This window comes from Platalea leucorodia, assembly GCF_965183815.1.
Source record: "Platalea leucorodia genome assembly, chromosome: 15".
Taxonomy (NCBI): domain Eukaryota; kingdom Metazoa; phylum Chordata; class Aves; order Pelecaniformes; family Threskiornithidae; genus Platalea; species Platalea leucorodia.
The window spans coordinates 9,954,572-10,442,158 of record NC_138837.1 but is presented as its reverse complement, the minus strand read 5'-3'; the positions used below and the strand labels follow the sequence as shown (position 1 = coordinate 10,442,158).

The following is a 487,587-nucleotide window of genomic DNA, read 5'->3' as shown; positions in this document are numbered from 1 at the left end:
TTTTCCTGGGGATCTCAGTCAGCAAGGACGTGTGTATACAGCTGGGGACAGCGTGAGCCCTGCTCCTGCATGGGTGGTGTGTGGATGCTCATCAGCACAGTCGGCATGGGTTTAAGTTAACCTGAAACTCGTTATGCCAGCTGGGCGGATTTGCTGTTGCTCCGTCCAGTTGCGACCACTACCAGAAACGAAGCTGTGCTTGCGGGTGCCGTTCTCTGACCTGATGGGGCAGCTCCAGTGTTTGAACATAAGGTCCCCTGGATCTGAAAATACAAAGGACCTTTCACTGCTTTACTGCTGCTACTTTCCTGCAGGTTTTTGATACTTTGATTATGACTTGGTAAAGAGGAGTCGCAGAGATCCTGAGCCAACGTGCGCTTTTTCACGGTGTAACAGATGGCCGCTGGCACACGATCAGACTCTTCCTGGTTGCCTTTCACCGGTGACTAACATCTGGGACTATCGCCTTAGATCTGGCTTGCCTTGCACATCACATATCAGGTTTAAGCTTCAGTTTTTTCAGCCTTGGATGACGTTATACGTACAGTTTATAATCGCTGTTAGACTGAACCAAATGAACCAATTCATCGCTGGTGGAAGGAGCAGGAGCAGGGGGTTTTGGAGGAAGCGTTTCGTTTTGGGGTGCACCAAGCCCTTATTTGCTGAAATGAGAGGAATTCCCAGGATGGGCTCCCTGGACATATTTATTTTTATTTTCTCAGGCTGTAATGTCTCCCAGATGTGTATGTCTGCAGCAGAAGATAATACTAACCCGACCGTTTCCCTTGTCACTCAAGACACTTTCAAAATTGTTGAAATAATAGCTCGAGCTGAACCTCTGCCAGACTTTAAAATAACTCATCTCAGACAATGGGAGGTTAAGCTGGAGAAACATTTGTGAAGATCAACTTGTAATGGAGAAGAAGGGGACCAAAGTATTTCAAAAGTAGATATTTGCCATCAAACTGCTGCTTCATTCCAAAACTCTGAAATTGCATTTCCTTTTGTAAGAAATCTTTCTACCTTACTCACCTCTACCTCTTCTTTTCAGTTTTGTAGCTTCTGGTGTGTATTTTGCTGATCCCCCTGCCATTTGGTGAAGAAAGGGGAGTTAGGAGCTAAACAAAACCCTTCCACCTCCTTCCCTTCCTGCCGCTGCTCGGAGAGCGTAGCCTGCAAAGGGGCTGCTTGTGTGCTGCCATGCTACAGCTACCTTTCCTACCCCCACAACGTGTTGCTGAGATTTTAAAAATGCATCCTATTCTTCCTTAGGAGAAGTTTAAGACTTCACAAAACATCATGAAAGCTCAAAAGGGAGAGAAAGAAAGTGGTGTGTGCTCAGGGACCTCTTGGGCAGCCCAGCCAGCTGAGCAGAAGTATCTCAGAATAGGAGAGACGAGCTCAAGTCTCTGCCAACGGCTGCTAACACGGACACTGCCTTTGGCTCAGCAAATCCTTACGCTGCAGGGAGCTGGGAGGAAGCAGCAGGGAAGGCTCGCTCTGTTCCTGCCCTTTTCCTCTCCTCTCCTGCAAGCATCTGCTGTTGGAGCCAGGGACGGGGGCTGGAGGGACCTCCTTGTAGTCCTGACCTTGAAGTCTGTCAAATGCAGACAAGCCTTGGCCATGAGAGCTTGGGGGGGTGGGAGGCACACACCAATGTGTGTGTGCTCTCCATCAGCAGGAAAGGATGCTGAAAATCAGGGGTACAAACTCTGGCTGTGCTGTAGGCTGCCGTGCTTGATGCTGGCCGTCCGTCCCAGAGGAGGTTTTCACAATCATCCTTTCATTGCTTTTCTCTGGTGGCTTTGTGCGTATTTACATGTGTGTCTTCCAACCCTATAAAACAAAACAACAGAGAGGGAGGCTGTTGGAAAGCTGGTGCTGGAAACAAACCCCTGGAGTGTGATAGTTTGCAGAATTTGCTATTAATTTACTTTGACAATGGAGCAACAAAAAGAAGCTTATTTACTAGCGACAGTGAGGGCCAGTGTTGTTGCGACTTGTCCCCACTCAGTGTCACACAAGTTTTACTAGTATGTTTTTTAGTTGTTTTTAAATTAATCCCACAGAATCCTCTCTATAGGCATTGTAGACCAATTCAAATCTGGTTTATGCTGATTCACTGTAATTCAGTAATTAAGTTTAATTGCTGTGAGGCAGTCTTGAACAGATTGAAGAGTGGCTGTGTGGGGATTTGCACAGGTTTAAATGAAATCCATTTAAAAATACCCCTCTAGCTAAACCTATTAAGCTCTGAATATAGATAAAAAGTCAGTTTCACAGTGTTTGGCTTGAGTAAAACGAGGGTTTGAGCTCAACCCAATAGCATCTGCTGTCAGTGCTCCAGGAGGGGACAGGACATGCACGCACAGAGCAGAGGAAGGAGGAACTGGGGAGGATACATGGAGAAGAGGGGATAGGAGACACACCAGCGTGTGCGTGTGGCCTGGGGGGGTGTGCAAGGCTGGGGTGAAGTGTAGCACCCCAGAGCGTTTTCCTAGAGACCAGAAGCTTTGGGCTGAAGTTAACTCTCTTGGTTGCTCAGGAAGGAGAAGGTTGAGGAGCTCTGCGAGATCTCTCAGTACATGGCTTGGGAAGGTTAGAAGTGGCTTCTTTTTTGTGTGTCTTATGAAAATGTCCTGCTAGAAGTCTGCTTAGGATCACAGGCTATGCACTTCAGCTGTTTTCAAATTCTGAATTAGAGAAGCTTGTACATCACAGCTAGAATTTAATAGTAAAGGGTCTCTGCATTAAGTGATGGAAAAAGAAGCTTTTATACCAGGACAAGGGTTTCCTGGCACCTCATGCTGCTATGCTAATGGGCATTAATAACCAAAACCAACCCAACCCAAGTGAAGCTATCAAATCCTGCAGAGCAGCTAGCCGTTGTGAGCTTTCCTCCCAGCCTTTCCCAGCGCCTGCTTCAAAAGGGTCTTTGGACTCTCTCAGCTGTCAGGATATTGATTTGCTTCATGTTTGCAAAGCCTCTCCCTGTCCCCACGAGGGCAGGAAACATACTCTTTCAGTTAATGGGATGAGATTTTCATGCCGTCTCATGCCTTGGGCAGTCTGGATTTGCAGAGAGAAGACCCGATGAGGATGGTGAAGCTGAAGGCTGAAATGCCCGCCAAGCCTACTTCCCCACTCCTGCGGCCACTCTGATTTCACCGTCCCTGTTGTGGGTTTAGCAACTCTTAAACTCTTTGCTTTCCTGCTCCCATTGCTCTTCTCCCGAAAGCTCTTTTGCAGGCTCTCTTCTTTTTCTGCCACTTGGCCTACTTTTTCTTGTAGCCAGCGTATCCTTATTTGGGGTCATCATCGACTTCCAGCAGCCCTTCTTCCTCCCCAGGCTTTGCCCCCAAAAGTCTCATCCCCGTCCCAGCAGAGCCCCCCGTGCTGGGCCCGCACAAAGGAGCGGCAGCATGCCTGCAGATCTGCGTAATGAGCTTGAAAAGAAGTCTGTGCTCCGATTTTTCCTGTCTAAACAATGTGTATGGCTAGCTCTTTCTTCTGAAAAGGTTTTGCTTCCCTGAAATTTTCTGTCCTCTCTGTGGGTGGGTGGTTGCATTCAATCTTCCACTAATAGGTACAACGTTCTCCGTGAGAAATGTGCTTTTTCTTTTTCTTCCTGCTTTGGCTCTGTCCCCTTCAACTTCCAGCCACTGGGTGAAAACCAAATTATCTCCGCTCTCCAGAGCAGGGAGACAAAGATTGAAATCCTGTTGCAAAACCCTCTGAATACGCATCCGTCACTGCGAGCTGTGTGTGCTTTGGCTTAAACCTCATCTCGTGTGGCTTGTGGTGTTGCCCTTAAAAAGAAATTATTAGGTGGCAAGGGAAATGGGAACAGTAGGAGGTGAAGGTGTCACAGGAGGTGACACAGATGACTACTGTGGACATTATTTATGTTACAAGTAATCCTAGGATAGAAAGAGATGCAGGAGGAGCTGCTGGAGGGTTGATGACCTGCAAAGACACCACTACCGAGGTGTCCTTGACCTTGTCCAGCCAATGTGCAGAGTCATCAGGCAAGTTCAAACAAGTATGAAGCTGCCATCTTGGGTCCCCTTAGTCCAGAGAAGGTCCCGCACAACCTCTGAGCCTGAGAACGTCTTTCAAGAGGCAAAGGGTGGAGGAGAGTGAGCTGTTGAGAAGGGGGTAGAGGAGCATCGGTGTTTTGGGAGGGCTGTCTTGTTTTGAATGCTTGGTTACAGACCATGCCTGTGCTAATGTGGTGGTGTCAGCAGCATGAGGTGCCAGGAAACCCTTGTCCTGGTATAAAAGCTTCTTTTTCCATCACTTAATGCAGAGACCCTCTACTATTAAATTCTAGCTGTGATGTACAAGCTTCTCTAATTCAGAGTTTGAAAACAGCTGAAGTGCATAGCCTATGATCCTAAGCAGACTTCTAGCAGGACATTTTCATAAGACACCCAGAAATCAGAGAGAGAAAGACCCATTAGGTCGTATGCTCTGTTCCCCAGCCAGCAAGCGCCAGGGCTCTCCTGAGGTTGTCCCCAGAGCTTGTCCAGCCCAGTTATTTCAAGTCCCAACCAGTGGTGCCACGTCCAGGGGAAGCAACTCAGTCTGACAGACCCTGTTACGAGCTCTCCCAGGGCTCCAGTTATGTTTTATGTTGTTTAATATAATCTCCTTTTACCTCATTTCCCTCCCTTAGGGAGAACATAGACCTAAGTATAAGCTTCACACAGTCACACAAGCCAGAGGAAAGCATGGATGGTTGTTTTTCTGTTTCTGCAACCTGGGCTGCCACCCTGAGGGACACCTTCCTCTGGGATGTAGTCCCAGGGGTGAGGTGGAGAAGGACCACTACTAAATCTTGTTGGGGTCCTGAGAGCAGTAATGGGCATTAATGTCCCTGATCAGCCTCACCTGGGACCACCAGCCTCACCTGGGACCTCCACCCATACCCTCAGCCCAGGAGCCCCATTTAAACTCAGCCCTGTGCCCTCAGCACCTCCCCTGAGCTATGGTGTAGGGTGCTTGTATCCAGCCCTGCTTCTGACTTTGCCTCCTGGATGGACATGGACAGACTGGATGTAGTTTGTCTCCTGGTAGGACCCCTTGTGTGTTTGTCTCCTGTCCTATATTTGGCTCTCTCTCTTGGATAGCCTTATTTCAGACCAGCTTCTGCCTATGTATCCCTTTGGATTTGATTATGCTCCATGGTGGACCCTGGACCTGGTTCATGTCCAACCTTGCCTGGGGTTGCCTATGGGGGGACCTTACTACCAGTGGCTGGCTCTGCCTGCTGTGTTCACCCACCTTGGGACTGCCTGTTGGTAAGGCACTGCCTGCACTGGGGTCCCCCAGCTCGCCAGCCCCTTGGGGGGCAGCTGGCCCTTGGTTCTCCCTGCCACCTTCCCTCTCCACTGCCCAGGCCAGGCTGGTGGGCGCCCGTACACCAGGCGTGTTCCCAATTGGCCTCGCAGGGTAACCACAATCCCTCTCTGCCAAGTTCCCTGTCAAAGGCTGTATTTACCTTTAGGGGTTGTCTTCTGGGTCACCAATCTGACCAAGACATGTTTTCTGTTTCTTCTTTTGTTCCTTGGGAATTTTAACTCTCTGTGGGGCCAAAAGACTGATGAGGGCAGGAAAACCCTGTATTGAAAGTATGGATCTTATGGTCTGATGAAGGTACGTTAAGTCCCTGACACCAAACAGTGCAGGGCTGTATGCAGACACCGCTGCCTCCGTTTCTCCTGAGCTCTTCATCCTAGAAAAGCTGGTACTTTTTGTGTGCTTAATACTTGAGCTGGGATTTGTTTATAACTTCTCAGAGTGGTGGGGTAAAGTCTTTTATCCCTCTTTCTGTGTGTTTTTCTACACAACTTCATTTTGAAAAAGGGATGCACAAATTTTTTTTTGGACTTACTGTTTAACATTTTTTGCAAAGGAAATGAAGAAGAAGTCATAGTTTTTGAAATAACCATCTCTTAAAGTGTACCAATGTGCTCAGACCAAGGGTGGAGGTAATGATGGTCCAGGGCACACTGCTGATCAGCAGAGAATGCATCCTCTGTTGCTGGGCTTTGTGAGGCTCTGCAGGTTTTCTCCTCTAGCCCAAGACTGGGATTGCTGGAACATCTGCACTAAAACACAAGGTCAGTCTGGCTGTTTCTCTTGGTTCAGTTTCTGGGCTCTCAGAGGCAGAGACCTCCTGACACAACACCAAGCACCGCATGGGGTGTGATTCAATAACTCTATCTCTAAGAGATTTTTATAGGTGTTCCCCTTTGCACTGACTGCTGTGCTCCCCATCCTTGGAAGCATTTTTCCCAAAACATGCTTGGCACCCTGATGACCACTAGTTAACTTCAGCTTGGGGTTAACTTCAGCTTGGGATGCCATGTTCTTGGCTTGGCTCCACTGGCCAGTGCTTGTCCATGCTGAGGTTGGCCCGTGCACAAGTCTTGTTGGCACTGGGCTGCCTGGGAAGATTCCTGCGCTGCTTTAGGAGCCCAGAGGCAAGCTGAATTTGGCAGCAGCTGTTGAACTCCAGGAATCTCCTTTCCAGCATGGAAATAGCTCTTCTGCAAGCTTTTGGTTTGAGGTTGAATAGCAAAGATGTTGGTTTGGCATGCTGAATGTTCTGAATGTGCACTGTGGGCAGCCTTGCCTGGCTTTTCTGCAGGTGGGCAAGGAAGAACCCGAGTCTAGAGCTCAATGCAAACACAGCTGGACTGTGAGCACAGCTTGGTGCGAGCCCTGCCTCTGCGGTCCTGGGCAGCACTGCCTCCAGGGTAGAGTTAGGATCATGCCAGTGGTGAAGGTTGCTCAGCAGTGGTAGAAAAAGCATTTGTGAGCAGAGCTGCTCACTGGTGGCCACTGGAAGGAGATGGGGAAGCCTGGCTGTGAAGCAAGGCAGTGGGGTGAATGCCTGCGGGAATAAGGCACCTGAGTCCTAGAAAAGCTGAAAGCTCACGAGAAAACATTATTTTTTTTGTAAAGGAAACCTAGAATTACCATATCAGATGTACAGTCTGTCCCATCCCTGACTCTGGCTGCTGCAGTGACTGCACTCTGCATCCTCAGCATCCGCCTGCCTGGGATTAATCTTCTTCCAGAAAGGCTGTGACCTTGATCTCTGATAGCTGGTGACTCAGACCCTGCAGCTGAGAATTGCTTCTGCAGATAATCCGTGTCCTTGAGAAGCAGCGCATCTGCTCCCAGAGGTTAAGGCAAAGAGAGAAAATAAACCTGGTTTGAAATTTAAAGTAAATCTGTGACGTTCTTATGACAACCAGAAACCCAGCAGTGTCAGGATGGGGAATTGACCCTTGGTTAATCCTGGGGAGAAGGTGCAAGCAAAAGCTTTGGTGTTGAGGTTGGTTGAGCACTAAATCCAGTGTCATAAACGACCTTGTTGTGCGTCGGCTCCTGCCCCAGCATGAGAGAGCGGTGCCATGAGCCACAGCTAATGCAGCAAGACACTCTTTAAAGTGTCTGTAGTAGATCCATCCCATCTGATGCTTTGCTGGCTCGTGCAGCATGGGTTTCTGCTGCAGGCATTTCTGAGGCCCCACTGGCTTATTCCAACAGCGCAGAAACTAGCCAGATGAGGCTAAAATAAATACATGGAAAGCTGCTTCTGGAGAACAGGGAGGAGGAAGAAAAGGCAGTGCATGTGGAAGAGCTGCAGTCTGGAGCTGGTAAAGCAGGAGAAGGGCATCTGCCTTCCAGATTCCCCGTCTCTGTCTGAGGGCTGGTGTCTGAGAGGCACGTCATTTATTTCAACGTTTCTCTTTTGGCTTATGGGGGAGGTCAGGGAGAAGAGAGTGATGTGTGCAATGGCTGATCTGCCCAAGGTGTAACTGTGCAGCCCATTGCCAGGATTTGAATGCTGACCCTCTCTAGGGATTGAAATGACCTGTTGCCGTTTGGTTGCCTTGCCAATAGAGGTTTGGCATCGTCCTCTGAACTGCCCGCACTGTGGGAGGGGCTGTGGGGCGCCGGCGCTTGGCTCTTGCTCTGCCGCTCCCTGTGTACGTGCCAATGTGTAGAGAGGTGTTTGTAGGGATGGGAATGCGACTAAATCCTTCCTGTGACGTTCAGGCTCTGACAGCTGCCATGGGAGAGTTTGCAGTGACACATAGCTCCTCTGTTAGAGCTGGGGTTGCTCCTGGCCCTGGGCATACAGTGGGACCAGCCCGTCTCCCCCTTGGCTGGTGAGTGCAACATGTGCTGGTGCTCCACGCTGCAGGCAGCTGCCCCCTCAGCTACACACTACCTGTTCCCTTGCCTTGGTCATAAGAGATCTCATTAATTTCACTCCTAATTCTGTTTTTCTTTTATGCCAAATTCTTCTTTTGGGGTTGGTGAGGGGTCCAGAGATAAACACCAGCCCTGGCTGTTTAAACCTGCCGGTGCAGCTGGGCCCCTGTGATTGCTCTCCGGCTACCTCCAGTTCCCAGGGAGAGGAGTCTCTGCTACTCAGGAAAGCACCAAGCACATGCTTAACTTTAAGCCTACATACACACGTTGTCATGGACCATGGTTTTAACATTCAGCACATGCTCAGGTTGCGTGTTAAGGCCATACCCTGCCCAGGAAAACTTCCATGTCAGCATGTTATTTCTAGTACTAAGTCCCCACATGCAGCTTGTGTAGGAAGCCCCTTCACCTGATAGGATCCATTGAGTTCACACTTGTCTGCCTGTAAGCACCAGCAAAGCTGATTGATGATGAGGGCTGCAGCCCCTGGAGATGGAGCACGCAGGTCTTGGCAAGTCCATTGGTGGCAGCAGCTGGGAAATTGCCTCCCAAAACTGCTTGGGAATGAGAAGGGACAAACATCCCTGATATTTTTTCCCCTCTGACAGCTGTGTTTGGTCCCAGATTAATTCCCCATGCTGTGCATGTGCATCACTTGTAACGTTGATAAACTCTGCCAAGTTGGCACTGTTTCAGGGTTTACAACCACTGAAGTCGCCAAGGGGCTCAGCCCTGCACCCTCTCTGCCTTGGTACCATTTTTGCAATGTTCCTGCTGCCGAAGGCTGTTGCACTCTCGTGTTGCTGAGCTGAGAGTTGCCTGGGAACACGTCTATGCTGTGGCCATGTGGGAAGCTGGAGAAATACCCGACGAAATCCCAAGTCGCCACAAATGGCTGTGTCTCCTGCAGGACCACGTTTCCTCCCCTCCTTCCCAGCACTGGGCTCTTTCCCTTACAAAATCTTCTGAGGAGATGGTGGCAGGACTGCTATGTTAGTGTCTGAAGTGGATCAAAGCAGCTTTCTGCTCAGTTGACTTGTTATTTTCCAGAGCAGCAGATCTATATGGTGTCTGTAGCTCCTGTCAGGCTGCAGCATGCCCGAGGCTGTTCATCTGCCCTCAAATAAATCTCGCACCTCATCAGCAATGGGAATTAGAGTGAATACAGAGGCTGGATGCCTCCCAAGTGATGGCAGATGCTAGTGCAGATGGTACTGGCAGGATTCCTGTTGATAAGTCATCAAGTGGGACTGTCCAGGCCCTCCCAGTAAAGGGGCTGTGGGTCTGGAGTGATCCAAACCCCTCCTGTAAGGCTGGGCCCATGGGGTGCTGCCCTGGGTCCATCCCTCATCCCCACCCCTTGCAGGTGGCAGGGTTATTGCCACAGTGCCCAGCAGCATAAAGGGATGACAAGAAAGGAGGGACCTGGTTGTAGATATCTCAGAGGTAGAAAGAGTGTGTCTGGGTAGAGCCAGATGTCTGCAATTTTTTTTGCTAATGGAGGGGAACAATAAACCTTGTGGTTTTAAACAAATTTTTGTTCAGGTATTTCTCTAGTTGAATGATTCTTTAGTTAAAGAATGAACTTGGAAAGGGAATGTCTCTGTTCACCGTGGGAGTTAAGCTCCTCATGAGACTGAAGTGATGGTGCTGCCAAATAGCCCAGACCAGGGGCTCTCACCCAATTCAAACCATCTTGCATGTTCACAGCATAGTTCTGAAAGTGGGACTGTCACTTGCTGGGAAGGGTTATTGCAAGTTGCACAGCTCCCGATGGAGCTCCTGACCTTGTCATTTGTACATAGCCATGTACTCTGCTTTGGGCAGAGGGGAGTGCCCCTGTGGTCTTATCAGAACACCCACCTCAGTGAGGGACACAGTAACTTCATCCCACTCCTTGGTTCAATTCTTTATTGAAATTGGGCAAACTTCAACAAGGAAGCTTGGGAAAGGACTGAGCAGGATTTTCTGTACCCAGCTGATCCAGGACTTGTGTTTTAGGACATTTGTGTCCCAGGCTCTGCTTTACAGTCCTGAGCATCCCGACCGTATGGTCATATAGGTACCACCACTGCTTGGGTAGAAATGGCCCTTCATGTCTTTGGGACACTGGCCTTGAAACATGTATTCTGTTTCAAAAATATCACCTGGCTGCTTCTGAATATTTGTTTTGGTCTGAGTTTGCTGAATCTGTGAATTATTTTAATTTCCCCAAATTGCAATCTCTTCTTCCTGGGGATTTTTGTCTGTCGTCTAATAGGAAGAACGAAGAGAACAGAGCCCTCTAAGTGAAGGTATCTCAGCTACTGAGCATCTCTTTCTTCTCCCCCAATGCAGATGAAGTGAACTTGCTGGACAAAATTACTTCCCATGCACAGGACCTGAGCAATGTTTCCTTCAGCTATGACGAAGCCAACTGCAGCATCCTGGAGATCGGGCAGTACGCTACCCTCAACATCCCTACAAGGGAGGCTTTTGGGGACAGGTGGGCTGCCTTCAGGGGCATGGGGTGGTGGTGCTCAAAATCATCTCATGCACGCTTGTTGGTTTGAGGGGTTATTTTAAGATTCTATTCCATAATGACATGAAGATAATGCATCCACTCTGTGCTCTTATGAGCTCGGTGCTTCTTCCCTTTCTTCCGTCTCTTGGTTGTGTGCAGGGAAGACACTTGGCACAGTGCTTGACTGACCGTTTCCAGGAACGTGTTTTCTTGGTGTTCCCACCAGGAAGACCTCTCTGCTCCAGCACAGAACTGGAGTGAGCAAGAGAGACAGCACAGCCATACCCATCACCATAGCTTGATGCCAAGGCACTGGTCTCTGGAGGCATAGACCAGGTCGGACCTTTGCCGTGCTTGATATGGGGCTGTAGCTTGCTGTGGACAAGGACACTGGACATGGTGAGAGAAGGCAGCATTGAAGAGCTGCTTGGAACAGGGTTACCATCCAATCTCAGCAGTGGGCAGGGCAGGAGTCCCATGGAAAATCATGCACAGCCGCATAAGCATGTGCTGAGATTGCACCTAGGAGGGATGCATTAAGGTTATATGGGCAATGTTAATTTTGGCCTGTCTGCTGCTTTCTGAGTACCTGACCTTACAACCTGAATGACTGTTTGCTCTTGGCTTTTTATTTTTTGTCCTCACTGAGTTCATTTGTACTGTGACTTTTTTTTGTCCTAAGAGGGCAGTATGTGGTGATTCAGCAGCTGCTGCAGGATGCCATGCGTTGCTTCTTTCTGCTAGGTTTGCAGATGAGCTGAGTGTGCTGATGAAGCTCAGGTACTCGTTGAAGGAGGACACCAGCCTAGTGACCATCCTTAGCCATCGGAGCCACGTGCTCTTCCAGATCAGGATTAACCCGTATGCCTTGGTCTTCGTCACTACGAGGAGGAGACACTATGAGTAAGTTCCACCTCAGGTGCTTTTCTGTGTCTTTTCATGCCTCCTTTTTCTAATCCCAAAGCCAGTGTTAAGGTTTCCCACTATGGGCTTTGAGCAGTGCTGCTCTGACCCCACCTCAGCTGAATCAACGCTGTGTCCCCGTGCCTGTCCCCACCTGGGTGATGGTCCCTCAGACCTGGTGGTGTGACTGCACAGGTAGTTGCTGCCTAACTATTGTGTCAAAATTATACAGATCTGGAAAACAAAGCAAAGAACAAAAAGGTTCAAATACCCAGGCTGGTTTGGGAGGCTGTGCTGGTGGGGGCTCCTTGAGAAATCCTGCTGGTAGAGGGAGTGGGGATGAGTGTTTTGGGAGCCTTGGCTCTGCCCGCCTCCAGCCCAAGCAGCGCATCTAACCAGCCAGCACTAAGTCCAGTATACGAAGGGGCACTTGCAGGAAAGCAGGGCCCTGCATGAAGCCTTGTATTACATACCTGGACTGTGTTCTGGATCTTACGGGTGATGACTTGTAGCCCAGCGCTGGCCCTCAGGCTCCCCGCCTGTGAAGCTAGGTAACAACCATGATCTTCTTTGCAAAGTGCTCGGAGACTTGTCAAATGATAAAAGCTGTTTTAAGAGCTGGGTGTGGTGATTTCTGGTATTGAGGAGCATGGCACCTCCCTTCCACTAAAGAAACCCTCAGGGCTTGCTTTGGAGAGGGGTGTTTCTGAAGCCCCCAGCCTGCCTGGCCTGGCTGTAATCTGCAGCAGGTCTTGCCACCGTCAGAGTATCTGCAGCAGCAGCTGGAGTCGTGTTCCCACCATCAAGTCCCTGTGAACATGCCTGGTGGTCAGTCATGATTTGCCCCATGTCTGTGGGTGATGAGGTGGTAGCAGTGTCACGTCTGCTGATAGCCTTGGATGTGTTGCAGTGAACTCAAGGGTGGGTGGAGGGAAAAATCAACTCATGCTTACACAAACTCTGAAACAAGGACAGCCTTTCCCTCAGCTAGACCTGAGTGTCCCCATGCTGATGGGCACATCTGCCTGCTTGGTTGGTGTCAGGTGGGCAGATGTTCCTGCTCCTGCATCATCCCTGCTTTGCTAGTGCCAAAGAAGGGTGGCATTTCTGGCTGACCAATAGCACTGACATCCACCATAGGGGATGCCTTGGGCCAGCTTTGCCTTTATCATTGCTTTGATAGCCTACAGCTCGCCCTACAGAAAGACTGGGGATAAATCAAGCGGGGAGAGACACAAACACCAATAATTTCCCAGACACATCAACTGGTTGTAGATATGCCCAAATCCATTGGATAGAAATAGTATTCCCACAGTGGAAGAGTAGTGATGGTGCTTACCTGTGGCAATAAGGTAGACTTGATTTCTCTTGCACTGTCCTTGGCATCTGCACTAAGGATGGATACATGAGGGACCCTGGGAGCTGGTAAGGGTGAAGCCTAGTCCTGCATAAGGTGTGGGACCTAAGTTTCATGTTGTGCCTCTTCCCTTCCCTTTCTGGGGCATGCAGGTTCCCAGTTTCCCTTCTTGGTGATGGGCGCTGGCACCAAGTTGCTCTCAGCATCTCCTTGGAGAGGCTGGAGTTGCACGTGGACTGTCGGCTGGTGGACAGAGTGAGCTGGTCCAATTACTTCGGGATGGGAGTGAACACTGAGGGACTGATCATCATCGGAGGCCTGATAGAGTCCTTTGAGATCCCCTTTAAGGTGAGAGCTGGGCAGATATGTCAGGGCTGTGTTTGAGGACATGGTCTGCTCTAGCTGCATGAATTGAGGTTGCAACTCCCTCTGAAGGAATCCATTGCTTTCTTTTCCTAAAACACACCATTTATTTTCATGGTTGGGGAAGGTGAGCTTTGCAAAGGCTTTGAATTGTGCAAAGTGCTTGCTTTCGGGTCAGGGCAACACCAGTGCTAGCAGTAGAGACCTCTAGGTTAGAGAATTACGCTCATCCTCTCTTGTCAGCCATGACTTGTACCATGTACAGAAGTCATCTGCACAGTCAGCATGCAAAGGATTTGGCTGGGGAGCTTGTCCCATGCATGTGTTGAAGATGAAGTCCCTGCTTTGAGGACGTTGCAAGCAAAGGATTCCCAGTAGGTCAAAGTAGATGGCCTTGTTAAAATGCCTGATAAATTCAAAGGTTGTCAAGCTTTGTGTTGAAACACATCTGATGGTCAATCTCAAACACAGAGACTGAGGGCATCAAACAGATGTCACTCTTACAGAAAAAGTCCAAGTGGCATTTCTGACACCAACCTTTGATGAGTTTGTGTCATCAATCTGAAGCTCTTCTCCATTCTGTGGGGTAGCTCTCTCCTTGTCCCTGGTTTATAGTGGTCTGCCCAGCTGCACCTCCAGCCTGGGGAGGAAGATTTCAGCTCATTTAGTGAAGATGTCAGAGGGCAGCTCGGACATGCTCCTCTCTGTATTTGCTGCGGCTGGGAGGTAGCAGAGGACCTGGCGGTGGATGGAGCTCGCTCCACCAAGGTGGATGGAGCTGGCTTAGACATTCCCTCTGGATAGTTGTGTCATGCAGAAAAGCTGCTCAAGCATCAGTGGTGCTGTGTTGCTAACTAATTATTTCAGTTGCTCTGAGCTTAATGAAAGAAATGTGTAGGCAGCCTGGTAAGGCAGGGAAGCCCTTTTTGAATCGGTTTTGATTCTGACAACAGCAGAACCTTGCAGGCTGACATTTTGCCTTATGCAGACAAACAGGCATCTCAGTATATCTACCTCCCTCCCTCCTCTGTCTGGTGGTCTGTGCTGGAAGCACAATATTGTGCTTCATTCTTTCCTTCTTTATAAATCCTCTCCCTTTCAGAATATTTTCCCTTTGGTCTCTCTCCTCCTGCACCCTTGTTTTCAACAGGGCATTTGCAGTATGAGAGCAGCTCCCTGCTGCCTTGCTGAGAGCTGTAGGGCCTGGGTGTCCAGGGAGGTGATGGTGGAGTTGCAAGCCTTCACTGCCTGCAGTGGGCCTATCGGGGGGCCCCTTTCGGTACCGTCCCTGCACTGGGGTACTGCTCGGGCTGGGCCAGGGGAGGCTGCTCCCTTCAAGGTGAATAGTAAGGGCCTGATCCTGCAGTGCGCTTAGCACCTCTTGAATCCTCACTGTTATTTAACTCAAGAATAGCTTGTGCATTGCTGGCTCAGCCTTTGTTCCCATGATATTTGCATCAGTTCTTGAAGATGGGGAGTGAGTGTTGATTGCCTAAACCACCCTGTAAAGAAGTCCCTGGCTGTGAGAGACTGGAGACCCCTTCAGACCTTTCCCTCTCCTTTGGAGGAAGCATGTTGGTAAACTATGGTTTCTGTGTCTCTTCCTCCCCAGGGTGCTCTGCAGCAACTGACCTTTGTGATGGGAGACCCAGCAGCCGCCAGCGAGCACTGCTGCAGCTACAACTCAACCTGCACACGCTCCTTCAACCTCAACCGCTTTGGTTCCCCGTGGGAGCTTTCACCAGTCTGGCCAGAGGTGTGGCCGAGGGCTGAGGTTGCTGGCCCAAGCTCCTCTTTGGTGTAACACAATTCACATGAAAGGACCAACCCAGGGAGTTAACGCAGCCTGGAATTACTTGGGTCTCCAGTTTGAGTTGAGATGCAAGGAGATGATGGTGGCCAGCACATGGGGCGGTGGTGCTTTCACCATCTAAACCCTCCCTTCAAGTTGTAAACGGGTTTGGTGCAAGGGAGAATGAGTGAGAGTTTCTGAGCCAAAGAAAGCCTGGGTGTGTGTATGACTGTATGTGCTCATGTGTTAGCACAGGAAAGTTTTGAGTAGCTGTTGAGTAATGCTGCAGCTGGAGCTTTGCTTTTGGGAGGAGGTGAAAGCTGTACTCAGGAACTGTACATCAATTTGAAATTCTTGCTTGCTCCCAGCAAGATTGCTGCATTGCACCCTTTGATGCATCATCCTTTCAAAGGTTCTCCCCTCTGTTTTGCCAGCATTGCTGGAAAATTGAAGTTTTGTGGATTTTACTTTTATTACGGTGTTCAGCAGTTTTTAAAGAAATACATCTGTGCCAAAAAGCCCAGATCACATAGTAAATCCCTAAAGACACGAAGCACCCAGGCTTTCCTCAGGAGCTGGCCCAGGGAGACACCTCATCTCTCTAGGCCAAGTATCTAGAAGGGCTTCATAGCTGCCTGGAAAAGCCTTGCTGAAGACGCAAGTGCCTAATGTCAATGTCTGGCAGGAACCTCCTGTGTGTAACACACTTTTCTGATGGTCTAATGAGGAGCTGGGAGAGCTGCTGGGAAAGGTCAGTGTCAGGGGAGGGAACTGGGTGTGGGATGGGGCATCTGCCCTGTCTGGGTCCTGTCCAACATTTCCTTCCTCCGGGGTCCTGGTGCTGGCACGCCCAGGCAGCAAAGAGGGAGCGGTGACACCCAGCTGGTGCTGCTGCCCCTGCCTCTCCCTGCTCCTGGAGCAGCCCTGCTGTAATTGCTTCATTCCCCAGGATGGGCTGCATCAATTTCTGTATTTATTATTTTAAGAGGAGGATTTTAGGAAAAGCCCTGATCACAAGGGATTAACTAGGAGCTGGCTTTGCCAGGGAGTGAATGCGGAGAAGGCCAAGTATGTAATGCAGAGCAAGTCACGCTGGTTGCCTGCCTGCTCTAAGGGAGATCGGTGTGTCTGAGTTCCCAGCAAATGTAACCCATGGTCATCCCCCAAACAATACCTGGTATTTCTCATGCTGACAGCCCTTAGGTACTGGCTGTAGCTCCATGAGATAAGTCGGACTCACTCCCTAGAGCTAAGAAATAAGGGCGAATCTCGCATTTAAAAGCTACAAGTTGTGTCCTCTAAGACCGCAAGGTGATGGGCTCCTCTTAACCTGCTCTTACTATCTGTATTATCCTGTGCTCTGTAGGCCTGGAGCACTCGCCTGAATGGCTCGAGTAGCTTACACAGCAGGGAGAAGTTTTTATTTTAAGCATCAGTAAGTTGACTGCAAGTGGGAACCCATGGGATAATTCTGCCCCACATCACACCAGTTCCTGTCCCTTGCTAGCCCTCCTTGGGGCTGATTAGCTTCAAAAACAAAACAAAAGAAACCGCAAAACCCACCCAAAGACTCAAGAGGTTTAATCGAAAGCTGTTCCCTCGTGTTGCTATAAATGACTGGTTCCCAGTGTGCATTCCCTGGATGCTTCCCGTGCAGTTGGAGGCAGCACACTCTTCAATCCTGGAGCCAACAATAACTGCATGCTTAGTCAGTGCAGGTCTTTGGGCAGTGATATTTTTGCTCTTTCTCTCTCCAACTGTCTAGGTGCCAAAAGAAACCAATGAAATCCAGGACTCATCTGCTCAGGTATGACTCTTCTGCATTGCTGCAGGAGATACGTGCAGGGAATGCCCCTCCCTGTGTCCCTCTGGTATGTCTCGCCCCCTTAATGTCTCCTGGGGAAACCAGTCACTCTAATGAGCAATCAGGTAAAAAGCCAAAATACCCAGGCAAGGATACAACTTATGATTTTATCTTTCTTGTGATGTCTCTTTTCAACGGTTTGACTGTAACTTGACATGTCTCGGAGCTGGTGGAGGCCAAGGTGAGTTTAGGTGTCCTTCCTGAGCGTTTGCATTCAGCCCAAGAGGGGTGGCTTGATGAAGGTGGTGATGAGATGGATCAGGTCACTGCATGCACAGAGGTGTTTGTGGATCTGCCTGCAAGCCTGGCTGCAGCTGGATTTGCCTGGGGGGAAGGAAACGCTGAGGTTAGCAAGGCAGCAGGTCTCTGCATGGTGCAGGAAAAAGAAAGAGGCTGGATGACTGCTGCTTCTGCCCACGCGTGGGCCATGAACATCTGCCTGGGGAAGACTTGCTGCTGCTGCTTGCCATTGTTGAGAAGGTGGGAAGGGCTGAAGCTCTGCAGTGGGAGGAGGCAGTTGTGATTCTGGGGGTTGCAAGGCATCGTGCTTCCTTGGCATGGGTCCCCGGGGCGTCCAGTGGTGGGAGAGGAGCGGCTGCTCCCAAGTCCAGCTGGTGCTCATGGTGCTGGGGCTGGGGACTGCATCCTCCCTGTTGGGGCTGCTCTGGCATCTGGAGAGGATGTCTCCAGATCCTCCACGTACATTGGTAGATGAGTGATTGCTCTGAGTGAGGCAGGCTGCAAGTCCTTTATGTTTCTGCTTTATTTGGGATTTCTAGCCAAGGTTTGTTGTTCAAGTTCATGCAAACAGACATCCTGAGGGGGGAACCTGCCAGCAAATGTAAATTGAGATTTTTTTTTATTTATTTTTTTTTTTCTGTGTGTGACTGAGCCACACGGAGTCCTTTCTGTATTCTCCTCGCCCTCCCCGGCGTTGCTGTTAACTGTTTGGGATGGTCTCTGTTCTCACACCTGGCTTAAACTGTCTGGCTACACCTTGCTAGCTCCTTCATGTAAACTATGCTTCACGTATGGGCAGGTGGGCTTTTGCAGCTGGGTTCATACTGTGTGTGTTAGGGTTTAATCATGACCCAAGTGGCTGGAGCAGCAGGCAGGCTTACAGGTGAGCATACTGCTGGTGTGCTGATGGGGGTGCTTATGGGTTGGGTTTGTAATGACGACAATGAACTGAGATGGCAAAAACACTCTTCCTAACATGTCTGAAAAGTGGTCTCTGCTGCCCTGCAATTAGCCCTCAAGTCCGGATGAATCCTGTTTAGGACGTGCTCCCCCATCTGCTCCTTTTTTGCCAGTTGACTTCGCTGGCAGTGGTTCTCCTGGTGACTGGTGAGATGTTGCCGTAATAAGAAAAGTGGTGAAATTCATAGGTCTACAGGGGAAGACTAATGATATTCTGGACGTGGGACAAGTTTATTTTTCAAGCATTTAATCAGGACCAGAGATGCCTCGGGATCTTTGACGTTTGGATTTATTTAAAAGAAAAAATGCACTCCTAACACGTTACAGTTTGAAAATAATGAAGAGCAGACCAGCTCTGCTGCAGGGACTATCCAAAGCTACACTTTGTAGTTACGCTTTCCGTGCCTTTGTTCATTTAGAAGTAAATTAGTATATTGGTGAATTTCTTAATTGTTAATTAGAGCTAAATAATTACAGAGGGCTAGGGTGATGGTGGAGGAAGATGTAAGTGGATGAAGGCAATAGATTAGATGTTTGATGCTGGCAGCCTAAATTATACCTGAATTGCAATCTACTCCTTTTGTGATTTTTTTTTTTTTTTTTTTTTTTTGAGGGGGTAGATCGTAATTTATAAGCAGTCGTTGAGCAACGATAATCGTTGCTCATAAACGATGGATGATATTGACCCACTTCTCCTACCTTTTGTCTTCTCTTTGTCTGCCTGTACTAAATGTGAGCAAGAGGGACGAGTTGATTACTAAACTGAATGGCTTTTTCCAAAGCAATTGAATGTGGGATCCTAAAGCTGTTCAACCAGAAGTCAAATAAAGCTTAAATCCCACTGATTTCCAAAGAGACAAAATTTCACAGGTTTAATTATCTGGACAGTTGAAACTACTTCTGAGATTTCTTCTTGATTTAAAAATGCTGTGAAAGGTCTATGAAAATGTTTGGTTTGTTCATGGCATGTGTGTTCTTTCACGCTCAGATTTGTTACTGAAGAAAATTGGTGTTGCAATCACTCGTTCAGTCTCATTCAATGCTAAAACTGCTGGTAGCTCCCTAAATAGTAACAGCTCAGTATTAGTCCGACACAGTCACTGTGTGTACAAATATGGCATTTCAGCAGCGGGGGCTGCGCTGCTTGTTCCTCCTCCTTGCCATTCTTTTTGGTCTTCATAACTAAAAATCCCAAGGTAGGCCTCTTATTATGATTCATAATGCTCTTATGATTCATGAGCTTGTATTTCTGCTGGGTCAGGCAGTGCTTGGTGGCAGCAGAGAACATGGAGCAAAATGAGCTTGGATATTACAATGACCTGGGTGGCAAAAAAAAAAAATATTTTTTTTGTGAGGTTTTGTTGTTTGTTACCAAGTCTGAGTTTTAACTAAAAATTCTTTTTTTTTGTTGAGGTTTTTAAATAAAAATCCCAAGGTAGGTCTCTTATTAGCATCTGAGCACTTCGGCAAGGATTTAAAATTTTCATCCTGGACTCTGCTGTTAGAGCTTGGCAAGAGTCTTATTTTGCAGTGTGGCATCTTTCCAGTTAGCGGGTGGCCTGAAGCCATGGTGATGGGCTGGGAGGACTGCCTGAGCAGGCTTCAGGCTGTCCTTCAGCCTCAAAGGGAAATTGTGGGGTGAGGCTGGTAATACCGTTCTAGCTTTATGGCGTGTGTAAACCAGCAGCCAGGGAGCTCCCTACAAGTCATTTTTCAGAAACACTTCCAGGGAGCGGGAGGCCAAATGAACCAGAAGAGCATGCTGGGCAAGTGCTTGTCCCTGCTCCTGATTTTACTCATGCTTAAGCAGGATGAGATGCTTGTGTGGCATGATTCATGAGCATGTATTTCTGCTGGGTCAGGCAATGCTTGGTGGCAGCAGAGAACATGGAGCAAAATGAGTTTGGACATTACGATGACCTGGGTGGCAAAAAAAAAAAATTTTTTTTTTGGTGAGCTTTTGTTATTTGTTACCAAGTCTGAGTCTTAACTAAAAATTCTTTCTTTTGTTGAGGTTTTTAAATATCCAATATACAGAGTAAAAGATCTTACTTTACAAGATTTTCTTGCTGGTTTTTGATCATACCAAGAAACATTGCAGTTGAATAAAGCAAATGACAATGTGGTGCTCTTGATGATTAAGAGAATTCACATGCAAAGAAGAAAAAAAAGCTTGGTTTCTTTTATGGCAAGGGAAATGCAGGCTCTACTTAAACTTTAGGAGGAAGGTCCATCTTAAAGATAATTTTCAAAAGCAGTAAATGGAGATTTAGTTGCTAATTTCTTGTTAGTACCTTTGATTGCTTAATGTTGAAGGATTACCAGAGCATCCTTCCTTTAAAATCAGAGCCGTCGGAAGCCTGCATAAATCAGGAGACGTACATTCTCTGGATATTGGTCCTTAAAATACCTGTCCCAAAAGCATTGCACTTGGTCCATCCCGCCTAATCAAGACAAGCCCTCATGGAGGAACTGCCACTCCTCCACCCTACCGGTTCCCTTGACCTTTTGGGCTGCCAGCTCCTTGGATAACCTGGGCTAACACCGAATACCCCTGTGGGTTTGTAGCGTGGGGGATATGTGACTGACAGCTTGAGCCCAGCAATATCTCCACTGCTCCAGGCATTATCTTGAGATGGTTGTTCTTGTTTCTGATAGCTCTAATATCTCAGTCATCTGAAGACCTCTGAAACCAGTTTCTCAGGTGCGATAAGGGGTATATGGATAATTTATTGCACCTCAAATCCACTGTGTGATATATGTAATGAAAGGAGTTTGTTGATCTGAACTGCAGTGGTTTTTAACCACCACACCATGTCAAAGAAATAAAGTGCTGTTCCATCTAAGCGAGCCATAAGGCATCCTCTAGTGAGAATTACATCTACTCTTCAACCTTTTATGATCTGACCTTCTGCCTAGGTTCAGTTTTTGTGCCCTTGCTGACTTTTATGGCTTGCCATATGCCAGAAGTTTTGCAGCAAGGGCTTGGCTTGATCGGCAGCTTCTCTGCTCCTGCTCGAGCAACTTCACGGGGCATTGCACTTCCCAGCAGTGTCTCCCGTCCTGCTGCAAGTTCATGGCTGTGTGCCTGGGGCAGCTATGTCTCCTGCGTGCAATGCCAGCAGGGCTGCTCTCTGGCTGAAGGTCACTTAGAAATGGTTTTTGCTCTGCTTTTGCTTTGGAAAAGGCTGTTGGAGGAGAGGCACTTGTGCTGTTTGAACGTGGCAGGGAGCACAGGGAGTCCTTCAGAGTCTTTCCAGTCTGAATGTGGTCCCTAGATGTGGAGCCTGCAGGGGTGTTCAGGCTTTTGGATTGCTTCAGTGTGAGTGGCTGGGGAGGGTACCAGGGAGCCCCGAACATCCCCCTCTGAAAACAGGGCACTGCTGAGGCATCTCCCATGGACCTCCAAAAAGAAATAATTTATCTTGTTTATTATTTAGGCTTACAAGTTACTCACTTCCCAAATCCAGTACCCAGGTGCCATATGCCCTTGGTTACACAAAGCAGTGGTGGTGGGGGTGTCACTGAGCTGAGCTATTCCACTTTTGATTTGAGCAAATGTCTCCTGCACACAAGATCCTGCACTTCTGGCCCAAAGCACCTGGAGAAGGACAGAGTGATGCCTCAGCTGAGGGCTGCAGCCCTGTGCTCCTCTCCGAGGAAGCAAGGGCCGCTGCAGAGTGGAGGGAGGCTGTGTTGAGCACCAGAAGGGGGGTTTCTTCCCCAGACTCCTGCTGTGGATGCTGCGGATCCAAAGGTATAATTATGTCTGACCTGATCTACTGCTGAACACAGCCCATAGGATTTCCTGGCAATTATTTCTCCTATAAATCAGTCCAGCTTGCTTAGCAAGGAGTCCAGCCTTGATTTTCAACTTTCGCATGACTGAGCCTCTTCCAGGAGCTTGATGCTAGAATGTGTTGGGAAAAAATAGTTTAAAATTGTCTTTCTCTGATCTTGAGCTTGTAAATCATATTGTACCTTTGTCTGTTGGACAGAAGAGGTTTCTATCAACAAAAACATGTTTCCTGAGAGAAGACACTAAGCTTTGAAATACATTTTACCTAGCCTGACCTAACTGAAAACTAGGGCAGTGTGTTATGCTAGTTGTCTGGGCTCCTGTAGACGGATATGCTCCGAGCTGGGTTTTAACCTGTTTGCCATTTAGGAAGTCAGTTGAGTTTTTGGATCGTGGTATCAAGCCGTACTAACTGAAAAGCCCTGCAGAAGTCTAGGATCATTACATCAACACCGTTATCTTTGTCAACAAAACACTCTTAATCTCCTCAGGCAAGATATCAAGTCAGTTACACGGCAACTCTTTTCAAAACCATGGCATTAATTACATTATCTGTGGTTTCTTTATTAATGAGCCTCATATCAGTTGCTCTGTTATTTTGCTTGGGCTCGGCTTGAGGGAAGAGGTCTGTAATTACTCAAGGCCTCCTGTTTGCCTTTCTTGTTTTTGCATATTGGCACAACATAAAGCCTTTTCCCAGTCCCCTGGAGCTTCCCCAGCTTTCTGAGCCAAATTGAAAAATCAGTGCTCATGTTTGGGAGAGCCTGCTATTTTAACGCTTCTTAGTTTGAATTATCGGGATGGGATTGAGAAACCGCTCCTCCTTGTCACTTCTGGAATGGAAAGTATTTCGTTGTCATCTGGTTATGTCATCTGGCTTTTCCCAAACGTGGACAGAAATGCGACTTCTTCAGCTCCGTGTTCCCATGCTGCTGCTGGCAGTTCAGACACTTCCACGTGGCGGGGGGCCACAATGAGGACCCCATGCTGCAACGAGGGGTGGCTGGGTCAGAGATTTCTCCTGTCTTTATTTCCCTTGTCCAAGTCAATTTTCTACAAATCATAGATTCTGCTTTGCTTATCACATGCCAGTTCCTCTTTTCTTCTGTTTTATCATCCTTAATGGCTGCTTTCAGTTTGTGCTCATTCCCCACTTCCCATATCTAATTTCTGGGGGTTTTAAACACGCATGCCTTCTGCCTCAACTCTCATGCTTTTGGACAACTCCTGAGCTGTTTAAAGCAGTTCCAAATTTGTCTTTCTCAGCTGGTTCTTCTCTAAATTTGGCCTATTTAAAGGAGCAAAAATGTATGCTATTGATTTTGGCTTTTTGATATGTTTACACAGAACCAATATAATTCAGTCATGATTACTTGTGCCTAAGAGACCAGTAACTTTTAGCTTAGAGACCCATTTCCCCTGGGCTCACCAGATGAGAGTTTCCAGTATAGACCTTTCCCATGCCGGACATTGAAGTTGAATTAAAAAATGCTCGTCTGCAATGTGTAGGAATTCAGTGTTGTGTTAGTGTAGGCTGCCAGGGCTGGACTCTGGCTTCCCACTGGAAGTTGGCATCCCCTGGCTGGTGTGTGTCCTATGGATTTGTTCCACACTGGCTTCACATACTGAATACCTGAATGCTTCAGCTCCTGCCCCTGCAGTGCCTCACAGCTTGTGGCTAATAAGATCTGGACATCTGGTAAAAATAACATTTAAACCTGGTGTTTTAGGAAAGTGAGGACAAAGCTCAGGCTGTAAGCCCTGGCTTCCCACCATACTCTTCTTCACCTGATGCCATCTGCCAGCTGTGCCTACATGTCTTATCCACGGGTGACCTGCCTTTGAAGAACTGGCTTTTAAATCTTTGGCTTTGCAGAGTTGTTTTCACAAGGCAGGGTCTCCAGCATTTTTTTAAGCCGGGCCTTCCTCTGTCCTCTGCCTGTTGAATGATTTCTGGCTAATGATGCCCATGCGCTTTGCAGGCTTAATCATCCAGCTCCCGCAATGCCCTGTGGAGCAGAGAGGTGCTGATATCTTTCATTAATTTCCCTCTTTAAGGTGTACAGAATGAGATCACTAAGTTCTCTTACAAGTTGTTATAACTGAAACTTTTCAATACTGTGGTTTCATTTGTTATAAAATATTTTTTAAGGAAATTAGCACTTGGGTCAAAACTGGCAAAATTGTTGGTTGGAGGGAGAAATACAGGTCATGTTGGAAAGCTGAAGTACTTTGTTTTGTTTTTTTTTCACCATTAAAGCAATATTTCAAGACTTTTTAATCAGAGAACCCCCAAAAGCAACAAAAATGTAACACCAAAAACACACTACTTTGCAATTTAATTTTTGGGAAAAAAATATAAATAATTTTTTATTTCAACTCATAAAGAAATGGCTGTAGTTTTTAGGCCCTCCAGGGACTGCTGCACAGAGAACAAATATTCACCTTGCTCTCCTTGATGGAGCTGCTGTCCCGTGGTGACAGTCACCCAGGTGGTTATGTATCTCTGCTGACATTCGTCCCCGTCTTAGGGGCTTCTCTGGGGTGTATAAATGAGGAACAGGGCTGTTGAGGCTCTCTCCAAAGGGGTTTCTTTGCAGACTTTGCAGGAGACCTTAGCCTCAGGGCTTCCTTTGTGGGGCGGAGCACTGGTCACACCACCACGGCTGGGCAGGGAGGACCATGGTGATGCTCATGAGCACCTCCATACACGCAGGCTCCAAACCTCAAGCAAATCCTCCTTCCAGCTAAATGACGCTGGGGTGGGGCGGAGGCCTGGCTTGTAGGATGGCAGGTGATGTCAGGGCAGGCTTGATTGCATCAGGAACACAATTCTATTGTGCCTTCAGGCAAGCTTTTACAAGCATCTGCCGGCATCTCTGGCGGGGACAGTGTGAGGATATCTGCTACTGGTGGTGTGTGGTGGGGTGAAGGGAGGGTGTTTAGAAACCTCCCCTCTAGTTTCCTGAGTGGAGTGATTTATTTTAATGGATTTGATGGGATCCTTGCAGCCTCTTTGCCTGGGACTTCAAGGTACATCTAGGTATCAGGTGGCTTCTCTTTTTTGAGCAGTTTAACAGCAAAATGTAAAAAAAGACTCCCGTGTAACAGCCCATTGAGTTTAAAAGCTTTCTTGCTACAGGCATTCACGTGGCAGCCCATGGAAACCCAAGCCCAGTCTCCATGGCAGCAGGCAGTGCTGCAGATGAGAAAATGTCCTGAAAAACCTGCCAGCACCTCCTGGCTGGTGGGCCCTGGGAATCAGGGCAGGCCACTGCTCACCCCGGAGATGCTCCTTGTACAATAAATGCCTGGATTTTGTGCCTTGGTGCTCATTTTAGAGATGGATGCATGCGGCTGGCTCTGCGTATGAACTCTTCTGCATGTAAGCAGGGAATGTGAAATCATCCAGCAAGGTTTTTCTCTTGCTATAGCAGCTTGTGCCTTGAACTCATCCGGCCTTGTCCTTTGTGAAACTGGTGAATCCCTGCAGTGGGAAAGCCTTGAGCTGCTCCTGCCCTCTGCACCTTCCCCAGCTCTCTTGGCCAGTGCACACTTTTGATCTAGTGCCCAAATCCTCCCTTTTATGGCTCTTTCGGGTGCTTTTATTTCCTTGACTTACTGTTAATTATTAGCAAAGTCCTTGGCTAGAAGGAAGCTCCAGGTGAGAGCAGGGCTGTCATGAAGGCAATGGGTCTCCTGCAACCCCAGGTCTTGGTGGGTGCCTGCTTGGCTCAGCTGGAGCTGCAGGCCCCACTTGGGGGTTTGGGTTGGGAGATGGTGATGATGTCCATGGTCTCCAGGATGGAGCTTGGAAGTGGAAGGCCCCTATTTTCCCCCAAAAGATGTCAGTGCCTAATTAAATGAAAGGAGAAAATTCCTGTTGTGGAGTTTTCTGCATCTTTGGGTGGCTCAGGTGCTGTGGGAGATGGGAGCCTGCAGCAGATCCTGGTACCCAGCTCACAGCAGCCTGGGGCAGGGTTCAGTGCCACGTTTTGTTCCATCTCAAATGAAATACTTTCACTTCCAGATTGAAAAGCCCTTTCTTAATGTCCTGCATTGCTACAGGCCTATTCATGGATGAAAAGTTTGGTTACAAAATAAAAAGCCAGGGAATTTTCTTTGGGGGTGGCTGAAGAGGTCCTCTACATCCCCACTACAAAATAGGACTAGAAATGGCAAAACCAAAGCTAACCAGGAAGGAGTCAATTTTTAAAACTATTTTAATTGGAACTTACAAATAGGCCAAGACCCTGCCCCCGCCAGCTCTTGTTTCTTGTTGGATCTACTATGTGCCAAATCCAAAACTGAATCATGCAGCTGGGATTGCAGAGGGTTTAATTACCGTGCGTGGCTGCGCGGCTGCAGGAAGAAGCTTGCGGAGGAGCATCTAACGCCTGGTCCTCACTTCTAAGCCTCCTTTGTGCCAGGAGGAGGATGGGAAGGTAAATGAGCTCCCTTCACCTCCCCCTGAGATGAGTTTTAGCCCCTTTCATATTTCAGATGCACTTCTCCAGAATCCCAGCTGTTGAAGTTGGAGGCTTACAAATAATGCTAAATGTATTTGCTGAGCAGGTGTTGGAGCGGGTGGTATGGAGCTGCTGTCAGGTTGGGTTGAGTGTTTGCTGTTGAAGGTTTTGTGGGTAGACCTGAGGGCACCTCGTCTGTGGGTCTGCAGAGTCTCCGGGCCTGCCCCGTGCCTTGCAGTTGCCTTCCTGAGGTGGCCATAGGGCTCCTTGCTGGGGGGCAGCTGGGGGTGGGCAGGGGATCAGCCCCACGGTTCTGTGCTGGGCTGAGGAGGGAAAACCAGCTGCCTGCAGGTCCCTCTGGTTCCCTTTTGGCTCCTCTCGCACCCTCTGTGGGAAGGTTACCTTGCAGGGAATGCGGTTGCTCATAATTAACAGCTGAACCATTTTTGAGATGTACAAATGATGGAGTCGAGTTTTAGCCAGAACGCTTTTTCTACAGCTCTCTATTTGATTTCTTGCCTGAAAGGACTTTGTAAAACAAACTAGGGGTTTTTTTAATGGTATTAGTTTAAAAAAAGAAAAAAATAGTGCTGTTTTAGAGTCTGTGTGTTACAGCTCTTTACTGACCCCCGCTAGCTTGCAGTCATCCTGCTTAAACAGAAACAGGACCACAAACCAAGTTAGTTAAAGTTAATGATAGGGGAGCTCTTAACTGGATTTGAAATCTGGCTTATATATTACACTGAAGGAGCTTCCAAAGGGTTTTTACCCTCGTGTAATTGAATCCATTGATTCTGATACATTTGAGAAGACTAATTTAATTCAGGGAGCTGATGAATATCGGCAGGCTGACATGGGATGGTCTCTGCATGAGCTGGGCAACGTGTGGCTATGTAGGGGCTAGCCTGGATGAATAGTGTCTGCTTTTAATACAAACTGTCGTTAATCCCTTGGGGCTCCCTCTCCCTGTGTGGCAAGGAAAAAGGAAAGAAATTACTATGCTGTGTGAAAAGGGACTACAAAATGGAGATTCAGGGAGAAAGCCCGTTGTAGCGAGGGCAGGTTTCTGCCTTTCTTCAACTCTAGTTTCACAGCCCTGTTTTGCCTTGGACCCAAGTGTAAGGAGAGGCAAGATATATACCTGATAACACGCATGATGGGAAAGGACTGAAGGATCCTACCTCCTCCTCCTGAGAGCTCGTACTGCTACAGGGGACTGCAAATCCGACCTCACAGTGGGTAAAGCCAATGCCTGGCAGCTCTGTCCTCACCCTCCCCATGTGTTGCATGGCTTCAACCCCTCTTCCAGCAGCTTTGGGGTTCAAAAAAATGCCTGAGTGGTTGATGAGCAGATCTCTGTGGTTTTCTTGAGATTTGGATCTTACCTCTATGAGAAAGGCTGCAGGGTTAGAGGAGAACATGGCCAGCAGGTTTGCTCTCTGGGCTGTGTAGATGCTATTGCAGGGGAGGAATGCTCTTTTCTTGGTTACTTTCTAACATTTGTGGACAGCTTAAGCTAAACCACAAGATCTGCTGCTGGAAAGGTGCTGTGTTCTAGGTGGAGTTTCTGATTAGCTGATGCTGATCTAAGGGCAGCAGGGAAAGGGCTTGTCCTGCCCTGAAGTCCCATTCCCAGCAGTCCCCCGCTCAGCACTGTGCTCTGTGAACTGCAGGGCAGGTCAGTGCTGCTCCCTGATCTGGCTGAAAACTACTCCAGCGCCAAAAAATAAATTCAGTGCAATTCTTCTAACTCAGTGCAGAGTGTGTCCGCGTGGTGAGTTTTGCCCAGCTGGCAAGTGCTTCCTCGGACCAGTCACCAGTAGCAGCTTCTTGGGCTCCTGTGTGGCTGAGCAGAGGACACGGGCTGGCCAGGACACCTGGGCGAGGGCAGAGACGTGCCAGCTGGCCACACTCGAGAGCTTGCTGTAATGCTCCAGGTCCAGCCTGCCCGTGCTGTGGATAAGCAGCGCTGGCTGTTTCCCTGCTCTCACGATTTGAAGCCTGATTTCCGTCCACCTCATAGGCAGCAAAATGACTGTGAATTAATTGGCAGCATGTTTTCATTTTTTCCAAACTCTGCAGGCTCATTGGTTGTACATTAGCTTTTCTCTCGATGAAAACAGCTTCGTTGCAACCTGTCCCCTTCAGGTGCTTTTCTCTGATGACTTTGTGCAGAGCCCTTGCTGCTTACTTTCCTCAATCTCCTTGAATTTTACCCAGACACTGGGTCCTGTTTAGGAAACGCAGACTTTGTCTTCCTTTGCTCTTCAGGGCTGTGATCATAACGAGCTCGCCTGGTGATTGAACTGCGGGCTGGGTAGTGCCCAAGGGAAAATCTGAGAGCATCTAATTGCTAAAGCTGGCTAAAGGGAGCTGGCTGGAGATGAAGCCAGAGAGTTTCTCTTCAGGGAGGTGGCAGAGGCGGAGGGCCAGAAGTTTGGGATCTGTGTCCTCCCATGCTGCTTTCTTCCTCCGGAGGTGTTTGCTTTGCCCTTGGAGAGCACAGCCGCGGGTCAGCAAGCTCACGTCCGCGGGGCACAGGGGCTGCTCCTCTCCCCTGGCAGTTTTGTTTGGCAATGAAGCGAGGGGATGAGGCCTTGCAGGATCTGGCCTCAAGAGCTTCCTAACCCTGAGAAAATTCCCTTTCAGAATTAAGGTAATCTTTTCCTCTTCCAACTCCTCCCTTCTCTCCTGTTTTATATATTTTACCCTTCAGTTGCATCCAGTGGTTTCCAGTCTGCAAGGCAGGACCACAGGTCGTCATTACAGGTCTCTGGGGAAAGAGGGGCTGGCTGGTCACCTCCAGTCTTTGCTTTCCCACTTGTCATCTCTGTTTCGTCTGCTTTTTGTCTTTTCTGCCTTATCCTAACCTCTCTCAACTTTTACTCCTTGGTGCTAGGTTGTCACTTGCCTACTTAACACCTACCCTAGACATCATTCTTTAAAAATATGGCTGTCAATGCCATTTAGGGCATAAAAATCCTGGTGATAGAGGAACGCTGGTCCTTTGGCTTGGCCTTGACCCACCCATGCTGTTGAATCACCAGTTCTGGCAGTGAAATTGTTTTTTTTACTTGCTGTTCACGCAAATCCAACTTGGTGCTCCCAAGCAAGCATGCATCTTAGGTCTGTGGTGCAGAGCAGAATCAGAACCAAGCAACAGGTTGAACCAAAAGAAGATAGGATGGGAAGGACGATGGGAAGGATGCTCCATATCTCTTTGTACCTCTCTGCTCCCCTTCTGCAGCCTTGCAAGGAAAGCATGGGCCTGCATCTCCCTCTAGTGACTTCTCGAAGACTATCTCTTCCTCAGCTGCATGGCACCAGCACCAAGGAGCCACCAGCCAGGGCTGAGGTCCCACTAGCTCTTCTTTGTGCCATGCAGTGGGTTGTCTGTACCCCGTGGAGCTCAGTGGGAGCGCAGAGCAAGCTCTGAGCAGGGGGTGGTGGGCGTGAGGGGCTGGTGGAAAGGCTGCCAGCTGTTCCAGGAGAGGCGAAGGTCCTTCACACCCACCCAACCCCGGGTCCTTCACACCCAACCAACCCAACCCTGGGTCTGTATGTGTGTGGCTCAGTGTCCAAGCCCCAGTCTGAGACACTTAGACTGGTGCTGGATGTAAAAGCAATGTACATTTTAGATACAGGTAAACTCTCTAAAGTTTAACTCTTTTTTTTTTTTTTTTTTTTTTTTTATATATATTCAGAGCTTTTGTCTTGAGTGTAGATATTTCTATTAACATTGCTGTTTTCCTCCATCCATGGTTGGTGCCCAGGCTCTGCTGGTGGTTGTAGGGCTGACAGAGCCATTGCAACCTGTGCTGTCCTGCAGGGACCATTTAGTGTGGCAGCTGAAGACAGAGCGAGTCCCTCGCAAGCCACTGCCTCAAATTAATTTGCTGCAAGCATCCGGGAGGCTCCACCTGGGCTTGCGTCTGCCTTCCCTTCCTGACCCTCAGAGGTTTGCCAGGAGCACTGTTGCAGCTGCTTGGCTGGGGAGATGTGTGGTGGGGGGCTGCAAGCTCCTGTACCATTCCCCCGAGACCACCAGGAGCCTTGAAATATGCAGAAGCAGCAAAATCAAATGCTGAAGGGGCAGACTGATCCCTGGTGTAACTCTATACATTTGCTTTAATTGTTTTAGTAATTGCTCTCAAGCTTGGATTTCTGTCATTAAGCTATGGGCTCTTCTCTTGATGCCCCTTCAGCATAGAAAATTGCAGGGGGGGATCATTGCAGTGGGACCGTGAGAAGGAGGTTCATGTCAGCGTGTTCTGTGCTGAGAACTGGCTTGTGTCCCTTGTGGAGGGCGAGTTTTGTTTTGTAGGTGGCTGAACTGACCTGCCCATCACCAACAGGTTCCCCTGGAGCGTGGGGGCTCCTGCCTGGGGCTCACAAGCCCTGGGCTGCCTTGTGTCCCTTGGCAGCACTCATGCCTGTGGGAAATTAAGAAGCGCAAAGTGTGTTGAGCGGGGGGGGGGGGGGGGGGGGAAGTGAGAACCTCAAATTGCATTTTTTTTCCTTCTTCCTTTTCAGGACTCCAGATCCACTGATTCAGATTTGACCCAGGAGCCACCTTGGATGTGGGAGGATGCCCAGGAGACCCTCAATCTCCAGCCTGATGGGAGCATCCTGACTTCAGTCTCTGCTACTGAGATGCCGTCGGCTGAGGAGGAGGAGGAGGGCAGCCTTTCTATTGAGGATGAAGGCTTTGAGCTGTTGAACTCCACCTATAATAAAATCACCGGCCCTGGCAGGCCAGGGCTTGGCAGGAACAGCCCGTGGGCCGCTAGTAGCTCTGGTGAGTCCATAGTCATGGTTTCCTGTTTCTCCTGCGCACCATCACGATGCCTGAGTACCTGATGGTGCTTTTATCTGCCCAGGACCCTCCACCAAAACACACAGAGCAGCCAAGAAAGAGCATGCCTCTGACCCCCAGGAGGAGAATGTCACCACGGAGAAGCTGATGGGCGATGTGGGCACCCGGCAGAGGCTCTTGCCCAGCAAACCCGGCGATGCCATCACTGATCTGGATGTGCCTGCCGCCTTCGCCAAGGTCTCCCCATCGGCACGTCAGGCAGCTGCCCCCAAGGGGAACATGCCCAAAGATCCCCTGGGGACAGGGTCAGCAGCGGGTGTCCCAGAGCATCCTCCAGTAGCAACCAGCCCCGCTGTCCCAGGGCTCGGGGACAGCACTGCCCACCCAGGACACCCTGTCTCGCCGGTGGTGCACGGGCAGCAGGGTCATGTGAAGCCAGGACCACCGGGGCTGCCGGGACCGCCGGGGCTGCCGGTGAGTGGTGGAGGTGATGGCTGCTGGAGGGGAGGGATGGGTGACCAGGAAGTGGGTGCAGGCTGCTGAGCTGTGGTGCCAGCACCTTGCTGTGGGAAACTGGGCAGGGAAACCTTCTCCATGCAGGCAGCATGGGGCTGTGCACCAGCCTGGCCCTGCAAGAAGGTTTTTTGACGTCCCTGAAGGAACTTCACTAGCAACTGGAGAGGAGAGGATGATTCCCTTATCCCACCTTCCCTAGAGATGCTCTCAAGTTATTTAACCGCATTTTCAATTTTCATTTCACCCTGGTCCTGCCCAGAGGCAGGCTGAGGGGCTCAGAGCAGGGCCAAGCCGTCTCTTCCAGCCTCTGTCCCCCCAGGCGTCAGCCCACAGCCTCCGCTGGCATCGCTGTCCTTTGCTTGTCTGCCACTGCGACACCCCAAAATTTGTGGTAGTTCAAAGCAGAGCACTGAATTTGTCTTGAAATAAGTTTTGATTATTTTTCAGATTATTCATCCATTGTAGTAGATGAAAAAGGGAAATGTAAAAAAATTGGTAAACTTAGAATAGATAAATGTTTAGAGAAGTCATCAGTCTTCATTGAGAAGTAGCTGAAAAAATGTTTTTACATATTTTCACATGTTTGTTTGTTCTGCCAAAATTATTTCCCTAATTTGGTTAGATTTTCTTTACAATTCCTCTAGAAAATTGCATTTCATTTACCCAGTGCCACTGCCAGAAGTGACCACGGGCACCTTCTCCTCACACCCTGAGCAGACACCCACGTGAAAGGCATTTGGGATGCCCTGAGCTCGAGGCTGCCCTGGGGGTTCATCTGGACACTGCAGGGCAGGTCTCCCCACACGGCTGTTTTTATGGCTGTGTTTGAGGGACCTGGCACTAAATTTGTCATCGATGAGCCAGGCTTCATAGGATAATGGTTAAATTTAGGACTGCTAGCTTCCTCCTCAAGCCATCTCCTTGCTGCTGCAGCTATTGCCTGCAAAAACAGAAGAAAATATCAAAAGGAACAGATGCTGAAGGATGGAAAAAATCTTGGGAGTGGAGGAAACGTCACGGTGTTTGACAGCCCTGCTGTGAGCCGGCAGGAGGGGAGGCAGCGCAAGGAGGGGACCCAGCCAGGAGGGAATTGCTTTTTACCCCTGTAGAAAGCATTGAGATGGGTTTTCTCTTGCTCATGAGCATCTTGGGTGGAAACACAGGTACAGGCGGCTCCATCCTGGCATTAGGAGTTTGGGTTTGAGATGCTGGCACAAGCAGGTGTAGGCTTCAAGCTCTGCAGTGGCACATGCCGTCCACAGTTAGAGCTATTACTTTAGCTAAAATTATGTGCTGAGCCTTTCCCAATGTTTTGTTACTGCTCCTCAGGGCTGAGGGCAGGTGGGCTCTGCCCTTGCTGCTGGTCCCCAAAGGTCCTGCTGCCTCCTTAGGTCTCCATCCCACCAAGCCCCTTCAGCCATCCTGAGCCATGGTGGATCTGGGCACGTAGAGCCTGTTTTGGGGCTGCTGCCCAGCCCGGGCACCCTGAATTCATACCCACATGCCTCACTGCTGCCATGCCCCATGCTCGTGGGGATATCAGCAAAGGTATGATGGATGTTTTGGGTGTTTAAATGTATCCTGTGGAAGGGAAACCAAAGAATCAGTGCCCTTGCCTTGGAAAACTTCATTAAAAGGAATTTGAGGGGTTTGCTTTGGGAACGGGACTTTACCTTACCTCTGGTTTTGGCAATGGTGATGTGTGCTGGGCTTGTGGCTCACCCTCTTACTGCGTCACCTCAGGCAGCCTTGCAACCGGGACCTGGGCACAAGGCAGGGTGGGTGTCTGAAGGTGACATCTCTTGTTATTCTTAAAGGAAAGGTTTGGAAATAATAGGGTTTTAGCATCAACCTTTTCACTTGTGGGGTTTTTCTCCTCCTCTTTCACTGGCAGTGTTCATCAGGAAAAGCAGTGGGGCACAGACCTCCAGCCCTACCCCACCACGCGATGGGTCCTCTCCCTCAGTGCAGGTTCATGTACATCTGGTGTGCCACCCTCAGAGATTTTTATGCCTTTGCCAAAACACTTTGAGTAGCTGTTCCAGTTGGGAGATGTGCATGGAGGTTTTTTTATCATCCTGCCAAGTCCTGATCGTGTTCAGGGCATTTATGGACTGTAGACCCTGCAGACAGCATGCCCTCAGTTCCTGTCCTAGTCATCATCCACTGTAAAGGCATTGGAGATCATGGGGGGAAAAAACCAACATGTTGTGAGAAGTGGAAAGTGTTTCTTACTTTAAAAGCTGCTGATTTTTATGATCTTGCTAATCTTCCTTGCAGGGATTTCATTGTGTTGCCAGTATTAAACAGCTCCTTGGCTTTCATAGACAGTGTGTCATGGGGGTTCCCAGCTGTCGGTATGTCCCCACAGGCTTTTCTTTCTCTGTTTTGGTTTCTGTTACTCAAACTTAGCACTGGCTGTTTAGGAGCAGAGAAGTGGTTTCTATTCGTAGGCTTAAATGGAATCCTGCTGGAGGCATGCGGTGTCAGGGATGGCGTGAACGCAGGGGACAGGCAAATGCAAAGCCCTCTCCGTGCTTTCCTCCCGGGAGCCACCCGCTGTTCTGCAGCACCCAGGGCTGCAGCCATCAGGTCATGCCGCAGGAGGAGGGGTGGTGCTGCAGAGCGGTGCTGCATGAAGTTTGCAGGGCAAAACACTGGCTGCCTTCTGGATGAGATCTCTTGGATTGATTTTCATTTTTCTCTCCTGCAATGTTACAACTCTTGGTTTCGTTGTTCATGGTGCTCTGAATTGTTCTTTTTGGTTTGTGCAAAATGTCATCGGCTTCGGAGCTGCTTCAGGGAGAGAAATAGATGCTGTCAAATTCCAGGAGGTGTTGTTGTGCCCGTGGCTCGGTCCTGTCCCTCCACCATGCACTAGGACTTGCGCAGGTTGGCTTTGCGACATTGGTGTTCATGCTGGGGGTGGCCGTGGCCAGTGCCTGGGAAGGAGCAGGAGGAGGAATGGCTCTTTGGCCATCTCAGAGAGGGTCCTGGTGTGTTTAAGTGTCCTTGGTGGAGCACCGTGACCCACCGATGACTGCGCTGGAGGAAAGGTTTGTTGGCGACTCCGTTGGCTGCTGGTGTATCTCAGCTGTGGACCTAGGGCAGCAGGTGTCCATGCAGGAGATGAGCTAAAGGCTGCACCCAGAAGTGACTGGACCCCATAGCTCTTTTGAGGGGAATCAGGGAGAGGCAGGACTTATAGAAGGATCTAATTTATTTCTGCACCCAGGGTGGAGAGGATGAGCCTGTCCTTGCAACCTTGCACTGGGCATGTCGTGCTCACAGTAAAATCCCAGTGACTCCAAACTGGGTACCTTCCTGTAGAAGTGATCTCCCAGCAGCATGCATCCAGCTTCTTAAAGAGGGGTGCTGGGTGGATAAATAGAGGGGCTACGTGGCACTGGGAGGGGTCCCTGCCCATTCTGGTGCATGTTTTAATATTGGGTACAGTGGGCACGAATTGCTTTATTTTACCTCCTTCAGTAATGGTGGACTTGGCAGTGTTAGGTTTACTCTTAAGAGAGTAAAGGATCTTAAGGTCTTTTCCAACCTAAATGATTCTATGAGTCTAACACCCAAGGTTTGAAAATCAGAGCAGAGTTGCCAGCATCGCTGCCGCTGTGTGTGCCATTTGGCACGAACACGTGCCATACATGAACTGAGCTCAAGGGGCACGGCCCCCAGCCCTCAGGGAGGGGCAGCTGAGCCACGGAGCCTTGGGGGCTTCCGATCTGGGCACTTTAGGTGATCAAAGTCCCTTTGGTGAAGCATCCCTTAGTGCCAAAGCTGTTTCTGGACATGTGGCTTAGCTTTTTTACCCATCCCATTGGCACGAGGCAGTGATGTCAGGGCTGGCTGCTGCCCAAGCAGGGCTGCCTCAGTGGTCGCAGGGATGCAGCCATGTCTGTGCTGGGGTGGTGTTATTCAGTGTGGATTCCCAAGCTTGCTGCTGGGCTCAGACGAGGCTGTTTGCAAGCTCAGAACAAAAACGGCGGCTGTAATTGAGGCCATCAGAGCAGCAGCTCTGCAGCAGACATGCAGGTAGACGCTGTGCTGCAGCATGGCATATTGTCAGTCTCTGCCGACATCTTCCAGGTAGATTTCTTTCATCAAGAAAAGCTGGTATCTCCCATCTGACTTTGTTTCTGGCCAGACAGATGCTTCGGTAAGCCCTGAAGCGGGGTCGCCGCTTGGCAAAAATGTGCACTTTTGACTAGAGGTGGCCTAGATCAGATCTCACACAAGTTAGAAGCCGCAGATGTTTGCATCCTCATCCAAACTACTGTTTGAGTGTGTGGCTGTGATCCAGCTCTATGGGATTTTCTTTCTCTAACATACTGCCTTTCCTCACCAGGTGTCAGGAAATGTGCTCCTGCTCCCCGGCCATATGGTCTGGGGCTTTTCTGTGATGGATGCCGCAGGGTTACGCCGGTCAGCTGGCCGAGCAGAGCTGCTTTCTGATGCCAGGGCAGGAGAGTGGGAAGGGAGCAGCATAAAATAGGGTGCACTTTCCACCCCACTGGTCTTTGGGGTGTTTCTCTGAGACTCGGTGCTGCTGGTTTGCTCTGAATCGGCCATTTCAGTTCCTGCTTCCCTGGGGCCGGGATGGCCCTGGCCATGGCACTGGTCACCCAGCCACCATGGGATCTCCCCTGCTTGTGGGGGATCCCCCTTTGGGGTGACACAGCTTTCCTCCTTTGCCTTTCAGGGATGCCCCGGGAGACGCGGACTGGTGGGACCCAAAGGAGACAAAGTGAGTATCCAGGAAAAGATGGGAAGGTACGGGATGGGGTGCAGGGTCCAGAGCAAATACCACGGGTGGTTTGGGTTGATTTGGGTGTTTTTCATCAAGAGGGCAGCGTGAGCTTCTGAAGGTGCAGTCTGGTGGCCCTTTATGTGTGTTCGGAAGCAGAAAGAACTATTTTTACTGGGTATTTTAAGCCCACATTCAGGATTGAGCTGACTGTCTGGACAAGGTTCTGTCTTTCCTCTGAGCCACCTAATGGCTCTGCAGAGGTGGCAGAGCAGGGAGATGAAGCAGCTTTAGCTCAGGTTGCCTGGAGGAGGGATGCTGGCATGTCCCAAAGTCCAGCCCCATGCTATATCCACCAGCTCATCTTGGAGGGACATCTGTCCTCCAGCACCGCGTTTGTCAGACCCACAGCTGCCCGTCCTGCCCCAGCAATCTGGCGCACAGCAGCCTGCACGGCACAGCTCGGTCTCCTGCTTCACACAGCGTTGCCTAGTGCACTGACAGATGCTTGGAGATGCTCTGGATTAAGGGTGGTGCCTCAGTTTCCCCATCAATAAAACAGCAAGAGTGCTCCTAACCACCTTTGTACAGCAGTTTCCATCTTTCCCAAGCTGTAGAGGGGCAAACTTGTTGCCCCACGAGTCATGCCACTTCTGTGTGCGTTAGCTTCAATACCTGTGGCATTTAGATGGGTCTGGGCACAGGCATGTGCGTATGAAGCTCATTCCTTTTGCTTTCCCTCTTGTCAGGGTTATTTAGATCTTAAGAGTTGGTTTGAACCCAGGAATGTGCCTAGACCCAGACTCTGCTCAGAGGCTGACTTGAGTCAGAGCCTGTGTCCGGCTGTGTTGTTAAACCCCCAGCTGGTTTTAAGGAGCTGCCGTTGTCTTCCTAGGGGTACCCTGGAGCCATGGGGCGGACAGGGCCCCCAGGCGACCCGGGCCCTGTGGGCATCCCCGGTGTCCCCACCATCGTCCTCTGGAGGAACTCCAGGGAGGACTGGCAGACGTTCACAGTGAGTTACAGCCGTGGCGGGCGAGCACTTGGGGAGCTCTGCTTACACCTCCCCATCAGCTCCCGTGCAGGCACCTCTCTGCTCTGCTGGGATGAGAGCTGGGAGGAAGGGTTTGTGATGGTTTGAGATTCCAAATCTGTTGGGTGGGAGGACAGAGGCAGGGTAGGCAGGTGGGGGCAGAGGGAGGATGCCAAGGAGAGAGGTGCGGCTCGCTGGGGATGGCTCTGTGGGCAGCTGTCCTTGGGTGAAATGGGATCAGTGTGCACCCTATTTACAGCTGTGCTCACCCAGCTATCCTTCTTTCCCCTGTGACTGACTGGGAGATCTTGGGTCCCCATGGTCCACACACATCCATGACATTCCAAGGGTGGTTGATGTCCTACCTGTGTAGGACTGGGGCCAAAGAAGATCCAAGCTGTGCAGAAAGCAGCCCCTCTCCTGCTCTGCATTGCCGGTCACAAAGCTTTGTTCCTGTTTTCCACCATATCACAGTTTTCTGCCGTGCCTCAGCTGTGTGCTGTGGCTTTGGCTTGCAGGCTTTGTGCCCGTCAAGCTTCTTGCCAAGACAAGATATTTTCTCACCTGAACCCTGCTGCTGTGGGGAGCACAGAAGCGGGGACGGGACATGCAGGGGAGGCAGGAGTGCGTCAGCTGCTCCGTAGCTGGACGCAAATCTCCGTGCACCATGGGAACGATCACTGCAATGACCCAGCCAGCCTCGTCCAGGTTCCCAGACTCCTGACAGCACAGCGACTGCTGTAATTAAGCTTAATTTTGAACTCCCTCTCAAGCCTTGTCTGAGCCAGGGAGGGCAATAGCTGAAGGCACTGGGTTTCTAACCGCCTTAGGCACTTTTCCAACCTGGGGCTGGAGGTCCCTGGAGCAGGCATGCTCTCTGTGTTGTGCATCTGTGACGTCCCTCTGATGGGGCTGCAGCCTGTCCGGATATCAGCTGCTGGAAGCAGATGCCAGGCAGGCTGGCTTGCAAGGCAAGCTGGTGCAATGGGCAGAGGAATGGGCCAGTGAGAGGCCAGGCTCAATGCTCCAGCTCTCTAAAAGCTTTAACGAGCTTGGGCAGGACATTTGGCTTATCTTCAACTCCTTCATTTGTGAAGAGGGCTAATGGCACCCTCTGCTCCAGGGCAAATGCCTTTAATGTTGGCAAGACTATACAGTGAGCAGGACCTCTGCTCTGCCAGCACAGCGCACTGGGAGGAAGGGACTATGCTTGCTGGAGGGACAAGGTGGAGACTGGACCTGTGCTGGTCTGGCTCTGAGCTTGGACTGACCAACCAGAAGTCCTTGGGCCAGACCTACCCCTTGCAGTTTTGTGTTGGATTGGATCAAAGCAGCTGTAGAAGATGAACACCTGCCTTAGAGGAGATCAGATTCCTCCTGGGAAGTGCAGGAGAGCTGATCATTGGGAGATATCTTGGTTGACCTGGAGGACCTCCATTTTCTCCTGTCCTCCTGCTGCTCTAGAGCAGGTGCTGTGCTGTTATCCATGCTCACAAGACCCATCGCAGGTACGCAGTGCAGGACCAGAGTAAGCGGGGATAGGAGAGAGTCAGCTGGAAGTGTCGGCTGGGAGAAGCCTGCAGTGCCAGAGAGCATCTCCATGCCTGCACCAGGGCAATCGCCTTCCTCCCAGGGTGTTTGGGGTAGACATCTGCATAATCAATTCCTGTTGTCAAGGCATGGTTACAGCACTTCACAGGGCCACTGATGCTCTTTGCTCTGCACATTCAGTCAGAATTGCATTTTTGTTTTCTTGCCTGCATTTGGAAAGGGACCTCAGGCCTTGTTCTTCTGCAGGCAGAAACGTTCATGCCTATGGATGTTGCTGTACACTGTGATTTCTCTGGTGTACCACCACCTTCGGCGCTTAGGCATTGGGAATGCTGGAGGAAGCAGACAGTCTCATCTGTGTTTGGGAAGCCGAAGCTGGAGGGCTGCCGGGGCCCTGGCCGCAGGCTCCCGGGAGGTTTGCATGCTGGCACTTGGCCCGGTGCTTTTGGCAAAGTGCCGATCTCGAGGGGAAGGCAACGTCTGGCAAGGATGACGTGGGGCACCCGAAAGTCTTGCTGGGCTATTGTGCCTGTGGCCGTATGACCCCGTCGGCGGCATTTTGCTCGGCAGCAGGAAACGGGAGTGCAAAGCTATGGGCTGGGTTTTGCTAATCTTTGTTGAGATAGCACAGGGGTGAAAAGCTGAGTGCTGGCTGCTGTGAGGATGAGGGGGGCTGTCTGCTTCTGCAGTCCTCTACAACTTACTGGGGAGCTGGAGAAATGCTGTTGCTTGGGACAGTGCTGCTCTTGTGAAGCAAGTGCTTGTGATTTGAGGGCTACAGCGGGGGCATCCTGGGCTGCTGGGGTTTGTTGTTGACTCAGCCTTTGGAAATGCGAGTCAGAGGAGCCATCTCTCAGGCTGGGAGATGTAATGCAGTATGATGGACCGGGAAAGCAAGGGATATCAGTGACTGTCCCAGAGCAGTTATGGTTGTTGGGATGCTCAATAGCTTCTCCTGTTCCTTTCCAGTGAAACAAGCCTTTGCTGCTCATGGGAATTCACCAAAACCAGCTTAAGGCCACTGCGATTCTGCCCCAAGCCCCTGTCCTGTGTTTTTGTTCATGACATGTCAACAGACATTGGGTTTGCCAAGAAGTTGTCTTGGTGTAACTTGAGGGGCAGGAACTATTGTTGTCTTGTTCTGGCAATGTTGACTTCAGTAATGGTGGAGTCCCAGAAGCTGCGGAAGGAGGAAGAACTTGAGCTCCCACAGTTATTAGGGAGCTTATTCTGCAGCGCTAGAATCCTTTCCCAATACCTTTAAAAGCAAGAGGTCAGGCTGGGAAATGAGTGCTGGTAACTTTAGAGCAAAAGAAAATATTGCTCCATACAAAAAGGAGGCAACCTTTAGGGATTTCCTGCTCCTGAAAGGCCGGCAGCTAATGCAGCCCTGTGGCTGCGTGGCTTTATGGCCGTGGGGTGGGCTGGGGAGGGTGGCCACAGGGCGGCCAAGACCATGCTGCAGGGCATGACCTGCTCCCTGCAGACCTGTTGGAAGGGTTTTCTCTGCCCTGCTCTCAGGCTGGCGTTTTACAGGAGACAGATCCATACGGTGATCACTCCCCATCCTCCATCCCCTCCATTTGCTTACGATCCCTGTATCCATCACGCCGCTCCCTGCTGACCAGGGCTGCAGCAAGCAAAGTGCCGACTATTTCCTGCTGAAATTGCAGAAGGCAATTAATTTCTCTTCCCGCTCCTTGGCATCTGGTGCTCCGAAATATGAGTTCACATCTCCTATGGGATTTTTTTTTTCCCCTTTTTAAATGGTTTGATTTTTTTTTTTGAAGCCTAATGAAATAATATCCTGTCCCAAGTGAATCTGTGTTCACTGATTCCCGAGACAAGGCAAAAGCATTGGCCATGCTCCAACTCCCCAAAAAAGTTTTTGTGAGCAGCTTTTGAGGGAAATGAGAACTGGCTGGACAAGAGAATCATGGCCTGGCCCCGGCAGGCTGGCAAGGACTGCACCCGTTCGCTCACAGTAATCAATTCGGGATCAACTTGAAAGGAATTGAGATGCCTGGTGCGGCGTTAGAGCTAGTTAAATGCATCCATCCATCATCTGCCCCTGAGAGCCCTGCTCATTCTTAGAAATATTTCCATATGTTGAAAGGTCTGTGTTTATTTTCGTTAATGAGTTCCTTGGCTTTTTCCCTTCTCTCTCCTCTGGTATCGGAGGACAGATCTTTGGAGGAGGGGACAGGAGGGGGGTTCCCGGCGCCCCCGAGGCTGAGCTGGGAAGCACGTGGGAATCCTGCCCCTCTGGCTGCTTGGGAATTGGGGTGATGAACAAGGTGGGGCTTTTCTTAGCCTTTGATGCAAGCCAGGATTTGGAGGAGCTGCCTGGACCATATGTCTGGGCTCATCGCAGGGAGGAGGAGGAGGAAAGGTGGGGTTTGCCTCCTGAGTGTGCTGCTGGGAGGGCAGGAGGATGGCTGGTAGTTGGAGATAGACATTGTTTTGTTTCCTGGCCATCTCCCAAAACTTGGCGAAACCTGGCTTGGAAGTCTGCAGAGAGGAGGCTGCACCTTCAATTTTTACCTTTACACTGGCTTTGAAATACGATGGGATTAGCCCACCCTGTGGCTTTTGGGTGTTTTTTATTTCTTTGTGGTTACCTGGTCTTCTGAAAAATTGGAGGTGTATGAAAGATTTGGCTGCTAGGAGCAGTGAGGAAAAAGCCTGCTGGCCATGACTGTCGGAGCATCTCCTCCTCCGGGGCTTCAGATGGGGGCTGGTCAGGATGAGGTTTCCCACCTGGGGCAAACTGCAGTGTCAAAACAGCTGGTTTTAGTCCAACCTGGGCTAAATATGATGGTACCTGCAGTCACCAACAACACGTTTCTGACCTCTCCACATGCAAAGCATTTCTGGTGTCCCAAGGCTGCTAGGGCATCCATGGGGGAGCTGAATTTCAGCAAACTTCAGAAGTGGTATCTCTGTCTTCATTTGCTAATGAGGCCAGCAGTTCCTCATGTCCTACACGTTGTCCTCAGGTTAAGCCTTGTCCTGTGATTTGCGTACACATAGTATAAAAAAAAAATAATTAGAAGACCGTTTCGTTGCTGTGTCTTCCCAAGCAACAGGAAAAAGACTTTGAACCCAGCAAAAAGGGATTTAGGGGTTTTTTTAATATTTTTCTTCCTCCCACCCCCATTCTTCTTTCAGCAATCATCGTTTTACCAGCTTCTACATGCAGGCTGGCCGGTGAGTATCACTGTTAAGCAACTTTCTGTCGTTTGGTTTTTCCTCCACTTGGTCAGCTGAGTTTTCCTGTCTCCAAGCACTTTCTCAGTGAGATTTGTTTTACCAATGTTTCTCTTTTTAATCCAGAGAAAACCTGGAGCCCCCGGGCCCCCAGGACATCCAGGGAAAACAGGAGCACCTGTAAGTAAGAAAAGCCCCTGTGTCCCCTCCGTGGCTGGGTGCTGCTTGGCCCCGCCACCACCCCGGCTGGCCTGAGTGGGGTCTCTGAGCTTGCAGAGTCAATGTTCCCAGTCACTTGCACAGTCCTGGCCTGCCCCGAAAAATATCTGCTGCCCAGTGGCTTCTGGCATGCTGTAATTAAGGGCCTTGGGATTGGTTTCAAAGAAGCCTAATGGTTTGCTTGTCTGCTTCCCACCGAAACCCGGGTGATGTTTGATATCTAACTCCCCGGGTTTTGCTGGCAGACACAGCCCCTGCCGCTCTGTCTCTGCCAGCTGAACAGTGCTGTCTTATCTTCCCCAGGGCATCGGGTTCCTACCCCCGTGTTTGGATAGGCACCATGTGGATCCCTCCCGGAGGCACAAAAACAAGCCAGAGAATGGCTGATGCAGTACTTGTGTGGGGCCAGCCCCATGCTGGTGGGTCTGCAGCCCCCGGGATTGCTGGGTGATGCTTCCCCCGCAGCTGGCCTCTGCGAACAGGGCAGCGCCATGAGGCAAAAGAAATGAAGGCAAAACTCCCCGTCCTGACCACCCGTAGGGCACCAAAGCAACAGGGAAACAGATCTGTGGCTGCCTCCAAACCTGCCCTGGCCACAGACCCCAGGAAGGCGGGCAGGGTGTGCTGAGGGATGCGAATCCTCCCACTCTGCCCTTCCCAAGGCTGCCTCTGTGCATTGCTCACTGTGCTCCCCATGACAGCCTCCGCAGGGCTCGGGCTGCTCTCGGCACAGAGCAGGGTGGGGGGGACACGTTTATTGACTCCATCCCTGTTTGTGTGCAGGGACCCTGTGGAGATCCGGGGGAGCCGGGCGAGAAAGGCCAGCGGGGGTACACGGTGAGCGCGGGTGCTGGAGGGGATGCCTGGCTGCGGTGGGGTGGGGGGCTTGGCTGTGGGTAGAGCCTGGTTTGGAGAGGTTGAGTGTGCCCTCAGGGCTGTCCTGGGGACCCTTGAGACCCTGTCCCTCTTGGATCAAACTCTGGAACGCTGGGTGAGGGAGAATGGTAACAGTCAGGTTTGCTGCCGGTTTGGGAATTGTGCAAGGAAATGTGTGGCTGGTTTGAAGGGTCATGGGAGGTGATGCCCTGGTCCTCCCTCTGGGGACCTTGCTGTGGCTGGCAGGGGTGGCTCTCCACAGCAGGCTCATTCCCCTGCCTGCGTCCACGCTGCAGCTCCTCCTGCCCTGTGCTTGCAGCACCCCGCTCCAGCAGGTGCATGTGCTCAGTGGCTGCTCAGCACAGTCCCTTTGGGTGCTGGGCTCTGCCATGTGTCACCCGATGCCCTCCCAGGCAGGTGGGCACAAGTTGGCATGGTTGTCCTAAAAACCTTCTGTCCTTTTGTCACCTTCTCAAAACCATCCACCTCCTTCCCCGTGGCTCTGGCCGAAGGGGTGTGCAAGCTCGGCCTGTGCTCCATGGTAGGAGCTGCTGTGCAGCGTGCCCTCGTGGGACCCGGCCACCTCCCCTGGGACCGAGCGAGCACAGCTGCCTGTGGGGTTTGGATGCCCCTGGGTTAAAGGAAAGGAGAGCAGATGTTCCAATCTCACAGCATCACTGGAGTTTTCCACCCACTCTCCCACCTGTGCTCGCCGGTATCCAGCTCTTGTGGGAAGAGGTGGTGCATCCCGAATCTTGTCCTTCTCAACAGAGCCCATGTGCAGGTGTCCCCAGCACCACCCTGCCTCTTGCTCATTTGTCCTGGTTGCTGCTGGGCTGCTCCGAAGGGACAGCAGCGCCCATCCCTGCTGCTCCTCATCTCTCTGCTCACCCATCTACTGGATCAATCGTCTTCCTTAAGCCCTCCAGTGTTTCTCATCCTGCGTAGCACCTCCCCAGCGACCTTAACCACAGCACCATGGTCCCCTTGGCTCCCTCTCAGCAATGACCTTGCTTTCCTCCTGCCATCTTCTTTGTCATTGTGTCTTCCTCTCCAAAACTGGGGTGGCTTTTCCTCCGGCTTGACAAGAGGAGCCAAGGACAGGCTGGGCTTACGTGGATTGATGCTGATTTGGATGGGCTGGCGAGCAGTTTGCAGGCTGGTTCCTGGCAGCTGTGTTGAACCTTTGAGTCCCAAAAGCTCATGGCAAAAGTTAGAGTTGATATCTCGGGCAAGAAACGCAGCTACACCATCAGGCGCTGTGTGTCTGGCTCTCTATCACCCGTCCTGCTGGTATGTGTCCTCTCACCCCCAGCCCCACTCCCTTGCAGCAGGGCTGCACCCCAGGGATAGTGTTTTACCAGCTGCCAACATCTGGAAGGCGTCACTGACTATGTTAAGCTGGTTGAGTGTAAACACTGGAGTCTGTCGGTGTAGCTTAGCCAAAACGTGCCAAAGTTATTCTCATTCTTCACATAAACAGGATCTGCGAGGGGAGTTAACAGTTTGGGGGGGATTAGCACAGAAATGGAAAGGAACAAATTTTTTCCACCCATCACAGTCCATCTGCAAGCCTGATGTCTTTGGTTCGGGAGGCTGTGTCACGGCTGCAGCCCTGTCCCCGGCCCCCTGCTCTCCTGCTCCTGCTTTGGCATCGGCCAAAGGCTTTGCGTGGCAGGTTTCCAACAGGGAAACTCAACTCGGCTTTGGACTCTGCTCTTGACCAGTCTGGGGTGGTTTTTTGTTAAGGTTCACATTTCTACTAGACCTTGGCCCAAGAGGTCTTTAATGCCCATTCCAGCGTGTCTCCGCTCCCTGCTCTCACTGCCCAGGGGAGGCTGATTGGATGACAGCAGGGGCAAGGAAGAGGAGGAAGGATTTCATCCACCTGTATCAGCCCCTTAGCACGCGGTTGGGTTGGGTTTGCCCACGGTCTGTTTGGCATTTGGCCCATCTGCTTGGGCTCGCCTGCCACAGAGCACAGCCAGAGGTGCGTCACAGGCCAGGTCTCTTTCTTGCAAATTGCAAATAACGATAAATATTCCCCAAGGCTGGGACTGGAAGTGCAATGGGGCAAAAATACTGGCTTTTAGGCTGGGTGTCCCAAGCATACATGGCCACTAATGAGCATGGGGGATGTGCGTGGCTGGCTGTGCGATCCTGAAGCCCTTGGGGGAGGGAGATGGAAAAGCAAACGTCCCCAAAACAAGCTTTTGTATTTTCACAACCAGATTCTTCACTTGAGAAGTAAGTGAGGCAGCTGCATCTTTCTGCCCTTCCTTCAAACTCTGACTTTACAAACTAAAACAAAGTACAGGTTTTGGACTTGACCAAATGTTCCAAAATTTTTGAGAAATCCAAACAATCAAAGTGATTTGAAGGGAAATATCTTCTCTTTGTTCCAGACTGCTCTTTATCCTGCCTTAATTCAGAATTGCCAGTGAGCTAAGGGGTAAAATAAGCTGACCATAAACTTTAGCTGGTGGTGCCCAGTCCAGAGGATCTGCTCAGGCTCTTGTATGTGGGAAAGCATCAGAAATGGCTTTGAGTGTAAGCCCCAGAGCCAAGAAGCAGATGCAGAGGGCTTTCACTTGACCTTCTCTTAACGCATTTGCTTCTTTCCTGCCTTCTGCTTTGTTTCTTGCTGTATGGCTGCTGGTTGCAACTCTCCCACGGTTTCGGTCAGAGACCCTGGGCAGATCCACATGCCCAACGCTGTGGATCTGCAGTGCCTGGAGGCACAAAGCTTCTCCCCCTGCCAGCCCTCGCCATCTCCTTGCGAGGTACTTGGTGTTTAGCAGGCGTCGCTGCAAAAGCATGAGGCAGGCGGAGCTCAGAATTTAATTTATTGGTTTTATAATGATGTGGATTTTTTAATTTTCCATGCTTGGCTTTTTTCTCCCTAGGGTGAACCTGGGCTCCAGGGCTTGCCAGGACGTGCGGGTTACCCTGGCTCGGATGGCTTCCCTGGCCTGGATGGCAAACCTGGGCCGTGGGGGCTGCCGGGAGAGCAGGTAAGCCGCAGGCAAGCAGGCGGGGCCATGGCGTGGCTAGTGTTGGGATGGAGAAGTTGCAGCCCCAAGCCCCGGGCAGGAGACAAAGGGCTCCTAATGCTGCTGCTCTTTATGTTCACTTGCCTCCGTTAACTAAAATATTCCTCCTAAGCCTACAAACCCACGCAATCCTGGATTAGTGCCTCGAGGTTCATGTTTCCCAAAAAAAGGGTTGTAGAACATCACACCTGTGCATTAAGGTGCAGCTGGGATAACCCAAGTGCTGCAGATCCTTTTGTGGTGGGCCTAAGCATGAGGGCTGGGCTGCTCTTCTGCTTCTGAACCTCCTAGTTGCTTTTACAGGAGAAAATAACTGGGTGGGTGGAAGAAAGAAATGAGAACAATTATAGACTGCCTGGATAACTGGTCACTTGGTGGTCTGATGGTCCCTGCCCTTTTCCTGACCACCAAGAGCAATCCCCAGGGCATACAGGCAATGTGCCTGGGCTGGGAGCTTTCTCGAGGGGCTTTTGGAGGATGGTGAAAGGGACCAGACCATGCTAAGAAGTCTGGGGCTCCCAGCAGCTCGCTGGCAGTCTGCACAAGGGTGGCCATGGGCAGGAGGCAGCAGCTGCCAGCGCAGTGGGGAGGGGGGAGCGGGGCTGGAGCTGGACATGGGTGGGAGGCACTGGGCAGCCCCTCAGCGCCCACTCTGCTCCTTCCTCCCTCTCCCCAGGGACTGCAGGGCTTCCAGGGTGACCGGGGGCTGGCTGGCGAGAAGGGAGAAGAGGTAAGCTGGCTGTCACTTGCTCAGCCACTCGGTGCTGTGGGCATGATTCGGTGCCAGCCCCAGTCCAGCACGTACACTTCATGCCAAGCAGTAAGAGATTTTCATTACTGGTTTCACCAGTACTGCACCACCAGTGCATGGTACCCACGTGCCCCGCAGACTGCGGGATGTGATGTTGTGTTACGGTGTGGGATGCCCTATTGCCACCCTCCAGCCACGTGAGATCCGGCTGGTGGCCGCCCTCGCTGCTGTGCCCACTCAGCCTCTGGCCATGCGGGTGCCCCGTGCTCCGAGCTGCCCCAGCCCAGGTGCTGCTAGTGCATGTCGCTGCGGTTCCTCTCCAGGCTGTTTCAGGGGTTTGTCAGCCAGGATATAAAATGTCCATAAAAAAGTGAATGCTAGTGGTTTGTCACCCTTTTTTTTCCTCTCCCCCCACCCAGTCTTTTTTTAGCTAAAATTTTTAGAGCTGCCCAGGAGATTTTGCACTCCTCCAAGGTCTGATGATACTGGGGTGTTTGAAATCCAATTTCTTCTTTTTGAAACAGCAATCCCACATGGTTTATCATATATCTTTTCTGGCCTGTACTTTGTACCCTCTTGCCTGTGAGCATCATCCCAGCATTCAAATGGAGAATCTCTTGCCCTTGGGCTCAGCCTCTCTGCACTTGAGCACTCAGCAGCTGTGGACACATGAAGCTTTGCACCGCTTGCATGGGCCCATGAAGCTTTTCTTTTTCTTCCCTACTGCTGCCATGTGCAGCTCAGGGCACCATGGCATCCTCCCAGGCACAGGCGTTGGGCATGGCCCTGCCACCCAGTGCACCACTGCCGTGGAGAGCCCAGTCCCAGCCCTGTGGGCGCTGGGGCACCTCCATGTCACGATTGCGTGTGGCATGGTGCAACACTAGCTTGGGACGTGGGAGAGGAGTAGCCACAATGGGGTGGCACCGTGCTGGGGACAAGCAGCCAGACTTTTCTTCTGGGGCTGCCTCATCTAGCACAAGTTTGAGGGTTCCCATCCCCCTACACCACGTTGACGGTCCTTTGGGGCACAGCAGCCGCATTTTAGCTCCCGATGGTCCAGCTGGGGCTCACACATCCTTGTTGTTCCCGTTTCAGGGTTTCTTGGGTGACCCTGGACCAGCTGGGGAGAAAGGAGAGAAGGGGGCGAAGGTGAGGTTGTCTGTCCTTGCTCTTCGCAGCCCTGTCTGGGTCGGGCAGGGGGTTGCTCCTTCCCTGCCACGGCCCCCAGCCCCAGGTCATGCTCTCCTCCATTGCTCAGGCTGCTCTTGGCTTTTCCAGGGGGTGAAGGGAGAAAATGGCCCGCCAGGTCCTGCTGGGCTTCACGTGAGTTAATGGGGAAGCCGGGGGTGTCTCGCGCCCTGCCATGCCGGGATTGCTCCTTCCCTCCATCCCCTGTTCTGGGCCGACCCCTTTGCTTATCTGCGATGGCCCCTGGCTCCGGCCCACGTTCTCCTGGCTTTGGGCAAAGCCCTCATGGTCTCTGTGTTTTCCCTAACCCTCCTGCAAGGGATGGGACAAAGGCAGCTGCCACCTCGGGGTGGGCACCTCGCTGACACCCTGCTCCTGGCTTTTCTCCCAGGGGATGTCGGGTCTGAAGGGTGTGACGGGCTTCCAAGGCCCTGTGGGGCCAGAGGTGAGTGATTTTGCTTTCTCTGTGTCACCAGCCCTCCCCGACAAGGTGCAGGAGCCTGCTGCTCCCCACTGGAAAGATGGGTCTGAGGAGGGAGGCCTTGGGCTTTGCAGGTCACTGGCACCACTTTATGGTTCGCTCTTAGAAAATCCTTGGGTGTTGGGTTTTTGTTTTGTTTTTTTTTTTTTCTCCAAGAGCTGGACCTAAACTACATCTGTATCTTTGTCCTGGAGGTGGCTCTTATTAATGGGGATATTGCCTCAGAGCAACCAGGCACATTGTCCCTCTGCACGTTGGGGACAGGAGCCTCCCCTCACTTCCAACATCTCGTACATGGACGTTTGCATCCCAGCTCATTCTCCTGGCTAGTGATAAAATGAGCCTTTGCAGAGCCCATTGCATCATGGTTTATTTTAGGTGACCACCTCCAGTTGAGATGAATCCCAGGCTGACAGCACCTGGGTTTTTCCATGCTGCTCTCAGCACACTGATAGCTTAACTGCTGCCACGTCTTTGGGAGGGATCCCAGACAGGGAAGGGTTTACAGGGATTTAAAAGGAAAATTGAAGTGGTTTGGTGGTGGTGACTGGAAGCACCTTCCAACATGAAGTGGGGGAGCCAGGGCTGGCCAGGCAGCTGTTCAAACAGTCATCTAAGTATCTGATGCGTGATGCGAAGAAAAGGGGGAATTTGGGATGTGAAGACTAAAAGGAGAGGATCAAAGCAAAACAGGCTAGAAAAATGGCATCCTTTCTCTCTTGCTCCAGGGAGAAGGCGGCTCAGTGGGTCCCCCGGGCCCTGCTGGCCCCATGGTAAGTCATAGCTTTTCGGTTCAAACCGTGCTGAAATGCAGGCGGTGGCTGGGCTGGGGGAGCTGCTGCCATCTGGCTTCACAGCAAGAGCAGGGCAGGACCACCATGGGCAGGCTGGGACATGCCACGATGTCCTGCCCATTTTCAACCTGAAAAGGATGCATCTGCTTAAAATGCAGCCTCCTGGTAGTGGGAGGGGGGAAACTGCAAAGGACAAATGGTGTAAAAACTCACGCACGCCAGTAAAGCCTCCCTCAGCATCCCCACTAGCCCGGGGCTGCCTCTGCTGCCATGAGAGATGCTCAGAGGAGCCCCATCCCATCTCCTCCTGCATGGTGCACGTGGCCGCAGGGCTGACCACGCTCTCGCATTGCAGGGAGAGCCGGGCCAGCCAGGATCCGTTGGATGCCAAGGCGTCAATGGCTCTCAGGTGAGTCTGCCCTGGTTTCCCCTCTTTCCTATTTGGGATTTTCTGGCCACTGCGCTCACCCCATCCCTTCCCTGCTCTCTCCCCAGGGAGAAATGGGCCCTCCTGGCTTGCCTGGCCCCCGGGGCCCCAAGGTACGTCGGTACGCACCTGCACCAAGGGATGAGCAAACCTTGGTGTGATGGGGTGTCCTGGGATAGCTGGTGGGTGTGCCAGGATGGGAGGGTGTCCTGAGGGGCACCCGGCCCAGAGGGGTCTCCTCCAGCTGGGCTGTGATCTCAAACCACCCCAAAATCTGCAAAGAGGCTGAGATGGGTGTGGGAATCCTTTCCATACCCCTTGCAGTGGTGGGGGGGTCCCCTCGCACCGGCAGTCTGGGAGCCCTGCAGCTCCTCAGCAGTCTGGTGTGTCCCGGGAGAGGTTTTGCACCGCCAGCTTTGCACGATGCGTGCAGGGATTTGATTCTAACAGCAGCTCCTCGTCCCCCACTGCTTTGCAGGGACCGCAGGGCTTGCAGGGGAGACGCGGCCCCCCTGGCCCCAGGGGCACACAGGTAAGTGGGTGCTGTCCTGGCTCAGAGCCCACCGTGTCTCCAAGGTGCGGGTCCCCCCTGCATGCACTTGCTGAGCAAGGAAGGAGCTGCTGGGACTTGTCCCCCGTGTGCTTTGCAAATGAGTGCAAAGTCCTTGACCCTTCCGAGTCTTTATGGCCACCCAGGACTGGGTGGGTGGGAAGGGCTGTGGCCTGTGGGTGGGCTACTGGCTGCAGCTGCTGCTCTGGGCAGGATGTGCAGGCCAGGGGGTGAAGGGAAGGGTGAGCTGATGGGGACTTGGTCCCTGGGGTGTGACATGCAGCCCCCCAGGAGGGCTGGGCAGGGTTCCTATGGGCTGGGGTCTCATCCACAGAGCAGGACAGCGAGCAGCATGCCTCTTCTCCCAAACCTCCCACTGCCTTTGCTTTTCCCCAGGGTCCAGCTGGGATGGAGGGATCCTCTGGTCCCAAAGGAGACACTGTAAGAGCTTCTTGCTGGCTCGCTTTGACCTTGGTGGGGATGAAGCCCGGGCTTGAGGGCTTTCCCTGGAGGGACATGAGAGGTGGGGTGAGGTGTCCCTGCCCCTGCTTTCGGAGGGGAGAGGGCAGTGCTTGCAGCAGACTTCGCAAATGAAGCCTAGGGGAGGGGACATGGTGGGGCTGGGTGATCACTGCCCAGCGTGACACAAGCTGATGCCAGCACTCCTCTTGCAGGGTACAGACGGTGTCCCTGGGCTGAGGGGACAGCCGGGACAGGAGGGCCCTGGGGTAAGTCCATGGGAGTGGGTGGCTGGGTGTGGGGTGCTCTCATCCTCCCCCTCGCAGCCCCCCAAAGCACTGCGAGGGAATGCCCTGCTCCCCTCTGCCATCCCCAGCTTCCCGCGGTGTTTGTGGCACAAGGGATGGTGGGGATGATGGCCATGTCCCTATGGCCATGCTCCTCGTCTCCAAACTCCAAAGCTCCTTTGACCCTGCTGCTTGCAGGGACCTTGATTTTTTTTTTTTCCCTATGGATTTATCAGCAGAGATGCCCCAGCCCCAGCCCTGCCTATCCCTTCCCTGGTGCACAATTAGGTGCACCCCTTTTCCCAAGGGGCTTGGCTGCTGAGCTGCCCTTCCTCCTGCCTGACCCACGGTGTCCCAGCTGAGCATGGCCCTTGGTGCATTTGCTGAGTGTGCTGAAACCCCGACATGCAGAGCTGAAAACTGGTGCTTGCTAAAGGGAAGAGGGATGGAGGGTGGGATGTGGGTGGTGCATTTTGGAGGCTAACAAGGCCCTTGTCCTCGTGCTGGGGGCTGCTGTGTGGGCAGCGGAAGCCTTGGGAGGGCTTTTGCATCCCCTGGTCCCTGTTGGGGAGCAAATCCCACCGTGGCATCAGCAGCGGCAACTCTGTAGAGCTAAACTGGTATCTCTTCAGTTATCAGCATCTTCCCGTCCCTGTAGCATGGGAAGGTTGTCAGCCTCTATGAGTGCATACGATATTTTCTTTTGTGTTTTTTTAACTCGCATTTTGTGTCTCTCTCTGAAGGGATTTATTGGCCTGCCAGGTTCAAAAGGCACCCAAGGAGAGCGGGTGAGTGATGGCACCCATGCCGTCGCTGCTTGGGATGCAGAAGAGCTGCATTAGAGCAGCCCAAAACACCAGCTTCATCTTCTTTGCCTGTGTTTGGATTTGATGTTTGAATAGGTGGTAACTGCAGTTGTTTGTGAAGGCAGAGCTGCACTTGAGCTCATCTTGCTGTAATAAGAGGAGCTTTCAGACACGACAGTGTGTCCTAAGATATCACCTGCTCTGGGGAGGCACAAGGGAAGTGGGAGTGCTTTAGCTGGTGTTAAGGAACACAGTAACGAGGACAAGGTGCTCAACATCATTGTGCTGATATCAGGACGGTGCAGCTGGGATGCCACCACCGGCTGCTGCAGGCATCCTACCTGCCAGGGAGCAGGGAGTGGGATTGGCATGGGGGCTGGGCGCACTAACGGTTTGGTGGTGAATGAACCCAGAAACTCTGGAGCCTCCCCGCTATGAGGAGCTGATCCACATGTACCTGCTCCCAGCTCTGAAAGGCCCATCGGGAGAAAAGTGCTGATCTAAATTGGGCAAAACTAACTTTCTTTGATGCCAAAATCAGATCGCAGCATGCTTTGGTTGCAAGGATGGGCACAACATGGTTTCCTGAGTGTACCCTCCACCTCTGCTGCTCTTGCAGGGCTGTCAAGGTCCGGGTGGAGCCAAAGGAGACCTGGGAGCCAAAGGAGACAAGGTACCACGTACCCAGGCTTGCGGGGGGATTCCTCAAGCTTCTTTCTCTTTTTTTGTTCAAATGTGCCATTTCCCAGCTGGTGGATGAGTTTCTGTGGATGTCCAGGGACCCAGGGGCATTTGCTTTCAGGGGCTGTGAGAGCCGGGTAGCTCAGGCTGAGCTTGATCCCACCATGCTGCTGCCCCTGATCCATCCTTCCCTGCTCCATCTTGCTGTTGCTCTTTAAAAATGTTATATTGCCCCATTGTTGGTGCTGCAGGGATGCTCTCAGAGGAGGGTTGTGGGGTGTTCACCCAGAGCAGCCTCATGCCAAAGGCCGGGTGTGCAGAGAGCCAGGGCAGCAAGCGATGGGCTCTCCACGTGCAGAGTTCCTGCCCATGGGTGGGGGAGCCCCAGGCGCTGTCCCTTCTGTTTGCAAGCCCTGCTGTGACGCGCTGTGTCTTATTTCTCCAAGGGTCCACGCGGAGCACTAGGAGCAAAAGGACCGCCAGGGATTCGGGGCCAGGTTGGCTTGCAGGGCTTTCCCGGCCCTCGAGGAGCATCAGGGCCCCAGGGACAAGATGTAAGCACACATGGGGACATGCATGTGTCCAGTGTCATGTTGTGAAGCGGGTGGCGTGGGGAAGGGACAGCGCTGAGGGATGTGGGTAGTGTGGGCAGTGCTGCCTGGCCCCATCCCTGCCCAGGGCAAGCACTCCTGCCTGCTCCTGAGCCCGGGCAACGGGCGGCGTGCCTTGGTGCCTGCCCAAGAGCCACACATTGCAGTGTTGCATCCTGCCTCCACTCCAGTGTCCTGGGCATCTCCACCACCCTCTTCCTCCTCCTGCAGGCTGAAGGCACTGGGCTAACCCCAGCGGAAAGCCCACCTGGCAGCAGCACTGGTATTTCCTCACTCGTTGGGGCAGTGGGAGTTGGTGTGGGCTCAGGGAGCCTTCTAATGGCATCTCCCTCCGCGCTGCTTGGGCACTGCTGGCCCCTGCTCAGCCATGGGGAGCTTTGCTCAAAGTCCCCATCCTCCGGGTTGCAGGTGCCCCCAGTACCGCAGCACTTGGCACCAGCAGAGCTTTGACCCGACTGCTCCAGATCCCTCCAGCTGTGACCCCACCAAGGACCCAAAATAAGCTGGTGGGTTCAGCGATGCGAGGAGAGGGCAGCTTTAGGCAGGGGATTGATTTCCAGCAGGTCCGAGGGCAGCCGTCCCCAGCTGCCTCTGCCTGAGCATTTTTGCAGGGCTCCTGCTGAGTCCCTGCTCCAGGTCAGCACCCTTCACAGGTATTTTGAGAGCACAAGGCTCACAGATCACTCTCTTGAACTGATGTTCATCTTCGACTCTTGCTGGGCTCTCTGCCTCCTGGAGCCTATGCTGGCAGCTCCGGAGGGCTGCCCTGCTTCTCACCAGCAGGTGCCTGGCTCTGACCCTCGACAGCTCCCAGGAGCCGAGCACAGCAGTGCTCAAGGAGCCACAGAAACAAGGCACGATTTTTAGAGTGGTTTTTCCTGCAGTGTGTGCTCCGAGTGAGCTGTCAGGATGGACAAACCCAGCTGCCGATCAATATTTCTACCTGGGAACTGAAGCCAGGCTGGCTGCTTATCTCTAGTGGTTTCCAGCTTCTCAGGAGAAGGAGAAGGGGGGATTATATTTTCCCACCCACCTTTCTGGTCTGCAGTATCTCCCTGCATGTGATGCCCTCCCTCTCGGAGGGCTTTTGGGTTGCCTTCCAGGATCTGCTCTCACATTCTCTCCTCAAGATGAGAAACAAATTCTCCCACCTCTCCAAGAGATGGAGACGCAGCACGACTCAGCTCACTGCCAGGCGGTGCCTTTTCCACCCAGCCAAGCAGCGCTGCCATCACACAGCATCGGTCTGGAGCCGGGGTCTGGGCTGTGCCTGCCCCACTGGGGCTGTAACCGAGCAGGCAGGAGCCTTGGCACACCAGTACTTCGTATTGCCTCTAATTTGATCAGCAAGAAACAAAAATATTCAACTGTGCTGTTTTGGGCCAACACCAAACCCATTGAGCTTTTTTTTCTGTCCAGTTTTATAATCCTGGGGGAAGTCCTCATGCCCACCCTGAACCTCAACCAGTGCCCCAGGTCACGTTGCCATTTAATTAATGTCACCTCCAGCTATGCTCTCTATGTTTCTCCCCTACAGAAGGCAAGGGGACGGTGGCTGCTGTGGCTGGGGGAGCAGGCGGAGGATCAGAGGCTGCCTTTGCCCTGGCCAACTCCTCTCCTCTCTCCTGACAGGGGGAAGAAGGCCAGATTGGCCCAGCGGGGCTGAATAGCAGCGAGGGACCCAAGGTCAGCACCAGCGTTTACCACTGTGTCCCCTGGTTTCCCATGGACTGCCCTCATCCTCACATGGAGGGCAGGGATGCAGCCACCCTGCCCATGACCTCCAGCGTGGGTCCCAGCACCCAGGGGACAGCATTGCGATGACCCCCGGGGAAGGTTCCCAGCCTTTTGGCCCCCCACCCCACGCATGGCATCCCTGCACCCTCTACGGCCATGTACCGACCTGCCGACACGGTGGTGGCTGGAGGAGTCCCCTTGGTGCTCACGGGGGTGGAGGGGCTGGGGGAGACCTGCAGGTTGGCCTAAAATGGCTGTATTTCCCTCTGTGTGACTTTTAGGGAGGCCGAGGACCTGATGGCCCAAAGGGAACCCCAGGACCGCGGGGAGCCCGGGTAACTAACGGGGTGCTGGTACTTGTAGCTGAATCTTGGAGCATCTTTGGCTGTGGGAGATTGAAACAACCCTGGAGATCCCTTGCTGGGTGGCTTGGGATGTGCTGGGGATGAGCCACAGCATCTTCAGGCTGGGGTTGAGCCATGGCATCATTGGGCACCCCCTTTGCCTCTAAATATGCAGCTTTATTGCTGGCAGAAGGATGATTTTCTTTATGCTTCTCATTTTCCAGGGCCGCGTGGGTCAGCGTGGGCTGGTTGGGGTCCCTGGGTTGCCCGTAAGTAGCAGATGACCCACGTCCCTGTGCTGGTGCATGGTGCCGTCAGCGCTGGGACGGGGAAGCCAGATCTCGGGGAGCAGCATCCCAGGATGCGGCCGGATCAGAGGGTCGGGCTCTGCTGGGGAACTTGCACAGGATAAGTTGGGAACTAGCAGCTCAGGCTTTTGCACATTGCATGAAGTGTTTTGACAAACCACCTGCCCAAAACCACAACTTCCCTCTTAACCCTGAACATAGAAAATTCAGGAAATAACAACTTTTTAAGAAAATTCAGGAAATAACACCTTGTTAAGAAAATTCTGTTATTCAGAGTCGTGTTTGGTGAAGGAGCCAGGAATAAATAGCTGGGGCAAGAGGGGAAAAAAACGTGGTGGAGCTGTTCACGGTGGGAACAGGTTTCCTCCCACACTCATGTTATTTCCCAGCGATGGCATTGAAAGGTGGGATGGAGCAGGGAGGAGCTGCGGGAGCTGTGAGGGGATGAGCCGTGCACTAACGAACCCATGGCTCAATACAGACCAGAAAAGCACCCTGGAGACCATGCCACTGCTGATTTGCCACCTTTTAATACTGGAGGGAGGCTCTGGGGCTGGATGAGCCCTTGATGGGGGCACCCTGCCACCAGGCTCTGCTTTCCTGAGACAAGACTCTCCTTCCAGGGCTTGCGGGGCATCCCGGGAGCGGAAGGCGCAGAAGGAAAGCCTGGTACACAGGTTCCCATCCTACACTCTGTACTTGACTGCGGGCGAGGGCTGGGGCGATGGGTTGCATCGAGAGGGGGAGCTGAGCCCGACGGGGGGGGACACTTCCCAACCCCACCATCCCCATGGCCATGTGGGTCAAGACCTTGACACCATGTTGGATCTTGCAATGATGTGCATCAGCTGGCTCTGGGCTGGCATGGTGGGACTGGGAGAGGCTGCCTCTGCCTCCCCATCCTCATTATCACCTGCCTTGTCCTGCAGGGTCCCCCAGGGACCATGGGCAGCCCGGGCAGGAGGGGACCACTGGTGAGTAGAGCTGCACGGTTGTCTGATTTCTGTCCTTCCTCCCCTCTGCTTGGCTCTCTCCCCTTGGGAATGTGCCTCAAAAGCATGTCCATGGGCTGGGGTGCAAGTGGTGGGTGGCCCTAATAGAGTGAGACCAGCCAGAGGGTGCTCCTCTGGGTGCAGCTGCAGGCAGGGACCTGCTGAGAATCGCGCTGAAGGGTGAAGGACAGGGAATGGGGCAGTGCGTTTAAGAACTGGCTATTGCAAAATGATTTCTCATCCCTGATGCTGCTATCCAAAACAGGCCCAGCAGCAAGACCTGGGCTGGCAGCAAGTTTTCCCTTCTGCAGGATTTCTAATATTTGTTTATCTTTGCTCTGAAATGCAAAAGAAAAAAATTTGGCACTTGCCTCAAAACAAAATATGAAAAATGTTCTGCACATCTGAGTTTGCTGTTAGCATTGCACAGTGCTGTCTAGATGCATGTGTGGGCATTGTGTGTGTGTACACACACAACCGTGGTGCTTCAACAACGAGAAACCAAAGAGCTGGTTTGAAGTGGAAAGCACCAGCGCTGCCTTTGACGGGCTGAGCCGTTCACCTACGCCTGGCCCTGGGCGCTGCACTGTGGTTTGGGTTGGTCTCGGACCATGTGCTGGCAGGGGAGAGCCTCTCCATCCCTCCTACTTCTGCCTTCCCTCCATTGCTCATCTTCTTCCCTTTCCTCCAGGGTTTTGCCGGCTTGCAGGGGGGCCGCGGGCACGCAGGACCTCCTGGATCGATGGTAAGGAAATAAAAAAATGTTCCTTCTGCATGAACTCCGCATTTTCTTAGCTGGGAAGTCAGCAGGGCTGGTGCTACTGATGGGGGATATGGGACTTTTCTACCTTGGACCCAGCAGGAGATCAGGGCATCTGTAGGACCTGATCTTAACTTCTTGTTAAAAGACATAAAAAATCCTCAGTGGCAGAAATAGCTGGGGCTAGGGAAGAGCAGAATAATTTCCCCAAGGAATCAGCCTGCCCGAGGGACTTTGCAGCTTCCCCAAGCCTAGCAGGGTCTCTGCAGGGGACGGCAGCCTGTGGAAACCCTTCACACTTGGGTGGCTGAATAGCAGCATGGTCCTGAGTCCTGGGAGGGAATCAAAGCTTTTGCTCCATCCCAGTTTGAAACGCATGGTACAGGTTCAGGGAGACCAGTCCCATGTTCTTGCCTACTGGGATGGAGACCCAGAGCAGCTCCTGCAGCTGGAAGAGTTCCTCCCTGAGAGCCTGCTCTCAGCTGGGCTTGGTGATGACCCCAAGAGTGAGCATTGCCACCTTCCCCGGTGACAACCTTGCCGGAAAGCCAGCCATGGGGTGCTGGTGTGCAGGAACCACCAGGATGGGCCACAGTGGCAGAGTTTGTCCCCAGCAACCTGGTTTGGACTAGGTGACACCTGGCCGTGAGCACAGAGGCAGCAGCAGTGGCTTGGTGGGGTTTGTCTCATCTCAGCCTTTTGACTGACACCTCCTCCCCAAATATTTCCAAAGGGCTCTCTGGGAAAACCTGGACCTGATGGAGACCCGGGCTCCCTGGGCCCAAAGGTGAGAGCTGGGGCTTGGGCTGGTTGGAGCAGTGACGGTGGTGAACAGCCCTGAGGGGCTCTTGGCTGCCATGGGGAGACCCGGGGGGATCCCATGGGTTCAGATGTGGACACCAAGGACAGGAAGATGCCTGCCCGCATCTGGGGAGTGGAGGTTTGTTAATGTCCTCGTCTTGTCTGGCAGGGGCTGCCTGGGAAGCCTGGCTCGGAGGGGCCGCAAGGACCTGTCGGCACCTATGTAAGTGATAGACCTGCCTGTGGAAGGGCATACAGTGCTGCCTGCCTGCCTACCTGCCTGCAGGCAGCAGACGGGTTCAGGGGGAGGCTCGCTGGAGCAGTGCTGCCTCCAGCCAGGCACTTGCTGTCCTGCCAGGGCTCCTGCCGTGCCCGGGGTCCTGCCTTTCCCTGGGAGAGAACTCAGCCTTAGCAGCCACCTTCTCCCAAAACCCCTGAGATGCCGGGCAGCCCTGGCTGCCTCCTAATGCCGTGCTCTCCCCAGGGCTACCCGGGACCTGCCGGTGACCGTGGGAGGCCGGGGCGCAGGGGAGACAAGGTAGGGCTGGGAAATTCAGTACAGCAGCGAGGGGATGCACTGGGGTGGGAGTCCAGGCTTCAGAAACATTTTTGGGTTGGGCTGACGAACCCAATGGATGGGTTTGGGTGGTGTCTGCGAACGGTCTCCATCAGCTGTGCCAGGGAGGCTGCAGAGGTGGCAGGAGGAGAATGGCTGGAGCTGGCTCCCACATTGGGTGAACTGGTGGTTCTCCAGCACTTCATCTGCCCAAACTCCTGTGGCTTGTTATAAGATGCCAGGCAGCTGGTTTGTTGTTTGTTGGGTTTTTTTGTTTGTTTGTTTTTTTCCTTTAAGAGGTTACTGTATTAAAACGTATGGAGGAAAGGAAATCTTTCTTGCCTCCTAACAGGGAGAAATGGGAGCCCAAGGCCCACCGGGATTTCCAGGAAAAGCTGGTCCCAAGGTGAGTGCTGTTTGCTGCCACCCTGGGCAGCTCCAGCCACCCTGGACAAGCACTGAGCAAGTTGCTTTTGCTGGGCTGGATATGGGAAAATGGGAAATCTTTGCCACTGACATCAAGGAGCTAAACTGGGGAGAGGGGAGCAGTCAGGGCTGCGGCGTGGGGCTCTGATGGTGCTTTTCCCCACCCAGGCCCTGCCAGGTCCCCCTGGTCCACGAGGCGCTCCTGGTTCCCAGGTAGGGCTCGCTGTGCTCCCTGTGTGCCTGGCTTCTCCGGTCCCTCTGACATGGTCCCATGTGGATGTGCAATACTCTGCAATATATATCGTGTGCTACCTATAGCGTTAGCAGCACGGATCCCGGACCCTTTTGTGGGAGCAGGCAGGACCCTGGTCCTGCTTGTTGCTGGCTGGGTTTTGTCCTGATGCTGCACAGACACCGCTGAGGTGGCCTGGGCACCCGGGGATTGTCTGAGCAAAGCCTCACCCTGCTCGGGGTCCCCTGTGCCTCCTTGCATGACCATGCTGCTGAACATCCTTCTTGTTTCAGGGCAGAGTGGGAGACCCGGGTCCTCGAGGGCTTCCAGGGCTGCCTGTAAGTGGGAGAGCTGTAGCTTGCAGAGATGCTCTGTAGGCTGAAGTTGTGTGATGTCCCAAGATAGGTGTCTGCTCTGGAGGCAGCTTTGTGTCCAGGCTGGTCGTGGGGCAGAGAATGACCCAAACCCTGCCTGGGTGGCTGGGTGGTGACAAGTAGGGTACAGGGACAGCAGTGTCCTCCTGCACCTGCAGTGATGAGGCACTGGAACCCACCAGGCACAGGTGGTACCTTGCAGACCCCATGGTGGCCTAACTGCTTCAGGCACGGGGCTCCTGCTGGCATTGCGCTCCCTGGAGCTGCACTCCACGCTGCATTTTGGAGTGTTTAAGTGGCCTTTTGGCCTTGCAGGGTATTCCCGGCATGCGGGGGCTGGATGGCATCCCTGGGAAGCCTGGCTTGGCAGGAGAAACTGGGGCTCCTGGAGCGGCTGGTGCTGCTGGTCCACCTGGGTACCCGGTGAGTGCAGATGTGGCTTCTTCAGTTGATGCACAACACAGCCTCCTGTCTCAGCTGTTTGCTCTCTGACGGTAGGACCCAGCTTAGCTATTTTTCTGGTGCAACACTTTTAAGGGAGCTCCCAAAAGCACCTGCAAGAAGAGAAGGAAAAGGGAAGCTGGTGCAAGGGGCCTGAGAAGCTGCGAGTGGTTTCTCTGCCCATGGGGACATGGTGTGCTGGGGCCTCCCAGCCCCTGCCACCCACGCTCGGGAGCTGCAAAGGCCTCCTGAGTTAGCAATGCCTTGCTGCTGATACGGACTGTTTGTTTTCAGGGACGGGAAGGTCCAAACGGACCTGAAGGGCTTTCAGGGATGAGAGGAGAGAAGGTAAGGACAGAGAAGGTGAGTACTGAGCTGCCCAGGCAGGCAGAGCCTTGGGGTCGCTCTGCTTGCCCAAAGCGGGGTTTTCCTCCTGTGGCTGTAGGTGCAAGCACGCCTCCCAGTTTGGCCACTGGCTTTGTCCAGTGGGATGGGGATTTATGTGTCTGGTGTGAGGTGGGAGAAGAGCCTTGCAAGCTCTCCTGTGGGGGCCAGGGCAGTGGGGTGCACAGAGGACCTGCGTGAAGGACCACCATGGCTGCCTGTCCTAATGTCTGCGTGTCCTCTGGCAGGGTGATGCAGGAGATCCTGGGGAAGCTGGTGTCAGCGGGCTGGATGGCGAGCAGGTACGTCAGCTGGGGAACCCTGTCCTTCGCTCGGCTGTCTCTGGGGGTAGGAAGGGAGGTGGTTGTGGAATCTTAACTAATCCAGGAGGTTAAAGCTGTGTCTGCATTAGCTGAGCCAAAGGCTTTGAGCAATGTGGTGTGAATGAGCTGTGCTAGGGCTGGGCTGTGTGTTTCCTCCCCAGGGACCACCGGGACCGCTGGGAGCAGAGGGTCAGCCGGGGTCCAAAGGCGAGCAGGTCAGTTCCCGCTGGGTGCTGGGGGTGAAACCACTGGTGGCACTGGGCTCGCCTGGCCCCGCTGCTGCAGGGGCAGGCAGGCACCTAAATCCACGTGGGGCTTTTTGAAATCCACCCCCAGCATCCTCATGCCTGGGGATTTCTGTTGCTGGGTGCGGTAGGGGGGTCCAAATCCCCACAAAGCTGTGGTACCTGGCACAAGGAGAACTGGGGCTACCGTATGGTGAGAAATGATGGAGGGCAGAGCCAGGGTCAGTTGGAAAAGTCAGCCAAGAATAATCCTCATCATCTTTGTCTTATGAAGGGAGAGGCAGGAACCTGCGGAGCTCCGGGCATCAGAGGGGACCCCGGGGAGCCGGGGGACGATGGGCCAGAAGGGCCGCTGGGGAGACCTGGGGAGCAAGGAAAGGAGGTATGTGTTCTGGCTGACACCGCGGCGGTCACTGCCGGTGGTCAGCGTCCTCTGCCAAGGGATGGGGATGGGGACGGGAAAGGTGTGCCACCCAGTGCCCTGGCTCTGAACAACTGCCCGTGCTACGGCTTGGCCACAGACAGGCTGAGGTGCCCCTGTGGAAGGAGGGGGCTGATGCTTTGGGGTCCCCTCACTGCGGGAGCTGCTGCTTGGCTGTGCTCCATAGTTTATCCTCACTCGCTTTTGGGCTAGCTTGGATCAGGGCTGGGGGTGACCCCTGGTGCAGGCAAAGCTGCAGGGCCATCTCTTACCCAGCACCAAAATCCTGGCCAGAGGAGGGTGGAGAAGCCCATGGAAGTCAGAGCTCAGCTTTTAACCCCCACTGGGATGGGGCTGGAGAGCAGCTGCTGCATCTGATGCTGATGTTTCCCCTCCGGGCAGGGTGACACTGGTGATACTGGAGACCCGGGTGAGCCAGGACCGCAGGGACAGAAGGTGAGGAGTGCCTCGAACTCTGTTGCTCCTTGCAGCACCTCAGGGACACCCGCAGCCTGCTCAGCCTGCACTGCTCAGTTTGGTGTGGTGGGGGCAGAAGCAGGACAGGGGTGTCCCCATGGCTGAGGACGATTGGAGATGCAGGGCTCAGACCTGCCATCAGCACCTCTCCTGAGCACCCTAGGGTGAACTTCTCCTGTCTGTGGCACCCAGTGAGAGGGTGAAACACATCATTTCCATGCAGAAGTTCATTTAATTGTTATTCCTTTTTCCTTTCTCTGGTGACATCTCTGTCTCCATCCCTGAGCAGGGTGATGCTGGCCCCAGGGGCCCTTCTGGAGTGCCTGGCCCGGGAGCTGCTACCGGGGAAATTGGAGAAAAAGGCCATAAAGGAGAGAAGGGCCAAGAAGGTTTGCTGGCAAGTACAGAGAGGGGGCTGCCTCAGCCCTCTGGGCTCCCAGCATCCCTGCAGGCTGGTGGTTGGGTGCTGGGTGCTGAGGGGGGTGGGGGGGTCACCCACATCGGGACACCTTGGGCTCCAGGAGCTGCAGAAAACACTAGGAATCGGCAAATCTCCATAATTAGGGAGTTTTGTGTCTCATGGGCATGGCTCCAAAACTGGGTCTTGTTGGCACAAAAGGACAGTTTGGATTTGCCGGGCAGTCCGGGTTAATGCTGCCTCTGGCCAAACTCCAGCCTCCTGCCCCCTGGCCGGGCTGGGACCCTGCTGAGCACATGTCCCTCTGTGTCCCAGGGCCAGGTCGGTGTCACCGGAGCTGCGGGACCTGCTGGAGCCAGAGGACGGTTTGTAAGTCAGATCGTGTCCCTCCTCCCATTTTGGCTGATCACAGACACAGCAGGGGGGAACGTGTGTGTGACTGGGAGCATTGGGCAGGGTTGAATCAATGGGGCTGCTTTGCTTGTGCCCTGAACAGGGTGGGACAGGTCTCCGAGGTCCTCCTGGGCTCGACGGTCCCGAGGGAACAAAGGTACGGTGGGGTGATGGCTCCAACCCTTCACTTCTGGACGAAATGCCCTCTTCTGGTCTTTTGACAAGCTCTGCTTTCTGCTTCTGGCTGACAGGGGATGTGGTGGGGCTGGTTGTGGTGGAGGAGCTGGGTGGGGGACCTGCCATGGGACACTCCCTGCCTTGTTGCCTGAGATCCAAAGTCAAGAAGGCAAGGAAGGGGTTTTCAGGGGACAGAGCTGTTTCCCCTTCTTCCCCAGGGAGATCCAGGGCCACGAGGCATGGATGGACCCACTGGTGCTGCAGGATTAGAGGTACAGATGCCTGGGATCTTATAGAGCTGGGAGCTGCCAAAGGCTTCCCCAGTGCTTCACCATTTCCAATGCAAACCAAAGCCAAAGGATTTATTGCCCCTTAAGTGCCCAGGCCAGGGGGCTCAGGAGTGAGAAGGGTTTTTTAAATGCCTCACATCTGGGCACTGACTCCCAGGAGGTGCCCCCACCCCAAAAATCAGACCATTTCATTCTGGCACCTGGGGATGCCTTGTGAAAGACCCATTCCTGCTATTGAATCATGTTGACTCCTACGCGGTGCCCGGGTGCTGCCTGGGCATGTGCCTTGGCCAGCTGAATGTGGTACGAGGGAGAGGATGCTTAAAATGCCTGGACAGGGCCTGAGCACGAAGCACATGGTGGTGACAGGCTTATTCTAAATCCCCAACATCACTGCAGGGACTCGCTGGAGATGACGGCCTCAAGGGAGATGGCGGCAAGCCCGGTCCAGTGGTGAGTACCAGCCCTGCCCCTGCAAAACTTCCCTGGGAAAGAGGTTTGGTGGCATCTTGTGATGGAACAGCAGAGCCTGGGGCTGGGGCTGTGTGACACCCAGGGGTGACCGCAAAGCGAGCTCTGCCAGCCCGAGTGCCGGGCTGTGTCTCCCAGGTCCTGCCCTGCAATGGCTTTGTAAGTGAGTCATCGTTTCCTTGGTTTCCCTAGAGCCAAAGCTCTGTAAAGGCATTTTAATACAGCTATTAAAAACAGTGCAAAAGCACCGCGGCTGTTGTGCAATTAACTCTTGGCTGTCGGAGCCTGCCTGAGGCAAGTCCAGGGCATTTGTTTTTCCCCTCCTCTGCTTTTGCAGAGCAAATCTGCAGGTGTCTGTAAGGTCAGAGGGCTCCAGGAACCACCCTGTGCTCAGGACCACTTGCGCTGCCCTGAAATGCATTTTACAGTCGTGATCCTGACATGCGCAGAGCCACAGATGTGTTATTGGTGCCCTGCACTCAGCTGCAGGATAAATCCCATTTGCATCCCAGTTTTCCCATGTTGCCGTGCCGGTCTGCCCAGGCACGACATGTCCTTAACTCGGGCGATTGCCTTTGCTGGGAGAGGTCAGAATGCAGAATAAACTCCAGGCAGATTTGCAACGCAGACAGCGGGAGCCGTCGCTCGGTGTAGTTGAAGACCCTCGAGGGGCGGCTGCTGGGACGCTGCTCCAGATGGGGTTGGGCTGGGGTGTAACCAGTGCCCCTGTCTATGTGCATCGCAGGGCGCAGTGGGTGCCCGCGGGCCAGCAGGTGCCCCTGGGCTCCGGGGCTATACTGGGCATGAAGGAGACAGAGGAGCGACGGGTGCCAAGGGAGAGCCGGGCCGGCAGGTAACTCCTCTCTCTGCTAAGGGGATGGGCAGGGGACATCCCCGCAGGGTGGCCCTCCCCAGCATAGCTCCAGCACAGACCCCAGGGCAAGGCAGCTGGCTTTGTACCCTTCTGCCTTCCCCCAAATAATCCAGAGCTGATGCCAGCCTCGTGTTTTGTCCCCAAATGAACTCAGGGTCCTCTCGGGCCACCAGGTGAAGCTGGAGCCACGGGGCTGAGCGGCACCGAGGTGAGTAGGCTCCTCTGCTGCCCCACTTCTCCACCTCTGGCTTTTCTCGCAGCCCAGGTCAGAGTTGGGTTGATTTTTGTCTTCCTTCCTAGGGCCTGGCGGGTGCAAAAGGGGAGCCAGGCAAGCCAGGAAAACCGGGGCAAACGGTGAGGAGTGGGATGGAGCCATACTGGTTCTCCCTGCCACAGGCAGTGGGATGCTAGGATCTCCCGGCTGCAGTGAGGTCCCGCATGGGCAGCACCTCTGCTCCTGCTGAAACACCCCCGTGGCCCTGCTCTGCCCAGCCTGCTCCAGAGAGGGGCAAAAGTCTCAAATGGAGACTTCAGCTTAGAGCATCCTCCTGTGCACGCCATGGCGAGAGCAGGGAGGGAGGCTGGGACATCCCTGGCACAGCATCCTTACGGAGGGGTTTCCTTCTCTTTGGGATTTTAGGGGCCTCCAGGACAAGCCGGTCCTAAAGGGCGGAAAGGTCGCAAAGGAGAAAAGGTACCTCTGAAATCCTCCTCTGCAGATGGCACCCGAGGGGGACCGGCCACTGGGTATGGTGTGGCTGAGCCTGAGCTGGTCAACCCTGCTGTGGTCCATGGAGAAAAACCAGGGGGAATCACCCCAGCGGGGCCCGGTTCTCCCCATTGTAAAGACAACCGCGCATCAGTGCCTGGCAAACACAGAGCCCTTAGATGTCCTTGGGCTGCCTTGGCTGGTTTTTGGGTGAGGGGCTGGCAGGTCTCCCCAGCTCCACCCCACAGGGCTGCCTCCGTCCTGGGTCAGGTGCCCTTGAGGGGGGACAGGAGACCTCCCTTTCACAGGCCAGCTTTACACCATGGCCTTGGTGTCCATCTCCAGGGTCCCACAGCACCTGCTGAGCTCTGTCCCCACCTCCATGCAGGCAGCAGCCCCTATTCCCCAGTCCCGGTCTGGGATGTGGCCCGGCTGCTGGTGACTCATGTCCCTCATCTCTTCTTTCCCCAGGGTGATGTGGGGAGTGAAGGGGAAGAAGGCGTCCCTGGAGAAACTGGCAGACAGGTGAATGGCACCGTTGTCCCCATGGAGGGTGGCAGGAGGCATGGGGATGATGCTTGGAGCCCTCAGAGGTCTTACAGAGGGGCCCCAGTTTGCTGGGGGCTCGGCATCCCTGGGCAGGCAGCGAGGGGGACGTGGGACGGCTGACTTGGTGCCTTTAACAGGCTTGAATTGCTTGTGAGTCTTTAATCTGTTGTTCCCAGGGCAAGCGAGGCAAGGTGGGCCACCGGCCCCCGAGAGGCCCCCGGGGACCCAAGGTAGGTCGGCTTTGCCCCGCCAGGGTGAGGGCTGCTTTGGCTTGGGAGCCCCCCTGAGCTGCTGGGGTTCCCGAGCCCCCAGCTTAGCCAATATAGGGGCATTGCGTAGCTGGAGGGCTCTGTGTCCCCAGCCCCTTCCAGCCCAAGGAGGGGGTCTCCCGCACCCCCAGCCCCTGTGGGCTGCTCTCCCTGCAAGAGGCACTGGGGCATCGCTCCTGCCTTGCTCTCGTGCCGCACCGCTGTGCCCACCAGCCAGGCTCTCTCGCTCTTGCATTTCAGGGCTACCCAGGCGACAAGGGGCCAGAAGGACCCCCAGGCCCCCAAGGACCCTATGTGAGTATTAGCTCGGAGGTTTTGGGGTGCTGGTGCTCCCTGTTTGGCCCCTGTGGGTACCACTGTGCAACCCAGCTCTGCAAACAACCAAAGTAGAGACTCATTTAAAACAAGTGAAGTTTCTAGGTGTTTCATCCATCTGTCGTTCATCCATCTCATCTTGCCTTCTCTTCCCAAATTAGCATCCCAGCAGTGCGTGTGTAGTCAGGCAAATCACATAATTTCAAATATGTTGTTCTAGAGGCCAAACATTTCCCTTCCAGTTAAGTGTCTGATGCCTGGCAGTGCTGAATGCTTGCAGAGGTCTGTCCCCACGTTCCCAGAGAACTGCCGTGGCTGGATGGACTGGCTGCACTGCAGCAGCCAGCATTGGCCAAAAAAACCTACTCAAATATTTTTTTTAATTACTGTAAATTGTTTTTTCTCTGCTTAAAATAAAAATCCCGGCTTTGGAAACTTCACACAATAAAGCCAGGATGTTCCGGAACCAGCCAAGGGACCCGAATTGCATTTTTAATGGGGTTTGCTGAGGGATCCTCCCAAAAGTAAAAAATCAAAGATTTGACGAGAAATGACTCAAAGTTTCTAAAACTGCCTGAAATTCTGAGAATCCTTGCAGCAAGCCAGGTTGTGGCGAGGTCCCTCCTTGCCAGGGAGCCGATGGGAGCAGCTCGGCCTCAGGGTGATGGGGTGCCACGTTGTTTCTCTCTTAGGGCATCCCAGGGCTGAAGGGCGTGAAAGGAGACCCCGGACCAAAAGGACACAAGGTAGGTGATGTGCACCAGGCACTTGAGCCCCGGGCACAGCAGGGAGTCCAGGCACAGGCTAGCATTTAATTTTCTGGATGCAATCCCTTATTCGCCTCTTCTTGAACCCTGATTGCTGCAGCATCCTTCATTGGGGGTTGACCACTGTGTCCCCAGGTGCTGGGTGATGGGACCTTTAGACTTTCTCCAAAACCAGGCCCTTTTCTAGCCTCTCCATCCTCCTGGAGTTGCAAGCAGCAGTATGTACAGTCTTTTAATCCCCTGCTCTCAGAATTGATGCTGACACAGCACAGGCACCTACCTCCTCTGTGCCGTTACTGATGAGCTGATGGATCCAACCTTGGCCTGAGAAGCCAAGCACATCCTCACGGTCCCATCCATCAGCCGCAAGGCTGTAAATAAGAGTGACAAGCAGTCCCTGGTGGCAGGCAGTTGCTCACATCCTTCAGAAAATGAAACCCTAGTAACAAATAAAGCTTTAAATTTATTGCAAGCTAACTGAGCAATGGCAGGAGTTAAAGTCCAGGGCGTTCAGCAAGGCCAGAGCCTGGGAGAGCAGGCGGAGGGGAGGCTGCGGGCAGCTGCTGTGCTGGGGTTTCTTACCCTGCTCCACAAGACTTCAGCACTCAAGAAATTGTCTTTATTTTCTTTATTTTCTCAAAGTGTTTCCTGGGAACTTCCAAGGTTTTCTTGAATGTTATTTTAGTCTGGGATAAAATACTTTCGGTTTTGCCTTTGCAGCTGAGCAGGGTAGGCAGATGTTCCATCACGCCTCCTCCTTCCCCAGCAATATGAGTACAGTAATTCTACCAAATCAAAAGGGGTTTTTTTTTCAGAAATTTTGGAGCCAGACGTAACTGGGAATTTCCCATTTCCAGCTGCTTGCTGGAGGCGAGGAGATGTTTGGCCTGGGGAAATGTTCCCAGGCAGGTATCTCCTGCCAGGGTCAGGCAGCAAGCAAAACCTCCGTTGCCTATCTGATGAAATACCAGTGACGGAGTAACGAGAGCAGGGTTCCCGATGCCCACCCTCTGGGACGGGTGTCCCGGGGGAGTTTCTACCCTCCTCTTTGCCACCAAAGCTCTCCCCGACTCTCTCCTAGGGCGAGAAGGGCAGCATGGGTGACCCGGGCCAGCAAGGGGACGATGGCTTCAAGGTGTGTGAAGGGTTTTGCTCTTGTCCTCCCTCCCCTTGGTCCCTTGTCACCCTGTGTGACACCTGCCACATCTCCTAGGGCAAGCCAGGACCCCATGGCATCCCCGGGAGGCCGGGACCCAAGGGACAGCAGGTAAGGGCAGGGTGGAGGAGTATGGGAGGAACCAAGATGAGGATTTGGGGGACGGGAGGAATGAGGATGAGTATTTGGGGTGAATTCCTCATCTTTCCGTGCAAAATCCACCTGGGGAAGGGGCTGGGTTGTAGAAGGACATAGGGCTGGGGGATGCCCCGTGCAGCTCCCTGACCTCCTCTGGTGTCTTTGCAGGGTGACGCTGGCCCCCCTGGCCCGCGGGGACACCCTGGCTTCCCCGGGATGCCGGTGAGTCCTTCACCCTCCCGGCAGGTTTGGGGTTCACTCCTGGTCCCACGGGAGTTGTGCTGGGATGAGGCTTTGATCCCGCCCTCCTCCCTCTTAGCCAGGTCTTGTCCTTCTCTTCCAGGGCTTGTCCGGACCCAAAGTAAGTAGGGGGGAGTGCCTGGAGCCAGGGTCAGCCCTGCTGCGGGGCACCCTCCCCTCCTGCCCTCTCCCTGGGGCGCAGGGTGGCCCCATGGGGCACCCCGGGGTGCCGCTCGGCACAGCAGCATCTCGCCACCTTGCTCTTCTTCCCTCCTTCGGCAGGGGCTGAAAGGCTTCCCAGGGCTGCCAGGACCCAGGGGCACGCCGGGTCTGCCGGTAAGCGGAGCCACTAAAGCCCCTCCTGCCAAAATTTGGGTCCTTTGCTCCCCCAGATTTGGCAGCGAGGTCCCACAATGCCATGCCATTGGGGATGGCTGGCTGCCGGCGTTGTTGGAGGAGCTGTGAGTGTGGCAGGGGGCTCGTGGGCAGCATCCAGCATCACCAGCATTGTCATTGTCACCCAGGGTCTTGTCGGTCCCCCTGGTCCCAGCGGGCCCATGCTGATGCTGTCCAGGGAGGAGCTGCGGGTGAGTGCATTGGAGGCAATGCTGTATGGGGACAAGAGATTTCCATCCCCGCTTTGGTGGGTGCCATCCTGGGAGGAAGGGGCTGACAGTGATGATGTCCCATGTCCCACTGCTTCTGAGGTCGTCTGTGCACAAGGACCAAGGTCCTTGCACAAACAGATGTGGTTAATCTTTCTTGCACCGTGCTTGTCCTTGTCCCCTGTATGTCCCATCCCCTCCCTGAGCACCTGGCAATGCTCCTGGCTAAAATAAGAGGGGGGACTACTGCCAGCTTGGTTATATCCCCCACTTTTTCTTTCAGCACCTAATTTATCCCTCCAACCACCTGAATTACACTGCGGTCTGGGCTCTGCTGGACACCCTGAGCCAGGAGCTGCAAGCCCTCATCGAGCATCCCAACGGCACCAAAACCAACCCAGCGGCCACCTGCAAGGAGCTGCTGCTGGCTCACCCCAGCCTGCCCGACGGTACTGGGGTGCACATGGGGTCCCCTCCTGTTGGCCCTGGATCTGGCCAGCCCTCCCCACTCCGCCCCGGTGTGGGGAGGACTGGCCAGACCCAGGGCCAACATGGGGGGATGAGCAGCTCTTTGCAATTGAGAAGGGATGAGGATTTTGGGGGATGAGCTCAGCTGGGTTTCATGGGCATCCCCGGAGCAACGGGATGGCAACCAGGCTGCATCCCAGGAGGATGGAGGTTGCAGCCCAGGGATGTGCCACGAGCTGAGCTGGGATGGGGACTGCATGGCATCCTCCCCATGCCAAAAACTGGGTGCCAGGAGCTCCCCTCTGCCTCCCTCCAGGGCAATACTACATTGACCCCAACCAGGGCAGCCCCCAGGATGCACTGGTGGCCTTCTGCAACTTCACGGCAGGGGGAGAGACCTGCATAGCCCCTGTCCACAACCAGGTATGGGGTGGCTTTTGTGGGGCACCTCCAGCCCCGCGTTACTGCTCAGGGTGGGCGAGGATAGGGGGCTGGTGTGGCTGGAGAGGGACGGTGTGGCCCGTCCCCTGCTGTGGCGACCGCTGCAATCACAGGGAGCTGTTGGAGCAGTTTGAGGTGAGGATCCTGGCCACAGTGTGTGGCCGGGCTGCAGGGACAGGTCACACACACGGGCTGGTATAGCTGGATCCTCATCCTGGTGGTGCCACTGTCCCCTGCTGGGACAGCATGACATGCCCCCCCCACCCCCCCTCCCTGCAGGTCCCCATCAAGGCTTGGCTGAGCACCTACGCCTCTGAGGACACCTTCGAGTGGTTCAGTGCCCTGCCCGGGGGCTTCCTGGTGAGTGCCCGGCCGAGGCAGCCGAGGGGACACGAAGCCCATCTCATGGGGGCAGGGGTCTCCTAGTGCCTGTCCCGCTGCCGTGGGGCGATGCCCGGGCACAGGGTCCCACTGGCTGTGCATGGTGGGACAAAACACCTCCCTCTGCAAGAAAATCCAAACCAGTGCTTTAGCAGAGAGCTGAACCCTGCTCAGTTTTTGACTTGGGGGGAAGCATAGACCCCTCCAAGCAGCCCCTGTTACCCAGTTTCCTCTCTCGTTGCCCCTGCAGCTGGAGTACGCAGGGGCCAGCCCGGTGCAGCTCCGCTTCCTCCGCCTGCACAGCCGCCTGGCCACCCAGAAGGTCTCCTACTCCTGCAGACCAGCTCCTGAGCAGGGCCAGCCCCAGCCGGAGAAGGAAATCCGCTTCCTGGCCGACTCCCGGGAGCAGAGCTATGCAGCCAGCCTGCAAGGCTGCATGGTAAGCTTGGCCATGACCGGACCCTTTTCTCTGCTTGGAAGAGCCCCCTGATATTTGCAGAGCCCCCTAGCGCATATTTACACCTCCAGGGTTTGGGATAGACTTGGGGCATGAGGCTTCACACAGTGCGATGGGGATGGAGAGCATCATCTCCCCAGGCCCAAGGAGCTGCCCCGGTCTTGGGGAGCAGGCTGGGATGTGGCAGGGGACGGGGTGGCCTCCAGGGGACACGGGAGAGAAGCCACGCAGGGCTGGAGACCTTTCTTCCACGGGACTGTTGGGTGAATCAAGGAGCAACTGGAGCAGCAAAGGGGACAGTGGGTGCTTCGAGAGGGTCCTTCAGGCCGAGAGGCCAAGGGTTTCGGTGCCGCTCAGCTGCTCCCGGTGCTCGTTTCAGCCGGACAACGAGTCCTCCATCACTGACACCATCTTCCAGTTCACCACAGAGGAGCTCTCCCTGCTGCCCCTGCGGGACCTGGCCGTCTTTCACAACGGCGACGCCTCGCACCAGTTTGGTTTCACAGTCGGACCAGTTTGCTTCAGCTGAAACCGGTGACACCCAAAGCGAGCTGGCCGGTTCCCTCTGCACCCAAGAGCTGTCCTGCTGGGGATGCATGCGGAGGCAGGGGGTGGCACGGGGCTCCCACCCGCTCCCCGGAGCTGCTGGTCCTCTTTTTGAGATACGTGTTTGTAGCTGCATTATGCCACGGACTACACTTCCTTCTGGAGTAGAAGAATATTGTTTACAAAAGTAATTTCTCTATAAATTATATATATATTATATATATATGTATAAGAAGGTGCTAATTTAATGACTGATTGGGGGAGGCTTGTATAATTATAACCACTGGGAACTGGCTACTAAAGAAAAAAAAAAAACAAGCAAAAGGCAAAAATACTGCCAGCTTGGGAGAAGGGGAAGGGAAGGGGCTTTTCTTTGCCTCGGTCAAGTGCACAAATGCTTGGAGCCTCGGCCTCCGGGACCGGGCTGAGAAGCAGCGCTGGAGGGCCCTGGCAGCCCCGGTGGCAGGTCGGTGCCGCGCTGCCCGCTCTCCGCAGGGCCAAGCGACCGCAGGCTGCTGCCCTTGGCTGCTGCGAGCCCCAGCAGCTCCAGCCCAGCCAGGCATCACGGGCTGAAAAGCGATGATGAAAGCAAAATCCCCCAAGTCCTGGCCCTGTTTTGGGTCCGCAACTCATGCGGGGGTCAGAGGGAGTTTAGTGGTGCAGAGCTGGGTGCTATGGCAAGACCGCGCTACAAGGCAGCATTGCCCTGGTTGGGCAGGGGCAGGAATTTAAGCTGTTTGGCTTCTGTGCTGCAGCACTGTTACTTATCACTTTATTTTTGTTGTGCCCAGCAGTGTTTCCCTTGCCTCTAACCGTCCTGCCAACAGTGGGCTGCTTGGCCCCAGGCGGGTACGGGTGAGTCCCAAGGGCAGAGGGCTTTACGTGTGGCACCTGAGCCATAGCCGTATTACCAGCACCCCCATTTCTCTGGTGCATAACCCAAAAACCCCTGAATCTCAGCCTGCTTTGTGCTGCACCACTGGCTTTCTCAGCACCCTTCACCGCTCGGGCTGTCCTGCGGAGCTTGCCCGCCTTGCCCTGCAGCACGTGTGCCCGCGTCGTGTCCAGGTGCCAGCGCTGAGGTTGGGCATCGATGCCGATGCCAGCAGAGCCGTGCCAGACCCTGCACCGGGGCCAAGGAGAGCAGCAGGCGCAGCCTTTCTGGGGGGCACAGTCCCCAGGGAGCGGTTTAAGCAATGCCATGTCACGGTGGGTGCAAGCCGCGGTGCTCGGTCCCCGGTGGAGCATCTTTTTGCGGGATGCAGTAGCTGTCCCTGCTGTGCTCTGTGTGTCACCAGCCGTGCTGGCCAAGAGCGACATGGGGCAGCACCCAGCCAACACCCGCTTCCAGGCCGGGGCTGAGAGCCTTGCAAAGGGTTTTTCTGCTCTGGCATTTACTTTCCGTTTGCTGTGAGACTCTGGTTGTGGTGTGGGCACCCCTCTGTAAAATCACCCCCGGCTCTGCCCTGCCAGGGCGTGATGCCAGCCCTGGGCCTTTCCTCCCCCCGGAGCTGCCCCCGCCCCTGGGAGAACCCCTCGGCGCTGTCCCCTCGCCCGCAGCCAGCCGTGGGGACACGCGGGCGCATCCTCACGGGTGCAGCCGAAACCCCAGGCCCTGCCAGGCCGAGCCTTCCCTTCCCGGACAGGAGCTGAAAGGGGAAGAGGAGCCGTTTGCGGCCGGGGAGCAGGCGGTTCCTGCTCCCTGCACGGCTGCCTGCAGCGCAGGCAGAGGGGTCAGGCAGCACCCAGGGTCTGGCACATCCTATGGGTGCTGGGTGCTGGTGAGAGAGACCCTATGCAGCAGATTGCAAAGGGAAAATTAAATTCCGACTCAAGGCACGTTACATCCTTGAGAGAGAAGCAGACCAGACTGTTACGTGACAGCAAATAACATTTTTTTCAGGGCAGAATTTTTTATTTTCATTTTTTTTTGCACAAATTGCTGATTTTAGCAGCATTTTCCGCTGTGTTTTTGCAGAGAAGGAAAGCGGCACGCACAGTCCACACCTCACCTCACCCGCTGGCCACAACCCAGAGGAGCTTCAGCTGCCAAAAAAATTGTGTGTCTATTTTTGATAGAAACTTTTGAGGAAAGATTTTAAAGAGAAGTAGCATGGTGATGGGTTTATCCAATATTATTTCTTAATTCAAGCAGCAGACACACCCTGAATAACTGCAATTCCACTTCTCTGACCATAAGGAAAAATGCACTCACTACCAAAAGCGGTTTTTTGCCTGCACCCCTGTATTTTCTTCCCAAGCGGGGAGTTACACATGAATCCCCTGGCTGGCACTGGGTGCCTTTGGGGGCATCAGCACCCGTTTGCACTTGGGGAAACTGAGGCAGGGGCAGCTTTGTCGCTCCCTCCTCCTGCTCCCTGGGCTGGTGGGGATGTCCGGAGTGCGCCAGCGAGGAGCGGGCGCCTGCGTGATGCAGCCGCAGCTGGGAAGCGAGGTTCCCCTTCGGTCTGTCCTGCCCCGCTCCGGGAAAGGGTGGGGGGAAAAAGTATCTTCCGTATTTTGCAGCTGGGGTTGCAAACACTCGGCGATGCCTCGCTCTCCTGCTGCCGTGGGGCAAACCAGCGGAAACACCCGTGGGCACTTTGAGGGGCCTCGTGTGATGGGAGCGAGAACTGGGGGGTGAGGTGGGGATGGAGCGAAGGGGAAGCGGAGCCCCAGGGGGTTCAGGCCCCTTCTTTCCCCGGGGATGCTGAGGCCCCTCCCCGCTGCGGGGCCGGGGCTGCGCCGGGGGGACAGACGGACGGACGGACGGACGGACAGCGGGCCCGCCCCGCCCCACGCGCGCTCCCGCCCGCCGCACTACAACTCCCGGGGAGCCCCGCGCCGCGCGTCAGCGCCCGCGACGGCACGGGCCGGGCTGGGCCGGGCTCAGCTGAGCGCGGCTCAGCTGCACCGCACCGGGACGGGCTGAGCTGCACCGGGACGCCCCCGCGCCGCCGCCATGCAGGTGAGCCGGGCCGGGCCGGGGGGTCCCGGGCGGCGGGGCCGGGTGTGCGCCCCTGGCACGGCCCCGCAGCCTCTCCTCGTACGGCTCTTCCCGTAAATCACCCCTGAAACCCCGCAGCTCCCTGCGGACGAGCCCTGTTTAAAGGCCGCGGCATCGCCGTTCACCCGCCGGTACCGCGTCCTCCTGCCAGAGCTTCGCCCCGGTTCCCCCCTTTCGCCCCGGTTCCCCCCTTTCGCCCCGGTTCCCCCAGCACCCACGGAGGGGCTGTCATGGGTGCGGGCTCACACCAGGCACGCGCAGCGGGAGCTCAAGTCATGGGACAGACCTTAAACCATCACCCATCGGGTTTGCTTCATGCTCTGAGCTCCGACGGGATGTTTAAGACTACTGGGTCCCCCCAGTTTGCTGGTATCCCTGTGAGGTCCAGAGAGTGGCTCACACCGGCTCCGAGGAGCATCCCGGTGTGGGGACACCTCCCCGGGCCAGTGTGTCCCCAGCGTGGGGCTGCAGCCTGGGCTGGCTGGGACGGTGTCCTGCTTGTCAGGCTATTTTGCAAACCAGCGGTCGGTGTGCTGCAGGAAGGCAGGCTCGTCCCAGCGTGCGGGGCCGAGTGTCCCAGTTGGACCAGAGCAGCAGGTCGGGATGCGCCGGGCAGCCTGACACTGCTCCGCACAGGCGCTGCTGTTTTTTCACTTAACGGCAACGAGTAACTCCAAAACTGTGGCACATTAAGCCACTAAACACATATTGTGCACACGAGCAGAGGCAGCACAGGATATTTTTCAAGAGCTTTATTTGCGTGTGCAAATACCTGCAAGGTGCAGAGGAGGAGCTGGGTGCAGCCTTGCCTGGGCCCTTGCTGAATGACTGCTGCGTGGGCGGGTGGGTGAGGACAGGACCGTGTCGCTCCAACCGGTGTCCCTGGGCCTGTCGCATCGCCCCGGCAGCATCATTCCCCTCTTGCAAAGAGCGCAGAGATTTTTAGGACTTGCCCTCTTGGCCTTTGCACACCGCTTCTCACCCGGCAAGATGCTGTCTCCGGAAAAATCACGCTATAGCATCTCTATAGGAGAGGAGTGAGGGGCCGTCGGCCCAAGGAGCAGCGTTTTGGCCTCACGGCCTTGGTGGGTACCCAGAGACACGTGGCTTCACCCCAGGCTGGGAGACCTGGTGCAGCGAGGGGATCTCCTGCCCGTCACTTCTGTTCCCCTGTCCCTAAAATAGTTACCTCCTGCTTACATGCCACTGCAGACTTGTGGCTGAAGCCTGCAAAGGAGAAATAGCTTCATTTAAAGGCTAATTATCATTAATCTGTTGCCAAAGGAAGCTTAAAAGTGTGAGCCAATTACACGTTAATGTGCTTTGGGTAACGAGCAGCCGAAGGGTGTAATTAGAGCCTGTCTGCGGCAGGACACCCAGTTTTGGATGGTATGTCTGGCCCGGGCCGGTCCCGTCGGCCGCATCTGCTGGTGTCAGTAACGGCGGGTACGCGCGGCCAAAGCCAGGTCGGTGCGGCAGAGGAGAGGGCGTGAGCCCCACGGACGCTACCTAGAGAGATTCACCAAAGGGAGGGGGGAAAAAAAAGCCAACCCCCAAATTCCATTTTTTATGGTAAAATGAGCAAGACTTGGCAGCTGTGGTATCAGCTCTGCAGGTGGGTTCATTACACACTTGCTCCTCCTATTTCAGTGTGATAAAGAAGGGGGGTTAATGCCTTTGTAGGACATGGTCAGACAGACGGACAGTGCTTGGACTGATGCTCCTCTGCCAGGGAGGCATCCCTGGACCAGCCGCCCTGACGCCCATCGTCAGGCGGTCGCGCTCGTGGCTCTGGGTGCTTTGGCCCGTCCCGGCGGTGCAGGAGAAACCCCCGGCAGGCAGAGGAGCGCGGCGGTGGCAGGGCTCTGGCCACCAGCCGGCTTCGCTTCAGGCTGCGGACGGTGGCCACCAAGCCTCCGTCTGTCTCTGACGGACCTTCCCTTTGCAAATCCGGGCTAATGAAGTCCTGGGCTCATCTCTCTTCATCGCAGGGGTAAACTCTGGCTTTTTCTTGCCAGCCCCGACACACACAGGAGCTGCTGCTAGAGGTGAAAATTGTCCTGCTAGAAGTCAAGGGAAGAGTTAAGCCCAGTCAGCATGATGGTGATTTTCAGTGCAAGTTCCTCTTCCAGTTTCAGGAATCGGGGAAAAAAATTGCATCGTTTGGTAAAACCCCGGCTGAGCGTCGGCATCGGGGCTCAGCCCTTCGGGGCGGTGGGTGCATGGACCCGCCGAAGGTGCGGGCGCCCCCGCCCCTGTCTGCCCCATCACCCCAAGCCGGTTCCTAGCGCTGCCCTTTCCTTGGCCTCTCTTGCAGATGTCCTTCTACTTCTCGGACACGGCAGTGCTGCTCTTTGACTTCTGGAGCGTTCACACCCCCACAGGTAGGCTGCCAGCCCCAGCCTCGAGACACCTATCTGTCCGTCCGTCCATCCACCACCAGCCATGCTCTCTGCGCAGGGAAAAGGATGCAGGGCAGAGAAATGAACAGTGGCTTCGGCTTTCTGGCAGGAGCAGTGCTCGCGGTGGGCTGGGAGGGGGAGGAGAGGGCCCCCACCCAGCGTTAACACCGGGGCACCTACTGCGTGGGGGGTCAGGGCAGAGCCGTGATGGGCTCCACACACTGCTCGGCCCGGAGCTGGGAGGGCGCTGCCTGTTTTTGGCTGCCTCTCTCCTACCCTGACGAGCGATGCGGTGCCCTGGTAATGCCCTGGGCAGGGGTCGATCCTCCCGAGCCGAGAGCAGTGGGCAGGGAGGTGCTGGAAGTGTCCCCCCCCAGGCCTGCCAAACCCCCCAGGTCACTCAGTGATGGCTCAGCTTCACCATTTTCTTTTACTTTTTTTTTTTTTTTTCTAAATTGTTGTCCCAGTATCATATTTTAACCCCCACATTTTTGTGGAGTCCATGTGAAGATGCTTATTTTTTTCAGAGCAACCACCCCCAAAAAATACTCCCTAGGAATTTAGAGGGGGGACTGGGCTAAATACACCATTTCCCAATACTTCACAAACTGCTGCCTGTCGCTCCAGCCCAACCCCGATCCCAGAAGCCCTCCATTCCCTCCACCTTATCCCATGGATACGCGCAAGCGCTCCATGCCGGGACCCACCGGTGCGGGGCGATGGGCAGCGGCGGGTTGTTTCTCCTGCAGGGATGGTGCTCTCGGTGCTGGTGATCCTGCTGCTGTCGATGCTTTACGAAGCCGTCAAGATGGGCAAGGCCGTGCTGCTGCGGCGGGCGCTGCTGGCTCTGCCCCGCAGCCTCAGCCGGGAGTCGCTGGCGGAGCCGGAGGAGCAGGGCACCGGCCCTGGGCAGGGCAGGTACCGCAGGGACCCCTTTGCAGCGGGCCGGCGGGGCCGCGGGGGTCTTGGGGATGGGTGTATGGCCCCCGGGCCAGCGCAGGAGGGGAGAAAGGCTGTGAAGAGACAGCCATAGAGTAATAGGCTCTCAGGAAAGGGGTATATGTACAGTCTTGGGAAGCGGCCCTGGGGGCATCCCAGCTCCTCCAGGAACTTTGGGAGATGTCCAGGGTGTTTTTCAGCTGTCTTAAATGCTCACATTCCCCCAGGAGCCACCGTGGGTGCAGGAGGGTCCTCGTGGTTCGGGAGTGGGCACAAGCAGTGGCTCAGCCACCCCAGCAAGGCTGGCCTGGGTGTTTCCTTCCCAGCACAAGCTATTGGAGCCAAGCCCTGGGTTTTTCCTCTTGTATTTAATCCCAGACCATGCCTGAGGCTGCTCTTACTGCCAACCTCTTAATAATATCCTCCTTGTTCCTTTGGGGCAGGATTTCCCCTTGCTGTTTGCAGCCGCCGTTCCTCTCCCTGCTCCCCAAACCCATCTCTGGCCACTTCAGGATGCTGGTGGGGGTAAATGCTGCCCCAGCCCCTCGCTGATGGGGTTTCCCATCTTCTTCCACAGGTGGTTTCGATACCACGTCAGCCAGACGCTGTTCCACGTGGTGCAGGTGGTGCTGGGCTACATGGTGATGCTGGCCGTCATGTCCTACAACGCCTGGATCTTCCTTGGGGCCATCGTAGGCTCCACACTGGGATATTTTGTGGTGTACCCCCTGCTCGGTCGGGGGTAGGTGCCCGCCCCGGGATGGTGGGTGATGTGCTCCATGCCTCCTGCTACTTTGTCTGGAATAGCTGCTGTCACTTCTGCTGGGTCTGTCCTTGTCCCCGTGCTGTGCAGGACGCAGCACCCCAGGGACTTGCTGCGGGGACCCTGAGCGCTGGCTCGACTCAGGTGGGAGGCGCTGGGGAAGGGGAGCCCCGTGTCTCTGCCACGGTGCCACTGCCACCGTCCTCAGCTGGTGGCTGTCCCCCGCCTCTCAGGGAGCTTTGGCCGGGTGATGGTGGCAGGGGGATGCTGGGCATTTCCTCCCCTCCACCCATTTTTTTGGGGGGGTTCATCCTGGCTGGAATGGGAATGATCCAGCGACCTGCTGGGGAAGGGGATGCGCTGGGGACAGGCACCCCTGCCCAGAGCTGCCCTGCGCCAAGCCCCTCTTCACACAGTGCCTTCTGGGGATAACGGGGGTCCTGCCCCCCACCCCCGCTCCTGCACAGTGCTTCAGGGATGGGGTCGGAGCAGCCCCCGAGCCGTCGGTGCGGCCGTGCCGAGGGGAAGCTGCTGCTGCGGGTGCCTCTTGCTGCTTCCTTGGGACACCCCTTTTAATAAAATCATCTCAGTCGTTGGGCTCCTGGCTTGCGTTGCTGCTGGGTGGTCTCAGGATGGGACATCCCCCAGTCACAGTGGGAGTGGGGATCCACAGCCCTACCCCTCCAGCACAGCCCCGGCGGGCGGTTCAGGAATAAGGACAGTCTCCTCTGGCTTTAAATAAAGCTTTTCTGATTTATTAATTATTATAAGCATATTTTTAAACATTTGTATAACTTTCAATAAAATATCCTGGAAGAGACAGGTTTTAAGTTCCCAAAGCAAGGCACTCTGGGGGGCCTCCCCGAGTGGGTTAGGCTGGGCACCCCCTTTCAGAGGCAGAAACAGCGGCACCTAAAATACAGGCGAGTGTCGGGGTGCTGGTCCCTGCTCCGTGCACACACACGCGTCTCACGCTCACGAGTCCTGCCAACCCCTACCAGCTCAGGGGCTTTTAGCATCTCGGCAGGCAGGGCTGCTGGGGGTGCCAGCAAACCGCTGCTAAGGCTCGACCATCACCGCAGGTACCAAAACCTGCAAAGCCCGAGAGCCAGAGAAATCATCCGTGCATGGTGCTGGGGAGCTCCGGAGGGCAAGAGCTGGGATCCCCGCACTGCACGGAGAGCCTGAGCCCCGAGGCAGCCCGGTCCTGCCAGGCAAAGCTGCAGACACCGTGTGTGCCACCTTCCTCTGTAAGTTTTTACTTTGAACTTAAATAGCTGCTGGAAGACCCCAGGGGGAGGGTGGCCAGGGGTGGGTGCTGGGTGCCGTGAGCCCAGCCTGGGTGCCATGAGCCCACGCCTGTCCCAGCTCTCGCCCCACCAGCAGCGGTTCAAGCCACCTGGTACTGCTGTATCCCCACCATGCCCGCGGCTGCCGTTGTGGTTTTCCATCATCCCCCGTGTCCCCTGCTCCCACTGGCACTCCCGGAGCCGGCTGGGTGGGTGGCGATGGGCAGGCTCCCAGGAAACCCCCCGGGCTGGGGCAGGGGATGACCCCTGCATCCCGCACACCCATCCACAGCAGGGCTCGTGCCAGCCCCCCAGCACCCCAGGCAGTTGTGCTGGAGGGGGGGCGGATAAAGCATCTCTTCAGTAGAAAAGAAGACAAGGCAGAAGAAGGACAGAGCAGAGTGCAGGGGGTGCCCCAGGCCGGGCCGGGGCCTCCCCCAGTCCGATCCAGTTAGGACCAGTTGGCTGTGGCCAGCCCCGTGCAGCGGTGGGGACCCCCCCCCGGCTAGGCAATAAGGTCTCGGTGTTTCCCATCCCCTCCCTCTCCCGCGGCGCTGCTCTCCATCCCTGGCAGCGCAGCAGGTCCTATTCCCCCTACCCCAACCCCCGGTGTCACCGGGGCCAGTCCATGGCGGGGGGTGGCCCGGGGCTAGAACTCAGTCTGCACCCCCTCGCTGCTCTCCGTTGTGCCTGCGGGCTGCGGGGGGCTGCACTCGCTGCCCGGGGGGGCCACCTCCTCACCCGTCTCCTTGTCACTGGGCTGGTGGCAAACCGTCCCGGCAGACGGTGATGGGGTCTCGGCTCCAGGTGCGGGTGATGCTGGTGTGGCCTGGGGCACCCTGGCTTCTGATGGAACATCAGCTCTGGGTTTGGGTGATGCCGGTGTGGCGTGTTGCACGCTGGCTGCTGATGAGACATTGGCTCCGGGCACGGGTGATGCTGGCATGGGTGATGCTGGTGCGGCATGTTGCACCCCAGCGCCTGAGGGGACCTCGGCTCCAGGCACAGGCGATGCTGGTGCGGCATGTTGCACCCCAGCCCCTGATGGGACTTCAGCTCCAGGCACAGGCGATGCTGGTGTGGCGCGGTGCTCCCCGTCCCCCTCACTGGCTGGACCTTGCAGGGGGACATCAGCTGGCACAGACCCTGCCACCTCCTTGGTGGCACTGCTCTCCTGTGTGGTATCGGTACCATTCGTCAGCCGCTCCTCCGCCTTGACGCCATCCCCGAGGCTCTCCTTCGCCAGCGCCTCCCGGATCTCCTCCACCCCATCCGGGGAGCTCGGTGGCACCCCAGGGTCCGGCTCCTCTGGCTCCCGTGGCTCCGGGGAGCTGGGCTGCAGCAGCGCCTCGGTGCCCACCTCGTAGGGCAGGACCCCCTCGTCGTCTTGGATCACCGACACCACTTGCTTGGCTCTGCGGCGCTTGTCGGCGGCCAGCTCGGCCTCGGGCTGCCCGCTGTACTCCTCGCCCCAGTCGATGGGGATGCCCTCGCCCAGGAGGTGCAGGTTGGGATCGCTGTTGTGCATGACCATGCTGTCACGGTACAGGTTGTGCTTCCGCTGCACGGCTGCCTCCTTCACAGCTGGGGGCACCGAGAGAGATGTGAGATGGGCTGCGGGCACAGGGCAGCGCCCGCCAGGCTTGGGCACCTCTCCCAGCCGCCCCCTCGGGTGCAGGGTGCAGGGAGAGATGGCTGGAGCCGGGCAGAGGGCTCAGCATCCCACCCACCGCTCAGCCCTGCCAGCGGGAGGGCCAGGTGGGAAAGCTGCTCCTGGTACAGCCCCAGCACCCTGCATGGGGTCATCCCCTCCTTGTACAGCCCCCAGCACCCTCCGTGGCGTCACCCTCTCCTTGCACAGCCCCCAGCACCTGGCATGGCATCACCCTCTCCTTGTACAGCCCCTAGCACCCTGCACGGGGTGACCCCCTCCTCCTATGGTCGCCAGCACCCAGCATGGGCCCTCCAGGTGCTGCTAAGGCCAGGCTCAGCTTACACCCCCTCCAGCCACCCCAAGGTGCTGGAGCCCCGCTGGCGCCGCAGGACCCTACCTTGCATGATGTCTTTCATCACCGACTGTAGCACGACCTCTTCATAAGTGTTCTCCACCAGGATGAAGCTGGCAAAGTCCTCAAAGATCAGCTCCTGAAACTTGGCTAACTCCTGCCGTGGGGGAGAGGTCGCTCAGCCCGGGGGGATGGGAGGGAGGGATGCTCCAGCCCCTCCACAGGGGTGGGTGGTCCTTCCCCCACCCCAAATTTTAGCCTCTTACCCCCTTGCAGGTCGGTGCCAGCTTTTTCAGCAGGAAGGGGATGGTGATCTGCAGCAGGGCCTCTCTGAAGAACTTCTTCCGCACGGTGCTGCTGTCGTAGTCGTATTTCTGCAGGGCGAGCGAGAGGGCAGCCCTGGGTCACTGCGGGCTGGCAGCTCCCCTGCCCGTGGGCACAAGCCCCTGTGGTCTGACACCCCCCCAACCCATTTCCACCAGCGTGAGCAGGTCCCTCTGCTCCGCACATCCTTCCCGGGGTGCCTGAGCCCAGGTAGGAGCCGGGTCCTCCATCGCTGTCTGCAGAAGGGTTTTTGGGTCAGTCTGAAACCCGGGTGGCTTTTACAGTGATGCCTGTGGTCAGAGAGGACTTGGATCCTCCAGGTGAGTTCCCACTTGCCTGCCCCACGCCCCAGCAAAATGCATGAAAATCTCAGTATAAAGAAGTATTTCCCCAGAAGACTTTTGTTAAAATTGGTAGGGTCACTCCTGGCCTATTTCCCAGGCTGCTGGCCCTTGGAACAAGGCCAGGGAAGGCCACCGAAGGCCCTGACCCACCACCCCTCACCTTGAGCACCCTCTCGAGGATGCGCTGGATGGACTTGCACAAGTCGTCTTTGCCCTGCAGCTTCCCCAGCTCCTGATGGAGCAGCGTCTCGAACGTGTACACGGCGTCGTCCATTTGCTGCGAGCAGAGGCAGACGGTCAGCACTGGCGCGGGGGGGCACCCAAAGGGACCAACCACGTGGGCAGGGGGCTCTTTTGGGGCACCGCCACACTGAGATGAGCCTTCACACTGGCAAGGTCCCTGGCATCCCAGTGTGGCATCCAGACTCCACCCTGAGGACCAAGGGTGCTGGGGGAGGAGGGTGCCCAAAACGGGTTTGCACCCTCCCTTTCTACGCCCTGCTCCAGGTTTGGCTGGATCAGACCCCAGAACTGGGCTACTGGCCTTGCTGGTGCCAGTGGGTTCAGTGGCAAAGGGGCAGCTGTGCTGCGACGCCCAAGCCTGGGTGATGAGTCCAATGGTGGAAGGGTGCCCCACGCTGCTTCCCACCCGTGGGCTCCCTCCCTGCTTGGGCTCCTGCCCATCCATCACACACCCTTAGCTGGGTGCCAACGATATGAAGGTCCCTCAGACAGGACAGATATCCCGGCCAAATCCCTGCCTGGCTTGGACCAGCCTGGGTTCCCTGCTCTGCCTTTGCTCCCCAGCCCTCTGCGCTGAGCCCGGGGGGGACACGGGAGGACCCCGGTCCCCGTCCCACCTGTCTCATGTGGATCTGGGCCCTCTGCTTGAAGACGGATGTGCTGGAGACATCGAATCGCTGCTGAAGGCCCTCCAATTTCAGCTGGTCCATCTTCTCATAGCACGACTGCATCTTGACGGGGTGGAAGGCCAGGTGGGAAAGCTTCTCCATATACTGGGGAATAAAGCCAAGCTCAGCAGGGCAGGACAGCCTCTCCGTGCACTCGGGCTGGGACATGCCACCCCACACCAGGCATGGCAGCCTGCACCACCACACGGGCTTCATCCCCACGTGTTTTATCAGCCCAGGGTCCCCCAGTGCCATCTGCACCAGGACTGGCCCTACCACCCCCAAGCCCACTGGCCAGCAAGGAGCATCACCAGGTCTCACCTCCGCCAGCTTCTCCAGGCCACCCTCGTTGACGATGTTCATATTCATGTCCGTCACCTCCTTGAAGAACACCTCTCGCACCTCGGCGAAGCCCTGGCTCGTGGGGGTCATCAGGGCCTCCAGGATGGAGGAGATGTAGGGCTGGACGTGATTACGGACGCAGACCTCCGCTTTGGGGAGGACGAATGCTGGGCAGAGAGGGGTTAAACATGGTGAGGCTCCTCTGTCCTTCCAGCTCTGCAAATCAGGCTGTAAACCCACCCTAGGGAGGGGGACCTGCCCCTCTCCCCAGACCCCTCCAGGAGAGGTCTCCCAGACTTGCAGGACAATACAAGGGGTTCTTGCAAGGGGTCCTCAGTCTGTGTTGAACCTGTTCCTCCCCCACTGCCTTGATGGGGGGGGTCACTGCCCAACTTGTCCCCCACCTCCTGGGACAATGCCAATGAGGACGTGCACCCTGGCCACTGCAGCTGCTGGCATCTCCCCAAGGCTCCCCAGGCCGTTCTGGCAGGAGCGGCACCCCAGGAAAAGCCAAACCATCACAGTGGTGATGCCACACCAGGAGCCGGTGATGGACACAGCTACACACATCCATGTCTCTGCGCCTCCCTGCAGGGCTGTACCTCGGATCTTGCTGGCCAAGTGCTCCTTCGAAGTGATGATCTGGTCCATGTCCGTGCGGATGGTGCTCTCCATCTGGGGCCGCTCCTGTTCGCACTTGGCCATCACTGCATCGTACTGGGCCTTGGTCTGCTCATAGACCATCCTATAAACGGCATCCGAGATCTGGCAAGAGAGAGATGGGGTGGTCAGCTGCCCCCCACACCTCCTGCTGCCCCCGCTAACCATCGCCTGCAGCACCAGACGCCTGAAGGACCTGTCGAGCCTTCGCCAATGCCCTGACCGGACCCCTCCTCGCAGCCTGGCAGTAGGTTTCCCACATCAGGGACCCCCCCTAGCTGGGCGAGATGAAGCCCCCACGGTGCAGAAGCTGCTTCGAAGCGGTCCCCAAGGGGCACAAGGCTGAGCGCTGCCTCCGTCAGCCAACGTGCCCTAGGCAGGTCCAGGGATGCTGCAGATCCGGGGATGCTGGATGTCCAGGGATGCTGGTGGTCCAGGGATGCTGGTGGTCCAGGGATGCTGGCAGTCCGGCAGCAGAGCCCCTGACCCTGTGTGAAACCTGCGCCCTGCCCCGCTCAACCTCCCTGGAATCTCAGGAGCCAACCCCACAAGCGGGATGGAGCCGCTCACTGAGGCTTCAAACTCACTTTGCAGCCAAACACTGCAATTTTTTGAACTGGCAAGAGGCACACCTGTCCCCCCCGCCCGCCGGGGGGGGTTCCCAGCTTTGCAGCTGAGACCGCAGCTACTGAAAAAGCAGCATTTGTGCATTTTTAGGCTGCTCCAGTAGCACATTATGAGCCTGGTGGTAATTATCTATCAGCTTTTAAGGTTTTAACAGGCAGTTTTGAAGAGTCCTTCGTCTTTCGCAAGGGTTTGGGCTGGATTTAGCCTGTGCTGCTCTAAAAATGGATCGCTAAATATAGCCAGGACGGGCTTTGCTCCGGGGCTGGGCTTCCTCCTGTTTGCGTCCCTCGCCCCAGGGACGCCGCGGCAGCGCAGGCAGGGCTGGGCAGGGCTGCTTGCAGGGGCACAACAAGGAGCTTTAAAACGCCACCATGGAGAATAAGGACGGCTTCTTTGGCAGGGGCCGGGAGAGGGGGCTCAGCGCCAGCTCTGACAGGCAGGAAAGCTGGCTGGCACTGAGCCCAGCGGGGAGGGAGACAGCAGCATGGCCCCCGCAGCAGAGGCAGTACAGGCAGGGAGAGGGCAGGATGATGACCCCCCGCAGCAGCCCCAGCCCCTCACCTGGATCCAGGTCCGCTGGCGCTCCTGAGCCTTGCCCTTCAGCCGGGGGCCGATGGTGGTCCTCAGCTCGGGGAGCAGCTCCTCCATCACCAGGTTGCTCAGGACCTGCGAAGGCAGGAGGCTTTGGGGACCCTGCTCAGGCTGTACACCCCCGCCAGCCTTGGGGCGGACAGGTCCTCACCTGGGTTTCGTTGCCGCACAGCATGTCCCAGGTGCCATACTGCTCCTTCGACTGGCGGTACATGCGGACGGCGTCCGTGAAGGCTGGAGCCTCCACTTTGGAGTCCTCGGAGATCCCTGGGGAGGGGATGGGGGGGAACGAGTGAGCAGCCCGGCACGGGGAGCGAGGGGCAGCCCAGCTGCTTGCAGCACCCCAGCCCACCTTTGCAGGGGTTCCCTCACATCCCCCACACCCTCGGACCCACACAAGGAGCCCAGGGCCGTCACTGGCACTTCGGGATCCCAGCCCAAGCCCCTGTCTCTAACTGGGCGGGGAGCAGCAGTCTCCCAGCCACACTAGTGGCTGCGGGGGGGCTCCTGCTCTGTCCACAGACTGATCCCTCTGCAGCCGGATCGAGGGTAGGGAGGCACCCAGGAGCAGGGGCTCGGCAGGATGGGGGGGCTCAGTGATCCCCAATGGTGCATGGGGACCCCGGGACTCAGCGAGCCCCAATGGCACACCGGGAGCAGGGGGACAGCAAGCCCCAAAGGTCCATGGGGGCTTGGGAGCTCAGTGAGCCCTGACGGCATGGCAGGAGCAGGGGCTCAGCAGGATGGGGCGCTCGGTGAACCCCAACGGTGCTCAGGAAGCCCTGAAGGCATGTCAGGAGCAGGGGTGCAGCAGGACGGGGGGCTCAGCAAGCCCCCATTTTGCATGGGGAGTGAGCCCCAAAGGCACAGCAGGGGCTCACCAGCATGGGGGGCTCAGTGACCCCTGATGCTGCATGGGGCCCAGCGAGCCCACCAGCACCCCAGGATGGGGCAGCTGGGGAGGGGCTGGAGGAAGGGGGGGCCCTGCAGGGAGCGACACAGCTCGGGAGGAAGCAGAAAGCGGCCGAGAGGCATTGGGGCTGAGCCAGGGCCCTGTCCCCGAGCCAGCCCTGTGGGAGGCACGCCGGGCTCTGGCCAGTTCCGCTGCCCCCGAGATGTCACTGCCGTGAGTCACCGCAGCACGGCTCGCAGGGCCACTGGCACCGGGGGGGCTCGGACATCACCCCCACCCTCCTGCAGCACCCATCGGGAAGAGAGGCAGGGTGCTGGGAGCCCACGGCCACGTGCCAGGAGGAGGAGATGGGGGCAGCGGACAGGCAGGACAGCCTGGGAGCCTGCTGGCACATGTCCCACACATGTCCCTGCCTCCTCCCAGCCTCTCCAGGTCTGGCTGCGGAGGCGCCTGCCAGCCGGAGAGAAACACTCCTGGGAGCGAACCCCCCTGGCACCCCGACTCCCCTCCCCACGCCAGGACCTCTGGCAGGAGGAAGGTGGGATGGGACCGAGCCCAGGGTGGCTGGTGGCGGCGGTGCCCTGTGGCAAAGGGCCCCCTGGCAGAGCCACCCTGCTCCCAGAGAGCATCCCCGCAGCGGTGACAGCGGAGGGTCACGGCACATCCCTGGACCGCCCAGCAAGCTGGCGTCCTGGGGAGATGCAGCCAGGGGTGGTTTCTCCCCTCCCAGGAGGGACAGCCCGGGGTAGTGAGCAGATCTTTTCCAACGCAGAGATTTTTCTAAGATGATTACATTTAACTCCAAGCCTAAGCAGCTTTTCCTAAGGGGCAGCTTAATATACAGGAGAAAAAAACACTGAGAAAGTGAAGTCTGACCCTTTCTCAGTGCTCGGTGGGAGCGGGAGCCAGAGCAGGGCTGAGCTTTCAGGGGCCAGTGCATCTCCATCCACGGCTCCTTGCAGCTCAGCACCACCTCCCGGGTGGGACAGCTGGCTCCCATCCCCTGCCAGAGCTGCTACGGCCAAACCTCATCCTCCAAATCATGCAGAGAGTGGGGCAGGATTTGCCCCCTGAGAAGCCACCTGGATCTGCCCCACCAGGGTCACTCGTCCCTGGCTGAGCCCAGGGGGGCAGTGGGCTCCGGCTGCGGGGACCTGTCCCCAGCCCTGCGCCCTGCGAGGGACAAGCAGACAGGGCTGGTTGCAAGAAGGCACCGTGTCACTTCACAGGTCAAATTTAATGAGTTTGCTTCATTAATATGTGGCTAATTAAGCACTGATCTGAGCTTGCCTTGTTGAGGATGGGAACCAACCACCCTATCCTGGAAAGGCTCCTGGGGTGACGGTGCACCACGGGATGGGAGCACCCGACACCGGAGAGCGATGCTACACCTTGACTTTTTCAAAATCCACCTTGCTCACAGCACAGGATAATCTCCTCTTGCCAGGTGAACATGCCGAAGAAGAAACGTGAGTTTGAAGCCGCTTTTTGCCCAAAACACAGCTGAATGGGGCAGTTTGCCTGCAATAAGGGGCAAAAGCCAGCGGGGTGGGTGCTGCTCCAGCCCCTTGTGTCACCATGCAGGGCAAGGGGCCACCTCGGAGCAGCCAAGGGCGCCCAGGCTCCAGGGAAACCAGGCTGGACACCTCCTGCATGAGGAATGATGTTGCATGTCCCTGGTCCTTACAGAAGGGTAAAAATACAGTCAAAAAGGGAGGTGAAAATTCCCACACTAATCACAACCGGAGGCAGAAACAGAGCCTCTAATTTAGGAAAAAAAAAAAAAAAAATTGCTTGACGACAACAAAAGAGCTTTCATGGGATTTGAAACACTATCTTGGACCTCGCGGGAGCAGTGAGGGACAGAAATGGAGCTCGGGAGGGAAGAACCATCTCACAGAGAAACCCAGGCTGCAGAAATGAAGCAAGCCACCAGCGCTGAGGCCACCCCTCTCAGTTTTCTTCATCACATGCTGAGGAGGAGGAGGAGACGGAGGAGGGGATTTAATGGCACAACCCTGGCTGGCACTGGGGATGGTGGAGGGGTTCACATCTCTCCTCTCTCCCATGGCAGCGTCCAGCAGCCAGGGGAGGGAGGGATTAAATATAAATAAATTAATAAATTGGCTCTTTGTTAGTACGAGAGGTTGATTTCTCTGTTATTAGGAGCTGGTTTTGCTCGCAGTGCTCCAGCTTTGTGGGTCCAGCCAGCAAGCACAGGGGGTCCTGGGGTGCTGAACTGCCTGCAGCAATGATGCTCCAGCAGCATCCCGGGGGGATGAGCGGCTGGGAGGGGGTCACTGCACCCAGCCCCCCCGAAAGGAGCCCAGGCCCTGGGTGGGCTGCGGGGACATGCTCATCCCGATGAGCTCGGATGGCCCCAGCTCACCAACAGCCCATGGATGCGTTTTGCAGCAAGAGGCACCAAAACGAAGGGAAAGAGCAAAGCTTTCAGATTTAATCTAACATGGGAGGATGGAAACCCCTACTGAAACCCATTACTCTGCTCCCTAAACAGCAGCTCTGGCAAAATCAGGGCTACACACAGCTCCCAGGAGTGAAAAAAGCACTAAAAAAATAGGCAGCGTCGCCCTTTGCCCACTAAAAGACCCAATTTTGAGCAGGTTTCAGCGCTGGCACCGCCTTCCCCAGGAAACTTCTCACCATCCAAGGCACCACCGAGACCTGGGTCTCAGCCCAGGAGCACACAGGCCACAGCCAAGCAGGAAAATCGTGTTTTCCTGCCAGAGCCTCGCTGACGTGGGAGGCAGGTCCTGCCTTCGCCCCGGCCCCTCGCAGCTCCGCACCCCCTCTGCCCGCAGCCCCGGCTGCCCTCACTGCCCTCGCTCGCCGGAGCCCGGGTGGTGCCGGCGGGGCGGGGAGCAGGATGGTGGGGCTGGGAGTTTTGATGACTTTAATTACCAAATATTTTCTGCCTTGGGGTGGAAAATAGACATCAGGGCGTCTCTTGAGCCAGGCTCCGTGCTGGGTCCTGCAAATGCTGCCTGCCCTTATGGGCAGTGGGATGAAGCCAGGCACAGGGATGCACCGGGCGGCTGGATCCCTCCCGCTCCCCACCCTTGCTCAGGGAAAGGATGAGATGTTCAATGATGCTCCACAACTCCCAGCCAATTCCTCCTCTTGACCCTCAAATCATCCCCTTTGGCCCAAAACCCAACCCAACCACCCCAGGGTCCCCAGCACCCTCTCTGAAGCAGAAGGACGATGCTCTCCCCACCCCGAAGCCCCCGTGTCATCCCCCCCCAGCATCGCTCACCGTTGTTGCAGTGCCGCACGCAGTCCTGGAAAACCGCCCGCCACTTCTCCTGCTCCTTGCCCGTCATCACGCAGAAGTAATAGTGCCGGGCGTAGGGGTGCCAGAGGATGAGGGGGAAATCCGTGGGGCACTTCAGGATGGGGGAGTGCCCCGATTTGGGTGTCACGCCTGCGGGGGGGAAGGAGGCTTTGAGGAGGGGATGGGGCAGGACAGGGATGGGGATGCTGCAGGGCTGGGGGTGTCCATCTCCCCCAGCAATTGGGGTTAGGGGTGCAGCAGGGGCACACAAGATCCCTCGCTCCCTGGGGGCTGCCCTGGCCTTTAGGGACCCAGGGCAGGAGGATGGTAAGTGGGGTGGTGGCCAGTCCTCCTGGGAGTCTGGATGGGAGAGCAGGAGCTGCTGCCTTTACCCGGCACTCCCTGGGAAAGGGAGGCAGGAGCAGCTCGGGGCAGCTCTCATGGAGCCGCAGACACGTTTTCCTTCCTTCCCCGGCGGCTGTGGCAGGATCCAAGCAGCAGACACCTCACGCTGCACCCTACACCCCATGGGGGGAAGGCAGCTGTTCGCCTTCCCTACAGCCCCACACCCCAAAACCACCCCTTCCAGAAGGTCCTCAGGGATGCTACACCCCAAAACCACCCCTTCCAGAAGGTCCTCAGGGATGCTACACCCCAATACCCCCGCTTCCAGAAGGTCCACAGGGATGCCCACATCCCGAAATCACCCCTTCCCAAAGGTCCCCAAGGGATGCCCAGTAGCATGGGAGTGCAGGGGACCCCGAGCATCCCTCCTCGCCCCACAGCCACCAGGACCACTCACCAGGCAGGCTGCTGTTCACCAGCTCCAGGTACTGGTCCACGGAGGTCAGGATCTTGTAGCCAGCGCTGTTGACCAGTACACGGTGTGGCAGGTCCCGCTCATAGGCCTGAGCAGAAAAAGATGGTCATGAATGACGGGGAGCACGGCCATGCCACCGCAGAGATGGAGGGTCCCCCCTTTGAAGCTGTGCCCACCAGAGATGGGCGAAAGGGTGATGCCTCTCACCAGTTTGTTCTCGTAGAGGACCAAGCCATAGTTGTGTGGGACCACGCAGAAGCGGTTTCTCCACTTCTTGTTCTCCTCGATGTACTGGAAGAGGTTGCCCGAGTAGATGACGTGGTCCTCCAGTGGGACCTGCGGGGAGGAGACACGTGGTGGGTGACACGGGGAGGGGGCAGCTGGGTCCATCCTGCGGCCACAGCCTGGCTCGAGGAGCTCCGCAAGGTCCGTTCGTTGTGGTTTGGGTGGGTTTTTCTGCACTAGGGCTATGCTGAGGGTCTCCAATTTCACCACTGTATTATCTCCTATAGCATTGCAAATTTTAGTGCCTGAAGCAGTGCATCTGGGTGACAACCTGGGGGTTTCCACATGCAGAGCCCTAGAAAACCTCAGAGGGGCTGCTCACACAGCAGTCGCACATGGTGGTGTTCACCATGGTGGTGGTCACAGCTCTGTCCCTGCCATCTCCTTCCTGGGAGATACATCAAGCTCAGCTGAGTGACCTGAGCTCTATTGGTGAACAGCAGGTTGGAAGAGAGCCCTCCAGCAGCTCTTCCCAACCCCGGCTGCTGCAATTTCCCTGGCTTGGGGCAGGCGGGAGCATGGGTGGTACTGCTCGGTAGTGGCCATCAACCAGAAGGTCCTGCCAGGGTGCAGGTCAGAGGCAAGCCGCAGATGGCAGGAACCAAGCCCTGCCCTAGCATGGTCTCCAGATGGGACATGGAAGAGAAAAAGCAAGGAGCCACACTGCAGAGCCCAGCACCAGCGGATGCTTAAATGCTCTGGACTTCATGGAGGACCAGGGACAGGAACAGGCTGAGGTCACCCTGCGCCCCTGAGACCCCCCCGGCTGAGCAGCGCCTCACCGGCTCCCCAGTGCCTTTTGGCCTGCACGCCGGCAACGTTTACGCCATCCCAAACACAGGCTGGCTGAGTGAGCCAAGAATTTGTCCCAAGAATTTTTATGATCCCAGGAACATAAACAAGAGCCGAGAGCTCTCGTGAGGGCAGGAGCGTGCGGCAGCCGCCTCTCCTGCCGTGGCCACCCACCATCCACCACGATGGCCGTCAGGAGGGACCAGCCAGGGCTTGGGTCCCACCATGCACCCAGCACCAGGACCTTTCCCTCTCCTCTCCCTGCTCTGTCCATCTCCTGGTTCACAGGCACCCCATTGCCTTCCCCAAGCCCTCACCGCTCCCCGACCCCGCACCCGCTTGGGTGGTAGGGAGTCTGAGAGCAGCTTGGCTCAGCAAACAGGCTGACAGCATCTCACTGCTCCCTATTGCTTTCCAAAGCCCTTAGAAGGGGGAGAAGAAAGCACAAAGCAAGCCCTGCAGGGCTGGGGGACAGCGGGAGCGATGAGAGCCCAAACCCCAAGCCCACCAGTGGGGATGGGGACAGAAAGATAGTGCCAGCTCCGGGAGTCCCCATCAGCATCTCCCCATCAAAACCGCTGCCCAAGGCAGATGAAGCCCCAGGGACCGGCTGCTAATGAAATAAAACCCGAACTGAGCCCTGATGTGGTTCCAGGGGACCCTCGGATGGGGAACGGCTGCTCACAGCCACCAGCACCCCAGGAGCCCTGGCCCCACGGCACAGCCATCCCCTCCTTGCACACCTTCCTCACCTGGGGAAGGCACCGAGGTGGCACCACCCAACCCCAGCAAATATTTGGGACAGGCAGGTATGCACCAAATTGCTAGGCTGGGCAGGGAGGGGACCGGGGAGAGCACGGGCGGAGGGCCCCACGCTGCCTGCATCCCTGCACGGCGATGGGGAGCAATGGGGAGCAAGACCTGGGTCTGGATACGTCAGCTTTGGGGCTTGGCCGGGAGAGGCAGGAGGGGGTATTATGAGAAGAGAGGATGCTTGGGGTTTTCATGAGGATCATAGGATCATAGAATCATAGAACAGTTTGGTTTGGAAGGGACCTTAAAGATCACCTGGTTCCAACCCCCTGCCATGGGCAGGGACACCTTCCACCAGACCAGGTTGCTCAAAGCCCCATCCAGCCTGGCCTTGAACACTCCCAGGGATGGGGCATCCATAACTTCTCTGGGCAACCTGTTCCAGTGCCTCACCACCCTCATGGTGAAGGATGTTGGACCAAGGCCACAACGTGTGCTGTCCCCACCGCTGGCTGGGGATGCCTCGGTTGCTGGCAAGACCAAAGGCAGAAACATTTATTCCTTGTTCTCAATGCTGCTGCTTCTTGCTGGCATTTCAGGTGACTGAGCCACAATTCGGACCCCAGCCCAGCTGTCCCCCTGTGCTCAGGAGGGCCTCCAGCCTTCGGTATCGCTGCGGGAGCTGCCTCTGAGCACTGCATCCCCACAGAGGTGGCAAAAAATAAGGTAAAAAATAAATAAAATAAAAAAACCCAAATGCCAGATTCCAGCTGGACCTGCCCGAGGACAGGCAGGATGCTGTCCTGCATCTTCCTGACATCCACAACTTTTTTTGGCATATCTGGGGAGCACAAAGCCCAGCTGGAGGAGATGCTCTCCCCAGCTCCTTGCAGAGCCACCCCACAGACGTGCAGGTCCCCGCGGTGTTTGGAGCCCTGGTACATCCCGGCTGGAGGCTCTGCCTGCGCCCTGGCAGAGGACGGGCAGCAGACGGGACATCGCGCAAGAGGAATGTGCTATTTATACACTGGTGTTTTAAAAGACTTGCATGGCGTCCCTGACCTCCCCGCCTCGCCGCTGTTCCTCAGACATTCCTGGGCTGCTTGCTGGAGCTTTTTAATGAAGCAACCAACCTTGGGAGGGAGGTACCCCCCAGGGGGGCTGATGGCATCTGCCAAATTGTGAGGAACCCAAGGGATGCCTTGCCGAGGACGCCAGGCGCCCAGGTCCTGCCCAGGAACCTCCACACCTTTATTTTGCTCAACACACCCAGCACCCAGGCAGTTTTCAGAGGAGATGGGGCACGTCCAGGTGTCTGGGCAAGGTGTCACCTTCGTGGGTGGGCCAGAAGGACAGCCGCTGTGAGCACCCAGGGCTCGAGTCTGATCTCATGGATGCAATCTCTAGATTTCTTAAAAAAAACACCCCTTTAAGCCCCAGGCAAAAGCAAAAGCCTGTCCCCATCTGCACTCACATCTCCTCCGGCTTTCAAGGAGCACCCACAGGACAGCAGCTCCACCGAGGAAACCCAAACCCTGTCTGCCAGTGAGAAGCCCCCGCTGAGGTGCATCTGCCTTTGGAGGCAGGAGGGGAGGGGAGGGCAGGATCCGTCCTTGGTTCCCGAAGCCACAATGCTTGGAGACCTTTTGCCAGGCAGGAGACATGTGGCTGCTGGAGATCCCATGGGGTCAGGGATGCCTGCCAGGGGTTTCCTACCCCTCCCCGGGCATTTGCCCAGGCTGGAGCATCACTCGCACCCAGGAGCAGGAGGACAACAGCCTGGCATGCCCTGCTCAGGGGTCCCGGGAGCACCTGCCAGCCCTTGCATCAAGCACAGATATCCACAGGGGTGCAGGCAAAACCCAGCCTTGCCCCTGCTTGCTGTGTGTGCTCATTGAATGTGTTGGGAAAGAAAACCGTCCCAGGGAGCCCCACGGACGGTGCACAATGCCACGGGGATGGGCTGGACCAGTGGCATGGGGGCTACGTTCTGTAGGAACGTACCAGGGGAGAGGGGACATGCCCGGGCTTTGGGGAGGACATCAGTCTGTGCTCGCTGGGCACAGCGATGGAGCTCCCCACCGGCTCCAGGCTCCTTGCACGGAGCTGGGCTCTTACCTTGCGGTGGAGCAGCTGGGCCTGTGGCCCTCCGTTGCCTTCAATCTCATAGCGGACGCTGTTGAAGAGCGCTACGCCGTACTGCTCCTTGTAGCACCGGCAAAACTCCCCCAGCACCTTCCCCGTCTTCTCTGCAATGGGAAAGCAGAGCCATGTTAGGCAGGGGCTGGATTCGGGGGTCTCCTTGCTGCAGACCTGCCCGGCACCCCGCTCGGACACCTTCCCCCCGCCCTCCCCACCCACCCAACACCTCCCGTCGCCCTCCTGCCTGCCGGAGCAGGCTTCGGTGTGGGGGCCACGGCCGAGCCCGCCACCCTCTGCCCTCCCCATCCAGCCCAGGGACTAATTTGGGGTCAGGATGATCTCTTTTTTTGGCCTTTCATGTTAATGCCATGGATTCCTCTCCCTGGCAGGAAATTCCTGAAATAAACCTGATTCCGGCGATGCTGACAGCTTCCTGCGCCTTATGCGGCTCCCCGGCCCCGCTCTGACTGCCTTGGCTGGCTGAGATTGGGGGCAACCCCCCATTGCCCAGCCCCAAGCATCACTCACACCCACCCGACCCCGCTGTGCCCCATAAGGGCCGCCCTACAGAGGGGCTGGGCGGCTCCAGGCTCTGCAGCCGGCGATGCTTGGGGTCACGCGTGCAGCAGGGAGATTTGAAGGGGAAAGGACAGCGCCCACCACGCTCCCCATGTTCCCCCACCCTGTGTGAAGCAGGGACCCCCACCAGGACCCCCACCTCCAGACCAGGGCGATCCCAAGGAGCCGGGAGAGCTTGAGCTGCCAGGTGCCCCCCTGCACCCCACACCGGAGGAGATCCCCTCCGTCCCGCAGGCAGTCCCCAGGCAGCACCCTTCCCCGGCAGCCCCCCAACCCTCGATGCACGGTGGTGGGGGGACATTGCAAACCCACCCCCCAGCAGCAGGGACGGTGCTTTCCCAGCCCCAGGGCAGCAGCCATGGGAACCCCTTGTTCCTCCCAGGGCATCAGCCACAGCGGGGGAGCGCGGCTGTCCCCCCAAACCTTTGCCAGCACCCCTGCCCCATGTGCACCCTGCCCCATGCGCACCCTGCCCCATGCAGTAAACCCTGACCCACGCAGCACCCTAACCCACGCAGCACCCTGGCCCATGCAGCACCCTCCCCACACACACCCTGCTCCATGCAGCACCCTGCCCTCTCCCCTCCCCACCCCAGCTCCGGACCCCACACAGGGCTCCTACACCAAAAACCCCATCACAAAGCATCACCGGTCCGGGGAGACAACTTCCCCAGAGCTGCCTTTGGCCTCTACTTTGAATTTCACTCTCAACTTTGCCCCAGAGCCTGTGAAAAGGAAGGAATTTGAGTCGTCTCCAACTATTTCTGACGGCTCAGCCTCTGCCAGAGCGCTGGCGACGGGCGCGGAGAGGAATGATGCTGGCTATGCATCCCCAGTGCAGGAGCCAGCGCGATGCTGGGGGCATGAACCCAGACAAAACAGACCCTCGCGCCAGCCCCGGTACGGCTCGGTGAGAGCCAAAATCTCCAGCAGCAGCCGCCCCAGAGCCATGCTCGCAGCCAAGCCGGCGTGAAGGAGCAGCTTGCTCCAGGGTGCTGCAAATCCCTGTGGGATGAGCAGCTTCAGAGGAAAATGCCACCCGAGGACAGCGGCTGGGGGCAGATAAACTCATCCCCAAGGAGATGCTGACACTGCCAGCACGGTGACGGGAGCAAACACGGTGGGCCAGCATCTTGCCGTGCCAGGGCTGAAAATCCCTTTAAATTTAAGCAGCCTTTTTTCGCAGCAAAGAACGAGACGCCTGCTCGTCCCAGCAGAGAAATTCCTCATCCCCGATTCTGGCATTTTCTCCTGGAAAATAAAGAGCTCGCAGTCATGCCGCGCTTGTGTCCACGCCACACCTCTGTTGCAACTCCCGTCTACAAAACTGTATGATTTTGGCCAGGGCTCTGGGCAGCGATGCTGACAGCTGAGATTTAAAAGGACATTTTGAGGTTTCATTTCCTTTCAGTTCATGGGAAAAAAAGAGCCCCTGGTCCCCGGGCAAGCGAGACGGCTTAGTCACTCATTCTTCCCTGATTAACGACGGGGCCAATTAGGAGGTTTTAAGTAAATGGAAAAGCAAAAGTCGATTACTTGCAGACAGAAACAAAAGATTTGCAGTCAAATATATCCAAGGTGACTAAATCTCCCCCAGCTCAGCAAGCCCCTCTGGGGTGCAGAGGGGATGCTGGGGGCCACTGATGCCCTGCCAGCCACCATCCTCAGCCCCAGGATCGGGAGGAGGTGGCCAGTGGCATGACAAGGAGGTGACAGAAGGTGACATCGGATTTGGCAAGATGCGGACTGCCAGCGGTGGTACAGCTGGGCTTTGCTGGAGAGCAGAGGATAGGAAGCCCATGCTGGTCATGTCAGTGGATGCCCCAAGCCCCCCACACCTGTAGCACCCTGCGTGGGGCTCACGTCCCCCCTGGGAACCGGCTAAGCCACCCACTGGCTCCTTCACCAGGCTGAACAAAACCCCCCAGCAGTGCTGGGGGGCTAAAGAGAGCATCCCCCGCCCCAGCAAGGCCACCCATGAGCGGCCGTCCCTCTGTGAGCCGCTTCAGCTGCACATCCAGCCAAGAGCTGGAAGGGTTTGGGACGGGTGGCAGTCCAGGGAGCCACGTTCCCTGCCTCCTCCTGGCCCCTTGCACAAGCTCCCCCCCGGCCATGGCAGGGTGAGGGAGGGATGGGGCTCGGCTGGCTCCCACCCAGCCACCGCCCCGTCCTGGGTGTGGGCTCAGACACCCACGGCAAAGCGCTCGGGGTGCACACGCAGGGACCTCCCAGGGTGGTGCCGGGTGTCCCCAGCCGCCTACAGACAGTGCTTTCCCAAGCCTGGTGTTTGCTCTGGGACCGCTGAGCTCCGGGCACGACCCCCCCCCCCCCACTGCTCCGGGTGCCACCACCCTGGTCCCTGTCACACCGAGCCGTGCAGAGGCACTGGTCACCAAGCAGCCGGGGTTGCCGGGCCAGTGCAGGCTCCGGCACATCTGTCTGGTTCCTGGCAAGGCAGGGCAGGGGGAAGCCACCAGCTTTGTGGTTGCAGAGGCGTGCCAACGGCACCCACCAATGCCTGGCTCAGCAGGAGCCCCAGCGCCGGCACCTCTGATCACAGCCTTCATCTGTTCCTCGGCCTCCCCTCCTTTCCTCCCCATGACTAAGCCGCACGTGGCGGCTGCAGGAGAAGATAAAGTGGCTCTGCAGCAGCCGGCTTTGCACGGAGAGGGCAGAGAAAGGGCTCTGGGCATCCCAGCTGCCAGGCAAACCCCCGAGGCCAGGCTGGACACGGGGCTGGGTGAGATGCTGGGAGCAAGGAGTAGGGTCCAGCTACACCACATCAGCTCCACATCCCCAGCCACACTCCAGCCCTCCCTGCCAGGTCCCCAGGGACCCAGGGACCCACACACCCACCCAGCCAGCACCGCCACCGCGGGCATGGCAGGCAAGCAGCTCCCGCAGGGACACCCTGGCAGGGGGACAAAACAGGCAGCACAAGTTTGCCCTTGTCCTGGATGACGCCCGAGGACCGGGGAGCCCGAGGCTCGTCTGGGCGAAACCGGCCGGGAGAGGCGGCTCCTGCTCCTGCCTACCCCCCAGACCGGTCGTGCCACCGCAGCCGTCGCCGAGCCCCAAGCAGTGCCAGCACAACGGCATGGGCCGGACGGGAAGGCAACAGCCCCGGAGCAGCCAGTGCCGCCAGCGATGTGGGTTGCACACCCAAAGGCATGCACAGCCCTCGCATATTGAGAGGTCACAGCCCGGCCAGAGCAGCCCTGGTCCAGTTTTAGTCCCTTTGAACGAGGGCAGGAGGTGGATCTCACCCTCAGAAGGACTCCAAAAGCCATGGCAAGCTGCCCAAGCTGGTCCAGCAGCTTGGACTGGCTGTGTCCTGCCCTGGAAGCATCTCCAGCACTAGCAGCAGCCCCACACATGCACAAAACAAGGCAGAAGCCAGCTCTTATCCTGACCTCCCATATGACCTGGCAGCCCCAGCTCCAGCACCAATTAGACCAAAGCCAAGGGGGAAAAAACGAGCCATAAGCTCCAGGTCTAGCTCAGAGACCTTATCGCCTGGAGAACAGCATGGACAGCTTGACTGTATCCTTCCCTCCAGCTGCCTGTATTTGCTGCCCGCAGTTTGTTTCACCGCAGCGGGACAACCAGGGCTCCAGAAACACCATCCTGGCTTGCAGAGAGCCCTGCCAGCATGAGTGTGTGGCCAGAGCTCGTTTTCCTCATTACCCTCAAAATCATGTGAAAATGAGAGTGATGCTTTAAATAGCCCAGGCCATGGCCGGCAGAGTCAGCAGATCTGTCAGCAGGGAGGGCAGATCCTGCACAGGTTTTGCTGCAAAGTTTGCTTGGCCTCCACCCAACAGCAGTGCCCTTCTTGCTCGCCGTCCTCTCCACGCATCCATGACCTGTGGAGGTATCTGCAGGATCAGGGCTGCCGCAGCATCACAGCACATCCCAGGTGGGACAGAGCCTGGCAGGGACAGGGATGTGGCTCAGCCCAGGTGGCTCCCTGGGGCTGGGGACCAGCTCGGCCTCCCCCAGCACTGGGCTGGGCTGCATGCCACCCAGCAGGCTCCGTCAGGGATGCTCAGCAAAGCTGCTCTTCAGATGAGCATCCCCCTGTACCCCTTCAAAGATACCTGACAAGCTGAGGTTGGGGATGTCCATTCCCCTTTCCTGACTTGCCAGGATCTTGGGTGGGCAGAGGGTGCACTGCTCCTCTGCACCCAAAAAAGCCTTCACCCCTCCACACCTGGCAGCAGCCAGGCGAAGGTCCTGGCAGCCGTGCCTTTGGGGACGCAGAGCTGCCTCCGGCTCCCCCGGGCCGGCCTGGCCGGCCCCGTGGTGCACGGCTGCCATGCTTGTGCCCACCGCGCTCATGGCCCCCCAAGGGACAGGGAGTGGGTCCCCGGGGCGGCATCGCTGCAAGCATGCATGGCCATGAGGGGAGCACCCCGGCTGCACCCAGGGCTCTCCCAAACGCACCCCACGGGGCGCTGTGGGGACAGCAGGCACTGGGTGCTCTGCGGCTGAGCTGCTCATGCCCAAAGCAGCACATGCATCCATGCGCACACCCATGCACGAACACGCACACATGCATGCACACACACGGACACACACCCCCACGCACACACATGCCCATGCACACACACGGACACACACCCCCACGCACACACATGCCCATGCACACACACGGACACACACCCCCACGCACACACATGCCCATGCACACACACGGACACACACCCCCACGTACACACATGCCCATGCACACACACGGACACACACCCCCACGCACACACATGCCCATGCACACACACGGACACACACCCCCACGCACACACATGCCCATGCACACACACGGACACACACCCCCACGCACACACATGCCCATGCACACACACGGACACACAGCCCCACGCACACACATGCCCACACACATCCGTGCACACTCATACACACACACACACACACACACACACGCGCACCTCCCAGGGTGGCTGGGCGCCAGAGTCTGACAAATCCGAGCAGGAACAGTCATCCGCAACCTCCCTTCTGCCCACATCCCGTTTTGCAAGCCCCAAGCCCCACATCCCTCGCACCAGGCACACCCTCCAGAGCCCATGTCATCCCGCTGCTGCTACTTAAATCTGTTCGGGGGGGGTGAGGGTGCCTTTGAAATCCCACCCTTCCCCAGGAGCCCCGCTGGGACCCCCCTGGGTTTAGGCAGCTGAGATGAGTGGGTGCAGGAGCAGCAGCTGGGAGCCGGGTGCCCAAGCCCTTGCGGGATGCCGCAGGGATGCCTCACCAGAGGCAGGGAATTTTCCCCTTGGTCCAGAAAAAGGAAAAAAAAAAAAAAAAAAAAAAAAAAAAAAAAGGACAAAAAGCGCATTGAAGCAGAGCCCCTGGGCTGGCTGAGCCATGGCCCCCACACTCGTGACGAAACCTCGCCTGGCTCATTTCCCCCGGCCCCCGCGGGACAGCTTGACTCAGCGGGGCCGCAGGAAAACCCCAGCTCCCCCTGCCTCCACGCAGGCGTCCCTGTGTCCCCTTGCTGCCGCCGGGCTGCTGGCACGGGGATGTGTTTGCAGAGCGACGGAGGAATGGACACCCAGGGGCTGCACCATCACGTCCCTTTGCTGGGTGTCCCTATCCCCGTGAAGGTCCCTCCGTGCCATGGTGGTGATGGCCCGTGCCATGGTGGCAATGGCCCGTAGGACATCCCGCTGGCAGCGGACCCGTGAGCAGCATGGGCTGGCCTGGCCAGACTTGCCGAGGCTGCCGGGAGGGAGTTAATCACTAATTTAGCCAGTAAATGATTAGCGAGCGGGGGCGGGTTGCTGGGGGGAGCACAGGCTCCCAGCAGCGCCAGAGAGGGTGGCACTGACAGGGACATCCCCGGGCTGGCATGCAGTGCCACCAGCCCAGCCAGCTGGCACCTCGCGGAGGCAAGAATGGATCGGAGCCGATTTCCACCCAGATACAGGAAGCAAAACTCAACGGACCCCAGCTCGCCTGGCCGCCGGCTCCCGGGCACACAGGGGTGCTGGCGCAAGGCGGCAGGGCACTGCTCACCGGGACAGCCCCGCAGCATTCCCGGCTGTCCCCAGCGTGCAGGGGAGTGGCCGCAGGGCCGACGGTTCCCATGCCCGGCGTGCGAGGAGGGTAGTGGAGCCACCGGCATCCTGCCTGCGCCCAGCCGGCGGGAGGGGAACTGGGGAGGACGGGCAGCACCACAGCACATGCGCTGCCAGGAAAGTCACCCAAGTGCCAGCTTTCCCATGCTGACCCCCTGCCTCCACCCTGCCCCTCACGTCCTGTCTCGGGCTGCTCCAATTCTTCCCGGTGGCCCAGGAGGACGACGAGGCTTTTCCAGCAAGGGAATTGGGGACAAGGCCACCACGGCAAGGAGGCTGATGCCACTGGCTGGGTGAAGGGCGCCCAGGTCACCCCTTGCAGCAGGGCTGCTCCAGCAATCACCAGCACTGCCTGGTTTAAATGCACTCAGGGAGGTTGCTCGCTGCCCGTTGGCCACCCTCGCATGCCCCAAAGCCTGGCGTTATGCAGGCAGCGGGTCTGGGCACCCCGGGGACGGGGTGCACAGGACGGCAGGAACGGGGTGCACAGGACGGTGAGGACAGGGTGCACAGCACACCGGGGATGGGGAGCACAGCATGCCATGGAAGGGACGCACAGCATGTCTCTTCTGCCAAATAGCAAGCGATAGGACAAGAGGAAACGGCCTCAGGCTGCACCAGGGCAGGTTTAGGTTGGATATTAGGAAAAATTTCTTCACCGCAAGGGCAGTCAAGCACTGGAACGGGCTGCCCAGGGCAGGGGCTGAGTCCCCATCCCTGGGGTATTTAAAAGCCGGGGAGATGTGGTGCTGAGGGACATGGTTTAGTGGTGGCCTTGGCAGTGCTGGGTTAACGGTTGGACCCGATGATCTTAAAGGTCTTTTCCAACTGAAACGACTCTATGATGGGGTACACAACACAACAGGGACAAGGTGTGCAGCATGGCAGGGACGGGGTGCACAGCATGCCATGGACAGAGTGCTGAGCCAAACCTCGAACCAGCAGCACCCTACGAGCCCCGAGCACCACTTGCAGCTGCTGAGCTGGGGCGGGGTGGGCTGGCAGTGACCCACGGCCACAGGCTGTCCCCGCCGGGCACAGAGCCCCGCTGCTCTGCCACCTGCCCTGCCCGCCGGCTCGCCCCACCGCACTGCTGGGCCCGGCTCAGCGCAGGATCATCCCTACAAGATTTTAGGAAAGGCAGCATGACAGGACACAGCTCTGGGCAGGCTGAGCATCAGCAACAGAGCGACAACCAGCAGAAGGGATGGTGCAAGAGGTGCCAATGTTGACAGGCCACCGAGAAGAGCCAAAGAGCATCTCCCTGCAGGGAGCTGGATGAGCACCGATGGGTGCACCCGAAGGGTTAAGCCCCAGCTGGCAGTTTAGGGTTTCAGGAATTTGAATCTGAGTTCATTTCCACCCAGAAAACAGAAACTCCTTCACATGGGCCTGACTCAGCCTGGGTGAGCATCCCCTGAGCATCTCCCAGGGCGATGACGGGACTGGGGGGTCGGGGACTGGCTCCCCACCCGGGGGGACACGGTGGCAGAAAAGGGTTTGTCCTCATAAAAGCAGAATCTGGGGGCTGACCCGGTAGCGCTTCATATCTTCCCCTCTCATATGGACTGAAACAAATTGGGGGAAAGCAGAGACCAGGGACAGTTTCCCCTCTTCCCTCCCTGCACCCAAACGCACCCTTCACACAAACCCACCCAAAACCAGCCCAGGCCGTTTCTGCTCCAGGCTGCTAGTGGGATTTAGACTGAGCTTATCTGGAACAAACTGGGAGCAGAGGCTGCTCCTGGTGCCTGCCCCAGCTCTTCATGCACTCCTCTGATGCCTGTACCAGGGCACAGTTCTGCACCGGCGGACCCAGCAGGATAGGGCCCACCGCCTGGCTCCAGCACTGCTCCAAAATCCATTGGGAATATTTTCAGCTACAAATCAGCTCAGCAGCACAGTCCAGGTGGAAGGGGGACACATCCTGCCACCCCCTCAGCAGCAGCTCCGTGCGGCTCCGTGGCCGGCAGTGCCGGGGATGAGCGGAGCGCCCGGCTGCCCTCTGACTCACGCCGTTGCGGGGAAGGGTGGGCAGGACGGGGGCTGAGCGGCAGGAAGGACCTCGGCTGAGCGGCAGGAAGGACCTCGGAGGAGAAACCAGATGGGCCCAGGCCTGAACCGGTTCATCCTCTCTTGCCCAGCCTTTGCCGCACACGGCTCTGCCCCTGGATGAGTCAGAAGCACCCGTAGTGCCAGCTCGGGGCTGGGGCACCTGTCGGGGACATGGCGCTCTGCTTCACCACCTGCAAGGTGCACCCGTCACCAGCACCCAGCACCCTGCGGCATCGCCCATCCTGACTGCTGGCAGCACCCCGTGTCCCCGGGGATGTCCCTGGAGATGCTCCCGGGGGGTCTGTCCCCACCGCGGCAGCACCCACGCTGTCTCCCAGCACCGCGCCCAGCCGCGGCGGTTGCACAACGCCGTTCCCTTCCCAGCCCAGAGCAAACAAACCTGCCGAAGCAGAGCCGTGCCCAGCGCGGCCACAGGAGGATCTAAAGCAGACCACGAACTCCACGGGGCCAAAAACGAAGCAAGACATTCAGCAGCAGCTCCTCAACCTAGGAAGAGCTGAAAAACCCTGACAGCACTCTCGACCGGACACCCTTCACCCGCTGCTCCTGCTCCCCAATCCCAACCACAAAGCTGGACTCAGCCCCCTGCATCGGCCCCGCTCCCGCAGCTCGGGGCCGCATCCAGCCCAGCGGGAGAAGGATTAGTGTCCGGCTACGTGCCGGCGGGTGTTTTCCCGCGGCATGGATGCCGGTCTCCCGCTGCTCCCCGGGAACAAGGCTGCTGCAGGGCTGCGTGCGAGGAATGTGCATGTGAATAACAAACAGCATTCGGGGCCTTTGAACATCTCCCAAGAAGCCGGTCGGGGCTGGACTGAGCCCAGGCACGGGCAGCGTGAGATGTCTGCCCTGAACCTCCCTGCCCAAACAGCCTCCGAGGGATGGGGGCAGGAGGAGATCCCCCCTGCCCGCCCAGCCCTGTCTGATCCTGGCAAGACCCTCCTGCCCCGTCCCTTCCCCTTTGAGCAGCCTTGCCTTTAGGGGTGATGCTCCAAAGCCATGGGGTGCAGGTGCCCACACAGGCTAAACCCACCCCGGCCCAGAGTGCCACCTGCCCAGCGGGCACTGGGACCAGGTTGAAGCCCACCAGAAGAGGTGATTGCAGGATAGTCAGGACACGTCCCACGGGCAGGGAGGTGGCTGTGGGGAGATGAACCATCCCCGTGGAGCCGCTCAGCTCAAGCTGGGTACCATCCCCAAAACCCCGCGTTGGACCAGGACCCACTGCCCTCATCACCCCACATGGCCCTTGTCCCCCAGGGTCCCACCAGTGCCTGGCCAGGCTGGAAAAGAGCTACCAACCCTTTGGTGCTCACCTCACCCACAGCAGGGTGGGACCCAGCATCACCCCTCCCCAGATAAGGCCCGGCTCATCCACCAGCACCGGCCTGGCAGCATTGCATCCACTCCGGCATGGCGCAACCCCCACCGTGGCTGAGTCAATGTCGGGTTGCAGGCAGTGCCGCTGCGGGGTGGTGCACTGGCAGCAGCGTTGGGCACCCACGCAGGGTACCCATAGCACCTGGGAGCTGTGGGACCACGGGGGTCCCCAAGGCAAAGGGGCCAGATCAAACTTGGGCATCTCCGGGCCTCTCATTCTCCAGGTGCCAGGGACAGCAGGGGGTGGGGGGTCCTTGCTCCGGGATGTCCCAGTAAATGCCTCTGTGCTCGGCAGGGGACGAGCAGCTGGGCCCCTCATGCCCCCCTGTGCCCAGCCCTAGGGAGAGGAGCTGAACCTGGCACGCTCTCCCGCTGCCGAGCTGGCTGGTGCCAGCAGGAAACCCAATCCAGCACCACGGGAGGAGACCAAACAAAGACTTTTATGTACATCCAAAAAAAAAAAAAAAAAATCCAAAAACCAAGAGGTATTTGAACAAAACAGCCCTGAGCCTGTTCTGGGCTCTGCCGCAGGCCCTGCTGCTGGGGGGTCCCTGTGCCCAGCTCCTCCGCGAGGCCGGGGCAGGACAGAGGGTCTCCACCTGACCCACGGTGCCTGTCCCACACCATGCCCCCACGCCTGCTCCCTCCTCCCCATGGAGGGCAATGCCCCGGCCGAGGGTGGCCACAGGCTCAGGGTCTCCCACAGCCAAGGATGCTTCAGAAGCACCAGGGCCCCTGGTGAGCCATGGCCATGCCGGACTGGTGGGCCCCTGCCCAGTGGGGCTGGCAGCCAGTGTCTGGTGGCATAGAGCATCACCGGTGCCTTCCTCGCTGCGGGAGGGTGGGCAGCAGCAGGCAGAGCAAAGCAGCTCCTAGGCAGAGGCAAGGCAGGGATGTTCCCAAAGCAGGGATGTTCCCAACGTGGGGACGTTCCCAAGGCAAGGCTCTGTCCTGGTCTCAGGTGATGCCCTGCATGTGTTGGGATCAGAGGAAGGAGCTCCGGATGCTTCCCATGGCTCACCCACCACTGCTTTGGGTGCCTGGGAGCGGGCAGCCCTGCCCTCCTGCCCCACGCAGTGGCACTGAGGCCACCCCAGCTTTGGGGCACGTCCCTTCATGCAGGGAAACCCCCCAAGGGGCATCAGGCCTAGTGCTGAGCAGAGCTGGCAGAGGGAAGGAGCCAGGACAAGCGTCCCGTGTGCCGGGAGCCACTAACATAGCAGGAGGGGAGGGAGGTCCTGTCCCAGGCCCCCTGCCAGCTCCAGGGCAGAGCGTCTCATCCATCCCTGCTCCATGGGGCCGTCCCATCCTGGGGACTCCCATAGCGGAGGGGTCCGAGCCCCCCAGAGCGGGGCTGGGAGCATGGCCACAGGCAGGGACAGATCGCTGCCGGGGAAGGGCAGGAGGGCAGGGAGGAAGGCACCGTACTCTACCAGCCGGAGCCGGGACCTGCGCTGAACACTGCTGCCCTTTCCCTTTGAAAAGGGGGAAAAGGTGGAGTTTTACTCCTTCCTCCCCCTCCGGTCCAGGAGGAAATCTGCTTGCAACGAGCGGCTGGGCTCTGCTCCTTCCTCCCCTCCCGGGCCCCTGGCACCGGGCTCTCCACCGAGCTGGTGCGGGCACATCCAGGCACAGGGCAGGGCTCAGGGCCCGGCCAGGGGCTGGGGAGGGGGCACAGCTGCTGCCCGGGGATCTCACGGCCCAGCACCGGCTGAGCTCCGGCTGCTGCAGCCCAAGGGTGCGGTAATGCCTTCTGCAAACTGGGTATGGGACCAGACCTGGGACCTGCAGGGGCAAAGCGGGTGCTCAGCCTCATGCTGGAGAGGTGGTGCTCACCTGCCTTCAAACCTCACCCCAGCAAGCTCCTGTGTATAAGCATCCCTGGGTCCCTCCTGCCCGCTGAAAAGCTGAGAGATACGGAGCCCACAGTCCTGGCAGTGCGGGAGGCAAGAGCCCCATCCTGCGAGCAGACAGCTTTCCAGCTTCCCCCCGTCTCCCAGTCGCTGGGAGCAAGGGCAGGGCAGGTGCCGGCTGGGTTGTGAAATAAAGCCTGGTCACGGGATGCTGTAAGAGGGGTGGAAATGGGACGGGTGGGTATGGGACGGGTGCGTCCGACGCTGCTCCTTCCCCACGGGCTGGGACCAGGCTCCCACCTGCGAGGCTGGCTGCAGGGTCTGTCCGTGGCACCCACCACCCATCCCCATGGAGCAGGGCTGGGCTCTTTCAGTGGCTGTTTTGGTGACTGTCCCCACGCCCACACGGCACCTTTGCTCTTCCCAGCGTGCAGCCAGACCGGCAGCGCCGTGGCTGCGGCAGAGCCACGGGTGGGAGCCAGCGGCTTGTTGCAACCTGCTGTAGGGCTCAGGCAGAGGGACGGGAGCCCGTCGGTCCCTGGGAGGGTGGGATAGAGCTGATGGGGTGTGCCAAGAGGCACCGAGCCTCCCTGGGATCAGAGCCAGCCTCTGTAGCGAACTGGGGGCAGGAGGGAGGCAAAGGCTTGGGAAATCCCAGCTCTTGGCTGTGCTTCCCTTGCTGGGTCCCTGCAATGGGTTCAGGGGTGTCAGATACTGCATTGGGGGGGGGGGGGGTCCTGGTCTGCGGGGTGCTTTTCTCTCCCTGGGATGACCCCAGGGCCCCAGGAGAGCCCTCAGCTGCGATGCCAGCTCTGGTCCTCCTGTCCCCAACCCTCCTGCTCCCAGGCAGAGCAGGGATGCCCTCCATGTGTGCCCCAGCTTGCTCAAGGTAAGGCCTTTGGCTAAGCCCTTGCTGGGGGAGGCAGGGAAAGCCCCCCCCGGGAGGGAAGGCAGGCTCTGCCCCGGGGCTGAGCACAGGCAGGGCCGGGAGGGCTCCCACCTCCTGCCCACGTGGGGAGGCCACCAGCACAAGAGGCCCCCGCAGCCGGCGATGTCCCCTGTCCCAACACGCTGGCTCTGAGCGAGCCCCGTGCCCCGACACGACGGCTGTAGGTAAGCCCTGGCTTGCCAGAACCAGCCCTTCCCCGCTGGCAGGGAGCCCTGACATGCCAGGGGAGTTATTTATTTCATGATGAAAGAAGACACACACTTCGTTACGAGAAACCACTCCACATCTCCAGCACATTGCAGCGCCGATCCCTCCGAGCCTCCCTGCATCAGTCCCACCCCAGGGCAGGGTGAGGGCTGCAGCCTCAAGACCAACCCCAGAGCCCATCACCAGCAGCCACCGCCTCCCGCGCTGGCTGGAGCTGGTCTGCAGCCAACGCTAGGAAATCATTGTCACGCCTAAGGAAGCCAGGGCAAATCTCTTCCCACTGCCGGCAATCCCCCCTGCCTGCGGCACAGGGATTTTGGCATTTGCCGGGCACCTCCAGACCTGACCCCGCAGCCCACCCTGTCGGCACCCAGGCTCCCGGCAGAAGGATGCTCCTCGGCGGCATCGGGGATACGCAGCCACCGATGCCCAACAGGGCTCGTTGGAGCGGAAAGGCTGTGGGTCTGGCTTGGTGGCTCGGTGTCACCTCTGCCACAGCTGCGTGGGCTGGTGCCTGTGGAAGTCCCACCCCAAATTAACAGCTGGTTTACTCAGCAATTAACGGGCTGGCGACTCCCTGGAGATGCCAGAACAAGGTGTGAGCTCCCAGGGACCCTCCCCGCGCTGCCACCCACCTCCCTGTCCCTCTGGCCATGGAGGCACCCAGCAGCTCCTGCTGCATCCCTGGGGTCTCCCACCCACCAGGTGCCCGGGACCACCGGCCCCGTGGGGCAGAGCCACCCAGCTCCTGCCAGCCACGCTCCACCTCACCCCCTGGAGAAGAGGTCCATGGGGCTGGGATGCACTAGGGAAGGAGTTATTCCAGCAGGAGGGAAGAGCTTCATCCAGCCCCTTGCTGAGGCCACCTATTGCCCTGGACAGGAGGGGACACTGTGCAAAAACCCAAGGCTCTCAGTGACATCTCGGCTTTCCTGGGAGCCCTGGCAGGACACCCTGTGCCTGTCACCCTCACGTCCCCAGGCGATGGTGCCCGTGCTGGCCATCCTTGCGCAGGGAGGGGAAGCCAGTCCCTGCTCCAGCCCATGGAGCAGGTCGGGGGCAACTCCCAACCCACATTTGGGAGGAAGAGCAGGAGGAGGGCAGCCGAAGGGTGTTGACAAACAAGCTGAGTGACTCAGGCCAGGATCATGTCCGAGGCAGGGCAGCAGAAGGAAGCACGTACCAGTTGTAGAGACTGGAGAAAGGGATGCAGGAGCTGCAGGCAGCACTGCCCGAAAACCACCCCGGTGTAGATCAGCCGCCCGGGGCTGCCCTGTCAGCCCCAGCGCTGTGGAGCATCCCCAGTGCTGGCAGGGATGCTGCCTGCACACCTGCTCAGGCACCAGGAGAGTGGTCCAGCTCCACCAGTGAGAGGAAAGACCCTGGTCCTGAGCCACCAACACACAAGTCACACACGTGTGGCTCGTGACCTCCGAGAGACGTTGGCATCAGCCTCACCACAGCATGAGACCTTCAAAGCATGGTTTTCGGGGCAGAGGTCCCAACGCAGAGGGGACCGCACTGTGCGTGGCATGGGAAGGCTTTTTGCCACCTCCCTCCTGCCTTTAACCCACCTGCAGTGCTCAGAGCTCCGCTCCCAGCAGGGGGGAAGGATCTGGCCCAGGCTCTCACCATCTCCCCACAGCCCCAGGGCTTGCTGCGTGCCCAGCCGGCACAGCTCTGCTGGTGTAAGCGGGCTGCAGCCACCGGGAGCGTTGCCAAGCCCAGAGAGCTCCCGTCCCTGCTGCAACGAGGGGTCCCTTCAGCACGGGTAGCTCCTCCAAACTCCTCAAAGTTGGGAAGACAACTGGGAAAAGTTGCTCAGAGAGGGGATGGATCCCTCCCTGGGTGCAGGAGCAGCAGCAGCGAAGAGCAGGCCGAGCTAGGCAGGAAAACCCGGAGTTTTCCCCGCCGCGTTGCTTTGCATGCCTGACAGCAAGTCGTGCCTTGCCTGTTGGGTTACAGCCCCTCCCAGCTCTGGGGGCTTTTCACCCAGCGAGGAGCCCGGGCGGAAAGCGGAGAGGTGCTTAGCGAAGCCAGTGGGCTCCAGTCTCTCCCAGGGAGGTGTCCCAGTACAGGTGCGGGTCCCCTCCTACTCACCCCGAACCTTCAGAGCTGCAGCATGGCACAGGACAGGTACCAGCCCAATCTCCGTAATCCTATTTCACAGGAATCCTATTTTCCCCGTGAAAACTCGTCTGCAGCCCCCGGCCCCCCTGAGCTGAACCCCCCCAGTGTAACAGCTCGGTCCCTGCCAGCGTGCAACCATCCAGCCTGGCCTTGCAAACACCTCATTTCTGGCCCAGCAGAGACAGATTCCTGCACGGGAAACCCAGCCGGGCTTTTCCTTGTTATTCTTCGGATTAAGATCACAGGGCTTGGACAGGGAGGGATCTCTGTATGGAGAACCAGCAAGTTAAAGGGAGATTCGGGATGTGCTTTGGACCCGAACGTGGGCAGCCGTGCGCAGACCCAAGCCGGTGCAGCCGCGCAGATCGGCCGTGCCGAGCTTTAACTATGCAACAAGAAAACCTTAGAGCGCGTTACAAGCTCTCCTTCAAAGCTCGCAAACCTGCTGGCGTCCTGCTGAGCCGCATACCACGTAAGCATTCCTGCCAGCCGGCCCGGGATGGCGGGGCCTGGCAAGGATGGGCTCCACCATACACCGCGAGACATCGAGTCCGTGGGCCGGTACGGCGGCAGCTGTACCGCGCCGCTCCATTAGTGCCAGACCCGCAGCAGCTTTTTCCCCAAAGCCCTTGGGGAAAAAGGATTTCAGAGCCGCTCCCATGGTTTTATGGCGGAGACGGAGCAAAGATACAGCAGAACCACCTCCAAAACCCCGGCGCTTCCCGAGCCCTGGAGCTCTCCGCAAGGCGCACAAGGTCCAGCACGAAGCCGCGCTCCTCCGTGCCACCCGACAAGGTGCAGCCTCACGGGGCGGGCGCTTAACCCGGCGAGGAGGAGAGTTTTTCCGCCTGGGGAGCTGAAACCGAAGCCGGAGCACGAAAGGGCTCAGAGGTCAGGTCCTGCCCGCTCGGGAGCCCTGGGGAGCCAAGGGCTCGCATCACAAGTGACGCAAGGTGGCTCGGGGGGGGCACAGCACCCCGACGGAGGGGTGACCCCACTTATCGGGGTCAAGCGAGTCACCGCAGGCAGCAATTAGCAGCCCTGCCACCCCGCCACCGCCCTCCCGGCCATCGCTGCGCACAAACCCGTGCCTGTACAGAAGCCGTAATCCCACGTTCAGCGATTCCAGCGATTCCCAGGCGGCACGGCCAGCCATCCTGCGCCGGGCAGTCGCCCCGGGATGGCCAGGCTCTCAATAGCCACATTGTCACCCTTCCCCATCCCACGGCGGCGGCGGGGCGGCTGCTGTGCCCTGCCCGTGCCGGGACAGGCCCGCGGCATCCCGGGGTACCCCAGGGGTGCCCCCAGTCCTTCCCCCCACCCCAGAGCCCTCGGGGGGGCTTCCCTAGGGATCCCCCAGCACCGCTAAGGGGGAGAACGTTCATCTGCCGGCCCAGCCCCAGCGCAGCCCATGCTGACAGTGGCTTCCCTGCGCAGGAGCCAGCTTGCCAGCATCTCCCCGGAGCCCAGCTCCCCCCTGCCCGCCCCGCAGCCCGGGGAAGCTCGGCGCAGGGAGCGGCTCCCCGCAGCCAACACAAACACCCCCGGCACAACCCAGCCTTTCATTTGGGAGGCAGGCAGGCACCTCGGGTGCCCCCCCACCTCCCCAGGCTGCCCACAGCCAAGGCGACAGGCAAAAACACAGGGAAACTGCAACGTGGTGGAAAGAAAAAAAAGGAGGAAGAAAAAAAGAAAGTTTAAAGTGCGGGAGAGAGGAGAAGAGCGGGCTCCAGGGAACACGGGGGGTCTGGGAGGGGGAGTCCCCACCCGGATTGAAGAGAGGGATGGGGAGAGCCCGGCTGGGCCGGGGCAGAGGGGGAAGCGCTCCGGGAGCTCACCCGCGATGTGCTGGCGGCGACCCTCGTCCAGGTGCGTGGAGACCACATCTCCCATGGCGAGCGGAGCCGGGCCGGGGCGGGCGGCGGCAGGAGGAGGAGGAGGAGGAGGAGGAGGAGGAGGAGGAGGAGGAGGAGGAGGAGGAGGAGGAGGGGGAGGAGGAAGGCAGCGCCCGGGGCGGTCAGGCAGCGCGGCGGCCCCTGGCAGCCCCGGCTCCGCCGGCCACTCCCCCCGCGCCGCCCCGCGCCCGCCGCGCCAGCGCCCGGCTGCGGGTGGGTGTGCGGGGGTGTGAGTGTGTGCGGGGGTGTGAGTGTGTGTGCGGGTGCGTGTGTGTGTGAGGGTGTGTGAGTGTGTGTGCGGGTGTGTGTGTGGGTGTGCGGGTGTGTGTGTGAGTGTGTGTGCGGGTGTGTGTGAGTGTGTGTGCGGGGGTGTGAGTGTGTGTGCGGGTGTGTGTGAGTGTGAGTGTGTGTGCGGGTGTGTGTGCAGGTGTGTGAGTGTGTGTGCGGGTGCGTGTGTGTGTGTGTGTGAGAGTGTGTGAGTGTGTGTGCGGGTGTGTGTGTGGGTGTGCGGGTGTGTGTGTGAGTGTGTGTGCGGGTGTGTGAGTGTGTGTGCGGGTGTGTGTGCAGGTGTGTGAGTGTGTGTGAGTGTGTGTGAGTGTGTGTGCGGGTGTGTGAGTGTGTGTGTGTGTGTGCGTGTGGGTGTGAGTGTGTGTGAGTCTGCGTGAGTGTGGGTGTGCGGGTGTGTGAGTGTGTGTGTGCACGTGTGTGAGTGTGTATGAGTGTGAGTGTGGGTGTGCGGGTGTGGGTGTGAGGGTGTGTGTGTGAGTGTGTAAGTGTGTGTCTGTGAGAGTGTGTGAGTGTGCGTGTGTGTGTCTGTGTGTGTGTGTGTGTCCCTCCTCCGTGTAATTAACCCCCCTAAGCTGCTCGCTGGGGGACGGGGGAGGCTCAGGCGGAGCGGTTGTGCCCCCCCGGCTGCGCTGGGTGCTGGGGAACGCCTCAGCCCGGCGCTGGTCCCAGCCGTGCCCCCCACCGCAGGGACCCACGCCAGCTCCCACGGCTGCTGGCGCCGGGCAAACCAGCTCCGGCTCGGCACCGGCCTGCTCCGCTCCCGACATTGCTTCACGGGACGATTGCAACACCCGCTCCTCCCTTTCTACCTGCGCCCTCACGCCCAGGTCATCGGGCTCCTCTCGATGCCAAGGTGTGCCGCGCCGGCCGGGGCGGCCGTGGGAGCCGGCCGGGCAGCGGGGCAGGGCGGGAGGCAGGCGAGGGGCCCCTCTCCCTCCCCAGCCTCCGGGCAGCTCTCACCACGTGGGAAAATGGGATGGAAAAACTCAAGTTGCCTTAAAACACTCTCCAGCCACGGATTTTGGAGCAGGGGCTGTTTGGCCCCGCTTTCCCAGGGTGGGGGAAGCCAGGAGGGGGCTGGCATCTCCCAGATCAACCAGCATCACTGGGGAGCTGGCGGGCACACTCGAAGTGGGATACTAGAACCAGTAACGCTCCACCAATCCAGCAAAATCCCCTTGCGCGCACTCCGCCGGGGCTAAAAATTGCCTGGCCACATCCATGGGGCGGCGGGTGAGCCCCCAGGCCCGCGGCTGCTCAAGCAGGGAGGGAAGCAGCCGGGGCCGGGGAGCTGGAGGAAGCGGTGGAAAAGCTCCTCCTTCCTCTGCTGCGGCTGCAGCTCCTCTCCCAAGAGCAACAGGCGGAAACAGCCCTCGCCGGATCCTCCGCTCGCTGCCTGGGCAGGATCCGGCTGGAGGAAAGGCCTCGCCTGCGTCGCTCCCAGACCCCCTGGGCACAGCGAGCAGCTGGGGTGGGACCAAGGGAGGAAGAGGAGGAGGAAGAGGGAGGACGTGGCGGCATGGCCAGAAAGTTCAGCCTGTTCCCAGCTGCAGGGCGGCTCCAAGGACTCGCTGCTGAGGTGGATCCATGCCTTGGGATCATTTCTGTTCCGGGATGCTTCCAGACCACTGAGAGCCTGGGCTGGGCTGGGCAAAGCTCGGCTCAAACCGCGGCCAGGTTGCTAGGTCCAGGCCAGCCGGCGTGGAAACGGCTCTGAGGTTGTGCCGTGAGTCTTTTCCTGGGCTGGACTGTTTACCCGGCGGCAGGAGGGAGGAGTGGAGGTGGCCGGCCCTGGAGCGAGGCATCCTGTTTATCCTGCCTGAAATAGCTCTTCTCGGCCGGCCGCAGGCTGCCGGGCTGGGGAGGGGGCCGGGAGGCTGCTCACGCCTCTCCCTGCCAGCGGCCACCAGCCCTGCCCCGAAACGGTGCCCACCGCCCGCCTGGCACCGACACCCGTGGTGGAGGACCAGGGGCCAAGCATCCTCCTGGGCAGGGAGGGCTGCGGGTGCTCCCACGCCAGGCTGGGCTCTGCTAAAGCCAAACACTCAACACGAGGCCAAAGAACATCAACTCTGGCATCCAGATGCCACCCTGCATCTGCCCCAGCACCCACGGGAGCCAGGGCGGCTGCGTCTGGCTGCGGCCGGGCTGGGTGTCCCCTGGGCTGGGCTCACCCCCGAGGATGCCCAGCACGCATCAGCCCTTTCCAGCTTGACGTGTTTCTTACCCCTGCAAGTCATTCCAAAGGGAAAATCGTCACAAAGCGGAAATATTTACCTTTTCTCTTTGCAATGCCCTGTAAGAAGGCTTTAGCCTTCGCAGCGGGCTTGTTTGCAGTTTGTTTGCCTGGCCAAAACGCTGTTGAAATCAAGGGATTCTCGTGGGAAATTTAGCTACAGCGAAATCTCATTTCCAATAGAAAATTCTTCCACTGGAGGCTTTTAAACACTTTCCCCACCACTGATCCCCAAGGAGTCTGGCTCTGAATTCATTTGAAAGTCTGCCTTAGTGAGGTGATGGTATTTAAAAGGTGGGGAAAACGCATCCACCTCCCTCAAATCGAAAAAAAAATGTGAATATCTCCCCATGGCAATAACTTCATTATTAGAAACCAAGCTTCATTCCTTTAAAAGAAGCAATGTATGGAATATGATTTAGGCAGTGCACACAGAGTCCTGCTAAATAGACCAAGTAAGCGGTATAAAGCCCTTATTTTTGAAAAATCAATCCACGTAAGTACCGGAGCACTACACACTGAGCCATTACCTGTCTCTTTTGCCCACTGATGTGTTTCTTAAATAGAAAAAAACCAACCCTAATGAAAAGGTAAAAAATAGAGAGCATTGATATTGTTGATTTGCAAACAGGAAGGTTATATTTGTGGCATGCAGAAATAGCGTGTCAACAGAGCCCAGAGGCTGTAACGCAGACACAGAGGCCGTTTCTGGGGCTTGAAAAACCACCTGGAGATGAGCACGACACGCCGGCACCGTTAGTCAGCGCCGCGCGGTGACGCAGCCCCGAGCTTTCGCTGCGCGCTGGCTGGTGGCAGAGACGGGCTCAGCTGCTAAAGCTCGGGAGGGGGAAAGGAAAGGAGTAGTCTGAAGGGTTTTGTCGTGATAGGAGGCGTTTGGAAGCTCAAAGCTCAGCAGCGGCATCACGCTGAGCACTTCTCCATGTATTCCCACGTGGCCATGTGCAGAGATTGTCCCTAACGTGGTCACGGTTGGGGTTTCCTCCATCCCCACCGCCCCTCTGGGTGCCCCAGGAGGACAGGGACAGGGATGGGGACGGTTTGTCCTTCCTCTCCTGCTCCCAGTTTCTGGAGCAGCACGGGGCAATGCCCAGCCCGGCCCTGCTCAAGCGCTGAGCCCGTCCTGCCGCGGCCGGGCAAGGGGTGCAGACACAGCCCCCCACCGCTCTCCTGCCTCCCCTCCTGGCCCTATCCTCCCCGAGAATATCTTTAAATTCAGCCCCCTTCGCGCTGCCTGTGTTGCTCACTCCTTTGGCACGGAGACAGGCAGCAGCGCAGGCAGCAGCACCTGCCCGCTGGCTCGGGCATCACCCCACTCTCCTTCCCCGCATCCCTCTGCAAAGGCAGCTGCTCCGGGTGACGCCGCTGCCGAGGCTGGAGCTGAGCCCTCGGCAGCCCTGAGCGGAGGGCAACCAAAGGCAGCAGCTCCTGCACCGCAGACGATGCTCAAATGGGTTTGTGAAGGCTGGCCCTGTGTCTGCCCCACGTGCCGGGGCTGCGAGCGGACCCAGCACGGACGTCCCTCCCGCTAGAGACTGCGCAGATACGGAGTTTTCAAAAACTACACCGTGATAAAGTCGAATCATCCCAGCTAATTACATCTCACTAAACAGATGGAAATAGTGCTTATCTGCCTGGAGCTGGCTGAATTATCCTAGCTTCGAAATGAAGGATTTCCCTGTGAATACCGCCTAGGAGAATAAATACAGCCTGGGACCACGGCCATGGCAGCAGCGATCTGAGATAGTCCCCGAATCGGCAAAGCCCTCAAAGCATGTGTGAAGCCTGAGGCTGGTGCAGAAGTCCACCACGATGAGCAAAGCACTCCAGACCTCGCCTTCACGCCCCCAGGGACCCAGCACGTCTCCTGCACAATCCTGATGCCCTGATCCATGACCGTGAGGGAGCGTTTAAAAAAAAAAAGATTGATTATTTGGGATATTTTTATGCTCACAGCAGTCAAACCAAGCCTGCCAGGGGCTGTGTGCTCAGCTCCCTGCCCCTTCAGCTGGTCCCTCTGGATTCGGTACCCGCGGGGACGATCACCCCTGCCTTGCTTCCCTTGGATTTTCCATGCAGTCATTACCACGGTGCAAAATCTGACCTTTCGGCAACAAAGGTGGCTGATGCACCTGCAGAGCGCCCAGAACAGCCTGCTCCCCTTCACTTACCACCTCCAGGACCTGCTGAACTCTTGCAACCACTAAATGCAGGAGCCCGTTGCAGGATAAAGCTTTCAGCCCAGCAAATATCTATTTCCCTTTCTCTGACATAAGGAGCAATCAGCGGAGTGTTCCTTTCACTCGCATTGACCTTGGGATGAGGATCTTTTTCCACCTCAGCCGGATCACCGGGAAACCCGATCGCTTTGGGGGAAGAGCCTGGGGGTGCTTGCAGGCAGGAGGTGCCGCCCGGGGCTTTCAGGGTGCCCCTTGCAAATAGAGCTGCACGCATTTCTCCGGTGGCCCTGGCAGCCAGCACAGCCAGGCCCAGGTCCCCATCCATGGGGGCACGGCCACACGCAAACCCACCCGCGGTCACCTTTAAGGCCTCGGAGGTGAGTAAGACACGGCCTTGCTAAGGGACTCTGCTGCGGCGCAGGGTCTGAGCAAGCCAAGGTTGGGCAGGAGGGAAAAGCACCCAGGGAGCAGGGGTGTGAACGTGTCCTCCTGCTCGTGCGCTGGGGGCCGCTCGCCTTCCCAGGAACTGGTCTTGGTGCAATTAGCAGCTGTATAATTGCAGCAGTAAAAGTTCCTTCTGCTGATAAAGCCGCGGAGCAGCAGTGCCGTGCCCGTGGCTCCGGGGATGGGCCCCGTGGGCTGTGGCACCCTCAGCCCCACTGGCTCCAGCGGGATTTGCTCTGCCAGAGCAGCGCTCCCAGATAACAAGGCGATTAAGCAGTGCTGAATCAGGCCTGCCACCACCCCGGCTTTTGCTGAATCAGGGGGCAGGATCAATAACCTCCAGCCCCAGCTCCAGCCCAGGCACGGAGCCTCCGCGCAGAGGGATGGAGAGGACCAGCTCCAAGCCTGGCCTTGGCTGGGGAGCAACTGGCGACCCTGCAAAAAACCCACAAGCCAGTCCCACGGGGCTGTGGCCGGCAGCCCAGGGGTCGGGGTGTGCTCGGGAGGGTCACCCCCACCCCCACACCCCCGTGGGGGCGCACCCACCCCGCCTGCGAGCGCCCCGCTGCGGGGAGGGGACCCGCAGGGCGGGCAGAGGGCACGGGTGGAGGAGGGTGGCTCATGTGGATCACCATTCCCCTCTGCTGGTCGGGACTGGGATAACTGGTCGCCGCCAGCCGGGCCTTGGCAAGGAGCAGCGTGCAGCCCGGTGCAGCCTGCGGAGGGCGCGACAGCCTGGCTGCCCCGGCCCCGGCACGGCACGGCACGGCACGGCACGGCACGGCATGGCACGGCATGGGCACCGGCATGGGACATGGGAACGGCACCGGCATGGGACACCTGGGAACAGGCACCAGCACGGCACGGCACGGCATGGGCATCGGCATGGGCACCGGCATGGTGACCAGCATGGCATGGGACGTGGGAACAGGCACCGGCATGGTGACCAGCATGGCATGGGACATGGGAACAGGCACCGGCATGGGACATGGGAACAGGCACCAGCACGGCACGGCACGGCATGGGCATCGGCATGGGCACCGGCATGGGCACCAGCATGGCATGGGCATGGCAGACAGCCTACCTGCCTCAGGCAGAGGCACCAACATGGGCAGGGGGTGTGGGAACGGGCACTGGCACCGGCATGGGTATAGGCATGGGTATAGGCATGGGCATGAGCACCAGCACCGGCATGGGCATGGGGTACTGGCACCAGCATGGGCACTGGGATGAGCACAAGGTATGGGCATGGGCACCAGCATGGCGTGGGACATGGGGACGGGCACCGGCATGGGCATGGGCCATGTTTGTGGGTACAAGGCACGGGCACGGGCCACAGGCATGGGCACGGGGCATGGGGATGGGAACGGGGCACGGGCACCGGCACAGGGCAGGGCACAGGCACGGGCGATGCCTCCCCAGCCCCTCCAGCTGCTTGCAGGCTGCTGCAGCGACCCAGGAGGGGCTGGGGGCTCTGCCAGCTGCCCGGCTTTCCCGAGGAGCCCACACTGACAGGCACCGGACACTGATAAACATGGGAATGATGGTCTCAGCCCCTTTGGCTCCGGCGGCTATTCCCGTCGTGGATCAGGCCAGGATGCAGCCCTGGCTCTGCCCCTTGCTGTGGGATACTGTGAAGAGGGGTTTTCTGACCTCTGGGTTCTGCCCCGCTTCCTAACCCTGGGCGGGGACGGGACACCGCGTCATGCAAAGCCTGGTGCCCGTGCTGGTGCCAGGCAAAACCCGCTATGTTTCAGCAATGATGACCAGCTGGAAATAGTGGGAAAACCCAAAGCACAAAGCCTGGGCCCTGCTTGCAACCAGAGCACGTATCTCTGCTCAGCCATCACCCCTCACTGCCTCCAGCCAGAACACCGGGCGCTTGGAGATTATGAACCCCGAGCAGCTTCGTCCTGGGCAGCTCATGGGGACGAAAGCAGCGGGTGACGCTGTGCCCTCCCTGTCCTGCAGCCACCTCCCCTTGGGACGTCCCCAGCCCTGGGGCGAGCCATTTGGCTTCATCGTCACCACTTTGCCTCTGCCTGCACTGAGGGTGGGGTGGGAGCGGCCTCCCTGTTTCACACCCCCCGACGATGGATGCATCCCCCCAGCGGGACGAAGCCTGGGGGGGTTTCCCCCTCCCTGGGGCTCTGGAGGAGAGAGCAACCCCAGGGCTCACCCAGTTTTGCAGAGACTCACCCTGCCTGCACCCAGGGATGCGCTCAAGCTCTCCCACGGCTGCCCTGTGGGTGCCCCTGAGCTCCCAAATGCACCCGAAGGGTGCCCGGTCCCCAGGGAAGGTGGGCAGGGGGTCAGCAGGAGCTGCTGGTGTTTCCCCCCAGCCCCAGGACTCAGGGAGTTGTGGGACATCTCCCTTTCTCCCAGTTAAACACGTTTCCAGCATCAAGACAGTTTTCCACTGAACTTTTGGGGTTGCAAAAGCCCGAGCGAGGCCTCCCAGCCCAGACGCCTTAGGAGAGGACAAGCAAGGAGGGATCAGGATGTGGCCCCAGGGCTGCTCGGGGAAGCGTCTCCCATATCAACTCCCCCTCGGTGCCACAGACATCCTCAAACTTGTCTTTCAGGAAAACCAGCTTCAGCCAGCTCCCTCCGATTTCTTGACCCTGAGACCGGTCCCTCGCCTTTCCTCCCAGCCCCCTCCGTTGTTCAGGCAGGGTTAAATCCCACGCCAACAGTCACTGCTCGCCGCGGCCCCAGCCACCAGACCCGGCCACCCCGATTCACATCACTTGGACCAAAACAGCAGGGGATGGAGCGAGGGGAGCAGCCACCACCTCTCCCCATCCACCCTCGTGTTCCTTCTCAGCCCTGCGGTGGAAAGGGGGGGTGAGGACATGGCTGCTCCCCTTCCCTTACCTGTGCGTGGTGCCTGGTGCGCATCGGGACTGCGCTCGCTGCGGCTCGGCTGTGCTGGGGGGTCCGGGCTGCGTGGCCCCGGCTCCTCACCCGGAGCCCCTTGCAGAGGAGGGAAAGGCTCCTGGTGGTCCCCAAGGGTCTAAGGCTTGTGGCCAACAGCCCCCGGGCCCTGCTTGGAGGACCCACCACCCCCAGGCATTTTGCACCCCAGCAAATGCCTTCGAGCGGGAACCAGCCTCCAGCCCCCATCCAGCCCCGGAGCCAGCGGGCTCCTGGACGTCAGGACATGGGTGCCTCATATTTGACGGGGCCGAGTCCCTGCTGTCAGGAAGGCAACGCCAAAGCACCCTTCCCACAAGCAGCCCTCTCTCCACCCCACCACCGGCAGGACCTTGCTGTCCCTGCCTCCGAGGCCTCCGTCCCCAGCCTGGCACCCCGCCTCTGCCTGCGGATCGCGATGGTCAAGGTTTGGTTGCTGTTTTTTTAAATGAAGCAAGCGTTGCCCTTTCTTTCTTTATTTTTTTCTGCCAGGTGTGATGGATGCAAGAGAACCACCCGGCTGCTGGGGAGCCGAGTGTCCCTGAGGGCAGGGGGACACCGTGGGGACCCCCAGCAGACGGCTCCCGGCTCACCTGCGGCTCCGTGCAGCTCCTGCATTTTTGCCTACAGACAAGCGATGCTTGGCCTCACCGGGAAGATTGACAGCGAGATGGGAAAGCAATATAAATACCTCGTTCTTAAATACCCTGCTGGTATTTATAGCCTGTGGTTGGCAGAGAGTCCGGTGGCTCTGACAAACTCAACTCCAGCTTATTTTTAAGGAAGCATTGAAGAGAACAGGTTTTAAAGCAAAGGATCAAGACGCACGTCTGCCTGGCCTGGGGGTGCTGGGCACGCACGCGGCCGGGCCGGAGCACGGGCCCTCGTCACCCCGCCGTCCCTCCAGTCTCTCCTTTGCTGCCCTGTGTCCCCAGGCACCCCCCGTCCTGCCTCGCCTCGAAGCGACCGGGTGAACATCTATATGGCCATACATCTATCTATATATATCTATACCTGCGGGCACAGCCTGTCTCTGGAGCACTCTGCCGTTAGCTCAGGCTCCGTGCTCGCATCGTGCCGTTTCCCACCTCCTTTCCCATTTTTCCCTCTTCGCCCCATCGCACCCTGCCCAGGCTCGGAAGCGGGGAGCACAGAAACACTCAAATCCCCTCGGCGCGGCCCCGGGAGCCAGCTCGGGGCCCACCGCAGCGGCTGGCAGCCCCGGCACGCGCCCCGCACCCCGGCTCGGAGGAAAAGCCCCCTCCCGCAGCGGCCCTGGGGTGCCGGAGCTGCTGGGCCGGGAGAGCTCGCAGCCTTTGCCCCGACGTTTACAGCCCTGTGCCATCGTGGGTGGGTGGCCACGGGGTGTCTGCATCCCCCGGGGTGCGGGGAGATATTTTGCTGGAAAATAAACCTGAGGCACCATAGAGACCCCCCCGCTGCCCTCTCCGCCGGGCAGGGCCTCTCCCCAAAAGCAGATGCAGCCCTGGGGGGGGCAGGTCTGGCACGGCCCATGGCGGCGGGGGAGGCAGTGCTTTGCTTCGGCGCTGGCAGAATAAACCTGGAGGTGCAGAGCTGAGCCCTGGGGGGTGCTGGGTGTGTGGGGGGGGTGCTGGGTGCTGAGGGGTGCTGGGTACGGGGGGATGATGCTGTGTGACAGGGAGGGTGCTGGGTGCTGGGGGGATGCTGGGTGCCCAGTGGGAGTGCTGGGTTCCAAGGGATGTTGGGTGCTGGGGGCGTGCTGGGTGGTGGTGGGGTGCTGGGTGCCCGGGGGGGCTGTACTGGGTTCCAGGGGGGGTGCTGAGTGCGGGGGGTGCTGGGTGCTGGGTGCGGGGGGTTCTGGGTGCTGGGTGCGGTGGGTGCAGGGTGCGGGGGGTGCTGGGTGCTGGGTGCGGGGGGTGCTGGGTGCGGGGGGTTCTAGGTGCGGGGGGCGCTGGGTGCCCTGGGGGGTGCTGGGTGCAGGATGCGGGGGGTGCTGGGTGCTGGGCGCTGGGTGCAGGGTGCGGGGGGCACTGGGTGCTGGGTGCGGGGGGCGCTGGGTGCCCGGGGGGCGCTGGGTGCTGGGTGCAGGGTGCGTGGGGTGCAGGGTACGGGGGGCGCTGGGTGCGGGGGGCGCTGGGTGCCCGCGGGCGGGCGCTGCGCTGCGGCGCGGGGCGGGGCGGGGCGGGGCGTAGTGACGCGCTCCCGCCCCCCGCCGCCCCGCCCCCCCGCAGTCAGCTGAGCCGCGGCGGCCGCCGGAGCCCGCGGCCCCCCGCCCCCCCCCGCATCCCTGCGCCGCCCGGCGCTGCGCCCGCAGCCTCGCCCGGCGGGTGAGCCTCCGCGCCCGGTGAGCCTCCGCGGCCGTGTGCCTCCGCGCCCGGTGAGCCTCCGCGGCCGTGTGCCTCCGCGCCCGGTGAGCCTCCGCGCCCCCCGACCCTGCCCCAGCCGCGGCGCACCCCCCGGCACGGAGACATGGCCCCCATCGGACTCAAGGCTGTGGTGGGAGAAAGTAAGATCCGCGCTACTTGCGCACCCCGCGGTGTTTGGGGGGGGGGGGTGGTGTCAAACACCGACCAGGTCCCGGCTCCCCTTTCCCGGGGGGGGGACGATGCGGATGCGCAGTACGGACCCTGGGGGGGTCAGCCGGGACACGGGGACACCCCGGGGGGCAGCCGGCAGGACGCGGGGACGAGCCGGCCCGGTGGGCTGCGGTCGGGGCTCGCTGTCTCCCTGCGGCGTTTATTTATTTATATTTTTTTGGGGGGGGGGGGGGGGAGGCTGTTGGGATTTTTCTGCAGTGCCGAGGGGAGGGGGGGCGGTGGGAAAAGGGGGGGGTTACCCTCGAGTCTCCCCCCCCCCGCCTCTGGCTCCTAAATGGCCGGGGGCGATCGCCCATCGCAGCACAATCAGCAGCGCCCAGTCGCCCCCGCCGTGGGGGTCTGAGCCCCCCGGGGGGCCAGGGATGCCCGGCTGTGCAGAGCCCCCAGCCCCACCGCGGCGCCAGGCCGGGCGCCTCGGCTTTGTCTGCAGCAAATCCCGCTTTAATGGTGATTTTTCATTTATTTATTTATTTGTTTTTATGTTCCCGGACGTGACTTCGCTTCCCGGATCCCGGGGCGATCGCGCCCCCGCTCCCACCCCCGGCCATTTCTGCGCCCGTTGGGGTCCCGATCCAGCCGTGCTATTTCTGGCCGGGGCGGGGAGGGCGGCGGGGCGCGGAGCGGCCCCGCGTTCGCTTCCTCCTTCCCCGGCTGTTGCAAGATGATATTTTCAACGTCTTAATGGCGGGGGGGGGGAGTGTTCTCCAAAACACCCGAGGCTGGAGGGGAGGGGGGTGGCGGCTCCCTTCCCCGTAGCAAAATTAAACCGAAAAACTCCGCATTAAAAAAAAAAAAAAAAAAAAAATTAATGACTAAATCAAAAGCGGAAACGGTAGGAACCGGTGGAAACTTCCCCCGGGCTCCCCGCAGCCATGAAAAGCTTTTCTCCTCCCTCCCCGTTCCTCTTGCATGATTTATTTCCGTGGCACCGTGGCCAGCCGGGGCCGGGGCTCTTATTTATTTTTTGGGGGGGGCACACACGCAGACACGCGGTTGGTGTGTAATCGGGGGGGTACGCGGGTGGAATCCCCGCGGGTGGGGTGGCTCCGGCAGCAGCCGCCTTGTGCAGCGAAACCCTCCCGCGGCGGCTGCAGATGGTGCGGCCGGGGCTGGTGGTGTGATGGGGTGGGTGGTGATGGAGGGGGGGGGGTCCCCCCCTGGATTGATGTCCCTGCCTTGTCCCCGGTCGTCATCTGCCCCGGGGGTGGGGGGCTGCGCCATCCCTGCGGTCCCCCCCGCCCCGGGGTGCTGCAGTGGGGGTTCGAGCCCAGCCAGCTGCAAAATGACAGGGAAAAAGCAGGGAAATGCCCCGTTGTTTCTCTGCTGCAGGATCGGCTTTGGGGAGGGGGGAGGTTGGGTTTTGCTGGGTTTTCTTTTGGGGGGGCTGATCTCTTCGCCGCCGGGGTGGGGAGAGGGGCTGCCCCCAGCCCGGAGCGGGGGGGAGGCGGACCAGCCACCCACGCACCCCCCGCCAGGGCCTCATCCAGCTCATCCAGTGCCCTCGCTAAAGAGGGGGCAGAGACCAGCACCACTGCGCGTCCCTTATTTTCATTCATTGTCTCTGCGCTGAAATAGGCTGGGGGAGAGCGCGCACACACACACACACACACACACACAGGTTCAAGGCAGCAGCAGCATGGAAATCTGGCTCAATCCTCCCCTTCAGGGTTTAGTAACAAACCGCTCTGTTCTTCCCTGAAAAAATATTATTCCAGACTGAAAATGATAACTGGTAGCCGGGCATCAGTGCTCTAGCGGGGCTATTGGGGAAGCGTGGGTGGCTGGAAGGAGAGAGCAGGGTTTGTGCAGGCAAAATGCTGCAGAGGAGCGAGGGACGGGGCCAGGAGCACCCTGCGGGGTCCAGCCCTCCCCTCCCTCCGAGGCGCGAGGGGCTCCTGGTCTTGGTGGGCCAGTTCCTGCCTCGAGGTGCTGTTTTCAGCTGGAGCTGCTCCCCTGGAGTTAGGACCAGTCTGCAGGGTACCCAGATCTCCTCCTTCCCTAGGCACCAATGCGGCTAGCATGAGATTTCCCCGGCTCTCCCTCACTGCGCCAGCCTGCTCTCCGGCAGGGATTCCCCCCAGGTTTACCTGCGGGAGAAGATGCTTGCTCATGAGGAGCAAGAGGTCCGAGCCTGGGGCTGACCCCAGGGCAGGGTATCTCGGCTGGCTCCCTCCCGAGTAGGGAAGGAAGGAAGGATGCTGCCGAAGGAAGGATGCTGCCGCGTTGCCATGGCTCGCTCCGCCAGGCCCCCCCTCCGGAGCTGCATTCTGCCCTGGCTTCCCTCCAGACCCGGATTATTCTTCTGACCAGCTGGTGCCATAACAAGCTGGGTTTTGGAGGCCCCTGGACAGGTGGGAGGAGGTGGGCAGGGGGATGAGGTGGGCGAGCGTTGCAGGAGATGGGCAGAACCAGGTTGTCACCCCCAGATCCGCGGGGTACGGCCTGGGGGGGCTGTCCCTGCGCCTCCCCGCAGTATTCAGCAGCGATGGCTGCATCCCTCCAGGATTCGCTTTCATCTGGCCAGGGTCAGAGCTGAGTGTGCTCGTCCCCGGAGGTGATGCCGGAGGACCAGGTCCTCCTGGTGTGTCTTCTGCTCCCTCTGCGGCCGCCTCCCAGGGAACCGTGCTGGAGAACCAGGCGCTTTGCTGTGGTGCCGGTTAGAAAAATCTCACCTGAGTGTGGGAGCTGGTCTCACCTCTGAGGACACCCATCCCCAAATCTTCATCTAACCCCCCCCCCACATGGACATTGCTCCCATCCTCTCTTGCCCCAGGGCCTCCTTGGATCTTCTCAGGGCAACCTGCCCCGAGCTTCCCCTGCCCAGCCTGGTCCTTGCTTTCCTGCAGCACCCTGCAGTGGAGAGGAGGAGGAGGCTGGGTTTACTTCATTGAACCATCACCAGCGAGGCAAGACGGGCCGTGCTGCAGGGGTGACACCTGTGCAGTGCCTGCCACCACAGCGGGTTGGTGCAAGACACGTAGCCGGAGCACACAGAGGTGGTACCGGTGCTGGATCTGAAAGCCCCTGGACCCCTTCACCTGCAAGAGGAGAGAAACCTCCCTGAGGGCTTTATTTTGCTCACCTTGCTGTCACAGACAGATGGGAGAAGCAGAGCAGCCCCAGGATAAAGGAGCGCCCTGCTCCCTTCCCGAGACAGCAAGAAAACACCTTTCTCCCAGGACACCACCCGATCCTCCCATGGAGCATCCTTGCCTATACAGCCTCCCGCAGAGCTGACCTGTGCCTGGGTACCTGCCTGCCAGAGCCATGCCGAGGAGCCCCATGGTTAAATCCTGCCTGGATGAGGTCTGATGGGCTTTCAGCACCCATGTACAGCACTTGCTGCCGTACCGTGTCACTCAGTGTCCCCATCGGTGTCTCTCGAGGGTCCACCCCTGCTCGGCTGCACTGGGATGTGATGACTCAGGGACGCAGGCTCCTGCCGAGCTGCACATGCTGTGCTGCACCTCAAGGGACAGGGAGGAGGCGCGGGCAGGGCTGCCGGCCTGCTGCCAGCCCTAGGGCACGGCCAGGGGCCCCGGGGACCTGCTGCCGGGTTGCTGGTGTGTGACTCACCCAGGCTGCTTGGGGCACCGCACCGCTCCCACCACCCCTTGGCTGAGGGCGCAGGGAGACTTCAGGGGCCAGATGCTACCCGTCGAGGATGCTCTTAACTCATCGCAGGGCCCAGGGTACGAGGCTTGTGTGCTGCCCCGGAGCCAGATCTGGCAAGTGGAGGAGGAATAGGAGGCAGCAAAGGGCCAGTGGGAACGTTGCAGGGATGCACGTTGCATCCTCCTCCCTGCACAGGGGCAGAGCCCCCAGCCCCGCCGTGATCTCAGTGTGCTGGCGCAGTGGCTGGGTGAGGAGGCGAGGGGCTCTGCGCCCTCTCCCCCATGGGTGGGAGCATACCTGAAGCCAGTCGCTTGCTGGGCAGCCCACCCTCCTGATCCCCTCCTCCGGGGAGTCCCAAGGGCGATGCGCTGCTGCCTGCCTGATGTCTGCGTACAGGAATGGGCACTTGGCAAATCCTCTGCTGCGGCCTTTAGCATTTGCCCTCTTGGGATCCTGTCACCAGGATCTGTCTCACCTCCAACATCGGCTCTAAGTTGGAAAAGCTTGAAAAAAATACATGCAAAATTCAGGGCTCACCTTCACACACGTTGCAGAGCAATTTCAGTCTCCAAAACGTGGTCTACACTGGGGCTGAGAAATACTTGCCCGTATGTGACCATGGAAGGTTACCAAGAATGACAAACCTCACTTTGGCAGGTCTGTGTCCACCCACCGGTGTCTGCATGTGCAAGGTTGAAAAAGCCATCGACATAGAGGACTTGGACTCTTTCCCTCTTAAAAAAAAAAAAAAAGAAAAGGAAGGTCTGGGTCTAGTTCCCCTGCACCTCTCAGGAAAAACGTCCCAGGAGAGATTCCCTCCCTCTTCCCACAAAATCAACACATTTAAAAAGAGAATCATCGTCACATGGCTCTTAGTTGCACGCTGAGAAGCAGATGCTGCGCCCACCAACTCGTGGTGCGGGAAGGAACTTGGCTCTTGTGTTTTGGAGAGTGCAAAAATAGATCAAGCTGAAGGTGCATTAATTTATGGGCTTCCGCATTGCCCGTGTACACACACAAACACATGAATGTGTGTACACACGTATGTTGACACGTGTGCTGTGGGGTCATTTATGGAGCCCATCAGATGGTTTGATATTGTGCCACTGAGGGAGCGGCAAAGACCACTTAGAGCTGGACCAGCCATACGTCAGCTGCCCTCCAGCCTGTCCCTGGTGTCCGTGTGGGCACAGGAGACCAGCCCAGCCTGGATTCCCACCGAGCCAAGCCTGAAGAGCCCCAGTTTGTTGGTGTTTTGCTCCCTCTTGGTTGAAGGCAGAGAAGAACCAGCTCGGAAAGTCAAGGCCGCGCACGTAGGAGAGCGTGACTTACTGCCGCGAGAGGGTCACCTCCCCTCCAGGACGCTGTGACACCCCGTGCGTGCTGTCCTGCTGCTGGAAAGCTCCTGGCTCCTCTTGGCACTGAAGCACCACCAACATTGGCTACGCCAACAGCACCTACAGCCGCCAACAGCCAGGTACAGCGTCCCTGCTGGATGGATGGAAAGACCTGGTGGAAGAGGACAAGCGTTACTGAGGGGTGATGCCTTCAAAAGGGACCTGACGTGGTCTGTGGCCCATTGACTCTACCCAAATGGAGAAGCTCTGCTCAACTCCCAGATCCTTGTGCAGACCCGAGGAAACTGTGCCAGGAGTGATCCCGCAGTGAAAATCCCTGTGAATTTTACCCCATTGCTCCAGTGCAATGAGAGCAATTTGTGGGCGTGATCGTGCCTTTCATTCCCCTTTTTTCCTTTTGGGTGTGTTATTCCATTTCTAAAGAGTTCCAGACCTCCAGGTCTCTGTCCTCCTTCCCTCTAGGCTATGCAGGTTTCCCATGGCTTTGGCTGGCAGGTATAAATACGTACATCCTTCATGAGAGCAGTGCAAACAGGAAAAGGAGGAATTAATCACAGGTTACTACAATTACCGTGACTGATCCTTGAAGCTAGCGCCCCAGCAGCAAAGCAGCGCTGCGCGGCTCCCCAGCGTAGCACATACTGCTTGGCGTGGCTTCGACACTGGCATGTTTCACCAGCGGCCCTGAGGGAGACGTGCGGTGCTGCTCTGGATGTGAGAATATCAAAGTTCACCTCATCCAAGGATGAGGAGGAAAGGATGAAGCTGAGCCTGGGTAATTCTGCCCATGCAGGACTTATTGCAGCTGGGCGGCAGCTGAGCTGCACCACCAGTAGGTTCCCACGGGAGGAATGTGTCCTCTAGAAAGGCTGAGGTCTTCCAGGTGGGCACCAGAAATAATCCAGTGAGGAAAAATAGGTGTTCAGGACACGGACTGCTGGAGGGGAGATGTTTGAGAGTTGCTTGGTTTATGGACACAGTGGTCTCCAGACTCAAATCATCCCTGAGATGGCTCTTAGCCACCCTGAAGGACATCAGCTAGGCTTTGCCTCCTGTAAATGAAGTTATTCTCTTTGTCCTGAACGGGGTTGATGGCCTTCCTGCCATCCCCTGGTCCATGAAGGCTATTTTATTGGGGACTGCTTGGGGATGGTACACTGGCACCTAGAGGTCCCTGCCTGAGGATGTTCAGAGGTAGATATGTGCTCCACTACGTTCAAACGTGGTTGTATCTATGTAACATTCACACTGTCTTAAACAATTAGTTAATGAACCAGCAAAAAAGCAGTTGCCAAGCCAACCTAAAGCCAAACATGTTCGTCTTGGAGATGCAGCGTGACAGCTTTTTAAGAGAAGCGGGTCTTGAGCAAACCTCACTGTGGATTTCTCTGATCCGGCTCTTCAGAGCTGCTCTGGGATTTTGGATCCCAAAACGGAGGACGCGTGAGGAGAGTCGAAGGACTGAGCCCTGCCCGTGACAGGGAAAAGCCCACGGTTAGGACCACTCATCTTCTGTAGGACCTCAGGCAATTCCTACAGTCCGTTGCCCATCCATAAAGCAACTCCATCTTCCCCTAGGAAGACGTCAGGCCAAGGTGTGCAGCCTGTGAGGTCCTGGGAGGCGGCAGCAAAGGAGCATTTCTGAGCAGCAGGAGTTTGGCCTCCTGCGTTGCTCCAGGAGGGAAGGGCTTGGCCATCGCTGCTGGCACAGGCCAGGCTTGGGTCAGTCCTAGAGCAGAAATATCCCCCGGCTGCAGCATCCCTCACCTGTCCTGGTGCTCCACGGTGGGATGGTGGCCAGGACAAGGTTTTACTGCTTCCACTGACCGGAGGAGGTCAGGGCTGCTCATTCGGTTTCAGGCTCTTTCTGAAGCAGGATAACAGGCTTGGGGCATCCCAAAACGAGTTTGTCTCAGTGCAGGCTGCATTTGGTCACAGCTCTATTGGTGTGGGCACAAGCGATGGCAGGGTTGGTCCTTCTTCCCCCAGAACCAGTTGGAGACACAGGGCTGGTCGCTTTTGCCATGAGCAAGAGAGGCAAGGCAGGCTTGGAGGAAGGCTGCCCAGCCAGCTCGGTATAAATAACATGGGCTAAGCCTCTTGGAGTGACGTACGGGCTCGAGTCCTACTAGGCCACCGTGTCACCAGCTTCTGGCCCTGCTTGAAAACGATGCAGTGGGTCATTTTCCTGCCACGCGTCACCCCGAGAACAAGCCTAACTGCAGGTGGTGGGCTGGGGGAGGTGGTTGCTCTCAAGCACGGCATCTCCATGATGGCACTTTTAGGACCATATTACTCAAGAGCACTGGAGGTCCTCCATTTGTGGGTGAGATGTGCTTCCTTCTCCGTAGGCACTGGTGTTGTCTCTACGTTGGAGGATAAGTCCAGAGCTGTCTGTATTGTCTGTTCTCAGCAGAAATTGTAATTAAAATTCTTCCAGCCTGAAGGAAACAGATGCAACGTGGTAGGTCCAGACAAGCCAAGTGTTGAAGGCACTGGATGAGATACGCATACGCATTTTTTTCCCCTGAAACCTGGTTTATCTCCAAGATAAAAAGCTTGACTGTGAGCGTCACTGACTGACGTTAGAGCCCAAAAGCTCTGGCTGGCCAGACCATTCAGGGACAGGGGTGGCAGCATCTGACCTGCTAATGCAGGGATGTGAGAACACCACTTCCCGGGAGGCGTCCAGGCTTGACTTGAGGACCTCGGGGAACAGAGGAGCTGCCGTTTTCCCCAGGAGTCTCTTACTGATCCTATAACTGAGTGCGGAATTGGCTCAAGGATGCCTTCCCAGGCATTGCTCTTCCTGGATAGCTTGTATGTGCTGGCATCCCTTCTCCTGGGTAGACTTGCCCTGGCCAGAGAGGCTGCTTAGAAATTGCCCTGCTCTGAGGATGGGCCCGGGTGTCTTCTCAGCTCTGGCCTTGGCCAAGCCTTTGGTCTTGTGGCCCCAGCTCCCCTGCTAGCAGCCACGTTAGCCAGAACAGCCCCAGGGAGCAGCTCTACCCTGTTGGACTGTACCTTTTGACCTCAAAATTCCTACATCTTCCCCCTTTCCATGCCAGCCCTGGCCACCCGCGGCGTTTAGTTTTGCCCTTTTGGTCCACCCAAGCACTAACAGACCGCTCTTCCCTAACCTAGGGGTTTAATGGGAGGTGCAGGTCATGGCCACGTCTCCTCCAAACAGGACGCTGTAATCTCAAGCTTTTGCTTGGGTTTGTGTCTCATGCCCTCCCGCGCTTTGCCAGGGCCCTGGAGCCTCTTTGGAGGATGCTCTGTGGATCTGCATCTTTCCCGACCCTGCCTGGGGTCTGAGCTGGCTCTGGCAGCCGGTGGAAGAGCTGACCTGGAGGCTGCTTAGCTTTCCAGCCAGATCTGACCCATGGTCAAGGTGGGAGAGGACATCGGTTTAGGGCAGGGCTGTGCCTGGCTGCAGTGCAGGCACAGGGCAGCTCTGCAGCAGGCTGGGAGCAGGGCTGGCCTCTGGTGCGATCTCTGACCAGGTGATGGACACCCTAAAACCACAAAGCTCAGAGCAGTCACCCTCAGAGGTGCCCAGTTTCCACTCTGGGAGGCCCATCTTGGTGCCAGGATCAGGCTGGGGGACGTCACAGCACTTTTTTTGCACCAGGAGGTGCACAGCTGGGCAGACGCTCCCCGCATCGCACACATCCAGCTCGACCCGTGCGCATGCAAAAGAGAGAGACGGAGTTCCCACAAAGCCAGGCGCTGAAGACGAAATGTCCCCTGCAGCGGCTGCCAGAGCGAGGACAAGCTCAGGGGTGGCTGAGGCAGCTCTTCGGGGAGCCCTTTTCGGGCACCCCTGCCCTGGGCCCTTGTCCCCCCGCTTGCTGCAGCAAACGGAGGGTGCCGGGAGCACTGCGCCAGCCGACCGCAGGAACCTTTGCACCGACAGCACCTTCCCCTGGGCCCCAGGACGCTCGTTCCCAGCCTCCTTCCTTCCTTCCCCTCCCGGCCCTGGCGCAAAGCGGTGTTTTCATCGCAGGGGCAGGATTTCTTCCTGGCTGCTCACAGCCAGACCCCTTCCCGGCCAGTATCGTCGCCCGGCACTCGCTGCACCGCCACGGCCCCCCGTGCTGTACTCCCTGTCGTTTGCGATGGAGGTGGTTGGTGTGGGCTGGAGGGCGCGTGCGTGCTGCCTTGTAAACAGCACTGTTATTCCTGGATCCTTGCTCCGGGGAAGGAGCCAAATGTGAGTAATGAAAGGAAGAGGAGGGATGTGCTGGCATCCCTCCTTCCCGGCCCCGCTCCTGCGCCAGCGAAGGACCAGAGAGCCGGACTGGGGACACACGGGCAGCCCTCGCTGCCGGCTCCTGCCCACGGCGGAGGACAATTCCCAGTTCACTTTTTTGCTGTGTGGGTGACCTGGATTCGGGTCGGCAGCACACATGGGTGCAGGCAGCAGCTTGTCCGCCCCAGCAGTGTCCAGCTCGGGGGCTCAGGGGTGCAGACCATCGGTACCCAGTTACCTCCATCTCCCTGTCCCCGGCCCGGAGGTGCCCTGCACCCCCTTTAGCGATGGAGAGGCTATGGGATGCGACCAAGGGCAGGCAGGACTCTGAGTTCATGGCCAGCATCCTTCTGGGGCCCCCCCGAGGCAGATGTTGCTGGGAAGGAGATGGATGTCCAGTGGTAGGAATGGCTGCCTCTAAGTTTTACAGCAGGACAGACAGACCAGCGATGCTTACAGGCTCCCAGTGTATCCCGGCTGGCACCAGTCCCCGCCCCAGTGCCGCGGCTCTGAGCCCCGCGGGCAGCCCGGGAGGTGTTACAGCCACGCTCAGCCCATGAAATCACCGCAGGGTGTTTGGATGGTAGCACGGTGAATGAGCCCAGCAGCGTGGGGAAACCACAGGCAGCATCACCCTGGGGGGCCGGGGCCGAGCCGAGCCTGGCAGGGCCCCTCTGCTCTCCCGGTGAGGATGCTCCATGCGACACGGGGCGGCTGCGAGGTCCTGGCCGGCCCTGAGCCGCTCGTACCCGTGCAAATCCCCAGCAGGTGGGAGAGCTGGGAAGATGGGATGTTTTGGCCAAATTCAGCATCACCCAAAAGCAGGAGTTTCTAGGGCTGGGCGCTCCCAGGCCAGTTCCCTTGCATACCTCCCACGAGCCTTATTCTAAAAAAGAGACAAATTCAGGCCCCAAACTGCCCCATATAAACCCAAATTGAGCTTTACCCGGGTGACCGGCACCCTCGGGGTCACTCCCACAGGGGAAGGGTCCCAAGGCTGAGGCTGGCAGGGTGACACCCTCATCATTGGGCTCCCCACACCTTGCGTGTTTTCTAATTTAGAAACATTTCTTAATTGGGTTTTCACTGAGCATTTCCATCCCTGTCCCTGGGACCAGAGGGTCAGAGCAAAACCCTCCAGGGGAGAAAGCCAAGGAGAAGCACCGCGCGGCGGACGTGGCGCAGCCGCTCACGGACGCAGACTCTTTCCCTTGGGCTCAGCCGGGCAGTTCCCCGGCGTGTCCCTGCTCTGCGAGGGGTGGCGGTTCATACACCAGGGTAAAAAGGGGACCTTCAGCGTTTTAGGGCACCTCATGTCCCCCAACACAGATGTTTAGGCAGCACATGTGTCTGGCAGGAGGGCAAGTACCTATTTTGGCACAGCTTGAAACCCCCTTCCTGCAACCCAGCCCCAAAAGGTGACATCCCCGTCCCGCTACTGGGGCCACCTCCTTGCATGGCCTTAACCTGCACCCCACGGGGAGCAGCCCCAGGGCAGAAGCGGGGTGTCTGTGCAGGGTGGCCCCAGCCCCGAGGGGTCCCTGGGGCGCAGGGGGACCCGCAGGCGCTGCCATCCCAGCCGGTTGCATAAGCCCGGCGGCCGCAGGAGGTGAAATGAGATTGTGGAGGATTACAAGGAACAGGCTCAGGCCGCTTGATTCTTGTTTCTAAAAGGAGCTCTTAAGCTGCTGTTGTTTTCCTGGAGCTTCAGATTAGGGCCGAGACGTGTGGGGCAGCCCCCAGGCTCCCCAGAGGGACCCCCGGCCCCTCCGCCAGCCCACGGCTCCTCAGCAGTGTGGGCTCCATCCGTTAGTGCCAGGCATGGGAGAAAAACGGGTCTGGGGGGTGACTGCCCCTCCCTGGGTACCCCAAAACCACCCCCATCTCCTCGCCACGTCCCCAGGAAAGGCACTGGGGGAGCGGGGCCGGCCGTGGCCCCGCACACGGGTGGGGGGGTTCGGTGGCCCTGGCGCAGACCCCGCTGCTGCTGGGCCCCAGGGTGCCACAAGGGGGGACTTGGGGTGCTCACCCCCTGCCACGCTCCCTCTCTTGCAGAGATTATGCATGATGTGATCCGGAAAGTGAAGAAGAAGGGCGAATGGAAGGTGAGCACCAAAGCCTGGGGGGACCAGGAGAGGAGGAGGAGGAGGAGGGTGGGGAGGAGGAAGCAGGGAAGGGGGTAGGTGCGGGCAGGGAGCCCCCAAGGGTGGGGAAGGGGAAGGGCAGTCCCCTGGCTGCCCGCCATGCCCCCCGCTCACAGCCCCTCTCCCCAGGTGCTGGTGGTGGACCAGCTCAGCATGCGCATGCTCTCCTCCTGCTGCAAGATGACCGACATCATGACGGAGGGCATAACAAGTGAGTGCCGGGTCCCAGCCGTCTCTCGCAAACCTCACTGTAGGAAGGGCAAAACCTCCTTCTGTACCAGGGGACCCGCAAAGGCATCTCCAGGCTGGCACAAGCCAGTCGAGGCGGCGGCACGGCCCCCACCCAGCCCCATCCCGCTTGGGATGGAGACACGCTGCCTCCCGTGGCGCGTGCATGAGCGTCTTGGTGCCAGGCTGATGTTTCACAGCCTCCCTCCCTGCCTGCTGGAGGAGCCCAAACACCTCATCTCCTGGCAGTACCTCCGTCCGAGGAGGAGACCAGGTGTTATTTTATAAATAGCTCCCTGCAGCACTCCGAAAGGAGAAGGAAACCCCAGGCTGTGCATCGGGAGGAGTTTGGGGCAGCGGGGCTGTGCCCCAGGCTGGGTACCACCAGAGCATCACCCCCAGGCGGTCCCCTCCAGCGGAGGGATGCGAGAATAAACCAAGGCAACAGCAGCATGGGAGCACGCAGCCAAATCCACCGGCCCCCCGGGGCCTTGCCAGGCACCCACACACACAGCCCCAGCGGGGCACCGTGGGGCTGGGATGGGGTGGGGACAGCCCCTGCCCCAGCTCCCGGGTGGGCAGGGGTGAGTGGCTGGGGATGTTTTGGACACGGAGGGGTTGGCAGGGCTGGTCCTGTGCTGCTGTGGGATATCCAACAATCCCGCGTAGCCGAGTGCCCCTGCCCACACCCGTCCCTGCCACGGCCCCTGTTTCCCCCCCCCCCAGTTGTGGAAGACATCAACAAGCGCCGGGAGCCGCTGCCCAGCCTGGAGGCCGTCTATCTCATCACGCCCTCCGAGAAGGTGAATACGCGGTGCGGGAGCACGGCCTTTGGCTGGGGGGAGGCAGAGGGATGCCCACGCTGGGATGGCACCTTGGCTCCAGCAAGGCCGCCGGTGCCGCTGGGGTGGTGGACCAGAGGTGCAGAGCCCAGGAGGGAGGACCCTGGGTGACCCTGCCAAGATGCCCGCGGTGCCACCTGCCCGTCCCAGCTGGTCCCTCTCTCTTGCAGTCCATCCACTCCCTCATCAACGACTTCAAGGATCCCCCCACCTCCAAGTACAGAGCTGCCCACGTCTTCTTCACTGACTGTGAGTACCTGGGGGTCACGGCTCCCACCCCATTGCCTGGGCACCCCAAACCCCCAGCTCCCCGCTGACACCTCCCGGGCAGGAGAGAAGGAGAAAGAGCAAACCGTGGGGTGACAGCCCCATCCTGCCCATGGCACTGGGTGGCAGCAAGTGCAAATGGGTGGTTTCCATCACCTGCTCTCGAAGGGACAAGCGGATCCCTGCACGCTGCAGGCAGCCGGCCCTCCTCCAAGAAAGAAAAGGAGGGGAGGGAAAATCCCTGTCACTAAAACACGTGGAAGCAAGCAGGGATGGAGGGATGCTGAGCGCTACCCTCCTCTTCCTCCTCCCCTTGCAGCCTGCCCCGACGCCCTCTTCAACGAGCTGGTGAAATCCCGTGCTGCCAAGGTCATCAAAACCCTGACAGAGATCAACATTGCCTTCCTCCCCTCCGAGTCCCAGGTGAGGCCAGGCTGGGGACCGTCCCCGCTGGGGTGGTCCAGGGGATGGGGCAGCCAGGGGATGCTCGGGGTCCTTCTCCAGCCCATCGGGGTTTGTGTACCAGCCTCACGCCCCTCTCGCCCCCTGCTTGGCTCGTCCTCCCTGTCTCCTTCGATTACTTCTCGAGGCTGATCCGCCGCGGGGGATTTAGCGGGCGCTGCGCTTTGGCCCCGTGCCGGCAGCCGCATTGGCCAGCTCTGTGCTCCCCCAGCACGGCCCCCAGCCAAGGGCACCCGGGAGCCAGCCCCATGCCATCTGCCCGTGATGGGGACAAGGGGGACAGGGAGGGACAGATGGTGCCAGACCCACTTGGTGCCATTAACCCTGCAGGCCTCAGCATTTCTGGGGAGACAGACAGGCAGAAGATGACCTCTTGGCATCTCCACGCATGGCCAAATTGGCTTCTGGTCTTTACTGGGGGCACGGCAGGGGGTCTCCTGCCTCCTCTGCTCACCCTGGGGGGGCTACACATGAGTAGGGACCATGGAGCCGGACCTGGGGAAGGCATCAGGGTCCCGAGCTGACAGCCGAAAGCCCAAGGGATGCCCCGAGCATCACTTTGCTCCGGCTGCCCAGTCCCAGGCTCGGCTGGGGACCTTCGCTGGGGCTGAATCTGGTTTCCAAACCCACCGGGGTGTCCTGCGGGGCCGCTCTCCTCCAGACATGCTCCGCAGAGCATCCCCTCTAACCTCCCTCCCGCTGCACCTCCCAGGTTTACTCCCTGGATTCGGCCGACTCCTTCCAAAGCTTTTACAGCCCCCACAAGGCCCAGATGAAGAACCCGATCCTGGAGCGCCTGGCGGAGCAGATCGCCACGCTGTGCGCCACGCTGAAGGAGTACCCGGCCGTGCGGTACAGGGGGTAAGGGCAGCGAGGTCTGCGGCCCCCAGGGGCCTGCCCTCTGCCCCAGCAGCGCGGCGGAGCCGGGGCCGTTCCAAGCACGGGGCATGGATGGGGCCGTGCTGTGTCTGGTGCTGGTGAGGGCGTGGGGATGGAGGAGATGGTGGGATGGACAGACACCCGTGCTCAGTGTAAAACCAGGCTCAGACTTGAAGATGCTCTGGAGAGTGGGGGGGGTGGGACCCTAAAATCCAAGTGGCACCAAGGCAAAGCAGAGCACCCCAAGGAGAGGTGGAAATGGGCAACGAAACCTGCTCAGGTCCCTCCTCTCCCATAAGTCAAGGATGTTGCACAGGGAAACCAGCAGCTCTTCCCCATCCCATGCTGGCGAGAGCCAACCGCCCAGGGGAGCTGACCTCTCCTCCTGCCTCCTCCAGGGATTACAAGGACAACGCCATGCTGGCGCAGCTCATCCAGGACAAGCTGGATGCCTACAAGGCTGACGACCCCACCATGGGCGAGGTGAGCAGGGACGGTGCCAGCAGCCCCAGGGAGGATGCTCGGGTGATGCTTCACTCCTAAAATCCCGCTCGAGCTCTGCCACGTGGCAGTCGCAGATCCCAAGCGGGGACCCCGAAATGGCCCCAGCTTCCCCTGACCACCTGTGGGGCTGGAGGAGCCCCCGGCCCCGCTGCTGACGGCTGCCCCCGGCTCTGCAGGGTCCAGACAAGGCTCGCTCCCAGCTCCTTATCCTGGACCGCGGCTTTGACCCTGCCTCCCCGGTGCTGCACGAGCTGACTTTCCAGGCGATGAGCTACGACCTGCTGCCCATCGAGAACGATGTCTACAAGTGAGTGTGGCGCTGCCGTCCCTGCGACCCCCACGGCCCCCAGGAGTCCAGCCCTCGAGCAGGAGTTGGAAGCTCAGCCATGAAGTCTGAGCCTCAGCATCCCTCCATCCATCACAAGTCATTGGTTGGGAGAAGCCATTCCTGCCTGCAGCCTGGCAGGCGTGATGGGCAGGACTGATGCAAAAGGGGCTTTTCAGCCTTTGCTCCTTCCCAACATTTAGCAGTTGAAGGGGTACAAGAAGGCAAGGCGTGAAACCGAGTTGAAATAACTTCACCCTGCTGCTGGCAGAGCCAAGAAGAGCCCCCATATCCCCCCACCTCCCTAGAGGCAGCGCGGGGACTGCATGCCCCCCAGCCCCATCCCCACTGTGACGCTCCCTGTCTTCTTCCCAGGTACGAGACGAGTGGCATTGGGGAAGCCCGGATTAAGGAGGTTCTCCTGGACGAGGATGACGACCTGTGGGTCACCCTGCGCCACAAACACATCGCCGAGGTGTCCCAGTGAGTGTCCCTGCGGGTGGTTTGCCAGCTGGGTGGGAGGATAGCTTGGCATTGCCACCCACCCCGCTGTTAGGGTCCCCTCCCCGCTGACGGCTGTGCCCTCCTCCTCTCCCCAGGGAGGTGACCCGGTCCCTGAAGGAATTTTCTTCAAGCAAGAGGATGAACACAGGCGATAAGGTGACCTGACTGCGCCTGCTGAGCTGGGGACGGGCACCCGGGGGGCTCAGCCACGGGCTGGCACATGACGAAGTCTCCTGGGGGACACCTGATGGGGACCTCTGCAAAGGGCCGAGGGTGCTCAGGTCCCTGACGGGGAGGGGAGATGACTGTGGGGTGCCAGTCCTCTGCCTGGGGCCGGGAAAACAGGGTGCCTTGGGCGAGCACCACGCCACGGGGCTTGGTTTGCCCCTGGCACGGGTCCGTGCCCATCCTGCAGCGGCTGCCTCTGTCCCCGGCCGCTTCCCTTGTGGAGACCCCGAGTCGGTGGCAGTGAGGAGACCCCAGTGGGAATAGGATGTAAAAGTGGCCAGAAGCGGAAAGCAGCATCTCAGCCTCAGCCAAGCACACAGGGGTCCCGGAGGAAGGTCCTAGGGGATTTCTCCCCCCAGCACTCCAGTTGGCAGAGCTGCAGACCCCCTCCCTGCCCCTCAGCCGCAGCGGAGGAGACCCAGCAGTGCCATGGCAGCCGTCACCAAACCCCCGCGAGGGGCCCACATGGGGACAGAAGTCCTTGGCAGGGTCATCCCCTCTCTGCTCATGGGCCCGAGGTCCCTGAGGGTGCGTGACCATGTCCCCTTCCCTCGCAGACCACCATGAGAGACCTGTCCCAGATGCTGAAGAAGATGCCGCAGTACCAGAAGGAGCTCAGCAAGGTACGAGGAGGGGGGCAGAGGTCTGTGCAGAGCAGCTGGCGCTGAGCCCACCCGGGGAGCGGGCGATGGCAGCTCTCCCCGGAGGGTCCCTGGTCATGGGCTGAGGCCGCGGTGGTGGCACGGGGACCTTCGGCTGCTGCCAGCACCACAGTGGTGACTGCACCACTTGTGTCTCCCCAGTACTCGACCCACCTGCACCTGGCTGAGGACTGCATGAAGCACTACCAGGGCACGGTGGACAAGCTCTGCAGAGTCGAACAGGTACCAGCTCCCCCAGCCCCACATTTCCACAGGGACAACTGGGGCTGGCAGCTCCTGCCCCACAGCTCAGCGCTGAGCCATGGAGTGATGAGTATGTGTGTTCTCTGCAGGACTTGGCTATGGGCACCGATGCTGAAGGCGAGAAGATCAAGGACCCCATGAGGGCCATCGTCCCCATCCTGCTGGATGGGAACGTCAGCACCTATGACAAGATTCGCATCATCTTGCTCTACATCTTCCTGAAGAACGGTGAGGAGGACGCCTGGGCAGGGGTGGGCAAGACGCGCAGGCAGCTCCAGGTGGCAAAAAGCTCAGGGTTCGGCCAAGATAAGCCGGATGGAAAAAGCTCAGCCCTGTCTCCCCGACCACCACCAGGCCAGGTGTCCTAAGGTGACAATGGAGGGGCTGTGTCCCCACCAGGAGGCATTTCTCAGGAGGACACCATCTCCCTGTTGCATTTCCAGGTATCACCGAGGAGAACCTGAACAAGCTGATCCAGCACGCTCAGATCCCGGCAGAGGACAGCGAGATCATCACCAACATGGCCCACCTCGGGGTGCCCATCATCACAGACGTGAGTGTCCACCTCCTTGCCCCTCGGGAGGACCGTGGCACCCGCTCTGCTATGGGAACCGCGTACCCCCCGGGATGTCCCCAGCACCCCTCCGGGGCGGCCCCGATCCCACCGCCGGAGCCCCCGTGTCTCAGGGTGTCTCTGTGCTCTTTCTGCCCAGTCCACCCTGCGCCGCCGGAGCAAGCCGGAGCGGAAGGAGCGGATCAGCGAGCAGACCTACCAGCTCTCCCGATGGACTCCCGTAATTAAGGACATCATGGAGGTGAGCCAGCAAGGACAGGGACGGAGCAGGGACCTCAGCACTGCCCGGGAAGGGACCTGCAGAGAGCTGGCTGCTTCCAGCCCAAGCCCTGACACCTCTCCCTGACATGTGCCCTCCAGGCTGCTCGCTGCCTGCAATTGCAATGAGGTTGGGATGTTTCGGGAGGCTTTCCTGGCTCCCATGTGCACACTGGCCCCAGGTGGGATGCACGGCATCCCTGCAGTACAAGATGCAATAACAAACTGGTTGCTCCTTGTGCCACACCATGTGCCACGACAGGCACGACTGGGTGGCCTCGTCGCAGCATTACCCATGTCCCAGCCGAGCCGGGGGACGGGCGCGGCACCGTTCACCCCTGCCCGCAGGCACAGCCGTGCCTGTACCCCCGGGAGCGACCCCCCGAGCTCTGCGCTCGGGTAGCGCTGGGCAGAGCCAAAAAGTGATTTTCTCCGGGCACTGCCTTCCTCCCAACCTGCTCCCTCCCGGCCACCCCTCGCATTGGAGCAACCTCCCGGGGTTTGCCCAGAGCGGGGGAATCCCAGGCACCAAAACTGCTCCCTGACACAGACATTTCCCACCTGCTCAGACAGACAGACAGACAGACCTTGGAGCCACGTTCTGCGGAGGGGGATAGCACTGCAGTTCAGTGCCCCCTCTGCTCCCAGGCACTGCTGACAGGCAGAGCCGCAGCTCCCTCTATTTCCAACAGCACCCAGCTCTCGCCTTCCTCTACCACAGCCCGTGCAAACCCTCCTGGGGCCCTTCGTGCCCCGGGCACCCCTAAACCTCATCCCCAGGGCCAGAGGGGACCGCACAGGGCAACAGCATCTCACAGGTAGCATTAACTCTCCACCACCGATAAAAGCAAGAGCAGGGTCCTTACCCCAGGTGGGTGAATCACAGGGATGAAGCCTCCAGCTTCGCTCCTGCCCCTGAGCTTCCCAAACAGGAATCTTTCTTTTCCCCTCCCTTACCCTACCTCCACAGGCACCCCCAAGCTCAGGGCGAGCCTCCCCCGTACCCCCGTGCTGCAGCCCCCTGTGCTGCCCCTGCCCCACAGCAGCCATGCACCACCCTCCTCCCCCCACCTGCACCTTATTCCAGGAACCCGGCCAAATTGTTCCAAAAAGTAAGGTTATGCAAATATATGCAAATGAATTCTGACCCAATTGGGCCAATCCTCCTGGGCACAGCCCTGCAGAGGGGCTCTCGTGGCCGGCTCCTCGCTGACCCCCGGCCTCTCTGCCCGTAGGACGCCATCGACGACAAGCTGGACACCAAGCACTACCCGTACATCTCCACCCGCTCCTCCGCCTCCTTCAGCACCACTGCCGTCAGGTGGGTCCCCCGCACCCCCCGCCCTCCCCCATACGTTGGCACGTATATCTCCATTAGCGTCCGTCCCTCACCTGCCCGGAGAGGCCATGTCCATCAGCAGGTCTCTGAGCTGTTGGCTGTCGTTCAGGCAACTCCGTGCCTCAGTTTCCCTAACAGTGAGCAGCGCTCATGCCTGGAAAGCCGGACTTCACTGCTCCAGCAGCAATTTGGAAGCTAATTAATCTGTGATTTAGTTAAGATGCGACCTCAATGCACAGTTTGTTGCCTCCTGCCCATCCTTCATCCCTCTCCTCTCCCTCTAGTGCCCGCTATGGCCACTGGCACAAGAACAAGGCCCCCGGCGAGTACCGAAGCGGCCCCCGCCTCATCATCTTCATCCTGGGCGGCGTCAGCATGAACGAGATGCGCTGCGCCTACGAGGTGACGCAAGCCAGCGGCAAGTGGGAAGTGCTAATAGGTGAGTGGGAGCCGGGGCCGGACCCTGCGCCCCGTCGCGCTGGCTGCTCATCCCACGCTCCCTCCTCCATCCCGCAAATTCCCGGCTCCAGAATGACTGCGGGAGCTGGAACTCTGCGGAAGGGTCTTCTCCTGCCGCCCGGTGTCACCCCTGTGTCCCCCCTCCCCAGGGACAGACTACGTCCCACCACCCATTCCCGTTTCTGCTCCTATTTTTGCTCCTATTTTTCCTCTCCCTGGCTGGCTTTGTTCAAGCAGAGCAAAAAAGGAAGGGGGTTTTGCAGCTTGAATTGCTCCTGTCGCACCCATGTTGCACTCTCGTCCTCGGGGTCGTTACAGGGAGAAAAAAACAAAATAAAGAGGCGTGCAATGTGGCACGCCAACCACGATGTGCACCGTGCATGCAACAGGAGATGCATTTTCCTGTTGCACACACGCTGTGTGTCCTGTTGCACACGTTGCAAGAGGAGATGCATTTTCCTTTTGCACGCATGCTGCGCGTCCTGTTGCACACGCATTGTGTGTGCAACAGGACGCGCAGCGTGCGTGCAACAGGACATGCATTGCATGCTCAGTCTCAGCACCCCGGCTGTGCTCCCAAAGGAGCCGTGGGTCAGGCGTGGAGGACAGGGTAGAAGCCCTGCCAGATGTTAGCAAGGAGCTTTTAGGTCCCCTAAAATTCCCCCCCGGGGAAGCACAGCTGGATACACACCGTGTAGGGCAGGAGCAGGAGCCCCTCACCGTCTCATCTGGCCCCTGGATTCTCGCCTGGTAGAGCCTCTTGCCAGCATCTCATCTGCTCCTTGTATTCCCCTGGGAGCAGCAGCCCCCTCTCCATCACCTCCTGCAGCCCCGGGCCGTGTCCCTCCGGGCCACCGGCCCCACCGCCCAGCTCCATCCCGCCTCTCGCCCATCTCATCCCGCGTCTCTCCGGGGACCATCCCCTGCATGCGCCTGCGATGCTCCGGGGGGCAACCGCGTCCTTCCTCACCCCGAAAATGGTGCGTGGGGGGGTCTTGGCGCAGCCGTCAGCCCCGCTCTGTTCTCCTGCAGGTTCTACTCACATTCTCACTCCCACCAAATTTCTCATGGACCTGAGGCACCCCGACTTCAGGGACTCTACTAGGGTATCATTTGAGGATCAGGCTCCAGCAATGGAGTGAGCCAAAGAAACCAAGTAAAGGCAGCTTACTAATGAAAAAGAAACTCTTCCTCCCCGAAGGGTTTTCTTTGATTCTTCCGTTCCTCCTTTCTTTAATTATTATTTTGGGTTTCGTTTCCGTTTGGTTCTCCGATAAGAAAATGCTTGCAGTTCCTCCTACCAGGTGGAAAAGCATCCAGCGCCGCTCCATCATCCCTCTGCCATGTCTCTCGGCCGGACCCGGCCGGCTCTTTCATGCCATGAGTTCCCCCTCGCCGGGGCCAGAGGGGCCGGGGGCGGCGGGTCGGGGTCCTGCCTGCCCGGCAGAGGCGTCCCGGGGCCGGGCAGGGGGCCGGAGCACCCCGGGATGCTGCCCGGAGTGGGGCCAGGGCTTCGGTGCCCGGGGGAGAGCGGGCAGCAGCGGGCACGCGGGGCAGACCCCAGCGTTTGTCCCAGCCCCTCTCGCCCCCCACGGCGAAGGCTGGGTGCTGCCGTCACCCCCCAGCTCCAGGGTGCGATGGGACTGAAATCCCGAGCTGATGGGAAAGCTCAGGTTTGCTCTTGCGCCGCTTGATGCCCTTGGCTGGGCGGGAGCCCCCCTGATGCTGCAGACCCCCAAACTCCGCGCTGGGGTTTAGCTGCCGGCGAGACCGATCGTGGCATCCCCCTGAGCCGCTGCCGTGTGTTGGTCCCTGCAGAGCCAGGGAGGCTGCAAGGGCGGCACGGCGGCACCGGGGAACCACCGAGGCCGAGCCCGGCTCTCGGGGCAAGGGGCACCTGAAGGCGAGAGCCCTTTTCTTCCTCCCCTCCCCCCCGTTCCCACCCAACCACCCCTGTGACCCACGGATGCTCCGTGCAGGCAGGGGAAGAGCCTGGGGACCTGCGGAAGGTCCCTCCGTGCCCGGCTGCTGCCTGCTGCCTGCCCGCGCCTCCCGCCCCGTGCACCCCGGTGCCTTTTTGGCCAGAGCCTGCTGCATCCCCAGCGGGTCCAGGAGTGATCCCACCGCTGCACGGGCACCTCCCGGCCCCCGCCTCATCCCGCCCAGCTCCATACATCTCCTCCATTTCTCCTTTTCCGTTCCTTTCCCGTTATCCTCACCCCACGATATCCCCCCATAGACGTACATTTTCTTGCAAGCATTTCCACCGGCGCGCGGGGCCGTCACCGCCAGGTAAGGCCTCGCCGGGGGGGACCGGGGACAGCGGGGCCGGCGGCCGGGGCGCAACCGGGGGTCCCGAAGCCATCACTGATGCCCCCCACCCCTTCCTCTGCCCCTGCAGGGTCCACGCACATCCTCACCCCACAGAAACTGCTGGACACGCTGAAGAAGCTCAATAAAACAGAGGAAGAAAGCAGCAGTTAAAAGGAAACTCCGCCACCGACTCGATGCCGAATCCACCTTCCCCGCCGGGCGCCCGGCCCGGGGTGCGATCCTGCACCCAGCCCCGGCCCCGGCCCGGCCCAGCTTTCTCTCTTGTTCTTGTGTTGACCCCCCCCTCCCCTCCTGCTGCCTTCCCCATCTCATTTTATCCACAGGGAGGGGACAACAGCCGAAAAAAAATATATTAAGAAAACCAATGCATTGTGTTTAAAAGAGGAAAAGAAAAAAAAATCTATATATTTGTAGCTGCAGCTATCCGAAGCACCCAGGAGCTCATTGCTGAGTAACCCATCTGCCCATTGCTAGCGAATGACGACGACAAAATACAACAGAAAAAAACTTTTTCCAGAAGTTTTGCTCCTTGGGGTCCTGTGTGGACGGACGGACGGACGGATGGCCGCACCACCATCGCTCCAGCCTCTGCTCAGGCAGGCGCCGCGGGCTGGGCTCAGCTCTCGCCTCGCTGCTCGCTCCTGGCCGGGGGGGTCCCCGCCGCCGTCTGCTGTCCCTTGTCTTTTCGGGGTGGTGGGTGCTTCTGCCAGATGTGCACGCCAACATCTGGCACAGGGTTGGGGGAGGGTGGGGGGTTGCACCCGGGATGCTTCACGCTGCGGCAATTCCCATGTGACGAGGGACCAAACCGGTCAAAACCCGGAGCCTGGGCCCTTGGCTCGCGCGGCCGCTCCCCTGCCCTGCCGCAGCCCGGCCTCCCCCTTCGCCGGGTATTCCTTAAAATGCATATATATATATATATATATAAAAAATAAAAATTTAATTTATATATATATATATACGTATCTCTCTCCCCCCACGGAAGCTCGGCGCGCCCGGCTCCGCTCGTGTCGTCCCGTGGTGAAGCGTTTCTGAGCGTGCCGTCGCCCCGAGGCCCCCCCCGCTCCGGGCCCCCCCTCCGGACTCTGTGTATATTAATGACTGTGTCTCGTGACGTTCTTACAAGCTTGGTGTATAGTGATTTAACCAAACCTCTGGTTTTCGTTGAGTTTTTTTTATTTTTACACCCAAGGATTGCCCCCGCCCTCCCCTGCCATTAGATGCACTGCAATATTTTGGGGTCCATCGTTTTGTTCTCTCCCTCTAAAGGCTGTGACCCCCTTTTCCTTCCCCAAAATCTCTCTTTCTTGCCTCGTTGGTGGTTAGCCCCCCCTTCCCTCCCCGTCTGTTCCTTGCCCATAAAGTTAAATATATATTTTTAGGGCAAAGGCTGTATCATTGCACTGATATTTGTTGGTTCCTCCTTGGTCCTCCCACCCCGTTTGAGTTCCTTCTCGGTTTAGCAATGCAAATGCTTCAGGATCTTGTATGTTGGACATTATTATTTTTTTTTCTGTTACAGTTATTTATATAAAAAATAATTTATCAAAAAGGAAAACTTAAAAAAAAAATAATCTAGTCTGTCTTGGAACTTGTTTACCTTGAAATTACTGGAATCTAAATGTTTGAAAGTGTTGAAGCACAAACATGTATCATCTCTGTATATCTGTTCTTCTGTACTAAAGCACTCGAGTGACTAAATAAAAGCGATCTCCATCCCTAGTGCAACCGGGGCTGTGCCGTGCCGCTTGCTCGGGGGCCGGGCAGGCGAGGGAAGGCGTGGGGAAATGTGCTCACCAAACCCCAGATGCCTCCCAGGGAGAGACCCTGCTGCGGCGATGCCAAAACTCACCCGAGAATCGGCTTCGAAAAGGAAGAAAAACCCCACAAGCCAACCAACGGCATTTATTTCCTTCAAAAATAGGCGATTATCTCAGTACAAAATAGCATCCGAATGGTGCTGCTGGTCATTACAAAATAGGAGATATGGAAAAAAAAATCTTTGCTCCTGGCCGTTGTGTTTGGGATAGTTAAATACCGCCGCGCTCCCCACGCACCCCGGCCGGGCTGGGGGGGTCGCGGCTTCCAGCGCGGCCACGACCGGGCCCGTCGGCTCGCTCGGGCCGGGGCTACGAGCAGATGCAACCAGAGAGCCTAAAATCCTCTAAAATCCTCTAAAAGCCCCCAACCCACCCCCCTCCCCCCAAAGGGCTGGTTGCAGGGTCCGGGCTCAGTGGCTTTGCGAGCGCCTGGGGAGGCTCTAGACCTGAGTGACTTGCCGGGGGCGTTCGCCGTTCCCCCCCAAACGCGGGTCTTTGTACAACAACAACAACAAAATTCAAAAATAAATAAATTTGACACAGGGCACTTTAGGTAGGTCCTACACATAAACACAGCCAGGGGCACTGCAGGCAGAGATGCTCAGGGATGGAGAGGGGGGATTTGGCCGGATCCATCCTGCGGCAGGGGGGGCAGGTCCCATGTGGGACCCCGGTGCCGGCGGGTGCAGCCGGAGGGTCCCCCCGGGGTTTGTGGGGTGCAGAGCACCCACCTCCAAGGCGCCGTGACCTCTCCAAGGGCTGCTCCGACCACATCCATTTTGCTAAAAAAATAGGCATTAACTCATTACAAACGCAGCCTGGAGGTACAGGGGCTCTGCAGACACCCTCGGGGCCGGACCCTGCCCACACCTCGGTCTCACGGGGCGATTTTTCCTTTACCAGCCCAGATCCCCTAGGAATCCCAAGGAAAACTCCAAATCCTTCTTATTTTTCTGCCTGGACAACACTGTGGGTGGCCACATCCAGGGATGGACAAACCCCCTCAAATGCCCTAAGGATTATGCTGGAAATTAAAACCAGAACATATATATGTATCTAGATAGAGATACATATATATACATACAAACACATATATTATGTACCATCCATCAACCCTATAAAAGAGTAACTTAGCTGCTTGCTAGCTACCTTGGAGGAAAAAAAAAATCACATAAAACCACAAAAAGAAGAGGTTTCCCAGGGAGGACCTGGCTCGGTTCAAGTGCAAGGGCAGAGCCGAGGGCGGAGGGGGGCACGCGGGTGGATCCCAGGGCATCGAGCCCCCGGAGGAGGCCTAAAGCTGGGAAGGGGGGTGAACAGGGAATCGCGGGTATTTCTGCCCATGCAGGCACGGAGGTAAACACAGCTGCCAACGGGGGCTCGGCCCGTGTTGCAGTAGGACCTACACAAAGTCGGAGCATCCCCAGAAGCGCTCAGCTCAGGGTGGTGTCTGCCTTGGGGGAGACGGGGCCACCCCGATGGTCCCAGGGGACGGTGCCCTCCTGCCGGGGCTGTGCTCGCACCCCGGGGCGCCGCAGGATGGTGCAGGTCTTGGGAGACCTCTGCCCACATCTCGCCCTCCCTCCTGCAGCTTGGGTGGTCCCGAAAATGGACAGACAGATGGACAAACGCTGCAGGAGGGATAAGGTAAGCAAGATGGGAGCCAGCGCAGGACCCCATGGAGATGCCTCCAGATCTGGCAGGGATGCTGATGGGGGGCACCATCCTCCTCCTCCTGCCCCCTGCGAGGGCAGGGAGGGCTCGGCAGGTGCCGGCGGGACCCTCAGAAGAGGCAGGAGCCCCGCAGGTCCCGCGCTCGGCTCAGCTCGGCAGCCAGCACCCGGCTCATGCGGGTGGTGGTGAGCCTCACGCTCTGGGCAGCCTCCATGGCCCGGCTCAGTGACCGGTTCAGCTCCTCCAACTCAGCCAGGTCCAGGGTCAGGCAGCGGCGGTGGCCAGCGGCGTGCGGCCGGGGGGGATGCTCTGCCCGCCAGTGCCCCGCGGCGTGTTGGAGGGGGACCCCGGCCATGGCTGGGGCTGAGGTAGGTGCCGCTGGGGAGCAGTAGCTGGGAAGAAGAAGGGGACACAGGCTCGGCTTTGCTCCATGGGCTGTGACCCCCGCGGGGCTCTGTGCCTCCACCCTGCCTTGTTTTTCAACCCTCTCCCCATCTCATCCATCTCCAACCCCCAGCACCCATCTCCTGACGCTCACCCCCATGCAGACCCCCCTCCAAAGGGAGCCGGGGCTGTGTGGCCCCGCTCCCAGCTGGCTGCCACCCGGGTGCCTGGGCCCTGTGGGCAAACCAGCGGGTCCCTGGGGTGGGCACAGCCCTGGGAGATGCCGACCACCCACCCGGCCCCCATCCCGCCGCAGAGCATCCTTACAGCACGGAGGGCGCGTAAGGCACGAGGGGGACGGGCGCAAGGCAGCCGATGGCGGCGGTGGCACCAGGGCTGGCTGCCAAGTACCAAAGTCCGGGCTGCTCCGGCTTCTCGGCTCGGGGACCAGCGTGGGAGGCTGGGGGGGACATGCCACTGGGGCCACGCTCTGCTGGGGGGAAGAAGCTGGTTAGACGTCCCCGGGGTGTTGGATGTCCCCGGGGTGTTAGATGTCCCCAGGAGGGTGCAGGGGGCAGCAGCCCCAGGTGAGCCCCCCACTCCATGCCACGCTGGGCTGCCACTGCTGGGTGGGAACACCCGCCCCCTGGGCAGCGGGTGGTGCCACCGCTGCCTGTCACTTCTGTCCCCAGGCAGTGTCCCAGCGCTGTGCCAGGGCTCTGAGGGTTGTTCCCTGTTCCCCCCACCCCAGCACCCACGCAGGGATGAGCCGTGCCAAGCACGTGCCACCCCCGTCACCCACCGTGTGTGGCTCCGGCCCTGGTGCTGGGTGCGGGGGGACCCACGGGTGCCCGGCAAGTGGGGCAGCGCGTCCTCCTCGGGGTGCTGTGCTGGGGCTGCCTCGCGGCGTCGCCCACCCAGGAGCCGGCTACGGAGAGAGGAGCGAGTGTGCCCAGGAGCGTCCCCACGCAGACCAAGCAAGGGGGGGTCGGACAGAGCAGAGCGGTTTGGGGGCGCTGGGACAGGAGGGGGAGGCCTTTCCCTGCAAGGGCAGCTGCAAAGGGGGAGCTGCAAAGGGGGGGTCTGAAAAGCAGGGTCTGCAAAAGGGGGGTCTGCAAAACGGGGAGTCTGAAAAGGGGGTGTCTGCAAAAACGGGGGGTATTTGCAAAAGGGAAGGTGTCTGCAAAAAGGGACGGGTCTGCAAAAAGGGGAACTCTGCAAAGGGGGACTCTTCAAAACAGGGGCGTCTGCAAAACGGGGGTGTCTGCAAAGCACTCTGCATGCATTCAGCTCCGTCCCTGGCAGCCACGGGACACAGCAGAGCCCGGCTCCGCGCTGTGACCCGGGAACGGGCTGGGTTAACCTTTAGCTAAAGGACAGGGCTAAGTCATTAGCAGCTCCATTAGCAGGGGTTAGGGAAGGCCAGAAGGGGCTGGGTGCTGCTCCCAGGGCCACTCACCTGACGGTGTCCTGGTCCCACGGCACCGGGGGCATCCTGGGGTGCCCGGCTCTTCTCGGGGTGCCGGGGCGGCACATGGCGACCCTGCCTGGTACCGTGTCCCTGCCAAAACCCAGCATGAGCATGGCCAGGGAGACCAATGCGGGGCGGCCGCCCTCAGTCCCCGGCACTGACCACCGCTGGCACCCACCTGTGTACTGTCCCCGAAACGTCACCGCACCCGGGGGGCTCCCAGGGCTCTTCCGCGGGGTGAGGGTGGCCCGGGGCCCGGAGGGTGAGGGGTCCGGCTCGGAGGCTGTGGCGGAGGAGAGGGAAGCAGGGTGGGATCCAGTGGGTCCGAGCCCCAGATCTGCAGGATCTGGCCCTGGGCTGAGCGGTGCTGGGTCCCATGGGGCCACTGGGACCTGCCCTGTCCCCGTGGCCCCGCAGCCCCACCAGCACCCCGCTCCGTTTGGGGAAGGGGAAGCAGCGTGCAGAGAGGAGCATGTCCCCGCTGTCCCCTCCGTCCCCACCCCGGCAGGGTCCCACTTACTGAGGTCCAGCTCCGGCCTGTCCCGGGGCAGCGATGCCGACCTCCCCCTCCTCGTGGGTGCCACCCCGGGGGCTGCCCTGCCCCGCACCGGGGGGCTCGGCTCCCTGCGGAGGGGACGGAGCTGCTGTCACCACCCAGACCCCTCAGTGTCCCCTGAGGCATCCCCCCGGCCCACCACCCCAGCCCGGTCGCAGCAGAAATGGGACGGGCTGCGGCTGGGGGTGTCCCCACGCCCATGGGGCACAGTGCTGTCCCCAAACAGGGTGGCTGCTGCCACCCCCCCTCCCGAGGTCCCTCCTGTCACCTACCCCGGGGGTGCTGCGTCCTTGGGAGACGATGGTCCGCTGGCTACTGGTTGCCTCCTGGCCGGGGTGGCACGCGGGGCGGCTTTTCCCTCGGGATAGCTGCGGGAGCGGCGCAGGCTCTCCTCCAGCCTCTGCTGCAGCCGCCACACCTCGTCCCGCAGCGCCTGGATGGCCTGGCTGCCGCAGGACAGATGCCACGGTGAGGGACACCTGCAGCCAGCAAGGCTCCCAACAGGGCTGGCTGCCGCTGGGGGTCCCGGGGGGAGCAGCCCCATCCTCCCCGGACCCCGTGCCTGCCCCCATCCCCACCAGCCAGGACCCAGTGGCTCATGCTGTGATGCTCCCCAAAACCAAGCCTGGGGCTTGTCTGGGCTGGGGTCCAGTCTCAGCCAGCCCACACATGTCATGAGTTTGGAGGACTCAGCCCCAGCTAGATCCTGGCTCTCTGAGAAAGGAAAACCTGCTGCTGCCCAGCGGAGGATGCTGGTGCCTTTGGGGACTGCATGGCGGGGTCCCTGTGTCACCGGGGGGTTGGCCCCGTTTTGGGGGGGTACATGGACACTCACTCGCGCTCCAGACGGGAGCCCAGCAGGTCACAGCAAGCCGGGGCGAGGGATGGCGGGTCGGGGGACAGCGGGGTGGGGGACGGTGTTTCGGGGGATGGCGGGGGGCTGGCCGGGCCCCTGGCTGTGGCTGGGGGGTGGCTGCCGGCGCTGACGCAACTCCTGCCTTCGGCCTCCGAGTCCGTGTGAGCTGGGGAGGAGGGGGGACACAGTGAGCCGAGGTTGGCGGCGCGGGACATGGGGGTGTCACCCCCCCCAGCAGAGACCTGGGAGAGCAGAGTCAGCAGGCGGGAGGCACCCCCAGGCCAGCACCCCAAGGGGCTTGGGGGAACACCATAAACCAGAGCCTCTTCCATCCGCAGAGCCCGGGCCCCCCCAAATCTCTCTCCCTGGGGACACGTCTCTCCCCGAAACGCTGCCTACTCACTGCCATCACCGTCGGGTCCTGCCTCGCTGCCTGCGCTCCCGGCCCAGCCGGGGGGGGAGCTGCTCTGTGAGGGGGTGCTGGGGGGCAGGCGGGGCCCCCCCCGTGCCACCCTGCCCACTCGCGGGGTAGATGCCCATCAGCGCCGTCCTGGAGGGAAGCGGGGTGGCCTCTCTCTTCCGCGGAGGATGGAGGGTTGCGGGGATGGGGATGGAGATGGAGGGTCCCAGTGAGCCGGGGGTCCTGGGGACGGGACGGGTCATGCACCACCCTGCACATCTCCACCACCCCACGCCCCCCCAGCACCTCCTCCCTGCTCCCCACGTCCTCGCCGCCTCTCCCCCCATCCTTGCTCCCCTTCAATGCCCCAAATCCCCCCCAGACAGAGCCGCCAGCCCGTGTGCCCGAATCCTCTCCCCAGAGTGAGGGCAGGGACCCTGAGCCGTACCCGGTGCCGGGGGGCCGGTGCTCGGGGGTGTGCACGGGGGGTGACACCCTGCTGGCCTCCGAGCCCACGAAGCCGCTGTCCGTCTCCGGCGACACGATGCGCTGCTCCTGTAGATGCGTCAGGAGGGCAGGATTGGTGCTGAGCACCCCCAGGACCCCCCGGCAGGGTCTGAGGGAGCCAGCTGATGGGGACCCGCAGTCCCAGGGGACTCACCTTGCGGGCCCGGTGCTGGGCGGCAGCGCTGCCCGTCTCACTGCTGCGGCGGGACAGGGGTGCCCGCGGTGGTTCGGGGAGCCCCAGGGGGGGCTTGGCTGTGGCCGGCAGGCCCTCAGCGGTGGGTAGAAATAGGTGGCCCCGTGGCCCCTCTGGCCATGGAGACTCCCCGGGGGGCAGCGGTGCCGCTCTCCTCTCCGGGGGGTGTCTGCGGGGAGAGGACAGAGCATGAGCAATGGGGCAGAGCGACCCCAAACATGGGGAAATGCCCTAGTGCAGCCAGCTCTCCCATGGAAACTGTTAACTCTGAAGTCTATCAACGACAGTGATGTAAAACCTGTGACTTGCCATAAAACCTCTAGCTCGCCCTGCCTGGGGGACCTGTGCTCCCACAACACTTACAAGGGGGAGGTCTCGAGGTCAGCCCCCTCCTCTAGTGACCGTGTCCTGCAGGGGACCTTGCTGGGGCCACCGTCCCCTGCCGCAGGACCATCCACCTCCTCCAGGGACCTGCTCCCTGCCAGGCTCAGCTGCTCCATGCTCAGTGACTCCGGCAAGGACTTGAAGTGCTTGTACCTGTGGGGGACCCGCAGGCAGGTGTTGGTGGTTTCGGGGAGCCGCTCTCTGCCCATGCCCCCCTGCACCCCACCGTGCGGGCACTCACTGCGCCAGCAGGTCACCGAAATCCTCCTCCACTCGGAGCTCCTTGTGCCAGAAGGGCCGGGGCAGCCCCCCTGCCACCGCCTCGCTGTCCCCCGCTGTCCCCTGGGGACCCTCCATCGGCACGGGGCTCTGCAGGGCAGACTGAAGGGGGGTCAGAGAAGCATGGCCCCCACCCCGGCCGCAGCAGGGTGCCCCCACCCCAGCATCTTTGCAGCCCCCAGCCCCATCCGCCCCCCTGCACCCTTGCCCAGCTCACCTCGGGGTGCGGGGAGCGGGCAGCCGGTGGCGGGGAAGGGGCTGGAGGGGAGCGGGACTGGGCTGGGTGCTGTGGGGGGAGCTGCCGCCTGGCCCCGGGCTCCAACCGCTCCTTCAGCTCCTCCAGGCGCAGCCCCAGGCGGAAAATCTCCCCTTCCACCGCGCTGCAGGACAGTGACCATCAGTGCCGGGGAGACACCAGGTTCGGGGTCGGCTGGCGGGGAGGGGGCGGTGGGGGTTAAGCACCTACCGGTCAGGATCAAACTCCCCCGAGGGCCCTGGGTGCTGCTGCCGGGCTCGCAGGTACGCCCGCTCCAGCGCATCCTGAGCATCCTTCAGCTTCCGAAACCTCTGCGGCACAACGGCGGCGACATCCGAGCCTGCCAGCTCGGCCTCTGGTCCCTGCCGCCCCCCCGGCCCCCCTGCGCATCCCCGGGGTGGGGTGTCGGGAAGGGGCTGACGCACCTGGAGCTGCTCCTGGGGCGCCGGGCTCCCTGCCGGGATCTGGCCTTCGAAGGATTCCACCTGGGTGGGAGAGAAGAGGCTGAGCCCAGCCCTGCTGCAGCCCCCCCCCGCTGCAGGACCCCCCCGCTGCAGGACCCCCCCGCAGCCCCGCTGCGTCCTGCCTGCGCCTGCAGCTTGTGGGTCTGTCCCGCCAGCGTCCGCGTCAGCTGGGTCCCCGGGCAGCGGCAGGACCCCGGGCAGGCGGGACAGCCCCCCGCGGCTGGAGGGGGGGAAGGCCGGGGTGATCCCCCCCGGTCTGATGGTCCCGGTGCTGCAGCTGCAAGAAAACACGAGGACAAGGTGATGCTGTGGACCCCCACCACAGCACTGGTCCCCCCCAACCGCGGGGAAGCCGTGGGTGTGGGGTCTCGGCTGAACATCCCCCCAAAAAACTGGAGCAGGAGGGCGATGAGCTGGACAGGGAAACGCGGTTCAACTCACCTCCACCCGGCGAGGATGGCGAGGCCGGGGCCATGCTGAAAGCCGCCGTCCTGGCCTGCGGGATGCTGAGGGCCATCACCCGGCAGCCGGTGCCCACGGTGCCCATGGTGAGGCTGCGGCTGGGCCGTGGCGGGTCGGCGTACAGGCTGACCTGGGGGCAGGGAGAGGGGATTCGGGGCACCCACCCTGCACCCCAACCCCAGCGCTGCCCACCCCGAAGCACCCATCCCCCTGGGGACAGCAGGCAGGGGGGGCGAAGGCGGGGGGCACAGCCCGGGCAGGGGGCACAGCCGAACAGCAGCCCTGCCTCAGTTTCCCCACCCACACACTGGTGCAGGGCAGGAGGCGGCGAGGGTGACATGGGGACGCGCTTCCGCCTGCTGGCCTGCCATTTTGGTGACGTGCCCTGCAGCCGCCCCCGCCATTTCGGCACGGCCACCTCCCCGGCGCGGAGGGGAGCCCGCGGGGCGGGGGGGGGCACGGTGGCCCCCAGCTTTGCTGCAGCAGCCGCAGCAGCCTCAACCCCCACTCCCTGGGCTGGGCTTGCTCAACCGCAGCTCCCCGGGAGGAGGAAGAGTGGGGCCAGGGGAGGAAGACATCCCGAAGAACCCTGGGGAGGGGGGAAGAGAGCGGGGAGCCCCGCCGCAGCCGTCCCCACCCCAGCACCCACCCTGGCACCCAGGCGTAGCTGGTCGATGGTGTTCTCGGCCTCGGCGTACTTCGTCAGCAGCTTGTGGTAGTCGTCCTGCGGGAAGGGGACACGCAGCGGGTGACGGCACCCGGCATGGGAACGGGGGCTCGGAAGATGCCCGAGGGGTGGGTGGCAAAGGGGATGTGGCACGGAGGGAGGCATCCCTGTGTGGGGGTGATGGGGCTGGGGGGAGCTCCCATGGGTGGGGGACACGCCGGGGTGCAGAAACCCACCCCCCAAAGCACGCGGCCCATCTGCTGCAGGTGTGGCCCCCGTTTCTCTGCGTGGGGGAGGGCCTCCCGCTCCTCCCAGCAGACAGGAGGGCATCCCAGGGGACAAGCATCCTGGGGGCCATGAGCATCGGGGGGTGTACAAGCATCCTGGGGGGGACACGAGCACCCCTGCCTCCAGCCCCGAGTGCTGCCCACGCCCCTGCCTGGTCCCTCCCTCCTCGCCAGCCCCCATGCAGGACCGGGAAGAGGTGACCAGCACCAAACCTCCCATCAGTGACACATGGCCGGCTCACAGGGCTGGTGACATCTCCATTTCACCCGCACCCCCTGGTCCCCCCACCCTGGAGACCCTCCCAGTAAGGCCTCTCTGGCTGAACTGGGGGAGCTGGGCATTACCTGGAGCTGCTGCACCAGCTCGGTGGCTTGCTGGGGGGACCTGAACTCCTGCGGCAGCCCAGCGGTGGCGGGGGGCTGCGGGGGAACCCCCTCCCCGCTGCTCAGCAGCACCTCCCGGACGATTTCGGCCGGGGACTTGAAGCCGATGGGGCCGGCCGGGGCCCTGGGGCGGGTGGGCAGCGCTCGGCCCCGCGGCGGCCGGTAGCTCTGGTCGAACTTCACCCGCGCCTCCACCTTGGAGAGGTCGGGCAGGGGGTGGTTGAGCCGCCCTCGGCCATACTGGGTGCCATCAGCCGTGCCGGTGCCCGTTCCCGAGGGATCCCTCGTCTCCTTGCTGCCCGTGTGCCGCCGCCGGGGGCTCAGGGACCGCGATGGCCGGCCGGGCTTGGGGGGCAGCAGGGTGGGTGCCACTTTCTTGGGTACCTGGGACCTGTTGTGCCGCTGTGGTGCAGGGGGGGTCCCAGCACCCCAGGGCTCCCCAGCGGGTGCCAAGCCAGCGGTGCCAGGGGCCGGCAGCCCCGTCCCACCCAGCTGGGGCTTGGGGACAGGCTCGATGCTGGTGGCATCGCAGAGGTCGTCGTCGGAGCGGTGCAGCAGGAGGCTCCGTCTCCGGGTCCAGCCCTGCCCGTGCCCCCCGCCGGCATCCCCAGCTGTGTCCCAGTGCCGGTGCTGGTGGGATGGGGTGGCGGGGCCAGGGCTGGCGTCCGACAGCCCTGAGGTGTCACCACCATCCGTGCTGCAGCCGCGGGGCTGGCAGACACCTCGGCCATCCCGCAGCACCTCGGGGCTGCTGCTGGACCCCGAGCCCCACCGGCCCTCGTAGGAGAGCTCAGGGTAGGGCTCCCCATCGCTCTCTTCCCCCCAGGGCCCCTCGTCCCCCCCGGAGCTGCCCTGCTCCTCGTCCTCTAGGTCCCGCGGTGGGTGCCAGCGACCAGCCTCTGCCGGGGACCCCTCCTCCAGGTCCTCACCGTCGCCTGCAAAACACCAGCACCGCGGGGCTGCCACCAGCCGGATGGTGCCCCCCAGCCCCCTCGCAGCCCCCCAGCTCCAGGGACACCCGGGACCCCCCACGAGGGTCTTTGGGCAGCGCGGAGGGGAGGACTCACCCCACGGTGGGCTCCCGGCATCCTCCCCCGGGCTGATAACCCCATCCTCGTCCATCCGCCTTTCAAAGTCGTCTTCCTCCTCCTCCTCCTCCTCTCCCTCCCAGCGCGTCAGCTCTGTTTGTGTCCAGTGCAGCCATGGTGCCGGGCTGGCCATGGCCCGCAGGCACGGCGTCCCCGTCACTTGTGCCGCTTCATGGCCCGGCGGCGGCGGGCCGGGGACCTCCTTGCCACAAATGTAGGTCACATCATCGCCGCCGCGTCCTGGTGGGCCAGGGAGAGGGGGGATGCTCAGCGGGACACAGCAGGCTCTGTTTGAGGTGTGTCACCCCCCACTGCCGGGGCTTCCCCTGTCCCCCAGACCCTGGGGACAAGGGCAACCCCCCATGACGGGGGGTGACATCCTCGGGCCACCCCCTACCCTGCAGCCCACCATCAACACCACAAAGCCGGCGCTGCCGCATCCTCCAGGGCCACGATGGCCCCCGGGGGTCCCCATGGAAAGGAGCCCCCCAGGGCCACCCTAAAATGCTTTTCCCCCTTGGGGCGGGCACCAGGGGACACCCAGCCCATGCTGGCACCCCCCATACATCACCCCAGCCAGGCAGCCACAGCCTGGGGACCGTCAGCGGTGCCATCACGGTGCAGGATAGTGCCAGGGGAGGCAGGAGCACCCCGAGGCCCCTCTGGCTCTGGAGGGCTGACAGCAAGAGGGATCCCAGCAGAGGCCCGGCACACTCACTCCACCGATGACCTAAAAGCCCTCGCCCCGCTCCTCGGTGTGCCGGGGTTCCCAGAGCCGCAGCGGCGGCTGAAGAGACACCGGATGCAGAAAACCCAACCGCAGGGTGGGTAGCAAGAAAGGCCACGGGGTTTTCCTGGCAATGTCCCCTCGGCTGGATTTGAGCCCCTCGCTACCCAATTTTGGCCACGCGGTGCCGGAGGCGGCAGCTGCCCACATGCTGGAGGCTGGTACCGAGCACCGCGCCGGCATCACCGGCCACCACCCGCAGCATCCCCAGGCCGGAGCACGGAGGAGCAACTGGCCCCATGCGGGGTACACTCACCCCGTACCAGCATCCCCGGGATATCCCCATCACCGCGACCCCATTGGAGGTTCCCAAAGCAGCACCCCTCCGAGCACCCCAAAACCCTCCTGCACCTGCGGGGCAGCCAGGCTTTTGCAGAAGTAGGAAACGATGCTCGGGTGCTTCCTGCCAAGTTTGCAAGCGGATGCAAATTTTTTAACCCCATCAGGCCTGCGTGGCGGCGGCCGAACCCTCCTCCTGCGCCACTTTTCGTTAAAACTTTTATTTTTTAATCGAATTTGGAGCAAAATGCCAAAGCAAAACGGGGGGGAATCCCTGAGACCATTGGGAGCTGGGTCTTCCAGGAGGACAAGCAGCCCCAAAATTCAGCCATACAGCCCCAAAATTCAGCCAGGCAGACTCCTCCTTGGAAATCCGGGATATGGCAAAGTCCATATCCCAGATTTCCAAGGAGGGGTCTGCCTGGCCCCCACCCCGAGATGCTGCTCGCAGCCCCAGGGACGCCACAGCTGTAACCAGGCACCATGGTTCATCCTGGCACATTTGCAGGCAGGCAATTAATCCAGCTCGTTACTGTGTAATTAGCGGCACACGGAGGAGAGCTCCCACCAGCTCCCAGCTGCTAACGAAACCACAGCACGGTCCCTGGGCTGGCTGCACTTAGCCGGAGGGTGCTGCAGTGATTTCGGGGTGCTGCTGGCTTGGGGATGGCGGTGATGAGCCGCAAACCTATGGCACCCACGTGCTCCGGGAAAAGTCCTCTAACCCACTCTGAAGTCTCAGATCTGCAAATTCCCTGCCTTAAATTCTGCTGTTAGTGGGCTTTTTGGGGTTATTTTCTGGTGCCATCTGGCATCAAGGTCCTCGGGCATCACGCTTGCACCGGCAGCAGCGCGCTCCCAGCCCTGCCTGCATCCTTGGGGCTTTCTGGGCGGGGAGCAAATCCCAAGGAAACCCTTAAGGTCCTGCAAACTTGCTGGGGTGTTTGCACAAGGCTTTTCCCCATAGGTCGGCTCGGCAACTCTGTTCTCCACACCTGGAGATGCTCCATGGCTTCTCCTGCCACCGGGGAGGACGGGGCTGCCCATGGGATGCTTCAGGCTCTGCGACTGCTCAATGCAGCTCAAGAGCGATTTTGGCTTTAGCCCCTCTCTGAGCTGGGACGTTTCCAGCCCCGAGCCCCCGCCTGCATCCCGGCGCGGAGAAGCAGCACACCGAAGTGCCCCCGACCCGCCTTGAGCCCCGCAGCATCCCCGAGACGAGGAGCCCCAAACGCCAGCCCCGGGGGGCCCAGCGGGGGGGCGGTGGGTGAAAGGAGCCCCAGGGTCCTCTTGTCTCGGGGCAAAGAGGGTTAAAACATTTGCTACCCGGTTTTGGCAGGCCGGTGCCTGGATCATACCTAACCCGCACCCGTCGGCTGTCACCCCATCTCTGAGCAGCCTCTCCCCAGGCTGCGCTGCCCACAGCAGCCACAAACTACAGGATCTGCTTGCAAATCCAGCCACGTTTATCGCTTTCCCAGAAAGTCCCTCCACCGATGGTCATGGTGGTAAGAGAAAAATCTTGGACTTTTTTTTCCCCTTTAAGTGAGTTGCTTGCTGTTATGGGAGCACAGAAAACCTTGAAAAATGATGTGGCTACGTACCCAGGAACCACAAAGCAAATGCAAACAATCCCAAGTGTGTATGTGTGTGTATATATATATATATATAATTTTTTTTTTTTAGTCTTGCTCTTTGAAAACTAGGATTTTGCAAGAGGGCAATCAGACAAAGAGCTAAAAGGGAATTTAAAAGCCTCAGCTAGAAAATGTCTTTTACCCTTGAACTTTGCTCGGCCTGAGACCCTCAGCCCCTCTCCTCCCGCTGCCTCTCGGCCCGGGCTGTCCCAAATTGTGCCTCGGGGCTGGAGGTGCTCGGACCAAGGCGGGGTTGCTCCGGGCAGTGATGAGTGCTGCCAGGTCTCTGCCTGGCCAGCAGGCAGGAGGGGTTGCCTCTGCCTGTCCCTGCCCTCGGCTCCTAATCTCTGATCCCTTTTGCAGGCAGCTTCACCCTCTGCCACAGCGATCCTGTCCCTGTCCTGCAAACCCCACCGGGACAGGGAGGTGCGGAGCTGAGACCGCCCAACTCATTGCATGCATGAAGCAGAGGAACAGCAGCGCAGTCGAGGCCGAGGCCTCGTCACCGCTCCTGGGTTTATCGGTGGTGACAGCGGAGGAGACGCCGCATCCCCTGCCCCAGGGCTCGCTCGGTGACATGGAGGGGGGGGACAAGGCCGCTGTCACTCTGCCTTCGCTGCCTCATCGACCCTGGGCAGAGCAGGCGGGGGGGGGGAGCTCAACCCCCCCCACCTCCATCCCCACGGCACGAAGGTGACGTCCCTCGAGCGATGGGGAATAACCGTGACTGTGCCTCCAAATAAAATATCCATCCCTTGGCCGGGAGGGGGGTTAAAGCCTATGGGACGCAGGGGGGGGGCTTTAACCCCCCTCCCGGACAAGGGATGGATATTTTATTTTCCTAAGCCCCCAGCTCCAAACCCAAACTCAGCTCCAGAGAGCACCCGATCTCCCAGAGGTGCCAGGCACCCGCATCCCCGCGGGGATCCGCACCCCAGCACCCCGAGAGGGCAACCTCCGACCGCAGGGTTTTTTAAGCTAAAAGCTCTGAGCCTGCACGCCCAGGGCTCTGCCTGTGCCTGCGCTGCCTAAAAATACCCATTTTTCTGCTTGAATGTCTAAAAGGAGAGGTTAAAAGCAAGCAGGGGCTGATGTTTGGTCCCGGCGATCTGCAGGGGAGGGATGGGGAGGGCTGGTTTTTGGGAGCGTGGGTCTCGCTCGCCTTTTTGTCCGAGCCCCTGGCAGGAGCGGCGTTGCCAGCCCAAGCGTCTCTTTTGGGGGGGTTTGAAGGAGGCCAGAATGGCCTTGGGCTGAAACTTGGCAAGGGGCTTCTGCACTCCAGGAGGGAGGAATTCCTGGGTTAGAAACCCTTTTTTTAAGCCCGCAGAATCCCATTTTATGAGCATGAAAGAGGGCAGAGAAGCAGAAACGCTGCTTTCTTAGTTTGTGCTATTTCCCTGTAAAACGAGGGAGAAATCATCACAGCGAGGAAGAGCCTGACAAACCCTCCTCGTCCTCCGAAAGCACGCACGCCTGTTACTACACCATCGCTCTAAAGCCCACGCGTCCCCCCCAGTTCCTCTGCCTGGAGGGGCCACGTCCCCCCCAGCTCCCCCGCGCCGGCACGGCCCCACGGAGAGGCACCGAAATCCCGCGGAGGCAGCATCTCTGCATCGCTTGCACGGAAGCGAAGCCCCATGGCGGGACCGGGAGCTGCTGCCGCGGCCGCTTTCCCGCCTCCTCCCCGGCACACGAGCCCTCCTGTCCCCAGCGCAGGGCCCCGTCCCCCCGGGACGGCGTCGTCCTGCAAAGCTGCGGGTTTACACCCTGGGGCCGAACCCCGACGTACCGGCGGGAGCTGGGGCGAGCCGGGGGCCGCAATGCCTGCCAAGGGCGGCCTTAATCTCTGTCTGGAGAGAGCTGCCACCGCGGCAGAGCCGGCGGCACGGAGATCCCTTATTAGCAGAGGACAAGGGGAGGCGGCGGGGGATGCGGGAGGGCAGCGGAGGAGCTGGGAGTGAGTGGTGGGGTTAACCAGCAACGGGCTGGGTTTGGGTGAACGTCACATCGACTGCTACGCTCCGCGGGGAGCCCTTCAAACCCCCCTGCCTGGATCCTTTCACCAGGGTGCTGCAGAGCAAGGGAAAGGCAGGACACCCGACGGCACCCGCAACCCGACTGTGAGGCACCGAGTGCGCTCAAAGCTGCCCTTTAAATAAAAGGAGGAACTGGAGCCGCAGGCAGCCCTCGCAACTTCCTCGGAGGAGCCGCAGGCAGCGGCACGGCCTCGCGTCCCGCAACCGCCGCGCGAGCCCCGGCCTTGGCGGCTTGCCGCCCTCGGCGGCCCCGGCCACGCCAGCCTGATGAAACCCTCCCGAAATCCCGAAATCCTCCGGCCGCACCTCCTGCGGGAGCGGGGTGGCAGATCGGGCCCCGGAATGGGAAGAAGCGGTGCGATAAGAAAAGTTAGGACAAGTTTCCTCGGGGTCACGAAGGCGCGGGAGGCGCGGGCAGGACATGTGCTGGGGAGAGGCGTCGCGTCCCGTCCCGCATCCTCCCGGCGCGTCCCTTCGGCTGCGGGACCCCGGTGGGGCTGGGGGTGCCCCCTCCACCCAGGGACCCCAAAAAGCCCCCAGTTGGGAGCCAGCCCTGCCAGAGCTGGGCTCGGCAGAGCCCGGGGGGTGCTGGATGCGGCTCCCGGGATGAGGCCACCCCCGTGGGTCCCCAGCTGTGCATCCAGCTGTGCTCACGGGGTCTTCTTCCCTCCAGCTGCCTGCAGGACGGACCCAGCTGCCTGCAGGACGGACCCCGTGGGCACCGCTGGAGGGCACCGCTGGAGGGCCCCCCCCCCGCCACTCGCACGCAACGGCTGCCCACCTGCAGGGAGGCCCCGGCCGGCCCCTCCTCGCCCGGCGCTGGGCGGCCCCGGCCCCGGCCCCGGCCCCGGCCCCGCCGCCGCCGCCGCCGCCGCCGCCGCCTCCTCGGGCCCGGCCCCGCCGGACAATAGCGCGGCCCCGCGGCGGCGGGGGGCGGAGCCAGCGCCCTCATTAGCATCCCCGCCGCTTTCCGCCAATCCGGGAGCGCCGCTCGGAGAGGAACGGGAAGTCGTTAGCATAAAGCCGGCCCTCTTTCGTATTTGCATAGCCCGCGGCGGGGGGCCAATCGCAGCCGCCGCGGGTGGGTCTCATTGTCATAATTTATGCAGCGCGGGCACCCCCTGGTGGGGCGGAGCGGGGATGGGGATGGGGATGGGGGTAGGGATGGGATGGGGATGGGATGGGGGTAGGGATGGGGATGGGAATGGGGGTAGGGATGGGATGGGACGGGGATGGGACGGGGGTAGGGGTAGGGATGGGGATGGGGATGGGATGGGGATGGGATGGGGGTAGGGATGGGGATGGGATGGGGATGGGATGGGGATGGGATGGGAATGGGGATGGGATGGGGGTAGGGATGGGATGGGACGGGGATGGGACGGGGGTAGGGGTAGGGATGGGGATGGGATGGGGGTAGGGATGGGGATGGGGATGGGGATGGGAGGGGATGGGATGGGGGTAGGGATGAAGCCGGAGATAGGGATGAAGATGGGGATGGGGACAGGGATGGGGATGAGGCCAAAGATGAGGATGGACATGGGGACTCCCAGTTTTGCCCAGCCATGCTGCCCATCGCCACCGCACCCCCGCCTGCCCCATAGGCATCCCTGTCCCTTACCTTCCTATCCCGCCCGTCCCAGCTCCGAAGAAACCCCCGCACACCCGGCCTTTTCCTAACCTGACAGATTTATTGAAAAATTAAAAGCACAAGCTCTCTCTATATACATACGACCATGTTGCCAGCAATCTACAAGGCCTCCGGTTGCTCTCGCTGCATCCTTACCTGTGGCCCCTGCTGCCCGCCTGGGCACGGGGGCGAGCACCTGAAAACCCCTCCAGCCCGAGCCACGGGCCCACCGTGCTCTGCGTGTGGCACTCGAATGACACTGGGGACACCAAGACCTCTGCTGTCCTCCCGCCCCGCTCCCCAGCCTGGCCGAGGAGGAGAGGGTGTCCCCAAAGGGCAGCCCCCCACCCCAGAGAGAAGAGGGATGAAGACTTGAAGGGATGCGCACTGATTTCTGCCCGTTCTCAGCCTGCCCTACCCAGGCAGTGAGAGTCTGCGGTGGGCAGGGGGGGACATTTGGGGACAAGCTGGGGGTGTCCTAAAGGGCGACGTTGAATTCTGTGACCAAGAAATCAATGTAGTCCTTTTCCTTCAGCTTAAAGGCTTCAGCGATGATACGGGCGGCTTCCCGATGCTCTTTGCCCCGTAGCCCCGTGCCGTTCACTTCCAAAATGACGTGGCCCACCTTCAGCTTCCCGCAGTTGTGTGCCGAACCTCCGCGCTGCAGGAGAGAGGCGGTCAGCTCATGGTCCCACCACCCCCCGGCTCAACCCAGGGATGAAGTACAGGTGGGTTTGGGAAAATGTGAAATGAAACATTTCCCATTTTGGAAAGGGGATGAATTTGGCTTCCCTCCTGCCTGCTCCCAGTGCCAGCTGGGATGGCCAAGAATAACCAAGGCACAGTCAGCTCTGCTTTTCTTTTGCTGTAAATAACTTGAATTTTGCCCCAAGTAAACAGCAGAGGAAATGGTGTGGGGAGACAGTTCCCAAGGGCTCGGTTGCCCAGCTATCATCCACCATTCCCCCTCCCCAGTCCTCTATTCAAGCAGAAAAAGGGAGTTTCCAGACATCTGGAGACACCAGCCAAGCTTTCGGGGTGGCCCAGACCCCATCTGAAATGTCTGCAGCAAATCCTTGGCTCCCAGGCCGTGTTTTATGGTATGGGATCATCCATAGGACACGAATGCAATCCTCAGCAACCCCCCCCCAGCAGAACGATGCCTCCGACGTCTGGGGAGATGCAGGGCTATGGGAGGGGGAAAGCACACCTCCAAAACCCCTTTCCTGATGTCCAGGGAGGAGAGGGATGGGATGTGCATCAAGTTCTTCCCATTCTCAGCCTGCCCTACCTGGATGGTGACGATGCGGGGCAGCGGCTGCCGCGTGTTTGCTCCACCCTCGATGGCGATCCCCAAGGTCGGCGCGCTCTTGGACACTCGGATCAGACACGATGTGGGCTCCAGGAGCCCCGGCTGCGGGGAGAGACGGCAGCGATGCCGAGGCCGGAGCCCCACGGCAGGCAGGTTCACCCATGGCAGGCTTCCACGGGAAGGGGACTGACACGCTGCCTGCAGTTGCTCTCTGCCTCCTGACATCCAAGATCCCAACCCTGTGCAGGTCTGGAGGGGCTTGGGGAGGAGCAGAGCAGCTCTCCGGCTGCCTGCCTACACCCCTCAACCTTGCTGCCATCAGAAACCCTGCCATCTACCTCCGGCACCTGATGCCACCTTCCCTGCTGGGCGCAGGTGACTTCACTCATGGGACACCGTGCCCTGCGGAGGTCCCCTCAGAGCCAGCAACTCCGCCACGTCCCAAGCAGCTGCTTGCCGGAGCTGGGAGGGACGGGATTTACCCAGGATGGAGTGAATCGGCCCCACAGAGCCCCTCAGCCGCTCCTGGCTCCCATCCCCACAGCTCAGCCCACCAGCCAGCTGCCTCAGCTACCGAACAAGAGGATACATAACCCATCAAAGCGCAAAAGCCGGCAGAGGGAGCAGAGCCGAGGCAGCGGGGAGCAGCACTGCCCCATGGCAGCCCCGGGCGCCCACCTCCCACCAAGGGCAGCACCCCGAGGCCCCGGGGCACCCAGCCTCACCGGCTTGGAGGCCCCTTCTGCCGTCCCCTCGCTCCTCGCAGCCTCCTTGAGGCTTCGGCTTTTCCCAGGGACCGGCTGCCGGCTCTTGTCCTTGCCGCTCATCTCGACCTCCCCGATGTCCACCCCGCTGTCCTCGCTGAGGGTCTGCCCGCTGTCCGACAGCTGGGAGAGCGTGGAGGCTGGGGAGAGACGAGGGCTATTAGAGGTCGGGCAGCGCGGGCTCTGCGGCCAGCCGAGCACCCACAGGGCCACCTACCAGAGGGAGGACATCCCACCCGCTCCCAGGGCTGGGCAGCTTCCCTGGGATTTAGCCCTGGACTTCAGAGCGGGGTTCCCAAGCTGACCCCTCCTGAAGAGCAAAGCTGTGCACAGGGAGCATGAAGGAACAAGTGGCCTCAAACCCAGGTCCAGGATCCAACCCGGATCCCAATCTCTGATGGAGGGAGAGGGTGATGAGCTCAGGGATCCTGCTGGAGGCCAGCCTGAGCCAGCCCATGCTCAGCGCCAGGGTCTGGGAGGAGACCGGGACAGACCCGAGCAAAGTGGAGCTGCCAGGTAGGAGCTTCCCCCTCTTCGAGGATGAAGGGCAGCGAGGCTGGGGCAGGGGCTGGAGCACAAGGCTGGGGAGGAGCGGCTGGGGGAGCTGGGGGGGCTCAGCCTGGAGAAGAGGAGGCTGAGGGGAGCCCTCATCGCTCTCTGCAACGGCCTGAAAGGAGGCTGGAGCCGGGGGGGTCGGTCTCTGCTCCCCAGGAACAAGCGCTGGGACGAGAGGGAACGGCCTCAAGCTGCGCCAGGGCAGGGTTGGGTTGGGTATGGGGAAAAACTTCTTCCCCCCAAGGGCTGTCAGGGCCTGGCCCAGGCTGCCCAGGGCAGGGGCTGAGTCCCCATCCCTGGGGGGATTTAGAAGCCGGGGAGATGCGGTGCTGAGGGACATGGTTTAGTGGTGGGCTCGGCGGTGCTGGGTTAATGGTTGGACTCGATGATCTTAAGGGTCTTTTCCAACCCAAACCATTCTGTGATTCTGTCCTATGGTTCTATGAAGACTCTGGGTGCAGATGGAGACTCTGCCTCTGGAAACGAGCGTCAGAGGCAACGCTATGACGGCACCTGCGGAGCGGGCCGAAGGTCCGGGAGACGGGCCCTCTCACCCGGCAGAGCTGGGGTCACACTGCTGGCACCCCTCGGGCAGGACCCCGCCTCCCGTCAGCGCCAGAGCCGCGCCGGCCCCGCAGCCGTTACCCCCGGATTAATGACCTCCTTGCAGTGGCAGGACGGTGCCACAGGAGGGCGACAATGCCCCTCGCATCGGGTGCCACGGAGCCCACGGGCAAACAGGGCATCCGCGGGGCTCCCGGGGGCTCGGGGGTGCCGTGGGTACCCCCACCCCAACGGGTCCCAGCCTCCTGGGCACCCTCAGGGCCCCAGGACCACCCTTCCCACTCCCGCCGGACCAGAGCTGTCTCCCGAGGGGCCTGTGGAGCCCAGCGCGCTCCTCCCTCGCTTCCACTTCTTTTTCCCAGGATACGCTCAGGATAAATCTGACTCCCAAGCTCAGTGTGGGCACAGTTGGACTTTCTTTTCCAAAATCTGGACTTCATGGGAAAATCCCAGAATTGCTTCTTTTTTTTTCTTTTAAAACTGGAAGCAGATTTTACAAACTAACGCAGCAAAGCCCACGCAAGAGAAGTTGCAATCAACAGCCTAAGAGAGCTTGGTCTTTAAGAAAAGGTCAGCCTGAATTGCACTGGAAGCCCAGGGAGGCTTTGAAGAGCGTGCTGAATGCCGATGGGGAGCTGAATGCCGATGGGGAGCTGAATGAATGCCGATGGGGAGCTGAATGAATGCTGATGGGGAGCTGAATGCCGATGGGGAGCTGAATGAATGCCGATGGGGAGCTGAATGCCGATGGGGAGCTGGCTGCCCTGGCCCCGGCAGGTTTTCCAGGGTTGCCAAAACCCCGGGCTGAGGGCTTTGTCTCAGAGATTGCCACCCCAAACTGCTGCCAACACTGTGGAGGGCTTCATGTGTTTCCTGGATTTTCACTTTTTTGGCTATGATGCTGTCAAGCTGTTTTCTGACTTATAAAACTTATCTATGAAAAAAAGCAAACCAACCCACAGCTACCAAACAGCAGCACATTGCTGCACCGATCCGGGCTCTGTGGCTTTTACTCCGCTCTACTGACCTGGAGTTTGAACCAAAACGGCAACGTTTTCCCCTGTGACTCCTCGCAGGCACGTGCTGCCAGCCCGCATCCCCGCTGGGAAGGGGGAAACCCTGCAACCAAGCCTCATGCTCTTACTCTTCCAACCATTCTCCATTCTTCCAACCACTCTTCCCCCAGTTCCTGCCCTTGAGATCCGTCTCCTCTCCTGTTTCTCTCTTGAGGAACACCCCAGAGAGGGTTTTTTTCACCCCGCAGCTGATGACACCTACCTCTGGCCTGGGGCAAGGGCCTCACTTCATTGACGTCGGGCTCGCTGTTGGGTTGGTGCACCTCCACCATGATGAAATGCTGGTTGGCCACCGCCTGCGGGCTGCCCTTGTCCGGTGGAGGGGGTGCCGGGTGGGGTGGAGGAGGTGGAGGGGACGGGGAAGGGGGGCTCTGAAGCCCACCGGCTGCGGGACCCTCCGGGGGTGGGGTCTTCAACCTCGTTGGGGACTGGACCCTGGGGAAGGGACCGATGGGGTGCTGGCTGACCAAGGAGAGCTGGGCATCCATTTGCCTCCTGGAGCTGTGCAGGGCTGGGGAAATGGTGGCATAGATAGCGCTTGGGGCAGACTCCTCGGTGGATGTGGTAGCAGTAGAGGTCATGCTGACTGTGTCCTTCTCGGGGTGGCTAGGAGGGGGCGTGGGGTTTCGGGGGGCCACGAAGAAGAGGCCTGACTGAGAGGACTCGGAGGAAGGGCGCTTGGGCTTGTCTTTGCCTGGGTTCCTGTGCTGGGTGGCAGAGGGGTCCAGCATCTGAGGGACTGAAGGAGGAGGCGGAGGCTTGAAGTTGGGTGGTTCATCTGGGAAGGAGGAGAGATCATCCTGCCAAACCAAGAACAGAAACCTTTAGGACACCATGCTCACCTGCGAGAACTTCCCCAGGCCCACAGCCACCTGCATCTGCCTTCTCACAGTGACCGTGGCAAAATGAGCCCGTTTTCATAGAAACGCCTTTCTGACCGTATGGGCAACAAGAACACAACTCACAAATGAGGGCAATTAGAGGACAAACCACCCAACTTTTGCTCTGGTTCGCACAGATGCTACTCTTATTCAGACAGCCAGAACCCTTCTTCCTAACTGGTCTGATTAATTTGCTTCAGTGACTGCAGTGACACCCATGGGCAGGCGAGGTAGCAAAGAGCTACAGAAGCTGAGGCAAAACTTGCTATCACGAACTTGCCTCCAGCTCCCACCCGAGGTGCAGCAGCACAGTGCGGTGTCTTACCAGGGAGATGTCCGGCAGGGTGTTGATGCTGCTTTGGTGGCCATCTCCACCTCCCTCCAATTCTGATGTGTTCTGATAGGGCAAAGAAGGAAGAGAAAACCAGGTCAGAGCAGCAAGGAGCAACCGCCACAGTGCCAGCATGATGGGGGACATGCAGAGATGCAGGGCATTGCCCAAACCGCCCCCCCCAAGGCCAGTCCTTCACCCAAAGGTTTTGGTTTTTTGGGAGGTTCCCTAGAGACTCACACATACGAGCAAAGCAACGTGGTTGGGAAACCGATTCTCCCAAGCTAAGAAGCGTGCTCAAAGCGTGCTGTGAACCTGACCCGCCAGGGCAATTTCCTCGGCAGCGGCGGAGTGTGCTCCTCTTAACCCAAATCTCAGCTCTGTTTAATTTGGAAGGAGGGGAGGAACCAGCTCTGAGGGCTGCAGGTTCAATACCTGGATCTCTCCCAGGAGAAGGGCAATGAAAATGTTTAAAACTTCCCTCCCTGGCAAACCAGAGCAGTCGGTCTCAGATGCAAACAGAAGCCGCTGCCACGGCCTTCCCTTTATGAGTGAAAATGTCATTAGAAAATGTCACAACACGTCTCTGAACACATCACAGCGCCAGGAATCAAGAAGGACTTCGGGAATCTGTCCGTCTGTCTGCGCAGGGGCAGCTGTCAATCGGGAGGGACCCAAGGAGAGGATGTTGGGTACAGTCAAGCAGAGCAAACAGGCAGCCTGGCTAAGTAACAGCAGGGACGGCAGAACCGGGGGTTCGCAGTGGTGGCCGGGTGTGGAGCTCTGCCCTGGCGAGCCATGCCTGGCCTGGCCCCGAACGGAGCTGAACCCAGCTGGTCCCGAGCCGAGCCCAGAGCTGGCTTTGCCCCAGGCGCAGTCCCGGGGGATGCGCTGCCGGCGGCGCACGGCCCCAGCTCCGCCTGGCTCCCCTGCAAGGCCCTGTAAGGGCAAACCCAGACTCAGCACCCCCCTCCCACAGTAACTCCTGCGCTGGAGAGGTGCCCGCTGCTGCTCAGAAAGGGCGTACTTCGTTTCCGTCACCTTCCCCGGTCTGTTTGTGTGTTTGTGCTGGAACGGGCAGGGTACAGTTTGTGTTTAACTGTGTGTTATTTATTGCAGGGTAAACAACTGATTAGTTGAAATGCTGGTGCATCTGCATTTCCCCCATCTGCTGGAGGCTGCTGCTGTGCCTGTAAGATGTTAGCGTCCCAAAATAGACGCGGGAGACAATTAAGAGCACTAAAGAAGCAGCAAAAACACTGATGGAAAGTGCTTTTATCTCTGTGGCTTCAGAAAGAGCCCTGGAGAATGAGAACTAAAAGAAATGGCTTGCTCAGAGCGACAGGGAACGTATTAGCTTGGGAAACCGCTCCCTCCTCCGACGAGGGCTGATTTCATCATCGATTAATCCAACGTAAAGGCAGGTGGCTTTTGAAAGAGAAACATCCCCTACCCCTTCTTGGGTTACTGACTGTGGCAAGCCAGGGCAGAAGGCAGATTTGGCTGAAGCACACGGCAGCAGCTGCAGAAAGAACAGGCTTCAGCCAGACCTGACGTGCCACAGGGCTGTGCGAATCCAAGCACGGGCATGAAGGGTGGGGTGATACCATATGTCTGAGGCTGGAGGACGAGGCAAGTAGGGCTATTTCAAAAGCGACCTGCCTTCATGTTGATTAAAATGATCATGGACTGCTCTGGGCTGTGTACGCATTAGCAATAGGACTTCAGATTTGATTGAAGTGCCAATGAATTTAAAAGCTCAAGTGCCATCACGTCACTGCGTGACGCCAAGGAGCAGAGATGCTCGGCCGGACAAAACGCAGCGCTGGGGAAACCGCACCGAACGGCAGCGGCGTGCTCGCCGCAGCGCTCCCTCCTTTTGCCGTTGTTTCCTCTAAGGAGAAAGCTGCTCTGCAGAAAGCTGCCCGAGCATCCCCCTCCGCCTGCACCGGCCCACCTCCAGATGCTGCCCAGAGCCTTCCATCCAGCCAAATGGCTGCGTGCACAAGGACAGGAGCCAAGGTGGAGGCGGTGGCATTTCATAGAATCATTACGGTTGGAAAGGACCTTTGAGATCAGCACCAGCCTGGCCGTGTTTGGGAGGATCTCAGCTGGGTCCCTAACTCTTCCCTCTCCAGCCCTGCCTCTGCCAGGCTCAGCCTGCCTCCAAGAGTTCACTGAGCTCTTAGCAAACACAAGGACCAGACCCCTGCCATACGACCGGGAGCAGCCTGCCGTCAAATAATCATAGTTACGTCGCTACTAAAAAGAGACGAGTCTGCCTGATGCCCCCCTAAAATCTGCCAGTGCCATCTCCCCCAGTCCTGCCACCAAACCCTGTGCCCATCACCACGACACCGAGCCCAGCCCAGAGCCGTGTCCCAGCCCAGGCCTCGTAGCTAGGACCAGTCTGCACCAAGCCCTGAATACTCCTGGCAAACGGGGGGTGGGCGCGGGCAGCTGCACCCAGCGCCCTCCCCGCAGCCCGGCCGGCCGGCCCCGATCCCGCTGCCCGGCTCTGCTCTCCCTGAACGGCCAGGGACGCTGATACCGCTCATCATCTTCAGGGCACTTTTTTCTGCTGAAGTGTGCAAGCAGGAGATTTGCCTTTCCCCAAGCTTAGTACTTCGGGGGCAAAAGCAATTAAATAGAAATTGCTCTGGGCTATAAAACGTAATGGCTTTTAAGCTGAGCACATTTGCTTTCAGGAATTGGCTATTTTAAGACTGTGCTTTCCTGGATTTCCCTTGAAAGACCCACGAAGCCATGTGCCACTGCTCTGAAAAGTATTTATTGAGGAGGCTGCTCCCTCCTACCGACTCTCTGCTCCTTTGCCCCATCTGTTTTCTAGTTCCTTATAGGAACTGGAGGCCAGGCGAGGCCCCTCCAGCCCCTCCGCAGGGTGCAGCTGGAAAGCTTTTGTCCTTCCTGTCTTGCACAGAGTCCACGGCAGGAGCGATGGAGCCGGAGAGGAGCTATCAGACAGGCAGCCAGTTTCCATTTGCAGATTAAGTGATGGAGAAACTGCCACCTCCCTGCGGAACAGAACCCAACCTTTAATTACCCTCACAGCTCCAAATGAGTCCCTTATTTTCCAGTTACTGCTAACGAGGGCTTTGCAGAGCTACTCAGCCTGACTCCCACAGGGTTTAAATTTTGAACGACTGCGCCAGTCTGAGAATGAGCCCAGCTTTCCTCCTCTCTCCCACCCCAGAACACATCTGCAGGGCTGGAGGAGCCCCAGAGCCCCCGGCCCTGCCCCAGCCTGAGCACAGACCTCTCCGACTTCGGGGGCTCTGAGGGTGACGCAATGACACCCACGCGGTGGCTTCGCTCTGTCCCTATCCTCACTGCCGGAGAGGATCGTGCCGGGCACGTGGGAACCCTCCTCATGGGACGTCTGTGCCCGTCCTGGAGGGGGTCAGAGAGCAGCTGGGAGCTGGAGCAGCTCTGGAACGGCGGACAGAGGCGAGGAAGGTGTCCCCTGTTTCTCTGCTCTCGTTCTGCTCTCCCTCTGGGGACAGAGAGATCATCTGCCAGCTGCCAAAGAGGCTGTGGGCTCTTATGCTTGAGATTCACCTTCCAGAGAGAGGAACAGCTCAGTGCCATCCTCTCCTTACTTATACTTCTTGTGAAGCGGAGACCAAAGACAGACAGGGGCTAGCAACAAAACCGGGCTCCCGCGCTGGGCCCAATCCTGCAGCTTCAGGGAGCTGGGAGCAAGTCGGTGCCTGTGGAATCAGGCCCTGGGAGGAGAAGGCACCTTTGGATGGCAGCGCCTTTGCTATGAAGCAGTGGAGAAGAAAAATTAAATCAACAGGGATTTCAATTCCTTAATCCTAACAATGAGGGCTGGGGCAGGAGGCAGGGATAACGGAAACGCTAGACTGCCTTGCTTGTAAGCAATCGGAAATTCATCCTGCTCTGATCAGACACGCTGATCTGATTATTGCAGACTACAATTAACCTCTGCTTTGCAGGACTCATCTTGAGATCCAAGACTTACAAGAGGTGATGGTGACACTTAGACAGGCAGACACACATCATCCGTGGGTGGCACCATCAAACACGGCTTTGTCTCATTTCTGAGTACCCTTCACGCATCCCATAACGGAATCACTTTTCCCATGGCAGGTCCTGATCAGCCTCATACTGGTTATTTTTGGTGTAAGTTCACCCACTGACCCACGGAGAGCTGATGGGACAGAGGGCCTGGTCTAGTGTCACTGCCTTTGGCCACGAAGCCAAAGAAATCTGTGTCCCACGGTTCAGGGTGACTGCGATAAACTCAGCCTGGGAACACTACAGCTGTCCTCTTCTAGATAAGTGCCATTCCCAGAGGGATGTGGCTCTTGGGCTAGGGTCACAGCTACCAGAGGTCCTCTCTCCCACAGCAGTACTAGCAGCCCTCAGCTCCACCGCTTGCCGTGTGTCCTCAACCCGCTGACCCCTGCGATTCCTCCCGGACAAGGAGACTCCGCACCAGGGCACAAGCCTGCGGGTCTTCTCAGCCTCCTCCCAACCAAGAGCTCTGTTATGACAGAGGGATTTCAGAGGCTCCCCCCACATCCATGTCTAGCCTCTCTAAACTCTGCGTGAGGATTTCTCCAAGGCTGAACATGCACAACGTGAGCACACCGACCCCTCCTGCACTGGAGCACAGATTTTTGCAGACCCAAGGCCCATAAGGAAAATTCTCCCCCATCCCTGAGGATGCGTGATGGGATGGGACCAGCCTACTGGTATTTAGCCAGGGTGCCCACACAGCAAGGCAGCGCAGCAGCAGACAGAGCAGGCAACGAGGCAGGAAGGGCAGGCTGGGGTCCATCAGGCATCAACGCTGCCGGTCCTTCTAAAACCCCAGCCGTCAGTGGCACTCAGGGCTTTAGTGCAAGCAGGACAGTGGTACCCGCTGGGGCTGGTTCAAGGCTGAGTCTTGTCTGCGCTGCAGCACCGAGGCCCGCAGCCGTGCTGGGGAAAGGGACTCTGGAATGGCTCAGCGGAGCCACAGGAAGAAAAGGCAGAGATGGGTGAAACGAGGCGGCTGTTCACGTGGCTGAGTCGCATGCCGGCCCCTGGACAGCCCGTACCCCGCCTCCCACCCGACGCACATTCGCACGCACTCTCAACCCGTCTACTATGGCAACCGCAGTACTCGAGCTCCCCGTCTCGCTGACAGCCCCTACCTCCATCAGGTCTATTAGCCACAAGAGCCGCTCCTGGGGACGTGCGAGGGGAAAAGCAGATTAAAACAAGCGTAAAAGCGAAAACATAACATCAGGGAGGATGCAGAACAAATGAGCGAGACAAGCAAATCCCAGTGCAATGCATCCCTCCTCCCCCAAAACCCACCCGGCAGAATCCACATCCAGCTGCATCCAGCGCTGAATGCGGAGGCTGAAATGAGCCCCTCCGGCGAGAGGTGCTGGGGAGGGCAACAGCAGCAGGGGCTTAGGGCAGAACAGGGCAGAGGAAACAGCCTGGGAGCTCTGTCCCTCTTCTCTCTCTCCTGCTCGCTGAGATAAGGACCCATCCACCATCAGCCCGTGCTCTTGGCTTGGCAAGTTGTTTTAGAAAGCAATAATGGTAAACACCTCAAGTGTCGGCGTTCCCACCGCCCGAGGCAGAGCTCAGAGGCGTGTATGTTCTCATGCCCATGGAAAGAGGTGCCACGCTGCCGGGGAGGACCTCCGGTGTGACCGAGGGACACATGTTCTTGAAGGAAGCTCTTAAAGCAGGGCCCAGCAGATGGTGCCCACTCTCTTCTCTACGCCAGCACAGCAGCCCAGTCTCCCTCGCCGACCTCCGGGTCCGTGTGCCAGGTGGGGCTGGGCCACGGCTCACGCAGTGGGGCAAGCAGCCACGCTTGGCACGTGGTGTCACAGGGCAGGAGGGAGGGCACGGCGCACCCAAAGCAAGCGGTACGGCCCCAGGCACGGGGACAGCGTGGGAACAGGGTGGCACGCTCGGAGTCCTGGCAGACCTGCGTTAGCCCTCTGATGCTTTAGAAAGATTTTCCCAGCAGGCCTTTGGAGAGCAGCGCAAAGCTCGCTTTGTTTATCCTGATCCAGAAAGGATCTCACTGTAATCCATCCTGAAGAGAGCAGATGGCTTTCCTATGGGTATTTGTGAAGTCAATGGGACAAAAGCACAGCTCTGATGCTCTGAAACTCTCCCAGGCCTCTCGGAAGGCAGGGCCAAACTGCGTAGGCAGGACCAAGCTGCGCAGGCAGGCACAGCCCCAGGAAAGCCCCCCGCCTCTCTCCCCTGCCGGCTGTGTTGCCTGGGCCCTCCGCAGCACAATCCCGCTCGCCCCGGCCGTGGGCTGGTTTGCTTGCTGTCGAACTAGCAGAAAGCCCATTGTCATCCGTTCTTTTCATGAAGGTTTTAATTTCCAAGGTTGCTAATGCATTTATGATGAAAGGCATTTTATGGCTAGGAAATTAATTTCAGGGCTGTGTGCCTGCACACTCCGAGGTGATTATGATAACTTAATTAGATGGTGTGTGCAACAAAGGCCTGGCAGAGAGACGTGGGAGCGCTGCCGCTTAATGCTGGAGAGTGGGCAGGGGCTGGGACAGGACGCAGCTGGCCTGGCCGCTGCGGTCCCCGCTGGGATGGGGAGCAGGCAGCCAGCGCCTTTAAGGAGGTGATTTAAAAGCCACAGCCAGAGCTGGTGAGTAGTGGCAGGCATGGTGTGGCAGCGACAAATCGCTGAGACTTCTGCGTGGATGCAGCTCGCATTGCACAGTGGAGGTCCTGGAAGGGAAGCAAAACTTCCTCCCTCGCTGAGGACAAAGTGACACTTAGCACCAGGCCTGGCCCCCACGCAGAGGGTAGTGGCATCTCAGTCTCAAAAGCACAGAGATACCAAGCACGTGCCACAGCATCACCTTTTTGTACCTACAAATCATGCTATTGCACCCAATCCGCAAGGAAGGAAAAAAGCTTTGGGGGAATCCACTGGGGAAGCAGACTGAACAGGGTTTCCTGCGGGGTGAAATGCCTTTAGAGCACTCCAGGGAAGTGAGTTTGCTGTAGGGCTGCCGAGAGCAGGTGTTGAAAGAAAAAAGGAACAGCCAGGAGAGACTTACCCGGGCTGAGCTGACGGTTGTGGCGGTGAAGTGGCTGCTGGAGGAAGAGACGGTGTCGCTGTAGGACATCATAGAGTAGGAGTCGGTGCCGACGCTGGGCCCTAAGGGCTGTCGAGCCTTCATGGACTCGATCTCTCTCTTCAGCACCAGGTTGTCGAAGCGGTCGAGGTCTTGCGGGGAGATCACACCCCGCACCTCTGAAAGCAGTGAGAACTGGGCCAGGCAGACAGACAACCAAAGAGAGGTTGGGGCACGGCCACATTCCTGGGTAGGTGAAGACCCATCCTCCCACACTGTTCAACAGCGGTAATGAGATGTACCGGCAGGTAACGCACGAGGAGGTTCGGTCCTGAACTTTACCAGAAGCTCCTCTGCCACTGAACACCAGCCCCCATAACATCCTACATCTAGATTTTGCTTTCATAGCCTCACCCTTGATCCTGAGCGGATAACCTTGGAGGCACTGAGCCACACCATGACAATGGCTCTGCTCAGCTCACCAGGTGGAAGAGACCATCCCTGACCTTGGTGCGGGCCTCACCTTAGCGTGTGTGTTGAGTAGCTCAAAGAGCGCCATGACCAGAGCATCCACGGAGATGTTGCCTTCCTTATACTCGTCAAGGTAGTACGCCATGGTCGCCCGCTCCTGTTCGTTCAGCAGGTGCCGGGCCTGTTCCTCCAGCATGACTCGGGTCTGGTTCACCATGCTGCTCAGCGTTACCTGGGAGCCGGCCAGGCCCCGGTAAAACACAGGCTGCAGAAGAAGATGGGAGATGGGCTTTGGTCTGGGATGCCAAGGAATCAGCTGCTGACAGGAGGGCAGCTCTCCTTCTGCTGAGACATCTGGGCAGCACCGGCAGGACCGAGAACTGTCCCCTCGCTCGGGGCTCTGCCTACCCGCCCGAGCTGCCTGCGTCTCAGACCACTGCTCTCACCCAACTACCTGTGGCGAAGCTGGAAAGCGGGACTGGAAGGGGGATGCCGAGAATGCCTAGAGGCAGTTACCCCCAAGGATTCACCAGCATGGCCGCTCACTTAGTGTCACTACTTGTCTGGGTAACTCCAGAGCCACGAATTTATGCAGCACCACTTGAACAAACAAAACAGCTTCCCAGCTCTGTTCAGCGAGCGCGGACGCTGTCCCGTGACCAGCTCCTGATTTAACAGCAGGCTGTATTCCTTCCTGGCAGAGCTGGGGGAACTGGGGCCATGAGAGAGAGGCAGGCTTGCCATCTTGTGTAAAAGGCACATTGGCCCCCGCTGCAAGCTCGAAGCAGACCCTGGTGAAGAAAGAGCCGCTGGCAACCAAAGGAGTCCTGGGGAGAGACATGTCTGGCTGCAGATGAAAGGTTTTTTTTGCTGAGAGGGGTTTCTAAGAGGAGGTCCTTGCTCTTCCCCTCCCTGGCAGTGCTGGCACAGTCAGCGTAGGGATATGGAGCCAGACAAGACCCTGACTATCCTGGGGATGCGGAAAGGAGTTGAGGCTGGGGAGCATGTTTTGCCAGCAAACAGCACAAAGTGGTTATCAGCCAGAGCCACCTGTGAAACCTTGCTGCTTCATTTCCTTTTAAAAGAAATGCTCTTTGCAAAGAGGTGTTCGGCGAAGATGCAGTCACAGTGCTGGGTAAGTCCCTGCCGCTGCTGCAGCCCTGCCACCGGCTGGTGTGCTGGGGAGGGCTGGGTGGGAAAGATCCCAGGAGCTGTCAGGGCCCGGAGACAGCCACCGTGCAGAAGGCATCACGGTCACCTCGGCAGGGTGGAGGGGGTCCCCACGGTCCTTGCCCGGGTGTGATCATTGCCCCTTGCCCATTAACGTGATCATTCCCAGGCTAGGAGGCACCAGACGTGCTGCAGAACTGACCCACCAGTGGCACTATTTGTAGAAACACAGCTGGCAAAATGAGATGGGCAGGAAAAAGGCTAGAGCCAGTTAAAACCCACCAGTCCTCATAAAACTAACGCCCCTTTCATAATCAGGAGCACAAAGCCCTCCCTCCCATGGAAAACAGGAGACGACGACGGTGATTTTTTCACAAGGCATCAGGAAGGCCTGATATCTCTTACCCTGGCTGTCGCCTCCGCAGCATGATCGCCCATTGCCCTGCGAGGAGGAGGAAGATCAATTAGCACCGTCACCATCACCTATTGGGTACCCAACAGTACCTGTTGGGTACTCTCCTCTCTGTGCCTGTAAGCTGAAAGCTTCTGGCCTGAGAGAACAGGGAAGGGGCAGCAGCATGTTGTCCAGACCTGATCCACCTCACAGGCCAGAGACGCTGCCTTCCAAGCACCAGATACGGGGGCCACACACCCAAGCAGCGGGGGTGCTCCCGTAGCCAGGTTGCCGGTGCACGTGGCGGTGCATCAGGCTGCCACCATTTCACATGCTGCCCCTCCACACCCACCCTAGGTGACCGTATGCACCCTACGGGAGCGCTGCGTTGGCAGCCCTACAGCAAGCTTGCATGGGGCGCACCAAGCACGTACCCTGCTGAGTTGACGAGGGTCTCTCCGATCTGGGAGCTTGCTATCCACCTGGTCTCGTCCACGGTGGTGCGGGCATGGGGCAGCCTCCCGATGTCTTTCACTGTCATGATGAGGTGGCGGGAAGACTTGAGCAGCTTCACCGCCTCGTCGTGGGGGATGCTGAGGAAGCTCCTGCCGTTCACCTCCAGGATCTGGTCTCCTACCTGCGGAGTCAGGATGGGGTGAGCCTGGCAGGCCCTGGGGGCTTTCCTGTTAGGAAAATGCCACCTTCTCCCACCAGGGAGGAGCCATTCAGTCCACCCTGCCACCAAACTAGGACCACAGCAATTGGAGGCACCAAGAAAGATGAGGGAGAGGGGCCAAGTCCTGGTGGCTGGAGACCAAGCACTCAAGCCAACAGCCAGCAATGGACCAGGATGCGAAGCGTGGAAGAGCCTGTTTAGGATCCCAAGTCAGACCAATCTGCTCAGTCCACTCCATTAACTAGATTTGCAGACCTGCTTGGTTAGAAACAAACTGCAAACAATATCAAGACCTCCAGCCCCGATCCCTCCTGCTAATCCGGGAGGCCAGGAACCATCTGTGGAAGCCCCAGACCTCAGATCTCTGTGTGCAGCAGGGAGGGCTCAACTCGAGTGTCTCACCACAGTCCCCATCGCTCTGCAAACTGTAGGATCTGAGACAGCTGGGTTTCATCTCTCCTCTCCTCCTCTTTCCTCCCCAGCTGCTCCTGAGCGCTTTCATTTTGTGGCCGGGGCCTTCGCTGTGATCGGGGGCTTCCCTGACAGCCTGGCCATGTTCAAGACACAGCACTCATCTGGCATTCCCCCTTCATCCCACGTCCTCTCTCTCTTTGCTTCTAGGGCATTCAGTGCCGCTCCTCCTCACTCCCATATCACAACTGGCCCTGTTTCTGATAAGCCGCCTCTTTGAAACTGCTCTTTCCTATCTTTGCTTAACCATAGGCTTCTGTTCAGCTGTCAAAACACAGTCTTATTTGCTCTACGCTGCAGTGCAAGTAGAATGAGACATTCCTTTAAATAACTTGCCTCCATCTTGGAGGAGAAGAGTGAAGAAGGAGAGGGAAGAATTTCTAAGGTTAAAAAAATAACATGGAGAATTAATATGACCCTTTCAGCTCAGTCCATCTCATTGTGCCACTGGGTCAAAGAAGCCTCAGAGGACTGGGATTAATTCTCCAGATTCTTAAAATCGTTTACTCCAGTGAAAAGACATAACTGACCACTGCCAAGTCTATGCTGTGGGCTGTGACTCTGCCATCACCCAAGTTTCCACCAGTGCTACCCTGAACTTTGCTGGGGTGAAACAGTGGACATTGGGACTAGCACCAGCAAAGCTCAGCGTAAAGCACGGGAGATCCAGCGACGGCTCCGGCAGGGAGGGGAAGCCAGCTGCTGGTCCGAGGAGGCAAGAGCTGATCCAGAAACCGCAGTACAGCCCCTGCACTTCGCCTCTGTTTTACGCTACAGCCATGCTGAAGCTCACAAGAACATAGGGCCAGGGCTTGCATCAGCTGCTCTCCCGACACAGCATTGCCAGCTGGGATGGAAGGAGGCCGGGGCTGCAGCAGGACTGACACACGTATGGGCAACCTGCACGCTTGCACACACGCCTGCTCGATTTCTGCTAGCCTGTGCTGCTACGCCTTTGGCATCCAGATGGTCGACGCAACAACCATGGAGGCTTCAAGGCTAACAGGACCCCTGTCAAGGCATCCACCGCTCGCGCTTGTCTTCCTGGGACAACACTTCCCTTCCACAGTGAAGGGCTGGTGGGAACCGAGGGCAGAGTGGCCATGACACAGCGTCAGACACAGTGCTGATAAAACCCGACCGTGGCTTCTCCAGGCATCCCCACGAGGATGTCCTCGGCAGAGAGGGCACAAGAACGGGGAAGAAAAGACAGAGAGAAATCCTGCTGCTTGGGCCAGAAGAGACCCCTGATCACAGCCCTGGCTGTCCTGAGGCCTGTGGTGAGACGGACACTGTTCAGACCACCCCAGAGGTGATCTCTATGAGAAGTCAAGTAGAGAGAAGGAGAAGAGCGAGCTGGTGGAGAGCCCCGGGGTGGAGGAGCGAACATGACTTAGCGGGGCTCTGTCACAGGTGACAGGGGCGGCAGGACCCTGGCTCTGTGCTTATCTCGTGAGCCACTGACCCGCCTCGGGCTGTCGGACACTGATGCAAATCCCAGTCCCCGAGTCCCACTGGGGTGAGGGTACTGGTGAGCGGGATCTGACCCTGCCAGCGCTCAGGGACAGTTACCCAGCGGCTGCAGGCTGTCCCAGCCAAGGGCGCAGGGCACAAGCAGGAGCATAAGCCAGGGTCTCAACAGGAACATGACTGACCATTTCTGATAGAGGGTTTTAGTCTGGGAGCTGCCATCAGAGCAGAGGCCATGGTCCAGCCCCACACGCCGCTCTCGTAATCTGAGGTGCCGTGGTCTCAGCCTTCCGTTTCTGCCAGGTTTTTTGTATTCCTGTGGCATCAGGGCACCCCTCAGACAGGCTGCTGTAGAGCAAAGCTGGCTCAATAGCAAAGAAAAACACCATTACCTTGAATTACGCTCCTCCCAGCAGCTCTCAAGGGGAGACTGCAGCAGTTTAATTGTTATTACATTGTTATGTTGTGAAATGAGTCTTAAAGAAAATTCCAGGTGCCTTTTACAGGGGCCCTGGGCCTGCTCTCCCAGGTGGTGCCAGGCAGCAGCCACGCCAGCCCCACTGCAAAACCAAGCCAGGACGCAGGAGCCTGGAGAAACTCTTGGAGCCCTGACCCGCACAGCGGGCACAGAGGCTGCAGAGCACTGGGGACTCCCCTTCAGGCAGGTGAGGACTGTCAAAGCGTTAGCTGATCAACACAAGGCTGCTTCCAAGGAGAGTCTGGCTCTCCCCATCCAGCTCAGCGCTCACAAGCACCCCTCCCTTCGCTTGCCCACAGTACCGATCCGGCTCAGTTAATGGATCTGACTGCAACTCATGGCTGCTTCTTGCAGGGCTGGCTTTCCGCTGGTTCAGCTCTCTCATCCGACTCCGTGCACGGCTACAGGATCAGGCAGCTGCTGTGGGGCAGCAGGAAGCCCCAGGACCGTCCTGGACTGGTGGGTGGCCACCATGACAGCAGAGAGGTGGCATGGCCTCAGAGCAGCACAAAGCTCCAGGAGCACTTCACTCACTCCAGCCGGCTTTCCAGGGAAGGGCAGGAATCCCCCAAATCCACTGTATGGCACTTGTGCAAATAGGGATTGCTCAGGCTACTTAAGGGATTACAGAGGCAGAGTTTCTGCGTGCCAAGGAGGCACGGCAGCTTCCCTCCCTGCCCACTGCAGGGCCACGGAGGGTCACATATGGAGCCCTTTGTGCTCCTCTGGCCTTGCAAAAACAGATGCAGAAGGAGAGCTGGCACAGAATCTCCCTGAGAAGCAATAAAGAGATGCAAAGGAATGGGAGAATCTGAGGGTTATTGAACATTCAGAAGGTGGGGAGTAAAATCCTAAGATGCCTGCAGCAGCAGTGTGAGAGTGAGCCCAGGAGAGAGTCAAGATTTAGACTGGATATTAGGAAAAGGTTTAGATCGGATAGTAGGAAAAATTTCTTCACTGAAAGGGTTATCAAGCATTGGAACAGGCTGCCCAGGGAAGTGGTTGAGTCCCCATCCCTAGAGGTATTTAAAAAATGTGTAGATGGACTCCATGATCCTTAAGGTCTTTTCCAACCTAAATGATTCTATGATTCTCTAAGATCTACCAGCAACACTCAACTACTTGGGTTGGTTCAGACCAGAGGTGTCAGAAGGGGCTGGTAAAGGTGCTCTGAAGAATCGGGCAGGACTTTTCAACTGTCCAAGATGTGACTGATGCCTCCTGAATGAACAGAGCAGACACAGGTGGAAGACTGTAACCAACAGCTCATGGAGCACTTTGCTCAGTGTGCAGCTGTGATTTGAGAATGATCAAATAAGACTGAAATAAAAACACATGATGGGAAACCATGGTAAGAAACATATCAAGAGTGGCTCAAACTTGGCAACAGCCAAGTGAACGCGTGACCCTGCTGCGAGTGCATTCCCTGGGTACATCTCTGCCTGCCCAGCAAGGAGAGGAAAGTTCTAGAGAAGGGAAACAGAAATGATTAGTGGCAGATGAAGGTGCCTGTGAAAGGACAGATCAAAAAGATTAGGCCTGATAAATTTAGAGAAGAGATAATGTGTGGGGAGCTTGATGGAGCTATACAAAATAATGCCGGCAATAACGAGAAGCCAGAGAAGGGCTCCTGTTTACCCTTCCCTCTGACGAAAGGACAGAGGATGCTCAGGGAGGCTGGAAGGACGCTCTGGGTGGTGTCAACAGGAGAAAAGGAGCTGGAGCAAAACACCAGATGCAGCTTGGATGCAGCAGAGCTTGGTTGTGCGTTCAGCTCCGTCCAGTGACCTCGAGCAGATTTGCCGCGTTCTGGGGACAGTTCCTTCCTCGGTGCCACACAGAGGGGCTGGGGGATAGCAAGGGCTGTGGCAGCACAGGAGAGCCCAGTCCCCACCACCACCACTGTCAGGGCTCCCGAGTTTTGTCCTCACGTGGGTCAGCCGATGGCCTCTGCTTGCTGTCTTCAGAACTGCTGTTAACGGGGCAGCTGCACAGCTAATAAGGCAAAAGAGATAAACCCGCAGTCCTCTGACCAGCCAAGAAGGGAGCCAACGCCTTCAGGCTGGGCTGATGCAAGCCTGCAGCTCAACGGGCAGAGGCAGCACATGGCAGATGCATTTCAGTAGCCACTGCAAGGCTCTGGCGTTGGCAAGGGCCAGGTCCTGCTGCACCATCTTTTCCTTTGGCTCCAGTAAGATGCTCAAGGCAGCAGGTCCTGCAAAGCGAGCCGCCTGCTCTTGGCCGGCCTTTCCCTCCTCTGATGTTCCCTGTGGAAGGACGAGACAGCGCTGGGCACAGGTCAGGCTTGGCAGGTCATGACCAGGGGGATGGTGGCCCTTTGTACCGGCTGGCTGGAGGGGAGAGCGCACAGAGCAGAGCTGTGTCAGGGTGGGACACTCACACCTACCCCGGCAGGCTGCGGAGCACAGATCGCTTGCCAAAATCATACGCTAGGGATGCGAAACTTCCCTGGCTTGAAAGAAAGACAGCCTGGAGCCAACCTCACCTCCGCGACCCAGCTGCAGAAACGGAGCCAGAGGCAGCCAGCTCCACCTGAGCTGATCCACAGAGACCAAGGAACAGGGAGGGAGGGAGGGAGGGAGCCCCAGGGAAGGCAAACGACACAAATGACCACCTGCCCAACCATCAGACTCCACAAATATCTCAGGTTCCCTTCGAGCTCTGTCAGCTTTAAACCAACAATCAGAAAATTGCTGACCACCAACACAACAGGGAGGGAAAATTACGTACGCCTAAACTGCCAAGAGAAACACACATTCAGGTGTAATGAGTATCATCTCTCAGGTCTCTCTGATCCACTGGGCAATCCACTGGAGTGGATTTTGCTGCTACAATAAGGAGCACCGGGCTCACTGCAGCACCGAAACAATGAAAATCCAAATATAATTAGATAGTTTTATTGCAATTATGAATCTTTAATAGTTTTCCATATCAGGGATTAAACTTTCATGATTTTTTGCTCAAGACAGCTATACAGATTTAATAACCTTTCTTTAGTTTCAAGAGTGAACCAAGAGGAACCTGGCAAACCCTCGCCACATCAGGGAGACCAGAGGGGCCCTGGAGAAGCCACTTCATCGGTCTGTGTCTGCCCTTCATCGCTGCCTCGACATTTATTCAAAGTCCTTCATGGCTCTCTGGTCTCTTGTGCGCCGTTAGCACAGCGCCCAGCACAAGACCACCTCTAGCTGGTGCTGCCGGAATATTAACAGCGGGTGAGACCAACCAGCCACAAAATACTTGGATAAGTTTGAGCACCTCGTGCAGGGGGAAAAAAAGACCTTGCAAAAATAATTGCTGGCGAAGGGCAGATAAGGGAATTGCTGGACAGCCCAAATGCCTGCAAATCAGCCTATCTTGATGAGAGACTCCTATTAGAGCTGGAAGGGATTTTTTGCTAATTAGCATAGATAATAATTATTTTTTTTCCCCAAAGTCAAGGACAACTGGGAAGGTAACAAAAGACTGCAGAGATGCAAAAGAACCATCTATTAAAACAAAGGTTGGCCCTGGCAAATTATTTGCTGTATGCACAGCTCCAAACCAGCACAGAATAAAAGAAGTAATAATAAGACACGAAAAAAACTTACAATAAGCCACAAAAAAATTATTGCCCTGCATATTTCAGGAAGAAGTTTTCAGTTGTGCTCAGCTAATGGTGGGCGGACACAACAGGACCTGCTGAGTGCCCGACCGCTTCTGAAAATGGGATTATTCTCATTTCCCAGGGAAAAATCTACGCTGAAAAGCAGGGACTGGACATGACATGTGAAAGGCGACAGACTGCAGACAAGCAGCAGAGTTCAGAAATAACACACCTCGATGACGGGCTTGGCTCCTTCTCTTTCTGGAGACAGAGAGAATAACATGGGAAAGGGAGGTGCAGTCAAGAGAAACTTAATGGGCTTAAGGGTTCTGAGCACTTAAAGTCTCTTATAAATAATCAAAATTGGCTCTGGGAGAAATTCAGTCACATGGACAGAAAAATAGGTGAGAGATTTTAAACATGAGTTAAAGTTAAATGACACCAAATTGAGCTGGGAATAACAGGGCTAATAGGATGCCAAGTGGTTTGGCACTAGCACTAGTCTTATTTAATGCCACTAATGTGCTGGAAGAGAGGTTAAATTACACTCGTGGATACCACTAAAGCAGGAGAGTCTCTCTCTAGCATGAATAATTAGCAAAAGCAGACCTTAAGAAATTAAAAATATGGGCAGGAAAAAGTACAAATCGATTTGGAAATGGCCAAATTAAGACTCGCAGAAAAATAAGGAGGTACTCGGCTTCCCCAGGAGGGAAACAGGTCGGGGCAGATGATCCACGTCCAATGAGGCCAACGCAGCCCGTTGGAAGGACAAGAGACAGATTTGGGATCAAGGCAAGGGAACAGCGGGTGCCAAGTGCTGTTGGAAAACATGTTCTTTTCCCCAAACACCCTGCAATACAAATACGAGGAACAAAGCAGATACAGACTGGAAATGAAAGCCTACAAGGAGAGAAGCTTGTCTCTTGGGGCAGGCAGTGGTTTTGGCACTGCTGAGGGTTCTGGTAGCCTCCCAGAAGAGGAGCGATTTAAGCAACATCTGTCCCCGTAAAGGTGGCATCGTTTGAAGGACCACTCCGCACTGCCTCCAGTGGAAAGGCTGGATCTTGCGTACCACAACCACTCACCTCCTCACTGAATTTCTCACTGTACAGCTTCTTCCCCAAGGCTCCAAGGCAGCCAGGAGGCTCTTTTTTATCTTCTCTTTTTCAGTATCTTTTTTGTCTACGTGCAGACCTCAAAATACAAGCCAGTTTTCAAGAGGCAGCTTCATGACTGCTACTGATGATGTAAAATCATTCACCTCTTCCTATTTACAGTCTCTCTTTTTCTCTCCTTTGCTTGTATATGGATATAGATGGATTGTGGTAGCCTCTTTTTACCCCAGCCTTTGTGCTGGGAACTCAATATTGAGTTGTTTGTTCAAAGAAAGCTACCTGAGATCTGCTATTTCAGATGTAAAGGTCAAGGAGAGGAAAAAAAAAAGTGGCTTAAAAAAGATCCTTACAAAATACACCACCAGAAAAAATGAACGAGGAAGAAATCGGGACGAGCAGAGCCACGAACGCCAGCAGAACAAGCTCAGCTCCTGTGTGGCATCGCCGCGAACGTCACGAAGGAGGCGGGAAGGACAGCAGCCGAAAGCAAAGGAGACTGGCTCACGTTCCTCCTTTGCAGTCTTCTGTTAACCTGCGCTTTTCAGTCTGGGAACTTACACCGAGGCAGCATATTTTAAAACATGCCCGAAGAACACATTGTCAGAAGTTTCATAAATGAATAAACATAAAGAAGGCCAAGGCCAAGAGTATGAATATTTAATTATTGACTGACTGCAGCGATCCAGCCTGTTTTCTGCCAGCACCTGCAGAGCGCCCTGCCTCGTGGCCATGAAGCCGGGGGGAGCAGAGCAGCAGCACCCAAACCGGCATCAGCAGGGCTAGATCTCCTCCGGGACCCACTTCTCAGGACCACGGGCCCTGCTTCTGTAGCAGACAAAAGCCAGCTTAGCTTTCAGGCCTGAGAGAAACTTCCTTGGTTTTGACTGTCTTTCAATACTACGTTGTTTGCCCTTTAATCAAAATTTAAGGGAAATGTAAAACATGTTATTAAAACATTCACAAATTCTGATTTGGTGCCGTAGATGCAAGAAGGTTTTCCCTAAAATGAAGTCTGGCAGAATCAACCTAAACAATTCTGGTAACAAATTCAGTGAAAGCAGCAAAACCCACAGCAGCATTCACCGCCTGGGAAGTCAGCCGGAACCTTCCCATCGACCCAGCAAGGCTGGGTTGAGCCCACATTGAACAAACCCACATTTCTTCTATGTTAGAGAGCAACGAATTATCTGGAAACCACATTTACCCATCAGTTCTTCCCCCCTCATGGTACCACATCCCTTCCACCACCACCTGGAGCGGCGCAGGGAGCGCGTGGATGCAGCCTACACCCGAGCGTGTCTAACAGCAGAACATAAAAGGCCTTTCTTTATCTCCAAACCTCCAAGCAGTTCTAAATTTACAGCCTGCAGCATACACAAATCAGGGCGGGAAGCGTCTGTGCGTATTTGAAATCACACAAAGCCTGACATTCAGAAAAGCATCGGCCTGCTGGCATGCACAGATCAGTTACTAGAAAACAGAACAGCAAGGAGAGAGATATAAAGAATCAATAATCAGAGGCTCTGGTGTGCAAACAACTGCCACGGTGCGGGGACCTTGCTTGGCAGGGATGGAGGGGAGCAGCACACACCGCTCCCTGTGCTTCGACTACAGCACGTGATTATTTTCTTGCCTTCCTAGCAGGCATGAAATGAGAGGTGGAGGGATAAAGCCGTGTGTTATGCTGCTGTGACTTTTCCCACGTGTGCGAGTTTGCAGCACGACGTTAGCTGTGCTGAGCTCACCGGCAGGCAGACCGAACCAAGAAAAGCAGCACTTTCCCCCGTGCAGTAAAGAGAGGGGTTTGGAGCAGTATGGAAGCACTAAACATGAAAAAAAAAACCAGAACCACCTTAGGAAAACAATGCAACTTCTTTTTCTTTTCCTGCCTGTCATCTTTCCGGCTTCTAGTGTGTATGAGATGGAGCCTGACACCCCGGCACAAGGTCAGCAGGCGCTGGGGACAAACAGGCTTGCTTCAGATGGCGGCTCCAAAGTCCCCCACGTGACGCCCGGGGCACCTCGAGCCAGTCCCTCTCTTTCCAGCTCTATTAGGCAGAAACAAATTGTCCTGTGCCTCTTATCACCTCTGTCTTGAAACCCTGGCGTCCCAGAGCACCGTCCCTGCTGCCTCTCACCGTGCCCTTGCGCTAACGAACAAGCACGCGTTGACGTCCCTGGGTCGGGCGTGCGGGCAGAGGGGCTGCGAGGAGGAGTAACGTACCCAGAGGAGTAACGTGGGGTCTGGGCGAGAAGGATGGCCTGCAGGCAGTTCCCAGCAGCAGCTCTCACTTCTGGCTGCCCTGAGCACCACTCAGCCATCTCCCTAGGATGCTCCCCAGTTCCTCGTCCCTGGTGCCCAAGTGACCCTCTCGTATGGCAGGGTCCAAAACCCCGTTTCCCTGCTAAGGACCTGAGGGAGAGATTAAGGCTTGGATTGATCCAAACCTCCAAGTCCAGCATTTTCATTCTGTGTCAAAAAGAGTCAGCAGAGAGAAACAGGAGCCTGCAGCGGACAATTAAGTTCAGAAGTGGTTGCATTACCCCCACAAATGTCTCCTTGTCCGTAAAGGGAACCCTGGTGACCTCCGTGCCCAGTTAGATGCAACATTTTGTGCCAGAGCAACTTGAGGGACAGGATCGTATCTGTACCAGCCCAAATCACAGCCCTCTCCACCAGATTGTCCATCCACTTCACGCTACCAGCCTTTACAGATTTAAGTGACTTTTCGGGGCCACTGGAGCAAAGCTGAAGGCTTAGTCCTAAAATCTCTGGGGTTGATCAAGGGAGAAACATATCACTTCACAATACAGACTGGGGATCAGAGCAGATTACCCCTCCATCCTCAGCAGTTCAGCACCATTTCAGGGGACTGAGAGAACGTTAGAGAGTTTAACATCCATCGATTCTTGACTGACACAAGGAGCAGGGAAAGAACTGTCTCCCAGAGCCCATGGGATTGCACTGGAGGAAGGAAAAAAGGCACAATGTGATTGCAGGGAGGTGGGTCATTTAGAGAGAAAAAAAAAAAAAACACCAAAAAAGAAACCCTGGGTGATGAAGTAAAATGCTACAGCCTGTGAAGTTTGAGTCTCAAACATGCCCCATCCATTAGCAGCACAGAGATGCTGCACCCAAAGTCCAATAGCTCCCTTTTAAACTTATTTTACCGGTGAGTGTCCTAGAACATATACAATTTTAACCCTAAATGCCCCTTCCAGGAAAAGCTGAGGTCCCAGGATGTCCCATCCTGTTCTGAGACCTGGTACAGTGGGAAGGACGGAGGAGCTCGGAGGTGATGTCTGTGCATGTGTCCATGGTGGGATCAGAGAGATGTAGGATCTCTCTTTACAAGGGGTCCGCAGCAAACCTGTAGGACTCTGGATCAGTCCAGCCTCAGAATGGCCCAGCCAACCCACAGAGCATCCTTTAGGGACCCGCTGGACTATGGAGGGAGCCTGACGTAGCTGGAGGTCACACCAAGTTAGGCTGCTGGCAGATCAGCTCTGCTCTAGCCCCGAGGGCAATTCTTCTTGTTAAGACATGATCCTTGCGAATGCCAGTGCTGCAGGAGGAAACCAGCAGGCGCCTGCTCCCCCTGCAGCGAGCCTGGCCGCCTCTCAGCGGCAGCTAAACACATTCCCTGCAGGCAGGCTAGGAGCACCTTCTGCAAAACACCAGCTCCAAACATAACGGGTTCGGATGCGAGATGCAGGGAGAGGGCACAAGACCAGGAGCTTTAATGGAAAACTCTTCCCTGCCAGCTCAGGGAGGCGAGAGTGACTCTCTTCACCTGCCAGGTCTGGGCTGCACTCTCAGATACCTACACCAAAACCATCCCCAGGCTATGTCCAGGGGGAGAAATCAGGTGTGAGGGTGCGCTAAGGCAGAGGCAAGTACAGCCTACTCCAGAAGTCGTAAGGCTGCATTTTTTTCTGCACAACAATGTTGCTCCCTCTAGGCTCAGTACCCAAAATGTCCCAAGAACCTGCCCTGAAAAGCTGCCCCCCGAAATGCAATGCTCACCCCTCCATTGAGAGCCCTGCTCGGCCGGGGGCAGAGGGGCAGGAACGGCAGCAGTTACGTGCCGACACGGCCCTGCAGCCACCGCGCGTGAAGCTCTGCCCCAGCCCGCTCTGGGGTCACTCTTACCTTTAAGCCAGTGCTCTCTGCTTCGGAGCCTTTATCCACACCGGTGATGTAGATGCCCAGGGAATACTCTGCCCCTCCTCGGATCATGAGGCCCAGGGACTTCCCCTCATTCAGGACCAGATTCACCTGCGGAGGAGGGGGAACATTGATGTGGTGTCTGAGCGCTGCACAAAAGCAGTCGCAGCTCCATGCTTCTGGCAACAGCCACGTCCCCCCTGCTGCCACCAGCTCTCCCACCAGTTCCCTAGTGAGCAGTGCACACCCCGGGACAGAGCCACTTCTGTAGATGCCCCCAGCCAACCGCAGCCCCAGACGGAGCTCCAGACCAGGGCTATCGCCTCCCTGCTGCAGCTGGCTCCTGCAGCAATGCAGAGGAGCGGGCAGAGCGGGTCGAGCTGCTCCTGTGGCTCCCTAGGCTTGTCCGTCTCCCCGTGCCTGGACAAACGGTCAGGGCTGGCTGAGGCTCAGAGGATGCTTTAGAGGTGCATGGCCTGCAAGGTGGGCAATGCCCCGTGCATCCCCGGAGAGCAGCACGGCCGACCACAGACACGGCGAGGACAGACAGGGTGATTCTACCAAGGGGGGCATCTGCCAGGGAAGTGTGGAGAACATGCAACATCCGTGATTTGGGTTTGGTTTGTCTTTTCCTGTTTTTCAATAATTTAGAGGGTCAAGTGGAGTGAGAGGGCAGATCGTGTTGAGAAGGTGCGGAAGTCTGGCTCTTCCGAAGGAAAAGTTGGAAGACGGAAAGATGATGGAATGACATCCAAGACCCAGGTGACAAATCCAGAAGTAAAGCACTGGCCTGGAAGGAGGTTAATGCCTCAAGTGGAGCAAGTAATGGTGTTTCAGGAGGGGTCTGGGCCTCAGGAAAGGAGACACAGCTTAGGCAAGGGCTGAGAGACCATTCTGCAGGCTGGAGTCCAGCTGAGGCGTCAGCGGGAGAAGGGACTGCCCTTCTCCTGCCTGCTCCACAGAAACCCAGCCTCCAGTATTAGCAGCTAAAAACATCAACTAATAAAGCAAACTACAGGTTTCACTCCAGTTTACGGCAAAGACCCTCAGGATCCAGACGGAGCTGCCGTTCAGCTCTTTGGCTGAAGGCCAGGCTGCTCAGGCCCACTGCACCTCCCGTGACACCAGGGCAGGTGTCGCAGGACACAGGGTGACAACGCAGCACCAAAGGGGCCCTTCTGATCCCGTTCTGCAATCCTCAGAAACACGAGGATGCAAACGCGCAGGCGAAGGGAGAGGTAGGACACACGGCCAGCTGGAGCACAGGACAGCCGTACCCCGCCGTGTCCCTTGGCCGGACAGGACAGCTCCTGTGGGACAGGGCAGGCAGTGGGGAATACGAGAGGGAAATGCCAGCTCTGGAGGACTAAGAGGGGTCAGCACGCACAGCCTGGGGGAATTACAACCCCAAACCAGAGGAAAAGTTGATCTGTGGCAGTTTTCAGTGCTCTCCTTTTACAGGTGCATCTCTGGGCTAGATACCTAGCCGAGAGAAATCCCAAAGCACGCCAGACGGAGCGGTGCCAGTCAGCCCTGGCTGCGCATTGCCCCGCTGCCTGCCCGTGCCCCGTGCAAATGTGTGATTACACAGCAATTACCCACATCCATCCGGACTGGGAAATGGCCCAGCTCCATTTCTCTACCCTTCTTTTACGTAGCGGTGGCTGCGAGGGGCCGCTCCGGGCACTCCTTTCCCCGGAGACAAGCGCGGCAGAGGCACAGCCCCGGCTGGTCCTCGCCCACCTCCACCAGCCCGGCCATCGCCCCCGCAGCGGTCACCGGTCTTCGCGGGACTCCCCACCCAGGCACCCTGCCCGTCCAAGGCACAGAAGGCACTCCGGACTCCTCCGCACAGCCATGTGCCTTATTATCTCTAATTAATAATGCTAGGACAGATTTTTCCATCTATCTTGCCCAGAACAGCCAGCACATACTGCAACAGACGTTTAATATTTCCCCCAAACCTCCCACAGGCTGAAGTACCACGCAGCACCTGGCCAGCTGTTTTCCCCACCAAATGCTGGCCGCAGGGCTGATTTTGCAAGGGACGCCAAAGCTATCAGCCAGCTTCCCATCTGCCTTCCTCCAGCCTCTCCTGCTCAGAGGGCCTGATGATATATGAAAGTTCAGGTGAGAATTCAGAGTGAACGAGCAAGCCTGCGTTTAGCTCCCTTGAGGACTCTCAATTTAAAACGGCCTTTGTTCACTCGCTGCATGACATTTTCTAAATGAATAATTCCAGGGTTTTTTTTTGCTTTTGTCCCAAGTTTTAAGTCAGTTCTGGAGAAAAGCAGACAGCAGGAATAAAAACAAATGAGAAAAGCCAAAATGTGTTTCACACTGATAGAAACAACCAGAAACAGACTGTTTGTGAATGCCTTTTATATTTAAAACTCTTCATCACAGTCAAACCCAAAGCTTGCACATTTACCTGAATGGGAAAGTCATTTCCAGCTTCAAGTCGCTCATTAACCTGCCTCGCTAGAGAACACAGCATCACGCAGGGAATTTAGCCCAGCCTTAGAGAGGCTGGTATTGAAAACCCATTTTCTGTCTTGGTGGCAGTGCAGCAGCAAGACAGAAATCAGCAGCAGGACATAAATCTACCCAAGGACTATACACTGCAAGATTTTGTACTTTAAGAAATGGAAACAGCTCCTACTTTTCTATACCGGTATCACAGCTGGCTGGCAACTGCACTGATGCCTCATCGGCTGCATGTGTTTTATGGATCTGCGAGCTAAAGTCGGGGCGATCCCACGAGGGCACTGCCAACACAGGCAGGGTCTCGGCACGGCACCGCTGCCCTCCGCGCTCCGGGAACGGCCGTGCTGTGGGAAGCCGGAGAGCGAGAACTGTAAGACATTAACTACCTGTACCAGCATCCTTGTCTAGGGCTGCACAAAACCGACCTTCCCTGGGTTAGTCCCTCCCCTGCTTTAAAGTGCACAAAGCGCTGGAAACAGTTTTAGGATTGAAGCATCACAGAGGAACCATAAAGAGACCTTCACGCTTCAGGCTGGAGAGGGCACTGTACCCACCCAACAGCGCGTTGGCCTGTCAAAATCAAGGGCAGCTTAACTTTCTCTTTACATGAAAACATCGCTCTGCACACAGAATGATTACTTTATTGAACACTGCACTGGGTTTTACTAAAACCAGAAATATATTAAACTCTTCCAAAATCCTTCTCTTTTCTCCCCATTTGCCTAATGACGTTCAGGGTTTCCCTTTTGCCATAACCTCTTCACCACACCGTGGCCCTATCTTTCAAGAATTCCCCAACTTTGGAAAAAATACAAGTAGCAGAAATGCAGCAAAGTGCATGCAATCACAGATCAGGGTCAAAATAGACTGGGTAGTGGCAACGCTCCCTCTCTACGAGTCCCTGAACAACAAATATATGTGCCGGCACTTCCCGGGAGTGAGCAACACGAGGGGTAGCTCCGTATCAAGACATTTAAATTTCCCTTTAGCGCTAGTCGGACGGGCTGGTAAGCTGAGAAGCTGCTCTCCCCACCCCGGTATCATCAGATCGAGTAAGAGATACTCGCTCTCCCTAGAAACCTGACGTGCCGCTGCAGGAGCTGGTTTGTTTGCACGCGTACCAGGCAAAGCTAGTCTTCAAGAAGCAGAAAGCAATGAATGCAGCCCCGAGCAATAAAGGTCTGAAAGACCTTCCCGCAAACCCAAGCTGCGTGGAAAAAAACCCTAAGCACTACTTAAAAATATGTCGCCGCTGGCAATCCCAGAAAGTTGGGTTGTTGAGGGCTTAATTGCATTTCTTAATCAACTAATACCTACGCCTCTCCGAATAAACCCTGCGGAAATCGCAATAGAAACTCAGGCTGCCGGGAAAAGCACGGCAGCAGCAGGGGCCGGAGAAATAACCACTCTCGGAGCATTCGGCTTATTGACAAACTGCAGATTTAGGGAACAGCCGAGAAATAAAGCGAGTGCTCGCAGGCAGGGGGCTCAGTTTAATCAGAGTGGGGAGCGATGAGAGAGGCAGGAAGGAGGAGCGGAGAGAGCACGCTCAGGAGCCAAACCGCGAGATAAGCCGATTGCCAGGATGAAGCAAAGGCTGAGTCACTCCCTGTTAAGGGCTTAGGGATAAGAGGGGGGACTGTTTTGCAGACTATTTCCCCAGGTCTGGCTGTTTCCAGTGACAGGGCACACGGCAGAGATGGCGTTTGGTGGGGTTGGCGCCGTCACGCTGGCTGCCCCGGGCACGGCACTGCCCACGCCCGCTGCCATCCCTACCGAGGGGACCTCTCCAGGCCGCGTGCCCTCGCTCCGGCCACGGCTGTGGGGTGGGAGGGAGGCTGCGGGACGAGGGCGAAGCCCAAGCCAAGCTGCTGTGCGGGGAGGGAGCTACATACATCCATTGTGACCAGGCTGTTGTTGCCAGTGGTTCCCACCACCGTGACTTGATCCCGCCATGACGAAAAGCGCTGATCCTGGGTCCCACTGGGAACAGACCCCCAGCACACCATTACCTGGACCAAGCCCTTCTGCTCTGGCTTTTCCACTCAAGTAAGCAGGTTTGTACACGTATGATTAACACTTCTGTGCAAGTCTTGTCCCAGAAAAGCGCATTTTGGTTACATTTCCACTTTATGTTTCCTCCCTCCTCAGCTCTCCCCCCGTTCCGCTGCCAGGCTGAAGCTCAGAGCAAGAAGCTGTAATGTACCTCAGGGGCCAAGACCAGGGAGAGCCGGGATCGCTCCAAGCTGCTAAATGCACGGCTGTCCTAACGCCGTCCTAAAACAGAGGCAGCAAGCATGCCTGTGCAGGAGCACAGCTATTCTGGCGGGGGAAACTGCGGACACCCAGGCAAGGGAACCCCCGCACCTTGCTGAGAAGGGCCAGGTAGCCCCAGGCTCACGGTAGCCCAGACGCCGCGCAGTCCTCACCTCCTCCCCTACGCTGTACCAAGGCTGCGTCCAGCCCCAAGCTGCTCCCGCGTGTACAACGCAGAAGCGTTTGGAAGATCAGGGTCACAATTTTAATTTCAATTTCAACACTGAAACATCTGCCGCCTCCTGTAGAAGGAAATGAGGGAAAAAAATGCCATCATCAGTAAGGCATTTGCTCTGAGTTGATTCCTGCATGGGATTTCTTTTCTCTGGGTTTATGAAATTATCTGTTGACAGATTCAATTTCACCATTAGAAAAAGCACTTTCAGACAAGAGTTACTCCGCATCAGTAGGATTCAGCACACAGCTGCATGAGTGGCTGAGGTTTCACCCATGCCGACAGCTATTTCCATGCCATTACTGCTACCAAACAACAAAAACAACAGTTAAGGAGGCTTGCAGGGCTCATCCTCCTCCTGCTTTCCAAGGAAACCCCACTGGCTTATGTCTAGACATCCTGCAAACATGCGAGCAGAGCTCACAGGAACACAGAGCCAGCTCACGACCCATTAACTGAGGCACCAGGAGCAGCAGTCACAGCTGCTAGGGGAGCCAGAGCCATCAGAGCTGCCCCAGCACCAACCCCCCTTCCAGGCCAGGCTTTGTAAGGCCATGCTGGGGACTTTGCTGTCACAGCTACACGGGCAGCCACCTCCAAGAGCGTTTAATATTAGCGCAGCTACAGCGCTGCCTTTGCCTCTACAACAGGCACGCGTCGGGCACCGACCTGCAAACAGGTTCCCGTGGCAGGTGTCTGCCGGGGCAGCGAGCATCTCCCACGGCTGAGAGGGGACACTCGGAGCAGAGGGACAGGCAGGCCACAACAGAAGCAGGGCAGGACAGTCTCTAAACCTGATCCCAAGCCTCAGCCCAGCAGTGCTGCTCAGCCCTTGGCCACGCTGCTGAGCCCAGCGGCTGCCTCCGCACCGGGCAGCGCTCGACTCATGCAACGCTCTGTAGCTCGGGGGCACAACGATCACTTTTGGGTGCTTTTTATTTGCTTAAAGTGCCTGAAATAACGAAGAGATGGCACTGCTCCCTGCCAGCATGCGGTGAGGCGAGTGAGGCCTGACCCAAGGGATGTTTTCAGGTAATCCTGCTGGGCCAGTGCTACAGACGGCCCAAGGCAGAAGGATACCTTTTATCCCCAGGGAACTGGGGGACCAGTGGCTCACGTCACATACTCCAGTCACCACAGGAATCCTGCAGACAAGTGGGGAGCTGACCACATACCCCCGAGTAGCCCGGAGAGGCTTCTAGCTGCAAACCAAAGCAAACGCCAGCAAGGTCAGAGCGAGCGAGCAGCGAGAGACGCGGGGAGCTGTATCACCTCGCACTGAAAATGTCATTACAATCTAACAGAAAGAAATCCTTCCTTATCTCTTCTGCATCTCTTATCCTTCATGCTCTAGTAGTCACCATTAGCGTCTCAAACATTCAAGCCACTCAATATTATCACAGATATATTTTTCTTTTTTTTTTCTCTTTTTTTTTTGTTTGCTTTTTAATGATAATTATAGCTACTTTTGAATACCGAACTGCCTGAAGGCAAGCTCGCACTCTCTTCTTTACGTATATTTTCTTTCTCCTGCTGCTTAAAGGAATAAGCAGCTGCCCTGGCAATAAGCACATTAGAGCAACGTTTCAGCTGATGAAACGGCGTTTCTCAGAGAATTAGCAGTCCGACACTTGCAGAGCATTTGGCACAGTTCATCTTCCTCCCAGCTCAGCAGCACCTACGAGTTTTTGCTGGCTGATGGTTTCCAAAGGGCTTTTAATGAAATAAGCTGTTGATCCCAGAAGTACCTTAATGACAATTCACAGCACAAATGGTCCTTGCTGTTGTGAAAAATGTAGTGGACTTAAGCTTGAACAGATCATAAAAATCAAACTGCTCTGAAGCACAAGGTGACCACTGGAAGCAGGTCCCACCCTCCCGACAAGCAACGTCCTCTGTCGGGATGGCGCTGGGGGACTGTGACCCGCTCCTGTGTCTGTCCTGGAGACAGCCAGCCCCAAGAACGTTTCACCAGAGCTTTGCACTAGTGCAAGCCCTTTTTTTCACGCTCATTACTGACCACCATCGCTGGCTACTTCACCTGCACAGGGCTCTGATGAAAGACTGGATCCACTGATTACGACTACAGGGAAGGCTGCCCTTACTGCAGGAAACTAATAATAGCAAAACTTGGGAAATATGGCCATCTCTTCAACCTGCCACAGACAACACAGCCATGGAAACTGTAAAGATTTGCAATAAGCCACGACACTTGCACAGCCACAAGCGCATATCTGCCAGCATCTCCTTCATCCCTCCATTCCCTTTAATTCTCGCATCCTTTCTTGTGCCTTCTCATGAGATATCATTCGTGTTAGGTCAGGTCTACACTGAATAATTGGCCCAGATCTTTGGATTCACCTCCTGCTCATCCACACGGAATAGCCTCTGACCCAAGCTTGGTGCAAGCTGGATTTTGGCCCAGAACCACTGACTGGAACAGGATGGTGAAAGCAAAGCCAGTGGACAGCTGACAGCCCACCAGTAACTTCCCAAAGCCCCATAATGGCTTCTTCTGCAGCTGACAGCGAAGAAATCCCAGTGTCCACACAAAAATATGATAGAAAGCCAAGGGCAAGGAATGTGCCAGCCCTAGGCCAGCAATGCTGGCTGCCTTCTGAGCTAAACCCGTGCAGAAGCTATCCAAGGAGGTCAGACTGACCCGTCAGCTGGAAGCCCAACCACCCTGGCTGCACACCAGTCCAGCCCATCTGCTCCGCACCTCCAGCCCACCGTCCGGGTGCCCGCTCCGGGACGGTTCGCAGCCACACACCAGATCCCTCCTCCGCCAGATGGATCGGTTACACTATCACACACACGCCAACAGCAGCGGTTTCCATTTCAAGCCTTTTGATAATGAATGCTTCTGCCTACAGATAAGCAAACTTGTTAAACTACGCTACAAAACCCATCCTTTCAGGCATACAGAACAGATGTGCTGAAGGGAAAGGCAGCCAGACAGGGACATCTCTATCGCCTGATGAATGTAGGATGCCTCCACCAACCTTGAACTTAACCTTGCAAAAGCTGGCAATACCACCTTAACGACAGCAGCGTTGTAAGCTTACTGAACTGCAGCAAAGCCTTAACAAACTTGCTGGCTTGCATCGCTTCAGCCTCCTGCTGTAGGGCTGAAGTCTGATCTCTGCTGTACTTTCCCAAACGATGCCTGTTTGAAAGCTTTTGCATATGTACTCCGGGACATTCAGATCGATTAGAAATGGAGGGGGAATAACCAACTAATCCCCAGCCCTTCCCGCAGAATGTAAAACCATCCAGAAATCAAATAGCCCTCGGGAGTACCTGTCACTTCTGGTTGACTGGGCTGAATTAACCAGGGACACGTTGCATTTATTTGCATGATATTTGTGAACAGAATAACCCTATTTTCAACAGTTAAATGTATATATATCTCTCTACACATACAAATAAAAAAAGACAAAACTAGAGGCAGGCTGCTCCCTTGTTCTGGGACACATTTTAATCTCTTGCTGGTGCACAGTAAGTCAGGACAAAGCGACTCTGCTAATTCATGCCCTGAAGCGTGGGTTCAGCCCCATGACCCAGGCAGTCACACCGAGTAACCCCTCTCACGTCCACCGCCCAGGTCCGGCTCCCCTCCCTGCCAGCCAGCCTCTGATCACGGTGGGGCTTTCTTTCGCTGTCAGCTGGCAAAGCAAGGCACCTCTGGATACAGAAGTGTCTGGGTGGCCTTGGTCATTTAAAAGTTGTAGCATTCACTAATTTTCTTTTGCCGGTCTTGCAAATGGGAATTCAGGAGCGGAGGTTATCACAACATGCATACCAAGCCTTGCACGTTGACAGCAGTGAGCAGGGCTGTGAGGAGGAGCTGGGTTTGGAGGCAGGCTCAGGGCAGTGCAAGGAGCGGAGGGGCCAGGGTGCTGCTCTGAGCAGCCTTGGGTCCCACCAGTGCTAACGGCTACCGCTGAAAGCACTGCTGAACCACCGAGCCACAGGCTGGGGAGAAGGGTGCATCGTGCTTGTGGTCAGCAAGGACGGAGGCCCATTACGAGGGCAAGGAGAAGGCCTCCAGGCAGCACCGAGAGCTGCGCTACAGCAGAGCGGGAGGCAGGCTGGGGGCCGACACAAGACATCAAGGGCCACCAGCAAAGCTGCCTGGGGGTCCCAGGACCGAAACAACACAGGGTTGATAGCTTCTGTTAGAAATGCCAGCCACAGCCAGCGTGGCACGGAGGAGCGGGAGGGGAACCGCAGTGATCGATGTCACTGCTGACACGCCACGGAGGAGCAGTGCCTGAATAAAACTACCTCAATGTAAAGGACTTTTATTAGTTGTGAGCCTCCTATATTAATCACAACCAATTCATTTAATCTTCAGCAACATGGAAAAGCATAGAAAGGCTATCCCGGTTTGACGCCTGTGATGAGTATGAACTAAACTCTGAATTCCCAAATATTCAGAGCCTGGGCTGTGCTCTGAGCTCACCTTTATAGCTATAAAAAGGGCGACTCTGACAGGTTCTCTGCCTGAAGGTTGAATACTGCCCATTCTCATGATGCCAGCATTACCCTCTGCATCAGATCTTTGCACACCCATTTCTGTGAGCTTCAGACATGTCCTACAACTGTCACTGACTCTTCCCAGGTTAACAGAGGGGCCTTCACCCCCCTGCCCTGGGGTCAAAGCACGATCCTCCACTACAAGAAGCCAAAGGGCTGTCTGACTGCGTGAAGCAGCACCAAGGAATGGAAGAACAAGCTCAGATTTTGGAAGACCCAGTTGGAGTGCGAGGCTCTTCACCACTCCTCACACCGGGGCGAAAGGTCCTGAAGCCAGCAAGCCACGAGCTGGTAGCACCACGAAGGCTGGGCATCCCACCCAAGGCTGAGAAATCTTCCAAGTGCTCTGCAAGCGCAGCGCTGCCACGAAGAGGCATCACAGCAGCAGCACCAGAGAAGCACAGCTCAGGACAAGGGCAGCCACTTCTGTGAGCCAAGGTCCTGCAGCCCAGCTCAGCCAGAACGGTGCCACAGCGGGAGACTTGGAGCTGGGGTCCCCTTCACACCTTGGGAGTGAGCGTATCCAACAGCAGCCAAGCCCAGCGTGGATACTCTTCGAAGTTTAACGTGGCCTTCACTCAACTTGGCTTCCTTCACTTCCAAAGTGGATTAAGCTATGGTAATTAAAGCTCTTTTAACTTGCAAAGGTCAGTTGGATTCATTTTCCTGTGCACCCCCTGGCAGAGCTGAGGAGCAGGAGCCGTACAGAGGCGGGCGCTTTGCTCTGCTGACCGGCCCATGCAGTGGCCGAGCTGCCCAGAGACAGGCAGGGCTCCTGGAACCGCACCTCCCTAGGGACTGACGGGAAGGGGCTGCCCGGGGCCGTGCGAGGCTCAGGCACTGGGCAGGGATGCGCACAGCTTCAGGCTCCTACGCGTTTCGTGTCAATAGACAGCAAGGACTAAAGGAACGACGTGCAGAGAAACATCTCTTACCTACGGCTTCAAAGAGTCGCTGTCTGCTATATCAAGGTGACACTGAGTGGTAGGGGGTGGGGGACACCAGCACATCAGCAGCGGCTGCTTTCTCTTCTCCTTAAAGTAAAAATAATGGGCCCTTCTCCCTTGTGGCCCACATGAATATTTCATCAGCAAACTGCCTCATCGTGTATTAGATTTTTTTTTCCCTCTCTGGCTCCAGCTTACAGATCCCTCCACAGCCTTTCCAGGAGGATCTGAGGATATTTTGAGCATACAGTCAAAGCACTAGGGACAGCCACAGTGATCTCAGGATAACAGGACGGAGGCTCCAAGCAACTCTGTGCCTTTGGGAAGCAAGCGCCCTGCTCGCTCGTATGACAGTACTCGGATGTCCCATGAACGCTGGTGAGGCAACGCCATGTCCTGCTGGTACAGGACGAACAGGTTCCCTATCCATCACCACCGAGACAGCGAGCAGAGCCTGCCCCTCCAGCCTATGCCTCACTGCGAGGGCATCTGAGCACCGCTCCTCTGCGTCTACAAGTCTCTAGGTCTGTTTGGGCACGGGAAGCATGAGGGAGAAGGAACACGAGATCCCCAAGATCAGATATTGCAGCTTGAACATATCCTCCACTGCCTTCATTTATAATAAGGCCTATTTAAAGGAGGGCAGGCTCACAGAGAAGAGGACTGGGAATTAGATGTACTGATACGCTTTCCTTTCTGTCAAAGGCCTGAGATCCAGGCCCTGCTGGAGTGGCCAGCACTGGCCAGACACCACCAGCTCCCCCGGGTGCCATTACGAAAGCCGTTCCCTTCCCGGCTCCTTTTTCACTTGACAGGGCTTTTTGCACAGGCACTGCTCAGGCCCTTCCTGGCTCAGCCTGCCTCTCCCCAAACAGAAACGGAAAATAATCCGTTTTATTTTATAGCATTTTTGGAAGAGAAATTTTTCTTTTTTTTTTTTTTTTACTTAGACAAAACTGTGAAGAGACCCAAGAAAGCCTCACAGAAACACCGGAGGAAAGATCTGAAATGCAGGAAGAAGGGCAGTAACGCACCCTGAGATCTAGCCCTCCAAATCCACGAGCCCTCCTGAACCTAACATCTATGTCAGCCTCTCCATCACCATGTCGGCAGCGGGCCTCTAGCCAGAACAACCACCTGACTGGGAAAAAGCCTTGAAAGCAATTTCTGGTTCGACCGCTGCTCCTAGCGGGACCCTCACCGCCAGACAAGTCTGCATCTGGACGATGCCTTGTCTGCAGCTCAGGTTCTACTTGCGTTAAAAGGGAACAAAGCCAATCCATCCTGTCCTAGAGTGCTCCTCGGGGGAAGACAGAGGGAAAGCTACACACCAAGGGAAAAAAACTAGGATCCAGTGCATCCTAAAGGAGAGACGGCTATCCCAGTGGAGGCCAGGATCACACGAATGAAAAGCATAAAGGGAACAAAGAGGGTTGGCACCTACATGGTAACAGGTAACCACAGACAGGCCCCCAGGGCTGTGGCTGATCCCCCTCGCTCACCTTCTTCTCATCTCCCTCTTGCAGAAGCTGGAGGTGGCTCCTCTTCTCGCCGTCCTTGCGGAGGGAGCTGTTCTGGTGGTGCGGCAGGCCCACCGGCGGGGACACGCTCCGGCCCTGCGGGTCCACCCAGGTGTAGATGTGGTTGGTGACATAGCCCCCCGGGATGCGTCCCACCGAATGCACAGACAGGTTCAGCTTCTTGCAGCCTTTCAGTACCTGGAAGACAAGCCGAGCAGAGGGAGTTAGTGCCTACAGAGGGGGGAGGACAATCTGCCCTGGGACTCTGGGGTGACATGGCTTTGCTCTTCCTTGAGGTTGAAAGATCTCAAGCTACTCTGCAACCACCAGCTGAATGACTGAGCTACATAAAAAGCTAGTGAAGGAGCTGGGATTTTTCTATTCTCTCCTGAACAGCAGCAGTGTCACGGCAAAGCTGCTGCTGCTGACAGAGCAAATACGCTCTCCCCATCGGCCAGGGAAAGAGCAGAGTGAAGGGGAGTACGGGAGGCAAGGCGGGTAGTGACATGAGAGGAGCCCCAGTATGGGCTGAACCTGAGACTGGGCAGCTCCTGCAGCTTTGGCGAGGAGTCGGAGCAGGACAGGGGTCAGTGCTGGAGGAGAGCGGCACTGCTGGTCCCCACAGCTCAGCCCCAAACTCTGCCATCGGAAAAGCTCCTGATGCCTTCAGGGGACATTGCCAACGCTCCCAGAAATTCAGCCTCTGTTGCCACTTCACTGCCAGCTGCCTTCCCCAGCACAAGCAGTCAATTAATGAGTACAATAATTATTAAATATATACATATATTTAAAACAGCATACACAGAGATGACCTTGGGACCCAGATAAAGTAATTTGCCTTGCTTCTCTGTTCCTTCATCTTCCACTGTAAGAAGCTGATGTAGGCTTTATAGTAAACTTAAATTAACATATAGAAGTTCTCCCTGGGGACAGCTGTAAGTGCTGCTCCCTTCTGAGGCCTCAGGAACACCAGATGCTCTGGATCTGCTCTCAGAAAGGAGGGGCTTTGGGGTTTTTTTCCATATATACGTCCTTTTGATGAGCTACTCCTGCAAGGTCTCCTCTCCCCACTGAGCGGAGAAGCTGCCGAGCAAAGCTTGTGACCGGGAAGAACTAATAAGGGCAGCTCTTCGGTAAAGAGTAATATTGTCAGTAATACTGGGCTGGCTGGATCCCAGCTCTGACCTGGCAACACTCCTGTCCCTCCCTGCCAGAGCCAGAGAGAATTCAGCTCGCCAATTCCCAGTTCAGCATCTCCATCACGTACAGCAATTTGGCTGCAAATTTGCCACATGCTCCCAAGGTCGTCACGTGCCTGGAGAGCTTAAACAAGGACTGCGAAACCAACAGCCCCACCAGAACAACCGCAGAGCGCGCGCTCGCTCGCTCCAGCCCCTGTCCCCTTAGCCCCCCCGCTCTCCTGCCGCCATCTCTTCTCTCCCTGCGAGCGCGTGGAGCCCAGCCCGGCCGGCAGACAGGCAGAGGTGCTCACCAGGCTCCAGTTTTGCTGGCATCAGCCCAAGTCTCACTGGGGCAATGGAGCTATTTCTGAGCCCACTGCCCACCCCGGGGTACCACGGCGTAGGGGCCCACCCATGCCTCAGGGCACAGTTCAGCTTCCCGCCCCAAAGCCCCTTCGTAAGCTGCCACGCAGGCAGGCTCAGGACGATCCAAACTCCACGGCAATGAGTTGGGGGTGGCAGAGAGGCTTCTACCTACCCTAGAGCTACCAGTGCAGTGACCCCTGTGTTTCTGTCAGGGCTGTACCCCATCTCACTCTCATTCTCCGTTCAAACTGGAGCCATTTCTACCGAGTCCTCTGTTAAGCCTGCACAACGTCATTTACGTACCTAGGTACCGAGACAGCGAACAGCACCGACAGTCCCATGAGCAAAGTCTCATCTCTCAGGCTGCAACTCCTCATCAAGCACAGGCAAATGATGAGGATAATCAGTGATTTGTTCAACTGTGCAGGGTTACAGTCCTCCCTCTGCCACAGAAATGCCATGCGATGCTAACTGACGCTTGCGCTCCCACCCTATTTCCCCCTCTCAATGAAAGAGCAGGCTCTCCGTTGCACTGATCCGGGGCATCCCTCACCTGTGTATGTTCCTACAATGCCTCAAAGCCAGCTGCTGAATGTCACTGTCATTTAAGGAGGAGAAAATGAAAAAAACCTCAGAGTTGAGGCTGGTTCAAGAGCACACACAGGGCCCTCCCTGAGCTGCTCTCTCCCCTGTCTCATTGCATTCACTGCCACCCCCTTCCCATGCGGATCTCTGGGACTGACGCAGGGATCCCGTTTCCTCCCTTCCTCAGAGCATCCATCCTGGCAGGGGAGGGAGCACCGAAGATAACCCTCCGGGCTTTCTACCACACAGGAGAGACACCAGGCGCAGGAGAAGCGACGGCACGCAGGCAGGACCCCCAGCTCCGCACCGGGGAGCGCTCACGGCCTGCCCCGAGGACGGGGCAGCGGCTGTTGCTGAAGGCGGGCAGCAGGCAGAGCGCTGGCTGCTCCCGTCCCGCCTCAGCTAAACGTCAGCCCCTGAAAGAGCAGGAACAGCAGCAGGGCTGCTCTCTGGAGGCACAGTAAAGTTTCCAAGGATGAGAGGCCAGAGATTTACAAGGGACTTTTTATGTCCCCCTGCAGCTCCCTTGACAAGGCCACCAGGAGATGGGACCTCAGTCAACAGGGAGATGTTTTATGCATGAAGGTGACAGCAGAGAGCTGGGAAGCAAGGAGAGCAGCTGGCTGGCTGGAGGCACCAGGCTGGGCCAGGGCTCCCCAGCAGCCCCAGTACAAGAGGAGACACGGAGGAGGGAGCGAACAGAAGCTGGCGGTGCCCATTGGGACGTTGCTGGTGACAGTCTCTCCCAGCAGAAGGCAGAGCTGCAGCAGGCAGGCTGGTGACACCCTGTGTAGTCCTTCATACACTTACTGAGGCTTCTCAAGGACTCGGTGAGTGAAGAAGTTTCCTGCCCAGCACAGTGTTTCACATCCCCACTGCTAATGCCTGTTGAAGAGCTCGTGCAGGACTGTAATGGTACCCCAGCAGGGGCCTTACCCACGCTTTGGAGCCCTTCAGGACACAGCTCTGCCAGCCTCCGAGCCACCTGCACGGGTGGGTGACCTGCACCACAAGACACAGACTGCACCTTTTGGAGACCTTTTGGATGATCAGAGGTGGAGGAGGACAGTGGCACCCACAAAGGACTTCCCTTACTGCTGTGAGGCAGAGCGGGACCATCCATGCAGCGCAACGGTGGTGAGCCAGCAACACCGACCTCAGTAGCTGGGGACTGCAGTTACCTGCCCTCGTGCTAGGTGCTAAACACCTCAAAGGGATGGTGCTCGCCCCAAGAAATGCAAGTGAGAAAGAGCAAGCAGAAAGGGGAGAAGTGAGGCACCTTGTCCAAGGTGACCCCACAAACCCCTGAGAGAGTTGGCGAGAGCCCCTCTCTCGGCACGGCGTCACATCTACTTGGTGACACTGCCCCTGCGTGCGGCTGAGCCTCCGTGCTTCCCGCTGCAACCCTGACCTGCTTTCCAGTGCCGCCTTGTGCAAGCCAGGCTGTGCCTCGGCCCCCGTCTGCTCCCACCCTGCCCCACAGCCTGCAGCAGATGCCCCGCCATCGCATGCAGCTCCCGTACAGCTGCCATCCTCTCCCCTTAAACTCGCTCTTCATCAGCTTTATAACCCACGACACCACTAAGGGCCATGACCCGACCAAACCCTTCGCCCACCTACAAGCTGGTAGAAGAGCTATGGGCCTTTGGGCACCCCCAAACCACACAGAACACGTGCGTACATACCGGCACGCAGGTGTATATAGGGTACGCACATGTGTAACACACCATCGCAGGCACCACCGAGACACACACACGTAGGTAAAAAGCAGTAGCTGTTGAACAGGACACAGCAACGCTATGGGACCATGTAAGAGAGTTAAACAGCTGATTTGTTTCTCCAGCAGACAGTCTCCCACAGCCCTGATTCAACGTGGCCCTCAGGCACGTGCTTCAACGAGCAAGCGTTTAAGCCTCTGCCTACAACATGCTCAAGCACAGGTCTGAACTTCAGCTGGTGAAGCCCATTTATAAGCTGAATCTATTTGTAATCTGAGTCTGTTTATAAGAATAGATTTTTGGCTCGTGAGCTTGCATCAATTTGAATAGATTCTTTATTTTTATTAATTTTAGGATAAGCCTAGGTTTGTATCAGCTCAGGGGGTAAATCCTTCTTCAACCATGAGCACAAATAGCCTGAGCAATCTCTGCTTTTAACCTCCACTAGAAGCACGTCCGCTCCAGTAAGCCAAAGTACAGCCCCTAGCATGAGAGCCAGAGGCTGAGGAGCACAAGGCTTGCTCAACTCCACCCCTGTCCTCCCTCCGGTCACCAAAGTCTTGTCAAAAAATCACAGGGTGGTCAGCACAAACCACTTCCCCAACCCAGCGACCACTAAAGTCAGTTTTGTTCAAATATTCGAGCTTCCTTTGTTCATTAGGCAGCCACCAGCCATTTAAACTAAAGCTGACACAGCTATGAGAGGAGACGAGAAGCGAAGCGGTGTTTTCCCTCGGATAACGGCACCGCACACGCTCCATAACGAAGCACAGCAGCACGGGGACGAGATCTGGCGCAGACCTTTGTACATCCAGACACTGAACTAGACTTTAACAAAGCACTTGGCATGCAGAGCTGCAAAGTGATGAGGCATCAGGTGAGCCAAATGGGAGAAGCATCCATAGTGCATCCAAACAGAGACAGAAATCGCTATCAGCTGCTTCGGTGAGCTCCAAGTGAGCAGAGCTACTACCCATTTCCCTGCACGGGAACAAACGCTGGGCTTCCCCCTCTGTGGGTTTTTTCTGGCTTTCCCAAGGCTGGTGCATCCATTCATCTGCTAGGTTGGAAGAGTGTCCCTCCTGGCATCTGGGGAGATGAATTCTGTTACCCGTGGGGGAAAGAGAGGAAAAATGATGGTCCCAGTGGTATTAGAAGAGATCTCTGGAACAGGACCTGCTGGGAGAAGGCTGTTCCCTGGAGGTGGTGCAGTGGCCTTGTAGGGACACGCTGGGTCAGCAGCCCATGGAAAGGGACCATCTCCACATTGCGCAGCCCGTGACTCACCGGTTCCATCGAGGCCTGTTCCCATCCTACATCCAAAACCAAGCCTGCGCTGACCTGTGGGGCTTAACCCCTGTCCCCATCCAGCTCCCTACAAGCCGGCCGCTGGGATCCCCAGCACAGCTGCCATGCCAGCAGAGCCGACGACCTCCCCTGGCTTTTTCTATTTACCATCCCTGTGCTTTGACAGGGTGTAGCCTTTAGAGCGGGAGCCAAAAAACCTCCAGCCGTTACAGATCCTGCCACTGACTCCTGCCATAGTATGTAGCTTCCCATTTTTCAGTGCCTCAGTTGCCCTGTATTGAGGGTAAATCATCCACTTTTGGAAAGAATGCTGAGGCAACCCCAGCAGCGAGTCTCCTCCAGGCTGGTTCATCTGGATTTTCCACCCAGGCACAGCAGACAGACCCAGGCAGGCTTCCTCACCGAGCCTGGGGTACATGAGAGACGGGTGCCCTCAGCTGCTCCTCCCCTGCTCCACCCTATTTCATCCCTTCAGTTCTGCTAATATACATTTCCATCAGGCTCTCAGAGTCTGGAGAAAATGAGGCTGATTTGACATCCCAAAGAAGTTTGCAGGTAATTTTCTCATCCACTGAGCACAATTATCCAGCACCTTTGGAAAGTCAGCAGCACACATAATGACTCTCTCCTGCCAGCTGTTCTTCAGGTCGTTATGAAGTGCTTTGGGAGAAGCCTCCCTCTCAAGGATGCTCTAGCCCCAACGCTGGCTCCTATGAGGAATCCAAGCGACCACCGTAGTGAGGCATTCACCATAAATTTCTTGACACCATCTTGGTCCTGACAATTTTTATTGCTACAGCACTGGGATACAGAGTAGATTTAATGGGGCCATTTATGCCTGCTACCAAGGTAATGAGGTGCAGCCTACTGCTGCACTACCTCCGCACCAGGATCTTAGCACCCGCTTTACAATCAAAGCAAGGCCAGGCCTGGGTAGGCCAGGCCTGGGTAAGCCAGAGGGCTGCAGAGTGCAGCACCGTTCCTCTGCAGTTCAGCACGCAGCTGCAGCTGGGTGCTAGAGTACCCAAGGAAACAACTGCAGAATGAGAATTGAGGTAGAAGTCTTGCCGCTAATAAAAGGAAGTGCTTTGAGTGTAGAGGTGCCGCAAAAATGGAAATCATTAACAGGCATCCAAGGAGGCAAGAGCAAAGGCTAATGGGCTGAGGTGGAGGCAATGGGAGCCTCTGCAAGCCCTTGGGGACACACCAGTGCTAGGGGACGATGACAACTGCATTACAAACAGGCGACTCAGCAGCTCGGGCAGGATGGAAGGTTTTCGAGCCAAGGATGCAGCAAGAAAGCCGTTCATCACAGGGAGAGGTGGTCAATGTCAGGGCATCGGAGAACACAACAGCCACTGCTGCTCACCAGGGCCAGCTCCGCTCGCCTCAGCCCCCTCCTCAGCAAGAGCAGAGAGCCTTGTTCTCCAGGGACACAGTGTGGAGAGGAGTCCTGGCATCCCCTGGGAGCGGCCCGCAGCCTGGGCAGACTTTGTGCTGATGGAGAGAGCCCAGATACAGCTCTGCGCTGCCGGGACCACTGGGCTTCACTTCCCTCTCCCATCAGGGGTAGCTGGTGCTGGCTCTGCTAAGCCAGCTGGGAGCCCCAGGACACGCGTGGAGCCGGTCCTGGATGGGCAGATCCAGCCCAGTATCCACGGGCAGATCCAGCCCTAAGACTCCTCATCTTTGTCCAGCTGTCCCAGCCAGCAGGACTATTTTCTCCTCTGTTTCATTTTAATTTAGTTTCTCAGGGCTGGTGAGAAGGGGCTAGCTGACAATCTGGGGATCAGAGGTGCTAATTACTGACAGACCAGGGACCCACAGAGGCAGCTTCTTCAACACATCCTTCCCTGCCATCGCACAGGCATTTTGGCCAGCAGGGACCATACCTACGGCAGAAGGCAGGACCCATTTTCCAGTTGGTCTCCCTGAACATCAGGCAATCAGCAGGAATTACGTTCCAGCCCTATCACATGGGCTTCTCCCACACCGTGCATCCACCCTGGCCTCCTGGAATGCGTTGGCAGAGGGTCCCAACACCCATCTGAGCACGGGATTTTGGCCAGCGGCATCGGCCCCTTGGTGGAGGGGGGTGGTTTACGGCAGGTTTCCATGCTAGCTGCTGCTCGAACATTTAGCACTTTGCCTTTCCCCACTCCCAGCGAGGTGCCACAGGGCCAGCAAGCTGGCAACGAGTCCACTGACCTCGATTTTGCCGTCAGGCCTATTTATAAAGCAGGAACGGCAAGTGAGGGGGCCAGCACCTGCCCACACCAACAATACGCTTCCCGTGAAGCAGGTCACCCCAGCTCCCTGGGACAAAAGGAAAAGTTTTTCAGGCCAGAATTTTCATCTGATGTAAAAAGCGAGGGGCCCATGGAGAGAAAGGATAGGTTCTGGATGGGAATACTGCAAGGGAGAACTTCTCCCTCTCTGACACACAAGCTGTCTTGTGTCCAGTGACTGCAGATACCAGCACAAAAGCAACAGCATAATCCATCCTGCAAGCAAGCTCTTTGGGAAAGCGTGTTACTTGACAGGCATACTGAACCTAACCCATTTGCAGTGGACCATTAAATAAAATAATTCCACCTCCTTAATCCCCTCTGCAGAATCAGGCAGTGCACACTGCATCTCCATTCCTTTCTCAAGCCATTTCAGGGACTGGCCACATGTTGTTCAGTGCTGCTGTGTTTCGCTCCAGACTCAGATAAAATTTGGCTTTGCCCCATCCATAGTGCGTTTGAAGCCCATGGTATGAACGGTTTAATGCTGGCATCACAGTGTGCAAGCACACCAGCTAGAAGACAAGCTTAAGGAAATAATTTAGTTGAATCTGGGGATCACTGCCAAAACATTTAGCAGGAAAACAGTCACCAATTGCCTAGAAATATTATTAGAAGAAGCAAGCGCCAGAGAGAAGGGCAGATTGATTCCATAAGGCCACCGATCCCCTGACAACACACTATTTAATTATCTATCAAGTCCTTTGAGAGCAAAGTAGATTGCTTAAAATAATCAAAAGAAGGAAACGCACATCTCATGTACCCAGTTATTACCTTTAAAAAAACGAAACCCAAACCAACACACAATACAGCCTATTCTTTGCTAAGATCAAGACTGGCAGCTGCCACCCTTCCTGAGCCCCACCTGGGCCAGGCCGTTCTGGCCCAGCACGGCTCCCGTTACCCGAGGCTTTCCTCTCCTGCCTTCAGAATTTTCCCCTTGTTCTTTCCACTTCTCGAGGGCACCGAAAGGTTGAAGGCTGCGTAAAAGCATCTTCCAGGCCTTCAAAAATTCCCCCAGTAGGAACACAGATGTCAGAAATCAACGGCAATTAATCACCAGTATTCTTCTGGCAGCCTGAATAAAATACACATCTCGTACGGATACAGCCCACTCACTTACCTTCGCCGCTAATGAAATGAGCAATCTATTCCAATTCATTCCGTTAGTGGGTAGATCACAGTTTGATACAAGAAGCATTAACTCTGAGCCATCCTCCCCCTTGCTACAGACGCAAGCTGCTTTCTTCCGGCAGTAAGAGACTCGCCAGAGCTGTTTGGCTTCTTGGGCCGCTCGGATAACGAGCATCCGAGCACTCGCTCCGTTTGCAAGCTGCAAAGGTCAGCACGGAGGTTATCAATCATTGAAGTACCACGCAATTTTGCACCAAGTCCCCCCAAAAAGTAAGGCACAGACTTAAAAACAAAAACTGTGAAGGGGAAAGAAATGCAGAGATACCACAGGAGGGAGGCAGAGGGAGCTTTTACAGCATGCTCCAGCACCATGGAGGGAGTAATTTGCAGATGTTTGCCTAACCACTATATCCTGCCCTGTCCAGGGGTGCTCCTGCTGGACCCAGCTGGACTGGGGTAGTTTTAAGCTTGAGGGCTCAGCTAGACTGAGCAAAGCCATCTCAGTGCCAGTGGGAAGGATGAGGGTCCCCGTGTCTGCTACGGAGGGGAGGGGGCTGCAGGGCCAGGACTGCCAGACCTTTTACTGGGAGACCGATTGAGCCGTACCAGCTAAATGGTTCCTCTGCCAATGGAAAGGACAGAGCAGAAGAGAGCAGGCAGAGGCCCTACCTGCCTGCATGCCCCCAAAGGCTTCCTCCAGGGATCCTCTGCAGGCAGGACAGATATAAGACTATCACAGCTCCCACCGCACACCTTGGTTAAGGCCAAGTTTGCCCAGGTGCTGTACGAATGCATAGGGAGAGACTGTCCCCTGCCCCAGCCTGCAGTCTGTAGCTGTAAATAAGATGCTTTGGATCAAGTGTATCCCCTCCCCGTCTCGCCTGACGGAGACCAGGGAACCGCTGCTGTGCAGAGGAACGGGGAGACCCGTCCGCGCTGACGTACGCAAACAGCTCGTCCCCGCGCGGGGCGGACGTGCGGCTGGGCAGGCAGGAACAGAGAAAGCTGGCAGGAGAAAAAGGTGACACAGGGGCAGGTGGGGAGAGAGGAGGAGGGGAGAAGGGAGGCAGAGGCACTCCGGGTGGGGTGCTGGCTGAGAGGAACCCGAGGGGAAAGCAGCGGGTAACACAGCAGAGGGGCCGGAGGTGCGAAATGGCCTCCCTGTCAGGAAGACAAATGGGAATTACAAGAGGCACAGTCCAACCTCTCCCCCTCTCCCAAGGCAAAGGTGACAGCAGTTTGGTTTTCAAGTAGTGGCACTTATGCAAATAAATGCAAATTGATGCGTAATTATGGTGATTGCACACATTTAGCCCCAAGGCATCAGGAAACCCATGTCCCTTTCACCTGGAGGTCAAATGAAATCTTAGCTCCAGGGCCTTCTCCCTAACCCCTCCAAGGGCTGGCAGCCCCCATCCCCGCCACCTCCCACCCCCTCAAAGCTGGCCACTGCCCAGCGTGTCCCTCAGGCAAGTCCAGGACAATTTTAAAACCAGCAGAAAACTCCACAAAGCTTTATTTCAGTGCAAGCCTGGAAAGCTGTTCAGGTGCTTTCTGGGGTGGGGGTGCCTGAGGGGAATCCAGATCAAAGCACTCACCCCGCTGCCTCTTGTTTTCTCTTTCCACTCCACACCAAACACAATGTTGAAAAATATCACGAGAACCACCAACAAACCCGTATTGTCTACATATGGATAGTTACTTGGTGGAAAAACTAACTTTGAAAGAATCAATGGGGGGAGATGAGCCAGGCTAAGCACCAAGGGTCCCCAGTCAGCGCCTGCACAGAGCAGCGGCCCTTCCAGCCTTCCCTGCCAGCACATCCCACCCCCAGCGCCTCGGAGGCCGTTTCCAAGCCCGGCAACAAGAAGCCGGCAGGAGCAGAGTCCCTCCAGGCTGCCCGGGCCCCCGCTTCACCTGTATTTACTACGCACTTGGTGGGCCATGACAGGGAGAACTCACAGAGCACCCAGTCAATAGAAACTAAGCCAAATCATTTTAGCAGATGCATTGTCGGTTTAGGCAAGGGGATTTAGAGCCGAATAATTCTCCGAGCAGACATGGCATTGAGGAAGGTGTCAAGAAAATCCATCATCTTCCCTGAGGACAGAGGAACCGAGTAAAAGATATTTTAACTCACCAGCTATGCTGCACGCTAATGTGTTTGTTTTCTTCTAATGGACACTGGAAGGAAAGACAGGCTTTTATCCTTCGGGTTATCTTATCAATTCCTCTACTGAGGCAAAACTGTTTATTTACAAGGAACCCACTAAACAACATTTATGCTCCAAGAACTCAAGGATGCCCTAAAAATACTAACGCTGATGAACAAGCCAATACCTGTGCCGAGTACCATCATCCTTGCATTATAAGGAGAGGAGAGATTAAGGACTTCATTCTCATCTTTCGCATCAGTATAATGTCACTTGATTTCATTAGGGCTGATTGTGATTTGCTGGTGTAATGAAGGGAAACAGATGACTAAGGAACTTGCCCACTGAGGGAAATCAGTGGCAGAGCAGCTGTCCTGGTTTCAGCTGGGATAGAGTTAATTTTTTTTCTTTCTTTAGTAGCTGGTGTAGTGCTGTGGTTTGGATTTAGCACGAGAATAATGTTGATAACACACGGATGTTTTAGTTGTGGCTAAGTAGTGCTTACACTAGGCAAGGTCTTTCCAGCTTCTCAGGCCCTGCCAGTGAGAAGCTGGGAGGGGGCACAGCCAGGGGGGCTGACCCAGACTGGCCAAAGGGCTACTCCATACCATATGGCATCATGCCCAGTATAGAAACTGGGGGGGGCTGGCCGGGGGGCAGTGATCGCTGCTCAGGGCTGGGCTGGGCATCGGTCAGCAGGTGGTGAGCAATTGCATTGTGCATCACTTATTTTGCATGTTCTTTTATCATTATTATTTTCTCCCTTCCTTTTCTGTCCTATTAAACTGTCTTTATCTCAACCCACAAATTTTATTTTTTTTCCCCCAGTTCGTCTCCCCCATCCCACTGGGGACAGGGGGAACGAGCAAACGGCTGTGATGTTTGTCTGCCTGCTGGGTTAAACCACCACAGCAGCGAACATAACCTACTGTAACTCCAGCGCAACAGCGAAACCCACGTTCCCGCAGATGCTCTCTGTACGTGCAAGTTCACCCCTCTCGCACGCGGTATTAATTTGACCAGCTCAGCTCGCAGCGACCAGGGAGCATCGCCCCCGGCCCCGCAGCCGGCCCCTGGGCACCAGGTGAGGTCCGGCGCTCGAGCCTGCTCCACCGCGCACCATCAGATCCGGCTGTGAAACCACGAACATCACTTGCCAGATCTATGCTCTGTCACTGCCATGAGCCCTTTAAGGAGCATTAAAGCTCACTGAAAATGTAGATGCCTCCAAGTTCAAGAGTGACCTTTTTCCCTCCCCCTTTTTCCTGGAGGGAGATCCTGGTGACTTTACACTTCCCACCCTCTCCCTCTGAGCTCAGCTGGCTACAGAAGTTAAAATGGAAACTGTTTGCAGGACAGAAAAACAGAGCAAAGCTTGTGGCATTGCACAGCACCTGCGTTTTAAGCTGTAGGTGCTTTTTTGTGTGCAGTTCTTGGGTTTTTTTGTTTCTAAGCAGACCCAGAGACCAAGGAAGAGGTTACCGCTCTAACTACCAGGGTAGATGCTAGTCACATCCTTCTTTTCCATGCTCCAGCTACCTGAGATCCATTGGGAAGGTGAGAGGCTTCTAGCCTCTGGATCAGTCAGTGACTTCAAAAAATACAGAGACACAGAGATCAGCAAGCAGGCACTGAAAGGAACAAGCCTGATATCTTTACAGAATCAGAGGATCGATGTACTGCTTTCACGTTCATCCCAACCACGACTGCGTGTGATGGTCCACAACTCCAAGTACGAGGAAGGGTTAAAAACCAGCCTGCATTCATTCCTACTAGCTGTTACAATGCCTGCACAGTACAGTGGTGATTACTGACTACAGCAAACAAGCAGCCTCAGATAGTGATAATCAATTAATTGGGCATCACAAGAAACAATGAAATGAGATTTGCTTTCTTGTAAGCTGCTGGAAGGTAAAATTGCTCTGAACATGCTGCCAAGGCTCAGGGCTGCACGTCTCTCCTGCCATTTCTCAGCGGTCTTTTAGCAATATCACAAGCACCCAGAGCACAAGCAGCTGGAGCCCTTTCTACCTCGCATGAAATATTACGGTCTCTCAAGAGATCACCTTGTTTGCCATCATGAAAGTCGAAATGAGTAGAATAGAACATAAAAAGAATTTTAATCTCCTTTTAATTATTTTTAAATGCCCACTTGATGCTGTCAGAGCAGGAGATGGAAAGGCTGGTTGGGAAGGAGTGAAAGATCCGTAACAGATCTGCCTCATCACAAGCTTTCCCCCAGCCCCACCGGGCCTGCAGCAAAACCCGCAGCTTCTCTCCGAAGCCACCCTGAAGCCACCAAGACAGGGGACTTGAACCACCCAGTTCCTTCAGAATAAACCCACTGCGAGTCTGCTGACTTTGGCACAGCTACCACACATCTACACCGAAATGAAAGAATCGCCCTCCCTAAGCGCAATGCATAAATTAGCCCAGTTTCGGTGATTTTGATCAAGCTCATCCAGATTTGCCCAGCTGTCAGCATGAACAGAAAGACACAGCAGGGCAAACGGGGGAATCGGTGCAGCTCTTTTGAGGCTGGTGCAGCTCATTAAGCCAAATCCTCAATCAGGAATGATCCATCAGAATCATGATACTTTACACTTTCTCTTCTCCCCTTTCTCCCTAAATTATTTAAAGGGCATAAAACCCTACTGCAAAGCAACAAAAGTAAGGGGTGGGGGAGAAAGGGAGCGCAAGTTTAATGCAAACCCCAGAGTAGAGGAGAAATACCTCCCTGTGTAATATTTTGATGGTCTAAAACCACAAGCACCTCAAATTTAACTGCTCTGGACAAAATATTACAGTTTATCAATACAAACTTTCAGCACGACTGCTACAATATCAACCGCGTACTATATAGAAAGGCTGATGAAAGCCAAGCAAGCTCTAAAAATATGACAGGCAATACAAACTTCTTCACTTATACCATAATTCAAATTACAGTGATCTTTTGCTAAAGTGCACTCTTGAATGCTCGAATGATAGAGCTGTAATTGTAATGGAGTCATTTAATTTTGATTTGGATGAAACAGAGAGCACGAAGCAGACAAGGCATAAAACTCCACTGCTCACATAAAGGTTATGAAGCTGGTCATTAAGTGAATTGATTTGGAGTGCTTAGGTAATCTTGCCATTTAAGTCAGAATTCCACTTTTTATCTAATTTACACTAAAATATCTACAAACCCCATTGCACTGGTCACAGGCCACCAGTCAGTTTTCAGCTAGGACAGCATGCAGCTCATTACTTTCGTCTTCTTTGCCCAGAGTTGTGGCAGTTTTCATTTGGTGCCATGATTCCACTTTTAGTACATTATGGCTCCGAGCAACGCCTGAAAATGCAAGGCAGAAGACAGAAATCGCTCCCACCCCAGAGGCAGTGCCTCTCTGCACCGAGAGAGGAGCGCTGGAAACGGCTGGGGCACTCCTGCACGGCCAGACATGCACGAAGAGAAGGCAACTGAGCTCTCACGACCTGTGAAATGAATGCAGTAAGTACCGTGTGAATGCTCTTACAGGACCGCACAAACAAGTTCAGACCACGTATTTATTCACTGCTCCATCCGAACGGCTGCCCGACTGCCCGTGTTCACAGCTGGGCACCTCCGAGCACCCTGACAGACAGAAAGTTGATTTCTGGTTCAGTAAGTTTGTCATGCTCGCCCCGGCGAGCGCGATGTGCCTGCGAGCACGCCAGGCCAGCAGTGGAAGAGCCTTCCCGATCTCTGCAATCGTCTCATGCCCCGAAGAACAAGCTTTGACAACTTCTCTCACAACAACACATTCTGCATCTTATGAATAACAACGCTGTCCTAGACAGACAGTTCCTTGCTGCAGGACAGGCAAGATGGAAGCGCGGCACGGGAACGTGCTCCGTCTCAGACGGATGGAGAGCCAGACCATCGCTGCGCACGCGGGAGCGGGAGCTGAGCTTCAATCAGACGGCTTCTGACGGAGAGAGCTCACCAGATCTCCTCGTCTAAAGCAGGCAGACAGTTTTTGGGGGATCGAGCTACGCAGCTGTGGTTTTGTATTAAGAAAGCCTCGCTCCGCTCACCTTTTACCCCTCTCTGTATTTGATCCCAAGTATAGCGTATGCATAAATTCCAGGGCCAAACCTAGCTCTGGTACAAGTCTGTTTATCCAGCGTTTCGCTCTCCACTGATCCACTACAGAGCAGACCAGCAGACACCAGCGAGGACGTCAGGACACGGCGAGGTTTGCTCTGCTCGAGGAGACCAGAGCACAGCCAGAGGCCTTTGCGGAGCTGTTAACACGTCAGGACCGAGCCCGAGATCCTGGGTTTCAAGGGGAAGCAGAGAACATGGGGTCAAGCCACCCTGTACGTCACCACCTCGTGTCACTGCAGCTCTGACACCCTGCACGATGGCCAAAAACACGGGCCAAGGTGTTTATATCGTAACCCCCGAGAAATCCTCCAAAGACTGCCCTTTAGCATCGCCAAATGCGATCTGCTCTTCATTCCCCCCTCCCAAACGCAGCACGCAAGGACAAATTAGCACTTGCTTCATTTTAAAATCTCCAAAGGAACTATTACAGCTACACCGTAAATCACTCTGCGACTCTTCCCAAGGTGAGTGTTTCTACCACCACTACGGGGGTTGTAAACCCTTCCCAGAAGGAACAAGAGCTCCAGGGCTCTAGAAGCCGCCAGCACAGCCCGGTGCCTGATGAAACTGTTGTTTAAAGAACTTCAGCTCACAGGCAGACAATTTCTAAGCTTCTCTGTCCTATCAGGATCACATTAACAAAACACAGCTCTTGTCACAGGACATCTCCTTGGCAAACTGCATCCTACAGGAATTACTTCTATGCAGAAAGCACTTAGTTTCACTCAATAAGAATAGTGTCTAAAAGACATCGCGTACATTATATTAGAGAACAAACAGTAAGAGATGTGAATTAGCCAGCAGAGTGGGCTGAATTAAAGATGAAGTCATTTAACAGACCAGAGAATTCCTGACACCTGGGTTCTGCCCATCCCAACGCTGCAGCCAAAATACAGGGGTTTTGCAATCTTCAGGGCACAAGATTGCCGGCTATCTTTGGAAAGCTTACGCCATCGTTGTCCTATCATTAGGAACAAAAAAAGAAAAAAAAAAAAAAAAGAATTCCTACAAACCTTTTCTCTGGTCTCAAGATTACTGGGGACTCATTTCCAGCCTGGAAGATGTGCCCTTGCCTGGGGCACAGACGTAAAGATGGGGCAGGGAGCACACAGGTTGGCTGTGAAGACGCCGTTCAAAGCCGTGCAAGATTAATGCGCTGTCGGAGGAACGCGCCGCACGAAGCAGGCTGCCAACAGAAGCGCTTTAGCTTATTACGGGAGAATTAAAGCACAAACAGCTGCAAAACAGTCCTGTCACCCCAGAGCCCCGCTCTCCACGCGCCGCCTACGAACTGTGGCCCTAAAAGTCGATTCTCCAGCTCCATAGCTTCGTGCCTGGCACTGCTGCGCCACGGGAACGCCTGAGCCGAGCCCACCCACCACAAGATCATCTCTGTGAATGACTTGGGTCACTCAAGCAGGGACTTTGCCTCAAAACACTGAAATTCAGGTGAAAATCCCACAGTTTCTGGAGCTCCCCCACCTAGCCTTACACGAAAGCTTTTATCGCTAGCACTCCTGCTGTCGCGTACACCAACAGGTCTCCGGGGCATATGGAAAGAGCCGGGGACGCTTCGCTTGTGTAACTGTTCCCCTTCTCCCCCTGACACAGCCGGACGGGGATCTGGGATCTGCTCCTGCCTTGGGCACCAGGCGCTCCTGGGGTGGGGGGGGGCTGTTCTGCTTCTCCGTGCCTCAGTTTCCCCACCTTTGGGAGGAGAAAACACGGTATAGCGGCTGGGGTACCTGCCTCAAAGCCCGGCTCAAGCAGATTTCCAACTTCCACAAACCTCCCAGGCTGCGAGGAAGACGCAAGCAGAGATGTTGCGATAAAAGAGCATCGCTGGGCCCTGCGGGGACGAACCCGCCGCGCCCGGCCGCTGCTACCGGCGGGCACCGGGATTTTCACCGCCCGCTCTCCGGCCCGGCTTCAGGCAGCGCCGGCGCGGGCACGGCGGCGGGACGAGCCCCATCGCTCCGGCACGACGCAAACCCGGCGCCGCTGCGCTCCGGGGGCCCGGGGGCCCCCGCCCCACCGGCCGGAGCGGGACGGAGCAGCGACCGGAGCCGGCGGGGGTGAAGCGGGCCGGGGCGCGCAGGGAAGGAGGGAGCGGGGCGGACGGGCGCAGCCACCGGCTCCGGAGGGGCGCAGCGGGGCCCGGGACGGGGCGGGGAGCGCAGCCCGGCGGGGAGCCGCGTTACCTTGACGGCCTCGGCGTGGGTCACCCGGTCCAAGGACTTGCCGTTGACCCCCAGGATCTGGTCACCGACTCGCAGCCCCTCCCGCTCGGCCAGGGAGCCCGGTTCCACCAGGGACACGTAGATACCCACGCCGTGCTCGGCCCCGCCGCGGATGCTGAAGCCCAGACCCTCGTGGGCTTTGCTCCGCCGCAGGGTGACCTGCCGCAGCTCGCCGGGCAGCACCGGCGGCGGGGCGGGGGGCGGCGGCAGGTAGGGCCCCTCGGCGGTGTACTGGTCGAAGAGGAGCTGGTCGGAGCGCGGCAGGACGAGGCGGAGGAGCGGCAGGAGCTGCCGGCGGCGGGGCCCGTCGAGGAGGGCGCGGAGGGAACGCACCAGGTCGCAGACGTTGCGGCGGCCGTGGTAGGCGTTGAGGCAGAGGATGAAGCGCTCCCGCTCCGCCTCGCTCAGCAGCGCCGTCAGCGCCTGGTGCAGCCGCCGCACGTTGGCCGACAGCGGCCGCGGAGCCGGTCCCGCCGCCGAGCCCAGCGAGCCCGAGGAGGAGGAGGAGGAGTACAGCGACACGCCGTCCAGCTCCGCGCTCATCGCGGCCGGCAGGAGCGGGCAGGACCGGCCCCGACCGGACCGGACCGGAGTGAACGGAACCGGCCCCGGCCGGCAGCGCCACACGCGCTCACCGGCGCCTCACGGCGGCTCCCCAGGAAGTGACGTCCCCGCCGTTGCCGGGAGACCGGTTATACAGACCGGCCCCGGCGGCGGGACCGCGCCCCGCCCCGCCCCGCGCCCCGCCCCCGCGGGACCGGCAATTAGCGCCGCCCCTCATTAGCGCGACGGGGCGGGATGGGGGCGGGGCCGCCCGCCGCCCGGGCTGAGGCCTGCGTGCAGCTCATCGCAGGGGTGAGCGGCGCGGTGGAGCAGCCGGGCCCGCGGGGAGGCAGCGCAGGCGGGAGGAACGGCAGGTCAGGGCGGCACGGAGCCCTTCCACCCTTCCCGGGGCAGCGCGGGGGAAGATGGCTTGTCGCGGGCCCATCCATCCCACACCGGGAGAGCCGGGCTGGCGAGCGGGAGGCATCGGCTGACAGCCCAGAACGCCTACCCGGGGCACACGGCGGCCGTTACTTGACCCGTAGGGCTGTTTTTCCATTGCCCGGTGTGCCGCACAGCAGGCTGTCGATAAGTTATAGCGCTGGTGACTACAGCTGGTAAGTTATAATAGCGGTAATTCGTCCATTCAGCTGGGATTCAGCAGAGAACTTCAGCACTGGCTTCATTTTAATCACAAGTCAATGGGATTTAGGCATGTGCATTATTAGAATCATCAACTCACAGAATGGTTTAGGTTGGAAAAGACCTTTAAGATCATTGAGTCCAACCGTTAACCCAGCACTGCCAAGGCCACCACTAAACCATGTCCCTAAGCACCACATCTCCCCGGCTTTTAAATACCCCAGGGATGGGGACTCAGCCCCTGCCCTGGGCAGCCTGGGCCAGGGCCTGACTGCCCTTGCGGTGAAGAAATTTTTCCTAATATCCAACCTAAGCCTGCCCTGGCGCAGCCTGAGGCCGTTTCCTCTTGGTTTGACTGGTGTTGAAGCAATTTATGATGTTGGGCTTGGTCAAACCCAAACTCGCTGCAATTAACCCCCCTTCATTTAGCAAATACTGGCCGAGTCAGCCGCCTCAGAGAAGCCCTTCCCGTGGGGGATCCTGGTGACCTAGATCCAGCGGTCAGGAAGGCGGCAGGGCTGCGGGCAGCCGGAATTGCAAACCACAGCGTGGATCAGAGGGATTCCCGAGAGCCCGTTCTTGCCTGGGACGCTGCCACGCGCCTGGCCACCCTCGTTTCTGCTTCCACACCCTGAACTTGTGACTTCAGATGCAAAAGCGAAGCGTCAAGATTAGAAGTCAGTGCAGAAATCCAGGGACTGCTTTTCCACGGATGAATTATTTCTTACTACATGAGGTTTTAGTTTCTTTTACATCTCTGGAGCACTGAGCAAAGACCATTTTCCATCTCAGTCATTTGAAATCTTTCTGTCGTCACTGAAGTGCCTTCTATCCGCTGCAGTAGAGTAGGATTAAACCTAATTTATCAGATGTATCTTGATAGCAACAGAATTCATTTTGTTCATGGATATGATGGTAGAGCTTTAACAACTGCATTACAAGTAGTTTTATGTATTAAAGCTTTGTTGGAGCTTTCAACGCCTTGTTTAAAACACAACTAAACAAAGCAGATTGCTAATTGAAATTCGGGTTCTAACTGTGGGTGATAAATAAGCAGATGGAACAGTCAACATTACTGGAAAAAAGGGACAACATAGGACAGAAAAGTGAGTAAAAACAAAAATACGCCTACATCAGCCAAACAAAATAAGAGAAGGGCAAACAAGGTATTGCACATCTTTGAATTGCACTCAAACACAATTTTAGTGCTTAGTACCCTGCTCAAAGACTCCTCTATTTAAAGCACTACTATTCCCACATCGCAGTATCTGAGCATCTCCAGCCTTTTCTTATCCTACAAGAAGGCGGCAAGCACACTAACGCAAGCAGTGGCGGATCGAGCTGCTGCTGCGCTAGCTCCAGGCAGGAGCAGCACATCCAGTTCTCCCCGCTTCGGCAGAGCACGGTAATGCCCAAACCATTAATGACCAAAGCTGCCCAGTGGTGGCATTTGGTCCCTGATATTTTGACCACTACTTCAGAAACTATCGCAAAGCCGGTTTCCCAAGCCTAAGACAAGTTCAATCCAATGCTACCCAGCAGAAACACGCACAACATCCACACGAGTAGCTGCATTTGGAAATAATTCTGTTTTCTTGCTGCTATGACAGCCCTGCCAGCGGAGGCTGTCCGTCCTTGGGATGCCCCATCCAGCTGCTGCCTGCCGTAGGACAGCTCCGAGGCACCCCTTTGGAGCAGGGCTGGGTGTGATGCCTCTTCTAGTTTCTGCTCACAGATCGCATACAAAGTTTTAATCCCCAGATGTTTTACAGATTTAGATTGTTCACACATTGTGCAAGCTGGATCTTCATCATACACGGTCCAGCCAGGGACCCCCGCTGCTTTTCCTTTGGAGAAGAAAGGGATTGAGATCTTCTCATAGAACCTGAGCTTTGAAGTGAAGCTGATTAATTTCTAGGGGCTTTATCCTTTCCACTGCTTTAAGCACTTAAGCCGTGCAGTTGAGAGGGAGCAGCACAGAGCCCTGGGCCAGAGGGGAAAGAGGGGCTTCATCCAGCTCTTGGGCACCGGGGTGTTCCCACACCCGAGTAAAACCTCTCAAAGCTCTCGCAGCACAAACACCACTGCTGAACCAATGCCTCCCAGCAGCTTGCCATGCCTGCGTAGGGCTGCGTGGCTCAATGGGCTGGATTCTCACCGCTGTAAATCAAAATAGTCCTTTCGGAAAGGGAGCTCTGCCAGCTGGGGAGCTGGCAGCGAGGGCTCAGGATGGAAAGTCAATGCCAGGTGCAAACTCTTCAAACATCCAGGGAAGCGGTCCTTTGGAGCTGAGATTAGTGAATGCTGAGAGTCCACATTCGTTCCTGGGACAACTCCTGGCTGAACTGGACCTTGGTTAACCGGAGGGGCTACACAGGCACCGGCAGCGAAGCCCCAGCACCCTCACACTCAGCCGAGAGCTGTTGGAGCGGTTGGACACTGCGTAGGCTCAACTCTCAAACAGCATTTCAGATCCAACACCTAGCTGGTGCAGCAGAGTGCCTTAAGGCTAGCAAGAGCCAAAAAGGTGTTATTCATTTTCTTTTTTTTAAATCATCCTTGCAGCACAAAATAATCCAATGCATTTGCTAAGTGCCAGATGAATAAATTGCCTAACCTTCCTGCTTTAATCCATTGTAATCACTTTCCGGAGCACTCTTTGAAAAGTGAACTCCACGTTTCCAGAGCAGCTGTGCTCCTAATTAAAAGGCACTGTAGCAAGAAGACAACAAAACGTAATTCTGGTTGGAAATGCCTTGCTGCAGAGTTGGAGGACTGAGCTGAACTGCGAGGAGGGCCAGGGTGGAAGCAGCAGCTGCCCGTGCTGCTAGGCTCCTTAAGAGAGCTTTAGGAGATGGCTGGCACTCAGGGCTGCCTCTTGGCTAAATCCCTGTTTAGCAGCTTGGCTCCCAATCCTCTGTCCCTGGCCACTGGACTGGTTTGTGCGGCTTGAACATGCGCTTTCCTCAGCCTGGGCAAGAATCAGCTGAGTGCTGCGGTCTACAGAAATAGCCAATGCGGAGGAAAAAGCGTCGCGAGGGTTTTCTACCAGAAGTCCTGGGTACCGTGGGTTCCAGCACCACCTCGCCGTTTGTCTTGCGGTAAAGCTGAATCCAGCACGATTCGCACACAAGTTCCCCACTGCGCTGGGAGCTGCACGAACAGCGGAGACGCATGCTCCATCTCTTCAGCTCCAGGTATAACAGGCAGAAGCCGGATTTAAAGAAAAGCCCTAGGAGCAGTGAGAAATCATCATTTCAAGGGGGATTTTCTCAGCTCTGAGTTACAAGCATGAAGGTAATCCATTCGCAACAGGAACATTTCCAGTGTATGGGTGCTGCCATGGTTCATCAGACCAACTGCAATCCAACACGTCCCAGCCAACAGCCAGGGGTAGATGCTTAAGAGCACGGGTCAAGCAGGCAGGGAGGTAGGGAACTCAGATGCTTCTTAAATCCTTCTGTATCTGCATATCTACAAATCTTTATGCTCATATTGCTCAGCGCCACGCTGAGGCTGTCAGCTGGCAAAGCCAGCCTGAAACAGGCTCAATTGGGTGGGAATTTGTCATTTTCCCTTGTGCAACAGAAGATGAAAGATGAGAATTTTAGCTCCAAACCACTGAGACATGCTGTTTCCACAGGAGTACAGTTTGTCAGTCATTTAGATACTGCCTGGATTAAAAAGTTAATCAAATCAAACAGAGAGCAATAGTTTTACCAGAAATATTTTGGTTTAATGCCATTGGAATGCTTTGACACTTATTAAAACCCAAAGTCAAAGCAATTCAAATTAAAACCAAACCACATTTTGGGCAAGCACTTGCTTTAGATAAAGCTACATTTTCTGGTGAAAAAAACCCCTTCCAACTACAAGAAGTTTCACCCAGATTTGCCTGCAGTGCTCTCTGCACTGTGCCAACACCACCGAGCGTAACCCTGCATCGCAGTGCCAGGCGATTTAAAAGCTGCAATCCTCCTCCCCTCTCTAGCAATTTCTTGCACTTACGCTCTCTCTCTCTTTAGTCCTTTTTGAAACGCCTGAAAGAAAAAGCCACTTGTGTCACTGGCTTTTTTTTTTTTTTAATGCTCAGCACAAATCACCTGTAAGTCACGGTGTGGGCCTGGATGTTGTGGACAGGCAAAGCAGAGACTGGCTGAGGGTCGGTCTTTGTCATTGCCTGGTCTCCGATTTGAGCACCGTGGCTGTTAAACTTCGCGGTGTATAAAGGACACGGAGCCTATTCACGAGGGTTGACTGTCCTTCGGTGTGAGGGATAAAGCCTCCAGAGCGGTGGCGTAGGCAACGCATGCAGAAGGAGCCAGCCTCAGGGGTGCAAGCAATTCGCTCCACAGGACGGGGCTTATTCATATTAACTGTGAAAATTGTCAAGCAAGTCCAATATTCCCACATAGATGAGCTGGGCAGTGGAGGAGGACAGTGCTAGATTTGCACGTGAAGTTGCAGGATGCTTGGACAGAGGGGAGAGCACGGGTTCTTTATCCTCGGTGTTGCCTTCATGCATGATATGGGGTCTAACCTTGCACACCGGGGATGCCATGGTACAAATTTATGCCTCCAACCCTGAATTCTCCTCCTGCTGGGTACGTCGCTTCCCCAGCCTGGTGCTCTAGTTAGTGCCCACCCTTCAGGCAAGGGCTGCCTCATACTGGGTGTCCGCACACCAGAGCCTTGACTTCTCTAGGAGGAGCTGAGGCACCCAAGCCCGTGCAGCACATCGCACATCAGCTGTGATGCCTGCTGACAGCATCGCTGTGGCTGGAGAGCACCTGTGCTGGGTTTGGCTGGGGCAGAGTTCATTTTCTTCAGAGTAGCCCGTATGGGGCTGTGCTTTGGGTTTGTGCTAGAAACAGTGTTGATAACACTGGTTGGATGGTTTCATTATTGCTGAGCAGTGCTTACACAGAGTCAAGGCCTTTTCTGCTCCTCACCCCACCAGTGATGAGGCTGGGGGTGCACAAGGAGTTGGGAGGGGACACGGCTGGGACAGCTGACCCCAACCCACCAAAGGGATGTCCCACACCGTATGGCGTCATGCTCAGCATGTAAAGCTGGGGGAAGAAGAAGGAAGGAGGGGACGTTCAGAGTGATGGCGTTTGTCTTCCCAAGTCACCGTTACGCGTGTTGGAGCCCTGCTTTCCTGGCGATGGCTGAGCACCTGCCTGCCGGTGGGAAGGAGAGAATGAATTCCTTGTGTTGCTTCGCTTGCACATGCGGCTTTTGCTTTACCTATTAAACTGCCCTCATCTCAACCCATGAGTTTTCTCACTTCTACCCTTCCGATTCTCTCCCCCATCCCAGCAGGGGGAGTGAGCGAGCGGCTGCGTGGGGCTTAGCTGCCAGCTGGGGTTAAACCGTGACAGTGCTGAATGAATCTGAGGGAAGTACAGGCCCTTTCTGAAGGGCTCTCTTAATACAGCCGACAAATTCAGAACAGGCCTGAGCATTGCAGAGCTCATTTGCAAAAGTTCAGCCTCCCAGCAGGTGGGAAATTCAGGGGCCTCACTCACACTGAGAATTGGCAAACTCACACGGAGCTAATCTAATTTGAAGATATTTATCTAATTTGAAGACATTTATCTAATTCAAATAAATTTATTTAAGTCTACTACTTGCGGAAGCCTGTCAGTCTAAGGATTTATGGGCCGACCTCCCCACCACCTTTTCTGCAGCGGTGGAAATCCAGCTGATTGACTGCAGTGGTACACGCTATCCCCCAGGTCTGCGCCAGGAGCACAACTCGGCCCAGCGAGCAGGATCACTCAGCTTCAAGGTCGGATTGCACAGATGCGGGGGAACACACACATCTGGGGAAAAAGGGAGGTTACTCCTTACAGCTGCTCACTGAGGCTCTCAGCTCTTATGTGCATCTATCACACCAGAGACTGTCCCATGACCTAGGGGGACAACAAAAAAAGTCACTAGGGGACAAAAATGTCACCGGGGAGCAGCTCACTCCTGCTGTGACAACCCTGAAATACCGCCAGAGCACCCCACAGTTCTCTCTTCCTCCGGCATATTGACTGCACCAGAGGTTTTGCACTGCTGAGGGTTTTGCTCCCTATTCAACCGTTGCCACAGAGTTACCAGGTTGAGATGCCTATGCCATGGGACCTTCCCCTGAGCATCTCTCTCCTGGTGGGGATGATTTACACCGTGTTTCCTCCACTTACTCAGAGAAGTAATAGGGCTGCAGGGTCACACTCCTCATCAAAAGCATCAGCGCTCATCTTCTCCAGCCCACAAACCCACCTCTGCCAGGCTGGAGAGGGATGCTCTGTTATTAAAACACTGCAAGAAGACAATCAAAAGAACAGAAAAGGTTAATGAGGTACTAATCACTATTGATTTGTAGTATATAATGCAATAAATACCTGCTGCCATTGATTAAATGTAGCAGGGCAAAGGCATCTAATCAATCACATCAGCCATGTGATTTTCTTTTTCAAAATGAACTTCATGCCACCAGGGCAATGCCGGGAGGTGCCAGAGGACCCATCTCTAGCAGGAGGAGCAGGGCTGGCTGGGCAGCTACAGCCTCCGTTCCCCCCCAGCACCCACCACCCCGCTGCCGGGCCAGCCCTTGCTGATGGGGCTTGGTGAGGCTTCACTGAAAAGGCCACGCTGGGGAATGAGGAGCACGGAGGGACAGGAGGAAAAGCCAGGACAAGCCTGAACCCTGGATCCTTTCTCTGCAGGCTTTTACTTGTTTGCTTCCAGCCCCAAACTCATTTTCTTGTGGAAATTAGGCATTTGGTGGAACAAATACCATTTTAGCAAAAAAGCTGTTCTGAATGCTGACAGTTCTCCTAAAGTGAGAAATGTTCAACGAAAGACAAAAAAAGTCTCAGAGTTGTCATAACATTTCTGAAACTCCCCAGAAGAGAGGGAAAAGTGCTCAGATGTCTCTTAGGGAGACGAAGATGAAAGAAACCCCCCACGACCCGGAGCAGGTCCGGCCTCAGGACAGGACGGAGGGCAGCACGGTGCCGAAGCCTGCGTAACTCCAGAGCATCGGAGGGCGTTTCTGCCCGCACTGGACAGGCGAGTGGCTCGGCTGCCAGCAGAGGATGAGGCTAATTAAGGCTGCGATCCCCTGACTCACACACACTAATGCCTGTGCATAGATCTCTAATGCTCTCAATTCATGCTCATTAGCACAGGCAGCAGAGACAAGACAAGCGTGTTATGTCATCGTTTAAATCCTGTCACATTTCCCCAGTGACTCTGATTACCTTTTAAAATATTTATTCTCTTCCCCTGAGGCAGGATTGGCTTGCCCTGGAAGCTCTGAACCCAGCAGGTTTGCTCCAAGCAAAGCTCCCACACACGGCAGTGGCGAACGGATCCCCAGCCCTCCCCTTCCCCGTAGGAAAGTGGAATTCCCCTGATGGAAGCTTTGAAGGCATCAGCTCACCCTTTCCTAATTTTCAACGTGACTTTACATCTCAGACTAGAGTTAAACTGAATCCTAGTCACCTTTGCATGAGGAGAGAGAACCGCACCGGTAGATGTGCGAGTATGTGGCTGTGCATCTCAGAGCATCAACAGTCACTCCAGTTAAATAAGCATAAAACACCTCTGCAGGCAGAAACAGCCAATTTTTCTTGTAAGTCAACTAGCAGGAGTGACAAGAATAAATATTTATGGACACATCCTTCCCTAATCAATACAAGCTGTATTTATACCATCCCTCCTTATCCCCAGAGAGCAGTTTCAGCCTTCTGCCCTCATTGCCTAGTGACCCGATGGTGCCGGGGTGGTTGGAGGGGCTGTAACTCCCCAGGGACTCTGGCCAGCCGTAGCCGGTGGCCACTCAGCAGCAGTGTCCTCAGAGAGGAGCAGGGGTAGGGAGGGACACAAAATAAGTCTGCATGTTTTGAAACCCTGGGGCAGAGCGCTACATTACAGCACTAGCCACAAGCCCACCTGCTCCTATCGGAGGGGAAGGAATGCCTCCCACCTCCTATCCGAGGGGAAGGAATGCCTCCCACCTCCTATCCGAGGGGAAGGAATGCCTCCCACCTCCTATCCGAGGGGAAGGAATGCCTCCCACCTCCTATCCGAGGGGAAGGAATGCCTCCCACCTCCTATCCGAGGGGAAGGAATGCCTCCCACCTCCTATCCGAGGGGAAGGAATGCCTCCCACCGAGTTCAGCGCAGGCTGGATCAGGCCCATTCACTCTTCCTAGGAGCCAGCTATTTCCATGGTCATTTTGCAGAAGCTACAGAGGGAAGAGACCTGGCCAGGAGCACGAGGGAGAGCCCAGAGCACCCTCGCTACCCCCCAGCCACCGGTGCGACCCCGCAGCACATCCATCCCATCCCGCTCCCGCTTTGTTTCCCCAGCTGGGCTGTAGAGTAGATGGCGGTGTAGGTCTGAGACCTCTGTGCTTCTGCTGTCCTCCCTTTAGCACTGCAGACAGCAGGCACTTGGGGAGCCTTTTACTGCAGGATCTCCCAGGGGAAGGGCTGAATTGCTTTTCTTACAGCAGTCGTGGATTTTAGATCTTGCATACCAAAGCAGGGAAAGGAAGAAATAACAAACCTGGATGGAGTCACATCTGCATTAAGAGAATGGGTTTACACTAGATGGCACCTGATCTCATCATTTTAGATGCAAAGAGTAAAGCCACCAGGATTATTATACTGAATGTTATTCTTTTACTAGGAGCTGGCTTTGTGGCCCTCCCCGAGCTCCCAGCAGCAGTAATGCACAAAGTGCAGCGAGCCCAGCAGCCAGCGCGCTGCTGTGAATGTTAAACACCCTTCGCATAACCCCAGTCTGAATCTCTGTGGAGATGCTGGAGTACCCGGGCTTGCTCGGCCCAAGCCACTTTCCAACAGCTGCTTTCAAAGGCTAAAGTGTGCCCAGTCTTTTTTCAGCACCTTGCCAGCCAGGCTTCGTCTAACCTGAAGAACCACCTCGCTCTGTGGAAGCAAAGGGAGTTAGAAGGGCTCTGTCCCTCACCGATTTAACTTGGTGTTACCAGGCAGCAAAGCTGCTACAGTGCCATAACATGGTTAATCCAGCAGATATAAACCACCCACCCTGAACACAGCACTACCGCAGCAGCCACTCAGGCACGTGAGGACACTCCAGCTCCGCCGCAGAGCCTAAGAGGTGGCACAGATTTGCCAAGCCCAGCTGCAAGCTGAAGCCGCTTATCCCAGCCGCTTCCTGCGAGGGCACGGACAGCGCTGCGCTGACAGCTGAAGACGCAAAAAAGTGGCCACGGTCCTTGCAGCACCGATGCACGAGCAGCCCGAGGACCTGCCCGCAGAGGCAGGTGTGGGTGGAGGGCTTGCGGGAATCGCTGCTCTACATGGGATGATTCTTGCTCTGAGACAAGAGGGAAATGCTGCCATCTGGGAAGGGGAGAAAAGGAGGCTCAGCCTCAGGCTTGCTCCTAGTACAGCATCCTCTCTCCCTCTGCCATCAAGAGCCAAACACACTGAAGGTGGAAGCAGCCTCAGTCCGTGGGCACAGTTAGTGACCATCTCCCAAATGATCAGCCTGAACCTGAGCTAGAGCTGCCCACCCCATCCAGTTTCTGCCCCTAAATCCTATTAATGAGATTCCCATCTAAATAAAAGCTGGTAAGAGCTAAATAAAAGCTAAGTGGGTGAGTGGGGAAATGATCCCTTCACAGATGAGTGGCAGAGCCAGCAACAGGTCTCAGCCCAACATCTTGGTCCCTCGCCTGGACTCTTCTGCCTCTTGGAGTCTACCCCGGGCTGAGGAAGAGATTTCTGCTCCTGGTAGCTACACAGCACCTTTGCAACGAGCCTCAGCAAGGTCACTATCGTGCTGCTTTGAAGACATTTGTAGGGAAATTATTCTGTCTCTCCCAAGCACAGATAGTCATTGCTTCGGCAGGAGGCAGCAACTAGATTACATGAGATAATTTAGTAGCTGACATTAAAAACATCTCATTTAGCCTGGAATAAAAGTATCTTCATTCAGCCTAAGCTACATTAAGATAACTGAATTCATAGTAAGCTCTGAATATCTGCTCACCTGGGCAGTTGAACGAAGATTGCCTCCTCCAAGCCAACGTCTCCCTGTCATCATGTCCTTGCTGGAAATCAGGGATGACAGCAGGGACTACTAGAATAAATGGATTTTCATGTGGCCTAAATCTTCCTCTTTGGTACAACAGATTTAATTTCTTATATGAATTGCTTTTTACCTTCTTCCCAGTGTGGGCCCACGGCCTCCAGCTAATAGAAAGCAGAGATGAATTTTGCTGCATCTCAAGCAGCTGCTGCTCTGTTTTGACTTAATGCTGTGCTGTAAGCAGAGCTCCGACTGAAGCGATTGAGTTAATAGTATCCTGAATGAGACAAGCAACAGGGGGAAGAGATGTAATGGGATGCAGTGAGGAGGCATAATTTAAGCACTGGTTTATCTGACAAATTCTGCAGTTATACAGCCTGTGCTCTGCTTTCCACCGCAGCCCATCAGCAGACAGATGAAAACAATTTTTACATGGCATAAGCAGAAGAGAAGCAATCAAATCCTTGCTCCAGCGCAAGACTCAACTGCAGAGGTGTCATTGCTGTAACCTTTGGAGACCTTCATAATAAAGGAATTACCAAAAAATGAAGACATAATCCTTGTCCAATCCCCTTTTGGGGGCAGCAGCTGCTCTGAGGTGTTGGGGATTCATTCAGGCACCAGCCCAGGAGAATCTGCTCCCAGGCAAAGCCGCTGAGGGGCCCTGACTTTCAGCAGCAGAACCCAGAGCTCTCTGTGCACAATGGTGTTATGACCCCCCCAAAAAAAAGCACCATTGCAAGGCCCAGAGCCTTATGTGGCTTCAATTTGTGATTCCCCATCTCAGTGCTTTTCTTTCCTAATATCTGGAGCTGAAGAATCAGAATTTGCAAGTTCTGCCCCCATGGAGGCTGTTAGCAGTTCAAGATGCTCTGGCTCTCTGTAACTGCCCAGCTAGAGAGGACTCCCCCAGAGGTGCACACGTGCTGCCCCCGCTCTCTGCTCCCACCACACTATCGTCAGAGCACTTCTTTCAGAGAAGAAATCAAAGCACCTGATCTTAAAAACAACCTGCTCTGGATCCCAGCTCTGTGCTGAAGTCCACACAGAGGCAGGAGTTGGCACACAAAGAGTGGTCTCCATTTAATGCTTTCTTTAGCAGCAATAAGCCAAAGCCTTTGGCACCCCGACCCTTTAGATCCCTTCTAGAGGTGCCTTGGTCTCTTTAGACCACCTGGGGACCCAGCTCATGGTCAGTGTTACTCCAACTGTTAGCCATGGCTGAACATAACTCCTAGTTCTCCTCCACAAGGATTTGCTCTGAGCTGAAGCTTTATGGGCCAGATGCTCCTGGAGGCGATGGACAGAGGGACTTTGAGCCATGAGGAAGTGTAGGAGGACAATCTCACCTGGTATAAATCGCAACAGCACCTTTGGCTGCAACAGAGCTGCCTGATTTACACCAGCTGATGATCTGGCCTGAGGACCAGACCCCAAAGGATTGCAACAGTGCAACTTCAAAGGCCTCATGAAACCAAGCTCTGCATGTCCCTGGACAGCAAGAAATGCTGACCTACCAGAGGGGACATAACTGTCCTTCTGGATTTGCTCTCTGGAGCTCTGCAAGAGAAGTCAGAGGACGTTTGGCATGTGTAACTGGATATTAAACTTACAATGAGGATGTCTGGCTTGTTTCCCAACTTTGAGACTGGCAGTTTGAAAACTCGGTTCGCCTTCCTTTCCAGGCCTGATTTCTCCCTGCTCTGCACCTTACAGAGTCATTTTGTATCTGTACAAAGTGTTAACCCAACCAGAACATTTTGCTCACTTACACAGTTGTCACATTTTAACATCAACAGAGGAGTACTTTCAGCATCACTTAATGAGGCTTTTCTACTTTGCATAAAAACTTGGCAATAAAACTTGCAAGGATGAGAAAGGAGGAGAGCTGCCAACTGATGGGCAGGGAGAGACAGGCAGTGCTTGACACCTTCCTTTCCCTTGGGCACAAGCAGGAGGGTTGTAAAGGCAACCACTCCACTGCACCAGGGCCCCAGCAGCCCTCGTGAACTGAATTCACCTCCCCGTAAAGAGGGATCCCCAAAGAGGGTCTGTGCTAACCCTTGGTTCCTGCTCTCGCCAGCCTCCCTTTGGTGTGCCTGCCCCACGTCCCAGCTCAGCCTCTCAGGCTCTGTAGTCCCTCAGGAGCTTGCTTTTCCCCAAATCCAACACCTTGTGCACAAGCCAGTACAGACGAGAGAATAGCAAAGTTCAGAACATAACAGTGCATTTTCACCAGCCACATTTTGTCACCACTTTGAAACGATATTACTCTTAAACCAGAGCTCCCTGCAAAACCCTAATTCTTCCAACCACCAAAACCCAAGGCAGCTGCAGCCACCACCCTCCTACCTGCGCTCTGCCAGGAGCAGCTGGCTGCTGCCCTCCCCTCTTATAACCTCCAGCCTGCCTTTCCCAGGTGCTCTCCTTCTACCAATAACCATTCATCAGGGTTTGAAGTCTTCCACCACCTGAGCTCCTTCTTGCTCTCCCTCATAGGATTTCCATGGGAGAAGGTGCTGTCTTGAGGGCTGTGGAGTCTTTAAACAAAATATTCCATGTAAATGAGCCGTCGGTGCGGCTGGATGGCCGCCGCGCCATTGCTGCGTGGCCTGCGCTAGATGTGGAAATGGTTCCTGTTCCCTTTGCTCATTTAGCTCAGAAGCAGCTCTCGGAGCTGCAGAGGCATCTCAGATAGGATGGTCCCCATCTGCAGGTCTCTTTCTGTGCTAGTAGGGACACAGAAGTGTAGGGTGCCCAGTGCCACCCTGGCTTCCCACCTGTCCTGCTTGCTTCTTGCAGCATCATTAGCCTTGCTGGCTCGGGACGTGCCCTTCCGTCCCTGGGGAAGGGAGACTATGCTCCCCTGCACTAGTTTCAAACAAGCTTCTCAGGGACAGAAAGTTTGCTGTGTTTTGGCACAAGTAGTTGCTATTTAAATTAATTTGTCTTGGAGAGTGGTCAGTGCTGTAGCTGAGGCTGCAGCCTTGGTTGCACCACACAGGCTGGGTAACGCAGCATCCTGCAACTCCAGGAGCCGCGCTCCCTGCAGAATGGGCCCTGTTCCGCGGCGTTTTAGCACTGCGTGTTAGGAGATATTTCCTAGGGAGGATTTTTTTTTTTGCCCTGGTACAAACCAGAGCATTTAAATGGCAAATTAGATCCATTTGGGATACGTATAAAAATGCAGAGAGATAGGCCAGGAGGCTGTTAGCACTGTTAACCTCGGAAGTTCTGAACTACCATTTATTTTGCTGCAGACAGGGGACTTTGCAAGGATTATGACAAGAAATGCTAGAAACAGAAAGGCAAAAAGAAATCTTTCACACTATCAGAGCTGTCTGTGTCTTGTTCTATCATGGGTGACTATGCCCTTCCAAGCCAGCAGCAAGTCTTAGAGGGCTGTTTTTGTCAAAACCATCACTGCAAACACCTTTGAACTTCTTTTGGCCTTCCGAGAACCAAATCATTTCCCTGATTTGGGTCATATGGATCAGGGACACATCCTCCAAAATGAGGATTGTCTGTGGTGTTGCACACTTAACTACCAGCCTCCTGCACTGTAGATCTTCTGTTTTCCCCAAGCACCAGGCTCTCATCACCTCTTTCTCCTGAAGGCACAGATAGGAAGACCAACATTGCAACAGGCTGAGTGCTTGCTGTTGCTATAAGCAGCAATCCACAGCAGATAGCAGCTCACCTCCGAGTTGTCACCCCAGGACAGTGCAGGAGGAAATCCCTAGCTCTATGGTATTGGGGCACAAGCACAGCAAAGAGGACCTTTCATTTCATACATAGCATACAATGCTTTAGAACAAATTTGAGAGAGAAAACACTTAGAGCCCAGATTTAAGTGGAAAATAGCATAAAAGTCAACATGGCTAATGATCTGACAAGGAACATGCAAGGCTAATCTAGTACTTCTTTAAGTAGGATGCTTGATTTAATAGGCACAAGAAAGGCATTAAATCATGTAAGTGCTCTTTGGTAAAAGCATCTGTAATAAGGCTGTGGTGGGAAATTTTTAGTGAAGTTGAAGAAAACAGAGACATGGAGAAAAACAGAGAGAGGATCTGGTGAAAGAAGAGATGGCAACGGTCACTGGTAAGGGGGGACTGACACTCCCGACTGCAAGGAGCACAGGGACGGAGTTCCTTTAAGGACTGATTTTGCTTAATGACTCCTTAATTACTCTGGCAAAAGGGTAGGATGGAGTGTTCTCCCTGGCTTTGGTACTCTTTCTCCCTGTGCTCCACCTGGCTCCGATCCATCTGGGGTCTCCACCCACTGGCTTCCACCTGTTGGCTCAGGAGATGTATTTAAGCTCAGCCCCTTACTCAGTTTGTGGTGTGTGCAGTTTTGTGTCTTGGTTTCTTGACCATTTGCCTATGGACATGTCTGGTGATTGATGGACTGCTAGCCAGCCTAGAGCTCATCTCTTCTTGCTCAGGTACTGTGGCACTGCATCCTCCTTGGTGAGGACCCTGCCCTTTCTTCCCTGCTCCCTTTTTGCTGTTGCTTGGCAGTTGCTACCAAAGCCACAGTGATAACCTTGCACTGTGAGGAGCTGGGAGGCAGTGGCCAGTTTCTATGGTCATGTATGCAATATAGTATGGCAAAAAAAGGTAATGAGTAATTACTAATAAACTGTGTTATCATGTAGAAGACTCTGGAGGCTGGGTAGAGTAACAGCAGTAGTTACTAGACAAGAAGAGGCAAGGTAAAAGAGTGTATTAAAAAAAAGTGTTGCTCTAGGAGCTTCCTTCTTACCCTAATGCTGAATGTGTAGCTCCCCTAGGTGAAGTCTATATTCTCAGTGTTTGCCTGCAGCCAGATTCAGTTTTGAAGAAGAAACTCTGGGCCTTTGCTGTTGGGATGAGATGCTACCCGGCAGCCTGTTAGCGGAGATTGCTGCTTTGTTGGGTGCCTACGCAGGCACCAGAAGGCAGATGCTGTCTACTCTCTTGTTTCTAGAGGCGAGGTTTTGTGTGGGGTTTCACTTTTGCTGACCTCTTGTCTTCCCAGAAGAGGCCAGAAGGTAGCTCTGTCTGGTGGTTAATGCCTGGAGCAGCGTGTGGACTCTCCACCGCTCCAGGCTGTAGTCATGGGATGGTGACAAAGTCCTTCCATGGCAGCAGTTGCACTCATTTTATTTCATTTAGGTGGTATTGGATGTTCCTTATGAATAACCTTGTGTTTTCACATGTGATTACAGTCTTCGTAGTCTCAGTCAATAAATACAATGAGCTTAAACAATCCAGTGCTGCAAGTTCTTTAAAATCACATCCTCTATTAGAGACAACAATCAATAGTACTTATTCCAGTTTAACAGTGATTATATGCAAGCTCCTGCAGAAAGTCACTGGCAATCTAGAAGGGGGGACTGTTATTTTCTTTTGGTGTATAGCACATCTGCCTTGCTCTATAAATATTAGTTTTCAATTAAAGTGGATAAAATACTTTAGAAAATGCAATGTGCTTGTTTAAATACCAGTCATCATTCATGGGAAAGGGATTTAAACAGGAAAGTCTGAGCATTTTGTAATGAAATATGTAGCTGACTGCACAAGGTATCTCGCTTAGCTAGATGCAATTCTTCCAGAGTGTCAGCCCCAAATTACAAATGTTCTCTAAATTAGAGGGAGAGGAGGAAAGGGATGTATGTGTATATCTATATTCTCTCTATATAGGAAATGTTTGGGTTTGATAACAAACATCTTTATTAAAAATGGTGGAAATTGCACAGAAAACAAACACAACTGGGAGCTAACCTCCCTTCTATGCCAGCGCATTGCCTTCACCCGAATGAGGACCACCAGGGAGCTTAAGCTGTCTGTTATTAAACAAAATTCCAGGTGTGGATGTAGCAGATAGGTTCATACCTGTCACTTTAATCTTATCTGCTGGAGCACTGTAGACGGACAAATTGCATTCTTCTGGAGTAAAATCTTGGGACTTAGGTCTCCTATACCAATAAACTTGGGCGAGAACCGAAGGGGTGGTTTTACCCATCACAAATGTATTTTTCAGTAGCAAGACCAGGTTTCCTAGAGCTGTGGACAGGGTGTCTGTGGTAGGAACAAGCAAAACTTTGATCTCATCCCCGCTGGCTGAAATGGAGCTGGAGTTTGGACTCTGGCAGAGTCCCACCTGGGAGCGCAGTGAGATTGCAAAGAGAAACTCCTCATTTTTTTTTTTCCTTTTTATTGCAAATTCACTTTATTGTATTTTATGTTGGGCTGAACAACCAACCTAGCAAGTGGCAGAGCGGGAGCTGTGCTGCTGGTGCCAGGTAGGCTTGACACATACTGCTCCAAAGGGGCTACTTTCGGCTACATCAAGAGGTGGGTCATGAAATGGATGTGATTTGGATATAAAGAGACGGAGGCTGTATAGCGTGGATATTGATGGGCTCTGCCTATCACTAGGAGGGAATTCGAGGCTCCTACAGCACTCAAGGCTCACTTAGACCTCTGTCTGGGGTATGGCTCTGCATGAAGAACCAACAGCGTGGAGCTAATTTACTGCCCAGGCTGAACGGCTGAATTAGAAAGTGCGTGCCCTGAGAAAGCAGGGGTTTGACCCCTGTTATCTAATGTCTGCTGCTCCCCAGAACCGTGGGGACTGAAGGATGGCAGCTGTGCAGATCAGCTGAATGTTTAGTGCGTTGCAGGAATCGGGAGGGAAGCGGCATGTGCAGTTTGCCCAGAGTTAGACCTAGAAGGATGTCAGTTCTAGCTGTGCTAGATGCTAATGAGCATTTTCTTTCTGCACAAAAATGGATCCATGAAAGTCTTATGAGAATTAATATGTAAAACTTGCAGCCAAGTACCAGAAGTAAAAAAGTTTGCCTGTTAAAACTGCAGCAGCACCCAAAGGTCCTGGTGGGGGATCGGTCCCTATTTAATGCTTCATGTACGCAATGAAGATGTGAGCAATCTGGGAAGAACGTTTATTTTTATGTATGCTTGACCTCCACTTGACTTTGCTATTTTGCTACATATATCAACCAGAAGCTCCTGCTAAAACAGATGTGGATAACTGAACCATCCATCCTTGCCTGATAATACAGGTGTCGGTGCAGTCTTACCATGCTGAGACTGCTGTCCTGTCACGCTGGTGACTCACCAATATTGTCTGGGGCATAAAGGTTACTAAGCACAGAAGTAAAAGGCTGCAAAGGCTGATTTTTGGCAAGGTACAAAGTGTAGGTGTTGCAGACTTTGCTTGTACACAGATGTCGCTCAGACCATGGATTAACATGTGGCAAACTAAGCTGTCACCACTTCAAAATGCTGCGGATATGTGGGCAGGTGTAGTGCAAGTCTAAAAATGATGGATCTGTACACCAGGAGTGGCAAATTTATCCCTGGATGAATCAACTGCACTTCCTTATTTTTTTCCCTAATGCCAGTCTCTGGATGCCCAGGCACAACCTCCTCATTTGTAGGCAGCTGCTGAGATGAACATCGCTCCTGTTCTGTACCTCGAGGTTCACTTTGTGTGTCCATTACCTGATTGTTTAGTGATGCTGATATAAGGTACCACTCTTGGGTGAATGCAGTTTTACTTGTATAAAGATGCTTCCACCATTAGAGATTCCCTTCTCTGTGGCAGTAGCTAGAGCTGAATGAGCAATCTCAGCTGTATTTGTATTAGTAAGAGTGGGCGTTGATTTAGGCATGGTTAAGTCTACGCAGCTCTGATGTATGGACAGGGCCTAAGGGGTTTAGGCTCTCCCCTCTTTGTATGTGATTAGGAGTTAGGAACTTTATTCCAAGAGTCCCAAAGTGGGATTCTCACTAAGTGGCACTTAGAGTCATCTGTAGATGCACAAATGGTTTTAAAAGCCTGGTCTTGCATTGTTTGACTATTTCAGCATCTATTTGTGAAGATAATGTGGGATTATCGAAGGCATCTAATATATTAAATCCCCCTGGCTAAGGGGGAGCCCCTCTTGAAGCCATTTAAACTCGCACTCATGCAAACCTTGGGGTCTGTTCCTTCACAAACTGCCATCAGAGCTAGCTGCTGAACTCCGTAACTATCTTCTTTCTAAGTCTAGACGTATTGATTGCAAAAGGAGTGAAAAGATCAATCCAACAGAAGAGCCTTACATGGGGAAAGAGCAAGCTCATGCATACTGGCAAAACCCAAGTGATGCTTTTAAAGCCCTAAGTCAGCAAAGAAGTCTTTATAGGAGCATTGTTCTGCCTCGGGCATTGGGATTGCCATGAAACCCCCCTGAAATCAATAGGTTTTGTTGATCCATGCTGTCGGGGCTTGGATCAGGTTGAGGGTGAATACAGAGCTACATCGCAGCTACAAGGATTCTGCTTGTCGTGCCCATGGCCCACTGTTGCTCTAACAGATTGCATCCTTCTCTAAGTAATTGCCTGTGTTCATATATCATGTTATTATCTGCAAGATGAATTTGTAATGTGTCTCTTGGGATCCTGTGTCTCATCACTGGCAGACTAAAATAACAGATCGTTCTTCCCTCCACCTCCATCCTCAGCTGCTGGCAGCCAGGTGAGGCTGCAGGGAGCCCTGTCTGTCTGTCAGGAAGGGCTCCCAGGGCAGGGCTGGGGAAACTGGATCCCAGGCTATGGCCTTCACATCACAGATGTCCAAGAAGCAGCAAGATGTTTTGTCTATTTAACCTGCAAATTCCTCGATGGGAGAAGAGTGCTGCAGTGACTCGGTAGCTCTAGGGATGGCAGCAGAGCTGAATTAGGAAGGAATTGGAAGGTGCTATGGGAAGGAGTGAGGTGGGCCTCACCTCTCTGGGAGCATTGCTGCCTAGGCTGGAAGAAGGCAAGTCCTCCCACCCGCCATCTCAGTCTTTCCATGTCCTGACTCTACCACCACTGCAATGTGCAAGACTTTGAGATACCCAGTCTTTTTCTGGACTCCTCCTGGCCCAGAAATGTCTCTATAAAAGTCTCCTTCTAGCAAGAAGGAGGTAGTGAATGGGGGGCAGGGGAGCCTTGCTGCAGTTCCCAATGGGTCTCAAAGCCCAAACAGGTCACAGGCTCTTTCCTCTGATGCTAATATTAATACAGGTCAACAGAGAGCGTGGTACCAACTTATCCTGGCTCATCCCTGGATGTCTTAGTGATCTCCTTGACTTGGATCTAATTTTTGTCACCAGCTGTAAATTATTCTCAAATTAAAGCAGTGAGCTGTGGCCCAGCAATTTGAATTGGATGGCTGGACTTGCTTTGACTTATTAAGAGCAGCAGTTGGCACTTCTTGTCCCATCTGTCTATATGAAGACTCCTGTTCAACTCTTAGCCTCGGTACAAGGAGCAGAGAGCAGCTGCATAACTCCTCAGGCACTGGAGAGCCTGCCAGGGCAGAAGGGCTATGAAGAGGTCTATTATCTGCTGTTTGCCAGTGTGGATCAGAGTTGATGGAAGGGACATGGACGGGGGGGTTCTGAGCTACAGCAACACCTGAGCACCCTCCTACAGAAGTGCTACATTGAAGTAGACTTGAGAGCACCCAGGAGATGCCTGGAAGCAAAATAAGCCCTGGTCTGCTCTGGGACTGGTGTAATGTAAGCCCTGCTGGTGCCTCCCTGCATGTGGGTGGTGACTGGGTGTCGCAGAGGACTCTGGGTGCTAACCCCAAGCTAAATGGCTATTTCTCTGCTGCTGTTTCTGTGCCTGTGGATAGCATTTGCAAATTATCACCTGAAATGTTCCTTGATGTTATAAATAGCCTGCATCAGAGGCTGAGAGGCACACACTTGTTCCCTCTTAGCCACGCTCATCTCCAGCTCCTTGTGGATATATGCACTGCAATGCAACAGCAGACGGTTAATGAACCTCTCTGGACAAAAGGTGCAATCACCAAGGCAAGACAATTACTCATCCCCCTGCGTGTGAGCAGGGCCCTTCTCAGGCCTCGCTCAATGTTTCCTTTCTGAGTTGGGAGATGTGAGCAGTCACTTGTATTCTGTGTATGGGAGTTATTCACTTGTGCCTCAAAGGAAATGAGAGTTCAGTTTCCAGCTGTGGCTTACATTGAGTGAGATTTGGGTCTCTGATGCTTTAAGGTTCTTCAAATGTTGCAGCACAGTCAGCCTTGTTGGAGCCCTGTTAGTGCTGGTGGAAAAGCAGCTGGATTCAGCTGGGTTGGACCTTTAGCAATAGCCCCGAGTCTGCATTCAAAGGGTTGTGTATGGCAAACTGCATGAGCAAATCCAGAGAGCTTTGGGATGCAGGGGGGGCCCAGCCCATCACTCAGCCACTCGGTGCATCTTGCAGGCTCTGGAGTAGCCACACTCGTGCCCAGAGCAGCCACATCTTGTCCTGGCTCCAGGCCCTGTAAAGTCACTCCCAAAGTCCTTTGAGAAGGACCGGCCAGGAGATAGGGGTGAGGAGGGGCAGGAAGTTAGGATGAAAGCTGTCACATTACTTGTGTCCAAATATTAAAGATGTAAAAGCCAACAGCTTTCTCCTTTGTCTTCTACATTCCCAAAATAGTTTAATCAGGTTCTTTTCAGCCTTTTCCTGGGTATTGGTCTGTGCTGGAGGTTGTTATGGTCCTGTAGACACTCATGGCTTTCCAATGCGGAAAAACCCCGAGGCTACCTGTCAAAGAAGATGATTTATTGTTCTTGATAATCAATTTGTTACTGTGGTTGTTTCAGGTTAATCATGCTATTTATGTACTGAAACCTACTGAACTGCAGTTTCATTACACAGAGCCCAAGCTCTGCTCCCCTGCCCATAACACGATCAGGCAGATGATTGCAGCCTCTGCACTGGCAGCTCTGGGACACAGCAAACCAAATGGCCTTGGGCTTGTTCGGTGGTGGCCAGCTGCTGGAGAACTCATCTTGGCCACAGAAGGCTCGATGCTGGGAGAAGCGTGAAGCTGATGGATGAGATGGTGGAAAAATAGATTGATTTTTTTTTCTTTTTTTCCCCCTGCAGCTAAGAGCTAGCTGGCAAATTGCAATGGAAACAAGTGAGATGGAGTAGTGTTTTGATCTGCAGAGGGAAGAGCAGTAAGAGAACAAGGGGGTAATTCAGGTGAACTGGGTAGACTTGATTCTGCAATGAACTATGCCTTTGATAATTGAGTCAAAAATGGGTATATGGCATTGCCAAAGCAGACCAGCAGCCTTCGGGTCATCTTTGGCAGAACCAGCAGGACCATGGGAGGGTCGTGCTGGCTGTCAGTTTATTTCTGGCCTTTTCCCATAGCCCCACATGAGTGGATGGAGCCAGTAAGCATGGGGATATAGAGCTCAGATTTTCAAAGGCATTTAGACTAAATATGGAAATTGGTTATTAAGATTTTTCCATGAATGTTGTAAACAAATTAGTTCCACTAGGTAGCTATCTGCATGCGTAAGTGCTTATACACCTCTGAAAAACCTTGCTTGAGGAGCTATTTGTTGTCTGACTTCAGGCTCCCAACTCTGCTGAGCTGGGAGTGAGGAAAGTTCCCCTTCCTGGGGCAATTTGGAGTATGTGGCTGAACTGCAGTGAAGGGTCTGTCACCCCATGGATGGTTTATGGAGAAAATCTGCTTCATTTAGCAGGCAGGAGTCCTGTAGCTGCCTGTGAGCAGTCTTGTGAGGAACCTGCACATCAGCAACTCTTGTTATACATCTCATCAAGCCCCAGAGGCAAGCAGGAGACTTGCTAGAGCCCCAGATGCTGTCACTTGGATGCTTTCCAGCATCACTTTTGTTTGAATGAACAAGTGTTTGAGATGCAATCCCCCAGCACCCACACCTTCTTCCCTTGTGGCCTAGAAATACACACCTCTCCACCAGTGCTTGGAGCTGGTTGGCATCACTGCTGCAGTGATTTGTTGTTGTCGCACTTTTCCATTTCTCTAGAGCCTATAATAAGCATCTAAATTGAACGGAGGCCTCAGACATTTTTGGTATTTCCAAGCAATATTGATAATGAGTCTTATACTGCAGTGTGTCATTTATTCAAACACCTCTCAAAGCACCAAACAATCTACATATGCAGGGATTATTTCATCCATCACTGAAATTCAGCCACCTGAAAGCAGTGGCTGTATCGTGGTACAGAATAACATTACTCAGTGGTTTGGGGCAGAAAAAGCTGAACTGAAAAGCCAAGAGAGACCTTTTATGGTAGGAAACACAATATTGAATTCTGTTTCCTTCCAGTGGGGCAAGAGGAATGATCTTCTTCTTGCAGAAGCTGATGAAGAACTGGTAGATGCCTTCAGCAGCCAAAGTTTTGGTGCTACCCGTTATAGCAGAAGCCACTTATTAGTGTATAACAGCCTTGTTTTGCTGCCATATCTAAAAATCCTGGTCCAGAGCAGCCTGTATGCAGTCTGGATGTGGCTGAGTCCATGACAGCCAACACAGTTGTGCTCCCTAATGCTGGGACCCCCAGTGGCTTCACAGACACTGGATAAACCAGCAGCTGGTAACTCGGAGGCAACAGCCCCATGGGGAGCATTCACTCACTCATCACACAACGGATTAAACTTTCCAGGCACATCCCTTGCAAAGGACACTTGACCTCTGATTAAGAATGGACACCAGCAGATGTCAAGGAAATATGAATGGAGATTTCCTTTGGTACATGGGGGATTAATAAGATCTACTGACATTTCATCACAACAGAAGAATACATAAATGGAGTTGCCAGCTTCCCTGGCTCTTAGGAAAAGATCCTGATTTAATGAAACTGAGACCTCAGTTTGTTGCTGTAGGTGGTGAGGCAAGGGTGGGTTCGTGGTGGGTACCAGGGATGGGGCCCTACAGGAGAAGGTGCCTTGCAGCAGGGCTGTGCTATGGCCCAGTGGCACCACTGTGACCTGGTCCTTGGTTCTGTGCTCCAGATGCAGCTGGTGAGTGCTGGGGGAACACGTTCATCGCTGGGTTGGTACACGGGAGCCCAGCAGAAGGGGCTGCAGCGGAGTTCGGTACAATGAAGATGTGACTGTGGGAGAGAGCAACCCAGAGGAGCACCCTGCTCAGTGGGTGAAGCTTGGGGAGCCCCAGGCTGCCTGGCAAGCCATTGAAACAAGCCCAGCAGCACCCCAAAGCAGCATGCTTTTCCCGAAGAAAGATAAGAGCTGGCACCAGAAGTATGGCTTCTTGAACTGCTTTTTAAAAAAATCAATTCTTACAATATAAGCATAAGTCCATCCTTCTGCTGTAATTCCATCACTGCAATCGGGTTACTCCAGGCTTTAAATTATCCTTGACACAAAGAAACTCCAAATGAAAAATGAAAGATTCTTTCTTATTTCGGGATATTTGGGCCAAATTCTCGGTGTGGGTCAGGTACAGTCAAGCGGTACTGGCTTGTGCACTTGAAGGTTTGGTTGGTTTTCCTATGTAAATTTTACTGCTGTGTTGTGCTTGGATTTCTAACACTCAGTTTATCAATTTAAAACATCCCTCCAAACTATGAATTCTAATTAATAATTATTCATTGCTAGTCTTTTAATGGTCAGCCAATGATCATTTATCATCAGCCAACAGCTGCATCATCTCAATGCCTCGAAGTGAATTGTGTTGATCAATGAAACCTCAGAAGAGAGAAACGAGTTCGGTTCCCAGGCGTTCAACACAAACCCGTTTTAAAAGAGCAGACAATTGCACAGCATAACAGTTTAAGTCAGGGAATGGAGGACAGCAATGTATCCAATTGAACGTGCAGGGGAATTTGGAGAGGAAAAATGTAATTACCTGATCTGGAAAGAAGCCAGACACAATGTTTAAAATCTCATTCTTGCAAAATGTGTCTTGGAATCCTTAATGACTGCAGGATCATAAGACACAGCACATGTTTTCTGTGCTTAGAAACCAAAAGAAAAACAAAAGAAATCTCTATTTTTTTTTTCCTTCCTGATTCTAGAAACATCTTCCGATCTTTCAGAAACCAGTGTAACACATGCGTGGAGTTATGACCAGTGTAGAACAAAAGCAGAAAGACGGAAGATGCTACTCCAAAATGAAAATCAGTCTTCAATGCTTGCAAGGAAAAAAAAAAAAGCTTTTTTTGGGGAAAAAAAGAAATTAAATAAGAAATGTGTTTAATTTCAGTTCCATTAAAGTGATCTGTGGAAACAGCCAAAGAAAAAGCAAATGCTTTTGTTTCTTTCAAGCTCTACAGGACAGTCCTCCCATTCCGGCAAGAGCCGGCACGTGAGCCCTGAGCTGCCCCTCTGGCCCCAGCGCTCCTCCTTTCCCCTCGGCCATCGGGACGTTTCAGATCCCGACAGACTCCAGATACAGAGATGATATTTCTAAAATACTAAACTTTTCATGTTGCTTAAATATCTTTATGTGCAGGCAGAGAGACTGGAGTCTCGGCAGGGCGAGGGGGGAGGCAGAGGGGGCAGGATTCATGTGCTTCGAGTTGTCCGCCAGCCCGGGCAGAGCAGCGCAAGGGGAAGCGGTGTTGTGCCAGAAAGATTTTAGCACCTTATTTTCCCCTGGTAGAGAGCAGGACTAGCCTCAGTCTTCTAAAGATGTTCTTCCTCCAGTCTTCATTAAATGCGAGATATGTGAAATTTAGGGGTAGTTAAGTTTATGCTATTAAGAAGTAGGCGCTGGGCAAATAACGGGATGCTGGTATCAGTTTCAGCAATAGCTGCTCTCTCTGTAATAGCGAGTGACAAGCTCATGTACAGTGAATCTGGGGGGAATAAAAGCCAAGTTCAGAAGTATTTGTGATGCTAATTAATTATAAATCCATTGCCAATGGAATTAAGGCTGTACAAGCAACTCTGATTCATGCAAATGCAGGTTTGAGAATTAGAAACACTTTTTTTTTTTGCATCAAGTGAAAATGATTTTTTTCAAAATTTTAAGTGAATTGAAAAGTTGATCAAACAGCTTTTAGATTCACATGTGTTTCATGTGACATATACTATGAGGTTTCAATTAGCTTTTGAGCAATCTTAAACTAAAAAGCAATGCAACCAAACAAAAGGTTGGTTTAAATACAAACTGTTATTGCCTCATTTGTTAACCATCAAACTGAAATCACCAAAAACTCATCAATTGGTTTTGGTCAACCCACAGCTGTACTTTGGAGGCATTTTTGTCTGAAAACTTAGCGTGCTCATAGCCAGGATATTTCTGGGGGCAGAAAAGGGCACTGCTATCATCGTTATCTTGCAGACAGAAGCAGTGAGTCTGAAAATCGCGGTCACCCAGGAGGGAAGTAACCCCCCGGTGCCCGCTGTGACTTCAGGGGAGAGCTGAGCAGCCCGTTTCGGCCGCTTTGCTGCAAACCCTGCTCGATGCGTTGCGTCCCGCTGTGGGGGTAACTTGTGGGTTCGGCTCAAGTGCTTTAATTAGCAGCACATGACCATCCCTGAAAAAAATGGCAGCAGCTAATGAGGATGCTGAGTTTCTAGATGGGAATGGGGTGGAGGCATCATCTGAGGGCTGCAGGAGTCGGTGGGAGAGTTTAATTAAATTTGGTGGCTTTTGCAGAGGTCTGAGGCGAGAGGAGGGCAGGAGGCTCCTCAGATTTGGAGCCGCATGAGACGACTTCCATTTTTTTGGGCCGTTTCTCTTGTAAAACAGCTTGGATCTGGCCCAGCTGAACCTCACCACCTCTCAAGGTGCCGTGGCATATTTTGAATTGGACCTGCGTTTTCTGTCCTTTCCTTTCTGCGCTCACCGATAACCAGCGCAGCGCCTGAGCCGCATCCCCTCGGCCGAACCTGCCCCGTTTGTGGCAGATGACTTAGGACCAGATTTGCTGCGTTTCCCTTCCGCCAGCACGGTCCCGTGCCCGACGGGAGCAGCCGCTGCTGTGGCGGATGCCTGCTCGCCCCTTTGCGCCCAGCGGCTGCCCCTGCTCCCTGATCACGCGAACCGCTGGGTCCCAGGCTTGCTTCAAAACACAGATTTAATCACAGAACGGTTTGGGTTGGAAGGGACCTTAAAGATCATCTGGTTCCAACCCCCTGCCATGGGCAGGGACACCTTCCACCAGACCAGGTTGCTCAAAGCCCCATCCAGCCTGGCCCTGAACACTCCCAGGGAGGGGGCATCCACAGCTTCTCTGGGCAACCTGTTCCAGTGTCTCACCACCCTCATAGTGAAGAATTTCTTCCTTATATCTAAATTCTAATTTGTGATCAGAGCTCTTCTCCCCATCTTTCCTTTTATCTTTCTTTTACCGAAGCAAATACAGCACTCGATGGACAGTCCTGCTAAGCCCATTTAGTTAATCGCTGGGCCCAGATGAAGGTCACCCTGCCAAACACTCCTAATTCCTATCCAGCACTATAAATATGCATTTGATTCATTCTCTCCTGTCCCTTCCCTCACGGGGGATGGAGGCGGTGTCCCAGCAGCCCCTCGTTCCTCCCTGCAGTGATGTGAGTCACTGTCACGGCTCTCGCGCTTTGTTTGTGGCCATCATTGTAATTTATGCTCCGAAAGTGTTGGGGGAAGCTGCGTTCGGGGTTGTAAATCATGGCTGGGATGTGATGGCCAAGGGTTGGGCTGGGGTGGAGTAGGTGTGTGTGTTTGCAGTCTGGGAGCCCCTGGTGAAGATGGTCCTGGATAAATATAAAATATTACGAGTTCCCCTGTGCATCGGTGGCTCCGTGCTCGGGGGCGAGACCCCCTGTCCCGCGCAGTGGGGAGGAGGTGCTGCTGCCCAGAGGGAACCAGAGCTTCCTGTGGTGCTAAGGCCGATGCGCACTCTGGGTTTGCTGCGAGGCCAATGATTAAAAACCATGAACTAAATAAAAATAAACTCCGTCCGCTGCCCTCCCGCAGGGGAGGCCCCGGGCCCGCAGCCCGGCGGAGGGGGCGTGGCCCGGGCGACGGGGCGGGGTTAGGGCGGGGAAGGGGCGTGGCCTGGCCGTTGGGGCGGGGCCTGGCCGACGCAGTGACGTTGGCGGCGCGGCGCGGCGCGGGCAGGGGCGGCCATGGCGAGTCAGTCGCAGGGCATCCAGCAGCTGCTGCAGGCCGAGAAGCGCGCCGCCGAGAAGGTGGCCGAGGCCCGCAAGCGTGAGTACGGCCCGGCCCGGCCCGGCCCGGCCCTGCCCCGCCGCGGTGGCCTGGGGTGGCGGGGGTGCGCGGCCTGGCCTAGCCCGGCCCGGCCCGGCCGCCTCAGAGGAGGGGGGGAGCGGGAGGTGCCGCCGGGGCCCAGTCGGCGGGGGAAGGCCGGGGGCCCGCCCGGCAGCGCAGGAGGAGCGGGGTCTGCGGGCCGCTGTGCCCGCCGGTGGGAGCGGGGCCCGAGGGCTGCCCGGGCCGGCGGTGAGGGCGGTGGGGCTCCTTGGGAGCGCGGCGTTGGTCTGCTCCTCCGGTAACCTGGGTGAAGGTATCGAAACCGAAGTGGGCTGTGCCCTGGCAGCAGCGGGCAGCCTTTCTTCCAGCAGGCGGAGGCCTGCAGGGGTCTGGGAGGAGCTCGGTGACCCCTGGGCCGGTGGGAGCCCTCCCGGGGAGGGGACCGCCATCAGAAACCCGTCCTTCGTGGCAGCAGGGTCTTCGGTTGGGGGATGCTCGTGCTTATCTGCAGCTTTCCTACTTCTATTTTTTTTTTTTTTCTTCTTGATGAAAACAGTATATTTCCATGTTGGTGATTAGGTGTTTTGTAGAGCTGAGAGAGCTACTCCTTGGGGAGCCAAGGAGCTCCTGTTAAGCTCTTCCTTAGCTTTTCCTGTTAAGCGAGAGAAATTCTGGTTGCAAAGATCCCCACCTTTACAAATTTTTCCTGCTTCAAGCATTTTTTTTTTTTTTTAAATGGAGCTGCACTGTGTTGCAGTTCTACCCCCTGACAGTTTTGTTGTAGCTCACTCTAAGGATGATAACCTCGGAGGGGAGGGTGGGGTGGAAAGTCCAAGAGGGGAAGTTGATGCAGTAGCTCGTTTTTCTATCAGTTGCACAATTTGCCTGAGACAAAACGAAGACTTAATATTCTTTCTGCTGTGCTCTTTGGGATCACTGGGGGATGTTGCACGCTCACATGAGCAAGGCCGGACCTGCAGCTTGTCTCATGCATCCACTGGCTCAGAACCTCTCCGTTTCTCACTGGTGGAAGCTCATTGCGTGGTGGGCTTGGTGATGGTTTGGTGGCACGCAGAGCGACCTCCTGCTCCTGAGGTCGGCAAAGCTGGGGGCTGTGAGGGTGTGCGGTGCCCTGCTGATGCCTCCTACAGAAGGGGCTGCTGCAGTAGCAAATGCTACAGCAATTGTTGTGCACCAGGTAGCTGGAGAGTTGTGGGGAAATAGGCTCTCAATACTTTCTCCTCTTTATTTCATTTGGTATGTTCTTTGGAAACAGGAAAGAATCGGAGGCTGAAGCAGGCAAAAGAAGAAGCCCAGGCAGAGATTGAGCAGTACCGCCTGCAGAGGGAGAAGGAGTTCAAAGCCAAGGAAGCAGCGGTTTGTTTTCTACGTCGTTCACTGTTACCTACCCAGCCCCTTAGCCTTGCGTTTGGGGTGACTTGCCCCGAGAGCAGCCCTCGTGGTGGAACGTGATGCTGGGGAGTACTTCCCTAACTGCCTGCCTCTGATGCACAGCCACGTGTCATGGAAAAACCAGTGGAAGTGAATCAGAACATGGTGTATTGCACCTCAACAGCCAGAACGATTGACTGGCAGTGAATTAGCTTAGTAAGCTCATGTACAGGCTGGTGCCCTGGTGAGTGGCAGCCTCCCCAGACCTGCTGTTGGTAGCAGTGTCAAAAAAAGACGAAGCTCATTCCTCCTGTGACAAGCTGGTTTCTACGTTGCTGAAGTGGTAAAACCGCTTGCCTCGTAGATGCTGCTCTCTTGCAGAAGCAGTTGTAGGGCTTGCATTCTGCTTGGCAGTATTGCCTGCTGTGTCCCAAGGGGTGTGTTTCCCTTTCCTTCTGAGCGAGAGGAGGTGTTCCCGACAGGCACAGAACTGGGGCCCTTCACCAGCCGAGGGCTGTAGCACAGTCAGGATGTTTCCAGTCCCTGTGTGCCCCTGCCAGTTCTGAAAACTTCAGAAAATGACCTGGCAACGCTCTCCTCTGTCCATCTCTGGTTAGCAGACTGCCACCTCCTCTGGTCTCCTGCATAATAACGTCAGTAGGTCAAGATTAATGTTTTACAGTCACTTGTTAGCTTGGTTCACAAGGCAGATGGTGCCAGCCAATTCCAGGCTAGTAAAGTGGACTTCACTGCCTGTCAGCTGCTTCTGTTTTATTTATCCTTCTCCAGAGAGAGAAGCTCTTTGAGTCCCAGAGGGCTAGTCTCCTTCAGCATACTTTTTCTGAGCCTTTTCCCCACGCTTATAATGGGCGTTTGCTCTCCCTGCCCGTGCTTATGGGGCAAGAAGGACGTTGTGAGCTGTGAGAGACTCCTTGCTGTGCGTATCACGTGGCCCACAGTCCTGTTGGGCAGGCAGAGATTTGCATAAAGATTATCCAAGGGTAGAAGCAACGGGATGATGTGAAGACTGTTTAAACTAAATCACTTAACGTTAACTTTTCTAACGCTATCTGGTACAGTCGCGCCCAGGGGTTCTCGGTTCCAGTCGCCAGTACAGCAGGACCTTTACTTCAGGCCTTCTTTAGAAGGCTATGCTCTAAACTGATAAATAACAAATAAGAGAGGATAAAACGCACAGGCTGTGGATGAAATACAAACTTGGGCAAGTTTAGTGGGAAGTTTGAGCAGAGAATCCAATGGTGCTTCTTTTTTTTTTTAGTGTAGTTCTTCCGCAGCAAAGATTAATGGGCGAGATGCAGTGCGGCAGTCCAGAATAACAAAATCCAGAGCTAGGCATAGCGTTTTCTTTGTCAAACTACTTGCACGTGAGCTTTCTCTTTCCTTTGCTCTTTGTAGGCACTTGGATCTCATGGCAGCTGCACCACTGAAGTTGAGAAAGAGACCCAGGAGAAGATGAGCGTGATCCAGCAGAACTTCCAGAAGAACCGCGAGGTGGTCCTCTCCCAGCTGTTGTCACTGGTGTGTGACATCAAACCTGAAATCCATGTGAATTACCGCATCAACGGGTAGTAGCGGAAGAAGGAATGAGTGTACTGGAAATGCTGGTCATAATGTCTGAGCTTCAAGTGGAATGTACAGCTCTTAGCCATACCTTAACTGTTCTTCTTGTAAATGTGTTAAATTATTTCAGTGAGTTGCAGGTCATCGATATCTTGTTGGAGTTCTGTTAGTTTCTCTCTTGACACGGATTCAGAGCTTATTCGAACATTAAATGGCCATGTCTCAAATCTGTGCTAAGTTATTAAATACATATTGAAGTTGGCACGTTAATGCTCCCTTTTCATCTGGATGGTACTCGGTGAGAGGCTTGCCTCTGAGAAGCAGAGAGGGATGCTGACCAGGTTTAAATGGAGAACCTGCGTCCGCAATTGTTAGGCCTGGGTAACTGTATTCTTGTTGACCAAAATGCATTTTTCAGCGTGTCGCTAACATTTGTACAGGGGTTAAACCTTGTAAGAAGAATTCCCTGGCTGTACAGTGCTGGCTGATAATTTTCAGGTGCTTGAGTTTCTCTGTATTGAATATCCTCTGTATATCCTGCTGTTAGCTTGAGTTACAAGTCTGGCACTATGACACTTGAAAGTAAAAACACTTATTTAACTCCAAAGTCTCTAGTCAGTCGTCTTGTTCCTGCTGACCTGTTCTGAGAGTACTGACAGGTCCCGCTGTGTTGCGTGGGAGTCTGGACTCTGAAGAACGAATATCAAGTATTGATAAAGTGTGAGAGAGACAGCAAATGTCTGACGGGCGCAGCAGGTAAGTTAAAACCCCATTACAGAGCTCCTCCTCTTGGCTCCAGTCTGATGCTTTACCTGCCAGATCACTCTGAAAACCTTCAGGAACAAATGTTCTTGTGACTATTAGGGGAAATAAAATGTTGCCAGTTCACTGGAATAGTTTGATATCCGGGCGCTGCGCAGTAATTATCCTTCCTTCAGTCAAGTACTGGTTGCTGCCTGTTTATAGCAAGGTCATGCTGTAGCCTGCAGCATCCTGCTGTACCCGGGAACAGCGTGAAAGAAGTGTTGGGATTGTCTGTGCGTCGCTTTCTAGCTCTTTATTCAAAAGCAAGCAGGGATACATCACAAGCTTTCATGTCTCAGTGTTTTCTTCCTCTCTCACCAGCAGAATATTAAAGTAGCTTTGCTTTTTTGTTGAGTTCAGTTGAAGGCTTTTTGCGGAAGAGAGACCTCCATGAGCGTGTGCCTGAGCAGGCTGACAGTCACGCAGCTGGGGGGCTGAGCGAGAAACCTCGTTGATGCTGTTCCTCAGAGAGAACATCCTACAATCCCACACGCCCTCAGCGTAGCATTGAAAAGCCTCTCCGACCTGCGGAGTTTGATTGCGATCGGGAGGGAGGGAGGCAGGATGGGTGAAGGTCCTAACGCGGGAAGGAGTGCCTGCCTGCGGTCACACGGGGCAGCGAACGGGCAGGCTGCTGTGGTGTCTCCTCTTGTAACTGTTGTGGTAGCGTACTGGCGTTCTGAAAGGATCTCTTTAGGAACTCAAGCTATTAAACGGGTTGTAAAATTGAAACAAAAGCCTCCTGCGAAGTCAAATGTGCCGGGCTGGGGAAAAAGCCAGGTCGGTACAAGGAGAACAGGATCAAAGCAGTTTTAATCGGTCTGGTGTAGAGACTGGAGAGGTTGCTATGGCCTCGTAAAAGGTTGCAGCCGTTCTAATTCCAGTCCGTCCTTTGGAGACGAACCATTTCTTCCTGTGGAGAACAGGTGCTCGGACTCCAGCAGGATGATCCTGATAGTCCTCCTAGCTCCAGGCTGTAATTAGCAATTGCATCCCGTTTGTTTATCAGTGAAAGACCGCTACTCTGTCCAGAAAAACCACAGTGTGCGCCCCACTTTCTCGTGTTGGTTCCTAAGTTTCCCTGTGTTAATGAGGACTTTCTATCCTTGCTCTCTGCAATAGTAAGAGGCAGGAGAAAAGGAAAAACCCTTCCCTGATTATTTCCTCTTGGCAAAAGGGGGTGTAAAGACGCTCCCTTCAGAACACTGTGTTGCAAGAATATAAATTTTCTGTAATATTTCCCTGCAACTTAACTGCTTAGAATTACCAGACTGTAACCGCACAGAAGTGAGTATTTCCAATTACTGCTCTCCAGGAAGGCTGGCTTTGTTTGCAGTGTGGATATTTTGTTTTAAATTGAGATTCTCTCCTCTTTAACACTGGGATGCTTTGGGAAAGGGAGACCTACTGCTGTCTTCATGCCTGTGCCAGGCTGTGCCAGAAAAATACTCCGCAGGGAACAGTTTTCTGCTGACAGAGGTATGGAGTTGGACACACGGCTTCTTGCCTCTGAAATCTGATTTTCTAGACTTTCTGCAGCAAGTTTGATTAGTAAGAGTAAAACCTGCCCCAGCTGCTAGTACAAGTCTGTCTCCGAATTCTCCTTGCTGTTGAGCTGTCTGCGTCGTCCCTCGCAGGTGTGGCCCCATGCAGGTGAGCTGTGGCTCGCTCTTGTGCCGCAGAAGGGGCCAGGAGCTGCTTTGGGGACAGGTACCGCTGTCCCGTTCCCTTAATTGGAGCTCTCGCCCCTGGAAATACCGGCCGATTGCCAGCCCGGTCACAGCCCTGGTGCTGCGTGGAGGTAAGAAGTGGTCAGCACGCGCGTCTTTGGCTTGTGCCACGTCAAGTGAGTGGCTACTGCTGTCGATTTCTCCCAGTTAAAACTGCTTGCAGTAAGCACTTCCCTGGGATCAGCGCAGGCATATTAGGATTTATGGAGTGCCGTTTGGCTCCGGTCACGGCCATGTTCATCAACAACGGTTTGGAGTTGATTTTTATGGAATTTCTTTTCAGACATTATCTACGTATTTATAGAGTTAATACTTCTCGCTTTTAAAATACCATTGAGAAGGCGTGTCATCCGTACAAGCACCAGATGGACAAATGGCTTATTAACACCAGAATGCGAGTGTCATCTGGACGGCCTAGCGCGCGGTACGAGGTACAATTAGGACGCGCATTTGAGCTGCTTGAAGCCAGAGTTCAATTTTTAAGGCACGTCTCTGTTGACAGAGCTTGCTCCCTGCTCAGCTTGAGCTGTTCGGTCTGAAGGTCGCTGTCTCCTCGCTGCTGCCTGCCTAAGCAAGGAGTTAAAGAGCTCAGCACCCCTCTGGGAGGGGAGGCGGAGGGGAAATCAAAGCCCCCGGTCCCACTCAGATCCACCACCTCTGCTCTGTTTAACGATGCTTGATATCTTTTTGGTCAGAGCCGGTATGGGTTTGATCCCCTGTGCGTTTGTTGCAGTTAAATCCAAAAACATGAGAGCAAGGTCTAGTGATGGCCAGGAGGGATGGAACGGGGTGGGCGCAGTGATGGCAGGGAGGTCCCTGCCCAGCCCTTCGCAGCCTGGGTGATCCGGCGAGGGGCTGCGGAAAGCAGGCAAAGGGCAAGGCGGGTTCCTGCAGGCGGTGTGGAAAGGCAGGAGGGCGTGCTTCTTTCTGTGTTTGGTTCACGGTCCTTCCTGCGACAGAACAATCATCGTTTTAATTTTTATAGGACCATTCTGTGTGATATTTAACTTGTAAATTTTTTTGTTTGTTGCAGAGAAAGTAATTTTGCCCTCTAAAGATCCCCCCCCCCGCCGTTTTCCCTTCCTCCCTTTCCAGGGTCCAAACAGGGAAATAAAGGAGGGCAATCACCCCCAGCCCCCTATCTGGAGCCCAGGAGTTTGAGGAAGCTTTCGTTAAGAGGGGAGCACTTTTGACTGCCCGTGCCTTATCACAAACCCCGCCGGCAGCTTGATTTGGGCAGTTTCAGAAGCACAAGAGACGACCCTGAGTATTCCCGTGCCGTGGCTACTGCTGAGGATCGCTGAGCCATCCCCTGTTCTGCCTTGCGCTGACAGGCTGCTGCTAGATGGTCCCGTCAACGTGCCTTGTACGAGTCGCTCGAGGTATTCCGGTGCGCAAGCCCAAATTTGGCAACCTTAAATTCCTCATTCTTCTGCTTTTGTGAGGTCCCTACACAATTCCTGCTCATCTTTAGCAAAGCTGGGGCTTTTTTTTTTTTTTTATATGCTAGATATAAGCCCATCAAGCTGCTGGCCGTCCCGCTCCCCTCCCTTCCGTCCCCAGCTCTGTCCTGCTGTTTTCCCCGTCGGACCCCGCAGCAAGCGGGGCTGCCTGCCCATACGTAACCCTGCAGACAAGCCAGCAGTTCCTGGCCTGCGAGGCGGCTCGTGGGAGATGTGGACTGCAAGATGGCGTGTCCCAGCAATAGCTGCCCGTGGAGTAGCTGGGCTCAGTCTTACAGAAGCACACCCTAATTTTGACTGACCTGAATGCTCTCGTGCTCTCTTGCCGTTCTGGTGTACCATCCTGCAGTCCCTGCTGCAGGTTACAGATAACTACATAAAAAGGATGCTATTCCTCTTCTCTCTGCCTGTATGAAACCTGCTCATTTTCCCTTTTTGTCTCTATTTTCCTCACCTGAAATCTCCTTCCCTTTTACCTGACATCAGTAGTTCTTGCATTAATGTGTAATAAGGAAGACAAGCCTAGAACCCGCTCATCCCAGCTGAGGTTTTGGCTTCAAAGTATCAAAGGAAAAGACTATCAAGAACCCTCAAGATCAATGTTCTGTGGAAAAAGTTTCCCAAACTAATCCAAGAAAGGAGCATAGTGTAATGTTTCTTTGAGGTTGAAAGGAGAAAGTACTAATTTCATGCAGAAAAGATTGTACCTCGGACTGGCGTAGGAATAGAAAATAAATAGGTATTAAATTACATTTGGCTGTCTCAAAATAATCTAATAAAGCATCTGCTGGATCAATAGTTGAATCATTATCCAAGGCACATAGCAAGCTTTCCCTCTTTTAATTTGAGATGCAAGAAAGAGGTTGTTACATTACCATAATAAAAAGAACAATACTTTAAGCCTTCATAGGAAAAAGGCAGAAGTAGGGGAAAAAAACCAAGAATCACACTTTATGCCTTAAGCAAGTGTCATTTTTCATTTGAAACATAATTTAGGGATATTGTGAAATAAAGTTTTTGTATTTAATGACTGCCAAGCTGTCAGCTTTGCTGAGCTGTTTGACAAAAAAAAGCCCAACCCAGAGTCTGTGAAGACGGCTTCGTGTGCGGGAAGAGGGGAAGGGCAAGACAAGGCTTTTAACAACTTTGTTCTCCTAATTAAGGCTCACTGGGGGGAAAAAAAAAGATGGAACAGTTATCCACTGAAAATGCGGTTTCATCAAAAGAAAATGAGATCTGCTTGTGTTGGCTGCTGCAGCGCGCACGGCCGCAAGCAAGACTTACGTAGGGAGAAACCGCAGTCGGACGCAGATTGCTGCAAATAAAGCAGGGATAACGATGATGTGTTATCAACCTTTCAAATATTGCAAAAAAGTGTACCAAGTCATGTAATAAACATCCAGACAAAATATGGTCTTTGGAGCCAGGCTAGGAAAAAGCAGACTAATGAGTATGTGTCTCGGTATTTAAAGCAGTGGGACTTGAAGTAGTGAAGAGTGATCTAAGAAAGGGTATTGAGAACATGCGAGAGGAGGAGGTTATCCCGGAGGACGGGAGGTATCGGTGGCTGCTGTCAGTCTGGGAAAGCACTTCAAATGCAGGTTTTTTTCCTGGAATCAGGTCCCTTGTAATATATTCATTAATGCAGCATGATAGAATAGGGAGTACAGTTATAATTTATGTCCAGGGCACCAAGGTGGGAAGAGGTACAAACAGTACAGAGGACTGAATTACAATCCAAAATGATCTTGATAAATGGGAGAAATGATCTGAAACTGATAGCATGAAAGTCCCTGAAGAGAAATGCAATGCTGAACTAAGAAGGGTGAAATCAAATCCACAAAACCCAAGCAATCGATAACCGGCTGTACAGCGCTGCAGAAATTGTGAAAATGTGGGTGAACTCCCCCAGACTCGGCAAACGTTACGTTTTTGAAATGAAGTCATGACCGTACCGTGTATTGATACAAGTGCCCTATGTAAGATGGAGGTGAGAAAGAGAGAGTTGTTACGCTCATGAACGTGGTGAGGTCTCCGTGTCCTGTTTGGACGCTGACCTTTGAAAGAGATGAAAATAAATTGCTCTTTGAATAGAACATTGATGGGCCCGGGGAGGTTTGGCAAACGCGGCGCAGATCAATGATGGTGGGGAGGTAAGGGATTATTTAGTCTAGAGACTCCATGATAGTGGAGAAGTCCTGAAATAAATGAGCGGTTGTTTCAAAGCAGGCAGATGTTTAATTTTTCACCAGATTCACTGAGGCTAGAAGAAGTAATCAGCTTCATCTGAAATGGGAAAGATGTCGTTTTTAACTGCTTTTTACTGGGAAGGTTGAGGGGCTGCGGGTCAGATGGCCGCCGAGGCTCCAGCATCGCCACCGCTGGAGTCCTGCTGTCCCCGTGGCCTGGGGCTGCGCGGTTGCGTTTTGCCCCCTAATAACTGGTATTGCCCCCTGTATTTGCCCCCTAACAGCCCCTGGCAGCTGGTTTCACCGTGTTGGAAGGAAGGGTGAGGTCTCATCTGACAGCAGGGTGAGAGTGTCCCTTCATGAGAAGGCTGCAGTGGGAGCTCATCACTTAGTTACCAGAGAGTTAAGATCGTGAAGCAGAAAATAGGCAAAGAGCCAGGGAAGAACGATAGGGAGACTTCGCAAATAGCTTTGCCGCGGGTTTATGTTAAGTCAGGACTTGCTTCTTCATAGAGACCAGTGAATGAAGCTCAAGACAAACCGCAAGCTGCCTTAACTCTGATTTGTGTAAAACAAATCCCCAAATCCCCTGCCAGCCAGCGCAAGCTGAACGTACAGCGAACGCGATGTTTCCTGGAGCAGAGAAGTCTGCATTTTCATTCACTTTCATTTCATTCATTCTCATTTCAGTTTTTGGAAGACCTTCGTTTTTAACTAGGGCCCGTTTCAGCGGGTGTCAGCTGGGCTCCATGAAACAGAAGCCCCTCCAGTCCGCGCGGGGATCCTGCCACTGACCCCCTTCTGTTTTACAGTCAAATAGTTCCATATTTCTTCTGAGCCTTTGTCTCTCTCCAAATTTCTTTCTAGTTTACTGATTAACTTTGTATTCGTTGTTAATTACCGTTCTCTGGGCTGGCTTTATGAGGGTTAAATTTCTAATGCTCAGGTTTTGGTAGGGCCACTGATAGGTGGGATAGGAATGTTACAGACACATCTTTGCATTTCAGAAGCCCAGATATAAAGGCATATGTGCAAATACGATAGCAGCTTATTTTCCAGCTAGAATCTAAACCATGTTGTTCGTTGGAATATGTTAATCGTTGAATATTTTATAGACTATTCTATGGGACCTGTGGCTACAGGATACCTGCTTGGATTGAGAAGATACCTGGTAGGATCTCGCCTGCCTTACAAAAGCATCAAAGTTATGCATCAAATAAGATGACCAGAAAACTAACGCCTGCCAAAGGTTTCTGAGCATGTGGCTTGATGACCGCTGACGTCGGGAAGGGTCGGGCTAGGAGACCTTGACTCCACACAACCTGACCTGCAGATCCGTCGTCTCCTTCGGGCCAGATCTGCGAGTTCAGGGAGGCGGCTGGGTGGAAAACAGTCTCAGAAAAATAACTGGAAAACCTTGCCTTCCGTTTAGGTTGGTTTAAGCTTCTGTGGAGCTTCCTCCTCAGTTCCTTAGATAGGCACGAAACAGATGCTTTGAAAACCTTCAGAGGGAAAGCTTGTCAGTCTAAAAGTTTCTAAAAATTTAATAGTGTGAGGCCTTTTTTGCTGCTTCAGAGCAGCAAGACTGGGATTATTTGAAACTTGGAATTACCTTTTCTTCTTTTTCTCCCTCCCACCCCTCCCAGATGAGCAGGATTTTTCTGCTTGTGCTGATGGGATGAGGCGTTGATGCCAAGATCAGCCCACACACGCAGGTCTTGCTAAACAAGGGGTGTACGCGCTGCAGGTAATTATGAGTGTTGCTTTCAAGTTTATTGCCCCCACAGAGTTTTGCCTCAGGCATTTTTTTGCAGTGAGCTGACAGCGCTCTTTCGAAGCACTTTGGTTGTCATATTCTCCCTCTTGTGTGGGTGAGAAGAGGTGGAAACAAAGCCAAAGCTTTTGATGAGGAGCATTTGCAAAAGAACCTAAAACTTTGCGTGGCCCCATCTTGGGTGGGGATTTCAGCCGGGCCTTGAGCTAATGACAACAGCAAGAAGATTTATCTGATTTTTCTCAATACCTGGATGATGTTACTACGTGAGTTGCCAGTTTCCAGTGTCACAAGATCCCATGTGGGTAAGTGGTTTTGAAGTCGGTTCAGTTCCCCGTGCAGCCATGTGATGTAATGAAGACATTGCTCAGCAATGTCTGGAGCAAGAAGCGTTGCAGAAATTCATCCCTCCAAGAGAAGAACAGCATTTTCTCTGAGAAGTGTACACAGGCGCTGCAATGAAGCTTCTTTTCTTTTTTCAAACAATTCACTAAGACTAACCATCACTAAGATACTTGATTCACCCTGTTCCTAGCCTCCGTGGATCCTCTAGCTTTTGGCGAGCTGTGAAACCATGATTCCCAGGCTAATGAGTCTTCTCTCCTGTGGTGTCTCTCAGCTTTACCTCTTTGCATGAAAGCGAATGACTTCTCCAGCACGTGAAGCTCTTCTGGGGGTCTGTCTGACCACCACCTACTTCTTTTCTTCGGAGTGCAGTGGCTGGAGAGGAGACTCGCACCCGCCCTCCATATCAGCGCAGCCTCCTGGTTTGAGGAGGGCTACGGTTCCCACCCTGCGCGTTGTCCCTGTTTCTCTGCGCTTTACCATGAACTTTTGCTGAATATACAGTGACTCGTTCTCAGCCTTGAGATCTTCGTTCACCTCTTCTGATTTCTCCAGCCCTATCATCAGTGCTTGGCTTTCACTAATGTATTCATGGCAACTAATCTGACGCAGCCTTGGGATTTGTACGTCGTGAGTCCTGCCCAGCTGATCGAGGAGGAGGAGGTGGAGAAGGGCAGCCTTCTGTCTGTGCCACTCTTCAGCCCTGCGTGGCCTTTAGGGTCCAGCTCCAGCTGTGGACCCCCACCCTGCAAAAGGTGAGGATAACTCCTGCAGTGGGATCTACGCCCACGGCTGTGCCTGCGGTGGGGAAGCGCTTTGAGGAACTCTAGAGGGTTAAAACCACGTTTCTGAAACCAGCGTAGGGGAAAAGTCACATGCACAAGGGAGATTTTGCAAGTTGGTGCTTGCAGCTCGGGGTAATGAGAGGGAGCGCGGGAGTGCAGGCTTCTTGCCTTGGGTGAGCTGTGCCTGGTTAGTCTGTGATCCTGGGAGACGCGGGGAAGAGAGCAACCTTCCCCGGTGCAGGTTGGGGCTGTGGGACCGGAGACCTCCCCGCTTGGTGGTGGGACAGCGTGGAGCCTGGGCAGTGCAGAGTGGGACAATAGCAGATAAAGGACAGTGAGGAGGAGGAGGAGGAGGGAGCTGAGCCGGCTCCCCAGGAGCAGGAGGGGAGCTGGACCAGGTAAGCCTCTGCCGGCCGCTCTGGAAATGAAGCAGAAGGACTTGCTGAATGTTTCTCTGCTCTTTAGCTGGGGCTTGGAGGTGTCCTGAAAAGAAGGTCCATAGCCTGAAGAAGGCAAAGCCACCAGAGGGACGTTGGCATTGCATAAAGAATAAGAAGAGATGTAGAGAGACGCAGAGCCTGGGGAGTGCAGGAGATGAGAGGATGCCCCTCGTGTTAGCACAGGAGGTGGCAGAGGAAGATTTGGGGGGACTGATCTCTAAAAACGGGCAGTCGTTCTGCAGTAACAGGCAATGGAGCCAAACGAGGTCTATGCTGCACGAAGAGGTAAAAGCAAAGCTGCTCTTGCCAACGAGCTTGTCCGGGCTGGGGAAGGCTGGTTCCCTCCTGCAGCTCCCCGATGGCCTGGGGAAGGCTGAGCTGCCCTGAGCCTGCTGCACCGTTTGCTGTCATCTCCTGGGGACTGTCCTCCAGGGACTCAAAATTCTCGACAGCTAAGCCAGAGAGCCTTGATTCATCTCTAACTTAACGTGACAGCAGCAACGCCAGGGTGGTAGGTTTTAACTAGGTTTTCCTTTTGTTTCCTCTGTTTTTTCACTCTCTGCTTTGCTGTTGTTTTGTGTGGGCTTTTCTGTCTTGTTTTTCACTTTCCCTTCTGCTTGACGCTAACCTGAAGGGATTGAAGGCAAAAGGGGAAAGGAGCGAGAAAATTCACTGTTTGAATCCACCTTTCAGTGCTGGGAGACGTGCTCTGTGACACGTGCCTGCCCACGCTTGGCAAGGAAATCGCACGGGAGAGCCACAGCCACCGAACAGCAGAAGCGCTCCTCACCTGCGCTGGTGAAGAGCGGCTGCTGTGCCCATCCCGTGGACACACACGCACACTGCACACCTCTTGTGCAACATGTACCGTGGCTTGATTCCTTTAAGTGTGAGTTTCCAGCCCTCTGCAGGTTTTTTCTGCAATCAGAAGAACCTTTCATGTTGTTTCTCTTGCCTCAGTTTCCTTTCTGATGGTCGTTCAACCGGTGACTATCCTGGCTTTGTGCAAGGGGGTAATTGCAGCAATAACCATCAGGCAAAAATAAAGCAATCCTTTTTGGAAGGAGAGCAGATGAGCTCTGTGAGGAACCCCTACACCAAAAGAGAGCAACAGGCTCCCTGCGCAAAAGTCAGACCAAGTGCAGGTTACAAAGTAAATGATAGGTTTGGAGAGCCGGCGCGGATGCAGCTGAGCCATGTGAGTGGAAGATAATTGAAAAGTAAACTTCAGAGCCGTCCAAGCAGTTGCTTTAATAACCACCACATGCCCTGGGCAGAGGCCTACATCAACAGCATTTGCCTGGAAAACCCCTGGGCACAGTGCCTGCTGCGGGGACGTGTCCCATCGACTTCTGGCACTGCCCGCGGCAGAGAGGAGAGAGGAAAGGAAAGCAGAGACCCTCAAAGGCTTTGCTGCTGCTGGGTGAGAGCTCTGCTTGCCTCTGCCTTCGGCAGATCCATTTTTCTTCTTTATCTGCACTGCTTCATTTGTATGGTGGGGAATTATCCGCTGCGTCAGTGAGCGGGGTGCCTTGCTTCCAGGGAAGGGCATCTACACCAGCTCCATTTTCTTCTGAAAGTGCCTGCTGACAGCAATGGCGAAAAGCCTGTTGGCTTCGTGAGAGGAAATCCTGCCTGTTCCTTGACTAATTGTTTAGAAAATATGAATATTTAAGGCTGTCAGGATAATTTAAGGAATATTTAAGGATAACTTTTCCACCTATTAAAAAAAAAAGTAATTGCAGCAAAGGGCGAGCCTGTGCGTACTGCACTCAAGGCTGGCTAACACCTACCTGGTGATAACATCCACAGGGAGCGGGGTCCAAAGAGCAGAGTACACCCAAGTGGTCTGTGCTCTTACCCTCTATTTGCCGCCTCTGCCAGACCTGGGATTTTCTTTTCTTCTTTTCAGGGCTAGAAGATGCCTCCTTGCTCATGGAAAGCGAGATCTCGAGGAAGTCATCAGTGGGAGTGTGAATGAAGGTTTCACAATCTGGTCCACGTCGAGGAGAGCAAGGCGGCTGCCTGCTGCCTTGGGGCTGAATCGGTGTTTCTTAACAGTGAAAGATAAGGCGGATATACGAAGTGCTGACATAAAAAATGTTGAATTTCTGACAATACGACATAGAGTCCCTTAAGGAGAGGCACCTTCAGCATGGCCCATAAAAGCCAAGCTGGTGGAATTGAGAAAAATGGGTCACTGTCCTCCATCCTCTATTGTAAGAGTGATTTAAAGGAAGGATCCCTGCAGTGGGTAAAAGGTAAGCGAGCAACTCGTTGATGATAAGGAGAAAGGCAGCGCTGAGTACAGCACCCTTAAAATAACAGAAGACAGATTTTTCAAAGATGCTCATTAACAGCATCTCATTTGCAAAAGTAACTAAAGATTATGGATGTTTCAGCATTTTGGGGAGGGGATGGACACACTTTCACTTTTTTGGAAAGCCTGATATATAGAAATGAGTGGGCATCAACCTATTGAAAATCAGGACCCTGGAAGTCCTCTTAGTCTTCAAAAGTCAAGGCATATTTTGGAACCTTGAGCTGTGCTTTCCAAGTGACTCCCTTCACCGGTAACAACTTGGTCCGTCTCTGCAACACTACTTCAGAAACTGCCTGAGGTGCTGTGCAGAGACCGAAGGCAGTGCCGTGGGTGGCTGTTTGCACCGAGACCTCCAGGCACTGTTCAGCAGGGCACCCTTTTTGCTTGCTCAGTTCATGGCATCTCCTTAGCACTCAGTTTTTGCAGGGGTGAAGTGGCTCTTGCCACTCCAGGAGGCTCCAGCAGAGCTCAAGGAGCTGAGTCCCTCTGCAAATCTCAGATACCTCAGCTTGGCACTCAACTTGCTAGACTTTGTGCTGAGCAGCTTGACCAAAGCCATGGAGAACAGGAGAGCTGAGGCCATTTGTTTTTATTCTTGCTTTATACTCACCGCCTCCACTGCTCTGTGTCAGGAGGAGATAAACCTCAGCAAACAAACAGGACGTTGTTAACCTGGAGGTTTCAGATGCATCTACTCTTCCCTTTTTGACTTGATGCAGTCACGCCCTATTGTAACGCAATTTCCTCGTTTCACTTGGCATCCCCTGTTCCTGAGCAGTGAAGAGATGATGAGGATGGAGGACGTAAGTGGGAGAGGAGGGAAAGGTGAGTGCACGCTGCTTTTCAGCCAGCACAGCAGTCTGGGAGAGCGCTAAGGGGCAGTGTCAGCAGGAGCAGCCCCAGGGGACACCTGGCTGACCCCAAATCTGCAAAGGGGAAGGAAAGCTGGGTGAAACGTTTCAATGAAACAGGATCTCATCTGAGCAAGCCACTTCCTTAGACCTGATCTCTTCCTCTTGACATAGCACAGCTTGTGTAAACTCTAGATAAATGCCAGATGGAATGGCAGGAGTTCACAGCTCTCCTGTGCTGCTCCAAGGCTGCTCTGCCTCAGCTCTGAGCAGCCTGCTCCTCAAATCTAGGACAGGCTGTCCTCACGCTTTCTGGGCTCCTGACTGCAACTTGGGTCTCTAGATTACATTTCTGATCATAGCCCTAGCTGAAACTGGGAAGCTGAGAGCCTTGAGCAGAGCCATGCACTCCAGGAGCACTGCTGGGGTGGGGACCTGGACGCTGGAGGACCTATGGGGCTCACGCTCCAGGGCAGCCCTGCCACATCCCAGACAATGTGATTGTTAGAAAGCACTTTTGATTGCACAAGCTTTTTCTTGTGGTGAGTGGGGTGGGTAGGCGATGGGGGATCTCTCTAAGAGGTAGATAGCCTTAGCAATGCCAAGCAGCTTGAGTCCGTTGTCCTTTCACTTAAGGAGCAGTGAGGCAAGACATTATCCTGCTGAAAATCAGAGCATCATGTTATCTCTGACTGCTCACTCCTGGAATGTGATTGGGATTTCCTCCCTTTTTGTAGGTTGTTTCCTTACAGGGGACATCAGGCTGCTTCCAAAGCTCCTTGTGATGTTCTTAGAAATGTCCAAGGGGGCATTCTGGATCCATTTAAAACACATGAGGGTGGCCTGCATTCCTCAGCCTTCCTTTTGCCACGTGCTCCTTAGCTGCTCGGAGAAAAACCCATGCCAGAGCTGTGCTCATGACTCCTTTGGGCTCTTGCAGAACCCCTCGATGGCCAGGTGCTCATGGTGCTCAGCATGGACAACAACTGCTCAGCCACCTCCTTTGACATGGAGCTTTGTGCAGAGAAACTGAAGTCCCTTGGGGTTCAGGTAAGCTCCTCATGCTTATCTCCCCTGGGGACCCTGTAGGAGTGAATGCTAGCTGGATTAGCATCCTTTGCATTTGCACCCACATCACAGACAGCTTTTCTTTCTTTTGGTTTGAGAGTTGCTTGTTTCAGTTCAACTTCAGTCTATTCCCCACGGACTGCAAGTCAACCGTAATGATCTTGGCTTAAACCTCCATTAAGAAACCCATTCAACATAGGTTCTAGAGAATTGCTTGAAAGTCACTCTGATGGGACGGAGCATCCCTGGGACAATCTGTCCTGTCTTGTCCTTTGTCATAAAAAGGTGTTTTTCTCTTGTGACTTTCCCTGCACTTTCCAGGGAGATATTGCTCACTGCAAATGAGGCAAGAACACAAGTTTTTGGTCTGTGACAGCTGTATGGATGAGATTGGAAGTGTGCTCTGTGGGAGGGTGCTCTGGGACACAGCTTTCAGTTGCAGCGCCGGCCTGGTCCCACGATGACTGCCCAAACTACTTCTGATGGGACTAGGAGCTTGAAACTGCAGGGTGACTCGAGTTTTCTGTTTGCTCCTTGAGCAGGTGGCAGCGGATCAGTGGAGAAGGTTAATCCAGGATGCTGTCCTGAAGCCTGAAGTGAGACGGTACATGTTCTACAACTCCAGGGCGTTCCAGATAGCCATCGCTGTGGTAAGGACAGTGGGGTCTCTCACAGGCTTGCCATAGACATGCGCTTGCTGAGATGCTTCAGGACGTACACCTGGGGTTCTTGTGCCCAGGGAGGGAGAGAGGTTTGGGTGGGGAGGAGATACTGGTTTTCACACATCCTAGTGGGCTCCTCTGGAAATCCCAGTTCACAGAATTTCTGTAGATGGAGGGCAAGGCACCTTCTCCAACCCCTTGCTGGTAGTCCCACCGAAGCAGGCTGTCCGTGGCTGGATAACCAGCATATGCTGAGGTAGTAGTACCTACATCAGACTTTTTTTAACTTGATTTTAAAAATCTGTAGATATTCTGGTCCTGATGCTAATTTAGACCAATGGACCAGTCAACTTTGGTTACTGAGGTGATGATTGTCTAGTCTTGCTTGTCTTCCTCGGGTGAGAGAAGCTCCTACAGAGACCCCGACAATTAGCATCTACTGTAAGGCTCATACTTTGCAGCGTGCTGAGGGTGTGATAAAATCTGACTCCTTTGTTTTAGTTGCATTTCTTTTTTTGGATAGCTGTTATACATGTCTTCTCCTCCTTTCACTAATACTGTAGGAATTGGTGCTCAGTGTTTTGAGGGGTTTGGTGCCTGTTTAGTGCAAATGAGTTATATTATTGCCAGATGATGCTGTGGCACGCTGTGCGGTACATGCCATATTTGCTTCTAGGCAATCTTCTGCCCAAATGCATGCTATCTGAAGTAAAGGCCAAATGAATCCAGTTTTGCCTGTCTTTATGCAAAGGCCAAGTTTGCCAGTCCTTAACATAGTCCTTGAGCCCAGTGCCAGTGTCTACCATTTGAACGTTATTGTAATTGAGTAGTCTCTGCACCACCTTGAGTGCTTTGACACAGGAGCTTTCTAAATACAGGGACTATGAGAAGTATTATCAATATGCCTCAGTGAGTGCATTTCTTATCTAAATGGAAGAACTCGGTTGAAATCCTTCCTAGGTATGAATCATCATTAATAATTCACTCTCTGTCTTTGATGACCAGTGATTTTTTATAATAAACTAGGGCTCACTCAGTCCTTCTAGTTCTTTCTTTCCCCTATTTATTATTGGAAAGAACTTTTGTCCTTCCTCACCCTCTGAAAATCCCGTGTGACTTAATTTATGGTAAGGTATTACCTTGGCACAAGGGACCGCTGGTTTTCTCCTTCCCTTGACTTTTCTCACTTTCATAGTTTTGTGAGTATCATCAGTCTTTCTGGGTTTTTATAGATTTTCTACATGTCTCTCTGGACAAACATTTACTCCACAGTCCAGCTGTGTTCCTTCGGACGCTACTGGGAGGCCAGCGTACTGGTGACCCTGGCTGCCGTAGCAGCCACTGTAGTGGTGATACTGGTTATCGACTGCCGCCAGAGGAAGGTGAGAGGAGGCTGCTTGTGCGTGGGCACGCAGTGTGTGGGGAGCAGGACTCCCTCCCGCCAAAGTGCTGGGACCCAGGTCATCTCCTAGATGCATATGAAGGACATAATTATCCGGGGAGGAAGGAATATTTTTACAGCGGGCTCAGAGATCAGGTTCAGGCAAGGGATGTTTTACAGCCAAGTTAGGTGTCGTAATGTCTAAAGAGTAGGTGTTGAAGCCTGGCAGGCTGGCTTAAAGAACCTCCTGTCGCTGGAGATAAAGCAACCGTTGCAGAGCGCGGTTTGCACTCCCACGGCTGGTGGGAAGCCACAGGGGCTTGCCAGCAGAGCCGGCTCCTGCCCTGCTTCTGACGACGGTCCTTGCAGTCTCGGCTGTGTGCAGACATATAGCATCATTCAGTTGTGTCACTGCGGTGCCCTGGACCTTGCAACAGGTCCAGAACAAAAAGGCAGCTCCTAACCAATAGAAGGTGCAATAAAATTATAAAACGAAACAGGGAGATGACGTTAGCATGAGAGGCAACCAGCCTGCAGCATCCACTGCTTGGTCGTTGACAACTTTTGTTTGTAGGAATCACAGGAGTATGGAAATTTCTAAGGAGTGATCTGAAGAATAACATTGGAAAGGCTTGATTCAAAATCCAGAGGGGTGTTTGCACTGATTTTAATGGATTTTGGAGCAAGCCTCTGATGACAGCTGTGCAGTGATTCTTCCAAAGGAAAACCTGGCAAACGTGCAGGTGCACAGAGGTTCAGGAAAGGAGTCCTTCAGGGGACTTCTGGGGAAGGAAGAGAGACATCTTGTCTATAAAAGAAATAATCCTCAGTGAGATTTGTGGCTGCACAGACATCCGCGAGCGGTGGCTAGGCCGGTACTGATGGCTGGTGACAATTCTGCCTGACTGCAGACTGCTCTTGTCACTGCTTTCCTTTCAGAGACGCGGTATTTGGAATTACCCAGCTGCAGTTTGTAGCTGTAGGCTGGCCCAAGATTTGCTGTAGAGCGTGTTAATTTTTCCTGCATTCTTTAATAGATAAATATGAATACAGATGTGAGGCTGGCAGCTGTCAACGAAATCTTTATCAAACACAGTTTAATACTGGGCATTACAGATGCCCTGGACGGGCCACACAACATCCTACAAGTATCCTTTCTGTAGGGAATCATTTGTATCCCTTGTGGGTAGCTAATGATGTGGAGGTATTTATTGCTGTTATGATCCATGAGGCTTTCCAGTGGGTGGGATTTCTAGGGTTTGTTTTTTCTCCTATTGGATAACATGAGGGATTGGGTATTTTTTTTTCTCCTATAAGTGGGAATTGAGATAGGCCCAAAGGCAATGGGAAATAATGAGTCTGAAAGATTGAAGTGGGAGTAGTCCTTTGGGCAGGCAATTATTCCTGAAAGTGTATTATACTTACATGGCAGTGATGATTCTTATTATGAGCGCAGTGACAGCAATGTGCCTATGGAAAAAAAAACAAACAAAAAAACAACACAGAGAAAACCAGAGTCCCTGTCCCTGGGACCTCATGTTCTGCCTTGCAGAGACAAACTAAGCCAACAGCATCCAAGTGCCTCTGCTCTCTGGGTGATTTGTAGCCCTGGGCTCCCTCCTTCAGGCACATTAGAGAACTTGATTTCACGGGGTGCATGCCTGGCAGCCAGGTCTGTAGCTGTCAAGAACTTCTGACCTTCGTGGCTTTTTAAAAATGCAGCTTGAAGAAACCAGGTAGGGGGAGGCTCATTTGCTGCTTTTTAGAGATACCTTTTCTGGACTAGACAAAGATTTAGGGGAAAGAAGAGAGTTTTAAGATAGCATGAAAGTGTTAAAGGAAGGTGAGAGAGATGGTCTCCCAGATTTGCTGGTGGACCTCACACCCCCCATGTATACAGAGAGGTATGAAATAGAAATGGAGAGGGAACCAAGCCTGAAACACAGGGACAGAGAAGGGGGCAGGGAATACTGCGGCAGGGCTGGCAGGGGCGAAGTCATGCAGAATGAGGAGGAAACACTTAAGAACCTGAATTACACGTTTGTTCAGACCAGCATGGTTTTGCACCTCAGTAAGTGAGGTCTAACCCAAGGAGCCTCCACCTCTACCTATGTGTCCCAGAACTGCCTGAGAGCAGAAAATAACCCAAGGATTTACAGTTTCTCAGTCTGGTCCAATGTCAGATCCATTTTAACCCTCTAGTTTTTATGCTCTTCCTGAATCCCCTTGTATATCTACCCAAACTGCCATCATCAAGGGGACTCAGGAACCTTTGGCTGCCTTCGGGGGGGCTGCTGCTCTCAAGGCTGGCAGGACTCACGTCCCCAACACGTTGCTCTTAGTAGACTCTTCGCAAACAGTGCCTCTGTCCTGAAGACAAGCAGAAAGTACAGTAAATTTTGTAAAAAATAAATGGAATGAATCCCCAGAAACAAAGGAAAGAAAGCAGGAAGGAGTTAAGGGGAGCTAAGTCAAGGTGACCCACCAGTTTATTTAGATGTAAGGCCACTGAGATGAGCGATGGGCAATGGCCCTGGGTTACCCCAGTTTTCACCCCGCCAGGGTGCAGGAGGTGGGCAAGGAGGACTGGCCGCCCGCTGGGGCAATGTCCCCCTTCCCTGCCACCCCTCTTCTCTTCGCCTTTACCTTGAGGTTTTGCCTTAGCCCAGACTCTCTTGGCTTAAAATTAGCCCTGTGATGTGTTATTCGGTTCCTGTGTCCTGAGCACCCCGTGGGCACCACCTGCCCTTGCTCCGCTTCCTGCAAGGTCCGTACCACGATCCGCACGGAGGCCGAAGGCTGCGGAGGGTGAAGCGTGGAAAGACCCCTTCCTTAACCCTGCCTGTCCCAGCTGTGGTTTGTGCACTTCAACCCGGAGCGCTGCCTCCAGTCCTTGTCAGCCCACATCATGGACCTGCAGAGGACGCAAGAGGTAAGTGATGGCTGACGCAGCCCAAGCCCCCGCGGTGACACGTGCAGATCCATCCCTACACCCCGGCTTTGGTGGGATGGAGGTGGGCAAGGAGAACCGAGTGTTTGAGTGTCCTCCTGGGCTTCCCCTGCTGCGAACTGGGAGCTGGACACATTGGGACGTGGATAAATTGCATCTGTTTGTGCCCAGTTCAGCAGGAATTTGTTTAGGCCCTGTGGTACGTGCATGTCTGGATAATTAACCATACAACATTAATAAAGGAAAGTCATCAAGAATCAAGGGCAAATTTTGAAAGCATGTGTCACAACTTGAAATAGCTGACACCTTGAGCTGTCCTCCTGAAATAAATGGGATAGCCTGAGGAATAAGTAAACACTGTAGTAGCTTAATGGTATAAACGTTTTGTCCTCTTGGCCTTCAGAAAATGATTTTCTCTGTGCGGGTGTATAATATACAAACACCGCGCTCTCCTGCACTGAATTGCCCTTGCTGACCATGGCCGCGGGATGAGAGGTGAGGGGGTACAACCCTCCGAAAATCTCAAGGCTGCTCATCTCCCTGGATGAACTGACCGATGCAGATTGGGGGATGGACAGTAACACACCAATTCACATATTGGCTGATATATAGTTTTTAAAGGCAAGATTCTCCATGCCAGGCTGTGACCATCGCGCTGGGAGCAGTCGCCAGCACAAGAGGCAGCTGATGGCAGCGGGGCCGTGGGATGAAGACACAACTCCAAGTGCTGGGCACGGCTTTTGGACAATGCTGTTTTTTACTCTTGGGACGATAACTCCCAGCAGTAAAAAATGTGCAGGAGGAAATCGTGCCCTATAAAGGCTGCCCTCAGGACAGCACTTCTGCCTGCCTTTGGACACCCCCAAAATCTCTTTCTCTTCCAGTCGGGCTTGCGGCACAGCTTGGACCAGCTCTGTGTTGTTATGGAGGCGACGGTTCAGCCCAACCCAGGGACGGAGGAGAAGACTTTGCGTGAAGAGTCCCCTCTTTTATCCAGCAGGGTGAACCTAAATAAAGAGCCTGTGACATGCAACGAGCTGCTCCACCTCGTGCCCGAGGGCCCACCAGAGGTAATGAGAAATATCCCTCCTTGACGGACAGAGGCATCGGATCACCTCCCCAGGCACTTCGACTCCAAAACTCGTCCCAGCAGCTACCAAGCATGGGACACCTCCTTTTTCACCAGTAGGAGCACCTGGAAGCCTGGAGGTCCACACACACCTTCTCCAGCCCTGGCACTGCTGAGCAGTTAATGCTTATTGAGCAGTTAATGCTTACTGAGCAGATAATGCTTAATCCTTGAGGAATTCATGGATTAGGCTTTTCCTTGCTGGCGGCTGGAGGTCCCTGTTTGGACGCCAGCCTCTCCCCAGGGTCCATGCAGGGACCCAGCGCCCGCGTCTGGGCTGGGGATGAGGCATGGCCACGCTCAGCCTTTGTCTCCTCTGCGGAGCATGTCTTCAAAGACTTGTGCTATGCCGAGCGACAAATGTGTCCTCATTCCCGCTCAGCAAGAAGCTTCAAAAGGGATGATTTTGATTTATTTTACAGTTTGCTGTTTGCTGTTACTAAGCGAATTCGATGCAGGTGACATCCCTGCAGATTAAAGCTCTCTGGCTGTCTACAGGCAAAAAAAAGCACCAGGAGGCAGTGACAGAGCAGGCAGGTCCCCAAAAGCAGCCTGGCTCCCCGGCCACCCACTGGCGAGTGGTCATTTCATGTCACTCCCCCGTGGGGACGGTGTGCCAGCACTGCTGAGCAGACGGGGATCTGGGACAGTTATATATGCCGTTGGCTCCTGTCCCGTTTCTTTCAGATGAGGACAGTCCTTGAATGAGGGAGCAAATGGTATTTAGTGTATCATCCACTCTTTCTGCAGGTAGATGCTCTGCTCTGACACCTTTCTTGCTCGTTCCAGGTGATGGCCCAGCAGCTCCTGGTGATCTTCAGTGGATGCTATGTCCGGCTCCTGGTCACTGGCCGGCTCCCTCGGGCCGTGGCAGAGGGGCACCTGGAGAACAGCAGCGTGCCCTGTCTCTGCCAGTTTATTGAGACCACTGTGCTCAACACACACCACAGCTGGTTCACGGGCAGGTGACTGGAGGGGGCTGGAAAATGCTGAAATAAAAGCTCTCCATACAAAACTCTGTGAAGAAGCTGTGGGGCAGAGGAGAAGGCTGTAATTGCTCATCCTGGACTCTTCCAGATGAACGAGTGGAAATATGACTCTAATAAAACATGCAAGACACTCACCAGAAAGCTGCTTATCTTTGCATATCTTTGCTTATCTTATCTTTTGCTTATCTTCTGCCCAATCACCGGCTTGGTGTGAAGGAGCTGCTCTGGGCGTCAGAAAAAATCCAGGGACGGCCTGGAGCTCCCTTGGGAAATTTCCCACTGCTCTGACCTGGGGGCCTCGGAGAGCCGCAGCGAATACCTGCAGGTGCCAGCTCCACGCCTTCAAAATGAAGTACGTGGGGTTTTTTTTAGTACAAGGAAGACAGGGAAAATCTGTGCATAGCACTGTTCTTAACGGATTACATTTGTGTCACATAGCTGTCAGTGACAGCGAGCCTTGTCCTGTGACAGACAGGGACAATGTCTCAGCCAATGACTTAGCAAACTTTCCATTTAAGAACCAGCTCGGGACCGTGCTCGGTACCTGCCGCTTCTGCTGTCTCCCCTGGGAGGGGGGTGATGGACATCTTGATGATCCATGGGATGAGGCCTCAAAGAAGGCACTGTGCACTGTGTAGGGCATCCTGGAGCACAGCTCTCCTTAGACTCCCCTTTCTGGTCCATTTTGGGACAGGTTGATTTCTTTTGTTTTTCCTTTCCCCCCCATTGGGTTTGCACACAGCATGTAAGAGGAGCCAGTGGTGAGCAGGAGACCTCTGCATTTCCATGGAGTCCATGAGAGAATGGGAAATGAAGTGCTGTATGCCTACAAGAGATTGTGTGCTCAGGTGGTGCCCATGAATGGAGACCTGCTGGTGTCCTCTGTCCCCAGAGCCAACCATTTCCATTAAATTCAGGTGACTGCATGCACTGATGTTTACCTGACCACCTAACCACATGGTTTGGTGGTGATAGCTGCCCTAGGAAGTGGCAATGGTCAGAATAAAGAGTCCTAAGGTCTGTGTCTTCCAGCCTTGCTGTGGCTGAGCATGCATGGGAGATTCGTGTCTGCTCTGCCCTTCCCAGCCTGCCCTCCGTCCCTCCTTCCCCATCTCCCGCAGGGCCCCTCATTCCCCCGGGCCGGGCTTGGGCTTCTCCCACTTGAACAAAGCCCTGCACAGGACAGTGGCCCTGCACAAAGCCAGCAGGGTTTTAAAACTAAGGTCACTAGTTTGTGCACATCCCATCCTTCCACCGAGCATCTCCCTCTCATGCAATATTGTACCAGAAAAGTCTTTGGTACCAAAGGCCAAACCATTGCTCAGGGTGGCAGCAAGAAGCTGAGCCCTGGAGACCTGGGAGCTAAGCGCCAGCTCTGCCTGGGGTGTGGGATGACTCTGCCCCCTCCCCTGTTTTTTCTCTCTCAAGCAATGGTGAGACAAGGTCCATCTCTTCCTACACAAGCAGCAAAGCAAGCCTCAGCAGCGAGCCCTGGTGCTGCCAACGTATGATCTAAAGCATCAGTGTTCAAACACCATAATGACAGCAAAACCCTTCCAGGAGAAAAACCGCCACGCTCCCAACCAGCCTCTTTTCATCCATCTTTATTTCTGGTTCAGCTTGGGCTGTCACAGGAAGGGGTCGGGCAGTTTCCTCCCCGCACGTGCGGAGTTTGCGATTCTGCTGTCATTGCTCTCTGTGACGGTGGGGGGTTTGCTGGAGGGGGGATCCCACCGTGGTCCCTGCAGCCTCTCTGCTCTGTGGGTGCTGCGCATCATGCTGGGGTGCTGGCTGCCCAGTAAGGACAGCTTCACCAGCTTACTGGGCAGGGGGAAAGGGGTTGTACAAAACATCACGGGATTTCCACAGACCTAAGCTCTAAGACTCCTTACTGTAGCTCAGGAGCTGATTTTACCTTCATGGAAATTGTCTGAATGTATACCAATATCATTTGGAACACAATTTGGTTTCACAGTACAAAAATCCGATTTGCTGCTAGGATGCAATGGCTCATGCTCTTTCCCTGGCATTCCGCGGCCCAAAGGCGCCAGGAGCATCTGACACACATTAGCAATCTTTTTTTTCTGCCAGCTAGAAAATTCTGGTAATGAGAGACCGATCAGGACATTTTTCTGTCGTTATGCTTCTGTGTTGAGAGCAGATACAGGAGGGATTTGCTGATATTTTCCAATCCCTGAGCTGCAGGATTCCCAGCAAATGGATTCCCTGGGGAAACTGGTGGGAAGCAAGCTCGTGGGAGCTCCCTTCAGGGGAGGACCACGAGGGCTTTTACCCTCAGGACCTGCAGGGCTGGTCTTGGATGGGGCCGCTGTTCCTGGGAAGCGAGGTTCTTGCTTGGGGAGCTGCTGATACATCTGCCTTTACATCTGCAAATGCACAAGCATCAGAGAAAAGAGAGGGATTCAGGTTTAGCCAAGGGGAAAGATTACTGCTGAGGGGCAAGGCTGGGGTGTGAACTGGCAAGGTGCTTGGAAAACCTCCTGATGGGAACCGTAAGCAACATGAGGTAAGCGTGAGGGTGTCAGGCCAGGTTTATGACACTGAGAGATCTCCAGCAGAGCCCACCTTGCTGCAAGGAGGAGATAAAGCTCTGTAGTTTCCAAACTGTGACCTGGACACCACTAGTGCTTCCAGATCATCCACTTTTCCCAGCCAGATCTGTCCTCTGCTGAGCTGTACGCTCCTCGCGCCCTGTCCTGGGCCAGCTTTCCCTGGGGTACCGCAAAGCTCAGAGCTGTGGGCTGCTCCATGCTAGAGAGAGGTGGAGACCACGACTGCCCTTCGCACTGCTGCAGCCCCCTGCATCCCCAGTAGCCGAGGGGCCGGTGCGCCCGACCTGCCAGAAAGGCACCGGGCCAGACCCTCTGCTAGTGCCAACTAGGGCAGCTCCCCTGATTGCGATTAAACACCCAGCAATTAACTGCAGATAAGGAGCTTAACTTCGCTCAAAGGAAGAGTTTGCTTCCTCTTGCTAATATACCCAAGTGCCTGCCCTGCTCTTCCCGTTTGGGGCCTCTGCAAAGTCCTGGCTGCCATTGCAGGCCAGATGACTAACACTCTGTTTTTCCTTCATATGCACTTAATTAAGGCATTAATGAAGAGACACATCCCCTTTCCCTCACCTCGTTCCCCCATTAAGGATCCAGCTGTTATTTTAGGGAAAGGTGATATTCTGGAGATTTTATAGGACACCCTAGGCACACAGTTCCCTTTCCTCGCCGCACACGCAGCATGTGGGAGCAGCGGGGAGGGGATGGCTCAGCCCTGCGTCTTCCCTGTGAGTCTCCTGGGACAGCCCTAAGCTCCTGGCAGAGGTAGGAGACCACGGGGCACGACCTGACCGCCGTGGCAGCTGCCCAGGAATGTGCTCGTGCCTGGGTGCAGCTCTGGGCATGTTTGCACAAGAGCAACCAGGAGTGACTCAGCTGAACCAGTGAAACTGGTATTGGTGAGGCAGATCTTTCCATGCTGAGATTCCTTCATTTGCTGTTCAAAATTATTTCACTTTGACGGCGAGCTTTAACGCTTGAGCAGCATGGCCGAGCAATGCAGGAGCAGCTCCCCAGTGAGCCCTCCTTGCTGGGAGCAGCCCCCATGGCTGTGGCAGGGGCAAGGAGCCAGGAAGGTCCTTGCCGTACCTGCACCCACTGGGCTGAATACAGGGCGGCTGGGAGGAGCAGCTGCTCTCAGGGACATCGTGTGAGTGCTCTGCAAAGTCATAGTGATTTGTGTGTTTTAAATGGGCCAGGAAGGGGCTGGGGAAGATTGGCAGCAAGGACAGCAATCTCTCACTGCCAGCTGGGGTGCGTGGTGATGCATTTTGGTATTTAGCAGGGTGCCTGAAATAACAAAGATTGCCCCAGGGAGATGTAGCTCTGGGGAAGCGGTGCTTCAGCAGGTTACATCCACTCACCCCTCTGATTACCCCCCGAGTAAGTCTGTCCTCCCTTCCAAAGGCTGCTATTTGCTCATCCTCTCTGTCAGGGGCTGGGATGCAGCCAGGACATTTAAAGGCAAAACCCAGCGAGGGAAGATAAAGCAGGAAAGAAAGTAAACTTCTGCAACTTCTGCCTGTTACAATTCTTCCTTGGATAAAGCGCCTGGCTCTGAGGAAGACTATGGTCGCTGGAGCACAGGCAGGGCGGGATGGGGACCCAGTGCATTACTCTATGGGCAGAGCAGCAGGTTGCCCCAGACAGTGGGCAGCAACAAGAGGTGCCCCCCCCGCCCCGCAGCCTGTGAGCCCAGGCAAGCCCTGGCCCCTCCATCCCCAGTGTGGTCGGGGCTGAGGTGTGTGGATGTCCCCGTCCCCATCGAGCTGCAGACTTACTTTGGTGGTGGCTGCGGGGTGCTGCCTGCGCCGGGCAGGGTGGTGGCTCCTGGTGCTCCCGGCTGCACAGGCTCCCCATCTTCCTGGCCACATAGCGGCAGGCTGGTGGGAAAGGGGAGACCTGTCTGCTCGCTGCAGCAATGCGAAACACCAGCTACCCCGAAAAACCCTCCCCAGAGAGCCCAGAGCTGGACGCCTTTGCGAGCTGGGGATCCTGGCAGAGGAGGATCCGCTGGGGTTGCGTGGGGCCCGTGGTAGGTTATGGCCAAAAGTAACAGAGGAAATGGAGGGGACTGGATTTAACAGGGTAAAAGGCAGTTACCATGTCTGGTGTCCTGGCTGTGTTTCAAACAATTCCAGCAGCAGCCTTTCTCCCCCGGCAAGCCAAGGCCGTAAAATATGCAGAGTATTTACCATGCAGAAATCCCTCTAAGCTTTCTTGCCTCAAACAAGAGGTTTCCTTACCGTTGATAATTACTCAAACCATTTTCTCCTGGGCTCAGCAAAGCTGTCCTTTCCAGCCAGCCTGTCTCTTCCTCTCTCTCCTCTCGCAGTCAGCTCTGCAGTGGTTTTATTTCTTTACAGCCTGGCTTCCTCCTTCCCTCCCTCCCGCGGGGATGTTGCTCCAGTAACGCCTGGTCACGCAGAGGGAGGCAGGCTCAGCTCAGCGCTGTCTCTGGGCAGGGCTGTGCAGTGCCGGGCATGGGAACCCTGTAGCTCCCGGAATGGAGAAAATGCTCCGAGCGTCGGCTTCGGGCAGCAGCACTGACGTTTGAGCAGACCATGCTGGAAAGGTGGCTCGGCCTTGGCTGGAGGAGCTGCTGTTGGTGCTTCGTGGCTGATGGAGGACCAGGGTTAGAGATGTGGGGAGGTGAAGCTTGTGCTGCCATCTCTAAGCTGAGCTGGAGAGGAGCACTGCAGTGTGCACTTTGCTTGCATGGAGCAGGGGCGAAGAAAGGGACGTTTCCTCTCCTTTTCTGCTGCTGTCTGAACGCTGCAGGGATGTGAATGTCCTTCTCTCCCCCAGCCAGACCTTCAAACCCTCTTACACCATGTCCTGTTGTATGCAGGGAAAGGTAAGGGTGACATCCCTAGCAGACAAGATGTAGGCAGTAGCATTGGCCTTGTTTTCTCCAGGGTCCTTCCCACGTACCACCTCCAGAGCACTGCTTGATTTTTGTCCTTGGGGTCACTGCGGCCGGTTACTAAAGAAATGCAGGGTTTGAGCATTCTTTGCAAAACTTTGCTGTTGTTCATGCTTGGTACTTTTTCCTTAATCTCGAAGTCAGGTGAATTCTGAAAGCTTCTGCTTTGCCCTTTGACCAAGGCAACATGCTTCCTATCTCCAGACCAAGGACTCACTGATTCAGGCAGGTCAGACTTTGGTTTCGATAGCCTTGCCTTGGGATTACATAAGGGTGGCCAGAGACGTGGTTGATGGAGTGCAGGTATTGCATCTCACGGCACTGCAAGTCAGCAGACGGGACTGCTGCAGAAGAAAGTGCAAGATCAGTGTGTGAGATAGAGAGGAGCTAATGTCACTCCACCGCGCCCTTGGTCTTGTTCTGGTGTTTCATGTCAGGAGATTTGAGTAAGCTCTGATGCACTGGACTGAAAACTGTAAAATGCAGCATAGAAACCTTTAGTTCAGCTGGTGTCGGGTCATGCTGCTGTGCGGTGTTAGTGAAAGGCAAAGGCTTGAACAGACGTGAAGAACGACCTCTGCTCTAAACCACAGAGGACTTCCCATCACATCATCAGATGTCATTGAAGCCTGCAGAAGTATGTGATGCAAGATCTCTAAGTGTTTAAAACAAAAAAAAAAATTCAAGAAAAAAAACCCCAAACCCTGAGTATCCCCCTCCAGGTCTCCCCCAGCCAAACCCCCCCAACCCTCTCTGGAGGATCTATCTTTCCATTTCACAGAGGAGCTCACCGGGACAAGGGGAATGATTACAGCACAGCCGTGTGCTTTAACAAATTGTGAGGGTGGCTGGAGGAGTAAACTGCTCTTTTGGGGCTTTGCTTTCAATTGTTTGGTTTCCCCCAACTCCAAACCCAATGTGTTTAAGATGGATGTTATCCTGTGCCAAATGTGCACTGCAGAGCTGACGCCTCGGGTTTGCAGATGCATCCCTCTAGATGGTGCTAAGCTAAAGAGAAAAGGCGGGTGGCAAGAGGTCTTGGAGGAGAGGTTGTCCTGCGGTGCATTGTCTCTGCACATCTGGTGCTGCCTGAGGTCTCCTGGGCTAGGAGAACATCTCAGCTCTCTGCTTGCTCCCAGCGAGGAGCCCGTGCATTTGTACAGGTGCTCTGCTGTGGTGCTCTTCGTGTCTATTTGCAGCGAATACTTCTCAGGCCCTTCTGCCACTTCATATTTCCCTTGCTGATGTGTGAGACTCCACAAATGCATCATGATTTTAATCAGTACATCTGCTCCTATCCGTGTGCTAAATCAGACAAGTTGATTTTTAATGGCAAAAATCCATCTTAGCTTTTTTTTTTTTCTACTTCAACCAGTTTTACTGAGCAGTACAACTAAGACTACATCAGCTGAGTCCTCTTCTATCTCATGCATCATTAGCCTGAATCTTAACCAAATTCAAGCATAGATAATGTATGATTTATTGATGTGAGCAATTGAGAGAGAATTCAGCCTGGCTACCAGAGAACAGCAGGGATCATCGAGGATTAGCTGTGAAGGATTAGCTTTTAGATCAACAGCTGAACAGATTTTACTTTGGAGTCACAGATGGGCAGTAAATAAGCTATTGAAAGAGAGCTATTGTTAGAAGAGACTTTTTAAAACAAGAGTAGCCACATTCAGGACTGTTTTTCTTCCCACTAAGTATAAATAGGGGGAGAACAACTCTATTAACCTCAATAGCACTATATGGATGTAGTGCTGCTGGGAGAGGAGAATTGAGCTCCTTCCTCTCCCTGTGCCGTGTTCTGCAGAGGGAAAAGATGTTCGTAGGCACTGATGGTATCAAGGCACAACCTGCTTTTTTCTGTAGGGCTACAGAAGGCAGCTCGTTGGCACAAGCAGGCTTAGCTCGACTGGAGCCGAGGAGCGTTCAGCTCCCATCCAAGTGCGTGACCTAGAGAGCAACCTGAGAAGTGAATTTTGGTGTTGGTCCTGTTCCTGTGCAATTAGCTCTGGCTGCTGCTGCCCCGGTATGACTGCTTCCCTCAGTCGTAGAGAGAGGCTGTTACAGGTTTTAATTACTCCCCAGTCTAGATTTGTTGGCCTGAGCTTTGAATATGGTTTCTACTGATACAGTGGAGAAAGACTGCTTTTGCCAAATTTTCCTTCAAAGAATGGTTCATCTCTGTTTGTGATGAGTCCATAAAATGGCTTAAGAGCTCAGGGACAGATTCTCAAGTATTTGAAACCCATAATCTGGTCTGGGCTTTCAGAACAGCTTAGTCCTCTTGTAAGTAGCAAATTATGCTCATAAGCGCTCAGCACTTTGCAGTTTATATCAGGCTACTCAAGGCCGTGTTTTCTGTAAAGCACAGCACCCAGTGCTTCCAGGATCTTGGGGAAAGCAAGGCAGTTAACTGCTGATGTGAGGCCTGAGCTTTTCTGAAGATGAGACTCCTCAGCCTCTTGATTCTCCTTCTCAAGAAATGCATGTGCCTCTGAAAAAATTAGTCCTCAAATTAATCCATGGGCTGCAGGCAACGTATCATCCATTAAAACCTCTGTTATTGCCCATGACCGCAGAACATTGACTTGTGAAGTTAATGAGGTCCCTCATTACAGCCATCAGTCTGACTCCGTTTCAGAGCATCTCCGCTGTAGCCACCTCCGTGACATGTGGGTTCTGCAGGTAGACCTGAAGATACCTTTAGTGTGAATGAAACTAGAGCTGTTACAAGGAGCGATGTGGCCACAGCTAAATGCCCACTATTTTCCCCATGTTGTTAGTGGATTTTACCGTCAGCATTGCTACATGTGCCGTTCTCCCTGTGCTTCAGCTTAGCTCCATAGTTGCACCTTTCTTTGAATACGTGCTTGCTTAGGAGGAAATAAGCTGGGCAAGATGGGTTTAGGGGTCTGGTCCAGTTCAGAAGAAAGGAAGGGTGACATTTAACACGCAGGGGGCCAGGTCACTGCAAGTCAGCCGAGCATTGTGGCTGCTGCTCTGGAGGAGCTCAGCGGGCTGCGGGGCAGCAAGGAGGTAAAATGTGCTTCTGTAAACATGGTGCTGCTGCTGCTGTTTATTTAAGCACTGAAAAACAACCACAGGCAGACTGATGCTCTGTGTTGTAAAACCTCATTGGCATCAGGAGTCAAGGCACAAGCAAAACGTCAGGAAGTCCAAACAAGGCTTTTCTGCAGAGGTCCAGCAGGCAGGGTCGGAGGGGTCTTGGTGCACAGGAGCTGGTGAGACTCTTGCGATGGCAATTATTTGTGACTATTGATAACAAGACAGAGAAAAGCTTTTTCTGGAGCCAAAGTTGGCATTGTGTTTTTCCGAATGCTTTGTTCTTGGCATCGGTGATGGGGAATTCCTGTTGAATCAAACGTTCCTCAGGTGGGATTGGCTCTTGTCACATTGGTGACCTCTTTGCTGTGGCATGGTGCTCATTTCTGCTGATGGTCCTGTGCCACTGGCCCAGCCCAGCTCTTCCTCTCCAGCCTGGATGCAGTCATTGCAAAAAGCATATTTCTGAATAATTGGTCCTGGCATTTGCAAGTCTGATGAGAAATGAAGGTGACTGCAAGACTTCCATGCCAAAATACCTTCAAAATTGTTTACCTGGGTCTTCCCCAGCCCTTGGCAAGACAACATCCTTGCTGAGAGGGAAGAGAGACACCAACACAACTCAGAAATTGATAACCGTGACATGGAAAGTGCCTGGCCATCACGGGGAGGGTTTCAGGAGAATGGAGGGGCTGTAAGAGCCCCAGGGACAGACAGTGGGTTTGCTGGTCTCCCATGGAGCAAGGGCAGATGGGTGGCAGCAATGCCAGCCTGGCTTGGCTCATCCTCTGAGCAAATACCAGGAGCAGAGCCAATGGAGGAGATCCCTTGGGGTGTATTTCATCTCCTGCTGTTTGCTAATCACTTTAATGGCATGGCAGCCATTGCCTGGCCCGGCCTTGCTGCGGTTGTCATTCTTGGCTGGGCGTTTCTAGCAACCTCTGAAGGAACAGGATTTTGAGATGATTTGCCCACAAAGCACAAGATAAGGATCACTGTCCCCTGCCTCTTCTCTGGATGCACATAAATGAGTGAACATGCAGGTCAGAGCTGCAAGGACTTGTGCGCGTCTTCTTCAGCAGCCAGCTGTCATGTCGGGCAACCTTAAAAACATACAAACAAGGCATACGTGTAAAACAGCACTCAAAGCCCTGCTGAAACTTTTATATCTGCTTCCTTCTTATCCCCACAGCCAGATCCCTGTCAGAAAGGCTGTTATGGGACACAGTTTTCTCTTGAGAAATGCTATTTGGTTGTCTCTTGCCGTTGTGGTGACCTCTGAGGGCTCATGTAGAGACTGTTCAGCCTTTTGGCATCGCATCTTCCTGACCACCCACTCTCCTCTTTTCTCTGCCTTTCTGGGTGACCGGCTCATCTCTCCCCTTCCTCTGGCCCCCAGGTCACCACTGTCTTCAAGGACTTTTTGGGATGGCTGTTAGTGCTTTGGAGTCTTTTACCCATTAAATACCAGAGTATTCAATACTACCAAAAATTTGATGTATTTTTTTAATGTATACAGCCTTTATTTTGTGCTGTATTCCTGCCTCATTGCTAGGCAGCTGTTGAGAATTAAGCTTTCTTTTTTCTCTGAAGACTGAAACAAGAAGAGTATCTAATACTGTAGCTTTCCCTGTGGCTCTCGGTGTTTCCTTGTCTTCTCCTCTTAGTTCTGATGAATGCAGAAAACCTTTTTTTGGTGTCTCTCCTAACCCTTCTTTTCTACATCTCAGTTTGCATCTCAGCATTTGAGTTTATCACTAAATATTTGTGTCACTCTCTTACGCAGTATTTACCCATATATCCTCATTTCTAGGTGTTGTATTGCTCATTCTGATTTTCTGAAAGACTTCTTGTTGCAACTGTGCTGGTTCTTCATAACACTTTCTATTTTTCTGCAGGGGGAGGGTTTGCTATTTTACCTTTATTTTTCTCTTACGAGCGGCCCACTCTTCTGCTTCTCTTTGATTACTTTCCAGTTTCAGGCTCTCAGTCAGTTCACGTTATGAACTAAAAATAAAACTGACTGTTGACATGATCTGAAACAATTTAGAAGCGTAATTTTTCCTTCTGTCTAAAAAGCTGTGGTTGTGTTTTTCACTCGGCATGGGCATCAATGCAACCACACCAGTAAGCAACAGTCCCCAGGCTGGATTTAGTGGGACGTGGGAGGGCGAGGGAGCCGGCTGTCCCTCTGTCAGCCTGGAGCACGCCATGGCAGAGCGTGATGCAGATGCTCTTCCTCCTTCCCTGCCAGCATCCGGTTTCACCTATCACCAAGAATGAGAGCTCCTGACTTCAAGAGATGAACTATTTTTGCCTGAAGCCAAAAGTAGTATCGGGATCCTTAAATATTCAAGCAGAAAGTGTTTATCCACAATCCTTGGATATTACCGCTATGTTTGTAACGAGTCTCATGTGATGCAGTTTTTTATTAGGAAGGAATTGCGTCTGCGGTTAAATCACGCTAGAGTGCTGTAGGGCAGCCAAATGAGCAAAGGACGTTTGGCTCACGACTGGGTATTCTGACTTTTGGGTTTTTTTGTGACCCCAGATTCATTTCCAATGATGAACTGTGGCTCATAACACACAGCAGAGCTTCCAGTAATAAAAGAGACACTACGGCAGCAGGGTGGAAAGGGAAGAGTCTTGCCTGATGACACTGCATGTTGTTACGTGGTTGGACTACAATTTTTTTCTTTTCAGGCTGAAACAATGAGAAAGCTGCAGCAGGAGCCATCGGTGATAGCAGTAATGAGTGGCTGCACTCTTCCTTTGAGCATTTGAAGCTCCTGGGTTATTTTTATGCCCGGGGGCCATGAGGTCTGGTGGTTAGGGCACAGGGCAGGTGAGACAAGAGTTGAGGATTGTCTGGCCTGCAAATAGGAAACACCGGGGCATTCTTGCCAAGGCAAGAAATTCCTTCTGGGTTGGGCTGTCATGTATAAATAGCCAGTTATTATTTACATTAAATGGTATTTAATTCCTCCTGCTCATCTGAGCGAAACCATTGCTTTGGGTATTAGTCAGGGTTGGGACGTGGTTAGTCAGTGACCAGGGAAGGTTTAAGCTGGGGGGGGGGTGAACTGTGCCTTGCTGAGCCCTGCTTCACCCTGCCCCGGCATCTCTGAGGCCCCCGGGCTCCCTCCACCATCACAAGGCGCCGCAGGGAAATCAGTGCCAAAGGATTTAAGTGCAGGATGGACCAGGGCTGTGCTTGGCTGTTGACTCAGTTATTGCTTTTAGCTCAGAAAAAAAAGGCCACTCTCTTTCTATTAATAAGACACATATAGTTTGGTGAATATTGCCCAATAAACCTGGTGTGTTGGGCATAACACAGGGACTGATGCATCAGCGTAAGTTTTACTTAAAAATTTTTCTTGTGGTGGGAGAATACTAGAAAGCCTCAAAAGTCATTTGTTGAAGGAGAAAATAACCCACCAAAATTCATACTCACGGGGAATTTTCCACTAGGTGAAGTTTAGATAAAGAATTGAGGGAGAAGTCGTAGCACTGAGGTCTCTGGTATTTTCTGATCAGATTTTGTTCAGTACTTTGAAAGCGGATGGTGCAAAAACTTGGTCCTTAGCCAGGGTACTGACTGTACTACTGCTAGTGATAGTAATAAATGTGGTTGACTTCAAGGGAACTACATCAGCTTACAACCACTGATGGTGTGGTCTGTCAGCTTTGGGAGCAAATTAAATAAGAATTGTTGTTACTAACTTAGACGGGGGTGAGGTTTTTAGAGTAGGCCAGGGATTTATGTGTTAACATTAATGGAACATTTATAGAAAAATTGCTCTGGGCTGCTTTACAAATCAGCCCAGGGTGGCTGTGGGCCAGGCTGTTGAATGCATAGAGTGGATGTGACTTTTACTTATAGTAGTTTTAAGTCTCCAGCATGAGCTCCCTTGACTTTAATATGGTTAGCCTGGATCTACAGCACTGTAAGTGGGGCTGAAATCAAGTTTTCTGTGCCTGTTAGAGGGTAAAATTGATGTCTTTGCAAAGAGCCCAGCCAGCCAAAGCTTCTGCAACACTGAAATCTCAGAGCGGATAGGGAGTGGAATTTTCAGAACCACCTAACAGATTTCCAGCGGTGCTCATGTTGTCAGTTGTGAGGCTTTGAAAATCCCAAAGGTCTGACTAACCCCTCTAAGGCAAGCTGCTTTCAAGTGACTCATTAGCCTTAGCACGGAGAGGTTAAGTTGATTAAACCACTTTCTAAATTAGGTTGGCTAAATCAACATCCCTTTTTGTACAGGGACGTGGCAGTAGGAGGTGGGTCCAGGAGCAAAGCCGTGGGGCAGAAGCTGATGCCACCCACAGGCACGTTCAGCATGTGGCACCATGGAGAGGACCCAGGGCACAGGAATGCCCTCAGCCCCGTCATCCCCATCACTGGGGATCCCACAGTGCCTGAAACCAAAAGGCTGACTGCAGGAAAGCTGCTTCTCGTCAGATGTTCTGCCTGACAGGAATTGGGAAGTGCTGAAAATTTGCTTAAAAATATCACAACTTGGGGGCTTTGCAGAGATTTCAGGGAGACCCTGGATAAGCAGAAATGGTGCCAAGTGTGGCCACGGAGATGAGACCTGATGCTTGCCTGCTCCGTGCTGTGTGCAGTCACTTGCCTCTTTGCAAATGCTAAGAGTGTAATGCTGTACATGGAGGTGACGGTGGGTCTTGCAAAAGGGGTGGTCAAAATAACTCATGATGCTTGTCTCAGCTGAAGATTTGTGGTGTGAGATTGACCTCAATGTCCGAGAAAACAGGGCCTCTTGTTGCTATGTGAGAAAAGTTGGGCTGAGCAAGAGTCATGCTCTGCTTATCTGAGCCAGGGCAGGAAATCGGGATTAAGCGAGACCCCAAGGCATGCATTGGTCATGCTTGGTCGCAAGTACAGGGAACACAGCACTACTGCTCCAGATGACTGAGGAGCAGCTGCTGAGTCAAAACTGCTGGTGTGTGGGCCAGCTTGAGTCTGCTCTTGTTCTCCCCGGTTCACAGCAGAAAAAGTTCCTTTGCAGGTTAAGAGCAGTCGATGATGCCCACCCAGGACTTTCTGCCCGATCCTGGAATCTGCCCCCAGTGTCCCTGAGTAAAGTGTTCCTAGGAAAAATGGATTCATAACTAACTATTGAGGGGTAATGAGAAGAAATCAAGCAGAGATTCCCATGCTGAACAGCAGATGCTGTATCCGTATGTCCAATCCAGCGAACTGTCTAATACAGTAGAAATCTCACCGCTAGAGTTAATTGCGGCAAGATCAGTGAAAAGACTGAGGTCTGTGCTGTGAGATGTGCCTGTGCTGTCCTGTTTGAGGCTAGGCTGCACTTGGTCTGTCTCAGCTCTGTGCCTTAACACCACGGGATAACTCCTCTTGCTGCCTGCACATTCAGCCTCCCAAGCAAAATTTTTCATCCAGCCTCTGCTATCTGATTTCCATGTCAAAGATAATTTCCCCGGAACCAACTTCCCAGGACAGGAAAGAGGGAGTTCAGGGATAAAAGATTTTCAGGAGTCACCCCTAGAAGAGACAGATGACGTTTTACAGGGTAAAGAAATGCCAAAAGGCCTCTGCCACCTGGCACGGTCTGGCGATGCACAAGTCGGTGCAGGACGATGCTCTGTGGGTAACCTGAGGCTGTCCTGCCAACTGTGCTCAGCTTTTCCACGTGGAGCCACACGGCACCCCCGCAGAGCCAACCTTCCTTTTTAATCCTCACTCTTCTCCTTCACCATGAGACAAGCGAAACACGGAGGATGTGACAAATTGTGTGGGAGGTTTCATAAAAGGGCACAACAGTCAGGTGCCCAGGGTAGGGCAGGAGATGCCAGCTCCGCTCCTGGCTCTGCTCTCACTGCGCTCTTACGCAAGAGGCTTCATTTCTCCATTTCCTTCACATCTGATTAGCTAAGGCATTTTTCTGGGCAGGGACCGCACTTCATTTTCCTTGGGTAAAGCACCCCCTGTGAGAGAGGCTGGAGGAAGCTGATGGGATAAAAAAACACAGCACATCGCAGCTCTTGCCTGGGGCAGTTGTGCAAGGAGCAGTTCACTGCCAGGGCACGTGGGCTGGCACTGCCGCTTGGCACGGACCCCACTGCGGGTCTTCATCCATGCCTGCGCAGGATCCCAAGCACCAGGGTCCCAGAGGCCCTGGGGTGCTTCTGCTGCTCCTTGCGCATCCCTGCAACCCCCTCCCTGGGTCCTGGGTGCTAGCGAGAGGCAACAGGTAGGGCAGGACTCAGATGGGAGAGGGAAAGAGGGCACAGCTGGGAGTTAAATGGCTGTTGTGACTTGGGCTGTTATAGGTTTTGTCAAAAGAGAAGTCTCAAAACGTTATTAATATAATTTTTTTTAACATACTAGTAAAGATGCATTGATTCCAGGAAAATGTTATTTCCTCCTTGATATAAATCTTAATAAGTAATTTCCTACAAAGGCAGTTAATCATCTCCTTCCAGACTTTGGATTATTACAGTCTCATCTGCTTTCACTGTATGTTCAAGCTCATTACTATAGTTGTTCATGGAAAAAATCTCAGCTAGCTCATATTTTCCCTTGGCCACCTTACACTATTATTGTTCTTGTTCTTCTTTTGTGAGAACCCAACAAAAAAAATTGAGAAATGGGATACAAAAATGACAAAGTACCGAGGAGATTAAATGTTTTTCTGATGAATTTTGCCAACACTGTAGTTTCCTGGAGCATGCTATAGAATTAATTTCCTATGATAGGCTGCTAGATAGAGTTTGTTTTTTTTTTTTTTTTTTTTTAATTTGCACTCATCCATATTTCTGTTGGTAAAAGGCTCTGTGCATAATCCATTCCAGCAGCTCTGCTGTATCACGTCCACTGGCGCTAGAGACAGGGTTGCATTAACTCCTAGATAGTATTGAAAATCTGTATTACAAATGGCTGTGGCAAGAAGCTACTACAGCATGCTTGAAGGGCAGAGAAGCTCATCAGTGCGGTTTCCCTCTGCAGATCTGAAGCCACTGATGTCAGGGAGTGCAGAGTCCTGTGGCTACCAGGGCTTGGGCAATTTGGGCTCCATCCAGGCTTTATCACAGGCTTTCTTTGTGACTGGGACCCAGTTGCTCTGAAAACCCTCCCTGTGTTTTGGGACCGTGTGGGAGCTGGGGGCTTTGGTATTCTTCCCATGGTGATTGCAGGGACATGACTACCATTTCGTCTTCTCCATTTGCTGTTTCTGAAGTGGAAGCATGCACGCTGCCTCCCCCACTATATCCCACCCACAAAGCATTTCAGGCAGTGACCCCCTTTTGTAACTACTTCTCTGTGCAACCCCTTGCCAAAAGCTAATCATGGCTGGGCTGGGAGATGCCAGTTCAAAGCATGAACAGGGAGCGGCTGGTCCTTGGGAAGCGCAAATAATTTGTTCCATAAGGAGTAGAACCAAACCAGCGATGGATGCTGTGTGCCTTCTGCAAGGAGCAGAGCTGCTTTCAGCTCCAGACCTTAATCCTGGCATAGCAGAAGGAGGTGACCCAGGAGCACCCAACTGCTGTTGATACAAACCCATCCAAAAGCACCTTCCTGGGGCAGGGTGGGAGCTCTAGGGAAGAGCAGGTGAGGGCTGGTGCAGACGTGCTTGGCGGCTGATGGTGAGACGTGCCCAGAGCATGTATGACATGGTGGTTTCCTATGATGCGTTCCAGAAAACAGCTTTTTTTGGAGGATGCTGCTGAGTGGATGTATCCCCATGAAGATTTTTGCCTGTTGCCAGCTGGCAGCATCCTTGTGTACTCTACTTTTGGAAAAGGAAAACAAATCCTCTGAGCAGCGACGCTTGCTGAAATAGTCAGGCTTTTTGGGAAGCTGATGAAATTCGGCAAGTCTCTTGTAGCTGTTGGTCCCATGCTCATATAATATTTTCTTCCCTATGCTTTGCTTTAGCTTTTGGATTTTATTTTCTCCCACTATCCTTTTCTCTGTGTATCCCTGGTCTGGGGGAGGCGGGGAGTTTTAGCACCCAGAGGTGCCCAGTCCCTCTCATTGGGATATTGGGAAACCAAGGAAGCTTGCAGCAGAAATGGAGCAGACTTTGGTGTAAGCATGGGCCTTTTCTTCCCAAAGTGGGTTCCAAGCTATGTGGGGGATGAGTTTCCAAGCCTCTTTTTGGCCGGGGTAAGACATTTTTTCCTCATAAACAGGTAACCTTGTCATAGCTGGTTTGCTTACAGTGACCAAAGCCAAGTGGCAGAGCAGATAGTCATGTTAGCTGTGATGTTTGGGTCCTTCCTCCCAACTGGCTGCTTGTCCAGGTGCCAAAAGCGAGGGCTGTAGGCAGTAGCTGGAACCAGGCACCTCAAACTGGTTTATTTTCGCAGCCTGTCAGACTCATTTCTATTTATATCCCTGATCCAGCACCAAATTCGTGGGCTAGCGTGAAAATTTAGCTGCATTAAATAAAACAGAGATGTAAAAATAGCCCAGGCTACCGGATCCGAGGTCACCACTCTGGAATAGCTTATTCAAGAGCTTTACGTTTTTGGATAAGCACCTCACTGTTCAAACAGCAGCTTCCACTTGGCTAATCAAAACAGCAATCGGGGAAATGGGGCTTATTTATTAAGTTGAAAAGCAAACAAACTGGGTTTCATATAGCTCTTGTGCTTTAGCGGAAATCCTGGGTTAAGGGCACAGCCAGGGGAAAGGGCTGAAGGCAAAACAAATGCTATGGGAGCAGAGGTCTGTTCCAGATCTTCTCATGTAAGCATACCTGCATCAGAGATGAGGCACCCGTCTTTCAGCATGCCAAGGGCAAAGCCATCCTTTTTAACATTTTTGTTCCTCAAGCCTTGGCCCTGAGGGATGATCGGAAAAGAAATGTGCCTCCAGGGATCGGTGATGCTTCACTGGACATAATGCTCAGGGGTGCTCTCAGTGAGTCATACAGATGCTATTAAAAAAGTAAAAGTTGCCGTGCGGAGTCACTCCTCAAACGCAGAGAGCCACGTGCACGGTGGTGGCTGATGCACGCAGGACTTCCAGCACACGCCAGGTTTATTTGTGTCCTTATCTGTAGGAAATGGGTGATAAATGCATCCCTGTGCTTTTAGCCTGTGGGGCATCTATTATTAGTCTTATCGTTAGAGCACTGAGCGTTGCTGACGCATTTGTGTGTTTGTGTATTATACAGGTCAGGGCTACTGTAAAACAGTGCTGATAAGGCTGCATCATCAGGAGGCTGGAGAGAGCGGAAAAAACCCTTCTCTGCATAGGTCTATAGCACTTGTCCAGAGGAGCTGGGTATGCAAAAAATCAGCCTATTTGGGAAAGGATGGGGGAGAGGGGGATGCAGGGAATGCAGGGAAAAGACAAGTGCTGTGGGAAAGAGGTGCAGTGGAAGAACGGTGTGTCAGCTCTGTGTGAAGGTGCCACGCAATATATTTCTGGTACAGGGTGCCAGCGGATCCTATCAAACCTTTGCAAGTCACCTTTGTAAATGCTGCCAGACGTGTATCTGCAAGGGTACAGTTAAGAGCAGAGATGTGCAGCCATCCCAGCGGGTTAGCTTTGAATTTTAGCACAAAGGCTGCCCAGTGGTGCTAGTGATATTAATTTCCTAATGTGGCTGAGAGTGGGGTGAGGAGACCAGCGCTTCCAAACAGACCATTTGACACCTTTAAAATCTGAAAGAAGGATATGCAGTTTCTTCATTTTGTTATGTGCAGCTGCTGGGATGTACTCTAACCACAAAAAGGCTTTTTACCTGGAAGCACTGCCAAGTCTCTAGATCTTCTTGGAGCACCCAGTGCCCCGGTCTGGGGTGCTGGTCCCTGTGCTCTGGGCACTGCGGGCATCGTAGCTCCCGTGAGCTCGTTTGGTGATGCTGACTCAAGTTAAAACTCAGCCTGCTGTCTCCTCAGTGCTGTTTGCACACAAGTCAATCAAATTCAATTAGCCGCCCTATGCTATTAACAGGGTCTTTCTTTTGAGCTGACTGCCTTCCCATTTCCATGGCCCTGAACTCTTAGCACTAACGGGGAACTCGAAGGCAGGACCGTAGCCCTTCCAGGGTGCAGGGAAGAGCAAGGGGTGAGTTGTGTCCTCTGCAACCCCATTCACCCGCTGGAGGTGGCGAGAGTTCCTATGAATCAGGAGGGAGTGCGGGCAACTGTGCTTCCCATCGCAGACACGTAAGTCACAGGCTGGGTTGGATGAGTCCATGGTGCCCTGTCAGCAAGCAGAGGTCCCTGCCCCAAGAGGATTCATCACATGTGAATCACCAAAGTGAGAAAACCACGTCATCTCCTTCTCACAGCTGTGTGTAAAGCGAGGCGTACCAAAAGTGAGCGACCAGTTTATGCTCGGGGAGGAAATCAGTGACGAAAGCAGAAGTTCAGTCCTGGTCCTCAGTGAGATATAGTATTTTAGACCAACTGTGCTTTTCAAACAGCAGGTTTCCTGGGGGCAGACAAGCGGTGCCTGGGTGTTAATGCGGGTCCTGCGTGATATGGCAGTATTTGGGGAAGGGGAAAAGGCCAAAATGGACAGGAAAGGAAATGCAGTCATAAAGTTCCTCGAAACTTACAACAGATGCAGAACAATAAAGGAAAATGGATGAAAAAATTTTCTTGGGTGGAATTATCAGGGAATTATCCCTGATTTATACCAGCTAAAGTTAAAAAGTCAGGTTTAAGAACTCTATCCAAGTTCATACAGGATGAATGGTCTTGTACATCAGCATGTTAGTCAAGTCACGTTAACACTAATATCTAATTATAATAAACAGGAAAGTTATTTATGAGCATTATTAGCATAACTGATCTGCTGATGAATAGAGTTGCCACTGTCAAGTAACAAAGCACACACACATGATTTATATCTCACAGCTGAGATTAGTAATTGTATCAACTTTGCAGGTATCTCATGTGCAAACATTCAGACACGTCTGGCTCGTGTTAAAGCAGGCAGTTGATTAGAGAACCTGAGCGAGCACCGAGAGCCAAACAAAAAAGTATATCAACTTTCTTGGGGTGGTTCCAAATCTCAGCAAAATTAGGAAAATCTTGTGGTTGAGGAGGTAAACTGACTATATCATCCTGACCAGCCCTTTCTACTTGCAAAACTGTATTACTGTAAAAGAGGGAAGAGAACACAAGATTTCTGTGGCTGCTGCTCAGTTTGAATGGACAGATTTTGTGCAGGTCCCTCCCTGTAGCCTTGGCTATGAGAGATGCTTGAGGGAAGTCAAGGTTCACAGTAGATTTAATGTTTGGTGTGAGCTGATAGGGTTTTTATGTGATATTAGTGCCATGGTGATAACACGGACTAGGGGTGGAGCTGAAATACCTGTTGGGAAATAGGTATTTTCCCCTGCCATGGAGGCCTGAGCTCACCTCCCCGCGCAGGTGGGGGGCAGGAGCCTCCTCCAGGCAGCCCTACGTAGGCAGGGGAGCAGGGAGGGCTCTGCAGAGCTCTTCAGGGGATGCATTCCCCCAGAGATGCTGTTTTGGGAGACAGGATGCCTCTCTTGGGCTCAGTGCTGAATTCAGACAATTTCTTTAAGAGCTTAAAAGTTGAGTGAGAGGAAAATTGAGGGCTGCAGGACTCTCACTGCAGTGCTGGCTCAAGGGCAGCATAAATTAATTATGGGTTTGTACATAATGTTGCCAAAAGGTTGCCATGGGGCACCTGTGGGAACACAACTTTTGGGATAGATCTTCAAAAATGCTTTTCAACCTTTTTGAAACCCTTCCAGTGGGAGGCTCAGTCATGGCCAAGCAGTGACAGGAGGGAAAACAAGAACCCAAAGAGAAAGGTTCAGGCCTGCTGTTTTTGAAGGGATAAGAATCATTTAATGAAGCCACCACGGTTGGTTGGTTGGAAACTATTGCTCTGCTTCCTGGAATGAAGGTGCCTGCTGGAAGTATCCCAGGGCTGAACGCTGGCCACGTGGAAGGGAGGTGTCAGGAGAAGGGCTTTTGGGATGGGCCAGTGGAGCACCGAATGTGCCAGAGCAAGGGGCGGCACTGGGGGCTCCCGTGGTGAGGGAGCTTGGTGGCAGGAGCCTTCCCCTTTGTCCCTGGCATGCAGGAGATGTCCATGCCCTGAAGCTCTGGGGCTCCCAGTGCCATGTGAACAACATCTGTGTCAAAACCCAGCTGTGCCCAACAGCTGGGAGCTTACTTCAGGCTGCGGTGGGGGAGCCTCCCTGCAGTGTCCTGGTGGGTCCCAGGTGAGATCGTGAAGTGGTTTTGGGTCAATGTCAAGGATGGGCTGGGTGGGATGTCTGGTCGAAGGCTCATTTCTGCTCTTGGACCCCCACTCCCCTGCCACTAAACCCTGGTCTTCCCTTTCCATGTGAGAGAGATACATGCTTTTACAGAGGTGTGGAAGAGACAAATTTAGTAGCAATTATGGCAAGGCCTGTGGGTATTTCTCTGGTCAGATGGATTTCTGGGAAAGGGTGAATGATAAGAGCTGCTAAGGATAGCCAGGAAAATAAAGCCTCTTTACAGAAATCCCCTATATGAGCAAACACAGACCAGGATGCACAAACCTGTCCTGCAGAGTTTTGGGCTTAATCCTTTCTGTACCCAAGTGACTAACGTGCCCTTTGAGCAGAGAGCAGCATGATGGTGATGAAGATACGACAGGGCCTGACCCAGAGGTGCCTTCCAGTGTCACGCTGCAGAGAGAACGAGAAAGCAAAGAAACCAGAACGAGTGACAAAGTGAGTAATTTGCCCAGGAGGATGCTGCCTGAGTAAGCAGAGTCAGTCATTTCAGGATTCAGAGTGCTGAAAAGCCCTTTCTCGTGTGGTTATCTTGAAGGTCACAATGGCACGATGTGCTGGGAAGCAGTCCCAAGGCTCGGCGATGAATCTAACCTCAGAACAACAATCATGCATTGTTTGTTGAATTTCCCTTCTACCTAATTTTTTATTTCCTGATTAAGCTTCGGCCCCTGTACCTGTTCTCTGTGAACTTGCAACCGAGAGAGCCGAAGAAGGGATGGGGGACTTTTGCCGGGACCGCAAAGGTACAAATGACGTTTTAACTCATGGTTGTTTGCTTTTTTTCAGCCAAAAATATGTTTATATATGTATATCTGACTGAATGGGGTGGAATTTTTTTGTTACTTAATATTTCCATGCGTTTTCTGAAATGATTTAATGGGTGGTTGCTGAAGTCATTTGCGGTAAATGGGTAAGAGGCGTCAGACTCGGAAACTGTCCAATTATGTGACTCTCCCAAGGTCCTGACACTGTTGTTTTGGATGCATAAATTAAATGTCCCTGCACTGATACCCCTGGTACCACCTGTGAAGCCTTGCCCACTGTATGTGCACCAAGACGTCTGCTGAGAAGTGGGTACAAGACCAAATGCAAGAAATACTGGGCCCGGCACAAACTCTCTGCTGTTGCTGGCAGCAAGTCTCAAAGCAGCGATGGCACTGCTGCTGAAAGCGGCAGCGCAGCCTCCACAGCTGGTGGAAGGACAGAGACCTCGGCCCTGCTGCCAGCTGGCTGGTGGAGGTACTTCCTAAAGGGCTGTAAAGTCAACCTGGCAGCAGAATGCTCTCAGTAAAACATAGGCAGGAGCCTGACTTGAGCTGCTTTGATTTTGGAAGATTTACAGCCCATTGTTTTAAATTATTGACTTTTTTAAATTATTTTTTTTTCTCCCCAGCCCAGAACTGGTTAGAAAAATAAATAAAAGTTGGAGAAATTTCAGCATTGGAATGTCATTCTAACCTTATCCGATATTTTCTCTACCAGTGACCTGCATGTCCTGTCCTGGGGGAACATGCAGCTCTGTATTCACCGTGTCGGAAACACCATAATATACTGGAGAATCTTTTCTATTCATCTGAGGTGTGAAATATAATTACCTCTGCTAGACATTGCAAGGATTTAAAATTATCAATTCTCATGAAATCTCTGTAACAGGAGCTGAGTCTTATCTCCTTCCAGTGTGCTGACAACACAGTCCACGTAGACTTGTTCCCATTTATTTGTTAGGAATTTGCTTGTCACTTAATTGACTCTGTTCTCGCTCTCCTGTCACACAGTTCAGAGCAATAACCTCTCAGCAAAATGCTCATTAGAGAGTGAAAGTCCAATCCTGTTAGGCACGTCTCTCTTGTTTGCCCTAAACTTAGAGCAGAAAGTCCACACCCAAAAAAAAAACTAGGGTACGCTCAGTCTGGTGGGACTGCTCTTATTTCTGAGCTTGACGTAAACCATCAGACCTCTTGGCTGAAGATCTGAGCCCTGATACCAGAATATTGCTGGTTTCACCTTATTTTAAAAGCAGAGGGAAGGCAGATGCCTCCACCAAGCTGGATAAGATTTAGGTTGCAGTTATTTAAGGTTTACAGCAATAGGTTGCCACTGGGTTAGAGACGGTGAACAGCTGATTTCTTTTGCTGGACCAGGTCACATTAAACATTTGCCCTCGGCCCCAGGAAAGGCTCAGCCCTCAGCCTCCGGGAACACAAGGTCCATAGGTGATTACCTGAGCTGCTCCATCAGCTGGCCCTGAGCAGAGCTGTGTTGATATGGAGGAGCTGGGAAAGGGAAACCCAAACCCTTTCCACCTGGCTGAACCCATCCCTCACCTGGTGGTGGGTGGAGAGGATTGGGTACAAAACAGGCCAGAGGGGTACGATGCTGGTAGAGGTTTCTCTTTGCAGTGCTCAGAGATGTTCCTGTGAGCGTGGTGGTGGCTGTAGATGTTAAACTGTGCTGGAGTGGAGCGGCTTCTCCACGGGAGCATCTTCTGCTGTGTGCAGCAAGACCGTGAGGGCTCCCAAAGGTCTGTTTTGATGTAATTCTGTAAGGTTTTGTGTTTGAGCATAACTCTCTGACATCCCTTAGATTTACAGATATGTCACTGGAGGATGGGGAGGCAGTATGGGAGTAGGAAGGAGTTCACAGGGTGCTCCAAAGGAAGGGCTGTGCCCTGGCTCATGGCGATACCCAAGCAGTTCCTCAAAGACACTTGACTCGCCAGTTTCTAAGACCCCCAAGTTGGGACCTATTCCCTTCTCCCCTTACATCAGTGATGCAGCCGGCTCTCAGCACAACAGAAACTCTTAGGAGACACTTAAGGGCCTTCTGTAATGCACACAGCTGCCACACGGAGCCAGTAAGACAACCAGCCTGTCCTTGTGCTGCTCGTGATTTTTTTCCCCAGCAGAAATCAGGGCTACCGGGTTTGAAGGTCTCCTTCCCATTGATGCCTGCAGGATCTGCTGCAGCAAAACGGCCCTGTGCTGTGGACTTTGCCTATTCCCCCCAGCTCTGCCGAGGGAGGCTGCTGTGATGTGTATCCCAGGTGCAAAAAAACCCACCACTGTGAGAAGCGCACTGTAGCACAGTGGAGAAATACCTGGAAAAAGAGCGTCCAGCCAGAAGCCCTGTATCTTGGCTGGTATCCCCTGTTCCTACCTCCTAACACCATGCTCATGATGGTCAGGACTACCATGAATAGCAGTAACTCTGTTATACCTACAGCTGTAACCCTGCTGGGGGCAGAAACACATGCAATTTGTCCATCACGTTGATCAACACTGCCTCTCGTCCTTGGTGAAACAACAGAGTTTCTTCCCCATCGCAGTACGTGCTGCATGGGACTTCCAGGAGAAATAAATCACCTCCAAGCAAACAAAACCAAAATAATATATCAATTTTGTAGAAGGCGAGAAAAGACAAGGCTGTGGGACACAGCCCTGCAGAAGCAAGACAGCTTCAAACCACCTCGAGGTTCATCGAGCCCCTGCCTAAACCCAAAGCCGGGATGTTATAGGAGTGGGATTGAACAAGGTCTTGCCTCAGGTCTTTCAAACAGACATTGCTAATAGCTGCCTTGCAGAGACCTTGGCATTGGTGCTGAGCAGGAGGAGATGGGCAGAGTTTTGACGATGCGGAGACCTGCTGGTGAGGAGCACGGCGGAGCGGTGCTGGGGCTGGCCAGCTCACCACTGGTTTCCGTTTCCCTGTTCTGGCTGTGACTGGAAGTTGCACTGCTGAAAAACAGCATGGTAAAGGCCCATGCTCACCCCCATTTAACTCTGCTGAGACAAGTGTGGTTGCAGCAGAAATGAGCCTGGCACAAGGTTTTATTTTATTTTTAGCCTGACTGGAAGTAGAAACCAATAGAAATTTTGTAATTGAGCAATTTCCGGACTCGTCTTGCAAACTCTAGAAGATTCTGCTGCTCAGGTAAATATGCAAAGTGCCCAAAACTTTGCACCTCTTCATCATTTCCCATCACCTCTGTCTACCTTTAGCCACAGCAAATAGAGATGAAAGGCTAAGGCAGTCTTTTGGGATTTAGGTGGCTGGCATGGAAATAACTAATTTGCCACAGTCTGGGCGAGGGGCTGAGCCCAAGCCCCTGTGTCCCTCCATTCCTTGGCTGCATCCCCGACAGAGGATGCAGGAACACCCTCGAATTGGGAAGGTCTCAGGTACTCTGGGAGTGGCAGCTGTATAAATGCCAGCTATAAATAACTGTAATGCTTATGGCGTAAGCAAGACAAGTTCGAGCCTTTACACTGAGCATGTGGCTGTGGCTTGACAGTAAAGCTGACACATTGAGAAATAATTCTCCCAGTTACGTCAGAGCCAGGAAACTCAATTAGAGAAATATCCTTTCCCTTACAAGATGCACCCATCGTTCACTTGACTCAGAACTCTCTTAATCCGAGTGGCTATCCCCACTTCGCAAATATCCACTAAGGAAGGTTTAATTTTGGAGCTGAGATGCCCAGAGGCTGCGGGCAGTGAAATGTCAGTTGGGATGCTGTTTGCAGGCAGCAACAAGGATGCTTTGGTCTTCTGCTGACTTTGGTGGTTTGCAATCAGATCTGGCAGTGACTAGCTTGGGCGTTTGCTGCTTCAGTGAGCATCCCTGTCAACCACTGCCTCTTTTGCTGTGATGATCCAGGTGGTACCACATAGCAGGACGCAAAGAAAAAAGCCCATCCAGAAAAAAAGTCTCAATAGTTTTTATTAAGTTCTTGAATTTTTCTGTTTTTTTTTTTTTCTTCTTTCTTCTTTCTTCTTTTTTTTTGTTTTGAGATCTCCACTATGATTCAGAGCTTGTTGGTCTTCTGGTGCTCTTGCACCATGGACCTGCCAATACCAACAGAAGAAGAATCAAACCCATAGTTTTCTTGGGTTCTTTCCCCCACCTGCTCCTTCAGCTACATCTCTGCAAGAGTAACAGCTTCTTCCATCCTCTGTGCTAGACTGTCCTGGGGACACCCTACTCCACGTGCTGGCAGACCTGCCTGCGGGTGAGATGCGGCTTTCTTGCTCTACAGCTCCAAAGTCACCAGTTATGTTCCTGCGCTACCTCTGTGGTGGCCATCTGAAAGAGAACTGGGGTTGTGCTGGGATAAAGCTCCTAGCCCAACATTCAGCTTCATTACTCTGAACTTTGGCTAAACTTTTTCTGACTGTTCCTCTTCTTGCCCTCCCCTTCAGCTTTAAAGCCCAGTGTTGCTGGCTTCAGCCAACCAGCCCTACCTGCATTTTCTTCCCGTATTTTAACCATTTCTGCTTCCCCATCTTCTGTAAGCGCTGCTGTTAGCTGATCTCTGTAGAGCCTGGGCAGAAGGAGCCGAGGCCAGAGCCTCTCCCAGCCCGGAGAACAAGACTGAGGTTTTTTGCTGATATAACCCTCGGTTGCATGTTGATGGGACCAGCCCAGTCCTGGTGAGAGCTGTGCGGTGCTGGTGCTGCCCTCTCTGCTGGGTTCAGCTTGGCCTCCCACACTGTCACATCTTGCTGTGCCTGTTCCCAGTGAAGCTGGTTTGTTTTTTCTCTTCTTTGTAAAAAAATCTTCAAAGTCACTCCAAAAAGTACAGTTGGTGGTAACCTCTCTGCAGTCCCAGCAACTGAAAACAAAGCTGCTGGCGTGGCCGCTCTGTGCAGGCAGTGGTTGTGCACATGGAGGGTGGTAGCTTCCAAGAAGCAGGTGTGGGTGCCACTGACAAAGCTTTCCCTACCTGTCTCAGGATGCTTCTGGTGATGTTTCATGTCAAGGATTTGCTGTCCTACAGTTGATCCTCCTCTCCAGTTGGCACACAGAAAGCCATTGAGCTTGAACCGCAATAGGTGCAAGTATCTCAGATGGGCAAAGGAGATCTTAGCTGTTGAGTGGAAACAGGCATCTGGAAATGCAATTCGCAGTGTAAGCAAAGTATAAAACTACAAAGCCCTGGGCTGCATTGTCCAGCTTTCACAAGATTATTCTTATTGTTTCCATTTACTAGGATATACCTCTATATATCTCCAAGGAAAGATACCTCTGTTTTTACTTACTGGGTGCTCAGTCTCTCTAGAATATATAGAAATACATCTTCCAATTTTCTTCTGAAGGAAAGACAATCCCTTCAAATAGTTACACTGAATAGCTCACACTTTGCAAACCCCAAGTTGTAGAACAGGAGGGTGAAGGGACGGTTTGCCAATGCCTTCCCTTGAAATACACTGTTCTGCACAGAATAAAATTACTTTCTCGGGTCCCATGCCAGTCTCCTTTCCATGCTTGGAAAGAACATGCAATAATCTTGAACTGCACAAATTCTACATGCCTTGTCAGAAATGAAAATACCAGTTTGCTGTTATAGGGCATATGAATTCCTGCAGTACAGCTGTGGGCTCCTGCAGATTGGAAATGCTTTATAAATATTAGCACAAGGAAATATTCTGTCATCTGTTCCACTGTAGCTTTCTTACATGGTTTCAGTCATTAATTCAGGGCACAGAAACACTTATTCACACAGCCATCCACACCACACAAATAGCGGGTCTCCGTTGGGAACAGGCTAACTGAGATCTAGACAGGTTTGGAGGTGACTTATTGATCCCAAAATGAAAATTAAGCCTGACTTCAGTGCTTTGCCCATCTGCCATGAATGGTAGTGGCAGAAAATGAACGTAAAACACTCCCACCAGTGGAAGTGGGAAGCTCTGATTTGGTACCGTTTCACACTTGTTTTGCACAGATGCATTTCTTCCAAAGGGTATGCAGCAGTGCAAAACCAGCCTCAGCTCTTGACAGTAAAAAGTTTAGCCAGCCCTGCTTCCATAAAACCCATTAGATAAATGAGAACAGAAATACCACTGCAGTCTTCTTAACAGTTTCCCCTGGTGCTGTGTAGACAGAGTGAAGATCTTCAGGACTGGATCTCTGTTTCTCTAGTCAACCCTTCAGCATCTTGCCATCCTGTCTGAAGACATTTCTTCAGGGGTTATCGCCACTTCTCCCTCCAGGCTGGTAAATGAGCAGAGCCGTGTTCTCATAGCCCCGATGCTGGAGTGTTCCGCCACCTTCTCACTCAATCGGCAGTGAATGAAGCGATGACAGGAAACCCAGCAAGGCTCTCAGCAGGGCTCGGGCGATCCTTGCACGGTGGTTTCTCGCTCCGTGGTGAGGATGGGTGCGGATGTGGAGATTATTCACACACAGCAGCAGGTGCTGGAGCACGAGCTCCTAAGGCCATTGCATGGTTGGTACGGTTAACTGCTTCGTTTTCCCTTCTCTACCCACAAAAACAAGTATGAGCACCAATTCTTTCACTTTTAAGCTCAGTGGCTGGGTTTGTCAGCTTGAACAAGAACAAGGTGTGAAACAGATTTTCTCGGGGTCTCAGGTCAGCATTTCAGGCATTCAGTGTCTGCAAGCTGGACTTTGCACTGCAAATTCTGGCTTCCTTTTACATTTTTACTGTTTAAAAATGAGGCAGACTGTTTTGATTGTCTAAGCAGAAGCAGAAAGGGTTTTCTTCCACCAGGGAACTGAACAGCTGAGCAAATAATGTTGTTTGGTTTTGGTTTTTTTTTTTTTTTTTAATAAGACTTTTCAAGGTGAGCTTGTGAGAGGTGTCTGCCCACCTTGCTGTCATGCTGGAAACCTAATGGTAGTGCTAGGACTGTCAAGACTAGAGAGATACCACTGCTGAGGTAAGTTTTAATCATCAAGTTTTTAATAAGTTTTAATCACCAAGGACAAGGATTTACTCTTGCACAAGTAGGTGGCAGCTAGCTGAGGTTATTCTCCTCCTTTATGACATGATATTACCTATTTAATTTATATTATAAATAAATATAAAATCTAAAGCTAAATTCCCCAAAGGGTCATTCAGGGAAACACTTTGAAAAAAATTAATCTGAGCATTTTGTGAATGGTTGGCAAGGGGCACTGGGGCTTTCCTCCCCATGGCACATTGCCCTGCAGAAGAGCATGCCTGGCCGAACAGCTGCCCCTGACATGTTTGCAGAGGGTAAAACTGATATAAATTCAGGCATATTTCACCTGAACATATTCATCAGGTCTGCACACATCTCCTCAACAGTCTGCGATGTGGGTAGGAGGGGTTCATGCATTTTCTGGCATTTGAGGAATGAACCTAGATGTTTTCAGGGCTGCATGTGATTCATTTCTTTCATTCCCAGCCATCTCCATCACTCTTCCCTGGAAGAAATCCGAGCTGGCTCGTTGCCTATCTGTTCCCAGATGTCCTGTCAATACACATCAGTCTTTCATCTAAGATCATCCTCTCAGCAGGAAGCTGAACAGATCCAAAGGTTGGAGGGCTCCTATCACTGTCTTGTCTTGATCAACTGCAGGAGGGCTTGGCAATGGCTTGGGAGAAACACAAAGGGACTTTTGGGGCTGGCACAGGTCTGATCTAAATAACTTCATCTCACATAAGCCAGGACGATGCACCAGATACAGCAGTGCAAAGTACTGTGGGAAATAATAGCCTCAGGTAGCTACCATAGTGTATCTGCATCTAGATTAATGAGTTTAGAGAGAGGATGGCAACTGAAGAGCTTCACTTTGGTAAGAAACATCTGCTCCTTGCCCCTCGGGACCATCCTGTGGTTCTCCTGCCTGTCTAGTATGGGATTTCTCTCGGGAGTTGGTACCGCCTTCTCCTGATGCCCCACTCAGCGTGTCCCTCCTGAACTTGCATTTGTTTTCTTTAGGTGAGTTTGTTAACCAGCCCCTACAGCCACCTTTACAGGTGCTCTGAACGTTTCCAGACATCTGAAATTTCCAGCTGCTTCAATGGAGTCAGGTCCCCCTCCTGGTTCAAACTGGTGTATGGCTTGCTTGGGTTTGATTAATTTAATTGAGGTTTAATTAAATTTACTTAAACTAAAGCAACATAAGGCTGATTAAATTCAAACAAAGAGCATCCACGCTAGCTGTTGTGACTATTTTTCAGCTGATGACCAACACTGAAGCGAGGGCAGTGCAACCCTTGCTACATCGGGAAGCCCAGAGGCTCTGTGGCTGGGGCTTGCTTTCAGCCTGCATCCTGCTCCCATCCCTCCCCAGGTAAAACCGCCTGTGGTACCCAGGTGGGCACCGATGGGTACAGCATTTTTGGAACCACAGTGCAGAGACCTTTTGCCTAGGCAGGTACCCTGAATCTGCAGCAGAGCCAGTTCACCCAAGTAAGCTGTGATATTTCCACTCTCACAATCTTCTGTGAGATCTATGTGGGATTGCATGTGCATCTATAAGCAATTTGTTAAAATGCTGGGCTTTTCCTTTAAGTTTCTTACTGTTCATTGGTGGTTTTCTAATTCCATCAGCACTTCTAAGGACCTTAAAAAACCAACACAAGGGAAAGCCTGAGGACTTGTGCCCTTTCTTGCTTCTTTATTAGGTCTGAAAGGGCTTTTAAAGAATTGTGTTGTCCTTGAGTGTTGCAGTGGCCTTCTCTTTTACTCTGAGAATGTGAAAACTGATGGAGAATTAATGAAACTGTGACATCCTGGCAAGGAGCTTTCTGTCAGACTGTTTAAAGTTGTTTGCATTAACAGTTATTTCACTGTTGCATTTTGTTCAAAGCTCAAGACTGCAATTATTTCACCTGACTGACGGTAACACTTAGCGTTAATTAGAACCGGGCAAGATTTTTTTATGAATAGCTTATCCATTGAAATTTCAAATTTAGGTCAAACAAAATAATCTGTCAAATTCTGCATTGATTTTTTTTCTTTTGAAGCCAAAGTGCTACCTTTCAACATTTTTCAGTATAAAATGTACATTTCAAAATGAGGCTTCAATGTTAAATTTAGATAGCTTTTGATTTTTAAAAAAAAGATAGAAAGTTTAATTCCTGTAAGAATATTTAATTTGACACCCCCGCCCCCCCACCCCCTTAAATTTTCTATTCTGTGTTTAGGAAGAAAAAAAGTTTATAATGGGTTTGACCTTAATTTTACAACAGATGGAATAAATAAATTTATTAACTGAGTCAGAAATGCAGTTGTTTCCCAGTGCCACAGTGCAAATCTGGATCCCTGTACCTGCAAAATAAAGCACAATCAGGTGCAAAACCAGAGATTTCTCATGGATATTTGTAATAATTCTGGCTAAACCTCCAGCGCTGGCTCAGGGAGGGTCAGGGAAAGGAGGGGATCGTGGCACGGTGCAGTCACTCTGCCCAGGTGCAGTCTGGCCCCTGCGGCAGGGACAGGGGTGACCCAGTGCTCCTGCTGCCGCTGGGGGTGGGAGGGACAGAGCTGTTTGCTGGCGCGAGTGGAGCAGATCCAGTTTGGAGGTGGAGGCTGCAGTCGTTGGTGTCCATCCAAGCCTGCGTCCAGCGTCAACCTTGCAAGTCAGGGAGCAGAGCGGTGTTCAGGTCACCAAAGCGGCTTTATCAGGGAGGAAAATAGGGAAGAGCAAATAGATCCTATTTTCCTTGATACATTTATATCTGAGAAACCATCTTAGTTGCTTCTCAGTAACAAGCACGTACAGACAGCCTTCAGTCCAGCTTCAAACAAAACTCTCCCAAGTTTTGCTACGGTCTCCTGCTACTTTTTGCAAAATTTTTGCACTTTTGTGCTGTGAAATCACTGTGTATCTGCACCATATTTTCAGGAAGCACCATGCACTGGACTTTTCAAAACCTAGTTCATCTAAAATTCTTAACTGTGCTCATCCCACTGTCAACAGACCAGAGAAAACCCAACCAGCTCTGCAGGCGAACACAGCAGAACCAGGAGGAACTTGGAAAGGAGGTAAGTGTTCATTCGCAGCTATACAAAAAGAATTTAGGGCAGAGACCCAGGGCTGTCTCCAGTGCTGTTCATCTTCAGGAGCTAACTCACACTTGTCAAGGGCCTTCAGAAGGCATCCACCTCCCAATCAGCCACAGGATTTGAATGCACCATGCAAAGGGCTGCAGAACATCAAACTGCACTGCCTTTGTCCGTTCTGCTCTTCTGGTAAGTGGGAGCACGGCTGCTAGACACCTCCAGGTGGATCCTACTGGTCAGGTTTTCCTGGAGGAGGCAGTGGTGGGATGTTTGTGAGAAAATATTTCCACCTTCCCCACTACGTACCTGCTGTCTCCAGTCTGTTTTTGGAGTCCTCCTAGGGAGGGGCGAGCTGTGAGAGCTGCAAAAAGACTTGCACTAGAGCAAACCTGGGTGAGGGGACCCTCCCCTGACCCCTTCCTCTAGCAAGGGTAAGAGGCAGGGTAGAGTCTGTCTGGACCCAGGTGCTCAGAAACAACCCTTAGTGGTCAGAGAAACACAGAAAATGGGTTTGGAAATGCAGCTATCCCTTCTTCAGGCAGGTTCAATAAACCAACTGAAGGAAGTTTGAAACCTGAAGGAAGTTTGTAAATCCTGGTCTCAAAGCCTGCCCAGAGGAGACTCCACCCTGCCCAAACAAATCAGTACCAGCACATCCCTGTTCTTACCACCAGGACACTTTCTACTGCCCAGCTCATATCACTTTCTTGTTACAGTTTAAGCCTGTTAATCTCTGGCACATCCCAAGAAGGTCTGATGAACAGGGACTGTGTGCCATGGGACAGGTTTTCACGTGGTATTAATTGGCAAAACTCCCAGGAACAACAGCAAAAAATATCCAGCGAAGACCCAGACCAGGGGAATCATACCATAGGAGTGAGATCTGAAGTCCTCTCCTATGCTCGCTGTTGTGAGCTGTGTGAAGTGAACCAAGATTGCACAGCTTGGCTTTATTTGCTGTCTTTCCCAAAGGGCAGGAACATCTCTGAGTCTGGGCTCCAGCATAGTCGCACACCACTGCGGCTGGGCTGGCAGTTACCTGCCCCTAGAGCTTTTAATGAAAGACCTGGCCTTTGCATGCCAGTTACTGACCCCAAGGAGGGCTGATTTTCAAACTCTGACAGCTGCTCTTTATTAAGTCAGTCCCTCTTCAGGGGCCTGGTGAGGGGCTGATCCCCAGAGGAGTGCCCTACTAAATTCTTCCCTTGAACATAGCTTCCTCCTCCCTTCTTCCCCTTTCTTTTGATTTCTTCTACAGATCTATAGAGCTGCTCTTCCAGCCTCTCCGCCTCCCATCCTTCCCCACTCCTGAATATGCCTTCACTTGCATGAGTCTGGTGGTCTGATTTCTATTGGTATTAATGGCCTTGGGCTCCTTTTTCTCAGGCCTGGAACTTTGCTTTTACCAACAAAATTTATCTTCATCAGAAATATTGACAGATCGGGAGATTCATCCAGGCATCTCTTACAATGGCTTTTTCCTTTTTGCTCAGTGGCAGCTGGTAGGTTTGTTGCTTTGGAAAATAGTACTGAGATCAATGGCAAAGCTATATTTTCATTTTTTTATAACTAAAATATTATTGCAGGCAATTTATGAACTGATATGAGCATCAGGAGCAGAAGAAAGAGTTGCAGCAGCCCCCTGCTTTTCTTTGGCCACCTGAGCTGTTTCAAAGATAAGTGCTGGTGTTAAATCAGTGAAGAAATGAAATAAAGTATTAAAGTATTTACACCAGCTGAGAGGGATGTGCCCCATGCTGAACTGTGAGGTTGACTGGAGCATCACAAATGCCTGTGAAGAAGGAAGGATAGATAAAGGGCTCCAGGATTTACATGATCCAGAGTACTTCAGCATGGCTCTCCCTGTAGTGTTTGACTGGAAGCTACGGGCAGGTTCCCGAAACTGGATGGTGGCTGGACCAAAGGAGGTGAAGATGATCGCAGCAGCAGTGGGTACGGCCGTGGCAGGTAGGGTGATGTTTGTCCTCCTCTGCTTGCACGGCTAGCCCCCTTGTCCCAAAAGGAGAAATAGGTGATTGTTCATAAAAATCTAATTTTTCTGAGCCTATGACGAGCCAAAGAAGGGCTGATAGCTTCTTGGCTCACTGTTTCCACCCTCCCTCAGCCCCCAAACTCCCATCTCTCTGTCAGGGCCATGTTGTCAGTGCTGCTTCAGCTGCTCTGCTTGACCTCTCATTCCTCTTCCCTTTTGCAGTCCTTTGAGCTGTGAGGGTCTCCCTTGCGTGCACGCCTTTGTTCTGGGAGATGCGCCAGGGAGGGACAGCTGCTGTTTTTCAGTTCCTTTGTGCCATAAAGAAGCTCTGAAGAAAAAGGCTGTAATGTGATTTCAGATAAAATGGACTCAATCAATGCAGTATAATACGATTCCCCAAGAAACAACCACAATGTTCACTTCTGCTCTTTCCTTCCCACAGAAGATATCTGTTTGTCTAGAGGGTCCTACATGGTTTTCACTCATGTGTCCAAGTCGTTTGTAACTTTATCCCCATGCATAGTGTTCTTCTGCTTCAATATTATCAGGCTACTTTTGAAAACCAACAGGGTTTGCGTTGATGGTTACTACAAAGTTTGCTTTTCTATTTTCTTTTCACCTAAGCAGAGGGGGCTTCTTTGAGACAGTGTCTGAGGATGGTCTGCTCTCCCCTTGGGATGTGCCTTTGGCAAGAGGGCCTTTGTGCTCCGTCACCTGCCTGCATGCAAGTGGCACCGACCAAGTTTGACAAATAGAGCAACACCCTTGCCATTAACATTTCAAACATTTCATAGCTCAGCTGGAAAGCCACTGCCTTAAAATGCCTGACCTACAGTTTAGCTGCAGGGATGGTTTTGCTCAGCCTTTTCCTAGAAGTTTCCTCTTGCTAGCAACTCCTCCTGGTTCAGACCAAAACTGCTGTAACATCCAGCCTGTCCTGCAGGGCTGAGGAAGTCATTTTATGTAACAAGGTGACTTAATTTAATTTTCCTTAGTCTGCAGAACATCCAGCTCCATCAGTTTTCTCTTAGCCCTAGAGCTGATGGATGGCCAAGTTGCACCTCCTGCCATACCTCTCCCTCTGTAACAACTCCTGTCCCTTTGCTGTGGGTAACTGTGAGAGCGCAGTGTTTCCCACGTTTCAATCACGTTGGAACAGTCCAGTAAAACTCGGGTCAATCCTGGCCAGACTAACCTACTCCTTGACTGCAAAGTCTTTCAGGCTATGTTATTCTTCCCCATCCAAGCCCCTAGCAGCACTCAGAAACAATTATGCTAAGGATGGCTGTGGCTCAGCTTCACATCTTCCCCCTGATTGCAGTGTTTCTGAGTTTGCCAGGTCTCTGTTCTGCAGCCGGGTTCCCCTTTCCGTGCTGACTGCCTGGCGGATGTGTTCGGGAAGTGAGCAGTTCTGCTTCAGAGGTTTTGCAACTCTGACTCCTTACAGCTGTTGCAGTTACTTCTCGTCTCCTTCCTGCACGCTGGGACGAGGTACAGCTGCTGTGAGAGCTCTGGCCACAAGCATGGCTGGCACCATCCTTGTCCGTAAGCCTTTATTCACTTATAGCTCTCGTCCACAAATCATTCCTGGCCCTGGGCTGCAGGAAATTTCCCCGTCAGGGTGTACAAGGGACCACTCCCTTCAGCAAATGGGTTACATGAAGTTGTAGGCATTGCTAAAAGGTGTCTTCTGTTTCCATCCTTATTTTGATACAAACATTTAGCAAAATCGAAATGAAGTCTTGAAGCTCTTTGGAGCTGCTGCATTTTCAGTGTCAGGGAACAGGAGCTTTGGGCAAGTTCCACCCTGGCTGCTCTGAATCCCAATGTCAATTAACTAAACTCCAGCCTTTCTCCTATAATTATTCCAGAGCTGAAGACACAGGAAGCTGTATGTGGGACTCTATGAGCCATCCCATACATTTGTGATAACAGGCACCAGTACCTGCCACGCTCCCCCAGACTGCCGTCCCAGGGGTACCGCTCAGGACCCAATACCCTGCCCGGCGTTTCCTCCCAGACACCAGTTATCAGCCGCCCCTTGTGCAATGTTCTTGCTGTTACCACAAAAGTAACATGGTGAGAGTATGTAACTCATGGCTTGGTACTCTGTGAAACCACCAGCTCAGCTGTGCGTGGAGCATGGACCTGCTTGGGAGGACAGCATATTCCCCAGGAGTGGTCCCGATGCTGCGAGCTGGCAGTCTGTTTGTTGGGATCAGGCTGGTGCAGCAAAGGGTAAGTTGGAAACAGTGTGCTTAGGATTTTCAAGGGAGACAGAAAGGAGTTAAGCATCCAGGTTCCCTAAGCACTTCTAAAATGTTATTCTGACAACACCGTTTTTTTTTGCATTCTTTAGTCCCCTGCAGCACGTTGGAGCCTTGGCCTTAAAATGCCAGGGCTTTTCTTTAGCTTTTGCAGTGGGAGTTTTCTCTCTTTGTCTTCAGCACCAGAAAAGCAGAAAATGTTACATGCTACTTTTGTTTGTTTTGTTCTGATCTCCTGGAAGATGTTGCAATTGAGTTCAGCTAAGCAGGGAATTTTGTTTCCAGCAGTCATAATTTAACACTCTTCAATTTCCTCGAAATTCTGTGGACATGTGTGACCAAATGGTGGGAGAAGTCAGTGCTTCAGAGGGCTAATAACAGTGGAAATATCAGACATTATGTTGACATCTCAGGGAGAACTATGTAAACATGGCTGAATAGTGCCTCGCGAGGTCCAGACCAAAGTTAACTGATTGAAATTCAGAAGAAGGGGAACAAAGCATTGCCTGGCAAATGCTGAAAGTGGCCTGAGGCCCTCGGTACATGTCCTGCCAAAGCCTCTCGGAGATGCCTGTGACGAGGTCAGCGTCACCATCGCGGTGTTCCCCCAGTGCCCGGATGGTGATGGAGCACCTCCTCGCTTGCATGCTGTCTGTCATGCCTGAGCAGGCCTGGGAAATTCACTCCCTTGTCAATCTGTGGACCTGGTCCAATATCAGTTATTTTACAAGTCTTGGTGTCTGTTAAACACACCCAAGTTTTCCCAGTCTGAGACGACTTGCTAACACGGCTGTGGCTGCCTGGGTTTGCCACGTAGGCAAAACCACCTGGAAACTTCAGGATACTTCTGAATCTTTTGATCTGACACTTCCAAGCCAAGGCAAGGTGGTGTCTCCATTCTGGGAATGAATCACACCAAAGATTGGGGACCTTTCTGATCTCCTCATGTTTCCATCCTCATGAAGAAGAAGGTGACAGCCGCCTACCGCTGGCAAGTCAGCATTGTGTCAGGCAGTAGCAATTCACCCTCCTCTTACCCTGGGTCTGCTGTGAGCTGGATACCAGCCTGGGAACCCTTGGACGTAGGGAGAATAGGACCATGGCCAGCCCTGCATCTCCTGGCACGTCTCTTCTCAGATGGCAGGGTCTTAGCACAAACCCAGAACATGCATGGCTGCAGGAGAACATCATGGTCTGTCTTCCCCCTTCAGCTAGGATTAAAGGTTAAGAACCAGATGGGTTGTTTTGTAATCTTGTTACAGTAATGACCCCATTACAAGAATTATCACTTTCATCGTACTGTGCTTCCCCCTTTCCTAAGATTCTTCAGGGAAACCTCTGTTGTGTCCAGGTGGTCTGTCTGGGACATGTAAAATTGCAGCTTATTACTCAGAGACATTGCAGCAGCTGGATGCCTCTTAAAGTCTTCCCACCTTAGCTCCAAAACCAGCCATGGCTGGAAGGATTAACAAGAGAACAGATAAGATCATGCCATGACCTAGGTCTGTATCACAGATTCCCAGCTGTCGAACTTTGCTCTGCTCTTCGGTCAGCATGGACAGATGACTTTCCTGTGTCAGGAGCACAGCTATATCTCCCAGGATTGTGTTTCCCCCAGGACTGTTCACGGGAAACCTGAGGGGTCTTTGACTAATGGCTCATGCATACATTCTTCTGCTACCAATTGTTAATTCAAAAGGCCAGAGACCATAAAGTTATTTTGAGTGAAGGGGAAAGAAAACTGGTGATTTTTGTTGGGAAGTGCTGATTCATTGAATGTTTACTGGAAGGTCTTTGATGGCATTTCCTTCAAGGATGACATGATACTTCATTCACTAGTCTGGTGGACAGCTCAGGAGCCAGGGCTGTGCTAGCTGTAGAGGGCACATTCGATGTTTTGGCATACCTCCTTGGGAACGGACCAGCTCATGTCCTGCTGCCTGTGGAGTCCAGAGACCGGCAGGCATGCAGCCACGATGCCTGCAAACCCCAGCTTCCCAGGCTCTGTGTAGCAGTGGATGTTTGACCATAACGGTGATGCAAGCTGTTGTCACATATCCAACATCAATGCAGGCATCAGTACCTAGAGGGATGTTGTTTTGAGGATTAAGGCACTAGATGGGTCTGAAAAGCTTGGTCTTGCTGAGACATCTGCACAAACCACTTGGGGACTCACAGCATTAGGGGTGTCCTTGATCTCCCTTATTCTTCCCACAGTATATTCATCTTTTGCACCAAAGGTATGGTGCTTGTTCCGTGGAGATACTTGTGCAATTAGGGCAAAGGGGGCAGGAGAGGCTGGCTGTGGTTGAGGGGGGTCACACTCAGCCAGGTCGTCCCATCCCACACAGAGATCTGGGGTCCTTGGCTCCAAAGGGTGGAAAGAGGTTATTCCAGAGAGAGGGACTGTGGCTCTGGCCCAGCACCACACTGTCTGTAATCACTGTGGTTTGGAAGGCACCGATTTTGCATCCTCTCAGCACTTTCATATCTCTGCATCACCTTTGATAATGGACCCTGATTCCACATGGCAACAAACAGAGGCTGAGACCCTGGTAAATACAGTTTCTCCATGGCAGAAGGAAAAAAGCGTACAATTTCTGACTTCTCATATCACTTCAGAGAATATCACCTCAGTGCATTATGTATCATGTGAAAATAATTTAAATGGCACACTAGAAAGCCTCCTCATTCTAAATGTATCATTTTCCTTCAAATTTTCCTCTGTTTTTCATGTTTGAGAAGCACCAAATATTTGTCTCTGCATATTCTCTTTATCACTCACTGCTTTGGACATGCTTATCTGGCTCCCACCCACCTTCCCTAAACAAGTCTGTTTTTTTTACTTAGGGGCAAGAACCTAAAATTTTCCATGAGCTTTCTCCTGCAAACTCAACCCTGGGGATCTAAGTCTGATTTGAAAGGAACATGGAAATTATGCCACTGGGTGTGGATGTCACTGGGGCAAGGTAAGGGGCAAGGTAGCTTTTTGATTACAACATAGTCAGCTCTCTCACCGATGCAGGCTTCTCTGTTCACCCTTTGCATCTCTCTTTCCTCCCTGGACCTGTCTCCCTGCCTCCCCTTATGTCCCTCTGTGGAAAGAGTTTCTAGGAAGGTGGACCTGGCTTTCTATCAGCCCAAAGGCACATGCCCCTCCTTCCTTCCTGCATCTCCTCTCTGCTGGGGAAGAGTCACTGGCCTTCATCTGATATGGGGACTCCTGGCGTTGCTGACCTCTTGTCTGAATTCTTCCCAAAACATGTTTACAAGGGGGACCCCAAGGAAGGATCTGTAAAGCTTTTCATGGACATCTGTTGGCATTCGTAAAGCGTTTATTAGCGTAAAGCTCCACTCAATAACTGAGTGGAGCTTGGCTTCATTTTTACTACAGGACTGAAACAGGAACAGCTGTCTTAATCACAAAAGAACTGCTACAAGACACGTGCTTGGTTATTTGGTGCTTCTTTTCATTTAATTACAGAAAAGTTCTCTAAGGAGTACAAGAAATGTGATTTTGCACCTTTATGCCAAAGCAGAACTGAGCTCGAGCCTGTAACCAGCACAGGGAGGAATAACCACAGGGCAATGCCCCAAGGAATTGAGTCCACGAGCCAGTGGTCTTCTGCCTGCTCCATCCCTGGGTGGGTGTTAGACTCCTTTTGAGTGAATTTCACTTACTGCATGTAGAATTTTGCTAGTTTCTGTTAAAGAAAACCCACTGGCTAATGCAAATTTCCACAGAAGAAAAGCAGATTTCTTTGGAATTCTCCAGGAGGATGGAATTAATATTTGCAAGATTTAAAAGTAGCAGAAGTTGAACAAGAACCCCAGTTCTAAATCAGCACTTAATTAATTGGATTTTCAAAATCCAGTAACTTTTTAAGAAAGTATAGAATTGTTTCAATTCTTCCATCTGCCTTTGGAAATCATTACCCCTTTAAAAGCACAGTGCGGGTCTTTAATAATATTGGAACAATTAAGGCTGCAACATACAATGCTGTACATTTTAATCGCTCATTTTTTGTAGTCCACCATTATATCAGTGTAGGATATTTTAAATCTACGCAATTGTAATGAATAGCTTTAGGAAAAGAAAATGTGCCTTTGGCACTGAATTTAAAATGAAATGTGTGCCACAGTGTCTGATGTTAGACCCAAAGGCATAGGACAAGAGGGAACGGCCTCAAGCTGCGCCAGGGCAGGTTTAGGTTGGATATTAGGAAAAATTTCTTCACCGCAAGGGCAGTCAGGCCCTGGCCCAGGCTGCCCAGGGCAGGGGCTGAGTCCCCATCCCAGGAGGTGTTTAAAAGATGGGTAGATGTGGTGCTTAGGGACATGGTTTAGTGGTGGCCTTGGCAGTGCTGGGTTAACGGTTGGACTTGATGATCTTAAAGGTCTTTTCCAACCTAAATGATTCTATGATTCTGTGATATAGGGTAGAAATGATCTGCTCCCATAAACTGACATCCTTTTTTAGTTACTACATGTGTGAAACCCCCTTCTTATTGGTGATATAGTTAACATTAAAGAAACCACAAAACCTCTCAGTTTGGGATTGGAAAAGTGCATGTACCGGTCTTCTGAGACATGCTCACCCTAAAACGTGGCAGACTCAAGCAGTGCTGCAGAGCTCTGCTAGAATCGTGGAGTCAAGCAAATGATGGGACCTCATGTGGGCAAGAATAGATGGAAATCCTGATGAGATCATATATGCTGAACTGTAGACTTATGCTCTAAAAGAAAAATCTTTATTATTTCAGAAGTGTAAACTTTATTTGGTGGGAGCAGGACACAAGCATTTTTCCACGCTGAGTAGAAACATATTCAAGTTGATCAGAAGTTTCTTCTACCCATATCTCTCTCTTCTCTAAGTTTCAGTAAAGAAATTCAAGTCGCTGCAGGTATAATAAAAACTAAATCCTTTGCTTCAGTGTTGATAGAAATTTCATTATACACAGCTTTCTGTAATTTCATCTGGAAGTGATTCAAGCTGTTGCCTCATGCATAATAGCAGTGATGCAAGAGCCAGACCAAGCCAAGGGAAACTGCTTACTTAATGTGAGTGAACATTAGGGGTGAGTAGACACAAACTTGTTTTGAGAAATTCTTGCTTGTACAACGTAATTTTTAAAATTATCACCTCTCTTGGAAAATAAACACGGCACCAGCGAGAGCTTCTTTATGATAGATCCTGCTTTAGACTATGAATGTGAGCAGAACTTGCCTTTGGGTCCTTGGCCTGAATCCCTATTTGTGGTCTTTGTGCCTTTGACTCCCTTTCACCTTTCAGGTGAATATTGATAGAGCTTCATTGAGAACAGCATTCAAATTTATATTCTCACCTCAACTTCATGTTCATAGATGCTCTGAATCTAATTTCAACTGTGCAGTTGCTTTTACTTGACCCTGATGGAAAATTCCCATGTTTTGTTTCAGTGCAATTGATCTGGTGACTTGTAAGGGCATTTAGCTTGCTGCAAGATGCTGTTGGGAACATCTAGGTTGTGTAAGGCTGGGGTACAAGTTACTGAGCAAAGGTATATCCATCTGCCCATCCATCCTTATTTTTTGAACAGAACATACACAACTGTGTGATATTTGGGTTCAGATTGGGTTTAGATCTCAGTTCCTGGTCTGATTCTGCTCAGGAGAGTGTTTTTAGCAATCAGGTGTTTAAGGTCAGGCAGCTCAATGCACTGCTGAAGCCCTATTTTATTCTCTTATTCCTCTCTTTCGTTTGACTATGGTTTCCCTTCTTTTGCACAAAGCTAAATCTTGCTAGGATGCAATGAAAATGCAATTTTGCAACTGGAAAAAGAAAATAGGTAGTGAAGTTATACCCTTTTCATTGTAGACGTGCTATTTTTTAAATAATTTTTGGCCTGACCTGCCTTGCATCTGAGAAGCGTGGAGTGCAGCTCCTGGTCAAGCACCAGGACAGTGCCATTGCTTTAACTGTGGCGTTTTGCCACTGCCCTCCTTGTAAGTGCATATCCAAAATGGACAGACAGGCCAGAAAATGATTTTATTTAATAGGCGAGTTCTCAGAAAGGAGATTTTGTGCTAAAAAATGAATGTCAGTTCAACCAGTGATCTGATTTTGTTGTTTATTCTGTTTCTGGTTTTAGTATTCTTACTCTTAAATGCTGAATAATACTGCTAAATTCCAGACAACAAGAAAACAAATAAAATTTTCTATTAAAGCAAATCAAGGCAAATCAATTTATTTTGCTGTGCCCTGGTCAGCTGTGCTGATTGGAGGGGGGTGAAGCTCGCACTAAATTACAGCCAGCAATTTTCCTCCTCTGCAGGCTACTTGATTTGGTCAAAACTGGAGAGGTCAACGTCATGTTACCTGAAAATCAGAAGTCCGCTCACCTGGAAGCCGATGAGTATAGGCTTGAAAAGAACTACTAGGAAGATGACTCAAGCTATGTCAAGAGTTCCCTGTTTTTGATGAGATGGGAGAGGTGCCAATAACTCTGCAATTGGTTGTACTGTTTCTGAGGAATGATTAGTCCCTATGTGGGATGCTGTTTGCAACAGGAAGGGAGAGGCTATGTAGCCTATTGACTGCAAATATTGCACTGTTGAATAGGGAATGTTTCATTTTAAGATTTCTGTGTATAATTTCTCTGAAACAGTTTACACTATTGAGGAAACAGGATGGCCCCCAGGGCAAGGTGTGCTTGCTGCTACCTACACAGTAGTATTTATAGTGGAGTCATTTAAATAAGCAATGCATAAATGGCACTATGGTTTTTGTTCGTTTCTGAAGCAGGTAAGTGTGTCTCTAAAATCACATACATTGGTTCTGCAGGAGAATACTCGGCAACTGGCAGCGCAAGCTGGTCATTTTGAAGATAGGTGAGACCTTTGAATCAAGAAGGAAAGCGACTGATTTTCCTGGCATTTAAACTGGAAATTGCATTAGGTTTCTTAGCAATTGCAACATTGGGTCACCTACTCTCACCTAGTTTTAACAGAACACTTGAGGGAAAACCAGTCTCTTCCTGGAACTGATGGAGGAACATTGGGCATCCTCCATCACTCTGGCCTCTGACCAAAGATAAGAACAACTGCTGATCACTTGATGTCATCTACAAGAAATGAAAGGCAATTTGCTATCTAAGAAGGATTTTCTCATTGTGTCACAGAAGACCACAGCTCTTTTGATTAGCTTTCTTGGGCAGCCTGAACTCCACAGCCAGAAGATTTAACTCAGCCCAATCTCCCTAAGAACCAGACTGGACCAACCAAGTACTTGGTTCCTTGAAAATATTGGTTTGTGCCTGACAGGGGGGCATCTCAGTAGAAATGGCATGACAAGAAGTGTTGGGGGCTGTCATACCCCTGTGCATCCAGGGGCTCTGTCTGGGGGACAGGAGACGGGGTGGTTCTGACGCTGGCATCCTTCAGCAGCCCCAGTCAAAGGCACAAACACTATGATGTTAAGAGGCACTTCACGCTCTCTTGGTAGACTCAGTTTTGTTCTGGGAAGATTTTGAACCAGCAACTGGCGTCTGAAAGGGACAGTAAAGAGTGAACCCTCTCTTTGTTCCCTTCAGACCTAAACCACAGCCAGCATCCTCCTGTTTACTTCTAAGTGCTGTCAGTGTAATAGCAGGTTTGCATCACTCATTTCATACAGTGTTACGAACTGTTCTGGAAGTGCTGTTGGAGGGTTGTTTTGGCTTCTCCTAGCCAAGAAAATATTTGTGTTTGTTTTCCACACTTCTGAGGGAGAGATATTGGCTTTACGGGTTGTCATGTTTCCACGTGTACATGTGATTTCCTTATTCCCTGCCTCTTCACTCTAGGCCAAAGCCGCTCATATTTTGCAACATTCCTGAAGCTTCCTGAAGCTGATCAAAGCTGCTCACCCTCACTCGTCTCTATCAGGTCGTCTCGGGAGGATTTTGCACTGCTTTTTCATGATGGCATCAGCTGTAGGAATCATGGGTCACTGCTGAGGGTGGTGGAGTTCAGGACCAGCTGCAGAAAAGCAACTCAAGGGATATTATAAAGGTTGAAGAACTGGAAAGTGGCACTGGAAACTAAACCTGCAAGTCACGAGCCCTCATTGCTAATCCAGCTTTGGTATGGATGAATTCTGTGACCATCTGCTTTGCTTCTGGTTTGGTTGTTTCTTACCTTTTTGACTTCTTAGGCTGTGAACAAGTCACTAGCAATTAGTGAAGGAGCTCACCAGGCCCTGTAAATGTGGCAGAAGGTAAGCAGGGGTTGGATGTTTAGCTTCTTAAAACCAGATGTCTACAGAGGTGCCACAGATTTGGCATGTAGCACTGGCAGAATCTTCAGTCATGGGTTGGTTTTTCAAGGTCTTAAGGGTAATCATTTCTCTGGTTTTTGTTGTAGCATTTAACTCAATGGAAACCTGCAAGAACTGCTATAAATAATAATAACCCCCTCCTAACATTTCTCTGTTGTGCACAAAGTGAAAGCATGTGCTCAGTCTCCAGTGACTCAGCCCAAGGGAGAGCAGGCAGGTCCACCTCCCAGCCATTCTTAGGGCTCTATGGGGCAGAGGACAGGTCTATATTCCTCCTGAGAAATGCACTGCCTGGGCAAATATTGATGTCAGCTTTCCTCTGACTGTCTTTGGGGAGCTTGCTGGTGATGCTTCATGGCTCAGGACCCTGCCTGGTGTCATGTCACTGAAGCTGCTGTGTCACTGTCTGAAGCTGCCGGAGCAAACCCAAGCTGAGCGTGTGTCCCGGGCTGCTCAAAGCCCTGTGCCTCCAAGTCCCTGTGCTGGAGCTACACCCTGCCCGGCGAGGGGTGCTGCAGGGCAGGTAGGGGGATATGCGACCTCGGCAGGACTCAGATCACGTACTGAGTGCCTTAGTCTTAGCTTTCACTGAAACAGAGAAGAAAAAAAAAAGTAAAAAAAAAGTAAAAACACTTCATGTCTTATCTCTAGTTAATGTTATAAGCCAAATTTGTAATCTCATGATTTTTTTTTTTAATGAAACTCTTCTTTTTAAAGTAGTCGTCTGCGGTGACATTGTTTTCCTCTGTCTACTGAACATGAGGTTTCAGCTCAGCGCTTCCACTGTCTTTAGCTGGGCTGACACCCTGCCCATTGCTGGCTGGGACATCCCACTTCTCCATTTCTGCATGTGGCCCCAACTTCAGCTCCTACTGATGCAGGACTTCCCTGGTGTGTTCTGACTTCTTGTGACACCCATCAGTGGCTAGAGGAGTCTGCCAGACTCCTGAGTGTCCGCTAGGCAAACCCACTGATGAAAACCATCTGAGAGATGTTTTCTTATTTTCATGCACTATAAATACACCATCCTGCTCCATTTCATTGATGAGATAAGGCGAGGGTAACAGTAAATAGCAAAAAACCCCAGATTTCCCAGGTTTCCACTAAGGTCCCTTTTCCTACAGCAGTCTTTCCACAGAAACATCTCGCAGCAGCACGCTAAGCAAAAAGCCTCAGGAGTAATGAAACAAGCATCGTGTCCTTTGCAAGCCAAAGGCAATTGGGTTTAGTAAATGCAACATGAGACAAGGGAATTATTTATGGTTGTGTAGAGGCTTCAGTCCAGAGAGTAGCTCTATCTTACAGACTTCAAATAAACAGAGTAAAAGAAAGAAGATAAATTTGGTTGTGACACTTGGTGGTCCCTGCAGGTTAGCAGGCTGCTGGAGATGTTATTTGTTAAAGGTCAAAGCAGACATTAATATTGCTGTTCAAAAAGTGGGGGAAAATGCTCCCAACTTTACAGCCAATGTCATTAATTTGCTGAGGTTGGAATCGATCCAATTGTCAGTTTTTGCATGTTTTGGCTATGCTTGCCTCATTGTTTTAACCAAAATTTCAACCTGTGGTATATTTACAATTGTGAGTTGGTATGTTGCTTAATGCAAAACAAGCAGAAAAAGAAAACAGGTAATTTTGTGGGGGGCTTTCTCCTCTGCCCATTCACCTTTGCCTTTCCAAATGTTTGTCTACTTTTTTTTTTACCTTTTTGATGACCAAAAAGATATTCTGGGGGAAACTACCTTGTAAAATTCAAAAGTGTTTGCGTTTTTTTTTTTTTTAATTTGTTTGTTTGCCGATATATTTCCTAATTCTTTCTCATTTCCTCATTTAATTTTTTATATGTTCAGGGCTCTCAATTGTAAGCTTCTTTCTCTGACAAATAATGTGAGTCATTTTCTGGCTTCTTGTCAGTGGCAAAAGTATGCATAAAATTAACAAATACCTCCTCCACTATGTAATAACTTTTCCTTCGAGGTTTGCAACATTCGTTGTCATTCAATACGAACTGCATGGCATGGTACCAAAACACAGAAACATTTTGAGGGTACTAAATTCATTATAATGATAAATTTTATTTCTCTGTGGCATGTTAGGTGCTTCTATGCAGTGGTTTGAAAATGTTTATTAAAAGAAAGCCATTTACTAGGGTTCAGGATCTAATGTTGAACTCTAGGTTGAATAAAGGTTGAATAAAACCTTTTCACCTAGAACAATAATCCTAATGAGACATTGTGACACATTGAATCGGGTATTTTTCATGGGAGCATCATGTTTTAGAATAAAACTTCTGGTTTTAAGATAAGGAAATATTTGTGGGGGAGACATTTTGAAACATCAACATTGGAAAGAAAATATATTTCTTTAGAAATTACAGAAGTTTTTGTTTCACCTTTTTCAAAGAAAAAATTCTTGTGTGTCCTTCTTCAGTGAACTTCTATATTTTTAGTTTTCATCCCACTTTAAGCTAGAAAAAACAAATGTCAGAAATTGCCCTGGGGTGCAAGTTCTGTTTTCGAATGTGGTAGATGAGGACTTTAAGGCCACAAGTCTCTCAGTGTTCCCATCATTAAACTTGCTTAGAAAAAAAGCTTACTTTGTAAGAATTCAACCTGTCATTCCCTTCTTGCTTAAATAGTTTTGCATATATGAAGGTTAAATGTTTCAAAGCTGTGAGGACTTTTACCTGAGGAGTAAATACAGAAAGGAATATATATTTTAGATTTTTTTTTTCCCTGTATTTTTCAAAGTTGGGTTTGAAAGAGGACAAGCAAACTCTGTAAGCTACAGATGGAGAGTGTGTAGTACTTTTAGAGGCGGGGAAAGGACGTGGGATTCCTGAAGGCCAGCACAGTGAGGTTTCCAGTATCTATTCGTGAATATCACATCTTCCCAAGCCTCAAACTCTGAAATGTCAGGTTTGAACTAAACCAACACAGAACCAGCCCTGAGCATGTCAGGGAGATTCAGAGGTAACTTCCCAGGAGAAAACGTTGTTCTGTAACTCCAGCTACAGAATTCACCAGGATCCAGCTGTTTCTGCCACCAGAGATGGGGAAACCAGGACCCGACTGCAGCTGCTCGGAGGGCCCCTGCCCTGCGAGCGCTGCTCTTCGCTGCTCTCAGCTTTCCAACGCTCTGCTCAAGTGAGCAAGCGATCCCGACATCCATGCTGCCACCCAGGTTTCCAGAGCCTCTTGCTTTTCAGTCGATGAGAAATCGTAGGATTTGGGCTTTCCACCTGTTCTGCAATTCAGTTACATGAGGAGAGGTATTACAGATGTCAGGCTGCATTTTGAAAGTCTGATCCGATTGCTAACCACTTGTTTTTAGCTGAATGAAGTTGCCCATCTCAAGGAACCAAAAGAAAAACCCCAACAAACCCCAAAGCAAACATACCGAAATGAAAATCACAGTTCGCTCAAGGACACTGGTCCTGAAGGAGAAGCATGAACTCAGATTCAACTTGTGGTTTTGCGTTGTGTTTATTTTGTAGAGTGGAAGCAGCTTTAATCTCTCTGCACTTCAGCTCCAAGATCCTGCCCACCAAGTGCCCCATTTCTTTTCTCCCACCCATTTCCATGCATTTCTGTGCTGTGCTTAACCTCAACCTCATCTCTCCTCATTCTTTGCCATGATCAACACATCCTTTTGCGTAGTTGTCTTGGCTCCAACTTTAATAAACAAGTCCTTAATTTTGCTTAAGACAGTTTAGGGAAGGGAGAGTGTTTGAAAGGATAGGATGCATTGGGGTCCTGGATGAGAGGTCCTGGTGATGTCTGCAGTGTTCAGTCCTTGGGGTAATGGCAGGGAGTCTGTCTGTCTGTCTGTGCATAGAAGATGGACAGACAGGGCTCCAAAGTTTTTATGTCCTTGGTTTTTTGAGTTTTCTCAGAATGATTTGTTTATTTAGTGACTCTGAGTCAAAACCCAAACATCCTAGGGATGCGTGCCTTGAAATATTTTATCCTTTAAAAAGAAACATGTGAGGACAAAATTGATAGCAAGGAGTTGCTCAAGGAGAAATCTTATGTGAGAACCTCTGTGTGTGAACACTTGGTCAGTTTAGGCTAAAACCAGTCAGAAAATGGGAATCCTTCCCACATCCTCATGTCTCTTACAGCATGATCACGGCTCTGCTGAGCCTGTCAATTGCCGGCCGCTTTTCGCATGTCGTTTTTGCTGTCGAGGCTCAGCAATATTCTCCTCAGAGCAATGTTCAGTGGATAGATCTTCTCTCTCCGTCTGTTTTGTATCTCCCCCACCTGCCAGTGGTGTAGAGGTCAGGGCAGATGCTAAAGTGCAGGTGGCTTTTTGCATGGTCCAAAGCCACCAGTCATGCTGTTGTGCACCCAGCCCTCCAGCAGTCATCCAGGCTTTACTCACTGCATTAGACAGTCTGTTCTGATGCAAATCTTGCTAAAAACAGAGCTTCAGTCCAACATCCCAAACTCCCAAAAGAATAACAACCTTAATATCATACTGAATATGTGCAGGATTTATGGCTCTGTCAGACATTGTTCAGGTAGTTTCTATTTTAAGGGACTGGGTAAATAAAAGAAGATCACTGAGAAAAAAATACTTCAGACACTTAATCTCAAAGCTTCCTATAAAAAAAGAAAAATTACTTGGAAAATTCAGAGCATAGTCTGCATAAAACTCCCAGGGGACAGGAGGTGAGTCTGTCCTGCCAGAAGCCCCAGCCCTGAAGTCAGGCTCCTCTCTAATGATTTTCCCTCTCCTCTCTCTGATGGTGCTCCAAGAAGGCAAATGCTTTCTTCTGGTGTTTCAGGAGCAGAGACGCTGCAGGGCCTCCTGTTGCAGGGGCTGCTCTCCTGGGAGCAAGAGCACAGTGTTTATGAGCAAGCACAATCAAACACAGATTTTTCTTTTTGGTTTGGCAGACTGCAGAAGCTAGGGTGCTAATTCAGCTCTTCTCCCAGATCTCTTGAGTGCAGAAGTTACCAAGTCTTCTCTTGCCTCAAAATATTTACAGGAGGTGATTTTTTGCCACGTGGCAGCATTTCTTGTCCCGTAAGCTGTGTCTAATTAATGAGTCCAAGGGTGTAACCCAGTCATGCCTTAAGATCATACCCAGGTGAAGTCCAGCTAGGAATAAATACTGTCTCAAAACCACTGTGGTTTCCTCGGATGGAGTATCTGGATGCTCAGGACAGACAGCAGCAATAGCTGGAGTTTGCATTTCCTACTGAGCTGGGTGAGGAGAGATACGGGCTGACATGAAGCCATCTGCATCAGTGTGACAACCTCCCCTGACACCAGTGGGATTGCATGAGGTCTGGGAGACGATCAGGGCTTCTCTCTGCATGACAGCCAGGCGTGCATGCGGGCTCCAGCAGCCTGTCCCCTCTGGGTAAGGGTGGTGACATGCAGGCACTCATAATACTCATAGGAACGTTATTTAGGGGTCTTCGCACAGCTTTCTTGAACAGCCCCTGGTAATTATTCACTGGCACACATCTCTCCTAGTTGTTACAACAGTTGTTGAAGGTGGTTCATGCCAGTAGTTTTCTCTTTGGAGGCCCTGCCATGGCACAGCAACGTGGTCTGATGTCTCCTTGGCTCTGCGCTACTCCCAGCTCAGCCCCGGGGACTGGCAATGGATAACCAGGACGAAATGTGGATTGCTAAAAGTAAATCAAGCCACTTTGCTAGATAATAAATGCTTCTTAAAAGTTTACTTGCATCACAACAAATCTCAAAATGGACAGATATTTATTACTCTAAGAAACTGCAAGTGGGATTTATTGCTGCCCCTGTGACTCCAGTGGTTTTGTGGGAGCCCGGGGGAAACACCGGGGAAGCCCTGACCTCTGAAAGGCTTGCCCTCCCTGCCGGCTTTGGGTGGCTGCCTGCCTCCACGTGCCCCCACCTGAAGGCTCCTGAATGCTGCTGCTCCCCGTTAACTCGAGGGGGCCCGAGGACGTTGCAGCCACCTGGCATGCTGATGGCTTCCTTGCTGGTGACTCTCTGGAGTACGAGTGTAAATTGCAGTCCCTAATCAGAGACTTTCGCCCTGCGTGGATGATGATAAGTCCAGGAACAAAGACAGATGACAGTAATCAAGAACTGGATCAATAACTTTAATCCTAGTGCAGAGACAGCCCATATTAATTCAAAGTAAAACCCCCTAGACTGAGAATTTAGTGGCTAGAAAAAATTGCTTTTGAAAACTCATTTGTTTCCTTTTTTTTTTCTCTAATGCAATGTTTCCAGCAGGGGATGGATTCCTTCCTCCAGAGAGGAACATTGCCAACATCGTCTCCAATTTCCCTGTGGGGATAGCCAACAAACCAGGCAGGAGTGTGGGGAGATGCATGACAGCTTTCCTGAGTGCAGGGTATTCCCTCCAGCAAAGAGTTTTTTCCAGTGGCAACAGGCAGTCCCAAGGGTATTTGGTGTAAGGACCGTGCATGCTGCAGAGCCAGCTGGTCCCAGCCCCATCCTGGTGCCTGGGAGCTGGGCTGGAGATTTCCCACTCTGTATTTCCAAATGTACTTCCACTGCCAACAACCAACTATCAGGGAACCCAAATGAAGGTCCAGGCTCTGTTCTGGCCCTGGAGGAGGCTGGGCTTGGTTTTCCTGGGCTCCATCACCCACCTGCTCCTGCTTCGCCCTCAAGCAATGCTTTTCAGTGGCTAGAGGTGGGTGGATGCGCAGCCCATGCTGCAGAGCAGGGTGACAGCAGTGTCCACCACTGACTCAGCCTGTGTAGGAGGGGGAACTCCGCAGAGTCTCTGCGAGACCGGCTACACGGGTGGGGGCTCTCACTACCCCCGACCAACAACCCCCGACCGGGCGTCAGGGTACAGGGAAGAGGTTAGCGGACAAGTGGGAGACCTTGGAAGACCTATCTGATTCCCTTTTCTTTCCCCACCACAGATTTCCTGTGTGACTCCAGACGAGTCATTTAGTGTCTCCATGGTTCCCCATTTGCAAAAATGGACTTTCCCTATCTCATAGGAATGATACAAGGATAAATACACCAATGAGTCTCAGATACTCTTTTGATGTAGACTGGCTGTTAAATCAGTACCTCCTCTGAGTAAAAAGCTAGAAAAGGTCCTGATTTTCTGGGAATAAATCAGTTATTCCTAAGAAAACAAGTAATATTTTGAGTGGCTGCATCAGATCACATGGTGGTGTTTGGAAATCATTCTTGATAACTAATTCCATTTGTCACTTATAGGACGTTGTAGTTTGGCTGTTTTACAGGGTGCTGCTTTAAGTTCTTGAATGCATAAAGGGAAGGCTGTAAGGACAGAGAAAACAAAGAGTAAATTACAAGTAATACGTTCTCCGATGTAAGCAGTAAATATTCTTCTTGAGAGCAAGGAATTCACTTGTGAAGGGAGAGACGTATGATATCTGTGGATGGGGATCAGGGCATCATTTGCAAGGAGGGTGCAGAAGTCTAATGGCAGGGTCTTCTTCACCACATCCAAATCAGAGCAAACATGCAGGCAGAAAAGTAATTACAGGAATGGGAACCGGCCCATGGCTTGGAGGCTGGGCTCATGCAGTGGGGGAGAGGGATCCTAGACATCTCAGAAGACTATGGAAAGCACCAAGGCAGCGGTGAGTATTTTGGTGTGGTTTGGTTGACTGTTGTATTTTCCTGAAGAGGAGGGTGCAGTACAGAGAGACCCAGACAGAGTCTGTGTTGCGTTGGGCAGTGAAACATGCAGGTGGGCTGACAGGGTGGCTAACACCTGCTTTGGTCAAGAAGGTGTTAATGAGAGCTAATTGGCTCCATTAGCCTCCGCCTTGCTCTGCTCCTGTAGGTGTGTGCATTGGAGAGGAAGATGAAAGGGGGAGTGGGAAAGGAAGGTGGTTATGTTGGGGGTGAGTTATTGCAGGCTAGGAGAAGGGTCTTCAGTAAGTGCTTTGGTGTGTAATGGGTGTCTGGATGTGCTGATCCCTGAATGTATGGAGGGAAACTGAAGCATAATGCATTATTTGGGGTGGTTGTAAGGGAAGCTGAGGAAGCCTAACTGCTTATGGTCATATTTATTTATTTATTTATTTATTTTTAGCTACTTAGTTCTGACTCCTCTAAGAACCCAAATGAAAAACACTTGGGTAATGCAATAGTTCAGGCTCATGCTTATCTGATGTTTCCTGTTGCACATGACTCTGAGTTGAGTTAGTGCTTTACTTCTTCAGCCAAAGACTTTCTCTGGTCCCTGTCCACATAAGTAATCAATAGTGATGACTACAGGGTGAGTGAGGAGGTGTCATTGTACTGTCTGAGCCTATTGGCGTGATTTCTGAAATTCCTTGTAAATCGCTGCTGTGTGGTACGGCTGTGCTGTAGCAGACACCAGCTTTCTGCCACGCACCTCTCTAATGCCTGGAGCGTGGCTCTCGAAGAACTGCAGAGTGGCCTCCCAGCTCTCCCTGGCTCTGTGACTGCCTGTCCCAAAGTGAAGGGGGGAAAAAAGTGAAAGAAAATAAGAAATATTTGGTTTTGCTGAAAAGCCAAATGGGAAAGCCAGTAAAGGGGAAAATAGTGACAAGCCAGCCATATCCTGGCTGATCTCTGTTTTCTCTCTGTCTCACAGATCAGAGATTAATGACATAAGAATGGGGATGGCAGGGTAAAAAGAAATAACACTTGCTCAGTGGTATTTTTTTATCAGAGTCTGGAAGGTAGCTGATGCCATCACTTACTTATGACCTCTTTGATGAACGATGTCCTAGTAGCCCCTCTGACACAGGGCCCTGTAGAGACCTCTCTGCTCGCTGGAGGATGGCCTCACATGGTGCAGTGAGCCAACCAGTCTGTGGGTTATTAGCATCCATGTTAATTCTTGTGACACCAGGACCAGTCTGGTAGCCAAGAAGACACACAGGTTGGCCACTGTATCCATAGGGAGGGAGAGAGGGTGTGATTGTGGCTTCTGATGAGGTTTCTTTCATGTGATACAGGTTGCTGAATGATAAACAACTGGAAATATGAATGCTGACACACAACTGTCATGTTCCAAAGCTTGGGCCAAAAAGGAGCACCTGTCCCAGACTAGATTGATCTCACGTCTCCTGTGCTCCAGGTGACTGCCACAGCCCTGGGCTCAAGGACTGTTCTTATCTTCAGGTTGAAGCAGGTAGGAGTGCTCTTACGCAGCGGCCAAAGAATTTAAGGAATCTGCTACAGGAAGCTGAAGGAACAAATAACACCGAATAGTTTAGAAAGTGATTAGTCTGTTCATGGACCTGTTACTCATGAGTTTAATACTAAAGGAAATAGATATGGATGTACCTTCTGAAACGATTGCTATGGCGGATGTGAGTCTGGATGCAATAAGATAGGAGGGAAACGAAACACCCCCATGTTCTCCCTAAACAGCATCTTCTGCCACTGTTGTTCAAGAACTGTCCTCAAGGAACTGTTGATCTGATATTTTAGGATGTTCCCTATGTCTTTAAGGGTATTCAGATGTGTGCTTTCTGATGTGTGCTTTCTGGTGCTCACCAGTTGTCTGTAGACTTGTAGCTCCAGCTCAGAAGAATCACCTTCTAGTGGCATGACACTGGGAGGAAGGGCTGGTGGCTCCGAGAGCCTCTCTGGAGCATAATTAGGCCTTTTGGGAAAGGACCTTTGTGCCAGAAGAACCAGTACCGTGGGGACCCTGTCTGTCCCCAGGGATGTTGGAAACAAATATCACTTCTGAGTGCAGAAACCTTTTCCAAGAGCTTCCATTGAAGCTGCTGTCTCTTCACACAAACCCCTTATTTTGCCAAAGCAGTATTTTTGGAGATGAGCTCTGAGCTGAATGAAGTGCACTGCACACTGCTAGTACTGTACTTAAGATTAAAATATTGTTTGGTTTTTTTGCCTCTGAGTGGCAGAGGGTTGCTTACGCACCGCTTGGGGAAAGCCACTGAAGGTGGGACGTTCCCCGATTCTGGGGTAGTGATTCCTGAGGCCAATAAAGGCTGTCAAAGCCCTTCAGAGAGGACTAGGAGAGTGTTTTGTGAAGCATGAGCTGAAGTTGTTAGTCTTCTGCTGATTTCTAAGCTGTGTAAACATAAACCTCAATGAATGGGCCTTAGTTTGGTTCCACCAGATCCGACATTAGATAGGCCTTAATGTACAATGAAAGTAAAATAGTATAATTTGTATCCTCTACTGTGAAGTGAAAGGAGTCCTGCGTGGGAGTGGAGGGACCATGGGAACCTTTGGAGTTGGGGGATGCAGTTCTTTCTGAAGGGACAGTAGATGGGGTAGAGAGCAGAGATGACCTTGAGGTGCCACAGCCCCAACATAGGAAGTCATCAGTTAGCTTCTTAGCCCACTGAAAGATGGCCATAAACCCATTAATTATGAAATCGAGACAGCTGGCTTTAACACTTGAAGCTTTGTGTCCTGGTAGTGTACACACTTAAAGGGAGGGTGGCGAACTGACATAGCTCAGAACTGCTGGGCTTGGGGTGGCCCAGGAACCTTCCTGGTGTCCCCTTTCCCCTGCTCTGGGTGTGTGGTGGCCTGACTTGGGTTACAGAAAAACAGAGTGCAGGTGGAAGCAGTCCTTGCTGCCTGTCTGCAGGGCATTGGCGGCGCTGCTGTTGCAGCCAACTCACTCCAGCCATGCTCATAGTGTGCGTGCCTTCCTCTGGGATTGTCCAGAAAGTATAGAGCAAGTGCTGGTGTAGCATGATAGTTTGCCTGATCACTTAGATGTTCCACTCTGTGATGCAGTAAAACTTTTCTCGGAAGAAATGACAGGAAAATTCCTTGTAGCAACTGTGGCAATACTTTTCTTTACCCAACATAGTTGCCCTAAAAATAGTGGGGCCTTGCTCAGCTACCTCTTGGGAACCTTCCACATGAATAAATAAAGTAAAACCTCTTTGAAGAACTGTGTTGTCATTGCTACAATTACAACCTCAAAGCATGACCCCATGGTGCCCTGCTGAGGCAAGAAAATACTCCCATGGTAAGCTATGCTTGCCAAAAAAATGGTTTGTGGTTATGCACTTGGCTTTGAATGGGTGTATAAATGCCTTCTTGAAATTGGGATTATAATTTAGAAGCTGGGGTAAGGAATAGCAGGTTTTTCTCAACAGTATGTGCCTACTGAATAAGCATCGAAGCACAGTTTATGACTGTAGAGGGTCAGTAATAGTGTGATATGCAGGAGGTCAGTCCTATGCTTTTAGCCTACATGAGAATTCGCTGCAGCCAATGGGTAAAGAAAAGGTCCTTTTCAATCCTCGTTACCTCAGCTCCTCTATTAAAGAAACATAAGGGTATGACCTCTGAAGGTAAACTAATGAGATGCTGCCATGCATAAGGTAGTGGTAGCAGAGCCCTAGGGACTGTCTAGTTTCAGTGGACCTAGAGGTTTGTACACAGATATTGGAGTTTTCCATATGTTGTAATATCTTTCCTACCTTCTCACCAGATAATTCAGTAGCAAAGAGGAACAGTCCCACTGCTATAGCAAAAAGCTGTTTCGTATCTCTTTGTTTTTGTTCTAGAGATTCCCCTGATTTACACACAGATGTCCTACTTCCTTTTCTTCAAAAAGTGAAGTCATCTTGCTAAAGGGCTAGGCCATGGGTAGCGCTTGCTGCTAACCATCTCTTTGAAAGGATGTCATTTTTCATCCTTTGCTTTCAGGCACTGATGATACAAGGGAAGTGTTGTGAGCAAACGTCTATTTTGTGTGATTCATAGATAACCATGCCCTGGCAGCTGTTTGCTTGATGATGTCTTAATAGATCTCTTCCACTTTGGTCCCTGCATGCAGAAATGTGCCTTTCTATCCTGTCTGCAAAGATTAACTCAGAACTCGAGGGGATGTTGGTGTGCTTTTACGGTCATCAACTGGCTGGACCATCAGCAGGGAATGCTGAACCTCTTCCCCTCCTGGCATATGGGACAGTGCTCTCGCATTTAACTAATGAGGTTATTCTCATCAATTAAGGCACAGAAAGGGGGAAAGCCGGATGGTTTGCTGTCATGTTAAGTGCTGAAGGAGAACAGCTATGTGGGCTGGTGTAGCAGCCAACTTCAGGCTCTGATTCTGGAAAATGCTGAGCTGCCTTTTCTGGAGTCTACTGAGAGAGCTGCCCGCCCAAATGAGCTCAGCCCAGAAATGAAGTTCAGGATGTGATTCCTACTTCGTAACCTCAGCTGCGCTGAAATGTTTCTAAGCTCTCTGGAATTAACAGAGAAAGGGAGATGGCCTGTGAGAGAGTCGCCCCATCTCTGTTAGACTTTAGAAGAAGCCAGACTAACACCTGACTTGCAGACTGCAGGTCGGAGCCACCTCTGTAATTTTAGCTCACACTCATGAACAAAGTTCATTACTGTAGAAAACAGAATTATTTTTTTCCATTAATTTTTTTTTTTTTTTTTTTTTTTTACACAAATAGCAATTGATGGGGCTGGTCAAATGGATCCTAGTGCGAGACTTAGGAATTTACTTAATCCGCACGAAGTCCTATTCTCTGAATCATAAATGCTGTTCTGCTTAAATGTTCTGAAATTTTAAAGAAATCTCAAAACACAATGAGGCTTTACTAAATAATCTTATTGTTGTTGAGCAGAAAGCAGTTAAATGGGAGGTTTTCATTCCAAAGCAAGGTACATCATCTTTGGGATGCATTGATTATTTTTTTTTTAATTATTTTATTTTGGGGAGGGGGTGTTGTCAGTGACAGTTAGGCACCCTTAAATATAAAGGTGAGATTCAGCTAGTTCTGTCCAGAGAGAAAAAAATTATATCTCTGTGGAACTGAAAATTATAGTCCCAGTGCTCAGTCATATGTCACTGGAACAAAATTCTCTAATTAAAGACCTTAAAATAAAGGCTCATGAAAATGTCTGAAACTTGTCCTCAGGTGAATAGGGCTGTATTTCACTGTTCTTGAAATGTTAGGATTAATAATTTTCTGCATGTTTATTCTGTATGTGATTAATAGCTTAGATACAAAAACTCTAACATCTGAGAAAACAGGTGTAACATGCAATACACAGCACACTTCAACCACTTTGGCATGCGTAAATGTCTGCCCTTCCCATCTGTCGATGATGTGAGCACTTGGTGGGTGCTTATTAGAATAAAGACAGACTCAGGAATAAATATGAATCAAATAAAATGCTTTTATTTTTTGCTTTAAGACACAAAGCATGTTTTAAAGAACTACTTATAAACTTCATTGTCAGAAGCTATCAAAGCTATTTTCTAAAAGAAATAGCTGTTAAGTATAATAGATCTAAACTTTATACCATGATTTTTTATAATTTCTTTTACATAAAATTAAGACATCTATATGTACAGTACCAATAAATATGCAGCAAACACTTTCAGTGCCTTTTTTACGTTTTAATATAAAACTCTACAATCAATGAAAGAACATAGCTTGATTTGTGCAAGAATGAAAGCATCTGGAAAGCTAGTTTAGTTCATAATTCAGAAAACGCCAAGCACTCCTGACTTATGGTGCTTAATAAACCAGGTTATAACTTCTCAGACAATGTCTTTCGTGCTGTTCCAAAGGATTTAGCAATAATACTTAGAAGGCAAAATGAATTTGGAACTGTCACTGTTGACAAACTTGGCTCTTGTTGTTGCACTTTTGAAGAGATTCATACCTAGCTTTGGCACTAGGTCTCAAAAAGAAACCTTCTCATTTCCTTTGAGAACCTGTCTGACAGATGCTGAGTGTGTTAAAAACCACAGCCCTCATTCAGCTGCCTGTCCACGAGCTGAAATTTTTATAGCATAGGCCCTTCCTGTGGGTGCAGATCACTTCCACTTCATCTCAGCTTGTGCTCCATCCTGCGAGATGTTTAGGAGACAAAGTCTCTGTGCCCTGCCAGAGTGAACTCAAAGCTCTTCCCAAAAGCTAGATGTATTAACTGTGACATTGAACTTGTCCCTGGCTTGGAAAAGGGGTCTTCATGCAAGAACAAAGCTGGCAAGTAGCAGATCCAGCTGTGGTTGGGCATCCTGGCCAACAGATGAGAGCTGGGAACGTTAACCTCTCATGGGTAGTGCCCTACCCTGCAGAGTGAATGTCATGGAGTAACAACTCCGTTGTATGAAAGTAAGGTTCTCCCTTCCCTCAAGATACATGTCCACGTATATATCTGTTAATGTTAAACCCTATGGGGATTCTGCCCAAGCAGTAGCTGGGCAACTTTATCCAGCCATCTGAGAAAGTGAGTGCAGCGTTGTTATGAACTTGCTTACATTTAGCTAGAAAATTACTATATACATCCCTCTGCAGCCCTGGGAGAGAAGCACCTCTGCTATCCCCACCTTCCCTAGCATGCGCAGCCTTTCAGAAATGTGCATCTCTTTCCCCCCACCTTGCTAGAGAGGAAGCCTAGAAATTTATTAAGAGTAGACACCTTCTGTACGATTAAAGGTAGGCAGAATGAAGCACAACGGTCACGTGGAGGGACTGTATGTGCCAGTGTATTTAGACCACAAAGATGATGTTAACTCACGTCATTACCCTGTATGTGCAAAGCTCAGAGTAAAATGGCAATAAAACAAGTGAATTCTGCTCAGCTGAAGTTAAAACAGAAAATAATAATAATAAAAACACAATTTGCTTTTGCTATTCTTTTGAATGTGAGGTAGCTATTGGATTTAAAAAAAAAAAAAACCATGAATCTTTTTGGTGTTATAGGAGAGAAAGATCTCACTCCTACTGTCTAATTAACTTCTGGCTGATCTACAGAGGCTGCCACCCACAGCCTAACAACGCATCTCAGGGATTTGCAAGTGGATGGAAACCAGGGTAAACATGTGTCCTCCATCAGAGTTTTCAAGTGAAAACCTTCCTTGAGCCAGACCATGGAGCCCTTAACCAGAAACCTCTTCTGAAGCAATTTAAATATGATACTCTGAGTTCAAGCCAGGAAAACAACAGAAATTGTGGAAATACAAAATAATATGCCCAATGGGACAATGTTTCTCCATTCTGCTAGTGGAAAAAAAGAATTTGCTTTCTTGGCAGCAGAGGAATTGAAGATAGCACTGCCCAAGATATGAAATACATATCCAGTGGATGTTGCTATTATGCTAAAAGTGTAAGGACAGCAAAGCTCAAGCTAGAACAGGGCCAAGGGTGCCCAGAGCTCTGCTGCCTTCAAACAAGACTTTGACCCTCATTTGGTGAAAATATCCTAGCTGAGTTGTGCCTGGCAGCCAGGAGCTGAGCAATTGGAAACACTCAGTTCCCAAGCTGCCAAGGTGCTCTTATGTACGGTTGTAGATAGGGCAAACCTGGCTTTTTGGGCAGGTTGTGATTTTCAAAGGTGGCTGGGGTAACGTGGTTCCTGTCTCTCTTGGGTGCTCAGTGAGAGCATCACTCCTTGACTCAGCAGTCTGAGAGTACTGCTATGATGCAGTTTCTGATGAGGACTGCTTTTCCGTAGGACTTTCTTTTTCAATATAGACTAAGAAAAAACAAAAAGAGGAAACCAGCTGTTCCCCATGCAAAGGGGAAAAGGGACTGAAAAAGAAAATCTGCTCAACCTTCACATTTTTCCTTTTGAAATGTAAATCTGTATAAACCCCTGGGGGAAAGTCTGAATCCAAGTTCACTCTGGTGAGGGACCACTAACCATGCATAAAATAATGATCATTCATACATTAACACACAATAAAATAGGTTTCTTATACATCAGCATTATTTGGCTGTATTAGCTGATCACTCTTAAGGATGCTATTTGGTTAGCGTTTTTGGAAGGGGACCGGGATCAGAAGTTGTCACATTAGTTAACTTGCATTTTTATTATCATAAAACTTGGAAACAAGAAGCTAAGTCAGTTCTACTGGTAAAGACACACATCAGTACTGAAGCACAAGACAATATACTATCACTTATATGAAAATACATTACAATAGCAAAATGCTATACTGGTGTCTAATACCCAGATCTGGGCAAAAATTCTTGACATTTTCTGATTCTTCTAAAGAATGAATTTTCTCCTCGTTTCTCATCTGAAATGATGGGCCATCCAGGAGATTAATAAAACAAAGCGCAGTGTGGTCAGTTATACCATACAGAAGTGAAAAATGAGATGCCTTCAAAATTCTGAAATGTCTGTGTTGAAAATTACAGCTGAGTACCTCAATCCATTCCACTTGGTCTGCGCTGCAGTTCAGTGTAGCCAGGTAGCGTTGCTTTGTACTGGGGGTCTGCTCATCCTAGTATCCACTGAACTCTGATGTCCAAAATAATCTCAGCGGCATCCTTTTCGTCATTTGCGTTATGATTTGCTAAGGGACGAGGCCTTCGACTTTCCACCTCTAGACCCCAATCCTGCCAACACACATGTGCTGGAGATGGTCCATGTAAGCACTCCTTGATTTGGAGGGCTGGTCCTATAATGGCGTAGCCGAGGGTAAACACAGGTAAAACTTTTTATCTGCTTTTAATTTGAGCAATGTAGATTTTACTCCTCCCATACACCAGACAGAAAAACTGAGCTTGCTTTTACAATGATATCCCTTTAGTCGCATGCTCAGGACTAAGTACAGCACAAGTATCTGTTGGCAAGACTGGAGCTGTGATCCTTATAGCTTGATTTAATTTTACTTCTGTACATATAGGGAGAGAAAGTTAATGCTTATTTACCAATATTTAGTTTTTAAGGGGAAAGGAAAGGGTGGGTAAGTGAACCTTTTTATGAATTTGGGTTATATTTAGTGTTAGTTTTTTTGGGATCAAAGAGATTAGGGAAGAAGAGAATTCCTAAGAACTAAAATATTTTGATCAGACTTCATATTAAAAAAAAAAAATCTGTTACTTTTTCTTTTAATGGTTTTGTTCTGAAAAGTGCTTCCCCCCCCTAAGAAATGTAAGGGTCAAAACCTGAAATCACATATTTTTAACTCATTTAGCATGAGCTGCCTATTTCAGCCTTTTTCTCCAGCTTGGATTTTTTCTTATCACTGTTTTAGTTTCATGTCCCCCCAGAACAAAACATATTTTCAGTTCAACCACAGACTGAAAGGTCACTTGTTCACATGACCAGATTTCATCATCATCTTATTCAGTTGAAAACGCTGATGCATATGCATTTTCACATCTCCAGAAATGATTTATGTTAAAGAAAATTTTCTAATTCAATAAACACAAATTTCTGAGAACACTTCTGTCCTTATTTAGCTTTGGAAAAATCTGAGAATCCATAGCTTGCGTTCAGTCTGTTTCAGATATTTCCCTTTAAGCTTGACCTCTGTCTCACTGAAGTGGCTTTACTCTGACTTCATACCATTGACTTCTGTGGAGGAATATCTGATACACAACAGGGTCAGAATCAGCCCCTGCATACCTATTGCATTTGCTGGTCACTATTACAGAAACATTATTAGCACTGAGAGGCGGAAAAAAGGGAGAAAGAGAGAATTTCCACTAGGGTAGACATGTGGATTAATATGTGTGCACCACTTTAAAACAAGTAATGCCAGATCTATTACTTTATGTCATGTAAAATGTGCTAGTGTGCTAAATGCGCTAAAAGCTGGTGTGTGTAATGGGGTGCAAAAGCTCGCTCTAACTGGACTAAAATAATTATTTTTGTGCCATGGATAGTGGATCAAGAGAGCCACACCTGCAATGGAGCTGCAGCAGGCCATTTTTTGTTTGTGAAATTTATCGTTAATGTACAGTGGACACAAATTTTGTGCCTTGTTGCAGAAAAGAGTCATTATTGCCAATGGGCTTCCTAGAACTTCTATGGAATATACATAAATATATATGTATGTATATATGTGTATATATCCCATAGAAGGCTCTTTTATTTTATGCCAAATACTGCATTCACCGTTCCTCTCCCCCAGACCTCATATTTACCATCATTCAGCACACCAGGCATTAAGCGATGATGACTTTAGATACAATTTTTATGGAAATCTGCTATACAAGCCTATCAGGATTGCATTACGGCCTCAGAAGAATGCTACCTCATCTCATTTGTAGAAATAAAGAGCTTTCTTAATTTCTGTAACTGTCTCAGAACAGCTAGAATTTGCACTCCAATTTTCTCCAAGGTAAACTAAATTCATGCTATGTAACACTTCACAGAAGCTTTCCTAGCTAGTTGCTGATAATCACCTTTCCTGGACAGGTCACTTTTAAGTCTTCCCTTTATGAGATTTACCATGTTGTTTCGTGTGCAAGTCACCTAAAGTCCTTTACGTGGTGGTCTGCAAGAGCTGCAAATTTCATGTTTTCATGAGTTCAGATCCTGTTTTGGGTACACAACTACGGGATGAGAAGCTCAGAAGGACTCAACATGGGGTCTGAGAGAACACTTTAGAGAATCTGAGATATGGAAAGTCTTAGGGTTTCCCAGAGAATAACGTTGTCTTGAACTCCCAAGAGAGAGAGACTTCACCAGATTTTACCATGGTGTGTGGGGTTTCTGAGCAGTAAGAACAGCCCTGCCAGGAAGCTGAATCAGAAGACACCCTTTCTGAGAAGTAACGAGGCCAGGTCGCATGTGCTAGGTACTGAATGGGTACATGGGGAATAACTGCTCCTGTCTCAGCCAGTTTCAGCTTAAAAGAAAAGGCTGAACAGGTGGAGGAAACATGGGAGTAAGGACTTGAAGATGGAAATGAATCTAGCTAATGAAGATGTACAAGGATGCTTTGGCCAAGAGTGTTTGCACCTGCTAGCAGGATCATTACCTTTACTTTCTGCCATCCTAACCTATTTTCAGATGTCAGTTTTCTCTGTACACTGGGGTGATTGTGAGAGAGTAGTATTGTGTAGAAAATTAGATTTGGACAAAGAGGTGTCCTTATACCTAACGGACCAGGCTAAGGAGGCAGGAAGGTGCCTGTGGGAGAATGGGATCAAGAGGACAGCTGATGTGGGGAAAACAAAGGACAAGTCACAGAAAGGATGGGAAGTCAAATTGTAATGAGGTTTTGATGCAGGGACATCGTCAAGGTCTCCTAGGTGGGCAGTGTTGTATAGCGGACCCAATGACTAGACTCAAGGAGAATCTGGAAGCAAGAAAGACACCTGGCTGAGGAAAGAAGGGCAGGGCAAGATGGCAATCTCCTAGCTTTTGCAATGTGTTTAATGCTGCCTCAGTGTAGATAAAACAGTGAAGGACTGAGACCTACTATGGGACCCAGGCACTGCAGAATAGGGAAGAATGGTCAAAAAGCCTTTTTTTCTGAGATGATTTACTACATAAAAGATTTACTATGTTTAAGTATAGTCATTCTGTCAGCATGAAGGTGCTTACGCCAAGCCAGGAAGAGGCAGAAATCCTACTATTGCCTGGATTTCTCACCTCCTCCTCTGCTCCTCTCCTCCCTTCACCCCCAATCTGCCTTGGCCTTTCTCTACATTCTACGCTTCAGCTGTGCCACTGACTTTTCCTTGTCAGCTCAAACAGATCTTTATATAGCAATAGTCTCCTGCTAGGAAAAGGCTTGCTGTGGATAAAGCAGCCTGGTCTCACTGCTGGTTGGACTGCAATATGGTCTTTTATAGCTGGGCTGTCTTCACCAGAGAACTTCTCTGCCCATTTGAACTCCTCAGCTACAACCTCCCATGCCCAGTATTCTCCAACCTCAGTGCCTTCCTGACACTAACAGTGTGCTTTTGGGCCCCACCATGGCTTTGAGTGGAAACATTAACTAGGCAATCAAGCCTTGCTGTCACTTCTGGCCAAGAAGTAAAAACTGGAGGAAATCCAATGAGGTGAGACAGGAAAGAGAAAGAGAAAGAGTAGCAGAGAGTGAAGCCTGGTCATTGCAGAACAGCTGGGTGGCAGGTCCTCGAGTGTGAGACCTCCTGGCAGTTAAGAGTGTAAAGTCCAAATCTACAAGAACATGACTTGAGTCATTGTCAGTGATGTATTTATTGTGGGAGGGGAAGGAAAGCTGGGGAATTTCCCTGAGAGACAGTAAGGTCTATGAAAATAAATAAGTGCAAGGTGGGAAGCATTCCTGATCTCCATACCTGGCTGTGGCATGCCATGATTGTGTCTTTGGATCTTTTGACCTTGCATAGGGACTACTGGTTGCCAGCCTTCACCCAAGGATAGGCTGGAGGGTCCCTTGTGGTTAGGGGACCACTGCAGCATTGGCAATGGTTGCAAGGGGGAGCACCAAGACACTGATTTCTTTAGTTACACTTGCTTTGCACTAAATATAATGGAAAGCAAAATATTGCAGAGGTTTTCTCTTGAAATTTCAGTGGTTGATTTAAAAAGTGTGGAAAATTTTGCTGCCTGTCTGTCTCTGTCTTGTTTTTTCTGTTTTCCTAATGTTAGGATCTGTCGGGGAGATTCCACTTTCATGCTGAAACAGAAAGTGTTTCTGCATGTTCCCTAGAAATTTTACATAAAGGTTTGAGGCTGTGTATTGACTTAAAGAACTGTAAACAATTTCTTGGGGAAAAACAAAGATTTCAAGTAACTTCTGCAAAACATAAGATATAATTTTAATCTACTTTACAGGGAAGTTGGAAGGGATTAACTAAGTGGTTAATGATTAATATGAGCTTTATGTTAGTGCAAAGTACTGGACAAATCTATTCACACGGAAATGACGAAAAGTAATTACCTTTTAGAACTGAGAATCTGAAGAAGGGTCATGCAAAACTATACTGGAAGTGCTGGAGAAAGTTCAAAATGCTTTTTTGAGGTGAGCAAATTGTACAGCGGAGGTGGAATTAATGATGTAGCCTAGCTGCAGTATTCAAGATCAATATTCCTACCCACTGGTATAAACTGTTCCTCCCTAGTTTACAGAGTTTTGAAGAGCTCTCAGTTTTTACTTTCAAAAATATATTTTTTCCTCGAATCTGTTTTTCAGTTTTCTGGTTTTTGATTTTTTTTTTTTTTGTTTGGTTTTTTCAATTCAGCCTGTGGCTTCAGCTTTCCTTACCCCTTAATTTAAGGCTGCAAGGAGCTGCAGGGGACTGACAGTGCAGAAGAAGGATAACAGCACAGAGATCGCAACCCGATGCGCACCCACAAAGCCAAGGTTCAGCGAGGTCACGCCAGGGCCCTGAAGGGAAGCTCCCACCAGTGCTGCCAGGGACCTACAGTAAAAAGGCACCAAAGAAAGTTTTGTGCTCCTTAGTGTAATCCACCAGCTTGATGTCGCTAACGTTGACCATTAGCTTGTCTCCTATTTCTAAGGAAACCACTGCGCCCAGATAAATGGGCTGGAACCAGTTGTTTCCATTTTCACTGAGGGTCTTGGTGCCAGTCAGCAGCTGGGTGGGCTCAGGGTAACTGTCAGTGACTTTGGTGATGATCTCAGTGACAGAATTTGTTTTACTGTGACTTTCAATGGGCCCTCGGAACGTGACCTGAGCATAGACATAGTAGTCCCCAGACACAGGTATCACCAGAGCGTTGCTGGAATAACTCAGGTTGTTCTTGGTAAAGGCCAAGCCTCGCTTGTCTTCCCACTGCAGGATGGGCAGATGTTTTCCCACGGTCTTGGTGAGATCTTGTTTCTTCACTGCGGGACAAAGAGAGAGGGAGAAGAGGTGGATTAGTTTGCTACAGGTGGGGATATGCTGCTGAATGCAACATGAGATCTCTACTCCAAAGGGCAAGCAATTTAAATAAATAGGATAATCAAAATGCTAGGACAGAAATGTTCTTATTTTACAGTTTGAAAACTGAGGCAAAATTGGCTGCAGGTCAACTGTCCAGGGATGTTTTTGGATGGTGTCCATAGGGTGTCCAGATCTGAGCAATCAGGAGTGAAAGCCAAGGATGCTTTTCAAGCCAGCGCAGGCTGCCTGAAGGGGTAGGCTGCGACTGGATATCCTGGTTGTGGGCCAGATCCCGAATGATGAGACTGTCCTTCCTAAAGGCTGAGTGTCATGGCACTGTGGAGCAATACAGATGGCTTTACTCTGCAGGTCCAGGGTGCTGTCTTCCCTATTTACAGACTATAAATCTTGTCCTTAAGTGCTGGGGCAGTTGTACACATGGGTACTATGCCTATACCTAATGGTTTGGGAGAGTAATAACAAACACTAAAGCATCATTTTCTTCAGTAGTGATGGATTGCAATTGTGTTAATTAGACAGACACTACTGTGCTTGCAGAAGTTTCACGATGATCAGCATGATCTGTCACCAAGCACTGAGACACTTAAACTTCTCTTCTTGCCAAATTGCTTCTGAAGGATGTTAGGGTTTGTTAACCCTCGTGTCAAGCTTTTCCTCCTGAGTGTTCACAATGCAATCTTTTGCTGTAGAATTGCCTTTGGTTTACCAGTGTCATCTGATTTTACCAAAAAATCAGAAAACCCCACTGTGCTTCAAGAGGCCCAATTCCAAAGCAACACATTATATTCAAAACAGTTTTTAATCTCAGGTTTTTTTTAAATGCTTTGCTGGAACAAAACACTAGGCTTGGTGTTAGCCTCAGTTTTTCTCCAGACTTTTTCCCAGTCTTGTGGTTAGCTGATTACAAGCAGAGCTCTAATCCAGACCTCAACACTAGTCTGATCCAAGCCAAGGATGCTTCCCAGGCTGCACAGGTCTCAGGGGAAGAATCAGGGAACTGCTACCCTATTACCTTCACCTCTCCTCCACCATTTTAATTTCTCTCACATGATAGCCAGGAGAATAAGCCCTAGCACTTATTCATTTTTTTGCAGGGAAGCGAAAGAGTTTTCTCTGATCTTTCATGACTGCCATGTAAAATCATTGTGGTAAAACGGAAGCTGAGGCAGTGAAAAGGAAGAGGATAAAAACCATTAAGGTTCCTCCAGGGATTAAAATGAACCTGGAAAGTTAAAGTTAAATGCTGAGAAAGACTGAGGCAACTGATTTCCAGGAAATGGAGACCTTTTTCATGAGCTTGAGTTCATGTTTAAAGTTGATTTTTATTCAGTATTTATTTGGGGAAGGGCTTTGTGTGCATGGGAGGGCAAACTGAGTGCCGGTAAAGGAAAGCTTTGAAACTCTCTTGGCAATAACCATTAGGTTTATCCTGGGTGAAATGAGATTCAGAAAAACTAATGTGCTCAGCTCCCAGTGGCATCCGTTTCCCTCTCTTTTCTAGCAATAAATAATCCGTAAGGAGACAAGGAGGAGTTAGGAGTGCAATTTCTTGCATATTCTCTGAGTAGCACAACAAAATAATGGCTTTTTTTCAGCCTGCCTGTCAGTGCTGCTGAAGAATCAAATCTTTCTGCTCTTTCCCCAGGAGGCAAAGTACATGAGGAGAGTATTTCTGTGTGGGAGAGCGATAGACAGAGGTTGTGATCGCAAGCCAAGCTAAATTATTGAATTATTATAAGGACGATGAGGCTTAAAGCCAATGGAGCTTTGTCTGATACAGAGAGAGAGGAATAAAGAAAGTGAAAGTACTCATGGTCTGCCTTCATCCTCATCTACCTCTTGGGTGTCCAGGGACTGGTCTGAGTCCTGGCATAAAACTAAAGTAGCATTTGGGTCACTCTAAGGTTACAAGAGCTTGGAGTAATACCTCTCAGAGATCAGTTGGTAGCAGATGAAATCTTGTTTGGGATGGGAAGGACCTGAAAAGATCAGAATATTTCCAGAAAATGTCCTGGGCTCTTTTCCATCTTGGGAATTTTGGGGGAAAACTGAAGACAAGCTGCGTGTGAAATATTCCTTTCTGTGTAGAGTGACGCATTTAAAATGTCAATGACGCTCAGTTCTTCAATGTTTTTTAAAACTAACAGGCATCTTAAATCAAGTACGTGATTTCATAACTTCTAGAATTAGGCAACTCTGAGTTTTACAGCTATAACCTTCCTTTTAGGTTAAGGCTCACTCTATTGATGCTCTCTATTTTCAAGTTAATTAATTTTTCCCATGCTTTCAAGGTCAAGAGGAAAAATACATGTTCAAGTGCCTTTGAATACAGTATAGCTCCTTTTTTACCAGCAGTTGTACTTTGTACTTGTCATTTATTTACTTCATAAATATATGGAGCTATACTTCCTGAAATATACATATCATGCTAATTCATGAATTAAATAAAATCTGCTTTTAATAAGGGATCATTGCTACAGTTCCTTCAACCTTCCCATCCACTAGAAATTTTTGGCATCCCTTACATGTGAAATTACTTCTCCTTTCCCCAAATCCCTTTTGATTTAGTTCCTTGCTGAAGAATCCCTGTTGCTTGTTAGCTTTTGGGTACATTTTGTGGCATATTGCTGAACTTGTGGGGTTTCCACAATTCTTAGCCCTCGCCGGTGTGAGAGCCTGATACTGAACACCGTACTTTGAGGCCAGATTCCTGATCTCAGCAAAAGATTAGATTCTGAGTCTCCTGTTGTAGTAAAGCACTTGTACAGCATGTACTGCAAAGTCCTGTGGCTGCAGGGTCTCTGTTACTCAAGACCATGCCCTGGAAGTTTAATAACTGCCCTTAAAAGATCATTACTTCCAGCAATCAACTGGAACCAGAAAGTGATGTTCTATCCAGATTTAGTGGAGCGCTTGGATACCATTGCAGCACGATAAGTGTGAGCCAGGTACTTGTCGGGGTTTCTGCAACATAGCTCATCCAGCGGTGCCACAGGCTGGTGACAAGAAGGAATAGGCATTGGTCTGCACCTTGACCCAAAGTGCAACCAAATAAGTCAGAGAGAGAATGATGGCATGGCATGGCCCACTCAGCACCAAATACACATTAGTGTACAGGAGAGAATGGGGATGGAGAAAAGTCCTAGCTAGGTATTCACATGGATTGTGCCATTCTTCAGTAGCTATAGCCACCCTGGGAGAGGAGATCTTGATTATCCAGTTTGGATAAGTTCAAAATGCTCAGTGTGTGTTAAAAAGGCCAAGAGCAGGTGGAAAATTCATCCTAAAAGAACAGAGACCAAAACATCAAGTCGTTCTGCTGCTGCTAATTCAGTGGTGCATTCCCGTGAAAGTACTGTGGCTAGTTCTCATTCCTCTCACTTCTCTGCTCTCACCTTCAGAATAGACTTGCCTAAAACTAGAAAAAGACAGAGATCTGGAAGAGATTTCCTACAAGTGAGACTTTTGTAGTCTACCACCTTCACTTTGAAAAAGGTACCTGAGGCAGGGGAATGTAACAAAGATCTGAAGAAGAATCATTCCTTTTTTGCTTTCTATGCACAAGTCATGGTTTCTGAGAAGACCAGGGTGGCACCCAATAAATTATTAGGTTATAATTATATATAAGTTTAAAATAACAGGAAATATTTTCTGACTGCGATGCACTGTTAAGTTTGGGAACTCAATGGCACAGGGTAGAGCACCAAAAATATATTTTGGCTAAAAAAAGGTCAAAGATAAGCTCAGGAAAATTAGGTTCCCTGATGCCTACGTTGCACAGCAGCTTGGGTATAGCCTTTTTGCACAGAAAAGGAGTGATAATATCCCCTTAGCTTTTTTCTTTTCATGCTCCGTGCTATGGCCACCAGTGACTGCCCTGAAATGACAGGTTGAAGAGGATGGGCACCACCCCAGGGATACTGCTCGGGAACGACAGCAAAGGAATTTTTGTAAATGGGGGACCTGAGGAAATTTGAAGAAAACTGTTGGGTGCTTCCCTGCGGCAACTGGACTTTTGTGCAACCCAGGGAAGTTCCCGTTGGCAAAGCAGTGCTTCGGCTGCTCTTCTGAGTCAGCTGCACCAGGAGCCTCTGGGTCTCTCTGCCATGGGGCGACTCGGGACAAACAGAGACTTTTACACTAACAGACGTGGTCCTTTTGCTCTTACAAACTTGCACTTAAGCAAAGATGTGATTTTGAACAAGGACAGGTCAGTTTTGGAGCTCTAGCGACCTGCGTGCAAAAGGGGATGGGATCAAGCATGTGCATTAGGAAGGAGCTTGTGGATTAGGGAAAGTAAATTATGATGGGAAAGAAATCAGCCCTGAAATACTGAATCGTTTAACCCTGTAGGTGAATTTGCGTGAAGCATCATGCCATTTCTTACGTGCTTCAAGTTACTAAAGTGTTCCCCTGGGACAACACACAGGGTGTTGGAGAAGCCTCTGCAGTGAGCTGTATTTTTGAGAGTTATGAATTGCCTTAGGGCAGAGCATCTGGAGAGCCTTTCAACTCTCAACTCCATCCACATGGGAACCAGCCATGAACTTTTTCCTCTTCTCTGGTAACACCTAAATTTTCCAGGTGGGTGGAGCTGGTGAGGATGGGAGAGCGCTCAGGACAGTGTCCTTGGTGTGACGCCAGCTACGCCTTCAAGGCTGAGGTGGTGAGATGGTGGCCTTGCAAATGCTGGCAGTGCCTCGGAAATGTACGGCAGCCCATCCTGCGATAGGGCTTTGCGATAGCACCTTCCAAAGACAAGATAAAAGCCTGCAGGGGTTCATCTGGGCATTACCCTTCCCTTCCTTGCTCCGACAAGTGTTAGAGATGATCTCACTGAAAACAGGGGGCAATTTGATGGCAATATGGTTTGTGTGGCCTGAGTCAGGCCTTGTAGAAAAATAAGGTCTAAAACTGGTCTTATTTGACCTGATTTTGCTCCAAAACTGGTAGTTCTTCCCAATTCACTGCTCCGTGAGGGCTCACTTGATCTCTTCCCCCTGCCTTTTCTAGGGGATTCAGCAGATTACTAAGATACCAGGCACCTATTTAAGTTCAGTTACAAGAGCTGCTCATTCAATGAAAGAAATGGCTTGGAAAAGTGGCGACATTTCTGTCAACTACCTCCTTTGTGGGCCCTTTTCTACAAACACAGGCTGCAGTCAATCTGCCATAGTCAACAAGGCAAAGCTGATGTTTCCCCATGTTTCCTGCAACACCTGATCCTATCAGATCCATATAAACCAAGATTATTGCACCACAACATCTGCTGTAATACCTGTGGGAAACGCTTCATTTTTGAACAAGTATTACCTGTCAGGTGTGCTCTCGGCTTTTCTGCACTGGAAAGTGTACCTGTAACTGAGGGGAAAAAAAGAAAAAAAAGCATATAAGGATGTTTTCATGTAAGAGCTGCTGTTCAAGTCAACAAGATGTGAGCGGTGATCGATGCTGCTGAGGCAACGTGTGCAGCCCCTTTCCATTTCTGCATAAGTTTGAGTCAGGGGTTATTTGCTGTGATTGTTTATGGACACTGTTGAGGTAATAAAATCCCTTTGCAAATGAGTGAGCTTGTCAGGCCTGCTGCAGCATCAACAGGGCACATTGCGGCCGTGTCTTAAATTGCTGGAGGGTGAACAGAGGGGAGGTGTGGCGTACATGGATGAGAACGTGGTGTGAATGGGCTCCTGAATCCATGCTTTTGCATGTTCAGGGCATTTTACTGATTTCTGAGAGCTGCTAGGGAGGTCTGTGCCTGCACTAGAAGGAGTGAGCTTGCACAGCCCCGGGGTTAGAAATGCTCACACTTTCGCTATGGCCCCAGTTATCTCCCTGCATCTTGTTACCCAGGTTTGCCTCTGTCTGCCCTGGCTTGTTTGGCTCAGGAGGGATTTGGGTGGTGAGAGCGGAGGGCAGGCAGGGAGGCATCTGCCAGCAGCATGCTGTGGCAGCAATTGCGAAACCTTGGCAAGCAAAGTGTTTGGGGTGGGGGAAAGGACTGGCAAACTTACCAGTATTTACTGCCCGTTGCTTCAGAAAGCGAGAGACCCTCTCTTCTGTGACCTGCAGGAGAGATTTACAAGCAGTTAGCTCAGGGCTCTGGGATGTACAGTACCTCCACAGAGGGTCTTGTTTGCATTATCCCAGAAAATGGAATATGCTACCATAATATTATCAAGTTGATCTAGAGCTTTGATGTAAAAGGACAAGCCCTGACAAGGCTTTGCTTCATTGCAAGAGTTTTCTGCTGTTTGTTTGAAACTGCCTGCGCCTCTGAAACGGTGCCAGGGACAGGACCTGGGCTCCTGTGGTGGTGGTTGTGTTACACTCCAGTCTTGTTCAGAGGCCGGACAAGCCCTTGGCATACCTGGGAAAGGACTGGCAGAGTGGCCAGCGTGAATTAGCCATCGCTAACCCTCCTTTGGGATGGTGCCTCCATCCAGCACTGCTGGAGCACCTCTGCTGCTTAGAGACTCTCCTGTCCCTCAATCTGTGCAGAGCAAACAGAGCAAGCAGAGCAATCTGAGCGATTCTTCCCTGTCTCAAGACTCAGCAGGTCTGAGCCTTTACAGGTGCAAAGGTTCATCCATAACACCAGCGAAGAGACTGAGATGTATCAGCTACAGAACTACTGTTTCACTTGCTTTTCTTTCTGCATCTGTGTTATTTCAGACTGTAAGTCTTAGGTCTGTCTTGAATGTTGGGTAGCCTCCTTGGAAGATTTCCAAGGAGCTGAGCAGGTCTGAGAGTGCAGCTGGCAGAGAGTGAGCTCTGCAGCACACTGACACTCCACCGAGGGAAGGCAGGGTGATTTGCCTTTCTTGCCTCTTACGTTTTGTTCTAGAGCCGAACACCAGCACGTTCACAACGCATCCCCGTGCCAACATGCATTTGCATGGCAGCAGGGCATGGCCCTGGGCCGTGCCAAGTGGTTCTGACGTTTAGGTCGAGCAGTTCAAAGGGAAGCTACTGTCTGCCTGCCACATGCCTGCCAGGGCTGGTCCTTTTGAATCATGCCTGGGCATGGCCGGTGGCTTCTTGCCAAGTGCCAGTCCTCTTATGGCAGCCTGCAAAGCAGCACAGCTCCTAACTAGAGGATGCTGTGAGATGCTGACTCTGGATCTGGCCTCCCTGGGGTGTGAGGAGCATCCCTTATGCTTTCCCCAGGGCACAGTTCATTGCAGGTCTATGCCAACAGCGTGGTTGCAGAAAGCAGACAGTCTGGATTATGCAGCCAGCTCAGTGTTGACTATCAGGGCTGTCAGGAACCCCTATCATGCAATGTTTGTCAGGAGCACACTGGTGTGGTATGGTGCGTTTTCTGGACAGCTACAATAAATACATTGAATAGAGTAAACTGCCAGTGATCAGCTTACAGCTAAGGATTTGATGCACATTGCTTAATAAACAGGCTGAAATAGTATTAGCACGCAGATGCTGAAGCTATCTCCTGGTAGCTGTGTCTCACGCAACTTCAAATACTGCAGGAGAAGAAGAAAATAGAAAATTTCTATTGGCCAGGGAAGGAGAGTGTTTGTGGGAGAAGAGTCAGCCTGCCTGGGTTTGGGGACTGCTAGCTACTCTAGTAAGTCCAAAGATATTGTAGTGTTTTACTAGCAGTAAACATCCATGTGCTCCTGCAGAAAACTGTAATTTCTAAAATAGTTGCTCCAGTGTGTTGGAAAAAAAATAGAGAACGAAAACTGCAGGCAAAATTCTCTTTTTTTTTTTTCCCCCCCCTCCTCCCTTCCCCATCTGTACACACATATATAGCCCAGCCACAGGAGTCTGCTTCTCTGCAGGAAACGTCACCTAGAAGTGACAGTGGTGCAAAAGCTCAGTGCGTGGCTGACAGAGAGAAATGGTGTTACGCTGTCAATGAGATGTCTGGGCCTTTCGTTATGACTAATGACTTTCTCCAAGGTCCTGTCTACTTGCTGTGGTGTCTAAACATGACTGTACTTTTGATGTGACACAGTCTCATAGCCAGGTGACTTTGTCCTTCCGCTGGTGGGAAGCACAAGATCGGTGTGGAGGATTTCCCTCAAACACTCCCCCTTGCTGTTGGCCAGATGTATATGCATATGAGTTTATTTACACCATTATGTATGTGACACTTCCTACATATTTATCAAGTGACATATTTTCTAACGATGCTAAGTACTGCAATGAGCTACAAATCAATCAGAAATCTGCATTTAATTATGTAACTTCAGTGGGACTGTTTACATATTTGAAGCCTAACTTCTGCTGAAGGACTTCATACAAACTCAGATGCTGCAATACAAACAGGTGATGGGAAAGTGGGAAGGATATGAAGAAAAATTCTGTTTTTTTATAAAAAATAAAAAATGGTTTTGACTAAAAACTGAGGAGAAGCTTTTTATGCAACCTCAATTTTCTTGTTTCCAAAGCAGACCAGATGGAAACTCTAGGTGCAGGACCTGCATTCATAGATGCTAAAGGATAGCGTGATGCAGTAGATAGAGCAGGGTGCTGCAAGGTGTGAAATTATTCTGTTGCTTGGCAAAGGCAGGGTTTTTTTTCCTAATTGTGCTATTTGATAAGGATACAAATCTAAACCTCCTATTGAAAATATTTTAGCACTAGACAATGCTACATAATGGCCAGGCATTAATAATATTTGTCCTAAATAAGCACAGATGTTGTACATTGGTGGTGTAGATGAGGTGATGATGGAGAGCTAAGCAGCATGAGCTGATAGAGAGATCATTTACACAATTAGTGTCTCTCTTTTCCTTTCTTGCTTAGCTGTGATTCTGAAAAGTTCACAGCATGGCTTCAATTTTCCCTTTGGTTACTGTGGAGAGAGTAACCAGCACTGAGTGATGTTAAAAATCCCACCTTACAGCTGACTTGCAAACAATGTCTTGGACAGCCAGCTCTAATTACCCTGAAGATCGCGGTATGCAAAACACTTCTATATTTTTTTGATACTAAGAATGTCCAAAAGCCCCAGTGCATTTATATCCATATGTTGCTAAAGCCAAAAAGAAGGGCTGAACATCCCCTGTTCATGCGCTTTGCCTCTTGCACCTCCAGGAAGGGCGGGGGGTATCTGACAGAGAACTGCATGGGAAAAGCAGCTTGGCAGAGAGATGAATACGCAAAATATCCCCAGCACCTCCATCCACTCCATTTTTAGCACAAGACACTGTTTTACGGGCAGGGTCTCTGCAGGTCATACACAGTACATACACCCACAATTTTGCTAGCTCCAGAGATGCTGCATGGCCTGGGCTGAGCGTTTTTAGTAGGGGCCTCTCCTGTGCCAGTAAAAACTGGCTTCAGTGGGAGTATTTCAGCTGAACTATAGTGCCCAGTGTAAACATGTACTCAGGGCATGTGCTCACTGGTTTCTTTGCCCGCAAGGACCATGTGCATCAAGCAGCAATGGCCAGTCAGGAGTTTTACTGCTGCTGGCTTTTGGAAGGGGAATCCCACACACCTGGGCCTAGGTGCAATGTTCACGGCTCCTCCTCAGGCATTTCTTCTTCCCTACAGATCAGGAAGCCATTTCAGGTTCTCTTTCCCATCTGAGCAGGCCATTAGGGCTTCGGGCTCTGCATGAATTATGGTTCTGGCAGTCCTTTTCCAAGCTTTGTTGCTAGCTTTCTGGCTTCATTCCTTTGGGTGGGATCCAGGAGGAGCTGCTAGAACCTTAAAGTCCCTCCTGTACTGCAACAGCTCCCTTCTCCATCACAAGGCTGACATGGCACACAGGCTCATGTGCAACCCTTTGGACAGGTTTTGGAATTTCCATTTACGCTGCTTGTGGTCCTGCTATGCCAACTGTGCCATGAAAATAAGCCCAAGTACCAACACCTCCAGGCCACAAGACTTGATGCTCTGCTTTATTGGGCTAGCTAAGCGGGTTGCTAAGGCAGCCAGAGATGCTCTCCTGGCTGCTGTTCCATTCCCTTGGTAGATTTGTACACTCAGACTGAAACTTGGCTTCCTTTTGGGGAAGGATGCAGAGCAGTCCTGGCCCTTCCTCTGGAAGGGCACCACTAGAGCCTTTATAGATTTCCTACTAATAACACAAGCCATGTGTTATTGCTTGAAGAACCTTATTTCATCACCTTACTCTGTCTTGAAGCACAAAAGAAAGTGATTTCTATTTCCAAAAGGGAAGCAGTGTAGTGAGCCCGGAATGTGCCCAGGGAAACCATTATCAGACTTGAATTATTCATGCAAGATGCAGTATACCATGAGAGAGAGAGAACCCGTGGCTCACACATGTTGCTGTAATGACATAACTTGCCCTGCTTTTTCCTGAAAGGGACATTTCTAGAGGAAAAGGTGAGTTTGTATCCCTTCAGAGGCAGAATGTGACACCATGTGCACCCACACAGAAGCGGAGATGAATAAACCACCTCACCCCGCAGGCAAATCAAAGAGGCACGCCCCTGTTGCACAAACCTTCCCCAGCTCCTCTTGTCCTCCTCTTTGCTCCAGAAAGGACTGGCTCAGGAATTTACTACGTCTGCTTCTCAGCTGCTCAGCTGCCAAGTCCCTCCCTCCTCCCAGGACTGTCCCCAGTGCAGAAGTCATGTGTGGGCTCAGCTCTGGACCTGGGGTAATGAGAGGACTCCTGTGGGCTCGCTGCTGCAAGGGTCAGCAAGCAAATACACATCTGGTGCAAAGCTGGGTCTGCCCACTTGCTCCCAGTATGCCCAGGGCATCTGCACCCCAAAACCAGTGCCACGGAGAGCTCTGGCATGTGTCTGGTCCCAGCCTAGTTTTCCTGATTTGGGCTATCAATGAGGCACATGAGAAAGGCATCCTTTAGCAATCCAGTTCTAACACTTCAAATGCAGAAGAAAATGCACAAAGACATTTTCCTGAGAGCTTTATGCCCAGAAACATTCCCATGGACTGAAACAGGCTACAGCTCTGCCGAGCTGCAGGACTGAGCGCCTGGGCTCAGCCTGTGACACAGCTCCTTGGGGAATTAACCAAAAGCTACACAGGCAGACGAATCCACCCGTCTGTGCTCTGTTGCAGGACAACACTGGCGATAGGGTCGGTTACCAGTGGAGTGAATGAAAAATTCAGAAAATGCAGGATCCGGTTGAACTGTAGCTGGGCGCTCCACCCACCAGGCTTGGCACGAAGGCAGCGGGAAGCCGGCCAGCCCTGATGATTTTTCTCTTCCTCACTGGGACTCGCAGAGGCTGTAACTCATCTGATCACCTCATTACATCACTGGGAATACTATGCACTGATAATGCAGTGCATATGCATGGAAATACACACTAGCGTAGCCCAGGCTAGAGCAAATCTAATGGCTTACATTGCGCTTTTCCTCTTAAAAAGCCAAACCCAGTCACAAAAATACTTTTCTCCGCTAACTCTGGCAACAGGGTCAAGAGCCAGGAACACATTAGTCCAATCAAACAGGCTAACATTTTATTATTATTTCTCTCTAAGATTGTTTCGAGAACTGAACTGTTCTGCTTTGTGTAACCTCACGGGACGCAAACAAAGAGCAACTGCAGCTGAGACTGTCCAAAGTGCCTCCTCACTCTGTGCGCACACACTCTAGCTGGCCTAACTAGCAGTAACAGGCTCAGCGTGGTAACACACACTTTCGCGTGTACAAGAAATCAGCATATTTAACAGCCTGAGGTCCTGTGCAGGGCTGCTGCATCTCCTTTCAGCTGTGCACGAAGGTATAGCCAGATAATGCGGAAGATACTGCACCCAGAAGCTGGCATCGCTTGGGTGCGAGACGCCGGCTGTGCAGACTTGAGGTCAAATGGGGGCTAGCAAGTCTCTGTGCAGCCGAGAGCACGCATGCGTGCAGCCATGGGTACGGCTGTCACACTGTCTAAACATCCGTAGGCTAAATGTGTGTGAGGTTAGAAATGTGCCTTCGAGGCCCCTTACTGCTTGCTTTTGCTGTTCCTACGTGAGCATATAACAAGCAGGCTAACTGGGGAATTTCAGACCTGAAGCTAAAATTCAAACCTTAATTCTTCAGACCTACAGGCATATATGCATCCTTCTAGCATAGGGCAGTCCTGCTGAATTCATAGTCTATTGTGGAAATAGGCACTTGTTTGCAGTCTGGCATGAGAAGGACTGGGGTGGCATAGAAGGGCATTAGAAGCAGCCACACCAGCAAGCTTGTATTGCTAGGAGCAAAGTGAGTTTAGCTGTCTGTCAAAGGAGAAGAGCTGAGAAGATCCCTAGATCTAGAGAAAGTTTTGATGGGGAGTAAAAAATGGGATGTGAAATTTAGGGTCAGACTCCTTAGTTGTCTCAAATCATATCTCTGCAGGAGTTTGCACTAATAATATGCGAGAGCGGTAGCTGTCTGCCCAGCGATGGATGATGGGCACTGACCTACTGACATGAGCAGTGCGGTCAGCAGATGTTTGCTGAAATAGGACACTGGGAGGGGAAGTCTCAGAGTGAAGCTGAAAGAAAGGAGGAAAATGAGCCATAGCGTCAAAATCTGGCTGAAATCAGTGGAGAGACACTGATTTCCATCAACTAGCAATTTTTTTAAGCGTTTCCTGCAGCATGTCAATGAAAGTTTTAAAGTTGTGTTTCGTACCATGACCTTAGTGAAATTAAGATAAGAGGAACAGAAAACACTAGTTAAAAAGACCAAACAATAATAAGATTTATCCCAGGCAGATTTGCTCTGAGTAAGGAAGAAGGAATGTAACAGCAAGTTTCACATGTTCCCTTAAAAATGAGAAACTCCTTTAAGAGAATAAAAATCCCAAACACCCCAACCCTGGAGACACGGAACGCAGCGCTCTCCTCGCAGGGTGGCAGGACAGAAATCAGTTGTCAGTCCCTTACCTGGCTGGCGCAGGAGCTGGGGGCTCTGAGGTTTCCAAAAAGCAAGTAGGCAGTGGGCAGCGCCAGGACCAGCACGGAGAGCAGGCACAGCAGCACCGCGCACCGTATCCTCCTCAAATCCTCCCTGAGGTGCATCCTGGAGGCTTGGCTGGTCCCAGGAGCCGCCTCCTCCAGGGTTATCTCAGCCACGCGGTCCATGCTGGTGCCTGGCATGCGAGCTGCTGCTGTTCCTGGATGGGAACTGGGAACGGCAAAATCTCTTCTGGCGTCTACGCTGCATGGAGACCCCCATTAAATAAGAGCTGCCCCGAGTGTGGGAAGGCACCGACACACACACACCCTCCCTCCCAAGGAATGCACCGCCTACAATAGAAACCTAGCTCAGGGAAAGAGAGCACTGCGGCTCCCTGAGCTCCCTGAGGTGCCTGCTGTGTGCCTCCGTCCGGCTTTTTTTCCCCCTTGCTGTGCAGAAGGAAGCTAGGAAAGTCCCAGTGGGTGGAACCAGGACAAACCCTGCTGCTGGGCTGGATAAGCTTGAAAGCTTTTCCACATGGCAAAGGGAACATGAAACCAATGGGAGTGAAAGTGAGAAGCAGGGGGAGAGCGAGAGCAAGCGTCAGAGGCGAGTGTGCGGCGTCCTGGAGCTCTGGGAGAAGTCTTTTAGGGAAGGCGAGGGTATTGCAAGTGACCCCAAAGGTCACTCCAGGACTGGGAGGTGTTGCCATGTAGATTTATCCAGATTGTTGAAATTGGAAATTTTTTTCCCAGGACAACATGGTTCTCATCAAAACTGAAACTTTCTTTGATTTATACACACACACACACGCACTGATGTGCAGAAACTTCTCCTTTTTCCCTGGGTAAAGAAACAGGGTGGAAACTTACTTATTTTTTAGTGAGAGAGCAACAAGATTTGGTTTCCCCCACCTCCCCATGAGAAACATTTCAGATTTGTGTTATTGCAAAATAATACCAAAGAAAGAAAAATATTTTCTCATGTCCCAGTCTGTCTGCAAACCGCCCCCCTCACCCCCCAATAAAAATTCAGCCAGCTCTTATCATTTGCACTTCGATAACACTGCTAGAAATCTTCCTATTACAATAGTCTGGTGCAGCTCTTGATACACTAGAAAGCTACAAGTCATGCTCTGAGCAGGATGTATAATTTAGTGAGGATGACCGAGGCTGTCAGCAGCGGGAACGGGGATCCTTGCCAGCAGACTGGACAGGGAATAGGCCAGGGGAAGAGAAAGTGTGAAGCGGAAAGCAAGAAATAGTGAAACTCAGTATGGTTTAGGGATACGGGACAAGAGAGCTGGTAAAGCACCAAAGGACGTGTGCTCTAATCCAAGCCAAGCCACATAACTCCTTTGTGACCTTATGTTAGTGACTGGCTTTGTTTCCTCCTTTAATTCATTGTTTGTTTTCATTTATGCTGTAAAGCCTTGAGGACAAGGATTCTGTTTTTACAGCACTCAGAACTGATTTCAGGGTAGGTGTGACTCTATCATAAATTTAAAAAGCAGAATGGGCGGGAAGGTGATGCTAAGATCAGTAGAAAGAGAACTCATATTTCTGTGGAAGTGCTGTGTAGAGAAGTGATTTTTTTTTTTCCTGGGGTCCCAGTTGCTTATTCTAGGGCAGAGTTTGGCCATGAGTGTCAAAGTTAATTTTCTCTTCATTGTGAGTGCCGCAAAGTGGTTAATATATATTCAAGGCACGTGCCTTACAAGCAGCCAGTCACAGATATCCAGCAAACCCTCTGGAGTTTGTTTTTTTTCTTTTCCAAGGAATTCTAGTGGAGACAGTTCTGAGTTAAAACATCTCGTAAGAGCTTTTATTGGCCTGAGACTTCTTGCAGTGGTACGTGACCTGCAAACCTTCAGCTGGAAGAGGATGAGTAGCCGGAGCCTCAGAGAGCAAGGGCTGGGCTCTTGAGATGAGATGGGAACAGGTTCATGCTCTGCATCTGGCTCATGAAGCCAAGCTGAGAATTTGTTCTTAAAAATCCCAAGAAAGGAAGGGGAAATTTGTTTTTTTTTTTCTATCAAGAGCGCAAGTGCATCTAGCACACGGCATGCCTTTTATTTGCCAGGATGTGACTCACCCAAGACGGCTCAACAAGGCAGCTTTAGAGCAGCCAGAATAAACGCAGGTCTGCAGATCTCCTGCACCAGCACTGGTATTCTGCCGCCTGGCCGCCCTCGGCTGTGCCGCACTGCCCAGGGTGCTCCTGCCTGGAGCATTTCCTGGCCATCCCAAGGCTGCAGCGCAGGGAATGGTGACCTTCGGTGACCACGACTGTCTCATCTTTCCCATGAAGGCAGACGGGCCTGTGCAGGCAGGGTACGGGCAGGGGCAGTCCTGCTCAGCTGTCTGTCATGGTGTTCTTCAAATTTCTCCTGCTGTTCCCTGTTTGCCCCCAGCTGAGCTCTCAGCCCTGACTGTTGGGTAAATTCTCCTGCTCACGTCAGGTGTGTCCTGGCCTGTGATCCTTGACTAGTGTCTACTGATTAGAGAAATCTGCAGGGGTTACCAATCCAGCTCGCCTCTGTAGTTTAACAAGCTTTAAAGAGGGGAGATATTTTACTGTGGAGTTAAATATATGGGACTTAGAGATGTTTTTAAAAAGAAGAAAAAGCTTGAAAGGAGCTAGGGATCCAAAGAAACAGCTTGTCACTGGGGCATGCCACCTTTGTGCTGCTGAGTTTTCTTTCTGTAGTGCTTTTTGTTCTTTCTGCATGCTTGTGCATTATATGTATGAGGGCATTTTGTCCGAGGACAAATAAGCTGAATCATATAGTGAGGATAAAGTGGTATACACAAGGATGATATTGCGGGTATTTCTGTCTTCAGCATGGAAGATACTTAGCATATTGCATCTTTATTCATCCCTTGTCTACACTGGGTAATGGCTGTGTTTTTAGTTTTTAGGCTTGCAGTGAATATGGAGAAAAAGTAATTGAGCATTCAAAGACCATTTCACACGTTTTCTAAGAGTTTTCAAAGTGCTTCTTGTTCACTGTGTTCAGAATGGTTAATGTTTTACCTGCACCATTTCCAGCTAAAACCTGTGAGGTTCTCCTTAGGAAAAAAAAAAAAAAGCACAGAACATCCTTTAGCTGGGGTGAGAGGGGGAATCAGCACGTGATATTTGCTCCTCTCGATCTTGTCATGTCCTTCCTGCTCGGTGTTTTGCTAGGTCGTCTGGAGTCTCCCACTAGAGACATCGTGTGTACAGAGATGCAGCATGGATAGGCTGTAGCTGGTGCTGAGCACGCTCAGCACCGGTCATGACTTCCCAGGTTGGCATTTCGTCCTTCCCTCTTGCTGCTGCTACCTTGATGCCATGGCTGTTGGTTGCTGGCACATATTCAGTGGTGGTGCCTCTGTTGTGTTTCGCTGTGGCCAATTCACACCTTCCAGCACTTGGCTCGCTGCAGCTGAGCATCAGGGCTGCACAGGGAGCAACAGGCAACGCCTGCAGCTGCCAGCCCATGGCCAGAGCCAAGCAAGGGGAATGGTGAAAGCAGAGAGTGCTATTGGTGTCGAAATTTCTACTAGACCAAGGTCAACCCGCAGACATCCAATAAACTCAAGTTGTGATTGCTGAGAACAGCAGGGCTGGAGGGAAGGCAGAGGGATGCGGGGCTCAACTTAGCATGACCAGCACCGCCTTGGAAGAGGAACTGTGTCCTTCCTTGTGCACAAGGGTTGTGGGAGGGTTTTGCCATAGGCATGGTCAGGTATGGATATGTGTCAGGAGGGGCTTTTCAGGTCAGTCATTACTCTTACACAACTCCTGGCCACCGATAAGCAGAAGTAGGACGTAGCTGGTCACTATGTGGAAATGTTACCCAGTTAGACTGGGTTTGTCACCAGACAGGAGACGGGGACCAGTTCCTCGAGCTGTCCCTTGCCGGGGGATGACATGTGATGGGAAGGAGTGGGAGGGCACAGGATGGTTCCCCATGTCCAGCTGCTGTGTCCCTGCCATGACCTCCCAAATCTCTGCTGCTGAAATCCGCCTTCTGCCATACGGTGCATGTCCTGTAAGCACCTTTGTCTCCCACACACATGAAGTGAGATGATCAGCTGGGCAGTACTCCTATGGTGTCAGAAGCTGTGGGAATATCATGGTCCAAGGGGATGCTGCTCCTGTGTCCTTGGCTCCAGTCCACGGCTGCAGAGGAGGCAGGGGCCATGGGATGGGAGCTGTGCCATGCCAGGGACACCAGGAGAGCCTTTCAGGACAAATCCTGGTCTATCCCCTAGCATATGCTGTGGCAAACCATGGTGCTTGTCAGCATAATGTAGACAACCTGGAATTTCTTGAATTTAAAGTGCCCGCGCTAGGCACCACATTTGTTGCCATGCTGAACAGCTTCACCTTCTACTGCTGCTGCCAGGAGATTTTTCCCAGAAGCAAAACCCCGGGTGGGACACAGACAGACCAGAGCTTTGGTCTTCTCTAGTGCCCAAGTAGCCTTTCTTCACCCCTCTGCCTTATTTCAAGGAGAGAAAGGCAAATAATACACAGGATGCTTTGTGCTGTACCAGACTTACTGTACTGAGTATTCTGGGGCAAAGTGGGATGGCATAAGGGGAGTGTAAGGGCACAAGGTCTCCTAGAATAACTTTGACGCAATGTATTGAGCAAAGAAACCGAAATCCAGCATGGTCCCTGTGGCATGTAGACCCTGGAAGATCTCATCCTCTGTTCTGTGGATAGATTTCTCACCAGGGAGACTACTTGGCTTGCCCAAGACTGTAGCCCAGGAGGGAGTAACATGTACAGCTTTTAGATGCCTGAGGGATAAGATTGCAGCATGACACAGGGAAGAACCAACTTGACAATGGAAGAGCACCTTAGTCTCTACCTTAGTCTTCAAGAGACTGAAAGCACCTTAGTCTCTCTCTTCAAATCTCTCTCAAAGCCAGAAGAGGTCAGGTGCAGGGCTTTCTCGTTTTCATCTAGGAGAACTCTCTACTCTCCCAATGAGACAGCATCCCAGAGTCCTGAGGGAGCTGGCTGATGTAGTTACTAAGCCACTCTCCGTGATATTTGAAAAGTCACAGCAGTCAGGTGAAGTCCCTGGGGACTGGAAAAAGGGAAATATTGCAGCCATTTTTTAAAAGGGTAAAAAGGAGGACCCTGGGAACTACCGACCTGTCAGTCTCACCTCTGTGCCTGGGAAAATCATGGAACAGATCCTCCTAGAAGCTCTGCTAAAACACATGGAGGACAGGGAGGTGATTCGAGATAGCCAGCACGGCTTCACCAAGGGCAAGTCCTGCCTGACCAACCTAGTGGCCTTCCATGATGGAGTGACTGCATCAGTGGATGAGGGAAGAGCTACGGATGTCATCTATCTGGACTTCTGTAAGGCCTTTAACACGGTCCCCCACAATATCCTTCTCTCTAAATTGGAAGAATATGGTTTTGATGGGTGGACTGTTCGGTGGATAAGGAATTGGCTGGATGGTCGCATCCAGAGGGTAGTGGTCAATGGCTCAATGTCCAGATGGAGAACGGTGACGAGTGGTGTTCCTCAGGGGTCCGTACTGGGGCCAGTGCTGTTCAATATCTCCATCAATGACACAGACAGCGAGATCGAGTGCACCCTCAGCAAGTTTGCAGATGACACCAAGCTGAGTGGTGCAGTCAACATGTCTGAGGGATGGGATGCCATCCAGAGGGACCTGGACAAGCTGGAGAAATGGGACTGTGTGAACCTCATGAGGTTCAACAAGGACAAGTGCAGGGTCCTGCACCTGGGTTAGGGCAATCCCTGGTATCAGTACAGGCTGGGGGATGAAGGGATTGAGAGCAGCCCTGAGGAGAAGGACCTGGGGGTACTGATAGATGAAAAGCTGGACATGAGGCAGCAATGTGCTCTCGCAGGCCAGAAAGCCAACCATATCCTGGGCTGCATCCCCCGCAGTGTGGGCAGCGGGGCGAGGGAGGGGATTCTGCCCCTCTGCTCTGCTCTGGGGAGACCCCACCTGGAGCCCTGCATCCAGCTCTGGGGCCCTCAGCACGGGAAGGACATGGAGCTGTTGGAGTGGGGCCAGAGGAGGCCACAAAAATGATCAGAGGGATGGAGCACCTCTGCTGTGTGGAAAGGCTGAAAGAGCTGGGGTTGTTCAGCCTGGAGAAGAGAAGGCTGTGAGGAGGCCTTATTGCGGCCTTTCAATGCTTAAAGGGGGCTTATAGCAAAGATGGGGACAGACTTTTTAGCAGGGCTAATAGCAATAGAACAAGGGGTAATGGTTTTAAACTAAAAGAAGGTAGATTCAGACTAGATATAAGAAAGAAATTTTTTACAATGAGGGTGCTGCAACACTGGAAGGGGGTGCCCAGAGAGGTGGTAGATGCCCCATCCCTGGAAACATTCAAGGCCAGGCTGGATGGGGCTCTGAGCCACCTGATCTGGTTGTAGATGTCCCTGCCAATTGCAGGGGGGATGGACTGGATGGCCTTTAAAGGTCCCTTCCATCCCAAAGCATTCTATGATTCTATGATTCTACATTTCACCAAGGTATTTTGCTTCCAGCACTTACTTCGGAGTTGTTGCAGCTGAGCAACACAAGGTGGTTTATCCTCTTGGAAATTAATTTCTGGTGATCTGAGACCCTTTCATGGTCTTCCCTTCTTCCTAGGCATAACACTCTGCTTTTCCTTACGCTTTTTCTCCCAATGAATTTCCGAAGATCAGAAAATAGAGACACAGAGGAAAGCTCATGATAAAAAACAGCGGAAAACATTGTTCTGTCAAACAAAAAGATCATTTACCATTTACCTTTGCAATAGTCCCGGCCCAGCTGATTACAGAGCTGAGAAAAGTATTCTTAGCCAAACTCCAGGAAAGGTTTTCAAAAAGGTACTGTGGGGCAGATGCTCTACTGCTGACTGCATTGGTACAGATAAGTTGAAACCAGTGCACATCAGTTGAGGATGGACTTCCTCGCTATTGTTCAGGTGAGATTCACACAATGTACCTGTACCTGTGAACTCTGCTCCCCTCATTCATGAGGATGTTTAGGGAACAGACAGTATCAACAGGAAATAATATAATCAGATCAGATGTATAAGGTTTTTCTCCTGGACTGAGTACAAGATCTATTTACAGAGACACTGCTTATTCCCGTCTGTTGCTGGAGTGGCGTCTTGCTCAAGTTTTGCAAGAATACATTTGTATTGTCCCGGACAGGTTAGCTAGACATTTTCCCATCTGTTTCAGTGCATACAAGGAAGCTGGCTCTGTAAAGTATTCCCTTCATGATCCAGGGCTTTGTTTTTCTCCTTGCTGTTGACAGTGCCTAGCAAATGATCTAGCAAAGCAGAGCTCTTGACTCTGCTCCGCACCAGCAGCCCTGCTCTACATGCCTGTTAGTCTATCAATCAGAAGAAAACCACAGCTAGCTATTGTTGTCTGAACACCGAGAGGTTGCTGAGAATACACAAAACAGCATCAGTGATGCATGCTTCTATGTGACAAATGCAAACAAATGAAGAAAATCTGATCATACAGTGGAGTTCCCGGTTATTTTGTAGAAAGGCTTAGATGGCATGGATTGGGGGAAAAATAACTTTGTCATTACCTTCCTTTCATACGTCACAGCTAGGCACAGCTGGACTTTCCCTTTCCTGTTGCCTGCTCTGGGAACAACGCAGGCCAGAATCTGTCAAGCATGAGCAATGGGATCAGGGAATCTTGCAGCTCACTTGCTCCGGGCTCCAGATTTCCCTGAGCAGGGCAGTGGTGACGTAGTCTCAGCTCAAGGTCTTGGCCTGTATTGCCCTAATATGCCCTCAAACCCCTGAGGTTTAGTCTGCAAAAGCATACTTTTGAGTGATGCCTGTTTCACTTTTGAGACAGGGCTTCAAGTTTTAGGCTGCCACTGACACATGAAGTGCATGCCATAAGTACCTGGTGGGTAGGAGTTGTCTTCTTTCCCTACAGGGATGCCCCATGTTTCCTCAGACAAGGCCTGCTGCTCCCATAGACAGCGAGTCTGCCAAAATAGCCCCAGGCATGGCTGAAATGCTGGTGCAGGATGTTGCTGGTGTGCCACGTGGCAAGGCTGCGTGCCAGCCAGGCAAATGGAGCCAGAGCAGAGCAGAGCCAGGGTGCCATTTCCACTGCTGCCCTTGCTCCTGCTCCCCTGAACCACAGGGGCATCGCACATTCACAGGAGGGAAAAATTAGGAATCAAAACCCAGATGGTTTCAGAAAAAGCATGACGAAGAGGAGTTGTTTGCGTGATGAAGCAGGAATTTAGGGAGGTCTCTTCTAGATGTGCTCTAAGGAAGTTTATGATGGAAGGTTTGTGGCAGATCCAAACCTTTTCCACTGTATTTCTGATTTAGCTGCAGCCTTTCTCCAGTGCTGAAAACCCTTTTTACAAAGAAAAAGGTTCTGATGTTAGACTTGGCTCAGTGGTACAGCAGAGATGGCTGTGGAGCCGCAGAGGGAATAACTCTGCAAAAGATAGAGCCTTCTAGCTGGGTAAGTAAGTGCAGAGATAATTAAACCCAGGCTCTTAATCCTTATGCTTTGGGAAACAGATCATTATCTGGGATGAAAAGGAAGGATCACTCTACTTGGGATATTGTATGGCATTGCATAAGTCGATATGGTCACACTTAACCTCATCACAGGCATCAGGCCCCGGCCAAGGGCAGAGACAGGAAAGAGAAGTCAGCACAGATTGACCTCAGGATTTCTACGTCCTTCTGGGCATGTGGTAGGATAGCGAACTCTAGCTTTTGCATCTGAGAGTAATTAATGTCTCTCCATGTGCTGACAATTTCCTGGTGCTGATTTGACCCTGGGTTTCTCTTGAAATGAACAGTGGGATGTATTCATTCCTGATTTACACACCTCCTGCCACATTTCTGTTATCAAATATTTTGCCCTTCGTGCCATTCCCTGATAGCTTTATGGCTTGCTTTGACAGAGTCTTTATGGACCATTTCCCACCAGGCAAATAAACAAACACAAGGCCAGTACCCTTCACTCACACTTATTTCAGAGCTCTCCTTCCCAGCCAGTAAGCCAGACCCTGCTGTCCTAGGATACGTGTGAGAGAAGCAATTAGAGCCTTACATTAGACATGTGGTAGGACCATGACTCCTTAGCATGGACCTTGGAGGCAGGACTTGCCTTTGGCACAGCTCAGCCACCTCAGGGCCCCACTGGAGAGGTGATGGGAGCTTGGCGTGGGCTCACCAGGGCTCAGGGGCTGTAGGGCTTCTTTGTATGGCTGGTGAGGAAGGGAGGTGAGGGGAAAGCCACTTGTGTGTGTCTCAGTGCTGGGAGGTTGGAAGGAATTTGCTAAAACCAGCAGCTTGCGCAGGAGAAGCAATTGACCTCCTGAGAGTTTTGAGATGCATTGACCTGTGGCCTGTCACCATATAAAAGTTGTTAGTAAGCATCATGACAGTGAGAAAGCATTTGTTTGGATGGAGAGAATGTACTTAATAACTGTACAAGAAGAAACCCCAGTGAGGTCATTCTCTCTCTGGTTTTGGGCAGGATGCCCAATTTTCAGCAGACCAGAATTTTGCAAGTGATACTACTGGTATAAATGTCTACAGCTTGGTTCACACTGGGTTCTGTGAGCATCACGGGAACGTGCACATAAGTTTTATGATCAGCCTTCACTGCCAGGTCTTTATGGCCACCATCACCTGAACCATTTAAGTTAATGCTAGAATGGGTTCTAGCACTTACTGAAAATCTAAACCAGCAGGAGAGAGATCCACAAATAAAAACCTTTTTAGAGAACTCCTTTCTGTAGCATATTGTGGGTGCTGAAAATTTGAAAATTTACATGGGTTAAAGCACATACTGGATATGTTTATAAAAGAGAAGTTCTCTGTGGGAACTAAATACTCAGAATTTGTGTGTCTCAGGAAGTCCTTGGGCCTCCGATTGCTGGAAGCTGAGAGAATGTTTTGGGGAAGCATTGTATATGTTTGCCCTGTACATCTACATCTGCACAGGGCTGTGGAGGTTTGGGACACGCCTGCAGGAATGCCTTCATGGTAGATCTCCAGCTGCAGACAGCAGGCAGCACTGGGACACTTCTGGAAATGACTTCACGGTGGCTTCCTGATACTGGCGACGACTTATCACTGCTGCAATGGGAGGAAATAGATGGAGTTACTGTGCCAGGTCTTGAGGCTATAGGTGCAGAGTGGTGTGGATACACCTTTATGACCAGCAGAGGATGGCAGCACACACTGGAGGAGGCCATGCTCAGTCTGCTTCCTTCTTTTGATCAGTATTAATTACACATTTCCTGATCTGAGCCTTTCAGCCCACTTATTTGTCCTTTCCAGAAACCTGGTTATTTGAGTGATACCTTTATGGTTTCCCCAGGTGGGTGGTGGAAGAGTATCCCCAGGTAGGTTGCTAGCAGCCGTCTTGTGCACTTGGCGTGGGAGACTCCTCACTTGCATTGCTCTTCCTCCAACACACCCTTTCTGTTGGCTGCAATTCTGAAGAACCTGCTTGCCCACACAAAACTCTTACCCTACCTTGAATGAAATTTGCGATTAAGAAATAAATGCACTTCAACAGAGGCCGGAGAGTCAGTTTGCTAAAGGTTCTGCATGTCTGTTGTTCAGGAGCTGATCTTCAAACTGATGTTCTCAGAAATATGACGTACCATGAGAAATTTCAGGGTTCCAGGTGGAAATAGCATGGGAAAGTTCTCCAAGACCAGTTTTACATTTCTAAATCTGTGAAGCAAGTACATGTTTTAGAGAAGAAGCAGGCTGAAAAAGGCATGAAGATTGTACATGGCATTTTTTTTAGGCCGACCTTAGCATTTCAGCCCCCTTCTCTTAGAGGTCCTGTGTGAGACTGTATGATCTTATGATCTTGTCATTAATACAAAGGGATTTTACTTCTATTGACACAGAGATTACAAACCCACCACAGGTACTTTTCTGTTGAATGTGAAGCACAGACAAGCAATTGTAGTTTATTATTCTGACACTGGAAAAAGATGCGGGCACTAATATCAGCCAGGCTTGAGCTCATATAGTTTACCTTGCAGTGGGATAATTGCTTATCATTTATTGATTCTCCTCCTGTAAAGAAAAAAACAAAACCAAACCAAACTTATTTGTTAATGAAAGAAAATCTTTCATCATAGTGAAGCCCAAATATTGCTTTGTAAAGATGAGAAACACTGGATTGTTAGGTGTACAAGACAGTACATTTCTTTGTGCTTCAAAGCTTTCTGTCTCTCTCCCACTTTTTGCTGAAGAGGGATTAATAAACACTGGGAGTGTTGCCAGGCATACAGGAGATGTTCAACTCTTGCTGGGGGGACAGTGAGGTCTCAGGGTCAGCCTTTTGATACGTATGTAGATATGTATTTGGATGCATGGAGGGTGATGTTTCTCTTTTGCAAAACTATCCTTAAATTTAGCCTATATGACCTGGTGTATGATTTGAGACTAGCTGTCAGCCAGCATTAAGGTTGTTTTCCATCTATCCATAAAGGGCTGATCTTGATTTTTGTCCCTGGAAATTGCAATGTATAAGCTGCTCTGTTGAATTAATATATGATAAAGTTCATTGTGGGTCATAAGGGTGGTTCAGCCCAGAACACAAGACATGCAAATCAAAACAAGAGACACTATGTAAGGTCTGTAAGGTCCCATGAGCCTCTGCTGTCAGTGGACAGATGCTATTTATGGTAAATGAAGAAAACCACTACCTCACACTAGGATGAGCAGTGAGATGGGACTAGGGAAAAGAAATTACGGAGGGCGAGAGGTTATTATTTTCATGTTGCACAAAATATGTTGCCATGGCTTCAAATGAGGAAGCAACATGAATGTGAACAAGGAGGGACTGACTCAAGCCTTCACTCACTTAAGCTTTGCTATATTTAGTGCCGAACAGATTCATGTTTCAGGGATGATATAAACATCGTGAAAATCTAAACAAAAAGGCAAAATCATCTGAGTTTTACCGAATTACCAGAAGAATCAGATTAGCTCTATGCAGCATTTATCTGGAGTGTTTATGTGTCTTCTCATTGTGAAGGACTCTTACGTGCTCTGCCAATATTAACTCACTGGGACTCTCAACACCTGTGAAATTCAGGTATCATATGAATGATTCCTGATATCTGCTTTTCTTGGACAGATTAGGCCCATTTTTCTTGGACTGATGTCCAAAAAATTTGAGCGAAACTGTAGCCTCCTCAAAGGAAAAAACGGTGCATTCCTGAGATGCACCATCTGGACTGGAGTGAAGCTGGGAAATTCCTTCTGGTTTTTTGAAGTGGCAATTGTGCAGAGGCAAGTCTCCTATCAGGACAGTTGTGTGTTTGCATGCATGTGTTCCAATGCAATTGCTTTGAGGTTTTTTTGCTTTGAGATTCATAATTTGATTTAAGATTTTGATTTGAGACACATAATTGGAATAGTTTTGGAAACTGGGAATTAGTTCCCTCCATGATTGGTTGGAAGAGTATACCAAGCTGCAAAAGCATGCCTGCAGCTGACGGTGGCTAGCTATTAACCTGGGACAACGCACTGCCACAACCTTATGGCATGTGCAGAGGGCTGACTGCCTAAGTAATGTCCAGGGAGAAAATAACTGTCTACACCAAAACTAACTGCAGACTACCAAAGTGAATAATAATAAGATGGGATCCCTCAAGGGAAATGCCTGACTCCTGGGTTACTTCGTAGTGGGGCTATATGAGCCTGGTGCTGGCATGAACTGATCAGCGAGGTTCCCGTCACAAGAGGAGAGTGCTTAAGGTGGACAGGAGACAGGCTTGAACTGTGAACACATCTGGCTTTGTGGGTAGATGTGGCAGAAGGATGAGAGAGCGGTCTGGGAAGACTAGGTCTGTGGAAGACATGATGGCCAAATCTCATGGTCAATCTGTGCAGAAGGACCTGGTGGAGGTTAGTAATTGGTTAGCCACTAGGATCCAGGTTTAGGGGGCCTGAGATGGGAGACTGGGTCTGTCACATCCAAGAAAGGGGCTTACAGCAAGCTTGAATGTGCCCAGCATGCTCCGATACTGTGCAGGTTTTGGTAAAAGTAATGGTGTAATTAGGATGAAGTTGCACCTCTGAAGCCTACCTGTTTGGGATAGTGAAAGAGCATGAGAGGAGTTGTCTCAGCACAAGCAAAGGCTGCCGGGGTGTGGTTAATGAGGCAATTCACTGCAAGGCATTATTGCTCTGTCAGCTTCATAGGTTGAATTACCTCTTGAGTGGGTGAGGAAGGAGACTTGTTGGAACAGCCCAGCCTCAGATGCAGGCTCCGGGTAGGAGTCTCTGTTAGGCTAATGTTTCTGGCTGCTTTCTGAGGTCAGAAGTTTGCTGCTTCTTAATTGGGCCTTTCTCAAGTGCCAAGGAAGTTAATGAGTCAATTCCTGAAACTTGCCAACAGGTCTGTATCCCTCGTCTCTTCCCCTGGGATCTCTTGGCAGAATCTCACCTGTGGGATGAGGAGACCTCTGCTATACGCACTGTTCCTGGTTTGTGGGTGTGCTTTCAGTCCATGACCACGCTGCAGGCCAGAGCAAGACCTGGGACCACACCATCCTCTGAATGCTCAGGGACGTGCAAGTGTGGGCATGCAAATGGGGAGATAGAGCCATCATATGCTGCAGTATGTCCATGAGTCTGGAAGAGTGATGCAAGAGCCCTCATCTCCCAGTCCTGTTGTGTGGGCAAAGCCAGTGAGTCAATGACCTCTGGGAAAGAGTAGAAATTATTTGCGCTGAGCATTGGAGTCGAGATTTCCGGTGGATGAAATAATAGTGTTACTGGAGTACAGTGGTAGCTTTTAGAAGGATCACTATCTCTTGACACAGGATGTGACTATACCACAATCAAAACTTTGACTTTTTGACTACCTGATAAGACTGATTGAATGTAATTAAAGCTCATTAACTTTGTAGAGCTGGACTCTGAGCTATAGTTGCTAGAAGAAGTTATAGGTTAACCTGTACAGAAATCAAGCAGTAAAAGTTACATTTTTTAAAACTGGGATCAAAGAATTATTTGAAAAAGCAAAATTCACTAACAGCTTGTTATTTTTTTCCCACTTGCAACCTCTCTGGTATGGTAAAACAAAAAGACAGTAGTTGATGTTGAAGGTATTATATGGGGAAAATGCTGAGAAACAGCTGCTCAACTAAATGACACAGTCTGTGCCTTATCACAAAATTATACCTAGTCATATAACTCCTATCTGTAAGTGCATCTCATTTCCCAGATTAAGCATCAGCTTGTTTTTATACTTTCGTCTAAAGTAATTGTTACTTATATATAGATGTCATGCCATAATGCTTGGCAAAATGTTCAGCCTCTGGAATGTTTTATTATCTAATCTGTTGGGATTTGAACCCTATAAATTAACACACTACCATTGACGATATGAAGAATTTTTCATATTTGAGTCTTATAGTGTAGAGAAAATAGGCTGGCAGGAGGCGTGCCAGAGGGGAGGTGGATATGACATGGGTAGCATGCAGGTCTCTTATAAAGAAAGGTTGTTCCCTGATAGTCTCCCCCATTCAGTTGTTAAAGGCAAACCACTTCTGGTTTTACTTTGATCAATAAAGTTCTGGCCTTGGTAATCTAAAAATAGAAGCAAGGTGAGACCGTAGGCAGGGTGAGACCACGGGAGGAAATAATAATTCTGATAAACAAAATATCCTGGGGTGCAAGGGAAGAAACACGATAGACATATTTTATGTTTGTCATCTAATTCCACCTTGCTACATGCAACTATCATGTAATATACACATCGATACTTTAAAGTATTTTGGCCATATTATAAGACAGCAAGTGATGTGGCCTTCTAGAAGGCACCTGAGACCCAAGCATGTCCTGTTCCTCCAGACACAGAAGTGACTTTCCAAGGACATATATTTCCCTTTCAGCTGTGTGGTGGGCCCTGTTACACCCAGCACTGCAAGTGGGAAGGGAAGAGGTAGGGGGAAGGTTGGAGGGAAGTGCAGATGGACTGCGAATGGGTTGTAGAGCTGCCATGGTAAATCACACAAGATGCAGGCAGAAGGATTTTAACCTCTTTTCCTTTCCCTCTTCTTTTCTGTCCTTAAGTCTCACTGCTACCAAGCTGAAGAATGTGGACCAGGACTTTCAGAAATACCTGGAGAATCTGAGCAACTCAGGTTCAGGGGGTCAGTTTGAAGTACTTGGCAAGGATTTGTTGTGTAAGACTTTCTAAACGACTTTGAACAAGAGAATACAAAGGGAGCACAAATCACGCGCTCTCTCCCTCCCTTATGCTGTCATAGGTGCATCAAGCAAGAATAACATGGCTTCTCCCAAATCTGCAAAATAATCTTGCCCTGTGTTCTAGTATCTTTGTCATGTACAAGTTGCATGGTATTGGCTGTAGCTGAAGGACTAACGCCCATTTATTTGAAGTTATTATTGATTAAACTCCCCTCTAGTTGCTGGAAGGTGAATTATTGTGGAAAGCTTTAACATCTGTCTGTAATGTGTAATAAAACTCTTCCATTTGCAGAAATACCATGCAGGCTGCCACGTCATTCCCAGAAACTTTACCTGTTATCTAAAATTGTGAAGTATAGCAAGCGGGGAAAAACATCCTAAATCATCTTATATGCTGAGAAAAGGCAATGATCTTAAGGTAATGAAGCTGTAGAAAACCACAGGAGGGACATCATAGTGACTTCTACAGCTTTCAGCTAAACAACCTTGATAGAAATAAATTGACTGTGTGCATTCATTTCGAGCAGATGCTGGATGAAAGATGCCCTTGTGCTTCCTTTATCCTGAGCCTTTAGCAGAGCAGCCTTCCCCACCTCATGGGAGGAAAGGAATGAGCTCAAATCATGAAGCTATTCTTGCCTCCCTGCCTAGGCTAACAGATTCCTCTATTTCATTTTTCCATTGAAATTTCCACCATTTTTTTGAGTCACACCATTTCCCTTGTCTCCCCAAATTCCTCCCTTCTCTGTTCCTCCCTCCTCCCTTGTCCTCCGGGCCATTCCAGTAACCTTTTTTTACACCACTGAATGTTCCTCCTCTGTCCTTCAGTCCTCAACACCAAACGCCCAGTGTGATGTCTCACCACTGAGTCCTCCGGATTTTGTGGGAGCTATATAAAGTCTTGGAGATTCAAGGGAAAAATCTCCCTTGATGAATCATCTAGGACTGGTTTTTAGAACGAGTAATGAAAGGGCAGTTGGGGTCAAATGGTATCAGTACAAGGAATGAGTAAGTATTGTCTTTAATGGAAATCACAGACCTTTGGTAGATAAAAAATTAGTAAGTCAAGGTAGAAAGGCTTCTCTCATATTGAAGTCTGGTTTGTTCTTTCATTTTCCTCCATGCCTTTCTCAAATTGTGCTGCCACAGGCATGATCCAGGAGGGTACAGCACCTCTCTGATTCTGCTTGGCCGCATGCCTCAACACTGTGGTACAATGAGGGCTTCTTGTGGCTACCAAGCAATCCATCCCTTTCCTCATTCGTGGGTTTGAACTGTGCTTGACCACTCACAGCAGCCAGCTAATGTAAACAGGGTGAACAGCTCTCCTTGTAGCAGCTGTTCTCATGCCAGGGAAGTCATCTTGCTTCTGGAAATCACCACCACTGCTTGCACAATCCCTGGCACCCACAGTGCATAATGATGTGCCGTGAGCCACCTCTTGCTGAAGTGCCAGGGGACAGCTGTGGAGCAAGCCTGGAAGCCGAGGGCAGCACTTGCATGCTGGGATGACTGTGGGTCCCCAGCTGGCTCAACACTGGCTTGTGTACCTGGGGTGCACCTCCATGCTGGGGCATGGTGATTTGGCAGACCATCATCTTTGGAAAAGACTTTCAGAAATAGCTAGACAGCTGTGTGTGGTTCAAGGTTGCTGAGCACTTGGTCTCTAAGTATTTTTGTTGAGCTCCCATGGAAAAGACTGTCTTGGTGGTAATGGAGTGACATCTGGAATGGTTCTTATGGAGCATATTTAGTTGCTTTTGGAAATTGTGCTTGATATCTGTCAATGAAATAGGTGTTGAAATGCTCTTAAAAATCTAGCCGCCACACAATGGTCTCTGCCTCAATGCTGAACTTCAAAAAATTCATGTATCCTCTCTCAGGTCCATTGCAAGACCACTTCAACAGAGGTTGTTTCATGCTGTGCACACAAATCACGCAGCACCGAAGGGTTATACTGTGATCAGTGCAATTATAGCATGAAAATAAAAAAATGCACCAGGATGGAAAGGAGGGAGGACTCTCCAGGACAGAGGGGCAGTAGTAACTGAAAGAAAACTTGGGTTGGCAAAGCTAAGGGAAATTCCCTGCAACTTAAGATCAGTTAGCTCATGGGTCTCTTCTATTGGTCTGATTGGAAACCCCTTCACTGGAGTTAATAGAGGAATTTCCCTAGTTCCAGGCAGGCCACTTGCTGCCTTTGCCATGTGCTGGAATGATCAGCTTATCTGACACTCAATTAAAAAACATAAAATGGCAGAGAAAATGAGCACCATAGACTGAGGCACAACCCAGCCTGCTGTTATGTAGTTCAGAGAGCTAAGCTGGTTTGGTGCAAAGAGGGTGAGATGCAAAACTTCAACTCCAGGGCACTTCCATTCCTTGACACTTCACTTTGAGCCATGTCAGATCTGACAAGAATATTTCTGATAAAAATATTTTTCCTGTGGAAAGAAATTTTACTTCAATGAACTGAAAACTCTTGGAGGAATGGCACTGCCTTTGTCAAGAATAATCATCCATAGGTTTCATTTCAGTAATGTTTGGTTGTCCTGTTTTGACTTAATTTGACTTAATTTCAAACTAATCTAATAAAGTTTTTTTCTCTGTCTTGGTCAAAATTATAAAGAAGCACCTCAACTCTTCTGATTTTAAATCTTAAACAAATTAAGGAATTCTATTCAGGAAAAAGTTTTCAGCTTTTCATTCTGTACTGGAAGAAAACAAAGTGAAACATCTGAACATTGCCCACAGAAAGGAAATTCCAAGTATCATCTCAGTTTAGCAGTGACAAAATAAAGCCTGTGGCTGTCATAGCATGAGACAGTTCCCATGAGAAAAAGAGCATTTTTTGTAATACAAACAGTATTTTGTGCATAATATGCACAAGCACATTTCCAGGGCTGTCTATTATGTCTTGATTTCACTGGTCAGAAGCAGCTGTTGCATTATTTTCCTATATGGTATGTTTATTTATCCTATTTATTTAGAAAAGGGATGTGCTAAAAATAGAAGCAGAATTTTAAGCTGTTCCATGATAAATTTGGTATGAATATGGTGCAATCAACAGAATGTTTGCGAGATGAACCCAATGGTACAGTCATGTCTACGTTGCTGTGATATTGTTTTCTATGGATCTTAGTTCATATTTGTCATTTTGAGCTATTGCAAATGTTCTCTGAGGTTACCATTTTAAGCAGATCTGCTCACCTTGACAGCTACAACAGCACAAAGGCTCCTCCAGTATGTGCTCACAGCACGCAAAGCTGGGGACAACCTCCTGACCACCTGGCTACACAACTTGCTGTCTCAGTGCATCTGCAGACACCAACAGGTGTTGGTCTTTGTGTAGTGGTCCTCAACAAGTCTTTTGCTGAGAACTCTAAGAGAAAAAACTGTCCTTTTCTGCTCATGTGTGGTGTTGGCCCCCTTCCTTCACAGCTGGCAGCCTGGCCACTCCTAAGGGAGCCCAGGAGTGCCAAGACCTCTTGGTTGCAGTTTTGCTTTGAAGCAAGTCACATCTGGTCACTCGAGCTTTCAGACCATTTGAGACTTTGGTATGGTGTTTCAGGTCAGCATCACAGCACCCTCCAACTGCCTCCGTACAGGTGCCACAAGTTCACATCAACATTCCTCCCCCACCATTCAGCACCATCCGAGGGGCTGGTTATGTCAGAGCTGAATCAGAAGCGTTAGTGCCTCAGAAATGTCCCTATGGTCACTTTGAGCAACCTAAACTTTACAGGGAGGGCGCTTTATGACAGCCACCCATTGCACATTTCCTGAGGGGAATGCACTGGGGACAAAGCTGATGAGCACAGTGTGGTAGGACTTCATCTGGCCACTAGTGAGGACCTGGTCCCTGAGTAACACATATCAGACAAATGATTAAGTCAGCAAATGTTTAAGAGAAGTTGCAATTTTATTTTTTCCTTTTGGTTGAAAGACTACATTCAGTTTTCTTACTTTGTTGATGGAGCAGAGCCTAGACAGGAGGGGCAACCCTGCTTAATTCATAAAGGTCTTCAGCCATGGTGGAAAAACTCCCAAGGAGGAGAAGAAAGTTCCGGAAATATGGCAAAGCTTTATGTTCTTGCACTATTATTCACATTTCCAGTGAAAAATACCTGTTTCCATCTCTATATATGGTTTGTGTAGAGATGCAGCTGGGGGAAAAGAAAAAAAGAGAGAGTAAAAATCTGGAAACCCACGCATGTGACCACATGGGATGAAAGTCCCATTGCTTGCCTCAACACACCCTCTGCAAAGTGCTTCCTCCCCTCCACCACATCTGGAGGCGGCTGAGAAGGCCACCTTCATGCAAAGAAACTGCTCTGCATCTCCCTGACAAACAAGGCACCGACGAATGACGTGGGTGTTGCAGCCGCAGGGAGCTTCGTAGCTGCCAAAGAAAAAAGGGGTTTAAAATAAACTTCTTCCCACATATCTGCCCTTGAAAGGGATGCAGCAAGAGATAATATTCCCCGTAATCCCAATGGGGTGACACTGTTCATTTGGCCCAGGGAAGGAAAACCCCAATATCCAGGGAAGACGGATTCAAACTCATGCTCTGTGGACAGCAGGCAGTGTCATCAAATTTGTAGCAATGCCAGTAAAATATGAGTGCCTGATCCCAATCCAGTGAAATAAGTTGTCCTGGTTTCAGCTGAGAGAGAGTTGATTTTTCTTCCTAGTAGCTGGTGTAGTGCTGTGTTTTGGATTTAGTATGAGAATAATGTTGATAACACACTGATGTTTTAGCTGTTGCTAAGTAGTGCTTACACCAGTCAAGGACTTTTCAGCTTCCCATGCTCTGCCCGGTGCACAAGAAGCTGGGAGGGGGCACAGCCAGGGGGGCTGACCCAGACTGGCCAAAGGGCTGTTCCATACCATATGGCGTCATGCCCAGTATATAAACTGGGGGGAGTTGGCCGGGGGGCAGCGATCACTGCTTGGGGACTTGCTGGGCATCAGTTGGTGGGTGGTGAGCAATTGTATAGTGTATCACTTGCTTTGTATATTATTATTGTATTATTATATTATTATTATTATTACTACTATTCTATTTCATTTTACTTCAATTATTAAACTGTTCTTATCTCAATCCATGACTTTTCTGACTTTTACCCTTCCAATTCTCTTCCCCATCACACTGGGGTGGAGGGAGTGAGTGAGGGGCTGTGTGGTGCTTAGTTGCTGGCTGGGGTTAAACCACGACATAAGTGGTTTATGAAGATATTCTACAGCTTTTGATGAAGTTTGGACTCAGGCCTCATTAAACCAAGTTAGGGTGTGAGATTGTAGGTGTAGATGACAAAACAAGATGGTTTCTTTATATCTTGATAAAAGTCAGGAGGATAGTGGCCAGCAGACCGAGGGGTGTTGTTAGACCCCGCCGTCTGGTGAGGATGAGATCATATCTGGAATATATTGTCCAGTTTTGGCTGAATAGAATAGAATAGAATAGAATAGAATATTTCAGTTGGAAAGGACCTACAACACTGACCACTTCAGGACTGACCAAAAGTTGAAGCAAATTATTAAGGGCATTGTCCAAATGCCTCTTAAACACTGACAGGCTTAGGGCATCGACCACCTCTCTAGGAAGCCTGTTCCAGTGTTTGACCATCCTCTCAGTAAAGAAATGCTTCCTAACGTCCAGTCTAAACCTCCCCTGATGCAGCTTTGAACCATTCCCACACGTCTTATCCCTGGATACCAGGGAGAAGAGATCAGCACCTCCCTCTCCACTTCCCCCAGGGATTACAAAGATGCTCAGGGTCCTGGGCAGCATGACCTGTGAGGAGAGCTTGAGGGAGCTGGGCTGGTTTAGTTTGGCAAAGGGGAGCCAAAAAGCCTTGGTAATGCCAAATAATATACCCAGGATCTATTCACAGCCATCAACTGCAATTTAGGAACTTGCTGATGGAAGTTAGGAGGACCTTTTTCACGCAGAGGGTGATACAGCACAGAAATGGGCCATTGGAGAGGTTCCTGAATCCCTTCCTTGGGAAGCTGCCAAGACTTGCCTAGAGAAAGCCATGGCCAACCTGATCTAGTGCCAGTGACAGTCTTGCTTTAAGTAGGAGGGGGGCTAGAGATGTCCAAAGATCCGGTTCAGCCAGTATACATACGATTCTTTAACTGTTTCAGCCAAGGACTCAGATTAATTAAACAGGACAATGTTATTAATAATCATTTAAATAGTACCACTGTAGTATCAAGTTGCTCACATCTCAGATATTGTGCAAAGTGAAAAACAATCCTTAATTACGTAGCCAAATTCCTGCTATTTCCTGAGCTAACTTCCTCCAGCTTTGCTTAGCTTAATGCTTTTTCAACACATGGCTCTGTTTATTGGTTTGGGATGGTTCAGTTATCACCACATAAAGGTTTATATACCAGATAACTTGCTTTATCTGAGATTTTCTGGGGAGATGTTTTAGTGTCTTTTGAGATACAGCTGCAATTGGTCAGTGTAAGAGGAGAGATGGCCGCATGCCATTAAGAGAGAGCAAGGATGAGAATGAAGCAATACTGGTCAGCAGGGTAGGCAGCAATACGCAACATTATATACGTCATTGTTTCATTTTTCTAATTCTGAAATGATGACCATGAGCAGAGATGGAAAAAGCAGAAGGAAGAGTAACAGCAGCTGCCATGAGTCACCAGAAACACGGGTTTAGTGGAGCCCTACCTGCACAGTTTGCTAGCAGCCCTGCAGAGACCCATTGGTACATGCAGAGGACCTTCAGGGACCAAGTGAGGTTTCTCTGCCTTTGGTAGTGTGTGTTGGGCAGAGCTGCTGAGAAGGTAGCAGGTACCTCACCCTCCTTTTGACCTCCTTTGGGGCAAGAGAGACATTCACTGTGTGGATACTGAGCTACACATAGAGCGCACTCAGCCTTCGTCAAGGATGGAACAGCTCCAGGGAGGCAGGAGGCTTCACCTAAAATGTAGGCTGTGTGATGGTAATTGGGCTTCCCTGCCGTAGGAGCCCACATACCAGATGTGGCTGGCAGTAGCCCAGGCACATGAGAGTGAGGACCTGGAAAGATCCCAGGAAAGATGTGGGGGTGGGTTGTCACTAACGGCACAGTGGAGCTGTAGGAGAGGGGAGTTTGCTGGAGCAGGGGAAGCCCAGTCCTTCCTGCAGCGCTTCCAGATCTGTGGTTTCCCACAAATCAAGGTCCCTTCAGCAGAAAAGAGAGCATGGGAAAGGCTGGCCATTTCTGGCAGCTCAGCAGGGGCACTAGGGTCAGGTGAGGCAGCAAAACCATGTCTCCAGAGCTCAAATACCCTTTTGCTTTTTCCCCCTCCTTTTTGGTGGGTGCAGTGTGAGGGCATGCTGAGTTATGTTGCACTGCTTAGGATGGATCTGGACCCAAGGGCTGTGAGAAGTAATTTATTTAACAATGTTCAGCCTTTCTTTTCTTAAGGTTTTTCTCCCAAAAGCCTATCTTCCCTTCCTGCCAAAAACAAGCTAATTGTTTGCTGGATTGGCCCAAGTCCTGGAGTCGTTCAGATCCCTGGCAAGATCCCACTCATTTTGCAATATCTGCTAGTGCCTGGTCAAATGTTGTCTTTCTGTTTAAAGAGCCCGCCATCTGTGCGTTGCAGAAAGAGGCCAAGAGCAGCAGGAAGCATGTGCAGGGCTCCTTAATGAGCACAGCGCAGATTTAGGCGCAAATGAAAGAAACTATGATGGGAAATGTAATAGGACCTTGAGGTCTTGCACTGATGTTAATGAAAATGTTAAAGTAAAGCAATGTCAAGTGGGTTGCTGGCTATTCCTCTGCATCTTTGTCTAAGGTCAAGATTCTTTTTTATTCATATTTCAAGCCCTTTGAAAAGGGGAGAAGCTGTTTCAGGGCACTGTGGTTGGGGTGGAAGGCAGCAGAAGTTAGGTGCTGTACCTCACAGGCAGGTCTAAACACATGTGAAATAGGAATGAGCAAGATTTGCACCGTGAGGACGTCACTGTGCTGTTAGGAGATTATGCAAGTTGTTTTGTTTGATCCTGAGCAAGAAGCCAGGCATAAAAGGGGAGTGTGAAAAATGTAAGGCAAATTGTTTTAGCTCCCGGGCTTGTGGTCTTCCCCCTCGTGCTTCTCACCCCCCTTTTCTTTGTAACGGAGCTCCTTGCTCAGTTTCGGAAGAAAGTGGCAAAGATGGTATCATTGCCTCCTCCATCACAGAATAAAGCCTAAAAAAAGGGAGAACACATTTAACCAACCTATTAGCAGACTGTGTAGCAATTGCTGGCTCATGTCTCATAAGATACACTCACTCTCTAGTCACTTTTTGCTTTAAGCAGAGTAGTACCTGGTAAATGTCAAATGTTACTATATCAGAGACTACAGGGTTCTTCATTGCCTGCTTTCAAACACATCTTCCACTTGCGCAAGACTTGGTCATTGGCCTCTTTCCATCACTGACATGATCAGAGATTTTGGACGTATTCACCGGTTCCTCTCCTGCGTGGTGTGCAAGTTGCCACAAAAACCTTGCTGTTGAATTGTGATAGGCCCCAACCACCTTGATGCCTGATAAAATGTCTATAAAAATCACAGCTCAGTGGTCTGCCTTGAGTGATTTCCTCCTATTCTTCACCCAAATGATTCGCTGTATGAATCGGAGCCTGGGTTTTTTGTTGGTTTATCTGGAAACCTACAGGGTCCCTTTTAGAGCCTTGCATTTGTAATAAATATTTGCCACCTAATATTGTGGCTCCATTTGACCCACTGCATCTGTTGGCATACACAAGGGACAGGGTGCAAAAAACTCTTTCCTTGCCGCTGTGGAGACCCACAACAGTGATAGGAGGAATGCCAATGGTCCCAAAGTAATTCTCTGGGTGGTGGCATTTGGCTCATCAGGGGAAGGAAAAGCACAGCTCTAGGGGTTTTCCCCTCCTCACCATGGCCTTGGTATGTCCAGGCCTGACCGTAATGAAAATCAGGCTGTATGACTTCATTAGTGACTTGCCACAAACAAATGATGTGTTGAGCTTGTGTTGCAGCCAAGAATCGGCTAAGAAAGTTACTCTTCTAGGTTCAACTTCAACTTCTTCAGGTTGGCGTGGCTTCACATGGCGCTGCGGCAACTCTGCTGCTGGGGCACCAACTCAGGGACGCGGGGCACTTCATGTGAGAGAGAGTAAAAATCAAAATGGTTCTTGAGCTGGAAAACTGTGATTGATGTCTGGTAACTGTGAAGGGAGGGGTGCTATTCCTTTTTGTTAATAAAAAAGAAAACCAAAGGGCAAGGAAAGCGATGAGAGTAATGCTTGTAGTGAAGCACATGAATAAATGCATAAATGTTGTTTGCAAGGTCTAGGGCATTCAGCAGTTCCAGGGGAAGTTGATTGGAGTCTTTTCAGTGCTTATGATTGCTTAAGACCTGTGATTAATTTTTCTTAGTATTTTCTACAAAATAATTAGAAGATGATTTGAAAACCCTTCCATTGTATGATACAGATAATTATTTTCCAGCATAAGGTTAGATTGTTTTGACCATTCCTTCTTTCTCATTATTTTCTGATACCCTACCTGTCAAGATTAAATTATTTCAAGTAAACTGAAATATTCTGAATATCAGAAATCACAATTAAATAGCAACACTTTGAACAGAGGAATGCACTGTGATTTAACTTTCAGCTTAAGAAGAATAGTAGACATTAGCAGAACTAAATTTCTTTATAAAACTTTTCCTTGTGATTTGATCCTTGGAAGACACATCTTTATTCGTGGCCGAAGTGCATAATCCGATATGTGATGTACAGTTGAAATGCCTCCAACCTATCTTAAGTCTAAGCTGCTATGCTGGCTTAGTTCTGCTTTCATAGTATAGTATTTGGACCCTGATCAATGATAGCGTGGGAACTGCCTCTACCACTTTAGTCCCAGGGGCTGTATCCCATGGGGGTGGTTCATACATATCCAATACTGAAAACTTGCCCTTTAAAGCCTTCTGTGCCTTCTACAAATACATCTGTCATTGTTATAATTTGCTCTGTTGACGTCATTGCTGTAATTTTGGAGCATCTATCTGATGATGCAGAGCTAAAGTAATGTTAGGCACGTTTTATTGTGGATCAGGAAACATAAACCTCAGACAGGCTATGGGCAAACGTTTTCATGGCTGGTAGCTCATTATGTGCAAGTGCTTTTGGAGGATGGTGAGGGCAAGGATACACGTCAAGCAGTGCTTGTGAAAATGGAGAGAGCCTAAAATGGTTGCCCTTGACTTTCCAGAGCTTGCAGAGGATGCGTTTACATGCTGAACGTGGATTTCAACTGGATCCTGAGTCCAGCTTTGCTGTCCATTTGCTGTCCCGTGCTGTCAAAGCATGGTCTGAGGTACACTGGAAACAAGCAGCAGGATACAGTGTGAGATTTGGTAAGGGATGGGAAGGAAAAGTAAGTCTTAATATGGGCCAGGGAAACATCTGCCTACAGGTGAGCCTGGCTCGCCACACTGCCTGCCTTGTAACAGCATCACTGGTCCCAGAATCCTTCCTGGGATGGCCCCAGCTTCACATCAGGTATGGGATTTGTCACACCCTCACTCTCATGGGTGTTGCAACACCAGCATTCAACACCGCGATTGCCTGATGCCAGCACCATGCCCAAGACAAACCCTGCCCTCAGGTCGGTGTAGGCACAACCATACTGAGCCAGTGGCAGAGGTGGGAATGAACAGGAATATGATATTTTTAGAAAGCCTGCTATTCAAATGTCAGTGAATTTCTAAGAAAGCTGTACATTCACTGTTTTGGACTCCTTGGAAAACCCCAGCCAAAATCCATTCTGAGCTCTGACAAGTGAAAAGATCATTCTTTTCAACTTACAAAACAATTTTCTTCTTTCTTTAACTTCTACAGGAGCTTCTTCTAAGAGGAGGCACGTGGTTGTGTCCCAGTGGCCTTCTACTGAAGAGTTTCTGTCTGTCTGCATTTTCGAGGCAGGGTACCTCTCAGTTCCATGACACTCCCCAAACAGCCGGGGAGGAAGGTAGCAGAGACTGCAACTGGCACAAACACAAACCAGCTTAGGAGAGAAATGTACTCAAGGAAATGGAAAAAGGAAGTGCTACTCAATACCTTGTACTTTCCACCTTTCTGTGTAGTGAAAGAAAATAGCAAAGAAATGGCCTGAAACGTATTTTCCAGGGATTTCTATGTTTTTAAAAGAGGAGTAAGAGCCTGATGTCAAGAAGAGAGTGAGGCATAGCTGGAAAATAAGTGTGAGTATGAGTGAGGGTGAGTACTCTTGGTGCTGCTTAGCTGACTGATGCTGTTCCAGGCACTCTTCCAAAGGAAAGATTTGCAAAATCCGGAAGGGATGTGTACCACCTCCTCTGGGGAGTTACACAGCAATGGATTTTCCAGAAGACTCCAACAACTATGGACTGTGAATGCTGAATCTGGGTTGAAAATCACTCCTGCATGTTGCAAGTATTTGGAGCTCTCCAGGACTCTCCTCAGAGCTTCTCCCATTGCCTCCAAAACCCCAAACCAAATAGCTGAAACCCATTTACTAGACCTCTGGTACAGGGTTAAGACATTCTGGTTTCCTGGGGTGAAATCAGTAATATTTGTACCACCAACCCTTCCAGCAGAAGAGTTGTATTGGACCATCTTGAGCAGCAGCTCCCAGATTTGGTCTTCAGCACTTTGCTCCTTGCTTAGCAGTTTTGCGCTTTTCAGAAATAACCTGTTATTAGCAAGGAAGCATCTACTGTGCAGCCAAGGAGAGGGACACCTCAACAGGATGTTATAGCCGCAATCAATTTCTTATAGTAACTAACAGAAATTTGAGGAGCAGGGCTGTTTTGTTGGTGGTAGTGGGGAGCGGAGCATCGGGGATTGGGGCTGTCTGCTGGAGCACTCCTCCATCAGAGGGAACCTGGTGTAAGGCTTTGCAGCCACGTCCTCCTGCCTCTGGGAAGAGCCAGATCCCCTGGATATTTTGTGTCAGTGTCTTGGTCTTTCTGTGGTTTTGACCAGCCTGGTCTTAGCAACTTCTGCTGATAAGCATTTCAGTGAAACTGGTACTTTCCAGAAAAAGAGAGAAGAAAATGTGACTTTGTTGAAAAATTCGTGGCTTTCACTTTCTGGGACATTAGTTTTCCTTGTGGGGCTGAGCCTTGAAAGCTTTGGGAAAAAAGAAAAAAGAAATCAATTTCAATTTCTTTTGTGCAATATTCCCTTTCACCTTTAACATAATCTATTCATTTTGGTCCTCTGGTGGGCAATCACTAATGCAGAGTTGAGAAACAGATCTTTTCTGTCCCTTTTGGAGCCTGTTCTTTCAACAAAAAATATTATGAATTATATGAGTTTATGTATTCAGTAATACAGGTCTCCATTTAAGAGGGATGCATATTCGACCTGAGCAGGCTCAGAATATTTTAGAATCCTGGAGGATAAATCAACTGTAGCATATGAACTTCTAAAAACTATTCAGGAAAAAACTTCCTTGCTGTTAGAAGCTAGAATTTCTGCTAATGAATGGGTGCAGATTTGAGTATTATTTCCTGGATTATGTGTTGTAGTTACTGTTGTTCAACGTATTAATTTTGTCCATTTGACAGGATTTGGGTTGTATGGTAAAAACAGATAGTTTCTAAGAAACTCTTATGATGTAGAAAACCAGATTAGCTGAATTATCTCACAAACTAAGTGGGGGAGTGTATGACTTGGCTTTTTTTCACACCAAGTTTCACTGTTTTCTCTCCCAGCCTTTAGTTTCCTCTATGTACAGTTTTGTTACAGATGTTTCCTCCCTGTATTTAAACACTTTCTTTTGGTTTTGTGGATGGCTCAGAGAGCAACAGGAGAGAAAACATGTGAAATGTACTGTAAATTGAACAAAATCAGCTATGACACCTCAAGCGAGGAACGCATGAGTCGTATTTACTTTTGGAACACAATAAGGAAAGCCAAGCAATGGTGTGTCACTCTGATATGAAGGGCAAAAATTAAAAACCAGCAAAAGGATCAATTTTTTCCTCCTCACCTTTCTGAATAATTAGTCTGTGGTTATTGCACTTCAGGAAGTTTGTGAGTTATAAGATTTTAATGTGATCTTAGAGGGTGATGGAATGTTGATACACATACAGCATGTTAAGAATAACTGAAAAATCCCATGTCAGAGCTCTGGGTGATCTCCGGTGGTCACTGGTGGGATGGGATGGTGCATGGGGACAGGGTCTTGCCCTTTTACCTGGCGTAGCCGTGCTGGCCGCTGTGGACGCCAGGATAGCGGCTCTTGGTTTTGACTCAGGCCAGCAAGTTTTGCTTTCCTCTGCAGTACATAAACTCGCTTTACTTAACCTTTTAAAAGGATCAGTCTCCTAGCTGGCAGTGCTGCTAATGAAGTGTATCCTTGACAATTAATAACATCCTAGTGAATCTGTTGCAATAAATCATATTTTTGTTTCATTACCGTCCTACTGGTGGTAAACCTCAAACTTCAGTAAAACAAAAAAAAAAAAAGCTTTTGAATTGTACATGACATGTTCCTCATGGTGTAGATTATTTATGAAGCTGTTTTCCAATTTCTTTATCTTTTACAGTAAGGAAGTGACTTTGTCTTATCTGCGCAGAATTTAATGTAAGAAGGCTTACAGAATGAGTCATGTCTGTTGTGTTTTGTTATGTAAACTCATAGTTACTATAGTTTTCTTTATTAGTTTGATTTAAAAGTATACAAAAAATCAGTTTAAGAATTTTTTTGATCTTTGGCTCTTCAATTCCTGTTATCCTTTGAGTGACTTTATGTCATACCTAAACAAAATGCATCCTGAAGTCCTTGTTGCTAATTGAGTTTTACAACCTTTAAGTTGAACTGAAGTTATTTGGACCTTAAAAAGCCCCTAGTCTGTAAGGTCATGAAGGATCAAAGTCTAAGGAAAAGCTGAAGTGACTCTTTAAAAATAGTGACATTAGAAAAATGTACATTACTGAATTGTTTATATAATGCCATGACTCAGAATTGCTTAGGTGCCTAAACTCATGCACTATGTCCGTTTCTGCTTAAAAACACTCAGGTATTTAAGTGGCCACATATTTTTAGAGCCTCTTGGTTGCAATTAAACACCTGCTTAAAGTGAGGTCTACACTGAAGTGTTCCTCTGAGTCAGAGCAAAAGTATCGAGCACTTTCCAGGACTGAATTCCAAAATTTTAATGAACATTCAACTAAAATGTTTAAATCATTATATCTTCATACAGACATTTTATTGTCATCAGAGAAAAACAAAAACCTGCCAAGCACTGAAAGAGCCTGCTAACTTTCTGCAGACTTCTCTGCATCTGTGAAACGCAGCTCTGTTACATTTTCAGGGCTGGGTCTGCCTCTCATCACCCCTCTATAACATTAAGAGCACTGTGATACTTTCAGCTGCCTTGACTCCAATGTCACTGACTCAAGACAAGCACGGAGTCAGACCCAGCCTTTTGCTCCAGTAATTGCTGCACAACCTCATCCCACTGCTGCGGGACTGAACTGTTCATCAGGGGACCAGCCAACCACCCCCCATCCACCCTACGGTGTATTTCAGCTCACAACACATTTAAACCAGGCAACATTTCCTAAGCGCTTCCTTAGCCTTAGTCAGTAAAAGGCCAACTAGACCTGTGCATGCATCTTGCTACAGCAGTTACAAGGGTGCGCGCTCCTGGAGAAGGGCAGATGGTCGCTGCAGCCCCCTGCCCGAGCAGGTACTCCAAAGGGCTGCTGTGGTCCAGCATCAGGTGAACTTGCCCAAAAGGAATAGTTTTGGGTTTGGCTAGGCTGCAGGATCACATCTGTATGCACAAGGCGTGTAGATATGGCACTCAGAGACATGGTTTAGGGGTGGACTTGGTGGTGTTAGGTTTATGGTTGGACTCAATCATCTTAAAGGTCTTTTCTAACCTAAATGATTCTAGGATTCTATGATCTACCTGGAGACATGCTTTGTGATGTGTCTGAAGACGATTAAAGACACACTCACCACTGTGTTATGGATCAGATGTGTTTATTCAGGAAAACACCCATGCCCCCAATATTTAAACTGCAATAATTAACACAGAACGATTTCGTTTTACATGATATAATTATTTTGACATTTCGTATGTGTCTATTGCTAAAGCCCCCAATGAACTGTCTCACAACACAGTCAGGTTTACACATGAAAAAAATACCCTTTAAATATAAAGGCTCTGCTATTCTGCACACAATTCTGCTTGCCAGAGGCAAAAGTTCTGCTCTTCTACCACTGTCAAGCTTGAGGAACTTGGTTGAAGCCCCTGGAATTATATTCATATAAAGTATTAAAAAATTGCATAAAATTCTCATTTTTAAACATTAAACTTATTCTTCCTCTAAAGCATAAGCTGTAGAAATACCTATTTTCAGATTGTTGCATATGCCAATATTCACTCATGTCCTTGGAGTCAGAGCTTCTGTCAAGCTCATTTAACTGTTCAAACAGGTGCGGTTTTTTCCCCAATTCTTCACACTTTGGTTTCCGCCTTTTCCCCTTTACTTTATATTTTATTTGCTTTTCCCCATCCACTTTTATGCAGAAATAGAGACTGAAAAATAGAAGCAAAGAGAGGAAGAAGCAGAATAATAGAAAAACAAGGAAATTAAAAATATGTAAACTGAAGGAATGAAAACATTGTCAAACATTTACTAAACAGTTTTAGATGGGAAAACAGTCACTTCAAGTATTGAATCGGTGCCTAATTCCAAATCGTTGTTCTCCCTCTATCAGTTCTGGACAAGTCCAAGCAATAGGTGCTGGTGGGAATGAAAATGACCTAAGCAGGCAAATCTCTTTCTTTTGCATCCATAAATCTAACAACTTGCTCAGTTGGCATTTGTGTTTTACCTTACAAACGTATTGTGCTGGAGAGCCCTGGGCTTCCCATGAGCTTCACGCAGCCTCAAAGCATAGGCAGCACTCTGTGGGAAGCTGTAGAAACTGTCCATGAATTATAAATCCACAGATTAAATAATCTTTTATTTATCTTGAATTGAATGAAGCTGTTGAGACTGAGGACCCGGTGACCAGACTGAGTAAAGACTCACTCAGCAGCTGATGATGTCTTATTGAGGCAGCTATTTTAGGTGTTCTGACTCACCTCCTGGAGGCTCTTGCTTCACACTGGCTATAGAGGGAAATAGGGATCCTAAATTTAGATCCTGTGGACATGGCTGAAAGGAAATGGTGGGCCAATACTGCAGGATATGGCATCTCAGGAGAAACTGGTGACTTTACCCATGGTGTACAACATCCTCGACTTACAACAGAGGAGGGTGGATGCTGCCTGCAGCGAGCCCTTTGCAGCCCAGAGGGGATGCTGAGCGTGGAGGGGTCAAAGGCTCTGGCCCTGATGCAAATGTTGGGTTCTGGGGGCTCTCCACCTTCATTCTCCTTGGAAGCACCTGAATTTCAGAACATGCTTTGCTGCTTTGGTCTCTACCCTCCTCCACCCAAATTCTTCAAGCCCCTGGGATCAGTACTGAAAACAGAAAGCGGGAATTTAAACCATTTCAGCTGAGCTCCCCTGCGGGGCTGGGGCACTGCTGCAGAATGCACTCTTCCAAAACATTTTTCCATGACTCTCTATCCTCCCAGTCCATCATAGTTCGTTGAAATTGAGCCTATTATAACCATAAAAAGCCGAGGCTGGAAGAGGTTTTGCGGTCACTGAGTGCAACTCCTGCTGTTACAAGTGTTGCTCATCAGAATTTGCATTTTTACAGTTACTCCTCCTACAGAAGCTGCCTTTGCTTTGAGGTTTTCCCTTGCTATTTGCACCAAAGACAAGTTGTATCACTTCCATTTTTTAAAGTCCTGTCAGTAAGGATCAGTTAGAGGTCCCAAAAAGCAAAGACTCCTTATTTATTTTACTTTTTGGTTGGTTATTTGTGTTGAGTGGTCCCTTTCTTATTTTAATTGCAGGACAGGGTGCTTGAAAACAAATATTTTTGTATCTAATAGCATTATTAATAATAATATTAATTTAAGAGCATGAGCAAGTGACTGAGGCTTTTGCAGAATGCTGTTTGCTCTCCGGAGGAATCTGGGTGCATAAGAGGAGTGCAGGAGTGCAGCAGATCAGTGCACTATTGATCCAACTGGGACTATAGGCCTGCTGTGCATTTTTAGGTAGCACGCAGCCCCTGCTTGGCCCGTGGCACAGTAAAGGATTTCTCCCTAAGTGACTATGATATTTCCTCCCTCTGGGAAGTACTGAAGAAAATAAAATTAAACAAAACCACAAGTGAAGTGAATACAAAACTCCTAAGTCCCTCAGTAAGCACTTGTGTAGCCTAAATAATGAATCTGTGTCAGGTAAGTCATGATCTAATTTTCAGATCTGAGCTTTGATGAGTTTGGGTTCAGGCCAATTTCACGGGAGGTGAAATCTAATTGCAAACCTGGATTCAAAGTCTTCACAGCTTTGGTGAAGCTCAGATCCGACTCTGTAATCTCTGATACTAAATTTGATCTGATTTTGGTTTGCTGCCCCCAGGCGAGCTTGGATGGAAGTGTATTGCATTGACTTCTATTTAAATCCCTACTAAAATTTTCTATAGCAATTAACAGCAGCCAGAATTAAGCCAATAATACGCATCTTTTTCTGTCAACCATGATTATGAATAATGGCATATATTAACTCCCATCGATGCTTCTTAGCCAAGCAGAAAACAGTTTAAGAGTGCAACTTTTTCATGTCTGAGAAGGGCCAAGAAACCTCAACAGAGCAGACTTGCTTGTGAGATTGCTGATGCTTCCTGTTTCTGGTCAAGTTAGCAATAGAGCATACGCACAGAAAGCCACACGTTTGCCACATCTGAGGACAAGGGGAGGAATTTTCAAAATTTCTCTGTGACTTCAGTGCTTTCAGTAGTGTCCCTTTTCTCATGGACTGAGCCCTGTGGTGGGGAACCAGAGCAGGGTCTGTAGGTCTGAGGTGCTCCTCAGAAGAGTGAGGATCCTCCTGCAGAAAAGCTCGTCTGCTGCAAATGGTGAAGCCAAGGCCATGGGAACAGGTTGTTCCCCAAAGTGCATTGCTGTTGATGCTGCTGAAAAGATGCGGCACTGTGCAAAGGATCAGCCTGGACTTTTTTTTTAGTACAGGATTGTTGTCAAAAATGACCTGCTTCAAAAAACTAGGAAATAAGAGAAGGAAAAAGGATGAGAGAGTGAAGTGACTTGGAGTCTGCTAGAAAGCATGGAGGCTGCTGCTTGGCTCAGGGCCTTGTTTCAGAGAAAGCTATTTCATATCTTTATAACTGATGGCAAAATTGCAGACTATGAATGGGCTCTCTTTATGGCTATAATTTGTTCTTATTTCTCAGAGGCAACAGAGTAGAGGCCAGATTGCTTTATCCTGTGGTATTAAAAAGCCTGGGGCTGAGAAGCTTAGCACTGCTTTGTCAGGATTTTCTCCATCTGGCAAAATAATAGAATAAAATCATCCTATGCAGAGAGCTTCCTTATTTTGTTAAAGAATGGTCTTTCTCTTTCCATTCAAAGCTTTCAGGGAAAGGCGGGGGGCAGGGGGGGTATGTGTGAGTAAATGCATGTTTTCATTCATTAGCTGCCTTTTCTATATTCAGGAGCTATGATTCCTGACTACCAGACTTGCTTAAACTTCTCTGGGCATGAGTCGTGTGTATTGAGGTGGAGGCACATAGAGGTTAAAAACCCTATTCAGAGACATGAGAGATTTATAGGGTCCAGAGGGGTGAGGAGATAACAGTGGAGATAACAATGTCAGAGGCAGAGTAAGCTGACTCTTATAAAAATAAATTTATTTTCTTTAATGGGAAAAGAAAGAAAGAAAACATGGGCTTAGTTTTCTTCTTTTCTTCCCCCCCCCAACCATTAGTAGCAAAAGGAGTTTTTTTGTTTTCATCAAAACAGAAAGTAGGTATCTCCAGCAATGAAACAGATCAATTGCTCATGACCCTTTGAAAGTTTCTTGTGTATTTTGAAGTCACCTGGTCAAGAGGACAAAACCTCACCAATATGTACCATGAGTTTCTGGTGACATAACACAAGTAGCAAATTACTACTGTTAGGAGTATTTTGAGTGTGCTCACACAAACTAAGCTACATCAGTTGACAACATCAACCAAGCTTGAAAAATAAAACGCTTACTGAGTTTCTGAAGCCAGAAACTAAATCTATGACTAAATGTTTTGATGTGAACAGTTCACCAAGCTCTAATCATGTAAAGGAAAGAAGGCACAGGTACGCAAGGGGAAAAAGTTGGATGTCAATGAAAATAGACCTTAGTAGGATCTCAGGGATGAAGGGAGAAGAGGAAAGAATGAACTGGTACCAGCTTTTGTAACTTTTTGGTCCCTTCCCTCCCCACGCTGTAAGAATTACATTTCAAGTAAATGCCTGTGTTACTGTAACTCATAAAATAAGAGGGCCTGAGATTACTCTTTTATCCTTCATTATCTAAGCTCTCCGGTAAGCCAAAGATGCTCAGATCACATCTATCCTCTGGACTGCCTGAAGACCAGAGCTCTCAGCTGAGGGCCAGGTCTGAAATTGTCTTTGGGAGAGTCTGGACCTCAGATCTAAGTCTTGGATTTTCAGAAAGTGCAGGCATTAGAGGTGTATTTACGCACCAGTGTGGTCTGGTGTCACACAGGGTAATGTCAAACAGGCAGGACAGGATTCGAGGAAAATGTATTGTAATAAACTTTGTTATGTGGCTAGATTTGCAACTAGATTACTATTTTAATATTTGTCATGAAAAGGTCTGGAAAACCCAATGAGAACAGAGGCTGAGCACTGTGCATATACAAAGTCTCTGCCCCAAAGAGCTTAATATTTAAATAGAAAAGATGGATAAATAGTGAAAAGGAAGACACTTGGAAGTAGATTGCATAAAGTGCATAGCAGAATGCAGCACAAAAATACCCTGTAGGTCCCAAATCTCCTGTGTCCTGTTCCAGAGTTTTAGCTACCAGCCTGAGAGTGAATAATTTCATCATCTTTGTTTCTGTAAGATCTACCCATAAATCTACTCCAGAGTTGGGTAGCATGCTCCAGTTGTAAAGAAACTCTTAATTACAAGCTTTGATTGTTAGTTTTTTGGAAAGACCACATCAAAATATTACTCCATAAAATTCAGTTTAAAAGATTTCCTCATCTCCTGAGCACAGGCACCTTGCCAGCGGTCCGTTAGCCAAAAAGTCTCAATATTGCGTATTCTTCCCATAATCTAGTTACGTTTTAATCTGTGTTTACACAGTATTATTTTGAGGAACCACTGGCAGATCTGTGGGTTATTTGCTGGATAGTCCAACAACAATCCTACCCTGAGCCAAACCAGAGCAATCTGTCAGGTGTGGCTCTTGCAGTGTTTTAGGTTTCGTTCTGGGACACTCACAAAGTTCCTTGTTGACCCTAGCGATGAGGTAAGATAGGAAATTTAAAACAAAGTGTTGCCTAGTAAAAGCAGGCTACTGTTGTTCAGAGAAAGATAAGTCTGGGCAGCAGTGGGAAGTCAGAGAGCTGCTCACATTTCATCGCTGTACCTCAAGACCCCAAGAACGTTTTCATTAGGAAGAGAAATTTCATTCAAGAATTTAGGATGATTAAGTGTTACTGATATTCGGTCCTTCACATTCAGGTATGTCAAATGGAGCTGGAACAAGGTCTTAAAAGTCTTTTCTTGGCACGTTTCTGATGCACACCATGTGGATAATGTTTGTCTGTTGACTTTGTCATTCACAAGGAGCTCTACCTTGAGGTCGGTGGGGCTGTTTGAGCAGTTAGGAAAATGAAAGTTCAAGTGCCAATAGATCAAGTAGAGGCCTTGTTCCTGTATCACCAGCTCTTCGTTCTTGCACTGGATGTCTTCACAAATACCCTTCTCGACCAAGCTCAGTTTTGAACTGTTTACTGGATTGGACACTAGAAAGAAAAGCAAAGAAATTTTACAATGAGCCGCTGAGCTCTAGTGACCCGAATTCAGCCTCGTGGGAGTTGCTGCAGTGTATTTCCTGGTAAATGGAGATACCTGTTCAGTGGTTTTCCTGCAGGAAGCTCCAAGAAAAGGCCCTGGTCAGAGGGCTGGGAGTTCACACATGTAAGTGAGGTGTTAAAAAGTTCCAAGGACTTACACAGCCCTTGGGAAGCCCAGGACAGGGAGATGCAGTGAAAATGGCCTTCTGCAATATTTAAAGGGAAATAATGGAGATGTATATTCATGTGTTTGTGTGCAGAAGGTATCTCTTTATTTATTTTTCCTTATCAAGTTAAAAAACAAAGTTTATGTGACCAGATAGGGGGTTTACCAAACACACCCACATTCAGGAAAGCAAAGGATTTTTTTCCTATAAAATGCCCATTTGGTCAAAAAGCTATTTGCCATTAAAACTAGTTTGAATAACATGAACAGCCTGCTCTTTAGCCAGCTCTGCAGCCTCTCTTTGCCAGCTCTTGCCCTCCACTGGGCTCCCCACTGACCTCTCATGTACGCAGCGGCTCTCTTGGTCGGGACATTCTGTAGGATTCCTAAATAGTCTTCGGAGGTGTTCCCTGAAGGAAACAACAGATTAAGTGACCACTCCTGATTTTTTTGTACTGTAAAATGCTGTCAACATTTGGCGCCTCACTTATTTGCTATAACTGCGCTATGGACAAACTCCACAGCAGCAGCTCCAAAGCGACAAGCAGCAGCAGCTAGGAAGAACAGCACGTAGGAGAGATGAGTCTTGTTCCTTGGCTGATAATATCTGATTTGCACAGGGAATTCATGGCAGCGTCACTCTATTGGTAAATTTATAACAGTCTAAAGCTCTGGTAGACTGCAGCTATCAGTCCAAAAAATTGTATTTCTTATTCTCCTTCTTACAAACAGAAATTAAGTGCAGGTAAGCTTAATTTAACCAAATTGTTTGCAAGGTGCAATTACAGAAATAAGCTTTTAAACATGAAACTGGAACATACTTCTGAAAATGGCTCCTTGGGTGCTTTTGAAATGTTGCTATGTTCTCTCACGGTTAAAATATGGATGTCGCCAGGACTTCAGGTGAGGTTGTTGGTTGCTCAGACCCAAAAGCCGCCTGCTAGAGGAGCCGGGACAGCCTGGGTTCTACGTGCAGAGGCATAACGGCAGGGCAGGGGCGCGCACACCGCCACACTGCGCTGCCGGGCCGGAGGCCGGTGTGTGTCGCGGGAATGCCCCAGCACCCAAAGGGCCGGAGCGGGGAGGCGCCGGGGCTGCCCCGCCGCAGGGCGCCCGGCGGGGACGGCTCCTTCCCACGGCCGCGCCCGGGACTGCGGGCGGCCACGGCACCGCCTCCCGGGCCGGCATCCCGGGCCCTGCATCCCGGGCCCTGCATCCCGGGCCGGCATCCCGGGACGGCATCCCGGGCTCTGCGTCCCGGGCCCTGCATCCCGGCACCGCCTCCCGGGCCCTGCATCCCGGGCCCTGCACCCCGGGCCCTGCATCCCGGGACGGCATCCCGGCACCGCCTGCCGGGCCCTGCATCCCGGGCCCTGCATCCCGGGACGGCATCCCGTCACCGCCTCCCGGGCCCGGCATCCCGGGCCCTGCATCCCGGCACCGCCTCCCGGGCCGGCATCCCCGGTCCTGCATCCCGGGCCCTGCATCCCGGCACCGCCTCCCGGGCCGGCATCCCCGGTCCTGCATCCCGGGCCCTGCATCCCAGCACCACCTCCCGGGCCTGGCATCCCGGGCCCTGCATCCTAACACTGCCTCCCAGTATCCCAGCTCCAACACCCTGGACCCTGCACCCCACCACTTCCCCTTGCATTTCACCTCCTTTCCAGCCCCATTGCACCTTCCCATCTGCTCTGTGTAAACTTCTCCTCCTCTCACCTTACTGGGCATTCATTGAATGGCACTGGTTATTCCTCCTTTATTTTGTGGTTGTGTAGAGCAGAGTTTGTACTGCCCTGTGCAGCCCCCAGGCATATGGATACACAGACAAGGCATAGATTCAGGAAAACAGTGTGTATCCCCGTGGCTGCAACCAGGCAGGTGAATGGCTATTTCTCATTGCATTGGCTCTCCTTCTGTACATCCCCCAGCCCTGCTGCAGCTGCAGGAGGGATGTGCATAGGGGCTCAGATGGGAGAATGGCAATTTCCCGTGTTTTATTCTACAGCTGAATATCAGGAATAAAGCTTGAAGGAGTTCCAGTAAAGCCTTACCAAATTATACTACCCTCTCCCAGAGCACACAAATCACCTAAGTTTTCCTGTTTTTCCGGTTTATAAAATCGATATAAGAGTCACCCACCCTGCAAGGTCTCTGAAGGACCGGTTAATATACAAAACTAAATTCTACTAAATCCTGATGCTACTCCATGGCGTCAGATGACATATTTCTTGTTCCTTATATGAACAAGGAGTTTACTCAATGCAGAGTGAGTCAAGGATCTTAACTTTCACAGGATTCCTGAAACTAAGAGTACAAGAGATTAAAATCTCCATACCCTTACAGTGTAATCAAATCAGCTTGGCCTGATTTTTAAGAGGTACTTGGTCAGGAGGATGAATAAATTAGGGAGAAGCTGGTCCCACACACACGTCCCCCTGGTTGGAGATTTGTAACATTGCACCCTTTGCACTCATACTGTTGGAGAGGGAGGCTGTGGATATCTTGAAAGAATTGCAGTCTTTCTCTGATTTTAGTAGTTGAAACACTTTTGAGGGAAGCAAGTGCTCACTGTGCTCCAAGAATGAGTAAGTCAGTCGTGTATCAAAGTCCCTTGGCTGCACTGGAAATCCCCAAAGAAAAACCAAAGCCTACTTTCCTGATGTTAGTCATGTCAATATAGACTTTTAGCGAGTGTACAGACACTACAGAGATGTGGAGATATGGCACAGGATAGGAGAAAACCCTTCTGGCCCTTAATTCATCTAAAGCTGATGCTGCGGTAGCAATAGCCTCTGGCAATGCATAGTCGGCGCCCTGAGCCAAGTTGCATTACAAGTGTCCTGCAAAAAGGGAGAGTATTTTTACAGAAACTCAGTAGCCTTTATGGGGTTTACCCTATAAAGCAGAAAATCCCCTGCTGCTCAAGCAGACTTTGGAAGCTGCAGCCTTGCAACATCTGCTAAGCCAGCAAAATGCTCTGCCTGCACACAAACAGCCTGGTGCTGCCAGGAGCCCCATCAGTCATGAGCTGTCTCAGGGTACTCATGGCATCTCTGAAGATCTGCCCCTCACTGATCTAGCTACACTTTGCATTTCCAAAGCTGTACTTAGATTTATTGATGTCAGCAAGTTTTGTGTGTGTGTGTGTGTTTAAACCATTTATTTGGTGACATCAGCTGTGTTTCTGAGAAGGCAAGTTATGGAAAAAAGTTGTTTTATAGAGACATTTCCGGTTCTCGCACTGCCGAGGCAGCTTATAACTGTTTTCTAGTTTTATTTCTCAAGTTGATTCTTTTATCTGAAACATTTCAGCACAAGCCAGGAGAGACTGAAATTACTAGAGTTTCAGGACTGATCGATGGATGTGTTCAATCACATCGCCTAATTGGCTTTGTACCAGTAACAGTGTAAGCAGAAGTAATCCCACTGAAGTCAATAGGAGCTTAAAAATACTGGGAGAAGGAGGAAAAGCAAAGCCACATCTGGGACTAAGTACCAGAGAGACCACATTGGTTTCATTGTCTGCTGTGATGCACGGATGCTGTAGAAGCACAGGCTGCTTGAAGGAAGCTTGCTGATGAAGAAGGAGTCGTTTAGGTTATTTTGTCCTAAAGGTAGGAAGCCATTTAGGTTATTTTGTCCTAAAGAAGCTATCAGGAGATAATTCACTTTTGTCTTCCTGACCCCTTTTACAATAAGATGAGCATACAGAGGGCACAACCCTGAGGAAAAGGGTCAGACTATTTCCATGAGCTTAATGCAGCCTTTCCCCACCGAGCCAAAGGGGACACGCTACAGGACTGTGAAATGGGACTCAGTGGAGCTGTGGCCTCACTGACATTCCCACGATTTCCACCTGTGGTGCAAAACGGAAAGAGTCTCATCAAAACACCATAGGACCTAAAGAGGCTGTGTCCTGCCAGGAGGATCCCAAGGGCTGTGGGACATGTGGATATACGGGCTGCTGCCAGCCAGGTCTGAGGAGATGTGGCTCTGCCTGGGGAAGTCTCCTCACTGCCGGCTGCCTCAATTTCCCCACCTCTGAGATGGGTACAATGGGAGCACGGACAAAGGGCAGTGAAGCCAGGAGGTGCAAGTGGCATGCCAGAGTATAAAGTGTTGCTACCCAGACATGGAAAGCCCCTCAAATGGGTTTTTTGAGGCTTGTCCTAGTACCAGTCACCTCTTACAGTGATATTCCTCTGCAGTACATATGGCGTTACAACTAGCTGGAGGGTGAGCGTGGACAGGCACAAGGTCAAAAACCTGAACTTATCTTACGAAGTGAAGAAGTATGGGCAGGAAACAAACAGCTTTCAATTCCTCCATACCCCCCACCGATTTAAGTGCTTATAAAATTAGGCAAACAGTGATTTCATACATCTCTGTCAGCATGCCAGAATTAGCAAAACTTGCCTAATATTATTTCTCAGCAGCCACTCTCTGAAGTCTCCGTAGCTATCTTTAATCCCTCCTTCCATTTAAGTGTCCTGCAAACAGCTGCCGGCTCGTGCTGGTGGACTGTCTCAGCTGAGTGATGCTGTGACAAGTGCCAGCTGGGTGATGTCCTCTCCTGGGCTCAGTGGCTCAGTGGCAGAGCTGGGCTCTGCTCGTGGCGGTGCCGGTCACACATGCACCGAGTGCCTTTGGTCCTCGAGAGCCCAAAGACTGTCACTCTGGTTCTGTGCATTGAAAGGGAACTGAACTCATCTGGCAATTTAACCTCCTTCCAAAAATGTAAACTTTAGTAGTATCCCTTCCTTTCCTCCAAATTTAGGAAGAACCTTTTATGAACTCTTCATCACTGCACACCTGACTCCTGCAAAACTTGTAGAGTTTAAGGGCAAAACTATTCAAGTCTCTAGCCTGCTTGTCAGTATAGCATAGGTCACATAATTTCATGAGCTATTCATATATATATATATTAATCTATAACTTGCGTTTTAACTATTGGAGAGACATAAGATATAACATTCAGCATTTTGTAGCAATACTGGTCATCTCATTATTAATTAAATAAGCAACCAGCCCCTGTTATAACTAATTGGAATCTGTCTAGCTGCAGTTTCCTCCGGATGCTTGCTTAGGAGGATGCCTGTGCACTCTTTCTAGCATTTGCAAGCCCAGGCTTGCCTAAGTTTTTTGAACTGAGAAACACAGCTCATTTGCCCTGACCTCCTAAGAGCAGACAGAACCTTATACAGTTTCACATACATGCACACAAACACAGGCACGTACAGAACATGAAACACCAAAAATCTGTATGGTCTAAACATGAAATATCCATTTCTGAAGAACCCAGCATTGTGGGATTTGTGACTAAAACCCCAGCAATTTCATTAGTATTGCACTGGGACAATTCCAGGCTAGAAGAGACCAGATTTAGTTGTAGAAGGCCAAACTGCACTTAGAAATATTGCTGTAAACCTGGAAAGGCTTGTTTACTTCTCTGGCTTTAGCCTGATTTACTCTAGGGTAGCCACGATGTGAATGTCACTTGTATTAAGTTCTCAGAGCCAGATTTTTATTTGGGAAACTATTTCCCATTGAAACTGTGAATGGAGTGCTGGATTTCCTTTCCTAGTCTGTCCATCAACTGCTAACAGATCTTACTGCCAGACAAATATATGTATAAATAGTGTGTGTGCATGTATCTGCAGGTTTTTCCTTCTGTCAATGAGAACAGATTTTGGTATCGTGTCTTTGTAGTTCAAAATAACAAGAAAAGCCATCAGTCCAGGATTCTAACCTTTATAGGAAACGAGGCTTGGAGAGGACAGTGAGGAGATGATGAGGTCTGAACCTCTCCAGACACTGGCAGATCATAAATTTCTCTGTGACTTAGTTCCCCTCTAAAAAATGAACCCAACAATAATACCTCTCTGGCCCATATTAATATATAATTTGATATTTATGCAATGTGGATGAGTTTCCACAGAGAAATAGTTCCACAGAAAGAACATTTCACAAACATTTAGTTCATAATGAATTTAATTCTTTTCCCCTCTTGCACAGAGGTTTTGAGGAGACTGATATCGTTTTTCACACAAACATTTAATTAGATGACATTGCATCGCTCTCGGCTACTGCTTGCGGATTCCTGCAAACCCATCCATTGAGGACTGACAGCTGAGTCAGGAATGTAAACCTTCTATAAATCTGCTTTAGTGCCCACTGGTGTTTAGCTAATAATAGAACATAATCTCATTGGAAATCTATATTAAATCGTTGTGTTTTCCCTGCTTTAATATTACAAAATTAATTCAGAGTTGTAGCTGTGTCTGGACCACTGTCCATTTGCATTACAATACAGTCTCTGCCCGAGTGAACCCCAGCTGCTCCCGCTAGCAGTCCTGCATCCCCAAGATGTTTTGCACAAGTAGGTACTGACACAGGGCTGGAGCAAGGCTGAGCACCCAGCTGGCAACTTGGCAATGCTCATTTTTTGCTTGCTTGCCCATTTTTGCAACTCAGGGCTTTGAAGCCCTGTTGTGAACAAGGTGGGTACAAAATACATCCAAATTATACTATCAACATCTGGGCTGCCTGAGAGGCAGACACGTAACCAAATCTAAATCCACAGCAACTTCAGCCTCACCACAGTCCCCATCCCGAAATATTTCTTACGTTTCTGTTTCTTGCTGCTCTGCAGCTGCTGGATGGGAACTTGCAGCAGTTGCTGCAACTCCTTGCTTAGAAGCCAGCGAGCGATGCCTGGCAGTGCATGACAGACCTCCCTGCCGAGGGGCCTCAGTAAGTTACCCGCTGGGATATATTAATCAATTAGCCCTGCTTTATGCATTTTAAGAGAAAAATAAAAGGCTATTGTAATTCGCTCATGCTTCAATGCTCTGTTACCCTGCCAGAGACATACAAGAGAGACTGATAGGCAATGAGGGGTGGGCTGGTAGAGCACTTGCACCCGTTGCAAACAGCTTTCAGCAACTCTTCCTGCCTTGTGGGGTTTCTCTATCATTCCCTCCTTTGTCTTTCACTAATGGCATCATCGCAGATTTAGCAGCAGAATTCAGAGCAAGAGGGCGCCTGTAATTGACATTGACGCAAAGCCAGAAAGGTTTCTGGCTAATGAAACGGCATCTTGCACATTCCTGAAGGGAGTGCATTTCTGCTGCCTGGCACCTGCCAGTTATTGATGAGGAGAAAAAGCAATTGGCACAGATTGCCTGACAGGAAACTAAATATATATATTTATATATATATTGCAATGCACTTTTGGATTAGTGAGACCTCTCCTCCTTGCCCTGGCAACAGCAGTATTGCTCATGCTTTGCTTTGAAATAATACTGACCTACAGATGCAGTCTCTGTGGCTCCTCCTCTGTCAATCACTAGACTCCACAGCAACAGCTTTCACTACCTCTTCCTAACTGGTGGTAAAACTCAGCCATGAAAACCAGCACAGTTCTGGTGACTTCTCTGAGGTTACGCTGGTTTACAGGAGCTGAGATTCTGCTCTGCGGCTGTAACACCTAGCAGCTGCTGGGAACTCTCTGTCATCAACGGGGGACCGTGGGCAGCGAGGCTGATGCTTTGCAGCCCATTAGGTTTCCAAAGCTCCTTTTTGGGCACCTTTTGGGACGCACTGGAGGGGGGCTGTGATGTGACTGTCCAAATGCCCTTATCCAAATCCTCTTTGTATGTTCAGACCCTGCTTTTTTTCTGAGGAACTTCAGGTACAAAAATAAAGAACTAGAAGGCTTAAGAAAGACTTAAAAAGACTTAAGGAGCTACTTAGGTTGATAGACAGAAAGCAATATGTGCTTTGGATGTCCTAGAGACACCCCAAGGGGAAAAGAAAATCCCTCCAGGTTACAGGAATTTTAAAACATGAAAAATGATGGTTAAGCAAGATGTGAAGTTCTCAGAAAGGACACAGTGACATGCAGGGACTACTTTGAGCCCTGTGGGCTATGAAACAAGTCCAATACGGAAAAGTCCTGAATTAAAAAATTATCCAAGATAGAGTATGCATTGCCCAAATGATGCATTATGTCACCTGTGTGCAAAAACGCAGCTGCAGAAAAGACGGTTACATGATTAGGACTCTTTGGACCTTGAACTTCAGTTTCCCATTCTACCATCGCTTCTAGATGAACCCTGTACTTCATTTTTCCCACCTGCAGAGTGGGAGGCAATGGTATCTCCAGTCCTCCAGAACTGAGTATGAACTTGTATTTGCAAGAAGTCAAAATACTTGGTGCTAAGGGCTGTGTAACCAGGGAGGTAATATCAATGAAATAAATAATGCTCCTCCTGATTTACGCTACGGAAAAGCAGAATCTTGATACACTGTCTCTGCTAGTCTAGTTAGATGGTTTTTTCCTATTTCAGGCTCCCTGTGCTCATACTCTGCCTGTTGTAGTTCCTTGCTCTGTGCCTCTTGCTGTTGTTCTCCACTTGTCCCGTCTAGACCTACCCCTTCCCTTCTCCCTTTTCCCCACAAACCAGTACTAACACAGGACTGCTCGAGGCTGGAGGAGTACAAGGGGAGTTTCAGTCATTTTTAAATATGTGCCAACACATTTGCACCATGCCTTGTGAAGATGGGGACGTTATGCCCACATATGCAAGAGCCAGCCCTTAAAATAAGACCAGCCCTTAAAATAAAATAGTCAGACTGATGTTCATATCCTCTGGCAAAAAGGTTCTCTTGCAAAGATGCCTCAGGGCAGATTCAGACATACTTGTTATTTCCTCAGCCATGTGCTGGTTTCCGGAGGTACCGAGTAATTTGAAAGCTTTTTTCTTCTTTTTTTTTTCCCACTACCTTGGATTTTCACCAAGAAGAGACTTTATGTGAAATGTTTGAAAGAAGAGACATTTATGTGAAAAGTGCACAAAAAGATGTGCACAAAAAGATGTGCACAAAAAGATGTGCACAACTGGCTTATTTGTGTTCCTGGGCAATATTTGAGACAAATAGCATGTATAGTCAGTTTAGGTGTCTTACCTGTCCTGATAGGTTTTGCGATGCCCTCCGTGGCAGGATTAGCTGCCTGAAAGAGAAGCGAGAGAAGGGGTGGTTATTCTGGGAGCGTACCCATGTTCAGGTATGACCCTGCTTTAAAAGTGGGTCTGCAAAGTTTCCATTGCATGCCATGAAGGCAGAACACAGCCTGATGCACAGGGAGCCAGCGCCAGGCACTACGGAGCGTATGGCTCCTATAGAGCCTCACAGGTCAGTGAGGGATTGCTGTGGAGCAAACGGCTCCGGCAAGCTTTCTGCACTCATCCAAATATCATCTTCAGTCATCCCTCATCACTGCCCTTTTTTTCTAACACAGAAAACCTACATTTCTGACACAGCCAGCAATTCTCTCAGTGCAGTAAGAAATGTGTGCTTTTTGTTGGGGCTGTTTTGGAAGCACAAGCCCTGAAAACCTCACTCTGTGGCTGGCAAAGCTTGGAGAAGGTAGGACAGATTGGGACTGGACACCCTTGAGAGCCAGTGTCTGTCCCTGGGAAGCCAGTAGCTGGATGAAAATAAAAGCTGTAGAGCCCCAAGCCCACAGATCTGAGACTGACGGAGTTGTCCTGCTTCACCTCTCCTGCTACTTATTGCTGGGATGTAAACCCAAGGGTCAAAATGGCACGGGAAATTGTCCTCAATCAACATGGCCTGAGAACTTCTCTGGAAACATGCTCCAAGTATGAAATATGGTAGGCTTCATCTATGGTCTTGCTTCTGTTTTATCAAACCTCTCTGTCATCCAAATATACAACCCTGAAGCCTGTGCTTGCTTGCATGTTACTTCCACACAAGTCAAGTCACTGGCAACTCATAAACGTCCATCAGTGCCCTTGAGCAGCAAACAAATTCTCCCAACAGCCAAGGAAAGATACTGAGAGTGCCTCAGTGCTCGAAACTCTGTGTCACGTCCCTTCACTCACACACACCAGACAGTCCCACATTGATTCCAGTATCAGGGAGTGGGTTTTGCCCAGGCTAGCCTAAACCAGCTCCTCTTATCTGGATACCAATTACCTGGGCTAATTGTGCAGGCTAACCAGGCCAGGCCCAGTTTAGCATAGAATCATAGAATCATAGAATCGTAGAATCATAGAATCGTAGAATCATAGAATATCTGGAGTTGGAAGGGATCCATAAAGATCATCAAGTCCAACTACCTGCTCCTAGCAGGACTACCTAAAACTGAACTGTATGACTAAGAGCATTGTCCAGATACTCCTTGAACTCTGACAGGCTTGGTGCTGTGACCACTTCCCTGGGGAGCCTGTTCCAGTGACCAACCAGGATGTTCAAGAAGAAAGCTGGAAAGCTGATACCAGCTTTAGCAGAACATCTAATAGCTCCTGGGAGAAATGAGGCATACCATGCATGTGGCGGGAGACAACTTCATCCATAGTGGTCTTAAAAGATAAGCACTATATTTCTGTGTAGAAATAAGATAATGTGTGGTGTGGAGAGAAGGAAGATCTTTGGACAGTGAGAGAAGTCACGTTTTGTCTGTTTGTGTACTTAACATTCTAGCCTTAAATCTTTAAGAATACTTTTAGACTTTGGCCTAATGTGACCATGTTTTCAACCATGGCTGAAGTGTAGAGCTGCACCTGCTCCCGGCAAAGCAATGTTATCCTTTGGTCTAATGCCAAAATGCTGGGTTCTGCAGACAGAGGTGGCATAGGTGCTTCATAAGGTGGGTATCTGTAATAGATGATTAGTTCATTTTCTTTCCCCACACTTATGTAGCACAGGGGAGAAGTTATCTGTTGAGACAGTATTTCTCCAGGTGATCTTCCTAAGCTGTACAGGAAGGCTGCTGGATTAGGAGAAGAATGGGAACCTAGAGCTGTACTTTGAAAAAACAGGCATTTCCAAGGTTTTTGGTCCCCTACACGACATACTGCTTTGCAAACTCTCATGCATCCTCTGCACACGTATCATCAAATGTGGGAGTGAGAACAGTCTCAGCTGAAAACACTCCCAAGGACCATCTGCCAGAGCTTCTCGGCTCCTGTCTTGGACCCTTGCACTGGGCTGTCCCTCTCACACGCACTCAGGGTGCAGGGAAGCATGACTTTTCAATGCAATCTATGAGCATTTCTGCCCTCGGCAGAGAATTAAAGGCATTTTTGCATGAGAGAAAGGGGATACTCTGTCCCCAACTAGATTATGCTAAATAAAATGAGACAGCAGATCCACTGCTGCCTGTGGAGAAGTGTTTGGTAAAGTGATTGAAACATTATCATCAGTGAGATGTTCACTCCTTCATAGATGGTGTGCAGGACAAGGCTGATGGCTCACAGCTTGCTTTGTAGTCAGGGCAACAGAAACAAAATTAAAATGTACTAATGTATGGTGTTCTCACCTGGGAAGTCTCCCAGTGGGCAAAACCAGCAGATACTAATGCAATTTATTTTAGTGACAATTGAGTAGATATTCAAATAAAATTTTAGAGCTTGCTTTGAAATATTACTGGCATTACTTCTTTCTTTTCTAACAGCAAAAATATTGCATGTAATGCTGTAATTTGGAATGCAAAGAGGCACACCGTAGGAGCCCAAAGAGATTAAATTCTACAGTGCCAGCTCAGGAAGAATTCATGGCAATGAATTTCACCCTGTCTGGAGTGACCTGGGTGCTGATGATGAAGGATCTCAGTCTTTACTGAGCAAGAAGAGTAATTTGAGTTTGCTTTGTTAGAGAAAATGGTAATCAGGTGCCAGTGAAAGTAATTTCTTTCTTCTTTCCCTTAATAATTTTACAATAAATTTTCCCAAGCTGAGACAGAGTGGTGCTGCTAGAGGGTCATTCTAATGTCCTGTGTCAGAACTGTGAATATTCATTTAACCAGAGGTCTCTGGAGTGTGTATCCACCTCTAGAAAGTCCAAGAAAACACCCTGAAACCACAGTCCCCCAGAAACTGGCCTGGGATCTGCTTAACTAGGTCCAGGGCTCTTCCAAGAGCATGTCCACACAGCAGCTCTGCGTGGACGAGCTCTTTGGATTGCTGACCTCGAAGGAAGCTTTGCAATTTGAAAAAGAGCCTCAAGGCTCTCCCATGTTTCTGCTCAGCCTCAGACCACCATAACGCCTCTCTGGTTGGGGGGCGAAGGCAGGCAGTGGCACTTTAGGTAGGTGGCCTTGAGTTGCCAGGAGGAAAAGGTAGAAACTAGACATGAAAACTCCAGAAAGTGGAGCGCTGTCCCTGAAGCTGATCTGATAATCAGCATTACAGGAAACAGAGCTCTGTGTGAAATTCAGTTTTTCTAGTACCGACAAAACCTATTAATGTGACACCTCTAGACAGCAGGTGACTGTCACTGTACAGAATACCGATGGCAAGAGTTGGAACAGCACAGTTTTCTTCTAAAATGCCACAGTGGTTTTCCTGTGGTGTTCAACAAGTGGGAAATCTGCTTTCAGGGGCAATTTTCAGTGAGGGTGGTTTTTTTTTTCTTTTAATTTTAGTCAGGGTTGTCCACCAGAGGGGGCCAATAGGCACCGGTTGAGGCAGCCCGTGGCAAGATTATTTTTAAGCAGACATAAATCACCAAATAGCTAGTGCAGGAACAGGCTAGGTGCTGTAGGAGCGATTCCTGGTTACAGCAGTCCCACTGCTAAAGGGGTTTTACATTTTTGACTCCAGCAGCCTTGAAGACTAGATCAGCAAATACAAATGTCAGCATGGACTCTTAGCATTTGCCATGCTGGTGCCTTAACTCTGCTGAAAGGATTTGCCCACACAGTTCGGAGGTTAAAAATGTGAAGTCTACAAAATCCAGAGCAGTGATGCACCATCTCAGATTATGGACTTTGGACATTCACACAGAATTTGTTCATAGAGGTAGGTGGCCTAGGTGTCTGATACAGCATACTTTGCAGTACAGCGTAAGATTTGCTAGGGTCTGTGTGTCTTAAAATTACATTTGTCTAGTCCTTTCTGTCCCGTATGCTTTCACTGATTTTACATATATATCTCTATATCTACATATATGCGTATATATACATATAACCAGCAGCAGTGAAATGCAGCAGGCAGAAGGGTGGAGGTTTTAGCACTCTTATAACAGTGTGAAGAAGAAAAATGAAGACTACAGACCATCATACAGTGACTTCTTATTCCAGAGAAAAATAAAGTCACTTGTGAAAGATCAAGACAAGTGAAAGGCCTGAAGCCAAGGGCTTCTGCAGATGAAAGCTGAAGAAATGAACTGACTGCAGCACAGCACATAGTTAGTTCCAAAAAATGTAGTTTAGTTCCAAAAAATGACATTTCCCAGGTCTGACACTGATGTGCTGTGTCACCCTTCTTGAAAACAAGGCGTAAAGGAAATTTCTTGAGGTGTTGGAAAATGGGAGGGGGAGGGGCTGGACAATGTGTATGAGAAGTGCTGTGAGATTCAGAGAAGGGGCTTTGGAATCACAGTTGCTTTTATGTTTTGGTCTTTCATGTTGGATTTCCCTTATTCAGAGCACCTAGATTTTGGGTGATGCAAATGCCTTGTTTCTACACAGTTTGATTTTCCCTTTGCAATGTGTCTTCCTTCACTTTAAACTAGGCAAGTGTTAATTCATCAAAAGCAAACAAGCAGCCAACTTCCATGTACTTGCAATGGGGCTAGGGGACTCTGTGATCTGCTTGCTGCCAGAAGCCTCCTCTTAATGCAGTGGTACCCGAGACATGGGTCACAAGGCCTGCATTGTCCCTAAGATGCGCTAACACTCCTTTGGACAGAGGAAAATAAAAATTATTATCTCAGCTCAGCATAGGGAGGGCATGAAGTTGCCACCATTGTCCCCGTGGTCAAGGATCACTCACATAATCTGGCTGACAACGTCTAGAGAGAAAACTAGATCATCCCAAGAGGCTGATCACATAAAATGTTGGTCCTCTCTTGAGAAGTTACAAAGAAAACAAGCCAACTGATGATGCTCTACTCCCTACAGCAACAGGACTCAATAGCCACAGGGTTCCAAGTACAAGAACCCCCCCCCAGACCTCCTGTCCTGGAGCTGCTGAAGTCAATACTATAAGATGCTCAGCCCAGTCACAACTGTATTTACCCAAGGAGTTTGTGCCTAGCCTTATGCTGACAGTGTGACCATGAGCTAAAGTGTTTTTGGAGCAAGACCTGGAGTTTCTTGAGGAACTTGTTTCACAGAATCAATGCTCATTCCCTGGTCTAGAAATTCAAGACCAGTCACGGATGAAGAATGACTATGCTGCTTCTGAACTGGGGGTCTTTCAGCTCCCTGTGAACAAGAACAGAAGTTATGCTTTTACTGCCAAACTCCTCTTGCAGCATAAAATTGCTGCTCGATTTTATTTTTGTTTCTCACACACCTCAGCTTCCTACTTTCTCCTTCAGCCAAGCTCGTTTCCAAAGCAGCTGCAATAATGTCATTACTCTTTTAAATGAAAACCTTGACTCTTTCAGTAATATTGTTCCTCTGGCAACTAGTGTAACTGTGTTGATCCTGATGGAGAGGTAATTTAATGCTTACTTTCATAATAAGTACAAATGAAAGCTTCATTATATAGGAAAGCTGTGGCAATTCTGTAATTACCCAGGCTGTTATTTTAAAGATTTCCCTTAATGTCCCACTGTTTATCACTTGAAAACCCCCATGTCTCATTCTAACTGTGCCCAAACTGCTTCTCTTTTGGAAGAATGCTGATTTCAGGTAAATGACTTCTCTCTGGTGCAACTTAAAGACGTATCAGTCAAGCCTTCATGGTTTAATTTCTGGGTAATGTGCATGCACAGGCACACAAATTGCACAGGGTAAATTTAGTAAGAGAAAACACTGAGCTGAAAGATCATGTTTTGTTTTCCATGGCCAACTTCCTCCAGCAGCCCCGTGCTGGTGCTTTGATTCTATGTATAGTAGTGGAGGTACTTCAGCACTTAGATATTTGCAATAGGATTTCAACGCCCATAAAACTTCTAACCTGTCATTTTACCCCAGTAAAGTTCATGGCAATGTTCCTGATAAGATTAGAAATGCACTTTTTATATTCACCACCACCTGTACCTCTGCCCTGGCTGTAACTGTCTCACTGATTCCCCATTCAACTCCAGATCCACTTGAGGGCAATCCTCTTTATTTTAAGAAGGAAAAAATGTCTGTAGGCAGAGAGAACAGTTGTTTTTGTCAGACCTTGCCTCACTTATATCCTTCAGTCATCCTTGCTATAACTCTACTTTTGCATTAAAATTCACACCCAAGAACAGGACTGACAAAAAAAGAGGGGGATGGTCAGCTACTTTGCCCCTATCCAGTGCTCTGGGTAGTTCAAGAGAGCTCTGCTTCACCACAACATGGTGCATCCCAGCAGACAGCACCACACAGTGTCACACATAGAGATGTGTTGTGTCCATTACTAAAATTTATCAATATTTCAGAGGAACACATGTAGACACTACCAGACCAGACCATCTTGGACAGTGGTCACTCTTCGTAGAAGCGACAGGAGGCACATATAAAGCCAGGTAGCAGACACTGAGGCACTGAGCTATCTTCTCTCCACCTCTCTGCCTAACTGGGCAGGACAGAGGGTGGCTTGCATCTTGGATTATGAGCTTTCCACTTCCATTTACAGAGTAGAAATTGCATGCTAGAAGTTAAGGCTGCCCATGGAGAAAGGTCTTCTTTTTTGGAAAGTTCTTTTTCCTCCCTCTTTGTTTCATAGAACTGCTTTTCTGGCCACAGGACAATTTTTGGAAAGCAGTAGGTTAAAAAAAAAAAAAGAAAAGAAAAAGAAGAAAGAAAAAGCCAATTAATAAAGTAAGAAATTGCTTACCGTCCTCTGAACGACTAAGACCATGATGGTGGCTAATGCAAAGACGAGCAACGCAACAAGAGTAGCGATGATTAAATACAAACATGTTTTGTTAGTGGCTCCAAGCCTCCTTGAAACGGTGTCTTCATTCACATGCATGGCTGATTCATGAGAGTCCTTCACCTGAAAAAGTGTTTGCTCTTGAGCTGAGCACATTCTTATATAGCTCTCAGGGTACTGCTCTGTATCTCCCCTTGATCAGGTTCAAGTTGCAGCCCATCTCTGTTCCTGGCAGGATTTTCCCCCTTCATCCTGGCTCATGTGATCTGGAAAAAAAACTTCATCACTTGTAGTACAAAGAAAGAGGGACCTGGGGGCGTGAAGCAGGACGCAGCTGTGAGGAGGGGAAGGAGCTTCATGTTCTTGATCAGGGATTTCGTGATGGCAGTCTTGTATGCCGCATTGGAGGTTTCTGATGTCAGAAGGTGAATAGTTACCAAGATCAGTCGTCCCCCGCCCTGTCACCGGCTTTCTGTGAAATGGAGAGCTATGCAAATTCTCTTTCATTTTATACTCAGTGCAGCTACAGTTTGGTACAGTAAATCACCCCAGAGCTCTGTCTTCCTGTTGCACAGAGTAACCTCTTCTTATTCCCAGTAGTGTCCCAGAGCTCCAGAGCTCTGCGTTCAGAGATGACCTAGGCTTTGAGTTTGGTGACTGTAGCTCCTGCCTGTGAAGGTCTGGGTGAGATTTTCATTGCAGTATTTCATAGAAATGTGTCAGGAAGACATCTTTGATGCAGGCTGCAAGGTCTAGGCAGAGGCACAGAAAGAATGCAGTCACATCAAAGCTGCTGAAAGCACGATGTTAGGATGTGCCCACAGAGGGTGTCTGTATTCACCTTCCTGCCTTGGTTTATTTGCAGCTAGTGAATCAATGCTTGTTTTTATCCTGTCCACCAGCCTCTCCTCTGTCCCAGCCTGGTACCATCACCCAGCCATGGGGTTTCTCACAGGACCTAAATGAGATTTCTTCAACTGGAAATATTCCTACTTCGTTCCACTGTGAAAGCACCAGCCATTCCTAACCCTGCATTTTTTATGTGAGACAACTCCTTGCTTTCTGGCCAGTCCAGCCCTCAAGATACAGGTGTTTCTGAAAATTTTCACAGTTAGATGTGTGTCCTCTTTTGATTCATATCAATGCAAGCCAGTTAACTCATGTAAAATGATCAAAATGACTAGGAGTATTATTTGTCTCAGCTATTCCCAGTTCGGTGAAACAAAGATATCAGAGACGCTGAACAGGATCTTATCACTGGTCCCTCAACATCTCTCCTTCAGTAGAGAGCAATGAGAGATGTCTTGGGAAGAATACCAGAACACAAAAAGCAGGTAGAGTTATTTATTGAGTTTAATTCTCTAGTTTCCTCTGATTTGGGCTTGCGGGACTCCCAAACCAGAGGTAATATCTTTCTATTTTAATCCAATTCTTCTTCACACCATGAGATTAAAGGGTCTTGGCATCTTACTATTATTACTACTATCTCAGTAAAATCACTAGAGCACAGCACTACAAAAGCTTCTATAGATTTCCAAAATAGTGTTTTCAGAGCATCTCTTATCGCCGTGGAAACAGGCACAATCTATTTTAATCAGAGACAAAGGGAAGCAGCCTTCTCTCCTTGAGGATGAGACAATAGCGTAACATGCTTGGTCAGGGCTTCCTCAGGAAATCTGTCACTCAAGCCTGACAGGTTGGATGAGATGGATCCTCACCTGTTGGGTCCCACCTGGTCAATGCAAAACCTGGTGCAGCCGCTAGCAGCAGTGTTTCTCACTCACCCTGGTTTGTACTGGAAATTAATCTTGATTTGCAAGGGAAAGATTTAGGCAGTCTTGCCTGTGAAAGTTCATGTGACCCCTTAAAGCAGTCAGTCCTGCAGAGCAGCAAACCCACCTTTTGGGAAGCAGAACATGGAGGTCCCCTAACACCATCATTGCTCCCCAACCCTCCTTGACAATGTGACAATGCTGAAATGCAGGAAAATCCAAACTACAAAGACCTTGCAGTGACTGGCAGCATCTACTATTCTTGAAAAGACTCTTCAACATCTCTTGCTCATGGCTGAGCAGATACATAACCCAGCAAGGAAGATGATTTTTGGGAGAATAATGGTGATGTAATTTTAAGGATGTCACATCATGCTTGGTGTCATGAGGAAGGCAAGGTCCTCTGTGAGCTTGTAGGCTTTTGTGGTTGCACATGGATGTGCACAGTCAGCTCTTCAAACCATAAAACACTTGTGCTAAACTTACCTATAAGTAGACAACCAGATACTGTAGTGGTGATGACTACAAAAGAAAAAGAGAACAATGAAGGCCAGGGAGGGAACACAGGACAAATTCGTCCCCTGTGTAAACAAGTGCAACCCAGCTTAAATTTGGCCTTTTACTTTCTAAGCTAAATTTGGTTACCCCACCAGTACAGCATTGGAAACCCACAGAGTTTAGCGAGTTGGAAATGTTGAAATTTGCTGGGAAGGACACATAATAATATATAGGAGCACAGAGCACCCACACATGCAGTGATATCATGCTATACAGTGTTCCAAGACAGCAAAGGCAAACACCTAAGATTGCTCCAGGTAACAGCAGGATCTATGAACGATTACCCTTTAGTGATGAGTGAAATATCTTGAAATGTAGAAGTGAAATACTTCTCAGCTAAGCCAGCTATACTATTAAGGCAGGCAGTAATTTTTGAACTGGTTAACACTACAGGATGAGTGGATACTTCTGTAGCTTTGTCTTTGGCAGTAAATAAACCACTGCACCTCTCTGTTAAATAGGCATTCTTGGGGTACTGTGGCTGTATATCCTGGCTTGTAGGTGGTGATGCACTTCCAAACATAACTTTAGTGCAATCTTTCTTACCCTCTAGTTCCTAACAACATCACTCTACAAACCCTGTCACACTATCTGTCTGATTATGCCTGATTTCCAGAGCACAGTTCACTGCTTTTCATGCCTTCTGACCAATGTTGCATCAATTCTCACAAGCTCCGGTTCAAGAGGCTAAATAGCAGGTGCTTGCACTGTATTTGCATTGGCACATGCTGCGTCCTCTGCAGCAGACAGCTTTGCATAAAAGGACAAAGAGGGAGAAAACAAGTGAACCACAAAACCAGCAGTTCTATTATTTCTTGGTAGAGTTTGCAAGCGAGTCTCTTTAGCAGAAAAACACAAAATATCCCAGCCCCTTGTTAATATTTATTTATCTGCTCCTCTGATGAAAGGAAATAAACTTGCTGAGAGCTGAGAACCCACCCATGTGGTCAAAGGAAATTCACCCTTGACTGAAGTCTGTGAGAACTGAAAACCTTTCTGAAAGACATTAATGGCCAATTCTTCAAAGATGCGTAGGTACCCAGCTGTCACTGAAATCCAGGGCTGTGAAGTGTATAGGTGCCTTTAGAAGTTCCTGGTTTTATCCTCAATGGGAACTGGGTGCATTTCTCATCAAAACCATCATTCATGTTTACACCCAAGTAGTTTGCTACCAGAACCTCATCCTTAGCTTTTCAAGATCTAAGAGAGCTCAGAGATGCACCGTAATGTATATTTTATTATCCTGAGTGATTCCTAGTACCCCTCTAATTAAGGATCTTAGATAGCGAAGATGCTATTGGGCTTCTTATCTTCAAAGAGAGACCCCGTTAAAGATAGGATTATTTAACTTCAGCTGAGTTGCACCTGAGTGCACACATACAAACGTGAGCACATGCAGACACTTGTAAATGACTTGATATGGAAATGCAAAATCAGTAAATTGAGGTTACTGCAAAGTGTCATTAGGACTTAAGGTATGAATCACTTTGTTGTCAGAGGTTTTTAAGTTTCCTCCAATGAATCACTCTCTTGTACTGCACTTCAGCATTATATTTGAACTCCACGTCTCAGCACGAGACAAGGGAGATGGGTGCCTGGGCCAGGGCTGGCAAAGTTGTTTGTTGGTTTTTTTAAATTATATTTTTTAGAATCTGTGTCTATTCATGTGATCCTGATCCAAAGGTTCGTCACAGAATGAAGTAAATGATACTCAAATATCACACTCCTAACACTGTTGCAATGATATTGTTGGCTGTCGCCATAAAATGGTCTTTTGAGGGAGATGCTGCATATCTCTCATCCAAGCCTTCTGCTCCGGAAACATATTGGAAGGTTTCCAGGAATAGCAATGTTCTTTTCTCATTTTGTTTCTCAAATAAAATTACTGAATAAAAATAGACATCAGACGGGAGGAAAATAAGAGAAAAAAAGAAAGATTAGAGCTGGCATTGCACAGTATTATCTCCTTGGGAAGCTACATATTGTTTATTCGTGCTGTGCAACTGTCTTCCTTTTTCAAAAGAATTATATCACTCAGCCTTGTAAGGCAATAGAAAAACAGGTATATTAAATTAGCTGAAAATTGGCTATAGGGGGAAAAACACCTTTTTATACTGTAGGTGATACGCACCATCCATCTATTTTGAAGTGCAGGTAGAAACCAGAGGCATTAGGATAGATAATAAAAAGTAATAATAAAGCAGTACAAATGGAACAGTTATAAAGTGCAACAGCTTCCACAGATTTATTAGAGAGTGCATTTGCTCGGTGGGAGTTATTGTCAGCCCAAACATTAACAGTTCTTCCCATGTCGCATCCGCCCCAAAGAAGGGAGCTGCCTGCTTTGCTGGAAAATCTTTGGTATCTTTCAGCAGTATTTGCTGGGAAGAGCCAATCCAAGTGGAAAAGCTCTTTTCTGGATACTAAACCCCTCTGTATTCTGATTAATGACTTGGGAGTAAGATGAAGAAGAAAATGCACCAGTCACAAAGCTGGAAGAAATGGGATAATTAATAGCATAGATTAAATGAAAAAAATGCAGAGTTATTTAGAATGTGATTTTCAGGCATGTCCAGAGATTTCAGATACCTGAAATTCCAGTTATTCTATTACAAAACACTGGAAGGATCTTCATTTCCAGCATGGTTCACTTCATTTCCTGGAAACCAGGGCATTTCTGTGTGATTCAAGCAGCATAATAAAAACCTGAGCCAGCCAGAAGTGTATTCGGACTCTGGTGCCTACCCAAGGGTCTAAATTCAAAAGAAAGAGGATTGTACCACTTTGACGTTCATTAAGAGTGAAAAAAAGACATTTATTGAGGTTCATTAAGAGGGAAAAAAAGGACAGTTACACTTCTGGTCTGAGTATGGTTCTTACAATCTCTGGACACACCTGAAAATCTTGGCCTGAGCAAATCCATGTGGTGGTTTTGGGTCAGCAGTAGGAGGTTCTAATAAATGGATCTGGGTAGCAGGAAGAAATAACTGTAAGTGCTGAAACCCACAGAAATGAAGGCAATGGCTCCAGTTCGTTGTGCTGGACTTTGGATGAGGTCTGCAGACAACACGCTTTGACCATGAGTTGTACAAGGTGAAGTGGGACTGAAACCAGCTGTATCCAGATATACTCAGGGTTGGCAGAGAAATGCAGCACTGCGATCCAGGCATCATAGAAAAGGATCTTACACTCTATGTGCATAAGACATTCACAGATTTTAAGTCAGAAAAGGGCCTTTAGATCACATAATCTGACATGTTATTCAGGAAAAGGGCATAATGGTTTTACCCGGACAACCTGGAAAACAATAATGCTGATGAACTAGGTAAAGAAACATCAGGTGGGGTCTGAGATGTGGGACAGGATCAGACTCAAGCAGTGTTTTGCATCTGCATGTGTCCCTCCCACTCCACCTAAGGAAGAGCGTGAGGCGTGTAGACACCTGGGGATGCAGATGAGCAATGGTTTCAGAAATGATGACAGTGCCTATTAGACAGAAAGGGGAAGTGGGGCATCTTTGGAGACATAGATACAAGGGTCTAGGTTAGGAAAGGCATTGCTCTGGAAATGTTAGGCTGTAATAATAAGAATTTTCCTGTATGTGAATATGAAACTTTTAGTAATTGGTCATGGTAAGAAGTGGAATCCTGAACTAAAGACTAGTTGGTCTGATTTATGTCAAAAGCTATTATTTGTGTTCCCTGCATATTAGAAGTGTGTTGAAAGCTTTTGATTGAAGAGAGATGAGTGATCTGGAGGTCAGATGGAAAATAATGAACCCTTCGTAGGGACCACATCATCTCCGGTTAAACATCACTAGAAGAGCAGAATTACACCGTGACTGAATTTAGCGGGCAGTATAATGTATCCAGATTAGAAATAAAGACCACATGAAAGGATGACATTCTACATTTGACAGCTACTAAATCTCCATGTGTCTTATGAAGAGGGAAATATACAGTCTGCTCAGGATGGCATTTGTACACTAAACCCTATTGGGACATAATATGAGAACCAGCGAAAAGCCAAAGTCGCAACTAACTTGAAGTGCAGTATAAACATCACAGGAAGAGCAGGAACGTAGGGTGCAAGTATATTTATAATTCTGGCAAGTTGAAAGGCTTCAGTAGTTCACCTTTCTCAAAATAATTAAACTCCATCACTCTTCTTCTAAGGGAAGAAACTGTGAGGTTGTTTATTTTTTCCATCCCTATAGTGCAAGGAAGGAAAGAGTTCACAAAATTTTCACTGTAGCATATGTGATAGAGTTAGCTGCCTTAGGTACCAGAGCTACCTCGGGTCACCTCACAGTCTGAGATGGGTTTATTCTCACAGCACCTATTTAAGGTGGGTCAATGTTGGTGTTTCTCCTCTATCTCCCTGTTAAAGACAAGTAATAAAGCATCAGAAGCTCAAAGTGCCTCTATACAGGCTCGGTGGTTAAATACAGCTGTGCACTCAAGTCTGGGGACCCTCTTCAGGTGTTGGTGCCCAAAAAGGCTCCCTGAAGAGGTCCCCAGGCCTCTACAGAGTTGATGTGACATGGCTTAGGAGCCTGAGCACACACAGAAAAGCTACAGCCAAGGGCATCTTAGCTTAAGTGATCTGTCAAAATCCACACAAAAAATCAATGGTAAAAGAAGGAAATAAACTCTACCTCCTCAGGGAGACAGGAGCTTTCTTTCCAGATGTGGAATTGGTAGAAATCCTAAGAACGAGGCAAGAACGATGTTTCAAAAAACCTTAAATGACGAAGGTCATCTGGAGCTTTTTATTCATGGCAATTAGCACAAGGTCAGCTGGAAGCTACTGGTAGCTTTTGATTACAAGCTTGGGCCTGGGACACCTGCAAGCAGTAGCTGCTTTCTAGTCTCCCATAACTATAGTTAAAGACAAAACTCACCATAAGAAAAGCTGCAAGTTCCTTCCTTGGAGCAATGTAGCACTTGGCTGCAATCAACCTCTCTAAACAGAGCTGTTCAGATCCCAGCCCTACGCAATTTATAACTATTCTAATTTACAGCTCTGGATGAGCATTTTTCTACAGTGAATTTTCAGAGTTGCTTGCCTTTTCACAAGCTCTACTCATTGACAAGAGACAAGATTTTTGTAAATGTGTTGGATGAAATGCTTCTCGCCTCCCCAGGCCAATTCTGAAGGCAGGCATCGGTGTAAGCTAGACCATGCTTTCTTGGTAAGTGATTCATCCTGGCTTAAAATAGTTGAGTTAGGTGGGGTGCATCAGTTTGGTAAGGTTTATGTCCCCAACCCATATCACGGAGGGATTATAGAAACAGCCTAGACAGGTTGTTTAGTCTAGATAGGTTTCAGATAGCTAAAGGCAGGGGCAATAACTGGGGGCACTTGTGATTTAGCAGCATGAACCTCATTAGCAGGCAGAGGGCTCGGAAGTTAATCATTGTGGTTCTTGTGAAAAATCACATCCACCTTTTGACATCACCCTTCTGATGGTGGCAGCCAGCAAATAAGCATAATGCATCATGTTTGGGAATGAAATGATAAGAGGCCATTATCAAGTAGGGGTGACCAAGGGATTGAGAGCTACCTCAGCTGGGTGCATCCAGGGAGGAACCGTAACAGTGGGATAAGAAAATCTAGGCATCACTGTGTCACACAATAGCCATGACTGCCAGGGCATGATCACCTCTGGAAACACTGGCTGTTCATTTACGTAAGCCAGAGAAAATGTATAAGTCACACAAGAATGAAAAAGCAATATCAAAATATTCAGCCTCGAGTGACAGTCTTTCTTTGTCCCTATAAAGGTAAATGTCAGGCAAAATAATGCATCTGCCAGTATTTTCACTAGAACAGTTACCCTAAAAATACCCAAAGCTTTTATCAAAGCTGTATTTCTTATCCACAAGAAGGACATTTGCACCATGGATCCTGTTTTGTTTGCTCTCTGTGGAATTAAACTTGGTGTTTCTGTCTTTGATTCCAATCACAGTGTACAAAAGCTCTGTGCATTTCCATTGATATTCATATCATTTCTGCTTCAGCTTCTCTTGAATTAATGTAACCCAGGAACCTTAGCAATGTCAGTCTCAATTTATGCAGGCTTATGCTGAAAAATTTAATCTTGCCTGTTCTTGAATTCCCCCCCGCTGCCCCGAATTCCTTTATTTCTTTCTTTGATGCCTTTATGCAAATGTCTTCGCACTTCCTTGGGCACACAACACACAGCAGGTTTTGCTGATGGAAAAGCAGGTTTTTCACCCTGCCCAGAAGAGCTGGACACTGAGACGCCCGAAGGACAATCAAGAGAACCCATCAACACAAACCACTGTACCAAATAGCAAGGGTTTTTCTGGCAATACTACTTCTCCGTACTTTTTCCCCAGATTTTTCCACAATGGATGCCTGCCAGCCTACATGTGGATTTCTAGCTGATTAGAGCAAAGCAGAAGGAATGACACAAGGTGAGACTCACCCATGCATTCAAAGGTGCTACTATGAAAACAGCAGCACTTGAGTACCCATGTGTTCCCACAGCAACTTGACAATTCACAAGTAGCCAAAGAGTCAAGGGGTCCACCAAACAGCAGCCATGGCTCAGTGAGTCAGCAGCAAACATCACACAGAGCAACTCAAAGTGGTGTTAAACTCAATTAGCAAACCTGACCTGCGGTTTCATGCAAACCCTTTTTCCTTCTTTTAGACTATATGGGTTCATGCCCCCTAATTTTCACTCTCAGTTTCAGGTATGAATGAATTCAAAATCTTCAGGTAAAATTCGGCTAGAAGATACTACCTAGTTTGGACTAGTTTCAGTACAAACCTAAGCAACCACAGAATTGCTCATGGTTTCCAGATGAAACCATACATTTCACCTAGTTTTTTAGGGTTTCATTATGAAAGTTTCATGGAGTCTGAAGAAAAAAAAAAAGCATGAAGGTTAAGCAATTTGAATTGTTATCTATATACTTTTGTCTACTGGGAATATAATGGTTGACAATGCAAGTCTTTACTATCAGATGCCTGTTTTCAAAGAGAGAGTTCTCTGCACTGTCTGAACCCCTAGTTCGTTTTAAGTGAAAATAGATTGGTTTATTGGCCCTCCTTGGCTCCTGAGATTCAGACTTGGTTTTGGCCCTCTGTGCTGATTTTGGCTGGGATAGAGTTCATTTTCTTCATAGTAGCTGGTATGGGGCTATGTTTTGGAATTGTGCTGAAAACAGTGTTGATTGATAACACAGGGATGTTTTAGTTACTGCTGAGCAGTGCTTGCTCAGAGTCCAGGCCTTTTCTGCTTCTCATCCCACCCCACCAGCGAGCAGGCTGGGGGTGCACAAGAAGTTGGGAGGGGACACAGCTGGGACAGCTGACCCCAACTGACCAAAGGGATGTCCCACACCATATGGGGGAAGAAGAAGGAAGGGGTGGACCTTTGGAGTGATGGCGTTTGTCTTCTCAAGACACCGTTACGTGTGTTGGAGCCCTGCTTTCCTGGAGACGGCTGAGCACCTGCCTGCCGAAGGGAAGGAGTGAATGAATTCCTTGTTTTGCTTTGCTTGCGTGCATGGCATTTGCTTTACCTATTAACCTGTCTTTATCTCAACCCGTGAGTTTTCTCACTTTTACCCTTCTGATTCTCTCCCCCATCCCACTGGGGGTGAGTGAGCGAGCGGCTGCGTGGGGCTTAGTTGCCGGCTGGGGTTAAACCACGACACCCTCATATTGGTCTTTTTAGTATAGTTTCAGCCTTGAATACATACCTGGAAGAAAAAAGTCAAGGATTCCCTTTGTCATGGTTGGAAATCTATGGATGGTGCCGGCTTGGCATAGACAAGTGTACATCTTTTATATCTCAGGGTTTAAAGACACTGGGAAAATACTAAGACTCTAGTGTTGTTCTCTCTTATTAACAGTGACTTCTTCCAGTAGAGAATAAAACTTGGATCATTTCTAAATCAGGCCAGGGAACGCCTCAAGCACTTGCTAGCTCAGGCTACTCACACACATGTGAGTGTGGTGCAGCAAGGGCTGTGCATGTAAAAGATGATAGCTTCAGCCTTGAATTCATGACAGTCAAATAGTAGATGATAAATCAAAACAGGAGTGAGATGAAGGATGGGCAGTACTAGAGATTACTGTAGAAAATTTGTCTTGAAATATAACACATTTTTACTCATATATAAGCAACTGTGTGTATTTTTGCTGGATACATTTCTGAAGGTTGTGTCTCACCTATTGAGCCAATTCTGTCATCCAGGATACATCAGTACTGATTCTCTTGCTGAATTCCTTAGAAATTACCTTATTGAGCACAACTGAACCAGGAAACTCAACTAGACTGGAAGATTTCATTTTAAAAGACAGCTAGCTTTCATTTCAAAGACTTCAAGTCATAATGGACCTGCCATTTCTTTTAAGGAGTCATGCCAATACTTAACTAACTTCAGTCTTATGGATTTGCTTCTCTTTCCTATTGGATTGACAGTGTCAGACAGAAAGACAGAAAAGAGGAAAGCTTTGTAGTTTTCTTTCACCTCATCTGTCATTAACTCTCATTTCCACTGGTCAAAACTTTCCTTTTCCTAACTTAAATTCACATGGACCCAGGTTCAAACTTTCATCATTCCTCAGTTTGATTAAATAAATAAACTGAATTGCTCAAATTTCTCTCATTAAAGGCATTTTCTAGAGCCCAGATCATTTGCTCACTCCTGACACTGCAACTGTTTAGCAGGGAAAATCTCTAACAGAGTATGTTTCTCAGAACGTGCAGGATGGGAAACTACAAACTGCAGCTTCAAACAGTGCTTCGAATGAAAAAAAGCACAGCAAACAATTGAAAGGTAGAGGCACCCACTCAAATGCAAAAATATCCCATTTTCTCTGTGGCCACTGTTAAATGTAATTAGGCAGTTTCAGGATGTGTCTTGACAAGCTGTTTTGTTTTGGTTTTGTTTAGCTGTTTTCTAGAGGGGGTTGGCCTGTGGATAACACTCAGACTGAGAAGAAATCTGTTTTCAGGTCTGAGCTCTGCCACAGCCATCCTGCCTGACCAGTGCCATGCCGCTTGCTGTGTCCCACCTTCCCCTGCGGCTCTGGGAGGAAAGTGGCACGCTCACCTGGGTGGGAGCTGTGCAAACATACGGCCTTGCCATCAGTCAGCATCCCTTGAAAGAGGAGGATAATTTTAGATGAGATGGTAATGGCTTTGCCTTGAGTTTCTTAGGCCAAAAACCCAAGGGAAGAAGGTGGAAGGGGACTAAAGGAGCGCTCTGCAAGGAAAAGCAGCAATGCACATGCTGAACTTGCCTGCTTCTTCTGTCAGTGCTTTGGGAAGAGACACGTTTGGATCCAGCACTAGGCAGAAGGACCTGCTAATGCTTTTGGGTCTATTGCAATACACCTAACTACAACCTTTTTCACCCCAGAGCTCAAATCCTTTTACAAGAAAGATCTACCTGATCTCTTCCATTTTACAGACAGAAAAACTGAGGCAGAGGATGGAGAAGTAACTAACGGAGCAGACACCCTGCATCTTTCCAAAGCCTTTGCCAGATGCGTTGGACAAGTGAGGTCCATGGAGCTGCAGTGAGTTTCTACCCTGAACTCAGTTTGCAGAAACGGGATCATGGGCCGAGGAAAAGCTCTGCGGGCACTTGTGATAGAGGGTTGTCGCTGCCATTCTGGCAGGGCCAGGGCAGTCTCTTCACATGCAGCTGGGCAAGGCAAGGAATGAGGGAAGGAGTTTGGTGAAGATAATGAAAAAGAGGAAGTGGTGGTGTAGGTTGTGAGAGAAGATGAAACAGCTTTGACACAAGCAAAGGAAACTTCACGTTTGGAATTTCAAACAATCGACTCAACATTTCTGCTGTAGCAGATAAACATCTATCTGTTTTATTACTGGGAATCATCTTTTTCTGTTTATAAATAGAAAAAGCATGTTACCTCATGTTATTTCCTCTGGGGTTTTTTGGGGATAGATATATGTGAGTGGTAAACAGCTCACAAAGTTGTTGTTATTATTAGTCAATATGAAGAACAGGCGGGCAGGGGCTGAGGCTGTGATGTACCAGGTACGGGCTAGCCACAAGCCAAATATAGGTCATTCACTCATCTATGGTGAAGGAGGGACAACACAGCCAAACCACTAATCTGTGGCTATGATTATTGTTGCTTTGCGACACTATCTATATTCCTACAAGCATTTTTCTTGCCAAACAATAACTTAGGCAGAGACACAAAGACCTCAAAGTCTAAAACCTAGCAACGAGACATAAAAGCACCGATAAGCGGCTAGACAGGGTTATCAGTGCACTTTAAGAAAGCTTTTTAGCCTTAACAAAACCTTGTTTGTGTCGTGGTAACAGCTAGCAATGGAAAAATGCGGTATTGGTTGCTGTACAAACATATTACAAGGCAGTCTTGTGAGTTTGCAGTCTGAACAGATGATACAAAGTCTGATAGGAAGCAAAAGCACGGAGCACTGGTTATCTGGTCTTTAAGGCTCTGTCTTCCAGCCTGAAGTGCATGAACTGCCCTTGCTTGCCTGGAGCATCCCTAAGGGCAGGCAGCAAACCCCTTCAGTGCTCGTGCATGAAGAATGGTCCTGCAGGGAGCCCGTCTGGCTTTGGGGAGAGGGAAAGGGAGGACCAGCAGGAGCAGGGACTCTGGAAATGGGGCTCCTGGGGCACCCACAGGCATTTCTGCATGTCCAGGTGCCCTCCATGCATGGGGGAGAGTCTCAGTAAGTGATAGCTGGTAGATATGTGCTGGTAGGTTCACCAAACCCAAGGAAACCTTAATCCTATGGGTGCCATGTCATATTTGGGGTTTATTTTGGATATATCTGGCCACTGCAGGCTTTAGAATGACCTTCAGGGCAACCTTAACTATCAGGGTAGCTCTAGCCTGAAGGAAGTGGCCTGTGACAGTCACTTTGCAGGTCTGTGTCAGCTCCCATACTGGGACTGTGGGCTTCTGAGTCCACGTCCAAAATGGTGTGCAATCAGTTGGAAACATTGCAGTGGATCCCCCCCACTCAAAAATGCTGGTTTGTTAAAAGCAAAACCCTTTTCGGAAAGATGTCCATTCTGATAAAACTTTTCAGAAAATTAAAAAAACTGCTACATTTTAATAAGCTTGAAAGATGCAAGTTCAGCATTTTGGGAATAGAGTGATTTCATCTTTCTGTAAGAATGACACTTTGTTTTGGAACACTTCACTTGATGCTATTTTATTTAGTCAATGTATTTATTCAGCTTGAAACCATGGGAAAAATTAAGCCCTTTGATCTCCATTTGCTACACTTAGGTGGTGGAGAAAGGGACTTTTGCTTTGTGACACATTTCTAGGATACTTTTTTTTTTCCTGAATAGAAGTTATTCTTAAACTGCAGCATTACAACCCAAATACAAAAGCTAGTTCCTGATGAAATATTTGCATGACCGGAGGTTCTCCAGTGATAGCAAACTCTGTCAGTACTTTTTTCCAGTAATTCAGGAAGACTTCTCTTACTGCCAATCTAACGAATTTCATAACACTCTGAAAATTGATTGGTTTGCTTTGCTTCCTGAAGATACCTCCATGCAATAAGGATTGGATGATGGTGCACAAAGAGACATGGGGAGAGGGGTCAGGGAGTAGCAGACAGGCCCGGTAGGTGGAATATAGGAAGAGCTGTAGGAGAAGTAAGGAGCTGTAGTAATAGGTGAGGGACTGGGTGGCTGAAAGTTTAAGTTCGTGGGTCCATGGGAATGCAAAGGGTGTTCTTCATGAAGAAAAGTCTGCTGTGACATGGCCTGGAGCCTCAGCTCCCTAATTCTGCTACCACTAAATCTCACTTGGGAACACTGTCAAATGCACTGGGCTTCCCTGGAAAAGGAGTGTAGGGCCACCAAAGGGTCATGACTATTCACAATATAGCCACTCATCACAGATGAACTCTTGCACCATCAGTGACTCTATTAAAGCAACAAGAGACTCGGCTGCCTTGCTAGTGAGGAAGCTGCTTCTGCACTTCTTGATGCAGCACTGGAGAGAGTGGCAGAGGGCTGGAGGAGGGAGCTGGGGTGATGGGATAACCATGAGGTGCCCGGGATGAGCCTCAAGGTAGGGATGTGGGGGCAAACCAAGGATGAAGCCACTGGATATGGTCCAGAGTTGGACAGGACATTTACACATATGATTGGGGGACTGAAGTGGAACAGAGAATAAGAGGTGATTGTGATAAAAGGCAGCGCAGTGGTGACAGCGGAGGCTTTATGCCTTGAGCTGATGCCGGGGTGATGCACAGCCGCTGGACGGTACGACCGGTGGTGAGTCACTATGTAGGCAAAGGATGTGGTGCATGGCTCGGAGGAGGGGGGAAGACCCAGCCCTACCGCTGCTGCTCACCCCTTCGCTTTGGGGAATAGTGAGCAGCAGCGGGAGGAGACGGCTGAGGGCACAGCTTGGCCAGGCTTCATGGGACCTGCACACGAGGAGCAAGTGCCCCATCCTCACACGCAACTGCCACGGGGGATGGAGACAGGCAGAGGTCAGGCAGCTCCTGTAGTGAGTACTCCAGCAGAGAAGCAGACAGACACTGGTGACTGCACTTTATTTCATCGGGGAAATTGTTGGTTTGGGAACCATTTTTCTGATTAAAACCAATGGTTGGGGCAGCGGTTCTCCACACCAAGGGGAATTTTCTATAGGCCACCTTTGAGACTTTTTACCTCTCTTTTTTTGTGATGTCAAAATCTAAATATTTAGTCTGACCTGCAGCTGACTGTGCAGTGTAAAGAAAGAAAAAACAGCCAGGTGGAAAGCAAAATGACAGAGCACACGATGGACCTGCAAACCAAAGCATATCCCAATCACAATGAGACTGCAAAGTCTGATAAGTTTAACCCTGGTAAATAGTTTACTGAATGCAGTAGTTGAATGGCAATGTCTTTTAGATTAATTGAAAGAAGGTAAAGGAGAAGGTACCACAAGTGTTCAGGTTGCCACAGAAGATAGCCCTAGACGGTTGCACAGCCCACAGCCTGCACTTTCAACACTCCTACGGTGGAACTGGTTGAGATAGCCATCTCTCTGAGCAAAGAACTGGCTTCCATGAAATGCTGTGGCTCTAAAGCTGGGAGAAAACGGTTCAATGAATCATCAATTCATTGGAAAAGGCACTTTTAGGTTGGCCAAGCCAGTTCATGAATTTGCACTGAATTTTGCTGAGTGGTTGAGGCGAAAACCACAAGTGCTGAAAACTTTTGGAAGTGCTGAAACACTGGAATTAACCAAGATTAAACAGTGGTTTAGACAGATCCAAGATTAATTGCTTTTATACTTCTGACAGGTCTGGTTCTTGTCAAAACCTGAGCTAGGTGATTGAGACATTGTTCCTCATCCATTAACTGGCTTGATTAAGGTACCAATGGACACCAGAATAACTGTAGATACTATCTCTGTCTCTGAGTAATTCCAGCCACGGATTTGAGCAATGTTCTCCCACCCTCAAGAAACCATTGCTATTAAATAGCATGCACAAACCAGAATACCCTAAGCTGAATGAAAGGGTAGAAAAATATCTGACAATAATCTCCTGAAAACTGCAAGTTAAAATTCCCTCCCTTGGACTTGCTTTTACAGGATGAGTACCTATTAGATAAATTTGTGAATTCAGCCACTTACGACCTGGACCCTGCAGGAGATCAACAACTCTTTCAATATTAGTTGGATAAGGAGAGAGCTGTAATTTTATTTTTAGGCCAGAAGCAGCAGCAGCAACAGGCACTAGAAAGGCGTGCTCCATACGTGCAATAAAACCATTCTGGAGCCAGTGAATGCAGATTGTCAAGAGCCACTTAACAAAATGGCAAATAGGTCATGACCCACTGTCTTCGGTCACTGCAGTGAATCAGAGCACTCTACTGACTCAGACCAAATACCCATATACCATCTGCAAGCACAGTAATTAAGTACAAGATGCTTTGGGAGAGAGTATAAGCAACAGGTGAAATATAGTGGGCATTCACCTCAGTTACCTAATTCCTATTTGAGTCCAGTTACACACTGTGACAATAAGATCCATAATTTAATCATGCAATGTATAAAGCAAATGTTCTTTGCATTTATTTTAAATGTTTTGAAGGGGTTATTTTCCTGGGGTGCCCCTTAGGCTTGTTAGATGAAGAACAGGATTCATCTCTGGCTCACTGCCTCCATGCACTCAATATTTCATAGTGCTCTTTCATACCTCTCTTAGAGATGGCAGTGAAGCCCAGAATGTGTTGCATCCTCTGCCCTCCCTGTACCATTCCCTCTTCCTGGTCCCCTTCCAGACCTTCCAGCTCCCCATGGGGTGAGACAGCAGCTACAGCACCAAAAAGTGCCTTTTCCAGTACACGATAATGTTGCCCAAACACCTGTTGGCAAAAAAATAGCGAAGAGCATCAGCCCGTTGTGCAAGGCTTTCCCTGTGATCAGACCTTGGTACAAGAGGGTCTCCCAAGCAAATCACAGCTGCAGCCCTCTGGGTGCAGGAGATGGATGTTGATGAGGAGCTTTCCCTTAACCAAAAGGACCCTAGGTCTGTGCTCCAGTTTCTATGGCATGCAGACTGAGCTGGGAGAGTGCCAAGATCCTTTTTATTTGGTAGCTGCTGGCTTTGGATGATGAGAGAGTTACTTTCATCCAGCTTTAGACGTCTACAATGGGACTTACCTGCGTATTGTGCTCCTTACTTTGTAGCCAGAGGGAGAAACGGACGCTTTTCAGAATGGGTTTGTCTAGCTTAGCTTATGTATCTATCTTCTTCAGGAGGACATGATTCATGCTGTGGAAGTAACCGTTTCTCTCCAGTGACTCAGCTACTGTCTGCTTTTGCTAAGAGGGCTCCGTCTCTGGGACACTCAAATGTCTGGGGAAACAGAGAGCCCAGCAATACAGGGGAGCAGCTGCCTGAACTCTCAGACCATGGGAAAGAATAAGGAAAATCAAAAGCAAGGTATGCTCTTTAACATGATCCCTGCAGGGCAGCCAGACCTGAAGGGCTGTGACCCCCAGGAGCCGCCCCCGGCAGCTGCTAATGAAACCCATGAGACAACAAGCAAAAGGAGTTGTGTGCCAGGGTTTTGGCTTGGCGCAAAAGGCATTAAAAATGAGCGTGGTGAAAGGGGAAGGTGTTGCTGCGAGTTTCTGGGAGGAAGCAGCACGGGCAGCAGGCAGGACACCCTGCCCGTCCCCGCGGGGGGACCAGAGCTGCATGCAGACCAGGAGGGATGCAGCCCTTCCCAGGGGCTGCCCCCGTGCCCAGCAGGGAAACACTGAGCATCTCTGCTTTGCCTTGGGAGGTTTATCCAAGAGCAGGAAATCTCAAGCTCATCAAAATTATGAAGAAAAGCTAAAATGAAACAATGTTTACTTGTTAAAAGAGCTGAGGTAGGTTTTTAGGTTTGTTTTCATTTCAGCGAATGCCAGGTCAGTTTTTATTTTGATCTGTAATAGACCCCCATCCCTATTGAGGCAGGCACAGTGAGAACATACTTCAGAGTAGCTGACAGATTTCTGGTGTGGTTTTGTATGGTTTCCTGAGAATCAGGGGACATTTCTTGTTTTGCAATTTTACAGAAACCCACAAGTATGCCTAAGTGCTTTAAAGACCTAATAAACAGGTAGGTGTTTTGAAAGGTTAGTGAGGGGCAAAAAATTGTGGCACTGCCACGGTCGACTCGTCTGCTGGCCCCTCGCAGCAAATCTGCTTTGAGGTTACTTGAAGCTGCAGCGAGCACACCACGCTAAGGGATTCTGACATACCGATGAGGCAGATGGTTATGAAGCTGCAAGAAAAATGCGGTTAGTTTTACTAGCACCTGTGGCAAATTCCTCTCAGAGGTCCTCCCACAAGGCAGTGTGTGTTGTACAAGATGATGCAGAAAGAACAGGAGGAGGGAGATGATTGTGTCATATGTTCCCCTGGGGCTCGCTACTTTATTTCTGCAAAAAGAAAAAAGCTTTAGAGGTCTTTTTTTTTTTTTTCTTTCACAGGGGACATTCAGTGGAAACTATTACAGTGGCATCGTAAGAAGGAGCCAGGCAGCCTCTCTTTGCATCCTGAGCTCATCCCGATCCCTGTGCCTTGAGGAGCGCATGGTTGAAGCAATGGGGATGGCAGTCGAGGGAGGAAGGTGATGATGCTTTCAGCTCTGGCAGTGCTTTGCTGTCTGTATTGAACTGGGCATTTAGTGCCTCCGTGCTTGGGTTTTGACACAGATGAAATGGAAATCCCCAGGAGCGAGGAGGTCTGTTGTGGGGCTGCTGACTCTTGGTGTGTTTAAGAAGTTCCAATAGAAAGTGTTTTCTAGCAGATTTCTCTATGAGAAGAAAAATTTACTGTAAGAAGTAGAAACATTAGGAGAACATTGCAAGTGCAGAATGGCAGCAAATGGCTCTTATTTTGCACTGTTCCCCGTGCCCACATGTCCCTGGAGAACACCTATATCTGGCTATGCTTTTTGCAATTATACAAGCAAAGATAGAAAGAAAGCCGCCTTCTGTAAGTAAGTGTTCACCTAAGAAGAGAGTTATAGAATCAATTATACTAGATGATTAATGAACCAAACCATCTCTCTTCCCCCAACCACAGCACCACACAACGGGTTTTCACTTTCTCCCAATGGCCTTGAAAACATCCTCATCCTGAGGAGCAGACTGTTTCGAGCTGATGTTTCTGTACCTCATTCTATAGAAAGGGACTGGGGCTCTCAGAAGGGAAGGCACTTCTGTATAATTGCTGGTATACCTCTTTCTTGATAGATGGGTAAGAAGCATTGAAACATTATGATGTCTCTTACACTAGAACATATGAAGCACCTCTTGGAAGGGCAATGACATGAAAAATAATCTCGTGACTCTTACAGGGACTAACTCTGTGGCCTTCAACTTAGTAAATTAGAAATAACACCAGTGTCATTTATTACTGTACACCCAGCTAGCGCCAATGTAAGCAGTGAAATAAGAGCTGCCAGATGGGAAAACTGTCCAAAAATTATCAGACTGGGACAATAGCTCTAGGTTTCCTGCTTTTTGACTAACTTCATGCTAATTTGCTGAGTACTTTCAGCCCCACTGGAAGTCAAAGGGAAGGTGTGCAGTTAAGCTTGGCTGAAGAAAGAAGCTTTGAAATATTTCACATTGGCCAAGTGGAAGTGAAGGCCCCCAAAGTCCCAGGTGGCTTCCAAAGAGTGGTCAAGCTGGCTGAAGTGAGAGGCCTTTCTGCCCAAGTTGGCCCTACCTACACAGGTTGTAGGCTTAAGGCCGTCAACACCATTAAACCATAAAAAAAGGAAAGAGCCCACAAGGGAAATTTAAGCGTGTGTTGCTGCACTAATGGCTGCTTGTATATACATGTGGTTGAAAGGGATGTATGTTTGCAGTAACTCCATTAAAATAAGCTGCAGTAATTTGAGGGGAGGAATTTTCCTTTCTGGTGAAGTCCGTCTGGCAGCTTACCCGCAAGTGGGCAAACACAGCAATGTCTTTGGGGCCATGGTGCCAACTCACAACATTGCTAAGGTACAAAGCCTTTGTTAGAAATAGATGGGGGGGTGGATATTTTTTGAAGAGTGTTTGTTTTCTGCGCTTTATTTTTTTCCAGGAAGAGATAGCTGAATCTCAGAACTGATGCACTCCAAACTCTTAAATGCTGGCACTGCTTATTAGCTGCTTGCTCAGTGGAGAATATTCTTCCTTATATAGGCCTTTCAGAAACTAGGTCAGAGGATTAACATGAGTACTGGTTGCTAAAAATCCTCTTTGACAGCCTGCCTTCCTTTATTATTTTTTCACTTTGCCCATTGCAGACGCCAGCTTCTCTATTGATTTCTGCTGGGGTGAGCTATAATGACCACAAAAGGTAGCTCGACTCCCTGCCACCGCTGCAGATCCTGCAAACACCCTCGGCCGGTCGGCCTGTTCGGCGTGTTTGACCCCTGACATCAGTTGTGTTCCCAGGAAGGAGAGGTTGTTTTTCAAAGAAACGTGGCAGTGCCGCGCCAGCCTAGGCGTTCAGTTGATTTGTCAGTGGAAAAACATCTGAACACAGATGCCCTCGTGTGCTAAGGGATGGCGTACTCAGGATACGCTGCCTTCATTTTCCAAAGGTCCTATTCTGAGAAGAGGGTAGCTGGGCTAACTGCTCGGCAGGGTGTTAGATGCTCACATAACTGTCCCCCTAAAAAGCTCCATCTTCTCCATTGGAGCTTCTAGGAAGTACTGCACTGCAAATAACAATAATAATAACATTTCTGTGAAATGTTTGCACTGAAACTCCACGGATTATTCTTGCTTTTAGACACTGTTGTTAACGCTGAAGGATCACACACAATACATTTGTGCTGATGGGACGTTTCTTGCCATGCTGTTTACAGGAGATAGATAACATCTTTTTGTGATATATATGTATATATATTAAAATACATATACCCACACATATTCACATATGCCAATCACCAATAAAAGATTTAAAAACTATCATTATGTACCCACTTGTCTAAAATAGAAGTGATGTCCTAGCAGGAACAGCACACACTATTATCATATATCCACTTTATATACACTCTTAATTTGATTCCTAATCTGTATGCACATGCCTATCTAAGGACTAAACTGATGTAAGACTCTCAGTGCAGGTTTTTAAATCTCTAGATGGCCACTTAGCAAGGTGCTCTCAGTTCCAGAAATGCTAAGTGCAGAGCAGCCCTGCAAAATCTGCTGTACCTTCAGTACTTTGGCAGTCCGACCACCTGGGAGGGAGCAAAGTCCTAACAATAGGTTCTGGTTTTGCAGCTAATCGTGCAGCTTTCAACTAAAAAAACAGGGCAGCTGATGTTTCTTTGGCCAGTAAAGTATGCAAAGCTCACAGGTTTTTTGCTACGGAAACCTTAAACTCTCATCGTGTTGTTCGCTTTGCAGTTGGAATCAGAATTGCTTGTCAGTCATGTGTACCCTTTCTGCTATTTCTTCTCCAGATCCATGGTCTAACCAAGTGTACAAACAACTTAGCCACTTTTAATTTGGGCACTAACTGTTCAGACAGCTGAGCATGCCGATGCTTTGCTTTCTTGCTATGTTCTAACTCTAGGCAGCCCTTCGGTTGCAGCTGCCTTTGGTTTTGTCGCCTTTGTGATACAGCCGAGAGGATATCCTCATTTTTACTGCCTCCCATTTAAATGAAAAGTTGGTCTCTTGCCTCAGAGGTGCCACGTGTCTCCATTTTTGACGTACTGTAAAGTTCCCTGGATATCCACGTAGGTAACATTATCAGGTGGTGTTTATTCACTGTTCAACTAAGACAAAGAAAACAGACTTCTCCAGAACCCAGTGTGTTGCAAAGCCTCCCAAATCAATGTTTTATTGAGATGGGAACTTTGGTGAGAATTGCCAAACTGTAGGAAGGAGAGAAGCTCTAAAGGCACAGATTGTCAAAATCCTTCCCTGGGAGAAGCAAACCTTTCCAGCTAGGAGCATTAAACAAAGCTAGAAGTACATGATTACTGTTCCTTTGCTTTGACTACGTTCCCCACCTGTTCAGGCCTTAGGCACATGAAGCAAGCTCTGATCTGTGACGAATCCCTCCCAGGACAGAGACACCTCTTTGGTTCTTCCTTTCTTTTCTTTTTCTGTAATGTACTTTGAAGCATATACATAAGTGAATGAACTGATTGCTACAGAAATCAGAGAACTCCTGCTCATAAACACACTGTAACAAGAAAGATAAATGTGCTTTTATCACCTACTAATAGAGGAGTGGACGGGGGTATCCCTCAAAACATTTTGGAGTATTGGTGACTTCTGCTTGCAGGTAGCGTGGGCCTGGTGGGACTCGGCAGCTACAGGTGGTTGCTATCAGCTCGCCAGGGCTGATGCCAAGATCCTGATACCTGCTGCCATCTGAAACCTCAGTGGTTTCTGCTCCCTTTCTAAGCTGCAAGAGAAATACTGAAATTTATGCTGAGCTGGTAGCACTTTGGAGTCTCTATAGCAGTGATGCTCAGCTTAACACCTCCCAGCCTTACAATGATTATATTTTGTTATTCATATGTATACGTGTGTGTGCGTGCACGCATGCTGTTCATGTGTACGCACACACTGTCTCTCTCTAGTACACAATGAGTACACCTTAGATATGGATATTTGCAGGCAAATGCATATACAGACATGGATAGTCTCTGCCTATGCATAGGTATACACATACATGCATACATATATACATGTATAGCACATGTTGAAGTACAGCTGACTCACTGAAGGCTGAAACTATTTGGCAGCTCACGGCAGTGCTTCCCCTGCACTTGGGGCATCATTTAAACTGCTAGAAGAAGGAAGGCTGGCAGTGTGCAGGACATTAACCCAGCCCCAAAGCTGCTGGGAGAGCCTTCACCCTGGCAGAGCCATAGCCCAAGGGCCTCCACAAACCCCCAACACCCCACACTGTTGGGCTAGCCTGTGCAAGGCAAACAGGAAAGAAAGCAAGCTAAAGGGACTGCACCCTGCAGCACTGCAGTGCAGGGTGGTGCAGAAGTGACCAGGGATGTGTGACCTGAAGTAACTTATTACATCCTCCAGCACATGGGATTTTACCAGGGGAGTTTCCCATCTGAATTCTTCCCTTGGTCTGATGGCGTGATGGCAGTCGTAAGGCAGCACCGTTAAGGGTGCTGGCACGTGCACCCCCCCCTTCCATCTGCACTGGTACATGTGAGCGTTGCTCTCTATACGCAGAGCAATCCTGTTTCACCTTGCAGCTAAGAGAGGTTCTCCTGCTATGGTGTGGAAGCAGCACATCATTGTCAAAGAGCTGTTTTTCAGCTCCATAGCCAAGTGTGTTTGGGACGGTGGAGATGGTTTGGAGTGAAGCAGGGCTTAGAATTGAGGTTTTGCTCAGGGGAACTGAGATGTTAGTAGCTAAGAGACCTTAACCCAGTCCAGTGAGAAGAGTTCAGAGCAGTGGCTGGAGCTGTGCATGCTTGGAAAGCCTTTTGGAAAGCAAAGCTCAGACTGCTTAGATGCAATCACAAACGTGAAAGCAGGGTATCTTCCCCCGTAAGCCCCTCCAGGTATCCATGTATTCAAGTGTAGCCCTGGCTGGAATATATTCACACACAGGGCTTCAGAGGAGACTGCTTCGGGCTGATGGGAGACTGCCAAAACACAGAGCTGCTGCCTGTATCCTTGGTCTGATGAACTTCTTCTTAAAAAATCATCTGCAGTTAATTTGACTGATGTGCCAGCGCTGCACTGGAGTGTGTTATTTCCAGGTAGTCTGGCCACTATAAGGTAGGGGATGGACAGAGCTTGTACTTAAAACATATAGAAATTAACATCTCAGGGGGTCTAAGCTCATTTTTACTATTTATTTTCTAGGGAAAAGTCAAATGGTTCAGGCTATATGCATACTCAGAATATGATGAATTTTTTTTTTTTTTTTCAGTTTCTCTCAGCCAGTTACACTTTTTGGGTCTGTCATAATGGAGTTGAAACACCTCTGTGGGGCTACTTCAAAATTTCCCTTCAAAACCTTTTTCTAGGGAAGCTAGCTTTTTCTTTGGCTAAGTACTTTCTTTGCAAGCAGCATCCTATTTGCATGGAAACCTAGAACATCTTGTTAATAAAAAAGTCCCAGCTCTTCCTAAAACTGAGACTTTCACAATTGGTTTGATGAAAAAGTGGTAATTATCTTTGAGAATAAATCAGAAAATGGTTGTGGTCTCTAGTGACATAGCCAGGATTTTTTTTCTTCCACTTGGACAAGAACCAGTCTTTTTCACGTTATTTCTCCTCTCTCTTTGTCAGTTACAGCAATGGAAGGACAAGGCACTAAGTAAAGTAAAAGTAAAGAGGCAGGGGAAGGGCGGGGAGGAAATGAGCACTTTCAGTCCTGAAAGTAGTTTCAGTTTAAGCAGTGGACAAAATTTCAGGTTAGCTGTTGTTTTTAACCCTTTCCGCACAACTATAAAGAAGGGGGATGCCTTAGGCAGAGGGAGCCACAAAAGTGGCAGTGAAAGGGATTATCTGTACTGAAACCATCCGTGTGCTGTTTTTTTCCCTCCTAATCTGTCTGTCTATCTGTCTTGGTCTCTTTCTCTCTTTCCTCTTTGCAGCATATAATTTACCGTAAAAACACAGGAAGCTGAATGATTTCCTCTGAGGAAAGTACCTGACAAAGAGGTGAACAAGTAAAATCATCAGGCCCTTTGACTTCATCACTACCCATGTATCCTCAATGGTTTCAGGCAGAGACGCTGTCTTGCAACGAGATTCCTTTGAAGTGGTTTTGCCAGTGCGTGGCAGGTGGGAGGTACGCGAGGCTTGAATTTTTCCCTCTGGCAATGCAAGCACAGGGAGACCTGAATTTGTGAATAACAGCAGCTATTAGTTTTGTTGCATGTTGTACACCAAAAAACCTCTTAACCGTTAACAGGGGATTTGGAGGGATTTGGAGGCTCCTCTCCATATCCAGAGATTTGGAGGCTCCTCTCCATATCCAGAGACTGAAAAGCGTGAGGCTGCCAGGCGGGCTCTTGGGAGCTGCGATGGGGGTGCTAGGCAGGGGCAGGCAGTTTGAAAGCGCCTGTCTGTATGGCATAGCCATAGCTGCCATTTCAAATCTGTCCCCTCTATTCCTCTCCACAGCCTTCTGCACAGCCAAGTTGGGGAAGCAAAACATCAGCACTGAGGAACGTGACTTGGGCCTCCTACATTGCAAGACCCCTTTGAAAAGCTCAGCCCAAACCTTGGCAATTTCAGAGGTCCTGAAGAGGGACTTTTACTCTAAAAAAAACCTTATCCTCAATGTCACCTAAAAGGGCACAAGTGAGTAACTCTTCAGATATCATCTCACTGAGACTATCAGTTCCCCACACTTTAAAAGTGACTAAAACTGAAGTGGGTTTTTCAGTGTGCATGTGTCTAAATGTAGGAGTAGAAGGAATGAAAGACAGACATTGTATACTTGGGTAGAACATTAGATTTTTTGTTTAACTATAATGCAATAACTTCCTCTATCTTTCTTTTCCAACTCCTACTACCTCCAGAAAACCTTCCTTTAATTTACAGAGGTGTTGAAATGCTTGTATGTGGTTATATTTTCCTGCTACATCCTCCACCTGGGATGTCATTTCCACTGCAAAATGAAATAGGACTGATTCATTTTGCAGAAGGAACATGACTGATACAAGCCCAGATGGAGACTCATTCTCAACCCTGTGGAAATTCCTCATGAAGGTTGCTAGTCATGTGAAAACCTCTTCACTGTACAATCATCAGGGTTGTGTCGCTGCTCCTAAACTACTTGGGCTGGAGCCAGGACCAGCTTGTGAGCAGCTGAGGATGACCCAGAAAGCCAGAGCTGTTCTTACGTCGGCTTTTTGTTCTTTTTTTCTGTCTTTCTCTCTTACCTAAACCACCTTCTTCTTCGCCACAGAGAGGTCATGTTATTATCTAGACTGAAGGTCTGATTAAGATGCGTTTTTTACAGTGAGGCTGTCAGCCTTTCAGGAACAAAGATCATACGTGCAGCTTTTGCTGATATTTGCTCGCAGTCTCTTTGTGACAAACCACACCTTGTTTATCAAGACAAACATAGGTTGTACCCACACTACAGGCTGAGATTTCTTTACCTGGTGAGGCTGCTGGGGAAATACCCAAGAAAAAGGCATATGAACAAAGACTAGAGCCCAGAGGGTTTCTGAGCAGACTTTTTTCAAAGAAAATGATAAGGCAGTCGTCAACAGGGGATATCCCCACCTGGAGCTCTAAAGTTGCTGAAGGTTCATGTCTTCTTTTATTTTAGTTTTATACAGTTTTTTCCCCCGCTTCCCATAAAATACATTTTATCATTTTGCCTGATCATTTTGTTAAGATCCTATATTTGTAACATTATATGAAGGTGTCTCATATCTGCTCATTACTTTCAGTCTGCCTGTAGCTCCTGATGGAGTGCAGAGAACCAGTAGCAACCAGCCAAGTGCTGTCTCAGCAGTCCCAGCTCTATACCAGAGGCCTGTGTCATCTTGTCCACATCCCTGGAAGGCAGAAGTATGAAGTGGCAAGGTACCTATGAGGCTGATGCCACCACCTTGCCATTTTCTGGGTGGAGGACCAAGCTGCTGCTTACTGATGACACGTAAACATTTCTATTTAGCTTTCCTTTCTATTAATCAAGGTCTGACAGAGAAAGTTCATTAGGTTAAGCATAAAGAATCCTTAAAAGAAGGAGAAGGAGAAGAGAAAAAGAAAAAGAAGAAAAAGGAAAAAGAAAGAAAAAGCAAAGGAAAAAGAAAAAGAAAGAAGAAAAAGAAGAAGAAGAAAAAGAAAAAGAAAAAGAAAAAGAAAAAGAAAAAGAAAAAGAAAAAGAAAAAGAAAAAGAAAAAGAAAAAGAAAAAGAAAAAGAAAAAGAAAAAAAGAAAAAGAAAAAGGAAAAAAGGAAAAGGAAAAGAAGAAAAATAAAGAAAAAAGTACTGCTCCTGCAGATTTTAACAGCCCTCAGAGTTAATGTGGCAGCTGTGAGAAAGTTTTTCAAGGCTGCAGTTTTGGATTCAGGTAGTGAAGACTGAGACCAAATGGGCAGTGGTGGCAGCCACTGGATCACTCTATACTCGATTCCACACTCTTTAACCCCCCCATCATGCCCAACCCCTCTGAAAGCAAAACAAGTCAAACTTGTAATTTTGAATGAAGTGACATCCTTGTATAGGAAAGATGGGAAATAGAAGGTGTGTTCTGTTACAGATCACTGCAATAGTTTGGGTTCTAATTCACTAATGCAGGCTCGGGCAAGATGGTTTTGTGGTTATGTTTAGCTCAGCAATAGGTGAGATCAATTCCCTTGATAAATGAACAAAATGGAATAGCATCAGGAGAAGAGACAAGGGAGCTGCACCCAGAGATGGTGCAGCAGAGGAGGGTGCTCTCCCGGGGTCAAACTGACCTGGCATCAAGGTCTTGCTCTGGCTCAGGCAGATGGAGGAATGTACAGTATCTGCATGTCCCACGTCACACTGGAGTGCTCTAGCCACTCAGTCATTGCGGCTGCGCTGGATTCAGAAAAAAACATCATTTAGTCGTCCAAGTCTAAAAGCTAAAAGCTGCCATCAACTTAAGCCTCAGTCCCCAAAAATTAACTATCCAGCTGTCTTTTGCACAACTGGCTTGAGGCACTCACCTCATCCAAGCTTAAGTACGAAATCCAAGTCTGAGATCTTGCTAGGACTGCAGTATGAATAAGGGTCTCTGCAGGGCTGGGCATGCACATTGCCCAAAGGAGGGAGGATAGGTGCAGCGGCACTGGAAAAGATGCTTTGCCTCAAAACATGTCACAAAAATACCCCTTATGGATAAATCCTAACCCCATAAATCCCACTCACTTCCCCAAGTATCTCCTTCAGTGCCTTTGAGACCTTGGGTCTTGCTGCCTACACATTTTTTAAGCCCTTCCTCTCCTGCCCCCTTGAGGCTCCTAAACCACTTCATCAGGTTCAGTATTAACATCAGCACTAAGGTGGCTTATGGTTTCTTAAGCTGACAAACCAACCAGACAGCAATTTGGTGCATCCTTGGCAGGTTTATACACAGATTTCAAAACTGAGGGTGTTTTTAAGCTATTCTCACAAATTACAACCAGGAGAAGGGGGAGAGAAAAGCCAGAAAGCAAATACCCCTTACAGTAGCCCATGGTGGAGCTGTTTGGTACTGAATCATGCTTGTGTCAGCTCTGAAGGGTGTTTTGGCATGTGTTACTTCAAGGATTTGCCAGTAGTAATCATTCAAAATACCAATCTTCTTTCTTCTTTCTTCTGTCCAGTGTGTTCCCACCATTTCTGGAGCGAGGCAGAAATCTGAGCCCACCCCCAGCAGCCCTGTTTGGATCAGAGAAGCTAAATGACACCACAGTCAGCTTTGTGAGGTTACTAAAAGTGAGCAAGTAATTTCATAAATGTCAATTCTTCCTCTGAATGTCTGCAAACAGACTGCAAAAACTTTCAAGTCCCCAGTTATACAGATTTAGTGCCATTTCCTAATAACTTGAAAAGCATCTTGAGGGTGCAGCACATTTCTTCATTACTGGATTTGCTCTTTTATACTGCCAATCATTTGCTCTGACAAACACCGAAGAAGCGCTATTAATTACGGAGAATTAATTTAATATAGTGCTGCAGCTCAGACCCTTGCCAGTGCTCTGGAAGGTCAAAGGAGTCTTGTGTTCCCTGTACAAAATAACAAATATTCACTAGTATGGCTTCAGTTTGGGGGGTGGGGGGAGAAGAAAGAAATAAATTCAAAGTACATTAAGTAATATTAATGAAGAAAGTACATAGGAGTTCCTTTTTGACATGTGCTTTTGCTGTGGCCTAGCTCCTGCAAGCCAAAAATAAACTTTTTCTCACAGGTGTCCTTGCAAAGTTCCCGCTGTGCGGCCGTAGGGCAATGCTTTACAACATGCAGTTGGTTTTCCTAACAAAGGCCACTGCTGCAGAGGCCCCAACAACAGCTAGGAAGCTCTGAGTGCTGGATGTCACCCTACGAGAAGACAACAGTGAAGAGTGGCAGCGTCTGGACCGATGCTGAGTACCTGCAGGATTTCCAGGTGCTGCCAAACAGAGCAGGCACAGGCCACGACAGATGGACTCCGTGTGCCATCTGCCGGTAACCAGGCTTAAAACGGACGAGGAGGGCGAGCAGGGCTGCCGAGAGAGCCTGGAACAGAAACTGTATGAACAGAGGACCTCCAGTGTTTTACTAACTCTGTTAGGAACTTCTCCCACTTCCCAACCAGGAATTGCCTGTTCCCAGCTGGTAAATCCTCTGCACCATCCCCGTGCCTTCTCTTCGTCTGTGGTCCTAAAGTCTGCTTGGCGATGAACAGCTGCTCACTGTGTGAGATGGTTCCTGGGAGATGCATTATAAATGCCTACAGAAATTGGACATTTCTGAAATGTAGTTGCTGAGACTGACTATTAATAAAGCACAGAACACAGGCTTTGGTGCTCCTGTCTGCAGCACCTTCTGTGTCTCCATACAGCAATTCCCGCTGTCCCAGGGCTCTCTGACAGCAAAGCTGGTCCCAGTGCACACCCCAGCATGGGGGGTTCCCACCAGGCTCTGCCCTCTGGGGCGATGCCAAAGTTTCAGTGGACATAACCATTCCCAAAGGCTAATGCTCAGCTAAGGCTCAGAAATGCAATAATCGAAGGATTGCAATTAAAAATAATAGCAATATTAAATATATATATATAAATTAGGAAGATGGGACCTAAGGGTAAGTGCTTCCCTCCCTCCTTCCTTCCCTCCCTCCTGATTTTGAAGTTTTTAGTGATATTTCCCATGCACGCACATTTTTACACCCTGCGTCAAATCAACAATATCTGACCATATCTAATAGCTAGCACTTCACAGCAAGTGTTACTCGCAGAGCTGATCATATTTGCTCTGACTGAAAGCATCTTCTTTCCCAGCCACCTTCCAGTGATCGTCAAGGAGGCAGAAACATTTGCCCTGTTTGAAAAGTGCAACCTTGAAGTAGGGCAGAGAGACTGGATTAAAACAAAAGATCTTTTATTGTCTTCAACTGAAGAGTATGATACAGAGGAACTACACGTAGGTTTCATCCATATAAAAAAAGAGAGCCCTTTATTTACACAAGTGTTCAAAGTCACCAATGGTACCTAACAACAGCTCTGTATTTTCTTTGTATTCTTTTGTTAGTTATTCCCACCTAGATGGAGCAAGCATTGGTCAGTAACACTTAGAAAAACATGTAAAAATCTTTTGGGCAGGGAAAAAAAAAGAAATATGTTCTAAAAGAAACCAAATCCTTACAGGCGTTTCACTGTAACAAACCCAGCAGAATACTTACAACTAACCACTGACAAAAGGAACAGTTTTCGGTACGGGCTCAGCAGCCTAATCATTCTCAGCTGTTCTTTTACTTCCTCATCTAAGTAAATACAACCTGGACATGCACAAACTCAACATGTATGAAAAAAAGGTAGAAATTTATTTTAAAGTAATTGTGCTTTTATTTATAAAAAAAAATTTACAATCAGACACTGTCCTGCTGTGTTTCCGAAAGCATCGTTCTCTTAAAAATGACAAAAACTTAGCTTATTATTATTATCATTATTATTATTACTTTGTCATTATATTAATAATATTAATCTTATGCTTAAGTTTAAAAACATACTGCTTTCCCCTTCCCATCCCCTCCTTCTCTGTGGTACTTGATATATATAAAAAAGGCTTTCCAACGACCAAAGAATTTCAATTATAACTAATTATAATAATAATAATAATGATAATTAATCGTACACATTTCCGTGTGTAAAATATGGCTGGTTCTAAAACAAACTACCAATGTACAAAACTGTTCTCCCTCCCCTACCCTGGGCCACCCAAGAGATAGTCAAACTGTGGAAGAACTTTATCCCAGAGGCTTTCTGAGAAAATAAAAATTAATAAAACAACATACAACCCTTGAGATCGTTGTCTTTGGTGTGGAGGACATTACTGATGGGCAGCCGGAGCTGCTCTGCTGAAAACGCTGGGACACTTAAGGCTTGTTGTCTGGGCTGCTGCAGAAGCCTCTGTTGGGCCAGGGGTCACCGATGCTTTGGTACGACGACCAGCTCCTCACACCCCCCACCCCAGTGATGCCAGAGGATCCCCCCACACCCCCACTCTATATCCCTCCCCCCCCACCCATAGCCCCTTCACCACCTCTGGGGCTTTACGCTCGCTTTCGTCTTCCTTCCAGATTTCGGAAGCTGGAGGGTCTCAGCTTCATCTCCGCAAACTGGATGGAATATTCATGGCCCTTCCAGTGGAACCAGTTAACACCCTGCAAAGACAAAGATGAAGTGTGGGAGGTAACACATTTACTTCTCCTGTTGTCAGCCTTCACTCCTCTCATTTCAGCTTGCAGGCTGTTTTCTAACTTGGGAACAGAGGCACACCAAAGTAGAGGGGCTTTGGGAAGCACAGGGCTCTGGCCGCTAGCATGCACAACCTGCGCAAACCAACCCACACGCTGTCCCCCCGAGCTGTCGCTCTTTGCCTGGCTTTCATGGCAGGAAGAACATTTTGTTTCACATGTTGAAAACTACAATTGTTCCCTGCACACTTGGGATATATTATTTGTTGACAAAAACATCAATATTTCACCAGCTGACATTAAATTCTTGTTTTGTGAGCAACTGCCCATATCTTTCCCTATGACCGTTTGGTCTGGAGAGTGGGCTTGGTTGGTGCGCTGATGTCTGGCTAGCTGAAGCAGACCGATCCATAATTGCAATTCCCCTTCTTCTAATGCATTACGGAAGCTTTCAAACACCAAGCTCACCTGACTGTGGCTGTTGTCACCGTATCTGCCCATAAGATTGACTCGGTGACAATTCTTGTACCAGAATGCACCCTTGTATGACAAAGCACAGTTGGTGATGGCAGAATCGTTGTCCTTGTCAAAGGTGGAGAAGGACCTTCCGGTATGGTACGTCATGGAGTCACCTGGATGGGGGAGAGAGAAGAAAGTGTGACGTCAGTGGTTTGCTTAGTTTAGATTACACGGGAGCAACCATCCTGCAGAAAATGTTTGTACTATGCCATGCACTGTCTGTAAAGCCTGGCTGTGTATCTAACTTCTTAAAAATTGACTTGTTTTACTACAGAAGGAAGTACACAGTTTTTGTTGTTGGAGGCAAGTCAAAGTATTTTTCCAGGTGGTCTGTAATCCCCAATTTATTAAGTGGTTTTTCATGCAGCTCAATTTCTGCACTTCTTGCTGGAAGCTGGATTTTGGCCCTGTACAAAAGGCAGTGTGGACAAACCAAGTCCAAATGGACCTCCACAAGGAGGGAGTGAAGATCAAAGGAGTCTTCACACCTAGCTGGTCCATGCAGTAAAGCTACCCATCTTCATTAGCTGGAAACACAGAGAGAGAGAGATCTGCCTAATGTTGACTTCCCACTCTCAGGGTCTGGGTGCCCATTTACAGGTGGGTGCAATAGGAGCAGCCTTCAGTGTATGCCTGAAACAGAGCTCACATTCATGCCTCAGGATCTGCGTTGCTCCATCCGCTAATCTTGAATCCTACTAGCTGTAGCAGCTACTACTGCTCTGCATCACTGTGTTTGCCCTTAAATAGACAATAATTCTACTACTGCATATCCTTTGTCTGTATCCCTATAAGCTGTGCATAAAGTTCATGTGATGGTCACAGGGCAGAGTCAATACACACACGCCTGTGTGGTCTGTTTTATGCACCTTGCAGCATGAAAGGTATCTCCTTCTAAGATATCTTGTGGAGCTGGATTTATCTCTTAATCCTCTGAAGCCCTGAAGAGGACTCAACGAGGCCTGCAGGGTTTGCCCCAGTATGATTACAAAAGGCAGATGACTTGTTCAGCAAAATTACAAATCATGTTATAGCAGGACTCTGCTGCATATTCCACTGACAAGAGATGAGGCTGTGCCAAGCTATTATTAGCTGTATAAATGACAGTCAAGCATTGGCAAAATGATATATATGGCTGTTTAGTATACTTGTTTATATTCTGTCATAAGCATGCCATAAAATGTGGCAGCTAAATGACTGGAGGATTTAAAACGGAAACATAAAATATATTGATATGTTCATATTTTCAAACACCTGACGTACAAGAGGTACCTGCTGTGATGATGATCTGCAGCATTCAGACACTGTTACCTTGAGCCAACTGGGAGGAAATTGCAAGTCAGGAGAAAAAAAAATATTTCATCTCACCTGCTGTGCCACTGTATCCATCCACCCTTAGCCGGTATCTGCTCTTCGAGTCTCCAACGCTGAACTTGTCGTAGACAGCATAAGCTGTCTCACCCTTGTCCCGCAGATCTACACGCAGCTCATACTGGCCCTGAGAAGTGATTTTGTGGAGGTTCTCCAGACCTGTGGAAATAAATGAACAATCCATGTGTGTCCCCGTGTTTATTTGTCTGCCATCATGTTATCCCATAAAGGAGGTCATACTGGCCTGTATAGACACAACAGGGCATAAACACTGGTGAGGAAAGTGAGCTATTTCAGCTGTAGGGTAATATTAGCACAAAAACAAATAGATAAAAACAGACTGATTGAGAGACCTCTTCCCTTCAAATCACAGTAGCAGGTAGCCCTTTGGGAGAAGTAATCAAAGTTATGCTGTGTGATGATCATTGTCTTTCATTTCCAACCAAATAAAATGTAGCGCAATCTTTGAAAATTTGCTTTTTACTTCTATTTTCCCCACTTTACTTTTGTGGCGGGGGTGTCCTAGGAGTACAGGAAGAAGAAGATTTGCAGTTGCTTCTCTGGTGACCTTCTGACTTCTTACAGAGCACCAGTGAGCATTGGTTTGGAACATTCGGTGACCCACGAAGCATGACATCTATGAACTGCAACTGGAGGGACTGGCTTGGACCTGGCAATTTCGATCTCCCTCACAGCATGCTGTCTCCTAGCCTAGATTATGTTCCTGTTTACAAATACTCTTGCCAACCAAATGGAGGTTTCAAAGTGGCTCCTAGTCTTTTAGGCTTTGTGTTTTCTTTTTTAAAAAAAGACAAATTCTTGCCACTTACCTATCCAGAATTCATCCTTAGGATCTCCAAAGCCAGCCACGTAAGTCTTCCAGTTCTTGTAGAAATCTTCCTTTCCATTTTGACGCCTCAGGAACACCTGCAAACACCACATGCAAGAAGTGTTATCAACAGACTGCCTTAGACAGAAAGGGCACTAGGAACGTGGCTTTGACAAATGCAGAGGTTGGCATTGCTGCTCCCCTGCTCTCACCACCCAAACCAGCAATCTCACTGCAGTTACTGAATTGTATCAAGACTTTTGAATGTTCCTTGCTTTTTTTTACATCTCTAGTTTGGTTCCCAGGCTTCCCTGATTGATGTGACCTTGTAGTTCCTGCTCTCTGCTTTTTTAGCAGCCCCTTGCTGTATTTATCAGCCAAGACTTTCTACATCCTCTAGCCTCCTAGCCATGCATTTGTCCAGCTCCTTCTTCCTTTCTGTGCCCTGGGTCCCTCTGACATGTTCAGATTTGAAGACATCAACACAGAGAGCTGGTATTTTCATTGCCATTCATTTGTTGTCTGGGTGGAATGTATCCCTTGTATAAAGGCCTGCAAGCCCGGCCAGCCACTACGCCACGTGACTGCTGAACAAACGCTTTCTCTGGCCTGTGCTTTTACCTCCTTCACTGTCTCTCTCATTCAAATAGAGTCAGTCCACTCTCCTTTCACCTAACTTGCTATGTAGAAGGTATGTATCTGGTCTAAGATGGTCATTTCAGCAACCCCTATAGCCAGTGGAGAGAGATCAGTGCTTTTCCTAGGTGCTGAAACCACTGATGTGACCCGTCCTTTGGAGACACCTCTCTCTCCTCCAGCTATAGGAAGAGCTAGTAACCTTGTTCTAGGCACCTAGGTGTCCTACCTGAGATAAAATTCCCCAAATTTATAGACAAGTCAGCCCTACTCTGATAATAGAGCACTATGAGGTTTGCCACAGATGAGCAGGGATGGGGTCTGCTACCCCTGCTCTTAGCACAGGCAGATGCACATGAGGGTGGTGCGGGCCCTCTCCCTCTTACTCACAATCCATCCGCCCCCATCCTCGCCCATGTCGCAGAAGACTTGCAGAGGCTGAGCCTTGTCCCCATTCAGGTAAATTGTGTAGAGCCCAGAGGTGGTTTCTCCGTTCAGGAGAGCCTGGGAGCAGTCTTTAGGGTAAGGATAGAGAAGACCAGCTGCACGCACAAAAAAAGAGAAAGCAGTCCTTAAGAAATCAGCAATTACAAGGAACTTGTTGAATACAGATGACTCATGAAAATCTGTTGTGGGTCAATGGCACAGCCAGGTACAGAGCCTAGGAATGGGCTTGTAACTGCTATCCTACATAAAAAAAGATTCACAGTAAACAGCAGATGATGTAAATTTTTCTTTCAAATATGCTTTTGCACATCTGTCTAGACTTTTGGAAGTGCTGTGAATGCCAGATAACTACTCCCTGCTATGATGGGAGTGCATCCTCCAGCTAAATATTTAAATAGCATGAGCTGTGTTTACTGCAACTTTTGGGTAAAACCAAATCCACTGATCTCTGATTATGTGACAGAAAAGGGAAGGGGAAATACAAAGACAGAACTACAACCAAAAATAAATAAATGGGGAATATTTTGCTAGCAAGCACAATATTAAATATGTTATAAAACTAGACTTTTAAAAAACAAAGCAAACAATAACAGTTGAAACTACAGGGAAATGTCATTAAGTATTTCCTTCTGATAACAAGCTAATAGCATTGTTGCACTCAGAACAATTTCTAACCCCCAAAAAAGCTTTTCTTGTTATCTTTTTAAATTCACTTAGACCATTAACCTTTTCAGCCAATGGTTTAATTGCATGATGTTCTAGGTGTGTCCATAGGAGAGCTGTTAGCTGTGGCTGCTCACAGAGTGGCTGTTGCTCCCTTTCCAGTGTGTTGCACATCCCTGCCTGTGCCTCAGCTACAGAGAATTTGCATCAGCTTTGGGATTTGGAGAAAAGAGGCTGTCTGCAGGGAGCTACTTCAGTGTTGCCCTCTCACCAAATAGCACACAAATATATGTTTAGAGTTAAGGTCAGGCTTAAGCATCTGCCTGAACGAGGCTGACACTGCATTTGTATGGGTGAAGGCACCCCATTCAGTCCCTGCTTATGGTCAATTTGCCAAACGTCACTTAGACACACCCATATTTAATTCTTCTCCTATTTCTGGTTGTGGATTGTTGCCTGTTGGTGGAGTTCACACTGCTCTACACAAGGAGTGACTGTGAGGAAACTTGGGGCTATATGACTTTTATTAGCACTTCTGTGAGTCCTTGGGCTGAAGTTGGTATAACTGGCAGAAAGGAGAATGGAAATGGCTGAATGTCCTACTGGGTGTGAAAGGCTGGAAACCGTGAAAAGTGAGACAAACAACAGGCAAGGCTTCACAGTTAATACTGAACAACACGGTTTTTTTAATGTCAGCTGTGAAGTGACCTTCAGAGAACCCAATCTGTTCTTGCATTCAGCTCCCTGGAGAGCTGTCCTCTTAGAGCTGGAACAGACATGCCATGTGGCTTTGCGAAAACCGATCTTAGAAAGAGGAGAAAAAAACCTGCCCAGAAATTCATCTCCTCAGACCACTGAACAGATCTGTGTGTGTGTGTGGTTTCCTTAATTTCAACTTAAAACACTGATTTAACAGCTCACTATGCATCAGAGGTAAATCAGGGTGCCAGTTTGGATTTTAAAGAGTAATGTTCCTTTAGATATTTTACATGGGAAAGGCAGGATGTTTCATCAGAGCGAGGACTATAGAGGTGATGTGGGTGGATATAAAGAAAAGAATTTCATCCTGCCAGTCTGGGGGAAGCAGATGACACTACAGCTCAGGGCAAACGGGGACTTTTGCACCAACACTACAAGCAAATGAAGTGCATACTGAGAACTGGATTAAAAATCTTCTTTGAGGTCTGTGCCTGCTTACTGCAGAGTTTAGCGGTGTCCTGAGAGCAGTAACTTATATGTTATTTCAGCTGTGCATGCGCTCTAAGGTCCTTACTTGTCGTGAAAATAGTCTGGATCGTTTTGCTCTTCAGGGATCTGTTCAGTGCCTGGAGTTTCACCGTGTACTGGGTAGTCGGGCTCAGCTCTGTCAGGCTGTAGGAAGTTGTCTCGGGGTTTAGAATGACTTCCTATGGGAAGGAGAAATAATATAGGGAAATCTCAGTGAGAAAATAATAATAACCGGAACTGTTACACATTTTAGTTTGTCACATTAGTTTTTGTGGTAATTATTTATGGTATTTTTAACAATCTAAATTATTTACTACTAAACTTCTATTCCTCTAAGATTTTTATCAAGCTAACTTTCTTTAGAAGTTTGAGAAAAGTTGTCTGGAAATGAATGTTTACCATCACAATGTATAAGCTGTGTGGTTTAATATCAAGTCAGCATAAATGTTCATATGCCTTAAACATACACATTATATCAATGTCTCTGTGAAACTCATAAAAAACCTGAGAAGAATCACCCTTTAGGACAAGGAAATATCATACTCCAGTCTTCAAAAGGCTCTTTTCCTGTAACTTTAAAGGGCTGATTTTCAGTACGCTTAGGGAACTTGCCTTCTTGAAAATCAGAACCCTTTCTGCTGTACCAGGCTGGGCATCCAAAATTATCTGTCATTTTTGCTGGGATTCACCTCATTCACATTTAGGCATCTAGAGTAATCTAGTTATGTGGGAACATAATAAAATTATTGGAGAACAAGAGGCACTTTCAAAGGCGATTCATCCTGCCTTAGACACCTCACTTGTACAGGGATAGATTCTCCTGAGTTTAGAAAGGGGACTCCCATTCTTTGGGGTGTGTGAGTTTATTCCATGACACAGGTTTGGAATGAGAGAAAATGGTTGTTTGTGCTTTTATCCGTATTGTGGAGAGATGACTGTCAAAATTCAGACTGCAATTGAGCTTCTGTTACAGGATATAATATAGGAAACACTTAAGCAGGTTCTAAATGCATTTGTGTTCAAGCTAGCACTGAAACAGGTACTTAGTATTTTACCATGTTTGACTTAAGGCAGATGATTATGTTCCATTGCGGAACACTTCAGAGCATCTCTACTGTCCAGTTTTGAGGCATAGCCCTTCTGGTTTGGTTACAAGTACTATACCTTGACTCTGCCGTCAATGGACTCGTAGATCAGGAGATAACCAGTGACAGGAGCACGTGGAGGCCTCCAAGTTATCACAGCTGTTTCTGACTGAACCTCAGTGGCACTTAAATCTCTTGGAGCATCCAGACCTGAAGGAGACAACAGATCAATTACAATCACATCTATATGGAGTTTAGTACACAGGCTATCTTATAGGCAGTATATTAAAACAGGCCAGGAAAGCAAATTTTTCTCCCCAGAAATTTGAAACTAAAAAATATTTCAACTTAAATTTTGTGATTAAAAAGAAATTTTCTCATTGGAAGCTTTAAAAGAAAAGTATTTACTTTATCTAAGTTAAAATATTGGCTTGTTTCAGGCACTTTAGTTTATAAGCAGTTGCACTGAAATGTCTTTTTTGAAATTGTGCCTTTCATTCTTTCATGCAAGAAGACAGATCGGTATTTACATATTCCCAGGAAGCAAAACTTTAGTTCCAATGGTGTCTCTTTTGAATAGGAAAACTTTTCATACTTGGTCTGGCTACAGCTTCCCTTCTCCACTGTAATTATAACACTGAATTTGTATGGCTCAGCTCTTGGCTCTCTAGCCAATGTCCTGGGACAAATCCAGTAACAGTCAAGAAAATGAGAAATGTCCATGATTTCATTGATGCTCATGGAAAGCCATAAGTATGAAACCAACTGGATACTTTCAGCATTGGTACCCCAACATCAGCCCCCAAAGAAGAGCTCCTGCTCCTGCTTTGTGTGAAAATCGATAGAATTGGTGACAGAAAATCACCTTCTGGATCAGTCACACTAGCCTTTGACCAGAGAAAATTTCATGCAAATACTATCAAAATGCAGGCTTCTAGTTAAAAAAAAAAGCACAATGTGCTGGCTGACTTTATGGTATTAGAGAAATGTAAGCCAGGTGGGACTAGAAGAGATGGCAGTTCTCCCCACAGTGAGGTGGGACATAGCACCTGTAGTAAACTGGGTGGAGAGGGTCTCACTCCTCTGTGTGTCCTTCAGTGCATGGACACTCAGCGTATACTCAGTTGCAGGTTGAAGGCCCTTCAGGTCGTACTCCACAGTGTTTCCTGATACCATCTGAGTAACTTCTGGTTCTAAGAAGAAAGCACAGAAGAGAATTATTCAGACATGTCATGATGTACTCAACTCCATGACCCACTCAGTGATTTTTTTTTTTTCTTTTACTAGCTGGGAGCAATTGCAAAATAGTAAAAGCCCAGAGCCCATCTCCCTGCTTACTCTTAAGCTGAATCTGAATTAACACCAGAATCCTTTATCTAAAAGTATTAGCACTCTCTAGTGTTCATATGAATTATAACACCGTCTTTTCCTTTCAAGAATATCAGTTATCTCAGTTCATGTCTGAATGGGGAATGCTGAACTAAAATGATAATTTTTAAAATGCTTCCAGCGAGGCATCTCCTTCAAGTAACAGCCCCCTGCCACCCTCTTGTAGTCACATTGCTCAACCATTTCTGAGCATCTCTCAAGAGCTGTAACGCTGTCAGCTCTCTGATCCATCACTAACTCTTCTTACCATCCTCGGAAGCATAGGAGACAACGTAATTATCCACAGCAGCAATTGCTGGCTGCCAGGTTGCCAGAGCCTCAGACTCTGTGATGTTCACCACTACTAGGCCTGACGGGCTGTCCAGAGCTGAAAGAAAGAGAATAGCAGATTGAAGGAATTTGACAAACATTCTCGGCTCTGTGCAATGCTCTGCTGTAAATATATGATGTAAAATGCGCAAACACTGCTTCTCGATGCAGCTTTTATGATCCCCTTTGGAATAGTGGAGCTCTGCAGAAAAGACGTCAGTGCCTATGAAGAGACATCAAATACCTCCACTGGAAAGGGAGGTCAATGCGTGAAAAGATTAAACACTGGGAACAGACATAACTAACCATGTTATCAGATCAGTCTTGATATCATCAATCTTAATGGCCCTGTCAGAGCTGACGTTTTTCTCTCAACACCTCAAGTCTGGACTGTTTTTTGGAGCAAACTCAGGAGACAGAGCTGGGAAAAATAACTAATGTGACAGCAACTGATAGCCACTGTGACCTTCCACCAGCTTGCCCTGCATGTTTAAAAATAAACCAATCAAACAGCCAGCCAACCATCCAAAATTCCCACATGTCCTGCCTTGCTTCCTCATGGGACTCTCTTTCTCACAGTTTTATGTTCTCACTGAATTGGGATAGATATCTGCCTCCAGTACTTCTGAAGTGGGCTATAAATTTCAGGTTATTATCCAATACTCATCATCTTGTTCCTTGCTTCAGTTCTCTGAATACTTGTTAGCCCCCCAGGAAAGAATGAATGAGACTGCCGGGTGGGGTCAGCAGGAGCATAGTGGACCCTCATTTCCTGCAGGGATACTTAAAGCTGTATTGAAGAAAAGCCAGGAGAGAGAATGTTTTTATGCTTAGAACACAGTCTGGAAGCTGGGAGATGTGGAGTTTGAGTCCACAACAGAAACTGGTCTGAACTGCTCAGCTGAGCCAGCCCTTTGCTCCCCCATCTGTAAAGTGGTATTAATTAAACTTCTGGGTTTTTTCTGATGTATCAGGACAGTAAATATATGAATTGTCTCTGTCTCACTGCAAGCTGGTTCAGCACTTAGCAAATGGAAGCCTGATCAAACTTACAAGTTCTATACTCATCTGAAATACACAAAGAATGGGCGAAAAACTTCCTGCAGTTTGTGCAGACAGCAAAAATGGGATCTCAGTGGGTCTTCAGCTCCAGTTCCTGAGTCTCTCCTCCAGCACAGACAATGCATTCGAAAGTATGCTATTTTCCCTTTATATATTACCTGTTTTCAGAGTGCCAGAGATGGGTTCACTTTCTTCAAAGCCTTTCACAGAGATGATACTAACATTGTAGTCTACACCTGGGATTAACTTCACCAACTTGGTCCTTGTCTTGCTTCCATCGACTGTAACAACATTTGGAGTACCTAGGATGAAGCCAAATGCCAAGGGATTAGTGACACAATACTCCAATAAATGCTTTTCAAAAGCATGTTTCAAAATAAATGCTTTTCAAAAGAATGTTTCAAATTCTGGGTTTATTCCAGGAAAGCACTTAGACAAGTGCCTCACCTTCTGATGGCGGATTGTTCCTTTCTTCTGTGGGATCACGATGTATTTAAAGTTGCGTGTGTGCTTACATTCTACATTGTCTAAAGTCGTAAATCTTTACTTGTCTTAGTCAATAGCATGTCTTTTATGGTCCTGACATCTGTAGTGTTTGCTCTTTAGCTGTTTCCTTTCAGAGATGTTGCTAAGTTATGCTAAAAATCTGTTTAAGTACAGGAAGTTTTTTAAGCTGAACACTAAAACAGAGATATAATGGATAGAATGAAACAACATTGGGGAGTATTAAGAAAAATCACTGCCCTGGAAAACTATTATAACCATAGATGACGATTATTATTATTTCCAAGGGCCATCATTTCAAATATGCTTAGCTCATAAAGTGCCTACAAAATGATGAGACAGTTTGGAAATAAATCCTTACTTAGGAGGCTCAGCAGGAACAGAGATTTTTGTGAACGTGGCCCTATTAGGGGTACAATCATTCCAGCATCTAGTGCTGAGCTCCCTTATAAGTCTTGTTGATGGGATGTGGGACACTACGTTCAGACAGAGGTTGGCCTCTGGGACGTGTATGCACACCCACGTTCCTGGTCAGCAGTTTGAAGAAAAAAGAGATGATCTGTGTAAGATCATCTGGGAGATGTACTGCACGATGGATATCAGCACAATAAACCCTTTCTGCTCTCCCTTTTACCATCATCCTCCTTGTCCCTCCTGGCAGTTACTCACCTCCTGTGACAGGGACATAGGAGATCCGGTAGCTCTCCACGCGGGTGCGAGGGGGTGTCCAGCTGACTGTAGCGGAGTTTTCCGTGATGTCAGAGAAAGAAATTGCCTTGGGAGATCCAACAACTGTCAGTGGAGAATAGAGAACAAACACACCACATAGAAAGAAAAGGTAAATAATTTGTTTATCCGTCCTTAGTGCTGGAACACTGATTTGTCTTATCCCTCTATCCCAAGAGCTGATGCTATCAATATTCTGTCCTAAACAACACTCATGCAGGGACTATCAAACAGTTAAATGTTTGTATTACATACTGTCAGCAACAGTCTATTTGGTCTAAATTTTCCCTTTTCAGTAACATTACAGTGCTGCACAGATGAAAAATACCCCAGACATGTATCTACATATCATGTACACAGAAGTAACAGAGATTTCAGTGTTATAGAAAAGTATGGAGGCATACTTACAGGAAAGCCATTCCATTACCCAGGAGGCATTGTATTTATAATTTTTTCTACCCCAGTTTCACTTGGATGATTTTTAGACTTCCCATTGAGTCTCAGAGCCCTATCTGTGACACAAAGCAACGACAGCCCTTAGTGGAGAGATCTCTTTTCCTGAGCATAAAGTTTCTACTATAGGATGCCTAAAAAAGACCTGGACTCAGTTGCATGAGTTCATCAAGGGTCCATCCTCTCAAGCACTGACTGCCTGTAACTTCTGTTGGTTTCAAACTAGAAGCAACAAGATTTTCTTCTTGGAATCTCTATCTGAGACCTTGATTTTCCTTAGGTACGTTCAAGCACATCCATCCAGAGGACATCCAAGTACAACCATCATGAGGAAGGCATCTGTGGTTCCACTGCAGCTCTTTGTCATACAACCCAGCCTTTCCGTGTATAAACCTGAGCACTACATTTGCCCATAAATATTAGATCAGTAAGCTGGGCAAACAAAGCCCAAGTTTTGCCAAAATGACCCAATCTTAAGATGGAAACCAACACATATGTGAAACATTCCAGTTTAGGGCTTAATTAAGCTACTGCAAAACAAGCATGGAAAGGGCTTCTGGAAGGACAGGGAAAAGAGACCCGCCACTTGAAAGTTTACATTGAGCATCTCACTTCCAATTTGCTTTTTTGACTGTAACAAAAACAACCCTGACACATGTTAAAAAAATAAACAGCCCACACAGACTAGGCCATTAGCACAAAGAGGAGAGATACCGAACATCAGCCACATTAAGAACAGTGGAGACAGGCTGAGGACAGGGCAAGGGGGGCAAGAGGAGAAAAAAAGTGAGTGTGCTTGAAATAGCTTGGAAAGAACATGTCTGAGGGAAAGAAGTCAGAGGGCTATTTGTTCCATGTGTCCCCAAAGCTCTAGCAGCAATGCACTAAATCAACTGAAAGGCAAGGAAAGAAAAACAACGGAGCTTTCAAGAGAAATGTAAATTATTTCTCTGGAGCTCACTACACATGTTGCGTTTGTGGGGTTTGCTCACATGGAAAAGCCAAAGAAAGAAATAAAAGAATTAAAGATAACGAAGAAAGCAAGGTGGGTTAGTAAAACTACATAGCACACAAAGTTGCTACTGATTTAGGCATTGTCTGAAGGAAACAGAAGAGAAAAAAAGAAAACCTGGGAAACAGAGAGAAACGAAAATCACATTGATTTTGCTTCACATTGTAGGTGCCCTTAGAGACTGATGAAAAGTGCTAGTGATGGCTCTGGAGACCAAAGAGATGGACCAGCACTTGGTTTTCATACACAGGGGGAATTCCAGCCTTTCCCAGAAAATAAAGTACTCAATCCCTCCCACTTGGGCTCTGCTGCGCACACTTCCATGGGCTTCATGTTTGTTTTCTGTACCAGGTGAACTGCATAACAACCAGTAGTAAGAAGAGCCTTGACTATGTGAGAATTCCACATCCCCAACTACCCCAACTGCAGCTACTTTCCTGGGAGCAAACCTGGCAAAGAAAATATAATGGACCATCAGAGCAAGCATCAGTCCTGGAAAGAGTCCCAGAGGTGTAAGACAGCGGTACCTTTGAGCACAGGGAAATTAAAAAGGAGCAAATGGAACCATCTTCTTGAGCTACCTGAAAGCCAAAATTAAGCAGGCATAAAAAATGGCCAGCGTGCTTCTGTCTCGTCACTCATAAAAAACCTCAGTTCATCTGTTGGGCAGATACAGATAATTAGCATTATCCTCTAGCACCATTCGCCATCAGCTGTATGACAGATGGAGAACTTTCCTGTGAGGTTGCTAAAGCACCCATGATACCTGAGTAGCTGATACTCTTTGAGGATTTTTTTGCTAAAAAATTTTTATTTCATTACTAACGGACTATAGGAGTATGTTCACTGGCTTTCTTCTCCTAAGCAACAGGAAGCATCAGGTTGCATTTATCCTGTATAAAGAGCATTTGAAGTGTTTTGTGATCCTCTCAGATGAAAAATGCTGTCATGGTGTGGCAAAACACCATTAGAAGAAGAGGAAAGTAGCTGCATGAGACCCACACTTGCTGTCGAGGATATGAAGTGGCACACAGCCATGTTGTGGTCCCCCGGTGAGGGCTGAATTGCACCTTAACAGACATTATACAGATGAATTTCCAAAAGACACCGACTGTCCCTCTGAGAGCAGCAGTGGACAAACTCCCTTGTGCCAACTTGATTAGACACTGCAGGTCTGTATGATGCTGCCTTGCACTACAGTGATTTTATAATTAATGTTTTGTATCACAGCAGAATTGATGAGGGTAAAATGACAGACAAATGCAGAGGGTAGGGAGAATGGGTACCATCATCACCCCAAAGACAACAGTCTTTTAACAACATTATCATCAGCAGTTCTGGGGGAAAACTATTGCTGTCCACTTGTACATACAAGTAAATAATGGAGGAAGAACTCCTTGTGATGGGTGTGGGAAGATATGACTTTATCGTCATCTCCCATGCCCAGCGGTTTCACATCACATTCCTGGTGCAATGGGAGCAAGGGAGATCATCTCAGCCTTCAGGCAAGTTACCAGCTGCAGGACCAACACAAGCTACATAGAGAAAATGGCAAATGTCAATCCTGCCCCACTCATCCTTTCCACATCCAAAGCCCATGGCTGTCACTAGACCAACTGCCTTGCTGGCTTCTTAAAAGAGAAAGACGGAAAGGAAACCGCAGAGGAGGACAAGACAGCAAAAGCTGAACACTGCAAGATCTTTCCTCCCCCTCCTTCCTCATGGCAGGTGGGTGGTTTGCTGTACAAGGGTAACAGGTCAGACCCTCAGAGAGGACTGCTTGGCAATGCTCAAACCAGACTCCCTCAACTGCACCGCTTACAGCAGCTGAGGAGCTGATCCCTGAAGACTGCATTTGCGTATACAAGGGTACATGCCCAGGTACGGAAGAAGAGGGAAGCTGTGAGTGATAAATACAGAGAAGGATTTTCAATCTAGATTATTATCCTGCCTTCATTTCCATCGTAGTGTTTGGTTGAGGTTTGCTGGTCCGTTTGCTAGCTTTGTTCCAAATGTTATTTTACTATCATCTCCTCTACTAAAGCTAAAGACTTTCTAGCTAATTTATTCTTTGCTCATTCGTAACTTGTACACAGGCCAGAATAAAGTAAGGCTGAATATAAGCCTGTCTGAGCTACCCCTTTCAGGGACAGAAATATTTCTTTGCAACCAGACTAGAAATGCTATAAATATCCATATGTTTGTCTAATAATCAACTCCTAAAAAAGAAATTAGTTAGATGCCTTGGTGGCCCAGCTACCCAATGTGGTGTAATCTGCAGTCTGAATTATTTAGCTGAATTTTTGTGGCTCCAGCTCTATTATCAATTATCCATGGGCTATTTACATCTGACAAACATCTATTGGGCTATTGGCTTCAGTAGGCAGCATGTGCTAAATCTCCCTGAAAGAACTGAATAAGAATGTAGTCATGAGGAAAATGATAACTCTTAGTTGTTTACCATAAATATCCTGGAAGTCAGTGAAAATGGGGGCATGCTGCTAACAAGTGCAGTTGACTTTGAACATCCTTCTCCATTATGAGTCAACCCACATGAGCTTGGAGAAAGGTGGCTTGTGATGGATGCATGTTCTGCTTCATGTAAATGTCTGGGTGAGTATATATATGCTCTTGCTGTTTATTCAAGGGATGTGATGGCAATCAGTGGAGCTGGTCAGAAATGTGCTTTTCCATGCTAACAACTGGCACCACAGACATTAAGGTGAATCATGAGGCCATGCTATTTCAGGAAAAGCTGTTCAATACTGAGTTATTGTTGTTGCTTTTCTGTGCGTTGTCTGGAGTACACTGCTACAGCTGGGCAAATGTCTCTTTTATGCATTTCTGTTGGCTTCCTCACACACTGAACTTACCTGTACCCTTCTCATTCCCCTCCTCCCAGAACTAGGTTAATTTGAAATTACTATGTTTTCATATCAGCAAGCTCAAATTTTTTAAGAGTGAATTTGGGTCACAGGACATTGCTTCATTTGCTTTAGATTTAAATATATTTCAAAATGAAACCATGATTTTGGTGGGAAAAAATTGAAAAGCTTCATTCAAAAGTGCCAAAATGAAATGCTTCAAATTATGAACCTTTTTTTTTGTTTAAATTAATCCAAGGAATTCAACCTAAGCTTTGAGAACTTTTTACTTGACTAGTATCTGCATATTTTCATAATAAAAATAATAGAAGAAAAGATATTCCAGATACAAATAGCAAAAACATCCTTCTTCTCCCTGGCACTGAGAAAATGAACCTCTGTTCTGGTGGAGATTTTTCAGAAACATATATAGGTTTAGGCTAACTTCAGACAGCAGACATTTGCAGTTATGTTTACAGTGTTTCTTCATTATGTGAGACTATGAAAGGCAAGAACTCCAGCTGTGTGGAACTGGCACGCTGCAATTGAGGATTAAGGCCTTGGTATTTTTAAACCAAAATGGCACGAATTGGCAGTCATACCTGCATGTTTAGTTCTGGATGATTTTACCTGGGTAAGTCACTAAGCTAATTTACATCAGTTTTTTTGACACAGAAGAATGAGAATATATAGCAACTTCTGCTGAGGGAGTTCAAAGCTTTAGTTTTGCAAGAAACTCAAGTTTATTTTGCATTATCGAGCACATGTTGCTCGTAGTAAGATCAGTCTAAGTAAATGGTGCTTAGTCCTTTGCTGATCAGGCATAAATAAACTTCTCAACAGCTCTTGTAAATTCATTTTATCATACCTCTTTTCTAGGGAGATAAACTGTTGTGCAGTGGTGATATGTAATGTTGCAGCAGATCACTGAAAAAGGTTGATACAGAGACAATATTTCTTGGCCCTCAAAGCCAGTGCTTTAATTGCTAGACTCTGCTGCCTAATTCCAGATCATGAAACCATATTAAATAGACAGTGATGAAGCTAAGGAATCTGAGATGATCGATTATAAATAACTACACCACACTGAACCAGTAACTTGGATAAGGGACATGCAGGAGACAGTTCAAACACCTCTGTAGCACCTCAAGCTGGCTATGAAAAGGAGAGATGCTGAAAGAAACAGGCATGAACATGTTATGCTCTTCCTACTGCAAAGGCAATACCTGTGGTTGCTACTGCGTTTACGGGTTGGGAACGTCGTCCACTGCTAACTCCATAGAGCTCAATTTCATATTCAGTACCCTCTTTCAGCCCTGTTATATCCTGGGTGCGCTCATGGCCTGGTACTATTAGTTCCAGTGGATCAGATTTCCTTTTGGTATCCCTGATTTTTAGAACAAAACTGTCGAAAACCCCATCATCTGCAGTCCAGGACAGACGGAAGCCATCTGGAGTAGCATCTGAAACCAGAAGGTTGTCGACCTCGGGTTCTGCTTCTAAAAAAGGAGAAGATAGCAGTGGGGAAAAGAAATTATTTGTTAATCCGTTCATTAGAGACCTGCCTGAGGTCTGGATATAACACACTGCAAGAATCCAACCACAGTTCAAAGAAAGGGAGACAATCTGCCAGCTATAGAAAAAAAAAAGACTATTAGCATTATACACATACTGAAGAAGATATATGTGAGTGTGTGCAGGCCCATTCAAACTTTCACTCTTTAACAGCAAATCCACTGCATGGACGTACACCATTTGCCTCTGACATGCAAAGTTACACATGCTAATAGTAAGTTTCATGTGCATTTCTCCCTTGCTACCTATGCGAAACCTTTATGTATGATAAAAACAAGCTCTTGTTATAGAACGGCAGGCATGCCTGTAATATTGTCAGGTCTCTCTCTGTTAGAAGGACAACATAGAAGATACTTGAAAGAGTCTTTTTCTTCATGCAAAACCCTTATTTCATGCACTTCTGTGATGCTTCTGATCAGACGAATCCTTTACTTCGATATTAAACAAATGCTGAAGCAGCAAAGGGGAATAATGAAAATTCCTATCCCTTAAACAGCACACTTAAATTCAAATGCAAGACCGACTGTCTTTAGTGAAAGAACTCATTCAAGAGGATTCCAGGAGCTGTAAGTTATTAATTACTTGCAAAATATCTTTAGCTCAGTATGGTCAGGCATCATTACCTAGAGAAATGCTACTGGAGTGGTTACTATCTTACAGCATCTCCAATGCGCTTCTTTCTTCCACAGAAAGACATTCCTATTTATTTTCTCGTGAACCTCCAATCAGGTAACCTCCAGCTTTACTGCTGCATAGACAGCAACATGCAGATGAGACTTGATGGTTATGGGGCTAGAGAATCAGTCTGCAATGATTTTTCAAGAAAGCTCAAGTGCTGCTGGAAAACAGCAGCTACGATGAGGCTGAAAACATGAGCTAATGTTTTCTGGAGAGAGATGCCAGCTTTATGGCTGGCAATGATCACACTCGATAATCTTTGGGTGGAACCCACACAGAGAGTGAAAGAAAGGAGGCCATGGGCAAGAAACCCATGACTCTACCTGAAGGTCCTGACGGTTGGCATGTTGGAGAATGCTGATGGGCCCAGCAGCTGTTAACAAGATGAGCTCCTGCATGCAGCCATTTTTCTTTAAAGACTTCGGTTAGAAGTACCTGCATGACCATACCAGAAACTTTCACCCAGCAACCCACGTCATGCGCCTCTATAGAATCCCTCATAAAGACAAAAGGGAAACATCAAGTTAAAAGGAACAGAATTTCCTTGGTGAACCTATCAATCATGAGGAGTTATGTGTAGCCACGATGCAGAAAAGGATGCAAAAGCCAAGGTTTGCTTTGCAAATGGATTGCATGAAACATCTTCCATGTGAGAAGAAAAGCAAGAAAGAAAGGGTGGAAGAGAACAATTTGTTCACATTAAAATACCTGTAACAGCCACAGTGCTTAGGGGCTTTGTTTGGTGCCCCTTGGCAAAACCATAAAGCATAACCTCATAGCCAATGCCAGTAATAAGGCCTTTAAGCTTCAGTTGCCGCTGGGCTCCCGTAAGGAGGAACTCCTGTGGGTCCAGCAGCTTGCCAGAATCCACCACGACTACTAGAAAGTTGTCAAAGGCATTCTCCGATGCCATCCACGACACTGTGAACCCATAAGGGTTAATATCAGAGACAGTTAGGTTTTCCAGTGGGGGCATGGCCTCTAAAAGAAGGGAAGGTGCAAAAACACACAAAAAAAGAAGCGAAAAACATTGCAAATTAGAAAGTGTCACAGATTCCACCAAACATAAATCACATTTTTCCCCAAAGTATGAATTTAATAGAAGTGCATAGCCAGGACCACAAGACTAGGATTTTCAATGGAGCCTCCAGAAGTTAGATGCTCAATTTTTAATTTTCATCGAGGGTGTCTCAGCACCTCATCTCACAAGCTCCATTGAAATTCCTTCCAAGCTCACTGTGTAAGCACATTTCTTCTGTTACACATGCACTGTAAGACAGTTATAACCAAAACTGTTTTAGAAATACTATGCATAAAGCTTTCATTTCCTTCCACTTGTCTCCACCATCGGTTCTTTAGGGACAAGCCTCAACTTTGGCAATCACAATTCCTGTATTTTGCTTCTTTACCTCTCTACTTCACATGAAAATCTCCAGCTTTTCTTTTCAATGGTGGAAGGGTCAGAAATGCCAGAAGGACTGCCAGAAGCAGGACATTAATCATTCAGGGTCATAGCCAACGCAAGTACTAGATACTTGCAAGATTGTTTTTTGCAGGGGATAGGAGAGAAGCCAGAGTTTGCGCTGGCTAAGGGCAGGGGCTAACGACTGCAGAACTGAAAAATAAACTGTCCAAAGAGCTTCACAGGCAGCTGCTAGTGTGGTATGTTGACAACAAAGAAATTCCAATGAGGGGTCTTTTTTTTCCACATCAGCATGATATTTGTCAAAGTTTAGAGTCCGTGGATCAACTCCTCAAAACTTTCCCACCAAGTCACTGAAAAAAAAAAAAGGCCAAATTTTCACAAGATAGCTCCTCAGTTTATTTTGCTCACTCAAAATCTGACAAGCCAAATAGGAAGATCAACTGGCTCTGCTAAGCCCTGGCCTTGGTTCTAGCTCTCAGGCACTGCTAATATTTCTCTAAACTATTTGTCAAACCCTGCTTTGTTGGCTCAGGAGCTAACTCATTCGATCTTCCTATCACTCAAATTCCACTCACTTAAGAAAATATCAGTTAGTTAAACACAGAACTTTCTCTGCGAAAGGGTTTTGGGCTTGGTTTTGACATTTCACAACTGCTGAAATTGATGTTCTGTTACAATTTGGCAGAAAAATTCCCTCCTAAAGTTTTATACTTTGGAAGTCCTTATGTTTTGATGTTTACGCATTTGGATGCCAGGGATTCAGCTCGAATTTACTCAATTTGGAGACATTTTTGCAGCTTATTTGCTTCTAATCGAGCAATCCTAAAGATTCACATTTTGGTTTGGTCTCTGGGAGAGTGGGTAAACAAATAATGAGCCCAAAATGCTGAAATTATTTTCCTGGGATAGGTGTTGACTGACACCAACACTCTAAACCCAGCAGCTTTATGTGAACTGCTGGCACATCCTTCTGCTGTGTAGAGTGCCACATGTTTACCTAGCTGTGGGAAGCTTCCTCTCAAAATACCACTATCCGTGGTTTATTTTCAAAAAGGAAGCATTTGTGCTCTGGTGGAGCAAATGAGCAGGGGTTTTGAAAGCAAAGTGTTGCTCGCTTCTGACTATGTGACTAAATGTCATCAGGGGGCAGGTCAGAGCTGCTGCAAAATGCAACCATTTGCCTTAAGGAAAATGATCATGGATGTTGCCTTTCACAGAAACTGACAGTCCAGATGCTGTGAGGGATGCTGCTGCTGCAACTGGTGTTCCTGCCCCATGTTAATGTAGAGGGGAGAAAAAGGACAAGGCCTCAATTTCTCCATTAATCCTATTTAGGGCATCCATCTGACAAGCCCTAGTAGCACATACTGGCCACATAATACACAGAAGGTGAACTCTGTGACATTTATTTGATCATCTAGGAGGCATGGGATATACAACTGATCCCAGTCAAAATCTGGCCAAAATATTCAGACATAAGAGATGTGCTGAGAGGACATCACAGGACAGGAGGTGTCCTAAAATCCAGTCTTCTCTGGATCCTTCCGATGCAACTACTGAGTATTAGGCAATTTTCCCCCTCAAACTTCAGGAGTTAAAAAAGATTATTAGATATGGGAGAAAGACTCCAGAGGGCTCTTAACTCAGTGTAAACTAGTGCTCCTCCTAGAAATTTTTTTAAAGTCAACATGACTGGTCTGACCCATCCTTGCGCTAAGTTTACAAATAAAAGGATTGTTGCTGGACAAGATATTCAGTGCTGTAGAGAGTCTTTTTTTTAATCCATGCTGGAATATATCTTTTTATAAGCCAATAAATAGACTCCAAACTTTTAAGCAGGTACCTGTCATGACAAAAGCAGTGAGGGGCTCTGTGTGAACACCTGCATTGGTGGTTCCCTTAATGTTAATATCATAGCCAGTGTAATCTAGCAGGCCTGAGATGTGAGCGCTGCGAGCACCTCCCGACACTGTAAGCTCCTGGGGTTCGTGTGCTGCATAGGAATCTCTAATGTGTATAACAAACTTGGCAAAAGGCCCATCTCTTGTGGTCCATGAGAGGTTGAAGCTGTCGGGGGTAACGTTTGTGAGTGTGAGCGTGCCCAGCTGTGGCTCAGCCTCTGAGGGAGAAAGGAACACAGGTGAAGAGACAGTGTTACTCCAGGGGGCTGGGGGAATTAGCAGTGGAGGTTTATAGATGCTTAAAGATAAGGCTGAACACATTAGCCTTGTTTTGCCGGGGTTGAAGAAAAAAAAAAAAAAGGAGCATTGCAACAGCTATTTTGTAAGGTTTTGGAAAGAAGCCACTGAAATTAGTGCTGACTCTTAATTTATTTTTTCATCCAATTTTCTTAAAAAACCTCAATTTTCCTAATTAAATGTAAGCCTGATTTCCAGAAGCACCAGTGACATACAGCCCTGTGGTAAACCCATAGAAATTGCAGGAACTCCGCACTGGGAATTTGACGGGAATACAAACCCTCAGCAATTCCAAAGTAGATAAAATAGGATTCAGGCAGGAATTAGGTGAGTCCAAACCAGACATCCTGGAAATCTCAGTTCAGTTTCTGTTTAGTGGTTCTGTTGCCTGGAGTTGTAGATACTTTTACATTTGGACCCTGAAGTTTATGAGGGGTTTCAGTCAGTCCTAACAGTGACTATCTCAGCACTAATCTCAGGCCAAAACCTCCCTGGACTCCACAGCTAAGGTGTTCCTCATCCTCTAATTAGGCACAATCAGAGAATATCTAATAGACTGAACAAAAAGCCCCACAAGACCACTGTTGCTCTCTTTTCTGACTGTTCAGTGGTCAGGACACTTCTTTAAGAAGAAAAGACTTTCCTTTTCTGCTAGAGGAAATTCAAAATCACATCTCTCCCTTGCCAGGGAAGGAACTTGGCCTTCAAGCTATAGGAGGTGGAGAGCTCCTCACCCGTCCTATTTTAAAGCTATTCCATTTAGCATAAAATCATTAAAGATTCATTAGACCACAGAGAGAGCACAAACATGACCCGGTAGTCAGGTGGTCAGAGAATCCTGTGTCTGCTCTCAGGGCTGATTTTCTATTTTTTTCTGTTGCCAATTGAATATAAACTAAGAACACCTTGGGAAATGCAGCCAGTGAGACACAAGAAAATAACTATGCAAGTGATTCATGCTGGGAGAAATGTAAAAAATATGTATCCCACCAACAGAGAACAGTGAAAGAATGAAATCCTTTTCTTAACTAAAACATGAACTGCTGCAAGATGTTCCAACTTTTAGTCCCGTTCCCCATCGCAAGACTTTTAAATAATAGTCCACCTTCTTCTCTGAAAATGTCTAGGAACAGGTGAATCCAAGTGGCCCCAATTAAGGACACATGCTGTTGTCATGCTGTCAACCAGTGACCATCAATGCTTTCATGGCTGACAGTGAAGATGTCACCATGTAAGCATGGTACTTCCGAAGACAGGGGAGGAGATGAGAGAATATCCACAAAGCAAACAGGCTTGGGTGGAGAACCCAGTGAAACCGAGCATGGAGCCATGAGCCCTGCATGCAGGTGAGAGAGGACAAACCAGTCCTTTCCAATCTCATCCTGAAATGGCCACATTCCTTCACATGCCACTTGCATCCAGTCAGGCACGTTCACATCATGACACCCAGACTCCAAAGAACACTGCATGCAAAATAAGTTGAAATTATCTCTTCAGGCAAGTCTCCTGCCATCCTGGAATCACCATCACCATAGGAAAAGCCCTGACATCCAATGAAACCAGACAGGTCTTAGAGACTCAAAGGTAGCAATGCAAGTGACAGAGTGGTGGGCTGACCATCAAGAAAGGGTGGACTTCCCATTTGAGCCCTGCTTTCTCCTAGGAACACACAAAAATGCTAGGCAGAGAAGAACACCAGAACCAGCACAAGGCGGCCAGACGACTTCATGCAGTTTTGCTTGGTCATATAGCATGCTGCATGAAACTCCCACAAGAGATGCAAATGTCTTGGCAGACATTTGGTTTTAAGAGCGAAGAACCAAAATGGCATGCAGGTGCCTCTCCAGGCTGATAAAGACATGAAGGACTCCCACCCACAGCAAAGCAAGTGAGGATGGGAGGAACAAGAATTTTATTCCAGATCAAGTGCAAAGATACTGTGTGAAAAATATTAAGCATCTGGCGCAAGTCAATTATATATACACAGAACTTGCAGATAAGTGTATATATAAGGAAACCAATCATGGTTTACTACTGACTCCTTTAATGCTGGGGACACTTTTTCAGCCTTTTCCATTGTCTCAGATGTCTCTTTTTCAAAGTGCTTTCAAGCCCAGCTTATTTCAGCCTCCCCTCATAGTGATCTCCCTATAATTTACCCAAGGAACGATGATGAGTTGGAGCCATGTTTTAGAGCAGTTTGGTGGACAGCAAAAGACAGAAGAGAAAAAAGCAAACCTGGAACATGAAACAGTGAAATACCTGTGGTTGCCAGTGCTGTCAAGGTCTGACCACCTTGCCCATCAATTACACCATGGAGCTGGACAGTGTAATTAGTGGAAGCTTTGAGGTTGGTGACTACATAGCGCCGGGAGGCCCCTGGCACTGTGTGCACCAGGGAGTCCAAAGGGAAGTCAGAGTTTCTGACTTCTAGAATAAAATGGTCAAAGGCATTGTCCTGTGCTTCCCACGTGAGTGACATGCTGTCTGAGGTAGCATTTGATACAGTGAGTTTGCTAAGGAGAGGTTCCTCTACTACAGGAAGAAAAACAAATGGAAATGTATTGCAATTATTAAAACCCAAAGCAACAAAATAAAATGATATAGAAGTTTGAGTTCATATCAGCCACAGGTCACAAAAATCATCTAGCCTTGTGCTTCTCAATGTTTTCCATACCACAACCCCTGCAGTCACCCTGCCTGTGTTACCCATGATTCAGTGAGGATATTCACAATATGCTGATGCTAGAAACTGCAACTCTGTATTATCTGATCACTGAAATTTGATATTCTCATTAATGTCATTGACCACATTAATATATTGCTATGACAACTTTTCCTAACATCATGTCAGCAGGCAAAATTTGGTAGAGATATTAAATGATCACGATGTGAGCTATTATCTGCCTACTGTAAGAATGCACTTTCTGCTTCCATAGTCTAGTCCTCTTCTTCCAGGTTCATACTGTAATTGGCTAGAGCACATTGAACATTTGACTTCCCTGTCTTTTCTGGAAAAACTGTCAACTGTAAATCCTCAAGATGCACAATGTGCCAACAACTAAGTGCCTACCTATTTCATTCACCAACATCAAGTCAAATGGACTCTTTCAATCTCTGATCCCATGTAAACTGAATTCTGAAGCTGAATTCAAGCAATGCATCTGCCTTTTAGTAAGAGTCTGCTGTCACAGACTGAAATGTGCCTGAAATCTATTTAGAGAATCATGATCAAAAATGTGTCTAGAAATCAGCTTATCTGACAGAAATAGTGTCTCGTCTATGCTGCGTGACAGATGCAAACACATGTTGCAAGGCTAACATAATGAATCATCTCCCACTTGGTTCTTGGGAAATTTGTTTTGCCTCTCATCTGTGTCAGAGGTTGCCCCAACATTAATGTTTGAACAAAAGCAAACTTATTATGTGAATGAAATCACATCACAATGTGATTGACTGACTGTACTGGATGGGATGGTGGATTAACATTCACAGTTCAAAAAGTCTCCGGCAGGTCTTCCTTAGAAAGTGTCAAACAATGAGGTAGAGGATTTGGCAATGGGTAGACTGATGGGGTAGCAGAGGGCAGGGAAAGGGGCACAACCTGTAAGGAAGAGTTAGAAGAAAGGAGAGTTAGCATTGAGGTAGGTTTTATATACCTGTTGTAGCTGCAGCACTTATCGCCTGTGTGCGGAAACCATGAGAGATCCCATAGAGGTAGACAATAAAATCAGTGCTGGGGGAAAGCCCTGAGATATGAGCAGTTCTTGAATTGCCTGAGATGTTGAACTCCATGGGCTCCAGCAACCTGTTAGAATCAATAATTTCAATAGTAAAGATGTCGAAGTCCCCATTGGCGGTTGTCCAAGAAAGGTTGAAGCTTTCAGGAGTAATGTCGGAAACGGTTAGCTCACCAACTTCTGGGTGCACTCCTGAGGAGGGAAACAACATTGGTCAGATGGGGACAGCCCTGTACCACCTCCTGCTCAGAACTGCTGTGCTTCTCTCTGCTCATGCTGGAAGCACTCCAAGCTGCCGTTGGAGAAAAGGGTTTGAGTAAAAGCTTGCTACAAGCAGGCAGGTATTAAGGGGAAGAAATCAAATGGAAGCATCTGAAAATGTTAAATAAGAAAAAAAGAAGGAGAAAAAAAAGAAAAACAAGCTTTAAAGCTATGGCTATTTCCCTTTACCTCCAGGAGCAGCCATGTGTCTTTGAGGTCTGAGCATGAAAGCAGATGCAAAACAACTTTTCTGAATGCCTCTGGGGCATTCGGAAAAGTCAGCTTCCAGTTTTAGGAGAAGCTAAAACTAGAGCTATTGCTTTATCCAAAGGAAAAGGTTGTGTTTTGTTTGCTCTTCTACTTTCCCTTTCAGCTTAAGCCTATGAAAGCTGGCAAGAAATTTTGGAGCTGGAGCCAAAATGCAAAGCAGTGATAGCTGCCTTAGGGTTTCTTCCTCTCTGTAGACATCCCTGATGCGTTACAGGAAGGCTCAGAAAATTCTGACAATTGGAAGTCCCCAGAAGGGAAAATTTTGAAAAGCCGGGCGCTGCGCATGACCCAGAAAGGGAAGGGAAAACCTCAGCAGGGCATCTTCTGCTGTTTTCATTAAGTTAATAAAAAGAGAGCGCATTGCATATTTAGGCAGGACACCCATGATGTCTGTTTTCTTGTTTGTCCCTGTACAGCCTCCTTTGTCTAGCCACATTTGTCTATTTTCAATAGGCAATCTGCCACCAGCTCACACTCAGGACTCTCAAAGCACAGGACTTCTAGCCCGCAGCGGGACACAGCCCAAGGCAAGTGCCTTGTGCCAGACACATTTCTACCTAAACCAGGCTGCTTAAAGCACTATTCAAACAAGAAAGCTCTACTGAGTTTAATGTTTTAATTCTGTTAAGTTCTTATGTGCACTTTTATCCCCTTCTGTGCTGGGTAATATGTGCTTGGGGAAATCAAACATGAGCAAGCTCTGGCCATCTCATAATCACAGAAGGTTGCAAAAGTCTGTAAGGAAGCCCAGAGGCAGCAGATATTGTCTACAAGAAATTACCTGAAAGAAGAGCCACTGGTGCCCCTTTATTGCCAATTAATTCGTACCCTGTTTGTTACCAACAATCATAACACCTGGAAGAATCAGTGAGCCATAGAGGATAGACTTAAGTATATATTTACCTCTCAGAGTCAAAGCTCATGAGCTCTCATTTAAAACTGCTGTCTTTCACAAGATCAGCTGGAAAATGATTTTTGTGGCTCTTGATTAGTTTCATGCAACCTTCTGATAATGTGGGGCTTACCTTCCTTGTTTCAGGTCACTATTATGGCAGGGCACTTCTGCTGAATTTGGTCTTCTCGCATTGTACCTTTTTCAGACCAATCAGACTGTTTAACAACCTTATGTGGCTTAATATATGATACTACCCTTGGTAGGAATTCACTTGTGTTCTTTTCTATATGAGAACATATCGAAGGCATCTGTCCTTGCCCTGGAGACAGATGCACACACTATACCCCTAAGTTTGTGTTTACACAGAAGCTGGTGCATAATTTCAGAGGTAGCTTCTGAAGGGTAAAAACTAAGCATACTCTCAGGCTTTGACTATCTGGCCTATAAAAAACAGATTTTTATAATTTTACAAGACAACCTGGCCTTTCCCGAGCATGTACAACAGCCAGTTGGGTTTTACTGTTAGTGTCAACCAGCAGAAAAGGGAGTAAAGGGAACAAAACAAGCCATTCTGAGGTGGGGAAAAAGCATTCCTAAAAGCAAAGGGCTCCATAGGGGCACTGAGACTCCTATTGGAAAGTCTGATCATGAGACATTTCCATGCCAGAGATGTTCAGCCAAGCTTTAATGAGTTCAGTGCGCTCCATGCAAAGTCAACCAAGTGAGCAAGCTTTGCCGAGCAGTTGCAATAGCTCTGGCTCACATCCCTGTCTGCAAAGAAAGGGAGCCGTGAGACTGGATGAGTGACTTGAAAAGATACCTGTCACAGTTTCAACAGAAAGGGGTTTGGTCCTGTAGCCTTGAATCACACCATGAAGTGTGATATTATAAGGTGTGTTGGCCTTGAGGCCTGTAACATTCATAAAGCGCAGTCCGCCTGGGACTGTCATATTCCGGGTTTCTTCGGGATTGTCAGACTCCTGCACCTGAATGATAAAGTTCTCATAGGCCCCGTCAGCTGCTGTCCAGGTGAGCTGGAAACCATCCCAGCCAGTCTCTGATACTGATAATTTTCCAAGCTCAGGTTCCTCCTCTGAATAAGGACAGAGAGTCAATCAGTTACTTAGATTACAGACTAGTGGTGATGATGTATTATTTAATGATGTTCTGTGTTAATGAATTTCACTTGTACTCAGTGACACGGAGATGCACCCACACATACATATTTACATTCTCAGCTGCCCCAGATAACTTGTAAAGTCTCTTCAGAAACATGGCAAAACAGAACAGTAAGAAAAGAACTGTAATAATAGATAATAACCACATTAATGCTAAAAGACTGCTTACAGAAAGCAGCTTATAGACCATCTTACAGCTGCAAGTGTTTTGGCAACATTAATTACAACTCCCTATGAAACAAGTAAGTATCACTATAACCCCTTTACTGCACTATTAACAACTCAGTATTTGCCATTACGAAGTGACTGTGAATACTGCAATAATGGCTGGTGTAAGAGTAGGAAGACACTGAGTTTAGAGTAGTTGGGATTCAGATGTTTATGCTTTTAATTGTGTCCACATGAAGGATGCTGTTTATCTTTCTAAACTATTTCTAATTCAAAACAATAAAGAAGGGGAAAATTCTTCCATGTCTGCATATCTTCAGTTTAATGGATTTGTCTTCCTTATATTACATTATTCTGTCCACAAAACCTACCTGGGGGCAGAGAAGCTTGGATTTTCAGAGTTACTGATATTAATCTAAAATTGAAATCTGCATTCACAGAAATCAACATTCTCATAAGCCATCACAGGGGTGGCCTAGGAAGTTGGGAACCATCAGAGCTAACACTGATGCTGTTAAATCTGAAAGAGTAGGTAATTTTCTCAGCAACAATAGAAAGTCCTCTGTTACAGAGAAAATACAACTGATTCCATAAATTAGCAGTCATATGGGAAAATGACAGAGTAATACCTGTTTTTTCTACATGGAAAATCTTGCTATATGATCTATCATTGGCCTATGGACTATGATGACTTTCTACCACTTTTCTTATTTACTTGCATTGTCGACACATAAGCGTTATAATAAGAACAGAGTCCAGCTCAATAATCCCAATCTGCACGTAAGAATTTATAAGAGATGATGCATGGAGAGAAATGGATCTGATTTGTCAGTTGCAAACTTCAACTTCAAGCTTTATGCATATTTTAATGCAGAAGGTAAAGGGGCCCTGGAATAAATGAAAATTAGACTCAGCAACATTACTCATATAAGTTTTCCCCCTGTAAAAAGAGAATGCTTGTTATATGACTGCTGCGTAGCCTTATATAGGTAGCTGGGGTTGTATTTTCAGAGGTTGAACACTCATAGATCAGAGTCAATTATCTTCAGTGAGATTCGCTAATGCATAGTAAATTGCTACTACTCAAGAACACAAAGTTTTGACGAACTTTTCCCATCCTGTTAGAAAGGAAGAGATTGTTAATGAAATAACACAATGACCTTCAAAAAAAAAAAAAAAAGCATGAATCCAGAGCTGCTTTGCTGTATCAGGAACAGAAATGAGACTCATTGAGGCAAAATATGAATCCTGTCAAAATAGCACCGTTTAGCTGAAAAAGAGAAAGGAGGAAAGAAAAGGAACAGGTTGTATCAGAAATAATGATCTTTTGATGGCAACAGAAACAAATAAAAATCACATTTCCTTAAAATGAAGATAAAACTAAACCAGAAGTTACAGTAAGGTAAAATCTTCTAAGTCAAAGCTTGATTATAATAAGTAATGCAGTAACCATCACAGCTTAAAAGCAATTCAGATTTCTCTGAAGAGTGCTCAGTTTCATTCGCCTCCAAGATGCATTGTCCCTTTTCATCCCGTTTGTTTCTCATGCACGTCTGAAATGTAAGCGCACACAACCCATCATGCTCTCTAGGGACCAAGAGATTCTCATACAAAATCATGCACCAACTTGGACTGTTGGAGACCTCCAAAAGCCTCATCCATAAAGCATCCAACATATATAACAAAACAATGACAACGTCATAGCAAATTATACCAAGGGATGATGTTTCTTACTTAAAAAAAAAAAAAGAGAGAACAAACCATTGAGAGATGAAACTGCTCTAGCCTTGTAGTAGGTGTGAAATAATCTATGTGTTTCTATGTAAATATTTTATCTCATGTTGTGAATTTGGGTTTGGGTGATGGACAGGTACAGTCATTAGTCTCCAGCTAGGTTCTCCAGATATGAACTTACGCACTGGTACTTTGATCATTATTGAACCGAGCCCTGTGGCTATAGGCCTGTTTCCTTACGAAATTCATGTAATAGGGATAAGAGGTGGAAGTTTTCAGAAAGGTATACTCCCAATGTGTTACAATCTTTTTTTTCTCTGACATCACCACTTCCATGCCAATGCTGCAAACTGCAACCTCCTTGCGATCTTTCTTGTGTTTGAACCACAATCCAGATAAATACCTGTAGCATCTTGCTATTTTCATGTGCCTTGTAAATAGCAGATGCATCAATGTCTCTCTCTGCATGCAATTTGAAAAGAGAGAATTGATGCTACATCAACTTTAAAGCTGCACGGGGCATTGTCCATGCTGCATCACTCAAGGCTCTCATTCCATAGCAATAAGAGTTTTATCCCGTGCAAAAGGAAGAAAGAAAAAAAAATCCTAAGAAGAAAGGCATCACTCACAAGGCCTAGCATTTCTTCAGTGGAACAGCAGTACGAAAATGAAGTTCTACATTTCAAAGCAGAAAAGGAACATATGGCTAATGAATCCATAGCAAATACCTGTAGCAGCTAGAGCTTCCAGGGACCAAGAGAGCTGACCTTGAGTGCTTCCATGGAGGTTAATCTGGTATTGTGTGCCAGCTGTGAGATTGGTAATTTCTGTTTCTCGATGGTTTCCCGGCAAAAAGATTTCCTGTGTTCTGTTTAAACTGGACAGGTCTTTCAGAGTGATAAGGAACTGATCAAATACCTCATCCTGTGCTGCCCAAGACAGGGTGAAACTACTGAAAGTCCTGTGTCTTATATTAAGGTCATGAAGAGCACCAGTGGCTTCTGAGATGGGAAGGTCAGTGGGCACCAAAAGCAGAGCATGAGAATCAGTGCTGGGGTTTGTTAAATAACTTAGCTCTGTAGGTGCAGGACTGGTAGGATTAAATGACGTTTCATTGTTTGATTCTCCAGGTGTTGTGACTAGATGTGCTAAACAGAGGTAAATTACAAGTTAAAATTTCCTGAGAATAAACCCCCAAATATACGAAAAGACAGCTAACATCTGCTACAAAAAACAGTTTATGTGCTTTGCATTAAAGAGCTCTAAGAGCAGAGAAAACAGATGGGTACTTCTTTTTTGGAGACTGAATCCAGGCCACAAGCAAAGGTAGCATCACCAAGCGCAACATGGTTCTTACACAACCACACTAACTAGCAGGTCCAGAGCAACAACCATTAAACACAGCAATGAACTGAAATGCTTCCAGCAGAGAAATGGGCACATCCTCAGTTGATGCAAATCAGTACACTTTGACTACCTCCAAAGAACTTTGCTAATTTACATCGGTGAGGATTTGAACCCTAAGTCTCTCAAACATGCCTTTTATCTTTACTACAGCACGTCTGCTATTGCTTCTGATACAAACCGTAAGTGGAATGCATGCCAAATATCACAGACATATCCGAATCCAGACTGAGAAATCAGCCACAGCAGAAGCATGCTAAAGCTCATCCTATCCAATCAAAAAAAGGCTTGGAGGAGTTATCCATCTGGATACATGCAGAATTTTCAAAGAAAGTGGAGGGGATACATATCCTTACCTAAAAACCATGACAGAAAGAACTTGAGCAATCTTTCTTTAAAGAGATCCAAAGGAACGGAAGGGAAAAAGACTTGGCCTTCAACATGCTGAATGATCTGTGAATATATCCTGTAACACAGTCAGATTCTGAAAATCTGAGAACTGTGGAGATCACAAAGAATGTGTTTCTGATCACAGCTGCAAGGCAACAGGCAGGTGATTTTTCTGACATGCAGAATTATCTCCTCATTAGTGGCAAACCACATCATTTCACACCTCAATGACTTCCTTGCTTTCATGCTCCACTTGCATTCAATTAAGAGAGAGCAAGTCATCTACCACCATCAATCAGATCAGCACAAATATGTACTCAGGATTCAGTAGCTGTCTCCAAATTCACACATGTATCAGAAAAAAAAAGTTTTCAGAGGAGAAAGATCAATTAAATTTTTTTTTAAATAAATGCAGAAATGTTATCTTGAAAGTACACTCTCAGGACAAATACAGATGTAAAAACTTTTCTGTTTTCTGCTCACCTCCAGGAAGGAGAGAAGCCTGTGAGGCAAACGGTGATTTATATTTACATATATCAATGATATTCTTGACTTAGGTAAGGGCCCTCCTTAAATTACGCCAGTACTTGATCTGAACCAGGCCCTACATACGCTGCAATCTGAAGACAGCCAAGTTGTCATCACACCAGCATACCTGCAATGGTAACCACTAGCATAATTTCATCTTTCTCAGTAAACTAACTGTCAGAACTATTATCTGACTGCACCAGGGTTGCTGAGCTTGTGTAACAAAGCAGGAAGACATGCAGTATGGAACCATTAGCCTTCTGCGACTCTTGGTTGCTTGTGAACAATTAGATGCGAATCAGCTCTTTCCTATTCTGCGAACAGGCAAAAAACTATGGCATCAAGCAAGTGCACTGGCATTTGTTCAGCTTTAAGGTTGTCTACTTAACATGCACAGTGGTAGCTGGGCTTTCCTGTGGAGTATTTCTGCAGAAGACACACATAAACAGAGTGAACAGAGCAGTGGGGAGGAAAGGGCAGCAGCACATTACACAGGTACAGTTCCATGCTGTGGATGGTCCCACTGGGAAACTGCCATGCACCCTGAATTGGAAACTGAGGACAGAACATCCAAAAATACAAGGGAAAAAGAAAAAAACAAGGCTGGCATTATGCTCCTGATATACTGAGGATCCCTGAGAAAACTCTGTGTAACATTAGTCAAAACTGGCTTCTCATTTTCCCTCGTTTTACTTGACCACCCCTACTGACATTTCTCCCAGATTCCTGCCAGCTATAGTATAACCACCCAAGGACTTGGTTGCTCTAATCTGAATGGGAAATACAGTAACCGTTCAACTGTATTATACAAAAACTGAGGAACCAACCACCTAAGCGGCATTTAATTCAGAATTTTGTTGTCACAAGTGGATTAATTTTATTGTGCCAACTTTGACAACTACATGGGAGGTTGCCATGTACACATTGGCTCATGGAGCGTATGTAAATATATGTAATTACATTACCTCTGACTTTTTTTCAGACCTAATTCTGAATATTACCTTGGGTTTAATGACTTGACTCTACAAATGAATTTGTGGATGAGAAGAGTGGTAGAAAGATACCACAGGCAGTATCAGTGTTCATTGTTTAGCAGATAGAATACTATAACAGTTAACGGAAAATTTGCAAAACAATCAAACTGTAGGATAACAGGACCAATGGAGTTCAAACACTTGACTTATCAACTAGGGGAATAGATGTGGAGAAGAGAAAGAGAGCTCTAGGAGCCCTAGGTGGGTGGATGACAACCAGATAGAATGATTCATGGTGGCAGCATGAATGAATAGTAGATGCCAAAGAGCTGAAAGGTACATAGAAGGGATCTGGATGGACAACAAACATACACTCTTTCTCAGACTGGAATACTTCTCAATATCATTCTCTTAGTAAAATCTTCAGGCTGAATATGGCCTCAATATGTCTATACTGCTGCTGCTAGCCTTTTGAGGAATTCCATTGTAATGCTTCACTGGCGATTTTACTAAAAAGAATGTTAATGTCCTGCCAGGATATTTCCCCAGTTACTTGGGATGGAGCAAAGAGTATTCTGTATTATTTCTTGCTTCTGTCTCTTGGATTTTATACCATTTTCCAAGAGAGGCTATCAGCCAGTTTCACTGCGGAGTCTCTCATCAGCTCAAGTACACTTGTAAGACATGACTGATGGCCTACCAAGGTATTTGCATTCTTTTCAGACCCCTTTGGCTAAATGGCTTTCCCCTCTCTCAATCAGCCGATTAAACTAGGCTTACAGTGCCGGTGCACCTCTGAATATTGTAAAGAAACTATTGCAGTGTATCACAAGCCAGAAATACTACAATAGCTACCACTAAAAACCCTGATTTTGAACTCAGGTTCCAGGTACTCTTAGGGGAGGAATTAGCTGAAGAAATGGACAATCTTTACTGGCAAATTTAGTTTCCCAGTGGTCAGCACTGTAGTTTCCCATTGAACTGGTTCACCTAATCATTCTTCCTGATGTTTCTTTGAGTTTGTATAAGAAAGGGTGGTGCAATTTAAGACTAGTAGAAGCCAGGAGAGGAAGAGAGACTGACGCACAACACAGACAAGGGTCTTTGGTAAACAGCATAAATCTTCTTAAAAACAGTCAACAGAATGGAAAAATTACTTCCCCAAGCCATGCTCCTATGTGGAACTCACTTCCAGAGGCAAGACAGTATCACATCCACGATTCATCAGCAGTTGCTGCACAATCTGGGTCCTTCAGCAGAGGAATTTGAGGTTGGTGCTTGGTTTCTCTAATGTCCACTCATTTATCTCCACAGGCCTCTCATGCCTGATGTATTACCATTTGTCCTCCTCCAGGACCCACATTGTGCTATGCAGGCAGGGTTCCAGAACCAGAGCAAGAAAGAACAAAGCTGCAGTCTGACTGCTCAGCTTCCTCAGAGCTGGGTTACGTGCTCGCCCTACAGATTAGTTGTTAATCTGATGTAACATTCTCAAGACATGCTGCCAGAAAGGTCCCTCTAACTAGTAAAATGGCTCACTTTGATTTCTGAAGCGGTTCTAAACCAAAACCTTACTGCAATGCTGGGTGAGACTTCTAACAAATTAGCAGCACCCTAGTGTGTGATACCTTTGTTAATAACAGAAAGGAGGTACCTGTTGTAGCCACAGCTTCCAGAGGAGAGGAGCGCTGTTCTCCAGCCAATCCGTACACCTTGATCTTATAGGAAGTGTTAGCTTGGAGGCCGTCAATCACAGCACCTAGGGATTCTTTGGGCAGGAAGGTTTCTGCAGGCGGCCCAGCTGCCAATGACACTTCCTCGTACTCCACCACAAAACTACTGTAGACTCCTGTATTCGCATACCATGAGACACTAAAGCTGTGGTCTGTTACCCTCGAGACCGCAAGGTCCCTCAGTGCATCCTCCTGCATCCCTGAGGCCCCTGGAGCAAGAAAGCTCTCAGGGCCAGAAAGCTCCTCTGAGTCAGGAGTCATTGCCTGTGTTAGGGTTAGACTATATAGAGCTACAAAGAAACAGACAAGCAAATAGCAGTGTGAAATATTCAGTCTTTCCTTTTCAGCAAAAAAACCCCCACATTTAGCAAACTGTTCACTCCAGAAGCTTTACCACCCCTTGAATGCAGAATCATGGACATCAGTTAAAAAAAACTTGGTCACTTGAGCTGCACTTTATCCATATGAAGAGCCAGAAGCAACAGAAGGCTGCCATCCTAGATCATGGAAAAGTTTGTGACATGTCCTTTGCTAGCAGTTCATGAGCTCTGAATGTTTCAGCTGTCTGTGTGCGGAGAGTTGATATACATAAAAAGATAACAGCAAGAATGTGAGAGGGGAGAGGAGGCACCAACAGAAGATCTTCAGCTCTGGGGCTGAAAGAAGCTTTACTCTCAGTGACAGAAAAGTCACTACGCAAACAAATAAAAATAATGCGTGGGAAACTCCTGAACACCTGCAGGCAGAGAAGCCTGACTGAACCATCAAGAGGCTGGGAAGAATATAAGATGAAAAACCAGCAACCTGGAGAAGCAAAGGAAACTGAAAAGAAAAACTCTAAACCCTTCCGCAGTCCCTGGCTCCCTTGTTCAGCAGGGATGGCACATGCCCCTCTACACAGCAGGACTGTCTCCTCCACCCACCGAGAAGAGCTAGTCCAGTCCTAGCCGTGCTACTGGCATTTTCCACTTCAATCATTCCTCTCTCCCTGGTTGCTCCAAGTACTCTCCCCAGCAGTGCAATGGACCTGAGGTCCTCCATAGCTCTGCAAGAGACAGTAAAAGAACAAGTTTGTTTGGCTTAGCCTGAGGACTTCAGGACCTCCCAAGTACCGGGAACATGGATAAAGAGGACTTGAGGGTGGATGGAAAAGTAAACTGAAGAAGAGACCTCTTGTCTTACACCCCACAGGCTTACAGAGCATTTCTGCCTCCCCATGCTCATGTGTTTGGATTTGCCCATCCCTATGCAGGAGGAAGGTCACAGAGACAGGTTATGTCAACTACTGCTGTTGCTTCTAAGGAGCCCACTGCAGAGAACTCTGTTTACTGGCTGCTCTGAGTAAAGACTTAAAACAAATACACTGGCCAGATGAATGTATTTATAAAAAAAAAAAAAACCAAAACCAAAACCAAACCAGAAAAAAGAAGCCACCTTGTGAGACTTTGAAAGCTGGTGCTGGAAAGACCAGACTGTAAAATTCCACAGTATGTTGTTTCTGCCTTTTCACCATCTACGCATACTTCTTTTGAGACCACTCAGTCTTCAGATGGATGGGGAAACAGAAAACTTTGGAAAAATAGAAGCCTACCGCATAATCCTTCAGCTTCCTTTTGTATGTGTGTGCCTCAAGGTTTTCTAACTTTCCCTTCATTGGACACAGGCCTGACTTATGCATCAAACAAATAATTCAGCACTGCTGCTTTTCTGGAGTTTACACCATACCATATAACTCTCTGCTGTACTGGATCACTCGACTCTCTAAAGCATTCAGAGGTTCTGCTGCAACACACACTACCAGGGAATATGAAACCAGTTTTGATCAGTTAAGCTCTATAGTTATTAATTTGTAAAATCCACAACTTCTGGCATATGTTTACTTCATAGATGGTCTTTGGGGAGAAAAGGATAAACACCTTGATATCTGCTAAGGACAATAATTGTAGCCCAACTGATTCTGATTTCACTGTCTCTGCCTGCTTACTTATAGCAGTTAAGGCTTTGTCTCACAGTACTTAGCCTGAAGGCACCTAAAGATTCAAGACTTAGTTGTGTTCTATACTGAGGTACAATTCTGTATGCAAAAAACTTTGGGTCAAAATGTTTCACAAAGAATAAAACCTTATCCAATAAGTAGTCCACTGATACTGGTTAAATAGAGTGGTTTGTACAAATGGAGATGGCAGAAATGGACCCCCTCTTTGCAGACAAATGTAACAGTCGTGGTATCCAATGGAAATGGTGACTGTGACCAGGTTTGTGGCGGTAGCCTTTCTTGCTTTTGGATGAGAAAACTGAAAAAGGGCAACATCAGAGCCCTGTTCACCCTGTTGAAGAATGATGGGTGGAGGCATGCTGTGAAGAGAATTCATTAGGCAGGAACAAGTAATGTTAAACACATTCTGGTTGTTCTTCCTCTTAGTTTTTGGCTGTAGAAAACAAAACAAATTATAAGACATAATACACAAAAAAGCAGCCTCATTTAAAACTAAGGATGAGGTCTGCATTTCCTGCAGGACAAACATCTGCGTTCTTTGTGAGTCTTCTCAAAGGATAAGTGAGAAATCATTGAGAACACGGAGCTAAACACAGTAGGTAGGGAAATACACAGCTATCCCTCAGTTAAGTCTATCATGCTAGACAGAGCTAAGTCTGCTCCACAGGCAGTTGATGTTTTTAAGCCATTCCCCAGACATGACTTACAAAATCAGGTGAAGTTGTACTTGGGCTAGTCACTGCCCAATGACCTGGTGCTCGGCACTCATTAAAAGCTGTTACTCACCAGTTGAACCCTTGACAGTCGTGGGTTTGCTTTTGTGTCTGCCTTTCTCCGCCACCAGACTAATGGTGTATTCTGTCCCTGCCTCCAGCCCTCGCAGGATAAAAGAAGTGCTGTCCACGGGGATCTCCACTTCGTTCTTCCTTCCAGAGGGGCTAACATAAATGAGGCGATAACGATCAAACTTGGCCACTGGTCTTCTCCAGCGAAGGGATAAGGTGGTTTCAGTAGGTTCACTAACTTCCAAGTCCTTGGGGTTATCAAGATCTACAGGTTAAAAAAGCAAAGTTGAGTTGTCTCTGAACTGCCCTGGGACAGTTTTTCAGGCATCTGTAGGCAGAGCAACATCTATCTATACTGGGTGTCTAGCAACAGCTCAGAGTCTTATCCACCTTCTAGAGCTTTTGAAGCCCTGTTGCTTGATATAGGCAGAGGATGATGAAATTCTCTTTTACAGACAAACTAAACTAGAACAAATTTCCCTCACTTACACTCACTGCAGTAGGCACTGCATGGAAGAGAGGCAAAATTTAAGCCTTCAGAGAATTTACCGTGGAAAAAGGAGATATTGTGAGAAAAATCCTGGGGTTGAAGGGCAGTCAGGACTATTGCAACCACTGAGGCTGTGCTCTTTATCAGATCAACCTTTTGGCCATAACCACTATTTCTGCCAGAAACCCTCACAATTAGAGAATGGCCAGAGTAATCAGTGTAAACATCATTACCATTAAGGAGCTCACCTGGAGATGAAACTCCCAGAGCATTAAGAGATCATCATAAAGGAAAAGGAAGCCAGATTCATAGGTCAAGATCTCTGGGGAAATGTTTTTTCTTTCCCTTGAGGGGAAATGTCCCATTGGTACCAAAATGAAATGAAGAACTTTCTAAAATATTTCTTACAGCATTACTTGGAAAGGAAAGAAACATCAGAGTGGCTCCACCTGACTTGCTGCTTCCTCGAGAGGACAAAGGAGGATCAAGCTACTCACCAGTGCCAGCATTAATGGTAGCAGGAGCGCTTTCCCTGTCTTGTTTCACTGCTGTCACTCCAATGCCATATTCCGTTCCAGGCCTCAAACCTAAGAGATGAGGAATAGAAGGATGAGTTCCTGTCCATGGAATATGCCTACAGGCATTTGTTTAAATAAGGAAGCCTGAATATATGCAAGGTAAGATATATACATTCCTGTGTATGCAGAGAATCAAGGCTTCAGTTGACCCTCCAGCTGACCTGATGTTAATAAATCTTTTTCCATGTACACGCCAAAGGATAAAGATTATGGCTGACAGAGACTGTATTTTGGACACTGTGCAAATGTATAATCAGAGATAGCTTCTACTTTCAAGAGCTTGCAGTATAGGTACTTCTGCCAAAGAAAAGCAGGTAGATGTCCATGTGACATGGAGAAAGTACCATTATCTAGCCTTCCAGGCTGGTAAGGCAACCTGTAGGTCCACAGAAACGTTGCAGACTGGCATCAGTAAATACCACCCCTAGTACATGCAAAAGCCTTTTGAACTCAGGATGTGAAGCCATCTCCACAAAGATATGTAGCTACCTGGAACTCGGGGAACTGACTAGTGGGACTCAGAGACGCACATGAAAGTGAAATGACTACACACCTTCTGTTGGCTAGTTATCCATCTGCAGGTGTGTAAATATATATCACATGTATTTTAATTTAATTGCTTGTACTCAAAATGCGTAATCTCTGCTTGTACCTCTTATGTATAGTGACCAAAAGGACATTTTTTCACTACACTACGGTGCTTTAGGGTGATGGCAGTGGCATGACAGTAATGACAATCTTTCCATTCCCTTACCTGTGAGTGTAGCTCTGGTTGTTGCTTGGTTGCCCTTTGGCACTGTGATCTCAGCATGGTCTCCACCAGAGATAGGAGCAAACTTAATTCGATAGTTATCAATATTTGCATGACTGTTCTTCCACTCCAAAGTAATGCTATTGTCTGTCTGTGACACCCGCTTCAGGTTTCTTGGAGCATCCAAGTCTGTAATCAATCAACCAACAAATAAACAAATAGGAATAATTCTCTTACGACAGCAGTCTCTTATGACAGTACTTTTTAGAAGGTGAAATGATCCATGAAGCTGAAGTTAAGTTTCCTCTGCCATCTACCACTATGTTCTTAACTAAACCAAGCAGATTTTTTTTAGTATGAACTGAAGAGTCCACTAGCTTTGGGAAAAAATCAGTGGAAGAAATTCAACTTCTATCTCCTGAGACAAAAATAAGATTTTAAATTTTAGTAATTATTTTTATTACAAAATAAGCTTGTGGAAAAACATATTTGGATGAAAATACTGTTTTTCCTTTATAAATACCTCAGCTTTCAAACAAAAAAAAGCTTTTGATGATCTCTAGAATTTCTGTTCAGTAAATATCTTGCTTTCATGGCTGAAAGGAACTCTAAGTCTCAAAACAAAAGGTGAATATTATGTAGAAATTTAATGGACTTTCACTCTTTATACCTATAGTACACTCAAATCCTGCTCTGAATGAACAACTACATTTTGGGATGAAAAGGGAGGTAATTCTCTATGTATCATTTACTCAGCTCCCTTAATGTGTCAAACCTTGATAACATGCTAAAGGACCCAGACTTTCACAAAGCATTCCCAGGATCACTAAGGAGCAAAGGAAATTTATAAAAGCATGACAGAAAACATCTGCAGAACTGAAGAAGGAAAAAAAAGTAAAGGTCTCTGCTAATCTGTTATGCATTTAGACAAACAGAAATAAGGTCTTAGAATAGGAACCATGGAAGATATTTAGCTCAGCAGACAGACAAGTAATCCAGAGGAATTTGTTTCCTGAAGTAGAGATTTAGGGTATGATGAGCAAAAGCTTCTAAGTGACTTAATAACACAATTCCCATTTTCAAAATACATTTAGATACTTGGGGGGAGCGGGTGGTGTCTAAATATTTTGTTGAGCCAGTAAGCTGTATAAGGCACAGAAAAACATTCTCCACTTTCATGTACCTCTATAACAGTGCTGATTCTGTGTTGATGCAGTAACTATCAACTCAAGCAACTTGACACAAAAAGCACAGGAAGATTGCTGGTGATTGCATTACCCTCCCAGAAGTTTGGGTTGAGATCCAAGCCTCTTACCTGTGACAAAGACTTCTTTCATAGGGTCACTTTCCATGTCCCCTCGACGAGAGATAAGCGTCACTTCATACTCTGTGTGTGGCCTCAGGTTTCCAATAGAATATTGGTTTTCATCTTCAGAGAGCTCAATGGCTGTCCTGTCCCCTGGAATATCCTTGGGGCCGTAAGTGAGCTCTATGCCTTCAATTTCAGCCAAGGGTTTGGACCACGTGATAAGAGCTGTGGTGTCTGTGACATCTTTTGCCTCGATCTGGCTAGGGGCATCAAGCTCTGTTACAAAAAGAGAAAAAGGTGGGTTTTTTTAAAGATATCTTGCCAGAAAAATCATACACATTCTTGTACTTTTAATTGCTGATTCAGAGCAAAATTAAAATGAGTAGCTTCTACCAACTGAAGTTTTTCTTCAGTTACTTTCTTCCTTTACTTTCTATAGTTGTAGAAGAAAGTGCCAAATGGAGTCAATTCATCAGAAGCAAATTCATCAAAATTAATTAACATCAGAAGCTGCCAAAGGAAAGACAAGCAGGAACCCTAAGAGATTCTCCATCTGCACAATAGAAACTCTCCTTTAAATGCTTTCTTCATGCAAATATAACCAGGATGAAAGAAATTCTAGTTCCTGTTGATGTACATTTTGAAAAAGAATAAAAGTGCATCCTGCTTGCTACCTTCTAGCTAAACATAAATTTCTTTTCCTCTTCAAACAGGCAATTTGGAAAGGAATTAATCTCTCCTCCTGTGTTCTTCATTAGCAGCTGCACTACTTTCTTTTCCCCCCCTATCAATTCACAGTATAGAGCTTGGCTTTCTCTTTGTTTAAAAACTCCCTAGGTTACACCAAACAGCAGTTGTTTTATTGGTGGCACTACATCAAATACAGCCTGTGCTTACTTGTCGTTATCACTCTGGATAGTCCTGGTCCTCTGGTATTGTTTTTCACTATATGAAGGGATACATTATACTGTTGCCCTGGTGCCAAACCTGGCTGCATATAAGATGTCTCTGGCCTTTTCAAGCTGCTGGTTATGTCTCCATTATCATCCTTTTTCTGTAACACATGGAACAATCAGTTAGTATAAATATAAAAAATCCAGTAACTTTCACTTAAATATGGCCTCTATACAAGAAACACTGCTTCCTTACCATGTTACGGAAGACCAGCTCCCAGCCATCAAATGAAAAGTTCAGAGGATCCCACTCCACCTGGACAGACGTTTCTCTAACAGATTTGAATTTCAGACCTTCTGGAGCAGGCAGATCTGTGACAGAAAAAAAGTATATCGTTACATGAGCAACAAGTTCCCATAAATAGGGCACTGAGGGTGGGACATCTTTCCACCACTATAAATATCTGCCATATAAGTATCTGCAACCGAGATGTTTAAACCCTCTTCACAGCCAGTTATTCTGTCTTTGGAGAAACATTCCTCTGACCTGTTTTAGATGTTGCCTTAGAGTAAAACGAATTTTGCCCTAGAAATCTCTATTTTTGCCCTCTTGAAAGAAGCCTAGTGTGGGCATTTGAAGTTAGGTGAGATGAATCCTGCTCCGGGTCTCTAAAAATGAGAACAGGGACAGAAGTCAAAGAGCATCTTTTGAGGCTGGGATGTTTAGATATGACTGTGGTGTGCACAATACAAAAAGGAAGATTAACAACAAATGAACAGACAGGCAGATAGAAAGTAAGTTGTGGTAAAACACACTGAAGATGCAGAACAAATATAACCTCCATTTTAGTCAAAACACTTCGAATCCAAGTGATTTCATATTGCTTTTTTACATACTGCTAGATTTTTATATTTTTTCAGGAAGCATTACCAGATTTTAAAAATGTACCTTACTATGGAGAAGCCAAGGGTCTTAATTTACAAAGACGCCATGATATTCATTGGGAGGCACTGCAGAGAGCAGAAGAGCTAGTGAACTGTACTTTTAACACAGTCATTGGTATTGGAAAAGAATAGAAAATGAAAGTGCAGATGCCTGCCTGCATCCAGAACAGAAGATGAATTGAAAATAGAAAATACAAAAGTAATAATACCCTGAAAAAAGGATGAAAATAAATACATACTATGGAATAGACAAAAGAATGAATACAGGGAATATTAAACTCACATGTTGCCACCCTGGCACTGACTGGAATACTCTTCTTGTTTTTAAGGATTGCAAAGACACGGATAAAGTATTCTACACCTGGCTCCAGCTCATGAATAGTGGCAGCTGTCTGGTTTCCTGGCACGGTGAACTGCATATCTAAGCCACCGCTGCCGGTAGGGACATAGGTGATGAGGTACCCATTGACGAGATTCTCATGCTTCCATTCCAGATTTACAGTTTTATCTGTTATGTTTGTCACAGTCAGCTCAGTTGGAGGAGACACTAGGAAGGGGAAAAAACCAAAACAAACTTGTAAGAAGTTTTCAAGGCTCAGAAAATAATGACTTACCCAGTTTCACATTTTCCCAGGAGCAGTTTATAAGAATTATCTAACAAACAGGGAATGGGGAAGCCATGTCACACAAATTAGCCACTTGAAGAAAGGAATGTTCAGCTGATGAAGACTACAGACATGTCCAAAAGTCATGAGCCAATTTCTACTCTCACACTTGCACACAACCTATGGCTGACTGTGTTCCAGCTCCTCTCTCATGGCTACTGCACAAGATGACTATAGCTGGGTCCCTAGGGATTCAGACGTTTAATTCAATTGCCAGCAACACGTGAATTTATAGCTGGAAGTCCTGGGGTTTGGATACACAGAATTGCACAGATTTTCCAAAGTAAAATAAAACATGATTATTTTTATAAATACTTTCAATAGATTACTCCACATTTGCACACACAAGAGCACAAAATGTGGCTTGGGAGTCTTCCAGAAGGAGGAGATGAAAAATAGGAATTTTTTTTCCAAGGGTATTCATTGTCTTTTATAATGTTCCCAACCCCAAAGTACTCTTTGATTACTCTACAAAGATTTTAGTTCCTAAAGAAAACTCCGTCCTTTACAGCATAATGCCTGTCATTACCTAGCTGCCAAAATTTTCTATCAATTTCCATAGAGTCAGTGGTACTGGGAAATTAAGCACGTGGCTTTATAGTTACGTTTCCACTCCAGCTGATTCCATGATTTTACTCTAAGCTTTGTCAGATCTAACGTACACATACATACATATATATACACACATATATAATACATATAAAATCAAGTTTTACTTTAGTTAGAAAAATCTATTTGGCCAATTGAGAGATAGCCAAAATCCCTGTAATAATCCTGAAAGCTTGCACTGCAATATTTGCAACGTCTGGCAATTCCATCATGACAGTTGTCTCATACAGATCACTCAGATAGGGCAACGTTATTTTTTGTCTGTGCCTTGCCTCCACTACACCCTCTGCCTCCAGCAGGGCTCCAGCTCAGAGATCTACCTCCAAAGCAAAGTTGCTGAGCCCTTGGCGCCTGTCAGTATATATTGTCAGTCCTGTGTGTTTCATTTTCGGCTCGTACAATAGTGATAGCATTGTAAATGCAAATCCCTTTCTTACCCATCTAGCACGAGACTGGGAACCAGCACCTGGCTGTGAGAAACATTTGATACCCAGGCTCTTTATTCACTGACATTATCTACGTTATCTCATTACTATAAAGCCTTATTCTTTAGTCAAAATTCAGTCCATATTCTTTTGACTAATCCTGCTGAATACCTAGTAAGAAGACTCTGGATACATTGCCCTCTTCTCCATAGCTAGAACACTTTCTTTCAGATGCTTTTTTTTTTTAGCATCGAGAGGTACTATGAGAAACTGAAAGGTCATGGTGACAAATCCCTGCCAGTGCTAGCTACAGCTCCGGTGACATTGTGGTGGGAGCAAACTTGGAGATAATAAATAGACTGCGTCACCATTATCAGCGTGTTGGCTTGCTCATCACCAAAAGTCACCAGCGACCGCTACACTATATAGCCCTGAAAAGTAAGGGAGGCCAAGAGCTTGCTACTGGTGGCGTTACTTCTCTGATTCAGCTGTTTGGACTATGATAAAGAAGAGTGGCGACAGGGCCCAGCTATATGGAAAAGGTTCACAGAGCCTCCAGGGCTGCTGGATGGACACAGAGAATTACCCAGGGAAAGCAGTTCAAAAGGGACATTGCAACCTACCATCGGAGCAGTCATCCCCCATGTAACCATCCTCACAGACACACTGTCCGTCGATGCAGCGTCCCACATTGTTGCAGTCGCTGGGGCAGGATCGTTCACGGCAGTCCTCCCCCATGAAGCCCTCATGGCATACGCAGCGCCCGTCAACGCAGCGCCCGTGCTGGTGGCAGTTGTTGGGGCAGGACAGCTCACTACAGTCCTCCCCCATGAAGCCATTGTCACACTCACAGAGCCCCTCCACACAGCGCCCACGGTTGTTGCAATCGTTGGGGCACCGCAGCTCCCCACAGTCCTCCCCTGTGTATCCCTCGTTACACACACACTGCCCATTGACACAGAGTCCATGGTTGTTGCAATCGTTGGGGCACCGCAGCTCACCACAGTCGTCCCCGATGAATCCCTCATGGCACACACACTTCCCATTGACACAGCGCCCACGGTTGTTGCAGTCACTGGGGCACCGCAGCTCCCCACAGTCCTCTCCAATGAATCCTTCGTGGCACACGCACTGCCCATTGGCACAGAGCCCGCGGTTGTGACAGTCATTGGGGCACCGCAGCTCCCCACAGTCCTCGCCCAGATACCCCTCTTGGCAGATGCAGCGCCCGCCCACGCAGCGCCCACGGTTGTGACAGTCCTTTGGGCACCTCTTCTCACTGCAGTCATCCCCCACAAAGCCCTCGTAGCAGACGCACAGCCCGTTCTCGCAGCGCCCGTTGCCATTGCAGTTGTTAGGGCAGGTCAGCTCCCCGCAGTCCTCCCCAGTGAAGCCCTCCTCACAGAAGCAGGTCCCGTTGACGCAGCGCCCACGGTCAAAGCAGTCATTGGGGCAGATGAGCTCGCTGCAGTCCTCACCAGTGTAGCCCTCATTGCAGACACACTCATTGTCCACACAGCGCCCACGGTTGTGGCAGTTGTTGGGGCAGAGCGGCTCGCTGCAGTCCTCACCGGTGAAGCCCTCGTGGCACACACACTGCCCGCTCACGCACTTCCCATGCACACTGCACCCCTGGGAGCAGAGCTCTTCGCTGCAGTCTGTGCCTGTGTACCCCTCAAAGCACACGCAAACCCCATCCACGCACTTGCCTTGGTCATTACAGTCAGATGGGCAGGTAACCTGGCTGCAATCCTCGCCAGTGAAGCCTTCATTGCAGATGCATTTGCCCTGGACGCAGAGGCCCCGGTTGAAGCAGTTGTGTGGGCAGTCTGGTTCAGAGCAGTTGGGGCCTTTCCAGCCAGGCTCACAAATGCAGCCGCAGATCTCGATGCTGTAGTTGCCATGTCCACTGCAATAGGGTGTTGTGTCCAGGCGACCTGTACCAACGATTCAAAAAACCCATTACTCCCCTTGGCTCTGGGATGTGTTAAGCCAGTGTGGCACACACAACCTAAAAGGGGCCTGATTTTCACAGCTCCTTGTAAGACATAATTTCCAGAATCACCAAAGCTTTCAATCGAGAATGCCTCCTTCTTTCTCTAGTGAGATTTAGTTTACGAGGAATGCTTTAATTCACACTAATGCCAGGGAAGAGCCCCTGCCAACTACTTGGTAAATGAGCATGCTGGATTCCTCTGCCCTTCTCAAAATCCCTCTTCCACTGACTGAGCAGCTTTCCTGACTGCTTCATTAGGGCATGCACCATGAAGCGTTATTCACCAATTCAGAACATAAAAAGCCAGGCAGCATGCTGTACCATCAACTGTGAGACCAGCTCTGTGCTTAGAGGGACAGATTACTACTGAGACGACCTGTGTTTTCTCTCTTGTATGACCAATCTCTTATCTCACTTTAAAAAACAGCTGGAAGGATACCTCCCTCCTGCCTTCTCTAACTATTTGTGCTTGTCTATTGCCTTATGTCCTGCTGTATTTTCATTGGTCTCTATTAAAGAATACTTGGAAATGAAAACAGTTACATTGGCAGCTTACTCAAGGGGACAAAATGCGGAGCCAAGAGCTTGGACTGCATGACTTTTAATCTTAACTCTGACACAGATCGTCACCATGCCCAAGTACTGTACATGCTCAATGCCGCAGCTACAAAGCAGCCCAGGCAGACTTCTGACCCACGGATTCATAGAACTGCAAAACTGTGAATGAGTGTATCTTGCAAGCTGGCCAAATACATTCCCAGTTTTGATTATGTTTCAAATTTAACAGGTTGACTTTTGTTCATTCTTGAAACAGATTTGAGTATCTACTCTAAACAAGATCCACAGCCAGCACAAGAATTTCCCCAAGAGCAGTTCCCCAGCCTGCCTTACCTTCTACTGCCTGGGAATTAGGACAGCATCCAGCCCCGCTGGCACACTGCTCCCGTAGGGAGGATACCAGCCCCTCCAGCTCCTCTAGTCTGCTCAGCAGATCCTTAATGTCTGGGGCAGCTGCACAGCCACAAGCCCGGCGGGGAATGTTAATACGGTGCGTGAAGACAATCTGGTTCTCCTCATTCACCGTGTGCTCCTCGTAATTCTTGACGGGCTCAATTTCTGCCTTCAGGTCTGCATCACCACTTGCTGTATCCAGGTCCACAGAGCAAAGGGAGCCAACAGGCAACTTAATGTTGTAGACATGGTTAAAAATCACAGGCTGATTATCCTCTGGCAAGGTCACGTTTAGCCCAGTCTCCCGCTTCTGCCGGATAATTCGCTTGATGAGTCCACCATTGACATGCTGGTACAGCAAAGCTAAGATTGCACAGGCCAAAACCTGGGTGGGGAGTCCCATTGCAGCGTTCAGTTCCTTTTCACAGCTGATAGAGTCTTATATATGTTTGGCCTTTGTAGTCTGGAGCAGAAATTAGAGAGCCAGTTCAAACCAGGTTGGATATCCTTTCCTTTCCTGGCACACTTGTTCCCTAAAAGAAGAAGGAGCAGTGTAAGGGATGAACTGCAGCTACACCACCCAACAAAAGGCCTATGACACCAAATGTGTGCTGGCATCCTTAAAGAACATAGCTGGGGTGCTATTCAATGTACGATCTCACTTCACCCAAGCTGCTGAGTTTGTTCTTATACATAATAACTGTGCATTACCTTGTTTTCCAGGATCTCGGTGTGCTTGTGAACAAAATGTCACAAGACATGAATCTTGAAGGAAGCTACTATGATTTCCAATTAGAGCAAGTATAGCGGAGTATGGAAGGTTTAACTGCCTCAAGCAGAAGACCAGGGCAAAGAAGCCTGCTGAGTCTCATCTCAACTGAAAACACTACTTTCAGACAGAGGTAGGTAAAATAAATATATGTCCTATTATGATTCAACTAATGTTAAGAGTCTGTATTTCCTTCACACATTGGTCCACTGCTTGAAGGCTACTGAAGGCTGGATCATCTAAGAAACTCAAGACATTGTCAAAAGACATACCAACACTACTAAGCTTATTGCAGCCCTTTTCTGTATGCTTTAAATTATTGCAATTGCTTGGGAATCTGATTTCCAGGGCTTATAGCCCAACAGTAAGTTTCACTATTCTGATGATTTGTCTACAGCATGAAGATAAATGGAGCTCTCTGGAGGACACTGCAGGTTGAAGGTTCTGGTGCCAGTGCTTGTATCATAGCTAGCAATATTTTAGCATAGAAGTAGTGAAACAGAACAGAAGATGAGACTCCAAGAAGGAAGACACACTGTAAGAAGCAGCAATAGAAATACATGTGTGCACACACGCACAAAAAAGGGAGAGGAAGAGAAGGAAATTAAATCCTTTGATCATCTAAGTCCTTCAAGAAAGAGAGAAAGCTTTAGATCAATACAGGTGTAAAAAAGTCTTTTCAGCAACTAATACACCTTTTCACTAGGCAACATTTCCCACTGTCTGATCTTTCATCAGCTATAATACAAGAGCTTGCTTATGGTTACAAGCATGGCTGGGCTGTACTAGCCCTTCCTGAAACTCATTCTTTTCAATTAGCTTCAGTATTTCCTCTTCCTCCTCTGTCTGCACTGATTCCTTTCAAACGATATGAGCCAGGGTAGCTGAAAGACATCTATTGACTTCCATGCAGAATCAACCCTTCAGCATGCGGAGGGAGAACCAAAAGCAGCTAATGGACTGACTAAACAAGTGCACCTAATAAATGTCACCTCAGCATTTGTTTTCCTTTCTACTTCTAGAAAAGTTTGGTTAAACGGTTAGGTCAGTGACTGTACTTTCACTAATTGTAAGCTAGTGAAATGCCAGTAATGGAGGAAACAGCAATTTATTCTCTAAACACCATGGTTTTTATGATAATTCATTTGTCAGATGGGAAACTAGCTTCTTCCACCCTTCTGCTTCCATCAAAATGTAAAGATCATTTTTTTCCCATGCTATCCCAGCTGCTTTTGTGAAAGAATAACAATAATACATCAGACACTTTTACCAAAGTTAATTTTTTTGTAGACAATGTTGAGCTTACAAAGAGTGAACTTCACCCCTTTTTATTGGGGAATAAACCAGAAGTAAACAAGCAGCAGTGGAGGCTTTTTTCTTGTCATGGAAAACCAGTCAGCTTTAAGCCATTTCTAACACTTAACCCATTTGTTCAAATATGTCTGCAACCCCTGTCTGCACCAGAAGAGATCAACAAGGCAGCTAATGAAGAATAACAGAGACAGATGTGGTCCAGGTCTCATTTGTGACTCAGGCCAACCCCTAAACTGGGTTGCCAGTTCATGAAACATGTTCAGGACAGTATTTGAAGTGGGATTTTACTCTCAAGCAGTCCCACTTGGGGTTTGCAAATTGCTTTCCATGCAATGAAATTCCACGTGCTATACACTTTTTGCCCTGAGACAAGGTTATATGGCTAAAATTGGTGCCTAATCCTCAAGTAGTTATTTAAGGGACAGGCTGCTTGACAGATGCATCACTAGTGGAAAACAGAACAAACTGGAAGCAGCTCTGCATCTCATTCTCATTGAATTTTAGGCAAAGTCGAGCATCAATTTCCTTATGGCTTTTGTAATCCCAACCTACAAGAATATGGGCCTTGCCCAAACCAAGAAAATTGACTGTAGTTCTTCTGCTGACTGATGTGAGTTCACATATCATTTTATCACGGTACAAACTAATTTTTTTTAATATGCCTGGAAAATGAAAAACCTGCTTCTGACAAGAACCACTGTCACTATCACCTTCACTATTGATGAAAGCCACATGAACACCATTACCGGATACTCACTGCATTACAGTCAGCCAAACCTCTCAGCCTACAGATTTACAGCCTACAGACACTGAACGATTTAATGTATCTTGGCTGACATACTTTTGAAGTTTTTGAAGAAGCATTGTGGTGGTCTAGAAGAAGCATTCCCCAGTGTCCGATCTGTGACCTCTGTATTTTGACACCTAGTGCGATGTCTGAGCTAGTTCACATCAGGTGTTTCTCGTCTGATCTGCCAAGGACCCAGCATGATTAGCTGAGCTCCACTCCTAGATCTGAGATCTACAAAACAAGACACCTTCATACAATTATTTATACATTAGCCATATTTTTGGCTGGAAGAACAAAGATGACATCCTCTCCAACTCCCATTCCTCAAACATATCTAAACAACAGCTCAGACCACAATGGGCCACCCAGGAGCAGGCCATTCCAGAGAAATGGAAGCCACAGCAACCGTCAGGCTCTGTTGTTCCTTCATTTTTCCCCATCTTCTTCCCTTCAGAACAGCTCATGTAGATTGTATTTTAAACTTGCCTCTTGGAGATATCCTCTTTTTGTTTTTTTTTGCAGGCATTAGCTGCTGAATTATTTACAGGCACCTAAAAGTCTTGCAGCAAGAGTTTGCAAAAGAAGATGACCCTTCTCACCATGAGTTTGGCCTTGCTACAATGCATATAAAAGGAGCTAAGTGATGTTTGTAGTGTATGTCTCAGATATGTTGAGAGGCTCATATGACCAAGAATGCGTCCATTTTTTACAAGCAGTTTGTCTAATATGGAATATTACTTCTGGTAATAAACTGTGCCCCTCATGTCTTCCCACCGTCCCGACTACAACACAACTACTTGAAAAATCTTGGCAATGATTATATGATTGGTCTGCAAAATATTCAACTCATCATGCAGAACAATAAAGTCTAGAGCTCATGTTCTCCCAGTCTGATTACTGGCATCTTCTCACAGCCATCATCCCTGCTGGGCAAGAGTTATCTTTTACTCCTCTCCTGTTCCCTTAGGCACAACCACAATATAAATAATAACAAGTCAGGAGTGACTTCCTGCAGGACAGAATTTTGCAGTCATGTCACTTAATGAGTTGCATACTGGCACCAGATAAAAAGTAGATCCAAGAGTGTATCTCTCAGAGTCTGAGGCCTGCTGGGCACATTTTTGCTTCTGAGAACACTTAGGTAGCCTACCCATCTGAGTACAGCTTGTGCAGGTACAGGCTGAGCGATGAAACCTTGGATCACTAACACTGGACGCACCAGCTATCATTGTAAGAGTACTTTTTTTTTTTTTTTAAATTGTGCAAGAATTGTAGAGAAGATAAACTTAATGAGTGATATATCTGAAATTGTTGGTCTAGGTACCCAGGACAGAGATGTCAGTCTCTCTGATAAATGTGCTGTCCATATCAACGTGACATGGGAAGAGGGCATTTGGCAATGGCTCAGCCACTGGGCAGTAGTGGTGTTGAAAGTTTGGAATCTCTGCAAGGAGAGTTGGGTTCAAGTTCAAGTCAGAAGAGTATGAACATAATACACATTTTTTCATCCCAGCAACAGTCTAAGCTTGCTGTCTCCTCTCTACTCCTCAGTCTTGGCTGGCTCAGAGCATGTTACTATTCACTTCAGGGTTTCTTTGGTCTATTAGAAAAAATAGGGACTATGAATTGAGAAGGTAATCATGGCACCTATGCAGTACCAGCGGATGCAGAAAGAGATTCAGGAAAAAAACATTTCCTTGTATTGTATAAGCACTAACTATAAAAGTTAGATGTTATCCAAAGAGGAAAAAAAAACATTCCTAGGAAAACACTCCTTGAAAACCTGATCACTAGCTAGTAATATTCTTAATCATATGTGGTGGAAGTAAGATGGGACTGTCAACAGCACAAAGGAAAGGAATAATTTTCAGTTCCACTGCAACCCTTTCATCTGAGGATCTGAAAGCACATCATAGTCTGGTTGTCAAAAGCTGAAAAAATGGCAGGGTTATTTTTTTGTTTAGACATTCCCCCCCAACCCCCTCCTGACATGAGAACTTTTTCAGGACCCTTCTATTTAATTAGAAATTTGTTTCTTAATAGGAAATTTTCAATCAATCTTGCAAAAACCCCAGGAATCCTGACTCCCGGGGAATACTAAGCAAAGGTAATGTATGAATATTTTCCTTCTCCAAAGACGTATTTGCTGGAAACCAGCAGCTGTGAGAAACTAAATTAATGTTTGCATAGTGTAAAGTTCCAGTGCACCACTCTAGTCTCTCTTGCAAATTCAGGAGTGGCAGAGTGGTGCGATGATTTGTGGGTATGTGGAGTGATAAATATGCAAATGAGAACCCTGTGTGATTTTAATCAAAACAGATTACAGCAATGAAGAAATGGAGGTGTTAAAAAGTATCTCAGCTGTTCTTCTCAAAGGAGGCAGAAGGCTGATTAGATTTGCTTAGACACCCTCTACATGTCATGACTTGGAAATTAGACTTAAAGAAGGCAGGAGAAAAAAGAGAGAAAAAAGGAAACAATTCCTCTCTAAACAGATACTTCCAACATTACGGCAGGAGAGGACCAAATATTGACAGCATATAGTGAATTCAAGCACATCTTGTTAAAATCTGCATAAAAGTAGCAATGGGCTGCATTCTGAAAGAGAGGAAAACTCAGTTGGAGAAGACCCATAGCCCTCTACAGAAAACACAAAACGGTGCATTTTGAGGTTTGTTAGTTGCTAACCCCAAAATAGCTTTCTGTGATCTGTTAACTGAAAAAACTTCATGTTTCAAGAATTCCCAGCAAGGCATGATGTGGTCATCTCTTCCCTCAAGACTGGGGTATCCAGCAGTGCACATGTGTAGGCACTGGCATCATGATATCACGGTGCTCTTCTCTTTATCGATTGCTGTACAGGCAAAAGAGCCACGTTAGGAATTTGATCTGACCTGGAATACTCCCTCTTTGCAGACATGGGGAATTTGTGCATTATCTACAAGGAATACAAGCAGTGCTATTACAGAGGATTAATAAATTGAAAATGCCAGAGTGCATTTTTACAAGGCAAGGCTTCAAAAGGTGCAAACTTTTAAAGAAAAAGTGCTAATGTAGCTTTGCCAAGAGCATGTGACTCTTGAGGCTCCAGGCGTCTTCTCAAACACAGATGGATTAAGTCTGAAGTAAACTGAAATGTTCTCAAAGAAAGAGAAGGGGGAGGGGCTGAAAGTTTTGACACGGCAGGCGAAAACACGAACAGTTCTGACTTCATCATCTTTCACTGCTGTTGCCATACATTCATGACTACAGAAAATAATTTTCTTTCCATTCCCAATTCCAACAGGGCAAAGGAATCAGCAGGGATACTCAGTGTCGGTCAAACTACATTAAATCACAGTGGAGAGCAGAAATTCATAACAGTACTGAACCATCAGTACCGAATCTTTCCAGCAGAAATGATCAAAGCCAAATTACTGATTTTTTTTTCTTCTTTATTTACATTGTATTCATTCTAAGAACAAGAATTTTAAGGAAGCCAAATCTAGAGTAATTCAGAAAATCCATTGTGTTCCCCAAGGCTTACAAAGAAGGTGTGTGCGAAGAAATGTTGCAATTGTTTCAACACCAATTAGACATCAAAGATATGAGTAGGTCCTTAGGATGCAAAGCTCCGAAAGGAAATACTCATAATTCAGAAATTTCCTTCAAAGTCTTAAATCGACTGCATGAAGAAAGAAAGAGAGGATCATAACTATCAAAGAAGAAAGAAAGAAGCTGATTCCCTTATTCTCAAAAGTTCTAACAGATAAAATGCAGTGTGATAAGCTGTAATCCATCCAGTTTCCAAGTGGCACTGTGAAGACTTAACTCTAATCTATATTCAAACAACTTCACTTCTACCTTCATGGCCAGTTCATGAAGAAAAAACATCCCACATATACTCTACGGTTTTCTATGTAAGAAATCCCACATCTGGAAACCCGCAAACAACCGTGGATCCAGTCTCCGTGACACCCCCGCCCCACCCTCTTTATAAATAGCAAAATGCAAAGGCACCTATTTGAAAGCCTTTGCCACCCCACCCTGCTCCAGATTTGCAGACTAAACCTATTCCTCCAAGTTAAAAGGAAAGCAAAGCATTAACCAAAAAGGTCTTGCTGTCTATGGATGCCCAACAACAGTGAAAAAGAGGGAGAAAGCACCCTCTGCAACAACTGCATGGAGAAAGAGGCAGAGAGGAAGTTTCCTTCCTGGGAAGGAAGTTTTAAAATATGTTTTTTTGACTAGAGAAGTATGAAGCCTCAAGATAAAGCTGGTTTAGGTACTTAAATCCACTTTCTGTTAAAGAAGTGATGCAGTGATGCCCATAGCCCCAGAACAAGGGCCCCATGGCATCCATGTGTGCTGTAGGTGTGGCAGAAAGCTTTTTCTCCAAAAGATTTTGTAATTATAGTGGACAAAGCGTCATTCCTCCAGTTCAAATATGGAAAACTGATACACAGAGAAGCCGGCACTGAGACACCCGAGCTCCTAGATGCCTCTGTATTTAGGCCTAAGTATTTTACCCACTGCAAGACTGACAAAGCTGATCCAGCTTTGCTGAGTCCCATCGCAGTGGTTCAAACACAAGCACCTCCCAGAAGGCATTTATAGCACCTTACAGCACCAGACCCTAATACCACACTTTCCTTTTCACGAGTGTGCCTTTATGACTTAAATCCTTTTTATTCAAGGGAAAACTGGCAGTTTGTGTTTGATGTGGGTAAGCATCCACACCTCAGAGCTCTGGATATACCCTGGAGCCACCTGTGTTTCATCTAGTGTTGGCACTGCACATTTAAGAGCAGTCCCCTTCATGGGACTGAGAGCACTTACAAATACGGGCACTTTGAATGCAGAGATAGGAACTGATTTTCACAGTTAATTCATGATTGATTCCTTAGCTCTCAATGATTAGAGTTTTCATGTGCAGAATGCATCCATCATACATCCTGAGGGCCTCACCCATGCCACTGGAATTACTAATAAAAACAAAACAAATTTTAGATTACCATAAATTAACCCTACAGTAGATCCTGGTGATTACTAGAACTGCGATCAGATCTGTACCTCAGACTGTTTCAAAGATCAGCAATTAAAACAAATACACAGATATTTTTTGCCCCATCCAGCCCCTGAGGTCCTGCATTAAACATCGCTC

The 487,587-nt window shown here is 50.8% G+C and overlaps 11 protein-coding genes and 1 long non-coding RNA gene across 15 annotated transcripts; 5 read left to right on the top strand and 7 right to left on the bottom strand.

Annotated features, from left to right (window-relative positions):
• Nucleotides 1–9,424: 9,424 nt before the first annotated feature.
• On the top strand, nt 9,425–72,024 carry LOC309597889 (uncharacterized protein; the record flags this gene model as incomplete). Its single annotated transcript, XM_082327875.1, has 69 exons — nt 9,425–9,479; nt 10,573–10,720; nt 11,483–11,641; nt 13,151–13,346; nt 14,974–15,117; nt 16,919–16,960; nt 31,019–31,283; nt 31,366–31,775; nt 36,532–36,576; nt 37,472–37,591; nt 42,332–42,370; nt 42,497–42,550; nt 43,373–43,426; nt 46,372–46,479; nt 47,195–47,248; nt 48,368–48,421; nt 48,551–48,595; nt 48,852–48,905; nt 49,670–49,714; nt 50,091–50,144; nt 50,231–50,275; nt 50,641–50,694; nt 51,109–51,153; nt 51,387–51,440; nt 52,202–52,246; nt 52,884–52,937; nt 53,392–53,499; nt 55,189–55,242; nt 55,575–55,628; nt 55,862–55,906; nt 56,569–56,622; nt 56,875–56,919; nt 57,629–57,682; nt 58,431–58,484; nt 58,668–58,721; nt 58,983–59,036; nt 59,407–59,460; nt 59,649–59,693; nt 60,006–60,050; nt 60,402–60,509; nt 60,822–60,875; nt 61,160–61,213; nt 61,396–61,449; nt 61,754–61,861; nt 62,303–62,356; nt 62,667–62,774; nt 63,111–63,164; nt 63,292–63,345; nt 63,584–63,637; nt 64,055–64,108; nt 64,872–64,979; nt 65,155–65,208; nt 65,301–65,354; nt 65,641–65,694; nt 66,181–66,234; nt 66,435–66,488; nt 66,768–66,821; nt 67,535–67,588; nt 68,691–68,744; nt 68,823–68,876; nt 69,072–69,125; nt 69,247–69,264; nt 69,426–69,479; nt 69,668–69,730; nt 70,032–70,197; nt 70,533–70,639; nt 70,937–71,017; nt 71,289–71,477; nt 71,875–72,024. The coding sequence occupies 69 exons, from the start codon at nt 9,425–9,427 to the stop codon at nt 72,022–72,024; spliced, it is 5,394 nt and encodes a 1,797-aa protein (XP_082184001.1).
• A 2,900-nt stretch (nt 72,025–74,924) lies between these two features.
• On the top strand, nt 74,925–79,827 carry SLC31A2 (solute carrier family 31 member 2). Its single transcript, XM_082327164.1, has 4 exons — nt 74,925–75,009; nt 77,366–77,432; nt 78,200–78,368; nt 78,967–79,827. Exons 1-4 carry the CDS (start codon nt 75,004–75,006, stop codon nt 79,133–79,135), a joined length of 411 nt encoding a protein of 136 aa, XP_082183290.1. The 5' UTR covers nt 74,925–75,003; the 3' UTR covers nt 79,136–79,827.
• A 136-nt stretch (nt 79,828–79,963) lies between these two features.
• Nucleotides 79,964–112,434, bottom strand: NIBAN2 (niban apoptosis regulator 2). Its single transcript, XM_082327145.1, has 14 exons — nt 112,354–112,434; nt 95,223–95,353; nt 91,482–91,610; nt 91,257–91,362; nt 90,437–90,604; nt 86,398–86,513; nt 86,217–86,321; nt 84,971–85,133; nt 84,348–84,535; nt 83,976–84,131; nt 83,276–83,392; nt 82,714–82,821; nt 82,493–82,604; nt 79,964–82,025 (listed from the first exon to the last, which is right to left on the bottom strand). The coding sequence occupies exons 1-14, from the start codon at nt 112,406–112,408 to the stop codon at nt 81,091–81,093; spliced, it is 2,589 nt and encodes an 862-aa protein (XP_082183271.1). The 5' UTR covers nt 112,409–112,434; the 3' UTR covers nt 79,964–81,090.
• A 10,381-nt stretch (nt 112,435–122,815) lies between these two features.
• Nucleotides 122,816–146,259, top strand: LOC309597688 (syntaxin-binding protein 1). Its single transcript, XM_082327336.1, has 19 exons — nt 122,816–122,980; nt 134,355–134,404; nt 134,573–134,654; nt 135,398–135,474; nt 135,684–135,762; nt 136,100–136,203; nt 136,955–137,103; nt 137,520–137,604; nt 137,802–137,932; nt 138,326–138,433; nt 138,550–138,610; nt 139,240–139,305; nt 139,486–139,566; nt 139,677–139,815; nt 140,031–140,140; nt 140,301–140,402; nt 141,655–141,740; nt 142,043–142,197; nt 144,619–146,259. The coding sequence occupies exons 1-19, from the start codon at nt 122,944–122,946 to the stop codon at nt 144,699–144,701; spliced, it is 1,785 nt and encodes a 594-aa protein (XP_082183462.1). The 5' UTR covers nt 122,816–122,943; the 3' UTR covers nt 144,702–146,259.
• Nucleotides 146,260–146,442: 183 nt separating this feature from the next.
• Nucleotides 146,443–162,259, bottom strand: AKNA (AT-hook transcription factor). The gene is given in 23 exon segments (XM_082327260.1): nt 146,443–148,437; nt 148,757–148,919; nt 149,232–149,357; nt 149,889–149,990; nt 150,079–150,183; nt 150,421–150,524; nt 150,729–150,902; nt 151,292–151,478; nt 151,716–151,815; nt 151,817–151,955; nt 152,161–152,267; nt 152,374–152,581; nt 152,776–152,949; nt 153,038–153,165; nt 153,293–153,455; nt 153,542–153,642; nt 153,757–153,816; nt 153,918–154,072; nt 154,237–154,387; nt 154,907–154,981; nt 155,557–156,530; nt 156,663–156,923; nt 162,204–162,259. Coding segments are annotated over 22 exon segments (3,933 nt in total). The 5' UTR covers nt 156,817–156,923; nt 162,204–162,259; the 3' UTR covers nt 146,443–148,154.
• Nucleotides 162,260–163,199: 940 nt separating this feature from the next.
• WHRN (whirlin) lies at nt 163,200–219,412 on the bottom strand. 3 transcript variants are annotated; one of them, XM_082327666.1, is made up of 12 exons: nt 218,721–219,412; nt 201,637–201,852; nt 189,653–189,778; nt 178,114–178,316; nt 177,691–177,727; nt 176,168–176,380; nt 175,627–175,839; nt 168,527–168,598; nt 167,523–168,120; nt 165,087–165,265; nt 164,341–164,463; nt 163,200–163,710 (listed from the first exon to the last, which is right to left on the bottom strand). In XM_082327666.1, exons 1-12 carry the CDS (start codon nt 219,300–219,302, stop codon nt 163,528–163,530), a joined length of 2,745 nt encoding a protein of 914 aa, XP_082183792.1. In that variant the 5' UTR covers nt 219,303–219,412; the 3' UTR covers nt 163,200–163,527. The 3 variants fall into 3 exon arrangements, with proteins under 3 accessions (XP_082183792.1, XP_082183794.1, XP_082183793.1); XM_082327668.1 differs by lacking the exon at nt 218,721–219,412 and adding an exon at nt 210,224–210,292; XM_082327667.1 differs by lacking the exon at nt 189,653–189,778.
• Nucleotides 219,413–246,897: 27,485 nt separating this feature from the next.
• ATP6V1G1 (ATPase H+ transporting V1 subunit G1) lies at nt 246,898–250,516 on the top strand. Its single transcript, XM_082327250.1, has 3 exons — nt 246,898–247,027; nt 248,304–248,404; nt 249,836–250,516. The coding sequence occupies exons 1-3, from the start codon at nt 246,946–246,948 to the stop codon at nt 250,007–250,009; spliced, it is 357 nt and encodes a 118-aa protein (XP_082183376.1). The 5' UTR covers nt 246,898–246,945; the 3' UTR covers nt 250,010–250,516.
• A 203-nt stretch (nt 250,517–250,719) lies between these two features.
• Nucleotides 250,720–270,932, top strand: TMEM268 (transmembrane protein 268). The gene is made up of 11 exons (XM_082327251.1): nt 250,720–253,916; nt 257,302–257,618; nt 257,833–259,060; nt 261,443–261,791; nt 263,645–263,754; nt 264,315–264,422; nt 265,667–265,816; nt 266,853–266,963; nt 268,667–268,747; nt 269,650–269,835; nt 270,684–270,932. Exons 4-11 carry the CDS (start codon nt 261,686–261,688, stop codon nt 270,861–270,863), a joined length of 1,032 nt encoding a protein of 343 aa, XP_082183377.1. The 5' UTR covers nt 250,720–253,916; nt 257,302–257,618; nt 257,833–259,060; nt 261,443–261,685; the 3' UTR covers nt 270,864–270,932.
• Nucleotides 270,933–272,486: 1,554 nt separating this feature from the next.
• On the bottom strand, nt 272,487–275,836 carry LOC309597609. Its single transcript, XR_014229808.1, has 3 exons — nt 275,700–275,836; nt 275,235–275,336; nt 272,487–273,270 (listed from the first exon to the last, which is right to left on the bottom strand). It is a non-coding gene; the product is annotated as an uncharacterized lncRNA (long non-coding RNA).
• Nucleotides 275,837–336,132: 60,296 nt separating this feature from the next.
• TNFSF15 (TNF superfamily member 15) lies at nt 336,133–349,674 on the bottom strand (the record flags this gene model as incomplete). Its single annotated transcript, XM_082327360.1, has 4 exons — nt 336,133–336,560; nt 341,935–341,982; nt 342,633–342,684; nt 349,462–349,674. The coding sequence occupies 4 exons, from the start codon at nt 349,672–349,674 to the stop codon at nt 336,133–336,135; spliced, it is 741 nt and encodes a 246-aa protein (XP_082183486.1).
• A 32,291-nt stretch (nt 349,675–381,965) lies between these two features.
• TNFSF8 (TNF superfamily member 8) lies at nt 381,966–402,322 on the bottom strand. Its single transcript, XM_082327350.1, has 4 exons — nt 401,677–402,322; nt 394,856–394,901; nt 386,224–386,295; nt 381,966–385,668 (listed from the first exon to the last, which is right to left on the bottom strand). Exons 1-4 carry the CDS (start codon nt 401,869–401,871, stop codon nt 385,271–385,273), a joined length of 711 nt encoding a protein of 236 aa, XP_082183476.1. The 5' UTR covers nt 401,872–402,322; the 3' UTR covers nt 381,966–385,270.
• A 30,444-nt stretch (nt 402,323–432,766) lies between these two features.
• On the bottom strand, nt 432,767–479,974 carry TNC (tenascin C; the record flags this gene model as incomplete). 2 transcript variants are annotated; one of them, XM_082327306.1, is made up of 23 exons in its annotated part: nt 432,767–432,897; nt 433,399–433,562; nt 434,818–434,979; nt 435,651–435,747; nt 436,676–436,827; nt 438,669–438,801; nt 439,787–439,917; nt 440,757–440,900; nt 441,344–441,463; nt 442,626–442,769; nt 443,641–443,763; nt 449,253–449,525; nt 457,563–457,835; nt 459,890–460,162; nt 469,961–470,224; nt 470,947–471,036; nt 471,782–471,967; nt 473,094–473,363; nt 473,985–474,141; nt 474,237–474,352; nt 475,209–475,472; nt 477,248–478,561; nt 479,512–479,974. In XM_082327306.1, the coding sequence occupies 23 exons, from the start codon at nt 479,972–479,974 to the stop codon at nt 432,787–432,789; spliced, it is 5,424 nt and encodes a 1,807-aa protein (XP_082183432.1). In that variant the 3' UTR covers nt 432,767–432,786. The 2 variants fall into 2 exon arrangements, with proteins under 2 accessions (XP_082183432.1, XP_082183433.1); XM_082327307.1 differs by lacking the exons at nt 449,253–449,525; nt 457,563–457,835; nt 459,890–460,162.
• Nucleotides 479,975–487,587: the final 7,613 nt, after the last annotated feature.

What these genes read in the sequence shown, in the direction of transcription:
- SLC31A2 (XM_082327164.1), top strand. An exon ending in GAGCGTTCACACCCCCACAG is followed by an intron (nt 77,433 to 78,199) that starts GTAGGCTGCCAG and finishes TTTCTCCTGCAG; the next exon opens with GGATGGTGCTCTCGGTGCTG. An exon ending in ACCGGCCCTGGGCAGGGCAG is followed by an intron (nt 78,369 to 78,966) that starts GTACCGCAGGGA and finishes CTTCTTCCACAG; the next exon opens with GTGGTTTCGATACCACGTCA.
- NIBAN2 (XM_082327145.1), bottom strand. Translation starts at nt 112,408, where the DNA reads ATGGGAGATGTGGTCTCCACGCACCTGGACGAGGGTCGCCGCCAGCAC. An exon ending in TCGCCGCCAGCACATCGCGG is followed by an intron (nt 95,354 to 112,353) that starts GTGAGCTCCCGG and finishes TTCCCATTGCAG; the next exon opens with AGAAGACGGGGAAGGTGCTG. An exon ending in CCCAGCTGCTCCACCGCAAG is followed by an intron (nt 91,611 to 95,222) that starts GTAAGAGCCCAG and finishes TCCTCCCCGCAG; the next exon opens with GTCCCACTGGAGGACCACGT.
- LOC309597688 (XM_082327336.1), top strand. Translation starts at nt 122,944, where the DNA reads ATGGCCCCCATCGGACTCAAGGCTGTGGTGGGAGAAA. An exon ending in CCGGCCGTGCGGTACAGGGG is followed by an intron (nt 137,104 to 137,519) that starts GTAAGGGCAGCG and finishes TGCCTCCTCCAG; the next exon opens with GGATTACAAGGACAACGCCA. An exon ending in TTCAGCACCACTGCCGTCAG is followed by an intron (nt 141,741 to 142,042) that starts GTGGGTCCCCCG and finishes CTCTCCCTCTAG; the next exon opens with TGCCCGCTATGGCCACTGGC.
- WHRN (XM_082327666.1), bottom strand. Translation starts at nt 219,302, where the DNA reads ATGAGCGCGGAGCTGGACGGCGTGTCGCTGTACTCCTCCTCCTCCTCC. An exon ending in ACCCTCGTCAACTCAGCAGG is followed by an intron (nt 177,728 to 178,113) that starts GTACGTGCTTGG and finishes TCCTCCTCGCAG; the next exon opens with GGCAATGGGCGATCATGCTG. An exon ending in GCCCTTGCCCCAGGCCAGAG is followed by an intron (nt 165,266 to 167,522) that starts GTAGGTGTCATC and finishes GTCTCTCCCCAG; the next exon opens with CCTCCACGCTCTCCCAGCTG.
- ATP6V1G1 (XM_082327250.1), top strand. Translation starts at nt 246,946, where the DNA reads ATGGCGAGTCAGTCGCAGGGCATCCAGCAGCTGCTGCAGGCCGAGAAG. An exon ending in GGTGGCCGAGGCCCGCAAGC is followed by an intron (nt 247,028 to 248,303) that starts GTGAGTACGGCC and finishes CTTTGGAAACAG; the next exon opens with GAAAGAATCGGAGGCTGAAG. An exon ending in TCAAAGCCAAGGAAGCAGCG is followed by an intron (nt 248,405 to 249,835) that starts GTTTGTTTTCTA and finishes TGCTCTTTGTAG; the next exon opens with GCACTTGGATCTCATGGCAG.
- TMEM268 (XM_082327251.1), top strand. Translation starts at nt 261,686, where the DNA reads ATGGCCCATAAAAGCCAAGCTGGTGGAATTGAGAAAAATGGGTCACTG. An exon ending in TCGACTGCCGCCAGAGGAAG is followed by an intron (nt 265,817 to 266,852) that starts GTGAGAGGAGGC and finishes ATTCTTTAATAG; the next exon opens with ATAAATATGAATACAGATGT. An exon ending in ACCTGCAGAGGACGCAAGAG is followed by an intron (nt 268,748 to 269,649) that starts GTAAGTGATGGC and finishes TTTCTCTTCCAG; the next exon opens with TCGGGCTTGCGGCACAGCTT.
- TNFSF8 (XM_082327350.1), bottom strand. Translation starts at nt 401,871, where the DNA reads ATGTGCTCAGCTCAAGAGCAAACACTTTTTCAGGTGAAGGACTCTCAT. An exon ending in TCTTAGTCGTTCAGAGGACG is followed by an intron (nt 394,902 to 401,676) that starts GTAAGCAATTTC and finishes CTTCTCTTTCAG; the next exon opens with GCAGCTAATCCTGCCACGGA. An exon ending in AGCCGCTGCGTACATGAGAG is followed by an intron (nt 385,669 to 386,223) that starts GTCAGTGGGGAG and finishes TTTTCTTTCTAG; the next exon opens with TGTCCAATCCAGTAAACAGT.